This window comes from Rhinoderma darwinii, chromosome 5 (assembly GCF_050947455.1).
Source record: "Rhinoderma darwinii isolate aRhiDar2 chromosome 5, aRhiDar2.hap1, whole genome shotgun sequence".
Lineage (NCBI taxonomy): Eukaryota > Metazoa > Chordata > Amphibia > Anura > Rhinodermatidae > Rhinoderma > Rhinoderma darwinii.
In genome coordinates, this window is record NC_134691.1 from 334310250 (window position 1) to 334792483 (window position 482234).

At 42.2% G+C, this 482234-nt stretch overlaps 2 protein-coding genes across 2 annotated transcripts; one reads left to right on the top strand and one right to left on the bottom strand.

Annotated features, from left to right (window-relative positions):
- Positions 1–4302: 4302 nt before the first annotated feature.
- On the bottom strand, positions 4303–417352 carry THSD7A (thrombospondin type 1 domain containing 7A). Its single transcript, XM_075827763.1, has 32 exons — positions 417143–417352; positions 414333–414426; positions 220177–220218; positions 219564–220062; positions 126627–127458; positions 112298–112543; positions 103621–103802; positions 99276–99344; positions 91510–91665; positions 90797–91000; positions 83368–83559; positions 79215–79446; positions 77863–77978; positions 74263–74395; positions 69367–69470; positions 66844–67038; positions 65383–65646; positions 60597–60775; positions 45176–45181; positions 43741–43874; positions 41804–41957; positions 36531–36672; positions 25226–25341; positions 24026–24143; positions 22832–22977; positions 20777–20951; positions 16303–16476; positions 14661–14756; positions 12889–12971; positions 11315–11528; positions 9842–9929; positions 4303–7243 (listed from the first exon to the last, which is right to left on the bottom strand). The coding sequence occupies exons 4-32, from the start codon at positions 219700–219702 to the stop codon at positions 7159–7161; spliced, it is 4974 nt and encodes a 1657-aa protein (XP_075683878.1). The 5' UTR covers positions 219703–220062; positions 220177–220218; positions 414333–414426; positions 417143–417352; the 3' UTR covers positions 4303–7158.
- A 41155-nt stretch (positions 417353–458507) lies between these two features.
- TMEM106B (transmembrane protein 106B) lies at positions 458508–477849 on the top strand. The gene is made up of 8 exons (XM_075828768.1): positions 458508–458627; positions 461195–461416; positions 465392–465455; positions 471926–472085; positions 472383–472523; positions 472615–472664; positions 473319–473372; positions 476409–477849. Exons 2-8 carry the CDS (start codon positions 461203–461205, stop codon positions 476539–476541), a joined length of 816 nt encoding a protein of 271 aa, XP_075684883.1. The 5' UTR covers positions 458508–458627; positions 461195–461202; the 3' UTR covers positions 476542–477849.
- Positions 477850–482234: the final 4385 nt, after the last annotated feature.

The window sequence follows — 482234 nt, forward strand, 5'->3', positions numbered from 1 at the left end:
ACAAAAGTTGCAATCTAACCAGCAAATTGCAACTTTCGGGCCTTTGGTGACTTTTCTACCCCAGAAAGTGGCAAAGGTTAATATATCCCCCCCCCCTTTGTGTTTCAAGTTTTCACCATTTTCAAGATCTCTTCTTGCTGTCAGTGAATAGGGACATTCTTGCTTATATTCAGTGTTTGAAAATCGATCCTGATCACGTGCAACTAACACAAGTGCAGGGCGGAGGTGCCCAGTCCCCAGTTTCTGGCAGACGGTTGGCTTCACATACGACGTTACACTCTACGATGGATATTGGATATGCGCAGCTTTTATGGATTTCCCATAAGCTGCGATGTAGAGCGGCTGCTCGGATAGACTCATCGTTGTGTTTTGCGGGAACTAGTAACCCCGTATCAATAGGGGTCCTATTATTCTCGCCCACGCCAAACAAACATTTATTGCTTGTCAAATTGATATGCCTTCATGAGAAAAACCTAATGGAGCAATTAAAATGACCCTAAATACCAGGATGTTCTGGACTATATAGTAATAGGGCTAATTCTTTATTTTTACGTGACCAAATGGACATTCCTGGGCGCTGTGGCACTAATGCGCAGTCTGTTGCGGAGAAGCAGCGGATTTTAACTGCAGATTTCTGAAATGCAATGAAAATTTCTGAGGCTGAAATCTTCGGCAAGTCCGCAGTGATATCCGCAACGTCTGAACGTGCCCTTTTTGACCACATCAGCTGGAAGTCAGGGACGTTTTAGAACGTGACACAAAATCATAAAGTTTTCCCAAACTTTTGTATAAATGAAATGACACAGTTGAGTTTTTATTTTTTTTCAACATATTCTGCGTTACAAAAAGAAATGTACAAAAAATAATATTAATTGATACATTACAGAATGTACAAATGAACAAAAAAAGTAAACATTCCGTGGACAGGAGTCTTTATATAATATGAAATTCACATTCATGGAAGATCCATTAGGCAGAGGAAATTCTTCACCTTCAATGATCACATACGTTTCAGCAATGACTAGAAGTTCAAAGGATTTGTTATTTTTATCTTTATTTTTATCGAAATTTTTTATTTTGCCCCAGTGAAAATTTACACTTTCTTCAAATTTTGAGTTTTCATTATAATTTGTATTTTTTTGTGGGTAATCTTAAAACGTATCACGTGAACCCTTACTAATCTGTAAAAGTTACTGCCAGGCCAATCACTAAAATAAAATAGATAAAACAGCATAAAAAGTTATACGTCTCCCTCTTTTAATGCATAAAAATAAATGTATTCAATGCAAATAAAAATAAAAAAGAAATGATTTGGCTTAAGGTTAAAGGGTATGTATATTTTCGCAACAATTTTTTCTTCTGCTCTAGTGCATCTAAAAAAAAAAAGGAAGCAACTTTGCAAAAAGTCTTCATTAAAAATGTACTACCGTTTTATGTTTACAGCTCCCAGTCAGATCTTTGTGTTTCCATAGTTACAAAATACAGCACACACCCTGTGTAGGCTGATCCTGCAGTTATATAACCCTCCTACTAGCTGACATATATTCAGTAGGTTATAATATAGAAGGGAGTAATGCAGGACATGACTACAAAGGGTTTGTGTGTAGTCTGTAACCATGGAAACCTTGTTCTTCATAGGAGCTGTAGACACGAAACCGTAGAATATTTGCAAAATTCCTTTTTATTTTAGATGCATTGCAGCAATAAGAACATGGTTGCGAAGGTGACCGAAACCCTTTAAACTCCCTTTAGATTAACATCTATGAAGTAATCACCACGTGTAAAATCCTGTATTGTTTTTATAACTTCATTACAACTTTTTTATTTGCAACTACAAGTTTTTCTCTTTGTGCTGTTGACAAAAATCTGTCACTACATGGGAACCACAAACAAGCTGCTGTTGATGGATCTGTCATCGTTATTATGTACTGAAAGTGGACATGGGTGTACGGTTATGATGGGGTAGGGAGTCTCATTGGCTCTTTAACTCTATAATACACCATTCAGTCTTTATAACACATGAATACTCAAATACATTGTAAGGATGTAACCCCAGATCAGTACAAGATAAATAAAGTAAGCGTATTCAATTCAATATCAGATCAGTGGGGGGAGGGGGGGTCCGACTCCCGACAGGCCATCAATATTATATTCCTGGAAAATCTCTTTAATTCTACACTGAATATACATTTATACTGCAAAATAAGAATAGGGAGGTGGTGACTTATTCTTCTTATCCCATGCACTATACTAAGTTGTGTGGCGCTATACAGATGTAGCCATCTTTATCTTGACTCTTATAACATGCTGCATCGTGATATCACACAACAAAAGCCATTGACAAATCATTGAAAATCATTGCATCATCATTCAGGGACGCCGGACTGCGATGGAGGGATGCGTCGCCATAACAACGACCTACGTAAGTATGAACGTTTTATAGCGCTGCTTTCCACAGCGGAAATTTAGTTTGAAAAAAACGCACCACAATGCGCTGCGGTTTTCGGACGGAATGTACTGCGGGGTCCAGGTCGGATACGCTGAGTGGATTTTACGCAGCGTATCCGTCCTGTGGGAACCCGGCCTTAAAGTCTCTTGCCACTGTGTATTTAATGCATTAAAAGTCAAGATAAAGAGGGCTACATCTGTACAAGGCAGCATGTGCCAAGGCTGACATTGGCTCCTGTTATAACCATCCGCTGTCACTGTGCCTCTATGTTGCTCCAATGCAAAAAAAGGACAAATAGTCTCCTAATTTTAATGTTTCCCTAAATTTTTTGAAATGTCACCCAATTTTTATGACTATAATAAATATGAGCGAATTATACTGTAAATAAGCGCTAACTAAGGGGTCATTAACATATGTTCTGTACTCTGCTACACCTGGGTAACTGCTATAATATTTGGGTATATGTGGATTGTGGGTACAGTATGATGGTCACAGCTATGAGTATAGTAGTACTGACGGTACTGACGGTAATACTGACGGTAGTATGTCAGCTGGCTGGCTGTATGCAGATTTAACAACTCACCATATATTATATATCTTGCATTGGACGCCTGGATTCAGTGAGATTAAATATGATATGATATTGCCGATAGGAAGCATTGTCTATTTGTCCCAAAAAAATATGAGTAAAGGGTTATTAAAATTACAATTATTTAATTCTAAACTTTTTTTTACTTTTATGACCTGTTAACCATAGTTAGACAGAGGTCTGCCCCTTGTAAATCCCACCCTGGCTGTAAATGTGGGGTTCCAAATCCTGTAGAGCAGAATGAGCATGCTCCGCCACTCTCCATAGGGATGTATGAGTGTGTCAGGATCGGCTGAGCACGCTCACTCATCTTTCGTGTAAACTCTTAATCCCCTGTATGGACAAAGAGTTAAATAATAAATGCCTAATTATCTGCAGCCACCAATAGAGGGAGCTAACTGCATACTGGTTATACATTGAGCTCAATGAGTACACAGTATGTAGTAAGCTCTTAAGCTCCCCCTAGTGGTGACTGCAGGCAGACAGAATAATTTGGGACCTAATTAGATTAAAGAAAAACAGAATGAGTCTTTATGAATCTATGGTAACTAAACAAGTTTGGACCAATGAAAAAAACTTTGTTTTATTCCAATATTTAAAAAAAATAAAAAATAAAAAATGTATTAGACATTTTATTACTGTCACTGATCATTCAAACCACTCTTTCAGCATTTTGAAAAAAGACATTTAATTATTTCCCATAATTAATGGGGTTGTCCGGTTTAAAAAAAACACAACATTTTTATATACCTCACTAGGGAATTGTGAGTTAATAGATGAGTTGATATGAATACACAATGTGCAATGCTTAGCTTCCCCTGTGGTGGCGCTGCAGATAAACTGAACACTTACTGACAGGTTTCCCCACAGATTACAGCCGATAACTGGGGTTCCCACGTGGGGGAGACTTTGTGATCTGCTTATTGTCAAGGGAACCTTCTAACAAGTAGGGAATGTCCATAGTGGTGAACCCCTTTAAAAAAAATGAACATTTTTGCTTTTAACTGAATTAAGCTTCGTTCACATCTGCATCGGGACTCCATTCATGGGTTCAGTCGTAACTTTCCGTCAGGGCAACACATGAACAGAATCCAAACTAAAACAAATGGAAGCCATAGGTTTCCATTTGGATCACCATTGATTTCAATGGTGACGGATCCAGTGCAAATGGTTTCCGTTTGTCGCCATTGTTTAAGGGCCCGTTGTTTTGACGGAATCAATACCGTAGTCGACTGCGCTATTCATTCCGTCAAAATGATGGATCCCTTACCCAACGTTGACAAACGGAAACCATTTGCACCGGATCCGTCACCATTGAAATCAATGGAGATGCAAACGGAAACCTATGGTTTCCGTTGGGATTTCGTTCATGGGTTCCCCTGATGGAAAGCTCCGACAGAACCCATGAACGGAACCCGACGCAGATGTGAACGGAGCCTAATTCATGATAAAGTCTTAGTGATTATGCTCAACTTTCAACAATTTTTTATACGCATACAATAAAATTGTCTAGTTTTAATGGCATCTAAAATTTATGGCTCGAATTTAAGGGTCACGGTCAAAAGACTAATCCTGTTTTAAGTTAGGCTTGGTGACGTCATCGCAAGAAAGCTGTAATTACAAAAAGTTATACTACAAAGAAATGTCAAAAAATATGTTAATATGCATAACAAGAAATAAAAAATAATGTTAAATACAGACACACAACATAAAATTTGAAATGAAAATAAAAATAAAATATAGTTTTAATATACACAAGAACAAAAATAAGTTTACGTTTCATGTAAAATAAAAATAAATATTATTATTAGTTAAATTAAAAATAAAAATAACCATAAGATATGCGATATAGTAATTTATAAATTATATTAAAATTACATTAAACATAATAACTTTGACGAACATAAACATTTTGAAAAAAAAATATTTAAAGAAATCCCAGTCTCTTCACCTTCAGTTCCAATATTTGGCACTTATGGGGTTAGTGGAATGTGAACCATTTACAGTAGAAACCAGAAAGTGAACATTTAAAAGAGGACATGGAATATCTATATTAACATTTCAACATATTTAATAGCATTGTGTAAATCCAACCGAACAAATATTCAATAACTCATTGCAACCCAATTAAAGGGCTGTACAGGGGCTGGGAATTGCAACTCAGGTCCTTTGAAGTGAATGGGGCAGACTGCAATACCACACACAACCTGTGAACCGGTGTGGCACTGTTGCTAGAAGAAAGGAGACATATTTTTCTAATTTCGTACAACCCCTTTAAATATTATATTTGGTCAATGGACAAAATAAAATTTACGGTATTTGACATTTTTTTTAGGCCTCGGGAACAATTTTTTATTGTTTATATGTGTTCATACACAGACAGTGTTCTAAGGAATCAACTCATTGTCATTGTATTGCCTTGTACATGATTTACAGCAAGTTTTATCCAATGGGGTGTATTATTGGGTTGGTAAAATGTTTTTATTTTTCCATATTTTTACATAATAAGACCTTTTCATCATAAGTAGGTAAAATAAAAAGACTTGAAGTATTAAAGTTGAACAGAAGGTGACAAAACACAATAAAGTTACTGTATCTATGGAAAGACTTTCAAGACTAAATATATGTTTTTGTTTTTCTAGACGGTTACTGGCCTTCCCTTCTACAAGGCCGAAGTCGACGACCGTAGTATACGTCCTTGTGATGCCCGTTAAAACAACGGCCGTCACACGGACGCATGTATTTCAATGGGGCCGCTCACACGGCCGTCGTTTCAACAGACCGTGTGAAGGGTCCGTTGGAAAATAGAATATGTCCTATTTTGTTCCGTTTTCATGGACCCTTCCATAGACTCAAGTTTATGGGGATTCGTGAAAACGGGACTCACACGGGGGCAACTCGTCCGAGTTTCCCCACGTTCGTCTAAATACAGCCTGACAGGATTTTGGATCACCCTAAATAGAATTTTAAGTTTATTGCTATATAATTAGTTTCCTTATTATTAAATCATTAAAAATGATCAAAAAAATGTATTACAAAAATGAAGCCAGAAGGATTAAAATCTCACTTTTTTTTTTTATAGCCATTTTATATTATAAGTGAAAATCAAAAAGACAAAACAATTTAGAATTTTCTTTTAGAATTTTAGGATTCTTTTTGCAACTTATGACAAATTCAGAATTAGGGCGTGCTCGGGGCGTGCTTTAATAATTGGAATATACAGACAAGTTGCAAGAATTTATGATCTAAATAAGTCCATATTAAATCTAGACATGGAGGGTTATCGACAAACAAGAGACACGACTTCATCTAACTAGAAAATAGCTGATTTATGTACAGATTGTAGATCCCATCACAAAACTCTACTCTCATCCAGGTGTTCCATTTTTTTTGTTTTTAACAATTGTTAAATGTCTTCTTGGCGTGTCCGGCACAAGACCCCGTCCCTTATGAAAAGAGGCATTTTCTATGGCAATTCTAGATAAGTGCATAACATGCTGCACTAATATAGTGCAAGTCCTGCCTGACATTCAGCGAAACAAGATGTAGGCAAGATTAGGAGAGTTAGAGAAAGTAGAAACATGGTGTCATTTACAAGTGTATCATTTCAGAGGGTAATTACTAAAAAATACCGCGTTCCAGAACGCTGACGCGTTTCATGTTCCGGCACAAAAAAAAACGTTGAAATTTGGTTGGTCCTGTGGTCCCGTCCTTTTTCCTAAAGTTCATCCTGAAAACAGGTTTGTAAACTGCTCAAATGTTGCATGTCTTCGAAAATCAGTCTTCATCATCATCATCATCATCGAATTATTTACATTGAACCCCAAAATTATTCCAAAAACTTAAGTTTATTTGATGTCCATCTTGTTGAGTTCTCGGTGTATGGTATTAGGTTCATGCGTATTGGTTATATGGGGTTAATGCTTAAGGTCAAGTCTTGCAACAGACCAAGTAGTATATACATAGATTTGAAGACCGTTTCCCGCTAAAGTTTTTGGGGTTCAAAAATGTTGCATTTCCCTAGACTGTGCTTAAGCTGCTGCAATTACGTTCATCCTCACAACATTATTCTGTTGTCACTTTCCGAGGAATGTAGATTCTTTCAAAACAAAAATTTATTTTACATGTCCGCATCACCATCATAAGCCAAAGTCAATGGTTTCAGGCGGTTGTTTTGTCTTCTTGGGGGTTTCTTTGGCTTTTTACTGCAAATAACAGATAATTACCAAAAATTTATATTTTGACAGAACAAAAATATATACCCGAACTGGTCACAAATATACGTAGTACAATTAAATGCATTGATTTTTTTCCCCACCAAAACCAATGTTCTACATTTTAAACATTTTATAATGTATTATATTATGTGTTTTTTTTTTTTTCGAAATATGTACTATATATGTAAATGTATTTTTTTTTTTTTTTTTGCGAATTTACAATTGTACCATAGGACTTTATTATAGCTCTTTATGTTAGATCATTAACTAGTGCACTCAAGAAGCTATTATTCCAGTAAACTACTTACTAAAAAAAAAGTAAAATGTTTTTTTAAATACTTAAGTGAAACACTGCGACTGTGAATTTACATCCCCATTCCTTAATTGTATTTAAATATTATTGACAAATATATTTATTATAAATAACGGTTTTGAATGAAAAAAACGAATATAGTAAAATAATATAAATATTATAAAATATGATTAAAAAAAAATATAAATATATATAAAAATACTCCAAAAATTTAATATAGAATACAAAATAAATAAACTGAGCAGTAGAGATGAGCGAATTATCAGAAATTAGTTTCGGATCCGATTCGGTCAAACTCTCCATCAGATTTTGTCTGAATACATTTGTGGCGCGTAGGGAGTGGCAACGGGTGTGGTGATATTTTAATGAAAATACATATATATATAATCCACCACTTCCACCACCAAAAGTACATGTTCCTGTGACAGTGTCTGATTGTCCTGAGAAGTGAAGAAGCAAAGGCTTTTTATTCTATTTAATTGAAAAAAAAAATGTGCTGCTTGGACACAGACTGAAGTATAAATTCTTGACGCAGAACAATACGGCGATTTTTAGCGGCACTATTATCAGGAATTCGATATATGCAAGACAGTGAGTGATGTCACATCCGTGGCGTCTGTTTCAGAAGACAGCGGCATTCGATCAGCACCAGGGTTAATATTATTGATAAGATTTGTGAATGATGTGATGAAGATTGGTGATTCACAAATTAATGTGAGAATTGTATAGCTGCAACAGCACTCACTCACAGCAATAGCTGCCTGTATAACTAACACACTGACTCCGATCTCTCTCTAAAATCTATCGCTCTATCAAATTATTGTAAATCTATCTATTCTCTTCTCCTCACTATGAAACACACTCACTGACACTAATCTACTATCTATCTGTATTCTGTATTTTACTGTCTCTGACTCTCTGTCTGACGTCCTCTCTCTCTTTTCTGTATCCCCAAAAAGCAGCAGCAGTTCTGGTTGGGTTGTTTATAGTGGTTATGACCTATATGACTGTCATCAGTGACTCACATGTATACCCCTAACGATTATGGGGAAGCCCGTCTGATGTCATGTGATCCTTCTTATCGGTCTTCTTCTGATCTGTAAAATGGCGGCCACCATTTTGAGCAATTTGTGTGGGACAAATCCCAAAACTTTTGGATTCACAAAAAGCTGAAACTTTTAGGAAAATTGTAAGTAATTTGATTTGGGTAAAATTGAATTGCTCATCTCTACTGAGCAGTTAAAAGAAATAATAAAATCAACAGCGATGTTAAAAAAAATAATATAATGCCGATTATTTTAGAGTTATCTAAAATTTAGGCCTCATGCACACGACCATAGCCATGTGCACGGCTGTGATAATTGGGTCGGCCGGCCACGGAGTGTCACCCGCGAGCCGCCTGCAAATCGCGGGCTGTGCACGTGGCCGCGGCTATTATTTTCAATGAGCCCGGACAGCAGAACACGACCGTAATAAGGCTTGCCCGTTCTTTCTGCGGTCCGGGCTCCGGAGCCATGCACGGACCGCGAAAACCACGGTTGTGTGCATGGCCCCATAGGAATGAATGGGGCCGCAATTCTCCCGTGGATTTTCGGGGGAATTGCGGCCGCAAAAGCACGTTCATGTGTATGACGTTCATGTGTATGGGGCCTTAGTCTATAAAATCAAAAGGGAATAGGATTTACATACCGTAGTTCAAAGAATATATATATATATATATAAAAGAAAAAAAGTGGTCCCGTTCTACTGACATGCACACTACTATATAACGCCATCCTTGGGAGTCTTAGAACCGTCCATACAGACTCCGTGCACATGGCTCTGTTGTGCGCATGAGGCCTAAGGGTATGTTCACACGAGGTCATTACGTCCGTAATTGACGGACGTATTGCGGCCGCAAGTCCCGGACTGAACACACTTCAGGGAGCCGGGCTCCTAGCGTCATAGTTATGTACGACGCTAAGAGTCCCTGCCTCACTGCCGGACAACTGTCCCGTAGTGTAATCATGTTTTCAGTACGGGACAGTTGTCCGGCAGCGAGGCAGGGACTCCTAGCGCCGTACATAACTATGATGCTAGGAGCCCGGCTCCCTGCACTGTGTTCGGTCCGGTACTTGCGGCCGAAATACGTCCGTCAATTACGGACGTAATGACCTCGTGTGAACATACCCTAAGTGAAAAACACGGACTACGTGCCTATATTTGATACAATCCAATAGAAAACAGTTAAAAATATGTATAACATCAAGTCAGGCAATAACATGTAAACTCACCAAGCCAGATAGATCATAGAAACCACAAATAAGAGCAAAACAAAGGCACCCGCAGAAACCCCATATACCCAGGTCTTCAGCTTCCCGTCTGGAAAGAGGGAATGTTAGTTTTGGTTAGTGCTAAATTGTAAAACAATTTCAAATTCATCATTCTGATTAGTTGTGTTAAGAATTAACACAATTATTTATTCGACTATATTTGTCATTTAGATCTCTCTTAGAAAAGTTCTCGTCCATTTCCTCTCCATGGTTATTTCTACCTAACTTTTCTAAAAACAGGCACAGATGACTGTGTGTGGGGGTAGAACTAGAAGTGGTAATGGGGACCCCTTTTTGATTCCCTGTGGGTAAACCAAGCCGGCACAAAGCAATCTTACTGTTACATTTCTCAGTAATTTTCCTCTCTGCTGTCATCTGTGCCCACTTTTCTGAACTGGGACTGAACTGCAATACCTAACATGGCCCATGGATAAGTGTGGCGCTGTTTCTAGAAAAAAAAAGCAAACTTTTTTTATCATTTTATGCAACCCCATTAACCAATTAAAGGGGTTGTCTCATCAGAGACAACACCTTCCATATTGAAGCTGCTCCCAACACCCCTGGCAAACAGATGAAGTTGCAGAAAAAAAGCCATGGATGGCTCCAGTACGCCAGAACGGAAGCAGCTCTCAAGTCCGGCTCATATAAGGGATCCCAGGTGGGCGACTCTCCTTTATTATGTCCATATACCCTAATAGTGCATACGTACCGGGGTTGTCTTAAAGAGACAATACCACAAAATACATTTATCACCTATCCACCGGTTTGATGATGTATGTATGATCGCTGGGGGCCCCAATGCTGGGGCCCCTACCGATCACTAGAACCGGGGTCCCAAGCTCCTGTTCCTCCTCACTTCACAACCGCAGTGAGATGGCGTTGGATTGGAGCAGTGTTCATGCATGCAACCGGTCAATGTTTTTCACATTTTTTTTGTCTCATTAGGGGATTTTAACTTTTTTTTAAACTATACTGTAGTGTCATATGTCTATACAACAGGGAGGGTAGCAATGCTAGACATTAACATCTAGGTGTTCTGCCACCCTCCAAATATAAGGAATATGTGCATGTCCCCTATTAATCACATCGTAGACGTCCCCTATTAATCACATCATAATCTTTGTTGTGATGATTGTACACACAGGACATATCGTCAATAAGGTCTAACAGGTTTTTTGTGATCATCCCATAAGAAATAGACCCTAGTGATAAGTGATTGCTCCAATCAACTACAAATGGGGTCGTCTTCTGCTGGACCTTTGGGCCCATTATTGTGCCAGAGCCTGGGCCCAATGGAGGATTCTGGGGTTCTCTGGTAGGCCAGTCTGACCCTGGTCACTTTCCTTGACACTGCAGCATTTCATACAGAATGGCCCTATAAAATACATGCCTCTAAATGTATGAGCAGTGCTGTGCCAACAAACTTTTACTTACCTGACCCGAATGGCTGCAAAAACCAAGTCCTTCCCCCATAGCCTGACTGACTGCTGGATGGTTGGGTTGGGTTAATGGCCCGGCTTGTTTTTACGTCTCCTTTCTTGTCCGCACTAGTGGGTATAATCACTACAGGAATCAGAGTACATTGATCAAGTGTCCCATCTGAGGAGGTCACTTCCGTATAGCCATCTTCACAGCCGCATGACCCAGACTTAAAGTAAGGGGGAAAAAAAATAAATCGTAATTTTTGTAGCCATCGTAACAGTTATGGAGATTGCTTGAAGTTACAGGCCCAAAGCCTGAGGCTGCACTACTGAGAGATGATAATAACATGTTCCTTAATGGACGCTGATTGAATACAGCAGGAGCAGAATAAGGCGGTAGGCAGGATAGGCGGACTCCTAGAGAGCCATTGCCTTTAAATTTCCATCTACTGTCAATCAGGGGCAGTGGCAACCGTAAGTACATATATGGACCTTATATATTACACACGTTGAGCAAAGCCTTGTTTTTATGATACAGAGGTTCCGATCCCTTGCTTTCCTCCACTGAATTATAGGGTGGCATGACTGCAGCCACCACTAGGGGGAGCTCACTGCATAGGGATTTATACAGTACAGCTCCTATTGAACTCTATCATTAATCCACATGCAGTGAGCTCCCTCTAGTGGTGGCATAAAGAATTGTATAATTTAACTTCATATCTTATTAAATGGCTTAGAGGGTTTTTTTCAGGCACTAAGAACCCCCTCCCTATAAGTACGCCATCATTCTTCAAACATATACACCGATTTTCCGCTATTCAGTAAGGATGTATACATTGATGTGGGTGGTGAACTGGATCTACACAAAGACAACACAGCACCTGACAGAAATCGGAAGGGGACATGTTGGACATGTTGTCATCAGAACTCAGTAGCGCAGCCTCAGACTTCGGGCCTGTATTTTAAAGCAATCATATCTGAGCGTAGAAGTAAGATACAGTATTACTAGATGGCCTCTGCTAGGTCTCCTTTAAAAAAAAAAAGAACAAAAAGTTTTTTTTAAATGTAAAAAAAAAATTACAATTGGCCAAAATGATGAATTCTAAATATATTTATTGATATATACCAGGGCTGTCCCAAGTGTATTTGGCCCCTCTTTATCAGATAATAGCATGTTTACCCAGGTCGCCATAGGCGCTCAGAGCCCAGTGGGTCCTGGCAAGTGCCCAAATTCGGCTGGTGCTGTTACGAGGCCCTGCTGTACACACATTACATTGCCTAAGAGTAAAATATTTATATTTTTATTTGTAACATTAAGTATTTAAGCCATTACGTGGTAAACAGCATCCGCAGTCTAGCAGATAGCAGGCGGCTAATAGGATAAGCTATAAAAGAACAGGGAAATTATGAGTCGCTCTACTACACCATTTGTAGAAATTAAAATTTCAACAGTGGGAATTCGACAAATCATTGATCATACTTATCCGGCAATTAGCTGCATGCCGTTCCCCCAGACAGCGTCCTATCCGTTATGGATTATATAGGAAATGTTGTGGAACTGTCATATAATAGCTTGTCATTACATACCTCCGTACAATAGGAATGCTGCTGGGTACATGGGGGATTGCACAGCCTTTCACGCTCTGGTTTCAGGACTTCAAAACAGCCCCCTAGTGGATGAAAGTAGTAATAACCATAATAAATGATATAATCTATAATGTATAACCATAACATAATCTATAGCGGTACCCTATTTCTTATTAGGTCATATAGCCGTCATAGAAGGACTCAACTTTATGAGCCATAACTTATTTATTTTTTCATCAACGTAGCCGTTGTATTTAGAAATGGGATACAAATAACTTAATGATCAACTTTATTAGCGCTTTCTGGGACGGGGGATGTAAAAAACAGGAATTCCAGCATTGTTGTTTTTTTGCCGTTTACCGCGTGGCATAAATAATGTGTTGGCTTTATTCTTTCGGTCGGTATGATTGCAGCGATACCAAATATGTATAGGATTTTTTTACATTTTATTACTTTTGCACAATAATAGCAAATTTCATCCGAATTTTTTTTTTTTCTATGTCGCCGCAGGATATTTTGTCGATGTTCTTTGCGGGACGAGTCATATATTTTTTAATAGAACCATTTTGGGGTATGTATAATTTATTGATGAACTTTTCAATTATTATTATTTTTTGGGTGGGGAATGGAAAAAAACTTCACTTCTGCTGTTTCTTGCTTTTTTTTTTTTTTTTTAAGTCCTTCGCCATGCGGTTAAATAACATGTTAACTTTATCGTCCGGGTCATTACCATTGCAGCGATACCATATATGTGGTAACACTGATCTCGGCTGTTGCAGCAGAATGTTGGCTGTATATGTGGATATGTGCCGCTAAAATACACTTACGTTTATTTATGGTAAGGGATTAAAAGGGGTTCTATGTTTTGGGCAATCCCTACTTTTCAAAAGGTCCCTTGACAAAAAGCAGATCACTGGGTCCCCCTGCTGTGACCCCCAGCGATCAGCTGTAATCTGTAGGGCAGCAAGTGTTCAATTTCCCTGCAGCACCACCACAGGAGAATTTAAGCATTACACGGTGTCCATTCATATCAATGAGTTGTCTGTGTAATGCAGGACAGGACAGGTCCTCCGGAGAGAGAGACGCTCTATGTAACCGCTCCCCACTCTGGGCAAGAGATGAGGATCCTGAATAGGGGACCCCCCTGTATTAAAGGGGCTGCTCCAAGATTTGTCACCTAGCCACAGGATAAATGTCTGATTGCGGGAGGCCCCTACTGATCACTAGAGGTCCTAAAACCCTCCATTCCTCCTCACAGCACCTTCCCTCAGTGAGGAGAAACTTCAATGGAGTGGAGGGCAAGAATAAACCCGTCGCTCCATTCAATGTTTATGGGGCTGATAAAAACTGTCTCCGTCAGCCCCATGGACTCTGAATAAAGCAGCAGCTTGTCCTCCGCTCCATTCAAGTTCCTCCTCACGGTGATTGTGCAGTGTGGAGGAACGGCGACGGGGGTTCAGGACCCCGTTCTAGGGATCAAAGGGGCTCCCAGCCACCAAACAATTATCCTGCGGATAGGTGATAAATGTTATTATTTTTTTGGACAAGCCCTTTAAGGCCGTGATAAATAACGTTTTCCACAGAAGGATAATTTTTTTCAATAACCTCAACCTTATCTTTGTGTCTTTAATAAAACTGTATATGTTTGAACCATGTATTTACCTCCTGGAAATGTAATCCGATGTAGAGAATATAATGGTGAAGAAATATTAGTTTATGGCATTAATAATTATATCATGACCTGATATCAAAATGTGAAATATAATAACAACCTGTCACATTAAATCCATCCGATCGCTGGCACCAAACTGTCCGAGAAGATGATTTCCATGAACTTGTTAACCAGTTATATTCAAAGCACTGTCCATCTGTACAGAGAATAGTAATAGGGTGGGATGACTCCATAAAGCTTAGGATTGTGTAACATAAAGTATCATCAACTACAAGGATAATTCATATATTAAAAAACATAAAATGAAGATTTCTGAATCTAGCAATTAAGCAAATTGTTTATTAAAGGAACAATCCAAGCAGAACTGATAGATTGTGTTACGTCTAGTGCAGGACCTGAGGGGGTGGAGCATGACACAGGGATTCAAATAACACCAAAGAGAGAATGCCTGTGTCATGCTCCGCCCCCTCAAACATTCCACAAAGTGTATCAGTTTTACCCAGTGTTCCTTTAAGCATTTATTGCTGCCATAACTAGTTATAGATGTTTAGCTTCTTGCTCTAGACTCCTAGATGCACACATAATTAAAGTTGACCTACTATTTATTTATTCATTTATTTTGCATGCTGATTATTTTATAATATATCTTTATAGCAGTCGGAACTCTTTTTTTCAGGTACGGAGCTCTAAAATTCCTGCTACAACTGCTAGCAGCCACCACTAGAGGAGCTCACTGAATACAGGTTTATACAGCTCCTATTGTAGTCAATATGAAAATGATATGCAATCTGCTCCTAAGCTCCCCCTAGTGTTAGCTACAGGCAGCCAGAATTTTATCATGTAAATTTATGTGTATGTCAAAATTGTTCCCTAAGTTGCAACTTTTTTTGGGCGCAAACAATTTAGACAAGTTTATTATTGATTTGCCCCAAAAGGAACAGATGTATTCGTCTCACTAGGCATTTTTGAAAAGTGTCTAGAAAAGGGGGTGTGGCTTAGCAGAAATGTGGTTTAAACATGGTGCAAAAAAAAAGTGGTGTAAACGAAGTCAACCAAGAGGTGGCATAAGGAAAATTGTTTAACATATCTAGCAAGGTGGGCCAAATTTACCATTCAGCGTGCGCTACCTTGATCAATTTGGTGCTTTTTCTGACTGCATTAGTAAATCTGCCCCAGCGTTGTTTTTAGGTCCAACATTCTGTTATAATTAATTTCTTGATTCGTTTTTACAGAAGACAGAGCTCCATTTTTCTCATACAGAACAATAAATCTTCTGCAGTCATAACGTTAAATGATAAAATTCTAACAACCTGCAGTGACCACTAGGGGGAGCTTACTGCACACTGTTATTATTGAGTTTAACGTATAAACAGTATGCAGCATAAGCTCCCCCTAGTGGTGACTGCAGGTAGTTAGAATTTTATCTCTGTCTATACAGGGGATTTAGGGCTTCTTATCAGAAAACAAAGTTCCAACCGCTAGAAAGATATATAAAGAAATTATTCAGCACGGAAATTTTTAACCATTTACATAAAAAAACACAAAATGAAACCATAGGTACACTTTCAGCCAATATGGCAGATACCAACAGTAACTGTATCTCCAGCCAGTGATTCCCATCATGCACTGCTCTCTTTGCCGGTCTCCGCCTCCTTTCTCACTAGGTGTTTGAGCACGGTGGGGTCCTTTAAATAAATCTAATGGATGTCTTTGCCATGTGTGGCCCTGTAAGCTTCACCTACCATGACATGACTTGGATTCGAAAGCTTGTTCTGGGCATAGGTGTTGGTTTTCCAGCTCTTGGATTATTACCGCTCTTGATCGCACTTTAACCCCTCCAAAACCGAGATCTTGTCTATTGACACAAGTCAAATGGCACAAACTCCATTCAGACCATTCATTTAAGTAGCAGTCACCTATAGGAAGTAAAATATTTAAGGATTAGTAAAAAAGTATAAAGTACGTCATGGGTTAACCTGTAAGATAAGGAAAAGTAGCACTTAAAGGGGTATTCCCAGAATTGACAATTATCCCCTATCCAAAGGATAAGTGATTATTGTCTGATTTCGGGACCTGAACAAATCACAAGAATGGGGGTCCCGAATCCCCATCCCGAACCCCTCTGCAGTAAGGAGGAGCTTGAATGGAGCGGCGGTCCAGTACCACTGCTCCATTTAATGTCAACGGGACTGACAGAAACAGCCGGTCACTTCTCCTGACATGTCTATTTTAGTAAATACTTGTATTCCCCATAGAATAGAACATATTTTCTTGTGCCGTTCCTCTGTCATTCCCCCTAGAAATGTATGAATAAATTGACAACTGGGTGTTACCATTCCCCTTGTTTAAGGGGCGTGTCCCTACACAGTCTCACTCTGTCAGCACTGATTGGACATTGTCAGTCTGTGTAGGGACACACCCCCAACTGGTAACACCCAGTTGTCAATTTATTCATAAATTTCTAGGAGGAATAACAGAGGAACGGCACAACAAAGAGCTCTAAAAAGATGCTTTAGAATTGTTATTTCATGAGGAATACAAGTATTTACTAAAACAGACATGTCAGGGGAGGCGACCGCTCCTCAAAAAGCAATGTCAGAATTAAAAGGGCTTATGGCTCCTTTACATCCTCCTCTCCATGTTAGGCCCCATGCACACGACCGTATTTTTTCCCTCCCGTAAATACTGGCCGTGAATACAGGTCCGTTGTCACACGTTTTTAACCCGTATTTTACCATGCCCGTAAAATACGGGTCCGTTGTCATCGACCCGTAAAAAAAGGGGGCTGGAAATGAAGTCACATGATCGCTCAGACGGCATTTTCTCTGCTTCTCTTTATTCAAAAATTTAAATCCCCTGACGTCGCCTAGCAACGCTCCCGTAATTACGGGTGCACATACGTAGCCACCCGTAATTACGGAAGCCCCATAGACTTCTATGGGCCTGCCCGTGCCGTAACTACGGCCTGAAATAGGACATGTTCTATATTTTAACACGGCCCTGGCACCTTCCCATAAGCAAACGGGAAGGTGCCCGTGACCAATAGTAGTCTATGGGCCCATAATTACGGACGTTTTTACGGTCGTGTGCAGGGTCCTCATGCACACGACCGTATTTTTTCCCACCCGTAAATACTGGCGTAAATACGGGTCCGGTGTCACACGTATTCCACCCGTTTTGCACCAGTATTTACGAACCCGTGCCCGTAAATATGGGTCCGGTGTCACCCGTATTCCACCCGTATTTACGGGCACGTTTTTGGCGGCAAAATAGCACTGCACTAATCGGCAGCCCCTTCTCTCTATCAGTGCAGGATAGAGAGAAGGGGCTGCCTTTTCTGTAATAAAAGTTAAAGAAATTCATACTTACCCGTCCGTTGTCTTGGTGACGCGTCCCTCTCTTCACATCCAGCCCGACATCCCTGGATGACGCGGCAGTCCATGTGACCGCTGCAGCCTGTGATTGACCTGTGATTGGCTGCAGCGGTCACATGGCCTGAAACGTCATCCAGGACGTCGGGCCGGATGTCGAGAGGGACGCGTCACCAAGACAACGGGCGGGAGACCGGACTGGAGGAAGCAGGAAGTTGTCGGTAAGTATGAACGTCTTTTATTTTTATTTTTTACAGGTTTATTCTGATCGGTAGTCACTGTCCAGGGTGCTGAAAGAGTTACTGCCGATCAGTTAACTCTTTCAGCTCCCTGGACAGTGACTATTTACTGACGTCGCTTAGCAACGCTGCCGTAATGACGGGTGCACACATGTAGCCACCCGTCATTACGGGAGCTCCATAGACTTCTATGGACTGTCCGTGCCGTTATTACGGCCTGAAATAGGACATGTTCTATCTTTTTCAACGGCACGGGCAGCTTCCCGTGAGAAAACGGGAAGGCACCCGTCGCCAATAGAAGTCTATGAGCCCGTAAATGTGATGACGGGTTCCTGGCTGTACTCCAGAGACCTGGCTTCCATATTTTGCAAGGAAACCTGAAGTGCCAGATGCATGTTGGAATAAATGGCTCAGAACATAAAATCTGTGATTCCAGATATATTATGGGACAAAGATGTGCAAATATCTTCTTACATCTTACTGTGACATACAGATGTAGCCATCTTTATCTTGACTTTTAACACATTAAATACACAGTGGCAAGATCCTTTATCTTGACATTTTCAATGACTTTTCAATGGCTTTTGTTGTGTGATATCACGCTGCAGCAAGTCATCAGAGTCAAGATAAAGATGGCTACATCCATAGAAGGACTTCACTGCCACCTGCTGGTTATATGTGGTATAGCAGGGAAGGTTTCTCCCAGAATACAGGGGCAGATGCAGGATTTTGGAGCAGGTAATCGCTATAGGAATGATCAGACACTGAATTTCTACATGGGCCGTGGGACTCGTTATGATCTGTGAAATACTACAATTTATTTTCATTTTGCATGCTGCATATACAGCTGTAGAACTCTTCTGTTGTCTGTGGACAAACCCAGTTCTGCTACATGAACCAACTCAGACCTTCTACATTTGTATGACATGTTTATTACAACAGTATAAAATATTGTATTCCTGTTTAGTGTAGAATGTTAATGGCACTAAATTAATAATACAACGTGACTGGACAATCGGCACGCAGCACCATTTTGCAGCTGTATGCCATGCTGCTTTGTCTTTTTTTTTGGTATAGATATGTTCGCACGGGGCAGTTTGATGCAGTTTTTGATGCATTTTTTGTTTAGACCGAGGAGTCCTTAAAGGGGTTGTCTAGGGTCAGAAAAACATCTCTCCTCTGGTCCTGAATGAGGATCCTCCTTTAATAGCTAAGAAGTTCCTAATATGGTATTTCAAAACAGGTTTTCTAAGTCAGACTTCTCTTTTTCATTAATAAATCTGCCCCAATGTTGCTTTTAGGTCCAACATTCTGTGATAATTAATTTCTTGATTAGTTTTTATAGGAGACGGAGCTCAATTTTTCTCATACGAAGCAATAAATCTTCTGCATAGTCATAACATTAAATGATAAAATTCTAACAACCTGCAGTGACCACTAGGGGGAGCTTACTGCACACTGTTTTATTATTGAGTTTAACCGCCGCCGGCTGTATACAAGTGTAACAAGCAGATTTTAGCTGGTTGCCCGAGCAATCGGGGAGCTAAATATCGGGTGCTTTTGCTGCTTCTATCTTCTCTGGTCGATTGTACACAGCGCTCAATGAGCGCTGTCTATAGAATAGAGGCAGAGGCATTGCCAGTGCCTCTATTGGTCCCGGTGATCATGTGACCTGCCACATGATCGCCGGGATGCCATAAATTGAAGTCTGCTGCTGGGTCTAAGTAGACCGAGCACAGCCCTTTTAGTGACAGTAGTCACTATAAGAGGGCTGATTTCCCCTGAAACTGGGGCTGTTGTGCAGTTAGCGTTGAAAAAAAAAAAAAAAGAAGGTCTTTTCTGTCCTTTAAGGGACAGACCATAATAATAAAAAATAAAAGTAAAATAAAGTACAACAAAGCTAGATAATAAATACACATAAAGCCCTGGCCCAATTAGCCTAAAATAGACATGTAATATATCAAAATTTACGGTAGACAATGATGATCACAAGTAAAACGTCTATTTTAGGGTAAAACTATATTATTACCAGAACAAAATAGCTGAAATGTAAAAAAATAATATTTTTTTTACTATTATTTTCAAACTATAAGCATGAAATGTTTTCAAAATAGCAAATAGGATGTTTAGAAAAATGATTAAAAAAAACCTGCATTGTCTACAAAAAAAAATCACAAAAATCACGTCACTAGCCCAACAAATAAAAAAGTTATAGCCGTTTAACTAACGCATGTTAAAAATGACTAAACGGTGTCTGGTCCCAAAGGCTCAAAATTGCCCGGTCCTGAACTAGTTAAAGTATAAACAGTATGCAGGAAGCTCCTAAGCTCCCCCTAGTGGTGACTGCAATTTAATATTTTATCTCTATGTCTATACATGGGAGTTGGAGCTCCTTATAAGAAAAACGGAGCTCCCACCGCTTTAAAAATATGTTAAGAAATTAATCAGCACAAATTTTTTTACTTATTTTGATTGAAAAATATTTTTTATGCATTTTCTATGACAGTCATGACATAAATGTACTGTAGCAAAAGAACTGTAAAAATATCACGGAATCATCTAGAACAGAATACGCTATCAAATATATTTCCTATTTTGCCAAATACCTGGACATGGCACGGTGCACGACTCCTCAAGGACAATGTTCTTGTCTCCATCCACAACAAGTTCTATTTCTCCACAAAACTCTTCATCGACCACTTTTCCAGAGTGTTCCCGGGATCCGTCGTATACTACACAGGAAATGTTTCTGAGTCTGGTGCCGTCACCACATTGCGCATCCTGGCAGGAAATATTGGTAGTCAACGACTTTATTCAATCTAAATCTATACAGTGTACATGAACTTTTTGACTGATAGCCTGGAGGATGGTCTTGCCCTTGTGCCGCCAAAGATGGAAAGAGAAACGGCACCCCAAAACCTCAAATTTGAAACTGGATAGAAGTACATGGGGTACAGACAGAGTCACAGTGGACCCCATGTCTACTCCAACCTGGACTTGACACTCATACAGCTTGTTTTACTCCATGGCCTGCCAAGCCCAGTGGGCTTTGGCATCTGCCCAGATATGTTTAGTGCTGATACCAGCGCTGGCCATAAGAAATGGTGTCACGCATACACCCTATCCTCGAATACTCTGGCCCATCCTTCTAAAACAACACTGGTCATTAAGACAATACCCATAGTACCAGCCAATAGTAATGCCAGACACATTGTAGTGCCCATAGTGGCAGGTATAGTAAAGTACAGCTCGCTGGCTTCTGTTTATACCAGTAGCACCAGATGAACCCCATGACTTACAATTGGGTCCATCAGGTACCGGCGAGGTGTTTGTCATTTTAACATGAAAAATAATGTTGCATGCAGCCCTATTATTCCTACCGAATTTGACGGAATCTGCAACGGATGCTCTAAAAAGGAGCAGATGTGAACATAGCCTTAAGCTGGCCATACACTCGAGATTGTTCGGCTGACAGCTATTCCTCCCGACTCCCCCACACACATGCACGCTCAGGGGTATCTATTTGCAAACAAAAGGATCGGGCATGTTGAAATTCAACATGCTCGACCCTTCTCTACCTCAACAGCTGCCGTCGGGGGGAGAGTCATCCAGACATTGGATGTTTGGCCGGTCCCGTCGAAATCGGTGGATTTGGCCGACATACATCAAATGTGTATGGCTTACCTGTCCCACTCTTCCATGCTGCTCTGTATTCTGCAGAAAAGAAGTTACATGTGGGCAGTCTATCAGCAGCTGTCAGATCCGCCGGAGCTGCCCCCTGCAGTCAGGGAAGGGCACTGTCAGAGGAGAAGTGCTCACCAGACCTCATGGTTATATATCCTACACAATGGTATAAAATGCTAAAACATGGCGAAATCGTATTCGGTTGCGTCCTATTGGAAGGTAAGTAATAAGGTCATGATTGGACCAGGGGTTGTCTACGGGAGTGGATGCTGCTGAATTGGATGTAGGTGTCAGATGTCACTGTGTAGCAACAGCCTTAGGGTGCCCATACACATTAGATGCCAATCAGATGAACCGGTCGATGAACCTGTCCGATCTTTAACAATGGCTTCATTGAAAACACATGCACACTCAGTTGAGCCAAGTGTGCATCTGTATGGGGTAGTCAGGAGGACTAGCTGTCGGCCGAATGAGCTTTCTAAAGTGTACGGCCACCTTTAGGCTTTATTCACATCTGTTCCATGGTTTCCCCTTTATAATAGAACCACGACCCCGTATCAGTCCCATCATACGACGCATACTACTAGTGCTCGACGGATACCCTTCACTTATAATGAGGATCCGTCAGGATCCATCGCGGTGCCTATTGTTTCTACGAGAATAATAGTCGATGCATGCTGCGCTATTCTTCAAGTCAAATTTTACGGATTCTGCGAAGGAGGCTCCGAACCAGGCTTACAACGTAGATGTGAACAGAGCCTTACTTTACTAACTACTTTACATACATTCGAGCTAAAAATTTAATATTCAATCGCATACTAGAGTCAATTCAACTTTTTGGATTGTAGGCAGAAACCTATGTTAACATGAGGACCATATGTAAAGTTCATGCTTGGGTCTGATTGACCTGTTGACTACAAGGAACCAACATTGTTCTGTATGTCAGTGAAATACACAAGAATCGGGATAGATATTACCTCCACTGTACACTGGGACCAGCGCCCATACTGCCATATGTAACACGGCTTAACAGGGCATGGCTTGGTTTGCTCCATCATGGAAGGGCAAGGTCTCCCATCTCCTTGGGAAGGTTGGATCACTGTCCTCCTGCGGGTCATCTTCCCTGTAGTGGATGAAACCAATTATCAAAATATTAGGGAGCATCGAATTAAAAAATGTCCAAAAATTGTTTTTTTCCTAAATTGTTGACCATTGGCTGTGTCTTGTATTGGAGCGTATGACATGCAATACCAGACACAACCCATGGATAAGAGTGGAGCTGTTTCTGGGGAAAAACAGACCCTTTTTTCTCATTGGGACAGACCTCTTTATAAATACGGGCATCTATTGGGTGCTCTTATAAACCGAAGCTAGTGGGTGATATTGCATTGACTGGATGAACCCCTAGACTGTTTGGGGGTAGTAAGTGGACAAGTGCTCTACTATAATCATGGATTTTCTCTCAACTGATTGGTCAAGAGAGATCACAATGGCATTGGGCAGCACAGCTCCTATACCAAAGCACCCACCCGCACCCATTATTCATAGGTGCCCTCATTTAAAGAGGTCCATCTCAATGATAGATGTTCCTCCTAAAATTAAGATACATTTTTATATCATATGTGCAGCTGCAAAGGCGCCCTATTGGCAAGGTGTCACCCTCATATCATTAACCCCTTCATTGTCTAGACCACCCCTAGTTGTTAAATAAACAGATGTCCAGGTGACTTGTTAGCGTGGTTATGTGCCTTATGGATGTCATAGAAGGGGGTCAGACAGAGTGGAGATAGCTGCTGCAAAGAGCAGCTCACTTTCTGATGTGCTCGACTTGCCTGCCCATTGATTGGCATTGGTGCCATGTAATGCCTTATTTTTCCTGCTGCACAAGTTGCTTTCCCAAGAGATAATAGCAATAAATATTTTTACAAATATAAGAAGATGTAAGTTGTGGGAACAGAGGTCCTCAGTTGTGTCTGCCTATATCAAGCTCTACCAATCACCCATTGGAAACCAAGAAGTCCTATAATGTCTATGTCTAACCCTAGTAGTCCTATGTAAGACCACATTGTGAGATGTGGCAAATGATAATTTCAGGACTGCTTTATCTGTATTTACATATAAACCTGTGTAAATGTCATGGTCAACCATTTGGGTTGATATTTAGCACAAACCTGAAAGGCCACAATCTGTCGAGCACTTAGACCAAGGAGACCAGTCCGAGAGTTGACAGTTAATGGGACATTCAACAACACAGGACGTGTTCATCTGCCAGGTTTCCTCCAAGCCGAGCTACAAAAAAATTGGTATTTCAGTCTACAGTCTAGGAACATAAACAGTACACAAATATTCTATCCACAACATGTCTACGAGTCTCTAGATCACATCATTCCTATAGGTGGGTCTAAAGGGTTGTCCAGTTTAGAAAATCCATTCTGATTAAACCCCCTTTAGGTGGGGTTCCCTGTTCAGGATCCTCAACTTTTGGCCAGAGTGGGGAGGATTACAAAGAGTTTCTCTCACTCTGTAGGACCTGTCCTGTCCTGTATTACACACACTACATATTGATATGAATGGACACTGTGTAATACTAATTTCCCCTGAGGTGGCACTGCAGAGAATTTGAACACTTACTGCCATGTTTCCCTACAGATTATAGCTGATCGCTGGGGGTCACAGCACTTTATGATCTGCTTATTGTTAGGGGACCCTGCTAACAATGTGGACAACCCCTCTAAAATGAAAAAGAACTTGAGCGCAATCCTAATGTTGTCTAAGAGAAGATTATTCTGTATATAATGATGAAATTTGTTGCATCTTCAGATCACATGGGACACTCCAGGAGAAAAAATGATATACTGCTGCAGATTTACTAATGTTGTCTAAGATTTAGACAGCTTAAACTTAGACCAGGCAGTTTTTTTGTGGCCAAATTTTAAACATTTTAAGCCACTCCCTCTTTTCTGGACACCTTTTAAAAGTTTCCAGTGAGGCGCAGACATCCGTTATTTTTGGCACAAATCAATAATACATTTGTCTAAATTGATTTTCACCTAAAAAAAGGTTTACAATTTCTGGCGTCGAACAACCACTGGGGGTCTGATTTGGTAAGAAACTCCCTTTAATGTTAAAAAGATCTATTTTATTTTAACTTTTTCAACTCTGCCATTTTCCTCAACAGAAGTCAAAAATGTAAAAAAGCCACAGAAACGCAAGGGAGAAGCTATGCTGTTTTTTGAAGAACGCAAAAACAAAAAACAGCTGTGTATATTTTTTAGCCACATAGTGTGAATTACATTTTTTAGATGTTATTCAGGAGTGTGTAACTATTCAGTATTTCTGTGTTTGCCAACAGTTAGTTAGGAACCACTTACCTCTTCACAGAACTGCAAAGCCACTGATTTGGCATCACTACGAACACAGTCCAGCATCCGGGTTTTGATTCCATTCCCACACACGGCCTTGTCACTTAGCTGACATGTGCTCCAATCTACAGAGAACACATGAAGTCGTTAAGAACCTTCAAACTTTTACTGTCATCATTTTTTGATGAGCAAAAAGTACATATTTTATATAAATGTAATGTACATAAAAAGCTGAGGTAATTTGGTAAAAACATTCATTACTTATCCTGTACTGATGCTGAGTTATATCCTGTATTATACTCCAGAGCTGCACTCACTGTTCTGCTGGTGGAATCACTGTGTACATACATGACATTACTTATCCTGTACTGATCCTGAATTATATCCTGTATTATACTCCAGAGCTGCACTCACTATTCTGCTGGTGGAGTCACTGTGTACATACATTACTTATCCTGTACTGATCCTGAGTTACATCCTGTATTATACTCCAGAGCTGCAATCACTATTCTGCTGGGGGAGTCACTGTGTACATACATGACATTACTTATCCTGTAGTGATCCTGAGTTATATCCTGTATTATACTCCAAAGCTGCACTCACAATTCTGCTGGTGGAGTCACTGTGTACATACATTACATTACTTATCCTGTACTGATCCTGAGTTACATCCTGTATTATACTCCAGAGCTGTACTCACTATGCTGCTGGTGGAGTCACGGTGTACATACATTACATTCATTATCATGTACTGATCCTGAGTTACATCCTGTATTATACTCCAGAGCTGCACTCACTATTCTGCTGGTGGAGTCACTGTGTATATACATTACATTACTTATCCTGTACTGATCCTGAGTTACATCCTGTATTATACACCAGAGCTGCACTCACTATTCTGCTGGTGATGTCACTGTGTACATACATGACATTACTTATCCTGCACTGATCCTGAGTTACATCCTGTATTATACTCCAGAGCTGCACTCACAATTCTGCTGGTGGAGTCACTGTGTACATATATTACATTACTTATCCTGTACTGATCCTGAGTTACATTCTGTATTATACTCCAGAGCTGCACTCACTATTCTGCTGGGGGAGTCACTGTGTACATACATTACTTTATTTATCCTGCACTGATCCTGAGTTATATCCTGTATTATACTCCACAGCTGCACTCACTATTCTGCTGGTGGAGTCACTGTCTACATACATTACCTTACTAATCCTGTACTGATCCTGAGTTACATCCTGTATTATACTCCAGAGCTGCACTTACTATTCTGATGCTGGAGTCACTGTGTACATACATTACATTACTTATCCTGTACTGATCCTGAATTACAGCATGTATTATACTCCAGAGCTGTACTCACTATTCTTCTGGAGACAGTAACGCCACCAGCAGAATAGTGAGTGCAGCTGTGGAGTATAATACAGGCTGTTATTGAGGATCAGTACATGATAAGTAATGTAATGTATGTACACAATGGCTCCACCAGCAGAAAAGTGAGTGCAGCTCTGGAGTACAACAGAGGCTGTAACTCAGGATCAGTACAGGATGAGTAATGTCATGTATGTACACAGTGACTCCACCAGCAGAATAGTGAGTACAGCTCTGGAGTATAATACAGGATGTAACTCAGGATCAGTACAGGATAAGTAATGTCATGTATGTACACAGTGACTTCACCAGCAGAATAGTGAGTGCAGCTCTGGAGTATAATACAGGATGTAACTCAGGATCAGTACAGGATAAGTAATGTCATGTATGTACACAGTGACTTCACCAGCAGAATAGTCAGTGCAGCTCTGGAGTGGGTGGAGTAGGAGGTGTGGAGAGAGCTGCTGAGACTTCCGTGCAGGCCTTGGATCCAGGGACTTTCCTTATCCTATCTGCCCAGGCCTCATACCATCTGCCTGGGCTTGGAAAGTACCCTGAGGGGGGTTCCATCCTAGGATGGAGCCTCAGACTTCTACCTCCCGGAGCATGCCAGCGGGGGGTAGAGGGTCATCCCAGCTGGCTGGGAATATGCAAACGGTCGCGGGGGTGAGGAGATCATCTCGGGGCAAGGCTATCCTGGCTCCCCCCGTGGCTGGAACCCTGGATAAGGGTATGGAGACGCGGTCCGGCATGGTGATAGAGGTGTTGTCGTCTGGAGAAGGACCAGCACTGTCTGGACATTTGGATGACGGTCGTGTGGAGGAATGGGGACAGCTGAGGACCGGAGAGACGGTGGAGAACTTCAGCTCCCGTCTGGCTATGCGGTTGGAGGAGTATCGGGACCTCAGGAAGTCGCTGCAACGGCTCCGTGCGGACTTGGCGGTCGCCAGAGGAAGGGCTGCAAAAGCCGCAGGAGGTAAGAGGTCCCGATACCGTTTAAATGTGAAATCCTTGTTGGAGGAAATAAAAGAAGTGGAATTAAGACGTGAGGAGATTTTAGCAGGCGGAGGGGTGTTTGGAGAAAAGTTAAAAAACGAAGAGAGGTTTGCCGAGATGGCAGCGCCTATAAAAATAGAATGTATGGAGGAAGACAGCAGAGCCCCAGACACAGCAAAGGAAAATGTGGTGGAGGCAATGGAGCATGAAAATGTAAAGTCCAGAGAAGGCACAGATTCTGAGGCACCCAGGAGCAGTGAGGAGGAGGAGGGTGGACTCACAGCTGGGAATAATCAGGAGTGTTTTGAAACTGACAGTGAGCGGCCTCCAGGATTACTCACTCAGATCCGTAATGTGGAGTCGCCGGTATCCTTCCAGGGATTTTGTTTTGGTGCAGAGTTACCCGCAGAGTAGGAAAAGGAAAAGAAAAAAAAATGTAAGAAGAAAAAAAAGGAAAAGGAAAAAAAATCTGCTAAAGGTTCATTTAAACTGGTGTATACAGCAAGATCCTTCCTGTGCTCTGAGCCAGATGAAAGTCAGAATCAGGGCGCAGGTCCCGCAAGACCCCCAGCTCAAGCCTCTGCAGTGGGGCTGGAGCGGGAATGCGGGGAGAGTGTTACGGGTCCGGCATTAGAACACGTGGTGGTCAAAATGGCGCCGGACGCCAACCCCTGCAAAGGGGGCGGTACTGGTGGCCTGGTGACGCCAGGGGGTGTGTCCCCGTGTCCGGTGAATGGCGAGCCCGGGAAACTGGTCTTTGATGCGAGTCAGGGGTCGGGAGAACGGGTAAACCAGAAACCGGATGTGGTGTCTGAAAGCCGGAAGTCTGTCGGTGTCGCAGTAAAGCCGTCAGATGTTCCGGACAAGGGCGGTCACAGAGGGGGCTCCGGCTCTGTTGGCCACTCCTCTGTGGGAGGGGGGAGTGGTCCGGCGCCGGAGGCGGCTCCAGTGATGTCAGTGGCTCCTTCGTCCGCATCGCTGAAAAGTGGTGTAGGCGAGAAGGGGGCTGCTGGCGTCGGGGGCGACGGTGGCCCCTTTCCCAAAAATGTTCCGCGCATAGAAAAGATGGAGGTTAATGAGGCGGAGGGCACAGCAGGGACACCGCTTATAACATCTGGTGGCGTCCCTGCAAAGGTGCCTGATGATGCGGAGACTGAAGCAATGTCTAATCAAACAAAATGTACAGCAAAAATCCATAACATAGAACCAGGCCTGGCCAGAAGGATGACTGCAGGGGGACCTGGTGGGTTAAATGAAAAAGTTGCGGCTGTGGATGTGAAAACTGCTGGGGGTATGCAGGTGTCTGTAAATAAAGTTGCTGGAGTGTCTGCTGGTAATGGGGTGTTGAGTGCTGTGTCTGTGGGTGGTGGGGATGGGGTATCAACCAGGGGCAATGGGCCTGGCGCTCCTCTTGCTGTGACATCCGGCAGGTCTTATGCTGGTGTGGCAGCGGGGGGACAGCGGGCCCACCCATCTTCATCCTCAAGGTACGGGGACGGTAACTTGCAACAACGTCTCTTGGACGCTTTAAGAGAGGGAAAGCAAACCCTAACCATAGGGGGAGTGCAGAAGGACCTGTCTTTCTGGATAGACAGATATGGTCTAAATGCCTTCCGAGAGCAACGAGGAGATCAGTGGTCGCTCCCAACAGCCGGGCAGGCTGTAGCCAGGAGGAATGTGGTCCGTCTCCGGTGGCGTGGCAATGATGTGTGCCCTCCCAGAAAGAGGGTGGTGGAGCTGCTGCTGGGGATGGGCTTCAAGGCGAGTGACATCTTTGCCTTGATACATCCTCATGGCTCGGTCGAGTTTGACATCAGCTTTGTTCACCTAGGGGGCCTTGAGGTCTTCTGGGGGAACTACGATCTGATGAAGGACGAGCCTGGCTGGCGAGACTTTGCTGCACAAGCAATTTCTCGCCAAAGTGGTCCCAAGAGAGTGACCGTTCTTACCCGTAACGAGTCACTCTCTTGTATTGATATCATGACCTGGTTGGGAAGGTACGGTGAGGTAGTAGAGATGCCACGGAAGAACATGGATGAGTTTGGCATCTGGTCAGGGGCCTGGACGTTCATGGTTAAACTAAAGCGTCTGGGACAGACGGTGTCCCACATGCCATCGTCTGCTTTCCTGGGAAGAGATCGGATCCTTGTCTTCTACCAGGGGCAGCCGAAGTTGTGTCACCGGTGTGGCGACCCCTCACATTTGAGTGCAGGCTGCAAGGTGCAGAAGTGTGCTCATTGTGGGGGGATTGGTCATCTAGCCGCATCGTGTGACCGTATTCGCTGCAACCTGTGTGGTGACTTAGGCCACCCGTTCAGTCGGTGTCCTCGCTCTGTTGTCAATGCTTGTTCCAAACCTGCGGAGGATGAAAGGAGGGAGGCCTCCGTGGGTGAGGGTGCGGGCAGGGACGATGGGGCACAGGGGCAAGGGAAGAATGCAAAGAAGGGTCCCCCTTCTCGCCAGAGAAGGGCGGAGAAGCGAAGGAAGGAGAGGATTTGGAGGGCGCTCCAGGAAACTGGGACGACCTCTGATTCGGATCTGGATGCCCCCCCTGAAGCTGATGCCCCTGGGGAGGCCGAATTGAACGGGGAGATGAGGAGGATCCAAAGGGAGCAGAGGGCTGAGGACTCTCAGTCCTCCCACTATGAAAGTGTGGGAGAGGAAGAGAGGACTCAGCCTACAGCAAAAGGGACACCGGGCAAAACCCAAGGGCCAAATACATCTGGCCCCGCCCTGGCCCAGGAAGGTAAATCCTGTACCTCCCTGGTGCGCTCTACTGATCGATACCATGCTCTCGTGGACATTCCAGCCTCTCATACTAAGAGGGAGGGCATGGTAGGGCACCCTAGAGTCGTTGAGCCTCCCCTGCTGCAGGGGCCGTTGCCCCCAGAGGGGGAGGTTGACCCGGAACTTGGGGATGAAGATGGGAATAGGGTGGTGAGTATGGACTCCTCAGTTTGCAAGAAGCGAGGCAAAGAAGGGGGGTCCTCATCAGATAGAGGGGGGGGTGGGAAGAAGAAAGCCGTCTAACTCAAACATCCATGATGGCGGCACCCACTCCGTTGACGCTGGCATCAATTAACGTTGCCAGCATTAAGTCAGATAGGGCGAGATTTGCAGCCTTTGATTTTCTTGGCCGAGTTGAAGCCGACATTTTGTTTTTGCAGGAGACCAGGCTGTCACTTTTGGCAGACGTCGTTAAATCTAGGAGGGAGTGGCGACGCGGGCCCTCCTACTGGTCTCTTGCGGCTGAGCCCTATAGCGGAGTGGCGGTCCTTTTCACCGCACCGGTAACATGCCGACGGATGATTGAGTTAGAAATGGGGAGGTGCTTGATCTTAGATGTCCTCATGAGGGGACAGGAATTAAGACTAATCAATATATACGGACCCCAGAGCAAATGGGACCGTAAAAGTCTCTTCATGAGGATTAAGCCTTTCCTTTTTTCAGGTCGACAAGTTATCTTTGGAGGGGACTTCAATACTGTCGTGAGGCCCCGAGATAGAGGAGGTTCCGGAGATAAAAAATTGACCTATGATAGTGTAGCATTAAAAAATATAGTTAGCGATGCTCGCCTTGTGGATATCCACATCAGGCATACCCCAGGCCACTCGGGTTTCACCTATCGTAGAGGTAGTTGTAGGTCTAGGATAGACAGGTTTTTTTTGAAGGAGGAAGCCATCTCTTCACCAGTGTCCGTTGTTGAGGTGGAGTTCTCCGATCACTGTATGATTATTTTCTCTTTGAACATTGCAGAGTCCCTCCAGATGGGAAGAGGTATATGGAGGCTGAATTCTACTCTCTTGGAAGAAGCGGAGATAAGACAGGCCTTTGAGGATTTGCTTCAGAGCCAGGTTCCTTTGTTGGATCTCAGTGGTACTAAGTCTGAGTGGTGGGAGTTGTTTAAAGTCCGGGTGGCAGGATTTTTCCGCAGGCTCTCAAGCCTCAGGTCCATGAGTAGGTACCGCCTATATCAGGAACTGAGGAGGAAACTCGAACATCTGGTCTCAACCGGGGGTAGTGGGGAGGAGATCTCCGTGGTGAAAGCTTTGCTCAGGAGGTGTCAGTATGATAGGCACACATCTTTAGTTCTTGAGAGGGATTTCGGGAGGTACCGCTCGCCCGACCCCTACAGGAACTGTAAGATGTCAGTGAGTCGTAAGGTTGTGACAGGACTGATTGATAGTACAGGATCTCTGAAGAGATCCAAATCAGGGATCTTGGAGGTCGTCAGATGCTTCTACTCGCACCTCTTGGGGAAGCAAGATCCAAACCGAGACGAGATGTCGGCTTTCCTGGCTGAAACCATCCCTGAGCCAGTGGTAGACCCCTCTCTCGGTGTTTTCATAGACTCGATCAAGGAAGAGGAAGTTGGATTGGCGATTGATGGGCTTGCCCTCAAAAAATCGCCAGGGCCGGATGGCTTAACATCCGAGTTTTATAAGACTTTTAAAGGAACCCTAGTTCCCCTCTTGACTGAGGTGTTTAATGAGTGCCTTTCCTCGGGTACTTTGCCAATGTCAATGAGGAGGTCGGCCTTGATCGTTTTATCGAAGGGTAAAGACTCGACCCGTATTGAGAATTGGCATCCCATAGCGCTGCTCAATACGGACAGAAAGGTTCTCGCAAAGGTGCTGTTTAATCGGCTGGTGAAGTTTGCATCCCGGCTCCTTTCGCCGGTCCAGCATTGCTCTGTTCCAGGCCGCAGCACATTTAGTGCTGTCCTCAGTGTCAGAGAGGCAGTGGAGCAGGGAAATTCTGGTCGGTGGGAGGGGTACATCCTGTCCTTGGACCAGGCCAAGGCTTTTGACCGGGTGGACCGCGAGTACCTCTGGTCGGTCCTTCTGAGGTACGGCCTACCGGGGGGGGTTGTCAATTGGCTACAGACCTTATACACTGGGGCTGAGACTTTTGCGCTGGTGAACGGTTGGGTTGGAACACCCTTTGAGGTTGGGTCTGGTGTCCGCCAGGGTTGTCCCTTGAGCCCTTTGCTATATGCGTTCGCAATTGATCCTTTTCTTAAAAGGATCGATCGTGGGCCATTGGCGGGAGTCGGGGCCGGCCTGGAGGGGCCGGAGGCCACTCAGAGGGTGGTTGCGTACGCAGACGACGTCTCCATTTTTGTCTCCTCGAGAGGGGAGGCAGAGTGGGTGATGTCGGAAGTGGAGCGTTACTCATTGGCATCTGGGTCCAAGATCAACCGGGATAAGTGCAAAAGTCTCTGGCTGGGAGGAGGAGATCCTGGTTTTGATCTCCCGGACACCCTTCCAGAGCCTCAGGGGTCTGCTAAGATCTTAGGAGTCGAATTTGGCCCGGGTGATTACTCCAAGAAGAACTGGGAGGATAGGCTGAATCTAGTTGCCCAGAAGGTCGACCAATGGAAGGGTTGGTCCTTAACCCTGAGGGAAAGGGTTCACTTGGCCAAGGCCTACCTGGTGCCCATGTTGCTTTACCTGGGCAGTGTGTGCATCTTGCCAGAACCTCTCTGGACTCGGGTCTATAGCCTGTTCTTCCAGCTGTTATGGGGGAACAGGCTCAACCTAATCAAGAGGGAGGTTACTTACCTACCAAGGACACTAGGCGGGTTAGGTATGGTTAACCCGGTGGTGTTCCTAGTGAACACCTTTGTTAAGATCAACCTGGCAAACCTCTGGCAAGAGAGGGCTCCTTGGTGGATATCCTCCTGCAGGGGGTGGTTTCGGCCTTTCTTCCAGGAATGGGAGAGAGGAGGGCAAGTGAAAGACCTGCGTACACCTCACGGACATCTCCCGGCTTATGCCACCCTGGCGCTGAAGATTGTTCGCCGGTGGGGTCTGGAGGTGTGGGAGATCAGGACCATGTCGAGAAAATTTCTTGACAGGAGGGTCCTGATGACCCACTTCCAGAAGCCCCTGGCGCTCAAAGACTGCCCAAGTAGTGACCTCGGGGTGGGATTAAAACTTTTAAATTCAGCGAGGATTCCCCAGAAGTTTTGGGATCTGGCTTGGCGTTGCTTCCATGGGAGACTGTATGTGAGTGGCAATCTAAAGTGCAGAAGCTCTGATGATCGGGATTGCCCCCGGGAGGAGTGCGGCGGAGTGCTGGAAAGCATGGAGCATTTCCTGCTTCATTGCCCTTTCAATACAGAGGTATACAAAAGGGTGGGAGCCTCCATTGGTTGGCCAGGCCTAACCAGCCTCTCCTATGCTGGGTGGGCCTATGGAGTGTTCGGAGACCTCGGTGGTAGGGACCATTGCACCTTGTTTCTAGTCAGTATAGTGGTCAGGCACTTTATGTGGAATGCACGATGTCTAGTTTCTACCCAGAAGAAAATCCTCCTAGTGGATGAGGTTGTTAGCAATATCATGGGTGACCTGGTGAAGGTGCATTCTTTTGGAGGTCGGCAGATTGGGAGCATCCAAAGCCTCTCGTCTTTGGAGGGGCTTTTCCTTTTGGGTGCCTTAATGTGTCTGCCTTCATGAGGGAGGGGGAGTCGTCACCGGTGCTCAACTGGAGGTTGGGGTCTGTGTTCCGCTGAGGCACCAATAAAAAATATAGCGATAGGGCTCGGAATAAGGGAAAGGTGAGGGTCAGCATAGGGTCAGCTTGCAATAGGGTCAAGAAAGGGCTAGTAATAGGGTAAGGAAGGAGATAGGGCAAGCGATAGGGAGGGTGCAGCGGTGGACGTGGTACCTTGGCCTCTGGAGGGGGGCTTTCCCTTCTCTCTATCTGGTGATGGGCTAGGTAAGCACTGGAAGATTTTTGTTTTGTTTAGGATTGAAATGGCAGGAAAAAGGTTTACAAGCGACCGAACTTGGTGCTTTCGGGTACGGTGTATTTTGTATATGGTTTGGTATTTGGACAAGTTGGTGATGTGTATTGTACTATATTGTAGAAATGTTGTTAGAATAGGACATGAGGCGAGATGCTGGCTGGGGTGGTGGAGTTTAGGTAAGAAGGGTAAGGTTAGGGAAAGTCAGGAAGTGTATAGTGTGATTATAAAAAAAAAAAAAAGTTACAAAAAAAAAAGATAAAAAAATTAAATAAAAAAATAATTGGGATTAGTATTATTATATTTGGGATTGTTTTTGTTATTATTATTATTATTTTATTTGTTATTATTATTATTATTATTATTTTATTTGTTATTATTATTATTATTATTTTATTTGCTATTATTATGTTGTTTGATTATTATCATCATTATTATGTTGTTTCTTTAGGCCCTTGGTTGACGCGGGTCGGGGGATTTTCTGTTAGTACTTTTGATTACATTTATATGATGTTTGTATATATTCTAGTTATTGTTTAGTTTCGGATGAAGTGTAGATGTAAGTATATAAGAGTGGGGTGTATGTGGCCGGGTCTGGTATAGTTTTCTCTTCTCATATACAGAGATGTATATAAGAAAATTTGTTTATAAGAATTGGGTTGTGACTTTTTGGTTATATGGAATTAGTTATGTATTTGTTTTTCAGTTTATGTTTTGTAAATTTATATAAAATAAAGAGATACAGGCTGTAACTCAGGATCAGTACAGGATAGGTAATGTAATGTAATGTACAGAGTGACTCCACCAGAAGAATAGTGAGTGCAGCTCTGAAGTATATTACAGAAAGTAACACAGGATCGGTACAGAATAAATAATGTAATGTTTTTTCACATTTACTCAGCATTTTATCTAGCACTTTTTTATCTATAGATAAATTAGTAAATGGTGTTGAAAGGTAAGACATAGGTGTTAAATGGAGTTTGTCACCAGGAAACTCCCTTTTAAGCAAGAGCATCGATAGTCCTTTATTAGTAGATGCTACTGCACTTACTAAATGTTGCTGGAAATCCTTGTTCGTTCAGGGCAGCGATTTGTGCATGCTATATGAAAATAATTGTGAATATTGGTCTAATGGGCCAAGAGATGGCAAATGGTCGTGGCCGTGACTCCTTTAGGCACTAAAGTGCCATGGCTGAGATCATGTGGTGTATTTTGGCCATTTAGAGCAGGAGGCACATTATAAAGCATGCACTTAAAAATGGCACCCTGAAGTAGGATTTGGAAAGCATTCAGTGGGTGCAATAGATGCATATTTGTTGAAGGTAGATTAAATAATAATGCATTGGAAAAGCTCTAATTTTAATGTGTTTTTGCCAAACTGACAGACACCTACTAGACCATGTCTAAAAAATGGCATAATAGGAATATGACAGCCCGGTTGCAATATCTAAGACAGACAGACAGACAGACAGATTAATAGATGAGACCAACAAGGTGGTTCCCATTAGGAAATGAATAAATGCCGCCACATGTCATATTTGCATAACCGCACCCCGGCTTTACAAGGTCAAACCCATGAGTATTATGCACAATATGCAGCAGTGTAGTTCCCTACAATTTCACACACATTGGTCTTTTTTATTTTATTTTAGACAACTTACAGTACTGTGCAAAATTTTTAGGCAGTTGTGGAGAATGCTTCAAAGTAAAAATGCTTTGGCTCCGGAAATAAATGTATCGGAGTACGGGCTCATAGACTTCTTATTAAGTCCGTACTCCGATACATTCATTTCCGGAAAAAGCCGAACAGACACGAAGCGGCTGAGAACACACACAAGCGCTTCAGCTGCTTTGTTTTAGCGATTGGTGGGGGTCTCAGTGCTCGGACCCCCACCAATCCAAACTTCTGACATGTCACTATGACATGTCAAAAGTTTGTTAAACGTTTAGTTACCCTTTAATCATACATCTGACTATAATCCTACAAAATCCATGACTTTGTGCACGTGTACGTGGAAGAATTGATTCTGTTTTGAAGGCAAAGGGTGGTCACACCAAATATTGATATGATTTAGATTTCTCTTTGGTTCATTCACTTTTAATTTTGCTAATTAATAAAAAATAAAAATAAAAAGCTGGATAAAAACGATTGTACGGTACTGTATATCACTGACACATACCTGTCACATTGTACTCATAATGGAAACAGTTCTTGTTCAAGATGCAAGGCTCGGTTTCGGTGGCAATATGGCAGGCTTTGCCTTCTGCGGCCTGTCGGATGGACACTGCTGACCGTTCTCGAAAGCCTTTTCCATCACAAGGCTGGAAAACAGTAAAGCAAACATTTTTCTTGATAAATGACACTAGGTAAAAATTTCAATACGGTGAACATGGCAAACACACGAGGCCTTTCAATTACCAGCAAGCGCTTTTCTTCTGCGTCTGCAAACAGACATCACACATTAGACAAGCAAATTAAGCAAACAACAATCTGAAGCTCAAGCAGAGAATTAAAATACTAAACGTGTCATTATGAAGGCTGGAACTACATTTGCATAATAATGAAGATCTCGTAGACATAATCACGGTGTTTAGCCAAGTTTGCATCTTCATTGTCATCTTTTAATTATCTGTATTACGGCGCTTTCCACTGTTCTGTACCGTGATACCCCTGCCAGGGCCGTGCACTCACCTAGATCTTTACATACTAAGCATGCTCTGTGTCACGTGTACATTTTACTGTGCTGGTAAGGGGAAGAGGAGCTGATCTGTCCTGATCATCTATTGTCACAATTGAGTTTTTCTATGTTATCTGCTTCCAGCTTTATGGGAGAGTGTAGTGAGCATGCTCTGTGTCGAGGTTGCTGTACTGGAGAGGAGGAGCTGAGCTGGCCTTTCACCTATTGTCAATGGTGTGTTCCTATGTTATCTGCTTCCAGGTTCATGGGAGAGTGTAGTGAGCATGCTCTGTGTCATGTGCAAAGGTTACTGTACTGGTAAGGGGAGGAAGAGCGGAGCTAGACCTTTTGCATATTGTCAATGGTGTGTTCCTATGTTATCTGCTTCCAAGTTCATGAGAGAGTGTAGTGAGCATGCTCTGTGTCATGTGCAGAGGTTACTGTACTTGTAAGGGTATGTTCACATGGCAGCGTCCGTAACGGCTGAAATTACGGGGCTGTTTTCAGGAGAAAACAGCCCCGTCATTTCAGCAGTAACGGCATGTGCAGGCGCTTGAACGCTGCGTCCATTACGGACGTAACTGGAGCTGGTTTTCCATGGAGTCCATGGAAAACGGCTCCATTTACGTCTGAAGAAGTGACAGCACACTTCTTTGGCGCGGGCGTCTATTTACGCGACGTCTTTTGACAGCGACGCGTAACTATACGCCTCGTGTGAACAGACAAACGTCAGCCCATTGCTTTCAATGGGCAGATGTTTGTCAACACTTTCAAGCCGTAATTTCGGACGTAATTCGGGGGTTAAAACGCCCGAATTACGTCCATAAATAGGCCGTGTGAACATACCCTAAGGAGAGGAGGAGGGTTGAACAGTACCTATCATCTGTTGTCAATGGTGTGATCCTGTGTTATCTGCCACCAGCTGTATCATTGAGGTGTTTTTTTTCCACCAGAAACAGCGCCAATCTTGTTCAAAGGCTTTGCCTGGTAATACACAGACATTACAGCTCCCATGGGGGTTGTCTTTCAGCGTTCCCAGACTCCTGAATAAAAAATCTGTCTAGTTATGCAGATACATCCCCAACTTGCATAACCATAAATTACTAGGCAGATTTATTAAAAAGAAGAATAAAACAACTATAAAAAGTGGGATGACAAATCCCTCCTGTAGCTGGAATGTAAATGTCATTGGTCGTCACCAAACTTTTTCAGGAATCAATATAACTAAGAAATACCTGAACAGAAGTGGACAGAAGAGGACGACTACAGGGCAAATGTGGGATCATGCTTGTTTTTATTATAATAAAGCACTGCCTGCTCTTAGCCTACGTTCACACAGGGCAGATACGCTGCGTAAAAGTACACAGCATATCCGTGCTGGAAATTCCGGTCGAAAAACCGTACCAAGTTGTGGTGCAGTTTTTCAGCCAGATTGTCCGCTGCGGAAAAAGGTTAAAAAAAAATTATACTTATCCATAGTCATGGCGAAGCGCTCTTCTAACGTCCTGCAGCTCGCCCTTCTGGGATGACGATTCATCCCATGTGACCGCTGCAGCCTGTGATTGACTGCAGCAGTCACATGGGATGAAATATCATCCCAGGAGGCCGGCCGGGATGCAGAAGCAGAGACGTCTAGGTAAGTATAAGTTTTTTTTTTTTCGTAGTTGCGATTTTTGCGGCGGAATCACAGATTTTTTTGCAGGTTTTACCTCCCATTGAATTAAAGGGGAAAACCTGCAACAGAAATCCAGCGATTCCGCAATATTAATTGACAATCTGCAAATTAAAAAAACGCACTGCAGGTCAATTTATGAGCGTTTTTTAAGCTTATTTTTTCGCATTGCGTGGAGATTTGTTCAAATCTCATCCACTCTGCTGCTACTGATTTTCTGCAACGAAATCTGTTGCGGAAAATCCGCAGTATTTACCCTACATGTGAACATACCCTTAAAGGGACAGCTCACTTTACTAATAAAGAGCAATGTGTAGCTCATTGCTGTAGTCAATATTTCTCCTTGTTCATCTAATATCCAGTCTGCCTTCCGGTAAAGGTATTTACATACTAATTACACTTCGTTCATGATGTACCTGAAATAACGGATTGTATGGCGACAATAGAATAATTAGTATTCTACCAAACAGCCATTGTCTGAAATCTAATTAATGTCATTATCCTTTGTAGTAGGAGAGATGAATATTCAATCCAGAAGATGTTACTGCCGCTGTGGAACGTATTCAGCGAAATGATACATATTCCTAGTCTTTGAGTATTATAAGGGCACAATGGCACCAGAACAGCGTGATCTGAAGAATGGCGCCATTTATAAATCTTGTCGTCCTGATGAACTGAAATAGTTGATGCTAAGGTTCTATTCACATTTTACGAAAGTCGCAGTAATGCTACCACAACTGGTGCTGTGGATCCTTCACCTAAGTCTACTCTACCATTATAAGCCATTGTACAGTGTGACCTATAGTTATTTCCTGTGAGTATATGTATGCATTGGGGCATTTTTATTTTGATCCGGGCCCCATCCTTAGTGTACCCCTTGTTGTAGAAGTTTAAAATGTATGTTCAGCTTTAAACAACATTTTACAATTTATATACTGTATAGAATTAATCTGCATAAAAACTTGAGTCACTGTGTACACTTATCTCAAACTGATCCTGAATTACAGCCTGTATTATACTCCAGAGCTGCACTCACTATTCTGCTGGTAGAGTCACTGTGTACATACATTACATTACTTATCCTGCACTGATCCTGAGTTATATCCTGTATTATACTCCAGAGCTGCACTCACTATTCTGTTGGTGGAGTCACTGTGTACATACATTACATTACTTATCCTGTACTGATCCTGAGTGACATCCTGTATTATACTCCAGAGCTGCACTCACTATTCTGTTGGTGGAGTCACTGTGTACATACATTACATTACTTATCCTGCACTGATCCTGAGTTATATCCTGTATTATACTCCAGAGCTGCACTCACTATTCTGCTGGTAGAGTCACTGTGTACATACATTACTTATCCTGTACTGATCCTGAGTTACATCCTGTATTATACTCCAGAGCTACACTCACTATTCTGCTGGTGGAGTCACCTTGTACATACATTACATTACTTATCCTGTACTGATCCTGAGTTACATCCTGTATTATACTCCAGAGCTGCACTCACTATTCTGCTGGTAGAGTCACTGTGTACATACATTACTTATCCTGTACTGATCCTGAGTTACATCCTGTATTATACTCCAGAGCTACACTCACTATTCTGCTGGTGGAGTCACCTTGTACATACATTACATTACTTATCCTGTACTGATCCTGAGTTACATCCTGTATTATACTCCAGAGCTGCACTCACTACTCTGCTGGTGGAGTCACTGTGTACATACATTACATTACTTATCTCTAACTGATCCTGAATTACAGCCTGAATTATTCCACCAGCAGAATAGTAAGTTCAGCTCTGGAGTATAATACAGGATATAACTCAGGATCAGTACAGGATAAGTAATGTAATGTATGTACACAGTGACTCCACCAGCAGAATAGTGAGTGCAGCTCTGGAGTATAATACAGGATGTAAATCAGATCAGTACAGGATAAGTATGTAATGTATGTACACAGTGACTCCACCAGCAGAATAGTGAGTGCAGCTCTGGAGTATAATACAGGATGTAAATCAGATCAGTACAGGATAAGTATGTAATGTATGTACACAGTGACTCCACCAGCAGAATAGTGAGTGCAGCTCTGGAGTATAATACAGGATGTAAATCAGATCAGTACAGGATAAGTAATGTAATGTATGTACACAGTGACTCCACCAGCAGAATAGTGAGTGCAGCTCTGGAGTATAATACATGATGTAGCTCAGGGTCAGTACAGGGTAAGTAATGTAATGTATGTACACAGTGACTCCACCAGCAGAATAGTGAGTGCAGCTCTGGAGTATAATACAGGATATAACTCAGGATCAGTACAGGATAAGTAATGTAATATATGTACACAGTGACTCCACCAGCAGAATAGTGAGTGCAGCTCTGGAGTATAATACATGATGTAGCTCAGGGTCAGTACAGGGTAAGTAATGTAATGTATGTACACAGTGACTCCACCAGCAGAATAGTGAGTGCGGCTCTGGAGTATAATACAGGATGTAACCCAGGATCAGTACAGGATAAGTAATATAATGTATGTACACAGTGACTCCACCAGCAGAATAGTGATTGCAGCTCTGGAGTATAATACAAGTGTAAAGGCCCTGTTACACGGGCCAAATTATTAGGCAAACAAGCATTCATATGAACGTTCGTTCGCGATCATTGCACTGTGTAAAGAGCAACGATCAGCCGATGAGTGAGAAAACGCTCATTTATCGGCTGATCTGCTCGTTTATGCAGCATGAAATATCATCATTGTCGGCAGCACATTTGCCAGTGTAAACAAGGAGACGTGCTGCCGATATGATGGAAATCTATGGGGACAAACGATCGTAGTAATAATTGCTCGCCCCCATTAGTAGCTCCTTGTGAAAGGAGCAAACGAACGCCGATCAACGAGCTGACCCGTTGATCGGCTCTCGTTTTCACAGCCCATATATATGTAATAGGACCCTAACCCAGGATCAGTAGAGGATAAGTAATTTCAATACATACCAATCAATACAGTATAATTCTTGTACCCCGGCTACACACAGTGGAGAAATAATTTTTTTATAATGATGGCATGAAATGAGGCCCTGGTAAGATGTACCTACCAAAGGACACTTGCTCCATTTGCTCCACTCCGACATGACGCAGTCCTCGGGACAAGGCAACTTGCAATTTCTGGCCCCTAGAGGCATCTCTTCTGGCTCACATAGATAGTCTTCAACAACATCCGCGGGACCGTCCACTGTGTTCTGCATGCATCTGATGACATAAAATACAAAAATATACTGGGAGTATAAGGAGTATCTGTGTGCACAGTCGGTGCAATACCAGTTTTGGCCAGCAGGTTGTGCCACTTAACATAGCATTTATAAATCCAGGCCTCTCTTTCTCAGTAATGTAGAGATTATTTTAATTACCGCATCACAAATGACTAATAATGAGGTTTTTAATTAATTTCAGAATATATCTATCATTTTATATTCGTGCAAAGAAAACCTTTTATGTTTATAAAACTCTGACGGCTGCACATTATATTATAATTATTTTATTCGAGAGCCTTTCCTACTTCCCATGAAGGGGTTTGACTTCAGGACTCGCTATTGTGTAAACGTCATTTGGTCCCTACAATCTGCTTACTGGGGTGGCCTATTTCTTTTTAGATACTTATAATATGGGAAATGATATCGAGAATGGAAGAAGGTAAACCGCTTGAGCTCAGTTGTATATTGTGCACCCTTTAATGTTTCCATTCTTACCATAATTTAAATCTCCAGAATCGGGAAATGTTAAGCCCCGCCCCATTCCGCTTGGGAATGCCCGGAAAGGTCCAGAAACGCCCATTTTCATGCAAATTTGTATAAACTCCACCCTTTTTATGTCCTGCTTGGTGTGATTGTCCCACCAAAATCGGGACTGTTAGCAAGTATGTGTATCTGATGGGGAAAAATGGTCAGAGAGTGATCTGGGCTGCTGAGTATTATCACTATAGCCATGATACACTTGACTTGGGGGTAAGAAAATTTACAGATGTAGCCATCTTTATCTGGACTCTTAACGCATTAAATACACAGTGACAGGAAACGTTAACTTTACTTTTTCGTGTGATATCACGATGCAGCAAGTTATCAGAGTCAAGATAAACTTGGCTACATCTGTATTTAAGGAGTAAATTATCAAAAAAAGTTACCCAAGAATGGTTGTGGTTTGTGAGGAATCCAGCTATCCAACCAGATGAGGACTTCATTTTGAAATAATGGGCCATCAAGAGGTGTAGCTATAGGGGCTTCAGAGATGGCTGTCTTACCCATGCCATGAAGCCGGAGGGGCCCAAAGACCCCTCTGCCACATAAGAAGACACCAGTATTAGAAACAGCACATGGCAGGTGCTGGGGGTCCTGGTACAGATTTGGCATTGGGGCCATAGAACTTTCAGTTCCACCAGTGGGGCCATCCTTAGTGTATGCTCTTGGATGGTTAAACCTCTTGTGACCTTATGAAGTCCTCCCATCTGTAGTGGTTTTTGGAGAGATGCCCTTAAAAGGAACGGGAGATCTCGTAGAGTTCTACTGTTTATATATGTTCCCCATATGCAAATCTTTTTGTGGGAATTTCCAGCAAAATGTACTTAAACAGGGCAGGCTTTAGAAAATATGTAGGCATTTCTGGGAGGTTTTGTGGGTGGACTGGGGCACTAATGGGTACTCAAATTGCACTAGTTATGCTCATATGTGCTGTTACAGTATGGTTTCTACATTGTAGCAATCTGTGGCTCTTATCTCTTTGATACGCCAGGTGCCAGGCTCCACCCCTTTATGTTATTTCTCTACACTGGCTTTTCAAGTGCAAAACCGTAACATGACACATAAGCTCCGCCCATATAGGGAAAGCTTTGCAAAATAACAACTGAAATAATGCCTATTAGAACATAAAATAAAAATGTATTTATACATTTCTATTCTACAAATTCTAGAACTGATCATTATTGAGAGTCAGTGTAATATTACGGGATGAGTGGAGTATACCTTTAAATAAATGCCTTTACCTGACTTTCTTGGTCTGGACTCCTTCTCCACAGTTCTGCTTGAGATCAACATTGGTGACTTTACATACGCTCCACGGCTCGGTGATCCACACGTACTGATTGCAGTCACTGTGACATGGGACCACTTCATATACCTGCAGCCCATATAGGAAGAGCAATGTATGGATTATTCATGTATAAGTGGCGGGAAGATGCAATCATCTTATTACATACAATCCCTTATGTCTTCTAAGGTGACACAACATCGTCTGCACTTACCAAGTCTGCGGCTTTCTGCCGCCTGTAAGATTATGACATATTGTAATCTCATCCGTAAATGGCATTTAGAGTCTCTCAGGCGCTCGAAGAAGTCGGATACCAAATTAATATCATAGATTCCCAGCATAGAACATGAATCTTCTGTATCTGTGCAATGTGTCCTCTCCGCTATCAAGGTGCATTGGCTTTACTGTGTAGATTTTCGCACCACAAAATATTATATTTAATGTAATAATGTAAATATTTTATTAATACAGAATATTATTCCTTTAATCCAGCATTCAATAATCCAGAAGTCTGAAGATGGCAATCCTCTCCAGCTCAGAACTGTAATATGATGTGGAATTTCACAAGACCAAAAGAAGAACACTATTTTAGTAAAAATGTGGTAATTTTTGGGGTAGAATTCTGATAATACGGCATACTGGGGAGCACTGAGGTGCCGGATTATCGAATATGCCGGACTACTAGACAATCTTACGGGTTCTAATCATTTAAAAAAAAAAAAAAAGATTTGCTTAAAATAAATCTAATATCTATTGAGTCCCAATACAAGGGACTATATTAAGTACTATTATAATACTGGTGTCTTATTTTGTTTTAGAGGGGCATTTGGACCCCTCAGGTACCAGGGCTCAGGTACAACTGCTGCCACTGCACATCCCATAGCTATACCCCTGTACAGAACCATAAAAGGTCTGTAATAGTTAATATAAGCTTGCGTATGGAGACTCGATAAACTGTAATAGGACAATTCTTCAATTCTATATCATGCGAGGAGGTTTACATTGAATTGTGAAAAGAAAAAGAAAAAAAAACACCCAAAAACAAAAAAGAAGGGTCTCTTGACAATAAGTAGATCACAAAAAGTCTCCCTGCTCGGACCTTCAGCGATCACCGGCAATCTGTGGGGATACCTGGTAGTAATTGTTCAATTTCACTGCAGCGCCACCACAGGACAAATGAAGCATTACACCATGTCCATTCATAATGTGTGGTCTGTGTAATACAGGACATGTCCTTCAGAGAGAGAGAGAGAGATGCTCTTTGTAACTGCTCTCCACTCTGGCCAAGAGATAAGGATCCTGAACAGAGGACCCCCTCTATTAACCCAGAATTCCCAAAATGTGTAATTTAATAACATGATCAATTAAAAAAAAATGATACCGATCCTTACCTGAGCCTGTGGAGTATAAGGAAATCCAATGCAAAAATGAGAAAAAGAAGATAAAACATGATTAGAAAAATTACTGCAATGTAATAAAACAGCAAATAACACTAGAACAATAAAACTAAAATTCCATACATAATATGAACCAATTTTAGAATTTCCCCACTGAATGTTTTTGAATTTGGCCATATTACCAGATTTTTTTACTCTCCTTTTGTAGCAATGTCTCAATCAGTTGAAGGACTTTCCTATGGAAAAATTTTCTTGAATGCTCTGATAAAAAAATTGTCTGATAAATGTATCCACCGTCACAACGGATTTCTATAGGTTGGAAATTACCAGTTTTCTACCATGTATACACAAATTATTTTTCATACCTTCGAGGGTATCCACCGTAATGCATCTAAAATAAAAAAAATAACTTCGCAAAGAGACTTGATAAAAAAAACCCTCCTATTTTGTATATAGTTTATATACAAACCTATGTGTTTCTATGGTTACAGACTACAAAAAACCCTGTGTGTAGTCTGATTCGGCAGTCATGTGTTACTCGCTTCCATCTGACTCCTATGACTGCAGGATCAGACTACACCGTGTTTGTTTGTAGTCTGTAACCATGGAGACACGTAGGATTATATAGCAGCTGTATACACAAAACGTTAAGAGATTTTTAATCAATTCTACTTGCAAAGCTATTTTTATATTTTGTTTTATATGCATTGGAGTAATAAAAGGATTGGTTGCAGAAGGCTATATGCCCTTTAAGATTTGTTGCTTTTGACAGATGCCTGATCTGGAGGAGATCTGAAAAAATCCGTTTGTGAAGGTTGCGGACGCTGTGCTGCAATAATAGGTGCAATAAAACAGCACAAAACTTAATTAGCTGAAAAGTTTTATGATGATGAAGGAAAGAAAAAGCCTGAAGCAAGACACTGAAATAATAACCTGAATGCGCAAAGTGGAAATCATGTTTTTGGTAAAATAAAAAGTTTTCACTGTCAATAAATGGAAAGTAAGAATATCCCGGCAGTCACAAGGTGCGGGAAAAGAGTCCAAACTGTAAAAAGGGAAATCCATGTTTACTTTCCATAACTTAAAGGAGCCGCACCTGCTCACAGGTTGTGGGAGGGTTTGTAGCTCAGACGCTCAGTCCCATTTGGAATTGATTCACTTTCCTAATGGGAACCACCTTTTAGGATTCATCTATCTATTATTATTTTTATTTTCATTTTTTTAAACTAGATTACATAGTAAAGCAGTTCAAAACGTTGTATACATCAGCACCATATGTTCAATGTATACGTTAAAACATACATTCTAAATACTGATTATTTAAATTGTCTCTAGAGGGCAGTATTGATACAGAATTGACTTTCTATGGATTGGGGTCACTGAGCATCGAAAAGGCAATAGAAAAAAATGCTCATAAATTCCGTTTTAAATTGCAAGTTTAGCATTTTGACAAATTTGTTCCAACATATTGTAATACAACAGAGTAAAGTACCATAGGACAGAAAGTTAAAAGCAGCCTCGAGTATTTCTAGAATCTCCTCACACCAAGTACAAAAAAAAAGAGTGATTAACTAAAGATTAATCATTGTCTACAATACTCCCTCCTTATGTACAAGAATATAACTACTACAGTATAATACTGCCCCCTATATACAAGAACATAACTACTATATTACTGCCCCCTATGTACACGAATATAACTACAATAATACTGCCCCCTATGTACACGAATATAACTACAATAATACTGGCCCCTATATAAAAGAATATAACTACTATAATACTGCTTCTATATAAAAGAATATAACTACTATATTACTGCCCCTATATACAAGAATATATCTACTATAATACTGCTCCTATATACAAGAATATATCTACTATAATACTGCCCCTATGTACAAGAATATAACTACTATAATACTGCTCCTATATACAAGAATATAACTACTATAATACTGCACCCTATATACAAGAATATAACTACTATAATACTGCTCCTATATACAAGAATATAACTACTATAATACTGCCCCTATATACAAGAATATAACTACTATAATACTACCCCTATATACAAGAATATAACTACTATAATACTGCTCCTATATACAAGAATATATCTACTATAATACTGCTCCTATATACAAGAATATAACTACTATAATACTGCTCTCTATATACAAGAATATAACTACTATAATACTGCCCTCTATGTCTAAGAATAGTACTACTATAATACTGCCCTCTATGTACAAGAATATAACTACTATAATACTGCTCCTATGTACAAAAATATAACTACTTTAATGCTGCCCCTATATACAAGAATATAACTACTATAATACTGCTCCTATATACAAGAATATAACTACTATAATACTGCCCCCTATATACAAGAATATAATTACTAAAATACTGCCCCTATATACAAGCATATAACTACTATAATACTGCCCCCTATATACAAGAATATAACTACTATAATACTGCTCCTATATACAAGAATATAACTACTATAATACTGCTCCTATATACAAGAATATAACTACTATAATACTGCCCCCTATATACAAGAATATAATTACTAAAATACTGCCCCTATATACAAGCATATAACTACTATAATACTGCCCCCTATATACAAGAATATAACTACTATAATACTGCTCCTATATACAAGAATATAACTACTATAATACTGCTCCTATATACAAGAATATAACTACTATAATACTGCCCCCTATATACAAGAATATAACTACTATAATACTGCTCCTATATACAAGAATATAACTACTATAATTCTGCTCCTATATACAAGAATATAACTACTATAATACTGCCCCCTATATACAAGAATATAACTACTATAATACTGCCCCTATATACAAGAATATAACTACTATAATACTACCACCCCCTATATACAATAATATAACTACTATAATACTGCCCCTATATACAAGAATATAACTACTATAATACTGCCCCTATATACAAGAATATAACTACTATAATACTTCCCCCTAAGTACAAGAATATAACTACTATAATACTGCCCCTATATACAAGAATATAACTACTATAATACTGCTCCTATATACAAGAATATAACTACTATAATACTACCCCCTATATACAAGGATATAACTACTATAATACTGCCCCTATATACAAAAATATAACTACTATAATACTGCCCCTATATACAAGGATATAACTACTATAATACTGCCCCTATGTACAAGAATATAACTACTATAACACTGCCCCTATATACAGGAATATAACTACTATAATACTGCTCCTACATACAAGAATATAACTACTATAATACTGCCTCCTATATACAAGAATATAACTACTATAATACTGCCCCTATATACAAGAATATAACTACTATAATACCGCCTCCTATATACAAGAATATAACTACTATAATACTGCTCCTATATACAAGAATATAACTACTATAATACTGCCCACTATATACAAGAATATAACTACTATAATACTGCCCCCTATGTATAAGAATATAACTACTATAATACTGCCCCTATATACAAGAATATAACTACTATAATACTGCCCCCTATATACAAGAATATAACAACTATAATACTGCCTCCTATATACAAGAATATAACTACTATAATACTGCCTCTACTGTATATACAAGAATATAACTACTATAATACTGCCTCCTATATACAAGAATATAACTACTATATACTGCCCCCTATGTACAAGAATATAACTACTATAATACTATCTTTATATACAAGAATATAACTACTATAATACTACCCCTATATACAAGAATATAACTACTATAATACTGCTCCCTATATATAAGAATATAACTACTATAATACTGCCCCTATATACAAGAATATAACTACTATAATACTGCTCCTATATAAAAGAATATAACTACTACAATACTGCTCCTATATACAAGAATATAACTACTATAATACTACTCATATATACAAGAATATAACTACTATAATACTGCTCCTATATAAAAGAATATAACTACTATAATACTGCTCCTATATACAAGAATATAACTACTATAATACTGCTCCATATATACAAGAATATAACTATTATAATACTGCTCCTATATACAAGAATATAACTACTATAATACTGCTTCCTATATACAAGAATATAACTACTATAATACTGCCTCCTATATATAAGAATATAACTACTATAATACTGCCCCCTATCTAGAAGTATATAACTACTATAATACTGCCCCCTATGTACAATAATATAACTACTATAATACTGCCCTATTGTAAAGGAAATCTTTGTGGCTCGCTTGTAAATTGGAGATAATTTGATTGATTGTCATAATTAATAGACACTCTAATGCCACATGTAATGTATCTCATATTTATGCTAATATGTTATTCAAATCTGCAACATGAATAATTCACCATCTAGAAACATTCTCATAACTGTCTCTCGGCAATGAGCACATCTGCCAATAGCAAAGTAAATCAGGTACAGATGACATATGAAGACATTTTGTCACGTCGCCCCACAGTACCAATCATTGGACCCGTGAGACTGCAGAGTTGGAGATTTAGAACAGCTTCTCCTGACGTCTCATCTAGGAAGTTGTCTTCCTATTCTATTTATAATGTTCTTCATAACCAAACCTAAAGTTTCTTCAACAGATAATGTTTTTAGGATTTTCTTAAAGGGATTTATTTCCTTCTAATAATGTTATGAAATATCACTAGGATATGCCACAATCTTAAGACCGGTGGGGGTCCAACCTAAGGGATTCCTGTGCAGTGGAATTTTTTGAAAGAGCGTGCTGCTGCTCCTTTAGGCCACATGCACACGACCGTAAAAACTCCCGTAATTACGGGCCCACGGACTTCTATTGGCCACGGGTACCTTCCCATTTGCTTACGGGAAGGTGCCCGTGCCGTTGAAAAAGATAGAACATGTCCTATTTCAGGCCGTAATTACGGCACGGGCAGCCCATAGAAGTCTATGGGGCTCCCGTAAGTACGGGTGACTACGTGTGTGCACCCGTAATTACGGGAGCGTTGCTAGGCGATGTCAGTAAATAGTCACTGTCCAGGGTGCTGAAAGAGTTAAACGATCGGCAGTAACTGTTTCAGCACCCTGGACAGTGACTTCCGATCACAATATAGATAAAGCTGTAAAAAAAAAAAAAAAAGACGTTCATACTTACCCAGAACTCTCTGCTTCTTCCTCCAGTCCGGCCTCCTGGGATGACGTTACAGCCCATGTGACTGCTGCAGCCAATCACTGGCTGCAGCGGTCACATGGGCTGCCGCGTCATCCAGGGAGGTCGGACTGGATGTCAAGAGAGGGACGCGTCACCAACACAACGGCCGGGTAAGTATGAATTTATTTTATTTTTATTACGAAAAGGGCTGTCCCTTCTCTCTATCCTGCACTGATAGAGAGAAGGGCTGCCGATTAGTGCAGTGCAATTTTGCAGCCAAAAACGTGCTCATAAATACGGGTGGAATACGGGTGACACCGGACCCGTATTTATGGGCATGGGTCCCTAAATACTGGTGCAATACGGGTCGAATACGTGTGACCAAGGACCCGTATTTACGCCAGTATTTACGGGTGGACAAAAATACGGTCGTGTGCATGAGGCCTTATTCTGAGGATAAGCCATCAATTTTATTTAACTGGAAAATCCCTTTAATCAGAGGATAAGTGGAGTCCTGGCAGTTGGACCGCCACGATCAGTAAATGATGGCTTATTAAGCGATATGCCATCCCTTAGTATCATTGGAAAATCCTTTCAATATTGCACAGGTAATATAATTATTGGATATACATCAGAGATGTGCACATTATGGGATATCCTCAATTCCTGACCTGTTGCTCGTGGAGCACTGCTGTAAAACGTAGACTTTTCTGTACATGGAAGGTCAAGTCATCAAGCCCATGTTCAATCACCTTTTAAATAAAACTTAAACCACATCTCGACAACCCCTTTTTTAATCGAAGTGACCTGAAGGCTAGCTGATCGCCAGGAGTCGGGCTTAAAAAAACCTGGCCGATCATCTATTACCGCAAGGGGAAGCTGCCACTGGCCAAATATGAATGGCCGACCAAGTAATGGAAAGACTGGCTCTGCCAGAATGAGAACCACTCTTTGTTAGTGCCTCTCTTCTCAGTCTCATAGATGGGGGTCCTGAGGGGAAGGACGGCCTCTACGTTGTCTATATGCCCCAATAGGGCACATAGACAAAGTTTGACAACCTATGGCTTCTGTGGTGTATTTAAGATTATTTAATGGGTGATTAAACATAGTCTTGATGAGGGGGGTGTGGCTTGGACGTGGAGCTAGATGGACATGTTTTGATGGGGCTCCCATCCCAGCAATATTATCCCCAGCAATCTTCCTGTATATGGGGTCCCAGCACTCATCCAGGAGGTGAACCCTAACCTGCGGAGGCTGGTGTACCTTTCTAGACTGGTATTGGGGTCCCTGCTCATCTTTGACGGTTGCGGTCTACTGACCGGCCTGAAGCCGCTGGATCGAGTAGCGGCCTGCGTCCGGAAGTCGGAAAAGCTGCGTGCCAACGGCTGTTTTATCTCCTCCTGTGTGAGCACCCCCTGCAGAGTGATGGTCTCCTGGGGTGAGAACCCTTTTCCAGCCAGGGTTCTGCGGCCTTAAGCTTTCAGGGCTGGTCTGGGGCTGCATCCCCGGCTTAGATTGATTGAGGTGGCCAGACGCAGGCTACTTACAGCTCCTCCGGAGCACTAAAGACACCTAAGACCATCGGCCCAGGATTGTGGGTTCGGTCTGCCTGGTGAACCCTGCTTGCCATCCTCAAGGAGGGCCTGGTTGGCCATTACATGGTGGCTCACGCTGGTCGTGGCCGCCATATTGGATCCATCTCAGCGGTCCTTCCCTGCATCATCTGTAGCCGGACATCCTTGGACTGTATAACGCAAACTGGTGAGTCCCCTCCTCGGAGGCACCCTCCTCCCTGCATACAAGATCTATTGCCATCCGGGCTCACTGGCTAGGGTCTCTCCAGCCCTGCAGGCCCTCACCTACAACAGCTCCTCAAGGCACGTTTATTGCTAAACTCCTCAACTACCTGGACAGGGACACTATCCTTAAACTCACCAGAGACACAGGGTCAATTCTGTATGCCAACTCACAGATCTCAGTTTACCCTGATTTCTCTATTGAGGTCCAGAAGAAGAAAGCTTTGTTCCTCACTGCCAAGAAAAAGCTCAAAGAACTTGATCCCACATAAGCAATGTTGTACCCTGCACGGCTGAAAGTTCTGGTGGATGGCAAATCACATTTCTTCACCACTCCCAAAGAAGTACTCGACTGGTTGGAAACTCGTCCTCGTGGTCAAGCAGGTTCTCGTCATCGTCCGGATGCCTAATTGCTTACATTAGTAATTGTGTATCTCTACCGTCTTGCGGTTCTAAGCTTCTAGAACACTTCTCGTCTCTGACATCCTATGATGGAACTGTGGATCATTCGTTCACTGTATGGACACCTTCATTCTTCAGTATTCTTTTTCTGCTGGGGGGGGGGGGGGTTGCACCCTTCTTTCACATGCTATTTGATAATTACGGTTTGTAATTTGTACTACTCTTATTACGATTACTTTGGTTTCAGGGATCCAAGACTTCATGCCTGCGTGCATGACAGTAGGGTAGGGGGAAAGGATTTGTTTCCACCTGTATTTTTTGCATGTTTGTTTCCACAATGCATATCACACTTCTAATTTCTCCAGGTCTCAGATATATTATGCTGCTCATGTACTAGTCCGTCCTGATGGGTTGGGCCTAGGTTTGCACTTTTGCCTTTTACCATGTCTTCTGACTTAGTGGCCTTTTTAACGTGGAATGTGAGAGGTCTTAACGATCGCATTGAGAGGGCCCTGGTATTTACAAAAGCATGACTGTGATATTATATGCCTTCAGGAGACCCTCATGACGGATGACAGGCTCCGTCTTCTAAATAAGCCCTGCATTGGTTGGTCATACCATTCCACATTCACTAGTTTGGCCAGGGGTGTCTCACTATTGATAAAACGCTCTATCCACTTTCACTTGATTGATATGTCCTCGGACCCGAGTGGTAAATTTGTCCTACTACACTGTCTTCTTTATCATAAACCATTTCTCCTGATAGAGGTTCATATTCCGCCTCCCTTTTGCCTTGCCGTAATTAATGCCATCTTGTCGTTTGTAACCAGTCACCCGTCTGTGCCTAGTATCTGGCTGGGTGATTTTAATACTACTTGGGATAAGCATTTGGACAAGTTCCTCCGTCCTGGCCAAGACCCTGTATCTCCGGCTCCCTCCCGTCTCTCCTTTTAGAGTTCAATATTACAGATGCCTGGAGAACTATACACCCTCTTACCCAGGGGCGTAACTAGGAAAGACTGGGCCCCATAGCAAACTTTTTACTGGGGCCCCCCCTCCCCTGGGTGTCACACAACCCCCCCTTGTAGATAGTGCCTTTTTTTACAGCCCCCCTGTACCTAACGCCATACAGAGTCCCCTGTAGATAACGCCATACAGCCCCCCTGTAGAGAACGCCATACAGCCCCCCTGTAGGTAATGCCATACAGACCCCTCTGTAGATAGCACCATACAGCCCCCTGTAGATAGCGCCATACAGCCCCCCCTGTAGATAACGCCATACACCCCCCTGTAGGTAACGCCATACAGCCCCCTCTGTAGATAGCGCCATACAGCCCCCTGTAGATAGCGCCATACAGCCCCCCCTGTAGATAATGCCATACAGCCCCCCTGGAGATAGCGCCATACAGCCCCCTGTAGATAACGCCATACAGCCCCCCCTGTAGATAACGCCATACATCCCCCTGTAGAGAACGCCATACAGACCCTCCCTGTAGAGAACGCCATACAGCCCCCCCTGTAGGTAATGCCATACAGCCCCCCTGGAGATAACACCATACAGCCCCCCTGTAGGTAACGCCATGCAGCCCCCCTGGAGATAACGCCATACAGACCCTCCCTGTAGAGAATACCATACAGCCCCCCTGTAGATAACGCCATACAGCCCCCCTGTAGATAACACCATACAGCCCCCCTGTAGATAACGCCATACAGCCCCCCTGTAGATAACGCCATACAGCCCCCCTGTAGATAACGCCATACAGCCCCCCTTGTAGAGAACGCCATACAGCCCCTCTGTAGGTAACGCCATACAGCCCCCCTGTAGGTAACGCCATACAGGCCCCCCTGTAGGTAACGCCATACAGCCCCCCCTGTAGGTAACGCCATACAGCCCCCCCTGTAGGTAACGCCATACAGCCCCCTGTAGGTAAAGCCATACAGCCCCCCGTAGATAATGCCATACAGCCATCGTAGATAACGCCATACAGCCCCCCTGTAGATAACGCCATACAGCCCCCTGTAGATAACGCCATACAGCCCCCCTGTAGATAACGCCATACAGCCCCCCTGTAGAGAACGCCATACAGTCCCCCCCTGTAGAGAACGCCATACAGCCCCCCTGTAGGTAAAGCTATACAGGCCCCCTGTAGGTAACGCCATACAGCCCCCCTGTAGGTAACGCCATACAGCCCCCCCTGTAGGTAACACTATACAGCCCCCCCTGTAGGTAACGCTATACAGCCCCACTGTAGGTAATGCTATACAGCCCCCCTGTAGGTAACGCCATGCAGCCCCCCTGTAGATAGCGCCATACATCCCCCTGTAGGTAACGCTATACAGCCCCCCCTGTAGGTAACGCTATACAGCCCCCCCTCTGTAGGTAACGCTATACAGCCCCCCAAAAAAAGCCGACCTATAGTGTGTCCTACAAAAGACATGTATCCCCTATCCACAGGACAGGGGATACATGTGTGATCGCTGGCAGCGATAGGGAGAACGGGGGACCGAAAATCCCCTGAAGTTCTCCATGACAAACCTCTGACTTCTGGCGTCTGTGTTGGCAGCTCAATAAAAATGAAAGGAGCGCTGGTCACGCATGCGCACAAGCGCGACCGGTGCTCCATTCATTTCTACAGAGCTGCCGACACAGACCCCGGAAGTCAGAGGTTTGTCATGGAGAACTTCAGGGGACTTTCGGTCCCCCATTCTCCCTATCAGTGCCAACGATCACACATGTATCCCCTATCCTGTGGATAGGGGATACATGTCTTTTGTTTAATGGCAGAGCGGGGAGATACCTCCCTGCTCTGCCATAGTGTTCAGTGGCGTCGCGCTGTAGTAGCCATAGCGGCTGCTAGCGGAGCCTCAGGCCATGGTGGGGGCCCGTGCCGGCGGGCGACTCGGGCCCCCTCATGCCGCGGGCGCCGTAGCAGCCGCTACGGCTGCTACAGAAGTAGTTACGCCACTGCTCTTACCCGACAATATTCTTGCTTCACTCCTTGAGGCCTTATCCCGTATTGACTTAATGCTGGTACATACCTCCCTCCTGACGGCTGTGGATTCTTTCCAGGTCTATTTCGGACCACTCCCCTGGCCATTTACGTATTAGACTCCCAAATATACCCCCCAAAAAATCGCTGGCTATTGAACCCCTTTTGGCTCACAATTCTCCCCTCATCTGACTATTTCCAGACTAAGTGGCATCAGTTTTTTCTTGACAATGATGGCAGCGCTTCTCCTTTAGTTGTGTGGGACTCCTTCAAGGCATATGCACGTGGGGCACTCTCTGTGGCAATTAATGACTTGAAAAGAGGTTTGGCGCGTAACGAACTCCAAATGGCCAATGATGCTTTAGCGGCCGAACTTCAGTATATCAATGATCCGACTGGGGATCATAAATCGGAATGGCTTTGCAAGGTCCGTTTGTACCACACCTCTTTGAATAATAAGGCTCAGAAAAAAGGACTTATTTTCCAAGCAATCATATTACGAACATGGTGGAAAATGTGGTAAACTTTTAGGCCTGATTTACACGAGCGTGTGCGTTTTGCGTGCGCAAAAAACGCTGCGTTTTGCGCATGCAAAAGGCATTTGACAGCTCCGTGTGTCATCCGTGTATGATGCGCGGCTGCGTGATTTTCGCGCAGCCGCCATCATAGAGATGAGGCTAGTCGACGCCCGTCACTGTCCAAGGTGCTGAAAGAGCTAACTGATCGGCAGTAACTCTTTCAGCACCCTCGACAGTGAGTTCCGATCACAATATACACCAACCTGTGAATCAAAAAAAGACGTTCATACTTACCATGAACTTCCTGCTTCCTCCAGTCCGGTCTCCCGGCCGTTGCCTTGGTGACGCGTCCCTCTCTTGTCATCCGGCCCCACCTCCCAGGATGACGCGGCAGTCCATGAGACCGCTGCAGCCTGTGATTGGCTACAGGCTGTGCTTGGGCTGTGATTGGCTGCAGCTGTCACTTGGACTGAATTGTCATCCCGGGAGGTCAGACTGGAGGAAGAAGCCGGGAGTTCTCGGTAAGTCAGAACTTCTTTTTTTTTTACACGTTCATGTATATTGTGATCGGAAGTCACTGTCCATGGTGCTGAACCAGTTTAACTCTTTCAGCACCGTGGACAGTGACTGTCTCCTGCCGTCGCGTACCCGAACATTTTTTGCCGGGTTCGGTCAAAACGAGTTCGGCCGAACCCGGTGAAGTTCGGTGCGCTCATCTCTAATTTGACACTCTGTTTGGATGTTTGTAAACAGAAAAGCACGTGGTGCTTTTCTGTTTACATTCATCCTTTTGACAGCTCTTGCGCGAATCACGCAGTTCGCACGGAAGTGCTTCCGTGCGGCATGCGTGGTTTTCACGCACCCATTGACTTCAATGGGTGCGTGTTGCGTGAAAAACGCACAATTATAGAACATGTCATGAGTTTTACGCAACGCACTCACGCTGCGCAAAATTCACGCATCGTCTAAACTGCCCCATAGAGTAATATAGGTGCGTACGACACGCGTGAAAAGCACGCGCGTCGCACGCGCGTATATTACGCTCGTGTAAATAAGGCCTTAACCTGTATTGCCAAGGATGATAGGGAACCCCCTGTGATGTCACTGCTCGAGGTTCCAGATGGTACCCAGTAGTCTGACCCACAGGTAATTTTATCCACCTTTCGCTTATATTATGAAACATTATATTCCTCACACATATCTGCCTCCTCCGCAGAAATTGCTGACTATCTAGAGCAGATAACCCTTCCCTCGCTATTGCCTGACCACAGGGAATATTTAGATGGCCCCATTACTGCACAGGAGATTCTGGAGTCTATGGCCTCCTTCCAGATGTCTAAATCACCCGGTAGTGATGGCCCACCAATTGAATTTTACAGGGCTCATGCTGATTTTTTTAGCTGCCCATCTCCTGTATGTTCACCAAGCGGCTTTGGACTCTGGAGAACTGCCCGGTTCGATGAGGGAAGCGACGATAGTAGTGATGCCGAAACTGGGTAAAAACCCTACACTATGTGATTCCTACCACCCCATCTCACTCCTCCAGACTGATAATAAAAGCATGGCAAAACTTCTGGCTTAGACGACTTAATACGGTTATACTGTCTTTGATACACCCGGACTAGACTGGCTTTATGCCTGGCAAAGCCAGGGCCGTTAACCTTCGCCGACTGTTCACTAATTTACAGTCCACTCAAGAGGAGGTCGGCGCTCATGTCGTAGTCTCCCTGGATGCCGCTAAGGCCTTTGACTCAATAGAATGGGATTTCCTTTTTTTAACACTCGTGAAATTTGGATTCGGACCAGTATATATAAAATGGGTTAAATTATTATACTCTGCCCCATCCTCACGGGTGGCAGTAAATGACTGGACTTCGGACCCCTTCCCTTTGTATAGAGGAACCTGATCAGGTTGCCCTCTCTCCCCTCTATTATTTGCGCTTGCAGTGGAACCTTTTGTTGAAAAACTCAGACAAGAACCCCGTATGATAGGTTTTAACCTCCCCCTGTACAAGAAAAGGCCAGCATGTATGCGGATGGCACCCTGTTGTATCTCGCTGACCCTGGGGCGTCCCTGCATATATTACCCTCTATAATGACATGTTTGGGTTCAATGTCTGGTTTATCCATTAATTGGTTTAAGTCTCATATTTTACCATTATATATATCAGCCCCTGTTGCCTCAGCGATCTCCACCCCACCCCTCTGGTCGACCTCTATTACGTATCTTGGTATAAAGATCTCCAAATCAGTTTTTGATTTCGAAGCATTAACTATCTCCCCTTTGGTTTCCTTTCTGCGTGCCAAGATTGCCAGATGGAACCAATTGCTCCTTATCTACATCTGCGAGAGTGAGTTTAGTTAAGATGACCCTAATGTCTAAAATCCTGTATATTCTCCAGGAGTCTCCTGTATACCTTCCAGCCCGTTTACTGCAGCGTCTTGAGAGTATACTCACCTCCTTTATGTGGAATAATGGTAGGTCTCGGGTAGCTAGCTGGCGTCTATGCGCCCAATGGGATGAGGGTGGTGTATCTTTCCCCAGTGTTAAATGATACTATATAGCTGGTCAATTGTCTCACCTGGCAAGATGGGGAGCAGCCGAGCGTGTGAGAGTTCAGACCCTACTTATTTCCCCATTTAGTACACATTATTCTCACCCTTTGCATATTTTTTTTTGGGCCGACTGCATACCAGTGGAAACTTACGTGACCACCCAATCCTGAACCAGGCCCTACTGGTGTGGCATGTATTCCAGCGCATGTTCTACTCCACTGGCCTCACTAGGCATCACCTCTATAGCACTGTAAAGCTCTCCCAGAATTATTGCAGCTCTCCTTTGATATCCCCTGGCACAAGAATGGTATTTGGTATCTCTCTCACATGTATTCAGACCCTAGTATTAAGAATTTCCAGCGCTGCAGGAGGAATTTGCTCTCCCCTCCTCCCAATTGTTCTCTTATTTGAGGGTCAAACATGCACTAGAGACTCAGCGGGGCCCCGGGGAAATAACGTACCAAAGCTTCCCACTTTGTAACTTTCTGATCTGTCCCCCAGTTAAACACTTATTTTCCCAACTTTATAGCCTATTATCCGGCGAGTTTAGAGAATCTCTGCTCATCCTTCTGAGGGCAAAATGGGAAGGTGATGTGGGTCCGCTGACTGAGGATGAGTGGGGCAGAGCCCTCATCTCCCCTAAAACTGTATCATCCAATTATAATGAGCGACTCACACAATTTTACATATTGCATGGGGCGTATTAAACCACCTCTAGATTACATCGCTTCCGTCCTGACTACCCTGACGAGTGCCCTAAATGTGGACTTACCTCGGGCTCCTTTTATCATTTGGTGTGGTCCTGCCCTAAGATAGCTGGGTTCTTGGGATCAAGTTATCAAATTCCTGAACGATGAGATGGGGTCTCCTGTCCCGCTGTGCCCCAAGACCTGTCTATTCACTCCTGACCCGGCAGATTATGATTCCTGTCATATCCATACATTTATTGTGGAGACATTATATTATGCCAAGAAGCTGTTAGCCAAGACTTGGTTGTCCTGTCGGGCCCCTACATTTGTAGAATGGCTGTCCCTGGTTGGTGGCATGTTAGCCCACAAAAAATGGTTATTCCAACATAGAAACTGTCTCCTCAAATTCACCAAAATTTGGGAAAGATGGCTGCAGTCTCCTGCTACTGTCTGCGCCCCCCAACACAGAATCTCTGATTCACCCCTGAGCCCTTTATCTGTTTGCTGCCACGGACGTGACTCATATTTGACCCATGTCCGGTTGGCCCCTCTTACATCCCATGAATACATTATACACTATGGACCATTACTTTCAACGTGGTATAGCTATAGGTCCTGATCTTCCGCTGAATATTACCTGACATGTTTATGTTCTATTTTTATGTATCTCTTCATGTGGAAACTGTTTGAGTTTTAGTTAACTGGTTAACCCTTTGTATTTTACATTAGGCAGTGATTGACTCTACACGCTGGATCTTAAATATTCAAGGAGTGTAAAGTCACCAGATACCCTGCTCATTTATATTGCTTTGTATGCTATTGTTTTGTATGACATTTCTTTACTCGATAATTTTCATTGCCCTAATGGACTGAACTTATGATTCTTCTGACACATCACTGTATTGAATTACTGAGTTCTTTGTACTTGCAATGGACATGTTGTCTACACATCTCAATGCTCTGTATTTACTTCTGATTAAACTTTATTTGTGAATTTAAAAAAACCAATGCAATGTAGGATCTAAACTATTCCGCAAAGGGTGTGTCTGTCAACACAGTGTTGACAGATATCAAGTGGAAGCCAGTGGAATTCTGAATACTGCACTGGATATGAGAAGAGTAGAAAACACAATGCAACTCTAGATCAATACAAGATGAGAGAAGATTAACATTGTAAGTAGATTATTATTAGATTTTAATTGTAGAATGATATTTCTTTAAACTAAAAAAATTCAGTAACCTGATTGGTATGGTCCAGTTTTGGACAGGGCCTTCCTCCATTATAAGGCTTCTCACGTAGCCATTTGGATCGAACCTTGACTCCACTTCCGCATGATTTGCTACATCGTGACCAGTTGGACCATTCGCTGAGCTTGCAGTCGGAAGGACAAGGAATAATACACGCTTCTTCTATGTAACCTAATAAGGAAATAAACATTTTATTTTCATGGATTCAATAGGAAGGTATAAGATAATGATAAGAAACAAGATGAAGACAATCCCAGGAATCATGAGTGTCACATGGAAGAACCCAAAGGGTATCCACATAGGTGTTAATGCCCTGGATTGTGGCCACATTTTTGGCTGCTGGGAGTTGAAAGCTAGTTGACTCTTCTTATTAATACCTTCTAAGAAATTTTGAGTTTATAAATGGGGCTTCCCTATTCAGGACCCTCATTTATTAGGGAGTGGCTTAAAAAATGATCCTCTCTATCACTCTGTTGGACCCGGCACGTCCCTACATTACACAGACATCCCATTGATTTTAGTGGGAACTGTGTAATGCTTCATTTCACCTGTGGCGGCACTGCAGGGAAATTGAGCAGCGAGATTCTCCACCAGATTAGAGCTGATCACTAGGGGCCCCAGCAGCAGGACAACCTGTGATGAGCCTTTTGTCGGGGGATCCTGCTAATCAAAAGGGACTGTTCAAAGTGGACCACCCCTTTAAATATTAAGTTTTTACTTTAGTCAAGTGTGGGTGGTTTTTTTTTCTTTTCTTTTAGTTCCAATCAATTGGAAATTTTTACATATTGTTATATCCATTGGAAGAAAAGGCATTTTGTTATCTGTATTACACAGAAGATCTAGATACAGACTCTGCTAAATTCATATCTCTGTAGCAAGAAAATATTATAATCTCTGTAGCAGAAAGTAATATATCAAACGGAAATCAGAGCCTACTATCTCCCCATGTAATCCAATAAAACATTTTATTACTTGTTTCAAACATTAAATTATACTGGGAGCATGCATAATTAATTGGGTCTATATCTTGCTGTATCTTGATATGTAGGGCGACGGCAGAGCGGCTCACTTCAACTTAATCAGAGGTATAAATCATTACACAAAATTAATTTTCAGTAACTGTGGATTTGCGGCTTTCACACAGACGCGGCCTATTTGGCTTTTTATACGTAAAGCTTTATTTAATAACCAACCATGAAAACAACATATGAAATGCAATTTTTAGAGCTTTTGCTGTAGATGTTGGCATTATCTGTTGAATCCAGTAGTCAGTGAATAGAATTGTAAAAGTAATATTGGGAACATTTTTGTGGGGAAGAATAAAGAGATAATGAATGAGTAGATAAAAAAAATGTAAAACAAAATTATAAAGATAATGAGACATACGAGGTGATAAATATTGTTCTTGTATTATTATTTCGTATTTATTTTTATAATTATAATTTTTTATATTTTATATTATACATATATATATATATATATATATATATATATATATATATATATTTACTTCATATTCTTATTATAATATGTATAATTTTTTAACTATATTTTTATTCTAAAGTATTTTATTATTATATTTATTCTAATAATATTTTATATATTACGGTTGTTGCTATAATTATTATTTTATTTACTACTGTTATTATTATTATTATTAGTAGTAGTAGTATATGTATTACTATTATTATGTAATTATTTATTATTATTAGTATTAGTATTATATTTAACTTTTATTATTATTACTATATTGTATTATTATATTTATTATTATTATTATTAGTATTAATATTATTAGTAATATTAATACTATTATTTTGTGATTACTCTTATGTAATTACTATCATTAGTAGTAGTAGTAGCAGCAGTATTTTATTATATTTATTACATTAATATTTTATATATTACTGTTTTTATTATTATTATTATTATTTTATTTATTATTATTAGTAGTAGTATATGTATTACTATTATTATGTGATGATTTATTATTATTATTAGCAGTAGAAGCAGTATTAGTAGTGGTAGTAGTAGTAATAGTATTTTATTATTATATTTATTACATTAATATTTTATATATTACTGTTGTTATTATTTGATTTACTATTATTATGTAATGATTTATTATTATTGTTATTATTAGTAATATTAGTAGCGGTGGTAGTAGTAGTAATAATAGTATTTTATTATATTATACTATTATTATTATTATTATTACTACTACTATATTGTATTATTATATTTCTTATTATTATTATTAGTATTTTTATTATTATGTGATTACTATTATTATGTGACTTTTTTATTATTATTATTATTATTAGTAGTAGTAGTATTTTATTATTAGATTTAGTGCTTATTCAGACGAACGTGATATACGTCCGTGCAACGCGCGTGATTTTCACGCGCCTCGCACGGACCTATGTTAGTCAATGGGGCCTTTCAGACTGTCCATGATTTTCACAAAGCGTATGTCTGCGTAAAACTCACGACATGTCCAATATTTGTGCATTTTTCGCGCATCACGCACTTCCGTGTGACGTGCGTGATTCGCGCAACAGCAGTGAAAAGGATGAATGAAAACAGAAAAGCACCACGTGCTTTTCTGTTTACAAACATACAAACAGAGTGTCATAATGATGGCGGCTGCGCGAAAATCACACAGCCACGCATCATATGCTGCGGACACGGAGCGGTTATGGACCTTTTGCGCACGCAAAACGCCGCATTTTTTGCGCGCGCAAAACGCACACGCTCGTGTGAATCCGGCCTTATTATGATTATTAAATTACCTATCAAATATAAAACAAAAAGTTCCTTGAGTTGTTCTCTTCTATTGTTGACTTTTTGAAATGACTATTTAGCCCTTTCTTTTTTATTCTCTCTGGGAAAGCTGGATGACAACCGATATTGCAGTGATTTTAGCTCCCATGAAGATTGAAACCTACCTTTTTCAAAACCTTCACAGGAAAAGATGACTTGTTGATTCATACTTACTAAGTTAAGCGAGTTTTTTCTATATTGTTATTTTATTATTGTTAGTGGAAATGATATAATTACCTTTTTTTTTTTTTTTTTATGGCCTCATGCACACGGAGGCATACTGGGAGCCATAGGCACTCCATAGGGACTCCATCTATATGGTGCTTCTGCATGGCACTGCTTCTAGGGAAGAATAACTCCATAATATGGCATTACATATGAATTTGACTAAAAAGAAACTCGGTATGCCATGGCCCTGTTCAGACTGAGTATTTTGCAGCCGGAAAAATCTGCCTCAAAATTCTTTCAGGAATTTTAAAGCAGATTTTGGCCTGCCTGCACTCTCTTTGCCACGTTTTTTGCTGCGTTGTTCGGCCACGACCATTGAGCGCAGTGCGCAAAAAACCGCTGCGAAAGCCACTTTCTCTGACTCCCATTGAGGTCAATGGGAGGTCAGAGATGTAAACGCCAGAAGAAAGGGTATGTCGTTTCTTTTTCCCGCAAGCGTTTTTTTACCGCTAGCGGGAAAAAACCGCCTCCGTCTCCCATTGAAATCAATGGGAAGCAATTTCGGGCGGTTTTTGGCACTGTTTCCGAAGCGGTTTCCGCATAAAAAACAGCGCCAAAATACTCTGTGCCCTTCGACTTCTATGTGTGCGATAATAAACCCTGATAAAACTCAGATCTTATAAGGAGCTGTAATATTGCCATGTTTGTGAGCGTTAATACTAGATATACGCATTCAATAATAGTTTCCAATCCCAGAACCAGGCATGATGTCTCTAGAGGACATTATGGGAACTTCCTTACAAAGAGATTTTTTTTACAGATTTCAAAAGTGAATGTTTTCCAGTTTCTAGTTGAGCCAATTTGTAAATCCATTGACATTTTGGATATATAAGGCAAATCCATAGGACATGTTGATGAGAGATGATAGAACCAAAATGGCTAAGTAGCAAATCAATTTGCGAATTGTCTTCTACGGGCTGACAAATCTGTAATTATCCAAATAATCAATTTGCTCATGTCTGCCAAGTGTAAAAGAATAATAGAGACAATTACATGCATTACACATGAGATGTACGAGGCCAACAGTTGCACATTGGGGTGGGGGAGCCAGCAGAGGACCTCAGGCCCATTGGTGTTGGAGAGACATCTGCCCATTCGTGGCCATCCTTATTATAGTTCAAGGGATTAATCCTACCCATAAATAAACAATATATTTTAGCCTAAATGACCCACAATTAGGGCCTGGGGTGACGATTAGAAAATGAAGACCCAATAGGACTCAATTTATTGGATATTATGTCTGTTGCTTACTACTGTACATATTCAACAAGTTTTGAAACAAGCTTGTTCTTTTCTTGTTCTTTTTTTTTTCCTGTGTTGTGAAAAATTTCCAAAAACCAGGGTTCAGAGTGTTTTTTGATTCTTATAATGTGGCCAGTGTCTCAAATCATTTATTGGAAAATTTGGACCCAAGCAAGTTCATTCTAGTCTGGAGTAGACCCACCTTATTATTTGATTGAACTCCATGATTGATGGCAGTTATTTCTGGACACATCTACAGGGCCAAACCCACCATTGTCAATGGAATGAAGACCAAAGAGGGAAGATCATTTATACCCAGAAACCTTCATTCAAGGAATTGGTAGGGGTCCAAGCCACTGGACCCCTTTTTAATGTAATTTCTTCAAGTAATTCGTCCAAATATATTAGAGCTGGAAAAATGTTCTAAATACATTGATGACAATGAAATAGGGTGACAATGAAAAAGGTCTGGACGAAATACTCACCGTGACTGTTACACCTTGATGTTTCCACCAGCCGGTTGTTCTGGTCATAGCATGCCATGGCTTGATACCGGTATCCTTGACCACATTCCTTGATGTCTCCTTGAACTTTCATTCCAAGGAGAACTTCTACTTTCCCTTCCGGTAGAATACAGTCTGACCAGTTTCCCACAGGTTGAGCGTTATATTTATCACATGGACAGAACTGCGTCTCAATCACTGGGTACATCTGGGAATTCTTACATTTGTCTTTCTTCTTACTCTTTCCTTTGTAGAAGATTTTTTTTATGAGAAATGAAAAACGTTATAATAATAATAAGTTGCAACCTAATGCAGAATAACATGATATTGCTCTACAGAATGGGGCTGCCTGTCACCATGCCCAGGGTCGGTTTCCGGTGTTTGTGGGCTCTTGGGTGATTGCGTCATTGTTTACCATTTCTCTGCTTGACAAGGGTAGAGCATATTTAACCTCATTGCCATGGGCTCCCCAAGCTTAGTTGGCCCTTGTACAGACGTGTCCTTCCTTACCTTTTCTCTTATCTCAACATACCCTGAGATATGTGGCGTGTGATGAGCAGCTTTAATAAAAGATACTCTGATACGAGATGTCTATGCTATATATGTCTTTGTGTGGTCACCCAGTGGTTGTGATATGTATTGCAGCCTTTCAAGTGTTTTTCTAGCATGTCACGATATTGTATTGAATTGGTTTCATGAGAAATTGGAGTCCTTAACCAAATTCAAGCAAAGGTAAGGGTGGACACATCTGTATTTTCCCATGTTCTCCTGATGTTATCTTTGATCCTGTCCATACCCACAACCACATCTCTTGTGCCAACATGTGACAAAATGAATAAATGGGTATTTTATATCTGCCCCTGATAGCTCAAATTGCAAAATCAGGTGCTAAATTAGCATTAATAAGATGATGTGAAATTGACTGTTACCATGCATGCAACCTATGGTCTAGGTATGGCAGACATACTACATACAGTATGCAGCTGCACAGAGGCCTTGAGGGTAATGTGGTCCGCTGGCACCTCTATGATTATTGAGAGTCAAGTATCAGTTTGCCAATTAGAATTTGGGCCAACAAATTGACCTGACCTGCACCCCTGGTATATCCCTGCCTCTCCTGTCCACATAGTACCATAACCAATCACAAAGAAGGTCGTGGCTGTATCTAATATTAAGAATGGAGCGGCTGTCAAATAACAGTTGTTTTATTTTCATCTTTTGTTTTTTTGTGAGCAAGGGGCCCACATCCTGTTTCAGCAAATAACCCCTTTACTGCCTGTACAGTATCTGCCCCTAGTTCTGAATGTACTACAGATGACAGTATGCGCCAAAATATTGTCAGAGCTTGCCTCAATGTATAGCATTTCACACTTGGCACAAGGCCACGCATCTGAATTTTTGATTTGCACACTACTACACATGACGTCACTATTAAAGACCTACCGAGAAGAGATCGCTTTCTGGTCCTGACGGCACCACAGTCTCCATTACATGATGAAAATTTGGACCAGTTGCTAAATTGGCAGTCATCCTGGCACGGTATCTGGCATTGCTGGGTTAAAGGTGGTAAAGGGCCAGCTTGTTTGAGGCACTCGATGATGTCTGCCTGTGCTCCGTCCTGCCTGCGACAAGTGATAGCTAAAATAATGGGGGGGAAAATGTAAAAATTAATCAAATATTAAAACCCCGGAATATTTTTGAACTGAGGGGTTTATCTAGAAATCCCTGTGCCCCATAGCAATATTGCCCTTTGACCTAATATGCATATAATGAATGCTCAGTCTATAACTCAGAATATTATAAGCTATCTAGACTACACTAGAGCTAAAACTTTTTATTGATTGACCCAAAATATGACCCGGTTGGATCAAATCTCCAACATTTCCGAGGTACCACACTGGTTTTTTTTCAACTAGGGCTTCCCCTACTAAAGCAGGACATGGATCAGTTCTATAAATTAGGGAACTTAAGGTGGCAACGTGGTAAAGTGGCCATCGGCCACTACACAGGACCAGAGGTGAGCACCAGAAGGGAGGAGGGGACCCCTTTTTCACTTTACTATGGGTTTTTGTCTCTCTACAGTGTATGCTAAATATTGTAACATTATTGTATCACATTCCAAACAATGTAACAAGTAAAGACCAACAATAAACAAGAGACTAATTATTACACACAAAAACATTAAAATATTTTACCGCAGTATTTACATGTAGGCGGTATTATTTAGGGCCCATGCACACGACCGTATTTTCATCCATCCGTAAATATACGGATCTGTAGCCGTCCGTAATTACGGAACCGCCCATAGACTTCTATGGTGAGTCCATGCCGAAATTACGGACAAGAATAGGACATGTTCTATATTTTACGGATCAGAACGGACACCCATCCGTAAAAATGCGGAAAGATGTCCGTAGTCCATAGAAATGAATGGGTTCGTAATTACGCATGAAAAATACGGTCGTGTGCATGGGGCCTTATTACTGATCTCATGGCGCTCATCAGCATTTTCAGTAATCATTTAGAAGAACCTCCTTTTTCTCCCGACTATGGATCATGTAGCGCTGCAGGTTTTACAAAGCGTTCCTGATTAAGAAGAGGAGAGAATTGAATGGCGTGCTGTAATCTGTATAACATAACGGCTCGTAGATTTTAATAGAATTTACTAAAGCAATTAAGTCCTATAATTATACAGATAATATACTCCGCTGCAAGATACTTTTTTTTTTACAGGATATAATTGCAGCATGTATTACAGCTACCTCTCCTCTACATAACAAGAAGGCAAAATCCCTGATGTGCCAGGTGACGTAGCACGAGGAAAATGCCAATGTATAAAATACTGGGCAATAACGTGGCACCAGTGTGAACAAAGCCTTAGCAGGGCCATAGCGTGAAATGCATGCTATACTGATGTTAGAAGGTCTTATGCACGCTTTAGGGTAATGGCTCAGCTATATTCAGCTTGACAGAACATGATGAGGTACCGCGGGTATCTAAGCCATGCTCTAAGCGTTCCCCTACCTATGCCACTTTCATACATACCATCACATTTGCAACAGTATAAGGTCCATAACTATAACTATAGTGGCAAAAATAGTGCTGGTGCCACTATGGAAGTCAATGTGATGCAGTGGCTAAGGAGGGGGGGGGTCAAGGGTCACTATGGGGGCCAATGTGGCTCTGTGGGGGCAAAATATTGAAGTGGTTATGAAGAATGCAGTAGTTAATATAGCTATGGGGGGGCCAATAACAGCATAAAATTGGGCTCTGCTGCTTGAGCAAATGGCTAAGGGAAGCAAAATATGGACTTATTCCATTGGTCTGTATGCTATGGGGGCAATATAAAATTGAACGGAGCTCTCACTATGACTGTGACTGCTCTTAATTTATAGGGTCGTGGCTGCAATTTAACCCTTGTTTTCCAACAGTAGTCCATCCCAGGAATCCCTATGGGGCCCAGAAATGTGTATTAACTCCATATGTGAAGGGGGCACCCCCTCTATTAGCCAAAATGGAGGACAAAGAGTAGATTCTCCTGTAAATGACTCAGTTCATCAATGCATTAAAGCTCACTGTAGAAGAAATGAAGACTAAATGACGACTTCTCCCAGGTGATCATGGGGGATCCCAGCAGTGAGAGGGGCTGCGATAAAACCATGGGTTACCGCCATTGTTACGGGACCACAATTCTCTGTGGCGGAGAAGTTACGTGACCGTAATGGAGTTTTTATGATAATCGTGCAACTTCTCCCTCATGGGAAACTTTGTGGTTGCAAGATTTGACAGTAACCTCGAGACAACCAAAACTTGCCATGAAGTCCCTCTTTGACCTAGGAAAATATTGGGGTTATGAATATTTACTAAATCCCATAAACCCCTTTTGAAGTAGATAAAATGACCAAAAATGAAGAACATCTCAAATAAAATACCAATTTCTTCTTTAGAGTTATCATTAAAATTCACCTCTTGCTTGCAGTCCGGGGCCACACGTCTCATAGGCTCCGGGGCTGTCTTGTCTGACGTACCAAGGAACCAGCTGGCATCTTCTCCACTTATGAGTTTTCCACCTATGGGCGAGACATTTATAAAAGACCGAGACTCTAAATCATGACTGTCAGGACGTTTCAATCATCCCGGTCATGATCATTTACTCTGTGCCATTCCACGGGCACTTTCTCATTTACTTGGCAGAAGCGGCGGGGGCTCTCTTAATGAAATACCCCCGCTCTATAACCACCACAAACCATCTGGATTAAACACATGGATCCGAGGTACCCAGGCATAGAAAATTAGGTTTTTGTGTCGTTGAGGCCGTCAATGAGAGGAACTACGGATTTCACAATGGCCCTGATCTCGCTCTGATTTGCTGGCATCATTTTTAAAGCAGATGTTTTGATTTCCCAGAGGTGGCGGCAAATTTGGACGACTTCACACCTCTAGTTCAAGCCATTGGGGACATCAGATGGAATAATCTGATTGTGGATTTTTCTAACGTATCCTATTGAACAAAGCGCTGTGAGATGATGGAAAGTCATATTAGGAAACGTTTCGGGGAGCCTGAGGACTCTGATTGTAAGATAGATAATAGGCTTTGTGTGTGACTGATAGAATGTTCTATGCTTCTATGAGATACATCAATAAAACACAATACATTAAAGGGGTTATGTGGGGACCGAAAAGTATTATCAGTGTAGTCACTGCAGGATGCGAGTACACTCACTAATATACATTCCGGTCCCCGTTGCGCTGATTATGAGATTTTGATCGATTTTTATAATGCTGGCGGGAAACCGGAAGTCTAGTGGCACAGTCTTCCTTGATGAGAACACGACTCTTTGTCATGTGACTTTAAATGTGCCGCACCATTCAAAGTCTGTGGGACTGATGGAGACAGTTGTGGGCAGCGCTCGGCTGTTTCCATCGGCCTCATAAACATTGAATCTAATGGCAGGGTGTATGCTCGATTGCCGCTCCATTCAAGCTCCTCCTCACTGAGGACGGTGCAATGAGCAGGATTGGGGGCTCATAACTACCGTTCTAGTGATCGCTCGGGGTTCCAGTGGTGGGGCTCCCGTTGATTAGTCATTTATCCCCGATCCTGTAGATAGGGAATAAATGTCAATCTTGGGAAAACCCCTTTAAGTATTGGAGAGTTGGCTCTTAATATTCAATTAAAGTGTTTTCTGGGATTTCACATTGATGAAGTATAGGCTATCAATGTGCGATCTGTAGGGGTCGACCCACAAGATCCCCATTAGTCAGCCAACACAGTGCTTTCCATGTCTGTGTGGTTGTGTCTGGTACTGCAGCTAAGTTCCATGGGAATATGAGGCTGCCCATGTGCCTCCTTTGGGGACCTTTGTAGAGACGGGGCCCATGTCAGGTTGGACTTGTGAGAACTTGCACAGGTATGTGATCACAGGTGCCACAATATCAACCCATGATAGATAGAACCTAGTGACAAGTGATTGGCTCCAAAGTCAGCTCCAAATGGGTTCTATTCTGCTCGACCTTTGGGGCCCATTATTAAGTCTGGGCCCTCCAGAGGATCCTAGTGAAAGCTGATGTGCATTACCACACACAGCTAAGTGGATGAGAGAGGCGCTGGTTCTGAGTACTGCAGTGAACAACCCCCAACAAACAATGGTTGTGTCGCCAAAGTTATTTTTTGATTTGTTCCTTTTTTTTGTGCAAATTCCTGGCACATATGACAACAGTAAGAGGGTGTAAGTGTGTCTAGTATACTGTAAGTTGCACCAAATATATTATGTAAAATGTATAATTTGATACATTTGTTGCAACATTGTTACAACACTATTGATAAATGTGCCCCAATGGGCTGTGGTACTGGGTCACATTAAACTTGCAGTGGACTCTGATCTCAACCCAGCGTGAAACTTGCTCTCTAATTGAAATCAATGGGAAGTGACTTTCCCACAATGGCCGTGCAATTGTTTCCATTGGAGTGACTCAAATCTAGTGATTCATTTGCTTGTGAAAAATGACTCGGGTATGGCCAGCTAAGCAAACAGACAACATAAGGGTTAACTGTATTTACCTACGGACTGCGTTTCGACTCCTCGGTAACAAGATGCAAGTTACCGAAGACCAAGAAGACGCGGCGACACTTAAGATTCAGCCTTTGAGATCCTTCCCTAGTCAAGGTAAGGTGGGAGAATGGAGCCCAATTACGGCGGCAGCAGCAGAGCTGGTGATGCGTTTTGTTGTGTCTGTCACCCATTGTCTCCCTATGTTTTATATTCCCTTTGTAAAAAAAAAAACCCCTTCCTGTCTTACAAGATAATGAAGAATTTGCGTCCAGAAAGCCTCATATTGTGTAACCTTCAGTAATGTTATTTATTTTGTTTGCATGAATCTCAGCTAATGTGCCCAGAACTACAACTCCTTAATGACTGCTGGGCTGTCGCCGACTCCTTTGATGTCAGTGACTGTGACTGATCGGACACAGTTGGGGCGGTTTATGAGCCGCAAAAGTGCAAATCTGCAGATTAAATGCTTCTTTGTGCTGCTTTTCTGCGAGTTTCTCTAATGTAACGCTGCTTGTAGACATACAGTAATTGCTGCCGACTAAAGAGTATGGGGGGGGGGGGAGCGACACAATAAATAGAACAGACACCCAAGGGGTCTGACATCACCTATAGACATCGAGCAGCGCTGAGAAACAGGAGAAATTGCAATGGCCATAATGCATATGACAGATACATTTTAAACCATGGATCTCCTTCCCTTGCTACATGCACCCACTAAACATCATTCAGGGGGGCTGCATTGTACTACCACTCACTCCAGGAACTGGGCAGATGCAAGGTCAAACTGTCCCACTAGAGGACAACCTTGAAGTGAATGTCCACCTTATAAACAACATGTCGTTTATAGGGCCAAAATGCTGTGCCAATTAATATCTTAATATATCTTGATAGTGGTCGGAGCTTAGTTTTTCCTAAACAGAGCTCCAAATCCCCTACAAAAACAAAATTAAATTCTAGCATTAAATTTTAAATTCCGTCAGTCACCACTAGGGGAAGCTTAGGAGCTTGGGGTTTTATTAATGATTTCAATGTATACCCAGTATGCAGTAAGCTCCCTCTAGTGGTGGCTGTAGGCTGGCAGAATTTTATACTTTAATATGGTGTACCACATTTTTATGTCTCGTCTATTTGTATGGATTCTGCTAGGGGTAGTTTTAAGGGCACTAATATGTTTTGGGCACAACTGACAATTTTGGGGCTAGTACTAGATTATGGGCATTGCTATGTGGATTACACATTTTTGTAGCAATTACTTATATGTGGCTGGTACATTTGTATGGACACTGCTCGGACTAGCTCTACTATATGGACAGTGATTTATGATTTCTATATTTGTATGTGCACTAGCTACATATATGTTGTAGTTTGGTCAATGATATGGTGCGCACATTTTTATCGGCAGTACTGGGTCTGGCACTATTGTAAGGGCGCCCCTATACGGCGAATACATTTCTACAAGGAGTGGCACTACTGTATGGGAACTGATATACGATAACACATTGACATTGCGAGAAATGGTACTTCTGCATGGGCACTTATATAAGGCTGGCACATATGTATAGTATTGGGACTGTAAGTCTGTATGGGCACTGATATATGGCCAGTACAATTGTATGGACACTTCAAAGACTGATATTTCTTTATGGGCACTGATATTTGGCACATCCCTTTCCATGGGCACCACTATGACTGGCACTACTACACAGGCACAGGCATACAGCTAGCATATTTTTACGGACATCACCTCGGCTTTATGGGTACTGATAAATAGCTGGAACAATTGTATAGGCAGTATAAGGACTGGTACTACTGTATGGGCATTCATACATTGCTGGCACATTTGTATATGCAATATAAGGACTGGTACTACTGTATGGGCACTGATATGTAGCTGGCACATTTGTATAGGCAATATAAGGACTGGTACTACTGTATGGGCACTAATATCTAGCTGGCACATTTGTATAGGCTATACAAGGAGAGGTACTACAGTATGGGCACTGATATCTAGCTGGCACATTTGTATATGCAGTATAATGACTGGTACTACTATATGGGCATTAATACATTGCTGGCACATCTGTGTAGGCAGTATTAAGACTGGTACTACTGTATGTGCACTGATATATATATAGCTGGCACATTTGTATAGGCAATACAAGGAATGGTACTACTGTATGGGCACTGATATCTAGCTGGCACATTGGTATAGGCAGTATAATGACTGGTACTACCGTATGGGAACTGATATCTAGCTGGCACATTTCTATGGACAACACTAGGACACTATTATAGAGGCAGGATTAGGACTGACATACAGAGTTATATGCCTGAGACATATACTTCTTATGGGCACTAATATATAGGGGGGCACAATTCAATAGATTATCTATTTTTTTAAATAACCTATAAATGTCTTTTTAACAATAGAAATCAGAATTTTCCAGATATAGTTTTCCCCCCTAAAAAAATTTAGGAACATTTTATCTAGAATGATGGACAATAACTGGAATTTCGTAAACTACAACAAAAGACTAAACTCAGCGACACCCACCAGAGAGGAAAAAAATCAATATATTAAAAAAAAAAAGCAAATAAAATATTTACTCAGCAGATAGTGGGGCAGAAATTTAATAAAGACTCAATCAATGTTTCTCCAGCCTCTGAAGACGCTGAGCCGTAATGACAGGATCTGACAATTTAGACACGGACAGCTTAGAAATTCATCTTCCCAAGGTGACAAAATCAGATTTAATGAGTGGAAAGAGCTGCAGCCTAAATTCTGCGGCTCAACATGGGTTTCTCTCACCTGTAAGTGTGACAGGCGGCGGGCGGCTCACAGTCGTTGTCCTCATGTAACGTGTCAGGACAGTCGCGGCCTCCATAGGACGGGTACTGAATAATGACACGGTGGCGAGTCTGCTTCTTAACAGTGAGGGCCCCTAAACATACAAGAACGCCAAATTTATTATGGAAACATAAAATGTGTACAAAATACAATAGCAATAACATAAAACTGCTAATGCGCATTTACGGTATATGGGAGAGATGGCTTATTATTATTTTTTATTCTAATGATAGGCAAATATTGTAAGTCCGAATTATAGTTTTGTCGACAGAAATATTTCAGTGCAATATAAATAACAGATGATGGAAATAAAAAAGAAAATAAGAACAACGAAAAATAGTTGTCAATCATAAGCCTTAGACCTCATTCAGACGGAAGTATTTAACATCCGTATTTTGACCGTGTTTACTAAGATCCGTAACACGTTGTGCAAAAACGGCAAATAAACGCCAGTAGCGTCTTGGCATACACTCGCCTTTCAATACGTGACCGCATTTTAAAAATCACAAAACATGCCCTATCGCTTGGTGTTTTATGGAAACCATTAGGGTCTAAGAGTTTAGTTGTAAGAAACAGCGTAGATGTAAAGGGGAATGGATATAAAAAGAGTTTCCTAAAATAAGAGATCATAAGGTTTCTCCCTACTAAGACCCATAGCGATCAGTTATAATCTGTGGGAGAACCTGGCAGCAAGTGTTCAATTCTCCAGCAGTGCCACTAGAGGGGAAATAAAGCATTACACGGTTCTTATTGGCTGTCTGTGTAATACACAGAAGCGTTGGGTCCTCCAGATGCTCTTTGTAGCTGCTGTCTGCTCTGACTAATAGATGAGCGTTCTGAAATGGGGGACCCCAAATACTCAAATTTTCCTAAAAGGAAATTGAAAATGGGTTTTCTAAACTAGACAACAAGTACTGTCTCACTGGCTTCCAAATCTCTAATTATTTAAAGATATTATTCAAGCCCTAAAAATAACCCAAACAGGCATCAAATGGGTAACAAAAAGTAATATACTTATATATACTTTGTTTGGACACTTAAAATGTTATGAGCTATGGATGAAAAAACACAGGTGGACATTGGTGGGGTCTGTGGGTCTCCAATACTAATAGCTTGTCGGTAGACATGCCAACACTGATAAATCTAGACCAACTTCTTGACTATCAAAGTTCATGGACCTCCTTATCCCATCCTAATATCTATCAAAACATTCTAATCAGAGGTGGAACTTGAAGCACCTGGGCTCCAATGCTAAATATGCAATAAGGTCCCTACCTACTATGCGTTATTTATAATACTGGTGTCTTTTTGTGTGGCAGAGGGGCCATTGCCCCCTCAGGCACAAGGATATTATAGCAACTGCCTCCTCTGCACCACCCTATAGCTACGCCCCTGATTCTAACGTTGGTAAATCATGGCCGACCTACAAAAAGTCCATGCTCTCGAATATTCAGTTTTTTTTATCAAACTTTTTGGTGTTTTCAGGGCTTTTTCTAGATTTCCTGCCTGTACACCACGCTAATCCGCCAGAGATGGAAAATGACAGGGATGTGCCAAAATGCTGCCCTCAGTCAAGGAAGTGTCCCACTGAGATGAAGTCCTCACCTCATGGATGGTGCATGTCTTTTGACATCTGATATTTTAGCAGCTACGCAGCTAGATGACTAGAGATAAGTGAATTCCCCGAAATTCATTTCAGGTCCGATCGGTTGAACCGGCCATCAAATTCGATTCGGTCTGAATAAAATCATTATGAATCGAAAGTGCCCTGATTGCCTTAAAATTTCATGTATGACACTCAAAGGTCTTCTAGGACTGTATCCAGCCTCTTTTAATGGTAGTTGGTGGTAACAAACAACCTGCTTAACAACACTCTGCAACACTATGTTTATACACACACACGCTGGTATCGGAAGAAGCAATGGCTTTTCAACAATTGGTCCAAAAATTATCCCTTTTTGGTGCGTAGCAACTGGTTTGATGTCATTCTAAAGAAAATATATACATACTGTATATATTATCCACCACTCCCACCGTGCCACGACTATATGTGCCAGTGACAGTGTGCCTGATCGTCATGGAAAAAAAAGCAGCAATGGCTTTTTACTCTATTTTAAAAGTAAATTGTTACTTAGACTGGAATATAATGGCGCTGTATAAATGCTTGACACAGAATAATAATACGCCAATTTTGGTGGCGCTATTAGATATATGCAAAGCAGTGAGTGACGTCACATCCATGACTTCTGTATCAGCAGGTAGGGGCACGGTAACAGGACCAGGATTAATATTATTGATAAAATTTGTGAATGATGAAATGAAGATTTGTGATTCACATATTAATGTAAGAATTGTATAGCTGCAGCAACACTCACTAACAGCAATGGCTGCCTGTCTAACTAGCACACTGACACTGACTGACTCCTATCTCTCTCTAAAATCTATCTCTATCAAACTATTGTAAATCTAACTATCTATTCTCTTCCCATCACTATGAAACACACTAACACTAATCCACTATCTATCTGTGTTCTGTGTTTTACTGTCTCCCACTCCCTGTCTGATGTCCTCTCTCTCCTATCTGTATCCTCACAAAGCAGCAATATTTCCTGATTGGCCTGTTTATAGTAGCTATGACTCATACAACTGTCATCAGTGACTCACACCTATACCCCTCATGACTGGCTGTTCTAGAGGCATTATTGGGATGCCCGCCGCCCTAGGTTATGTGATCCTTCTTCGCTGTTAGGGAAAAGGTTAGGGAAAATTCAAAACTTTTGGGAAATTTATTACGCATTTGATTTGTGTAGAATTTATTCACTTATCTCTATACATGACTTACAGATCTGACTCAAAACCCTGTTAACATGCAGCTGAAAAAAAACGGCAATTTGTGGCAAAATCTGCTGCATATATTTATGTGGCCTAAGAATATTATAATGTTTACAGATGTTGACCAACCTGTATCTAATCAGAGCATTGTAATGTTCTCACATGTAACCAAACTGGCTGTAACCAACCAAAGCATTAAAAAAAATTCCAATGTCTGGATGAACCAGTATCCAGAGCCTTCTTATATTTTTGGGGTAGGGGGTGTAGAGTATAGCTATAGGGGGTGCAGAGGTAACAGTCACACCCGGGCCCTAGAGCCTGATGGGGCGTAAAAGGTTCCTCAGCCAAATAAGAAGACACCAGTATTATAAATGGCACATGGTAGGTGAGGGGCCCTGCTAGAAGTTTTGTATTGGGGCCAATAAGCTTCAAGTACCACCTCTTATCCATAGGACTAGGCAGCCTTTAATGTCTATAAAACTATTCGAATCGATAGAAATGAGAACTAACAAGGATGCTCCAGGTCATGGTCAGATCATAATGAATGAGAGGTGGAAAATGCTCAGCTAGTACTCGTCGTGGTCTTGCATGGTCAAGTGGCCACCAGAAAATGGACAATCTCTTTAAATATATTTTGGTTTTCACTGTTTACTTTGTATATAATTGTCTATAAATCTTACAAAAAAACAGGTTAAGAAATATCTAAAAGTCTTTTTCTCTTTCTTTTACCTTCTTGGCAGGTGGTAGGGCACGGAGTCCAGTCACTATATGGGGTAACAATACAGTCTTTCCGGCATGGCAACAAACATGGCCTCATCGTCTCAGGTCGAAGACTTTCAGGACATCTAGACAATAGAGAATGAAAAGAAATGACTGTGTATACGTGCTTGTGATTAGAGAACATGGTTACTTGAAAGTCTTCAAACTTTTTTGTTTGTGACAGCATCTGAATATTGTCTTTGAAGAGATGTGGTATTGACTATGAAAGGAGCTAAATGTTTCTATGTAGTTGTGTATGGTGTGGAAAAACCAACCTTGACGACTGGCCAAAAATGATGGCAACCAGTGCAGCCCCCACCCCATGAGTAACATGACCACAATACGTAGAGACACTGGGCCGTATTTACAAAGGGAAAACCAGTTAATTTAAAAAAAAAAAAATCCCGATGGCACATGCTACAGTACATGATACATTTGTGGCAATTCACATCATACAAGACACACTTACTACCTCATGGCTGTCACACATTTTTGTGCCACAAAATGGTTCTAGTCCGTAATAACTTTGGGCCACTATTGTGAGTTGTATGGCCCCGCTATAGTTTACTGAGATTACAATGGAACCTCTAAGTCCTACTGGACCCTGGTATCTGCCCAGGTTTCTCCGGTGCTGATGCTAGGGGCTGTATATAGATACATGGTAAATTTATGATACTTGTGAAAGAAGTCCTAATGACCATGAACACTTCCCCTGCTTATACCATCGGGTGAAGATATGGAACCCTTAAACCCTAGAGAACCCTGGCATCTGCCCAGATTTGTGAGGTGCTGACTTTGGGCCCTGTACATGTATATATTGTACAACTAAAAAACAAATGGTCAGGGCCGGCACAGGTTATTTGTGGTCCCTTGGACGACTGAGTCACAATTGGCCTCCTGCTTGACCAGCAACTTTAACCTGATCAAGATGGAAGCACCAAGCTCCCGAAGGCACTGGTTTTTGGCCAGGTTTGACTGGTGTTGTTGCTCGGCCCGGGATACGGATATATTATGAAATACGAAAAATGGATAGGGCCAGAATGAGGTATATGTGGGTTTCCAGAGGACGGAGACACAGTGGGCCTCCCCTCTAACCTACCATTGATGTAACAAGTACTGTATAGAGCATGTTTACTCAGATTAACATGGACCATTCAAGCCCCAACGGGCCCAGGCATCTGCATAAATTTAACTCTTTTTCAGTTATACCTGTTAAGGGGAATTCTGGGTGACAACCAATATGGCCGTCATTACAACTCACACATAGAGGTTGTCCCCCAGTCTTCCTAGACTCTTACAATAGCAAATCCCCAACTCCTTACTTTTTAGGTCCGACTTGTCCGACATTGACTCTCACACAGATGACTTTTCTTGTTTGCATCCCAACTGCGCACGCGGCCTCACCATTCCAACTGGAAGAGTTAAAGACGGAAACAGAGACGTCTTCAGTGCACTGGCCCCAGGGACCCGTGTGCCAATGATATACGGTACAAGGATGCTCATTGCAACTGCGAATCTCCTGCAGAGCGTTACTCTCAGGGCACTGGACACCTCCTGCAACAAAGTCCAAGAGAAGAGAGATGTGACTTTACACTGAGATACATCACTGCAGAAAATGACGGTGACAGATAGCCGGCTGTATACTGCACTGCATGCTGGGTATTCTCAACAAAAAGCAAAGAATTACAAATAGGACATTTAATTACTCCGGTTTCAATTCTCCCTAAATGAACAGAGTGAAGTCGGCGAGATAATGAGATTATTGACAGGGAATTTCAGTCGTCTCCAGCTCTTTGCTCGGCAGCCATCAAATGCCATTAAAGTGATCATCAATCTCTTCCAGGATTCATTGTGTAGCGGTGTCCGACAAGTGATCTTACACGGAAAGGTTATAGAGAAATCCACAGAGGAAACCACCCGCCAATCAAATGTACAGCATAGCCTGGATGTCTTATTCAGCGGTATATACACTGTATAATATCTATCTATCTATCTATCTATCTATCTATCTATCTATCTATCTATCTATCTATCTATCTATCTATCTATCTATCTATCTATCTATCTCATATCTATCTCATATCTATCTATCTATCTCATATCTATCTATCTCCTATCTATCTATCTATCTATCTATCTATCTATCTATCTATCTATCTATCTATCTATCTATCTATCTATCTATCTATCTATCTATCTATCTATCTCTCATATCTATCTATCTCTCATATCTATCTATCTATCTATCTATCTATCTATCTATCTATCTATCTATCTATCTATCTATCTATCTATCTATCTATCTATCTATCTATCTATCTATCTATCTATCTCATATCTATCTATCTATCTATCTATCTATCTATCTATCTATCTATCTATCTATCTATCTATCTATCTATCTATCTATCTATCTATCTATCTCATATCTATCTATCTATCTCATATCTATCTATCTATCTATCTATCTATCTATCTATCTATCTATCTATCTATCTATCTATCTATCTATCTATCTATCTATCTATCTATCTATCTATCTATCTATCTATCTATCTATCTATCTATCTATCATCTAACTCATATCTATCTCTCTAGATGTCCCTATATGTGATGCGCCAGTTTATATGCAGTTTAAGAACACTGAAACGAAGATGATATTGATGGCAGTCCAAGGGTCATATTCATTTTCTGCATGATCACATCAGCCATTCGGTATTCTTTTCCCCTAAAGCTATAAAACAGGTTACACATAAAATGAATGGCCTTTTATACCTTTGTTCAGTCTGTAGTCTTGTGAAAATTCAGTTTTGTAACAAGAACCTAGACGCTAGTTAAAGGAGTTTTCCCTCCATAGACAAATATAGAATATCTACAGAATATGTTATAAATGTCTAAAGCTGAGCCCCCATTCCTGGACCCTTATTTATTTAGAAAAAAATCTGCCCCCTGTTTTGCCAGGGAAGCAGCCGCCACATCCAGGCAGATATTGTATAGATGGGTGGCTGTGCATGTACATGGTCCTCTGTGTCATCGGGTCAGCGTCAACGGTGGAATAGACATTTATGGCGCTATAGCAGGTCTGCATGAGGACTAAGTAGACAATGAAATACATTTTTAGCAAATTTACTATTTATGTATTATTAGAAACCGCCTCTAGAAATGCCAACCTTAAAGGGACCCTTCTCTAAAGATAGCCGCCCCGCTGATCAGCTGAGATCTTGTTGACCCTACATTTCCTCTGTAGTGACCTCTGCAGGGAAAATGTAGTATTACATGCAGGCCATTCAAGTGAATGGCTGTTCATGTAAGACATGGACAGGTCGGGTCCGCCAGAGTGGAAACCTCTCTGGCTTAACAGTTACTCACTCTGGCTCATAGAGGGGGGTTCCAAGCAGGAGACCCCTCTATGAAGTACATATGTCCTAATGATATTTTAATCAAAATAATATCTACATTTTATTTATATGGGTGCATATACAGTATATACGTATTTGAATCAATAGTATTAGGTAGCACATAGCTATATAAATCAATATATATATAATTTACTTTTTATATTTTATTTTTTATGTAATTTTTTGTATTCTAAATAACAAAGTCATTTTAATTCACTGTGAAACTGTGGACTAAAAATCCTCTTGGCAAAATGTCACAGCGATAGATTATTTATTTTTTGGATTCAGGAACGTCAGAGAAGATTGACTGGAGCTTCAGGGACAAAAGTCATTTCATAAGAAGCTTTTTTTATTCCTTGGCCAAAAAGTCCCTGAGTGCTGAAAATGTCTTATAATTCAATTTCATTTTTAGCCATACAAATATCTCGGGCAGTAGACCCTAGTGTCATTTTTTTGATCTTTCTCAATTAATTGCTATAATACCTGTGTCTATGTTTGAGTTTGAATATTTATTGTAAAAAAAAATAAAAAAAAAGACCATTGTGATCAAATGACTTTAATTGATCAAATATTTATAATTTGATACCACCGTCCCATTTTTAAAAAAAAATCGATTCATTTTGAAAATTTTTTAATCATTAATTTAATTTATTGAATTTAATTAGAAAATGTATTTTGTGTAGGAAATTAATAATTAACTCCTTAACGCCGAAGGACGGATATATCCGTCCTCAGCAGCTGCTAGTTCGCGCAGGAGGACGGATATATCCGTCCTGTGATGGCGCGGGTACTGCCAGTGTACCCACGCGATCAGTGGCAGGAGCACGGCTGTTATACACAGCCTGGCTCCTGCTGCAACTGCCGGAATCGAAGCGCGTGCCGATTCCGGCAGTTTAACCCATTAAATGCCGCTGTCAATAGTGACAGCGGCATTTAATGTGTTTGACAGAGGGAGGGAGCTCCCTCTGTCACCCGATCGGCGCCCCCGCAAACAAATCGGGGGTCGCCGTCGGGTTTCCATGACAGCCGGGGGTCTAACAAAGACCCCCAGGTCTGTCTTCAGCATCTGCCTGTTAGGCGATGCCGGAGGCATGACCTAACAGGTTGCCTGTCAGTTTTACACTGACAGGCAATAATGCTTCGGTATACTAAGTATACCAAAGCATTATATATGCGATCAGCAGATCGCATAGTGAAGTGTCCTGATGGGACTTTAAAAAAAAATGACAATCAGTTAAATAAAGTTGGTGGAAAAAAAACAAAAAACATTACAGTGAAAATCAAATAAAACGACTTTTTTGGCCCAAAAAGTGGTTTTATTTAGTAAAACTGTCAAAACAAATCACACATACACATATATGGTGTCCCCGCGATCGTAACGACTTGACCAATAAAATGAACACATTAATTAAACCGCCGGATGAACGGCGTCCAAAGAAAACGCAAAAAACAACGGCAACATTCTCTCTTTTCTCCCATTCCCCCCATAAAAAATAAAATAAAAGTTAATCTATAAGACCTATGTACCCCAAAATAGTACTAATGAAAACTACACATTGGCCCGCAAAAATCAAGCCTACATACGACCACATCGACGGAAAAATAAAAACGTTACAGCTCTTGGAACGCGGCGATGCAAAAACAAGTAATTTTTTTCTAAAAGGGTTTCTATTGTGCAAACGTAGGAAAAACATATAAAACCTTTACATATTTGGTATCCCCGTAATCGTGCCGACCCATAGAATAAAGTTAACATGTTATTTACGCTGCATAGTAAACGGCGTAAATTTATAACGTGAAAATCAATGCTGGAATAGCGGCTTATTTTCAATTCTCTCCTAAAATAAAGTTAATAAAAGTTAATCAATATGCTATATGCATCTAAAAATGGTGCAATTACAAAATACAACTCGTCCCGCAAAAAACAAGCCCTTATACGGCTATGTCGACGGAATAAAAAAACAGTTACGACTCTTGGAATGCGACCGTGAGAAAACAAAAAATAATCCTTGGTCATTAACGTGCAAAATGGCCCGGTCATTAAGGGGTTAAATACAAAAACTGTTCCATGTCTTACCGTCACCAGGATAAGCAAGGATCGTGCGGGATCGTGACTGTTGCCCTTCTGTGGTTTTTCCAGAGCAGGTATGAGAACAGGCCGACCATTCGGACCAAGAGCTCACAACACAATCATTGGGACATGGAACGTCACAGGCAATAGGGATTGGGTATATGGCATCTCTGCATAGTTGTCTGTCCACCTCCTCCCCTGCGATTAGAAACGTCACACATAGTTATTCATTTACTATAATACACAATATGAAGAAAAGTATTTGCCCCCCTCTTAATCATTGATTTCAGATGTCCCATCTCCCCAGGTGTATAACATCCGGCACTCGCCATGCAGTCACTTTACAGACATCAGTGATAGAACGGGTCGTTGTACAGAGATCAGTGACTTCCAGCGCGGTCCTGTAATAGGACGTCACCGATGTAACAAGTCAGTTCTGGAATTGTCTTCCCTCCTAGATATTCCCCGTCACCTGTGACTGATATTATTGCAACGTGAAGGAACCCGGCGCAACTCAGCCACGAAGTGCAGACCACGTAAACTTACAGAGCGGGGGGCCAAGTGCTGAGGAGCAAGTGTAGAAAAGTTGCCAACGCTCTGCTGACAATAACTGCAGAGTACAGACCTCCTCTGGTATTAACATCCACACACTGTGCCCGGGAGCTTCATGGCATGGGGGCCGAGCAGCTGCAGCCAGCCTCACATCCCCAAGCACAATGCCAAGCGTCAGATGGAGGGGGGTAAAGCCGCCGCCAAGCGTCAGATGGAGGGGGGTAAAGCCTCCGCCACTAGACTCTGGCACAGCGGAAACGTGTTCTATGGAGTGACGCTTCTCTATCTGGCGGTCTAATGATGAGTCTGGGTTTGGGGAATGCCAGGAGAGCGTTACCTGCCTGACTGCATTGTGCCAGCTGTAAAGTTTGCTGGAGGAGGGGTAATGCTATGGGATGTTTTTCAGTGGTCGCCCCCTTATATCCAGTGAAGGGAGATTTACTAGTGATTTATTTCACTTCATGTTGGGATTTCACTTATCTGGAGCGATTTTGAAGATATTTTTTAGCTACTCGATGTATTCCTATGGGCAGCGAGTTATCTCTCACTACAAAACCCAAGTCCATGTCTAGCCCCGGCCTTAGAAGCGACTGTTATTTTGTCACGGACAGCCAATAATATACTTCACTGGAAAAATAATTAGACCGGGGTTATAATAGCCTAAAATGTAACCTTTAATATGTCATTTAGTATAAATGTATGAAGCCGGAACAACATTTAATAAAATATATATTGATATATACAGTACGTGCTACCAGGCGTTATTTGATGTCGGTAACAATCAATAACAGTTGTAAACACGGACCAATGTCGGCACCTTATTAGACGCCCCGGTTTCCTCTTAATCAGGTTGGAAATCCATCAGTATTATTGCGATTTGAAAAATACTAATACGTTTTGTATATTTCTATAAGACTGTCCTCCCCACAGATTGTAAACCGTGATGATCAATAATCAGAAGGCTACGGTGCATCAATAGAGATATCTAGCTATTCATTGAGCCGACTATCTAGCCCTAGAAGAGCCGCCAGTGGGATGGATGGCAATAAGCCCATAATGCACTCAATTACAGTGGTAATAGGAATTAAAAGTAAAAATAATCTGTAACGACCCCTCATGAGATAGAAGAAAAAAAATAAACAATAGGTAAATGCTAATTGTACCTTAAAGGGGTTTTTCCATAATCAATATTTAACCCCTATCCTCGGGATAGGGGATGATTATCTGATCGGTGGGGGTCCGACCGCTGGGACCCCCAACGATTACAAGAATGGGCTTACTGTGCCGCTCCTGGGAGCCCCATAGGAATGAAGCAGTAATGCACATGCTCGGCCACCGCTCCATTCATTTCTATGGGGCTGCCAAAGATAGCGCTCGGCAGCCCCATAGAAATCAACAGAACTGTGGTAGAACATGCGCACTACCACATCATTCCTATGGGACTCACAGGTCAGCCCGTTCTCTGAATCGGTGAAGGTCCCAGGTGTTGGACCCCCATCGATCAGATATTTATCTCCTATCAAGGCCCTGCCTGAAGGCTGAAATAAAAATGTTCTGGCTGTTGGAATGCCTCAAGGCAAGAAAACTTTAAAATATGCCTCGTCCTTAATGTTAAAATTGTCGGTGTCCTTAATGGGTTGAAGCGGTCGTCTCAGGATAGACATTGGTGACATATCTGAAGAATTAATATGTGATCTGCAGAGGAGCCGAATTGCTGTGACCGCACAGATTACTAGAAATGTTGGAAAAACAAACAAAAGTAAAGGATCCAGCGCAATCAATTACAATAGAACATAGTTCCAATTTTATTTGGGTGATTTAAAAAAGATCGATCCCGAGTGTAGTATTTAGAGATAGGTAGATAGGTGCCTACGCGATTCAGACGCACACCACGTCCTTCCTCATGGCTTTTAAATCACCCAAATAAAATTGGAACTATGTTCTATTTTAATTGATTGCACTGGATCCTCTACTTTTGTTCGTTTTTCCTGTCTTCAATACCGTGAGCCGTCACGGAGATCCAGGCGCAGAGCGCAGAAAACCTGCATTCAAGGTGTGCTGGAGGATCCCTCCCACAGTTTTGTTTGTATTACTAGAAATGTTATCTGCACTATGAAAGCAGCTGCCACTTAATTTTCTATCCGCTCTGCTTTTTTCAGAGGTCAGATCGTTGGCCCTTTATAGACATCGAGTAACCAATGGGCTGCCCACAAAAAGTCAAATGGAACAGTAGAGTAGGTGCTATAGCGGTCTACTAGCTCTGCTGCCACTTTGTTCTAGTGATCATTGGTGTTACGATCACCCGAGAAACGATCAGGTAAGTTGACCTTAGGTTCCACCGGAGTTGCGACTGGAACGACTGCTTGGGCCTGCGTAGTTTCGTGCTGTTGGACTCTCACGGCCAGAACTTGTACCACCTGAGTCAGATCGTGAATCTGATCCACCAGAGCTTGCATAGGTTCCATCGTGAAAGGATAATATAAATCGACTTGTAATTATGTTATGGAATTGCAAGTTGAGCAATTCCTCAAAGGCTGCTGTAAGATAAGGAGAAAAAGAGCCACGGCGCCACTTGGTGTGGATCAAGGAAATTGGAGGTGAGAAGGGGAAGGGGATATATATGCTCACCGTGAGGTTTGGAAGAGTTCAGCGCTGGGGTCCACGGGGTAGCTGCTGCCAGATCCGGGCCGGTCACCGGGGTGATCGCTTGGGTACGAGAGATGCAGGTAAAACAAATGGATCTATAACGGCGCTGCTGCTTAATGTGGACGAGGTAAGTATCCAGAAGTCAGGTTTGAGTTTAGGTAAACTGTTTATTCGCAACGCGTTTCAGCGCCGAACTGGCGCTTTCATCAGGCATCTGATGAAAGCGCCAGTTCGGCGCTGAAACGCGTTGCGAATAAACAGTTTACCTAAACTCAAACCTGACTTCTGGATACTTACCTCGTCCACATTAAGCAGCAGCGCCGTTATAGATCCATTTGTTTTACCTGCATCTCTCAAAGGCTGCTGGAGACTGCCAGGAGAAAGTGTGTAAATAAATCCGCAACCTCAAATCCGTCACAACTCTGATCGACGGAGTCTAAAGCTACTCTAAGGTTTTCGCCAGAGCCGACCGCAATGTGGGATGGTTTTTGCTGCATAGAACCCAGGTTGTCTTAGCAGAGTTCAGTGTTGGATAAAAGCTGCAATGCAGGCAAATCTGAACAAGATAACCAGCCACTGGGCCGCGGACCAATACCAGGCCACGGATCATTTGGAACAGGGCCGCGGTATCTGGTATCCGCCGCGGTGGCCTCAGGGAATTTCGGGCGAAAAACTGCACCAAACTGTGGTGCAGTTTTTTGCCCGGAATGTCCGCTGCGGAAAACTGCTGAGCAGGTCTCCTGGGTTGACATTTCATCCCAGGAGACCACTGCAGCCTGTGATGGTCTGCAGCGGTGTTCAGATGGGAGGAAACGTCATCCCAGGAGGCCGGCTCTCTAACGTCATCCAGGCCGGCCTCCACAGATGATGTTTCATCCCATGTGACCGCCGCTGGTCCCAGTTCCAACTGCATCTGCATCCTTAGTATGCAGATACAGTTGAATAAAAATGCTGGAGCAAGAGTGATGGCTCCTTGCCCCAGCATTCACTCTGCCGTGAGCGGCTCAGGCAGGCGCGATGTAGTGACTCACTCACTCACTCACTGCACAGACCAGAGGAGAAAGATCCTCCACCCATCATGGGAACAGGGATAGGTAAGTAATTATGTTATTATTTCTTATTAGGCACATATGGGGTCATTATACTGGGTATGGGAGTGGGATCTGATGTGATGACAGCTATGGGAGCATTTTACTGTATCGGGCAGCTAAGGGGGGCTTTATACTGTGGGGGCATCCATGGGGACTGTTGGGCAAGGCGGCTGGGCATAGGCACGGGCAGGGGTCTGGTGGTGTTGGGGAGGGGTAGGGGGCGCCCAAGCTGAATTCTTGCACCAGGGCCCATGAGCCTTTATCTACGCCCTTGCTGCTATGTTGTGGATTTTACCTCCCATTGAATTTAATGGGGAAAACCTGCAACAAAATAAGCAGCGTTTACGTGAATACAATTGACGTGCTGCGAAATAAAATTCTGCACCGCAGGTCCATTTGTGAGCGTTTTTTCTGCTCGCTATTTATGCGGCGGGTGGATGACACTTGTTTTATCTCATCCACTTTGCTGCTACTCTATTATGCTGCGGATTTTCCGCAGCATAATACAGAAATTATAATACAGGTATACGCCGTATTTACTCAATGTGTGAACTGACTCTAGCAACCCGCCCCGTCCCGCCGGTCCCTGGAAAAAATGTCTGGCATCAAACTGGTCCTTGGTGCAAAAATGGTTGGGGGCCACTCATCTAGGGGGACTAATAAAAAGTTAAACACAGTTACACGTAAATAAAGGTTTATAATATAGAAAAAAAACTTCAAATATAAAAAGTAAAAAAAAAACTTTTCCCATTTTTCCCTGAACACAATGTGACCACCCCAAAAAAACATACTTTAACTAGTATCGATGCGTCCATAAAAGTCCGAACTATTACAATATAACATTATTTAACCCGCAAGGTGAACGCTGTAAAAAAATAATAATAATTAAACAAATGAAATGTTATTTTTAACAATCAGTTTTTTCCTTGTAAAAGTAGTAAAACATAAAAAAAACAATATAAAATTGGTGTCACCGTAATCGTATTGACCCGCAGAATAAAGTTAACATGTCATTTTTAACGCAGAGTGAACGCCGTAAAAACGAAATTACATAAATAAATACAATTAATAAAGGGCTGATCAATATTTATATAAACTAAATAAGGCAATATATAAAAAAATTCTAATCCCGCAGCTTTAAGAGAGTTTGCATAATTCTAATCAGGTAAAATAATGCCGTCAATCAGGCGCCACTTATCTCATCTGCATATATTTACATACCGCTCATTATACTAAACCAAGTTCCCGTCCAATTATACTCTTCTACATGTTTACAATATAATCTGGTGAAGGCCGTGTCATCGCGCCAGCCTGAAGTCGGGTGATCAGCGCCCGTCCTCATTACAATGCGGCATGAGAAATTTTAATAAATTCTTACATCTCGACAATGAAGAACAAGAAACCCGTCGCCTGTGATATCCTCAGCCAGACTTGTACTCTGACCAATTAAGCTAATCAGCGGAGCCTGTGACACTCCATCCCCCGCACCTATCGGGATGGCAGCGAACGGATGACAAGGCAGGTGGTAGCGGAGCTTTATATGTGGTAACGGAAGACTGTCACATACGAGGATCATTAATGTCACTTCATACTCAAAAGAATAAATCTGCCGTATCCGTCCAAAAAGAGAAAAAGAGCCGCACCATAAACCTCAAAGATAGGAAGCGAGTCTAGAGAACCCCGACTAAGGCCCTGTTCACACCTGCGTTCAGCATTCCGTCACAGGAGAAGAACAAAGAAAATAACGGAAGCGCAGGCTAAGGTGAACAACGGAGACAACCACCGCCTGGCGGAACCCATCGACTTTAATGGATTCCGTCAGGTTTCTGTCAGGGTGTCTGCCAAATTACCGGGAATAATAGCGCAGCAAGCTGTGCTATTGTTTACGGTATTTTCGGCGGAATCTGCGATGGAGGCCTCTAACGGAGCCTCCGTGTAGATATTAATTATAGGCGGCACTCCAAAAGTCTTCAGTGAAAAGATGATGAATACCTATATAGAACCAGACCTAACGATAAACGTCCACACATATCAAGGAAAAATGGTCTTTTTTGTATTGATGGTTTTATGAAATGACAGTATGACACTATGTTTGATGTATTATCAAATTATGTATATTTTTTCTATATATGTATTATTGCTTATATTTTGAGACATTAGAGTTCCATTGTATATTTATATTCTGTTTCTCACATAAAAAATCGGATCGTGATACATATGCCCTATATTGGTTCTTGCCATATAAGTTGATCTCGTATTGTCCTTGCCCATACTTAAAATGGCCACTATGATGTGATACGTCATATATAAGCTATTACATCTGTTGTCTGCGGCGCTTGCGGTCTGATGCGCACGCGCATGCGCGTTTACATTCCTTGAGACGTACACTGGACATTTGCAATGGTGGTGTTTGCTGCCTACCGATCAGCATTCAGGTAACTTTAGACATGCTGATTCACCAATGTAGAACACCTGGTACATTTCAGGTGTTCAGCATTGGGGATTTGAGAATGTCGTGCTGCTATTTGCTATCTCTGAATAAACCTCTCCCACCACTGAGTATAAATACAACGCCGGTCACCTTACTAGTCAGTACCCCTTGAAAAAGCTACCGCGAAACGTGCGTCGGGGCTCTTGCTGTGGAGCTCATTTTTGGCTTGATATGCAATACACGGATATCCTTTTTGCCATGATTAAGAGCAACACGCTTGCTCGAAACGCGTAGGCCAAGGTCATCCAGCCCGCTATATATACACCCTGAGACTGCGTCTCCGTGTAACTTTTAACCATTTTTTCAATAAAATTGGGAACAATTTTCCTTTTTAATCAAACACAGCGCTGAATTTTCTCTTTCTTTTTCCTATCTATCTATCTATCTATCTATCTATCTATCTATCTATCTATCTATCTATCTATCTATCTATCTATCTATCTCATATCCATCCATCCATCCATCTATCTATCTATATTTAAAAAATGCATCTCGTCCCGCAAAAATTAGCTATCATACGGCTACGTCAAGGGAAAAATAAAAAAGTTATGGCTATCGTAATGTGGAGATTGAAAAAAACTAAAAAACATTGCTGTGTCCTTAGGGCCCAAACTAAGCGGCGTAATTAAGGGGTTCAGGCCCCGGTTACACTCACCATCGCTGTTGATACATGTGACCACAGGTACTTGGGTTCCACTTCCACAGTTATTCCCATTGTCAGGGATACATTCTTCCAGTCTGTCCAATCGCCAGTCGTAACATGATGGTTCCTCGCATGGAATGGCTTCGACCAGATGAGGACAATTTCCAGTCCCACCAGTGGGTTCATTTGTGATGTGACGTTTCCTAAGCTTGAAACCTGTGTACAGTAGATCAGAAACAAGTCACATTTTTCTTGTTCTCAAAATTTTTCATTTCGACAATCAAATCAATGTCATGTGACAAAATCTACTTTAAGATCTTAAAGATCTTCAAGGGAAAATACCCTAGAAATGTCAGAGATATTTTGGTAGGAGACATCAATAGAGGCTCATGAGTTTGAAACCCCCCAGATTTCCAATATGAGGAGACCACTGCGTTCCATATAGGGTGACATTGATATTAGTCACCCTCTATTGTGAGACATGTTGTAGATATTTCCATAAAAAAAATAAAATCTACAAAGACTGTAAGAAAACTCAGGCCCTTCTTAGAGGGATTTGGCCCCTTCGCTTGGTCCAAGCTCATGGAACCCAACAATCCTATCTTCTGACGTGTCTACAGGACAATAGACAGCTTTAGGCAAATCAATATACTATGACATAAAATTTACTTGGAGCCCTAACACTCTGGTTATGGCCCAAAATATTACAGGTTGAGTTCTCTTACCCTTTTTACTCTGTTGGTCATCGCAATTTTCGGATGTACATGGTCCCCATGCTAACCACGTAGACACCTCACACTCTATCGGACATGGCACGTGGCAAAGTTGACTGGTACTTAATGGCGGGTCGGTACACAGCTTGTTATCCACTGGTTTTGATGCTGCCATAGAATGAAATAAAATTTGTATTAAAAAAAAATTCTTAACGCAGAAGTTTTTCCCAAAGACATATCTTCTAAAGCTGTGGAAGGTGCTCAATGTGTCATACATGAACCTCAAACTTCTGCACAGGAACTGGTGTGGAATCGATGGCATTGTCTCAGCCGTGGTCGCGGACCGCTGCCGTTTCTTACCTCGCGACGGCCGCGACCACAGACCATTGGCATCCTGCCAGAGTCTCCCTCCTAGGAGACGCCAGCACTCGCGGCCGTACGGCCCTGCTCGGAATGTTAAAGTGCGCACGCGCGCTCGGTCCCAGCCTTAAAGGGCCAGCGCGCGCAAATGCTAAAGTTCCTTATTCTATCCCTGATCACCCTGGACTATAAAAAGGGCTCTGCCCTTCCACTCCTTGCCTGAGCGTTGTTGTTGTCTATTCATGTTCATATTGCAAATGGTCCCTTAGTTGTATCCTGATCCCAGTGTTCCCGTGCCCTGCTACGTGTATCCTGTGCTGTGTTTGTTCCTGAACCTTTTGTAATGTTGGAGTCGTGTTGTGTCATCTGCCATGCCTGCTGTCCCATACCACGTCTGGTGTCATCTGCCACTCCTGGTATCATCCATCACGCCTGGCGCTACCTGCCACGTCAAGTTCCATCTGTGCCAAAGCCCCTGCTATTGTGTGGACTCCCTCAGATCCCTTGTGCTTAGAACTTTGCATAGACTTTGTATAGACTGTGACTTGACCAGCTGCCACTCCGCTACGGCGGAGCGGCCTAGTGGGTCCACATACCCCTAAATCGTGACAGGCATATGTACCATAGAGGCAGGACATACAGCTGCAATGGGGCCCTTGGACAGAGTGGGTCCAGCCCTGGTTAGCGTTGCTCTCAGTCCCTTTGCTATTGGGTGGCAAGAACCTGTGCAGGACTCCACTCTCCAGAGGAACTGTATTGTTAGTAAACATATCGGCCCATGGGTTATGGAAAGGAGATGGACGGAGAAATAGACACTTCTGTTCTACGTGGCAAAACCTGGCACCATAATGGGGGAATCTTTTTGATATTTTCTAGGAAGTCCCATCTCTTCTATATACACCACTGCTACCCAAGAATATATGAACCCAACGAGCCATGTAAAGAGTAGTCATAGAAATTTTAAGTACCCTACAATAGAGACACCCGGCCACACTGCACTTATACCCCAAAACAGAACCAAGCTTGCAACAGTGCCCCCCATAACAGAGAAATCCTGAAACATTGTACCTTTAACAGATCTAGACTGCAACATTGCACTAATTACAAAGCCAGCCTGGAACAAAGCCAACATAACAGTAACATATTGTTAAAGTGCCCCCATAACAGAGGCAGCCTGCAATAATGCCCGAAGCATCCTACAGCGGAATACCTACAGTATAAGAGATAAGAGGCTGGAAGATATACCCCAGGGTACACGAGCCAAAGGTTTAGAAGCAAAACTTCTGTGATCTCAGAGATCTGTACAAGGCAGGAGCCCAGTGGAGGAGATTTCGATTCAACAACAATTATGTCAAAATGTTGGTATTTTTTTTTTAAAAACTCTTAAGAAAACAACAACCCGAGAGAGACTCATTTACATATTTCTCAGAAAATTATTTTTAATGTTTCCATGGATTCCTGAAGAGAAGAATCTAAAATGATCAAACCTTTTGTAATTAATAAAACATTTTTTTTTTATATAAATTTATAAATGACAACATTTTAATCCCTTTATTTATTATTATATATTTATTTTTTTACTTTACAAGAAGAGACAGAAGAGATTTTGGGATATTCACAAGGTTACCCGGGCCGGCATAGCTCTCTGGTGAACTGTGTAATATATGGGCAGATGTCGCTTGTCAATCAAGTCATGTGAGCAGCGCCGGTTATTTGCATAGTAATCTGGGATGGCGCGGAGGGATGGGGCGTTCCACAATGAATACAAGGATTGTTCCAACAAATAAACAATAGTTACTGCAGAAAAATCACCGCAATGAAAGAACCATTTTCTGCCTTTTACATTGAGTGGAAAAGTATTTTGATTGGATAGATAGAGATAGATAGATAGATAGATAGATAGATAGATAGATAGATAGATAGATAGATAGATAGATAGATAGATAGATATGAGATAGATAGATAGATAGATAGATAGATAGATAGATAGATAGATAGATAGATAGATGGATAGATAGATAGATATAGATAAATATGAGCTAGATAGATAGATAGATATTAGATAGATAGATAGATAGATATGAGATAGATAGATAGATAGATAGATAGATAGATATGAGATAGATAGATAGATAGATAGATAGATAGATAGATAGATAGATAGATAGATAGATAGATAGATAGATAGATAGATAGATAGATAGATAGATAGATATGAGATAGATAGATAGATAGATAGATATGAGATAGATAGATAGATAGATAGATAGATAGATAGATAGATAGATAGATAGATAGATAGATAGATAGATAGATAGATAGATAGATAGATATAGATAAATGTGAGCTAGATAGATAGATAGATAGATAGATAGATAGATAGATAGATAGATAGATGATAGATAGATAGATGATAGATAGATAGATAGATAGATAGATAGATAGATAGATAGATAGATAGATAGATATGAGATAGATAGATAGATAGATAGATATGAAATAGATAGATAGACATTTTGTATTTAGTTGATGATTGCGGGCACGGCCAGCCGCTAACGGTCGCGTACAGCCACCTGCATTTGCGGGCCATGTTCCCATATAAAGAATGGGAGCACGGTCCGTAAAAAGCCAAAAATTGAACATGTCTATCTTTTGCGGAGCCTTTCTACGGCACGGACACCTTCCCATAAATATAAGGGAAGTTGTCTGTCACCCATGGAAATTAATGGGTCCGTAATTACGGATGAAATCTACGGTCGTGTATATGGGGCCTAATTAGTACACGGTAACTTGGGTAAGATATACTAATGCCCATATTCAATTTATTACTCAGAATTACTATATAATAAACTCACGGACGGTCATAGTAATGGAGAATATCGAGCGATGAGGCCCCAAGGTCACGCATTTCTTACCGCAGTCATTCTAAGAACTTAATATACAAAGTCTGAACTTCCCCTTAGAAATGATCATCAGTGAGATAACAGCGGCACTTACTGTAACACGAGACGCGCTGCCTGATAATAAATGACTAATATTACAAGTTCTCTCCGTACAAATGTCCTCTATCACGCGAGACGACGATCCTGGCAAAATTTAATGGAGCACTTAGGACGAAACGGACCTTCCACGGCCGAGGCCTTAATTCTCAAGGAGTCTTTGAGTGGAGTTCATCTCTATAATACAATTATACAAACCCCCCCCCCCCCCCCCTCCGTCTTTATAAATGGTACAGCCATTGAGGGGTTATTTATTAAGAATGGCGTTTTATTCGCCAGTCTTAATATAAAGTGCGCTGGAGTAAAATGCGCCTAATTTATCAAAAAGGGGCATTCCCCCTAATAAATTAGGCGCCAGAAAGGGAAAATATATGGCAGTTACAATTTACGCCAGGTTCTGGCATAAATTATAGTAAATGTATCGGGCTACGGGTGACCACGCCTCCTTCTGCTAAGCTCCACCCAGTGGTGGTGGAAAAATAAAAAAAGTTACACATTTTTGGGCGCAAAAAACTTTTTAGCGTGTGAAATACACAAGTCTCGGCTTATTTTACAAAATTTTTCGATGTATCTACAGAATCCTTATCCTCCTGTAAATTGTTTTTAGACCCTCAGGAAAATTGATGAAATAGAAGAAGGATCGGCCCATTTATTACCCAGAATTTTTTAGGGAATTTTACGACGAGCCTCCTCGCCATCCATTTCATGTCTGCTGTAACTGCTTATTTTAGTCCTTATAGATCATTTTAATGGAATCGTTTTGGAGAACAATCCTCTGTGTGCTTGTTCGGTGAAATATTACACGGCTGGTCCGTCCTTTATAAATATACAAGTGTAAGTAACATATGGGAACGGATATACAGGGTAGGGGTGGGGGAGGGGATATTTAGGGACTACATCAGTGAAAAGATGTGTAATACATTTTTAAATCTCTATTAACATAATGCAGCCTGAGATTAGCATAAAACCCTTTAATCCATCACTGCCCGGAAATCAATATATAATGGCTTAACCTTCTGAAACATTTATAGCAGAAGAGTTAATTTAGGATACACGGAGGAGCTCAATGTGAGGCGAAAAATCGTCATTTTTATATTGTTCATTCAATGTAATGGGGAATAGCAGAACGATGGCAGAACAGTCTTACATACAGATACTGTAGAGCAGAGCTAAGTTTGTCATATGGTTCAATGAGGCATTATCCGTGACTGTCCATTGAGATCCGGTATCTCATAGTTGCCTGTAGACGCACCATGGACATTTTTTTTCACCTAAGCCTGCCCTTAAATTCTGGCTATGCCCACATATTTGCCAGTGTCCCATAATGACCGTAGTTTCATCCATAATGACGGACCTATTAATTTCTATTGGCCACAGACACCTTTACGTATATTTACGGACATGTGTCCGGGTCGTAGAAGTGATCCACATAATATAAGAACATGTCCTATGCTTCTCCACAATTGACAGAACAGACCAAATAATTCTATGGGCGCTTCTGCAATTGCGAACGGCTACCAATGTGTATCCGATCCGTATTTGCGGACAGTTAAAACCCTTACGTTCGTGTGCATGAGGCCTAACAGTGCCAAAATACTCCTATAAATTCAGCTAGATTTGGTGCATTAATAGAGTGATCCAATAATCTGTGTTAGAGTGCCCCATAAGAAGTTACAACGTGCCTCCATAAACAGAGCCAAAAAATGCCCCCATGAACAGAATTAGAGTGACCCAGAAACAGTTCCAGAGTGTCCCCTTAAACAATGCGAGCCAGAAAGAGCCCCCATAAATGTCAAAAAGCCCCATAAATAGAGTGCCCCAGAAACAGTTCCAGAGTGTCCCAAGAAACAGAACCAAAACAACCCCATAAATAGAGCCAGAGACCCCAGAAACAGTTCTAGAGTTCCCCCATAAACAGAGTCACAATACCCCAGAAACAGTACCACAGTGTCTCTGTAAACAATGTGAGCCAGAGAAAGCCCCCATAAATATCATAAAGCCACAGAAATAGAGTGCCCCAGAGACAGAACCAAAATGGCCCCATAAACAGAGCTAGAGGCCTCAGAAACCATTCCCCCATAAACGTAGCCAAAATGTCCCAGAAACAGTTCCAGAGTGTCCCCGTAAACAATGCGAGCCAGAAAGAGCCCCTATAAATGTCAAAAAGCCCCTTTAATAGAGTGCCCCAGAAACAGTTCCAGAGTGTCCCAAGAAACAGAACCAAAACAACCCCATAAATAGAGCTAGAGTGCCCGGATAAACAATATAGAGTGCCCACAGAAAGTCCCTTTAACAGCTCTAGCAAGACGATACATTATTAACGTTACCCCTATAAACAATGCCAGATACAGTTTGCCCCCACTTCACAAATAGTTCACCCATATGTTGTGTCATTTGTTTGTTTTTTTAGTAAATATTAATCACTCAATGAGCCCTTAAGATTCCTAATAAATATATAGATTTTTTTAGTTTGTTAAACTGAATATGTGGCCTGAACATGGAACAGACCTCAGAAGAAGCGTGTAAAGTCCCTTTTACATGGGCCAATTATCGGGCACACGGGTGTTCACAGAACGCTCGCTGCCAATCATTCTTCGGCTGATCTTATAGTTTATGCAGCATAAAATATTATCGTTGTGGGCAGCACGTCTCCCTATATAAACAGGGAAATGTGCTGTGAACACGATAGAAACGTATGGGGACGAGCGATTGTAGTAACGAGCGCTCCTCCTCATATATAGGTCCTTGTGAAAGGAGCAAATGAGCACCGATCAACGAGCTGTCTCATTGATCGGCGCTCGTTTTCACGGCCCATGTGGGGATCGTGTAAGAAGACCCTACTTGGTTCGATCTCTGCACTCCTGTGACGTTCCTGCTGTATTATTCTCCACATTACTAGTGATTGGTATTAATATTTGTGGAATTCTGTATTGCTTCTAAAGAAGATGAGAATATCCTAAATCATAAGTAAAGACCTCCCCAGTATAGCAATGAAGACTGAGACCTACATGGGTCATGTGTGCCTTCTCCTGAGAAGTGTTAGAGACACTTTTAAAGCTGACCCAACATCAAGTAACCTCATTTTGAAACTTAGACCCTGAAAATTCTAGAACATTGGATCTAGCTTGAAATAGGGTTCATGCGAGTCCTGTAAAATGTTCAGACTAAAGAAGCCAAAATGATGTTAAAGTAAAAATATAAAAAAACAAGCAACTAATAAACGTAATAATAACAACAATAATAATAATAATAATAACAAGAACAACAACAACAACAATAAATGTAATAATAATAACAAGAACAACAACAATAAATGTAATAATAATAATAATAATAATAACAACAATAATAATAAAAATAACAATAATAATAATAATAATAATAAAAATAACACTAATAATAGCAATAATAATAATAATAACAAGAACAACAACAATAAATGTAATAATAATAACAATAGTAATAACAATAATAACAAGAATAATAACAACAACAATAATAATATATTAAAAATTAAATAAAATAAAGATAACAAGGATGGTTTGTATAAAAAGGTACAAAAAGTTACGTTTCACATATCTCTGGAAAAAATAAACTCTTGAATAGCTGTAAAATACCATTTGCGTATTGAAGCCCATTATGATAAAAAAAAAATAAACAGCAGCAACGAATGATAAAAAAAACCAAAAGACACTATGATAGAAGAGGCCAAACACGAGAGATTTTGAACGATTTAGACCATTTTCTGAGTCACGTTGTCCTTTTGCAGTCCTTGGAAAGTTGTTCATACCTAACAACAGACCTTCTTCCAATCAATAGAAGTCCAGATCAGGCCATAGATCAAGGCGGAGTTCGATCTGCGATTTGGCATTGTCGTCCACAACGTCAACATTCACAGACCGACCCCGAACAAAAAGTCATTCAGAAAAGTGGCTGCATCAAAAACTTCAGCCTAACGCAGCCTTGAAATGGTCAGTGATACTAATAATAGGCAGAATTTAGCAAATCGATAGCTGCTGTTTTTGGAATTCACTTCAATGTTTTTTTAATTACAACAAAATATTTGACTCTAATAAAAAATATAAAAATTACAAAAAGATTTGTGTCAAAAACCACAACAAAAATGTCATGTGTCATGTGCCATTGGGCATAGAGCACCATATTACGGTAATAATCTCCCCTAGAAGCAAGAAAAAAACCTTTGTATGAAATCCCCAGCATAGGGAGATACAGTAGGGCCCCATAGAACAATAGAAAGAATCTTGGGGAGGGTTCCTCCAGCTCACCTTATCGCAGATGTGTGGAATCGCACACTATAGGCTACGCATTACAGCTCAAACAAACTCAAAATTTGTACAGCACTTAATACGGTCGTGGATTTGAGCTAGGGAAGCAATCTCAGAGATTAATTCAACTCACCTGTGATTTCAAAAGTAATTGACAGGAATGGCGCCTCGCTGGACTTTGATGTGCCATAAACGTGGCTGTCTGAAATACAAAAAGAAACATTAAAAAAATTCATGCTAAGACTTTTTGAAGTTTAATGAAACGCAAAGTATTCCAGAAATAACTTCACTAAGCAACAAAATATCAGTCATCTTCTTTCATCTATGTCCTCATAAGAGATCCGATGACCTTATTTAACATCCAAGTAGGAAAAATAGCTCAATCTTTAATAATCAGGAAACAATATCGTTTGTGTTGATCGTCCCAGAAAGCTGCCAGAGGTTCTCTCAAGAGAGGCAACATATATTTCTCAATATCTGTATGAATAATGACTCTCAATTAAAAAAAACAAGCATTTTGTTAAAGGGCCCAGTTCAAAACTTTTCCCACCATCGTGCCTCCTCTAAAGAATTTCTTGGCCAGACCGACCCCCATATAACATTAGTCTTAGGGTTCATGCACAGAGGATTGATTGAATCATTTGTCCCGTACGGGCCCTACTGGTCTGTATTATGGACTCGATATGGTGCCACCATATGTGTAATACGCCCTGTGTAGGGCGTGTCATAATCTCATGGATTTTGTATGAATCCGTACAGGGTGAAACTAGTGAATACAGAACCAGAGGATACTCCAGAGGGCTAAGGCTCTCATACAATATTGGCCCCCAAAGGTCCAGAAGAAGACAACCCAGTTTAGAGATGACTTTGGAGATGATCACTTACCAGTAGGGTCTATTTCTTAAGGGATGATTCACAAAAAAACCTTTTAGACCTTATTAATGACATGTCCTGTGTGTACAATGATAAAACCAAAGAGGTGGACATGTTCTGCATGGTTTTATAATCATTTCCTCTGGTGGGGCCAAGGAACCCTGTGTGCTAATAAATACATGTCATTTTTTAAAGTCTTGGAAGTGGGGTAACTATTTTAGCCCTTCTGGGGCTATTTAGTGAAAACCTTTTATGTAGATCTGGATAATGTTACCTGAGATAATATAATAGACCTGGACCTACGTGACCATCCCATCTATTTGTTGTTCCATTGAATTTACAATACCTCAGTCTCATCATACTTTAAGGGGTTGCCTGCTTTGCACAGTACATTTTTGTTACCACGCTTCCCCAAATATAAGCTGATCACAGTCTGTCCTGCTTCTGGGACCTCCAGCTATCTGTTGTAATCTGAAGGGGAACCTGTCAGAAAGTGTTCAATCCCCCTGCAGTGCCACCACAGGGCAAATAAAGCATTACATGGGCCCCATTAAAATCAATGGGTTGTCTCTATAGGTCATGGATGTGTTGGGTCCTCCAGGGACATATACACTCTTTGTAGCCGATCTTTGCTCGAATAGATTAAGGTTCTGAATGATGGATTTCTATTAGAATTCCCTAATAGGATGTCTTAATATGGGTTTTCTAAACCAGTCAATCCCTTTAATAGAGAAAAAAAGTGTTTTCTTAGATGTCAGGATGTAATCTCCTAAACACATGAGATGGGTTTTACATATTGCACCATATTTTTTTAGTATGGAAATTTGCCTGAGAGTCTAAAATTCATAAAAACGGCATAATTGTAAAATGTATGCATTTTTCCTATCATTGAGTGCAGGGAAATCACTCGTTTGCAAGGTCTGGTGCCGGATGATTGATCAAAGAATTATTTGATGAAAATGTCCATAATTATGCGCACATTACCATGCAGATATTCCTACTTATGCATGTCTATTCTGCTGCCAATGGGGAAAACGGTGAGCTGTAAATTTTCCTTTCACTGTTCAATATATGGTATTTTTTTGAAAGGCTACAATATGACGGTCGTGTGCAGAACCAGTGTCACATGAATGGTACACGTGTTTTATAGAGCCCCCATTTTCATTGCGTTGGGGCTCTACGTTGGGTCTTATTGAAGGAAGGAAATGATAAGTTATAATATTTTAATATTATAAGATGTTATGGGTCTTAAAGTGGCTTTCCAGGCTTTAAAAAAATATTTCAAAGCAAGCTGGATATGGATTATAAAGACAAACAGGGGTGTATAAAATAGTTATTTTTTATTTTGACCCATATCAAGCTTACTAATTTTTTTTTATTAAAGCCTGGAAAAAACTGTAAGAAAATGAAAAAAAAATAAAATAAATATTCAAAAATAATAATATGAGGTTTATAGGGATATAATACCACTGTGCAGCCATTATTATGGTCATTAGGAACAGAAAATGCACAACCCTGGAAAAGTCTAGACAAATGTTTCCATAGATTTTTGTTCCATCAGCTGGAAGGTTTTGTTCCGTCAGGTTTTGTTCCGTTGCTTTTGATGGGCAGAACAGAGTAACCAGCCAAGCTATTCTACCCAGTAAGGAAAAATGGAAACCTGACGGATCCTATCAAAGTTAATGGGATTTATTAGGTTCCCTTAAGATTCTGTTTTGACCAATTATAAATGAACATGTCATAGCTACAACAGAAACTGAAGACTTGATGCCAGAGCCTTATAATCATCTAAAAATGCAATATACACTAAAGGCAAGATGTAATGATAGTTGCAAAGTCTTTATCTAGAGGGGGCTGTGTGGCACTATCTACAGGGGGCTGTGTGGCACTATCTACAGGGGGCTGTGTGGCACTATCTACAGGGGGCTGTGTGGCACTATCTACAGGGGGTGTGTGGAACTATATAAAGGGGGTGTGTGGAACTAACTACTGAGGGCATTGTGGCACTATCTATATGGGCTGTGTCGGGCATTATCTACTAGGGGCACAGTGTCACTCTCTACATCGGCTGTTTGGCACTATCTACAGGGGGCAGTGTGGGGCACCTTCTACAAGGGGCACTGAGTGCGGCACTATCTACACTGGTTTTTAAGCTACCAGTAGTGGTCAGCACATAACGCCTAGCCCTTTTTTTATTTTTTTATTAAAACTTGTAAAATAAAGGGCTTGGCTACTGGATACGTACAGACAAATAATCCTAGCGTAAAAAAAACAGAGGGTATCGTGACAAAAATAACTTGGTTTGAAAAGTATATGTCTGTAAACCCCCCCTTAAAAATCCTACATTTGGCCCTGGAGTTGTCTTTATGAGACAGTCCTTTGAAGGAATATAGAGGTACTCAGGTATTAGGTCAACGCAAGAGTGGCCAAGGACATGTTGAATGGATCTAATAATCAGGGTTGGGTGATAGAGTGGGCACAAGGGGCACATGCCCTGGGGCTTTCACCATCTTGGGGATCTAAAGGGCTTCAACCACCTGCCATCCCTGCCCAAGCCAGTTTAATCTAATGCATATTTATTTACATATCTGTTAAAGTCAATGACCCTCTAAGTAGTTATGTATGACCTAGGGACAAATACTGAGGAGGGTAGGCCTGTAGATAAAATTTAAAAGGGCCCCACAATTTAAAAAGTGTTCTTAAGTTTTCCAGAATTTATCTAGTTACGGCCCATATTTATATGGGTAGTATATACACTATGCTCACCTCTGGAACCCCAACATTTCAGGAAAATGGCTGTTCAACAATCCTATCCAGCTAAGAAGTGGTAGAAACGCATTCTTTTGGCTCACGTATCTTCATATCTCCCATGCACATTACAGGAGAGGGCACGTGTTGCCACCTGTCCTCTACGTGGCTGCTATAGATGGGAGTCCCCCACCAATCTCATTCTGACCTTGGTTGTAAGGTCTGTTGGATCTAGTCATTCTGTACCAGATTTACTGCATCCAACAGAGTAACATTTGTGAGTTCAGCTACTCTATGTGGTGATTACTCAAATGATACTGCATGTCAGATGTCTACGTAAATTGCTTTGGTTTGAAGAAGCATCTTATATTAATGGCAAGACCCTTTATTGGGTCAATCAGAGACCTGATGAGATTCCCATTGTATTTACTCATTACAGAGTCCTCCAGATTCCCCAAAAAAGTTATATTGTGAGCACACAGTATGCTAAGCTTCAAAACAAATGTGTTCAGGTCACGACATTGAAGGAAATGGCTCACAGAAGTGAAACCACCGAATTTCGGAGCTTTCGTGGAGATATTGAAGTGTCACTCGCTATAGTGGAGAAAGGTTGGTGAGACATATAAATATGGAGTGGGGGGTTGGATGGGGCACAAACGGGAGGCTTCACCGTAGGATATTTTTTTATAAAATCCAAATCGCTTTCTACAATTTTAGCCATTCCCACCATAAGCAAGACCCAAAATTGGATCGAAAATCCAACCATTATACGGTTTGGTTCAAATAGTTATTGACTAATGGTTATAAGACTATGTCAGACACGACTGTGTTCTATATCACAGGAAAAGTGTACAGACCTTCCTTGTCTTTTACTGGATTGAGATATGAAAGAAGATTTTCATTGGCTTGTACACAGTAGATTTCTCGTGTCTGAATTCCTCCTCCACAGAGCGCTGTATGGTTGGCCCTTCTCTTGTCCTGTTGATTAAGTAATGGATCGACCCTGCATTCAGTCCATTCTGTGGATCTCCAGACATACCTAGGTCACATATCACATGTTATATTAAATACAAACAAAATCTTCATTAAAATCTTTTTGAACAGCATCCCGTATAAAAAAAACAGAAAAAAGTCTAAAAAATACTTGGTGCTCTTTTTGGAGATTTTTTTTACTGATAGTTGTCACCTTATGTTATGTACGTAAGACCTGGAGAGAAGCTTCAAATATAACATCATCAGGGAACTGATGGTATTTGGTTCTTTATGGATGTGAAAGCTGGACAATACAGAAGAGGTGCCGAACAATTTTGATGTCACTGGTGAAGATTTTCAAGAATCTTGTGCACAGCAAGAAAAATGAAGCGAATTCCTGGTCAAATCAAGGTGATCCCTGAACTGGAACCACAAATGACCAAGCTGAAGCTCATTTTTATACATAGGCCATGACCACACATCGCTTTGGATGTGCGAATTAATGGCTCATGCACACGACCGTTGTGCCACTCATGCCGTTTTTGACAGCATCCGAGTGGCACCCGATAGTCTTCATGGACCCATTCACTTTAGCGGGAGAATCGGGTCTGTGAAAAATGATCCGAGTCTCCGATACGAGGAAAGATAAAACATGTTCTATCTTTCCTCGGAGCACTGACGGGACTCAGCCAGTTAGTCTACACAGGGCCAGACAGCACAAGGTTCCCACAGAAGCCTCCACCACCTTGAGGAGCTAGCGGACCTCCACCACCTATCCTTACTGCCCAGGCCTGTTCTATAAATCCACCCTACCCAGCATTTTGTAGTTGCACCCCATCGATCATTATATGGGTAGATTATACACTGCTCATCTCACGTACCCCAACTTTTGGGGGAAATGAAGGTCTCTTGGTGGCTGTTTGGTGATCTTATCCACTCTTTTGAAGTCTAAGTGAGTTTCTGGATTGGCTCTTTCCATAATTACACCAGGACTTCAGTGGATGGGGCAATTTGAATGCATGACCATCTCTCCTATATGAGGCCAAGATAGGGAGTCAGGTGTGTTCCAGAAACCCACCAAGCCTCATGGTAGAGTAATGAATTATATCACACTACAACTTTTACATGTGCCTACACAGTCTGACACTGTTGGCAAAGGTAGAACAATCTCAGACTGTGTAGGGACATATTGTATTGACAAGAAGAATGGTAACACCCAGTTGTCAATTTATTCATACATTTCCAGGAGGAGTAACAGAAGAATCAGACAATGCAGAGTTCTAAGAAAAGATGCTCCAGAATTATTATTTAATGGAGAAAACAAGTATTTACTGAAATGAACATTTAATTTTATGCAAATGCTACAGTCAAATGACGGTCATCTTTCCTTCAGACTCTAAACCAAACCATAAGAAATTGCAACTTTTTGTCTGTAATGATTTGTTCAAAAACTTTAGTAAAATTCTGCCAGTAGTTACTACATTTACCATGTATGACTAAAGCAGAATAACAAATCATTTCCTATTAGGATCAATTTTTTATGTGCCGGCTAAAACTGCAGAAATGTGTCTTTAACGCTCACCCCGGGCACTTCTATGTTCACTTAGACTTAGTGTTGTCAAATCAAAAAAATCATAAACAAATATGCAATTTTTAAAAACTATGGTACAAAAAAAACATGAAAGCATTTTTTCCATATATCACTTATCCAGTTATTCAGTAATAACGTTTTGGGGACTGACAGCATCTCTGGAAAAGGTCTTCATGGCGTAGAGATAAAATGAGACTTCCAGTGATTAGAACAAAAAAGTGTTTTCCGGGGTATAGAACAAAACGACAAGATTTACATAGTTACATAGTTACATAGTTACATAGTTACATAGTTACATAGTTACATAGTTACATAGTTACATAGTTACATAGTTACATAGTTAGTACGGCTGAAAAAAGACACATGTCCATCAAGTTCAACCAAGAAATGGGAAAGGGAAGGGAAAAATTTCTACACATAGGAGCTAATACTTTTTTGTTCTAGGAAATTATCTAACCCTTTTTTGCAGCATCTCCTGTCCCTGCTGTGACGGCTCCTGCGGTGACTATTCCATAGATTCACAGTTCTCACAGTAAAGAAGGCTTGTCGCCTCAGCAGGTTGAACCTTTTTTTCTCTAGACGGAGGGAGTGCCCCCTTGTTTTTTGAGGGGGTTTTACAAGGAACAGGATTTCACCATATTTTTTGTATGTGCCATTAATATATTTATATAAGTTAATCATGTCCCCCCTTAGTCGTCTCTTTTCAAGGCTAAATAGGTTTAATTATTTTAATCTTTAATCATCAAAAGAGCCATATCTGGCTCGCGAGCCATAGGTTCCCGACCCCTGCTCTATATCATTAATAAATAAGTTGAATAATAGTGGTCCCAGCACTGATCCCTGGGGTACACCACTTATTACCGGGGACCATTCAGAGTAGGAATCATTGACCACAACTCTCTGGATACGGTCCTTGAGCCAATTCTCAATCCAATTACAAACTATATTTTCTAAACCTATGGTCCTTAATTTACCCATTAGACGTCTATGAGGGACAGTGTCAAATGCCTTTGCAAAGTCCAAAAACACTAAATCCACAGCGGCCCCTCTGTCTAGACTTCTGCTCACCTCTTCATAAAAACAGATCAGGTTAGTTTGACAACTTCTGTCCTTAGTAAAACCGTGCTGGCTGTCACTTATAATGCTATTTATTGTCACATAATCCTGTATATAGTCCCTCAATAGCCCCTCAAACATTTTCCCCACAATCGATGTTAAGCTTACTGGTCTATAATTACCCGGGGAAGACCTAGAGCCCTTTTTTGAAAAAAAATTAAAAAATATTAATCTGCGTCTAGGGGCATATTCACACGGATGTGTGTCAAATCGGCCATGAAAAACACCTGTTTTCATGGTCAATTTGCATCCGTGTGGGACCCAATTTCACAAATCCCTCATAGGCTTGAGTCTATTGAGGGATCCGTTCAAACGGGCAAAAATAGGACATGTCCTATTATTTCAAGGACCGTTTACGCGGTCCGTTAAAACAACGGCTGTGTGAATAGCCCCATAAAAGGGCATTGATTTGAATGCAGCTATGTGACGGCCGTTAGAAAAAACGCTGTCACATGGCCGAATAAGTCGTTCGTGTGAATGACCTCTGAGGGCTTTTATTCCTGGTTGTGAGCTCCACTGATTTTAGCAGCAGTTGTAATAGAAAATATTTAGGTAGTGCCTTGCTAGGACCTTCCTTCACAATGACATCACTATACAGTAGATCTACGGCGTGGGAATGTGATCATCCTACGCAGTGTGTGTTCTGCTTGTTTCTCTCTTTGTACATGTGTTGCTGCACCCAATAGGAAGAAGTAGTGGCATGACAATGGGGGGCATTCTCCCAGACTGACAGAGACAAGAGGGGAGAGGGGAGGAGACCCCTGGGAAAATGCATGTCATTTTAAAATGGAGAGCAGGCTCTAGCTCATATCAAACGTGACACACATTTCCAGGCTTTAAATGCAGAATTTTGGAGAAAAAACTTCACGCACGGATTCTGGATCAGCATGACATTTTTCTTTACAAAGGATCTGTCACCTCTCCCGACATGTCTGTTTTAGTAAATAATTGTATTTCCATGAAATAACAATTTTTTAACATCTTTATTCCTCCTAGAAATGTAACAATAAATTGACAACTTGGTGTTACCATTCCTCTTGTCAAAGGGGCGTGCCTCTACACAGTCTTACTCTGTCATCACTGATTGGACAGTGTCAGTCTGTGTAGGGACACACCCCCAACTAGTAACACCCAGATAACAAATTATTCACATATTTCTAAGAGGAATTACAGAGGAACGGCACAACGTAGAGTTCTAAGAAAAGATACTCTAAAATTGTTAGTTCATGGGGAATACAAGTATTTACCAAATCAGACATGTCAGGAGAGGTGACAGGTCCTCTTTAACATTATTTGTATACTGGAGCAAGTAAGGCATGTTACTTTCTTACCTTTTCTCTTGGCTCAACATATCCTGAGATGAATGGCGCGAGATGACCAGTTTTACAAAATACTTGATTTAGTGTGTCGGGAGTTGTTTATGCACCTATATGTGGTCACCTATAGGTTGTGATGTGAGACCTGTTGAGGGTCTTTGCATGTCGCGATAATGTACTGAATTAGTATCATGGGAAATTGGAATCTTCTATGAAATTTGCGGAAATGTAGGGACTGACACATCTGTACCTTACATCTAATACTTGATCACACTAAGGCTAGGGCTACACAGCGACTTTTGCAACAGTACCGCAATCCTTTCAGTTGGATTTTGTTGCGATAGTCAGAAGATCGCCTTCAACCTAAAGATCATGCCATCATCGTAACGCCCTGCTCACACAGAGTTTTTTGCAGCATTTTTTGATGCGGAAACCGCGTTGGAGTCCGCGCCAGACATACGGCAAAAAACGCCTCTTATTAATTCAATGGGAGGCGGAGGAGTTTTTTTCCTGCGAGCGGAAAAAAAACGCTTGCAGAAAAAAGAAGCCCTTTCTTCAGGTCTTTCCATCTCTGACTTCCCATTGACATCAATGGGAGGCAGGGAAAGCGGTTTTCGGTGCTCAATGGCTGAAAAACGCAGGGAAAAACGCGGCAAACACAGTGCAGGAAGGTCACAATCTGCCTCAAAATTCCGTCAGGAATTTTCCTCGTGCAAAAAAGTGTGACCAAGGCCTAAGGGTCAGTTCGTACGCTGCATAAATACTGCGGTTTTCCGCAGCAAATACAGTAGCAGCAGAGGGGATGAGATAGAACAAATATCATCCACACGCTGGGTAAATACTGAGCGGAAAAACCTCTCAGAAATTGACCAGCACGTCAATTGTATTTGCCTAAACGCTGCTTATTTGTTGCGGGTTTTCCCCTTTGAACTCACTGGGGAGGTGAAACCCGGCGGATTCGCAGCGATCCCGCTGCAAAGAACTCATCTCAGGAAAAAAATTAATCTTATACTTACCTAGAAGCCTGTGTTCTTCACTCCAGCGTGGCCTCCTGGGATGATGTTTCATCCCATGTGACCGTTGCAGCCAATCACAGTCTGTAGCGGCTGTCAAATAAGATGAAGCGTCATCCCAAGAGGCCCGTCTGCTGGCAGCGGACATTCTGGGCGAAAAACGACACCACAGTTTTTCACCGGAATTCCCTGCGGTGCACAGGGCGGATACGCTGCGTGCTATTACACAGCGTATCCGCTCCGTGTGATCTCAGCCCAACAATGCTGCGATTTTACTGCAAACCGCGTGCCACCAAATTGTTGTGTACCCTAGACTAAGGCCCCATGCACACGAACGTAAAAACTCCTGTAATTACAGGCCGTTATTACGTGCCATAATTACGGGCCCATAGACTTGTATTGGCCATGGTTACCTTCCCGTATGCTTACGGGAAGGTGCCCGGGTCATTGAAAAATATAGAACATGTCCTATTTTAGGCCGTAATTACGGCACGAGCAGGCCCATAAAAGTCTATGGGGCTCCCGTAATTACGAGTGGTTACGTGTGTGCACCCTTAATTAGGGGAGCATTGCTAGGCGACGTCAGGGGATAGTCACTGTCCAGGGTGCTGAAAGAGTTAAACGATCAGTGCGTGATAGAGGGAAGGGGCTGCACTGATCGACAGTAACTCTTTCAGCACCCTGGACAGTGACTACCGCTGGACAGTGAGTAAAAACCTGCAACAAAAAAAGTTAATAATTACCCAGAACTCCCTGCTTCTTCCTCCAGTCCGGCCTCCTGGGATAAAGTTTCAGCCCATGTGACCACTGCAGCCAATCACATTCGTGTGCATGGGGCCTAAAGCAGGGGCGTAGCTAGGGGGGGCAGGCAGGGCACGTGCCCCGGGCGCAGCTCAGAGGGGGGCGCCAGCGCCACCTCCTCCTGCACTATAATTGTACCTGTGTCGCAAGGACACAGGTACAATTAGAAGCAATGAATGACCGGGCACGTTCCCTGCCCGGCCATTCAGCGCCTCTCCACGAATGAAGCGACTGGTACCTTTTGTACCAGTGACGCTTCCGTCGATGAAAGACGCTGACTGACTGACAGGGAAAGTCATACTGCCCAGCCAATCATAGACGCTGTGTTCAACCCCCTGGAGACCTGCGCAGAAGAGAGCAGGTCTCCATGGCTGCCGGACGGCGTGGGAGCGGGAATAATTGCTCGTGGGAGCGTGGGAGCGGGAATTATATATATTTTTTTATTGTAATAGAAGTGTGTGGCTGTATCTGCGGGGGGGGGGGGGACTTTGTCTACACGGGGGGGACTTTGTCTACACGGGGGGGCCTTTATCTACGGGGGGGGCTTTATCTATGGGGGGTGTCTATCTACAGGGGGACTATATCTACAGGGGGGCTATATCTACAGGGGGTGGGCTATATACAGGGGGACTATATCTACAGGGGGGCTATATACTGGGGTGGGCTATCTATGGAGCACCATATACAGGGGTAGGCTATAGCTACCGGGGGGCTATATAGTATATAGCCCCCTGTAGATATAGCCCACCCCTGTATATGGTGCTCCATAGATAGCCCCCCTGTAGATATAGCCCCCCTGTAGATATAGCCCAGCCCTGTATATAGCCCAGCCCTGTATATAGCCCAGCCCTGTAGATATAGCCCACCCCTGTAGATATAGCCCACCCCTGTATATGGTGCTCCATAGATGGCCCACCCCAGTATATAGCCCCCCCCTGTAGATATAGTCCCCCTGTATATAGCCCAGCCCTGTAGATATAACCCACCCTTGTAGATATAGCCCACCCCTGTAGATATAGCCCACCCCTGTAGATATAGCCCACCCCTGTAGATATAGCCCACCCCTGTATATAGTATCCCACAAATAGCTCCCCCTATAGTGCTCCACAGAAAGCCCACCCCTGTATATAGCCCCCTTGTACATATAGTCCACCCCTGTATATAGTGCTCCACAGATAGCCCACCCTTGTATATAGTATATACAGGGGTGGGCTATCTGTGGAGCACTATATACAGGGGTGGACTATCTAATGGAGCACTATATACAGGAGTGGACTATATGTACAAGGGGGGCTATATACAGGGGTGGACTATCTGAAACACTATATACAGGGGTGGACTATATGTGGAGCACTATATACAGGGGTGGGCTATATCTACAGGGGGGCTACATACATGGTTGGGCTATCTGTAGAGCGCTATATACAGGGGTGGGCTATCTGTAGAGCACTATAGGGGGAGTTATTTGTGGGACACTATATACAGGGGTGGTCTATATGGGGGCACTATCTACAGGGGCTCTATGGCAGGCACTATCTACAGGGGGCTCTATGGCAGGCACTATCTACAGGGGGCACAGTGTGTGTGTGTGTGTGACACGGTGTATGGTGCTATTATAATTAGAGGTGCAGTGTATGGCGCTATTATAATTAGAGGTGCAGTGTATGGCGCTATTATATTTAGGGGCGTAGTGTGTGGTATAATGATAACTTTATATTTATTTATAGGTGCAGAAATGTTGGAAAAGTGAGAAGCTGAAGACATGTGAGCGGCAAACTGCAGAAATGGTCCGTGACCGGGAGAAGTCATCATAGAGGTCTAGACCGGATGGAGAAAAAGAACTAGAATCTGAGACGTCACCGGTGAGTCACTTAATGTAAATGTTCATTCTGCCTCTAATCAGTAATGTAGTCACTGTATGATCTGCAGCGAGATGATGGGTGGTGTGATTATGATAGGATTTATTTTTTGTGAAACGGCATCTCCCAGCATATCCTTATCATTGTTTGGGCCATGCTGGGAGCTGTAGTTTTACGCCGTACACACCTATACGGCAGGGGTTGCACTAAATTGAGCTGTATTTGTGCTTGTGTTGTATATATGTACTGAGCTTGCTTCTGGTGCTGTATATATGTACTGAGCTTGGTTCTGGTGTTGTGTATAGAACCATATTGCTTGTAAAATGTACAAATGTTTTTATGCTCGCGTTACATAAAAATAAATGACACGTCGATTGGTAGAGAAAACAAACACGGCGAGGGTGAAGGAGATGTCGGGAAAGAGGTTAGTGGGGGGGGGCGCCAAACTGAATCTTTGCCCCGGGTGCTGGAGAACCTAGCTACGCTTCTGCCTAAAGGAAGAAATGTGGAACATGCTCTCTTTTGGCCAGTCACATGACATATTCCAGGACCCCAAAGAAGAAGCACATTTCTTGAAAGACCCTGATCATTCTCCACCCTCCTGAGTGACAGAGGGATTGCTGATTATTAGCATATATGAAGAACTTTATTTTATATTTACTAGAATTTTTGACCAGTTATTGCTTGTTGGCATCTTCTGGAGGAAATATTGGATGGTGATAACTGCATTATGGGTACAGAAAAAGCAATAACCAAAAGAGAATGCAGCATCTAAAGCAACGTGAGGGAAAAAGACCCAAAATACTTGAACTTCTACCATTGAACAGTCAGTATATAACCACATGTTCATGATAATCCATACTTACTTGATGCAGGCCTGCAACCCCTCTACTGGTGGAGCACATGACTCTGTCTCCTCCAGCTCTGGACATTCGTTTCCTAGGCCTACAGGCAGTTGTTTAATGGTCCTTTTTCTTGTCCGATGGCCACTAGGAGGAGATAAGTTACAATCCGTAGAGCAAGAACTCCATTCTGACCACTCGGATATATGACAGTCCTTATCGACCACACATGCTTGGAAAGTGATCGGCAACTTCTCCTGTTCACAAAAGCTGTAGACGATATTAAACAATATCTGTTATTTTCAAATATATTCATTAACATCACACATTATAATGCTACACTTGTCTGCACAGCCCTGTCCTATTTAGCATAACCAAAAGTGGTCCGGTCACTGCCTTCAACATGATCATCACACTCCTCTTCTGCTGTTATCATTCCCATAATCTGCAGGGTGTTCTATGATTGTTTATTTTCTGTATTTGTGATCATTGATAATTTAATTGATTATGGAAAGAATATTTCAGTTATATAATAGGACTGACAATCAATTTTGAAATAGAACCCATAGATCTTGCCTACATTTCCCCCACAGAAACCAAAGCCAGAGCCACTCTGGTGCCCCTCCATATACCTTAATAGTATGTACTATACAGAGAAACATGTTGTTTTTTCACATGTAAATATATTTGCAGTCTCTTGTAGGTTTCTAAATACTAAAATATCAGGCAGAAGGTGTCTGTACCGTTGCATGGAACCAATCCAGGAATGCACTGGGTGACAACTTAAAAATCTGCATAGCTCTGTGCATCCTGCAGTTGTCACTAACTCCTTCAGACCGCTCTCTGTTTTCTTTACATGAAGTGAAGCTTGCATTTGCACATTGCCAGTGACAGGCTGCATGCTGCTGTGCGGAGCATAGTGTGCAGCCTCACGCAGCAAGTCCTGTGCCTTAGGTCTGCATTTCCCTACTCTCTAGCATTCTGCTCATAATTTGGAATGGTCAATCTACTTATAGTTTCTTCATCTTTATTGTGCCTAGGTAAGGCATAAGGGGACACTAAGTTCGGGTTCCTGCAGATAGTGACTTCTATAATCAAGATGACAGGGAGGTGTTGGACCTTCCATGATCACTTGTTATCAACAAGGAAAGTGTCCGGCTAGTCTTTATTGCTCCCCTGCAGAAAAGGACGACCCGGGTCATGCCCAGGAACCTCTTTAAATAAATCCATGTGCCCTAAAAGATCATATAGGGTTGTCTAAAGTCTACGCTACATGTTAATAGTCTGATAAATCATGCCACATACAAAAGTTGCTAACAAAATGTTAAACATAAATAACCAGTAAAATGTCCGTCTTGTTAACAGCTACAAATACTTAACTTTGTTTCTGTCGGAAAGCCTTAGGGGCTTGTGCCACTTTACACTGCCAACGTTGATTCGTGTACAAAGAATATTCATGGAAATAATCCCAGTGTACAATGCTAATACTCTATTTCCAAACTCCTTGTTCTCTGAAAATCCATGGCTTGTCGTGCTAACCTTCTACGAGCCACAGTGTTTACAGGTGACCTTAGAGAAGGTTTCTCTATTGGAATCAAAAATATGTTTACAAGTAAGGGCTCATGGCGATGGGCATACTGCGGCTCTGCACAACCTCTAAGTTGGATGGAGCCATAATACAGCACCCATAGACTACTGTGGGGATGTACTTTACAATTATATGCCTCTGATTTTATAAAAGGGTTCTATTAAAAAAAAAACATGGCACGCCCCATGGGCCAACATATTATGGAACTAATTCCATAATATGGCACCTTACAGAGTACCATACGGCAGTTCACAGAGTATCTACAGCTCTATAGTATGGAGTTGCAGGGACTCGCTGTGCCCATGTATATATTCCACGCACAAGGCTCTACCGTGGGAATGAGGCCTAATGGATATTTTTTTGAACCTTAGAAAAACCTACTTCTAAAAATGTTCTCGAATGTAGTTCACTGCAGTAGTAACTTGAAACAATCAACTTGTGAAACAATCAGAGATGGATCAAGGTTGGTGGGGGCCCTTTGGATAAAACATTGATGGGACCCCTAGTGTCACCCTGGTCTCATCAAAGGAAATGATCATGAGGGCCCATCCCCCATGTATACAGAACATGTCCTCATCATCATCTTTGTTGTTGTCATTGTATACACAGGATATATCATCGATGAGGTCCAATAGGTTATTTGTGAATCATCCAATAAAAAATAGACCCTAGTGGTAAGAGATGGCCACCTCCAAATATTGGTTGTCTTTTGCTGGACCTTTGGGGCACAATTATTGTGTCAGAGCCTGGACATAGTGGAGGATGCTCTGACACTCTGGTGGGATAGTCTGTTACTGGGGAGGGGCCCAGAGTCGGAAAGTGGTTGTCCCAATATCTTAAAGGGGTTGTCCCAAGGTCAACATTTTTCACTTTTCCACAGGATAGGTAATTCATGTCTGATCTCTGGGGACCCCACTGCTGGGACACCCACTGATCACAAGAACAGGGTTTCTGAGCCCCCATTCCTCCTCACTGCACCCAGTGGTTGAGAATGCGCCCTGCCATTCCATTCATGGTCTATGGGGCTGAGGGAAAACATTCGAGCAGTGTACTTGTCTTTCTCTGTCAGTCCCATAGACTTTAACCTACCACATGAACTATCATCATGGTCTGCAATGATGGATTCCAGGACTGAACTAACCTGGAGAGCTTCCCCGTGAATTGATGGGGTTCTCTTCTCCCTCTCTGTACTACACACGGTAACCCGGATTGTGAGCACCTCAACCCACATGATACATTGGTTTTATTTGCTGTTGTACATTGATGATAATCTTGGACCAGTAGGTCTTTTTACATCCAGCTCTGTAATTTCTTACACGTATTAATCTTGTTTTTTGACTATTTCTTTTTGCCTACTAGTTTTATTCCCTCATGAAAAAGACAATTTTCAGGGGAAACGCGTTGGAACACAGTTTATTGTGTCTATCTTTTTAAGTCAATCGGATCCACCTCTCTAGACATACTGATTTCTTTTTCATCATTTACAACCTCCGTTTGGTGGTTGTGGTATGTTTTTTTTACATGAGTAGATCTTTTTGCTGGGTATAATTTTTATTTTTTCCTCATTTGTGCCTACCCGTTGTTGTGCACAGTTTGAAGTTTTTGCACATATTTGCTTTTTCTATTTGTGCACTTGCCTCCCTGGGTCCCACGGTACCTGATATCCACTATAAAGAATTGGCTAGGCCATTAATAGGGGAACTAGGGTACAGGTTGGAGTCGTCCCTTGAGTAGGGGCATTACTCCGACTAGGAAGGGTGACCTGATGGGGTATCCCGGGGTCAGTTGTTTTTCTTGTTCTCACAACTCAATGAACAAAAGAAAAAAACCCTCTCCCCTCACCCTTATTATTATTATTTTTTTGCGTCATTATTTGGAGAGATAATAATTTTCCTTTTATCCTAATTTATTAATTAAAGGTTACGTTTTACTATGTGATTTTTTTGATCAGCTGATTTTTCTGTGATTTCTTTTTTGACTAGATAACCACTGACTATACTTTTAGCCTGCCAAAGCCGCTATGTTTGTTTGGTTCTGTGAACACCCATAGACTTAGAATAAAACAAACCATGGCCCCCGTTCTAGTAATTGATGTGGGGCCCCCAGCAAAAAGACATCTCGTGGATCGGTGATAAATGTTGATCTTCGGACAACCCTTTTAAGCTTGAAATACACATTAAATAATGGACAGCAGATCCTACCGATGTCGACAGGACTACATTAAGGCCCTTTTACACAGGCCAATTATCGGGCAAACGCTCGGTCATCGGCTGATCGCATCGTTTATGCTGCAAGTAGTTTTATCGTTGTGGTCAGCATATCTCGGTGTGTAAACAGGGAGAAGTGCTGTTGACATGATGGAAATGTATGGGGTCGAGCGATCGGAGTAACGATCGCTCGTCCCCATATATAGCTCCTTGTGAAAGGAGGAAAGGAGCGCCGATCAACGAGCTGCCTTGCTGATCGGTGCTCATTCACACGACCCATGTCAGCCCATGTGAGAGGACCCTTAGAGTATGAGGGCAGCCCCACTGCTCTTGGGGAAAGTAGGGTTTTGGATGTTGGATACTGACATGCCTGATCCTTTGTTTAACAAGAAGATAAGCGGGGCCAGAGTTGTCTGGCAGACACTTATCTCCTCTCCCATTAGCAATAAAAATGCATGCTGAACCATCATATTTTTTTTCTAGTTAGCAGTGCAGGCAGATGGGACCTAAAACCTCCGACCTGTGGTGATAAATATTAGTAAAACCTCCTTTTTAGTGTTGGAGGTACAATATTAAATCTTTCCAAACATCACAGGGAAGGGCTGGAGGGAGCTGTGTGGTGGGGGCCCCTTGGTGGTGGTGGCCCCCTGGACAATTGCTCTTTTTCCATCCCTAAAAACTTGCCCTGGGAATAATACACAGATCTATGCTATGATCAGAAACATTTTCTAGGAAAAATTTCGCCCATGGCTCTTTAATTTGGTGGCAGCAAATGTCATATCAAGCAGAGAAGGCATCTGCATGGTTATACCGGAGCTTGGGGCGGAGGTCAACATCACTACTTATTAGAATTACTCCATTCATGCTTCAGAGGATTCGCAATAATGGGGCGACCTCAGATTGAACTCTTCACCTAAGTGCTATCATTAAGAAATGATGTTCCAGTTTTCATTTAAGACGCCATCACATTAGAGCAGATCCCCGAACATAAAGCCTGCAATCCGCAATATAGTGGCCATAACATTTACAAGTGGAGGGATACTATCACTTTAAATTTATTGTAGTAAATACATTTATTGCAAAACGTGATGTTTTGTATCGGCATCTTTATGTGATGACATCATTTATATAAAATGTACAGCAAATATGTTGTTTTCTGTCCATATTTTGCTAGTTACTGACTGAGCTCACATCTCCCAGCATTCCCTACTTGTTCAGGGTCTGGACAGATTTTGCTAATGTGATTAACATTCTGGGAAGTAAAGCCTTAACACCACTCACAGTATTCAGATGTAGGAAATGATAACTCTCCCAGAATGCCACGAATGACCCAACTTCAATTCCAATAGCTAATGGAAACATACGCAAGTTTTGTCCTCTCTATGAAGAAAAGCGTCCCAAGAGAACCATGTTGCCCTTTTTTTTTACTAAAAAGGGGGAGGGATAAGGAGAAATCCATGATGTGAGCCAACACCTGGATGGGACCCATACTGATTTTTGTTTTTCGGCTCTCTCAATGTATGCCTTTAGAGCCTTAAGTTAATCTTTGATGTATTGGCATGAAGTCCTACTACTTAAAGAGGTTCTACAGCAGCAGGATTGTGTATTACAAGATGCACCAGATGTTGTAAACTCTCATTATACACCCCCAGGCTCTATATTACCTTTTTTCAATCAATAATCGTGCCCACTACTCTTAAAGGTACGCTTAACGTAAAAAGGGACGATGAATGGAAACAGCTTAAAAATGTCACCTTGGGGTTTGTCAGTCTGCAGGATTTTTTGTCTCGTAGAAAGACCTAAGATGTTAATTTCGTCCTGATACATTCCATTTTCTGCTGGCAGGTGGGGTGTGTCTTTCCTAAGGGGCAGGGCTTAAATGCTTGGTCTAGTATAGGAAACAGATCCTTGGGGGAGGGCTCCTGCTACAGCCAGTTACCTTACAGTCAGAGAAAAGTATGATCTGAGGTATAAAATAATTATTTATATAGATTACACTTTTGATTGCAATATAAAACAGAATAGGATCAAAGGAAAGGAGGAAATTAAGGAAGAAATAGCTGGATTTTAGAGTTCCTTTAAAAAGAACCAAGGTTGGCAATTATAAGGTTTAATGTACAAGTATATATGGGATAATTGACCTTCTATGGCAAAAGACCATTATATATCCAATATACTGTATAAATGTGTATTTGTAAGTCTACAGTAGAATCCCACACCTCATTGGTTAGACCTCGGTTCAGGTCTTTTGATTTACAAAGTATCAACCAGTTATAATCTGATTAATGATACCAATAATTTGCTACTTTCCATTTCCCTAAGTAATACTAATCTACCACGATATTCCTAACCAATTACCAATTGTTGGTTAATTACACTTGAAGTAGGACTTATTAGGGTAATTAGTCCATTCTTCATTTTATCGTTCAGCCACTTTCACTTTAATATAAACAATTTTCCATGTTGAGAATAAAAGTGAATAATTCCCTAAATAGATATTATCTTAGAATTAAAATGTCTTTGCTTAAAGAGGCTCTGTCACCAGATTTTGCAACCCCTATCTGCTATTGCAGCAGATCGGCGCTGCAATGTAGATTACAGTAACGTTTTTATTTTTAAAAAAACGAGCATTTTTGGCCAAGTTATGACCATTTTTGTATTTATGCAAATGAGGCTTGCAAAAGTCCAACTGGGCGTGTTTAAAGTAAAAGTCCAAGTGGGCGTGTATTATGTGCGTACATCGGGGCGTGTTTACTACTTTTACTAGCTGGGCGCTCTGATGAGAAGTATCATCCACTTCTCTTCAGAACGCCCAGCTTCTGGCAGTGCAGACACAGCGTGTTCTCGAGAGATCACGCTGTGACGTCACTCACTTCCTGCCCCAGGTCCTGCATCGTTTCGGCCACATCGGCACCAGAGGCTACAGTTGATTCTGCAGCAGCATCAGCGTTTGCAGGTAAGTAGCTACATCGACTTACCTGCAAATGCCGATGCTGCTGCAGAATCAACTGTAGCCTCTGGTGCCGATGTGTCCTCGCTCGTCTGACACGATGCAGGACCTGGGGCAGGAAGTGAGTGACGTCACAGCGTGATCTCTCGAGAACACGCTGTGTGTCTGCACTGCCAGAAGCTGGGCGTTCTGAAGAGAAGTGGATGATACTTCTCGTCAGAACGCCCAGCTAGTAAAAGTAGTAAAAACGCCCCGATGTACGCACATAATACACGCCCAGTTGGACTTTTACTTTAAACACGCCCAGTTGGACTTTTGCAAGCCTCATTTGCATAAATACAAAAATGGTCATAACTTGGCCAAAAATGCTCGTTTTTTAAAAATAAAAACGTTACTGTAATCCACATTGCAGCGCCGATCTGCTGCAATAGCAGATAGGGGTTGCAAAATCTGGTGACAGAGCCTCTAAGTAAGCATCAAATGGGCGTATAGTATAAATGTATTTTCACAATCCATGTTACATGAGGAAACCACGGGGCCCAGATCAGCTTTTATACTTTACATTCAAAGTGTGTTTCTATCTATCTATCTATCTATCTATCTATCTATCTATCTATCTATCTATCTATCTATCTATCTATCTATGTTATCATGCCACTTGCGCCATTCAGCCCCAGCAGACCTGCTCAGAAGAGAGCAGGCCTGCATTGCAAGAAGACAGCGTGGGAACGGGTATAGGTGTACGGTTTTTTTTCTGTTAAAAGTGTGAGGGCCTATATGTGGAGCACCTTCTAAAGGGGGGCCATATGTGGCTCTATATGTGGAGCACTATCTACAAGGGGGACTATATATATGGGGGCTATATGTGGAGCACTATCTACAGTGGGGACTATTTATGGGGGGTATATGTGGAGCACTATCTAAAGGGGGCTATATATGGAGCAATATCTACTGGGGGGGCTATATGTGGGGGCTGTATGTGGAGCACTATCTACAGGGGGCTATATATGGAGCACTATCTACAGGGGCACTATATGTGGGGGCTATATGTGGAGCACTATCTACAGGGGCTATAGGTTGGGCATTATCTACAGGGGGGCCATATGTGGAGCACTATCTACTGGGGGCTATATGGGAGGCACTATCTATAGGGGGAACATATATGGGAAACTATCTAAAGTTGAGCTATATGTGGGGCACTATCTACAGGAGAAGCTATATGTGGAGAACTATCTACAGAGGGCTTTTTATGGGACATTATCTACAGGGACTACTATCTACAGGGGGAATCTATGTAGGGCACTATCCACGGGGGCAACATCTACAGGGGGCACTATCTACAGGGGCTCTATGGGGGCAGTATCTATAGGAGGCTCTATAGGGGGCACTATGTATGTGGGGTACAATCTACAGGGGGCTCTATGGGGGGGAAACTATCTACAGGGGGCTCTATGGGGGGCACTATCTACATGAGGCACTGTGTGTGTGTGGGGGGACACAGTGTATGGTGCTATTATAATCAGGGACACAGTTTATGATTCTATTATAATTAGAGGTGCAGTGCATGGCGCTATTATATTTAGGGGCGTAGTGTGTGGCACCATGAGAATTTTATCTTCGTTCATAGGTGCAGAAATGTTTGAAAAGTGAGAATCTGAAGAGATCTGAGCGGAAAACTGCATAAATGGGCTGTGGCCAGGAGAAGTCATCATAGAGGTCAGGATGGAGAAGAGAAGAGAAAAAGAACACCTGTAATATGAGAAGACATCACCTGTGAGTCACTTAATGGAAATGTTGATTCTGCCTCTAATCAGTACTGCAGTCACTGCATGATCTGCAGCGAGATAATGGGTGGTATGATTATTATTTTTTTGTGGAGGCTACTAGTGATGTAGAACAGCCAGGGGGATGTCAATCAAGATCTGGGGGGGCACCATTTAAATTTTTGCCTCAGGCAGAAGAAAAGCTAGAATTGGCCCCCTATCTATCTATGGGCAAATGCAGGAGTTTTAAGGACGGGTTTCCAAGCATGTGGGTGCTTATGATGAAGACGATAAAATGACCCTTTCTATTATAAGTATTGTTCAGCATGATTGGTAACACTGGTTAAGACCTACAATTTCACGTGGTTTGGGGCTGGGAAGTATACCTATTAAAATTTGTATAAAATTCTTTAAAGGGGCTCAGAGCTTGCAGTGTTTCTCTAAAAAAAAGTGCTCCAGATCCACTGATTCCCTTCACACAGTCATAGAGTTAAAAAGGGGTATCCCCATGAGAGACATTTATGACATATCCAAGGGACATGTCATGAATGTCAGATAGTTGTGGGTCCCACCTCTGGGACCCGCACCTATCTGTAGAACAGGGCCCCCTATACCCCGTTCTACCTTTGTCTGTTTTCGCTGCCTCCCGGCCACTTCCTGGTTACATGGTCGGGAGTTCCGAAAACAGCGTAACTCGCTGAACTATGCTGTTTCCGTAACTACCATTCAGTTTTATGGGACTTAAGAAAACAGCGTAGCTCAGCGAGCTACGCTGTTTTCAGAACTCCCGACCTTGAAGTCAGGAAGTGGCAGCGAGAGCAGAAAGTAGTAGAACGGGGTTTAGGGATCGTTCTAGAGATAGATGTGGGTCCATCTGGGACCTGCACCTATCTGACATATCCTGTGGATATGTCATAAATGTCTCTCATGGGTAAACCCCTTTAAAGGCTATGTAAACCTTTGAAAGGTATTTTTTTTTAAATAAAAATGGCAGTCAGTGCGATCAGTGTAACTTTATAATTAGTTTTTATTAAAAATTTGTTTAACTTTTTTATTCTCTATACAGAGCAGCTGTATCTTGCGCTAAATCCTGGTCCCGTAAGGTCCGCGGGACTGACAGGTTCAGTTTCAGTGGGTCCTGCGTGTCTCTGACAGGATCGACCTGTAATCTACTCTACATCTAAATTATGAATTTAGATGTAATAGATTACAGGTGGATCCGACCCGCTGAAACTGAACCTGTCAGGTCCGCCAGACTGTCGGATTTGGGTCTTAGCGAACGATACAGCTGCTCTGTATAGAGAATACAAAGCAGCTCAATCTCAAAAAGGAAAAATTATTTTTAGTAAAAACTAATTATAAAGTTACACCAATCGCACTGACTGACCTTTTTATTTAAAAAAAAAAATGCCTTTCAAAGGTTTACGTAGCCTTTAAAATTCTGTTTGCCTGCAGCCACCATTAGGGGGAGCTCACTGCATAGGGACTTACACCGATCAGCCATAACATTGCAACTACTGACAGGTGAAGTGAATAACATTGCTGATCTGGCTACAATAGTGCCTGACAAGCGGTGGAGGGTACATTAGGCAGCAACTGAGCTGTCAGTTCTTTTCAGTTAAAGTGGTGGAAGTAGGAAAAATGGACAAGTGTAAGAATCGGAGCAACTTTGATAAGGGCCAAATTGTGATGTCTAGACGACTGGATCAGAACATCTACAAAACGTCCGGTCCTGGGTAGTGTTCCCGGTATGCAGTGGTTAGCGCATACCAAAAGTGGTCCAAGGAGGAACAACCAATGGACCGGCGACAGGGTCATGGGCGCCCAAGACTTATGGATGCGTGTGGGGAGTGAAGGCTAGCCCGTCTGTAGAGCTACTGTAGCACAAATTGCTGAAAAATGTACTGCTAAATATGATAGAGAGTGTCAGAACGTACAGAGCATCGCAGCATACGGCGTATGGAGCTGTGTAGCAGCAGACCGGTCAGGGTGCCCATGCTGACCCCTGTCTAATGCCGGAGCGCCTCCAATGGGCACGTGATCATCAGAACTGTGAAGAAGGTGGCCTGGTCTGATAAATTCCGTTTCACATCCTGTGGACGACCGGGTGCGTGTATGTCGCTCAAGGGTATGTTCACACGACCAAGTTTCAGACGTAATTCGGGCGTTTTACGCCCTGAATTACGTCTGAAAAAATGGCTCCATTACGCCGACAAACATCTGCCCATTACTTTCAATGGGTTTTACGATGCACTGTGCCGACGATCTGTCATTTTACGCGTCCCTGTCAAAAGACGGCGCGTAAAAAAGACGGCTCGTCAAAAGATGTGCAGGACACTTCTTGGGACGTAATTGGAGCCGTTTTTCATTGACTCCATTGAAAAACAGCTCCAATTACGTCCGTAATGGACGCCGCAAAAAACGCGAGTTCGAGCAATTACGTCTGAAATTCAGGAGCTGTTTTCGCCTGAAAACAGCTCCGTAATTTCAGACGTATTTTGCGCTGTCGTGTGAACATACCCCAAATGGGGAAGAGATGGCACCAGGATGCATTATGGGAAGAAGACAAGCCGGCAGGGGCAGTGTGGTGCTCTGGACAATGTTCTGCTGGGAAAGCTTGTGTCCTGACATTCATGTGGATGTGACGCGTACCACCGACCAAAACATTGCTGCAGCGGTATGGCAGTGCCCTCTTTCAGCAGGATAATGCCCCCGCCACACTACAGACATTGTTCAGGAATGATCTGAGGAGCATGAATAAGACTTCAAGGTGATGACTTGTCTCCAAATTCCCCAGATCTCAATCCGATCGATCATCTGTGGGATGTGCTGAAAAAACAAGTCCAATCCATAGAGGTCACAGCTCACAATCTACAGGATTTAAAGGATCTGTTGCTAACATCTTGCACCAGAGACCACAGGAACCTTCATAGATCTTGTGGAGTCCATGCCTCGATGGCTCTGAACTGATTTGGTGGCACGAGAGGAAACTACACAATATTAGGCAAGTGGTTGTAATGTTACGGCTGATCGGTGTATACAGCTCTCATTGAACTCAATTATATAACAGGATGCAGTGAGCTCCCCCTAGTGGAAAGAATGTCATTATTAATGAGCAGTTTAACCCCTTCACGACTGCCATATAGCTATATACGTCCTAACTGCCGATGCACCATGAAGTTAGCGTGTGTATAGACGTCGACAGCCTGGAATGGGTTTAATGAGTGAAGTGCTGCTTCAGTGTGAGCAGCACTGCACTCTCACGTCGGCCGGGGAATACACGTGAGCCCCGGAATACACCCCCCACTGTAGATAGTGCCACCCACAACCTCCTGTAGGCAGCGCAAAACCCTCTGTAGATAGCGCCACTTAAGCTCCCTCCTGCATCGGAATCCCCGGCCAGTGCTCTGGCCGATGATTCCCCTCCTAGAGGGAGCCCCTGCCGTCTTTCCATACCCGCTGTAGATCGTGCCACCCCCTACAGATAGTAACTCTCCCTGCTGTAGATAGCGCCACCTGAACGGACTCTAGGAGTGGAATCCCCGGTGTCAGATTGCACTGGCCGTTGAACCCCTTCTAGACAGAGCCCCTGACGTCACTGGCTCTCTCTAGGAGCGGAATCCCCATCCGACACTCTGGCCGGGGATTCCGCTACTGGAGAAGCCCCTGGTGTCACTATCCATATATGGACAATGACGTCAGGGGCTTCCTGTAGGAGCAGAATCTTCGGCCAGAGGGATTCCGCTCCTACAGGGAGCTACAGTGGTGCTATTTACAGGAAGGGGTTGCCATTTATGGGGAGGCACTATTTGCAGCAGGGATATTGCTAAACACAGGGGGGATGTTGCTATCTACAGGCGGGTGGCGCTATTTACAGGGGGTGTGGTGCTATATACAGGGGGCTGCTATATACAGGGGGTGTGGCACTATCCACATGGGTACTGTGGCATTATATTGGCACTATCTATAGGGGACACTGTGGCGCTATCTACATGGGCACTGTGTGTGGCACTATGTGGGCATTATCTACAGGGAGAACTGTGGCACTATGTGGGCACTGTGGCACTATTTACAGTGGGCACTGTGGCACTATCTATAGTGGTATTGCTTCACTATCAACATGGGCACTGAGGTGTTTTCAGGGGGATGGGACAAAAAAACCCTAACGAATAAAATTCATCCATCTTTTTAACGTCCATGAAAAACGGATGGCAAATGCCGGTTAAAGACGTTCAGACGGCCGGGAAATGGATTAAAAATTTTGAGACACATTGATGCAAAACAGCCATGAAAAACTGACAGTTGATACGTTGTTGACTGCCATTTTTTTCACGGTCGTGAGTATATAGCCCTCTTCACTCTCCTCACAGCGATCCAGGGTGATGGAGGGAGAAGAGGACTAATTGTTACAGAGCTCTACAGTGTATATATATATATATATACAAAATACAAAAAAGTGTTTTTTCTTTAATTTTTAGTAATTTGTCTGCTCATAATCAAAATGTAAAACACTGAATTGATTACACTAATCTAGAAAATGAAAGCCTCATAAGTCTTGTAAAAAAAACAAATTAAAAATAGTTGTGATATTCAGAGCGGTTCCAAAGATATTATCATTTAAAGAAGTGCATATCAAAAATGGACAATTTGACCTGGACACAGGGGCATCAATGACCCATGGTCATGAAAGGGCTAAAGGGCAGTTTCCAGGTACTAGCACCCCTATCTATCTCTACTACATAGCTATCTATTATTTCTCGAATATACCATCTATCTAGTCACAATGACACTTGTATTATTCTTCCTTGAAGTGACATTTACAGTTCAGATCCGAAAAATATCTTGTAAATGCGACTCCGGTGCGAGTATTCAGAATCTCAGACATGCATTTAGTGCTTTTCATTCTAGCAATAACTTTTCCTTTAAAGATCATTGAACAGACGTCCTGGACTGAATCAACCCTGTCCTGATGATAGTTTCCCTTTAGGCCCCATGCACACGACCGTAAAAAATCTCCGTAATTGCGGACCGTAATACAGTCGGCAATTACGGGCCCATTCGGTTCTATAGGGCGTGGACACCTTTCCGTATGGCTACAGATATGTGTCCATGCCGTAGAACCGTGTCAGGAATTATGGAGAATGTCCTACTCTTCGTATTTTACAGGCTGTACTCCCATACTTTGTATGGGAGCACGGTCCAAAAATGCGGCCCGAGGCTGTCGGCCGTGACCGCAATCGCGGCCCGTGATTACGAGCACGGCCGTGTGCATGAGGCCTCAATGGCAGCTTGTTATCAGGTCAAATATTAGACATTAGGTGAGTACAGAAAATATTGCTGAGGATCCAGAGGGAAAATTCATGGAGAGAGCAATTCCTTTGGAATACTACTGCGATGGGAGCAGTGAAATTTTAGGATCCCCATTGTTTTGTAGTGTGCAGGTACTGCCTGTGCCCTATATAGATAAGCAGCTAAATGTAAAGAATCCCTATTACGGATAGTCAACAACACCTCTTCTTTCTCAAGTCCCCTATGGTCCTAAATGGAATGATTGAGTCATCACACAGAGATTGAGATAGAAACCACTTTTTGTGATATTGGCCACTTCAAAAAAATTGAAAGTATTTTATTTCACTCTTAATATTGCCCTATTCCTACCAGGAAAAATGTAATATATATATGGCCAGGTCAAGAGGAACATGAAATCAATCAACATGACATTTTTTATCCTTTTTACAACCGCAGGGACATAATGTGGCCAAACTATATAACAATGCATTATACTGTATGAATGAACTTTTCGTATTTTTTGTTATAGATCCCCATAAATGTACAAAAAAGTTACCTCAGAGCGGCTGTTTTTCCATTTTTGTGCATGCAGGTCACCAGTCGTGTTTGATATCCAATTTGTATATCCCAGAATCTGTTCTCCAGACGATTTTTCCTGTTGCGGTTCCTCTTCTTCTGAATAAGCTCTCTAGCCTCCGGGTCCTTCACAGCTTTTTCTCTCTCTTTTGCCCGTTCCCTTTTTTTCCCCCGTTTTCCAGCTTGTCTTACATGTCTAGAAATTGGTATTGAGCAAGAGCTCCAAGGTCCAACATTTAGACTGTACATGTTTTCTTCACCTTCGCAAGGAGAACCTTCACAAACCTGAAATTCTGTCAGGTTAGGACAGGCCGAGCCACCAAACTGAGGCATGCCCACCACATAGCGTGTTCTGTGTTTTAATCCATTGCCGCATGTTTTTGAGCATTCCGACCAGATGGAAAAATCGGATACAATACAATCCTGAGGACAGGGAATAAGGCATCCTTGTTCTAACCGGGGTTGGGGCTCAAAGTATTCGCATATACTGTCATCTGCCTCCGTCCCGGTGGCTTTCTGTAGACAGACGACCTCTCTTGTCTGAATTCCTTCCTCGCCCTTTGTGCATTCTATTGGTTTCTCCGATAACCTCGATGTGACTGGTGTACACTGGTTCCAAGTACCCAGCTGCCAGTCATACAGTTCTTTATGCCAGTCACAAACTCTAAAACAGTTTTGCTGGTTTTCGGGTCTATCTGTCTGTTTACAATTTGTGGGGAGAGTCGTCCACCCTTCAGTATGTGCACACCAGACCGCCCTGGTTTGAATGCCTCCTGGTCCACATTCATCTCCCATGCACCTTCCCCATGGACCTGAAACAAGGAATAAAGATGAGTTCGAAGAACATTGAAGAGCATTTCATTAGACATTACACACACACACACACACACACACACACACACTTATTCACAAATTGATATAGAGTTCGATGCCGGCTATAGACCCAAGTTGGTGGCGGCATGTTCTTCCCACCAAAAGAACTTAGTTTATCTTACGGGATATACAATGCCAAAAATATTCAACTGTGGTGATTGCTATTTCCTTGAAAGATAAGTCTTCCAAAGTTGTCTAAGGGTATGTTCACACGCACTAATTACGGACGTAATTCGGGCGTTTTTGCCCCGAATTACGTCCGAAAATAGCGCTGACAAACATCTGCCCATTGAAAGCAATGGGCAGACGATTGTCTGTTCACACGAGGCGTAATTTACGCGCCGCTGTCAAATAACGGCGCGTAAATAGACGCCCGCGTCAAAGAAGTGACCTGTCACTTCTTTGGCCGTAATTGGAGCCGTTATTCATTGACTCCAATGAATAGCAGCGCCAATTACGTCCGTAATGGACGCGGCGTTCAAGCGCCTGCACATGCCGTTACGACTGAAATTACGGGGATGTTTTCAGGCTGAAACATCCCCGTAATTTCAGCCGTTACGGACGCCCTCGTGTGAACATACCCTAAGGACTCTCATAGGCATGATCTTGTGGAAATTGACCAGTTGGGCAATAGTCATCTAAAGTCTACCGGTGGTTTCAGAAACATCCAATGGTTGCAGCTATGGGGAAAATGACCAGAAAAGTGGAAGAAGAATCTTAAACCGTTAAAACGAACATTATTTGCTTCTTTCCATAGTCTAGAATATTTGACCAATCTACAAATTGGAAAAAATTTTTTTTTGTATAAATAAGGCCTATGAATAATCGTCTTGCAAAAAACTTTGAAGAATAACAGAGACTTCAATAAAAAAAAACAAATCAAAACAAAAATAACTAGAATACTACTTTATCATATCCTGGACGGATTATGGGAAGACCTGGGCTCACTGGGAAAGGCAATTATTCTCAAAAACAGTAGAAATGAAAAAAAAGAAAATTGATGGAGACAATGACGGAAATCATTAACTCGCCATTGAAAATCCTGAAGATTTCAATCAGGACAATAGTGGAGAAACATTATTCAAATGATCACAAGGAGTCAAACATCATAACATTAATGATAATCTGGAAGAACCATCTGAATAATCTCAAACTGTAATGACTAATATTTTTTTTTACTTTTTTTGGGTTGTAAAAATGTAGACTAAATGTTAGATACTCAACAGCCCTAATCCATTACATTTAGAAATCTTAAATAGCAAAGGAGCAAACAGGAAAGTAAATGTATTGTCACTTTTATGATGCTACAGACTGGATCTAACGCAAATGTTTTTACCCTGAAAATGATGGTGGGGGAGGGGCTTTTTCCTTTTCTCTTTGTCCCCCCGATGAGTACTGAAATTTGTATAAACGGTCAAGGAAAAAAAGATACGGAAAGTGCCTAATGCACACAATTTATGTGTGATTACAAAAGAGGTTTTCACTTTTTAAAACATATGGTCCGATCATTAATAGTAGTATATTTATTACATCAACACTAATTACAATTATGCTGTCCCCTATACACAAGAATATAACTACTATAATACTGCTCCTATATACAATTATATAACTACTACAATACTGCTCCTATATACAAGAATATAACTACTATAATACTGCTCCCTATATACAAGAATATAACTACTATAATACTACCCCTATATACAAGAATATAACTACTATAATACTGCTCCTATATACAAGAATATAACTACTATAATACTGCCCCCTATATACAAGAATATAACTACTATAATACTGCCTCCTATATACAAGAATATAACTACTATAATACTGCCCCCTATATACAAGAATATAACTACTATAATACTGCTCCTATATACAATTATATAACTACTACAATACTGCTCCTATATACAAGAATATAACTACTATAATACTGCTCCCTATATACAAGAATATAACTACTATAATACTTATCCTATATACAAGAATATAACTACTATAATACTGCTCCTATATACAAGAATATAACTACTATAATACTGCCCCCTATATACAAGAATATAACTACTATAATACTGCTCCTATATACAAGAATATAACTACTATAATACTGCCATATATACAAGAATATAACTACTATAATACTGCCCCCTATATACAAGAATATAACTACTATAATACTGCCACCTATATACAATAATATAACTACTATAATACTGCCCCTATATACAAGAATATAACTTCTATAATACTGCCCCCTATATACAAGAATATAACTACTATAATACTGCCCCTATATACAAGAATATAACTACTATAATACTGCTCCTATATACAAGAATATAACTACTATAATACAGCCCCCTATATACAAGAATATAACTACTACAATACTGCTCCTATATACAAGAATATAACTACTATAATACTGCCCCTATATACAAGAATATAACTACTATAATACTGCCCTCTATATACAAGAATATAACTACTATAATACTGCACCTATATACAAGAATATAACTACTATAATACTGCCCCTATATACAAGAATATAACTACTATTATACTGCCCCTATATACAAGAATATAACTACTGTAATACCGCCTCCTATATACAAGAATATAACTACTGTAATACTATTCCATATATACAAGAATATAAATACTATAATACTGCTCCTATATACAAGAATATAACTACTGTAATACTGTCCCCTATATACAAGAATATAATTACTATAATACTGCCTCCTATATACAAGAATATAACTACTATAATACTGCCCCCTATATACAAGAATATAACTACTATAATACTGCTCCTATATACAAGAATATAACTACTATAATACTGCCCCTATTTACAAGAATATAACTACTATAATACTGCCCCTATATACAAGAATATAACTACTATAATACTGCCTCCTATATACCAGAATATAACTACTATAATACTGCCCCTATATACAAGAATATAACTACTATAATACTGCCCCCTATATACAAGAATATAACTACTATAATACTGCCCCCTATATACAAGAATATAACTACTATACTACTGCTCCTATATACAAGAATATAACTACTATAATACTGCTCCTATATACAAGAATATAACTACTATAATACTGTCCCCTATATACAAGAATATAACTACTATACTACTAACCCCTATGTACAAGAATATAACTACTATAATACTGCTCCTATATACAAGAATATAACTACTATAATACTGCTCCTATATACAAGAATATAACTACTATAATACTGTCCCCTTTGTATTAGAATATAACTACTGTAATACTGCCCCCTATAGTCAAAAATTTAGATCTGTGCAAGCGAAAAAATTGTCATATCTAAATTAAGTTGCTCCACATGTTCAGCAGTTTAGTATACGGTACATTGAGTTCATTTATGTAAACGAATACTCCGCTTTCCGCTCTCCATTTTCTGTATATATAATACTGCAGCAGTAAGTTTTATGTTGTATATTTTAGGCTCCGGCATTCAGTGTAGCCAGCTGGGAAGGATAGATTAAGCCCATAAAAACTCCTTTAGTATTCTACGCTGATTACATTTAAATCTTAGCTTCATAGATTTTCACAGCACCTACAAAATAAATATATGGAAAATACAAATGCAATTTACTTTCTATTCCGGGAAGATTACACCTTTGCTTTATCTCTCATCGACCTCTCGCAAATAACAAGATCACAGTTGCATTATCCACACTCAGATACAAGGAGGCTCAGAGAATAGCAGGAGCCTCTGTATGAGAACACCAGCCGAGACCAAACACAAAAATCCTAAATGGCATACTTAAAGGAGAAAGCCACAATTTAATACCAATTCCGCAAAACATGGCCGCATTCACATGGGGGAAACACATCGCGGCCTCGTCTTATCACGAGGCTGCACCTTGGACAAACCGTCTAATTAATATTATTACTTCTAGGGATAGGGAAGATTTCTAGCTGAAAAACTTAGCGTGAAAGACCAAATCTTCCAACGATGCCGGGATAACGTCGCGTATAATTGAGTTTTCATATGCCGAGAAACACCAATTAAATTAAACAGATGAATGAACATTTCCGGTCGTCAGGTGAAGATTGTAGAGGATCCAGTTGTGTTGATGTTAAAAAAAAGGCAGGAAATAAAGCTGGTAAAAGATAGAAATGTGGTACAGGTGGAGTAGACTTTATTTTATCATAATTGCGCACTGTTGGCTTGTTATTTCAATTAACCCCTAAAAAGGTTTGTCTCATTGGAAAAATCCCTAAATGAGGACATAATCAGCACTTTGCCGCAGTTCTGGTAACTGACACCCAAGGTGGTCACCTGTGATTGCCAGGCTAAGCTCTGGGAGGCCACACATTTCTCCTACAGTGGCCACTGCGGGTGGAATTTGGTATTGCATGGAATTTATTAAAATGAATGAGTGACTATGTAGTAAATAGTCACATGGAGTCCTCCAGAGTGAGAGTTACGCTGTACAGCAGGGAAATAGAGGGAGATCTTGCGTATGAAACGTTTCTGTAATGTCCATAAGCACCAGCAGTAAATATGGACAAGAGTTGTCCTTATGGGACTTAAAGGTGTAATCCCAACTAGGACCCGCATCTTTCCGACATTTATGGTAGATATCCCATGGATATGCTATAAATGTCAAAGATGGAATAACCTGACCAGACACTCTTCAGTGATTTTCACCACAGCTGGATAAACAGCTATAACTTTTTTTGCATACTTATTCGTTCAGGTGACTTTTAAGAATACGATGTCATATGTGTACATGATGAATAACACTATTTCTAGCCCATTATATGACTTGTATATTGCATTTTTTTTTTACCAGTTTTCCCCTCTGCAGGCTCTGTCTTTAATTCTCAGTTTTCGCTGGGCTAGTGGGTGGAGTCTTAGGGCTATCATGTTTTCTATACCCTGCACACAGAGCAAAATCCTGCTCTCCTATCTCTATCACATATATATAATCAGCAGCAGAAGGAGGAGATTACACAGCTGTAATGAGCAGTGTAGCTGAGAATCCAGCACTGGCCTAAGATAGAACACTTACTAGAAGCTGCAGCAGCATCTCTGTGTATCTCTCTGCCTCTCTTTCTCTCTCTCTGCTCCTGATCCCTCCACTCTAAGTATACATTTATGGGCAGTTGTAACCTGATTCCTCAGTGAGCTGATAATCTAAGATTTAGCAGTAAGCCTGATAACTGGAGAATGAGGCATTTTTCTCTAATAAGATATAGTAGAAAGTTTCTTATATCCTCTTGTTCTATTGATTTATGCAAAGTTTGTTGAAAAGATAGTGACCATTTAGTCCATGTGTTGTGTGTGGTATTGCAGCTCCAGTCCATTAAATTGAATGGCGCTGAGCTGCAATACCACACACAACCATTGGACAGGCGTGGCACTATTTTTAGAAGAAATCAGTCATGTTTTTCCTAATCTTGAACAATCCATTTAAAATCTTTCAAATAAAGCAGTTATCCGTTTCTTCACCCAAAACGTAAAAATAATATTCAGTAAATATAATCCTCGAGTTGTCCTCCTCTGTCGAGTTGTTACATAATCAGTTTATTAAATATATCCATTTATGAAAAGAAGTATGACGAATAATATGGCTGCCACTCGACTTTTTTGGAGTAGATATGCAAGAATACAATAACAAATTTCTGCTTACGAATCAAATTCTCCCTTAGGGAGAGTTAAATGGCAGTCATTATGGTTATCACCCAGCTTTCCCAGGATCAGAAATATATATTTTTTTCGTTTTAAAATAAGATATTCATTCAATTATCCTTGACTCACTCTCAGGTATTATATCTTCATTATAACAATCTTGGCCTCGGCGTCATTTGTATCAGCAGATAAAATTGCCACATTTTGTTTGGGCTGTTACATTTGCAGTTTGCTTGTGATGTGAGGTCCATTTAGTGACTCCTGACATTCAGATATATTGCCACTAAAAATCATTGCTGATGAGCCTGAGCTGAGCGGCTGCCAATAAGTCCATCATTCTCCATGTCAAATCTCTCACCAGGGACGGGAACGCAGTTTGAAGCCGACATCAAAGACGCAACGTTCACTGAAGTTCACATCAAAGTCGTTGCTTCACGGATCCGTCGTCTTCTTCTCCTGCCCAAAAACTTAAAGAGGACCCGTCACCTCTCCTGAAATGTCTATTTTAGTAAATAACTGTATTCCTCTTGAAATAACAATTCTGTTGCATCTTTTCTTAAAACTCTAAGTTGTGTCGTTCCTCTGTTATCCCTCCGTAAAATATATAATTAAATTGACAACTGGGCGTTACCAGTTGGGGGTGTGTCCCTACACAGACTGACAATGTCTAATCAGTGCTGACAGTCCCCTTTGACAAGATGAATTGTAACATCCAGTTGTCAATTAATTCATACATTTCTAGGAGGAGTAACAGAGGAATGGCACCACACAGAGTTCTAAGAAACGATTTGTAATTTCATGGAGAATACAAATGTCATGTCAGGGGAGGTGACCGGTCCTCTTTAAGGAATTGTCCACTTCGGGTAAATAAAGCATCAGAATAACCCCTTTCTATATGCCTTAGGAAAAATTGATGTCATAGAGGGGCCCCCTTTCACAAGTCATAGAGGGGCACCCTCCTGATGTCATAGAGGAGCCCCCTTTCTTTATCAGTCTATTAAGCAGACAGCCGCTAGCAAAAGTGGACTCGGCCCGTCTATTTATTACATGCACACTAATTAATTTAAATGGCCGGCTTGTAAAACTGCTGGAAATATAGACTGGCTGCAGCTTTCCTCTGGGATTGCAGCTAGTCGCCATGGGTTTATAATGCAGGAACCACACCGATCAGTTGATTGCCGGGCAGACTTCAATCTGAAAAGGGCTTGACTGCAAGAGACAACCCCTCCAAATAGTAATATTGATGCGACCTGCAGCCAGCACTAGGGGGAGCTCACTGCACACATACCTATACAGCCCCATTGAGCTCACTAGGAGTTGTGTAGCGTCCACGGCCACGGACCGTTGGGATTACTCACCCCCGACGGCCACAGCCATGGATCTGTGAGTGCTGGCCCGGATCTCCTCCCTAGGAGACGCCAGTGCTCACTTCCGCTCCGTTCTGCTGTGTCCCGTAGGGTGCGAGCGTACGCTCGTGCCCGGCCTTAAAGGGCCAGTGCGCGCACATGTAAATAATCATTCATTGCCCATGAACACCCTGGACTATATGAAGGGCTCTGCCCCTTTACTCCTTGCCTGAGCGTTGCTGTGTTTACCCGTGTTAGTCTTGCAACTGGTCCCTTAGTGTTATCCTGTTCCCAGTGTTCCCGTGCCTGCTACCTGTATCCTGTGCTACCTTGTTCCTGTGCCTTAGAAAGTTGGAGTTATGTTCTGCCACCGGTCACACCTGCTTTGTTACACCACGCATGGTGTCTGCTGCCAAGGTCCCATCTGAGCCTAGCCGTTGCTACTGTCTGAACTACTACAGGTACCCTTGTGCTTGGACTATATAGACATTGACTTGGTTCACTGTTTGGCCAGCTGCTATCCTGCTACGGTGGTACGGCCCAGTGGGCCCACATACCCACAGATCGTAACAAGTTGTATAAGTCTGCATACAGCATGCTCCCCCTAGTGGCAACTGCAGGAAGCCAGAAATGTATCCTTCAACTTTCTGAAGGGGATAAGCGGGAGCAATTCTCTGCTGGGCCCCTCTCTACACAGGCCCCAGAGCAATAATATTTTAGGACTTCCTGGTTAATTAGGCTTACCTCTATAGTTACTTGGATTTAGATTTCTACACTTCCCCAATAAAGGCAAACCATTGACCAAGCTCTACTGGAATATTTTTCTTAAAGGGTACATAAAATGTTGCAAGCACTTTTTGTACTGATGCAATGTAATGCATCTAGAATGAAAAAATTAAGCAGCTTTGCAAATATCACTGAAAACTTCCTATTGTTTTGAGTATAAATCTCTTACAAAAAGTTATGTGTCTCCACGGTTACAGACTACAAACAAGCCCTGTGTGTTGTCAGGTCCTGCAGTCATTTACTACCCCAATCCTTCTGCCCCCTCTTCTTGCGAAGTTATAGATAGTAAAAGTGGGGGGCAGATGAAAGGGAGTAAATTATAACTGCATGATCAGATGGCACACAATATTTGTTTGTAGTCACATACGTCTGCATAGGAGCTGTATACACAAAACGATAAGAGATTTTAAATCAAGACTAAATAAAAAAAAATGCCTCCTTTTTTATTTTAGAAGCATTGGAGCAATAAAAAAAACAAATGTTGCAAAAGTATACATACCCTTCAAAGATGAGAAATGACGGAGTCTAAATAAAATTAGCAAAAATAACAATTGCACGCAGGGTTTGTTTGTAGTCTTGAGACGCATACTTCTGCATTGGAGCTGTATACATAAAATGGTAGGAGATTTTTTGTATCAGGCTAAACAAAAAGTTGCTTCTTTTTTTATTTTAGATACAGTGTAGCAATAAAAAAATATTGCAAAATTATACACACCCTTCAAAGTTCAGACAATATTGAGTTTAAATAAAATATGCAAAAATAAGATTGCACACAAGGTTTGTTTGTAGCCTGGAGTCGCACACGTCTGCATAGGAGCTGTATACACAAAACGGTAGGAGATTTTTTTTAATCAAGACTAAACAAAAAGTTGCATACTTTTTTATTTTAGATGCATTGGTGCAAATACTTTATGCTAATTTAAAAAAATATCTCTTACTTCTGGATTTGGTTTCCTTGGGTTAAATAGACCCATAACTACTCCATTATTTACATCCTGCAAGCGACCAAGCCCCATCAATGGCGTCTGCGCTATAAATCTTTTTCCCATACTGCGTAATAGTCCTAAGAGGAGTTTTACAATAAACCCGCTGATCATTATCCCGTGCAGAAAACACCAGACACCTCAACTAAAGAGATCATAGAATGGCCCATTAAGCCCTTATTACAGCAGCCAGCAGGCAGGAGACTTCTACCAGTAGCTGCAGAAAAAATAAAACGTGAAAAATGGGTGAAAAACCTCCGTACCCTGAAGAGAAAACACATGAAATTGTCGGGAGAACTGGGGCAGTCCATTCTTAGTCTCAGCGGGGGAATCCGAATGGCTTCATAGATTCATGCCACCTTTCACATTCAGCTTTGAGCCCCAGAAGGAGAAAAAAAGCAACACAAAACCCACAACAACAAAAAACGGCAGCACACGACTGTCTCCGGAGATATTTCCATATTACATCTATTGGACATTTATGGCAGGTCCTGTGGATATACCATATATGTCTGAGATGGGAATATCCCTTTAAATAAATCTTCTTCATTTTATAATAGAGTTCCGTAACTTACTAATATACTTTCTATATTCATTCCTTACCATTTTCAAGATCTTTGCTTGCTGCCAGTAAATGGGAACCGTCATTATTTACTGAAAATCCTGTCCTGTTCATGTGATGATCAAACAGGTGCGTGGTTCGTTACAGTGACAGTACAGTTATTAGATAACAGATTTTCAGTCTCTTCAAGTAAACAGTAAGTCCGGGTTCCCACGTAGCGTAAATGCTGCAGAATTTCCGCAACGAAATTGTGTGCAGCATTTACAGTAGCAGCAAAGCGGATGAGATTTAGAAAATCTCATGCCCGCGCTGCGGAAAAAAAACTGTAGCGTAAACATTAATAACTTGACCTGCGGTGCGGAATTGAATTCCGCAGCATGTCAATTTATGCTGCGTTTTTGTTGATTTTCCGTTGCGGGTTTCCCCCTCTGAATTCAATGGGGATGCAAGACCCGCAACAGAAAGCCACGTGTTACGACTTTTGCCGCGTAATTGTAGTGTTCACATCGCAAAAATCGCAACGCCGGAAGAAAAAAAAATCACACTTACCCAGAACGCCCTCCTCCTTCCTGCAGTCCGGCCTCCAGGGATGATGTTGCATCCCATGTGACCGCTGCAGCCAATCACAGGCTGAAGCGTCACATGGCCTGCAACGTCATCCTGGGAGTCCGGAGCGAACGTCAGAGAGGCGAGGGTTTAAGTATGAACGGCTTTCTTCCGCAGCAGAATTTCCATCCGAAAAATCGCACCACAATGTGCTGCGATTTTTCAGACGGAGTGTCCTGCGGGTTGTCCTTAAAGGTTGTCAACTATTACTATTCACTGACAGCAAGCAGAGATCTTGAAAGGAAAAGAAAACATAATGAATCCATACATTAGAAAATGACTAAATGTATCACTATATAGTACGATGAGTAAGCTTTATCTAATGAAACCAGAAAACCCTCTTGAAGTCTCGCCCTATGATGTCATCCTCTTTAGGCCCATTCGGACACCAGGGCTTGAGGGTGCCGCCTTTCCATGGCACGTCCCTGTATGGGCCCATACTGCACCTCTGGGCGCCATATATCAGATTATATACTGGTCTATAAACACAGTCAGCGACTAGATCCGGATAAACAGTGGAGACGCTCGGTGCGTCACGTGAATATTAATAACAGTATAACAGTATTATACATTTCACAAGGGTTAATCCTCTGCACATCAGAGAAGATGAGAAGTTCAAAGCGGTGCTCCCCCTGCTGCCCCTAATCTCCGGGTCCCTAATCTCCTTCCACACATTTGGAAGATTAGTCCCTGGGAATGTCCTTGCCTTCTTCCTATAGATGAACAGAAGGGAAATATCTTTTACTTCTTAAGATCCCGCAAATATTTCACCTTCCTAAGAATATTTAAGGTAAATAATTAAAAATAATAATTATCTATCTAACTATTTATATTTTGGAACTATCTACATTTCCTACATTATGATAACTACATTTAAATGATTGGTAGGTTTCACTTGCAGTACCATTTCTGGCCACATGGTGTGCTGATAAAATGAAACATAGCTATAACAAAACAAAGCAAAAAGAACTGTTATTCTGACACATGTGATGCGATACTCTTTAGCACCACCTAGTGGTAAAAACAGTTGAAGAAATTCTGCTTGTCAAAACACAGATGACTCATTATAAGTAAACTTAGTCTCGTCTTGACAACCCCTTTTTCATATTAAAGCTGGACCTGTGATCACCTGATTACAGCAGGTCCACCTCCAGAAGCCGCCAGTCACCATATTTTATCACTAGGGGGAGCTCCAGCTGTTCATAAGCATTTAATGAATAGCCATCCATATAATACATGGACAGGCCAGGTCCGTCAGAGGCAGAGCCGCTATTTGCACCAGCTCTCCACTGTTCCTAAAAGACAGGACACCTCTATATGATGTTTATATACCCCAATAGGTCGTATTGAACGGGTCTGTCTTCTTAAAACATCTTCAGCGAACAAAAAAATTTATGATATAGTCGAGAGATAGATGACTATTTGAGATTAGATTATAAAGGAGTTGGCTAGGTCTTGAAAAACTGTTTACCTCCAGAAACAGCGCCACACTTATCCATGGGTTTTGTCTGGTATTGCAGCTGAGCTCCAATGAAGTGAATGGGACTGCGTTGCGATACCGCACACAACCTGTGGACGGCTGTGGCACTGTTTTTGGAGGAATGCAGCCAAGTCTTTCTCGCCCTGGACAATCCCTTTAAGGGCACTGTCCCTTTAAATAATTCACTGCTTTATTTTTTGTTTGCAAAACCTTTTATGGAAACAAAATCTCGAGCGGTTGATATATAATGTATTCCGTTGCTGGCTGATGACAAGACCTGACGGTATAAAATTCAGCATTTAGGTTGCAAGCGATTGATGTGCCGCGGCTTTGAACTGGTTTAAACAAAAAGAAAAGGAATATTGGCAAAGTATAAATAATAAAACGCCGCGTGGAGAAATACGAAATGAAGCCTCTTGTTGTTTTTCTCCCGCTTGTATTTTCTAGCATCAGCGATCTTATTAAGTGACAGTCTGCAGCAGATCACAGTCGCCATAAATCACACGCTTGGCACGGGCGGGCACATCAATATGCAAAAGGCACGAGAAACCCCTCATTAATGGTTTTATCAGTCAAAAATAATGGCGGCTAAATGTCAGAGAAAAACCTTAATGAGTTTCACGGTGTGCGGCTCCGTACCGGACATTACCTGGGAGGGACATATATCAACTCTGTATGTTTGGTAGATGGGGACGATATACGTCATTTATACTTCACATTTTTTTTGTTACTTTGTTTGTAATATCTGCAGTTTTACATGAAATGTGAGCAGCAGGTGGCGATGTTCTGATGTTTTGGATGGCTGGGGGTTGTGCGAGGCTTTTCTTCCCTATGTTAAAATGGTATAATATACACAGTGTCACTTCATCTTTGAATGCACATTACCTCTGTTATGGGGGTACTGTTGCTGTCACTTATGGGGGCACAATGGCTTTGCCTATTATGGTGGCTTGGCTCTGTGACTGTCACTGTTATGGGATCATTGTGGCTGTCACTGATATGAGATCATTGTGACTGTCACTGATATGAGATCATTTGTGGCTGTCACTGTTATGGGATCATTGTGGCTGTCACTGATATGAGATCATTGTGACTGTCACTGATATGAGATCATTTGTGGCTGTCACTGATATGAGATCATTTGTGGCTGTCACTGATATGAGATCATTGTGGCTGTCACTGATATGAGATCATTGTGGCTGTCACTGATATGAGATCATTGTGGCTGTCACTGATATGAGATCATTTGTGGCTGTCACTGATATGAGATCATTGTGGCTGTCACTGATATGAGATCATTTGTGGCTGTCACTGATATGAGATCATTGTGGCTGTCACTGATATGAGATCATTGTGGCTGTCACTGATATGAGATCATTGTGGCTGTCACTGTTATAGGATCATTGTGGCTGTTACTGATATGAGATCATTGTGGCTGTCACTGATATGAGATCATTGTGGCTGTCACTGATATGAGATCATTGTGGCTGTCACTGATATGAGATCATTGTGGCTGTCACTGATATGAGATCATTGTGGCTGTCACTGTTATAGGATCATTGTGGCTGTCACTGATATGAGATCATTGTGGCCGTCACTGTTATAGGATCATTGTGGCTGTCACTGATATGAGATCATTGTGGCTGTCACTGTTATAGGATCATTGTGGCTGTCACTGATATGAGATGATTGTGGCTGTCACTGATATGAGATCATTGTGGCCGTCACTGTTATAGGATCATTGTGGCTGTCACTGATATGAGATCATTGTGGCCGTCACTGTTATAGGATCATTGTGGCTGTCACTGATATGAGATCATTGTGGCTGTCACTGTTATAGGATCATTGTGGCTGTCACTGATATGAGATGATTGTGGCTGTCACTGATATGAGATGATTGTGGCTGTCACTGTTATAGGATCATTGTGGCTGTCACTGATACGAGATCATTGTGGCTGTCACTGTTATAGGATCATTGTGGCTGTCACTGATATGAGGGCACTGTGGCTGTCAGTGTTAGGGAGCACTAAAGATGTCACTAATATGAGTGCACTGTGGCTGTCACTGTTATAGTAGCACTGTGGCTGTCACGGTTATGGGGGCACTGTGGCTGTCACTGTTATGAGGCACTATGGCTGTAACTGTTATGGTAGCATTGTGACTGTTACTGTTATGAGGGCACTCTGGTTGTCACTGTTATGGGGCTGTATGGCTACTTTATTATGGGAGTACTATTGTACTCTGTTATGAGGGCACTGTGGCCACCATTATTATGGGGGCTCTGTGGCTTCTTCTGTCATTGGATTACTGTTGATTAACAATAGATCTGTCCCTCTCTCCCTTTTCTCATTGTGAGAAATGACAAATGGCGCAGATCTACATTGTCTTGCGTTGATATCCGGGGGGGGGGGGGGGGGGGGTATTTCTGGGTAACAGCACCTTGTGGGTGGTATAATGGAGATCAGCCGTTCCAGACATAGATACAGCTCAGAAATTATTCAGGTACATTTTATTGACTAAATTCATAGACTCAGCCTGGAAGTGAAGCTTCACGAGGTGCAGAGGTCACATTCATACCCGGGTCCTGGTACCTGAGGGGGCCCAAAGACGTCTCTGCCACACATTTATATACAATATGTGACAGTCACTTTATTACCAAGTCTGCGAAAGACGACTTGTAATACGATATAGAAACTATTACTATTCACTGACAGCAAGAGAGATCTTGAAAAAATCCTAAGGATTAATACACAAAGTATATTAGAAAATTGCCGAATTGATCACTATATGATGAGTAAGATTTATTTATAAAACCAGAATACCCCTTCAAGCCCCGACCTATGATGTCACCCTCCTTTATGGAGCAATTATAACTAGCGCTAGTATCGGGTCTCATGCATACGGCTTCATATAACCTCTGAGCCGTGTGGGTCCCATACACCCATACAGTGAAGGAAATAAGTATTTGATCCCTTGCTGATTTTGTAAGTTTGCCCACTGTCAAAGACATGAACAGTCTAGAATTTTTAGGATAGGTTAATTTTACCAGTGAGAGATAGATTATATAAAAAAAAAACAAAACAGAAAATCACATTGTCAAAATTATATATATTTATTTGCATTGTGCACAGAGAAATAAGTATTTGATCCCTTTGGCAAACAAGACTTAATTGTAAAGGATCTGCCAGGCACAGCTTCTGTGTATACACCCATAAGTAATCAGTCTGCACCTGCTTCTATGTCTGTGAGACTGACTCCATCTTCCACCACTCAGGATGGCAGGCTTAGGAGTGGGAGAGCCTATCACAGCCTGGCCAGACAGAGCTAGCTCCCGCCCTCTGTCTATTTATACCTGCCTTTCCTGTTCCTCCTTGCTTGTGATTCTTCTCGTGTGGTTTCCTGGCCCTGCTGCAGCTTCTGAACTATTTGACCCTGCTTCATACTGACCTTGGCTTACTGACTACTCTCCTGCTCTGCGTTTGGTACCTCGTACACTCCTGGTTTGACTCGGCTCGTTCACCACTCTTGTTGCTCACGGTGTTGCCGTGGGCAACTGCCCCATTTCCCTTAGCTTTGTGTACCCTTGTCTGTTTGTCTGTCGTGCACTTACTGAGCGTAGGGACCGTCGCCCAGTTGTACCCCGTCGCCTAGGGCGGGTCGTTGCAAGTAGGCAGGGACTGAGTGGCGGGTAGATTAGGGCTCACTTGTCTGTTTCCCTACCCCCTTCATTACATTAATACTTGGTGGCAAAACCCTTGTTGGCAAGCACAGCAGTCAGATGTTTTTTGTAGTTGATGATGAGGTTTGCACACATGCTAGATGGAATTTTGGCCCACTCCTCTTTGCAGATCATCTGTAAATCATTAAGATTTCGAGGCTGTCGCTTGGCAACTTGGATCTTCAGCTCCCTTTATAAGTTTTCGATGGGATTAAGGTCTGGAGACTGACTAGGCCACTCCATGACCTTAATGTGCTTCTTTTTGAGCCACCCTTTGTTGCCTTGGCTGTATGTTTCGGGTCATTGTCGTGCTGGAAGACCCAGCCACAAGCCATTTTTAATGTCCTGGTGGAGGGAAGGAGGTTGTCACTCAGGATTTGACGGTACATGGCTCCATCCATTCTCCCATTGATGCGGTGATGTAGTCCTGTGCCCTTAGCAGAGAAACACCCCCAAAACATAATGTTTCCACCTCCATGCTTGACAGTGGGGACGGTGTTCTTTGAGTCATAGGCAGCATTTCTCTTCCTCCAAACACGGCGAGTTGAGTTAATGCCAAAGAGCTCAATTTTAGTCTCATCTGAGCACAGCACCTTCTCCCAATCACTCTCAGAATCATCCAGATGTTCATTTGCAAACTTCAGACGGGCCTGTACATGTGCCTTCTTGAGCAGGGGGACCTTGCGGGCACTGCAGGATTTTAATCCATTACGGCGTAATGTGTTACCAATGGTTTTCTTGGTGACTGTGGTCCCAGCTGCCTTGAGATCATTAACAAGTTCCCCCCATGTAGTTTTCGGCTGAGCTCTCACCTTCCTCAGGATCAAGGATACCCCACGAGGTGAGATTTTGCATGGAGCCCCAGATCGATGTCGATTGACAGTCATTTTGTATGTCTTCCATTTTCTTACTATTGCACCAACAGTTGTCTCCTTCTCACCCAGCGTCTTACTTATGGTTTTGTAGCCCATTCCAGCCTTGTGCAGGTCTATGATCTTGTCCCTGACATCCTTAGAAAGCTCTTTGGTCTTGCCCATGTTGTAGAGGTTAGAGTCAGACTGATTCATTGAGTCTGTGGACAGGAGTCTCTTATACAGGTGACCATGTAAGAGCTGTCTATAATGCAGGCACCAAGTTGATTTGGAGCGTGTAACTGGTCTGGAGGAGGCTGAACTCTTAATGGTTGGTAGGGGATCAAATACTTATTTCTCTGTGCACAATGCAAATAAATATATATAATTTTGACAATGTGATTTTTTTTTTTTTTTTTTATATAATCTATCTCTCACTGGTAAAATTAACCTAGCCTAAAAATTCTAGACTGTTCATGACTTTGACAGTGGGCAAACTTACAAAATCAGCAAGGGATCAAATACTTATTTCCTTTACAGTAGGTGTCTAGACCCAGAGTTGTAAGTTGAGGTTCCTGGGTCCCAATGCAAAATCTGTAAATGGGCCCCCACCTACCATGTGGCATTCATAACACTGGTGTCCTCTTATGTGTCCAGGGCCGTAGCTAAAGGCTCATGTGCCCCGGTGCAAAAATGTATCTTGGGCCCCGCTACCCAACCCCAATACCACCAGACCCCTGCGCGCACCTATGCCCAGCTGCCTTGCCAAACAGCCCCTATGGATGCCCCCACAGTAAAATGCCACCCCCATAGCTGCTTCCACAGTACAATGTCCCCACACAGTATAAAACTCCCCATAGCTGCCCCCCACAGTATATCGCTCCCCCATAGCTGCCCCCACACAGTATAATACCCCCCATAGCTGCCCACACTCAGAATAACACCTCCATAACTGCCCCCAAAAAGTATAATGCCCCCATAGCTGCCCCACACAGTATAATGCCCCCCACAGTATAATCAGCCCATTTCTGCCCCCTCAGTAAAATTCTACCCATAGCTGCCCCACACAGTTTATTGCCCCCACACAGTATAATGCCCCCACGCAGTATAATGCCCCCCATAGCTGCTCCCACAGTATAATGCTCCCCATAACTTCCCTCCACACAGTATAATGCCTCCTCACTGTATAATACCCCCTTAGATTCCCCCACACAGCATGATGCCCCCATACCTGCCTTCCACACAGTATAATGCCCCCTAACAGTATAATACCCCCATAGCTGCCCCATAGTGTATAATGCCCCCCATAGCTATAAAATAGTATAATAAATTAATTACTTACCTATCCCCGTTCCCACGACGGGTGGAGGAGATCACTACATCGTGCCTGTCTGCGCCGATCCGCTTATTGCTCACGGCACAGTGAATGCTGGAGCAAGGAGCTGTCAGCTCCTTGCTCCAGCATTAAATTCAACCCGATCTGCGTCCTGAGGATGCAGATACAGTTGGAACCGGGACCAACGTGGTCAGCACTGCGTGGCAATGGGGGCCCTGTGGGCTCCCCAGGCTTAGTTGGGACCCCTATAGCTACGCCACTGTATATGTCCCCATCCAGCACCAGGGTCTTGTGTGACTGCCAGCTTTGCACAACCCTGCCATACAGATGTAGCCCTCTTTATCTTGACTTTTAACGCATTAAATATAGGAAAGTGTCAGGAAACTTTCTTGACTTTTTCATTGACTTTTGTTGTGTGATATCAGGCTGCAGCAAGTTATCAGAGTCAAGATAAAGATGGCTACATCTGTATAAGACACTGGAGGCCAAAATTGTAATTTGGAATATGTCTTTAATGGGGATAATAGGATTCTGTAATAGGAACCAGTGACGTTTCTACGTTTCCCTCATCTCTATTTGGCTGCAACAGTCAGAAATTATTAAGGAGACTTCGAGCCTCGAGCTATTTGACAGCATTTCACTTGATACAATTTGTGCTTTTGTTTTATTAGTGGTTTAAGCTTTTTCCACGTCAAATCCCATCAGCAGGCGGCAAGTTTTAAGGATGGATTTATCCGCGTGTCACTATACAGAGAAGCTTCCTCTTGTACTTATTATTTCATTGGGAAAGCATCTTAACAATAATCCAAGTGGCTGAGAAGCTTCAATGAGGAGTAAAGTGCTCTCCATGGGGATTATGTTCCTATGACATTGAGCGTATACGAGGCTGATACATTGACCGATCTCTCGTAGAATTTCTGGTATTGACTATAATTGCTGTATCCAGTGAGCAGCGCTGCACAGTCCATGAGTCGATGCGAGCACTCTTCCCTGACAGCAGGGGGCAGAACTTAACAAATGTGCCCGAGCTAAGCCCTGCACAAGTAATAAACAGTAGGCATGCAATTCCTGCTGATAGGCTGCTCACCTGGCTGCTGACAGTTATGGTATAAGGCTGGCACCATGGGTCCTATGGCACAGACATCCTTCCCTGTACCAATATCTAATGACAGATCAGCACAGGAAAAGGAAATTACATGCAATTCCTGCTGATAGGCTGCTCACCTGGCTGCTGACAGATATGGTATGAGACTGGCACTTTGGACATTACAATGAGTCAGGCATTACAATATGGGCACTATATGGGCCAATATTATCAGCATTGCTATCAGGCTGGCACTATGGGTCCTATGAATATGTATTGTTTTGAGGGCAAAATCAAGAGTGGTTCCGAAGATTTCATAAAAGTATAAAGGATGGGTCTTATGTCTGAAAATAATTGGTCACATGTATCTGTAATTCTTTCCCATCTTCAATTTGGATTCTAGGCGCCTGCATAGTAATTTTTTTGCCTCAAGCAATAAAAAAAAGCTAGAATCACTTTTAGGGGGCTTGATGTGACCAGACGTGGTGACCCGTTGACTTTACCGACAATTTCACATGGTCATAACAACTGATTGCTGGTGATATTGATAATCCGCACATCAACAGCAGAGCTGCTAAAGGGGGCGCTTCATCACAAGAAAACTAAAGAGGAGGTCCCCCCATACCGGCCAGAGTGGAAATCTGCAAAAAAAAATAGTAGCTCCTGTCCCAGCAGACTCCGCTGATCAATGTGAGCAAAACCCTGGCAATCAGTAGAAATCAGCAGGAGAAGTTGCTGCTGACAACACACTTCCCCTGCAGTGGCCACTACAGGAGAAGTGTAATATTACATTCAAATGAATTGGCGAGCATTTAATAGATGACTGGTCTGAATCTCTCAAGGCAGAAGAAACGTTTCTTAGAGGATCTCCACTATGGCTAATAGAGGGGGTCCCGAGGACTGGTCCTCCACTTTGACATCCATATATCATATTATATCTCGATGATACAATACTTTAAAGCAAATTTATTTTTAAGTGACAATCCCTTTTTGTAAGACAATTAGACCTCCAGCCCATTCACAGAAGAATAAAAATATACAATCAAACACAAAAGGGCAGATCCGTCAATAGCAGCTTGTTGACATTTTCCAGAATAACTTTCTCTGCGCTGCAAAGGACAAAAAAAAATACATTTCGGGCCGTAAACGGGTGAAAAACGGCTGAATAATCGGAAGCAGAACGCCTCCAAACACCTCCAAACATGTAGCCATTGATTTGAATGGGAAAAACGGCGTTCTGTTCCAATGGGCCGTTTTTAAAAACTTCTTGGGACGTTTTTGGGGGCGTTTTTCATAGACTCTATTGAAAACAGCTCCAAAAACGGCCGTAAAAAACGCAGCGAAAAACGCGAGTGGCTTAAAAAACGTCTGAAAGTACGAAGCTGTTTTCAGAGAAAAACAGCCTCTGATTTTCAGGCAATTTTGAAGCTGAAAATAAAGCTTCTTTTGGCTGTGTTCACACTGAGTTTTTTGCAGGAGGAAAATTCTGCCTCAAAATTCCATTTGGGATTTTGAGGCAGATTTTGACCTTCCTGCACGCCGTTTGCCGCGTTTTTCACTTTTTCCCATTGAGTGCTACGGGCAAAAAACTCAGTGAAATACGCTTTCTCTGCCTCTCATTGATGTCAATGGGAGGTCAGAGGCGTAAAAGGCCAAAGATAGGGCATGACACTTCTTTCTCCCGCGCGACAGTTTTACCGCTCGCAGGAGAAAACCACCTCCGCCTCCCATTGAAATCGATGGGAGGCAGTTTTTGACGAGTTTTGCAGAGTGGTTTCCACGCCCAAAAACTCGTCAAAATACTCTGTGTGAACTGCCCCTATTTGGAGCTTCTTTTGAGGCGTTTTTTAGGAGTTTTTCTTACAGTAGTGTTCGATGGAAAATCTTTACGGAGCGTCTTTTTATGCTCCGTTTTTTAAAACAGCGGCATAAAAAGATGCCCCGTATGAACTAAATGCTGTTTTGATTTTAATGGGCAGATGTGTGTAGGCGTTCAGCTTCCGTTTTTTTCAAGCGTTTTTCGACGCGTAAACGCCCCAAAATATGCCTGAAAACAGTGCGTGTGAACAAACCCTTACCATGTGATCGACAGACTTTTTATCGCAGCATTTTCATGGATACTAAACAAAATAATAAAACTGATCTTCGTTCTCTCACTTCAGAAAGTTGACATAAATATTCGTGGTACTGCTATTTGTGATGAGCCGCCATCTTCTCCAAGTCCCAGCGCTGATTGAAATGTAAGACATTTTTTTTGATAAATTCTGAGCTGAAATTATTTTTGAATCTTAAAAAGCCTTGAACTTGCCGGCGATCTTCAGATAAAGGATTTACTTACAGGCAGATTAGACTCAAACACTATTTTTTAGTGGGTTCCGGAACTCATTGGTGCCGCTGTAATTACTGGTGGTTGTTTTTGTGCCCCTGTTGTTACAATGTAACAAAAAGAAGACTGAAGCGTAAGGGCACATTCACACGTGGCGGAATTGCGGTGGAATTCTCCAGCGGCCGTTTTTTACATTTGTTTCAATACATTTTTAGGCAAGTTAGTTCAGACGTTGCGGAAAACTCAGCTGCGGACCATAGGCTGCGGTGTGGTGCGGAATTTTCCCTCCCAGCATGCACTGTCTGTTGCGGAGAAGAAGCAGAATTTCACTGCGTATTTCAGCCTTTGCGATGCAAAAACTGAAATCTGTGGCAAGTCCGCTGTGATATCTGCAACGTCTGAATTACCTGTCAAATATGCAAATGTTGCTGCAGATTCGTTGCGATATTGCCCCAAATCTGCACCAATATTTGCAGTGGAAAAACTCCGCCACATGTGGACATGCCTTTACGATTGCTTGGGATTGCAACACGTGTATATAGGGGGCAGTATTAGGGCATGCCCAGACGTGGCGGAGTTCTTCCGCCACTGTCCGCATCAATGCCGCACAGAATCTGCGTTGCAGATTCTGTGGCGGATCTGCCTAAAATGTGCAGTAAATTGATGCGGACTGGCCGTTGCGTATTGAGGTGAAAGTACTTCCCTTCTCTCTATCAGTGCAGGATAGAGAGAAGGGGCTGCCCTTTCCCTAGTGAAAGTAAAAGAAATTCATACTTACCAGCCGTTGTCTTGGTGACGCGTCCCTCTTTCACCATCCAGCCCGACCTCCCTGGATGACGCGGCAGTCCATGTGACCGCTGCAGCCTGTGATTGGCCTGTGATTGGCTGCAGCCTGTGATTGGCCTGTGATTGGCTGCAGCCTGTGATTGGCCTGTCATTGGCTGCAGCCGTCACTTAGACTGAAACGTCATCCTGGGAAGCCGGACAGGAGACAGAAGCAGGGAGTTCTCGGTAAGTATGAACTTCTATTTTTTTACAGGTTGCTGTATATTGTGATCGGTAGTCACTATCCAGGGTGCAGAAACAGTTACTGCCGATCGCTTAACTCTTTCAGCACCCTGGACAGTGACTATTTACAGACGTCGCCTAGCAACGCTCCCGTCATTACGGGAGCCCCATTGACTTCCTCAGTCTGGCTGTAGACCTAGAAATACATAGGTCCAGCCAGAATGAAGAAATGTCATGTTAAAAAACCAATACGCATCCGCAGCACACATAACATGTGCATGACAGCTGCGGACTTCATTGCGGAATTTTGACTCTCCATTGAAGTCAATGGAGAAATTCTGCAATGAGTCCGCAACCAGTCCGCCACACGTCCGCAACATCCATTGTATGCTGCGGACACCAAATTCCGCACCGCAGCCTATGCTCCGCAGCGGATTTTTCCGAAACGTGTAAATGAACCTCACTAAAAAGCTGTGGAAGGCAATGGAGAAAAGTGTACGCTGCGGAATTCCAGAGCAATTCCGCCACGTCTGGTCATGCCCTTTGACTTCGGTTCCACAATACGATTTTGTCGCAGTATAATCGTAGCCTTACGACAACTTCAAAGTTTCCCTAGGGAAGAATTTTTGCAATTGTTGCAAATCAGTCTCAACTTTTTCCTCTCACAGAGAAGCGTTGAGTTTGCGCAAGTGGTGGCAATTCTAAAATTTTTGTAAATCTGTGTAGCCCCCTCCTAAGATACAAACTCACCTCTATTATATATATATATATTTAAATTTAACGTAATTTCCTTATATCTTGCAAGTGACATCGCTTATACGGTACAGGTGGCAAAGAGCTGAGATATCAGTTATCCAAACTTAGAGAGCCATCGCAATACACAAAGACTACAGCTGAAAAGAGTTAAACAACACACTCAGCTCTGCTACATCTATGCATGTATATATCCTTTACTGTGATCATAGATCACCCTTGTGTCTAAAACCTCAGCGATTATGCCTCCGGCAAACTCAGAGTTAAAACTGCTTGTGCGACAAAAGAGAAATTCTACCCAATGACAAACGTTACCGCGCCCGATGAGCCTTTGGGCAGGTTCACACATGGCGGAATTTCACTTAAATTCCGCTGCGGACACTCCGCAGCGTTAATCCGCAGCGGAGCCGTTTCTCCATTGACTTTCACTTTAATTTAGCAGTGTTCGTTTACACGATGCGTACAATTCCGCTGCGGAGCATAGGCTGCGGAGCGGAATTTGGTGTCCGCAGCATGCTCTGTCTGTTGCGGAGCAGTGGCGGACTCATGGCGGAATTTCTCCATTGACTTCAATGGAGATTCAAAGTTCCGCAATGAAGTCCGCAGCTGTCATGCACATGTTATGTGTGCTGCGGATGCGTCTTGCTTTTTTAACTTGACATTTCTTCATTCTGGCTGGACCTATGTATTTCTAGGTCTACAGCCAGACTGAGGAAGTCAATGGGGCTCCCGTAATGACGGGAGCGTTGCTAGGAGACGTCAGTAAATAGTCACTGTCCAGGGTGCTGAAAGAGTTACGCGATCGGCAGTAACTGTTTCTGCACCCGGGACAGTGACTACCGATCTCAATATACATGTATCTGTAAAAAAATATATAAGTTCATACTTACCGAGAACTCCCTGCGTCTGTCTCCAGTCCGGCCTCCCAGGATGACGATTCAGTGTAAGTGACGGCTGCAGCCAATCACAGGCCAAGCACAGGCTGCAGCGGTCACATGGACTGGCGCGTCATCCAGGGAGGTCGGGCTGGATGCCGAAAGAGGGACGCGTCACCAAGACAACGGCCGGTAAGTATGAAAGTCGTTTACTTTCACTAGGGAAAGTGCTGTCCCTTCTCTCTATCCTGCACTGATAGGGAGAAGAGAAGCACTTTTCCCGCAGTCCGCAGCAGCTAGTCCGCATCAATGTACTGCACATTTTGTGCAGATCCGCAGCAGAATCTGCAACGCAGATTCTGTGCGGCATGGATGCGGACAGTTGCGGAGGAATTCCGCCATGTGTGGTCATGCCCTTTCAGTTGGAATCAGCGGATTCTCTGCTTACCGAGGATTTTTGATGTTTGACCTAAAAGTGCTTTGTATAAGATTAACCCTTTCCTAAGTACTGTCCCTGCATATGAACCTGCAATGGTAGATTAGACGAGGGCAAGGGGTAGTAGACCAGCGGCCATGGATCAAGGGATCAGCCATTCCCATTGATTCACACTCAATGATGTGTATGACCTTGACAAAGTGAGATAAATTTAGCTTGGGCTCAGTGGTTTGCTCAATTCCAATGATAAAGTACAAGTCATTCCTGTGGCTACAAGAGCCGTTCTTATTGTTCACTGTAATATATATATATATATACAGTATATAGCTGGCGAGGAAGACTGCAACTGTAGTACTGATACTGACCACACAGTCATGGAGTGTATATGTACCAATAAAAGAGATGGCGACCCTATAAAATAGACCTGTATTTCACATTTTACATTTAGATATAATCTATTATGTTTTGTTTTACAGACCATAAAGAGAACCCGTCACCTCCCCTGACGTCTGTTTTATTAAATAATTGTATTCCCCATGAAATAACAATTTTGGAGCATCTTTTCTCAGAACTCTAACTTGTTCGGTTCCTCTGTTATTCCTCCTAGAAATTTATGAAGAAATTGATAACTGGGTGTTACCAGTTGGGGGGCGGGGTGTGTCCCTACACAGACTGACAATGTCCAATCAGGGCTGACAGAGTGAGACTGTGTAGGGACACGCCCCTCTGAGTAAAGGAATTATAACAGCCAGCTGTCAATTTATTCATAAAGTTTCAGGAGGAATAACAGAGGAAAGGCACAATGCAGAGTTCTATGACAATATGTTCCAGAATAGCTTTTTCATGGAGAATACAATTATTCAGTAAAACACACACACGTCAGGAGAGGGGAGAGGTGCTCTTTAAAGTGAACCTGTCACCTGCTTTTTGCTCAATCATTTCTTAATATTTCTTTATAGTGGTTGGAGCTTCTTTTTTCCCATTCACAGCTCCAAATCTACTGCATAGACATAGTAAATAAAGGGGTTGTCTATAAAACCGATTAGGGCATATGGACATCACAGAGCGTTGTCCCCTACTCGAGACTCCCCCCCTTATGTACCAAACACAAGCTGTCCATGTATTACATGGACTGTAGCCCCATGTAATTCTTTATTTCCCCTGCAGTGGCCGCTGCAGGCAGGGAGAGATTAAGATTGGTGGGGGCCCCATCCCACCTCTGGGACCCAGAATCCACCTGACCCCCTATATTAGCCACATAGACGAGAGGTGGCCGCGCATGCACATTGCCCTATCCACTGAAGTCAATGGGAGTTATGTAGACAACCAAGCCAGCAACTCACTTAGACTTAAAAATAGAGAGCCACACACATGCATGGCCACTTCTCCACCTATTCCCGGCTGGGAAGGATCATCAAATAGCCAACAAGGGACCCCCATTATCCCAAGAAGTGACTGGCCATAGGTAAGTAATGTCTACACTACCCATAAAGTGACAGCCAGGAATGTAACAAGGTGGTGGAGGCCCAGGGGCAAATGCTCCTTGTGCTGTTCCTATAATCAATGTCAGGTTCCACCTGGTTCCAGCGACAAAATTAGCCGGCTGGAATTGATTACAAAAAATTCTACCTGCCTGCAGCTACCACTAGAGGGCGCTTAGGAGCTTACTGCATACTGTTTATAAATGAAACTCAATGTTCACACAGTATACAGTCATCTCCAGAGCTCCCTCTAGTGGTGACGGCAGGCAGTCAGACTTTAAACATTAAATTGCATGTCTATGCAGGGGATTAGATTAGGAGCTTTGTATAAAAAAAAATGGAGCTCTGAACACTCCATATAAATCAGCACAAAATGTCCTTTTAAATGGTTTTTCCGGGTTTGATAGAAGCAGCTGCAATGCTATTCAATACGCAGCGCTCATTGAGGTTTGGACATGCTGAGAAGACTGAAATGGTAATTCTGTCTTTTCTCCAGGGTTTCCAGATGTTTCTGACAGTCAGGCGCCTCGTCTACTCCTGCAAGAGCAGAAGCTTTCGACCCACGCTTTTTAAGCCAAAGACCGTATTCCGTAAATTTACATCATGTGGGATTTAACAGGTTCAATCAGAAAGTTTTAATACCGTTTCTTTCCTATTGGAGCTACAGGTTTCCTTTGGTCATATGGAGCCAATTTGCGGATTTCCAAGTTTATGAAGTTAAATCCCTGAGCAATGAGTCACCGGGCGTCTTGGGCATACAGGTTGCCCACCACTGATGTAGACCATCAACTAGACAATAATATAACTTCCAATACGTGGTCCAACATGGATAATGAGCGACTTCTGAGGGACGGGGGGGACGGGGGGGGGGGGGGGTTATAAATTAAATTTGGAGGTCATTCAAGACATACTGTAATGAGACCCATCGACAGGCGTGTGAGTAGAGGGAAGGTTACGTTCTCGAATTCGTCATATTACTTTGCATTTATAGCATGTCTTCCATTTCTTATACCAGGGGCGAAGCTATAGGGGGTGTAGGGGTAACGGTCGCACCTGGGACCTGGTAAATGAGGGGTCCTGATGCCACATAAGAAGAAGGTCCAGGAGCTTCGTTACTCCTCTCATCCAATTTACTTCCAAGCTCTCCTACCCCAACAGTTAGAACTCCTATAGGACTTTTTTTAGATGATGCGTTTTTTACACACGCACGTAAAAAAAATGCGTCGTATGCACTAACAATGCGCTTTCCCTGGATGTCAATGGGAAGCTTAAATCATGTGTTTTTGACACATTTTTCGCACCGATAAACACGTTGAATAAACGCCATGTGAACAGAGCTTTATTAGGACTCTCATCCAATTTACTTCCAAGCTCTCCAACCCCAACATTTAGGACTCCCATTGACTATGGGAATTAGGCACATCTTTGGTGCGTTTTACACGCCAAAAAATTGACCTGGCGCTTCTCCTTTAACGCGATGCGTTTTTTAAACACGTGTGCGGAAAAAAATGCATCGTTTGCACTGGCAATGCCCTTTACCATTGATGTCAACAGGAAGCTTAAATCATGCGTTTTTGTCGTGTTATACACATGCGTGTAAAACGCGCTAAAAAAGCGTCGAATACATGCCATGTGAACAGGGCCTTACTCTACACTCAAAAAATCTGCCTCAGAATTGCTTCAGGAATATTGAGGAAGATTTTGAGCTGCCTGCGCTTTTTGCTGCGTTTTCTGCCCACGGCCATTGAAGCTAATGCAACTACCGCGAGCGCAAAAACACTTGGAAACAAGCGCTGCAGGTTTTTTCTGCCTCTGATTGATTTCAATGGGAGGTCAGAGGTGGAACTGCAGCAAGAAAGGACATGCTGCGTTCTTTTCCAGTGAGCGGCCAAAAAACTTTCGGAAAAAAAAAAACACGCCTCTGCCTCCCATTGAATTTAATGGGGGGTGATTTCTGCCATTTTTTTGGTGCTGATTCCAATGCAGTTTATGTGTCAAAATCCGCACCAAAAAACTCTGTGTGGACAGGTCCTAACACTAATCCTCTAACCCTAAGGCCGGGTTCCCACGGGGCGGATACTCTGCGTAAAAATCCGACCTGGAACCCGCAGTACATTCCGTCCGAAAAATCGCACCGGTTTTTCTAACAGAATTTCCGCTGTGGAAGAAACCCGTTCATACTTACCCCCTCCGTCTTCTCTGTGTGTAGTCCGGCCTCCCTGGATGACGTCGCAGGCCATGTGACGCTGCAGCCTGTGATTGGCTGCAGCGGTCACATGGGATGAAACGTTATCCCAGGAGGCCGGACCGCAGGAAGAAGGAGGGAGTTTTGGGTAAGTATGATTTTTTTTTTTTGTTTCCGTAGTTGCGATTTTTGCGGTGTAATTGCTGCGAATATGCTGCAAAAGTCACTTGGCTTTCTGTCGCGGGTTTTGCATCCTCATTGAATTCAATAGGGAAAACTCGCAATGGAAAATCAACAAAAACGCAGCATAAATTGACAGATGATTTAAACTCCGCACCGCAGGTCAATTTATTAACGTTTACGCTGCGGTTTTTTTCCGCAGCGCGGGCGTGAGATTTACTAAATCTCATCCACTTTGCTGCTACTGTCAATGCTGCGGAATTTCCGCACATAATTCCGTTGCGGAAATTCCGCAGCGTTTACGCCACGTGGGGACCCGGCCTGACTTTCTAGATTCTAAAGAGGAAGCGAGAGTTCCAATCCAGAGAAGAGGAGCAGCACAAGAGAGAACACCTTCACCATTGACAATCTGCTTGAGAGGAGAATGACTTGCTATATCAGATTCTCCATAAATAATAAGGAAATGTTCGGGGAGGGGAGTTTGGAAGTAAATTGGATGAGAAATGGAAGGAGAAGACGATTCTATAAATGGAACATGACACTCGAGAAGCGATAATCACATTTCTGCTATCACTATGGGAAAGGTGATAGCAGGAGGCACTTAACGTGGACACTTGAGATGAAGGTGAGGTAATAACCCAGTGACCCGACAATTAATAAACTGATACCGAGACCATGAGCCATTAATATAGGATTTTTATTATGTTTACAATCATATTTCAGCCGGTCCCGTAAGATATGGAGACAGAAAGGGGAGATCAATGTTTAGAAGATGTACAATACCCTCCATAGACATGGCTGCTACATATACTGAAGGGTATATCATCAATATGTGAGGGGTGGGGGTGCTACTTTCGTTCTGCGTACGCGACTGTCCTTGGAAGTCTATGGGATTTACAGATTTTCCACAAAAATGTATTTCCGACCCCTAAGAATAGGTTCCTACAGAATCGCAATGTTAAAAGCAAAAATTCAATATGGAGGCCGTCGATTGGCTGCTGCAAGTGGATCTGGTGACCAGCGGCGAGTTTATCTTATATTATGGGTCTGTAGGAACTTATTTTTAGGGGTCATATCAACCCCTTTTATTTATAACCAGCCTCCGTGCCCAATTCTCTGTCCTATATTTAGTGGCCGCGAGATGAACATCCTGTAATACGAGATATAATGGTTGTAGGGCAATCACTGTCTGATATCCCATTGATTGTGACTTACATAGAAGAGAGTGGGGCCCATAATAGACATCATAATGGGCCCCCTACTTTGGTGCCAAGAGTTGCCACCCAGGACAGAAGGGTCTGGTGTTCGCTTCCCCTCCATCTCCTTTCCGTGGGCCAACACCTCACCCATTTTTTGCTATCAACAGACATGTCAACTCTCCCGGTATCACCCTCTTTTTAGCCTCCCCTACCTAGTCACCCGGTGATATACAGTAAAGTTTTCACCTGGTTTCTGGGGGGAGGGGGCTGCAAATAGAGCCCATAAAAAAAAAAAATAATCCTTCTGTACACTCAACCTCCAGAATTGTTTTTTTTTTGTTTTTTTTAATCTAGGGTCTGAAATTTATATCGGGGGTCTGGGGTGTGAATATATTTAGAGGGTTTGGTCTGGGGCTCAGGAAATATTTAAGGGGTCTGGTCTGGGGTCTGATATTAATTCAGAGGACAAGTCTGGGGTCTGATAATAAAGGGGGTCTGAATATATTTATGGGGTCTGGTCTGTGGTCTGAATATATTTAGGGGGTCTGGTCTGGGTGTTGGATATTAATTTAATGGTCTGATATTAATATAGGGTCTGGTCTGGGGTCTGATATTAATATAGGGTCTGGTCTAGGGTCAGATATTAATTTAGGGGTCAAGTCTGGAGTCTGATATTAATAAAAGGGGTCTGAATATATTTAGGGGGTCTGGTCTGTGGTCTGAATATATTTAGGGGGTCTAGTCTTTGGTCTGATATATATATTTAGGGGGTCTGGTCTGGGGTCTGATATATATATTTAGGGGGTCTGGTCTGGGGTCTGATATAATCACAGGGGGTCTGAATAACTTAATCTACGCCGTTTATTATAAGCCACACCCTCAAAAGGCCACCCCGCAGCTCGAGTATCATCCTGTGAAGGGCTCTCCCAGGTTGAGACTTCTGTAACCATGTAGTTCCCCTGAAAAGGGGAGTCCTGCCCAAATGCAAAAGCGGCCAACCAGGGCTCGAACCAACCAGGGCCCCATACCCGCCCTGTTGTCTGACAATATGGTTCTATGACTTTAAAAAGCGGAGAAGGGGTCAAGGAAAATCAGTATAAATGGGTTGTCCACCTTCTGACAACTGATGACCTATCCACTGAATAGGTCATCAGTATGTCATCGGTGCGGGTCCAACACCTGGACCCTGCACCGATAAGCCGCTCCGGTGGCCTCATCAGTTGTCAGAAGGTGGACAACCCCTTTAAGGATTTTTTTATATGGGGGTATTGCTCTTTTAGTCAAGAAGCCTTACATTTAGCTGCATTAGGCTACGTTCCATTCTGGGACACTTCTTAAACCCCCGTCAATGTCTTTGAAGGATTTCGCGACCAGTTTGTTGCGGCCGCTTGTGCGTGTCGTTCGCCTTTGTTACAATAAGTGATGGATGCTGCTTAGTCATGCAAGACTTGACTGTTCTCCGATCAATAAGCACAAAAACACCATCTCAACCCCGATATCATAGAAGGCGACACCACAACGTGCGCGTCTCCAGAGCCGGGAGAAAGGCGGCTATTAATAAGGAGTCCTGTTGTTTTGACAGTCGCTGATTTATCACGTCTAGGTAGAATGGAGGAGGTCAGGGTGAAGGGGAAGCCATTCATATGAGGTGGAATTTTTCACTCTTAGATCAAGTTGGCATAAAATAATAATAATTGCCGGGCACGTAATGAATGGCTGTGTACCGAGGACAATGCTTAATGAGGCGCAAATTGCAAACGCTTTACAAAAACAATAAAACTTTCTGTAACTTAATGGAGGGATCCGCAATCAGGTCTCATCATTTTATTTTTTTTAAAACTCTACAGATGTAGCAGAGCTGAATTTGTCACTTACAGAGACAGGTGCACTTAAAATATAGGCATCTGTATCAATGGGTGCTAGAGGTGTTAACTATGCAAAGACCCTCCAAAAGTAAGTTTAAGGGTGCTGTAAACTAATCCGGTCACTGTAAAGAATTGTATTTAGCAGAATGGTTTACCCGTCTCCAAAATCCACTTTATCTCATTTAGGGGCACCTATATAAAGAGCTTGTCAAGGGTTCAAAAAAATGGCTGCTTTTATCCAAAAAGAGCTCCACACCGGTCCACGAGTTGTGTCTAATATTGCAACTCAGCTCCATTGCGGTGAATGGACTGGCCTGCAATACCACTCGCAACCTGTGGACAGGTGTAGCGCTGTTTTTAGAAGTCAGCAGCCATGTTTTTGTAATTCTGGACAAGCTCTTTAATGTGCACTTGTCTTCTTATAGCTGCACTTTTACTCATTAAGGGGTTCATTGTTAAATTCCTCACCATTTTTTAAGATCATTGCTTGCTGTCGTTGAATAGAAACATTCCTATTAACATTCAGAGGATAGAAACCCATCCAGCTAACTTAGTGCCAGGACTTGTTACAGGTATCAGAGCTCTAGTAAGAGTTTGTACCGATTCACATTCAGCCATTTCAGAATAAAAGCCCTATTATTTCTCCGATTAAGTTTTACGGCCAGAGAAAAAAATTCTCATCTCTATTCCTAGTGGCCGGCGAATCGTGAACTATTTGGTGTATCAGCAAAATGACAATAGGAGAAATTGGTTATACTTGTTGCCACCACTAGGAGGCCTGTCTGTGTTATTTAGGTTCCTAATGAATAGGAGGAGCATATTGGCCGGCCCCCCTTAGTGGTGACAATAGACAGACAAGATTTCTTATGCCTGTGGGGGGGAGAGAAAATTGGAGCTGTATACCAAAAAAACGGAGCCTCGGAGGCTTAGCAAGTATATTAGAAAAATGCTCCAAATCATTTGTTCTTCTGATTTCTCACAAAAATACTTATAATAATACAAACATTTTAAATAGTTCACAGCAAAATGAGATATATTTTTTTTGCCTTCCATTTGCTTCCTTTATACAGGATCCTCTCGTCGTCAGATCTTGCACATTTGTGTCCACAGTCATTTACACGGGGAACGCGTTCGTTTCAGTGGCGTTATAACAAGCTCATTAATCTCCTATAATATATCTGTGTACAGAGCCCATTGTGTTCTCCTAATAGTCCGAGAACTTCACCCCCCCGTGAAAAATGGCCACTGGTGAGAGGCGCTCATGTTACATTATTCATCTTTCAAGTGCTCAGCAAAGATAACAGGGATTAATAATGAATTATTGAGCGCTCCATATATCAACAGCGCCGTGTCTGGTTATTATGTGACGGAGACAGACACAGCGTCAGAGAGACTGCGCCATATACATTGCTACATACAGTACAGAGATAAAAAACATAATAACAGCACAATGTCAATCAGCTGCTTCAAAGGCCAGCAGGATATTGTCGTGTATTAAAAGAGGCATGGACTCGCGGGACAGGGATATAATATTACCACTTTACAAAGCATTAGTGAGGCCTCATGTATAATATGCAGTTCAATTCTGGGCTCCAGTTCATAGAAAGGAGGAAAAATACAAAGAAGAGCAACGAAGCTAATAAGGGGCATGGAGAATCTAAGTTATGAGGAATGATTAAAATAACTAAACCTATTTAGCCTTGAAAAGAGACGACTAAGGGGGGACATGATTAACTTATATAAATATATTAATGGCACATACAAAAAATATGGTGAAATCCTGTTCCTTGTAAAACCCCCTCAAAAAACAAGGGGGCACTCCCTCCGTCTGGAAAAAGAAAGGTTCAACCTGCGGAGGCGACAAGGCTTCTTTACTGTGAGAACTGTGAATTTATGGAATATTATCTAGAGTCCTGATATTAAGTGAGCTCAATTTTGTAGTGATATGGGAGCAGGGGATGTACAGTATTACTACATAACTAGTCGTTTTGGACATTTAGGACTTGCTTGTATTATAGTCCTACGTTGTTCTCTACTACTACAGGAACATACACTGATACCATAGGTACCCCCCCCCCCCCACTAGGGCAGTGCCAGGAATCTGGGAATGTCTTACTGAATCCAAGACATGGCATGGGATTGGGTTATCAAGATCCACACAACAGAGACCTACATAGGCCAGACTACAGCCTGCTCGGCCCCATGCCACTCTTAAATGGGGCCCCCTTGAGCATGGACCACCCATAAATCAGACCCCAGACCAGAACCCCTGCCACATCAGGTCTCCACATACAAGGTCTGTGCCGCTGCCTAGCGTCAGTGCCAATTATGTGCCACAGCATAGGCCTTGTGTGCCGGGTCTGATGTGGCGCGTGGTCTGTGGGCACCGAAGTAGGCGCAAGGAGGGGCGAGGACGAGTCTTCAATTGACTTGAGGATGCGGATCCAGTTGAAGCCGCACTTGTCTGGGGACCCCTCTGGGCGGTCACACCCCCTTCGGCCATGATCATTACACCACTAGAGGCCTTTGAGTCACATGTAGCCACCCTGGGGGAAAAACGTGTGTTCTCATGGTAGTCACCCAGCTTTCTGAGAAACAAGTCTAACTCCAATCAAATTTTATTTTTATTCTAAAGTACATTCACCCGAAATTAAAATATAACACGGAACTATTGGTCCTTACAACAAAAAATTTTCTTAAAAATTAAAAAATTGTGTGTGTGATTTTTAGGTAGCAATGCTATAGTACATATGTGGCTGCGATCTATAGGGGCCCCTGGAATAGTCTGGCTGTGCTGTAATATAAAATAAAAGCTCCAGGATCCCACCTTAGGTAGTTTTATTGTATGTGTGGTAGTCTTTTCTCACTGGGAGTTTAAAAAAAAACAAAAAAAAAAACAAAGCTGCAGTGTAAAGCATGGTAAAAGGACAGAATAACATAGTAAGATGGAGCAGCACTAAAAAGCAGCCAACATGGAAGACCATACATAGCAGGAAACTATTAGCCATAGGTATGGAGAATCCCATTGAAATATATTGGCCACATATATTGTAGGGTCTTTTTAGTATTTTATGGATGAGGATGAAATGGTCTGAAAACACCCTCTTGTGGAAACGTAGACGCAGTTTTCTCCCTTACATTAGGAAGTGTGATCGCCACAGTCGATCTTTCAGCCTTAATGTTATCTGAATTTGTCATTGGTGAGATCAATAACGTTCAATCCATCGATCACTTTTTAACGACGTCTTTATCATTCGTCCAGGAGATTGGTTTAATTAAAGGAAGATTCTTGATGAACTGATTCTAATTGGACCAATCAATGAAGAGCGTGCGGGATAATGGTTCCGTGAAGATCAGTTTAACTCTGTTTCCCTTTGTAATTGATTTTGGACTCCTATGGGTCTCTGTAAGGACAGGGCTAAGTAGATGGGACCCAAATGAGCCCTGGTGACCACTCTGGATCACCATGGTCTTGTGGAGACCAGCGTTGTCACCATTTACAACCAGGGTGACTACATGCGACTCACAGGCCTCTGGTGTAACGATCATGGTCGCAGGGGGTGTGACCGCAACCGGGCCCAGAAGGGTCTCCAGGTAAGAGCGGCTTTCAACTGGACCGCATCCTCAGGACAGTTGAAAAATCTCCCTTGCTCCTCCGTGTGCCTATTTCTGTCCCCACAATCCCCCCGCCACATCAGGCCCCGACACACAAGGTCTGTGCCGTGGCACATAAATAGCCTTGATGCTGGGCAGTGTGGTAGAACAGATCTTGTATGCCGGGGCCTGATGTGGCAGGGGGTCTTGTGTGTCGGGCACTAAATATATAAGATGCCAGGGGAGAGGAGTGGTGAGTACATTTCTTTTGCATGTCTCGTCTAGAGTCTGATTTAGGGGTGGTCCATGCTCAGCGGGTCCCCATTTAAGAGTGTAGCATGGAGCCCAGCATGCTGTGGTCCCGCCCCTGTGGATCTCTTTTGTGTGGATCTTGTCAACCCAACCCCATGCCATGTCGTGGATTCAATAGGACACTACCAGCTATCTATCTATCTATCTATCTATCTATCTATCTATCTATCTATCTATCTATCTATCTATCTATCTATCTATCTATCTATCTCATATCTATCTATCTATCTATCTATCTATCTATCTCATATCTATCTATCTATCTCATATCTATCTATCTCATATCTATCTATCTCATATCTATCTATCTATCTATCTATCTATCTATCTATCTATCTATCTATCTGTCTGTCTGTCTGTCTGTCTATCTATCTATCTATCTATCTATCTATCTATCTATCTATCTATCTATCTATCTATCTATCTATCTATCTATCTATCTATCTATCTATCTATCTATCTATCTATCTATCATCTCATATCTATCTATCTATCTATCTCATATCTATCTATCTATCTATCTTATATCTATCTATCTATCTATCTATCTATCTATCTGTCTGTCTGTCTGTCTGTCTGTCTGTCTGTCTGTCTGTCTGTCTGTCTGTCTGTCTGTCTGTCTGTCTGTCTGTCTGTCTATCTATCTATCTATCTATCTAATATCTATCTATCTATCTATCTATCTATCTATCTATCTATCTATCTATCTATCTATCTATCTCATATCTATCTATCTATCTATCTATCTATCTATCTATCTATCTATCTCATATCTATCTATCTATCTATCTATCTATCTATCTATCTATCTATCTATCTATCTATCTATCTATCTATCTATCTATCTATCTATCTATCTATCTATCTATCTATCTATCTGTCTTTATTAAACAGTTGAGACATGAGAAAACATATATGAACCGTTCTACTTGCAGGTAGAAGTAAATGGTTCAAGTCTAAAATATAAATTGCATAGTTAATTCCTATGAGTTTTAACGTTTTGAGAAGATGTAAATCAAAATAATATGGATAATAAAATAAATATAAATAAAATAAATGTTGTGAAGATCATATACAGGTCATCATATCGATCTATCTTTTATTTCTCGATACTATAAAACTCTCCTTTCTTTTACTTGCGTCCAGTGCAGCGATCCCAGGCCGTCCCTATTATTCCCGGCTATTAGACGATGCCATAAACATCCATTTATAGGACATGAAGCCGCAGGATGACGGTTTCTATTGAGCTGAAATGATACAGAGTATATTTATGTAACCGCTGGCGGTGAGGGCGGCCGCTGACAGTCGGAGGCGCACATTCTGTTCTTCTATGTATTACTTTATGTCATTTACTGCGGCTGAAAAATAATAGTTGTAAATATTTATTGCAGCGTTTAATGGTTTCCCTTTGAGAAGAGTGAACAATCTGACCTTCGGTTTACGGCTGCGCTATGACTAAGAGGGGACGTCTCTTAATCAAAGGGAAATCCTGCCGGCACGAGCCGAATATTCTGCGCGTAGTGCAAAGTATGTAAAATTGTAGTAAAGTCGAGTTTGTCATTTTGTAAAACTAATGATGATGTCATAATGTGTCATTGGGCTGCAGGTGATCCCAATGTATGTCCTGTAGATATTTCTAATGGGTTTATCCACAAATAACCTGTGATCTTACTGATAGGTCCTGTGGGCGCAAAGATTACAAAGCAATTAAAAGTGGACCTGTACATGTTCTGTAGATGGAGGGAAGTCAGGTCCTTTTACACCGACTCATTTTGGCCGGTACAACGAGCGCCGATCAACAAGACGGCTCATTGATCGGTGCTCGTTTGTTCCTTTCACAAGGAGCTATGTATCCCCATACATAGCTCCTTGTGAAAGGAACAAAGTCATCGTTACTACCGTTTTGGTTATTTAAAATGATACAATCAGCCGACGAATGAGCGTTCGCTCGTTCATCAGCTGATTGTTGCCGTGTTTACACAGGGCAATTATCTGGGAATGAGACATCTGTGAACGCTCGTTTGCGCAATAATTGGTCAGTGTAAAAGGGCCCTTAGAGTAACATTTCCTCTAGTTGGTCCAAGGAATCTAGATGATAGATAGATAGATAGATAGATAGATAGATAGATAGATAGATAGATAGATATGAGATAGATAGATAGATAGATATGAGATAGATAGATAGATAGATAGATAGATAGATAGATAGATAGATATGAGATAGATAGATAGATATGAGATAGATAGATAGATAGATAGATAGATAGATAGATAGATAGATAGATAGATAGATAGATAGATAGATAGATAGATAGATAGATAGATAGATAGATATGAGATAGATAGATAGATAGATAGATATGAGATAGATAGATAGATAGATAGATAGATAGATAGATAGATAGATAGATAGATAGATAGATAGATATGATAGATAGATAGATAGATAGATAGATAGATAGATAGATAGATAGATAGATAGATAGATAGATAGATAGATAGATAGATAGATAGATAGGAGATAGATAGATAGATAGATAGATAGGAGATAGATAGATAGATAGATAGATAGATAGATAGATAGATAGATAGATAGATAGATAGATAGACGTTGTCTAAATATGAAATTGATTATAAAGAAGATACATTTTCCTGTACACAATAGTGGGAGTATTTTCTGTAAATCCCCTGGGCCGTCCCTGAGATGACATACAATGTGTACGGGCCCTTTTGTCCTCATCTGTGGTGATCACCAGCAAGTCATGTCTGTTCCTGGGGACCACCGGCCGTCACCTGTGAACCATCCGTATTATTATAGGCGTGACACGGAGCCAATGACCGAGGTGCGGGATCCTTGTCCTCCATTGACTACATGTTCGGTGTCGGGGGAGTGGAGGATTTTGCTGTTCTGTCCCTTCACCTCTGCTGTGGATAAATATAATATGTTAGAAACTAGATGGCACAATGACTTCGCCATCTGCCCGGAGAGCTGTTGGGTCGGGGGCCTGGAACACAGTCCTTAACAGCGTGTCGACTTTATGACAAAGCCATTGAGAGGCAGCTGTGCATTTATACCCATATCACCACCGCAAGTCATCAGACCTTCCCGGGAACTCAGGACAAATAATATTCCCCAAGTCTCTGAATCATCAAGTTGCTAAAACTTCTATCTATCTATCTATCTATCTATCTATCTATCTATCTATCTATCTATCTATCTATCTATCTATCTATCTATCTATCTATCTATCTATCTATCTCTGAATATAACAGTGACTATAGAATTTTCCATTTCTTGTAGACATCCTGCATGATGGTGACGTTCCCCCTTTAATGGGCTGTAAGTGAGAGGAACATTACAAATGTCCTCCTTTTATCGCTGATGAGGAGGTGAGTGGCGGTGAATGTCCGCGCTGTCATTGTGCTTCCATGCTTTGACTTTCCCTCTGTTTGACCTTCAGCTCCAGCCGCTACTTTATCTCCATGAGTCGGGGCTTCTGGAATTGTAATTAGTTAATTAGAACAAAGCGCTTCCTCCCGGCAAACTCAAGGGAAGTTCTCACTAGTCAATTGTGTGTGAATTATCAGGGGTGGACTGGGACTACTCTGGGAATAGGGACAGTACTGCACCGGGACAGAAGAGGCTGGACGCAGCCGCAGGGTGAAGGGAAGCCGACATGACCGTCCTGGTAGGGAAAGGGTTAATTAGGGAGGGAGAGTTGGAAGGAGCTGAAGGAGGGACGGGGAGGAGTTAAGGGGGACGGGGGGCCGTTACTGCGCTTCCCGCTGTTTCTCGGCATTGAGCCGGAAGCAGCGGGAGGAGTAACATAGAAGCAAGTAAGCTCCCCGTTGCCCGGCTTTTAGAAATGGCAGAAGCCCTTATGTTAGAGCGGCTGCGTGCCGCTGCTGTGCACCACGGTCCCGGATGGCTAGAGGAGACCGTGGCTGCAATAACGAGGATCCCGGACGCCGTTTCGCCACGTCGGGCACGGCGTTCGGGGTCTGTTGAAAAGGACAGGCTCCCCTCCCCCGGCCCCCTTACGAGCATGGCTATGGCGGCGGGGGGGGAGTCGGCAACAACCGCTCCTGCGCTGGGCAGGCAGAGAGCGGTGCCAGGGGTGACGGCGACGCAGGCTGGGTCGACCCGTCCCTCTCGGCGGTCCCGACCTCCAGAGCGCCTCAGTCCGGAGGTAGTCCCGCGGACACGGCGTCGCAGAGGGAGCCCGATCCCGGACGCTGCAGGCCAGGCAGCTGGGAGGACCGCCCCTTCCCAGGCCCTGCGTCCTGGCAGGAATCCCAGGCCGCGACGGGGTCCGGCGGTAAGCAGGGAGTCGCAGGCTGGGCTCCCTGTCACCCCTCCCCCATCAGATGGAAGATTTGGAGGACAAGGTACGGCCGCCCCGCATGGTGATGTTCCGGCCAGGGGGCAGGCTTCGTCAGGATCGTCTAGACGGACGCCTAGATCTGCAGCGACGTCGAGGCAACAGGTCCGGTCGGAAGTCTGGGTCCCGGCGGTCGGGCGGCAGGTTGCCGGCCCATCGGTCAGCGCGTCCTCATCCCCGTTCCGAAGATGTCGTTGGGAGGGACAGTCGTCGGCGAGAGAAGAACTGGAGGAAGGTGAACTGGACGTGTATCGTCGAGGTCAGGATGGTCCGGCTGACGGGAACACAGCGCCTGTGCAGCCCGGTGAGTGTATAACTCCATCATTGTCTTATCCAGCGATTTTTATGTCGGGTGTCGGCGGGGGGGCGGCTAGCATTGCATCGGGGGCCGGTAGTGGCGCGGGCGGACGCGACGGAGCGGGTTTGGCAGACTTAGTGGGTTGCTTACGGGAGCTGGTGGGGCGCCTGGATAGGGCCGCGGCGCCGGTAGTAACGGAAGTGTCTCCTGCGGTAGTTTGGGAAGGCCCCAGGGACGTGGGATCGTTACAGGCGCGTCCTGTGGTGGCGGTTAGAGAGGCGGTCGCGGTGTCGGTACAGACCGAGGCACAGAAGGACGGCGATCGAGTGCGTATGGACGATCGTGCTCGGGGGGAGGTGTATGTTTGTTTTGAGGGTCCGTTGGGGGCGCATTTAAAGCAGGAGGTGCGTGATCGGATCTGGAAAGACGAATATGTTGAAATTTTTTCTCTCTTGCCGCTGGCTAAATTTAATTTGGATAAGAGCAAGCGGGATGAGAGTAAAAAGGACGAGGAGGAACGGCGGCGGTATAGGCTTATCCCGCAGACGTTCGTTAATTGGTCGCAGGCGTTCGCCATATTGGCTAGTGTGATAGGGGAAAAGGCGCCGGAAAATTGTTCGGCGTTGTTTTGTTATTTTGATGCCATTGGGGAGGCTCATAGGGCGTATGGGGGTCAGGCGTGGCTGCGATATGATGAGCAATTCCGTCAGCGGAAGGCGGTTCGGCCGGCGATTTGGTGGGACCAGAAGGATATTGCTCTCTGGTTACGGGTTACGGCTCCGGTTAGGCAGCCCTTTCCCGGGAGCGGTGGCCAGGGAGGCCAGTCTAGTCAGAGTGGACAAAGCGGCGGGGGAAAGGCGGGGTTTTGCTGGCAATTCAATGAAGGTCAGTGCAAGTTCGGGGCCACGTGCAAGTTCAAGCACGTGTGCTCCGAGTGTAATGGTGCATCACACGGGGCGGCAAAATGTCTGCGAAAAAAGAGGTCAGGGAACCAGCACGGGGCTGGTCAAGGGGGTGTCGCCGGTGAGGGTGGAAAGGATGGCCCCTTATCTAAGTGAGTATCCGGATAGGGCGGCAGCTAAGTTGCTTTATGAAGGGTTTCGTGTTGGTTTTGTTATTCCTCCGCCTCCTTATGAGGTTCCGGTTACGCGGAGGAATTTAAAATCGGCTTACTTGCATGCGGAAGTCGTGTCGGAAAAGTTGAAAAAAGAAGTTTCGTTGGGGCGCATGTCGGGGCCATTTGTTGAGTCGCCGGTAAAAGATTTAGTTGTGTCCCCTTTGGGTATTGTCCCTAAACGCGAGCCCGGAAAGTTTCGTTTGATTCAACATTTATCGTATCCCAAAGGTTCGTCGGTAAATGACGGGATTGATCACGAGTTGTGTTCCGTAGTTTATACCTCATTCGATAAGGCGGTGGGGTTAGTGCGGGCTGCGGGTCCGGGGGCGCTGCTAGCAAAAACCGACATCGAGGCGGCGTTCAGGTTGTTGCCGGTTCATCCAGAAAGCCAACGGTTGTTGGGTTGTTTTTGGAATGGGGCCTTTTACGTGGATCGGTGCCTTCCGATGGGGTGTTCTCTTTCTTGTGCATACTTCGAGGCGTTTAGTAGCTTCGTGGAGTGGGTAACGAGGGGAGTATCCGGGGTCGATTCGTTGATCCATTACTTAGATGATTTTTTGTGCGTTGGCCCGGGGGGTTCGCCGGTTTGCGGTAATTTGCTTCATGCACTACAGAAGGTGGCGAGGGATTTTGGGATCCCTTTGGCGCCGGAAAAAACGGAGGGCCCGGTAGCGACGATTTGTTTCTTGGGAATCGAAATTGACTCGGGGGCAATGGAGTGTCGGCTCCCGGCGGATAAGTTGGGTGCTTTGAGGCTGGAGGTTCGACGGGCTTGTAGAATGAAGAAAATGGCGCTGAGGGAGCTTCAGTCGCTGCTGGGGAAGTTGAATTTCGCCTGCCGGATTATGCCGATGGGGAGGGTGTTTGGTAGGAGGTTGGCGGCGGCAACGGCGGGAGTGCGCGCGCCGCATCATTTTGTGCGGCTCAAGGAGGAGCACCGAGCTGATCTTCAGGTTTGGGATGACTTCTTGGGCCAGTACAATGGTCGCTCGCTATGGATGGCTCCTGCGCAGGATACGAGTGATTTGAATATTTTTACGGATGCGGCTGGGGTGGGTGGTTTTGGAGCTTATGGGGGAGGTCCGTGGTGCGCGGGTCAATGGCCGGCTAGCTGGGTGTCCAGTGGACTCACGCGGAATCTGGCCCTGCTCGAGCTGTTTCCCATCGTGGTGGCGGCTACCATTTGGGGGGACAGGCTCAGGGATAAGAAGGTCCGTTTTTACTGCGACAACATGGGGGTGGTGCTGGCCATTAATAACATCACGGCGTCCTCTCCTCCGGTAGTTCAATTGTTGCGACATTTAGTGTTGGTGTGTTTGTCATTGAACGCGTGGGTGGTGGCGGTGCATGTCCCGGGTGTTCAGAATTGTATCGCTGATGCTCTTTCTCGCTCGCAGTGGGACCGGTTTCGGCAATTGGCACCGGGAGCGGAACGTCTCGGGTTGGCGTGTCCGGAGCATCTGTGGGATCTGGTATCGGTCCCGTAGAGCAGCTGTTAAAAAGGTCTTTGGCGCGCGCGACGTGGAGTGCGTATGCTGCTTGTTGGAGGCAGTGGGAGGAGTGGTTAAGAGAGTTGGGTGACGTCAATACGGATAGAGACAGGTTGGTGGCACTTTTGTACTGGTTAGGGGACGCCTGGGAGTCGGGGTTTTCAGTAGCGAAGGTGAACCGGTTCATATCTGCGGTGGCGTTTGGGTTTAAGCTGCGGGGCTTTCGGGATGTATCGAAGGAATTTCTGGTATCGCAGGCTTTGAAGGGGTTGCGTCGAGGTAGGGTGGAGGCGGATAGTAGAAGGCCGGTGTCGTTTGCTTTGCTTAACTCGTTGGGCGGTTCATTAGCATCGGTATGTCGTTCTTCAGATGAAATGGATTTGTTTCGATTGGCTTTTTCGTTAGCGTTTTTTGGAGCATTTAGAATAGGTGAGTTGGTGTCGCCAAGTACAAAACGGGCAGGGGGGCTGAGATCTGGGGAGGTGAGCCTATTTGCAGATCGGCTAGAGGTATGGTTGCGTCGATCAAAAACTGACCAAGTAGGGAAGGGAAAACTGATAGTTTTGTTCGCTCTCCCGGGGTCGGTCATGTGCCCTGTAGAGTGCATGCGGGGTTTTACGCAAAACGGGGGGTCTCCAGATTTGCCTTTGTTACGTCATGTGGACGGGTCGTTTTTGTCCAGGTTTCAGTTTGGAGCTGTATTTAAAAAATGTTTGACGGCGGTTGGTGTTGCGGCAGGTTCATATTCATCTCATTCCTTCAGGATTGGCGCAGCAACGGAAGCGGGGCGCTGGGGGTTGGATGATGAAGGGGTGAGGCGTATTGGTCGTTGGGAGTCTAAAAGGTTTAAGTCCTATGTCCGCCCCCATATGTTATGATTGGGGTTGTTTACGCTTTACAAATGTTATATTGGTGGTGCCTAATTGTTTTTTCCGTTTCAGATTCGCCTCCTTGTCTGGTGTGGTTGATGAGTCATTCGTACGTGCACTGGGGGGCTTTGAGGGCGGACGTCCGCCCGGATGGTCGCCAGTTGCGCATTCCGCGACAGGATGCGGTTGTGCATTGGCTGGGTTTTAGAGGTATGTCGTGGAACAGGGTGTTGGCGGAATTCCAGACATATGCGCGGCTTGATAGGGTTCCGGAGGTATTAGTGTTGCACGTGGGTGGGAATGACTTAGGAGTCCGCCCTTTTCGTGAGTTGGTGCGGGATATCAAACATGATATGTTGTGTTTGTGGGTATCTTATCCCAAGTTGGTGGTAGTGTGGTCGGATATAGTCCCAAGAAAGCATTGGCGGTTAGCTAGATCGGTGGAGAGAGTCAATAAGGCTCGCATAAAGGTTAACCGGGCGGTGTCCCGTTTTGTGGCAAAGAACGGGGGCATTTGCGTAAGGCATAGGGATTTGGAGTCAGGAGTGGGGAATTTCTGGAGAAGTGACGGGGTTCATCTGACCGAGGTTGGCATTGATCTTTGGAGCTTGGCGATAGCAGAAGGCATAGAAAGGGCGGTGGTGGTGTGGAGGAACTCACAGGCTTAAGGGGGTCAAGGCCTGTTTCGCTGTGGCGGGGGGAGTCCTTGAGGCCAGTCAGTACAAAATGGTGGGGGGGTCGCATCGGGGGTATGCGTCCCCCAAAAAAGGTACATGGTTGAAGACTTCATCGGGTGTTATCCCTTTGAAGTGGTCTTCTGGTAGAAGGTATATCACTTGAAGGCTTCATCGGGTGTTATCCCTTTGAAGTGGACTTCTAGTGGTCGGTATATCACTTGAGGGCTTCATCGGGTGTTATCCCCTTGAAGTGGACTTCTAGTGGTTGGAGCCATCTGCAGAGGTGAACGGTGCTTCCGAGCTGGTTTACGGCTGGAGGTAATTGGTGGTTTGCAGATGGCTAATTCGGTGTGTTCTTAATAAGGAACATCTGAAGGGACTTCAAGGACTTCCTCTGCTCGGGTTAATGTTAACGTTTAAATGTTATTTATGATTCTGACCCATGATGGGTCATGTGAATTATTAGGAGGAATTCTCGGGTGGATTCCTAACTAGTTATCCGAATGTTTCGGATTTAAATTGTTTTTATAAAACTGTGAAATTAATAAACGGCTGCTGTGGCCATTTCACATCCAACCTCGGTGTCACGTGTCTTTACTAAGTGGGGGTGGGGGGGATAGTAAGGTCTAAGGTTAACACACGACTCTACCTAGGCAGGTCATGGTGATACCATATACTGATAAAGTGGATACTCAATGTCAAAAGCTGTAGCAGATTTCAGTGGTTTACAGAAGTGGTGGCGAAGGTGAAGGTGCAATAGGGTCAAATCCACCCTATTGGTAATAAAATCACCGAGCCCTTGGGGTCAATAAGAGGGAGCAATGAGGGACAGAGGGAGTACGAATTGTCCCTTTAAAAGTGGGACACTTGGGAGGTATGCCTATAATCACTTCCCAGATAAAAAGCTTCCCCCACAATCACTCCCCTCATACAAAGCATAGCCCACAATCACTCCTCAAATATTGAGCATCCCCCCTGTAATTACTCCCTTCATATTGAGCACCCCCCTATAATCACTCCCTTCATACTGAGCACCCCCCTATAATCACTCTCTTCATATTGAGCACCCCCTTATAATCACCCCTTCATATTTAGCACCCCCTATAATCACTCCCTTCATATTGAGCACCCCCTATAATCACTCTTCATATTGAGCACCCCCTTATAATCACCCCTTCATATTGAGCACCCCCCTATAATCACTCCCTTCATATTGAGCACCCCCTTATAATCACCCCTTCATATTGATCACCCCCTATAATCACTCCCTTCATATTGAACACCCCCTTATAATCACCCCTTCATATTGAGCACCCCCTATAATCACTCTCTTCATATTGATCACCCCCTATAATCACCCCTTCATATTGAGCACCCCCTATAATCACTCTCTTCATATTGAGCACCCCCTTATAATCACTCTCTTCATATTTAGCACCCCCTATAATCACTCTCTTCATATTTAGCACCCCCTATAATCACTCTCTTCATATTGAGCACCCTCTATAATCACTCTCTTCATATTTAGCACCCCCTTATAATCACTCTCTTCATATTTAGCACCCCCTATAATCACTCTCTTCATATTTAGCACCCCCTATAATCACTCTCTTCATATTTAGCACCCCCTATAATCACTCTCTTCATATTTAGCACCCCCTATAATCACTCTCTTCATATTGAGCACCCCCTTATAATCACCCCTTCATATTGATCACCCCCTATAATCACTCTCTTCATATTGATCACCCCCTATAATCACTCTCTTCATATTGAGCACCCCCTATAATCACTCTCTTCATATTTAGCACCCCCTATAATCACTCTCTTCATATTTAGCACCCCCTATAATCACTCTCTTCATATTGAGCACCCCCTATAATCACTCTTCATATTGAGCACCCCCTATAATCACTCTCTTCATATTGAGCACCCCCTATAATCACTCTCTTCATATTGAGCACCCCCTATAATCACTCTCTTCATATTGAGCACCCCCTATAATCACTCTCTTCATATTGAGCACCCCCTATAATCACTCTCTTCATATTGAGCACCCCCTATAATCACTCTCTTCATATTGAGCATCCCCCCTATAATCACTCCCTTCATATTGAGCACCCCCTATAATCACTCCCTTCATATTAAGTACCCCCCATACTGAGCATCCCCCTATAATCACTCCCTTCATATTAAGTACCCCCATACTGAGCATCCCCCTATAATCACTCCCTTCATATTGCGCACCCCCATATATTTACTCCTCCCATACTGAGCATGCCCCCATAATCATACTTCGCAACTTTTTGGAGCAAAGAGGAACTTGGGGCGAGAGTAGGGACTGTCCCTCCAAAAGAGGGACACCTGGTAGTTGTAAGTTCCGTCTGTTGGTGTACAAATAAAACAATAAAACGTCTAATTATTAGTGCCATACAGTATGGTGCCCAATTAACAGTGCCATGCCTTGGTAAAATACCACTTCCATAGAGTTACCTATTTAACAATGCTATGTAGTCCGGCCACCAACATCATACATTGCAAAAATATTATACAGTACAGTGCCCATGTATCAGGGCCACACAATATAAAACCTGCCGTACAGTGATCACACAACAGCTGAAAATCCAATAACCGTGCTCGAAAAACTGCTTTGCAATTAATATTAAGTTTTCTGGTGGTCACGTGGGATTGGGCGGGTTTAGAGGCGTGGCTTAACAGGAAAAAAATTAGCTGTGGCGCGCCACATTTGTTATTCCGCTTTGCAATACTTGAGTTGAAAGATCTGCTGAATGACACGTTTGCATCACCATTGATTTCAATGGTGACGGATCCGGTGCAAATGGTTTCCGTCTGTCACCGGTGTGTAAGGGTTCCGTCATTTTGACTAGATCAATACTGTAGTCGACTGCGCTATTCATTCCGTCAAAACGACTGAACCCTTACACAACGGTGACAAACGGAAACCATTTGCACCGGATCATCACCATTGAAATCAATGGGGATGCAAACGGAAAACTATGGTTTCAGTTTGGATTCCGTTCATGGGTTCCCCTGACGGAAAGCTCCAACGGAAAACATGAACGGAGCCCGACGCTGATGTGAACGCAGCCTAAGTGGACTCCTGAATGGCGAATCTGCCTAGTAATGCTGTAATCCCCCCACGCTCTCCTCCCATTATTGCATTACTATGCAGAGAAGAGCACAGCTCATGGACTCATTCTGGGCCTGGGCCTTGTAAACAAGCGTCGATCAATGAGACAGATCGTTACTCTGATCGCTCGTCTCCATACATTATTATCAGTGGCGTAACTACCGCTGTAGCAGACATAGTGGCTGCTACGGGGCCCACGGCATGAGGTGGCCTGTGCCCCCCCCCCATGGCCGGAGGCTCCGCTAGCAGCCGCTATGGCTGCTACAGCACAACGCCACTGAACACTACGGCAGAGCAGGGAGGTATCTCCCCGCTCTGCCATTAAAGGGGTTGTTTCTACAAAACACATGTATCCCCTATCCACAAAATAGGGGATACATGTGTGATCACAGGGACCCCCAGCGATAAGGACCACAAGGGACCGAAAGTCCCCTGATGTTCTCCATGAGAAATCTCGGACTTCCGGGGTCTCTGTCAGCAGCCCTGTATAAATGAATTGTGTACTGGTCGTACTTGTGCGCATGCGTGACCGGCGCTCTTTTCATTTTTATTGAGCTGCGCCGACCCCGGAAGTCCGAGGTTTCTCATGGAGAACTTCGGGGGACTTTCGGTCCCCCGTTCTCCTTATTGCTATCTACAGGGGGGCTGTATGGTGTTACCTACAGGGGGCGCTGTATGAAGCTATTTACAGGGTGGGGGCTGTATGGTGCTATATACAGGGGGCTGTATGGCGTTACTTATAGGGGGTGCTGTATTGCGCTATCTACAGGGGGGCTGTATGGCGCTATTTACAGGATGGGGGGCTGCATGGTGCTATATACAGGGGGCATCAATAGGGAGGCACTATCTACAAGGGGGGGTTGTGTGATAACCAGGGGAGGGTGGGCCCCAGTCAAAAGTTTGCTATGGGGCCCACACTTTCCTAGTTACGCCCCTGATTATTATCATGACAATTTTACACAGGACAATTATCCGCAACGGGCTTCCTATGAACAAGCGTTTGCCTGATAATTGGCCCATGTAAAAGGGCCTTTACAGGTAGAGATGAGCAAATCAATTTTAAACTAATCAAAATCAGTCCAAATTTTCCCAAAGTTTTGGCTTTGGCGAAATCCGAAACTTTAGGGGTTTGTGGTGTGCGAAACGACAAAATGGTGATCACGATTTTACAGATTCTAAAAAGGAAGAGGGCAGGAGAAGAGATAAAAAATAAATAAATGCCATACTCACCTGATCTCCCATAGCAGCGCGTCCCTGCCGGCCTCCTGAGATTACGCCTTTTAATCCCATGTGACCGCTGCAGCCAATCACAGACTACAGCAGTCACATTGGACAAAATGATGTCATCTCAGGAGGCCGGCAGGGACGCGTGGAACAAAACAACGTCAGGTCAGTAGACAAGCAGAAACGCGTCGCTAAGGTCCCGATTGTCCTGTCTGACTCTGATGTCTTTTTGGACTGTATCCAACTTAAGACATCAGAGAGTCAGACAGGACAATCGGGGGACTTGAGAATCGCGGCTACTTTATTCGGATCGAATCGGATCGAAATTTTGGTAAATTTGCTCATCTCTATTATAAAACCTTTCCTAACTTTTTTCGTTGTTAATATCAAACCAAGTACAATCTACAAATGTTAACATTATTTACACCATTTCTTCTTCTTATATTAAGTCTTAATGCACAAGTTATTTTTATATGAATGCATATAAAGAGGAGACCCCTTGTGGCCCCTGCGTTGGTTTAATGGGAGAAATACAAAGCAGAATATTTGCTCATCTCTTGCTGTTAATTAAATGAAATAATCCTTAAAATCCCGGCATTAAGCAGATCATTTCTCAAGGAGACGTACAGCGGGGAATTATCACTCTCAACATATAGAAAGATACTAGGTCCATGTAAAATGATTGTAGGCACCAGCGTCTGCTGGGAGACGTCATCCGAGCTGTGTCTGATATACTGGTGTTCACTATTGCCCTAAATACAAACTGAATATTATCACCCACATAAAGATTACACATCTGTCCTCCCACAGTTCAATTCAGTGCAAGTGTTACAACCTTGACATGTCTGGTTTGTGAACATAATGCCAGAACAACAGTGAAGACTGACATTTGCGTTTCCTTCCTATTAGAGCATGTGGTTGTTATAGGTCCTGCCTAGGACCCCCCTTTTTTAGTCAGAGCAGAAAGCCACTAACACAGAGTAGCTCTAGCTCTGGTGATGCCAGCTCGCCAATGTACAACATTAACTTAAATGGTCGGCTCAGCATGTAATACTAAATTTATTTGTATTTATTTTTTTAGTTCATGGTTGCCCTTAAACATCAAAGTAACATGTAAATTATGATTTTTACCCCCAACTCCCATTATTTACTGCACCATTAATAGACTTTGTTATGCAATAACTTCTAGAGAGTGAATTTGGCATGAATTGACATTTATGGAGTGGAATAGTGTGGAGCAGCGCTGTACATGCAGCAGATGGGAGCTTTTCTTACCACCACTAAATATTCCATTTACAAGAGGCAGGAACATATATCACTAAGACCAGATCTGGGCCGGCTAAGCTGTGCACAATGTACTTACAGGCTAATGTGTTCTCCTTGTCTGATCTACTGCTTTACACAGTCTGGGAGGATCTGCGCTTCAGAAATGCAGAATTTCCCATTATGCAGCTGTGAATAATTTTAGATTACAGACCATTTGTCCTGAAAAATATTTTCTCTGCAAAGTACTGATCATCAAATGGTCATGTGTCATTATCATTCACCATCTACGATGGCCGCCGGCAATGTATGTTGTGATTCCCTAATACCATGATAGATAACCTATAGGAGATTTACATATGTTCTTCATTAAGGCAATTATACAGTATATTATGCCTGTTTTTTATTATTATTATTATTATTATTATTATTATTATTATTATTATTGGTGTTATTATTATTTATATTATTCTTATTATTATTGTTATTATTACTATTATTTTTAGTTGTTATTATTATTATTATTATTATTATTATTGGTGTTATTATTATTTATATTATTTTTATTATTATTGTTATTATTATTACTATTCTTATTATTATTGTTATTATTACTATTATTTTTAGTTGTTATTATTATTATTTGTATTATTATGATTTGTATTGTTGTTGTTGTTGTTGTTGTTATTCTTATTATTAGATTTTATATTCTGTTTATTATAAATATTGTTTTTTTATTGTTTATTATTATTAGTAGTATTTTTTTTTTATTTTTTTTTTATTGCTAACTAGATATTGTAAAGTATTACCATAGGTGAGTAAAAAATAATCTTTCTATAGATATTCAATCTTTGATGTTTAGGTCTGTGCAGTCAGGAAGGGGATACAAAGCCAAGCAGCTTAGATGCATGCTTGGGCGAAACCATAGGTGTATCTACCAGGGTAGAGGTCATATCACCTAATATGGGGCCCTAAACTAAGGGAGCCCATCTATACTCGGAGGGCAGCGATGACTGTGGATGATGGAAATGTACATCGATAATTGAATGGGGGATCATTCAAGGTTTTTCAATGTAGCCCCATTGTTGCTTGTTACGTCCTTTTGTCCTTTGTAAAACTATAGAGATTGTATGTAAATGCCCAACCCAACCGGGATAAGATGGGTGTGATGTCACAACGTAGTGTTTTTTTTTTGTTTTTTTTAATTATTATTATTATTATTATTATTATTAATAATGAAATTTGATGCATAGGTTAAAATTTATATAATCCTTACCTAAGTCTAGGGCTCTATTTCTCCTTAGAAAAAGCATTGCATTGACTTCAGTGAGAAAAAACCCCCAGAAAAAGAGCCATAAAGTATACAGGGGCTATAGATAGAATAAATCCATACCTGCAGTTTTAAATAATAGGAGGTGTGGTTATGTTTTGGAAGCCCCACCCATTTCACAAAAGCCCTGATTTCTTGCTAATTATAATCAATCCAAGTCACAATAACCTCAGTACAATTTTAAAGTACGGCATTATAAAAAATAAAATAATTTGTGTTAGCTTTTACAAGCACGACACTGTTAATATAAGCAACGCTAACACTATTTTCTAAAAGACAGATGTAGCAGAGCTGAGTTTGTCATCTAAGTCATTTATTTGTCTTTAGCGCACTCTAGTTCCTGAGTCAAGATAACTCAGTAGGATAAGCCCAAATTATACAGTGTGATGTCACCAAATGTTAAAATCAGCTCTGCTACATCAATATACAATATGATTCCTAAAGTTGGCATATAGTCCTAATTAGCATTCAACCTAACTAATGCATGGTTTGAAATACCGGATGTCAGTGTTATATCTCGATCACAGGATTGGGATTTTGGCAATAAACAGATAAAGGACAGCAGAGTTTGTGAGATGTAGTAGTGATGAATTTGTCAAATGTAGTAGAGCCCAGCTTGTCATCCGACAGACTTCATCATGGTAATGAGTATGTTATCACAATGTGTATTATGATCATCAGGATGTGTAATGAGTATCACAATGAGCAAACAATGCAGTACCTAAGGGTGAAAACAAATGACAAATCCAGCTCTGCTACACCTATATTAGGACTTATATGCAAATGCCTGTTGCTAGCACTATATTTATTGTCCGGTTCCATTTTCATGACTATATTCACTACATCGCATTGTTTTATACTCATTTTGTCTAAGGACGTTATTACCATGACAAATGTTAAACCTCTGCGCGGGGATGAAGCCGAGGCCTGGAAACCATATTATAATGCCACGCCGTATTATTATGTTAATTTACATGAATAAAGAAAACAAACACAGAACAGCAGCTAATTAATAAAAAGGCTAAATCAGCAAAGACATAGTGCCGGCACAGACAGTCCATTAACGGGGAGAAATCCCCAAGAGCTGATTAATAATTATTAACAGAAAGTATAAGAACAAGGGCATCACAACGCTCAGCGTCCTAGATTTCTAAGGATAGTCATGTGTATAAGCAATAATGTGCTCATGGGGTAGATAGAGGGGGCCCCATAGCAAAAATGTAACTGTGCCCCCCTCCATACTATGGTGGTTCATGCCATCCCATCCCTTATCCCAAAAACATAGACGTTATCCCTTACCAGGATAGGTTAACCCTTGGACTCCGTGTCAGACTGAGGTTCCTTGGACCCACCAGAGGAAATGATTCTGAGGGACCACCATTCTTCATCTACCCAGAACATGTGCACCTTCCTGACAACTTTGTGGTTTTTATTATACTGTACACACAAGGCACATCATCAATAAGGTCTAATAGGTTATTGGTGAATCATCCCATAAGAAATAGACCCTGGTGGTAAGTGATTGTGTCCAAAGTCACCTTCAAATGGGGTTGTCTTCTGCTAGACCTTTGAAGTCCATGGTTGTGTTAGAGCCCGGGCCCACCGAAGGCTCCTTTGGTACTCTGGTGGGCCAGTCTGACCCTGGCCTCAACTAAGATTTCAGTGGAGATGAGGAAGGGTGAGACATACGGTTGAGGCATGGAGCTAACCTGAGTTTTGGGCCCCCATTCCAAGGGCCCCGTAGTAGACTCTATGGTGCATACACAGTTCCTAGACTCATTTGTTTTATATAAATGGAAACTTCTGCCTAAAATACAACAGTCACTTTTTAATATAAGTTCGTGAGATCTCCTCTTGGAAAACTGGTTGACAACCAACATGGCGGCCAGTCCAGCTTTCTCATGGTTGTCTTCCAGCTTTATTAAAATCCTGAATGTCAAATTAGCCTAGTTCTGATGTAATATAAGGGCAAGTGATGTACCCTCACATAACTAGGTAAATTACCCATTCAGGTCTCCAGGCAGGGTCCGACTGGTCAACCAGAGGACAGGAGGATTCTTTGACATGATAATGGGCCCCAACCGCAACAGGGACCATAAGGTTCACCAAACCTCATGGCCCCTGTTTGTCCATGGTGGGCTCTCATTCTCATCTTTTCTGGTGGGCTCTCATTCTCATCTTTTCTGGTGGGCTCTCATTCTCATCCTTTCTGGTGGGCCCAACCAAACCTGTCTCTGAGGGAGCTCTACAGCAGGTATAACAGTGACCATATTGGTTGCCCCTAGCCATGGCAATAACAAATATAACTAAAAAAAATACCATTTTATATAAGGTAGATATTTAGAACGGAGCCTCTTAGTCTTATTATTAACATATAAACTAAATCCAGAAGATTAAACCATTGCTGTATTCCTTATCCTATTAGGCTATAGGCATTTTAGAGAAATTTAAATATGTTAGCTTGGTAAAATTCCCATAGGCAATGTATTATAATGAGGCGCGCTACCAGTTCCATTAAAGGCAAATTACTTCCGAGTGAAGAAACCACGCTGGATAATACCATGAAATTGAATTTGTGGCGGCCGTTGACTGTTGCGGTCTTTAAGGAAATGATTTCTGAGTAAGAGGTTGATGTGTTCTTAGAGGGAAGACATTAGGAATGTCTTAGGTCAGACTGATATCAAATAAAGAAACACTAAGACGCCGGAGAAGATAAAAAAATCTTAAAGGGGACATATGATGAAGTCCTTCTTCTATAGAAGCGGCTGTCCGTAAGAACGGCCTGGGAATTGGGGAACGGGGGTCATCAGTTCCCCATTCTCCCAAAAGGTGAGGGTCTCAGAGGTGGGATCTGCATCTATCAGGCATTTATGGCGTATCTTGTGTATACGCCTTAAATTATGAAAACGGGAATATCCCTTTAATGATACAAAAACTGAATTTTGAAAGACGATTATAGATTTACTAGCTGCATTTTATTTGGGTCTTGTACAAAGACTTCTCCTAAGGGAACTGATGCAATTTTATTTCTCATCATCAGTTTGTATCTCATAGAAATTAATAGAATCCATTGAGGAATCCATCACCATTAATATCCTAAAGAAATGTATTCAAAAATTTTTCAAAAAAGCCAATCAATGTATACTTCCTAAATGGGCTCAGCGTAGTTGTCGTACCCCAGCGTAGCCCTTTCGCTTCACAATAGTGACGCAGTAAGGAAGACTCTTTATAACTAGGCCAGTGAGGGGGTGAAGAAGACCCGAGGGAGAAGAAAAATGTTAATTCATCCCTAGCCAAAAAGTCTCAATGTAGCAATTTGTTTTATTTCTTTTCTTTAATCCACTTGTTTTCTACAGATTCCATATACTTGCATTTTAAGTTCTTTATTACGGCTGCAAGACCTAGACCTCTAATGGTATTATGGTGATCTCGTTGGGTTCAGTAGAACTGTGGGGGCCAACTGTACCTCAAAATATAGACGAATTACGGATGTGAAAAATCGTCCTTAGGCCGGTTCCACATATATAACATGGGCGCATTTTTTCATCTACAAATCCTGGTCTGACCGGAAATAACAGCATCACAGATCCCTATGGATTACAATCGGCCTTACGCTGTATAATATCTGTATATGAATATGTAATGTATTGAAATATTTTTGAACATATAACTATATGCACATTGCATGTATTATATATAACCTTAGGATTTTTAAAACATCTTTTTAATGGGGGTTGTCTCAACAAGACAGCTCCTTCACTGCAGAAAGCCACCCCTGAGATCAGCGGAAATCCTTGGCTCTGGCGCCTTCAATTCCTGGCGATCAGCTGAGTGATCCGTGCCGGGGCACAGGGGAAAGTATTGGTTGTAAACGCAATTCCACTGCAGCAATCAGAAATGTGGTAATAGATGGTATCCATTCAAATATTTGGGTGACCATGTACTATCTGGCGTGGCCAACTCTGCTGAAATGGGCTTGACTCTTTTTTGACGGAGGGACCATCCTCTATGATGTCCAGAGCCATAGCTTGGCTTTTCTTCACCTGGCACAAAGGTTTAGTTGCTGCCCTTACCCTGTATCTAAATATCCTGGCCAAGGCAAACTGACTTGCCCCCATGGCACATGACCCGTAGCCCTCTAGATACTCTTTCATGGGGCATATGGACAGCGATTCTTATTGTGAAATAACCCTTTGAACTATGTTTTACCCTTTGAGAAAATTTGCTACTATGTTACCTTTCTCCTTTGTAATGTACTTTACTATATACCATTTTTTTTCCTTTTCTTTTTATATATAAAACCTATTGAACAGATGAAGTCTACCCCTTCAATTACTGTTTGCTTAAAATTTGCTTAAACATTTATAATTCCAGCTGGTTTGATTAGTATCTATTGTTTGACACAATAACTTGACACTTCTTTACTCACTAGTAACATTCGGGCAATTACGTTTTATTTTACTCCCCATGAGGTTAATGGAAATTAAGCACATGAATTAATAAGTAGATGCCTTCTACAATCTAACACTTGCATTTTTATGGAAAAAAAAAAAAACCAGGACAGAGGAGAAAAAATAAGTTAATCCTCATTGGGTTTTTAACTTTCAAAGTGTAAATATAATATTTTTAAATATTTAAAATTCTTAAAATAATTTGTTAGTTATTGCCTGTTAAAATTCTAAAAATGAAAATTTCAGTTTTTTGTATTTATAATATTTTTTTACTTTATATATATATATTTTTTCTATTTAATTGTTACAATTTTACCGTTTTATCATTGATGTTCTTTGTTCTGTTTTTATAAAACATACCAAATTGTCCCTCTGTCATACATACAGTAATGTGTTCATTGATAACTTTTAATTAAGTAAAATACTGCAGAAAATATGGTTTAGATATTTTTGCCATTTCCACATCAAATTTAATTTAAAATGTAATTTTCAACCACACCAGATAAAATTAGTTTCCTCATCAAATTCTGTTGGAAGACTCTACCATGCCAAAATGACGAAGCCCTAGAGAAATTTTTTTTTTCTCTGAATTTTCCTGAAGGCAATCTGAAATTCAGTAACAGGAACTGCCACCGGCCTCACAGATGAAATTTGGCCCTTGGGAGTTAATCTGCACATGAACAATCAGGTCTAGTAATAGCACTCCTTGTGCTCTCCTCTCAAAAAATGCCTGAAAGCAAAAATATATTTTTTATTTTTTAATAATGTATAGCAATTTTTTAAAAAACAGTTCGAATATGTGCTGTAATAATCAAAACTTTTTGGGGAAATATAAAATAAGCTAAAAGACTATATATTCTTCTATGTATTTTCTAATTGTTGCACACTGTATATTATATATATATATATATATATAATTTTTTCTTTCTTTCAAGATTCTAGTAACCCTTACTATTGATAAGTGATGCAGCATTAATGATATAGCATTTTCTTAGGGTCTACCCATTAAAGTCTAAAAAAAGCAAAAACAAAAATCTAAAAAATTGCTACTTTACTATTTGATTCATAGCTCTGGTCGTAGTATAAATAGATTTATTGAGACATTTACTACACAAAAGAGAGATCAGGAAGCAATGAAGTAACTTTTGCCAAGAGAGGTGCACCCATCTGTCCAGCTGTCGCTCAGTATACATTGCAGTAAAGGAGACGATCAGTCTTGATTTTTGATTAAAAAGGCTCAGGCCATCTGCTATAGATAGAGGCTGTCGCTAGTGATTACATTAAATGCCCAAACAACGGATAGAGCTTTTTCTACCATTAAGGACTTAACAATAAAATAATTTTTTTTTTAGATTGATCTTAGATAGGAATAAACACAATATTACAAATAAATAAATAAATGGAAAAAAAAAATATTTCCAGGAGGATTTCCTGATTAATACCATATGAAAGTAGGTTATGTGTACAGTAGGTCGCAAACACAGATGATGCATTTTATTAGCGGGACAGATGGGCGTATCACCATTACAACGCAATACCGATTTATAAATGGTTTATTTTTGGCTAGACATTGAATACATGGCCTCATCTGAATTTTTTTTTTTTTTTTTTTCCTAGCACCAGTTCTAAATTATTTATATTTCTAAAGGACAAAAGGGGCAAGATGACAAGAAGAATTATTCAAATACCTCTTGTTGTATAAATGTAGCTGGATGATACTTAGAAAAAATTCAAAAATAACTAAAACGTAAATGAATAATAGACAGCATATTTCTGTGTTGAAAAAAAAAATTAATTTGCGCATTTGACAGTTTGTATCTTATTGTATTTTTTTTTTTTTTTCCTGCACCTAAATGTAAATAAATAAAAAATAAAATCCTAGGATCACATGATCAGTATTTAAAATGGCTTCAAGGAGGAACTTACTATAACAATACAATTTTAGGAAGATTAGGCAATTTAAATGCTAAATACACTACATATTACCACTAAAAACGTGATTTTACATACATTTTATGGAATGTACAAATGAATAGCAGAAGTCTGTAATTTTAAACTTCTAAATTTATAATTTAAATAATAAAGAGAAAAACAACAGAAGGAGCAATGATCAAGAAGTATCTCTATGTAAACAGTTAAGGTGCCCGTACACATTAGACCAAACTTGGCCAAACCTGCCAATTACGGCAAGATAGGCCTACGATCTAATGTGTATGGGGGCCACACTTCTCTCCCCTGAAGGCAGATGTCGGGGGATAGAAGTCAATGCTTTGTTCCCACAGGTGAAAAGCCAGAGCCAAAGCTTATTCCCCTCTCCTTATTCGACTCAGCAAGTTAATGAGGGAATCAGAAAAAAAAAATAGCATTCGACTGACAGTTTTTTAAATAGTTATGGCCACCTTAAAGGAGTTCTCTGTTTTGGACAATCCCTACTTGTTAGAAGGGTCCCGTGACAATAAGCTGATCCCAAAGTGTCCCCCTGCTGGGATCTCCAGTGATTAGCCGTTATTTGTGGGGGAAACGTTCAGTAAGTGTTCAGTTTCCCTGCAGCGCCCCCACAGAGAAAATGAAGCATTACACAGTGCCCATTCAAACAATGAGTTGTCTGTGTAATACAGGACAGGTCGGGTCCTCCAGAGAGAGAGAGAGAGAGAGAGAGACGCTCTCTGTAACTTATCTCCACTCTGACCAAGAGATGAGGATCCTGAACAGAGGACCCCCCTCTATTAACTCAGAAATCCCTAATAGGATATATAATAATAGGTTTTCTAAACCCCTTTTATTATAGCTGGATGGGGATTGCATTGATAAAATATTAGGACAGCATCTTTAGACATAAGCTGATTATACACTAGAGATATTAGATGGCCACTTGACGATCACTTTTGGCCTCTGGAGGTTGTCGTTGGCCGACCAATCATTCCCTTGCTCTGTGACCAGGGTTTGGCCTTTATTGATGAGGTGAGGAAGCTATTCGTAGACACTTGCCCTGTCTGCCTCCAGTCGGCGTTTGTCACGCTCATTCTTGTCATGAACAATAGTCTAAATTGGCCTTTGTGACTATTTGAATCTTTAGTAAATTGTCAGCTCTAGGGCTTGTTCATACAGGGCAGATTTGGTGCAATTTTTTAAAGTGAAAATCACTATTGAATCGGAAAAACGTCTATACTGCTCTTTTATGAAAAATTAAAAAAGTTCACTACATGCCCTATTACGAAGGTATAATATTTTCTTCTAGGGGGTTAACACCTTGCCATACGGAGGCACCATATGGTGGCAAACAGCCATCGGTACCACTGCTGCCACCATACATACTCTGTGACGCCTTATGCAATGACAAATACCACTGTTAAATTTCATGAGAATTTTTTAGGTTTTTTTAAGAAAAAACTTTTTTAAAATGAGCTAAATAATTTCCTTACCTTAGACCGATCTCACACAAACGAAATGTGGGCAGATATTTGCACCCGCATGTCCTAGTCTGAGAGTAGATCTCATGACCCGAACTAACTGCATCATAGATCCCGATTATGCAAATAGTTCAAGTCATTAGCCTGGCAATCCGTTCGGGACTTGCAGTCGAAATATGGGCTCAAAAATGTGCCCATGTGAAACCGGACTTACTAGTCCATCGTATAAGAAGCTCCGTCACGGTAGTCCCTCCAGAACAGATCTATCGCTACAATGTATTCCTGCCATTTTACTTTCCATCTGCGATGAGAACTACATATAGAGTGAAATTAAATGGAGCGCCATGCACTGACACGTTTATATTCTGCCGCCATGTCGAACCCGCATAAGACTTTCTGCAGATCTCATCATAAAAGCTTTTTCACTCAGAGTGACAGATCAAATAATGTACAGAAGGAAGAGTTCTGAGAGGACGGCTCCTGTGTAGCCCTTGAAGACTGGAGATGTGAAAGTGGAACATTCAGCTGGGACTACTTTATGCGGCTGCAATTCCAAATGTAGATTAAACGTATATAAAATAGAAAGTCTTCAGCCTTGAGAGAGTCATCTGGGCTTTGAAGCTCTATATATATATAGAGGGGTAGTAGTGACTTACTCCACTTATACCTAAGAAGAATACAAATATATCATGACACACTAAGGGCACATTCACACGTGGCGGAATTGCTGTTGATTTCCGGTGTGGACAGTCCGCAGTGGAATTCTGCAAGTGATTTGTTTCTATACATTTTTAGGAAACTTAGTTCAGACGTTGCAGAAAATAACTCTGCAGAAATGAGGCAGCGGTGCAGAATTTTCCCTCCGCAGCAGCTCATGATGTTGCGGAGAAGAAGCGGAATTTCACTGCGGATTTCAGCCTTTGCAATGCAGAAACTGAAATCTGTGGCAAGTCCGCTGTGATATCTGCAACCTCTGAATTACCTGTGAAATATGCAAATGTTGCTGCAAATTCGCAAAGAATCTGCAGCAACATTTGCAGCGGAAAAATTCCGCCACGTCTGAACATGGCCTTAGAGTGCACTCTCATGTGCGAATGGCACCGGTAGTATGCTGCGCTGAAAAATTCTGCCCAATTTAATTCATCCTACCATGGTTTTGCAGCACAGTTTTTGGCCGCGCGGCTCGTACAGGTGAAACAAGTGCTTTCAACTTGTTTTTATCGGTAGCGGACGTGCGGCCAAAAACAGCATTGCAAAAACACAGCAAATCCCGGTACAAAATGTGTGGTTTTGCAGCACGGTAATTAACTACGCGGCACGTTACTGCTGAGAATACATCCTCGGTATGTTCACACATGGTCAGTTTTACCAAGAAAACAACGGCAAAACCGCCATGTTTGAACGTACCTTTTTTCCTAGAAAACTTGTAAGAAGCATGAATAAGTAGTTCTTATTATTTCTGGGAACGTTGGCTGCCATGTTGGTTGTCACCCTGCTTCACCATGGTACATGAAAAAGTAATTTTTCAACCAAAGATCTTTCCTGGGGCTCCCACCTATCAGAAGTACGGGGGTTTCCTGACCCCTAATTCGTCTTGTGAGGTAGCCTGGTAGATCAAGGGTTAGAGTTTTGTTCTACCAAAAGAAGAGGGTACTAAGTGTCGAACCCCCTGCTATGTCTTCTAGGTCTTTGGTGAGAAAGGAGAGGTGGAGTGAAAGACTAAAGAGGGTTTTACACAGGACGATTATCGGGCAGATCATTAGTTCATAGAACTCTCGTTGCTGATAATGGTCTTGTGTAAACAGGGCAGCGATCAGCAGATGATCGAGCAAACGCCGGATCACCTGCTGGTCGTATCGTTTTAAAAAAGTTAAATATTATCGTTGTCGGCAGCACATCTTGGTGCGTAAACAGGGAGACGCGTCGCCGACATGATAATAATGGATGGGGACGAGCAATCGGAGTAACGACCGCTAGTCCGCATCCATAACTCCGTGTGACAGGAGCAAACGAGTGCCGATCAACGATGTCTCGTTGATCGGCGCTCGCTGTACCGGCCGCTTATCGGCCGGTGTAAAAGGGCCTTTAGACCTTATGCATCACATGAAGTCCCCGTGACTCCGTACTACAGCACCACAGACACTCCATGTGCTCAGCAAGCACCATATGATGGAATTATTCTTGGCCTAAGAAAATTCCAACTACTGTCTGCGTCCCATTTCGATATTAAGAATGCTGTAACTAGTGGTCTGTTGAGTACTGATGGGAACTGTGGCCCATATTGAAGCGGAAGCCTAAGAAAATTAGTTTTCATTCCTATCTCTCAGGAAAATGTGGTCTGTCATGTGGAGTGTTAGTGAAGGAGTGTCCTTCCCCTTTATGCTAATCCAAAAGGGCACTGAAGGCACAAAGGAGTGAATATTGGAGAAATATATGAAAAATTTACAGTCGAATGGGGTGAGGAAGAATATGGAAGTGAGAGCAGGGAAGAGTATGTGACTTGTATGCAGGTTGGGTGACCAGATGACCAAAATTCTTCATGGACACCAAAATGGCTAAATATGGTTGCAACCTCTTAATTTATCATTTTAGAATCCAAGACAATATGGTCTACCTTATTTAACCTGATCTATCTAATTTTATCTTATCTTTGTGTGTTAATCCACAAGGCTGTCAAAGGCACGTAGAGTGACTGGAAAGAAAACATATGTAATACCAATGGAATGTGAAAGGGAGGGGCTGAGAAAAGGGAAGGGTATGTGACTTGTATACAGGCTGGGTGACCAGGTGACCAAAGCTCTGCATGAACTGAAAATAGTTAAATACAGTCCAATCTTTTTCCACCGTTACAATGGGAAGAGCAGATACATTTAAATAGCTGTATGTATCTTGTCTATAACAGGATACTACCAAGGCTCCGTGTCCCGTTTTGTCAACCTTTTTTAAATTTCAAACTTTTGATTGAATTTGTGACAATGCATAAATCCTGGAGACCAGAAAAGCAAAATCAATATCAACAGTCTCCGCTTATCTGCGATTGGTAATGCAAACAATGAATCTTGTTCATAAGGAGGGATGTCTGCGATCAGGACAGGTGCTATTATAATAGGATTACATTTGCAGTAGATGTACTATAGACAGTACACGCGAGGGTGGCATTAAGTCTAAAATGAAAAACCGTGCCCCTGGGATTAGAGTATTGACTTTTAATGTACACTATGTATTATAGACGAGTCTCGATCAATTATTTAACATTTGTTTCTCTATAAGGGAAAAAAGGGAACTCCGACATGGTCAAAATTCTTGCAGGACGTCTCTAATGACTTTTTCATCTACAGGGAAACTTTGAGGTTGCGGTAACCTAGGTGTTTACCACCACTAAAAGCAAATGTGGAGCCAGTTTAAGAAGCAATAAATCTAGAAGTGGATGCTAAAAGTTAACAGTCAGCAGAATTTCCCGTAGAAATCTTGCGGAGAACCCAGGGGTTGATTTCCTCCTGAAACCATCCAATTTAAGTGGCAGAGGGTAAGGGGTGTGGCTTAGCTAAGTAGGTGGGGCTTAGCATTACAGGCCTCCTATTGCTGACAGAGCAGTGGGGAAGGGCTCTTGCTGCAGCCAGTTGCCTTACTGTCAGAAACAGGTCTGATTTTTTTTTTACTTATTTCACACATTTTTATTTGCAATATGAAACAGCATAGGATAAAAGAAGACAAAGATATAAAAGTTATTAGAGTTATTACCATCGTTGCTAGGATATGTCATCACTTTCTGATCAGTAGGGGTCCAACTAACAGAAACTCCACCGATCCTGAAACCGAATTGCAACGCAGACCCATTCTGCAGCTCCTTCAATCTCAGGATCAATGGGGGTCTGGCAGTTGGACCCACACCGATCAAAAAGTGATGCCATATCCTAAAATAAAAAAGAATAGATAAAAAATTAAAACATCTATTCCAGTAGTCTCCAACCTGTGGATCCTCAGCTGTTGGGAAACTATTACTCTGACTATATAATGGGAGTTATAGTTTCCCAAGAGCTGGATCCACCTTTCTTAGCCCCCTTAAACATTCTTCCTGTCGCCTTCTCAAAAATTTTATTTTAAATCACTTCTACGCAGCCACTGAGCTGCTCAGTTACTGTGAAACATGGATGGACAAATATCCCCTTTGGCCTCCCTACCCAGACATTTTTTAATTGTGACATTTTTTTTGACTTTTCAATAAAATTGTATTGATCTGACACAATATGTACTGTACCTTACCACCAGACCCCTGAAATGTATCATCCTCTAAGGACCCCAAGAACCCTAACTTCCTCAACTGGACCTACCACATCCTTGCCCAAAGCCCATCAATTTCACTAATCTCCCTATCACTTTTTTTTGCTATTGATATTTTAATTTTAAAAAAAATAACAACAATTTTAAAAAATAAATGTAAACGTTCAGTTGGTGAAACTTTATGATATTGACCGGTTGAGCACAACCACGGACAGAGAACTCTCTCTAGTCAGATGGTGATCCAGGTTGAGTGTCAGGGCAATTCGTATATACACTCTGCTTGTAGTGTAAATAGAGGAGGGTAGAAGTAAGGAACAGACTTTCATGGTAGAAATCTATAACATGGCTGATATCTGGTGAAATGCATGCTATTAAAATGGGATGGTGTTAAAGAGGAGTATTCCCCATGAAATAACAATTCTGGAACATGTTTTCTTAGAACTCTGCGTTGTGCAGTTCCTCTGTTATGCCTCCTAGAAATGTAGAAATAAATGGGCACCTGGGTGTTACCAGTTGGGGGTGTGTCCCTACACAGACTGACACTGTCCAATCAGTGCTTACAGTCTCAGGCTGTGTAGGGACACGCCCCATTGACAAGGGGGAATAGGAACACCCAGTTGTCAATTTATTCATATATTTCTAAGAGGAATAACAGAGGAATGGCACATTGAAGAGTTCTAAGAAAATATGTTCCAGAATTGTTATTTAATAGAGAATGTAAATATTTACTAAAATAAATATATAAGGACAGACGACAGCTCCTCTGTCAAGGGGTTTTCTGGTTAAATGAAAAGTTCTACAACTTTCTAATATACTTTGTGTTTCAATTCCTCATCATTTTAAAGATATTTATTTGCGGTCAGTGAATAGAATACTTGCATACATTCAGAAGCTGCAAACCTATACATATCTAGTCCTGCTCTCAGCTAAGAAGTAGAAACAATTGTGCCCAGTCCATCTAATGCTCTGTGAGCAGCTGCACAAATCTTTCTACTACTTTGCTACAATGTATCAGTTTAAAGTCCAGGCTGTGTAGCTCAGAGCATTGCCTAGACTGGATACAATTGTATCAACTTCTCAGCTGAGAGCAGGACCAGATACTTTATATTCAGTGATACATATAATGAACTCAATAATAATTATGTCTTCAGTGAGCTCACAAGCTCCCCCTAGTTTAGGCTGCAGGGCGCTGGCCTTTGTGTTATTTAAAGTTATGGCCGTGAGAAGGTAAGCAGGGGATTTGGAGCACTGTATCAGGAGAACTCGAAATGGAAAATACAGCAGTTGTTACTTTTTAAGCTCCCTGGACCTAAATACTGAATACAATCTCTAAAGATTCTTTAAATATATGTAACATTTTACTGAAATCTCCCTTATCAAATGACATTATGACCTACTTTAGAATAAAAATGTATGACTGGTGGGAGCCTCACGCTTACTGGGGGACCACAGCCCCTTTACTGAAGTATCTGAGCCAGCCGCAGTCGCCTCTGTTCAATTGAATGGGCAAGGCTGCAGTACCAGACTTAGCCACACATGTATGGGTGTCAATGTGTCAGGTACTCAAGGGAGTGTCGCTGCCTCTTCATTTATCTGATCGGTGGGTGTCCCTGGGGTGGGACACGTAGATAACCCATATTGTAAAATTCGGGAAAACCCATTTAAATCCCATGATATTACAAGATGGTAAAATTCTTTTGAACTTTGTGTTAAATATAGGTTGGAATGCTCGAAAAGGAATTGCTTGAAATCCCCGGCACATACTCGTTTAAATTTTCTGAAATGTCACAATGAGGGAGCAATAACGAGATTCAACCATAAATAAGCTGCAGTAGAAGCGAATCTCCAAGCAGCTAATATCTTCAGTAACAAGGGGGTCACGCCATTAAGCCTGAGAAAAAAGACACAAGGGAAAAACAGCGGGGGTGTAAGGAGAGGTTCACTCAATATAAAAAGTCGTATTTCACCGCAGACGCTCGATGTGATAACAATCCTGGGACAATACATGATTACCGGGCACTGGCTGATACCATCCTGTGCGCCACCTAATTGTGTAATATAATATTTTAATGTTCATGGTGTCAATTACCCAACTCAATGTCATAAATAGTTATATATAAAAAACAAACCACAGATCTGCTGCGCAAAGAATTCAACATAGGGCCTGTTCACACGTGCGTCGGTGTTTTCTTTTCTTCTGCTCCATAAGAGGAGCAGAACAACGAAAATACTGATAGTACCGGTTCCGTTGTGTGTTGGACACCATCGGAGCCCGACGGAACCCATTGAATTTACTGGGTTCCGTTTGGTTTCCGCCATGGTGTGTGTGGTTTACTGGAAATAATAGCCAGATGTGAACACGCCCTAATTCTATTTTTCAATAGAAGCAAAAGAGAATGTCTCATGTATATGATGTTAGTTTCATCAATTAGATTATATATAAATGGTATAAATCTTCCTGGGGCGGCCATATTGGAGGCACACACTTCCGTCCTGTATTGTCCGTATAGATGGTGCAGCCGGCTATGCGTTCTTTATGGCAAAGTTAATGGACAGTAAAGTGTCCATAGACTAATACAGTCTCCAGGAAGAGATGGAGTACAGCCCCTCCTCCAGAGACCAGGGAGTGACAGGGGAGCTGCGTATATAGCCTGTGTTTAGTGTTACTATCTTGCCTTACCTAGGCCTCAAGCCTGGGGCGAGCATAGCTGCTACACAGGGGCCTAGGAGGTAAAGGGGGCCGCTGTCAACTTAAAAGTGGCTTCCTACTGTCTATTAGATTGCATATAACAGGCTGAGTTCACAATTATTGGTGGATTGTAGGACAGACAAATATTTGGTGCTCTATGCAGAGATATTGGAGAGCAAGGGGCCCATATACTGTTGTGCCGCCGCTTTCTGTATCCACCCCTGCCTCCAGCAGTACCATAGAGCTGTCATCTGTCATCTCCACCCTCTAAATATAATGAGATGACTCTGCTGACCCTACACTCTAATGATAATGAGAGGACTCTACTGACCGTGCCCTCTAATGATAAGATGACTTTGCTGATCCCACCCAGTAATGATGAGATGACTCTGCTTACTCTACCCTCTGATTATAATGAGATGACTCTGCTGACCCTACCCTCTAATGATAATGAGATGACCCTGCCCTGTAATAATAATAAGATGACTCTGCTGATCCCACCCTTTAATGATGAGATGACTCTGCTGACCCTACCCTCTGATTATAATGAGATGACTCTGCTGACCCTACCCTCTAATGATAATGAGATTACTCTGCTAACCCTACCTTCTAATGATAATGAGATGACTCTGCTGACCCCACCCTCTAATGATAATAAGATAACTCTGCTGACCCTGCCCTGTAATGATAATAATATGGTTCTGCTGATCTCACCCTCTAATGATAATGAGATGACTCTGCTGACCCTACCCTCTAATGATAATGAGATGACCCTGCCCTGTAATAATAATAAGATGACTCTGCTGATCCCACCCTTTAATGATGAGATGACTCTGCTGACCCTACCCTCTGATTATAATGAGATGACTCTGCTGACCCTACCCTCTAATGATAATGAGATTACTCTGCTAACCCTACCTTCTAATGATAATGAGATGACTCTGCTGACCCCACCCTCTAATGATAATAAGATAACTCTGCTGACCCTGCCCTGTAATGATAATAATATGGTTCTGCTGATCTCACCCTCTAATGATAATGAGATGACTCTGCTGACCCTACCCTCTAATGATAATGAGATGACTCTGCTGATCCCATCCTCTAAATGAAAATCAGATGACTCTTCTAATCTACCCTCTAGTGATAATGAGATGTCTCTGCTAACCCCACCCTCTATAATGGTAATGATATGAATTTGTTGACCCCGTCCTCTAATGATAATGAGATGACTTTGCTGACCTTGTCACAGTCTACACAGTAAAACTGAAAAGTGAGCTATAGAAATCAGGAAAAATCAACTCATTGTGTGCTCTAGTGGCCAGTGAAAAAACTGCAATATTTCAGGTTTTTCTTTTATGCAAAGTCATATAAAAAATAATAATAAAACAAAAAACTATTTAAAACATATATATTTTTAGAATATAAATCTGATTTCAATTGTATGTCATTTTCTGATGATACATCCCCTTAAAGGGCATTTCCATAAAAAAACAATGGTCTGAAAATATAGGCCCCTGTGTCCTCTTCTTGTTTGAATACTTTTCATATTCTATACAGCTGTGGCTTTCCCATTATCTTGGCCTCCTTAAAGTTAATTGGGTGACAACCACTAATGGCAGCCATTACAGTGCCCAAAGGGGTTGTATAATGGATTTTTTTTATTGACCAAAGAATGCTGGCTTATGGTACCTTCTTACACACTGACCATCACAGGGAGCTTGTGAACCTCTTCCAAGAATCTGGTATCTTGGGAATGTATATGGCATATACCAGATGATTGTGAACTGAACTAGATCAGTGTGTCCACAAAAAGATTGTCACCCAGCTTTCCACTGACCCTATTTGACATATGAATCTGTAATTACAACCCATCCACCTTCATTACCTGCTCTGCTGGTGTCAGTCTTTACTGCAGTTCTGGCATTCTATTCATATATAAGGATGATCAGGATGAACAGATATGATTGTACTGCAGCAAATAAACTTGTGGCAGGACACAGACCATAAATAAATCAATTTATTATAATACACCATGTGATTATCATCAGCGGCTGCAATCTTTAGGGCCTCCTGAAGTAGCTCTTTAATAGAATATCAATACAAATGTGACGATGCCTATCTCTGTTCAGGACAAGCCGCTCTAGACACACACGTCAGTCATTCTTATCCCCCGTCCTGTGTGACTTGCAGATCATTATCTTCTATCCTACTGAGTAGACTATGGAGGATATAATCTTCCTAATGAAAATTTGATGTGAAAGTGACTCAATCCACAGTTCATGACATCTCCGAGGAGAAGTCTCGGCGTAACCTCTGCACCCCGAGAGCTACACCAAGAATAGCATCCGGGATCCAGCACTCTTCAATCTGACAGAGGACCTGCTGGGGTTCATTATATTAACAGGTTTGTATTCCCAGAAATAAAAAAAGATATAATTTATAAATGAGTATCTCTCGTTCTGAGGAAATAGCTTCTAGTACAAGGGAAGGTGTAGCAGAGCTGAGTGCATCAGTTGGCACAACATTTGAAGCCAACCAATGACAAACAATCAATGTTTCAGCATGCGGTGGCGGATCTGGTGGTCAGTTTTGGTTAAGACACCATAAATGTCAAGTCATAATATCCCTTCTCCGAGGGTCTCACCTGTGAAAAAAGTTCAAAAAATGGGCACAGGTATCAAACTGGTGGCAAGGGTCAGCCCTATTTTGGATAATGTCCTGTGTAATATGTTCTGTGGCGCCAGATTTACAGTAACATAACTATACCATACAGCGCCCAATTAAATGTGCCATACAGAATAGTAACCAAATAATAGCGCCATACAGATGCCTAAATAATGATGCTACACATAGTTGTGCTAAAGTTGCGCTACAATTTCGCACTATTAACTCTGGTGAGAAAAAGGTGCGGGGTTCAGCTGAAGACGATGGGCCACCGCTGGAGCGACAGATTTATCATAATTTGTGCCAGAAATTGGCGTAAATTTTGACGCAAATTTACGCCTGCTCACAGCAGGCGTAGATTTGCATTTCGTCACACAGATTGACAAAGATGTACCAAATATATCCAGAGGTGTGCGCCTCTTACGTATATTTGGCGCATTTTCCACTGACGTAAATTAGTTTAAATCTGGCGTTTGAAATGCCAGTCTTAATATATTTCCCCCAACTGGGGGAGCTTTGCAGAATTCTGGCTCGATTTGCGCTAAAAAAAAAAAGGCCTACATGCCTTGCTCCAGATTTATGTGTTTTAGACACTTTCTGCATCTCACTGGACAGTTTTGAAAAGTGGCTAGAAAAGGGGTGTGGCTTAGAAAAGGGGTGTGGTTCAGAAAAGGGGTGTGGATCAGAAAAGGGGTACGGTTTGAAATGTACCAACATTGCGGCAAAATTTATTAGCAAAATATTGGTCTGAAGTAAACCAATCATAAGGAAGAGTAAAGTTTAACATGTCTAACAAGATGCGCCTAATTTATCATATAGCGTGCACCACTGTGATAAACTTGGTGCGTCCTCTGTCTGCCAGGTGCTCTGTTCAGGATCCTCATCTCTTGGTCAGAGTGGAGAGCGGTTACATAGAGCGTCTCTCTCTCTCTGGAGGACCTGTACTGCATTACACAGACAACACATTTATTTCAATGAGCACTGTGTAATGTCTAATTTCACCTGTGGTGGCGCTGCAGGGAAATTGTACACTTACTACCAGATCACAGTTGATCGCTGGGGTTCCAAGCAGGAGGACACTTTGTAATTAACATATTGTCCAGGGAGCCTGTTAACAAGTAGGGATTGTCCAAAGCACAGTACCCCTTTAAAAGCCAACACTATAGTCTGTAAGGAAAACAAAACTAGTTACTTTCTGAGTCCCTGTCCCTGGTGCCCGAGGGGGCCCAAAAGACCCCCTGCCACGTAAGTAGATACATTATTATAAATGGCACATGATAGGAAAGGCCGTGTTATAGATTTTGCATTGGGGTCCTGTTACGTCTTTGGAGGTCTCCATTGAAATGACAACGGAATGGACGGACCTAGTTTGGTTTCCCCTCCTACTCGCCTCATCTCATTGGCATGGCCGGTCTCCATGCCAGTTTTTCCGTTGTTTATATGTATGGCTGGTAATTATATAAGCGACAACACTCATTTTCAGTCTTCATTTGTTGCCTCCAGACAAATGTTGGCTTTGATGTGGCAGCGAATGTGGCCGGCAGAGACCCGTGACTGTGCCAAAGCTTCTAACGCCGCCAGGCTGGATATAACCCTACCCCCACCCCTTCTTCAAAGTTGATTACACAGAGAATCATTGGAATACATGAAGAATTACATGTAATGCTCACTTCCCAGTGCGCCAAAGACGAGGCGGAAATTCCGAAACTGAGAATGAAATTAGATTAATGGGTTGATTTCCTCTTTTCTCTGTGTATAAAGCCTCCTATTCTATGCCAGCGTTCATTTAATGAGCTGCACGTTCCTACGAGAATGCCAGATTACATCCCACAATGCAATTATCCCTATTATATGAATGGGCAGACTAATCAGGGCAGCAAAAACACAGGCATAAAAGAACATACACTGCGCCCAGATCACAGATGTAGCAGTGCTCAATTTGTCTTTGTGCAAGTCAAGAAATCACAAACTTATCTGTTGTTTTTACATGGTGATATAAAAAAAGTTTTTGCCCCCTTCTAGATGATCCCCCGTTATTGTACTTTTACTTGACGTCATGTTTTTTTTCGGTCTTTATACCCAAAGGGATCCGGAGTTTCTTAAGTAACACAGTTTTTAAATTATCACTGTATTATTAATATCAACACCAAAAAGTAATTGCCCCCTTAAACGTAACAATAATGGCAACCACACACCTAAAATGTGAGATCGGTCATTTTCATCCATAGTGAATCCAAACCTTAATATTACAGTATGCCACAATCGGAGTAAATTCCAGAAAAGATGAGTTACAAGGGTTACATGGCCATTTGTAAGACCGTGGGACCTCAGAGAACCATATTGAGAGCCTTTATCATCAAAAGCCAAGACGTGGAACAATGGTGGATCTTCCCAGGAGTATCTGGCTGCCAAAATTACTTGAAGGACACAACAACTCATCCAAGAACATCATCCAAAGGACTTGAGTCTCCCCGTCCTCAACTAAGGTCAATGTTCTTAAATCCACAATAAGAACCTATCAGCAATAACTGCAGCCAAATGTTTCCTATGATTTGTTATCAATATTTCCTATAACGGTTGAGGAATCGGCTCACGCGTCTGTGCAGGACGGCTTTCATTCAGTAAATACGAGAAGGTTTTCCTGCATGAACTGCTCATTTCAGGTCCTACAACAGCATCTCTACTGGGTTCAAATGAGGACCTTGACTATGATAAACCAGAACTTTTAATTTTCTTTCTTCTCCATTTAGAGATAGACTTACTTTTGCTCTTTGGGTCATGATCTTGTGGCTTAACCCAAACACACTTTAGCTTCAGGGGATGGACTATTGAATGGACATTCTTCTTAAAAATGTTCTGGTAGACTGGAGATTTCGTGGATCCTTCAAAATTGCAAGTTCTTTAAGCTTAAAATTTTCACACAACATCACACTACCATGTTGGACTGTTGGTATCATGTTCTTATTCTCGGTCGATTAACTTTACGTTACCCAAAAGGATACTTGTGTTGTCCAGGGAGCTTCACTTTGACTCATCTGTCTATGATACCTTGTCTCAGAAGCTTGAGGATCATCCAAGTGTTTCTTTTTTTGAAAATAAGAGACAACCATTGATGTCCTCTTGGGTAGTACTGTCTTACACCCGGGCTACTCTCCCGTAAATCCTGTTTTCACCTATTCTCTGTCGCCCATACTATTAATTTGGAGTCATGGCCATAAACTTTAGCTAAGGCTGGACCTTGCAGTCCCAAGATGATGTTCTGAGATGTTCTCTGTCCTCCTGGATCAGCTGTTGATTCTATCAAGTTGGGAGCCAGGAAGACTCATTAATGTTCCATGTCTTGACCTTCAGGAGATAATAACTCTCAATATGGTTCTCTTGAGTACAAAAGTCTTAGACGTACCTTCTCTTCAGGAATTTTCTTTGATCATAGCATACTAATTTGTAGACCACAGCACCTCCATGGTTGGGTTTAATACGAGTTAACACTTAGATTCAACATATACAGTATGTACATGGCTAATATCAAATTTTAGGCATTTGGTTATAAATATGGTTGGTAAGTAGTTTTTAAAGGGTTATTCCCAACTCGGACATTTATGGCATTTCCACAGGATATGATATAAATCTGATTGATGCGGGTCCCACCTCAGGGATCCACACCTATATAAAAAACAACTGACCCCTTCACTCCTAGTAAGGTGGCCGCCGGACTCTGTGTCCTAGCGGAGAATGAATGATGAGGTGACTGCGCATGTGCGCAGCTCTCCCCATTAGTTTCTATAGACGATAAGGGAAAAGCGGAGATAGCGCAGCCACCTCTCCATTCATTCTCCGCATGGATGAGGTACTTGCCTCACCAGACGGAACGGATGTTAGTCAACCATCGTTTTGGAGATAGATGCGGGTCCTAGAGCTGGTACCCACATCTACCAGACATTTATGGTATATTCTGTGGATATGGTGTAAATGTCTGAGTTGTGATCACCCCTTTAAGTTTAAGAGGGCAGCTACTTTTCCTATGGGTGTTTTGTCCCTTTAATAAATGCAATATGTAATTACTCATGTTTGCTTTGCCTAAGATTAGATTTTGGTCAATAATCAGAAACTATTCAATATTACTCCTGAAGGGGTAAATACACCGCATTCCAAATTATTATGCAAATGTTATTTTTCGCTGATTTTCATAAATAGTCCATGCAAATGACAGTCAGTATAATCTTCAAGCATCAACCGCTGGAGTATAATGCAAATTTTATTGAACAAATCTCCTAATGATAACAGATTTTTTTTTTAGAAGTAAAAAACTCAAAATGCTTCACATTATTATGCACAACAGAGATCAAAACATTTTAAAGGTTGTAAAGAGAACTAAAATGGTCATTTGTTGAATTTGCAGCATCAGGAGGTCATATTTACAGAAATCAAAAGCCCTTTCAATCAAAAAAAACGTAACAGGCCAAGTTACATGTTCACATAGGACCCCTTCTCTGATATCACCTGCACAATTCTTGCATCCATTGAATTTGTGAGTATTTGGACAGTTTCTGCTTGAATATCTTTGCAGGATGTCAGAATCGCCTCCCAGAGCTTCTGTTTTGATGTGAACTGCCTCCCACCCTCATAGATATTGTGCTTGAGGATGCTCCAAAGGTTCTCAATAGGGTTGAGGTCAGGGGAACATGGCGGCCACAGCATGAGTTTCTCTCCTTTTATGCCCATAGCAGCCAATGACACAAAGGTATTCTTTGCAGCATGAGATGGTGCATTGTCATGCATGAAGATAATTTTGCTACGGAAGGCACGGTTCTTCTTTTTGTACCACGGAAGAAAGTGGTCAGTCATAAACTCTACGTACTTTGCAGGGGTCATTTTCACACCATCAGAGACCCTAAAGGGGCCTACCAGCTCTCTCTCCATGATTCCGACCCAAAACATGACTCCGCCACCTCCTTGCTGACGTCGCAGCCTTGTTGGGACATGGTGGCCATTCACCAACCATCCACTACTCCATCCATCTGGACCATCCAGGGTTGCACAGCACTCATCAGTAAACAACATGGTTTGAAAATGAGTCTTCATGTATTTCTGAGCCCTCTGCAACCGTTTCTGCTTGTGAGCATTGTTTAGGGGTGGCCGAATAATAGCTTTATGCACACTTGCAAACCTCTGGAGGATCCTACACCTTGAGGTTCGCGGGACTCCAGAGGCACCAGCGGCTTCAAATACCTGCTTGCTGCTTTGCAATGGCATTTTAGCAACTCCTCTCCTAATCCTATTAATTTGTCTGGCAGAAACCTTCCTCATTATGCCTTTATCTGAACGAACCCGTCTGTGCTCTGAATCAGCCACAAATCTTTTCACAGTACGATGATCATGCTTAAGTTTTCTTGAAATATCCAATGTTTTCATACCTTGTCCAAGGTATTGCACTATTTCACGCTTTTCGGCAGCAGAGAGATCCTTTTTCTTTCCCATATTGCTTGAAACCTGTGGTCTGCTTAATAATGTGGAACGTCCTTCTTAAGTAGTTTTCCTTTGATTGGGCACACCTGGCAAAGTAATTATCACAGGCGTCTGAGATTGATTACAATGATCCAAAGAGCCCTAAGACACAATACCATCCATGAGTTTCATTGAAAAACTAATAATTAAATGTTTATGACACTTAAATCCAATGTGCATAATAATTTGGAACACAGTGTACTTATGTGCAGCACTCTACATACACGACATAGTGTAGCCTCTAATTCAGGTCTATGGGTTGCTTGAAGCGGCTTGTTGCAATCTCCGTCAGCATTTTATTTGTGTTCTGAATGGAATTATCAGGATGATTTCCCAATGAGAATTTATAATAAACTCTGTATTGCTGCAGCTCATAGAGTAGAAGAGAAGTTCCCAAGTGATTGTTCTGCCGGATGAGGCTTCAATCAACGTTTGCATCTTACAGCCTAATGGCTTCATAGGGATCATCAGCGCAGCATATATCTTGGTTTCACCGTTTAATTGACATTAATAGGCAGATGCACTAAGAAACTCTTGCCAAGAGGAAAAACATAAAAGGACAAATGTAACTACAATCAACTGAGACACAAAAGTTATTGTTACAGAGCAAGTTGTGTAATTCTAATAGATACTGTGCAGATATAATGACAAAGATAATGTGAGATCTATCTATCTATCTATCTATCTATCTCATATCTATCTATCTATCTCATATCTATCTATCTATCTCATATCCATCTATCTATCTATCTATCTATCTATCTATCTCATATCTATCTATCTATCTCATATCTGTCTCATATCTATCTATCTCATATCTATCTATCTATCTCATATCTATCTATCTCATATCTATCTATCTCATATCTATCTATCTCATATCTATCTATCTCATATCTATCTATCTATCTCATATCTATCTATCTCATATCTATCTATCTATCTATCTATCTATCTATCTCATATCTATCTATCTATCTCATATCTATCTATCTATCTCATATCTATCTATCTATCTCATATCTATCTATCTCATATCTATCTATCTATCTATCTATCTATCTATCTATCTATCTATCTATCTATCTATCTATCTATCTATCTATCTATCTATCTATCTATCTATCTATCTATCTATCTATCTATCTATCTATCTATCTATCTATCTATCTCAGATAGATAGATAGATAGATAGATAGATAGATAGATAGATAGATAGATCTCCCATTCACAATCTTTCTGGTCACTCGAGACAAATCCCTAGAAGTGTATTTGACAAATTTATAATCCGCTGGATACAATTTTTGAAATTATAAACTATTTGCTCAAATTCACTGAAGATCTGGTATACACCCCCCCCCCCCTGACTCTGACATTGTTTTAGCCAATTATACAATGACCGCAAAACAATATTCTAATCATTATATAAATTCAGTCAGAATATAAAGACCCAAACATTGCAGTCCTATAAATGGTTCATCACTAGTAGCTGCACGGCTTGTAGTCAGTGGGATAAATTCTGTTCTATTTCTAATCTCGCTTCTAACTACAAAAAGATTCTCATCGCTGAAGTGTGAAGCCTCGGGTCGAGGGGAACACAAATACATAATTTGTAAGTAACATACGATAAGGTCGGGATGATTGATGCTCCTGCTCTCGTGCTATGAAGCTGCTCCGCAACGTGATTCCAGAGAAGACAAGACTTTTACTTGTATTAAACCATAACTCTATGGCAACTGCATACGGATAGTATAATTAGTAGTGCGTACCTTTTCCGAATCTATGTCACTCCTCCCCCAACCCCTTTGTAATAGTCTGTTAGTTCAGATTCTCTAGCAAGCACTTCATGTCTGGATGACCACTATCTTAACATATGTACTGTAGCTACGTGTGCTAAAGTAATCACAGTAAGTTCTATCTTCTGTATAGTAGACTGCCTCTCCATGCTGCACAGACTTGTTTTAGTCCCTCCCACAATGCAAATTCCTGTTTTAGGCACCGCCTGCCAATCATAACCACAGTACAGCATTGCTCAGGGTGAAGCTAGGAGGCTTCGGGGCGCTTCCTCTGGGCGCAAAATGTGAAGGTGTCACCGCAGAATGTTATCTATTGGATTAAACAATAGAAGAACGGCCGGTATGCCTACTTTCTCGTCTCCACCTCATCTCTGGCCACCGTTACACTGTGATGTCCTTCAGCAGCAGGACGTACTGTGAGGCTGCGTGCAAAATAATCTGATGCTATTGGTCGTTGGGACACGGTGCAGGACTCGGAGCTGAAGAGGAGCCGGAAACGAGTAGGGTAAGTATATGGTCTGGGGGTCTAAGATTTTTATTTTTGGTTCATGTATGGTCTGAGTTAATTTAGATGGTCTGTTCTGTGGTCTGAATATACTTGGGAGTCTGGTCTCGGGTCTGCATATAATTACGGGTATAGTCTGGGTCTGCTTAATTTAGGGATCTTGTCTAAGGTTTGAATTGATTTAAGAGGTCTGGTTTGAGGACTGGATTAAGTTTGGAGTCTGTGGTCTCAATTTATTTCGGGATCTGTTGTAGCGGTAATATTTATGTGTTACTGCCATTCCAAATTGTAACTGTAGTCCTGCCTTGTAAATAGGAACCCATTTTAACATTTTATTTTAGTGTAACTTTGCATTACCACTTATAAAATGTTCTAGGTGTGCGTGTATGTGTGTGTTTAGGGAATGGGGGCGACACCACACTGAATCTTTGCACAGGTGAAGGAAATGATGATCGGTCCTAGTGGAGTTTTCACATCTTCATTGACATGTAGAGATGAGAGTTTGGTTACATGTAGCTGATTGATTGGACATAATTCAGCTGCTAATTAATAATGACTATAATTGGGCTGGGACTTCCCGCTTGGTAAAGGGGAGAAAGAGCTTCTTCGATTTCCAGCTTTAGCACAGACCTATTTACATGAATGCTGTAGAAACCTCCTGTTTTAAAAAAAAAATATGGATTAAATAAAAAAATGGCTGAATATTTTGTGTGGTATTTTATATCCAACATACATTATATTTTTGTTAGCATGTTTATGAGGGGGGTCTACTAATACGAATACTTTACAACAAGCAGATGTTTGGATTAGGGGTAACATTTATCAATGCTACGAACATTTGTACATGAGAACAAAGCAGTCAATTGTAAACGTAGCCAGGAAAAACTGCAATGTCAGTTCTTCACGTCCCTTCAGTTGTAAAAATATATTCTAGTTGTGGAACATTAATATTTAATTCACAATTTGGCCGTGCACAGCCACAGAGAAGCCAAAATGTACAAATAATCAAGAAGTATTTTCTGCACTGTCAGATATTAGTAGAGACGGTAATAGATGTTTCCAGTAATTTCCATCCATGGAAATATAACAATAATGACTTCCTGTACATAATGTTCTATAGTTTTGTGGTGAGAAGTAGAAATCAAATCCAATAAATGGATTTTAGAAATCCAGGTCATTCTGCTTTATTTAAAAGATGAAAAATGTCAAACGTTTAAAGAGATTGTCTAGAACAGGGGTCTCAAGCACGCGGCCCGCGGGCCGCATGCGGCCCCTGGGGCTGTCATCTGGGGCCCGCGGGACACAGAACCGCTAGTACAGACTCTGCTCCGGGACTCTGGAATTCCCTGACATCGCTGTCCACATATGGACAGCAATGTCAAGGTCTTCCCCAGAGCGGAGTCCCGGGCAGAACGCTAGTATAGGCTCTGCTCCGGGACTCTGTGGAATTCCCTGACATCGCTGTCCATTTATGGACAGTGTATCAGGGTTTTCCCCAGAGCGGAGTCTCGGGCAGAGTGTTAGTATAGGCTCGGCTACAGGACCCTGTGGAATTCCTTGACATCGCTGTCCATATATGGACAGTGTTGTCAGGGTTTTCCACAGAGCGGAGTCCCGCGCAGAGCGCTAGTATCGACTCTGCTCCGGGACTCTGTGGAATATTCTGATATCGCTGTCCACATATGGACAGCGATGTCTGGGTCTTCCCCAGGGCTGGAGTCCCGGGCAGAGCGCTAGTATAGGCTCTGCTCTGGGACTCTGGGGAAGCCTCTGACATCGCTGTCCTTACATCGACAGTGATGTCCGGGGCTTCCCCAGAGCAGGAGTCCCAGTGATATCATGAACACAGCTGGAGTCCCAGGAAGAGCCTACTAGCGCACTGCCCGGGACTCCAGCTCTGGGGTTACCCCTGACATCCATGTCCATATAATGGCTTCCCCAGAGTTCCGGTGCATAGCCTATACTAGTGCTCTGCTCCGGGACTCCGGCTCTGGGGTTGCCCCTGATATCACATTCCGGTACAGGAGTATCCCCTGACGTCACTGTGTATGGACAGTGACGTCAGGGGCTCCAAAAGTAGAGGAATCCCCAGTCAAAGCGTAGGCAATGCTCTGGCTGGGGATTCAACTCCTAGAGGGAGCCCCAATGAAGCTATCTACTTGGGATGGCATTATCTGTAGAGGGCACTGTGGCAGCATCTGCGGAGGGCACTGTGGCAGCATCTGCAGAGGGCACTGTGGCAGCATCTGCGGAGGGCACTGTGGCAGCATCTGCGGAGGGCACTGTGGCAGCATCTGTGGAGGGCACTGTGGCAGCATCTGTGGAGGGCTCTGTGGCAGCATCTACGGAGTTCACTGTGGCATTATCTACAGAGGGCTCTAAAAAGGGGCTGCCCAATCTTGACATGTGTGTCTGCCAAACACTGCCAACTGAGCGGCCAGACTGCATTTAGCGACACTTAAACTGGAAAACAGCATTTTCTCAAATTTTAAACCTTGCGCTATTATTATAGTAATATAGTGTTATAGTAGATCAAATAACTAATTGATTAACAATAATTTTGTATTGTATCAAATTTGAAAGAAATGCGGCCCGTCAACTTCCCATTTTTTCTATATGTGGCCCACTTACCCGGCCGAGTTTGAGACCCCTGGTCTAGAACTACAAAACTTGAATGCTTTCCTACAAAAATAGCGCCACACCTTTCCATTGGTTTTGTCTGGTATTGCAGCTCAGCTGCATTAAAGTGTTGAACTGCAATACCACACACAACCTGTGGACAGGTGTGGCACTGTTTTTCTAAGTAGGCAGCCATGTTTTTCTAATCCTGGGCAAACCCTTTAAAGTGACACTTGGGGAAATAGCTGAAAAGGCTCTCAACTCACCAGAGTTATACTTACCTGGTCCCTGCCATCCCATATATCAAGAGCCCGAATGGAATTTATATAGGAAAATAACTCCCTGTGCATGCGTCCGAAAATAGTTATTTTGTCTTATAGCTCACAACAATCACTGCTTGATCTTTATATTAAAGGAATGGGTCATCCTTAAAGGGATTATCCATTTTAAGCAATCTTTTTTCCAATCTGCGGGGGAACCCAGCAACAAGTGTTCAATTCATCTGCAGCGCTACCGCAGGGGAAAGGAAGCATTATAAGTGCCCCTTGAAATCAGTGATCTGTCTGTGTATTGCATGTACGTGCTGATTCCTCAAGAGAGACACTCACTATTTTGACAAATTGGCAGAGGTCCGAAACGAGGGACCCCCGCTATTAAATGGATTGTCTCCCCATAGACTATTTGTTTCATATGGCAGTCCACCAGAGTGGGAGCCGCATTTACAGAACAGCTCTCCTTTCTGTCTCACAGACAAGACCCCACTCTATGACGTCCTTTATAAAGTCCCCGTGCCGGGGTTGTCTTCAACCTTTCGAACGCTACAGTCCCTAACAGGGAATTTGAAACTAGGTCCTCTAAACCAGACAACCCCTTTATTAATCATACATGGCCGAGAAAGGTTAAGGACTAACAGCACTAAATGTATGCATTGTCCAAAATACAGAAAACCTTTAGGGCTCATTCAGACGAGCGTATATATGTAGTCCGTGTGACGGCCGCTACAACAACGGCCATTACCCGGATTCATGTACTTCAATGGGGTCGTTCATACCACCGTTGTTTCAATGGAGTGTGTGAGGGGTCCGTGAAAAAATAAGACGTCCTATTTTACTGTGTTTCACGCATCCCTCTATAGACTCTAGTCTATGGGGGATCCGTGACAATGCGTCCCGCATGGGTGCACCTTGGATGTGAAAAACGGCAGTTTTTGACGTCCGTGGTTAGCTACGCTCGTCTGAATGTAGCCTTAGTTGCAACACTGTTAAAATTGTGTTCCCTTTGGGGCATTCAACAATGTGCCTCGTTAACCTGGATTTCATTTACCATTGTTGTGCTGCAGTCAGCACGTAGCTCCTACATTAATAATGAAGGATTCAGGCAAAACATCTTTAAACCAAAGTCATTTAAGTGACCTTCTTGATTGAATCAGAAAGAAATCCTGTGACGGTTATAGGTAAACCCATTCCTTCGAAACAATATTGTCTGCAAAATACAACAGGCTAAGAGATGTTCTTCAGAAATAGGTTGTCAGGGAGATGAAGTATCACAAGACTCACTTCAAAGATGGGTGACATCAACAGTAACGTAATTACCGAACAAGAGACTCGGAATAATAATTTGGGATGCCTCAAGAGGTAGAGATTGGGGGTTGGGACCATTAGGTCTAACGCTGGCCATGGTCGTTTGATAGCCCACCCTCCACTCCTCCATGAACCAAGCTTATCATGTCTCCTCTTATCTCCAGTGGAAGCAAATGATTGGGTAGGTTAATATCCAACCCCCATTAGATCCTTCTTTCCCATAAAGTCAGTTTTCACAAAATCGTCTGTCAAGTCCCATCCCTAGACATTCAATTGTCTTCAACCCCGTAGAAATTGATGGGAACTACTACAAGAAATTTAGTGACCAGCTTAAAAGGTTTGTCCACTTTGGATAATCACTTCTTCTTAGAAGTGTGCCCCAAAAATAAGCTGCTGCTGGGAACCCTAGTAGACAGCTGTAAGGAGAACCTGGCAGCAAGGGTTCCGTTCACCTGCAGCGCCACCACAGGGGAACTAAAGGATAACACAATCACGTTATTGAAGTAAGGCATAGACATGCCGAGTCCTCCAGAAAAGAGATGCTCTTTGTGGCCGTTTTCCACTTTTATAAACCAGACACCCGCTTTAAGATTTAGATTTAAGATTTAGTCAATCACCCCATTCATTCCTATGGGGCCATGCACACGACCGTGGTTTCCACTGTCCTTGCATGGCCCAGGAGCCCGGACCGCAGAAAGAACGGGCAAGTCTTATTACAACATGTCCCGGGGAGAGTTATTGGCTTTTCCATTACACTGGTCTTTTTAGCGATATATGGGTCAGTTGTAGGTTTGAGAGTAGACACTATATTTACCTTTTTTGGAGCTATACATCTGTTTTCCCATTAATATATCTCCATGGCATATAGATATTAGACCTATAGTTAGATGCTATACATTTTACAGCCTCACACTCAGGACATTCTTTTTGGTCTTTGGTTTGTCATATGAGCATTTATATGATTATACCTTTTTGTCATATTATACGGTTACTATCTTATGATGTATTTCGCTGACATACTATAGGGCTATTATTTTGTACTATATCTTGTCTGTACTAGCCTAGAGTTTTGGTATACTAATGGCATGGAGGAGCTTTCTGTGTATTTGGGATTTTTCATCTTATGCCCTCCTTGTCTCCAATATGTTAACTGATTGTATTACTGTCATTTAGAATTTAGTTAATTTTTGCTAATAAACTTGATATAATATTTTTTTGCAAATATTCTTTTGGCCTTATGGTCTATTGTAGGTTTTTGTACTTGAAGTTGAGCCCTTCAATCCTCTTGTTGAGGTTATCCTTATAGGTTATATATTGTTTCTTTATTTTAGCCCGGGGCTGACAGTTACAACTATAGCATCCCGTGTTTCTTCTCCTAGAAATAACAATCATCTGGATACTACAAACGGTTGGTATATACAGTAAAATGTGGGCGATCTAAAGTTTATGTTCCGATTTATTTATTAAAGGAATACTCAAGGCAAAACTGGCACAGTGTTTTATGACTAGTATAGGACCTTAGGGGGCGGTGCATGACACAGGGTTCACTGAAGATCAAAGACCAAATCCCTGTGTCATGCTCCACCCCCTCAGGCCCTGCGCTACACAAAACAGAGAGAATTCCTTTAATTAAAAAACAAATGGGTTGAAACAGAAGTAAGGTTATTACTGATGGACTGTGTGATAAAATCCCATGTTATTATAAATAATGTATGTTCCCCCCTTAAAAAATTCCATTATTTTTCTGATTGAAGTGGGGGTAGTAATCTTTGAAAAATGAGTTAAACTGAGGGGGTCCTGGAACTTTAGGCATTACTAGGGTCACTTCAATTAGATATCAGTTCTTCATGATTGATCCAATCATAAGAACATACAGTATATCGAGATACATGATGCTATTCCCCGATGTGCTGGTCTACTTTCTCATAGCCAAGGTTGCGAAAATACAATATAAGTCATAGTTTCATCATTTTTGTAATATAATGATAAACCAGGAATAAAAATCATGATAATATCTCAATAATGACTAAATATGTATTAAAACCTTATAATATTATTCATACGACCTACTGGCGTCACTATGTAATGGTCAATTTCCAACGATAGCTGAGAGATAGGAATTGATGCTCAAATCATAATGATACCAGACCAATGGGATTTTCCAAAAAAATGGCGTACACAACTGCTGCACCCCAACTTCTATGGCCAGAGACAAACCACTATGCCATGGCCGGTTACTGGTATACAAGGGACACAGCAATGAGAGAAGTGATTGATTCCCAAAGGGCAAAACCTTCCAGATGCTGGCACCAGTAGAACTCAATACAGAATAACCAGACCATCCATGCCCACCCTAACCAGACCACCCATGCCCACCCTACTTCTATATATAATAAATAAGATGCCTTCCTTCACTTCTGTACAGAGGAAAACAATAAATTATGACCAGTCTGGGTGTTACACAGTGGTGGCTAGAACGGTTGTCATTTCTTTATCTTCCTCCGTCATCATTATATAAAAAAAATCTGCACTGTACTTAAAATAGTGCTGTTCAGATTATGTTCATAAAGTAATGGAAGTAAATAACCCCTTCTATTAAAACTGACCTGCTGGATGCAATTATACCACTCAACAGCCACCACAAGAGGGTGCTGGAAAGCAGCTTGCTGCATATGCCCCTCCCCTTTATAAATCTCCTTAGCCAATCAGCAGCCCTGGACTCTTATAAACAGGAAGTATGTCGGAGAAGTCCATGATGGGATAACTTCTTTTGGGCCCCCGATTGGAACCTTTTAAGGTTTGATAGGACATTGTGCGTATGTTATTGGCTATCCGGGGGACATGATATTGCTATTGCTATCCAGGGGACTATGTATCTTCCCAAAGATTTATTCTAATGTATTTTGTATATAAATAGTTGATTCATACATTTAACGTAAAATACCTAAAAAAGTATAAAAGACATTGTAGTCTTCGAGCTCTACAATCACCAAAGTGACACTCTCATCAGTTCATGAACCTGAATCTTCGGTCCAGAGTCATAAGTTAGGGATATAACCTCACCAATCACTACAGCCCTGATGTCACGGCCATGTAATAAAGACGAGTCAAAGGTTGTCTACAGAGCACAGGGCGCAATATCTGTAAATTATTGTCTAAAAGCCATTAGGGTTTTGATGGCAAAAGTTCAATTTCATTTATAAATGGAAGAGAATAAGGGCAGAGGACAAAGAAGAAAGGTGAAAGTGATGAGATATAAGAGGAACGGCGGTAAAACAGTAATGAGAGATATAAATATGTTTTCCATTTGATGTATGGCCGATGGTAATAATGTAATAAGTGCCTATTGGACGTGTAATATGACTCTATGCATAGACTTCCCAAAATACTAATACAAATATAGATATTGGATTCATGTAGATTACATGGGCACCTTTAACCATCTCGTGATATGTCAGTAGACAGCGTTAGTGAAGAGTCTATTAGCTAGGACCTTTATAGATCACAAAAATGACGGGGCAAAAAGTAAAGGCTCTTAGACTTAAAGGAGTACTCTAGGTAAAACTGATACTGTGTTATGTCTAGTGCAGGAGGTGGTGCATGACACAGCAAAGAGAGAATCCCTAAATCATCTACCAACTCCCTAGGCCCATTGCCAACACAGTGTAGACCTTTTGCCGGAGTGTTCCTTTAACTGGAGAATTTTTGTATTTGCAATTTATGGTGATGCTCTCGCGTTGAAATCAGTGACAACACCCCCTTTCTTATTTTCTATAAGCGAATGAACTGGGATTTCCAAATATTACAAGAAGGAACAATGGGCAATGACATCTCAAAAAATTGGCGAAATTGGTTAACGGTGCAAATATGTGATTGTTGTATATTTCTTCAGGTATTGGACACCAGGACAGTAGTAGCATCTCGGATATGACCTATTAACACTGAATTAGTGGGCGCAATAGGATCCAAATACCTATTGTATGGCTCCCATTTACAGGGGAATATAAGTACCCTTCCAGTCCATGTGGACGAGTGGATGTAAATAATTTGGGGACCACATTCTAATTAAAGGTCTATTATGATGTAAGATTATCCTCAGTAAGTAACAGAACTCATCAGGCTTTTTTCGATAGATTCGTTTAGATAAACATTTCAGTACCTTGGACAGCATCCATTATTGGCAGCCTGCACATTGAAGAAGCGGTCTTTCAAAATTTGTGGGGTCCCCAAATGCCCATCATGTGGACCATAGCTTCACGAGGTACTGTACTGTATCTTCACCATTTAGCCATAACATTACAACCACTGACAGATGAAGTGAATAACATTATTATCTGGTTATAATGGCGCCTGACAAGGGGGGGGGGGGGGGGTGATATATTAGAAGTAAGTGAACAGTCAGGTCTTTATGTTGATGTGATGGAAGCAGGAAAAATGGACAAGTGTAAGGATCTGACAACGTTGGTAAGAACCAAATTGTGATGAGTGGTTCAAAGCATCGTCAAAACTTGTGGGGTGTTCTGGGGTGTGCAGTGGTTAGGTGAAACGGCGACAGGGTCATGGGAGCCCAAGGCTCATTGATGCGCAGAGTTGAGAAGGCTAGCCCATCTGGTCCGACACCATAGAAGAGCTACTGGAGCACAAATTGCTGAAGAAGTTACAGCTGGCTATGATAGAAAGGTGTCAGAACACGCAGCTTGCTGTATATGGGGCCAGGGGCATAACAAGCAAAGACTGAGCCCCATAGAAAACTTTTATCTGCCCCCCTCCCCTGGTTGCCACACACAGCCCCACCTTGTATATAGTGCCCCCCTGTAGATTGTGACATACAGCCCCCACTGTAGACAGTGCTATACAGCCCCTATGGATAGTGCCACCCTTTCTCCCTGTAGATAGTGCCCCTTTTCCCTTGTAGACAGTGCCATACAGTACCCCCTTGTAGATAGTGCCAACCTCCCCTTGTAGACAGTGCCATACAGCACCCTCTCATAGATAGTGCCCCCACCTCGCCCTTGTAATAGTGCCATACAGCCCCCTGTAGATAGTGCTACACACCTCCCCCTTGTATATAGTGCCATACATCCCCCCTGTAGATAGCAGCCCCCCCGTAGATAGCACCCCCCCAAGCAAATAAAAAAAAAGTTATACTCACCTAGGCCCCGTTCTCGCAACAAATGGAGCTGTTCCAAAGAATCAAGGCGGGCGAGATTCTTGCGTAGGCCGGCGTAATCCAGTGACGTCATCATGCCGACCTGCACAGGAATCCTGACCCTGCACCTGATAGGCTGCCGAACGTGGCCTGTAGCCTAGTAAATGGCAGAGCAGGGAGATACCTCCCTTCTCTGCCATAGTGTTCAATAGTATCTGCGTCACTATTGTATGTGGCGTCGCTACTGCTGTAGCGGCTGCTAGCAGTGCCATTGGGTGCGACCCTCATTCCGCAGGCTCCGTAGCAGCTGCAATGGGTGCTATAGCGGTAGGTATGCCACTGTAATGGGCTGTGTAGCTGCAGACTAGTCAGAATGCCCATGCTGACCACTGTCCACCACCGAAAGCACCTACAATGGGCACGTAAGCATCATAACTGGAGTAATGGAAGAAGGCGCCTGGTCTGATGAATCACGTTTTCTTTTACATCATGTGGACGGCTTGGTGTGTGCATCGCTTACCCGGGGAAGAGATGGCACCAGGATGCATTATGGGAAGAAGACAAGTCGGGAAAGAAGACAAGCTGGGTTCTGGCATTGATGTGGATGTTACTTTGAAACGTACCATCTACCTGAACATTATTGCAGACCAAGTTCATGGTAACTGTGATGCCTAATGTCAGTGCCCTCTTTCAGCAGGATAATACCCCTGCCACAACGCAAACATTGTTAAGGAATGGTTTGAGGAACATGACAAAGAGTTCAATGTTTTTACTTGTCTCCAAATCCCCCAGATCTCAATCTGAAAAAGAAGTCCGATCCATGGAGGCCGCACCTCACAACTTACAGGACTTAAAGGAACTACTGCTAATGTCTTGTGCCAGAGACCACAGAACACCTTCAGAGATATTTAGGAGTCCGTGTCTCGATGGGTCAGAACTGTTTTGGCTGCACAGGGGACACCTACACAAAATTAAGCCGGGGGCTTTAATGTTATGGCTGAACGGTGTTTAGTTTATTAACTTTTCCACTTCATGTGACTGAGTGCATATAAGTAAACCATTCCCTATCTGCCTACATGATGTCTGAGATCAACACTTGGAACCACATTCTAACTGAAGGTCTATTATGATGTAAGATTATCCTCAATAAATTATAGATCTCCATAGGACTTTATATGAATCAGTTTCCATAAACATTTCAGTACCTTGGACAGCCAACAGGATCCTCTAAGGAGGTCTATAGATTGGAGTAGCAGTCTTTCAAAACTGGTGGGGTACACACATGCCTATGTTGTGGACCCTTTCGGCAGCAGGTGGGGAGTTATCTATAGTATCTATATACCCTTCCTATTCATATGCATGGGTGTATGTAAGACAACAGTGCCCCATCTGCCACCATGTTCTTGGAGGTCAACACTAGTGGATCAAGTTCTAACTGAAGGTTTATTACCACCCTAAGGTCATATCTTGTGGACCTTATGTGCAGGAGATTGGAAGTATCTATGTAGCCTTCCTGTCCATATGGATGAGGGCATGTAGGTAAATGAATCACGTTCCACCATGTTCTCTGAGATCAACATTTGGCGACCACGTTCTTACTGACGGTCTATTATTATATTCGGTTATCGACAATAAATTATACAGCTCTATAGGTCTTTGGTATGGATCAGTTTGCAAAAACATTTCAGTACCTTGGACAGCGTTGACTCCTCTATGGGCTCCACATAGGAGGTCTGCACATTCGAGATGTAGTCGTAATAAAATGGACAGCTCCTTTCAGTTATGAATGAAAAATTTGACACTCAATCTGCAGATTTTGAAACGGAGTTTGTGTGAAAAATATACATTAAGTTAATGAATTGAATGTGTCTTGACTTGCGGGGAAACAAAGACCATTCTTCCAGGAGAAGCCTCGAAGAGTGCGGTGATGACCCTTTCAGCTACAGGAGGACAAAGTGCATTGCCCTCAGTAACACATGCACAGGGCTCGAGAGGGTCGTGTTGTCCTCCACAGGGACTATTAGACAGTGACAAATGGCTTTATAGCCCAGATGCCCTGTGTCTTATTAGAGGACAATGCGGTTCTATATCAATCTCAGTGTATACACATTGTAATAATAAAGATAAATATGAAAAGAAGACTCATTTGTCAGGTTCAGTTGTCAGACCCTTGGACTCAGACCTGGACACAATGTCAAATTTAATAACCCCACAATATAAGAGGTCTAATTAGGGAAATATACTGATGTAGCAGAGTTGAATATGTCCTTAAGCCTTTGAGGATATGTGGTCAAGGCGTAATTAAAACAGAGATAAGAAAATATAGAAGATGTATTAGATGTGGGCTCGGGTTCCACACGTCACAAAAATGTTTTCCTATTGGGGAAAAAACCACGGATGACTTATGATTCCTACAATTGTTGTGTAACTCTTTTCCGTGGCTAAAAATTGTTGTGAAGCCCTAACATAATGAAAACATTTTCCTGCAACATTTGGTCGCCCATGAATCCCAATAACATTTTTGTATTCCCGCAACAGTATCTTAAAGTTTCCCAAAGGAAAAAAGGGTCGCAGAGGACCAGTACTTTTTGCAATGATTCCTCTCATGGAGGTTGCGTTATGGTTGCGATTATCCTGCGATTTTACCATGATTCACGTGTGACCAAATGTAGCCTAAAATCAAAACAATGTCCAGTCAAGTCAATGAATTGTCCCCCTTGGTCAAAAAAAAGAAAATGTTACTCTAGTTATTATATCAGCTTCTGGGAATGCGGGGTGATGACCACCAATATGGCCATTAAAGGGGTCGTCCTGCTTTCCTGAAGTCCTGAATGTCATATTTTCCTGGTTATGTAGTATTGTAACCCCCGTCCCATGCATAACTAAGGCTCTAGCTCTATGGGGAGAACCCCTATGGCAGCTGTAATGGAGGCCATATGATATGATATATGTAGGGATAGTCTGATAATATCATGGAGGATGAGGACCCAGACAACAGATGAGTCAGTTACAATAATGTTTAATTGATCTGTGCAAATCAGTTACATCATAATAGTCAACAGTCTTGAAAAAAAAGGAAAGAGAAAGCGATGAATACCCATGAGATGGCAAAGGTCAATCAGATTTAGGAAGTGTGAATTGCTGACGCTCTGTAAACAATGGCTCCTTTTGATGGAAGAGAAGATGATTAGGTTTAGCCTCCAAATTGGAAAAAGTAGCTGATAAGTGGGACATAGCCATAGATTGATTTGCTTTAAAGGTCCCTATGTTGGAACCAACACCCATTATTTTTGTTTTTTTGATGCTTCTAGAACATACAATCTAATTCCAATACAGATGTGACCACCACCGGCTCACTGGATAGGCTGCCATTTATTGGACTGATTTAACGTCAATGAAAATACATCGAAAGCCGCCCATAAACATGGGATTGCTATTGGAGCATCTAGTAATTTTTGGTTGGTTTTGTTGGTGATCCACTGAGTATCAATGGATACTAGAAAAAAATCTGGCGGTAGATGAAAGAATCCGTTATGTTGGACTCAAGTAAATGGGATTAGTAAGTGAAACCAATTGGCCAAATAACTTTCAGACAGCATTTATGAAGACCTAACGGGTATCTTGTCTACATCAGCTCTGAATAGGGTTTATTGATCCCTGTTATCAGCCATTTCCGGCTAGGGTGAAGCTGACTGTAGTGTTCTGTAATGAAATCACTGACTGGAAGTGTCAAAAATGTTCTGCCCCCATGAGAACTACTATAAATCACATAACTCCAGTGCTGAGAACCTCCAGAAAGATTTACATCCATATGTGTGACTGATACACTTGCAGCATCCCAAAACTAATTAGTAACTAATATATGCAGTTATACATAATATACATGTAATAAACATGTTATACTGGCAAACAATTGAATTATTACATCAGAACTGTTTAATTGTGATGTCAGAAACCAGGAGTGGACTGGTAGGGATCCTGGGCTGGCACTAGTGAGGTCACTAGTGAGTGATGATGTCACTTGATATAAGATACCCAACCAATCAACCAGCGGATTAGTAGAAGGTGTAATCAGCAGCAAGTTATCAGGAGAAAGGGGGTTCACTACTGGTTCCCATTTTTTGGAGAGTGAGCATGACCCTCTAATCTATAAGCCTTCAGGCATTGACCAATCAGGATCTCACAAATATCTAATTCATATAATAATAAATATATACAAACACACAATATACAGCATGTAACACAAATAAATGTGAGACACTCAACCAGGGTCAGATTATAGGGGGGCACATAAGATGCATAACACACGGTCTCCACCAACTCTATGGGACCTCCATTAATCAACCTCCCGGTCAAGGCCGGTTCTTCCAATGTGGTTTTTACAATCACAACCAGACCAGGGGAAGCAGTTGTCCGGCAAGCCCAAGAGGGTCTTCTAATGCTTGCCATTCACCTACTAGGCCCAAGACTAATATTTGTCATGACATCATTGTGCCAGTGTACGTTGAGCCTAAGACAACCCAGGCCACAGACATACGCGGCCACTTCTTCCATATATAGGGGGTCATTAGGGGTCTGCTTTCCAAAGGTTGGAAGGACTCACCAACATTAAACCACCCTGAACTCAACGAGTCAACCAGCTGATTAAATTAAAAGGTCAGTAGAGCAAAAAGTAACGATGAAGGGGTCACAACCGGGTACCGTTAAACTAATTTATATTATAATAATCACCATAGCAATAAATATATACACATATACAAGCACAATGTAGAGTATGTGACAACTGTTGTGCTTACATTGTATACAGAACAGGCCTGTCCCAGTTGGAACAGTTGAATAATAATTCCCAGATCCATTTCGTTATCACATTCACATCAACCGGGTCTACAACTAGCAAGAGCCCTTGAGGCAACGACTGCGTTAAGACAAATCAAAGAATGAGTACCTTCCATTATGGTGATAAGCTGTGCTATCAGCGAGATGGGAAGCTAACCCAATTTACAGAAGCTTAGCAGTCTGTGTCACATATACTCTGTACTCCGAGCTCATCAAGGCGGCTTTGTGTAGTGCAACATTATGAGCGCAACCATCCGGAACGTATACAGTTAAACATGGCATTGACTTTCAAACATTTTTATGTATCTCACACACAAATATAGCAGAGCTGAATCAATTACTGAACTGTAGTATTGTGCCTGAGCAGTCCTATGTAAAACCACAGCCCTATGGTGATAGTTCTGCCAAATCACAATCTCAGCTCTGCTATAGATGACAAACTCAGCTTTGCTACCTCTATTGCTATATAAATAACTATAAGCCTCTGGGTCAAAGATCGGCAGTATGATCACATGTTTGGCAACAATGTATCACATACGCTTTGCAACAGAAAACATCCCAGTGTTCTATTTTAGGGTGATGGAGGAGAATATCCCACCTCACCCTTCTGTCCTGTACCAGTCCGTCTCCGTTATTTGTATGCAGGTTGCGTTGTCAAAGCCTTTTCTCCAAATTCTCCCATTGTGTCCAAACAGGGCTAATTAAGCTTCTATAGAAACCAATGAAAAAACATCCTCATCATCTCCCTCCTTAACCCAAATAACACAAAGGATCGCCCAGTACCACATTTGCCCCCCTGGCATCAGTTGGGCAGAGAACTACTGCGCCCTTGGGTTTCAATCATTTCCCCCGTTTAATCTTTCCAATGAGCATATGGATAAATACCGAATATTTGTCTAATTGTAAGTGGATCTGTCCTCATGGCACCATGCCAAGGGTAGTTGGCATAAGGGAGAACACCCGGGTTTTTAATTTTCTGCCTCTATTATCGTCACCTGATATATCATATACTATAATATAGTGAATTAGCTGTGCAACGACTGGCATAGTTGTCATACAGTTGGTCATTTTGAGCCTGACCCAGGGCAGTGCCACCCACAGTAATACATGGCATGCTCCATGAGCCTCTTATATAAAGCCAATCAAGCCTACAATACTGGTCATTGGATTACAACCACAAGACCAGTGTAAAACATCTCCCTGCACAATGCAGAGCTGGAGGTGGATAAGTAACGGGCGTCTTCCTATAGTTCTGCCTGTCACACTGCGGAATGATGTGCGGGAGAAACCTCGTTTTCTAAATGTATGTCAATGTTAAACGCAAACTTGTCACTGTGGTCAAATAAGAAATCAGGCCAGATGGAAAGTTTCATTCTGTGGCTCCAGAGACCATCACTGAGCCTAGGTGTCCAAAACTGAAGTCAATACAAAGTGCATAATGGTATAATACAGAACACAGAGCAATAACCAGCAGTCCTGTCACGTTCACCCCCAAAACAGCCTAGTGCCCATTTGGACAATGCACTTTAACTGTCACGTGGACTATCCAAATATCTAAGGCGTACAGTACAGCAGATTGACCAGCATATATACATGAATGGATAGATAGATAGATAGATAGATAGATAGATAGATAGATAGATAGATAGATAGATAGATAGATAGATAGATAGATAGATAGATAGATAGATATGAGATAGATAGATAGATAGATAGATAGATAGATAGATAGATAGATAGATAGATAGATAGATAGATAGATAGAACATGATCTTATAGATAGATAGATAGATAGATAGATAGATAGATAGATAGATAGATAGATAGATAGATAGATAGATAGATAGATAGATAGATAGATAGATAGATAGATAGATAGATATGAGATAGATAGATAGATAGATAGATAGATAGATAGATAGATGATGTATTTAACATGAATAGAACTTAACCCCCATTTCCATCTTCCACTCCCATCAGATAATATGACTTGACCCATCATCCTCTGTATAACCCGGGTCCTCCACACATAAAGAAGACACAATAAGATCATGAGCACCGTCTCCGGCTGACTCACCTGTCTTCCACACATATATACTTTTGCTGTCATGTTCGCCCTGGGAATCCGCTTTCCATAAAGCCACCACCAGGATAAGCACAATCACTCCACAGCAGGAATTAGGGAAGGATGAGGAGCATCTCCCCGGCAGACCCATTGCTTTTCGGAAAAGGCGGATATGTGGCTGCAGCTCGAACACAATGGAAAAAGCTCCACTTGAAATGGTGTTTACTCCTCAGTTGTCCTTTATTGTGTCAGCACTGAGGAGCAGGGAGCTCTCCAGCTATTGTGCAGGCCGGTGGAGCAGGAAAAAACATTTAACACCAAGGAACAATAGAGGAGCATAGCGCTGATGCTGAGGCTTCTGTGTATTGTCAGGCTCTGCTACATCCTCCTTCTATTCACTGGCTAGTGGCAGTTTTCCATGAGCTAAAAGGGAGACAGCTGTCCGCAGGGGGCTCCAGCTGACTGAACAGGTTATCTTGGTCTGGGAGGTTGTAGGAATAAATTATACCAGCTGGAGAAAAGGAAAAAAAAAAAAGAAAATTCTGAGAGAGGGAGGAAGAATAAAACCAACACAAGCAAGCAAGCAAGCAAGCAAGCAAGCAAGCAAGCAAGCAATCTGACTTACATATGACTGCAGGAGCCCAGATGCCTCTCCACTAAAACAATGCTGTGGATGAAAAGACAAGCTATATCAGCAGAGCATCACTGGAGGCCGGGGATTAAGTCATGTCATTATGTGCTGTACATGGGCAATGTGGAAGGAATGGGTAGTGGGAAATGTGACAGAAGTAATAAGAATATAACAATAATTATAATAAATATAATACATAAAATAATAATAATGACAAATAAAAATAATTATAATACTACTACTAATAATAATAATAAAAAATATAATACACAAAGTTTATAATCCTAAAAAAGAATAACAAAAATCTAATTAATATTAATAATTGATAATAATAATAATAATAGTGATGATAACATAATAAAATGTTTAAAAAATATTCAATATTCGTAATAATAGTAATATTAATAAAAATAATAAAAACGAACAGTAAATAATTGATAATTTTTTTTTAATAATTAACATAACAAAAAATCATAATAGCAGTAATAATGAAAATTATTAGTAGTATTATACAATACTAAAAAATTATAAAATAATGATTAAAACAATACAAAATCTTAATAACAATAATAATAATAATAACTAACAAAAAAATAAATAAAAAGTAATGACAAGAAAAAGAACATTATTATTATTATTGTTATTATTATTATTATTGTTATTATTATTATTATTATTATTTGTATAAATTGTTAATATTACTTACATTTTTGTTATTATTTTTTTAGGATTATAAACTTGCCAACAGTCCTAATTTACTTGGACTGTCCTGCATCCCAGAATGCAACAGGGGTCGGGTTTATGCTAAGTCTCATTAAGGAGGACATGTCACATATTTTTTTTTTAAACCAAATGTCCTCTCGATTCCAGCGCTGTAATTCTTTTTTTTTTTTGCCCTCCCATTGTTCCGCTGTGGTCCCTGCTCTGCTTGGCGCCTAATATGCTAATTTTGAGTAAAGGTACAGAGAGGAGGAGACCTCATCTCTCCTTAGTAGGCGTTACCTCTTGCATCACTGTGATGCTGTCCAATCAGAGCGGACAGCCTCACAGTGATGCAGAAGACCCGCTCTGATTGGACAGCGTCACAGTGATGCAAGAGGCAACGCCTACTAAGGAGAGATGAGGTCTCCGCCTCTCTGTACCTTTACTCAAAATTAGCATATTAGGCGCCAAGCAGAGCAGGGACCACAGCGGAACAATGGGAGGGCAAAAAAATAATAATTACAGCGCTGGAATCAAGAGGGTGGTTTAAAAGAAGAAAAAACCTTGACAGGATCTCTTTAAAAGCACATTTCGTGGGTGTTCCCAGTTTACACAGGGGGAGACTTAAAATGTCTAATGATTTTAGGTTCAAATGTTGTTAAGTATGGAATTATATTATTAATAATAATAATAATAGTATTAACACCTTTACGACGACTATGCAGGTTCTCGTTCCCGCATAAGGACGGATATATCTGTCCTCTGATCGCGTGGGTGCTGCCAGTGTAGCCACGTGATCAGCGGCAGGAGCACGGCTGTTATACACAGCCGGGCTCGTGCCGCAACTGCCGGAATCGAAGCGTGCTTCGATTCCGGCAGTTTAACCCATTAGATGCCGCTGTCAATAGCGACATCTAATGTGTTTGACAGAGGGAGGGAGCCGTTTAGTTTCCATGGTAGCCGGGGGCCTAACAAAGGCCCCCAGATCTGCCTTCAGCAAATGCCTATTTGGTTATGCCAGAGACATGGCCTAAAAGATTGCCTGTCAGTTTTACTACTACGTATACCAAATCATTATATCAGCGATCAGCAGATCGCGTGGTGAAGTCCTCAGGTGGGACAATAAAGTTTATGAAAAAAAAAAAAGATTCGTCAAAATAAAACCAAAAACTGGTTTTATTTAGTAAAAGTGTCAAAACAAATAACACATATATGGTATCCCCGCAATCGAAACGACTCGAACAATAATATTAAAACATTAATTAAACTGCCGGATGAATGGCGTCCAAAAAAAAGGCAAAAAACAACTGCAAAATTCTTTCTTTTCTCCCATTCCCCCCATAAAAAATAAAATAATAGTTAATCAATAAGTCCCATGTACCCCAAAGTAGGACTAATGAAAACTACAGCTTGGCCCGCAAAAATCAAGCCCACATACGGCCACATGGACGGAAAAATAAAAAAGTTACGCCTCTTGGAATTCGGCGACGCAAAAACAAGTAATTTTTTTCTAAAAGGGTTTTTAATGTGCTAATGTAGGAAAACATATAAAACCTTTACATATTTGGTATCCCCGTAATCGTGCCGACCCATAGAATAAAGTTAACATGTTATTTACGCTGCATAGTAAACAGCGTAAATTTAGAACGTGAAAATCAATGCTGGAATAGCTGCTTATTTTCAATTCTCTCCTAAAATAAAGTTAATAAAAGTTAATCGATACATTATAAGCATAAAAAAATGGTGCATTTGAAAAATACAACTCGTCCCGCAAAAAACAAGCCCTTATACGGCTATATAGACGGAATAAAAAAAAAAGTTACGACTCTTGGAATGCGACCGTGAGAAAACAACAAATAATCCTTGGTCATTAACGTGCAAAATGGCCTGGTCATTAAGGGGTTAATGACAGAAATATTTTGATGATAATGACTATAAATGACTCTTTAGCGATTATTTATTCACAAATCTGCCTAATAAGCAGCACCAGAATCTTGTGTCAGCAAAGTTTAAAAATTTTCTTGTGAGACCCCCTTTAGATTAGTTCACCTATAAAATACACTCTAAGGCTGGATTCACACGAGCATGTTCGGTCCGTAAAGGACGGAACGTATTTCGGCCGCAAGTCCCGGACCGAACACACTGGACAACTGTCCTGTACTGAAAACATTGTCCCGCAGCGAGGCAGGGACTCCTAGCGTCGTACATAACTATGATGCTAGGAGCCCGGCTCCCTGCAGTGTGTTCGGTCCGGGACTTGCGTCCGAAATACGTTCCGTCCTTTACGAACCGAACATGCTCGTGTGAACCCAGCCTTAGAAAACTAAGCATTTGGGTACAGTTGCATTAAACATTTAAAGGAATAATACATATATAAAATTAGAAATTAAAAAAAATCCCAGCAGTTCCTTCCTTAAAGGGGTGTTCCACCTTGTGACAACTGATGACCTATCCACCAGATAGGTCATCAGTACATGATCAGATCAGCTCGTCCGGTGCCTCCGTGTGTCTAACCAGTTGGCTCCGGCCACGGAATAGCGGCTGAGCTGCAGTACCGTTCAAGTGGATAGGAGCAGAGCTGCAGTTCTGCAGCACGGCCACTATGCTATGGTCGGAGCCAACTGCTTCCGGCTCCGTACGTAGCATTATGTGCCGTAACATCCGGTGCATGCAGGCCTCCGGAGTGGCTTATCGGTGTGGGGTCCGGGTGTCGGACCCGCACCGATGATATACTGATGAACTATCCGATGGATAGGTCATCAGTTGTCAGAAGATGGACAACTCCTTTAACCTCTTCCTCTCCTTTGATACTATTTTGTTTTATCTTACAATAAAATCATATTTAAAAAAATTCTTCTATATGTATCCTATAACATCAGCCATTTCCCCTCCGTTTTCCTACAATCCTGAGTTTGCATGTAAGACCACTGGCTGAAGAGACTCCACCCACTGCTACTTCTGCAATAGGGGCCAATATTGTGAAGCTCCGCCCTTTGTGTAAGCCCCACCCCCTGAGCCATTTGTCAGCCGAAAATGGAAGACATCTGGAGTAAATTAAACCCTATGTTCTCTACAGGACTGAGATCTCCTATTTTTCTCATCTCGTTTTTACTTTTATCATATTTTTTTTGTTTAAAGATCCTATCCAACCATTTTTAGGCAATTTTACAAATATTTTTCATTAAAACTGTCCTATGCACACATACAGACTTATGTGTGTATTCAGCTCCAAGGCAGACCTATGTATCTACATGGTTACAAACTACAAACTAACACTGTGTGTAGTCTGATCCTGCAGTCATTTGTTACTAAACTCACTCGACCCTTCTTCTTGATAACCTACAGACAGTAGAAGAGTGTAACACATGACGACAGGACAAGACAAAATATGGCGTTAAAATAAGTTCTCTAGTGAAACATTCCAGTTTTGGCGCGATTTGAACAAAATCTTGGCAAAACCTGTTGCAGTATTTGGCGCAATTTTTTACAAGTCACTGTAAACAAACGGCTCATGAAAAAAACAGAATATGGGCCCCTTGCTCATCATAGAACACCCCCTTATAACCACCATTAATTGTGACCTAAGAAATTACCTATTTTAGTCCTTACGTGCAGTATAATAGACAGGTGGCACATACTATATGGATTGTCCACCCCTGGATAGATAGATGATAGATAGATAGATAGAAGAGAGAAAAAGAGACACGGCGCCACATAGTGCAATAAAACAGGATGACTTTCCTGATGAAGATGCCGGTCCGGCGTTGAAACGCGTAGCCTCCATTGTGTTATTAAATATTCTTGAATCTATGCTTGTCCTAAGCCGTGACATTGATATCTCTAGCAGCGCCTTTGGTCTGTTTTTACTCTGATTCACTAGACAGACAGACAGACAGACAGACAGACAGACAGACAGACAGACAGACAGACAGACAGACAGACAGACAGATAGATAGATAGATAGATAGATAGATAGATAGATAGATAGATAGATAGATAGATAGATAGACAGATAGACAGATAGACAGATAGACAGATAGATAGATAGATAGATAGATAGATAGATAGACAGATAGACAGATAGACAGATAGACAGATAGATAGATAGATAGATAGATAGATAGATAGATAGATAGATAGATAGATAGCCTGCAGCTGTGACAACATAATAAAATATTTTTTGTAACGCAGCACAGTCTTCGACTGACTCCATGAGTCACATCCCGAGGCTGAATACCCATCTGTCCCCTGTTCCAGGCTTCAGTCTCCCAGCTGGGAAGCTGTAATCTGTAGGTAACCTGGCAGTAAGTGTTCAATTTACCTGCAGCGCTACCACAGGAGAAATTATTACACAGTGTCCATTTATATCAACGGATTGCCCTCCAGAGCGAGAGACGATCTACCTTTTTATGGATACAGCTTTTATACAGACCAATGTGTCTCCAAGGTTACAGACTTCAAACAATCTCTGTGTAGTCTGGTGCTGCGGTCGTGGTCTCTCCGTTTCATCTGCCCTATCTTCGATTGTTTGTAGGTTATCAAGAACAGGAGGCAGAGGGAATGGAGTACAACATGACTGCAGGGTTTGGTTCTGGTCACAACGACACATGTTTGTGCTGCAAAATATAACTTCTCCAGATCCTGGTATTACTCCTCCACTATCTGTTCTTCAGTGCTACCCCCAGCCAGGACCATGTCAGCAACCAGAGCCACTCATAGAATACTTTACGGGTCTTCAATGATCATCTTCTCTCACTCCAGTAGCAGATTTAGCCCTCACCAGTACTTCAGTAGCTATGGTAATTGTCTTATTGACTGACTATGGTACTGTCAACCAGATGACATCATCAATAAGCAGATGACATCATCAGAAACCTGGCCTGGCTGAGAATCTATTACTATCCTAACTTAAGACTTTTCTGGTGTATGATTCATCCGTGGTCCTAGCACATGGTTCCAACTGCTGGTTCTGACCTGATTCCTGGTTTATCCCTGACTGTGACTCTGAACACAAGTCCATATTCTGATATCAACCCTCATCTCTGGTTTTTGCCTCTGCCTGCTTTAGTCTGATTCTTGGCACTGACCCCTGACTATGTCTTCAATCAGCATAGTACTGGGGTTCCTTGGACCTACCCAAACAATTTTTATTGTACACACAGGACATATCATCAATTAGGTCTAATAGGGTATTTATTAATCATCCCATAAGAAATAGACCCTTATGGCAAGAGATTGGCTCCAAAGTCAGATCCAAATGGGGTTACATTCCGTTGAACATTTTGGGGCCATTACTTTGTCAGAGACTGGGCCCAATGAAGGCTCCTACGGTACTCTACCCGGTAAGTCTGACCGTGTCTTCAAGGCTCTGTTCCTGCCTGCCAATTATTTTGATGTTTTCCACCAACCATTGGCGACTACACCGCCACCACTTGTGAATCCCTCAACCTTAGAGTTTAAATCCCCTTGCAGATGTAATAGGTAAATAACAGGGGGTTCCATAGCCAATAAATATGGAGGACAGCTAGTAAGTATCAGCACAAACAATCTTATAAAAAAGCCATAGATATTAGTATATGACATCAAACATGTTTTCTGGTTCTTGGAATCTGTGTAATCCCCCGCTAGTCCGCAGTTGCATATATTACCCTGCATATAATTATTTTATAATTAATTTCCCATTAACCAGAGCCCACTGATGAGCTTTCAGCGACTGTGGTGTCAATTTATTGATAGCTGTTGCCTGGTGAACATTTTAAGCAGAAGACCCAGGTGCAGTCTTCAAGGAGGGCAAAGAAGTGCATTAGCCTCAGGCCTCCATCCTCAAGGGTCTTATAAAGTCACAATTTGTCCCACACAGCCAGCAGCATAATGCATCATATATTACTATTGTTATATAGAACATGGGCGAGGATGTCATTACCGTTGAAATACGGCTCTTACATTTTTGAAACATGATGGAAATTGCACAATAAACTGATGTTTTTTTAAACTAATTGATGTCAGTTCCACAAAATTAGACCTATGTTATATAAGGAAATATCTAGAAGCTTCACTGTCCTTCTCCAGCCAACAATCACATGTTATACTGACATTTGGCTATAGGACTTGCTACATTAAAAAATCATAGTTGTGTAATTGTGTCCCTAAAGGTGATACAATATCCAAAAATAATCCCTTTGTAGTCCATAGCGGTAATAGGACCAGAACAAGATTTCTTCTCAGAGGTGGGGATTTTAGAATACAATCCGCCACCCTATAATAACTACAAGAATGTAACTACTAAAATACTATATACTGTGTACAAGAATTTAACTGCCACCTATGTACAAGATTTTAAATACTGAGAAAAAGGAGTCATACACTATAAATATAGAAAAAATAGAAAATTTTATTGAATTCGTATAAAAACTACAGAGGATCTAAAAACTTAATCTGTATCTGGACCACATTCATGGTAACAATAACACTACATTGGTTACAAAGTACGTATATTCTCATTACAGAGTACATAATATTGAGGGATCGGCATTACCACAGCAAAGGATACATACATATTATCCCCAGAAAACATGATCCCTGTCCAAAAAAGGCCACCATCGAAAATTCATAGAGGTGGATAGTCAGTATATAACACAGGCATAGTCATGGACCAAAGGGGGATATAACCCAGAGAGAGGTTTATAAACAGGTAAGTAACGTAATGGCCTAATATATACAAAGTGTACATTAGAAAAGTTATTTTGGAAAGTAAAGATAAATTGTCAATGCCTTACCCATGAATATGAGGTGTAGTCACGTGACCCAGATGGTGAGGTAGCGCCCCAATGTAAAAGAATATAACTACTATAATACTGCCACCTATGTACCAGAATATAACTACTATAATACTGCCCCATATACAAGAATATAACTACTATAATACTACCCCCTATATACAAGAATATAACTACTATAATACTGCCCCTATATACAAGAATATAACTACTATAATACTGCCCCCTATATACAAGAATATAACTACTATAATACTGCCCCTATGTACAAGAATATAACTACTATAATACTGCCCCCTATATACAAGAATATAACTACTATAATACTGCTCCCTATATACAAGAATATAACTACTATAATACTGCCTCCTATATACAAGAATATAACTACTATAATACTGCCCCTATATACAAGAATGTAACTAATATAATACTGCCTCATATATACAAGAATATAACTACTATAATACTGCCCCATATATACAAGAATATAACTACTATAATACTGCTCCTATATACAAGAATATAACTACTATAATACTGCCTCCTATATACAAGAATATAACTACTATAATACTGCCCCTATATACAAGAATATAACTACTATAATACTGCTCCCTATATACAAGAATGTAACTACTATAATACAGCCTCCTATATACAATAATATAACTACTATAATACTGCCCCATATATACAAGAATATAACTACTATAATACTGCCCCTATATACAAGAATATAACTACTATAATACTGCTCCTATATACAAGAATATAACTACTATAATTATCTTTTTTTATTTGAAAACTTACAACAAAATAATACAATACCTTTGCAATACACTCATAACAGATAAAGAAAATAAACATTTGTCTCTTAATAACATCACAATCATTAAACAAACCATAATATATGAATATTGCTCCAGTATAGATTGTTTCAACTATTTTTCATGATATTATTCTAGACAGTATTACAGGAGAGTTCTTCTTTATTGGTGACCGGGCAGCATCGCGCACACCACAGATGGGACACGGTCACCACATTTATGACATATAGGAATCCTCTAAGATATAAACGGAGTTCGGGCTAGAAGTCTCTATACAGCAGCTGAGAGTATCACTGTCCCACTAGATGTGGTGACTGCAGGGACACAGCAGGGACATTGCTCTGTAGATAAGTCTCTTGTATAGAGATGACATTGGTTTTGTCGTCAGACAGACGCTGGAATATCGCCTGCCGTCTGCTCCTATTCTTCACACTGTTCACATTAATAGGAGGTGATTTTCAGCCTCATCCTGGTTACGTCTTTCCTACTTTTTTTCCTTCTTCCACTGCTATGTCCTGTAACACCCCATCTTTTGGTGGACATTGGGGGGTCAGCGTCTTCATCCTGAGGTTCGTCATCTGGGTTGTGTGAGGAGACTTGCTCCATCTTTGCTTCTTCTTCCTGGTCATCTTCCCCCAGCGCACAGTAACGTCCCCCAGTTATCGCCAGCACTGGAGACTCCGGTGATTTCTTTGCAGCAGTGATTTTTTTCCTAGAAGAATCATCTGTTTTACTTCTCCTTTTAACCGTCTGAAATCCCTCCTCATCGATACTAGTTGCTGCGGCTGGATCAGCTGGTTTTTTACTGGTCGCTGCGGCTGGCCCAGCTGGTTTTTTACTGGCCGCTGCGGCTGGATCAGCTGGTTCCTTACTGGTCGCTGCGGCTGGATCAGCTGGTTCCTTACTGGTGTTGGGCAGATGTTTAGATGTTTTGGTGACAGAATGACTGGATATTTTACTTTTAGCATGACCTCTATTTTCAGTGGCTGGTGACACTTGTGCAGCATCCACAGATGGGACATTCGTCTCTGGAGCAGGGTCTCTGGTACTTCGGCTCACATCATCGTTGGGACTTCCAGGTTCTGGGGTTGTATCTACACATATGGAGACATCGACTTGCTCTTCCTCCATGGCTTCTTTAAAGGTCTCCTCCTTATTATGCTCTGCATGCGGACACTCCCGGAATGTATGTCCAGGTCCTAAGCACAGGTTACAGATGACAGGTCCTGTACAATCGTCCTTCACATGCCCAAACTGACTACATAGTGAGCACTTAATACGGGAACAGTTGAATGCCAGGTGTCTGCCCCCACATCTATGGCACAGTCGCGGTTGACCAGGGTAGTAACATATGCCTCTCTCCGAGCCCAGGTAGAATGAGTGCGGCAGATGTCTGGTCACTCCATTCTCCTGAACCAGCTGGATCTTGACAGAATATCCTCCATTCCAGATCTCCTCCTCATCATAGATCTTTGTTGGCAGTCTCTTCACCTCACAATATCTGCTCAACCAGTGTTGCAAATCTGCCAGAGCCACCACCTCAGACTGGAACAGGACGGTGGCGGTGACTACCTGGGGTTTAGTCAGCTGGGTGACATGTAGATGCTCCCACATCGCGTGCTCCTTTGTATCATTATAAATACTCCAGAATAAATCTAGACTATATTGCAGCTTGAAACTGATGTCATAATTCCTGCTGGAGGGAACGTGGATCAGAGCGAACACCTCAGAAGCTTTAAACTTCATAAACTCCTTCAGCAAAACGTTCCCAATGTAGATTCTGGAGGGGAGGTTTTCCTCTGGTCCCGAGTACCTGATTCTGACCGCGTTCCTCCTCTGAGGTGTGGGGTTAGTCGGTCTTGTGACGCTGGAGAACAGTCTCCTGTACTGAGGTCTGTCAGCAGGTGGGTCAGGACTGGACTTCTCCTCAGCTGATTGTACTGCAGATCCTCCTGTGTCTGCTCCTGATCGCTGTGTAACCTGCACTCCATTCACTGACACTGCGGACGGCTGAACCTCCAGAACAGGGTCTGCAATGTCCGCCTCAGCCTGTGCCGCTGGTTCATCAGATATAAGACTGTCAATCACCGCGCTGAGCGAGGTCTCACTTACAATGTCAGTATATGCGCCACTATCTTGCTCACTCCCAGGAGTGCCACTCGCATTCACTTCATCAGTACTGCACATAGAGTCTACTGCAGTTAACCCCTCGTCAGCTGGCACACATTTCTCTGCAGCTTTAGCAGCATTTGTGTTGGCTGATTGCACAGACCCCACACATGATGGGAGATGTGATCCTCCAGCCACTGCACACTCATATCTTCCAGGGTTTCCCTGTGCCACAATATTATAGTCAGTGTCTTTTTTTGCAATGATATTTTTTCTCTTCACAGTTTGGGCTCTGGTCTCCCTTTTGTTCTCAATTGCCCAGTTCTTTATTTTGGGTACTGTGCATGATTCTTTCTGCAATCTCTCCTTCAATATCACCAGCTCACGTGTGCAAACATCCAGACACTCACATTTCATCAGCTTTGCCTTTGGATCAGTCTCTTGGTTAATTTCAGTTCTCAATTTGCGAACTTGCATTTCCATTTTAAAGATATTTTTCTTTGTCATTTTTGTGCACAATTCACCAACATCATGAGATTCAGTTGACTCACCAGCCACCATTTCCAGATCATCACCTCCACCATCTCCATGCTGCAGGCCAAACTCCAGACTCTGGGCTTTCCCAGGATCATCAGCCCCGGACCCCTCCCCTCCACCTGGGTCAGAAGCCATGCATAGTCCTAACAGGGAGCTCACAAGCACACGTCTATCCTCTCCTATGGACAAGAATATAACTACTATAATACTGCCCCCTATATACAAGAATATAACTACTATAATACTGCCCCTATATAACAGAATATAACTACTATAATACTACCCCTATATATAAGCATATAACTACTATAATACTGCTCCTATATGCAAGAATATAACTGCTATAATACTGCCCCTATATACAAGAATATAACTACTATAATACTGCCCCCTATATACAAGAATATAACTACTATAATACTGTCCCTATATACAAGAATATAACTACTATAATACTGCCCCTATATACAAGAATATAACTACTATAATACTGCTCCCTATAAACAAGAATATAACTACTATAATACTGCCCCCTATATACAAGAACATAAGTACTATAATACTGCCCATATATACAAGAATATAACTACTATAATGTTGCTCCTATATACAAGAATATAACTACTATAATACTGCTCCTATATACAAGAATATAACTACTATAATACTGCCCTCTATATACAAGAACATAACTGCTATAATACTGCCTCTTATATAAAAGAATATAACTACTATAATACTGCCCCTATATACAAGAATATAACTACTATAATACTGTCCCCTATGTACAAGAATATAACTACTATAATACTGCCCCTATATACAAGAATATAACTACTATAATACTGTCCCCTATGTACAAGAATATAACTACTATAATTTTGCCCCTATGTACAAGAATATAACTACTATAATACTGCTCCTATATACAAGAATATAACTACTATAATACTGCTCCTATATACAAGAATATAACTACTATAATACTGCTCCATATATACAAGAATATAACTACTATAATACTGCTCCTATATACAAGAATATAACTACTATAATACTGCCCCTATATACAAGAATATAACTACTATAACACTGCCCCTACATACAAGAATATAACTACTATAATACTGCCCCCTATATACAAGAATATAACTACTATAATACTGCTCCCTATATACAAGAATATAACTACTATAATACTGCCCCTATGTACAAGAATATACTACTATAATGCTGCCCCCTATATACAAGAATATAACTACTATAATACTGCTTCCTACATACAAGAATATAACTACTATAATACGGCCCCTATATACAAGAATATAACTACTATAATACTGCCCCTATATACAAGAATATAACTACTATAATACTGCCCTCTATATACAAGAATATAACTACTATAATACTGCCTCCTATATACAAGAATATAACTACTATAATACGGCCCCTATATACAAGAATATAACTACTATAATACTGCCTCCTACATTCAAGAATATAACTACTATAATACGGCCCCTATATACAAGAATATAACTACTATAATACTTCCCCTATATACAAGAATATAACTACTATAATACTGCCTCCTACATACAAGAATATAACTACTATAATACGGCCCCTATATACAAGAATATAACTACTATAATATTGCCTCCAACATTCAAGAATATAACTACTATAATACGGCCCCTATATACAAGAATAAAACTACTATAATACTGCCCCTATATACAAGAATATAACTACTATAATTCTGCCTCCTATTTACAAGAATATATCTACTATAATACGGCCCCTATATACAAGAATATAACTACTATAATACTGCCCCTATATACAAGAATATAACTAAAATAATACTGCCCCTATATACAAGAATATAACTAAAATAATACTGCCCCTATATACAAGAATATAACTACTATAATACTGCTCCCTATATACAAGAATGTAACTACTATAATACTGCCTCCTATATACAAGAATATAACTACTATAATACTGCCCCATATATACAAGAATATAACTACTATAATACTGCTCCTATATACAAGAATATAACTACTATAATACTGCCCCTATATACAAGAATATAACTACTATAATACTGCTCCTATATACAAGAATATAACTACTATAATACTGCCTCCAACATTAAAGAATATAACTACTATAATACGGCCCCTATATACAAGAATAAAACTACTATAATACTGCCCCTATATACAAGAATATAACTACTATAATTCTGCCTCCTATTTTCAAGAATATATCTACTATAATACGGCCCCTATATACAAGAATATAACTACTATAATACTGCCCCTATATACAAGAATATAACTACTATAATACTGCCTCCTATATACAAGAATATAACTACTATAATATTGCTGCTATATACAAGAATATAACTACTATAATACTGCCCATATATACAAGTATATAACTACTATAATACTGCCTCTTATATACAAGAATATAACTACTATAATACGGCCCCTATATACAAGAATATAACTATGATAATACTGCTCCAATATACAAGAAAATAACTACTATAATACTGCTCCTACATACAAGCATATAACTACTATAATACTGCTCCTATATACAAGAATATAACTAAAATAATACTGCCCCTATATACAAGAATATAACTACTATAATACTGCTCCCTATATACAAGAATGTAACTACTATAATACTGCCTCCTATATACAAGAATATAACTACTATAATACTGCCCCATATATACAAGAATATAACTACTATAATACTGCTCCTATATACAAGAATATAACTACTATAATACTGCCCCTATATACAAGAATATAACTACTATAATACTGCTCCTATATACAAGAATATAACTACTATAATACTGCCCCTATATACCAGAATATAACTACTATAATACTGCCCCTATATACAAGAATATAACTACTATAATACTGCCCCCTATATACAAGAATATAACTACTATAATACTGCTCCTATATACAAAAATATAACTACTATAATACTGCTCCCTATGTACAAGAATATAACTACTATAATACTGCCGCTATATACAAGAATATAACTACTAGAATACTGCCTCCTATATACAAGAATATAACTACTATAATACTGCCCCCTATATACAAGAATATAACTACTATAATACTGCCCCTATATACAAGAATATAACTACTACAATACTGCCCCTATATACAAGAATATAACTACTATAATTCTGCCTCCTATTTACAAGAATATATCTACTATAATACTGCCCCTATGTACAAGAATATATCTACTATAATACTGCCCCCTATATACAAGAATATAACTACTATAATACTGCTCCTATATACAAGAATATAACTACTATAATACTGCCTCCTATATACAAGAATGTAACTACTATAATACTGCTCCCTATATACAAGAATATAACTACTATAATACTGCCCTATATACAAGAATATAACTACTATAATACTGCCTCCTATATACAAGAATATAACTACTATAATACTGCTCCTATATACAAGAATATAACTACTATAATACTGCTCCCTATATGCAAGAATATAACTACTACAATACTGCCCCCTATATACAAGAATATAACTACTATAATACTGCCCCCTATATACAAGTATATAACTACTATAATACTGCTCCCTATATACAAGAATATAACTACTATAATTCTGCCTCCTATTTACAAGAATATAACTACTGTAATACTGCCCCTATATACAAGAATGTAACTACTATAATACTGCTCCTATATTCAAGAATATAACTACTATAATACTGCCCCTATATACAAGAATATAACTACTATAATATTGCCTCCTATATACAAGAATATAACTACTATAATACTGCCCCTATATACAAGAATATAATTACTATAATACTGCCCCCTATATACAAGAATATAACTACTATAATACTGCCGCTATATACAAGAATATAACTACTAGAATACTGCCCCTATATACAAGAATATAACTACTATAATACTGCTCCTATATACCAGAATATAACTACTATAATACTGCTCCTATATACAAGAATATATCTACTATAATACTGCCCCCTATATACAAGAATATAACTACTATAATACTGCCCCTATATACAAGAATATAACTACTATAATACTGCCCCTATATACAAGAATATAATTACTATAATACTGCCCCCTATATACAAGAATATAACTACTATAATACTGCCCCTATATACAAGAATATAATTACTATAATACTGCCCCCTATATACAAGAATATAACTACTATAATACTGCCCCTATATACAAGAATATAATTACTATAATACTGCCCCCTACATACAAGAATATAACTACTATAATACTGCCCCTATATACAAGAATATAACTACTATAATACTGCCCCTATATACAAGAATATAATTACTATAATACTGCCCCCTATATACAAGAATATAACTACTATAATACTGCCCCTATATACAAGAATATAATTACTATAATACTGCCCCTATATACAAGAATATAACTACTATAATACTGCTCCCTATATGCAAGAATATAACTACTACAATACTGCCCCCTATATACAAGAATATAACTACTATAAGGGCATGACCACACATGGCGGAATTCCTCCGCAACTGTCCGCATCAATGCCGCACAGAATCTGCGTTGCAGATTCTGCAGCGGATCTGCACAAAATGTGCAGAAAATTGATGCGGACTGGCCGCTGCGGACTGCAGGAAAAGTGCTTCTCTTCTCCCTATTCAGTGCAGGATAGAGAGAAGGGACAGCACTTTCCCTAGTGAAAGTCAAAGAAATTCATACTTACCGCCCGTTGTCTTGGTGACGCGTCCCTCTTTCGGCATCCAGCCCGACCTCCCTGGATGACGCTCCAGTCCATGTGACCGCTGCAGCCTGTGCTTGGCCTGTGATTGGCTGCAGCCGTCACTTACACTGAAACGTCATCCTGGGAGGCCGGACTGTAGACAGACGCAGGGAGTTCTCGGTAAGTATGAACTTATATTTTTTTTTACAGATACATGTATATTGAGATCGGTAGTCACTGTCCCGGGTGCAGAAACAGTTACTGCCGATCGCGTAACTCTTTCAGCACCCTGGACAGTGACTATTTACAGACGTCTCCTAGCAACGCTCCCGTCATTACGGGAGCCCCATTGACTTCCTCAGTCTGGCTGTAGACCTAGAAATACATAGGTCCAGCCAGAATGAAGAAATGTCATGGTAGTAAAACCAATACGCTCCGCAGCACACATAAGATCTGCGGACTTCATTGCGGAATTTTGACTCTCCATTGAAGTCAATGGAGAAATTCCGCCATGAGTCCGCAACCAGTCCGCCACTGCTCCGCAACAGACAGAGCATGCTGCGGACACCAAATTCCGCTCCGCAGCCTATGCTCCGCAGCGGAATTGTACGCATCGTGTAAACGAACACTGCTAAATTAAAGTGAAAGTCAATGGAGAAACGGCTCCGCTGCGGATTAACGCTGCGGAGTGTCCGCAGCGGAATTTAAGTGAAATTCCGCTATGTGTGAACCCGCCCTAATACTGCCCCCTATATACAAGTATATAACTACTATAATACTGCTCCCTATATACAAGAATATAACTACTATAATTCTGCCTCCTATTTACAAGAATATAACTACTGTAAGGGCGGGTTCACACATGGCGGAATTTCACTTAAATTCCGCTGCGGACACTCCGCAGCGTTAATCCGCAGCGGAGCCGTTTCTCCATTGACTTTCACTTTAATTTAGCAGTGTTCGTTTACACGATGCGTACAATTCCGCTGCGGAGCATAGGCTGCGGAGCGGAATTTGTTGTCCGCAGCATGCTCTGTCTGTTGCGGAGCAGTGGCGGACTGGTTGCGGACTCATGGCGGAATTTCTCCATTGACTTCAATGGAGAGTCAAAATTCCGCAATGAAGTCCGCAGATCTTATGTGTGCTGCGGAGCGTATTGTTTTTACTACCATGACATTTCTTCATTCTGGCTGGACCTATGTATTTCTAGGTCTACAGCCAGACTGAGGAAGTCAATGGGGCTCCCGTAATGACGGGAGCGTTGCTAGGAGACGTCTGTAAATAGTCACTGTCCAGGGTGCTGAAAGAGTTACGCGATCGGCAGTAACTGTTTCTGCACCCGGGACAGTGACTACCGATCTCAATATACATGTATCTGTAAAAAAACATATAAGTTCATACTTACCGAGAACTCCCTGCGTCTGTCTCCAGTCCGGCCTCCCAGGATGACGTTTCATTCTAAGTGACGGCTGCAGCCAATCACAGGCCAAGCACAGGCTGCAGCGGTCACATGGACTGGAGCGTCATCCAGGGAGGTCGGGCTGGATGCCGAAAGAGGGACGCGTCACCAAGACAACGGGCGGTAAGTATGAATTTCTTTGACTTTCACTAGGGAAAGTGCTGTCCCTTCTCTCTATCCTGCACTGAATAGGGAGAAGGGAAGCACTTTTCCTGCAGTCCGCAGCGGCCAGTCCGCATCAATTTTCTGCACATTTTGTGCAGATCCGCAGCCGTAATCCGCAACCCGGATTAGGTGCGGCATTGATGCGGACAGTTGCGGAGGAATTCCGCCATGTGTGGTCATGCCCTAATACTGCCCCCTATATACAAGAATGTAACTACTATAAGGGCATGACCACACGTGGCGGATTTCCTCCGCAACTGTCCGCATCAATGCCGCACAGAATCTGCGTTGCAGATTCTGCTGCGGATCTGCACAAAATGTGCAGAAAATTGATGCGGACTGGCCGCTGCGGACTGCAGGAAAAGTGCTTCCCTTCTCCCTATTCAGTGCAGGATAGAGAGAAGGGACAGCACTTTCCCTAGTGAAAGTCAAAGAAATTCATACTTACCGCCCGTTGTCTTGGTGACGCGTCCCTCTTTCGGCATCCAGCCCGACCTCCCTGGATGACGCTCCAGTCCATGTGACCGCTGCAGCCTGTGCTTGGCCTGTGATTGGCTGCAGCCGTCACTTAGAATGAAACGTCATCCTGGGAGGCCGGACTGGAGACAGACGCAGGGAGTTCTCGGTAAGTATGAACTTATATGTTTTTTTACAGATACATGTATATTGGGATCGGTAGTCACTGTCCAGGGTGCAGAAACAGTTACTGCCGATCGCGTAACTCTTTCAGCACCCTGGACAGTGACTATTTACAGACGTCTCCTAGCAACGCTCCCGTCATTACGGGAGCCCCATTGACTTCCTCAGTCTGGCTGTAGACCTAGAAATACATAGGTCCAGCCAGAATGAAGAAATGTCATGGTAGTAAAAACAATACGCTCCGCAGCACACATAAGATCTGCGGACTTCATTGCGGAATTTTGACTCTCCATTGAAGTCAATGGAGAAATTCCGCCATGAGTCCGCAACCAGTCCGCCACTGCTCCGCAACAGACAGAGCATGCTGCGGACACCAAATTCCGCTCCGCAGCCTATGCTCCGCAGCGGAATTTTCAGCCTAGTCTAAACGAACACTGCTAAATTAAAGTGTAAGTCAATGGACAAACGGCACCGCTGCGGATTAACGCTGCGGAGTGTCCGCAGCGGAATTTCAGTGAAATTCCGCCACGTGTGAACCCGCCCTAATACTGCTCCTATATTCAAGAATATAACTACTATAATACTGCCCCTATATACAAGAATATAACTACTATAATATTGCCTCCTATATACAAGAATATAACTACTATAATACTGCCCCTATATACAAGAATATAATTACTATAATACTGCCCCCTATATACAAGAATATAACTACTATAATACTGCCGCTATATACAAGAATATAACTACTAGAATACTGCCCCTATATACAAGAATATAACTACTATAATACTGCTCCTATATACAAGAATATAACTACTATAATACTGCTCCTATATACAAGAATATAACTACTATAATACTGCTCCTATATACAAGAATATATCTACTATAATACTGCCCCCTATATACAAGAATATAACTACTATAATACTGCCCCTATATACAAGAATATAACTACTATAATACTGCCCCTATATACAAGAATATAATTACTATAATACTGCCCCCTATATACAAGAATATAACTACTATAATACTGCCCCTATATACAAGAATATAATTACTATAATACTGCCCCCTATATACAAGAATATAACTACTATAATACTGCCCCTATATACAAGAATATAATTACTATAATACTGCCCCCTATATACAAGAATATAACTACTATAATACTGCCCCTATATACAAGAATATAACTACTATAATTATCTTTTTTATTTGAAAACTTGCAACAAAATATTACAATACCTTTGCAATACACTCATAACAGATAAAGAAAATAAACGTATGTCTCTTAATAACATCACAATCATTAAACAAACCATAATATATGAATATTGCGCCAGTATAGATTGTTTCAACTATTTTTCATGATATTATTCTAGACCGTATTACAGGAGAGTTCTTCTTTATTGGTGACCGGGCAGCATCGCGCACACCACAGATGGGACACGGTCACCACATTTTTGGCATATAGTGAACCTCTATGATATAAACGGAGTTCGGGCTAGAAGTCTCTATACAGCAACTGAGAGTTTCACTGTCCCAATAGATGTGGTGACTGCAGGGACAGGGACACAGCAGGGACATTACTCTGTAGATAAGTCTCTTGTATAAAGATGACATTGGTTTTGTCGTCAGACAGACGCTGGAATATCGCCCGCCGCCTGCTCCTATTCTTCACACTGTTCACATTGATGGAGGTGATTTTCAGCATCATCCTGGTTACATGTCTTTCCTACTTTTTTTTCTTCTTCCACTGCTATGTCCTGTAACACCCCATCTTTTGGTGGACATTGGGGGGTCAGCATCTTCATCCTGAGGTTCGTCATCTGGGATGTGTGAGGAGACTTGCTCCATCTCTGCTTCTTCTTCCTGGTCATCTTCTCCCAGCGCACAGTAACGTCCCCCAGTTATCGCCAGCACTGGAGACTCCGGTGATTTCTTTGCAGCAGTGATTTTTTTCCTAGAAGAATCATCTATTTTACTTCTCCTTTTAACCGTCTGAAATCCCTCCTCATCGATACTGGTCGCTGCGGCTGGATCAGCTGGTTTTTTACTAGTCGCTGCGGCTGGATCAGCTGGTTTCTTACTGGTCGCTGCGGCTGGCCCCGCTGGTTTTTTACTGGTCGCTGCGGCTGGATCAGCTGGTTCCTTACTGGTGTTGGGCAGATGTTTAGATGTTTTGGTGAGAGAGTGACTGGATATTTTACTTTTAGCATGACCTCTATTTTCAGTGGCTGGTGACACTTGTGCAGCATCCACAGATGGGACATTCGTCTCTGGAGCACGATCTCTGGTACTTTGGCTCACATCCTCGCTGGGACTTCCAGGTTCTGGGGTCATATCTACACATATGGAGACATCCTCCTGCTCTTCATCCATGGCTTCTTTAAAGGTCTCCTCCTTATTATGTTCTGCATGCGGACACTCCCGGAATGTATGTCCAGGTCCTAAGCACAGGTTACAGATGACAGGTCCTGTACAATCATCCTTCACATGCCCAAACTGACTACATAGTGAGCACTTAATACGGGAACAGTTGAATGCCAGGTGTCTGCCCCCACATCTATGGCATAGTCGCGGTTGACCAGGGTAGTAACATACGCCTCTCTCCGAGCCCAGGTAGAAGGAGTGCGGCAGATGTCTGGTCACTCCATTCTCCTGAACCAGCTGGATCTTGACAGAATATCCTCCATTCCAGATCTCCTCCTCATCATAGATCTTTGTTGGCAGTCTCTTCACCTCACAATATCTGCTCAACCAGTGCTGCAAATCTGCCAGGGCCACCACCTCAGACTGGAACAGGACGGTGGCGGTGACTACCTGGGGTTTAGTCAGCTGGATGACATGTAGATGCTCCCACATCGCGTGCTCCTTTGTATCGTTATAAATACTCCAGAATAAGTCTAGACTATATTGCAGCTTGAAACTGATGTCATAATTCCTGCTGGAGGGAACGTGGATGAGAGCGAACACCTCAGAAGCTTTAAACTTCATAAACTCCTTCAACAAAACTTTCCCAATGTAGAGTCTGGAGGGGAGGTTTTCCTCTGGTCCTGAGTACCTGATTCTGACCGCGTTCCTCCTCTGAGGTGTGGGGTTAGTCGGTCTTGTGACGCTGGAGAACAGTCTCCTGTACTGAGGTCTGTCAGCAGGTGGGTCAGGACTGGACCTCTCCTCAGCTGATTGTACTGCAGATCCTCCTGTGTCTGCTCCTGATCGCTGTGTAACCTGCACTCCATTCACTGACACTGCGGACGGCTGAACCTCCAGAACAGGGTCTGCAATGTCCGCCTCAGCCTGTGCCGCTGGTTCATCAGATATCAGACTGTCAATCACCGCGCTGAGCGAGGTCTCACTTATAATATCAGGACATGAGGCACTTTCTTGCTCACTCCCAGGAGTGCCACTCGCATTCACTTCATCAGTACTGCACATCGAGTCTACTGCAGTTAACCCCTCGTCAGCTGGCACACATTTCTCTGCAGCTTTAGCAGCATTTGTGTTGGCTGATTGCACAGACCCCACACATGATGAGAGGTGTGATCCTCCAGCCACTGCACACTCATATCTTCCAGGGTTTCTCTGCTCCACAATATTATACACAGTCTTATAGTCAGTGTCTTTTTTTGCAATGATATTTTTTCTCTTCACAGTTTGGGCTCTGGTCTCCCTTTTGTTCTCAATTGCCCAGTTCTTTATTTTGGGTACTGTGCATGATTCTTTCTGCAATCTCTCCTTCAATATCACCAGCTCACCTGTGCAAACATCCAGACACTCACATTTCATCAGCTTTGCCTTTGGATCAGTCTCTTGGTTAATTTCAGTTCTCAATTTGCGAACTTGCATTTCCATTTTAAAGATATTTTTCTTTGTCATTTTTGTGCACAATTCACCAACATCATGAGATTCAGTTGACTCACCAGCCACCATTTCCAGATCATCACCTCCACCATCTCCATGCTGCAGGCCAAACTCCAGACTCTGGGCTTTCCCAGGATCATCAGCCCAGGACCCCTCCCCTCCACCTGGGTCAGAAGCCATGCATAGTCCTAACAGGGAGCTCACAAGCACACGTCTATCCTCTCCTATGGACAAGAATATAACTACTATAATACTGCCCTCTACATACAAGAATATAACTACTATAATACTGCCCCTATATACAAGAATATAATTACTATAATACTGCCCCCTATATACAAGAATATAACTACTATAATACTGCCCCCTACATACAAGAATATAACTACTATAATACTGCCCCTATATACAAGAATATAACTACTATAATACTGCCCCCTACATACAAGAATATAACTACTATAATACTGCCCCTATATACAAGGATATAATTACTATAATACTGCCCCCTATATACAAGAATATAACTACTACAATACTGCCCCTATATACAAGGATATAATTACTATAATACTGCCCCTATATACAAGAATATAACTACTATAATACTGCTCCTATATACAAGAATATAACTACTATAATACCGCTCCTATATACAAGAATATAACTACTATAATACTGCCTATAATAGATGATATAATCTCTTGGCGATACATTGTATTTTATGTGCAATTTCTCTACTTAGTTTAGAAATTGAATGAAAATACAGATGTACCAGGGCAAAGTTTGACATTATATTAGGTAATAATAAATGATACTCTTAGCTCTGCTACATCTGTATTGCATTGGCTGCTGTGGGCAACCTTTGCCTTCTATATAGAAACTCAATCACTAAGACTGTTTTCTTGCCACATTTTAAGCAGCAGTGATGTCTGGAGACGTTTGTCATTATACAGAACCTGCTCTGGATCCGGCGCTGTCACCGGCATTATATTAGGAGCAGCAACGAAAATATAATTCGCCAGCACTTCCCCTGCTTAAATATTCTGATATCAGGATAAATTAGCGGTGGTGGCGGCGGCCGCTCTGCCTTTGTATTTACTTTCCACTCTTTTACGTATTTAAGAGGGTATTAAAGGCTCAGGAAGCCCCAGCATTGTGCGCCTGTGATTAAGAGAGATAAGCAAGTGTGGATTACTGGTCCTCAGCTGCGGAAAAACAGACAGCGGCCACAAGATTATGGACTGAGAAGAGATCCACAGAGATCCATAGATTAGTAACCTGAGTAAAGCATCTGGGATCCACAAGCAATACATAGACACGGAATAGATAGATAGATAGATAGATAGATAGATAGATAGATAGATAGATAGATAGATAGATAGATAGATAGATAGATAGATAGATAAATAGATATGAGATAGATAGATAGATAGATAGATAGATAGATAGATAGATAGATAGATAGATAGATAGATAGATAGATAGATAGATAGATAGATAGATAGATATGAGATAGATAGATAGATAGATAGATAGATAGATAGATATGAGATAGATGGATAGATAGATAGATAGATAGATAGATAGATAGATAGATAGATAGATAGATATGAGATAGATAGATATGAGAGATAGATAGATAGATAGATAGATAGATAGATAGATAGATAGATAGATAGATAGATAGATGATAGATAGATAGATAGATAGATAGATAGATAGATAGATAGATAGATAGATAGATAGATATGAGATAGATAGATATGAGAGATAGATAGATAGATAGATAGATAGATAGATAGATAGATAGATAGATAGATAGATAGATAGATAGATAGAGAGAGAGAGAGAGAGAGAGATAGATAGATAGATAGATAGATAGATAGATAGATAGATAGATATGAGATAGATAGATAGATACATTATACAGTTCTTTCAGCACTGTATGGCGGTATTATATAGGCTCTATATATATGGCGGTCTTGTTAGGCTCAGTTTTCTGAGCTATTTACTATCTCCTTTCAAGCACAAGTAATGAAGGGCCGTCACACAATGTTTTGCCCAGAAACCTCAGCACTTTTCTCCGGCTTCGCTCACTGTGATCAATATTGCAAACATCCGTTATATTATTGGGGATCTATTATCCTCTATGTAGACTTCCATTGTCACATGACCAGGCGGGGGGGGGGGGGGGGGGGGGGGGGGAGGGGGATGGAATTTTGCCTATTTCTGCTCTCACGGTGCTATATTCTATATTATTAATTGTGTGTCCTGTCCTGATACTGACACAGACGTCCTAAGCAAGCGAGTGGATAGAAGTGGGGGGGGACGGAGGAGAAGGCCGTCTTCAGACAGGATGGATGAACATTGCTCACAGATTAAAAGGGCATTAGAGCAGAAATCATCTGAAAGGAATCTTGAAATGTCCTCCTGCAGCAACACAGAGAGGAGACGTGAGCCTGTGATCGTCTGGATTTCTCATTTTGAACATGAGAGGGAGAGACCAAGAGGTCACCATCAAATAAAATCCCATTTGTAAAAAGAGCCGGACTGAAGTCTTCACCTGAACTTTTCATGCCATGTCGGTCACTACGACAGCTCAAAGCCCTGATGAGTATTTTTAATCCTACACAGATGTAGCAGAGCTGAGGCAAAAGTTTGACACAATTCATTGTTATTTCAAGATGTTTCATTTTTTAGGACTTGAGATAAACCTACTACATTACTCAATGGCTAGATGTGGGGTTAGAAATGTCCACTGGACCGCAACACTTTGGGGCCTGTAGGCCACAAGAGGACATGAAAACAGTACTTCATACTATATATTTTTACTCAATATATGCATTTTATATACAGTAGCGTAGCCAGGGCCGGCATCAGCATCCGGGGGAACCCAGACAAGTGCCGAGGCCCACTACCCTTTGGGGGGCCCACTCGGCCGCCAGGTGCTGACGCTGCCGTCATGGCTCCTTCAGGAGTGGAATCCCCCGCTAGAGTGATGCCGACGGGATTCTGCTTCTATTGAGATTCCATGTCTAGGAGGCGGCGTAACTACCGCAGTAGCAGTCATATCAGCTACTACGGGGCCCGTCATGGGCCCCCCAAGCCCAGTGGCCCCACTAGCAGCCGTCATGGGAGGGGGGCTGTGTGACGCTACCTGGGAGGGGGGCTGCGTGGCACTAGCTGGGAGGGGGCCTGGCACTTTCTACAGTGGGCACTAAATTTATGGGGGTACAAATTGGGGGCCTAACTTCTTTAAGGGGATACAAAGTGGCGTTTTTTGCCATTTTACTGCTGCAGTGAGTTCCCTCGCAAAGGGGCCCACATCAACTTGGAGCTCGCCCTGAATGTAGCCCTTGGCATCTAAGTGGAGAACCCAGATACAGGTTTAGCATCAGGGCCCACACTTCTACCTGAAAGGGTTTGTCTGGTGTAGAAAATATAGTTTAAAATATTCTATTTGGGACCATTTCAGGAGCGACAAAGAGCGTCTCTCGCTCTGGAGGACCCAACACGTCCATGCATTACACTGACAGCCCATTGCTTACAATAGGCAGAGAGTAATGCTTCATTTCTCCTGTGGTGGCGCTGCAGAGAAATTTAACACTTGCTATTTGGTTCCTACAAAAAATTACAGCTTCAGGTTCAAGCAGTGGGATGCCCTCTGATCAGTTTATTATTCGGGAAAGATTCCAACCAAAGGGATCGTCTAAAAGGAACACAGTGACACACAATTCCATCCTCAAGTATCTATATCCAGATGTAGCAGAGTTGAGTCTCTCAGATACAGTGGAGCTTAGTTTGCCTTTGAGCACAACTCAAGGGGCTATAACAAGGTTAAACATGTGATTTTAACCAGTTTAGCGACTTATCACACTGGGTCAAAGAAACAGTTTACTGACAAATTTAGCTCTGCTACATCTGTGCTCCGAAATGTACATGTTCTTCACCCTGCAAAGCTAGCCATGGTTGAATTTCTTGGTCGTACCAGAGGATATTCTTCTGATCACCTATTGAACGATGATAAAACGCACCATCCAGTGATCTGCTTCACTTTTCAGCCTCATATGAGCCTATATGCTGCTGGACTTTAGGGACCGGTTGTGGCTGGTCCCTATAATCGTGTAAAAACCTACCTCACCGGAGGATCATCTGGTCCTCTGGTGGGCCAGCGGGATCCTTACAATGTTCACGGTCACATAGACATAGAAAACAATACAGCTCCTAAGCCCATGAGGTACGCACCAATGCCCCAGTGTGCTGTACGAGAAGGGGCTGGAGATTACAACCTCAATCGTCTTGCTATTTCCCTTTAAATCCTAAAAGGAAAAAAAACAGTCAGTGCTCTGAAAAGTGACAACAACTTCTGTAATCCAGAAACATGGTGCGACCGGTTGTCATTTCCCTTCCCCCACTCCTGTTGGTAGCTTTTACCAAGTACATTACTAAGTAGGGGGCAACAATAAGCACAAAGTTAGGAATGTAATAAATGTTTGCAGATTATGGGAGGTTGTGACGGGTGGAGACTTTCTAGATAGAATTGTACATTCCGTTCTTTTCGGAATAAATGCAGTGATTAGACTATAAAAAAAATGATTCCAGGGTCGCAACATCTTCAGTGGAAATTTTTCAAGGTTAATTTATTTTCTAGCCTGCAAACAATCTTGAGATACAAGTAATTTATTTTACACATCTATCTCATCTCATATCTATCTATCTATCTATCTATCTATCTATCTATCTATCTATCTATCTATCTATCTATCTATCTATCTATCTATCTATCTATCTATCTATCTATCTATCATCTATCTCATATCTATCTATCTATCATCTATCTCATATCTATCTATCTATCTATCTATCTATCTATCTATCTATCTATCTATCTCATATCTATCTATCTATCTATCTATCTATCTATCTATCTATCTATCTATCTATCTATCTATCTATCTATCTATCTATCTATCTATCTATCATCTATCTCATATCTATCTATCTATCATCTATCTCATATCTATCTATCTATCTATCTATCTATCTATCTATCTATCTATCTATCTATCTATCTATCTATCTATCTATCTATCTATCTATCTATCTATCTATCTATCTATCTATCTATCCCATATATATCTATCTATCTCATATCTATCTATCTATCTATCTATCTATCTATCTATCTATCTATCTATCTATCTATCTATCTATCTATCTATCTATCTATCTATCTATCTATCTATCTATCTATCTATCTATCTATCTATCTATCTCATATCTATCTATCTATCTATCTATCTATCTATCTATCTATCTATCTATCTATCTATCTATCTATCTATCTATCTATCTATCTATCTATCTATCATCTATCATCTATCTCATTATCTATCTATCTATCTATCTATCTATCTATCTATCTATCTATCTATCTATCTATCTATCTATCTATCTATCTATCTATCTATCTATCTATCTATCTATCTATCTATCTATCTATCATCTATCTCATATCTATCTATCTATCTATCTATCTATCTATCTATCTATCATCTATCTCATATTTTTCTATCTATCTATCTATCTATCTATCTATCTATCTATCTATCTATCTATCTATCTATCTATCTATCTATCTATCTATCTATCTATCTATCTATCTATCTATCTATCTATCTATCCATCTCTCCACAGGTCCCATACTATTAGTCTCTAATCACATCAACGTATAACTTCTGTTCTGGAATCATGACAGCTTTGACCAACTCATTTTGAAACAGATTCCAAAAAATGTTGATGAAACTTTTAATGGGTCCGTCAAGTCTCCATTGGGTTTCAATTGTTTTTTTTACGGCAAGAATAGTGCTGTAGACTATGATATTCTTGTCACCGATAAGCTATGGAAACCTGAAAGAATGGAGGATATTGACAGTGTGAACAGAGCCTTAGGAAAATGGGTAGCGATGAGTAGGGCCAATGGTCACACTGCCTTTCTTTGGTCACTGTAAGGGCATGACCAGACGTGGCGGATTTCTTCCGCCACTGTCCGCATCAATGCCGCACAGAATCTGCGTTGCAGATTCTGTTGCGGATCTGCCCAAAATAGGCAGTAAATTGATGCGGACTGGTCGCTGCGTATTGAGGGGAAGAGGGCTTCCCTTCTCTCTATCAGTGCAGTATAGAGAGAAGGGACAGCACTTTCCCTAGTGAAAGTAAAAGAATTTCATACTTACCGGCCGTTGTCTTGGTGACGCGTCCCTCTTTCAACATCCAGCCCGACCTCCCTGGATGACGCGGCAGTCCATGTGACCGCTGCAGCCTGTGGTTGGCCTGTGATTGGCTACAGCCTGTGATTGGCCTGTGATTGGCTGCAGCCGTCACTTAGACTGAAACGTCATCCTGGGAAGCCGGACTGGAGACAGAAGCAGGGAGTTCTCGGTAAGTATGAACTTCTATTTTTTTTACAGGTTGATGTATATTGTGATCGGAAGTCACTGTCCAGGGTGCAGAAACAGTTACTGCCGATCGCTTAACTCTTTCAGCACCCTGGACAGTGACTATTTACTGACGTCGCCTAGCAACGCTCCCGTAATCATGGGTGCACACACATAGTCACCCGTAATTACGGGAGCCCCATTGACTTCCTCAGTCTGGCTGTAGACCTAGAAATACATAGGTCCAGTCAGAATGAAGAAATGTCATGTTAAAAAAGCAATACGCTCCACAGCACACATAACATCTGCGGACTTCATTGCGAGAACTTCCGCAATGAGTCCGCAACCAGTCCGCCACACGTCCGCATCAACCATTGTATGCTGCGGACACCAAATTCCGCACCGCAGCCTCTGCTCCGCAGCGGAATTGTCCGCAACGTGCAAACGAACCCTACTAAAAAGCTGTGGAAGGCAATGGAGAAACGGGTCCGCTGCGGATTTCCGCTGCGGAGTGTCCGCAGCGGAATTCCAGAGCAATTCCTCCACGTCTGGCCATGCCTTAAGGGTGTCATCATACACCAGAAGGGGGTCATTATTTTGATTGTTGACATGGGGTCCTGCACATCTATGTTCTACAACATACATACTCAAGTCTGAAATGTAATTTTTGATTTATGGATCTTCTCAAAAACAGTCCTTTTCCGTCCATCTTTGCTTCCATGGTGAATATCTTTACGGATGTTGCCATATTGGACTTTGTCTTTCCAGACGGCTTTCTGAAATGAACAATTCAGTTCCTCTGAGGAAAGTTTTTTTAATGTTTTTTGTTTTCGAAATTTCTATTTTGTTTTCTTTTTTCAATTATCTCAGATTTTCTCCTTTTTTTTTTTTACTTTGATGGCATATTTTAGTTTCTTCCATAGTTCATCTAGGTCTTACATCTAAAATAATTTTCTGGTATTTTCTTAATGCGGTAGAAGTCTGATGATGAGGAGAGTCGTTTATGGAAAATGACCTAAAATAATTTCAATGCTTTCCCCTTCTAGTTATTTTGTATTGCGTGTCATAACAATGTGTAAAAACATGAAATGTAATGATGTAGAAAAACCTTCACAAATGATCAGAATCATCAGCCTTGCTGGAATTTGGAGGAGATGACTTGTAAACACATCCAGAATCAGTAGGAACAGATGTAACAGTCTTTAAAGGAAGTAAAAAAAATAAAAAAAATATTGATATAATAAAATGAAACGACTGACACAGGAGGTGAGAAAATCCTAATTATTCTAATCAGAGTAAAGTAAATATTAAAGTACTCGTTTTCTTCGGAAATTTTTTTTGGGTTCGAAAGGTCCTGGAAAATTAGCTAATCACAGGATTCCCAGCTGCTTACAGGCGATCATCTGTAATCTAAGGGGGGAACCTGGCAACAACTGTTTAATTTCCCTGCAGCACTACCACAGGGGGAAAGAAGTATTACATCGTACCCATGGACAAAAAATTTTCCTATTTTTTTTAACATAAAATAATGTAAACAATTAAAAGAATTAACAGAATTGGTATTGCCATGTCTGTGACGATATAAATATTAAAATATAATGTTATTTATCCTGCACGGTGAACGGCATAAAACAAAAAAAAAAATATGCCAGAATTGTTGCTGTTTGGTCACCTCACCTACCCCCCAAAAATGGAATAAAAAAATGCACAAAAAGACGTATGTATCATAATTGTACCAATTAAAAACTGCAGCTTGCCCTACAAAAAACATGTCCTCACACCGCTCCATCGATGGATCAATACAAAAATGACCGTATATGTCTCAGAATATGGCAACACAGAATTTTTTTTAAATGGTTTCTATTTTGTTAGAGTAGTAAAACATAAAAACAAAAAAACAATATAAATTAATAGAATAAAGTTCATATTTTGTTTTTACCACACAGAGAATGCCATAAAAACGAAGAACAGAGAACAGTGGAGGAATTGCTGTTTTTTTTCCATTCGGCCCCACAAAATAATTCTAAAAAGTTTCTCAGTACATTATATGGTACATAAAATAATGTCATTAAGAAATACAACTCATTCGCTAATGCCGACGAAAAAATGATAAAAGTTATGGCTCTTGGAATTTAGGAATGAAAAGATGAAAATAGACACGGTATTTGGGGTTAATCAGATATACACCATGTACAGAGAGATCGATTAGTTAAATTAACACAGTGTATAGGGAGAGAGGTCATTTGTAACATCCGTGGTTGCTGACCACGAACTCCTTCCATCCAGTTGACGCCCTTCTCTCCAGAGATGTCTGCACATGCGACCGTCCTGTTCCACAGTGACCACTAGGGCGCACTCGCAAGCTCAGTCCAGCCTTGAGCCAGAGCGCACACATGTGTGAGTTAAGTGGCAAATTAGCCCATGAGCACCCTGGACTATAAGAAGGGCCGAGCCCCTCCCTGCCTTGCCTGAGCCTTGATGTCATTACCCTAGTCTGTCTATGCAAATGGTCTCCTAGTGTCTTCCAGTTCCCAGTGTTTCCCGTACCTGTATCCTGTGCTATCCTGGTCAAGTGCCGTATTGAGTTGGAGCCGTGCTGCGCTGAGTACCACGCCTGTCCTGCTACACCACGCCTGGCGTCCGCCTGCTGCCTAGTCCCAGCCGAGTCTGTCTTGCTTTTGTCTGAGCTACCACAGGTACACCTATACGAACTATAGACTGTGACCTGTGTCCTGTTGGCCAGCTGCCATATCGTCAAGGCGGTACGGCCCAGTGGGTCCATGTACCCCTCGTGACATCATTCAAGTATTGTATACATGGTATATGAGGGATCAATCAGTCAGAAATTCAATGAGTATGGCCAGAGTGCTCAAATATTATGCATGGGTGTTGGTCAGTTAAGTAGAGACCATGTACAGTATGGGGGATTGATGAGGGAAATGTACACTCAGAAGAGCAATCAGTCAGGTATACAGGTGTATTGAGAATTTTGGACTGGGCCACCTGAGTACAAGAGGATCCTCCGATAATCCCAGGCTCCAATACAATGATGGGCCCAAAAGTCCAGTAGGATACAACCCCGTTTGGAGGTGACCTTAGAGGAGACCTTCACTTGCCACTGGGGTCAATATCGTTTAGGATTATACACAAATGACCTTATACAGTTTGAGATATATTTTGTAAAGGATCTGCCAGGCACAGCTTCGGGGTTAACTTCCATAGGTAATCAGTCTTCACCTGAGTCTATCTCTCTGAGACTGACTCCAGCTTCCACCACTCAGGCTGGCAGGCTTAGGAGTGGGAGAGCCTATCGCAGCCTGGCCAGACTCAGCTAGCTCCCGCGCTCTGTGTATTTATACCTGCCTTTCCTGTTCCTCCTTGCTTGTGATTCTTTCCATGTGGTTTCCTGGCCCAGCTACAGCTCCTAACTATTTGATCCTGCTCCATACTGACCAAGGCTTTCTGACTACTCTTCTGCTCTGCGTTTGGTACCTCGTGCTCTCCTGGTTTGACTTGGCTCGTTCACCACTCTGTTGCTCACGGTGTTGCCGTGGGCAACTGCCCCTTTCCCTTTGCTTTATATTCCCTTGTATGTTTGTCTCGTGCACTTACTGAGCGTAGGGACCGCCGCCCAGTTGTACCCCGTCGCCTAGGGCGGGTCGTTGCAAGTAGGCAGGGACAGAGTGGCGGGTAGATTAGGGCTCACTTGTTCGTTTCCCAACCCCTATCATTACATAATCACAAGCCCATATACCTAGTCTACCCAGGTCCCTGACACTACTATGGACCCCCTTGAGACCCTGGCTCAACAAATGCAGGGTCTCTCCCTACAGGTCCAGGCCCTGGCTCAGAAGGTCAACCAGCCTGATGCTACCTTGGTAGTTCCCCTCAACTCAACTCCTGAACCCCACCTCAAGTTGCCCGGACGGTTCTCAGGGGACCGGAGGGCTTTTCTCTCCTTTCGGGAGAGTTGCAGGCTTTACTTTCGCTTAAAGCCCCACTCCTCAGGTTCTGAGAGCCAGCGAGTGGGTATAATTATGTCCCGGCTCCAGGACGGGCCCCAGGAATGGGCCTTCTCCTTGGCTCCTGACGCCCCTGATCTTTTCTTTTCTGCTCTCGGACTCATTTATGACGATACTGACAAGACTGCCTTTGCCGAGAGTCAGCTGGTGACCTTACGTCAGGGTAAGAGACCTGTTGAGGAGTATTGTTCTGACTTTAGGAAGTGGTGCGTAGCTTCTCGGTGGAATGACCCTGCCTTAAGGTGCCAGTTTAGGTTGGGTCTGTCGAATGCCCTGAAAGACCTGCTAGTTAGCTATCCCTCTTCTGACTCCCTAGACCAGGTTATGGCTTTAGCGGTACGACTTGACCGACGTCTCAGGGAACGACAACGCAAACGTTTATGTGTTTTCTCCTCCGACTCCCCCATGATGCCTCCCGAGGTTCCGTTGCTTCGTTCTTCCCCGGAAGACTCAGAGGTACCTATGCAACTCGGGGCCTTCGTGTCCCCCCAACAACGTAGAGATTTCCGCAGGAAGAATGGTCTCTGCTTCTACTGTGGGGATGACAAGCATCAAGTGAACAACTGTCCTAAGCGTAAGAATGCAGCCGGAGAACTTCCGCACCTAAGTGATCATCGGGGAGGTCACTTGGGCGCACAGGTATTTCCCGTAAATATGAAACGTAATAAGATCTTGCTTCCCTTTCAGGTCTCTTTTGGTGGTAGGTCTGCTACCGGCAGTGCCTTCGTGGATTCAGGGTCCTCTGCTAATATCATGTCTGTGGAATTTGCTATGTCTCTTGCTATGCCTTTGATTGATTTGCCTAAACCTGTCCCGGTAGTGGGTATCGACTCCACTCCTCTTGCTAATGGTTATTTTACACAGCATACCCCTGTTTTTGAACTCCTTGTTGGCTCCATGCATTTGGAGCAGTGCTCTGTACTGTTGATGCAGGGATTATCGTCCGATTTGGTTTTAGGCCTTCCCTGGTTGCAGTTGCATAATCCCACGTTTGACTGGAATACTGGGGAGCTTACCAAATGGGGTAATGAATGTTTGACGTCATGTTTTTCTGTTAATTCTATTTCTCCCCCTGAGGAGGTGAACACGCTACCTGAGTTTGTTCGGGACTTCGCTGATGTTTTCTCTAAGGAGGCCTCCGAAGTGTTACCTCCTCATAGAGAATACGATTGCGCTATCGAATTGGTACCAGGAGCTAAGCTTCCTAAGGGTAGGATATTTAATCTTTCTTGTCCTGAACGTGAAGCCATGAGAGAATATATCCAGGAATGCCTGGCCAAGGGTTACATTCGCCCCTCTACTTCTCCGGTAGGTGCTGGCTTTTTCTTCGTAGGGAAGAAGGATGGTGGTCTTAGGCCATGCATTGACTACCGTAACCTGAATAAGGTCACTGTAAGGAACCAGTATCCCCTTCCTTTGATTCCTGATCTCTTTAATCAGGTTCAGGGGGCCCAATGGTTCTCTAAGTTTGATCTACGGGGGGCGTATAACCTTATCCGCATCAAAGAGGGGGATGAGTGGAAGACTGCGTTTAACACGCCCGAAGGTCATTTCGAATACCTCATCATGCCCTTTGGGTTGTGTAATGCGCCGGCGGTCTTCCAGAATTTCATAAAGGAGATTTTGAGAGATTACCTGGGGATATTTCTTGTAGTGTACCTTGATGACATACTGGTGTTTTCCAAGGACTGGCCCTCCCACATTGAGCATGTCAGGAAGGTGCTCCAGGTCCTTCGGGAAAACAAACTGTTTGCAAAAACCGAAAAATGTGTGTTTGGGGTACAGGAGATACCATTTTTGGGTCAAATCCTCACTCCTCATGAATTCCGCATGGACCCCGCCAAGGTTCAGGCTGTGGCGGAATGGGTCCAACCTGCCTCCCTGAAGGCGTTACAGTGTTTTTTGGGGTTCGCTAATTATTACAGGAGATTCATTGCTAACTTCTCGGTCATCGCTAAGCCTCTTACGGACCTCACTCGCAAAGGTGCTGATCTCCTCCACTGGTCTCCAGAGGCTGTCCAGGCTTTTGAGGTCCTTAAGAAGTGCTTTATCTCGGCCCCGGTGCTGGTTCAGCCCAACCAAATGGAGCCATTTATCGTGGAAGTTGACGCATCCGAGGTGGGAGTGGGGGCTGTCTTGTCCCAGGGTACCAGGTCCCTCACCCATCTCCGCCCCTGTGCCTACTTCTCCAGGAAGTTTTCGCCAACTGAGAGTAACTATGATATTGGCAACCGCGAACTCTTAGCCATTAAATCAGCATTTGAAGAGTGGCGCCACTTCCTGGAGGGGGCTAGGCACCAGGTAACGGTCCTTACCGACCACAAGAATCTGGTTTTCCTAGAATCTGCCCGGAGGCTAAACCCGAGACAAGCTCGATGGGCGCTATTTTTTACCAGATTCAACTTTTTGGTTACCTATAGGGCTGGGTCTAAAAATATTAAGGCCGATGCACTGTCGCATAGCTTCATGGCCAGCCCTCCTTCGGAGGAAGATCCTGCTTGTATTTTGCCTCCCGGTATAATCATTTCTTCTATTGATTCTGATTTAGTCTCTGAAATTGCAGCTGATCAAGGTTCAGCTCCCGGGAACCTTCCTGAGGACAAGCTGTTTGTTCCCCTGCAATACCGGCTAAGGGTACTTAGGGAAAATCATGACTCCGCACTATCTGGTCATCCAGGCATCCTGGGTACCAAACACCTCATTGCCAGAAACTATTGGTGGCCTGGGTTGCCTAAAGACGTTAAGGCCTACGTCGCCGCTTGTGAGGTTTGTGCTAGGTACAAGACTCCCAGGTCCCAACCAGCGGGCTTACTACGTTCGTTGCCCATTCCCCAGAGACCTTGGACACATATCTCCATGGATTTTATCACCGATTTACCTCCATCGCAAGGCAAGTCGGTGGTGTGGGTGGTAGTAGACCGCTTCAGTAAGATGTGCCACTTTGTGCCCCTCAAGAAACTACCCAACGCCAAGACGTTAGCTACCTTGTTTGTCAAACACATCCTGCGTCTCCATGGGGTCCCTGTCAATATTGTTTCGGACAGAGGGGTACATTTTGTTTCTTTGTTTTGGAGAGCCTTCTGTAAGAAGTTGGAGATTGATCTGTCCTTCTCCTCTGCTTTCCATCCTGAAACCAATGGCCAAACTGAGAGGACTAATCAATCTCTAGAACAATATTTAAGGTGTTTTATCTCTGACTGTCAATATGATTGGGTCTCATTCATTCCCCTCGCTGAATTTTCCCTTAATAACCGGGTCAGTAACTCGTCAGGGGTCTCCCCCTTTTTTTGTAATTTTGGGTTTAATCCACGGTTCTCCTCCGTTTCACCTGGTAGTTCCAATAATCCCGAGGTAGAGGTCGTTCATCGGGAACTGTGCACAGTCTGGGCCCAGGTTCAGAAGAACCTAGAGGCGTCACAGAGCGTACAAAAAACTCAGGCTGATAGAAAACGTTCTGCTAACCCCTTGTTTATGGTCGGGGATCTGGTGTGGTTATCGTCTAGGAACTTGCGTCTTAAGGTCCCGTCCAAGAAGTTTGCTCCCCGGTTTATTGGGCCATATAAGGTCATTGAAGTCCTCAATCCTGTCTCCTTCCGGCTGGAGTTACCCCCATCTTTTCGTATACACGACTTGTTTCATGCCTCCCTCCTTAAACGCTGCTCCCCGTCCTTGGCTCCCTCGAGGAAACCTCCTGTTCCCGTTCTCACCCCTGAGGGAGTGGAATTCGAGGTGGCCAAGATTGTGGACAGCAAGATGGTCCAAGGCTCCCCCCAGTAACTGGTCCATTGGAGAGGATACGGGCCTGAGGAGAGGACTTGGGTACCCGCCCGGGATGTTCACACTGGGGTATTGGTCAGGAAGTTCCACCTTCGTTTCCCCAGTAAACCAGGTCCACTTAGAAAAGGTCCGGTGGCCCCTCATAAAAGGGGGGGTACTGTAAAGTATCTGCCAGGCACAGCTTCGGGGGTTAACTTCCATAGGTAATCAGTCTTCACCTGAGTCTATCTCTCTGAGACTGACTTCAGCTTCCACCACTCAGGCTGGCAGGCTTAGGAGTGGGAGAGCCTATCGCAGCCTGGCCAGACTCAGCTAGCTCCCGCCCTCTGTGTATTTATACCTGCCTTTCCTGTTCCTCCTTGCTTGTGATTCTTTCCGTGTGGTTTCCTGGCCCAGCTACAGCTCCTAACTATTTGATCCTGCTCCATACTGACCCAGGCTTTCTGACTACTCTTCTGCTCTGCGTTTGGTACCTCGTGCTCTCCTGGTTTGACTTGGCTCGTTCACCACTCTGTTGCTCACGGTGTTGCCGTGGGCAACTGCCCCTTTCCCTTTGCTTTATATTCCCTTGTATGTTTGTCTCGTGCACTTACTGAGCGTAGGGACCGCCGCCCAGTTGTACCCCGTCGCCTAGGGCGGGTCGTTGCAAGTAGGCAGGGACAGAGTGGCGGGTAGATTAGGGCTCACTTGTCCGTTTATGTATAAAAAATGTTCCATGTCATTGAAGTTTACCTTTCATTTTCTAGGATAGTTCTAATAAATGCCGCCTATTGACACCTTTCCCAGCATCCTTTTAGGGAAAAAGCCAAAATTAACAGTGCCCCAATGCTACCACCATAGAGTGCTCAAATTATTATGTCATACAGTTTCCAAACAACAGAGCCTCACATTATCAGACAGTGCCGGAGAAGAGTGTTGGTGCCACTTGATGTTAACAGCCCATGGGGTGGCCCCTAGATGTTAACGGCCTATGGGGGTGGCCCCTGGATGTTAACGGCCCATGGGGGTGGCCCCTAGATGTTAACTGCCCAGGGGGCGATTGCCCCCTTTGACTCTTCTATAATCAAGCCCGTTTCTTGCTTCCTCTAATGATGTTATAATGTAACTAGAAAGCTGAACATTAAATTTTAGCTCAAATTCCAAAATCTTACCGCTGCTGATGCATTTGTGTAGACCGTATTATGTAAATATTTATTTCCGTCAGAAGATAAAACATTCGTGAGTAACAAATGTGTAATAAACAGACAACGCCAGTGTTTTGTCATATTTTATGCACTGTGGAGCAGCTTGCATTTATTTAGGCTCCTGTCAGGATTGAGATATTTCGGTTTTGTTTGTTACGGTTCCGCTCTCCAGTTTGTTTATATATCTGGGATTGAGCCACACGTACGTTTTCTGCGGCGCTGTGGAAGCCGCCATGCTGTGTAATCATTTTGGTAGACTGCACTCTCCATCCACCTGTCATGATGTGTAGTCTATAGATTACATCTGAGTCTTACGCTGCCAGATCTCAGCAGTCTGCAGCCTAACATTTCTTTTATATATATATCGTATCTGGTGGAAATAAAAATAAATTAGAAAAAAAAAAAAAGTATCGGAAATGAATATAAAACGGCTAAGCCGCGAAGGCAGTGTGATGTTCTGGGTAACGTTCTGCTACGAAACCTTGGGTCCTAAAATTCATGTTGCTGTTCCTTTCGACACGTACCACCTACCTAAACATTGTTCAGGACTGGTCTGAGGAACGTGACAAACACCTCAAGGTGTTGACTTGTCTCCAAGTTCCCCAGATCTCAATCGGATCGATCATCTGTGGCATGTGCTGTAAAAACAAGTCCGATTGTAATGACGGGGTAGGGAGACAGACAGGTGAGCCCTAATCTACCCGCCACTCAGTCCCTGCCTACTTGCAACGACCAGTCCTAGGCGACGGGGTACAACTGGGCGACGGTCCCTACGCTCAGTAAGTGCACGACAGACAAACAGACAAGGGTACACAGAAGCTAGGGAAACGGGGCAGCTGCCTACGGAGACACCGTGAGCAACGAGAGTAGTGAACGAGCCGAGTCAAACCAGGAGAGCACGAGGTACAAAACGCTGAGCAGGAGAGTGGTCAGAAAGCCAAGGTCAATAACAAGCAGAGAGTCAGTAGTTCAAGAAGCTGCAGCAGAGCAAGGAAACAAGCAGAGCAGAATCACAGGCAAAGGAGGAACAGGAAAGGCAGGTATAAATAGACAGAGGGTGGGAGCTAGCTCCGTCTGGCCAGGCTGTGATAGGCTCTCCCACTCCTAAGCCTGCCATCCTGAGTGGTGGAAGATGGAGTCAGTCTCACAGACATAGGAGCAGGTGCAGACTGATTACCCACAGGCGTCGACACAGAAGCTGTGTCTGGCAGATCCTTTACACTGATCCATGGAGGTCGCACCTCACAACTTACAGGACCTAAAGGATCTTGGCGTCAGATACCACAGGAATCTTCAGAGGTCTGGTGGAGTCCATGCCTCAATCGGTCAGAGACATTTTATATTTCCTCTAGTATGTGTTTACTCTTTGGTTGTCCTAATGTTGAAGTCTGCATTTTTTACCTTTCCTTATTCCAGCAGTGCTTCCCCGATGGCCGCTGCGGCTTAATTGCCTCCAGCCGCCGGCCACATCGATTGTTATAGTAACTGCCATCCTGACTTACCACTCCTCTATCCAGCATGTACTCTTGCTCGCAGCCGTGACTCCTGCATCCAGATGCCAGCGCCCTCTGATGACGTCAGGTCTGGTGGCCTAGTTAAAATGGAAACCAGCCTGACATTCCTGCCTGGAAATGAATGTACTTTCTTCTAAGATATTATTTGTGTTGTCCCTCACTCTGACCCTCACCGTGACCATATTTTTGTCTCTGGATTATGCCTTTGTCTTGTTTTTTTGGATTTATCACCAAGTACTTGCAGTTCGACCTCCCAATTTTGACCCCCTGGCCCATCTCCTAATTGCATTTTTCCCCGATCCTCTTGCTAATCGCATCCTGGCGTTCTGTTGGTGACAACCCTGGGTTCTTTCCCTGTCTTCGCCTCTGATCCTGCTCCAAACATCCTTAGCTGCATGTCTGATGATGATTAGTGACTACTTTAAGGACCACTATCTGGGAATCTGACTGGGAACGTTCATATCTCCTGGTGGGGGTTAAGAGTGAAGAACGGGGAGATTTCTTAGACTCCGCACCTCAGTTTAGCCAGCACAAAAGCGAATGCGGCTCAAAAGTCCACTTCAATAAGATGGGCCATTTTTGTTTTTATTTTTTAGATAAGGAGTTTGGTAATGATGGAGAAGGTCATTCCTGTGTTCAGTGGTCAGAAGGAACTCCATCCTTTGGTAGCCATTAAATGAGTATGCAGATCACAGACAATGGTGGCATATCACTAGGATATGCCACGGAATCAGATCGGTGGAGCCCACAGTTGGCACTCCAACAATGGCTAGTAGTAAAAGACTCTGGCTCCTTATTCAAGTCAATGGGGTTGATTTGCAGTTCCCACAGAGCCTTGGGGTGTGAGTGGTTTTGTCTGGGAGAAAAGCCAGAGGACCCCACCGGACCCGCACCTACTAGATATTTATGTCACATTGTAATAATATGTGATTTATTTGTCTTCAAAATATTCCTTTAAAGGTGTTGTCCAGTTTCGAAAAAACCTTGTGATATATTATATTAGGGATTTTTGAGTTAATAGAGGGGGGGTCCCCTGTTTAGGATCCTCATCTCTTGGTCAGAGTGGAGAGCAGTTATAAAGAGCGTCTCTCTCTCCGGAGGACCTGTCCTGTCCTGCATTACATAGACAACACATTGATTTGAATGGGCACTGTGTAATGCTTAATTTCTCCCGTGGTGGTGCTGTAGGGAAACTGAAAACTTACTGCCAGTTTTAGCTGCAGATTACAGCTGATCTTTGGGGGTCCCAGCAGGGGGACACTTTGTGTTCAGTTAATTGTCAAGGAACACCTCCAACAAGTAGGCATTGCCCAAAGCGAAGAACTCTTTTAAGGACTTTAGTTAAAGAGGCTCTGTCACCAGATTTTGCAACCCCTATCTGCTATTGCAGCAGATAGACGCTGCAATGTAGATTACAGTAACATTTTTATTTTTAAAAAACGAGCATTTTTGGCCAAGTTATGACCATTTTTGTATTTATGCAAATGAGGCTTGCAAAAGTACAACTGGGCATGTTGAAAAGTAAAAGTACAACTGGGCGTGTATTATGTGCGTACATCGGGGCGTGTTTACTACTATTACTAGCTGGGCGTTGTGTATAGAAGTGTCATCCACTTCTCTTCAGAACGCCCAGCTTCTGGCAGTGCAGACACAGCCGTGTTCTCCAGAGATCACGCTGTGTCGTCACTCACAGGTCCTGCATCGTGTCAGACGAGCGAGGACACATCGGCACCAGAGGCTACAGTTGATTCTGCAGCAGCATCAGCATTTGCAGGTAAGTAGCTACATCGATTTACCTGCAAACGCCGATGCTGCTGCAGAATCAACTGTAGCCTCTGGTGCCGGTGTCCTCGCTCGTCTGACACGATGCAGGACCTGTGAGTGACGTCACAGCGTGATCTCGCGAGAACACGCTGTGTCTGCACTGCCAGAAGCTGGGCGTTCTGAAGAGAAGTGGATGATACTTCTAGTAAAAGAAGTAAAAACGCCCCGATGTACGCACATAATACACGCCCACTTGGACTTTTACTTTTCAACACGCCCAGTTGTACTTTTGCAAGCCTCATTTGCATAAATACAAAAATGGTCATAACTTGGCCAAAAATGCTCGTTTTTTTAAAATAAAAACGTTACTGTAATCTACATTGCAGCGCCGATCTGCTGCAATAGCAGATAGGGGTTGCAAAATCTGGTGACAGAGCCTCTTTAAGTAGAAAGTTTGGGAGTTGGGGTTGGATATCAATGCTAATTCCAAAATGTAACTTTCTATATGAGTGGAATCCCCCCCCCCCCCATTTACCTTTTATATAAAAACAATAAAAAAGTAAAACCAATATTTTTGTACGCGTTTACATGCTACATTGTTCTTGTAGAGTTATGTTCAACCCCCATCTATTGACTTCACGGCTCTATCTCATAGGTGTGCGCGCGTTTGTCTAAATTCTCCGTATAATAGACGTCGGGCAGGCAGTATTTTAGCTACGGGCGACACTGTCGGGATTTGCACCTTCTTGCTAAGTGGCTGTAATTGAAGCATAAACATTACAGAGATAAAACCAGGCAGATTCATCTGCTGCACGTTGGGAAGCAGGAGGCACGGAGGACATGAGGGGAGATGCTGGAAGGCTTCGTGTGTGATTAACGAGATCTTTTTATTTCCATGAAAACATGACTTACCTCTGGTGCTATAACTCCATCATTTCATATATCACTGCACACAGCCATAGTAACGTTCATCTGTCTGCCTTCTCTTTATGCCTTGGTTACTAACGGGAATGCATAAGGAAGAGGGGTCGTTATATAAAGAATTATCACCACACCCTTTATACTGGTATAGAAGAAATGGAAGAATATAGGAAAGAAGGGCAACGGGACCCCCGATCCGGCTTCTCGCTGCCTTGTTTACTAAAGTGAGTGTGGAAAGACAGGTCTCTGTGTAGCTTCATGCCACCATGGGACAATAGAATGGGGACAACAACTATACCTCCCTTCTCTACAGACCCGACGATGCCAGTGTCCCCTAGACCACGATAAAGGTCTACCCGATCACAGAGACAAAAGTGCGACTGTTGAACCCTTTATAAACTCTATAAGCAGCTCACGTTCACTTTCCTCTCACAAGTTGCAGAGCTAGAGCCAGGTTAGGTGAGTAGCCCACTGGACCACCATATATGAATTAAACCCGCACTCTGCTAGACCACCAGGGATGCTGGCATTACCCCTTAAATACCTTAGGCTACTAGGAATGCTAAAAATGAATCTCTTGACTAAACTAGACCACCAGGGATGCTGGAAATGGCCCCTTCACTACTCTTTATGACTAGGGATGCTGACCCCTTCAGTACTCCAGACCGACAGGGATGTTGACAGTGACCTATTCACTACTCTAAATCACTAAATGTGTTGACAATAAGTCCTTCAATACACTAGGCTAGCACAAATGCGAGCAATAACCCTTCACTACCCTAGATCACCAGGGATATTGGCAACCCTAGAACCTTCACTACCCTAGATCACCAGAGATTCTGGCAATAACCCTTCAATACACTAGGCTACCAGGAATGTTGGCATTAATCCCTTTACTACCCTAGATCACCAGGGATGCTGGCAACCCTAAAATACACTATACCACCAGGGATGTTGGCATTAAACCCTTCACTAACCTAGACCATTGGGTATCCTGGCAATAACCCTTCAATACACTAGGCTACCAGGAATGTTGGCATTAATCCCTTTACTACCCTAGATCACCAGGGATGCTAGCAACCCTAGAATACACCATACCACCTGGAATGGTGGCATTAATTTATTTACTACCCTATAAAACCAGGGATTCTGACAATGACCCCTTCGCTACCCTAGATTACCAGGGATGCTGGCAACCCTGAAATACACTATATCACGTGAAATGGTGGCATTCATTTCATTACTACCCAAAATAACCAGGGATTCTGACAATGACCCCTTCACTGCCCTAGATTGCCAGGGATGCTAGCAACCCTAGAATATACTATATCACCAGGGATGATGGCATTAAAGGAACAGTGTCACGAAAAAAAATTTTTTTACATTGGTTTGATTTTAGTGCTTTATTAAAAACTTTTATATTTATTTGTGTGTTTGTATTTTACTTTTTTTTATTTTGTAACTTTTTCTTCCCTATGGGGGCTGCCATTTTTTTTTCCATTTCTGTATTTGTCGATTAACGACACATACAGACATGGAATACGGCAGCTACAGTCCCATAGTGAATGCGAACGGGGCCCGTTCCATCCACTATGGTGTACGCCGTCTGTGTGGGAACGGCGCATGCGCCGCTCCCACACAGTCCAAGTTGAACTGTGCGCCGTCCGGCGCCATTTTCCTGTGGACCGGAAGTCGCGGCCGGACAGTAAGATTACTACTTCCGGTCGCGGCTTCCGGACTTGTGCACTTGGAGCGGCGGTAGCAGACGGAGCGGACGGACCGGAGGGAGCGGCGGCGGCAGGAGCAGGTAAGTGATTTCTATGTATGTTCGTGTTTTAGTGTGTGATTACTACTGTATGTAAACCTACTACACTGTGTGTTAGCTCAAAAAATGGCGACACACAGTGTAGGAGGTTTGACCGTTCAATCCCCTCGTTTCTCCCGGCACTAGCCAGGATAAAGGAGGGGGGATTCTGAGAGCTCACTAGAGCGAGTGAGTTTTCCCAAATTTTGCAGCATAAAGCAATGTGGTTGCTTTACCACATGCAATGCTACAATTTTGGGAATTGCTCCATCTAGTGACCAGCACTGGGAAATATTATAAATTAGAATCTAATTTATAATATTTCCTGACTCGTGAAAAAAATAAAAGAAATTAGAACAATGTTTAATCATGTATATACTAATTGTTTAACTAAAAAAATTCTAGCAACACATTCCCTTTAACCTCTTTGCTACTTTCAATCACTATTTCACTAACATAACCCCTTCACTAGACCACCAGGATTATTACCATTTACTCTATCACCCATTAAAAATTTGCTGCACTTTCCTATGTGTGCCACATTTGTGCTCTCCTTCTCGTGGCACCTGAGCCTCTTATATTAAATGTATAAATGTGCTCATACCTGCTCATACCTACTTGTCAGAAGTCCCAGACATTATTCATTATATATTGAACACCCTATAGACATGAGATACATTTATTCCAACAATCTATTATGCATGGGGTAGGGGGGATCTAACGTGTATTGGGAAAATATACATAGTCCAAGTTTAATTTTTTATATCAGATTCTTATAGTTTCTTCCAGTATATGAACCATTGGAGGAGCCATATCCCCATCCCCCACCTTATTGTAAAGCGCCTTGACATATGTTGCTATTATAGAGGTACAAGATAGTGTTATATATGATCCCGCATTGTACAGATCTTGATACAGATGATAACCCTGATGGGCATTTCCAGTTTTGACATCCTACAAGTTTTTGTTAAAAACCCAGAGGAATAAAAATTAAAATGTAAAACATCAACAGTAACAATTACAAGGGGAACATCATGTAGACGGGAGGTAGAATTGCTTTATAATGGTATAATTATATTTTTGGCACCACAGGGAAGCAAACGCATTACTGCCAGTCTCCTATTCATCCCTGTGGTTCCATTTTGTTGCCGAACATAAATCTCCAATGAAAGAATTGCGTCCTTATTAATTAGCGTGTCTGCTACACGATCAAAAGGGACGCCATGAAAGCGGGATAATCATGCACAAAATGCCCAAATAATGGCTCAGATATGCAGATTTCACTATAGGGCTAACCCTAGACCATCTGCTTATATGTACAATTAGATAACGAACCGGTGTGATAAAATTTTTGCTTAAAAAAATATTTCTATATAATGTCGTCTAGGCGTATGTTCAGGAATTCGATCGAAATTTTTTGCAGAGATGTTCCTGAAGGTTCCCTGCTTACTATATTTTATATCTATTATCTTGCAGGCTCCATTGAAATAAATAGAATTCATGGTTGGCTACTAAAATGCACGTGGGCTGTCATGTGGCTGTTCCTATATTATCTTCCCTTTCCGTACTTCTTCGAGTTGGTATATAAGCATAACTATGGGAGTTACATATACAAGGCAGATAGACATGCAGGGAGGGGAGACACCGGAGGAAGAAGAGAATAGGGAAACCTCTGTATATATTGTGTAGTCTGATCATGTAGTCATGTGTTATTCTCACCCATCTGCCTCCTCATCCACAGTCTGTAGGGTTTTAAGAAGTGGAGGCAGAGGGAGTAGAGTAAAACATGACTGCAGAATCAGAAGTAACAGTTTGTTTATAGTTTCCAAACTTGGAATGCAAACATAGGTCTGCATAGGAGCTGTATACACAAAACGGGAGGAGATTTTTACTCCAAACTACTTGTAAAGTTGCTTATTTTATGATTTTAAATGCACTGGAGAATGGACAAAAGTGAGTTGTCATTACAAGTGTATGTATTCTTTCCATCCTATGACGGTATATCTGTACTTGCAGTGCGCCATTCCTATAAAGGTGCAGATATACATGTGTAAGAGATAACCAGACTTTCTACTTTTTATGCCCCTGTGTAGCTAAAAATAAGGTAGGACATCTTTAAATCGATGGGCATTAAAACTCCCCTAACAGCTCAAGCACACAGCAAAGACATATACGTATCCTGAATGGCGGCATACTCCGTGGCAGTCCCTATGGTTCTGCATTAGAGGCCCGTTGGCGCTCCGTGTGCCGCCGTATGATGCCTCCTTATGGAACCGCTGTGACCTCCATAAATTATACATTTGTGAGTTTATAAATTTACTATAAGAGCATATAAATAAATATTGACCTTTATGGGGGGTTGAATATTTTTGCAATGTATATATACCGTACATAGAATTTTTGGATTATTTTTTTTTAACAGAAATTGTATCTTTCTTCTAAATATATTGTAATCTGATGTTGACCTGGATTGACGCTCTCCTCCACAGTTAGGGGATTGCAGAGCAGAAAACAAAGTGCACCCGCCACGATCATTTCCAGAACAGACGCTGAACCTTTATTTTGCTAAATGTTGACCAGAAGGTTCCCAGCAGCAAAGTCCTGTGGAATGTGAAGTCTGGAATATTGTCGGGCTGAGAATATTTGTGCATGTTTTATGCAGAAATCATTAGCCTACAGACATCACAAGACGCGGGAAGGCGGGGGGGGGGGGGGGGGTCGGTCTCATCGCAGGCAGGTTGAAGTTTCTAGCCTCAAGCTCTCGGAATAATAATAGAGTGCGCACCTTATGACAAGACACAAACGTGCGTTATATTTTATTTTATTTTACATCTTATATTTTGTAACTGATTATTGGGGTCAAATCTCTAAATATTATGAAAAATTTACCTTTTCTAAATATTTATACTGTAAACTATAATAAGTCACAGCGTTCAGAATTTTTAATGGTTTATTTAACTGCACGAAATAGAAATACATTTAAATAAATTGTCTGACATCAAGGGTAACTACAATTATTGTATATGGCAAATATAGAAACTACCCGCTTTAGATTTATACTCATTTTATGTATACATATTATAGTAGTTACAGTTCGGTCCAGAATTATTTGGACAGTGACACGATCTTCATGATTTGGGCTCCGCTGCCACCACATTGGATTTGAAGTGAAACAACTGAGATACAATTGAAGTTTAGGCTTTCAGGTTTAATACAAGGGGTTCAAGAAAAATATCCTGTGAAACGTTTAGGAATTGCCGCCATTTTTCCACACAGCCGCCTCATCTCAGGGGCTCAAAAGTAATTGGACAAATTAACATTCCCAGAAATAAAATGTTTTTTTTAAATACTTTGTAGAGAATCCTTTGCAGGCAATGACGGCCTGAAGTCTGGAACCCATGGACATCACCACACGCTGGGTTTCCTCCCTTGTGACGCTTTGCCCGGCCTTTACTGCAGCGTCTTCAGTTGTTGCTTGTTTGTGGGTCTTTCTGCCTTACATTTTGTATTAAGCAAGTGAAATGCAGCTCAATCGGGTTGAGATCTGGTGACTCGGCCATTGCAGAATATTCCACTTCTTTGCCTTATAAACTCCTGGGTTGCTTTTGCAGTATGTTTTGGCTCATTGTCCATCTGTATTGTGAAGCGACGTCCAATCCACCGGCTGCATTTGGTTGAATCTGAGCAGAAAGTAAATCCCTGAACACTTCAGAATTCATCCAGCTGCTTCTGTCTTCAGTCACATCATCAATAAACACTAGTGACCCGGTGCCAGGCAGCCATGCATGCCCATGCCATCACACTGCCTCCACCATGCCATCACACTGCCTCCACCATGCCATCACACTGCCTCCACCATGCCATCACACTGCCTCCACCATGCCATCACACTGCCGCCACCATGCCATCACACTGCCCCCACCATGCCATCACACTGCCTCCACCATGCCATCACACTGCCCCCACCATGCCATCACACTGCCCCCACCATGCCATCACACTGCCCCCACCATGCCATCACACTGCCTCCACCATGCCATCACACTGCCCCCACCATGCCATCACACTGCCTCCCCCATGCCATCCCCCTGCCTCCACCATGCCATCACACTGCCCCCACCATGCCATCACACTGCCCCCACCATGCCATCACACTGCCTCCACCATGCCATCACACTGTCCCCAACATGCCATCACACTGCCTCCCCCATGCCACACTGCCTCCACCATGCCATCACACTGCCTCCACCATGCCATCACACTGACTCCCCCATGCCATCACACTGCCTCCACCATGCCATCATACTGCCTCGACCATGCCATCACACTGCCCCCACCATGCCATCACACTGCCTCCACCATGCCATCACACTGTCCCCAACATGCCATCACACTGCCTCCACCATGCCATCATACTGCCTCCACCATGCCATCACACTGCCCCCACCATGCCATCACACTGCCCCCAACATGCCATCACACTACCCCCACCATGCCATCACACTACCCCCACCATGCCATCACACTGCCTCCACCATGCCATCACACTGCCCCCACCATGCCATCACACTGCCTCCACCATGTTTTACAGAGGATGTGGTGGCTTTGGATCATGAGCCGTTCCGATCCTTCTCCATACTTTCTTCCTCCCATCATTCTGGTATAGGTTGATCTTAGTTCCACTTCTTTACATTTTGTTTGGCAAAGTCTAATCTGACCTTTCTATTTTTGAGGCTGATTAATGGTTTGCACCTTGTGGTGAACCCTCTGTATTTGCTCTCATGAAGTCTTCTCTTTATGGTAGACTTAGATACTGATACACCTACTACCAGGAGAGTGCTCTTCACTTGGGTAGATGTTGTGAAGGGGTATTTCTTCACCATGGAAAGGATTCTGTGATCATCCACCACTGTTGTCTTCCTGGACGTCCAGGCCTTTTGGAGTTCACGAGATCACCAGTGCGCTCTTTTTTTTCCAAGATTGATGGATTAACGAGGGAATAGCCCATGCAGCCCATTAAATAGCTTTTGAGATAATTGTCCAATTACCTTTGGTCCCTTGAAAAAGAGGCAGCTACATATTAAAGAGCTGTAATGTCTAAACCCTTCCTCAAATTAGGATGTGAATACCCTCAAATTAAAGCTGAGAGTCTGCACTTTAACCCCTTCCCGACATTTGCCGTATGGGTACGCCATGGAAAGCCATGACTTCCCCCAAATTGCCGTATCCATACGCCAAATGTTTGGCACCGGCTCAGAAGCTGAGCCGGTGCCATCATCGCCGGATCTCAGCTGTATCTTACAGCTGACATCCGTCTGTAATGGCGGGGACCGAAATTAGCGTCGATCCCCGCCATTAACCCCTTAAGTGCAGCGCTCAAACGCGATCGCTGCACTTACGGTGTTTGCAGCTCATCGGAACCCCAGCAAAGAAATTGCCGGGGTTCCGGTGGCTGCAATGGCAACCGGAGGCCTAATACTGGCCTCCCGGTCTGCGTAGCATGGAAGCCGGTCAAGAAGCCTGATGGGCTTCCGTAGCCGCCGGCAAGATGGCGCCGGTTCAGGAGCTGATCCGGTGTCATCAGCAGTGGAAGTCAGCTGTATGTTACAGGTGACATCCACCTGTTACGGCAGGAACCGGAGCTAGCTCCGATCCCTGCCATTAACCCCTTCGATGCAGCAATCGAAAGCGATTGCTGCATCTTAGCGGTTGCTAGCAGATCGCCAGCCCTTACAGGCAATCAGGACTGGCGACTGCTGCTATGGCAACAGGAGACACAATGGTCTCCTGCTCTGCCATTACGGAAGACGATTAGGCCCTGCCGGGAGGCGAAGCCTAATCGTCTTGCTGTCAGTGAATAGCTGACAGATCTAATACATTGCACTACGTAGGTAAAAAACATCAGAGAGTTGGACCTTCAAGTCCCCTAGTGGGACTTGAAAAAAAGTGTAAAGAAAAAGTGAAAAAATAAAAGTTTGAAAACAATAAAAGTTTCAAGTAATAAAATAAAACACAATCCCCCTTTTACTCTTATCAAGTCCTTTATTATTGAAAAAAAATAATAAACCATACGTATTTGGTATCGCCGCGACCGTAACGACCTGAGGTATCAAAATATTATATTATTTATTACACGCGGTGAACAGCGTAAAAAAAAAACTTAAAAAACTATACTAGAGTTTCTGTATTCTGGTCACTTTGCCCTATAAATATAGAAATAAAAAGTGATCAATAAGTCGCACGTATTCCAAAAATGATACCTATAAAAACTATAGCTTGTCTCGCAAAAAACAAGCCCTCATACAGCTCCGTCGACAAAAAAGTTAAAAAGTTATGGTTCTCACAACTTGGCGACAGAAAAAATACATTCTATTTACAAAAGTAATATTATTGGGCAAAAAGTTGTAAAACATAAAATAGTCCTATAAATTAGGTATCGCCGGAATCGTACGGACCCACAGAATAAAGGTAACATGTAATTTATAACGCATGGTGAACGCTGTATAAAAAAAAACGAAACAAAACTATGCCAGAATTGCAGTTTTTTGGTCACCTTGCCTCCCAAAAAATAGTATAAAAGGTGATCAAAAAGTCGCATGTACCCCAAAATGGTACCAATAATAACTACAGCTCGTCCCGCAAAAAAACAGCCCTCATACCGCTACGTCTATGAAAAAATAAAATTAGTTATGGCTCAAATAAGTCAGGAAATAAAAAAATATGCAGTTGTGCCCGAGGGGAACATTTCTTCTGTTTCAAGAGGCGATTTATCAAGGACCTAAAATTAGGGAATCAAGAAGTGGAGGGCCCAAACATATCTGCTGGAAGCGACGGTGCCCTTATTATGCCAGGACAACAGTTTCCCAGCAAAATTCCCCAAACTGCAAAGGTGCGGAGTGTGGACCAAAAGGGGCATAAGAAAGGACGCCATTTATCAGTGCGACACCAGCCTCTGCAGAAACGATTGCTTCACAGCGTAACACACATCTATGGATTATTTTTATTCGTTTTTTACCCCATTATTATACCACCTGACTATGCCCCTGATATACTCTGTCCAGCTCACATATGCCCCACATTGTAAACGGAAACACCAGTAATACTCAAACAAATCTACTAACAAGCAAAATCCATGCTCCAAAAGCCAAATGGCGCTCCCTCCGCTCTGAACCCTACAATGTGCCCAAACAGCAGTTTCCTTCCACATATATGGCATCGTCATACCCGGGAGAACCCTTTTAACAATTTTTGGGGTGTGTCTCCAGTGGCATAAACTGGGCATGACATATTTGCCACTGAATTGGCATATCTAGGGAAAAATATAAATTTTTAATTTGCACCATCCGCAGCGCATTCATCTATGGAAAAGACCTGTGGGGTGAAAATGCCTTGAGGGGTGTACTTTCCAAATGGGGTCACTTCTCAGGGGTTTCTTTTATTATTTCACATCAGAGCCTCTGCAATTGTGAACCAATACTTTGTAAATCGCCAAATTAGGACTCAATTTTACATGGTACGCTTTCACTCCTGAGCCTGGTCGAATAATTCGTCCAGGCAAAAGATTAGGGCCACATGTAGGGTGTTTCTAAAACCGGGAAACACTGCATAATAATTAGAGAGCTGTCTTGTTATGCTGACAAGCTGGGCACCACATATTGGCATATCTATGGAAAAAAAATCCCATTTTCACTCTGCAACATCGAGCGCACACTAATTTCTACAAAACACCTGCAGGGTTAACATGCTTACTACACCCCTAGGTAAATGCATTGAGGGATGTAGTTTCCAAAATGAAGTCACTTCTGGGGGGTTTCCACTGTTTTGGTCCCACAGGCACCCAGAAACCAATCCAGCAAAATCTGCACTCCAAATGCCGCTCCTTCCCTTCTAAGCCTTGCCGTGTGCACAAACAGCAATTTATGACCACATATGGGGTATTGCCGTACTCGGGAGAAATTGCTTTACAAATGTTGGGTTCTTTTTTTCCTTTATTTGTTGAGAAAATGAAAAATTTTGCGCTAAAGCTACGTCTTATTGAAGAAAAAGGATTGCATTTATTTTCACTGCCCAATTCTAATAAATTCTATGAAACATCTATGGGGTCAAAATGCTTACTACACCCCTAGATAAATTCCTCAAGGGGTGTAGTTTCCTAAATGGAGTCACTATTTGGGCGTTTTCATTGTTTTGTCCCCTCAGGGTCTTTGCAAATGCAACATGGCCTCCACAAACCATTACTGCTAAATATGTTCTCCAAAAGCCAAATAGCGCTCTTTCCCTTCTAAGCCCTGCCGTGTGTCCTGATGAAAATGAGAAAAAATTAGCTAAACCTACATTTTCTTTGAAAAAATGTAGATTTTTATTTTCAGGGCCTACTTCCAATAATTTCTGAAAAAAACCTGTTCGGTCAAAACGCTCACTATACCCCTAGATCATTTCCTCAAGGGGTGTAGTTTCCAAAATGGTTTCACTTGTGGGGCATTTCCACTGTTTTGTCCCATCAGGGGCTTTGTAAATGTGACATGGCCTCCGCAAACCATTCCTGCTAAATGTGATCTCCAAAAGCCAAATGGTGCTCCATCCGTTCTAAGCTCCGCCGTGTGTCCAAACAGCCGTTTATTACTACATGTGGGGTATTGTTTTACTCGGGAGAAATTGCTTTTCACATTTTGTGGTGCTTTTTCTCCTTTAGTCCTTGTGGAAATGAGAAAAAAAATCACTAAACCTACATTTTCTTTGAAAAAATTTAGATTTTAAATTTCACGGCCTACTTCCAATCATTTTTGTAGAAAACCTGTGCGGTCAAAATGCTCACTATACCCCTAGACAATTTCCTTGAGGTGTGTAGTTTCCCAAATGGGGTCACTTTTGGGGGATTTCCCCTGTTTTGGCACCGCAAGAGCTCTTCAAACCTGACATGGTACCTAAAATATAAAACTTTCTGTGTTATAAAGAAAATTGGATTAAAAATTAATTTCTGCAAAAAAATATGAAATTTGTAAATTCCACCTCTACTTTGCTTTAATTCCTGTGAAAAGTCTAAAGGGTTAAGAAATTTTCTAAATGCTGTTTAGAATACTTTGAGGGGTGAAGTTTTTAAAATGGGGTGACTTTTTTCTGGGTTTCAAATATATAAGGCCCTCAAAGCCACTTCAGAACTGAACTGGCCCCTGTAAAAATAGCCTTTTGAAATTTTCTTGAAAATGTGAGAAATTGCTGCTAAAGTTCTAAGCCTTGTAACGTCCTAGAAAAATTAAAGGGATGTTCAAAAAACGATGCCAATCTAAAGTAGACATATGGGGGATGTTAATTAGGAACAATTTTGGGTGGTATAAATACCTGTCTTACAAGCAGATACATTTAAGTTGAGAAAAATGCTCATTTTTGCAATTTTTCGTAAAATTTTGGTGTTTTTCACAATTAAATACTGAACATATCGAGCAAATTTTGCCAGTAACATAAAGTCCAATGTGTCACGAGAAAACAATAACAATAATTCTGGACCTAACTGTATATTCTTGTATATAGGGGGCAATATTATAGTAGTTATATTCTTGTATATAAGGACAGTATTATAGTAGTTATAATCTTGTATATAGGGGACAGTATTATAGTAGTTATATTCTTGTAAATAAGGACAGTATTATAGTAGTTATATTCTTGTATATAGGGGACAGTATTATAGTAGTTATATTCTTGTATATAAGGACAGTATTATAGTAGTTATAATCTTGTATATAGGGGACAGTATTATAGTAGTTATAATCTTGTACATAGGGGGCAGTATTATAGTAGTTATATTCTTGTATATAGGGGCAGTATTATAGTAGTTCTATTCTTGTATATAGGGGCAGTATTATAGTAGTTCTATTCTTGTATATAGGAGCATTATTATAGTAGTTATATTCTTGTATATAGGAGCAGTATTATAGTAGTTATATTCTTGTATATAGGAGCAGTATTATAGTAGTTATATTCTTGTATATAGGAGCCAGTATTATAGTAGTTATATTCCTGTATATAGGGGGCAGTATTATAGTAGTTATATTCTTGTATATAGGGGCAGTATTATAGTAGTTATATTCTTGTATATAGGGGAAGTATTATAGTAGTTATATTCTTGTATATAGGAGCAGTATTATAGTAGTTATATTCTTGTATATAAAGGGCAGTATTATAGTAGTTATATTCTTGTATATAGGGGGCAGTATTATAGTAGTTATATTCTTGTACAAAGGAGGCAGTATTATAGTAGTTATATTCTTGTATATAGGGGCAGTATTATAGTAGTTATATTCTTGTATATAGGAGGCAATATTATAGTAGTTATATTCTTGTATATAGGGGGCTGTATTATAGTAGTTATATTCTTGTATATAGGGTGCAGTATTATAGCAGTTATATTCTTGTATATAGGGGCAGTATTATAGTAGTTATATTCTTGTATATAGGAGGCAATATTATAGTAGTTATATTCTTGTATATAGGGGGCAGTATTATAGTAGTTATATTCTTGTATATAGGGGCAGTATTATAGTAGTTATATTCTTGTATATAGGGGCAGTATTATAGTAGTTATATTCTTGTATATAGGACCAGTATTATAGTAGTTATATTCTTGTATATAGGGGTAGTATTATAGTAGTTATATTCTTGTATATAGGGGACAGTATTATAGTAGTTATATTCTTGTATATAGGACCAGTATTATAGTAGTTATATTCTTGTATATAGGAGCAGTATTATAGTAGTTATATTCTTGTATATAGGAGCAGTATTATAGTAGTTATATTCTTGTATATAGGAGGCAGTATTATTGTAGTTATATTCTTGTATATAGGGGGCAGTATTATAGTAGTTATATTCTTGTATATAGGGGCAGTATTATAGTAGTTATATTCTTGTATATAGGGGAAGTATTATAGTAGTTATATTCTTGTATATAGGAGCAGTATTATAGTAGTTATATTCTTGTATATAAAGGGCAGTATTATAGTAGTTATATTCTTGTATATAGGGGCAGTATTATAGTAGTTATATTCTTGTATATAGGAGGCAGTATTATAGTAGTTATATTCTTGTATATAGGGGCAGTATTATAGTAGTTATATTCTTGTATATTGGAGGCAATATTATAGTAGTTATATTCTTGTATATAGGGGGCAGTATTATAGTAGTTATATTCTTGTATATAGGGTGCAGTATTAGGGCATGACCACACATGGCGGAATTCCTCCGCAACTGTCCGCATCAATGCCGCACAGAATCTGCGTTGCAGATTCTGCAGCGGCTCTGCACAAAATGTGCAGAAAATTGATGCGGACTGGCCGCTGCGGACTGCAGGAAAAGTGCTTCTCTTCTCCCTATTCAGTGCAGGATAGAGAGAAGGGACAGCACTTTCCCTAGTGAAAGTCAAAGAAATTCATACTTACCGCCCGTTGTCTTGGTGACGCGTCCCTCTTTCGGCATCCGGCCAGACCTCCCTGGATGACGCTCCAGTCCATGTGACCGCTGCAGCCTGTGCTTGGCCTGTGATTGGCTGCAGCCGTCACTTACACTGAAACGTCATCCTGGGAGGCCGGACTGTAGACAGACGCAGGGAGTTCTCGGTAAGTATGAACTTATATTTTTTTTTACAGATACATGTATATTGAGATCGGTAGTCACTGTCCCGGGTGCAGAAACAGTTACTGCCGATCGCGTAACTCTTTCAGCACCCTGGACAGTGACTATTTACAGACGTCTCCTAGCAACGCTCCCGTCATTACGGGAGCCCCATTGACTTCCTCAGTCTGGCTGTAGACCTAGAAATACATAGGTCCAGCCAGAATGAAGAAATGTCATGGTAGTAAAAACAATACGCTCCGCAGCACACATAAGATCTGCGGACTTCATTGCGGAATTTTGACTCTCCATTGAAGTCAATGGAGAAATTCCGCCATGAGTCCGCAACCAGTCCGCCACTGCTCCGCAACAGACAGAGCATGCTGCGGACACCAAATTCCGCTCCGCAGCCTATGCTCCGCAGCGGAATTGTACGCATCGTGTAAACGAACACTGCTAAATTAAAGTGAAAGTCAATGGAGAAACGGCTCCGCTGCGGATTAACGCTGCGGAGTGTCCGCAGCGGAATTTAAGTGAAATTCCGCTATGTGTGAACCCGCCCTTATAGCAGTTATATTCTTGTATATAGGGCCAGTATTATAATAGTTATATTCTTGTATATAGGAGGTAGTATTATAGTAGATATATTCTTGTATATAGGAGGCAGTATTATAGTAGTTATATTCTTGTATATAAGAGGTAGTATTATAGTAGTTATATTCTTGTATATAGGGGGCAGTATTATAGTAGTTATATTCTTGTATATAGGGGGCAGTATTATTAGTTATATTCTTGTACATAGAGGGCAGTAATATAGTATTTATATTCTTGTATATAGGGGCAGTATTATAGTAGTTATATTCTTGTATATAGGGGCAGTATTATAGTAGTTATATTTTTGCATATAGAGGGCAGTATTATAGTAGTTATATTCTTGTATGTAGGGGGCAGTGTTATAGTAGTCATATTCTTGTATATAGGAGCAGTATTATAGTAGTTATATTCTTGTATATAGGGGCAGTATTATAGTAGTTATATTCTTGTATATAGGGGCAGTATTATAGTAGTTATATTCTTGTATATAGGAGGCAATATTATAGTAGTTATATTCTTGTATATAGGGGGCAGTATTATAGTAGTTATATTCTTGTATATAGAGGGCAGTATTATAGTAGATATATTCTTGTATATAGGGAGCAATATTATAGTAGTTATATTCTTGTATATAGGGGCAGTATTCTAATAGTTATATTCTTGTATATAGGAGCAGTATTATAGTAGTTATATTCTGTTATATTGGGGCAGTATTATAGTAGTTATATTCTTGTATATAGGGGCAGTATTATAGTAGTTATATTCTTGTATATAGGGGCAGTATTATAGTAGTTATATTCTTGTATATAGGACCAGTATTATAGTAGTTATATTCTTGTATATAGGGGTAGTATTATAGTAGTTATATTCTTGTATATAGGGGACAGTATTATAGTAGTTATATTCTTGTATATAGGACCAGTATTATAGTAGTTATATTCTTGTATATAGGAGCAGTATTAGGCCTCATTTACACGAGCGTGTGCGTTTTGCGCGCGCAAAAAACGCTGCGTTTTGCGCGCGCAAAAGGCACTTGGCAGCTCCGTGTGTCATCCGTGTATGATGCGCGGCTGCGTGATTTTCGCGCAGCCGCCATCATAGAGATGAGGCTAGTCGACGCCCGTCACTGTCCAAGGTGCTGAAAGAGCTAACTGATCGGCAGTAACTCTTTCAGCACCCTCGACAGTGAATGCCGATCACAATATATACCAACCTGTGAATAAAAAAAGATGTTCAAACTTACCATGAACTGCCTGCTTCCTCCAGTCCGGTCTCCCGGCCGTTGCCTTGGTGACGCGTCCCTCTCTCGTCATCCGGCCCCACCTCCCAGGATGACGCCGCAGTCCATGAGACCGCTGCAGCCTGTGATTGGCTGCAGCCTGTGCTTGGCCTGTGATTGGCTGCAGCTGTCACTTGGACTTAACTGTCATCCCGGGAGGTCGGACCGGAGTTATCGGTAAGTCAGAACGTCTTTTTTTTTCTACAGGTTCATGGATTTTCGGAGCGGAAGTCACTGTCCATGGTGCTGAACCAGTTTAACGCTTTCAGCACCGTGGACAGAGACTGTCTCCTGACGTCGCGTACCCGAACATTTTTTACCGGTTTCGGTGAAAACGAGTTTTGCCGAACCCGGTGAAGTTCGGTGCGCTCATCTCTAATTTGACACTCCGTTTGGATGTTTGTAACCAGAAAAGCACGTGGTGCTTTTCTGTTTACATTCAGGAGTTTGACAGCTCTTGCGTGATTTTCGCGCATGCAACGCAGGACCGTTAGTGTGGCATGCGTTGTTTTCACGCACCCATTGAAGTCAATGGGTGCGTGTTGCGTGAAAAACGCAAGAATATAGAACATGTCGTGAGTTTTACGCAACGCACTCACGCTGCGCAAAATTCACGCATCGTCTAAACAGCCCCATAGACTATTATAGGTGCGTACGACACGCGCGAAAAGCACGCGCGTCGCACGCGCGTATAATACGCTCGTGTAAATGAGGCCTAATAGTAGTTATATTCTTGTATATAGGAGCAATATTATAGTAGTTATATTCTTGTATATAGGAGGCAGTATTATAGTAGTTATATTTTTGTATATAGGAGCAGTAATATAGTAGTTATATTCTTGTATATAGAGAGCAGTATTATAGTAGTTATATTCTTGTATATAGAGAGCAGTATTATAGTAGTTATATTCTGTATATAGGGGGCAGTATTATAGTAGTTATATTCTTGTATATAGGGGCAGTATTATAGTAGTTATATTCTTGTATATAGGGGCAGTATTATAGTAGTTATATTCTTGTATATAGGAGCAGTATTATAGTAGTTATATTCTTAATAACAACTATTCCACCTCTCTATTAAGCTATGTTCACACGGAGTATTTTGGGGGAGGAATATCTGCCTCAAAATTCCGTTTGGAACTTTGAGGCAGATATTCCTCTCCCTGCACGCCGATTTTCGCGGCAATTATCGCGCCGTTTTTCGCCCGCGGCCATTGAGCGCCGCGGGCATAAAACAGCGAGAAATACGCTTTCTCCTGCCTCCCATTGAAGTCAATGGGAGGTCAGAGGCAGAAGCGCCCGAAGATAGGGCATGTCGCTTCTTTTTCCCGCGAGGCAGTTTTACTGCTCGCGGGAAAAAGACGCCGACGCCTCCCATTGAAATCAATGGGAGGCGTTCTCGGGCCGTATTTGCCGAGTTTTCGACGCGGTTTCCGCGTCAAAAAACTCGGCAAAATACCCCGTGTGAACATAGCCTTAGGGTGAATTCACACAGTTTTTTTCAGGAGGAAAATCTGCCTCAAAATTCCGTTTGGTTTTTCGTGGCGTTTTTAGCCCGTGGCCATTGAGCGCCGCGGAGATAAAACGCCACAAAATACGCTTTCTCTGCCACCCATTGATGTCTATGGGAGGTCAGAAGCGTTATTGCCCGAAGATAGGGCATGTCCCTTCTTTCTTTCGTGAGCCGGTTTTTCCGCTCGCGGGAAAAAAACGCCTCTGCCTCCCATTGAAATCAATGGGAGGCATTTTTGGCCGTTTTTTGGGCGCGTTTTGCGTCGCGGTTTCCGTGTAAAAAAAACTTGTCAGAAAACTCTGTGTGAACTCCCCCTTATAGCGATCACACCGAGTATAATGGATCCTATTCTCAATCAGCGCTTACAATGCAGTTATTGAGTAGGGAAATGTAGTGTTTACAGCTCACAATATATTGGCTTCTTTTTATTAATGGTCCCATAAGGCCGGGGTGCTTCTATTTCGGGTAATACAGGGACATAAAATGCAATGGAGTGAAAAGGTCTTTGAATGAAAAAAAAAAAGATCTTGGTGGGGGGTGGGTAAGAAAAAAATATCAAGCTGACATCTCTTCTGTATTACTGCCTACCCATCACTTGTATAGGGACAGAGTCTCCTATTAACAGATTTCCCAATAACACCCCAGAAGGGAAAGGGTCCTGGTCATTCCCTTCATGTCTATTGTTAAAAAGAAGCCCCCCCCTGCTTGCAATTTGAGTTGTTCTCATTATGTCAAATCCCATAGTAGCGACATATAGTGTCAAGATAATATTGCAATATATAGTCCACAAAGTACCACCATATTATGCCCAAATGAGTCACAGTATCTAAATAATACTCTGTTAGGCCCTGTTCACACTGAGTGTTTTTTGCAGGCAGAACATTTTGCCAGGAAAAATCAGGTCCGGGTTTTTTTAAGTGGTTTTGCAACATTTTTTTTACCTCTTTCTTCAACAGGCAAAGAAAAAAAAACGTCATTTCTTTTGTCTACCATTGATTCAATGGGGATTTTGAGATGGAAAACGCCTCAAGATAGGGCATGTCCCTTCTTTTTCCCACGAGCATTTTTTTTCCACTCACGGGAAAAAAACGTCTTCATCTCCCATTGATATCAATAGGAGGCAATTTCAGTAAAAAAAAAAATCTCTGTGTGAACAGGGCCTTAAAGAGCCCACATAATACTGCTGAATATTTCCCACATAATTGTACAATTCAATTGCCAAATCCTACCACCATACACCAGTAAATAACACTGTGTTCTTTTAGTTTGCCCATTTTCAGGGGCCCTCTGGGAAATAGTGGCCCTTTCCTTTTGTCACACCCTAAAACTAGTTCTGTTCCACCCCTTTGCCTTTCCCTACACAGTGAAGAGTGGACAGAGAAGCTTACATACATTTTCCGTTAAGACTGAGAGATTCTTGAGGCATCTGAGCTCCACCCAGAGTGCGATCTCCATGGTCCATATTTTCTCACATCAGGAAATGTGTGTCAGACTCCACCCCCTATGTCGTCTGCTATGGGGCATTGCTAGGGTCCTAAAAGGTCAGGGGCACAAGCCCCAAGACCTATGTTTGCCTCCCAGACAGAATATCTATAAGACTACGACCCATATAACCACACCACTGGAAAGAATTAGATACATTGTCTCAGCAGACAGTATCACAAATTATAGGCCTAGATACATCAGCTTAGCAGACAGTAACACACATGATAGGCTTACGGTATGTGCACACACACTAATTACGTCCGTAATTGACGGACGTATTTCGGCCGCAAGTCCCGGACCGAACACAGTGCAGGGAGCCGGGCTCCTAGCATCATAGTTATGTACGATGCTAGGAGTCCCTGCCTCTCTGCAGGACAACTGTCCCGTACTGTAATCATGTTTTCAGTACGGGACAGCAGTTCCACGGAGAGGCAGGGACTCCTAGCATCGTACATAAGTATGATGCTAGGAGCCCGGCTCCCTGCACTGTGTTCGGTCCGGTACTTGCGGCCGAAATACGTCCGTCAATTACGGACGTAATTAGTGTGTGTGCACATACCCTTAGATACAGGGTCCCAGCAGTCAGTATCATTGTACTTATCCTCAGTGGCAGATTTAGCATTTCTGGGCCCCCATCAAAGTTATGTCTGGTGGCCGTAAGTAGGGACATCTTTAGAGAGTGCCCCATGCAGTGCCCACTGTAGATAGTGTCACCACCCCCCCCCTGTATAGTGCCACACACAGTTCCCTTTGTAGATAGTGCCACACACAGTGCCCCCTGCAGGTAGTGACACAAACAGTTCCCCTGTAGATAGTGCCACACGGTGCTTCTGTAGATAGTGCCACACAGTGGCCCCTGCAGATAGTGACACACACAGTTCCCCTGTAGATACTGCCACACAGTGCCCTCTGTAGCTAGTGTCACACGGTGCCGCTGTAGATAGTGCCACACGGTGCTTCTGTACATAGTGCCACACGGAGCCCCTGTAAATAGCGCCACACTACTCCTATAGACACTGCCACAAAGTGCCCCCTGTAGATAGTGAAACACACCCCTATTATGTAGTGCCACACACCTTCCTTGTATGTAGTGCCACAATATCACTGTAGATAGTGCCACAACCACCTGTATATCATGCTAGTGCCCCTGTAGATAGTGCAACAATGCCCCCTGTAGACAGTGCCTCCCACCCCACTGTAGATCGTGCCAGTGCCTTGTGTAGATAGTGCCACCCCCTCCACTGTGGGCAGTGCCAGGGCTCCCTCTCCATAGTCCCACAGTTCCCCCTAAGCAAATAAAAAAACTTGTACTCACCTAGCCCCCTGCCCACGACAAATGGAACTACACAGCAGGTCTCCTCAGCCACGTTAGGCCTGCAGCCTATGAGACCCCGAGAATGCGCAAGGATCCTGTCCCAGCGTCTTATAGGATGCAGGCCTAACATGGCCTGTAGCCTAGTGAATGGTGGAGCAGGGAGCTATCAGTATTCAATTGTATCTACGTCCTGAGAACGCAGATACAATTAAATGTGGCAGTTGCCGGGGATCATTGCATTTGCCTTTCCTTATTAGGGTGTAAACCGCCGCCGCTAATTCCGCTGTGTACTAACTTCTCTGCGGCATCCTCTAGCTCCTGGCCGGCGCCACGTCCCTCCCTCACTGCGGTCTGGTAGTGGCCTCCATTGCCGCTGCTCTCCTCCTGCTCCTCGGGCACTCCCTAGTGCCAAATTATCTACCCAGCTTTCCAGGGTATAAAGGAACCTCCCTTCTGATTACACATTGCCTGGGCAATAAGGTTCCTCCTAGTTTGCTAGTAATGCCCAGCTTATATACTTTGTTTTGATTACCTGATATTCACCTCTGCCTATACCTTTGCCCTCTCCTGCCTGCTGCCTGTCCTGACCTCTTGCTTGTGATGAACCTTTTCCGCCTGCCCTGACCTTTGGCTCACACAACCGTGAGTGCCCGTCTACCACCTGTCCTAACTTTTGCTACACATGACCTTGCATTCTGTCTACTGATTTTCTACTATGCCGGTTTAGGGTATGTTGGCCATTGCTACGAGAGACTAATCTGAGGGTAGTGTCCAGCAGCGAAGTCCAGATCCCTATATAGGGGTTAAAAACAGAATGCCACGGGTCCTCTTAGACTCTGCTCCCTGGTTTAGCCCCATCTGAAATCCCTTGGTGACACAGTGGGTTCACACCACCCTCTTCAGACCACGTGACCGTTTCATTTCCCCGTGGGCCCAGCTAATATTTTTTATCGATTTGGTGGGGCCAAATGTGGTATTACTTCTGTCATGGACTTTTATGGTTCTCAAGTGGCATAACAATTATAGGTTGCCCCTAGCCACCAACCAGATTCTAGTGCAAGAAAAACAGGACTATTACCAAGTTTTACTTTATAATTAAATTGATTTAATGCCCTATAATTTTATTAATGCCGACCTCTACCTACAACCTGAATATTCAGGTGTCATTGCAGTTAATACCAGTAGCACTCTTCCACTATGTCGCTTGTTCTGCCCGGGAGCATCTGAGGACCCTAACAAACAGCTCTCCATATCTCAGCTTTCTACATCTCAATAATCGTGGCATGGGGGGAGTGGAACATTGCAGTCATGTGCTTCTATAAGGCTCTATTCACACTGTGTTTGAGCCTTCCGTCGGGGGTATACGTCGGGAGTATTTATCAACGTATACCTCCAATGGTCAGCTGCAACATATTCCACTGTAGAGGTATATAATGGCACACGTCACCCAGAAAGAGCATTTGTTTTTTTTAATCCATAGATTGTTTCCCCATTGTCAATTGTATCTTAGATGGCCTCCTACTTAAAAAATATATATATATATATTCCATGTGGTATACATTTTTGACTGTTTATTTAACATAGTCTACTATACTATTCAATACTGTTTGTTTTGTTTTTTAAATGAATGCCGATGCGTACCTTCTATATGTATGCCAAGAAAACCCTCTATTGGCACATGTTGGGTCAATTGGGCCCTGTGGAAACGTTCGGCGCATGCGCTGGGAGCTGCAAACGTATTCAGGCAGTCAACCAACATATCAATACGCAGCATACAATATCAAGAACATCTTCTGAAACATTCTTTATGAAATTATAAAATTGTGGAAATTTTTGTGAAATTTTATTTTATTTCTTAATCTTTTTTTTTTTTTTTCTTCTTCTTGCTGCGGGTGGAGGGAGGTACGGGCTGGAATAATGTATCATTGTGATGTATTTGTAATACAAAATTTTCTTTTCATGGATGATAAAATAAAAATTACAAATATAAAAGGACGTCTTCAGTCTGTGCTCATATACAGAAGCAGAGCAGATTGTCGGTGTAAATTTTTTATGTTAATGTCTTCCTAGGTGGACCAGCCCTGACTTAGACAAAGAATATAATGATGATGTAAGGACATGGCGTACCTGTAATGGTATATCTTCTATTTATACGATGGTCGCAGTCAAAACATATCAATATTTAATGAAAAGAAATGTAGAATCGCTCTAAAAACTGCTCTCACTTACTGACGGGGACGCTGAGTGCTGCTACATTTGTGTTTTAGCTGCGCGGTAATATTCCTATTACGTCACGAGCGAGCCATTCTACTTGACCAGAGTATTTAGGTATAGCGTTAGGGAACAAAATCTTTGCCACATGTGAAGAAAAAACTGAATACAAATCATGTCTATCATGTCAGATCTATGGAGCAGCAATAAATCGACCCGCTATTCTCCTGGCCACAGTGCCCAACTGCTCAAGTCCCCCTCTCCAGAACGCTCCTATGTGTATATCCTCCAGTAAGTAGCAATAGCACCTCAGTAAAGTTTTATTCAGACGAACGTTTGTGAAATCGGCCGTGAAAAATTTCAGTTTTTCACGGCCGATTCGCACCCGTGTGGGACCCGTTTTCATGGATCCCCCAAAGACTTGAGTCTATTAAGGGATCTGTGAAAATGGACAAAAATAGGATATGTCCTATTTTATCACTGGCCCTTCACAGGGTCCGTGAACCAACGGCCGTGTATATAGCCCCCTAGAAATACATGACGGCCGTTATAAAAAGTCTGTCACACGGACGATTTATACGTTAGTCTGAATAAAGCTTTAGTGCCCAGAAGCTCTATAGCCCCATTAAGCTTTTATTTTTTCGGACACTTTCTAATTACCCAACTGTTCAGTTCCCTCCTCTAGAAAGCCCCTGTGTGTATTTCCCTCCAGTAATGGACAATATAATGTTAGTAAAGCTCCATTGGCCTCTGCTTTCTAATTCGGAGGGGAAGGAGGTCTATAGCCCCATTAGGCTTTTGTTTTCTCAGACACTGTCTAATTACCCAACTGTTCAGCTCCCCCTCTCTAGAAAACCCCTGTGTCTATATGCCCCAGTAAGTAACAAAATCATCTCCGGAAGGGGTCCATGACTTGGCTATTGCTTTCAAAATTGTAGCTGGAAATAGGGTCTATGGTCCACACCATCAGCTGTTACCCTCTTAGACACTGTCCAATTGTTCAACTTCTCAATTCCCCCTTTAGAACGCCTCTACGTGTATTTCCTCCATAAAGGAGCAATATATTGTCAGTAAGGACTCCATTGTTCTGGGCTTTCTAATGTAGAGAGAAAGGGGGTCCATGGACACCTTAAGCTTTTATTTTCTCAGACACTGTCTATTTCCCCCTCTCTAGAACAGCGCTATGTATATTTCCTCCAGTAAGTAACAGTATGATTTCAGAAAGGGGGCCATGACTCTGTTCTCTAATTGAGGGTACGGGGTCTATGGCCCCTTCACCTGTTATTCTTTCTGACACTGACTACTCAATACCCCCTCCCTAGAACACCCCTATGGGTATTTCAACAAGTAAGTGCCAAGATCATCTCGGGAAGTGGCTTGACCTTTGTTTTCAAATTGGGAGACAGGAAGTCTATTGCATCCATCAGCAGATATTCTCGTCAATTCAGTCCAACTGCTCAATTCCCCCTTTCTAGGACACCCCTACGGGTATTTCCACAAGTGAGTGACAAGATCATCTCGGTAAGACCCATGACTTGGCCTTTGTTTTCCAATTGGGATGTCGGGAGTCTATTGCATCCATCAGCAGATATTCTCTCCGATACTGTCCAACTGCTCAATCCATCTTCTCTAGGACACCCCTATGGGTGTTTCCTCCAGGAAGTGACAAGATCATCTCGGGAAGACCCATGACTTGGCCTTTGTTTTCCAATTGGGAGACAGGGAGTCTATTGCATCCATTAGCAGCTATTCTCTCCGATACTGTCCAACTGCTCAATCCATCTTGTCTAGGACACCCCTATGGGTGTTTCCTCCGGAAAGTGACAATAGGATCTCAAGTTGGTAGCCGTGTAACCACCATGTTCCCAAAGCAATACCATGTTATTTCAATTACTAATGGCCATTGACTTTGTATAAAGTCAGCAATGAATCTATCACTACATCACTGCACAGAAACTATACCCAGTTAGCAGAGCTGTAATGTGTTTTACGTTCATCTGTATCTCAACGCTGATAAATGTATTACGCTAAAGGACTCCAATATGAAGTCGGAGTGAATATTTAAAGTAAAAATCCATAAGAGCATAAATCTTCATCAGCCCCGGGACTATTACATGTGACTGAAGGCGCAGTCCCCTTAATCATAATGGAGCGGCTTCTGTTTATTTGTTGGCTTCAACTTGACCTTTGTCTCTGATCTGCCGGTGAACCAGCGTCTACACCATCCAGTCAAATGCTGCTAATGACATTTCTCATATCCAGAAGCAGCGTGTGGTTAATTTTCATTAATGAATCAACAACATACAGACTTCCAGACAGAAACTTTAACTCATCCTGTGTCTGGATCAGGAACAAAGGGAATCCGGCCATTATATTGTGTGGTAGGACAGACTGGAAAGTGTTACTATGCAGATGTTCCGCGCCGCCACAATCTTGCATATTTATACGGAGATCATTATGGAGCCTTCAATCAACAGGAAGGAGAAATATTGCATTTAATTAACCAAGAAACATTCTAGGAAATAATATGGATCTCATCAAAAGTGGAAACGACTTAAAATAATAATAATAAAAGTAATAAATATAATATATTCGGTTATTAACTCCATTTTTCCCAAGTGCTGAACACTCCCCCCACGTGTCATAGCTCGCTCTTCCTTCACCCAGGGTAAATATTCTGTTTGCTGCCCTCGTTTTGTATATAAATACCCTATCTGGCTTGTTAGACCCCCATGGCACCCAAACTACCTATGCCCATGCCCATCACTTTAGCCATGTTTGTATATTCCACAGAAATTAAGGGATCAAACATTTTTGGTGGTTTGTTCATGATGAGGGGTAGGCAGAGTAGGAGGCTGTCTAGGGTGCAATTGGCAATGGGGGCACAATCTATGGATTAAAAAAAAACAAATGCTCTTTCTTGAAGAGGTATTCCCACCTTAGTAATTTAGGGCTTAAAGGGGTTTTCCAAGTTAAAACTTTTATGTGTCAGTGCTTTTAACCTGGGAATGTGATTACATTTGTAATGTACATACTGTATCAAAACTGGCCCCGTTTCCCGCTTCTGCAATCGGGCACATGACTGGTGACGTCACTTTCTTTGCCCGCTGTGTTTACCAGCCGTATACCTTTACGTGGTCAAACTGTTCAAAGTTTCTTCCTGGTATACGACAGGTCACTAGTGTTGTGCCATGTAGGGGCTGTTCTGTTATACAGCCAGGAACGCGCATGCGGACAAGAAAGGGAACAGCAGGGACCGCGCATGCTCGTTCCTGGCTAAATAACAGAACAACCCAGACACGGCACGTCACTAGTGGCGTGCCGTATACCAGGAAGAAACTTTGAACAGTTTGACCACATAATAGGTATATGGCTGGTAAACACAGTGGGCAAAGAGAGTGACGTCACCAGTCATGTGCCCCATGGCAGCATCGGGAAACGGGGCCAATATTCCTAGAAAGCTTATTCTGCCCCTTGCATGACTTTTCCTTCCGTTGAAATGAATGGCATTTTTAGAAGAATAGCATTGCAGTTCCCAGGGTGCATTTCTTGCTCTAGTTCCCTGGTCGCACTTCTTGTGTACTGATACAAGTAGACAAATAGGACACCGGAGTGTAACTATAGGAATAACATACACAAAATTCACAGATAGAGGAGAGGAGGTACAAATGTTTGTGTATACTTGGAGAAATGATTAATGACTAAATGACCGAAAACTGTTCTCTGTGGCCTTTAAAATGTCTGACAATGGTATCAATCAGGAAGAACAGCTCTGGAGCACAAACTGCTGCTCTAACCAGTGACATACTGTGCAGGCTAAGAGGACAAGAAGAATCGGTGAGCACATGGAAGTTATAAGAGGACGCTGGCCACTCCACATACCTGTGCAGCTGACTTCCCTTTTCTTGTCTCACTGTCGCCCCCATTAGGTTCTCCATTGTAGCGCGCATGTAAAATTTGCTACATCTTATGATGATCCACCTATGTCAGATGGTCAGTGCTCAGTCTATGGCTGATTGTATCTGATTATATAAGCCTGCGCAGAACTGCCACACCTCGCCTCAGCAACAAGGCTTTTTGGATCCTATTCATTTGTAAAGGTGTTTGAATCCAAATTTGCGAGACAGTTTTAAGCTTTGCTTCCGATCCACCTACAAATGCACACGTAACGTACCGAAAATGCTCACTGTTGAATATATTCGCATGAGCCCCACTCCTATAAGGTCCATTTGTGGGAGGAATTTTCAAAAAATTGTTCCCTGATTCTGGCTTTGGATCGCTGCCTGTTCTGACCTGTATCTGTCTTATTGTGTTGCATAACCTTTGCCAGTCCTGACCCTAAATTTATACGACCACACTTCTGTTTATCAACGAGCTGGGGAATCCTTGCACAAAGTCTATACCCTTGTAAAGGGGTTACAAGGTGAAGGTTGCAAAATCCCTTAGACTTCGCCCCCCAGTTTAGCCCTAACCAAATCCAATAGTGACATAGTGGGTCCACGCTCTGTCCTGAGGCCGGACCTTGATAGAAGTGAAATTATCCCAGCCGATAACATGTAACAACAACGAAAATCTGATTTTGGTATTTTAGTTAAGTACTCCGCTTAGCTGCACTTGGAGATTATCCAAATTTCCCGAGATCCATCGCGGCTTCATTTTACACCTTTCATCTTGATGTTATGATACAGACAAGCACCACAGAAATAGCAGCATGATATCATGGAAAGAAAGTAGCATACGTATAAGAAATTCTCATATAATTGACTGGATACAATTCTATAATCTTCAATGCTGGATTTCAGCTCAGAGATACATTATAAGTATAGGGGAATTTACCAAGCTTAGATTTCAATAAAACGTAAATCCCCGGAATCAGTAGAAAGTACAAGTACATACTGCAAAATGAAGTTCTGAGATGATCCTGTAACTCGTAATATTTATTGTGAAATATTCTACGATATTGGACAGAAAATATATTTATTAAAGGAGAAATTCACCTGCATTCATCTTCTGACATTTAGAAAGACCAATGTATGAGGCTACAAAGCTACGTAGAGTGCTTGGATCCCTTATTATTAAGAAATTCCCCTTTTCCATTACTCAGAGAGACTCCCTTTAATATTAATCTGTGCCCTAAAGTTTCTAGATAAGGTTAAAATGTAAAGGATTAGATTTTCATGAAAATACAACACAAGTTTCAAAATTTCCTGCGGTTGGTACAGATGGGAATTGAACCCTTGGACATTTGCTGCATTATACCTCCAGTGATGCACCATGCTGCATTATTTTTCTCAAGGTAATAATTGTACCATGAAGACTGATTGGTGGGTTTCTTGTTACCACCTAAATGGCTATTCCTTTAAATACTAGGCATATAATAACTCTATAGAGACAACGGGGCTGGATAAAAACTTGAAATCACCTTTATAATGTTAAAGAGCTTGCCTGCATTGGGCAATACCTTTTTTTTGTCAGAAGGGTCTACCAAAAATGAGCTGATCACAGGGTGTCCTACTACTGTGATCCCAGTGATCATCTGTAATCTGTATGAGAAACCTGGCAGCAAATGTTTCATTTCCCTACAGTGCCACCACAGGAAAAATGAAGCATTACATGGTGTCCAATGAAATCAGGAAAGGTCCTCCAGAGTCAGAAATGCTCTCTGTATCCACTCTCAGCTCTGGTTAATTGATGGAGGTCCTGTATAAGGGACTTTTATCTATTAACTGTCACAAAGCGGGTTAGTGGACCCACTAGGCTGTACCGCCGTAGTGGGGAGGCAGCTGGCCAAACAACAGGAAACCTCAGCAATGCAATGTCCCGCACAAGGGTACCTGGATAGTCCAGACGGTGGCCGCAGTTCTACCACTGATGGAGATGGGTGCAGCAGATGACGCCAAACGTGGCGGATGACACAGGTGCCGCAGGTTGCGCCAGATGTGACGGATTCGTCCGGACATGGGAGATGACACAGGACGTGGCAGATTCCGCCGGACGTGGCAGATGACACAGGACGTGGCAGATTCCTCTGGACGTGGCAGATTCCTCCGGACGTGGCAGATGACACAGGACGTGGCACAAATCGACACTATAGGCACAGCACGGGATACAGGAACAGGTAACAAGGCATGGGTAACAACTGGAACGGGAAACACTAAGGGACCATTTGCAAGACAGACTGGGAAAACTAACAATGCTCAGGCAATGATCAGAAGGCCTGGGGCCTTCTTATAGACCAGGAAATCATGGCAGTTGATGATGATGTTTAACTTTGTGCGCGCACGCACCCTACGGGACACGTCAGACCGGAGCGGAAGTGAGCGCTGGCGTCTCCTAGGAAGGAGATGGGGACCAGCGCTCACGGATCCATGGCTGCGCACGTCGGGAGGTGAGTAAACCCGACGGCCCGCGGCGATGGACATTACATTAACTTTCTAATGGGGTACTTGAAATTATATTTTCTAAACCAGACAACCCCTTTAAAGAAGATTTGTTACAATGGAACAACAGCCTTTACCTGGAGACGTGGAACTCTGGACATCTTATTATGGTTTTGTAAGACACTTTTTGCCTCAATAAGTCTGTTTGCAGATGCAATGAATCAAAGACCATCATCGTACAAGACTAATGCAAGCAGGCAAGACATTGGAGGTCCATATCTCCAGACCGGAGCCAATATCTATGCCAAGAGCAGAGGTATTACTTGACGCTCCTAGAAACTGATAATATACAACACCTCTATGGTACTTGGCTACGTATATAGACCATACAGCGTATTCAGGGCCGGCCTTAGGTTGGATGGCGCCCTGTGCGGGACTCTCTATTGCTTCCCTCCACAAACCAAAAATTAACCACATATATGGACAGGCTGGAGCATATATACTACACATAAATATTTAGACAAGCAGGCAAATATACATACATACACACATTCTGGAATATATACAGACATACATACATACAGGTAAATATATAGATATCAGTGGAGTATATAGGGTGCAGCAGAGTATATAGGGGCAGCAGGGTATATAGGAGGCAGCAGGGTATATAAGGGGCAGCAGGGTATATAAGGGGCAACAGGGTATATAAGGGGCAGCAGGGTATATAAGGGGCAGCAGGGTATATAAGGGGCAGCAGGGTATATAAGGGGCAGCAGGGTATATAAGGGGCAGCAGGGTATATAGCGGCAGCAGGGTATATAGGAGGCAGCAGGGTATATATCGGCTCCTCTTTAATATTGAACAGACACTTACATAGAGAAATAAACACACACACACCACACACCACACACCCCACACCCCACACACCACACACACCACACACACACACACACACACACACATAGAAACTCACCATCCCTCCTTGCTGACAGGATCACAGGCTTCGTGTAGGACGGGCTGTGGGCGGAGCTTCCTACTCGGCTCTTATTTACTCCGTGTGTGTAACTAAGAGCAGAGGCAGAACCCAGTGGCGCCCTCCACATGCTGGGAGGGTGTAGCGCCCTGTACACTCGCACAGCTCGCACACCCCTAATGCCGGCTCTGAGTGTATTTACATTCTACATGGGACAGAATATTATATAACCGCTATAAGGGTCAGTTCACACGCTGCGTATATACTGCGGTTTTTCCACAACTGAATTCATTGCGGACAACCCACAGCAAATACAGTAGCAGCAAAGTGGATGAGATAAAACAAATGTCATCCACACACTGCGTAAATACTGAGTGGAAAAAGCACTCAGAAATTGACCTGCGGTGCAGAATTTTATTTCGCAGCATGTCAATTGTATTTGCGTAAACGCTGTTTATTTATTGCGGGTTTTCCTCATTGAATTCAATGGGAGGTAAATCCCACATAGCAGTTGTTGCGTTTTTTGAGACGGGTTCGCAGCGGGTTCCTCCCTCCAGCGCGGGCTCCTGGGATGACGATTCATCCCATGTGACCGCCGCAGCCAATCACAGGCTGTAGCGGCGGTCACATGGGATAAAAGTCGTCCCAGGCCGGCCTGTATGACGTCAGAGGGCCAGTCTCCTGGGATGATGCTCCAACCCATGTGGCCGCCACTGCAGCCAATTACAGGCTGCGGTCTCCTGGGGTCATCCCAGGATTCCGGCCTACTAGCAGTGCTGCAGTTTTCCGAAGGCGGACATTCCGGCTGAAAAACTGCACCACAGTTTGCTGCACTTAATTCCCTGCGGCGCACAGGGCGGATATACGCTGCGTGCTTTTACACAGCCTATCCGCCCCATGGGAACACGACCTAACTGTATCCAAATAAAGATATATCCAAGCCATGTATATAACTAATGTATCACACCGTCCTGTGCTATTGACTTTCCATTTATAGGCCTACATGAAAAATTCAGCAGCAATGAGATGATTGAGTTCTAAGTAGCGCATGAAGACAAATGCTAATATGTTCCTGGTCAGGGTACGGCATCCTGGAAGCAGCTGGACATCTGCCGCCAGATGTTTCATTAATACCATTCACCAATGTGAATCTACATATACAGCAGTAATTAATTCACAAGGGACATGTTAACGAATGTGGGTTCCATTGTGCATACTGTATACCAAATATAAAATACTAAAGACATAAAATATACATTTACCTTTTACTTGCCAACTTTTGAGAAGGGGCGCCAGGGGGATTATCAGAAAAACCTCATGGCCATTGTCTGAGGTATCAGCTCGTTGCTGTACTCTTCCTGCTGATAAAGGGAACTTGTCATAGGTCCCTTTAAATTACGACATGTAAGTTCTGAACTATTGGGTGTGAATGGCCTCCAAAAATACAGATTGCATGTGGCAGACTTACCCACCACTCATTCGAAAGAATCAGTAGGGCTCTGTTCACATCTGCGTTGAGGTCCCGTTCTGACATTCCATCTGAGCTTTCCATCAGAACTGGACCCGGAACAGACACAGACGGAAACCAGAGGTTTCCGTTTCCATCACCATTGATTTCAATCACCATTTGAAATCAATAGTGATGGAAACGGAAACCTGTGGTTTCCGTTTATTTCAGTTTGTATCTGTTCAGGGTCCAGTTCTGACGGAAAGCTCCGATGGAACGTGAGAACGGGACCCCAACGCAGATGTGAACAGAGCCTAAGGGTGACATTTGGCATTGTGGTACCACTCAGATGGTTGAGGGGGAGCTTCCATATATACTCATTGACCATAGCACCCTGTAGTTCAAAGTTGATAGACCATCTAAAAAGGACCATTAAGCCAAATTTTCAATTTCTTTTGCGACTTTTCCCCGTAAATACGGTCCGTAGGCATACGTATTCCATCCGTATATACAAATCCGTAAAAAGAGGGAGGATGCAAATGATGTCATCAGCATGTTGCCTAGCAACGCTTCCGTAAATACGGACGTATACGGATGCACATCCGTAGCTGTGCGTATTTACGGAAGCGCCCATACACTTCTATGGGAGAGTCCGTGCCGTAATTACTGACAGGAATAGGACGGGTTCTATAATTTTCTCAGCACAGACACCCAACAGTAAAAATACTGAAAGGTGTCCGTGGCCATTAGAAATGAATGGATCCGTAATTACTGTTCGTATAATGTGGTCATGTGCATGGAGCCTAAAGGGCAATTGTGCAAATTTATGGCGCAAATCTACGTCCAGTCATAGTAGGTGTAGAAAGATTTTTTAACTTGTCTGAGAGCTCAAAATTCACAAAATAAATGAAAAGTCGTGCATCTTTTAATAAGATTGGTGCACATTTTGACAACTACGCTCACGATTTAAATGTGCGCAAATATGTCATCATATATTGTTTTAATTATTACAAAAATAATAAGGTGACACATTCCCTTTAAAATAAAATTTGGGGCAAATGTTCATAATTAGTATAATGGAGCTACTAGGATCACGTGACATACCAGAGCTGTCCAATCTTTCACTCGGGTCCCTCAAATGCATTACAAAGTCCATAACTAAATATTTGCATGTTACTGTTTGACGAAACGACAATGTCCTCTCTGACATCACTTCCTGCTCTGCAGCTATTGGCTGAAGCTGCACCTCACAGACTTCCTGCTCTGCCCGCTCCCTGTATACATTTTGCATATAACACTGGTAATACTGAGAGCTCTTCTCCATTTTAGATCCTTCCTCTTGCGTTTGGATGAGAAAATAGAAAGCGTTAAATAGGAGGGAGCAGAGAGTGCTCAGTATTACCAGTATTATGTGCAGAATGCATGCAGGGGGCAGGCAGAACAGGAAGTCTGTGAGGTGCAGCTTCAGTCAATAGCTGCAGAGCAGGAAGTAATGTCAGAGAAGGGGAAGTTGTTTTAGCATCTTCTGTACAGCCCAGTAACCTGCTGCCATATCTTGTGGTGAAAGGGAACTGTAGTTTATAAAGCACCCCATAAACTTGCATTTAAGGGACAAAACCCTAGTACGTCCATTTTACTAATTATTCTGAAATTATGTCATTTCACTTTGACATGAATTGGCCATGCTGGTATAACCTGGGTATCTTCTGTATATAAATATATATGTACAGCTGGTATAGGTTATATATCTTCTTGTATATAGTGATATGGAGCATGCTGGTATAACCTGGACATCTTCTGTATAGAATTATATATGTACAGCTGGTATAAGTTACACATCTTCTTGTATATGGTGATATGGAGCATGCTGGTATAACCTGGGTATCTTCTATATATAAATATATATGTACAGCTGGTATAGGTTATACATCTTCTTGTATATAGTGATATGGAGCGTGGTGGTATAACCTGGGTATCTTCTGTATATAATTATATATGTACAGCTGGTATAGGTTATATATCTTCTTGTATATAGTGATATGGAGAATGCTGGTCTAACCTAGGTATCTTCTGTATATGATTATATATGTACAGCTGGTATAAGTTATACATCTTCCTGTATATAGTGATATGGAGCATGCTGTATAACCTGGGTATCTTCTGTATATAATTATATATGTACATATGGTATAAGTTATACATCTTCTTGTATATAGTGATATGGAGCATGCTGGTCTAACCTAGGTATCTTCTGTATATAATTATATATGTACAGCTGGTAAAAGTTATACATCTCCCTGTATATAGTGATATGGAGCATGCTGGTATAACCTGGGTATCTTCTGTATATAATTATATATGTACAGCTGGTATAGTTATACAACTTCTTGTATACAGTGATATGGAGCATGCTGGTATAACCTGGGTATCTTCTGTATATAATTATATATGTACAGCTGGTATAAGTTATACATCTTCTTGTATATAGTGATATGGAGCATGCTGGTATAACTCGGGTATCTTCTGTATTTCATTATATATGTACAGCTGGTATAAGTTATACATCTTTTTGTATATAATTATATGGAGCATGCTGGTATAACCTGGGTATCTTCTGTATATAATTATATATATATGTACAGCTGGTATAAGTTACACATCTTCTTGTATATAGTGATATGGAGCATGCTGGTATAACCTGGGTATCTTCTGTATATAATTATATATGTACAGCTGGTATAAGTTACACATCTTCTTGTATATAGTGATATGGAGCTTGCTGGTATAACCTGGGTATCTTCTGTATATAATTATATATGTACAGCTGGTATAAGTTATACATCTTCTTGTGTATAGTAATATGGAGCATGCTGGTATAACCTGGGTATCTTCTGTATGTAATTATATATGTACAGCTGGTATAAGTTATACATCTTCTTGTATATAGTGATATGGAGCAGGCTGGTATAACCTGGGTATATTCTGTATGTAATTATATATGTACAGCTGGTATAAGTTACACATCTTCTTGTATATAGTGATATGGAGCATGCTGGTATAACCTGGGTATCGTCTGTATATAATTATATATGTACAGCTGCTATAAGTTATACATCTTCCTGTATATAGTGATATGGAGCATGCTGGTATAACCTGGGTATCTTCTGTATATAATTATATATGTACAGCTGGTATAAGTTATAAATCTTCTTGTATATAGTGATATGGAGTATGCTGGTATAACCTGGGTATCTTCTGTATATAATTATATATGTACAGCTGGTATAAGTTGTACATCTTCTTGTATATAGTGATATGGAGCATGCTGGTATAACCTGGGGATCTTCTGGTATATAATTATATATGTACAGCTGGTATTAGTTATACATCTTCTTGTATATAGTGATATGGAGTATGCTGGTATAACCTGGGTATCTTCTGTATATAATTATATATGTACAGCTGGTATAAGTTGTACATCTTCTTGTATATAGTGATATGGAGCATGCTGGTATAACCTGGGTATATCCTGTATATAATTATATATATACAGGTGGTATAAGTTATACATCTTCTTGTATATAAAGATATGGAGCATGCTGGTATAACCTGGGTATATCCTGTATATAATTATATATGTACAGCTGGTATAAGTTATACATCTTCCTGTATATAGTGATATGGAGCATGCTGGTCTAACCTAGGTATCTTCTGTATATAATTATATATGTACAGCTGGTAAAAGTTATACATCTCCCTGTATATAGTGATATGGAGCATGCTGGTATAACCTGGGTATCTTCTGTATATAATTATATATGTACAGCTGGTATAGTTATACAACTTCTTGTATACAGTGATATGGAGCATGCTGGTATAACCTGGGTATCTTCTGTATATAATTATATATGTACAGCTGGTATAAGTTATACATCTTCTTGTATATAGTGATATGGAGCATGCTGGTATAACTCGGGTATCTTCTGTATTTCATTATATATGTACAGCTGGTATAAGTTATACATCTTTTTGTATATAATTATATGGAGCATGCTGGTATAACCTGGGTATCTTCTGCATATAATTATACATGTACAGCTGGTATAAGTTATACATCTTCTTGTATATATAGTGATATGGAGCATGCTGGTATAACCTGGGTATCTTCTGTATATAATTATATATGTACAGCTGGTATAAGTTATACATCTTCTTGTATATAGTGATATGGAACATGCTGGTATAACCTGGGTATCTTCTGCATATAATTATACATGTACAGCTGGTATAAGTTATACATCTTCTTGTATATAGTGATATGGAGCATGCTGGTATAACCTGGGTATCTTCTGTATATAATTATATATATGTACAGCTGGTATAAGTTACACATCTTCTTGTATATAGTGATATGGAGCATGCTGGTATAACCTGGGTATCTTCTGTATATAATTATATATGTACAGCTGGTATAAGTTACACATCTTCTTGTATATAGTGATATGGAGCATGCTGGTATAACCTGGGTATCGTCTGTATATAATTATATATGTACAGCTGCTATAAGTTATACATCTTCCTGTATATAGTGATATGGAGCATGCTGGTATAACTTGGGTATCTTCTGTATATAATTATATATGTACAGCTGGTATAAGTTATAAATCTTCTTGTATATAGTGATATGGAGTATGCTGGTATAACCTGGGTATCTTCTGGTATATAATTATATATGTACAGCTGGTATAAGTTATACATCTTCTTGTATATAGTGATATGGAGCATGCTGGTATAACCTGGGTATCTTCTGTATATAATTATATATGTACAGCTGGTATTAGTTATACATCTTCTTGTATATAGTGATATGGAGTATGCTGGTATAACCTGGGTATCTTCTGTATATAATTATATATGTACAGCTGGTATAAGTTATAAATCTTCTTGTATATAGTGATATGGAGTATGCTGGTATAACCTGGGTATCTTCTGGTATATAATTATATATGTACAGCTGGTATAAGTTATACATCTTCTTGTATATAGTGATATGGAGCATGCTGGTATAACCTGGGTATCTTCTGTATATAATTATATATGTACAGCTGGTATTAGTTATACATCTTCTTGTATATAGTGATATGGAGTATGCTGGTATAACCTGGGTATCTTCTGTATATAATTATATATGTACAGCTGGTATAGTTATACAACTTCTTGTATACAGTGATATGGAGCATGCTGGTATAACCTGGGTATCTTCTGCATATAATTATACATGTACAGCTGGTATAAGTTATACATCTTCTTGTATATAGTGATATGGAACATGCTGGTATAACCTGGGTATCTTCTGCATATAATTATGCATGTACAGCTGGTATAAGTTATACATCTTCTTGTATATAGTGATATGGAGCATGCTGGTATAACCTGGGTATCTTCTGTATATAATTATATATATGTACAGCTGGTATAAGTTACACATCTTCTTGTATATAGTGATATGGAGCATGCTGGTATAACCTGGGTATCTTCTGTATATAATTATATATGTACAGCTGGTATAAGTTACACATCTTCTTGTATATAGTGATATCGAGCTTGCTGGTATAACCTGGGTATCTTCTGTATATAATTATATATGTACAGCTGGTATAAGTTATACATCTTCTTGTGTATAGTAATATGGAGCATGCTGGTATAACCTGGGTATCTTCTGTATGTAATTATATATGTACAGCTGGTATAAGTTATACATCTTCTTGTATATAGTGATATGGAGCAGGCTGGTATAACCTGGGTATCTTCTGTATGTAATTATATATGTACAGCTGGTATAAGTTACACATCTTCTTGTATATAGTGATATGGAGCATGCTGGTATAACCTGGGTATCGTCTGTATATAATTATATATGTACAGCTGCTATAAGTTATACATCTTCCTGTATATAGTGATATGGAGCATGCTGGTATAACCTGGGTATCTTCTGTATATTATTATATATGTACAGCTGGTATAAGTTATAAATCTTCTTGTATATAGTGATATGGAGTATGCTGGTATAACCTGGGTATCTTCTGTATATAATTATATATGTACAGCTGGTATAAGTTGTACATCTTCTTGTATATAGTGATATGGAGCATGCTGGTATAACCTGGGTATATCCTGTATATAATTATATATATACAGGTGGTATAAGTTATACATCTTCTTGTATATAAAGATATGGAGCATGCTGGTATAACCTGGGTATATCCTGTATATAATTATATATGTACAGCTGGTATAAGTTATACATCTTTTTGTATATAGTGATATGGAGCATGATGGTATAACCTGGGTATCTTCCGTATGTAATTATATATGTACAGCTGGTATAAGTTATACATCTTCTTGTATATAGTGATATGGAGCAGGCTGGTATAACCTGGGTATCTTCTGTATATAATTATATATGTACAGCTGGTATAGTTATACAACTTCTTGTATATAGTAATATGGAGCATGCTGGTATAACCTGGACATCTTCTGTATATAATTATATATATACAGCTGGTATAAGTTATACATCTTCTTGTATATAGTGATATGGAGCATGCTGGTATAACCCGGGTATCTTCTGTATTTCATTATATATGTACAGCTGGTATAAGTTATACATCTTTTTGTATATAATTATATGGAGCATGCTGGTATAACCTGGGTATCTTCTGCATATAATTATACATGTACAGCTGGTATAAGTTATACATCTTCTTGTATATATAGTGATATGGAGCATGCTGGTATAACCTGGGTATCTTCTGTATATAATTATATATGTACAGCTGGTATAAGTTATACATCTTCTTGTATATAGTGATATGGAACATGCTGGTATAACCTGGGTATCTTCTGCATATAATTATACATGTACAGCTGGTATAAGTTATACATCTTCTTGTATATAGTGATATGGAGCATGCTGGTATAACCTGGGTATCTTCTGTATATAATTATATATATGTACAGCTGGTATAAGTTACACATCTTCTTGTATATAGTGATATGGAGCATGCTGGTATAACCTGGGTATCTTCTGTATATAATTATATATGTACAGCTGGTATAAGTTACACATCTTCTTGTATATAGTGATATGGAGCATGCTGGTATAACCTGGGTATCGTCTGTATATAATTATATATGTACAGCTGCTATAAGTTATACATCTTCCTGTATATAGTGATATGGAGCATGCTGGTATAACCTGGGTATCTTCTGTATATAATTATATATGTACAGCTGGTATAAGTTATAAATCTTCTTGTATATAGTGATATGGAGTATGCTGGTATAACCTGGGTATCTTCTGGTATATAATTATATATGTACAGCTGGTATAAGTTATACATCTTCTTGTATATAGTGATATGGAGCATGCTGGTATAACCTGGGTATCTTCTGTATATAATTATATATGTACAGCTGGTATTAGTTATACATCTTCTTGTATATAGTGATATGGAGTATGCTGGTATAACCTGGGTATCTTCTGTATATAATTATATATGTACAGCTGGTATAAGTTGTACATCTTCTTGTATATAGTGATATGGAGCATGCTGGTATAACCTGGGTATCTTCTGTATATAATTATATATGTACAGCTGGTATTAGTTATACATCTTCTTGTATATAGTGATATGGAGCATGCTGGTATAACCTGGGTATATCCTGTATATAATTATATATATACAGGTGGTATAAGTTACACATCTTCTTGTATATAAAGATATGGAGCATGCTGGTATAACCTGGGTATATCCTGTATATAATTATATATGTACAGCTGGTATAAGTTATACATCTTCTTGTATATAGTGATATGGAGTATGCTGGTATAACCTGGGCATCTTCTGTATATAATTATATATGTACAGCTGGTATAAGTTATACATCTTCTTGTATATAGTGATATGGAGTATGCTGGTATAACCTGGGTATCTTCTGTATATAATTATATATGTACAGCTGGTATAAGTTATACATCTTCTTGTATATAAAGATATGGAGCATGCTGGTATAACCTGGGTATATCCTGTATATAATTATATATGTACAGCTGGTATAAGTTATACATCTTCTTGTATATAGTGATATGGAGTATGCTGGTATAACCTGGGCATCTTCTGTATATAATTATATATGTACAGCTGGTATAAGTTATACATCTTCTTGTATATAGTGATATGGAGCATGCTGATATAACCTGGGTATCTTCTGTATATAATTATATATGTACAGCTGGTATAAGTTATACATCTTCTTGTATATAGTGATATGGAGCATGCTGGTATAACCTGTGTATCTTCTGTATATAATTATATATGTACAGCTGGTATAAGTTATACATCTTCTTGTATATAGTGATATGGAGCATGCTGGTATAACCTGGGTATCCTCTGGTGTATCATTATATATGTACAGCTGGTATATTATACATGATCTTGTTTATATCATATAAGCTTTAATGTAATACCTTGGTATTATTTTTTATAATTATATTGATATGGTTTTTATTGTATGTCCTCATTTGATCCTGATCCAGCTCTGTGCAGGACACGACTCTCAGTACAACAGACAACCCAATGCTCTTTGGCCTCACCATTTCTTATAATTTGCTTGATACAAAACCAAGAAAAGCAATACCACAGTGTAAAGAAACACCCGGACCCGAGGCTATGGCCAATTTAAAATCTTAATGGCAGACACGGGCAAAGGTCACATGTGCTGTCTTATGTCACATTAAATTAAATAGGCAATAAGAGGCTGAGGTTAATCGGGGACCTTACACCCAGGTATTCGGTGTATAGAAGTGACGCAAGTAAAAAGGAAAAATTAAGGTGGGGGATGTTTCTGATTCAATAAAATTACATTCTACAAAATATCCTATTTTTAAATTATACCACTTAAAGGAAAAGTAGCCAACTATAATAAACATCTTACTAGGGAAAGAAATATAATGCTCTTCATATACATTGACGCCTCATGCACACGACCATGTGCACCAGCCGAGTCCTGTCAGTGATCCGAGGAAAGATAGAACATGTCCTATCTTTCTTCGGATCGGAGACTCGGATTATTTATCACGGACCCGATTCACCTAAGTGAATGGGTCCGTGAAGACTATCAGGTGCCACTCGGATGCCGTCAAAAACGGCACGAGTGGCACAATGGTCGTGAGCATGAGGCATAAGGAATTTAGCCTTCAGCATTATTTCTCACTTTGCTCCGATCCAGCGCCGCTTTCCTGCTGTCGGCTGTGAATCGCATCGGGTCTCCATGATGACCGGCCCACTCTGATGACATCACGCAACGGCATCTTTAAAAGAAGATCTACCTGGATACCCGTGCTTACGTATAAAGCGCATACCTTCAAGTTAGCTACTAGTATTTTGACCCTGACCCGAAATTCGTCTTATTCTTGCTCCTTTAATTTTTTTAGGCTGGTGCTTGCAATACGACCTTTTAGTTTTGACCCCTGGCCCATATTCTGATTATATATTGTATATATTATATATTCTGATCTTCGTCTGCTCCTTTGGCATGTTGCATCATGAACTCTCTCATGGTGACGACCCTTCACTCCAACTTTGATCCCGCATCACTCCCAAGATTCCTACAGTGCAACTACTGCCAAATGGTGACTATTCTGGGGATCGCGATCTGGGAATCTGACTGGGAAAGACCCTACCACTTACATGGGTTCTAGGGTGAAGAACGGAGAGATTCCTTAGTCTTCACACTTCAGTTTAGCCAGCGTCAAACCAATATCAGTTTCAGGATCTACTTCCCGGTGAGAATCATCACATGCATTTATTACACAACAGCACAAGACCCATGTGGAATAGAAAGTGATCTGTTCTAATACTATTAGGCTATTTGTTTGGCCTATTTCCACTCTCTATATCCATGTTTCTACAAGATGTGCCATTGTGTGTAATACCGAAGCACTACACAGTGCCAATTTACTACAGCGATACATGCCACCATAATAGAAGTGCCACTACAAATATAGAAAAGCTATAATAATATAAACAATATGTTACACACAGATAATAAAGTAGTAAAACACAGTGCCAATATTGTCCTACATTGCCAATATTATAGTGCCAGTATAAAAGTGTCAGTATAAAAATGCCATACAATATTACAGACAGGTTCTGTAAAGGATCTGCCAGACATAGCTTCTGTGTCGACGCCCGTGGTTAATCAGTCTGCATCTGCTCCTAGGTCTGTCTGTTAGAGTGACTTGATCTGCTACCACTCAGGCTGGTAGGCTCAGGAGTGGGAGAACCTATCACAGCCTGGCAAGACGGTTCTAGCTCCCTCCCTCGGTCTATGTATACCTTCATTTGCTTCTTGTCTTTGCCTGTGATTCTGTCTTCTTTCCTGGCTCTGCTGCTCCTGCTATGATTATTGACCTTGCTTCATTTTGACCCTGGCTTTACTGACTACGCTCCTGCTCTGCATTTAGTACCTCGTACAATCTTGGTTTGACTCGGCTCGTTCACTACTCTTGTTGCTCACGGTGTTGCCGTGGGCAACTGCCCCATTTCCCTTAGCTTCTGTGTACCCTTGTCTGTTTGTCTCTCGTGCACGTATTGAGCGTAGGGACCGTCGCCCAGTTGTACGCCGTCGCCTAGGACAGGCCGTGCAAGTAGGCAGGGACTGAGTGGCGGGTAGATTAGGGCTCACCTGTCTGTCTCCTTACCCCGTCATTACAGGTTCACTGCCACTTATTACCAACATTACTTAGAAGAGATTGGGGACATGCTTCTGGATGTTGGTACTAAAATGACAAATAACACATTTAAAGTTTAAAGAGTTAAAAGCCCAAATATTCACAGTGGTATAGATGGAATTTAAAGTGGATCCTCAACTATTACGATAAACCTCCATGTTCCTCAGGATGTTAGATTAAAACTCTATGGTTTTATTATTATTTTTTTTAAACAAATCATATAATTCATTTTTTTAGCATTTTGCCCACCTCCCATGATCTGGCACTACATTAAATGGGAGGAGTCATAGACAGAGGAAGAGTTGGGAGGGAGGAGAGAACAGAATCTCAGCATATCTATGAAGCCTGGGTGACTCTGTGACTAAATGATAGCCTCACATCTGCTAAACATGGCTACTATAGCTTCATACTTTACACAACTAGAAGTGGAGAATTACCGAGTAACACAGAACCTTTAGTCCTAGGAAAGAACCAACAGCAATACAGCTCTACTGCTAGTGGTGCCTTTAGTCATAAGATTGTTCTCCTCGGACCCTTAGCATGTGATTCCTTGTGGATAATACAAACAACAGGTTGTAGTAATCCTGTCTGATCCTATACTTTCTCCCAAGATAAGGAGTGCGAAAAGTGTCTAGAAGCCACTTATCCTACTAACCCTATAGAAATAACTTGAATGGGAGAAAGTTGTAATACTGTGAACCGCCGCTGTGTCGGCAATTCACAGTATGAGCAGGTTGAAATGAAGGGGAAGCAGCGCTCGCATGAGCAAGATAGATGATGGGCAGGCGTGCCGAGAGTTAGACCGCCACCGGTCAGGTATTAATGGCCTATCCTGAGGATAGGCCATCAATTTCTTAGGACTGGAAAACCCCTTTAAGAGGCTAGTGCAGGGTCTGAATGGGTGGTGCCTGACACAGGAATTCAACGAAAGAATCGCTGTGTCATGCTCCGCCCCCTCAGGTGCTGTATTAGGCATAACACAGTGTATCAGTTTTGTCCGGAGTGTTCCTTTAATTTTAATATACAAGAACATTTATAAGATCTTTTTTTTCGGTCTATTAAATAGATTCCATTTACATTTTTTCCAGATCTATTTATTCCAGGAATGGTAAAAAATTCCTCCATGATTTATTCATGTTTTGGACTAGAACTCACACGCCGGCTACAGCTGTAATAATGATGAATTGGTTTCCATATTCTCTTGTTTATTTGTCATAAACCTACAGCTATGCTCCAATGATATGGCTTATTACCAAGGAAAATGCTATGACACACTCAGATTTCCCATGGCAGTCCATGCTAATAGGTATTTGTTTCCAATTTGCGATTCCATTGTCCGTGTTAGCAATGAGATATGCGCCGTGCATTCGTGTATCTAAGCTGTGTAATGAGACAAAACCCGGCCTCAGCATCGTCAGTCCCTGTGGACGTAACATATTCCCCTTCATTTCGCCGACTTGTAGGTAATTTTGCTGAGATTCCGTCTTTTACAAAGTCTTGTATTGTCTACACAGGATCCGTCAATAATACCATCAAAATACATGTTTCCTTATTAGAGTCGCGTGAGCTTCAATTATATTACTAATCCGCAAAAACAATGGTCCAAAAACACAGCAACGAATAGAAAAAGACAAGCAAACATATTCTGCCTATTGATAATGGTGCCATGTGCAACATTTCAATAGAAAATATTCTGTGCATTAAATATTCTTACAGAAAATGTTATAAAATATCTCTTTAAATGTCTTCTGTTATTTCATATTCATTTCTGCGGAAGAAGTAGCCATTGTTAGTAGTTTTATGTTTAGAGATTTATTTGACTTTTTATTTTATTTGTATTTATTGGGTAAGTAGGTTTATTTTTTATTTCTTAAGCATTTTTATTATATTACTGTTGCTATTTTTTTTCACTCATTATTAAAATTTTATTAACAGGAATTTCGAAACTGACATTTCCAAAAATAAATATTTTTGCCAAAGTTTTTTTTATTTGGATAGACCAGCACAAAAACATGGAACCATAATATTTTCCGTCTTTTATAAACAATATTTTTTGCGCGTAATTTATTGTTTAAAACCTATTTTACAGCGCTTAAGAGCTCATGCACACGACCGGCTTCATGCAACCTCCAAACTGAACGAAACAGTAAGGGCAAAGCCCCACGTGGTGGAATTGCTCTTGAATTCCGCTGCAGACACTCCGAAGCGTTAATCCGCAGCGGACCCGTTTCTCCATTGACTTCCACAGCTTTGTGGTTGGGTTCGTTTACACGTTGCGGACAATTCCGCTGCGGAGCATAGGATGCGGTGCGGAATTTGGTGTCCGCAGCATACAATGGATGTTGCGGACCAGTGGCGGACTGGTTGCGGACTCATTGCGGAAGTTCTCCATTGACTTCAATGGAGATTCTAATTTCCGCAATGAAGTCCGCAGCTGTCATGTACATGTTATGTGTGCTGCGGAGCGTATTGGTTTTTTAACATGACATTTCTTCATTCTGGCTGGACCTATGTATTTCTAGGTCTACAGCCAGACTGAGGAAGTCAATGGGGCTCCCGGAATTACGGGTGACTATGTGTGTGCACCCATAATTACGGGAGCGTTGCTAGGCGACGTCAGTAAATAGTCACTGTCCAGGGTGCTGAAAGAGTTAAGCGAACGGCAGTAACTGTTTCAGTACCCTGGACAGTGACTACCGATCCCAATATACAGCAACCTGTAAAAAAAATAGAAGTTCATACTTACCGAGAACTCCCTGCTTCTTCCTCCAGTCCGGCTTCCCAGGATGACGTTTCAGTCTAAGTGACGGCTGCAGCCAATCACAGGCCAATCACAGGCTGCAGCCAATCACAGGCTGCAGCGGTCACATGGACTGCCGCGTCATCCAGGGAGGTCGGGCTGGATGCCGAAAGAGGGACGCGTCAACAAGACAACGGCCGGTAAGTATGAAATTTGTTTACTTTCACTAGGGAAAGTGCTGTCCCTTCTCTCTATCCTGCACTGATAGAGAGAAGGGAAGTACTTTTACCGCAGTCCGCAGCAGCTAGTCCGCATCAATTTACTGCACATTTTGGGCAGTTCCGCCGCAGAATCTGCAACGCAGATTCTGTGCGGCATTGATGCGGACAGTTGCGGAGGAAAACCGCCACGTGGGGGCATGCCCTAAGGGTATGTTCACATGGGCTATTTTCAGCCGTTTTTCGGGCCTTAAACGTTCTGAAAAATGGCTGAAAAATAGGAAGCAGAACGACCATCAAACATCTGCCCATTGATTTCAATGGGAAATATGGCGTTCTGTTCCGACGGGCCGTTTTTTTACGATGCCGTTGTAAAAAAATGGCCGCGTAAAAAACGCCCGCAATAAAGAAGTGCATGTCAATTCTTCAGCCATATTTGGAGCTGTTTTTCATTGACTCCTGTAAAAAATGGCGCGAAAATCATGAGTTAGCTTAAAAAACGGCTGAAAATCAGGAGCTGTTTTCACTTGAAAACAGCTCCGTATTTTCAGATGGTTTTTTTAAGCGTGTGAACATACCCAAAGACAATGCCATGGACTTCTATAGTGACTTATCGTACCTTCACACATTTCATATGAACCTGATAGAAAAAAATATGGTGACATGCTCCATCACGTGACGTATTATTGCGGTATTCTCCACTAGAATAACACATCCGTAATACCAGGCACCATATGGCGGTACATGGCGGGCCTACATCTCCATAGCATGTTCCCTTATTACAGGCTCCATGTACACAGCTGATCTTCGGGCTGTGCTGTATCCTTTCCAAAAAAAATAAAAAATAATAATATAAATAATTTAAGAAAAATAATAATGAGTGTAAATATGCAAATAAAGGGCAAACAATATTAAAAATATTCTCAATTTGCAATGTTCCTTTTCTTTCAATAGTTTTTTTTCCAGCTAATCAAAAAAAATTCCGACATGAGGCCTTGTTCACACAAACGTGTTTAACGTCCGTGCTACACGCGTGAAAATCACACGCGTCGCACGGACCTGTTAGTGAATGGGGCCGTTCAGACAGTCTGTGATTTTCACGCAGCGTTCGTCCGCTGCGTAATAGTCACGACATGTCCAAAAATATATATAATATACTTGGCCGTTTTTCACGCATCACGCACCCATTGAAGTCAACGGGTGCGTGAAAATCGCGCACGGCACACTGACGCACTTCCTTGTGGCGCGCGTGATTCGCGCAACAGTAAATAAAGAAATGAAAGAAAAAATAAAAGCACTTCCTTCATTTCTTTTTCTAAACTTCAAAACCGCGTGTCCTAAGCATGGCATATGCGTGAAAATCACGCAGCCACGCAGCACATACTGATGACACAACGCAGCGGTTTTTTGCGCGCGCAAAATGCACACGTTCATGTGAATAAGGCCTAAGTGTGATTAACAATCTGAACAGTTTGTAAATAATTAAAAATGCAAAAAAAAAAAATCGGACATTTACATGATTGATGTGGATCAGTTTAAATCAATTAGAATCAGGGAAATTCTCGTGTCTTTAATTAACAACGCTGCGGTTCCAACTCCCAGATCTCAAAAGGGTTTCCAGGGCACGGAATATATATATTATTTTAAACAGAAAATCAATAGAAGGGTTACAAAAAAAAAAATGTCGATCAGAAAGAAGGAGGTGATATTTTTGAATCTCAGTCAGAATACAGGTACAACACGGAGGCACACAGAGGTTTACTTTCTCACAGATTTCTAAAGAATCCACAAGAAAAAAAATGGTGTCCCGCTCCAATACATGGCATGGTACAGAGGTCCCCTGGAAACACTGCTCCCATCAATGAATAAAGGAGTAGCATTGATGTGAACATCACATGACTGCAGTAGCCAATCTTGGCACGGGCCTGTAGGCCCAGTATTATGATGACATGCCGTGATTGGCTGCCCTGGTCACATGACATGATTGACAATTGATCCTAAATAGAAGACCAGCGGTGGTCGAACCAAAGTTCCATATTGGTTTTTCTAGACTCTTATTATATTTGAAAGATATTTTGATTATCCTACAGCGGTGATGGGATTTCCCAAAGTTAACTTTCATCTCAGGACAGTCCTTTAAGCTTTAAACGTGTTGTCTCAGAGACGGTTTAAAGGGATCCTGTCATCAACATCTTACCTGTTAAACTAGCCTGACCCCTCAATGGCCGCAGCTGTCCAGAGTTCATTCCTGTTCTCTTCTTTCCTGAAGTCCTCATCTGTCTGTAAATATAGTCGTTTAAACTTTTCCCGCCTTTTATGGTAATTATTTTTCCCTCTGGGACGCAGCTTCTTAACCACGCCCACTGCCACCACCTGTCCGGCCCTGACTGGCTAAGGAGCTGTCAATCAAAAATAAGGAGGTGGAGTCCACTCTGAGATGTTGGAGGAATGAAAACCTGACTCTTTTCAGATGAAGATTTGACTCTTTTATGCTCATTTGCATACGGCGTGGGACCACTGAAAAACGGAATACTAAAGCTACAGAGCTTACTTAGAACATATTTATAGCTTAGATGACAATGATTTTTCACCCACTTTCACCAGGTATTGCTGGCTTTATAGCTAAAATGCTGGTGACAGGTTCCCTTTAAGGTTTTGTTCACATCTGCTTCAGGGCTCCGTTCCGACGATCCGTCTGAGCTTTCCGTCGGAACGGAGCCCAAACTGACACAAACGGAAACCATTGGCAACGGTTCCATCACCATTGAAATCAATGGTGATGGAAACGGAAACCTATGATTTCCGTTTGTGTCAGTCATGGCTCTGTTCCGTCGGAAAGCTCAGACGGATCGTCGGAACGGAGCCCTGACGCAGATGTGAACGAAGCCTAAGGGGTAGCAAACTGGGCAATTGATCATGGCCTCAGTTCCCCAGAGATCCACGAGGACAGGACCACCAGTAACAGACCAAAACCACTCAGTATTATTTAGCGGCGTATGGTGGTATTATTTGGAATGTGAATTGCGGTATTATTTGTGACCTTTATGGCAGTATTATGAGGGCTCTTTAGGGGGTGTAATTTAGATGCTGCATATTATTTGGGCAATATATGGTGGTATTTTGTAAGCACTGTATATGGCAGTATTGTCTTGGCAATATATGGTGGTAATATGTGGGCTTAAATTACCCAAAAAATTGTCTATAAAGAGAAAGCATGCCCACCCTACTTTGCTGGTTGCGAAAGCCCCCATTTTTTATAATACCATACCCAAGTTGGACAACCCTCTTCCTTTGGCTCTGGTCACATCTGAGCTAAGTTATTCGTCAAAGTGGAAGTGCCATAGTCATTGCATTACGGACACTAACGGCGCCCAACGGATCCCATTGACTTTAATGAGTTCCATCGGAGAGATCAGTAGCTGACATCACTATGGGAATATTTGGGCACCACACATTTACCGAGCAGTGACCTCAGCACGGGAAGTGTAGCATTACGAATGAATGGGCAACCATGTAATACATGGGCCACGTCCTCCAGAGCGGACTACTACTCTTTGTAGGGACTCTCAGCTGTCAGAGCATATGACGTCCATATGCAATAATAGGGGATATGGAAAGGGTAGGCCCCAACTAGCCCCTTTGACTACAGAACATGCTGTGGTTTAAAACAAAATGAAGAAAAAAAAGTGTTATATCACAGCAATTATTTTTGAAATATATATGATATCCCAGATCCCTTCACTTTTCTGGTATGGAGCATGAAAAGCAAAAGTGATTTACATAAGGACAAAGACGAATTAAAACGCCCAGCGTCCCTGTCAGGAAAACAGTTCTGCTCAAATTAACACAAAACAACTGAAGGTCTTTTTGTAGATGTTCCTTTTGTTTGACGCTGACAATGGGAATGGAAATTTCTAATAAGGAGGGAGCTGTCGAATTTCTGAAAGCTGCGATTTCTAAAGAAAGTATTCCATAAACGGAGAGAGGGTGATCGGGAAAGATGACTGTTGATGGAAAGGATTCGTCTTATTGATACAATTCATACAAAAAAGTCGCCCACGAAAGGAGGAGGTCAACTAAAAAAGTCTGGAAGATTTACTGCTGTGTCTGGGTCTAGAATGCATCGAAAAATGCGCCAACTTTTATCTTATTGTGGCGCATTTTGGTGCAACTTTGATGTTTGATCCTCACTAGACACTTTAAAAAGTTTATTGAAAAGGGGGAGTGGCTTGGTGGGAAAGGGACGTGGTTAAGACTGCGCCAAAGTGCAGCAAAAATGCACCAAAAAACGGGCAAAAAAATATTGCGCCTAATAAGCCAAATCAAAGGTGGTGTAAGTAAAAGAAAAGTGACTAACAGGTCATGCAAGATGCGCCAAGCCTATCATACAACATTCACCCCTGTGATTAATTTGGTGCATTTTGTGACTGCCGGGTCTAAGTTTACGCTATTTTACTATAAGACGGCTTTAGCAAATGTGGGCCGCTAGGTTTATTAACATTGGAGGAAAGGGGGGATTAGGGATTTTCTGGTAGTCAGAGAACACTATTAATTCTCCAGCTATGAAAAGGATTCTTTACTGTTACAGCAGTGAAGCTATGAGATATTCAATACAGACAAATTAATGTTAATATTTATTCAGAAACATATAATAGGCTTAGTGGGATTAATAAAAAACGTACAATGTTGATTTAGGATTGCCAGTTGTGGATTTCCACTCTTGAAGCAAACAATGTTTTCATTTACATTAATATCAAAGTGAAACGACACAAATACATGGCTTTACGTGTCTTGTACTGATACTGAGCTATTAATTATAGCCAATCCAATTCACAGGTCTTAGTTCTACAGGCTTCTAGGCTAGTATCTCCAGGAATCCCCTGCTTGCTCAATCTCTGCACAGAATGGGCTATTTGCATTCTAGGAATAATAGCTTTCACAAAAAGCATTGTAAAAAGATCTGATGCTGATGCAAAAAAGCTCTCCCAGAATGCAGTACACCTGGGTGAAAACGGCTTAAAACTCCCCTCCTGACCCTTGTTAGAGGAAATGGCAATATGACAGTCTGTCCAAATCGTCCATGTTGTTTGTTAACTTATTCCCTATATGTAAACTAGGATGTGATCTATCTATCTATCTATCTATCTATCTATCTATCTATCTATCTATCTATCTATCTATCTATCTATCTATCTATCTATCTATCTATCTATCTATCTATCTATCTATCTATCTGGGGCGTAACTAGGAAAGACTGGGCCCCATGGCAAACTTTTGACTGGGGCCCTCCTCCGCTGGGTATCACACAACCCCCCCTTGTAGATAGTGCCTCCCTATAGATTCTACCACACAGCGCCCCCCTGTAGTTAGCACCATACACAGCCCCCTGTAGATAACGCCTTACAGCCCCTCTGTAGATAACGCCATACAGCCCCAAATCCCCCCTGTAGCTAACGCCATACAGCCCCCTGTAGATAACGCCATATAGCCCCCCTGCAGATAACGTCTTACAGCCCCAAATCCCCCTTGCAGATAACGCCATACAGCCCCCCTGTAGATAACGCCATACAGCCCCCCCTGTAGATAACTCCATACAGACCCCCCTTGTAGATAACGCCATACAGACCCCCCCTGTAGATAACGCCATACAGAGTCCCCCCTGTAGATAACCCCATACAGACCCCCCTGTAGATAATGCCATACAGACCCCCCCTGTAGATAACACCATACAGACCCCCCTGTAGATAACACCATACAGAACCCCCCTGTAGATAACGCCATACAGACCCCCCTATAGATAACGCCATACAGCCCCCCGTAGATAACGCCATACAGCCCCCCCTGTAGATAACACCATACAGAACCCCCCTGTAGATAACGCCATACAGACCCCCCCGTAGATAACACCATACAGAACCCCCCCTGTAGATAACGCCATACAGACCCCCCTGTAGATAACGCCATACAGACCCCACCCCTGTAGATAACGCCATACAGACCCCCCCGTAGATAACACCATACAGAACCCCCCCTGTAGATAACGCCATACAGACCCCCCTGTAGATAACGCCATACAGACCCCCCTGTAGATAATGCCATACAGACCCCCTCTGTAGGTAACGCCATATAGCCCACCCCCCAAAAAAAACGGCCTATATTTTGTCCTACATAAGACATGCATCCCCTATCCACAGGATGTGATCTATCTATCTATCTATCTATCTATCTATCTATCTATCTATCTATCTATCTATCTGGGGCGTAACTAGGAAAGACTGGGCCCCATGGCAAACTTTTGACTGGGGCCCTCCTCCGCTGGGTATCACACAACCCCCCCTTGTAGATAGTGCCTCCCTATAGATTCTACCACACAGCGCCCCCCTGTAGTTAGCACCATACACAGCCCCCTGTAGATAACGCCTTACAGCCCCTCTGTAGATAACGCCATACAGCCCCAAATCCCCCCTGTAGCTAACGCCATACAGCCCCCTGTAGATAACGCCATATAGCCCCCCTGCAGATAACGTCTTACAGCCCCAAATCCCCCTTGCAGATAACGCCATACAGCCCCCCTGTAGATAACGCCATACAGCCCCCCCTGTAGATAACTCCATACAGACCCCCCTTGTAGATAACGCCATACAGACCCCCCCTGTAGATAACGCCATACAGAGTCCCCCCTGTAGATAACCCCATACAGACCCCCCTGTAGATAATGCCATACAGACCCCCCCTGTAGATAACACCATACAGACCCCCCTGTAGATAACACCATACAGAACCCCCCTGTAGATAACGCCATACAGACCCCCCTATAGATAACGCCATACAGCCCCCCGTAGATAACGCCATACAGCCCCCCCTGTAGATAACACCATACAGAACCCCCCTGTAGATAACGCCATACAGACCCCCCCGTAGATAACACCATACAGAACCCCCCCTGTAGATAACGCCATACAGACCCCCCTGTAGATAACGCCATACAGACCCCACCCCTGTAGATAACGCCATACAGACCCCCCCGTAGATAACACCATACAGAACCCCCCCTGTAGATAACGCCATACAGACCCCCCTGTAGATAACGCCATACAGACCCCCCTGTAGATAATGCCATACAGACCCCCTCTGTAGGTAACGCCATATAGCCCACCCCCCAAAAAAAACGGCCTATATTTTGTCCTACATAAGACATGCATCCCCTATCCACAGGATAGGGGATACATGTGTGATCGCTGGCAGCGATAAGGAGAACGGGGGACCGAAAGTCCCACGAAATTCTCCATGACAAACCTCCTACTTCCGGCGTCTGCGCAGTTCAATAAAAATGAAAGGAGTGCTGGTCACGCATGCGCACAAGCGCGACTGGTGCGCATGTCATTCCTATGGAGCTGCAGACAGACCCCGGAAGTCCGAGGTTTGTCATGGAGAACTTCGGGGGACTTTCGGTCCCAGCGATCACACATGTATCCCCTATCCTGTGGATAGAGGATGCATGTCTTTTGTAGGAACATCCCCTTCAGTGGCGTCGCACTGTAGCAGCCATAGCAGCTGCTAGCGGAGCCTCCGGCCATGGGAAGGGGGCCCGTGCCGGCGGGCATCTCGGGCCCCCTCATGCTGCGGGCCCCGTAGCAGCCACTGCTATCTATCTTTCTATCTATCTCATATCTATGGCAGCTGGCCAACAGGGCGCAAGTTAAAGTCTATAGTTTGATTAGGGTACCTGTGGCAGCTCGGACAGTAGCAAGGCAGGCTCGGCTGGGACTAGGCAGCAGGTAGACGTCAGGTGCGGAGTAGCAGGACAGGCATAGATACAGCACAGCACGACTACAGCACAGCACGGCACTTGACCAGGATAGCATGGGATACAGGTCTCAGGATACAGGAACAGGGAACACTGGAACTGGAAAACACTAGGAGACCATTTGCATAGACAAACTAGGATACGACAAACAACACTCAGGCATCGAAGCAAGGGGCTGGGCGCCTCTTATAGTCCAGGGCACTCATGGGCTGATACTCATTAAAGTCCATTGCGCGCACCCTATGGGATCCGGCCGAGATGAGTGGAAGTGTGCGCTGGTGTCTCCTGAGGAGGAGACTGGGGCCAGCGCTCGCCGACCCATGGCTGCGGCCGTCAGGGGGAGAGGGAACCTGACGGCCCACAGCCAGACATGACAGTAACCCCTCTCTTACGCCCCCTCTTCTTGGGGCCAGAGCGAGAGAGAAACTTCTTTAGAATGGTAGGAGCATTGAGATTCTCCTCTGGCTCCCAGGACCTCTCTTCAGGACCAAACCCCCTCCAATCCACCAAATAAAAAGTCTTTCCTCTCACTCTCTTGGTGTCCAAGATCTCCTTAACCTAAGGTGTCTGAAGGGCCGCTGGAGGCAACTGGAGGGCTAGGAATCTTGGTAAAGCTGTTCAGAACCACTGGTTTCAGGAGAGAGACATGGAAGGAGTTGGGGATCTTGAGGGTAGGAGGCAGCCGAAGCTTGTAGGCAACAGGGTTGATCTACTGCAGAAACCTGGGAGCAAATTTGTACGACGGCACCCTCAGTCGAATATAAATGGAGGACAACCAGACCTTCGTGCCAGGAAGAAACTGAGGAGGTTCTCTTCTCCTTGTGTCCGCCTTCCGCTTCATGCGGTTGACCGCCAGCAGGATGGAGGATCGAGTCTGCTGCCAGATCTGCAGAAAGCCCCCAAATGCCGTGTCAGCGGCTTGTACCTCGGACATATCAGGGACCGGGAGAGGAATTTGTGGGTGTTGGCTACAGAATATAAAGAACGGTGTCTTCTGTATGGACTCGCTGGTGTGATTATTGTAAGAGAACAGCCCACGGGAGCAACTGTACCAAGTCATCATGCTGCTTGGAGAAGAAGTGGCGCAAGTAGTTCTCCAAGATCTGATTGATCCTCTCGACCTGACCATTGGACTGAGGATGGTAGGCCGAGGAAAAGTCAACGGCCATCAACGGTCTCTCCAGAGGGGTAGTGGGTAATTGAAGAAGATCCACCAGGTCTCTACAAATGAAATTAGCAGCGGATCCAGAGTCCAGATACGCAGAGACCTGATGCGTTTTTATCGACGGACACTATGGTCACGGGTATGAACAATTTAGACGGGAGTCCTTCTTTGCCCAAGGTTGTCTCTCCTACCAACCCTAGGCTTTGGGGCTTTTGGGGACACAGATGCACAGGATGGTCTTCGAGGCCACAATATAGACAGAGTCCCGAAGTGCGTCTGCGTTGTCTCTCCTGGGTAGATAGCTTTCATAGGTCCTTCCACACAGACCCTTTAGGAGAATCGTCATCTGAGGACAGCAGAGGTTGCTGCAAGGGTGGGGCCGGACTAGGAATACCTTCCTCCCGATGAGCTTCTTGGAGCCGTTCTCAGAGCCTTCTATCAATCTGGGCAGCCAGAAGGATGAGGTTATCCAGGGTAGACGGCAGATCTCGAGCGGCAAGTTTGTCCTTAATTTTAGGAGACAGTCCATGCCAGAATTTAGCCGCCAGGGCCTCATTGTTCCGCAACAGTTCTCCCACCAGGGTGCAGAGGTGGATGGCGTACTCGCCCACAGAGATGTCTCCTTGGCATAGGTTCAACAAGGAAGCCGCGGCAGAGGAGACTCGTCCAGACTCCACAAACAGCGTGCGAAATGTCCGAAGGAACCCCTGGAAGTCACGGGTCTCTGGTCCTTGTCTCTCCCAGATAGGGTTCGCCCAAGCAAGGGCCTTGCCAGTAAGAAGAGAGATGATGAAAGCGACCCCTCCGCCATCGGACGAAATTGCCCTAGAATACAGGCTGAAGTGGATCTGGCACTGGTTCAAAAATCCACGACAGGTACCTGCGTCTCCATCATAGCGGTCAGGAAGTGGCAAAGAAAAACGAGGATCAACACTGCAAGGAGGTGTAAACTGAGGATCAGTACAGCCAGGAGGTGTAGCAGGAGGAACTGCAGCTTGTGCCTCCTGCCGACATGCGAGAATGATCAAGGCCTGGAGGAGTTGGTCCTGTCGAGACCAAAGGTCTAGCATATCCGCCCCCGCATCTCTTGTGACGTCATCATGGTCTTGGATCGACCAGCGGGGTCCATGGCCTGAGCGTACTGTCACGTAGGGTTCGTGGACCCACTGGGCCGTACCGCCTTGGTGGTATGGCAGCTGGCCAACAGGGCGCAGGTTAAATATTCTATAGTTCGTATAGGGTACATGTGGCAGCTCGGACAGTAGCAAGGCAGGCTCGGCTGGAACTAGGCAGCAGGTAGACGTCAGGCGTGGAGTAGCAGGACAGGCGTAGATACAGCACAGCACGGCACTTGATCAGGATAGCACAGGATACAGGTGCGGGGAACACTGGGAACTGGAAAACACTAGGAGACCATTTGCATAGACAAACTAGGATACGACAAACAACGCTCAAGCATCGAAGCAAGGGGCTGTGCCCGTCTTATAGTCCAGGGCACTCATTGGCTGTTACCTATTAAAGTCCAGTGCGCGTGCTGCGCCTTTAAGAGAGGGCACGAGCGTGCGCGGGCACCCTACGGGATCCGGCCGAGGTGAGTGGAAGTGAGCGCTGGCGTCTCCTGAGGAGGAGACTGGGGGCAGCGCTCGACGACCCATGGCTGCAGCCGTCCGGGGAGAGTAAACCTGACGGCCTGCAGCCACGGACACTATCTATCTATCTATCTCATATCTATCTATCTATCTATCTATCTATCTATCTATCTATCTATCTATCTATCTATCTATCTATCTATCTATCTATCTATCTATCTATTTCATATCTATCTATCTATCTATCTATCTATCTATCTATCTATCTATCTATCTATCTATCTATCTATCTATCTATCTAGTATCCAAAAAAGAGGCAGCACTCCGCAGAAAATATAATAAAGGGTGTATTTATTGCCCCCTGTGCGTGCAACGTTTCAGCTCTATCCTCTAGAGCCTTTCTCAAGCAAATAACAAGTGATACATTCCAAGTATATAACATAGTGACAATTAGATCAGTGAATCAATAGTAATCAAAGAAAAAATATACATCAACATAACATACATATAATAATAAATATATAGTGGGAAATAACACAGTAATATCAAACAAGTAGTGTAAAAATAAGATGAATAATCAACGGTATATATGTCCAAAACCTATAATACAGTCAAAGTATCCAATTAAAGATGGTGTCCGCACCTGTGCGAATCATGTGTGTGTATTAAAAATAAATTAAAACAGGAAATCACCTCTTGGGATATAGCATCACGGCGCCGCCATGGCGATATGTAAGAAAGCGCTATTGCGCATGCGTAGAAGTTTTGCCATGTATTAATTCTTATGGATATCCGGTATGTGAATCGCGCATGCGCAGGAGAGCGCAGACGCGACGCAGCCATTTTTAAATAGGGAAAGAATACCTCGTAATAGGGAATATATCTAAAGAGGTATGTACAAAATGCCAGAACATACCCATATAGGAACAATATCGCTCCCAATCTAGTTTAGATTAGAACTATATCTATAGAGAGTGCGTATATATCAAAACGGATATCTAAGTAGGATATCCAAAATAAAACTAATAGGGAGGTAAGAACGCAGTGGTATAACCCCATTCACATTCAGAATACAGTATTTTAATGAGCATTGGAGTATATAGGTTGGTCAATGGCCATTTTATAAATGCCCATCTCCACCCCAATAGGGGAGGAACATAGACAATGAGGACATGTCATATGCCTCAATATCATAATGTTCCCCCATAACCCCTATATATGTTATTTAGAACTTCAAAGTGAATATCGTATACCTCATATACGTCCAAAAACCTCTCAATATCAAAAATGTTCAAAGTCTATATATTTTTTACACACCCTCTAAAGATAACGTGGCAGGATATATGTAATAACATAATATTTTATATAATTTCATAATTCGATATCCGTAAAAAGAAACAATGTAAAAACTTTTTTCATAAAAAATTTTTTTTTTTATTTTATTGTCATTTTTTAATAGTGTTGATATATAGAAAAAATCGTGATGTACTTCGTCCGTAGAGGTGATCTTCCAACAAGTTCAAAAGAACGCTCTAGAGTAAGAAGAAGAAGATAAAAAAATTAGTATCTCAAAAGGTAATAACCCTATGAATCAACATGTTAGTATTTAAATCTATTGATAAAAATATCAAGTGCATCCACAATGGGGTATGATGAAATAAAGGAGAACTCACACCACTCCACTCAACACATAATCAACATTAAGTCCATTTGGTTTCAGGGTATTGAGCCTCTTAATCCATTGTAACTCCCTAGTTTTTAATAGTGTAATCCTATTCCCACCTCGTCTCAGGGGAGGAATATGATCCAAGATCCAAAATTTTAGTTGATGTTCCGTATGGCCCATCTCCGAAAAATGTTTCGAAACAGGTAAGTCCAAACGTTTTTTCCTAATCGTGTATCTATGCTGATTTAGTCTGATTTTCAACTCTAGTGTGGTTTCACCCACATATAATAGATGACAGGGACATCGTAGAACATAAATGACAAAATCAGTGTTACATGTTAGATAGTGTCTAATCTGAAAATTTCTTTGTGTAGTAGGATGTACAAAAGTTGGACCTTTTAGCATGTGACTACAATTTATACAGTTCAAACATGGGAAACACCCAACCTTGGGTTTAATCAAATATGTTTGTCCAATAGGTTTAAGGGACCCAACATCAGTTTTCACCAATCTGTCCCTGAGGTTTTGAGATCTGCGATATGATAGCAGTGGGTATCTCGAAAATTCCGGGATATGTGTCAAACAATTTTTTAGCATAGGCCAATGACGTCTGATGATTTCCGTAATGGCCTTACTCTGGTCCGTATATGTAGATATAAATGGGATACGATCAGTTTGTATTTTAGTTGTTTTAGGTCTAAGAAGAATATCCCTATCTGTTTGTGACACCTTAGACTTATGTTCATTCAAGATTTTCATGGGGTATCCCCGAGTACGAAAACGGTTTACCATTTTTTCAAGGGTTACAGTGGCAGTATTTGTGTCGCTAACTATTCTTTTAACCCTCATCAGTTGACTACTTGGTAAGTTTTTTACCATACTGCGTGGATGATTACTGCTGTATAGAAGGAGATTGTTACAATCTGTTGGTTTAGTATAGAGCTCAGTACTAAAAATGTTGTTATTGACCTTAACCAAAACATCCAAAAATTGAATTTCAGTATCCGACTGTACCAGTGTAAATTTAATCTTGTCATCATATTCATTAATACATGAGAAGAAATCCAATAGCATATCATTATCCCCTGACCATATCATGAAAATATCGTCTATGTAACGCCACCACTTAATAACATGTTTGAAGTGGTTTGATCCATAGACGAACGCCTCTTCAAATTTGCGCATGAATATATTGGCGTAAGTGGGGGCAATGTTTGACCCCATTGCCGTTCCTTGCAGTTGAAGATAAAAATTATCTCCAAATAGAAAATAATTCATACCTAAAACGATCTCTAATAGTTGTAAAAGAAAGGTGCGGCAGTCAGATGTGTAATCAGACGTGTCAAGAAAACTATTGACAGCTTGTATACCCTTTTTGTGATCTATAACAGTGTATAAATTGACCACATCGAACGATACCAATGTAATTTTTAAATCTACAGGCAGGATTACTTCATTAAGTTTATTTATAAAGTCGGATGTATCTCTAATATATGAAGCTGCCCCAATAGCATATAACCTCAAAATCTTGTCAAGAAAGATAGCAATGTGGCAAAAAATAGAATCAATCCCTGACACAATGGGTCTGCCAGGAGGATCAACCAGAGATTTATGTATTTTTGGAAGCATGTATAAAACAGGTGTTCTAGGTTGCATAATATGTAGGTACTCTGCCAATTTATCATCTATGATTCCACCCAACAATGCTTCATCCAATAACTTTTTGATCTTTCTGCTAGTTTCAAATTTGGGGTCATATGAAATCTGTTTATAAACTGTGTTGTCATTGAGCTGTCTCATAATTTCCTTAAGATATCCACTAGTATCCATTACCACTACCGCCCCACCTTTGTCTGCCGGTTTTATTGTAATATCAGAATCCCCAGCTAGTTCATCTAGTGCTTTGGACTCCTCTGTAGTCAGATTAGGATGTGCAAATTTAAATACATCTGTACATTTTACTTTAAGATTCTCAATTTCATCTTTCACCGCTGTAACAAACGCATCAACAACCGGTAAATTGGTAGATGGCATAAAATTACTTTCTTTAAACAAACCAAAATTCCTAAGATTCAGTTCAGAATTGGTAACGACATTTCGATCTAATAAAGGTTTATCTGAAAACCAACATTTTAGTTTAATAGCTCTAAAAAATTTAAATAGATCAGCTTCAATTTGGAACCAGTCTGTCAGAGATGAGGGGCAAAAAGAAAGCCCCTTCTCTAAGAGACTAAGTTGTGGTTCAGACAATACCTTAGTGGATATATTTACAACTAGCGTTTCCGTAGTGCCATCGAGCCCCTTTTCAACATCTGTCTCGGTCTGTTGCCTCTGTAAGTCACGTCGCCAGTGGTGCCTTGATCCCCCACGTCTGGTACGCTTCCTGCTGGCGTTGAAGTTGCCGGGGTTTCCCCCAAAAAAGACGGGGAATCAGTAGTAGTAAGTCCACCTTGTAAAGTAGATTTTTTCTTCCTTCTGTTGTCCCGGTAGTTGAATTTGTCTCCATTCTCCATATTTTGCCAATTGTAGACACGTCCCTTAGAGTAATCCTCTGCATCCCTATTCCATTTTCTTCTTTTAACCTCTTCTTGTTCCATCCTTAATCTTTGAATTTGTAATCTGAGATTATCAGAGAACTTGACGTACTCCTGGTCATCAATCGTTGATTTTAATGTGGTATCAATCTCTTCCATATTTCTATGCACCGTCTGAATCTCTTGTTGCAGAAATTCCAGATTGAGTAAAATGACGTCAAAAGCATACTTGTTGGACATCTGTTTCAACCTGTTACAATAAAATTCATTCTGAGAAAATAAATTTGGGCTCACGTTAGAGCGTAATCCTCTTGGTATTCGTTGATGTTTATAATATTCCCCCAGGGTCATCAAATGGAGTTGTAATGTAGTAGCTCTTTTTGTTTCATTTTCCATCCTTCTTTTAAGATCAGTGGAAGAGGGAGTGATGAGAAAATCCACCTCACCATCAAGGCCCATAAGAATCCGCTTGATATCCTCATCAGTATAGACAAATGTTTCAGGAGGCAAAGCATCTGTGGCTTCAGTAGTAATGGTAGTCATTTTTGTATCTATCTATCTATCTATCTATCTATCTATCTATCTATCTATCTATCATGCCACCAGAACATATAGAGGTTGCTAGAAGGTTGATAAAATTGCTATTTGTATTTTACCTGGCACCTACTGTATCAGTTTATATAGCACTGTGAAATACGATACATCTTTACATCTTTACATAGAGCCTGGGCATTTCCTGGTACCACCATCACAGTGCTGCTGTAACATATAGTACTGCCAGTGGAGAAACCTGGAGTCTTGTCAATAACCCAGCAGATGTCAACTACCAACCTGGCACCTGCTATAACTATTTCTGGATGTAAAGCACAGAGATAACTGCACAGTCAGTATCACGGTAGCCTCTTATGTTTGTCTCTTATTTCTTCCATTTAAGGGGGTACCAGTGTCTCCCTAGACGTCATCACCTATATCGTCAGGTTCGTGAAGCCCCATTTCATACATAGGGTTTTCATAGTTACAATCATGCAACTCGAAACAGACCATCAAGGATTTTAATAGACTTTACTATTTCCTAGTGAATTACTTAATCTTTGTGTAAAATACAACTTCATGGCCCTCAAGACGCCCCTTGCTGGGTAATTGCCTGTTATCAAGTTATCGAAAAAGCATAAATGAGAAGAACTTAAGTCTGACATACCTAACTTTCCGTAAGAAGTGGAATGTGCTCTCGGAACAGCGTGAATTCATTTATGGCAACAACAAAAAATCCCGCTGTTATTTATTTCCAGCTGGGATACTGATTGAACTTGGTGGGGGGTGTGGGTGAGTCGGAGTCTCGGGAAAATCACCAATCCTTAGAAACGCAATGAGAATTTCAGTTACTTTCCATCTTAGAGTCCTGGCCGCCGCTTGGCTTCACCGGAAGCTTCTTGTTAGAGGTGGATTTATTTATGGTAAATGTTTTATTCCCATAGAAATGAATGGGATCCATCAATGGATATGTTCATCTTTTGGACCAAAAAAAAAAGTATATACTAAAAATATACTATGAACCTAGACTTGGACTTGGAAAAAATGGACGCTTCATGGATAAAAGATGGTGGAATCAATTTTTTTAGGCATAAAAGAATAGAATTTGTAAAGATTCGCTCAACTCTAGTCATTTGTTGCTTTATCATTGAGGACAATGGCTGACAGATTGGACAACCAATTCACCAAGTGAGATCTGACTGCATTACTTATGATCAGATATGAAGATTTTGTTTTGTTTTATTATTTTTAACTGCTACCAGTTTGACATGGTATTTGTATCAGTTTGCTTCACTTTTTTGAGTTCTTCAATCAGATGTAATGTGATGGGTAGATAGATAGATAGGTAGGTAATGTGATGGGTAGATAGATAGATAGATAGATAGGTAGATAGATAGATAGATGGATAGATAGATAGATAGATAGATAGATAGATAGATAGATAGATAGATATGAGATAGATAGATATGAGATAGATAGATAGATAGATAGATAGATAGATAGATAGATAGATAGATAGATAGATAGATAGATAGATAGATAGATAGATAGATAGATAGATAGATAGATAGATAGGTAGATAGGTAGATAGATAGATAGATAGATAGATAGATAGATAGATAGATAGATAGATAGATAGATAGATAGATAGATAGATAGATAGATAGATAGATAGACAAATGCCTGTGTCAAAGAAATGTGAATTCCTGGTTACACCTCTGCTTGCTGACAGTAGACAATGGGAACTCTATAAGGTAACCAAATATTTCTCTCCGCTCCTGTCACTATAGCAACCGCCCCGCTGTCTATCAGCACCATTATTGATATATGTAGTAATTGTCTATAATTGGTTGACAGGTCGGTAGTTCTTGGCCCTGACTTGAGCAGGTTGAATCATGCTTCATTATTATTAGTATGAAATATGGGGCAGGCAGTAACGCAACCAGGGGCATAACTAATATGCAATTGTTTTTTAACACTTTACTTCTCCATATATTTGTTACTTAGCCGAGACAGTATTTAATGCACTATTCTATGAAGAGAAAGAAAATTAGATTTGATGTGTATATTATTTTACATTATTACATAATTCTCTATGTATTTAAATGATTAGTGCAAGTCACAAACATGAGGTACACCAGTGATAGATAGATAGATAGATAGATAGATAGATAGATAGATAGATAGATAGATAGATAGATAGATAGATAGATAGATATGAGGATAGATTAGATAGATAGATAGATAGATAGATAGATAGATAGATAGATAGATAGATAGATAGATAGATAGATAGATAGATAGATAGATAGATAGATAGATAGATAGATAGATAGATAGATATGGGATAGATAGATAGATAGATAGATAGATAGATAGATAGATAGATAGATAGATAGATAGATAAATAGATAGATAGCTTTTTTTATGTATACAGTAATCAGAGGTGTATTATAAGTTATGAAAAATTATTTTTTTAGTCTTTTTCAGCCAGAACAACTTAATATATTCATATAATTAACTATTTAAGATTCTATCCATATACTATTAGAGAATGCAGATAATGATGGTTATTGGTGGAGCCAAAGTAAGTGAACCCTTAAATATGAATGTATGACAAGTCTTCCTCCAGGGATCAGCACTGTGGAGCCACATGGATAAATGTGATTTCTGTAACTGCAGCCATTGTGCGGATATTACATGGACGCCCGGCCCTTTATCATAAACTCTACACATGGCTGAGAGGCACAGGAATAATTCAGCAGCTTATAAATAGCCGTGACATTTTTATTCTGGAAAATAAAACGTTTACCAGAGAACAGAACAATGGCCAAGAGAACGATGGAAAGAAAATCATTATTTCTTCAGTCAATAAGAAACTTCTGGAATTGAAATCAAAATGACTGAAATGACTGTTATTATTGAATTGGGGTCATTTAAAAATTAAGGTAAAATACAGAAAGAAAGTCTCTCGGTGAAAAAACAGACTTCATTTGTTCCAGAACAGAACATTGGTGTGACCATAGAAGAAATATATGTGAGATTTACAGATATGGAATGTGGAGAGGGGGAGAAGCGAGGTGGAGCAAGGAAGGGTCTGTGATTTGTGTACGGATCTGGTGACCAGGTGACCAAATTAGCTAAATAGGATTTCAACATTCTAATGTCTGAATTGAAAATAAACTGTAAACTCTATTGTATGCAAGTTGGGTGACCAGAATGGAGGTGAAAGCGGGGTAGGGTCTGTGACAGGTGCAGGTTGGGTGACCAGAAGACCAAAATTCACCGCAGAGTTTTCATTCCTGGCCTCCAGGGCAATATGGTCTGTCATGTGGACATTCGTATCTCAGTGTAGGAGTGTTTTCAACTTTGTGTACTAATTCCAACAGGGCACCGAAAGTACAATGACGTATTATGGAAGAAATATACAAAAGATAGACAGATTTGGGAAGTTAAGACGGGGAGGAGGAGGATGAGAGCAGGAGAGGGTACGGTGATATTGTGCAAATTAAGTGACCACAGTTCTCCATAGGGTCAAAAATGATTAAATATAGTTGCAACCTCCTCCTGTCTATATTAAAATAAAACTATAAAAACCCAAAAAAATTGAATCCCACCTAGAACAATGTGGTCCGTCATGTAGAAAATGCTATCTCAAAGTGAGAATGACTTCAGGTATCCTTCATCTATCTATAATTATCACAATGTGTGAATGACCTATAGCTTTAGTATTATAGTAGTTATATTCTTGTATATAGGGGGCAGTATTATAGTAGTTATATTCTTGTATATAGGGGCAGTATTATAGTAGTTATATTCTTGTATATAGGAGCAGTATTATAGTAGTAATATTCTTGTATATAGGGAGCAGTATTATAGTAGTTATATTCTTGTATATAGGGGGCAGTATTATAGTAGTTATAGTCTTGTATATAGGAGCAGTATTATAGTAGTTAGTTTCTTGTATATAGGGGGCAGTATTATAGTAGTTATATTCTTGTACATAGGAGCAGTATTATAGTAGTTATATTCTTGTATACAGGAGGCAGTATTATAGTAGTTATATTCTTGTATATATGACCAGTATTATAGTAGTTATATTCTTGTATATAGGGGGCAGTATTATAGTAGTTATAGTCTTGTATATAGGAGCAGTATTATAGTAGTTATATTCTTGTATATAGGGGGCAGTATTATAGTAGTTATATTCTTGTATATAGGAGCAGTATTATAGTAGTTATATTCTTGTATACAGGAGGCAGTATTATAGTAGTTATATTCTTGTATATATGACCAGTATTATAGTAGTTATATTCTTGTATATAGGGGGCAGTATTATAGTAGTTATAGTCTTGTATATAGGAGCAGTATTATAGTAGTTATATTCTTGTACATAGGGAGCAGTATTATAGTAGTTATATTCTTGTATATAGGAGCAGTATTATAGTAGTTATATTCTTGTATACAGGAGGCAGTATTATAGTAGTTATATTCTTGTATATATGACCAGTATTATAGTAGTTATATTCTTGTATATAGGGGGCAGTATTATAGTAGTTATAGTCTTGTATATAGGAGCAGTATTATAGTAGTTATATTCTTGTATATAGGGGGCAGTATTACAGTAGTTATATTCTTGTACATAGGGAGCAGTATTATAGTAGTTATATTCTTGTATATAGGAGCAGTATTATAGTAGTTATATTCTTGTATACAGGAGGCAGTATTATAGTAGTTATATTCTTGTATATAGGTGCAGTATTATAGTAGTTATATTCTTGTATACAGGAGGCAGTATTATAGTAGTTATATTCTTGTATATAGGAGCAGTATTATAGTAGTTATATTCTTGTATACAGGAGGCAGTATTATAGTAGTTATATTCTTGTATATATGACCAGTATTATAGTAGTTATATACTTGTATATAGGGGGCAGTATTATAGTAGTTATATTCTTGTATATACGAGCAGTATTATAGTAGTTATATGCTTGTATATAGGGGGCAGTATTATAGTAGTTATATTCTTGTATATAGGAGCAGTATTATAGTAGTCATATTCTTGTATACAGGAGGCAGTTTTATAGTAGTTATATTCTTGAAAATAGGAGCAGTATTATAGTAGTTATAGTCTTGTATATATGACCAGTATTATAGTAGTTATATTCTTGTATATAGGGGGCAGTATTATAGTAGTTATAGTCTTGTATATAGGAGCAGTATTATAGTAGTTATATTCTTGTATACAGGAGGCAGTATTATAGTAGTTATATTCTTGTATATAGGAGCAGTATTATAGTAGTTATATTCTTGTATATATGACCAGTATTATAGTAGTTATATACTTGTATATAGGGGGCAGTATTATAGTAGTTATATTCTTGTATATAGGAGCAGTATTATAGTAGTTATATTCTTGTATATAGGGGGCAGTATTATAGTAGTTATACTTGTATATAGGAGCAGTATTATAGTAGTTATATTCTTGTATACAGGAGGCAGTATTATAGTAGTTATATTCTTGAATATAGGAGCAGTATTATAGTAGTTATAGTCTTGTATATAGGAGCAGTATTATAGTAGTTATATTCTTGTATATAGGAGCAGTATTATAGTAGTTATATTCATGTATATAGGAGGCAGTGTTATAGTAGTTATATTCTTGTATATAGGGGCAGTATTATAGTAGTTATATTCTTGTATATAGGAGCAGTATTATAGTAGTTATATTCTTGTATATAGGAGCAGTATTATAGTAGTTATATTCTTGTATATAGGGGCAGTATTATAGTAGTTATATTCTTGTATATAGGAGCAGTATTATAGTAGTTATATTCTTGTATATAGGAGCAGTATTATAGTAGTTATATTCTTGTATATAGGGGCAGTATTATAGTAGTTATATTCTTATATAGGGGCAGTATTATAGTAGTTATATTCTTGTATATAGGAGCAGTATTATAGTAGTTAAATTATTGTATATAGGAGCAGTATTATAGTAGTTATATTCTTGTATATAGGGGCAGTATTATAGTAGTTATATTCTTGTATATAGGGGCAGTATTATAGTAGTTATATTCTTGTATATAGGAGCAGTATTATAGTAGTTATATTCTTGTATATAGGAGCAGTATTATAGTAGTTATATTCTTGTATATAGGAGCAGTATTATAGTAGTTCTATTCTTGTCCATAGGAGAGGATAGACGTGTGCTTGTGAGCTCCCTGTTAGGACTATGCATGGCTTCTGACCCAGGTGGAGGGGTGGGGTCCTGAGCTGATGATCCTGGAAAAGCCCAGAGTCTGGAGTTTGACCTGCAGCATGGAGATGGTGGAGGTGAAGATCTGGAAATGGTGGCTGGTGAGTCAACTGAATCTCATGATGTTGGTGAATTGTGCACAAAAATGACAAAGAAAAATATCTTTAAAATGGAAATGCAAGTTCGCAAGTTGAGAACTGAAATTAACCAAGAGACTGATCCAAAGGCAAAGCTGATGAAATGTGAGTGTCTGAATGTTTGCACACGTGAGCTGGTGATATTGAAGGAGAGATTGCAGAAAGAATCATGCACAGTACCCAAAATAAAGAACCGGGCAATTGAGAACAAAAGGGAGACCAGAGCCCAAACTGTGAAGAGAAAAAATATCATTGCAAAAAAAGACACTGACTATAAGACTGTGTATAATATTGTGGAGCAGGGAAACCCAGGAAGATATGAGTGTGCAGTGGCTGCATCTCTCATCATGTGTGGGGTCTGTGCAATCAGCCAACACAAATGCTGCTAAAGCTGCAGAGAAATGTGTGCCAGATGACGAGGGGTTAACTGCAGTAGACTCTATGTGCAGTACAGATGAAGTGAATGCGAGTGGCACTCCTGGGAGTGAGCAAGAAAGTGGCGCATATACTGACATTGTAAGTGAGACTTCGCTCAGCGCGGTGATTGACAGTCTGATATCTGATGGACCAGCGGCACAGGCTGAGGCAGACATTGCAGACCCTGTTCTGGAGGTTCAACCGTCCGCTGTGTAACCTGCACTCCATTCACTGACACTGCGATCAGGAGCAGACGCAGGAGGATCTGCAGTACAATCAGCTGAGGAGAGGTCCAGTCCTGACCCACCTGCTGACAGGCCTCAGTACAGGAGACTGTTCTCCAGCGTCACAAGACCGACTAACCCCACACCTCAAAGGAGGAACGCGGTCAGAATCAGGTACTCAGGACCAGAGGAAAACCTCCCCTCCAGACTCCACATTGGGAAAGTTTTGTTGAAGGAGTTTATGAAGTTTAAAGCTTCTGAGGTGTTCGCTCTGATCCACGTTCCCTCCAGCAGGAATTATGACATCAGTTTCAAGCTGCAATATAGTCTAGACTTGTTCTGGAGTATTTATAATGATACAAAGGAGCACGCGATGTGAGAGCATCTACATGTCATCCAGCTGACTAAACCCCAGGTAGTCACTGCCACCGTCCTGTTCCAGTCTGAGGTGGTGGCTCTGGCAGATTTGCAGCACTGGTTGAGCAGATATTGTGAGGTGAAGAGACTGCCAATAAAGATCTATGATGAGGAGGAGATCTGGAATGGAGGATATTCTGTCAAGATCCAGCTGGTTCAGGAGAATGGAGTGACCAGACATCTGCCACACTCCTTCTACCTGGGCTCGGAGAGAGGCGTATGTTACTACCCTGGTCAACCGCGACTGTGCCATAGATGTGGGGGCAGGCACCTGGCATTCAACTGTTCCCGTATTAAGTGCTCACTATGTGGTCAGTTTGGGCATGTGAAAGATGATTGTACAGGACCTGTCATCTGTAACCTGTGCTTAGGACCTGGACATACATTCCGGGAGTGTCCACATGCAGAACATAATAAAGAGGAGACCTTTAAAGGAGCCATGGAGGAAGAGCAGGAGGATGTCTCCATATGTGTAGATACAACCCCAGAACCTGGAAGCCCCAGCGAGGATGTGAGCCAAAGTACCACAGACCCTGCTCCAGAGACGAATGTCCCATCTGTGGATGCTGCACAAGTGTCACCAGCCACTGAAAATAGAGGTCATGCTAAAAGTAAAATATCCAGTCACTCTGTCACCAATACATCTAAACATCTGCCCAATACCAGTAAGGAAACAGCTGATCCAGCCGCAGCGACCAGTAAAAAACCAGCTGGGCCAGCCGCAGCGACCAGTAAGGAACCAGCTGATCCAGCCGCAGCGACCAGTAAAAAAACAGCTGATCCAGCCGCAGCGACCAGTAAGGAACCAGCTGATCCAGCCGCAGCGACCAGTATGGATGAGGAGGGATTTCAGACGGTTAAAAGGAGAAGTAAAACAGATGATTCTTCTAGGAAAAAAATCACTGCTGCAAAGAAATCACCGGAGTATCCAGTGCTGGCGATAACTGGGGGACGTTACTGTGCGCTGGGGGAAGATGACTAGGAAGAAGTAGCAGAGATGGAGCAAGTCTCCTCACGCAACCCAGACGACGAACCTCAGGATGAAGACTCTGACCCCCCAATATCCACCAAAAGATGGGGTGTAACGGGACATAGCAGTGTAAGAAGTAAAAAAAGTAGGAAAGACATGTATCCAGGATGAGGCTGAAAATCACCTCCATCAATGTGAACAGTGTGAAGAATAGGAGCAGGCGGCAGGCGATATTCCAGCGTCTGTCTGACGACAAATCTGACATCATCTTTATACAAGAGACTTATTTGAAGAGCAATGCTCAGGTGTACGCAGCCAAGAGAGACTGGAGACACGGACCATCATTCTGGTCCTTTGGACTGGAACGAAATGATGGCGTAGGAATTCTATTTAATAATATGGATGTACAAGTGGAGAAAGTCCTGGAGATCTGCTCCGGCCGCTGCCTGATGCTGGACTTTACCCTGGACACTGTACATTATAGAGTCATTAATATCTATGCCCAGCAAACCAGAAAAGAGAGGAGGGAATTATTCCAAAATATTAAGCCCTATTGTTTTACTTCTAAGGTCTTTATTTTGAGTGGTGACTTCAATAGCGTCTCCAGTAATGTGGATCGTTCCAGTAGTCACAAAAGATTGAGATATGATGAAAATTTCCTCAATAATCTAGTCCAGCAGGCTCATTTAGTGGACCCCTATGGTCTACATTGTAGTCGTAAAGCTTAAACTTATCATAAGGGAGGTCATGCAAGCAGAATAGACCGTGTGTACATTAAGAAAGAATTGAAGTGTTCTCAGTATAGGATAAGTCCTATAGAGTTCTCTGACCATTGTATGGTGAGTATAACGCTGGATCTGGACGATGCTGTGGTCTATGGTAAGGGTTATTGGAAGGTAAATAGCTCTGCGCTCCAGGATCCAGAGTTTAAAGAGTCCTTTATCACATTTTATAATGACCGGAGAACTACCCAGTGTATGTGCGATGACACAGCGGAGTGGTGGGAGGACATGAAAAGAGACCTCAAGCAGTTTATTATAAGAGCTGCAAAGAGACGGAGTAATATGGAGTATATGAGGTATTCTGCCCTGAGACTGCTACTGAGCCGTCTATATAGTAAGATGAATAGTGGAGAGCGGGTAGATGGAGAGAGCGTCCGCCAGATAAAGCAGAAGATGAGACAGCTGCAGTATGATCGCCTCAAGTCCCTGAAGGCAGAAGGCCAGTTTGATAGTTGGGGGGTTCATACCCCAGATCCCTTCATTGCCTGTAAGAACCGGGTTAGTAAGAAACTTCTGGTGAGTCTATTAGATGAGAACGGGATGGAGCAATCAGAACAGAAAAAACTTCATAAAATCATTGGAAATTATTATGGAAAACTGTTTGAAGGGAGTCAGATTAGAGATGACGACATAAAAGCCTATCTCAAGAGTGTGACACTGCCAAAATTAGATCCAGCGCAGGCAGATAGCATGGCTGACCCTATATCTGAGGAGGAGGTAAAGAAGAGCATTGACTCCTTAAAAACCAAGAAGAGTCCTGGTCTGGACGGCCTGACCAGCGAGTTTTATAAGGAGTTCAGGGATTTATTGGCCCCTGACCTGGTGCAGGTATATAATGATTGTCTCTCTGCTGGGAAACTTTTACAATCGCAGTATAAATCTGTTCTAGTTCTCCTAGCTAAGAAGGGAAATCTGAAAGATTTAAAAAATTGGCGTCCATTGTCCCTGCTGAACACGGATTATAAAATCCTGGCCAAGATCTTGTATTACAGGCTGAGTGAGGTGGCGGATGATCTCATCATCCCTAATCAGACGTGTGGTGTGAAAGGCCGGACTATAGAGGACTCTTTGCTGCTGATGAGAGAATCCATGACTTATATTAAGCAGCATGAGGTGGGGACATATATAGTAGGCTTAGACCAGAGTAAGGCCTTTGATAGAGTCCATCATGATTTCCTGTATCAGGTGTTGTTGGAGTACGGCCTTCCTGCGCAGTTTGTACAATGGCTGCAGGTTCTGTATAAGGAGGCAGTTAGCCGGCCTCTGATTAATGGTCACTTGGCAGACGGCTTCAGTATAAAGTCGGGTGTGCGGCAAGGCTGCCCTCTCAGCCCATTATTATATGTGTTTAGGCTGGATCCATTTTTAAGGAAATTGCAGGATAATAAAAAGTTTATGGGGTTGAAATGTCATTTGCAGAATAAAGTAGAGGAGATAAAGTTCTGCGCCTATGCGGATGATGTGACGGTCATGTTGTCTTCTGCTGGTGACTGTGCAGCTCTACAGCAAGAGATAGCCAGGTTTTCCCAGGTGTCTAATTCTGCTGTGAATATGGAGAAGAGCGAGGCCTTGTGGTTGGGAAGTGACAGCGATGTCTTCTCAGTGCCCTTCAGAACAGTTGAGGAGAAGATAAAGATTTTGGGGGTTGTGTTTGGAGCTGTGGATGAAGGGAAGGTGAACTGGAAGGAGAAGTTAGCGCTGTGTGAGCAGAAGGTGCTGAGCTGTAAGCACTGGCGGCTGACGTATCAGGAGAAGGTCCGCCTGTTGAAGAGCTTCCTCCTCCCGCTCTTCCTATATATCAGTGTGGTGTTTCCAGTACCGGATACTTTACTTCCCAGACTGACAAACGTTTTCTTCCGCTTCTTGTGGGGTAACAGGGTAAATGTAGTCCGGAGGAACATTGTCTATCTCCCTCATAAGGAAGGTGGTCTCTCCATGCTCTGCCCGGAGCTCTTCTTTAGTCTGATGTTTCTGATGAAGAATTTTTTATTTTGTAAGAATGCTGAGGTCAAGCCATGGGGCTGTTTGTTTAAAAGTCAGATCCAGCAGTTTGTGTCTGTGTGGTCAATAGGTGACCCCATAAAGAGGATCTCAGGGCGCATTAAGAATAATGTGTCTTGGTATGGAGTCAATATAATCAGGAAGATCATTAAATGGAAGATCTTGTATGACGATGTCAAGTTACTCCATAGGAAGGATTTGTACAAGAAGCTCCTTAGATGTCAGTTCACTGTTCATATACAATTGAGGGAAGCCCCGAGCCTTGATATAAGGCAGGCTGCAAAAATCCTGGATGACTCTAGAGTTCCTCCGCACATGAGGGACGTGGCATGGTTGGGATTCCATGGCAAAATGTATGTTAGAGCCAACCTTAAGTGTAGGTACGTTTTGGACAGATTTTGTCCTAGAGAAGAGTGTCCCCAGATACTAGAGACCATGGAACATCTACTGTTAGAGTGTCCTTTCAGTATACAATTATGGGAAGCTGTGTCCCTGTCCCTGCAGTTACCACATCTAGTGGGACAGCCATACTCTCAGCTGCTGTATGGAGACTTCCAGCCTGAACTTAGTGTATATGATAGAAGTTCATTATATGTCATAAATGTGGTGACCCTGTATCATCTGTGGTGTGCGCGATGCAGCCCGGTCATCAATAAAGAAGAACTCTCCTGTAATACTGTCAGGCAGAATATCTTGGAAAGTCTTAAGACTGTGTATAGGAAAGATATGAAAAATAATTAGAATTTATACTGGAGGAATATTAATATATCATGCTTTGTTTAATATTTGGGATGTTATTAAGAGACAAGGTTTGTTCTATATTTGTCATGAGTGTCTTGTAAATACATTGTAATATTTTGTTGCAAGTTTTCAAATAAAAAAGATAATTATAGTAGTTATATTCTTGTACATAGGAGCAGTATTATAGTAGTTATATTCTTGTATATAGGAGCAGTATTATAGTAGTTATATTCTTGTAAATAGGGGGCAGTATTATGGTAGTTATATTCTTGTATATAGGGGCAGTATTATAGTAGTTATATTCTTGTATATAGGAGGCAGTATTATAGTAGTTATATTCTTGTATAGAGGGGCAGTAATATAGTAGTTATATTCTTGTATATAGGGGCAGTATTATAGTAGTTATATTCTTGTATATAGGAGCAGTATTATAGTAGTTATATTCTTGTATATAAGGGCAGTATTATAGTAGTTATATTCTTGTATGTAGGGAGCAGCATTATAGTAGTTATATTCTTGTATATAGGAGCAGTATTATAGTAGTTATATTCTTGTATATAGGAGCAGCATTATAATAGTTATATTCTTGTATATAGGGGCAGTATTATAGTAGTTATATTCTTGTACATAGGGGCAGTATTATAGTAGTTATATTCTTGTATATAGGAGCAGCATTATAATAGTTATATTCTTGTATATAGGGGCAGTATTATAGTAGTTATATTCTTGTACATAGGGGCAGTATTATAGTAGTTATATTCTTGTACATAGGAGCAGTATTATAGTAGTTATATTCTTGTATATAGGGGCAGTATTATAGTAGTTATATTCTTGTACATAGGGGCAGTATTATAGTAGTTATATTCTTGTATATAGGGGGCCGTATTACAGTAGTTATATTCTTGTACATAGGGGGCAGTATTATAGTAGTTATATTCCTCTCCAGAGGTGGCAGTATTATAGTAGTTATATTCCTCTCCAGAGGTGGCAGTATTCTAATACTTAGAGCTGTTAAATTGGCAAATGAACATGAAACATCACAATTACTTTTGTAAGGTCGCAGTGGAGTTGCTCTGGCTCTCTGATAATGGGCACAGGATATTCAGATAGAATCCAACACCGCTATGCTTTCTTGTGACGTTGCGATATCCTCCTGAGTACTCGGCCAAGGCCATGGAAACATGGAACAGATGACATTATCACACAATACGCCGCTGCATTCCGGCAGCGATTCATACTCAAGTTGATGCCCTATAATACTCTTCCAGGTGGACTTTTCTAACCAATGGAAAGCAATCATGCTGACCATGTATCAGAGCAGATAAACTTCCCTCATGATATATTCATTTGGTAGAAATCAGTGCTCAGCATTTCCCGTCTTACACAACCATTCAGAAAGTAAAACATGTCATACCTGGTCATTTAAGGAGAGAGCCTTGTCATATATAATCATTCAAGTAGGTTTTCTCTTATGTAACTTCACTTAAAGTGAGTCACAAGACACGGCTATGTTATAATAAACATACACTATATGGCCAAAAGTATGTGGACGCCTGCGCATTACACATATGTGAGCTTCATGGACATCCCATTCCAAAACTATGAGAATTAATATGGAAGTGGGCCCCATTTTGCAGCTATAACAGCCCCCACTTTTCTGGAAAGGTTTACCGAAAGATTTTGGAGTGTCTGTGGAAATTTTGATCTATCAGCCAAAAGAGCTGTGAGGTGAGGCACTGATGTTGGGGGATAAGGTCTGACTAACAATCGGTATACCAAATCATTCCTAAAGTGTTGGATGGAGTTAAGGTTAGGACTCTGTGCAGTCACTCGAGATTCCCCACACCAAACTCCTCACCCCAAGTCTTTATAAATCTTGCTGTGTGCACAGGGGCACCGTCATGCTGGTAAAGGAAAGGGCCAAACCCAAAACTGTTACCACAAAGTTTGTGTGGTTTGCCACTTTGCGACTGAGCTAATGCCACTCCTAGACACTTCCGCTTCCAGGTAATAGTACTTACAGGTAACCGGAACAGTTTTAGCAGATAAGAATAGCATTTAAAGGGGCTGGGCAGATCTAGCAGATAATAATAACACTTACAGATCACTGGGGAAGATCTAGCAGATAATAATAAAACTTACAGGTGACTGAGGAAGATCTAGCTGATAATAATAAAACTTACAGGCGGCCAGAGCAGATCTAGCAGCCAATAATAACACTTAGAGGTGATCGGTTCAGATTAAGCAGATAATAACACTTACAGGTAACTGGGGCAGATCTAGCGGATGATAATAATAACAACACTTACAGATGACCGGGGCAGATCTTGCAGATAATGACACTTACATGTGATCAGGGCAGATCTAGCAGATAATAACACTTACATGTGATCAGGGCAGATCTAGCAGATAATAATAGCAATTACATTTGACTGGGGCAGATCTAGCAGATAATAACACTTACCGATGTCAGGGGCAGATCTAGCAGATAATAACACTAACAGGTGGCCGGGGCAGATCTAGCAGATAATAATAACACTTACAGGTGACCGGGGCAGATCTAGCAGATAATAATAACACTTACAGGTGACCAAATCAGATCTAGCAGATAATAATAACACTTACAGGTGGCCCGGGCAGATATAGCAGATAAAAACACTTACAGGTGACCGGGGCAGATCTAGCAGATAATAATAACACTTACAGGTGACCGAATCAGATCTAGCAGATAATAATAACACTTACAGGTGACCAGGGCAGATCTAGCAGCTAATAACACTTACAGGTGACTGGGACAGATATAGCAGATAATAATAACACTTAGAGGTGACCGGGGCAGATCTAGCAGATAATAATAACACTTACAGATGATCAGATAAATCTAGCAGATAATAATAGCACTTACTGGTGACTAGGGGCAGATCTAGCAGATCAGAAATTTCACTAACTCACCTGTGGTAAAGGTAGCATCCTATGCCAGTGCCACATGTAAAGTCACTGACCTCTTCAATACGACCTATACTACCCATTACATGACTGTGTGCTAGATTTTATGCGCCTTTTTACAATTGGCGTGCAAAAAGGTGCATACAACTTACTAATTAGGAGGGGTGTAGACATACTTTTGGCCATATATTTATAAAATTAAAGGGGGAAGTACCACAAATTAATTGCTCAACCACCTAATATAATTTTGTCTACACATGTAATACATTTATTTTGATATCAGTATTCGGTTGTTCAAATGTATCCATGGTCAGTAATAAAAACTAATTATTTTTATGGGCCATCCTTTCCTCCTGCAGAAGTATTATAAATTGGGATACGAGAGAATCAATTGACTTAAATTCTCAATGTTGAGTGTCAATGGTAGGGCCAGACATACTATATGTACATCTTGTACACAGGGCACAGGTACTACCATTGGCACCACCCTTCTACTGGCTATTAGACTGGTTCTCATGATTTAGAAGTACTGGTTGAGTGGTACATGATTGATGGATCTGCTAGTCCTTATAGTCCCACAATGCCTTCTGGCTCAGAACTGCAAGATAACACGGACTCTTACATAGGAGACTGAGCAAAGAGAATGTATTCTGAGGTTCTTTGATGGTAACATTTTATTGTTTCTGGAGGTTCTCTTTCCTTAAAATAAGTTTTAAGTATTATCCTATGCAGAAGTGTAATTTGTAGGAAGTTGTATAAGATCTAAACATGATCTCAAGTCATTATTGGTATAGTAAAGTAGCTCTGTATAGCATGCCTATATCATGAGAAGTCATTGTGCCATCACAACACCAACATATCGTGCTGTTCGTCTTAAGCAGAAATTAGGGGCTATGCGGCTCCCAGGATTAAGGAATTGGCTGTCGTTGCTTCTTCTGCATCCCCTATAGACGGGGGCTGGACAGATCACTGCATTCATGAACCTCAATAATGGACACATAAAACCAGCGTCATAGCATTTTTACTCTGATGTAAGTCCCATATCTCATTACTCCGGCCTCTCCTCTAAAACCACCCTTAATCTACATGGTACCTGCAAAGTGGTGCCACCTGCGGATATTCTACATTGTAGTGCCCATACATAGTGGAAGTTAAATAGTAGTGACTACATCCACACAGAAATGTCCATAACTTTAAGCCCACCACACACAAAAAAAAACATAAAATTGTGCCAGTCACATAGCAATCTTCATAAAAATATACAGTATATATACCGATGCCCACAGAGTATCTACTGCTACAGCAGTGCCCAAATAACTTCACTAGACACAGAGCCCCTAACATAGAACAAGTCCTGTACTGCTCTTTATTCCTTTAACAGGAAACGACATTTGAACAGCCAATCAGCAGCCACGTTCATGTAGTTATCATTTCCTGTGCCGATCACTAGTCACAAATCAGCACTACAGAAGTCTGTAGGGAATAAGGGATCTATGATTGAGTTTGTCTATCGGGGCAAATGTGTGAGATTTCTTGGATAGCAATGAGACTCTAAGACTGTCCCACTGAATCCTGGACACTTGTTTGTCATCGGGTTTGGGGCCAGTATTGCCCCAAAAGCCACACGCGTCCCCCAATTCCCTTACGTTGTAGCCTCTAATTCAGAATATCTAGTAATCTGGCTCGGTTAAGGGGGTTGTCTGACCACAACAACCCCTGTCTATATGCCTTTAGGGAATATGGACATCATAGAGGGGGAACCCCCCGCTCAGGACCCCCCTCCGTGTGCCGCTCTTTCGCAGCTAGCACAGCCATGCATTACATGGACAGCTATTTATTTGAATGGCCGGTATGTAATGCTACATTTTCCACAATGTCTGCCCCGCCAATTACAGCTGATCATTGGGGGGGGGGGGTAGACAGCTGATCCCCGTGCCGGCTTTTTTTTTTTTTTTTAAGAAGAGGTTGACTTTTTGAGTTAACCACTTTAGTGCCAAATAAAAATAACCAGAAAATAAAAAAAAAAAATAGAATCCAAAAATAATCCAAAAATAAGTGCTAAATAACAAAGAATTTCCATACAACTATTGTCAGCGCTGCGTTATATACGTTTCTGCCGATACTCTTTAATAAATCATTCATGAATGCAGCTCCGCAGCTTCTAACTTCCATCATTTGCAACATGAAATAGGTGTTAGCCCCCCCCCCCCCTCGTGTCTTCTGCTCACCCTGGGGTACCAAGAGCGTCTTGCTAGTAAACATGAATTCTTAAACATATGGGCTGAGCTACAAAGAGCGAATATTACACAACGTTACACTATTCTGGGTTTATCCGAGTGTTTAGAGGGAAATCTACCGAGTCATGGCCGGGCTGGAGCTGATCGGGAATGACGAGATAAATCTAGGCCATTGTTGTGACTGTTCACAAAAATCACGGAACAGAACACGACGCAGATAAAGAGCTTTTCATGTTCCGCCTCTTCACTAAAGCAGCTTTAGGAAACATTTCTGTAAACCGCAGCCCAGGATCTGAGATGTGACCCGGGAGCGGTTCTGTAGCCGTGTTTGGCTCTGGGTTATGTGGCTCTGAATTCCTTATTCTGCAGTTCAGGTACAAAGGAATATTATAGAGCGACGCCGCAAGACAATGATGTATAAAGGAGGCATCACAATTCATCGGCTGCAGAGACGTCTTAAAGCCAAGCTTCATTGTGGAGATACATTAACCCCTTAAAGGGAACCTGTCACCGGCATTTCACCGATTAAACCAGCAATACCTGGTGGTAGTGGGTGAAAAATCATTTCTATATAACCTATAATTGTCTTCTTAGTCGGCTCTGTACCTTTAGTATTCAGCTTTATAGTGTTCTTGTGCCGTATGCTAATGAGCATAAGAGTCATATCTTCATTCCTCAAGCCTTTCCGGGTTAACCCCACCTCCTTACTTTTAATTGACAGCTCCTCCTCTCCCCCCCCCCCCAGCACACATGAAATTGCGTGCTTGCGCATCGATGTCCTGTTCTGGTGCGTGCTCACAACGGGACACCATAGCGGTGCATGTGCAGTGACTAGGTTTGAGGCCAGGACAAGGAAGGGGATAAGACCATACATGACGGGCGCATGCGCGCTATCTCAGACAACATTTTTGCATTCAGGGCGGCCAGTTTTTGACGGTGGGCGAGTATATAAAGAGGAAGGAACGAGACTGCCGGATAATGTTTGCAGACCATTATTTACAGTCGGAGGAGGAGTTTAGGAGAGGGGAAAACGGCAATAAACTTTTGACAGCAGCGGCCAGCGAGGGGTGAGGAAAGGCCAATAGGTGAAATGCTGGTTACAGGTTCCCTTTAACACTCTACGCCGTAAATATTACGGGTGTGGGGTTGCAGAGAAAAACTCACACAAGATCTCTATTTTGGGGGCTACTTCAAAGGGTGGTATAAGAGACCCCTACTCCCGTTATATTTAGTGTAGGAGATTTGATTGGTCCAGGCTACACTGGTACAGTATGGGTGCAGCGCAGGTGCTGTGCAGGTATTATATCGGTGATGGATGTGTGTTGCGTAGCTCTTATATTCATAATGTTTGGGTTGTATGAATTTATACAGTATGTGTTTTGCATGGGTGTTTTGTGGGTGCTCTATGGTTGCTATTTAGGTGCTGTGCAGGTGCTTTACCATACAAGCAGGGGGGGGGGGGGTACACACCATTAACATACAGTGCCCCCCAGGTAATGCTTCTGCCACAGATTGCTTCCACTGGGACTTCTCCTGTGCTGACTGTCCAATGGAGTGGGAGTGTGGCGGAGTAAAGTACTGTTATGGTGATCACTAAGGCTGAGAATGTTATGGGGGCAATGTAGCTCGCAATTTTATGGGGACACTGTGCCTGGTAATGTTACAGTGGCAATACAGATGGTAATGTTATAAGGACACTGTGGCAGGCAATATTATTTGGAACATCCAGGCAAGCAAAGTATAGCAATGTTATGGAGGTACTGTGGCTGGTAATGCTATGGGAACATTGTGGCTGGCGATGTTATGGGGAAACTAAGGCTGGTACTGTTATAGAGGCTCTGTAGCATTTGAAAAAAATTGCCTCTTAATGATTAGGCTAAGAAGAAGTGATTAGACACCCCACTCCCCCTTTATCACATGACTCAAGGTGATGGTATTAGTTACTAATAGGAGGAGCAGTGTAATATGACATTAGATGAGCAATTTTGTACACAATCATGGCTGGTCATAGTTTTCAGGTGCTTGGTTAAGTTTATTTTTTACTCGGGGGCACTTTTCTAAGAAACTACGAGGATCACTGATCTGATGTACTGTGACAGTCCATGAGGAGATATGGAGGTCTTACATGACTCCAGTGCCAGAGGGAGAGAAAATGTCTGTCATCCTCCTGAGCTGGAGTGACAATTAAAAGGGTGGTCCACTATGAACAATATAATTTCTTAAATCGGTGTCTCAACAATAATTTGATCACAGGGTGACACTCTCAGCAAAAAATGTTAATCAGTGGGAGGGATCCAGCCAACAAGTGTTCAATATCCCTGTAGCGCCTCCACAGGAGAATTGAAGTATTGCATGTCTCAGGAGGAAACCAGGATTAACCCAAAATGCAAAGATTTTTTTCCAACAGACCTTCAGTCGACCAATATGGCATCACAGTTTCCCTAGGGGTTGTCACCCAGCATGGCACCTGGATGGCGAACCCGTCTAGTAACACAGTGATGTAAGTAATGGTGGCCACATTGGTTGTCAGTGGCAATTTGTCATCCAGCATTTTGAAAAACAAATATGGAAAAGACACAACTAAAAATAATATAATAATAAGCAGTTTATGAGTGAAGCAGTGTCCTGAATGACAATATGAGTGGGAATTCCCTGCTGCAGAATTATGTGCCCCCCGACTTTTCAGACAATAGGTATTTATTTTGCGTATTATAGATCAGTTATTACAATGCTCTTTGCTCCATTTCCCTTAGTTATTCTAATGTCTGTGTTTGCGACAATGGGGACTGCAGCTTTAAACAATTAGGATGATTCATTACACGGAGTCTGCGCCGCCGCCGCCTCTAAACGAGGCTTTTAGTGTCGTGCTCATCTCTTACAAATCCTTATGATGTGACAAGATTAATCCAAATCTTGTTTCTTTTCTCTTCTTCTGCTGCTATTCTAAGAGCTTTTTAAATCCTTTGGCCTCTCTGCGAACTCTGGAAAAATGTAAGAACAAGTGAGCGGAAAAAGGTTAGAAAATACTACAAGAGGCTGCTAATTGTTTTATAAGTGTGCTTCAGATGTTTGTCAATTATATATTAGGGGCTATTATAGCCGTAGTATGCATTCCTCACAACATTTGAATCCCCATTCGCAGGACTTTTAAGCCCCACCCCTGATCTACCCAGAAGCGGGCATAAAACCTCCCAGAATTGCAGATCTGGTGGCTCATTTGCATAAACCCATCCCTTTTGAGTTCTGTTTTGCTGGCGATTGTTCTTATAGACAGGGGGAGCCCAGTTTAGGTTGACCCCGTTACCTTTCAATGAGCATAGTATGAACATGTACGGAGCTTGCAAGATCTGGGGAATTAGCCTAAGTCCGTGTTCCCACAATAGATAAGGGAAAAGCACTGAGCCCTCTTGTTAGCGGAGATATTTTGGTAGTCTGAACCAGTACCAGGAGAGTGACCCATGGTCAATTATATAGTACATCCAGTGAACATTCAAGTGGTTGAGAGTACATTCAGCTTTTAGTCATTGGTGGTCACAACAAACGTATGGTCCCAGGTGGTCATTGGTACATCAACACTTCTTTCCCTGATTCCTTTGCTGTTTTTCTTTTTTTTCCTGGACCTTTCGTTCCAGAGATATGGCCTATTGTTGCATTGGCTACCCATATGCTAATTTTCTGTAGTTAGCCAACAGGGTGGAGCTAGCTTCCCTGTCTCTGATGCTGACCAATTAGCGCGAGGCAGCTTGAGGGTAGTTCACGCCCTGTTGGTTAACTACAGCAGATTAGTATATGGGGAGCCAACACAACAGTGGGCCATATCTCTGGAACGGAAGTTCCAGGGGAAAAAAGAACAACACCACTGGAATCAGGGAGACAGCGCTAGTTAAGTCAATATGCTAGTTTAACTTATATGACCTAGTGACAGGTACTCTTTAAGGCTCTTCCTTACTAGATCTAATTTTCCTCAGTATGTGTGGGTCAATGACCTGGTGGTTGTAGTCTGTATTTTATATTCTGCACTAACCATGATATAAATCATCTCTACATGTACAGACTCCCTGGTGAGCTTGAACGAAAACACAGCAGCCAATCTGAAGAAACAGATCTGTAGTGGGAGGGACAGAGCAGCAGTCTGAACCAATGATGAGACAGGAGGTGGGTTTTTACACCACCTTAGGCTCCGTGAAGGCACTGTTGCTTAGCTGTAGTCACAAATCACAGCTATGCCCTAATGGAGCAAGGAAGGAAAATAAATAGTGGGTAAGCATCAGCTATAGGGATTGACGCAGATATTTCTTTTAAACCCACAGCTGGACCTATTGATCATAGTGACTAAGTTGGTAAAATTCGTACCACAATTCATTATGGTCATTAAAAATGTAGTACCTGGCCAAGGCATTCAGGTACATGCAGCCTCCAGTAAATAGTGCTTATGGTCAGAAATACATTCAGTAGCCCAGTCTTTAATGGTAGAATATAGAGGGAAATAATATTCCTGGTCCCCTACCAAGTGGAAACTAATTTTTTGTGTCCCTCACCCTTTTATAACCTATTGAATTCTACCGATCATAATGTCAGAAAGGAAGTACCTACAGGTAAGCTGACAGCCTGGTCCTGTGATTCAGATAACAGGTCTTTTGCTGGACCTCATGGGCTCTGTTGAGAATTGTCCCCACTGTCGGTAAGATATAATAAAAGACGTGACTGGCCGTTAGGACCCTGATTGTCACGATACACATTTTGGGACCAGAGCCCACCAGAAGATCCGCTACGGTTCCATGAAAGACGACTAAATCCAGCCAAAATGATCTTCTAATATGTCAGATTCATATGAAAAGATAACTTTGGTAAAGACTGATCTTCAACCACCACTGCTTTTCAGAAAAGACTCGATCGAGGGCTCACACTGAGAGATTTATTACTGGAAATATGATTCAACATTTAAAGTATTTCGGCTTAGTACAACCAATCGTAAAAACTAAATTGTACCATCTGGTGCCACTGCTCCCTATATGATCATCTAAATGGCCAATACAACGTTAGTGGAAACCATTAGATCAGGGATAGACAGCCTGGATGAGGAAAAGATCTACTATAATAATATAGAAGGCTCTTAAGATATACCATGACAAAAAAAAATGTATATATTTTTTCATACTGAAGAGAAGTGACCCTGTTGAAGCAGTAAACTGTAACTACAGTATATAAGGTTTTTATCGTCTCTAAATATTTCTAACCCTTTATTTAAAGCTTTGTCACAAAAGTAATATATTTTAATCAGACAATGCAAGTCTGCAAAAATTTTCTCAAAAAATTGATGAAAAACAAAGCCTATTTGGAGAATATTTACCTCTTATTGCAGAAGAACTAATCCATTGGCGTAGAGAAATGAAGGATGTGTGAGTCAGTTTGATTACAGAAGCAAAAACAACGGTCGCCCCAGTGGACTGTGGTAACAACAATTACTGCTGCTTTAATCCAACATATATGGACTGGAAACTGAAACAATGTCAGAGTTCAAACCCAGAGACTCCTGTGTCCCAGCTCTTTTCGTTGAGCCACTGGTGCTGTGGGCAGCTCCAGTGCCGGAATTAAAGTTTTCTCTTGACTCCTGCCTCTCTGGATGCCTTAACGTGATTGGTCTCACCCTATATAAGCCTGGAACTCGCAATACCTCCTGTTAGATTTGTGAGTGTCCAGCTTGTGCTATAGTTTCCTATCTGCCACATGTTACTACCAATTGTTGTTTACCTGTGAAACGAACTTGGGCTCTTTCCTGACCACGTCTCTGCCTCACGTAACTACCTATTGCCGTTTATCTGTGTACCAAACCTGGAATGTTCCCTCACCTCGTCTCTGCCTCGCATAACTACCTATTGATGTTTATCTGTGTACAGAACCTGGAATGTTCCCTAACCACATCTCTGCCTCGTGTAACTACCTATTGATGTTTATCTGTGTATCGAACCTGGAAGGTTCCCTGGCCACATCCCTGCCTCGTCTAACTACCTATTGATGTTTATCTGTGTACCACGTCTAGAATGCTCCCTGACCACATCTCTGCCTCGCATAACTACCTATTGATGTTTATCTGTTTACAGAACCTGGAATGTTCCCTGACCACAACTCTGCCTCGCGTAACTACCTATTGATGTTTATCTGTGTACCATATCTGCAATGTTCCCATACCACATCCATGCCTCGCGTAACTACCTATTCATGTTTATCTATGTACCACATCTGGAATGTTCCCTGACCACATCTCTGCCTCGTGTAACTACCTATTGATGTTTATCTGTGTATCAAACCTGGCACGTTCCCTGACCACATCTCTGCCTCGTGTAACTACCTATTGATGTTTATCTGTGTACCACATCTGGAATGTTCCCTGACCACACCTCTGCCTTGTGTAACTACCTATTGATGTTTATCTGTGTACCACATCTGGAATGTTCCCTGACCACACCTCTGCCTTGTGTAACTACCTATTGATGTTTATCTGTGTACAACATCTGGAATGTTCCCTGACCACATCTCTGCCTCGCGTAACTACCTATTGATGTTTATCTGTGTACCACATCTGGAATGTTCCCTGACCCCATCTCTGCCTCGTGTAACTACCTATTGATGTTTATTTGTGTACCACATCTGGAATTTTCCCTGACCCCATCTCTGCCTCGTGTAACTACCTATTGATGTTTATTTGTGTACCGAACCTAGAATGTTCCCTGACCACATCTCTGCCTCGCGTAACTACCTATTGATGTTTATCTGTGTACAGAACCTGGAATGTTCCCTGACCACATCTCTGCCTCGCATAACTACCTATTGATGTTTATCTGTGTATCAAACCTGCAATGTTCCCTGACCACTTCTCTGCCTCGTGTAACTACCTATTTATGTTTATCTGTGTACCGAACCTGGAATGTTCCCTGACCACATCTCTGCCTCGTCTAACTACCTATTGATGTTTATCTGTGTATGGAACCTGGAATGTTCCCTGACTACATCTCTGCCTCGCGTAACTACCTATTGATGTTTATCTGTGTACCACATCTGGAATGTTCCCTGACCACATCTCTGCCTCGTGTAACTACCTATTAATATTTATCTGTGTACAGAACCTGGGATGTTCCCTGACCCCATCTCTGCCTCGCGTAACTACCTATTGATGTTTATCTGTGTATCGAACCTGGGATGTTCCCCCCTGACTACATCTCTGCCTCGCGTAACTACCTATTGACATCTGTGTACCGAACCTGGGATATTCCCTGACCACATCTCTGCCTCGTGTAACTACCTATTGATGTTTATCTGTGTACCACATCTGGAGTGTTCCCTGACCACACCTCTGCCTTGTGTAACTACCTATTGATGTTTATCTGTGTACCACATCTGGAATGTTCCCTGACCCCATCTCTGCCTCGTGTAACTACCTATTGATGTTTATCTGTGTACTGAACCTAGAATGTTCCCTGACCACATCTCTGCCTCGCGTAACTACCTATTGATGTTTATCTGTGTACCACATCAGGAATGTTCCCTGACCACATCTCTGCCTCGCGTAACTACCTATTGATGTTTATCTGTGTACCATATCTGGAATGTTGCCTGACCACACCTTTGCCTCGTGTAACTACCTATTGATGTTTATCTGTGTACCACATCTGGAATGTTCCCTGACCCCATCTCTGCCTCGTGTAACTACCTATTGATGTTTATTTGTGTACCGAACCTAGAATGTTCCCTAACCACATCTCTGCGTCGCGTAACTACCTATTGATGTTTATCTGTGTACAGAACCTGGAATGTTCCCTGACCACATCTCTGCCTCGCATAACTACCTATTGATGTTTATCTGTGTATCAAACCTGCAATGTTCCCTGACCACTTCTCTGCCTCATGTAACTACCTATTGATGTTTATTTGTGTACCGAACCTGGAATGTTCCCTGACTACATCTCTGCCTCGCGTAACTACCTATTGATGTTTATCTGTGTACCACATCTGGAATGTTCCCTGACCACATCTCTGCCTCGTGTAACTACCTATTGATATTTATCTGTGTACAGAACCTGGGATGCTCCCTGACCACATCTCTGCCTCGAGTAACTGCTTTTTAATGTTTATCTGTGTACCGAACCTGGAATGTTCCCTGACCACATCTCTGCCTTGCGTAACTGCCTATTGATGTTTATCTGTGTACAGAACCTGGGATGTTCCCTGACCCCATCTCTGCCTCGCGTAACTACCTATTGATGTTTATCTGTGTATCGAACCTGGGATGTTCCCTGACCACATCTCTGCCTCGCGTAACTATCTATTGATGTTAATCTGAGTACCACATCTGGAATGTTACTTGATTACACTTACTATTTGCAACTTTGACTCCGAATCTGCCACTGTCCTTGACAAGCATCCTAAATCTTAAACCAAGGCACCAGTGATCTTAGAACCTATCAGAAAAGATCCACCAGTAGATCCCAAACTTCTGGTTACCTACTGTACCTAGGCATTAGAGAATCGACAAGCCATAGGTCAAATTCCAATGCGATTTTGCAAAGTATCAACAATAACTCTACATATAGCTAAGACATTGGTATATTTCCCTGCACAGTTGTTAGATTTTTTTTTAGGATTTCTGGAACTGCCAAGATGTTGATTGGCCGATCTTAAAAAGAAAAAAAGCTGATCTAAACCTGTGTTATTTAGTAGAGCCCCAGCAGGTGCAGTCATCGCCCACGGATCTCGACATGGCTGATATCACTGGTATCCTTGTTACTACGCAACTGTCATAAGCCACAATGCAGAAAACTACATAAGTGCCTATACTGTGCTGAAAGTCAGCATGCCTGGCATAAAGGGGGTAATGATGCCTGTAGTCCCCTCTGTTCTTTTCTATGCTAACCCTAGCCACAATGTCTTACAGGGGTCTAATAGTTGTTGATATTTCCTAATACCCTAAAATACCCTTAGATATCTATGTCCATTTTCATATAACCCCTTCTTTCATCTACGGTCCTGGTCAGCTCTTGCATTTTGGGGTGGGTAACATCTCGAGCATAGTGACTTTTTTTATAACATATTCAGCAGAAAGATTAATTTCTTAAAATCTTGGACAACTTCTTTAATCTATTAATTCTGGATAATGATTAAGTAAATCTTAATAATAGTATAAAGAAAAATATGGCTAGTTGAAAAAAAAATTGCGTTGCAATTCCTCACAATTTTCAAGATATCTGCTTGCTGTGAATAAATGGAAACATTCTTACCTCCAAAAGCTAAAAACATGTCCTGCTGATGTGCTGCCCACACGGGTACAGGGCTTGTTACAGTGTAAAGTTCATCCTTGTAACAGACCCTGCACCTACATCACATGGGCATGCTCAGGATGGGTTTTCAGCTTCTGTATGTAAACAATAAATGTTTCTATTCTCTAACAGCAAGCAGAGATCTTGAAAAGGGTGAGACATTTTCATTATCCAGTGGATAAACTTTATCTGCATAAAACTAGAAACCCCTCTATAATGAAATAATCGTCATCCTCCTCCGTAAGTGTCTCGAGAAATGAGAGCTTATAAGTTGAGCCTGTACCATACACGACCTCCTTCTTAAGAGAATCCCATCAGTGGAACCATTCTGAGGACTCCGGGGACCCATACTTTGGATTGTCAGTGTAGTCGCTCGGTCACAAAATATCTGGTGAGGGTAGGTGTCAGTCCCCAGGGCACTGGTTGTCAATCTCTCGCTCACGCTCAGGTTGACTTTGTTGACTCTGAGCTGAGGCAGCGAACCTGCACTGTTTTCCCTACAAATGAGGGAAAGAGAAATCATACAAGTCAACTCTACATAGGAGGTCATCAGCCTTATATCATTCAGTTATACCGTCCATACAAAACTAGTACTACCATATTACTGCCATATTGGGCGCGTTATACCATGACACTGTAAATCCTCCCGTCTGTATGGCTGTATAAGACTGGGGCTCAACCGAGACGTTTGGAATTTGGTCACCCAAAATGCACACTAAAATTGCGCCATTACCACGACTCGCACAGAACCAGAGGTTATGCAACAAGTGCAAGAATCTCGACATGTTTGCAATTCCTTGAGTCGCTGCAAATGGCAGTTTTCACCCAGGGTCGAATGCTAGTTGTGGTAAATTCCTGATGTCTCACGGGCGACCAAATGTCACCATGGACCCCTAGCCTAACTAGAAAAAGCCTGGGGGCCAACACGCTGGGCACTGGCAGGAGCCTGTGTGAGGCGGCGGTGCCCGAAAGTAAAGAGAAGTCAGGAAATATGAGAGGTAAGTACATAGAAAAGTCTGGTCTGGGGTCTTTTTTTATTTTTTTTGGTCTGATTTGGGGTCTGATTCCTTTAGGAATCTAGTCTGCGGTCTGAATTGATTTAGAGGTCTGGCCTAGGGTTTGAATTTATTTATGTAGGGGTTTATTGTTTGTCTGAATATATTTTGGGGGCTGGGGTTTGATGCCTGTCATTCCCCCATCCTGTGCCTGATCGTGTTTGAGGTACCATTGTCTCAGCATGCTCTAAACATTTGTCAGGTCACTACTGAACATTATATACCAGGGGGAAAGCTTCTCCTGACATGTCTGTTTTAGTAACATACCGGTATTTCCCATAAAATAACGATTCTGGGACTCTTTTCTTTTGACTATGTTGTGCCGTTCCTCTGTTATTCCTCCTACAAATTTATGAATGATTTGACGGCTGGGTGTTACCAGTTGGGGGTGTGTCCCTACACGGTCTTACACTGTCCAATCAGTGCTCAGTTTCTCAGACTGTGTAGGGACAGGCCCCTTTTGACAAGGTAACACTTGTCAATGAATTAATACATTTCTAGGAAGAAGAATAATAGAGGAACAGCCGAATGTAGACTTCTAAGAAAAGATGCTCCAGAGTTGTTATTTTATGGGGAATACAAGTATTCACAATAACAGACACGCCAGGAGAGGTAACAGGTCCTACACCTGTCCACGGGTTGTGTCTGGTATTGCAGCTAGGCCCTATTGAAGTATATTGGGCTGTGTTGCAATACCACACACAACCTGTGGACAGTTGTGGCACTGTTTTTGGATGAATGCAGTGGGTTTTTTTTTACCCCGTAAAATCCCTTAAAGCTAGCTATGGTCAGATAGACTACCAAGAACTGAGCCATAAAGTGCTGCCAACAATTCGAGGAGGTTATTATCCGACAAGGAAGTGTTGAGACATTGTAGAAAATCAACCATTGGTAATTCTTTTGCTATGGGTTGCTGAGCCCATGTACTGTTATTTACTTACTTCAAGTGCTCAATCTCAAGGTTAACAACCAGTATGGCCCTTGCCAACATCATGTATGTTTAGGATTTGAGTTATAAATGATGTCTATCTAATATTTTGACATTGACCCTCAATGGTCAATAGTAGTCTTTTCATGACCAAATTCATCTGTATACTCCAATTATATGGCGTGTTCTAAGACTAAGTACAATGTATTAAAGGGCCGACTATCTCGATAGAAAAAGAAATTCACCAGGTAGAAGAAATGTCCAAGACTGGAATAAGCATGTTTGAAGACCATGACCTGACCTTCATCTCTTCGTTCAATTTCCTACATGTCAGATTTATGCTATAAGCGGGAAAAAAAAACTACTACTGCGGTATGAAAGGAGCCATGTAGACGCCAAAATTCCCTCAAGAACGTTATAAATCCAATTTAGCACATTACTATTATATTCCAATTATTTGAGCCACAGTAGCTTGAGTTCTGTAGGGGACTATTGAAGAGGGTTAAAAGCCGAGTCCTAGAGCAGAGACGTCAATCTCGAGGAATAAGAACCTGGAATAAATTATACTTTAAGAAAAGAAAATACTCGATGTGAAACATTAAGATCGAGGAAATTCGCAAAGGGCACTAGATTTCAGCTCAAGCCTGTCATTTCTTAAATTGTATATAATGAAAGCCAGAGATCCAGAACGGACTTAGTGTTTAAGCTGACTTGCAAGCATTAGCCGTGGATATGTCAAACCTCTGATGTGCGGTAACTGGGACTGTTTCCTTGAAACAGCAGGGACAAGGCTACAAAGATCTGGGGCGAAGACATTTCAGGGCCACTGGCGGGTGGTTGAAATAATTGGTAGTTTTGATTAAATGTCTTTTCACATCGTGACGCTTGTTTAAATATAGGTGAGCCAAATGCCACCGGAATGAATGAGGAACTCTGTACATTATCAGAAAATACTATGGTCATTGGTAATATTACATACGTGTAATACAAAAAATATCTCTAAGGGCGGAAAAGTCACACCTGCAAATTCCTTGTTAAAAAACTTGGTTTATGGGCAGCTCCAACGAAAATTCCCGTCCTTTTCCTCTAATCACATTTATCGTGACCGCCCCCAACAAACTCCCAGTTCAGGGGAAGCCCGGCTGTAGCCCACCTTTTGTAAAAACGACAAAGATATACAGTACGTATACGGAAGTTGTGCCCTCCCTATCTCTCTAACAAAAATGGCGGTCTTTCTTCTTTTCTTATCTCCTCTATAAAAAGTATCTCCAGAAGTCAGACAATATCGAAATTCACACTGCACGATCTGCACCTAAAGTTAAAGCCAACTCTCGTCAGCCTCTGCACCCTATGTAACCATTACGGGGAATCCAAATGACCTGTGGTCCCAAGGGGCTTCCATTTACAAACTGACTCCTTGCAAAAATGGAACCCAAGCTGTGACTCATAGGGCCAAAAAATTTGGGCAAGATTTATTTTTTTTACCATAATTGTGTCCATGTACTAAGCCCTTCCCATCAAGGCAGTTTCCGTGAATTGACGTAATGGTACCTGATGGAGACGGCACGGGCACAGGAGCTGTGCCCACACCATCACTTGCAGGTGCCGGCTGTATTATACAGAGGACTCCTCGCTCTCGAAGCAGAGATCGGAAAACACTTCAAACCCGGCAGTTTAACCAATCAGATGTCGTGGACAATAGCAACTATGGCATTTAAGTGGTTTCCGATGGTGTGGACTCCCTCTGTCAGCCCATTAGATATGATAATTCTATGGTACATTAAAAACGACAACTCGTCTGGCTAAACATAAGCCCTCATATATCTGTGTCGATGGGAAAATACAAACGTTATAGCTCTTGGAATGCGACGATTGAAAAACTAAAAAATTGTCACGTCCTTAAAGGGAACCTGTCAGCAGGTAGGGAGCCACTAAACCACCAGCATGCTGTTATGCAGTTGGGGTTTATTGTTCCAAACCTGCCCACGTCTAAAACATCAGTTTCGGGAATAGTTATTAAAGTAACTTACAATTTGCAAGGATGAGCCCGGGGAGCGGCATTGGCGTACTCCTAAGCTGTAAGTTACTTTACTATCTGTCCCCAAAAACTTCCATCTTCGACGTTGGCAGATTTGGACGGCTACACCATTTATTAACCAAGGGCGTACATACCATAGAGGTTGACCATGGGGCTGCTATGGGGCCCCTGGAGAGAATTTTAATGGGTGGTGAGAACTTGTGGGATACCCTCGACACAAACCCCACATATAAAAGCATGTAGGGACTTAACCCAAGCATGATGGAAAGGAAATAAGGCCAACAAGCACCAATTCCTCCTTCCTTATGTGGTTAGGGGGTACACCAAAAGAGGTCCACAATTTCATCTTTTTACGGGCCCCCTCCTCATTATGTACACCCCTGATATTGAGGATAAAGTATAATTAGTTCTCTACATCCCCTATTATTTATAGAGCACACGGCTGCTTGTTTTATGGCCGTGTTATTCCCGAGGTTGTATGCTTGTCAGTAAGGAGAATAGAGATTGTGCATTGTAGCTCCCAAAAATAAGGCCAGATTGAAGCTCCGTCAACACATTTAGTATCTGAGAAATCCATGAACATGCATCACTTTGACAGGAGAGAAGCACATTTATTACAGTGATGAAAACTGGAGGAGAAAGGACTGTGGGAAGAAGCTCAGTCTTTTTCTTTACTCCACATACATATAGATCATGTAGAGTATCTCATTTCTTAAAGGGGAGGTCCAGTTTTGGTCTGGAAAATTATATAAGTCACTACCTCTGTGTCTGCTGCTTTTTAGCTTTGCACCATTAGGGCCCATCTATGATCAATGACTTCATCTTAGTTTATATTTTCTATATAAACCCTGCCCACAAAAACAGGGCATGCCCCCTATTAACAGCCAATGAACCTTCATTAACGGCACCAGCGGAGTGCCCCCTATAAAAAGTGCCATTACACTGTTCCCTATAAACACTGCCATCGTAAACAGGTCCAGCAGGGAGCCTCAATATAAAGTGCCAGCAGACTACCCATATAAAAAATAGTGCCAGTAGAGTGCTCCCTCACAAACAGTGCCCGAACAGTGCCAAAGAGCATACATTAACGGCACCATCATAGTGTCCCCTTTAAACTTTGCCATCATGATATCCCATATAAACAGCGCCAGCAGAGCGCATCCTGATAAAGTGACAGTGACAGACCAGTGACCCCAATAAACAATACCGCCTGCACAGTGCTAAAGAACCGACATTAACAGTGCCATTACAGTGACCCCGTAAACAGTGCCATATAGTGCACTCTATAAACAGTGCCATTATAATGCTCCAATTGAACAGAGCCATCAGGGTGCACGATGATAAACAGTGCCAGAGGAATGCCCCCAATAAACCATAGTACTAGCAAAGTGCCCCCTCGTAAACAGTGTCAGTCAGTGCCAAAGAAGATCCATTAGGTGCCATCAGACTGCCCCTATAAACAGTGCCATTATAATGCCCCATATACACCGTACCAGAAGAGTGACCCCAATAAACAATACTGCCAGCAGAGTGCCCCCTCATCAACAATGCCAACTCTATGCTATTAACTAATTATATATTTACTGAATTATATATTTACTGAAAAAAGGTCGAAACTCTGTATTATTACATTTTAGAATATAACTTTATATCTTTATAAGGGATGGAGCTCCAGCTTTTGTAATGTAGAGCTCCTGCGTCTCACAATCTCCCGTAGAATTACATAGTAAATTCCTGTCTGCCTGCCGCCACCACTAGGGGGAGCTTCCTGCATACATATTCATACAGCTCCTATGGAGCAATATCAATAGAGCTCCTATAGAGTAATATCAATGAAATAGTATGCAGGAAGCCTTCCCATAGTCTAAGCCACCAGAATCTATTGTGGAAGACTTGCCCGCACTGTCGAAATACTAGGAGATCCTCCCTATCCAGGACAATCTGGGAGAGTAGGCATGTAGCTGTTCTAACTAGTGTGAGTCTGAAATCCTCCTCCTGTCACATCCGAGGCTGCTGCTTTGTGTCCCCATGCTTTATACTTCAGCCTTGCTCATTCAAATTGACTGCTTTGTGTCTAGGCGCAAGGCTCCATCAATTCATGGAAAGTTGATTTCCATTACAGCAAGGACAGAATAATTATAAACCAAATGAAGATTATCAGGTAACTGCCGCACATAGATTGAGGGGGAGGAGCCTTTAATAAGTGGGAGGGACCTAAATAATGGCTTTAAAGATTTACAACATGTTGATAATCCCTGATGATGTCGCCATTCGTGTTTTATGTTTCATTTTCAGCCTCCTTTTATTTTTTTGAACACCGCATAGTGCGCTGACCCCCTGTGTCCATTCTATAGTAGGAAACATTTGTCAATTCACTATAAGAGAAAGTCAATATTACTAATGAAAGGCGACATTGTGGAGTGATCACTCGCATTAAGCCACATTTGCACTATTTTCTCTTGCAATAGATCATGTAAGGATTCCTTTACTGTTAAGTTGTTAAGATGCAACGTGTCATCCACTACAGCAGTCACCCAGCTTCCCCCAACTCCTGAATGATCAACCAGTCTTATTATACTGCACTTAATCCCACTCCTCTGTATAACTGGGCAGAGTCTGGGTAATCCTCCATTGGGGCAGTAGACGTGGCTGCAGAGGTTGTCACCCAGATTTCCTGGAAATATAACCAACTAGTAAACAGTTTCTAATTCAGGTCTTTATTTATCTCCATAGGGGCAGTATTATTTTTTTTGAATGGGTAAATTGATGTGACAAGGGAGAGTCACTCAGCACAACCATGTACTTTTTCCATCATTTTTTGCTACCATGTTTCCCCCTAGGTGCTGCTGCTAATCTGTGCTGCTGTGCAGAATTAGTCTCCTACCCCCTCTGGCACCTGACAATATAGTTGCTTATTACCTCTTCTGAAGGAGTCTAAAATATTCTGTCATGCTACTGCAGATGCTATGCTCCTTTCCTGACAAGCAGGACAGAAAGATATTTCTAATGACGAGACTGCAGTGAATAGATGATCACTATGTAGAGACCTGGCTGTGGAGAGATTAACTGGGCATGAGGTGTTACCAGCAATTGGCTTATTAGGTGGACCTTCACATTGATATGCACTTTGAACACAAGGTGGCGCCAAACTATGTAAGTAAATATAACTTTACCGGATATTTTTTTAGCAGCATATTCATTTTTATTATCTATACAATGAATATGATATTTAATAATTAAACAACATTTCTAACCTTAAGGAACACAGAGGCAAATGCTATATTTATAAAGGGAGGTTTCAGAGTGCATTGGTGTCCACGTTAGAGGCGGTAAAATGTCCCCCATTCCCTATTATACTGACTGTCCAAGAATTTGCAGACAATTGGTAACCCGATTTAGCACCTAAAATTCCTGCTAGTTTTGGGTTGTGTCGGGGATAATGGAGGTGCTTTAGGGCAGGAAAGTGTATCTTGAATTATCTATGAATTTAATTGTTTTAACCTAAATAGATGCTGAATTTATTTATAGACGTCGGATCTCCTATTTTTCTGATACAGAGCACCAGATCCTCTGCTTCCTTCTACACAGAGTTACACTACCGTTCAAAAGTTTAGGGTCACTAAGAAATTTCCTTATTTTTGAAAGAAAAGCACAGTTTTTTTCAATGAAGATAACATTAAATTAATCAGAAATACACTCTATACATTGTTAATGTGCTTATTGACTATTCTAGCTGCAAACGTCTGGTTTTTAATGCAATATCTACATAGGTGTATAGAGGCCCATTTCCAGCAACCATCACTCCAGTGTTCTAATGGTACATTGTGTTTGCTAACTGTGTTAGAAGGCTAATGGATGATTAGAAAACACTTGAAAACCCTTGTGCAATTATGTTAGCACCGCTGTAAACAGTTTTGCTGTTTAGAGGAGCTATAAAACTGACCTTCCTTTGAGCTAGTTGAGAATCTGGAGCATTGCATTTGTGGGTTCGATTAAACTCTCAAAATGGCTATAAAAAGAGAGCTTTCATGTGAAACTCGACAGTCTATTCTTGTTCTTAGAAATGAAGGCTATTCCATACGAGAAATTTCCAAGAAACTGAAGATTTCCTACAACGGTGTGTACTACTCCCTTCAGAGGACAGCACAAACAGGCTCTAACCAGAGTAGAAAGAGAAGTGGGAGGCCCCGCTGCACAACTGAGCAACAAGACAAGTACATTAGAGTCTCTAGTTTGAGAAATAGATGCCTCACAGGTCCTCAACTGGCAGCTTCATTAAATAGTACCCACAAAACGCCAGTGTCAACGTCTACAGTGAAGAGGCGACTCCGGGATACTGGCCTTCAGGGCAGAGTGGCAAAGAAAAAGCCATATCTGAGACTGGCTAATAAAAGGAAAAGATTAATATGGGCAAAAGCACACAGACATTGGACAGAGGAAGATTGGAAAAAGTGTTATGGACAGACGAATGGAAGTTTGAGGTGTTTGGATCACACAGAAGAACATTTGTGAGACGCAGAACAACTGAAAAGATGCTGGAAGAGTGCCTGACGCCATCTGTCAAGCATGGTGGAGGTAATGTGATGGTCTGGGGTTGCTTTGGTGCTGGTAAAGTGGGAGATTTGTACAAGGTAAAAGGGATTTTGAATAAGGAAGGCTATCACTCCATTTTGTAACGCCATGCCATACCCTGTGGACAGCGCTTGATTGGAGCCAATTTCATCCTACAACAGGACAATGACCCAAAGCACCTCCAAATTATGCAAGAACTATTTAGGGAAGAAGCCGGCAGCTGGTATTCTATCTGTAATGGGGTGGCCAGCGCAGTCACCAGATCTCAACCCCATAGAGCTGTTGTGGGAGTGGCTTGACCGTATGGTACGCAAGAAGTGCCCATCAAGCCAATCCAACTTGTGGGAGGGCCTTCTGGAAGCATGGGGGGAAATTTCTCCCGATTACCTCAGCAAATTAACAGCTAGAATGCCAAAGGTCTGCAATGCTGGAATTGCTGCAAATGGAGCATTCCAAGACGAAAGCAAAGTCTGAAGGAGAAAATTATTATTTCAAATAAAATCATTATTTCTAACCTTGTCGATGTCTTGACTATATTTTCGAGTCATTTTGCAAGTCATTTGATAAATATAAGTGTGAGTTTTCATGGAAAACACAAAATTGTCTGGGTGACCCCAAACTTTTGAACGGTAGTGTATATTATGCTTGCCGTCAGCTGACTGACAGCCGCATTTTCGGGCCGTGCTCCCATACAAAGTATGGGAGCACGGCCCGCAAAATGCGAAAGAACGGACATGTTCCATAATTCCCGGAACATTTCCACGGCACTGACACCTTTCCGTAGTGCTACAGAAAGGTGTCAGTGTTCAATGAAAGTGAATGGCTCCGTTTTTGCGGACCGCAGTTGCGGTCCGCAAAAACGGAGGTTTTTTGCTGTCGTGTGCATGGGGCCTTAGTGTGACCCTAGAAATTTATAATAACATCAATAGTGTTTGGTGTTGCTAAGTCCCATTGGGCATTGCATTCTGCAGTGATGTGTTCTGTGGTGGAGCGCAATCCTTCCTATCTCCACCAAAAAATGATAAATTCCTATTGATTCCATCCAAGCAAGAAATAATGGCAAATAGCAAAATGAGGCCTATAATTCTTTACGACAGGGCCATAAATCACAATGGGCATTTCAGTATGGCCAACGGAGAGGAAGACATTGTTTATGGAGCGACCAATTAATATACGAGTTCCTACTTAATGGGCTCTTCAGTCACATAAAATGGCTAATTTACCAAACTGATCGTAGTACCGGGGGAATTATTATCATTTGCAGAAAAAAAATTCTGGACGAACAACATCATTCTATGAATTTCAGACTACTGGTAAAACTGGAAAGTCAAGGGTTGCACATTTTTAGCTAATTATAGTTGCCTCGTCCATTGACTTGATGTGCATTTTCATCTTGTTGCCCAGTGAGGCCTCAGAGGTTTATTGAGGTTTAAAATAGATAATGGGCAAAAAAGTGACCTGGCACCGGTACCATCATGCCAGTTCAATCACACATGATAATCCTCATCACACCATCTGAGCTCCCAAATACCCCAGAAAAACGGTGCTTGTATATCCTACAGCTTAGTATACCAGAGTCATGATGGGTCTATGTCCACCTGAAATTTTGGTGGAAATTTAGGATGTTTTCCTAGAAGGTTGGACAGATTCATGGTTCTTCAGGGGCATGACAATCTGAGGTCACCATCTTAAGAAACCCAATTACCACCATTATCAAAATGATAGTGTCAAGGTCACGGCATAGCTATAGCTGGTGCAGAGGAAGGAGTCACACCCGGGCCCTAATTCTAATACTGGATAACCCCTTTAAGATGCATCATAAGAATTTCCTGTTATTCAAGTTGCATAATTGTCTTCTTCCCATCGAAGTCAATAGAAATGCTGTACACCTTCACGTTCATGTATCATTTTTGTTGAGTTCTATGGAATTTGATTGTCAGGTGACAGCATTGAATCACCAGAAGCTAAACGCCATAAGCACCAGATATGCATTAGGTCTGACTGATGATTGGTTGATTGATGATTGATGCATTAGGTCTGACTGATGATTGATGCATTAGGTCTGATTGATTGATTGATTGATTGATTGATTGATTGATGCATTAGGTCTAACTGATTATTGATTGATTGATTGATTGATTGATTGATTGATTGATTGATTGATTGATTGATGCATTAGGTCTAACTGATGATTGATTGATTGATTGATTGATTTATTGATTGATTGATGCATTAGGTCTGACTGATGATTAAATGATGATTGATGCATTAGGTATGACTCAATGCTAGTCTGAGGCTGGGTTCACACGACCTATTTTCAGACGTAAACGAGGCGTATTATGCCTCGTTTTACGTCTGAAAATAGGGCTACAATACGTCGGCAAACATCTGCCCATTCATTTGAATGGGTTTGCCGACGTACTGTGCAGACGACCTGTCATTTACGCGTCGTCGTTTGACAGCTGTCAAACGACGACGCGTAAATGGACTGCCTCGGCAAAGAAGTGCAGGACACTTCTTTGCCACGCAATTTGAGCTGTTCTTCATTGAACTCAATGAAGCACAGCTCAAGATTTACGAGCGTCTCAGAGCGTCTCAGACGCCTCGTAAATTACGAGGAGGAGCATTTACGTGTGAAACGAGGCAGCTGCAAACAGTCTGTCTTTTCACACGTAAATGCCTCTCATCGTGTGAACATACCCTAAGGGTCGCAATATCACACAACAGCTTCTGTCCACCAACGTGAGGGAAAGTGTTGAGTCTCTACCCCTGTGTATTCAAAGTGATTTCTATGCTAATATATATACAGGACATGTGATGTCATATGTGTGATGTCATCAAGGACTACTATTATAGTACTATATTCTGTCTATTGTATTGCTTTTATAAGATGATCACATTGGTAATACATTGCTGTCCAAACACCATCAAGTATTTGCTCTAAACACACAAACCAGACTTTATCTCATGCAAACTGCTCTTCCTTCATCACCCTTAGGCCTCATTTACACGAGCGTGTGCGTTTTGCGCGTGCAAAAAACGCAGCGTTTTGCGTGCGCAAAAGGCACTTGACAGCTCCGTGTGTCATCCGTGTATGATGCGCGGCTGCGTGATTTTCGCGCAGCCGCCATCATAGAGATGAGGCTAGTCGACGTCAGTCACTGTCCATGGTGCTGAAAGAGTTAACTGATCGGCAGTAACTCTTTCAGCACCCTCGACAGTGCATTCCAATCACCATATCGAGTAACCTGTTTAAAAAAAAAGAGGTTCGTACTTACCGAGAACTTCCCGGCCGTTGCCTTGGTGACGCGTCCTTGGTGACGCGCCTCTCTTGACATCTGGCCCCACCTCCCTGGATGACGCGGCAGTCCATGTGACCGCTGCAGCCTGTGCTTGGCTTGTGATTGGCTGGAGCTGTCACTTGGACTGAATTGTCATCCCGGGAGGTCAGACTGGAGGAAGAAGCCGGGAGTTATCGGTAAGTCAGAACTTTTTTTTTTTTTACACGTTCACGTATATTGGAATCGGAAGTCACTGTCCAGGGTGCTGAACCAGTTTAACTCTTTCAGCACCCTGCACAGTGACTGTCTCCTGCCGGGTTCGGTCAAAACGAGTTCGGCCGAACCCAGTAAAGTTCAGTTCGCTCATGTCTAAGACACTCCGTTCGGATGTTTGTAAACAGAAAAGCACGTGGTGTTTTTCCGTTTACATTCAGTTTGACAGCTCTTGCGCGAATCACGCAGTTCGCACGGAAGTGCTTCCGTGCGACCTTCGTGGTTTTCACGCACCCATTGACTTCAATGGGTGCGTGATGCGCGAAAAACACACGATTATAGAACATGTCGTGAGTTTTACGCAACGCACTCGCGCTGCGCAAAATTCATGCATTGTCTGCACTGCCCCATAGAGCAATATAGGTGCGTACGACACGCGTGAAAAGCACGCGCGTCGCACGCGCGTATATTATGCTCGTGTAAATGAGGCCTTAGGGCGGATTCACACGAGCGTGTGTGTTTTGCGAGCGCAAAAAACACGGCGTTTTGTGTGCGAAAAAGGCACTTAACAGCTCCGTGTGTCAGCCCCGTATGATGCCCGGCTGCGTGTTTTTCGCGCAGCCGCCATCATTATGACACTCCGTTTGGATGTTTGTAGCACGTGGTGCTTTTCTGTTTTCATTCATACTTTTTACTGCTGTTGGCGCGAATCACGCACGTCCCACGGAAGTGCTTCCGTGTGGTGCGCGTAACTTTCACGCTCCCATTGACTTCAATGGGTGCGTGATGCGCGAAATACGCACAAAGAACGGACATGTCGTGAGTTTTACGCAGCGGACTCACTCTGCGCAAAAATCACGGACTGTCTGCACGGCCCCATAGACTTATATAGGTCCGTGCAAGATGCGTGAAAATCACGCGCGTTGTACGGACGTATATAACGTTCGTCTGAATAAGCCCTTAATCATATATTGTAATCTTAGTCATCATCTATTGAATTATTGATGTCAACATTTCCCATTGCTCAAGGATAAATATAAAACATTCAATAAATAATTAAGATCCTTTAAAAAAACCTACAAGGTAAAGCAGATACATCATGGTTTCTATATTATATGATATCCTCTATACCAACATTGTAAAGGATTAGCCTACATCCAACTCCATCCAGTAGGGCCTTCATGTGTAACTTAGTGAAGATCAGGTATGAAGCTTTGTACTGCAAAGACAGATTTTCTGGTTTAGAAAACTAATTTTCATATACTTTATCAAGAATTCTAAGTTAACAGACGGGGTTCACTGTTTAGGATCCTCATCTGTTACCCAGAAAGGAGAGTAGTTCATTCTGGAGGACTCAGCACTTCCATACATTACACAGAGAACCCACTGACTTTAATGAGAACTGTGTAATACTTAATTTCCCCTGTGGTGGCGCTGCAGGAGAATTTAACATTTACCAGGTTTTTATCAGAGATTACAACTGATCACTCGGAGGTCCCAGCCGCATTAAATCAGCTTATAGTCAAGGGACCTTTCTAACAAAAAGGGATTGTCCAAAGCAAATGGTCACACTCCCTAACAAGAAATCCAAAATACAGCAAAGGCAACAGCATCCCTACAGGAGAGTTTTATTTATTGATGCCAACATCTTGTGCGTACAAAAAATGGCGACAGTTCGGCCCTACAAACTTGGGCCTTGCTCAAATTTGTGGGGCCGAAATGTCACCATTTTTTGTATGCCCAAGATGTTGGCATCAATAAACAACACTACAGTAAGGATGCTGTTGCCTGTGCTGTACTTCAGATCCATATGATGTCACAATTTTTTTTAGCAACCTCTACCAAGTTAAAGACTTGTATCTACGCAATAAGAACTCCAAACCGATCCTAAAGTCCTCTTCAGGAGGAGGTCAAACCCGAGCGGTAAATGTGTTCTCCGGATGAAATATCACCTTGGAATGAGAAGGTATTTGCATATATATTATACTATTAATCACCCATAACCCTCTCTCGTGTCATTAGACATGCATTCAGCATACTAACCCATCTCTTATGACAACTGAGAAGCTTCATGCTGATACAAAGTATTCACCACATTCCAAGAAGAGCAAATAAATTCAAGATTTCTTAATGCAATAAAAAGATACAGAGTACAAGAGGCTTGAACCAGTGGCATACATAGAAGAGAGGGGGCCCCATAATAAAGGTCAAAATGGGATCCCCATAATGGTGTTGGGTTTTGCCACCAGGACAGGAGGGCTTTGTGTTCGTTTCCTCCTCCAATCCCTTTTCAATTCTTTAACCCCCTTATTCACAAACAATTCAGTTCTTCTGGATAGGGGAGTCCACAGGTTCTTGCCATCTGGTAGTAAAGGGTATGGGACCAACTAGGGATAGGCCTCCGCTCTCCTAGGGCCCCATAGCAATCACATGATCTGCCTCTATGGCATGTAACAATCTTGGCTTGAATTATGGAAGATGTTTGTGATTTTGTAAATATATTACAGGAATGTAACAAGTACTTCCAATGAAATATCGAACCCTGGGTTTGAACTTTGTAAACCCCAACAGATTCTAAAAATGAAGGAGCCGCGGTGCTGGTTTAGTTTTTCCTGCACGGCGGTGGTCCCGGCCATAGGGTGTGCATAGAACTGTAGCGCAGCAAATTCACGTAAATGGGGCCATGGTACAGTTCTCTGCACAGTGGGTAACCTGGAGCATCGCTGTCCAGGGAAAAACAGTGAAGGGGCCACAGGGCTAGACCAGCGCTGCGACTCAGTATAATGCACACACAGTATAATGCACACACAGATGCCCCCATGCAGTATAATGCCCAAAAAAATTCCCCAATACAGCATAATGCTCCATAGATTCCCCCATACAGAATAATGCTTCATAGCTGCCCCATACAGCACAATGCCCCCATAGCTGCCCCTATACAATATAATGCCTACACAGATGACCCCTTAGAGTATAATGCCCCCATAACTGCCCTATACAGTATAATGCCCCATAGCTGCCCCCATACAGCATAATGACCCCATAGCTGACCCATACAATATAATGCCCGCATAGCTGCCCCATACAGTATAATGCCCCCTTAGCTGCCACCATACACTATAATGCCCCCACAACTGCCCCATACAGTATAATGCCCCTATAGCTTCCCCCATAAAGTATAATGCCCCCTTAGCAGCCAAGTAGATAGTGTCACAGTGCCCATGTAGATCATGCCACATTGTCCACTGTAGATAGTGCCACACCCCCTTAAAAATAGTGCCACCTCCCCCCTATAGCCATTGGGACTCGCTCTATGGGCGGAATCCCCAGCCAGAGCATCGGCCATTCTGTGGCAGGAGATTCCACTCCAGGAGTAGCCCTGATGTTGCTGTCCATATATTGACAGTGACGTCAGGGGTTCCTTCTAGGAGCAGAAACCGCAGAGCACCATGTGCCATTGATGTGAGAGCTGAACGTCGGCTACGAAAGTGCACGAGAGCCGAACGACACGCTACAGTAGAGCAGCTCACCATGAAAATTAACCAGGGGGTTACCAGATGTGTGTCTAAGACAACAGTTCAGCGAACCCTACTGCATATGGGGTTCGGAAGCAGACGGATGGTCACTGCTCTTATGTAACAAAGGTCCATCGGAAAAAAAGCTTCAATTTGCCTGGCAGTATCGGAATTGGACCATCGATGATTGATAAAGGGTCGTCTTCTCCAATGTGTTACGTTTTCTGCTTCATGGAACGGATGGAGGTTGGCGCGTCAGGCGAGGAACATGAGAGAACAAACACCCGGCAAACATTGCTGGAAGAACACGAGCCGGTGGCGGCAGCGTTATGGTCTGGGGAATTTTTTCATGACATTCTCTGGGCCACTCATCCATGTGGAGGGCACTGTGAACCGATGTGGGTATGAATCCATCGCTGCAGATCACGTCCACCCATACATGCTGCTTGTCTTCCCTCGGGCAGATGGAATCTTCCAGCAAGACAATGCGACATGTCACACGGCTAGAAATGTCCGGCAGTCAATGGCGGATCATCATTACAGCATTTTGGGTGGCCGCCCGGGACCTGAGGCTACCGGGGGGCCCACTGCCTCCCAAAGTATAATGCAGTATATGCAGTATGACCGCAGGTCCTAGAACAGCAGAAAGACTCCAGAGAGCAGACTGTCAGCTGCTAGGTAAGTATAAGAGGATGGATTTGTTTAAGGGGTTTGAGGTCTGTATTTAGGGGGTCTGTTCTGGGGTGTGTATTTAGAGGGTCTGTTCTGGGGTGTGTATTTAGGGTGCCTGTATATTTAGGGGGTCTGATCTAGGGTCTGTGTTTAGGAGGTCTGTGGTCTATTAGTTTAAGAGGTCTGGGGTCTGTATTTAGGGGGGTCTGTGTTAGTTTAAGAGGTCTGGGGTCTGTATTTAGGGGGTCTGTATTAGTTTAAGGGGTATGTGTCTGTATCAGTTTAAGGGGTCTGGGGACTGTATTTAGGGGGTCTGGTCTGGGGTCTGTATTTAAGGGTCAGATCTGGGGTCTGTATTAGTTTAAGGGGGTCTGGATTTAGAGGGTCTGGATTATTTTAAGGGTTCTGAGGTCTGTATTTAGAGGGTCTGTATTCGTTTAAGGGGTCTGGGTCTGTATCAGTTTAAGGGGTCTGTATATTTAGGGGGTCTGATCTGGGTTCTATATTACTTTAAGGCGTCTGGGTCTGTATTTAGGGGTCAGGTCTGGGGTCTGTTTTGCTGAAAGGAGTCAGGTCTGGAGTCATTATTAGTGTAGGGGGTCAGATCTGGGGTCTGTATTTAGGGGTCTGGTCCGGGGTGTTTTACTGAAAGGAGTCAGGTCTGGAGTCATTAGTGTAGGGGGTCAGATCTGGGGTCTGTATTTAGGGGTCTGGTCCGGGGTCTGTATTTATTTAGGGTGCTTGTTCTGGGGTCTATATTTATTTAGGGTGCTTGTTCTGGGGTCTGTATTTGTTTAGGGGGGTCTGGTGTGGGGACTGCAATAGTTTAGAAGGTCTGGGCTCTGTATGTATTCTAGGATCTAGTCTGGGGTCCGAATTTATTAGTCTGAGTAAAAGGGGTTGTCCGGGCACATTGATAGGTCATCAGTATAAAAAACGGTCTGTATCCGGACAACACCTTTAATGTATGGGCCTGGGCCTTGGTGTCTAAATTTGTGTGTTTCTATAGAGGCTGGAAATGGCTGCAGAAGTGATGGGCAAAGATGTCTCATCAGGAGAAGTCACCATAATGGTCTGCGTCCGATGGAGAAGAAAATAAAACGACTCCCATCAGAGAAGACGTCACTTGTGAGTCACTGGATCTATAGGGGATCTGTCCCCTATCCCGACATGTCTGTTGTAGGAAATCCTTGTATTCTACATATCTTTGTGTACCCAGAACTAAAAGACAAATGCGTGTTACCATTCCCGTTTTTAAGAGGATGTGTCCCTACACAGTGTGATACTGTCGGCGATTATTCGAGACTGTCATTGACAAGGGGAATCGTAACACCCATTTGTCAATGCTCCCACAGCAAGATGGTGTTCACTATAGACACGGCAGAGCAGCAGTGGGGAAAGAAGTAGGCCCCACGTTTGTTGAACAGCCCAGGACATATGGTCTACTTAATCCGCCCCAAGTACTTCCCTGGCCCCCTAACTCACCAGACTTGAGCCCAATTGAGCATCTGTGGGACCTCGATCTATGGATCCTCCCCCGTGCACGCTCCAGTAAATGTGTGATGTTCTGCAGTCAGCATGGCGCCAGATACCGGAGACCACTAACCAGCACCTTATTGAGTCACTCCCCGCCCGTCTACTGCTGTCCGTGCTGCACACGACGGTTACTCTGGATATTACCTGCTGCTCATAATAATGGGAATCCACCGTTTTTATATATATATATATATATATATATATATATATATATATATATATATATATATATATGTTATAGATAGAGATAGGAGAGCAGGATGTCCTCTTCTATGTGTGCTATGTATAGAAGACATGATAGCAGTTGGGCCGCGTCCAATAGTTCAGAGACAGCAGAGAATTAGAGATAGAGCCTGCAGAGGGGAAAACTGCTAAATAATGCAGAATACCACTTATATAATGGGCAGATATAGTGTTATTCCTCATGTACACACATATGACAGCTCATTCTGAAAAGTCACCTGAAAATGTAGGCACGCTTTAAGGGTAAAGTCACCGGTGGCCTTACTTGTTACTCACTTCTCCATGCTCCGGGGGTGTCTCAAGCTAATCACATTTAGTTTAGTGAAGAGCAGGACAGAGAGAGAGGACTTTGCGGCTGTGATTTAACCAGGGCACATTTCCCTCTGTTGTCACGCAGAACGCTCAGCCTGCCCGACTACTGGAAGTCACAGTGGAGCAGAATGTTTTGCCGCACTACTCTTAGGATGAATGGGGGCTCTGGGTAACTGCTCAGTTCGCAACCCCCTAAAACCAGTCCTGGCAGGTCTATGCTTTGAAGTAACAGCTGCATAGGTCCTTATGATGCTCTTAGTTCTGGTCATTAGACCCGCGGTGGGACCAGAATTGGCGATTTTCCACCGGACATAACTGATGAGCAGCCAGAATAAAAACGTCCAAAAACTGAATGTAAGCGAGATCCTCTCCATCCGGCGCTGTCCCTTTTATTTAGAGCCTGTATTTTTCTATGTGATTGAGTTAGGGAGTCGGGCTCCGGCTATATCCCATTAGGTATTCTCCAGCCATCACCATTTGTTAACCTAATCAGCCACCGAATTTCAGCCTCATTAAACAAAAACAGAACAAACGCCATTCCATTCACTCCCGCAATTACCTGATTTAATTGAGTGCAGATGGTTTTGGGAACACTAATTGTAAATTTGCTTATATCTCCTTAAGAATGCGTCGTCATAATTGGTACAAGTGAAACATGCCGCCGTATTTAGGATTACAGCCGTGAAATAATTACATCAAGAGCGGCTTTGATTTGTAGAGAGGCAAAATAAACCGCCATCAGTTGGCCGATGTGTAATCAATTTTACGAGGTTCCGTAATCATCGTCCTGACTGCTGGAAACTGGAAAACGGCGGAGGTTTAATGAACCCGGTGTCAGCCTATTTACTGCTTTTTTGGGAAGAATGGGGGCAGTGGCAGAAGTCTAACTTGAAGTTGATGACAGGGGCCCGCACATACAATGGGGACATGATTGGAGGTGCCAAAAAAGGTCACATATGGGCAGGGGCATAGCTAAAGGCTCATGTGCCCTGGGGCAAATGTTATATTTGGCCCTTACCCCAACTTCTCTGCACGGCCGAAGGCTACCCGTAAAATTGAGTTGCTTCACTGGGTCTCTTAATTGACCCATCAATTCAGCACTAGAAGCCAGGAAAGTTGCTAAGATCTTAAAAGATCAGGGGCAAGAGCCCCAAGACATATATTTGCCCCCTCAAATATATATATCGGAGACAGCATATCTATAAGACTACAACCCCTATAGCTTTGCCACTGGATAGGATTAGATACACAGCTCAGCAGACAGTATCACACATCATAGGATTAGATACATCGGCGCAACAGACAGTTTCACACATGATAAGCTTAGATACAGGATCACAGCAGAAAGTATCACACATGATAGGATTAGATACAGCAGTTTATCAGGTTATGCGTGCCGTGCATACATTGTCCTGACGGTCAACAGCGTCCGGTGCCCAGTGCTTTGCCCAAAAGAACCCGACTCACTAGCAAGGAGAGTATGTATAGAGTTACTCTAGAAACAGGGGCATGTGTAGTTGACTTCATAGACCCCAGTAATTACACTAACTGTGAGTGGATGTGGTTCGGAGGGCATGGGCCCCCTGCGGCTATGCCACTGTGTATGTGAAAACATAAGCAACGTGGTTGTAAAATAGTACACAGTTTCAGTTGCATGACTTCTTTTGATTTCTAGTCATATATATGTATATGGTATATAATATATATATACACACACTCTATACACTGAATAGCCACTTTATTTTAGACCACCATCTAGTAGGTGTTGGACCTCCTTTGGTCTTCAGAACCTCAGCAGTTCGTTGTGACATAGACTCCACTAGGTGATGAAATTGTTCTGCAGGAATATTGGGCCATGTGGACAGGGTCGCTTCTCGCAGTAAAGTGTTCTTCTGCCATAGAGTAAACCGCCGCCATGAAGGGGTGAACTTGGTCAGCCACAATGCTCAGGTCCCTACTGTACAAATGTCCATCCACAGGTATCAGAAGAGCCAGGGAGCGCCCAGAAAACATCCCCCCCCCCCCACCATTATTCCACCTCCACCAGCCTGATCTGTTCACACTGGACTGTACGGGTTCATCGATTCATGGTGCTGCGCCAAATTCTGACCCTCCCATCAGCATGGTGCCGCAGAAATCTGGATCATCAGACCGGAGTCACTGTGTAGCCTTAAAAGAGCACCCCAGGCAGAACTGATACGCTGTGTTATTCCTAGCACCGGGCCTGTGGGGGTGAAGCATGACACAGGAATTTCGCCATTGGGTTTTCTCTAAACATCTGTGTCCTGCACAGCTCCCTTAGGTCCTGCCCTTGGCATAACATAGTATATAGGTTTTGCCCAGAGTGATCCTTCGGGCCAGGATCACACACACAGTTTTGATGCCGTTTTTGGCGCCGCTTTTTGAGCCACAAACGGCACCAAAAACTGCATCAAACTGTGTACATGATCCTGGCCTAAAAGACATCCTGACATCAGAACTAGCCAATGGAAAACTAGTGGGTGCAATTCATGGTCAGACTGGCCCACCACCAGAGTATTTAAGGATCCTCCAGTGGGCCCAGGCTCTGACACAATATGGTCCTCTAATACAACAGGGGCTCAAATGTCCAGTGACATGACTTTGGAGCCAATCACTTGCCATAAGGGTCTATTTCCTATGGAATGACTAACATATAACCTATGAGATCTTATTGAACAAGTGGACAGGAACATGTTCTGTATAGATGGAGGGTGGTCCTTAGAATCATCTCCTCTAATGGACCCAAGGAACCCCTTCTGACGCTAGTGCAATTGGACACTCTAATTGGCCAACTAAGTTCATACTAATCAATATGCTAATGAGAAAGTGTGGCCACCTCCCTCGCCTGAGTAAGTCTTCTTGACCAATAAGTATTGTTTGCTTTATAGGGGGGTAATGAAACGCTGACATGAGTCCTAAAGGAAGAGTCGTAGCTCAAACCTCTTGGACCAAATGCAAAAGCGTTATCTGGGTGCGCCGCCTGATCGGTGATGACGTAAAGGGGTTGTCCCTTTCCATATGTCCTGTTATGGAATATGGTTGTTATTGGGGGAGGGTGCACCTGGGATGATTTTAAGGGACCTCTTACTCCAAGTTTTACAGCTGAGATACATTGATAAAATTGCCCATTTATGGCTGTGTTCACAATATGCAGATTCGGTAATAATTTTAGCCAAAAGCGGGGACTACACTAGGTGGACTGGGCCTACGATGGTCATTTCCTACCTGCAACAATGTAACAAATGTGAATAGAATGTATTCATCGTGATCCTGCTTCATGTGGAAATGCTATAAGGTTGTTCGTAGATGGTTCCCTGAACATGACAATGTACTCAGCTTAATGCAAGGATATTTCCAGTCACCAGATCTGATTTGATCTGACTATTTGTGGGGTGAGATGAAAGTAGAGTTGACATCCAGTTCCAGCTGAAGCATGAAGCACTGGGGTCAGATCAGCATCCACATCATCCATATCCTGAACATTTAAAGGGGTTGTACTCTATGAGATTAGAAAAAAAAGGGCATTTTTTTTATCCAGAAACACCACCACTCTTGTCTATGGGCTGTGTCTTGTATTACAGTTCATCCTCGTTCATCCCCTAGAATTGAGCTGCAATACCACACACAGTCTATGAAACAAGAGTGGCGCTATTTCTGGAAATAAAAAAAAGCACAGGCCTTATTTTCTAATCTCTTTAAGGGTTGGAGGACCATCTTGAATCTACACTACTAGGGATTCAGGGAGTTCTGAAGACCATGGAAGGACTCCACCAAGATCTAGAACGATAGTTCTAATACAGTGCAACATATTTTAGCCCTGACAGGAGAGCTCAACAATTGCTTTTAGATAGTGTGTGCAAAAACAAAACAAGGACATAAAACCCATTAGGGTTGTATGACATTAAAAAAAGGAAACAGCGCCACACGTGCCCATAGGTTGTGCCTGGTATTGCATCATGTCGTTGTCAAGACATGCTAGGAGTTGTAGTTTCACAGCTGAAAGACAAGTTGGAGATCCCTAATTAATATATCTCATTTTGAGTTGTGGTGGACATGCTCGAGCTGTAGATGAGAGGCTGAGATTCTACTGGAGGGGGGTGAGGAGTCTAGAAGGACATTTTAATGAATGGTTTAATATTTCCATAATTACTAAATGCTGATGAAGCAACAGCGGCAAATGGAAATGACAGAGGTCAAGAATTCAGCTACACTGACTACTAAAAAAAATATTGTAGTGGAAGAGGGATGGAATAAAGGCAGAATAGGAGCAATGAAAGGGGCTGGATAATTTAAAGGGCCAGTACACCTAAATTATGAAAGTGCAGTGGTTTTTAAAGGTTCAACACTATGCTTCACCTGTAAAAACCACACACGGTAAACCACGGTAATGTGCAGAAAAAACACATGCGGTTTTGCCACGTGGCAAACTATCGGTATATACAAAAACGTGTGAGGACACCCTAAAAAAATCTAAGATGAATAAGATGCCCCAATAAAGAGACACAGCATCCACTAAATGGCTCCCTAAGGGTCTATTCACACATTGTGGCAAAAAAAGAAATATGATAATGTTGGAGTGATCTCCGTCACACTTGAGTTCCTTTTCTCGATAACAGAATTTATCCAGGATTCATTCAAATTCACAAAAATGACCGATCGGGAGAGATTGCACATACAATGGTTTGATGTATAGAAATCCAATATGGTTGTGGACGGAGCCTTTATTTATAGGTTCTTGCTTTCACTTAACACACATTAACCAATCAGATGACGCCAAGTATACAATGTATACGCCCACCTCTATATAAGGTAACAAGATTCTTCCTAGTTGAATCCCTTCATCATCTGGTAGTCATTCGTTTGGAAGGCCTGATTACGTCATCATTACCCTATGTATTCAAATGATGGGGAATGTCTACTTTTAAGAGAACCTTAAAACATATCTTATATCTCATTGAATATAATGCAGTCATTTTGATACCAATTATACAATTTATACGAATTACTCTAACAATTGCGACGTTGGAATAGACCCTAATTGTTATCGGTGGCCAGTCAAAGATACAAAGAGGTTTTATAACTGAAGTGACTGTAACATAACCTGAGTTGTTTCATAAGGGATTTGCCCATCCATTTGCCCTATTAGGGTATATGGATGTCCTATAAAGGGGCTTCCCGCTTGGCACCGACTAAGTAAGAGAAGCCTTACTCTGCTGGAACTGGCCGGCTAATTTATTACATGGTGACCCAATCTTTTTGAATGGCGGTCATGTAATACTACTGAATGGCCAGACAGTGCTTCAGAGCCGCGCTCTCATGGATCAGATGATCGCCAGGATGACCGATTTTAGAGCAGGGCTTGTTTTGATGAGATATCCCCTTTAAGAAATATCCCCTTTAAATTACATTCCTCTTCTGATGTCATATAGACAGATGGCATTGGTTGGGGTCAGTAAGCTTGGATTCCCAGTCCCAAAAATTACGGGACCACAGCCGTCTGGGTAGCGGTGATTTTACGTGGCATTCCCCTTTAAAATGCCGTAGGCAAATTTTCAGGTAGAATACAAAAGTTATAAATTCGTTCTCTGTCTAAAGAAAGATTTTTATTTTTTTTTCCGGACATTTTTAATCTTCTAACTTTCTCACAAATCGCCTTTTGGGAATCTGTTCCTTTTTTAATGTGAATTCGAGACGTTTTCTGTGGAAATGATTGATTCCTACATTATAACATGGAAATAGAAGCCGTCTCTTGGATGTCTGGGAGATCCGCTGCGGTCTCTAAGTCTCCCACATCCTCCTCAGACACATCTCTGCCTGATAACTGATCAATATCCTAATGAAATATCATCGCGTGCATTGGATTTCGGATGACATAAAGTGCATTGCCTCCATTAATCCTTTAATAATACATTCAGAGATATGTTTGTGGTCAAAAATACAGCAGTGTTAAAGTGATGTTCAGGGATGTACTGATCATCCGCGATGAAGAGGCTCGTGTATAGAAAAACAACCTGTAGGGGGCAGCAGGGAGATCAGCTTATAGTCAATGAGACGTACAATAACTGTAGATCATTACTGGAGTTCCAAAATACAAATTACACATAACAGTGATACATAACAATGACAGCCACAGCCCCCATAACAATGACAGTCACTGCCACACTAATAGTGACAGACACAACGCTTTATAATAGTCAGAAACACAGCCGCTCATAATAGTGACAGCCACAGACCCCCATAACAGAGACAGCCACAGACCCCCATAACATCAACAGCCACAGCCCCCATAACAATGACAGTCTCACTGCCCCACTAATAGTGACACCCACAACCCCTCATAATAGAGACAGCCACAGACCCCATAACATTAATAGCCACAGCCCCATAACATTAATAGCCACAGCCCCATAACAATGATAGTCACTGCCCCACTAATAGTGACAGCCACAGCCCCTCATAACAGAGACAGCCACAGACCCCCATAACATTAACAGCCACAGTCCACATAACAATGACAGTCACTGCCTCACTAATAGTGACAGCCACTGCCCCTCATAATAGAGACAGCCACAGCCCCCATAACAATGACAATCACTGCCACACTAATAGTGACAGACACAACCCTTCATAATAGTCAGAACCACAGCCCCTCATAATAGAGACAGCCACAGACCCCCATAACATCAACAGCCACAGCCCCCATAACAATGACAGTCTCACTGCCCCACTAATAGTGACAGCCACAGCCCTTCATAAGTGATACATAACAATGACAGTCACTGCTCCACTAATAGTGACAGCCACAATCCCTCATAATAGAGACAGCCACAGCCCCCATACAATTAACAGTCATTGCCTTCTTAAGAATGACAGCCAAAAACACTATAACAGCAACTACCCCATAATAGTGGCAGCCAAAACCCCCTCTATAACGGTAACAGCCACTGCATCTCATAAGAGTGACAGCCACTGCCCCTTATAGAAGTGACAGCCCCAGCCCCTCATAAAAGTGACAGCCCCAGCCCCTCATAACAGTGACAGCCACAGCTCCTTATAACAGTGAAAGTCACAGCCCTTTATAACAGTGACAGGCACAGTGCCCTCATAACAGTGACAGCCACAGCCCTTTATAACAGTGACAGCCACAGCCCTTTATAACAGTGACAGCCACAGCCCTTTATAACAGTGACAGCCACAGCCCTTTATAACAGTGACAGCCACAGCCCTTTATAACAGTGACAGCCACAGCCCTTTATAACAGTGACAGCCACAGTGCCCTCATAACAGTGACAGCCACAGCCCCTCATAGCAGGACAGCCACTGCCCCTCATAACAGTGACAACCACACCTCTTTTATAACAGTAGCAGTCACAGCCCCTTATAACCGTGACAGCCATAGCCCCCTCATAACAGTGACAGCCACAGCTCTGTATAACAGTGACAGCCAGTGGCGGATTAAGTAGACCATAGGCCCTGGGCTGTTCCACAAACTTGGGCCCCCCTTCCCCACCGCCACTCTGCCGTGTCTATAGTGAACACCAACTTTTTGTGTGAGCATTGACAAATGGTTGTTACGATTTCTCTTGTCAAAGGGCTGTGTCCCTACATACTGACAGTCTCCAACCATCGCTGTCAGTATAACACTGTGTAGGGACACTTCCTCTTGACAATGGGAATGGTAACACACATTTGTCCATTAGTCCTGGGTACACAAAGATATGTAGAATACAAGAATTACCTGCAACAGACATATCAGGAGAGGAGATCCCCTATAAATCCAGTGGCTCACAAGTGACGTCTTCTCTGATGGGACTCGTTCTCTTTTCTTCTCCATCTGACACAGACCGTTATGGTGACTTCTCCTAATGAGATATCTTAGCTCCTCGCTTCTGCAGCCATTTCCAGCCCTTATAGAAACACAAACATTCAGACACCAAGGCCCAGGACCCTACATTAAAGGAGTTGTCCGGGCACGGACCGGTTTTTCATACTGATGACCTATTGCTGTGCCCGGACAACCCTTTTTACCCAGACTAATAAATTAGAATGCATACAGACCCCAGACCTTCTAAACTATTGCTGTCCCAGACCAGACCCCATAAGCAAATACAGACCCCAGAACAAGCACCCTAAACAAATACAGACCCCAGAACAAGCACCCTAAACAAATACAGACCCCAGAACAAGCACCCTAAATACAGACCTCGGACCAGATCCCTAAAAACAGACCGCAGATCTGACTCCCTAAACTAATACAAACCCTAGACCAGGCCCCTAAATACAGACCCCAAACCTGACCCCTAAACTAATACATACCTCAGACCAGAGCCCCCCTAAATTAATACAGACCCCAGACCAGGCCCCCTAAATACAGACAACATAAACTAATACAGACCCCCATACCTGACTCTCCAAACTAATACAGAGCCCAGGCCAGATCCCCTAAATATACAGACCCCAAACCTCCTAAATACAGACCCCAGACCAGACCCCTAAATACAGACCCCCTAAATGCAGCCCCCGCTAAACACAAACCCCACGGTTTTTGCCACGATTCGCGGCAAAAACGTATTGTACTTGGGACTGTCATGGGCCCCACAGGAGCCTCGGGCCCCGGGTGGCAGCCCAAAACGCCCCATGGTGATCCGCCATTGGTGACAGCCACAACTCCTCATAACAGTGACAGCCACAGCCCTTCATAACAGTGACACCCACAACCCTTTATAACAATGACAGACACAGCCCCGCACAACAGTGACAGCCACAACCCTTTAGAACAATGACAGACACAGCCCCCCACAACAGTGACAGCCACAACCCTTTATAACAATAACAGACACAGCCCCCCACAATAGTGGTAGCCAGAGCCCCCAATATCAGAGACAGACACAGAAAATATTGACAGCTGCAGTCATCCGCATACACTGACAGCCACAGTCCTGGGTCTAGATGGTCCTCCCGCCCTCTGGACTATTTACCTCCTGGTGGGATGGGGTAAGAGACACCGAGGACAGTAACCTGAATCTGGCAAAGTCCCAACGGATTGCAGCAATGTGCCTTCTATAAGCCCCGGGCAGGAATGGAAGTGATGAGGAGGAGATGGACCCTTGTTGGAGCCTTAGTGACCCCTTAACGTACAATAAATATGTGACATCTGATGGTAATAGATAAGTGACCGCACCAGTAAATAAAGTGATGGGGGGGGGGTAAACAAATACACAACCTGCGCCAAGTCTTGGATTCTACATTTACACCTGTCAGAATAACAAGTCCTATCAGTGACACAAGAGCTGACATCTAATATAAGCCGAGGGCTTCCGCACATTGATGGCGGCTCATTATCCCGCTGTGAAGATATTTCCATGGAACGAATGATTGAACGGTAAATCCCTCGCCAGTTGTTCTATATATAGAGAGGTGAGTGATTACACACAATGACCTTCAGGTAAGATAAGGAGGAAGGAACCTAAATAACCAAGAGATCTGGACAAATACAAGGACAATGCCCCACCACCCCCATCAGCAACGAGCTGCACATATGGGGGCAGGTAATATGTTATATATTTTATGATAATATGTATCTGTATATTGGCTCTATCCTCACATTGTGCCTCAGTAACCATCCACAAGTTCAGCACACTCCTCTCCTGACATACTCTGTACTGCTGGGGACCCTGCACCTCCCCTTATATGACTCTGTCTGTGACCTCCCATAAGATTAGCACACTTCTCTCCTGAAATACTTTGCACTGCTGAGTGACCTGCTCTTTCCTTTTTGTAATGTCCAGTCTGAGACCTCTCAATTGTCTCCTCAGATCCTGACACTTCCCCTGTCCCATCTAATTTCATCACTAGTGGACAGGTCACTGAACCCCAAGAAATCAGCACGCTCCATTCCTGAAAAACTCTGTGCTGTTGGGGAACTACTTAGAAGTGTAAGTTAAAGCTCCTGTGCCACCATGCAAAATATGTAACAGGGCCCCCCTTCTACCATGTGCCATTTATAATCCTGGTGTCTTTTAATGTGGCACAGATGCTTTTGGGCAACCTCTGGCACAAGGGCCCGGGTACGACTGCTACCTGTGCACCCCTCTCCTGATCCTTCCACTATATAACTCTCAGTCAGTGATCTCCCACCTATCTTCATTTCCCTGGTCACATCATGCCATTGACCCTGTCTCCACTAACATAATCCTGTTGATGGATAGGTCACTGTCCCCCACAAAATCATCACACTCATCCACTGAAAAATGTTGTGCTGCTAGGGGACCCTCCTATTATGTAACCCTCATTCTGTGACCTCCCACTGATCTTCATACTACTTCTCACATCTTGACACTCCCACCGTCATATCCAGCTCTGTCCCCACTAACATAATCCTGTTTGTAGGTCACTGCCCCCCCCCCCACAAAATCAACACACTCATCTACTGAAACACTTTGTGATGTTGGGGGACCTTTCTACTATGGTCACTGCCCCTCACAAGATCAACATACTCCTCTCCTGCTGCCGTCATTATCTGAATAATCTGTTAACTGGCTACAAAGTGTTTATCAGACCAGGGCATATCGCATATTTTCCTTTTTTTTTTCTCCAGTAGGTCGACTTTTAGACTTTATTGTTCAAGATCTCCAAATGATTGCAAGATCGTCACTTATAACATCTATAAACCTACAAATATGTAATGTGTTCATAACTTTCGTTCCTGCTGATGAATGAGGACATAGCATGATTCATTGCTCTGGCACAGAGTGCAGCTCATTTAATGCGACTTTACAAAAAAAGTTCCAAAAATGTCAAGTCCACAGGGTGCCAGCGGACAGACACGACACGTCACATCAGGGTGGTAATTAAATCAGCCATTGCGTTAAAAGCCTTGTTAGTGTATAGTCACCGGGATGTCTGGATTCATTACAACCTCTTGGTTCATATGAAATTGGTTTAAAGGAGCTACAGAGAAAACATACAGTATATGGCCAAAAGTATGTGAACACCCCTCCTAATGATTGCATTCAGGGGTTTTAGCCACAGCCACTGCAAACAAGAGCATAAAATCAAGCACACAGCCATAGACAAACATTGCTAGTAGTATGGGTCGTACTGAAAAGCTCTGGGACTTTTCACGTGGCACTGTCATAGCATGCCACAAGTCAGTTTGAGAAATTTCTGTCCCAGTCACTTGAAGAGATCAACACGGCCTCTGGAAGAGAACTCAGCACCAGAACTCTGCATCATGAAATGGGTTTCCATGGTCGCTGCACACAAGCCTAAGATCACCATGCACAATGCCAAGCAGCTGCTGGAGTGGCGTAAAGCACGTCACCACTGGACTCTGGAGCAGCGTGTTTTCTGTAGTGATTAATCACAGCTGTCGGTCTGATGGAGAAAACTGGGCTTGGTGGATGCCAGGAAAACGCTAAGTACCTGAATTCATAGCGCCTACTGTAACATTTGGTGGAGGAGTGGTAATAGTCTGGGGCTTATTTTTCAAAGTTTTGCCCAGATTTCCTGTGAAGAGGAATGTTAATGCTACAGCATACAAAGACAATTGACACAATTGTATGCTCCCAACCTTGAGGGGTTCGGCCCTTTCCTGTTACAGAATGACTGTCCCCTTTTGCACATAGCGAGCTCCATAAAAACATGGGGTGAGGAGTTTGGTGTGTAGAACTTGACTGGCTGCTCAGAGCCCTGACCTTTACCCCATCCAACTTCTTTGGGATGAATTGAAACAGGGGCATAAAGATCGCGGTTTCAGGTGGTGTGGGCGCCACTTACTATGGCATAGTAGAGAGCCATCGGCTCCCTGCCCGTCACTAACTCTGGTAAGCCGGAGTCTGTTTTAGGCCTGTGGCCTACTAGAGGTTCCTGAGAATGTCAACCTGACTTCCGCGCACATTCGCTGTGTCTTCTGCAGGCAGGTAACGCAGCAGCAGCTTGTCGTGGGAACAGGGTAAGGTAAGTTTTATTTTTTCAATTTTCATTGGCACAAAGGGGGAATTATTAATGGAGGAGGGGGCACCTAACTACTATATGAAGTACGTATCTACTATATGGGGCCTAACTACTATAAGGGTACACTAACTACTATATGGGGCACCTAACTAGGATATCGGGGACCCAACTATTATAAGGGGCACCTAACTACTATAAGGAGTCCAATCTACTATATGGGACCACCTAACTAATATATGGGGTATAAAAGAGAAGAACTATATAGGGCACAAAAGAGGACTACTACTATGTGGGAGGCACAAAGGGGGACATTACTACTGTGTGGTAGCACTATTACTAATTGGGGGCACTATTATTGTGTGGGGCACTAAAGGGAGCACTATTACAGTGCGGGGAATAAAGGGGGCACTAAAACTGTTTGGGAATAGGTGGGTAGGATGCTGAAAAATCAAAGAGCTAAAAATGTGTTGTCAATTCTGCAGACAAGACGTTGGTTTAAGAAGGGATCCTGGCGGTCTGGTCCAGATGAAGAAGACAAGGGAAAGTGAACCACTCCAATCCTAGAAGATGTCATCTGTGAGTCACTGGATGTAACTGTACTGTTATCACTTATATGGTCTGCAGAGCACCTATGTAGAACTGGTATCTACCACTACATTGGTCACTGTATGGTAGTAATATTGGTCTTTGTACAGTAGTTTTTGCTCAATAACAGTTTGGTGGTATTATTCAGTCACTATGTGGTGGTAATATGTGATCATCGTATGGTGGTATTATTTAGTAATATGTCATCATGTTGTGGCAATATTGTTTAGTAACAGTAGTGAAGTATTATTCAGTCACTATGCGGTGGTAATATGTTGTCATGATGTGGTGGTATTATTCAGTGGCTATGTGGTTATGATGTGGCGGTATTACTTAGTAACTGTATAGTGGTATTATTCAGTCATTATGTGGTTATGGTGTGGCGGTATTATCCTATAACAGTATAGGGGTATTATTCAGTCACTATGTGGTTATGGTGTGGAGGTGTTATTCAGTAACAGTATGGGGGTATTATTCAGTCACTATGTGGTTATGGTGTGGTGGTATTATTCAGTAACAGTATGGGGGTATTATTCAGTCACTATGTGGTTATGGTGTGGTGGTATTATTCAGTAACAGCATGGGGGCATTATTCAGTCACTATGTAGTTATCGTATAACGTCATTATTCAGTAACAGTATGGGGTATTATTCAGTGGCTATGTAGTTATGGTGGGACGGTATTATTCAGTAACAGTATGGGGGTAGTTATTCAGTCACTATGTGGTTATGGTGTGGCGGTTACATTCAGTAACAGTATGGGGTATTATTCAGTCACTATGTGGTAATGGTGTGGTGGTATTATTCAGTAACAGTATGGGGCGTTATTCAGTCACTATGTGGTTATGATGTGACAGCATTATTCAGTAACAGTATGGGGGTATTATTCAGTAACAGTATGGGGGCGTTATTCAGTCACTATGTGGTTATGATGTGACAGCATTATTCAGTAACAGTATGGGGGTATTATTCAGTTACTATGTGGTTATGGTGTGGCGGTATTATTCAGTAACAGTATAGGATTATTATTCAGTGACTATGTGGTTATGGTGTGGAGGTATTATTCAGTAACAGTATAGGGGTATTATTCAGTCACTATGTGGTTATGGTGTGGCGGTATTATTCAGTAACAGTATGGGGTATTATTCAGTCACTATGTGGTTATGGTGTGGCGGTAATATTCAGTAACAGTATGGGGGTATTATTCAGTCACTATGTGGTTATGGTGTGGTGGTATTATTCAGTAACAGTATGGGGGTATTATTCAGTGACTATGTGGTTATGGTGTGGTGGTATTATTCAGTAACAGTATGGAGGTATTAGTCAGTCACTATGTGGTTATGCTGTGGTGGTATTATTCAGTAACAGTATGGAGGTATTATTCAGTCACTATGTGGTTATGATGAGGCGGTATTATTCAGTAACAGTATAGAGGTATTATTCAGTCACTATGTGTTTATGGTGTGATGGCATTATTCAGTAACAGTGTGGGGTATTATTCAGTGACTATGTGGTTATGGTGAGGCGGTATTATTCAGTAACACTATGGTGGTATTATTCAGTCACTATGTGTTTATGGTGTGGTGGTATTATTCAGTAACAATATGGTGGTATTATTCAGTATGGGGGTATTATTCAGTGGCTATGTAGTTATGGTGGGACGGTATTATTCAGTAACAGTATGGGGGTAGTTATTCAGTCACTATGTGGTTATGGTGTGGCGGTTATATTCAGTAACAGTATGGGGTATTATTCAGTCACTATGTGGTTATGATGTGACAGCATTATTCAGTAACTGTATGGGGTATTATTCAGTGACTGTGGTTATGGTGTGATGGCATTATTCAGTAACAGTATGGGGGTATTATTCAGTGACTATGTGGTTATGGTGTGGAGGTATTATTCAGTAACTGTATGGGGGTATTATTCAGTTACTATGTGGTTATGGTGTGGCGGTATTATTCAGTAACAGTATGCGGGTATTATTCAGTCACTATGTGTTTATGGTGTGGCGGTATTATTCAGTAACAGTATGGGGGTATTATTCAGTCACTATGTGGTTATGGTGTGTCGGTATTATTCAGTAACAGTATGGGGGTATTATTCAGTCACTATGTGGTTATGGTGTGGCGGTATTATTCAGTAACAGCATGGGTGTATTATTCAGTCACTATATGGTTACGTTGTGGCGGTATCAGTAACAGTATGGGGGTATTATTCAGTAACAGTATGGGGGTATTATTTAGTCACTATGTGGTTATGGTGTGGCGGTATTATTCAGTAACAGTATGGGGGTATTATTCAGTCACTATGTGGTTATGGTGTGGAGGTATTATTCAGTAACAGTATGGGGGTATTATTCAGTCACTATGTGGTTATGGTGTGGCGGTATTATTCAGTAACGGTATGGAGGTATTATTCAGTCACTATGTGGTTATGGTGTAGTGGTATTATTCAGTAACAGTATGGGGGTATTATTCAGTCACTATGTGGTTATGGTGTGGGGGTATTATTCAGTAACAGTATGGGGGTATTATTCAGTCACTATGTGGTTATGGTGTGGTGGTATTATTCAGTAACAGTATGGGGGTATTATTCAGTCACTATGTGGTTATGGTGTGGAGGTATTATTCAGTAACAGTATAGGGGTATTATTCAGTCACTATGTGTTTATGGTGTGATGGCATTATTCAGTAACAGTGTGGGGTATTATTCAGTAACAGTGTGGGGTATTATTCAGTGACTATGTAGTTATGGTGAGGCGGTATTATTCAGTAACACTATGGTGGTATTATTCAGTCACTATGTGTTTATGGTGTGACGGTATTATTCAGTAACAGTGTGGGGTATTATTCAGTGACTATGTGGTTATGGTGTGGCGGTATTATTCAGTAACAGTATGCGGGTATTATTCAGTCACTATGTGTTTATGGTGTGACGGTATTATTCAGTAACAGTATGGGGGTATTATTCAGTCACTATGTGGTTATGGTGTGTCGGTATTATTCAGTAACAGTATGGGGGTATTATTCAGTAACAGTATGGGGGTATTATTCAGTCACTATGTGGTTATGGTGTGTCGGTATTATTCAGTAACAGTATGGGGGTATTATTCAGTCACTATGTGGTTATGGTGTGGCGGTATTATTCAGTAACAGTATGGGGATATTATTCAGTCACTATATGGTTACGTTGTGGCGGTATCAGTAACAGTATGGGGGTATTATTCAGTAACAGTATGGGGGTATTATTTAGTCACTATGTGGTTATGTTGTGGAGGTATTATTCAGTAACAGTATGGGGGTATTATTCAGTCACTATGTGGTTATGGTGTGGAGGTATTATTCAGTAACAGTATGGGGGTATTATTCAGTAACAGTATGGGGGTATTATTCAGTCACTATGTGGTTATGGTGTGGCAGAATTATTCAGTAACAGTATGGGGGTATTATTCAGTCACTATGTGGTTATGGTGTGGAGGTATTATTCAGTAACAGTATGGAGGTATTATTCAGTCACTATGTTGGTATGGTGTGGAGGTATTATTCAGTAACAGTAGGGTGGTATTATTCAGTCACTATGTGTGGGTAACATGGGGTCATGGTGTGGAGGTATTATTCAGTAACTACGTGTTTATCATATGTGGTCATGGTGTGGCGGTATTATTGAGTGGCTATGTGGTTATGGTGTGGCAGTATTATTCAGTAACAGTATGGGGTTATTATTCAGTCACTATGTGGTTATGGTGTGGAGGTATTATTCAGTAACAGTATGGGGGTATTATTCAGTAACAGTATGAGGGTATTATTCAGTCACTATGTGGTTATGGTGTGGAGGTATTATTCAGTATCAGTATAGGGGTATTATTCAGTCACTATGTGGTTATGGTGTGGCAGTATTATTCAGTAACATTAGGGTGGTATCATTCAGTCACTATGTGGGGGTAATATGGGGTCATGGTGTGGAGGTATTATTCAGTAACAGTATAGTGCCATTCTTTAGATACCATGTAATGGAAATATTTAGTCATGTTGTGGAGGTACTATTCAGTAACTTTATGGCAGTGATATTCAGTCACTATGCGGGGGTAATATGTGGTCATGATATGGAGGTATTATTCAGTAACATTATGGCAGCAGTATACAGTCACTATGCGGTGGTAATTTGTGGTGTAGAAATATCGCAAGTAGATCCAAAGTTACAATTTGCGCACTGTTGAGAGTTGTAGTTTGTCATCGGTTAGAGAGTCCGAGCTTGCAGACCTCTGATGTACAGGACATACTACCAGTCTAAAAACTAGTCACCATGTAGAGCTAATGCAGTAGATTTACCTGCAGTCCTATGTAAAAGCAAGATTAATACATGGCCGTATCATGATGAATGGTGTCAAATAACCATCTCGGCTCTGCTACATCAAAGCAGTATGCTAATCTAGTGCCGTAAAAAGCAATTTATATAAACCAAGCTCCTTAAAGATGTTTAATTTGCTTGAGAGGGAAGAAGCAGTAAAAGCTGACATTCTCTAATATCCCTTTAGCCATTTGGGATCTATTTTGGGGAATATCTTACAACAACGAGTAGGGAAGGTAAAGTGAGTTATGGTGACGCTGCACTCACATTGGGGACCCCGAGACTATTAATAACTGTAGCTGCAAATGAGAGTTTAGAGATAGCTGCGACCTCATGGTATTTTGAAAAGATTTTCCGACCGGGAAACTATTAACTTGCAGAGAAAATAATGTAAAATAATATAAGAGGTCTCATATGATACAGATTAATGATATTATGTATCTTTTAGGGATGTATATAAAGGAAAGAGGGCCCACATCCTGGTTTATGCCACCACACCCCAACATCCTCGAACAGGAGAACCTCACTACTGTAGGGGTATGTTCACCTTAAACCCTATTTTACTGTGGGTCACTTTGTAAATAAATTCCTTATCCAGTACTAATCCGGAGTTACATGCTGTATTATACTTCAGAGCTGCACTCACTATTCTGCTGGTGGAGTCACTGTGTACATACATTACATTACTTATCCTGTACTGATCCTGAGTTACATCCTGTATTATACTCCAGAGCTGCACTCACTATTCTGCTGGTGGAGTCACTGTGTACATACATTACATTACTTATCTGTACTGATCATGAGTTACATCCTGTATTATACTCCAGAGCTGCACTCACTATTCTGCTGGTGGAGTCACTGTATACACACATTACATTACTTATCCTGTACTGATCCTGAGTTGCATCCTGTATTATACTCCACAGCTGCACTCACTATTCTGCTGGTGGAGTCACTGTGTACATACATTACATTACTTATCCTGTACTGATCCTGAGTTATATCCTGTATTATACTCCAGAGCTGCACTCACTATTCTGCTGGTGGAGTCACTGTGTACATGCATTACATTACTAATCCTGTACTGATCCTGAGTTATAGCCTGTATTATACTCCAGAGCTGTACTCACTATTCTGCTGGTGGAGTCACTGTGTACATACATTACATTACTTATCCTGTACTGATCCTGAGTTACATCCTGTATTATACTCCAGAGCTGCACTCACTATTCTTCTGGCCGAGCCATTGTGTACATACATTACATTATGTAACATCCATGGCCGCGGACCATAGGGATTACTCACCCCTCGATCGCCGCAACCATGGTCTGGTGAGCGCTGGACCGCATTTCCTTCCAGGAGACGCTAGCGTTCACTTCCGCTCCACTCTGCTGTGTCCCGTAGGGTGCGCACGCACGCTCGCGCCCGGCCTTAAAGGGCCAGTGCGCGCACATCAAAAACATCAGCAATTAGCCCATGATCACCCTGGACTGTAAGAAGGGCCCTGCCCCTTTGCTCATTGCCTGAGCGTCGTTAGTATTCCCATATTTGTCCTTGCAAATGGTCCCTTAGTGTTTACCCGTGCCCTGCTACCTGTATCCTGTATCCCATGCTGTGTTATTGTGCCCGAGCCGGTTAGTGATTGGAGTCGTGTCCTGCTGCACCTGCTGTCATCCGCCACGTCTGGCGCAACTTGCTGCACCTACTGTTATCCGCCACATCTGGCGCAACCTGCTGCACCCACCTCCATCTGTGCTAAAGCCTCTGCTACTGTCTGGACTATTCAGGTACCCTTGTGCGGGACTTTGTATTGATTGGGCGACCTGTTGTTTGGCCATCTGCCTCCGTGATACGGCGGTTTGGCCTAGTGGGTCCACAGACTGTGACACATTACTTATCCTGTACTGATCCTGAGTTACATCCTGTAGTATACTCCAGAGCTGCACTCACTGTTCTGCTTGTAGAGTCACTGTGTACATACATTACATTACTTATCCTGTACTGATCCTGAGCTACATCCTGTATTATACTCCAGAGCTGCACTCACTATTCTGCTGGTGGAGTCACTGTGTACATACATTACATTATTTATGCTGTACTGATCCTGAGTTACATCCTGTATTATACTCCAGAGCTGCACTCACTATTCTGCTGATGGTTTCACTGTGTACATACATTACATTACTTATCCTGTACTGATCCTGAGTTACATCCTGTATTATACTCCAGAGCTGCACTCACTATTCTGCTGGTGGAGTCACTGTGTACATACATTACATTACTTATCCTGTACTGATCCCGAGTTACATCCTGTACTATATTCCAGAGCTGCACTTACTATTCTGCTGGTGTAGTCAGTGTGTGTGTGTGTATATATATATATATATATATATATATATATATATATATATATATATATATGTATACTACATTACTTATCCAGTACTGATTCGGATAAATGTCAGTTTATCGGTTATTTTTGGGTTTTGGACAGTCATAGATAGATATACGTACATAAAACTCACTTATGGTATTAAAGAATCATCAGGAAGAATCCTAAAATAAAATCTTAACGCACAATCCTCTACTATCACCTTATTTCTTTAACAGATGCATTTTCTAATTGGTTATCTTCTGCTCAGTGTTCTACTTCTGAGCTTGTAAAATTCCACAATATATTGCAGTTCTGGGCTGGAAACAAGTGCTGGATTATCAGATTTTACAGACTATTGGATGATGGAATAAAGGTATGCCACCATGCTGCAATCGCAACCTTGGTGTCTATACAGACATTTTTATCCAATGTTAAAACTCTTAAACTTCCTTAGGGACAAAGCTAAATTGGCCTTCAAAGACTATTAGAAAATTAGATTTTGCCCCCTGCATTCTAACCGCCATAACTTTTAAAACATTTTTATTACCTCTACATAGACCTCAAGTTGAATGATACAATTCTAGGTACCTGCAGCCACCACTAGAGGGGGCTTATTGCAAACTGTTCATACATTAAACGCAATAATAAATCTGTATGCAGTAGGCTCCTTAGCTCCTCGAGTGGTGGCAGCAGACAGACAGAACTGTATATTTTTATGCTATGTCCATGCAGAAGATTTGGTGCTCTGTAACAGATAAACGGGTGCCGAGGTCTCCAATCAGAATGAAGAAGACATGAGACATGAGGCAGACACAATTAAATGAAAACCTCAGCAGCCATGTAAGTAATACTCTATAAACAGCTTCCACTTAACAAATAATTAACTCCAATGTACTGGTAGGGATACAATATACACTCATTAACTAAGGATAATGCTATTTTCCTAACCAAATTATTCATGTAATTGGATGTCATACAGAGTATAATATTCATGAACAGCCCCCTGTACTATTCAAAAGCCAGACATCACTCCTTCATTTATTAAATGACTAGTCAAAATGGCCATAAAAGGGGATGTCTGGTTCAGAAAACCCATTTTTTAAAAATCCTATTAGGACATTGAGTTTATAGAGAAGGGTCCTTCATTTATAACTTCCAAATATTAACCAGAGTGGAGATACAAGGAGCATCTTTTATTCTGGAGGACCCGGCACATCTGTGTGTTACACATACAACCTATTCATTACAATGTGGACTGTGTAATGCTTCATTTTACCTGTGGTGGTGCTGCAGGAAAATTGAACATTTGCTGCCAGGTCCCTCCACAGATAACAACTGATCGCTGGGAGACCAAACAGCAGGAAACTCTGTGATCAGCTTTTTTTTTCAGGGCACCTTCTAACAAAAATGGACAACCCCTTCATGTGCTTCTTATCTGATGGTGACAGTTTTGATGGTCTACCAGGTTTTGTTATTTCATTCAAACTCAGGTCCGGCCTTATAATAAATGTGATAATAAATGTGAGAATGCATGGTATCAGGGACAGAATTACCTAAAGGTCTCTGTCTATAGGCAGCCCTGGGGGAAGGGTGTCTAGTAGAGGGCCAAACTATCTGTTAATTAAAACTATCTCAGGAGGACACCCAGGGGGTGAACAGGCAACAACCTCAGAGGAGGACAACCAGGGAGTGACAAGGGGAAGACCTCAGAGGAGGACAACCAGGGAGGGACCAGGGGAAGACCTCAGAGGAGGACAACCAGGGAGGGACCAGGGGAAGACTTCATAGGAGGACAACCAGGGAGGGACCAGGGGAAGACTTCATAGGAGGACAACCAGGGAGGGACCAGGGGAAGACTTTATAGGAGGACAACCAGGGAGGGACAAGGGGAAGACTTCATAGGAGGACAACCAGGGAGGGATAAGGGGAAGACTACAGAAGAGGACAACCAGGGAGTGAACAGGGGAAGAGTTCAGAGGAGGGCAAACAGGGAGGGACAAGGTGAAGACTTCATAGGAGGGACAAGGTCAAGACTTCATAGGAGGACAAACAGGGAAGGACAAGGGGAAGACTACAGTGGAGGTCACCCAGGGAGGGACAAGGGGAAGACTTCATAGGAGGACAAACAGGGAGGGACAAGGGGAAGACTTCATAGGAGGACAACCAGGGAGGGATAAGGGGAAGACTACAGAAGAGGACAACCAGGGAGTGAACAGGGGAAGATTTCAGAGGAGGTCAACCAGGGAGGGACAAGGTGAAGACTTCAGAAGAGGACAACGGGAAAACTTCAGAGGAGGACAACCAGGGAGGGACAAGGGGAAGACTTCATAGTAGGACAAACAGGGAAGGACAAGGGGAAGACTACAGTGGAGGTAACCCAGGGAGGGACAAGGGGAAGACTTCATTGGAGGACAAACAGAGAAGGACAAGGGGAAGACTGCAGAGGAGGTTAACCAGGGAGGGACAAGGGGAAGACTTCATAGGAGGACAAACAGGGAAGGACAAGGGGAAGACTACAGTGAAGGTCACCCAGGGAAGGACAAGGGGAAGACTACAGAGGAGGTCAACCAGGGAGGGACAAGGGGAAGACTACAGAGGAGGTCAACCAGGGAGGGACAAGGAAATAACTACAAAGGAGGAAAAACAGGGAGGGACAAGGGGAAGACAGCAGAGGAGGACAACTAGGGAGGGACAAGGGGAAGTCTTCAGAGGAGGACAATCAATAAGGGACAAGGGGAAGACTGCAGAGGAGGACAACTAGAGAGGGACAAGGGGAAAAAGGCAGAGATGGATAGCCAGGGAGGGACAAGGGGAAGACTGCAGAGGAGAACCACCAGGGAGGGACAAGGGGAAGACTGCAGAGGACAACCAGGGAGGGAGAAGGGGAAGACTGCACAGGGGAACAACCAGGAAGTGACTAAGGAAAGACTGCAAAGGAGGTCACACACCCGGGAGGGACAAATGGAAGGCTACAAAGGAGGACAACCAGGATCAGACAAGGGGAAGGGTGAAGTGGGTGCGAGATGTTGTGAGAAATGTACAGCTGTGTTCTACTTTATTTTTTTGAGAGCAGACAAACATTTTAATTTTAAAGGGATTTCCCAATTTTGACACTATACTTTTAAGAAGGTTTCCTTGACAATAGGTTGATCTTGATCACAAAGTGTTCCCCTGCTGGAACCCCTCAGGGATCATCTGTAATCTGTGGGGAAACCTGTGAGTAAGTGTTGAATTTCCCTGCAGCACCACCACAGGGGAAATTAAGTATTACACAGTGTCCATGTATATCAATGTGTCTTCTGTATATTGCAGGATAGGTCCTCCAGAGCGAGAGATGATCCTTATAACCGCTCTAAAATTTGGCCAAGAGATGAGGATCATGCACAGAGGACCCCCCTCTAAAAATGTTACATTTCCTAATAGAGTGTATGGCAATAGGTTTCCTAAACCTGACAACCCTACTGATAGTTGGAGTCTAAGGCGCCACATAATCTGTGCCTACATGCTCCTAAAATGTAAATCTGGTTTGCAAATTTAGCGGAGTGCTCTTCAAGAATATAGCCCCGAAACATTTTCATCTTCATACATTACAGCCGTTCTAACTATGATTTCTTTGCAGAAATTAGATCTTGGATGTTTCTCAAGTCACATAAGAAGTCGAGTAATAAATCTGCATTAGCTCGTGTATTCTATATCTTCTTACACGATAGTAAGACTTTCTAAGATGTCATCTAAAAGCGATGACACTCCTTAAAGCAGGCATTTATCTATTGCTTCCCTAAATAGCAGCAAATCTGTCACTCTTCATTATGACTGAAGCCCTAGACTTGGCGGAGAAGAGCCGTGTTGTCAGCCTGTACACAAAGCTGCCAGCCCCTCGTCGGCATTTAGCATTCTCATTTTATAGATGTTCAAATACTGAAAGGAAATCTCCACTTCTAAACAACATCTTACGCCATTTCACAGTTTAAATATAAAGTATTAAATGTGAAAATCCTTCATACAAAATGTGAGTTATATCAGGTCTTATACTCCGGTCACATCCAAAGCTACATTCAAATTTCTGCCGGTTTCCTGCATTGTGGGGGCTAAGCAATTAGGTCACATTACTTCCAATGCAGGGTTATGGAATAGATGCAGACACATTATGAGGAGCAAAAAGCAGAACTTTGGATGTAATCAGAGAAGAAAACATGAGATAACTTGAAATCATTACAAAAAAAAAGAGTATTTGCAAATTTACTCAACATGAAGGCTTAAGTATACATTTTGTAAAGAGTGTAGATGTGTTTAAAAATCCCTTAAAGCGTCTGTACAGATGTAGTCAAGTTTATCTTGACTGATAACTTGTTGCAGCGTGATATCCCACAAGAAAAGCCATTCAAAAGTCATTAAAAAAGTCAAGTTAAAATTTCTTGCCACTGTGTATTTAATGTGTTAAAAGTCAAAATAAGGATGGCTACATCTGCATACTGTATGCCCACATTTTCACGCTCGCAGGATTTAGGATTTAGTTCGACTAAGGCCCGAAATTAGTCTGGGACTTGTACCTGTCTCCCTATCGTGGTCCCCCAGCCCTGTTCTGCCTGGTGAGGTGACCGTTGGCCGCTGCATACAGGCGGTGAATCAATATAAAGCTGTTTGGGAATTACAGAAACAGCCAAGCTCGCAGCTATGCTGTTTCCATAACTTTCATTTACTTGTAACAGCATAGCACAGCGAGCTTGTCTGTTTTTGTAAATCCCATAGAACAAAATGGAGAGAGCCACACACATTCGTGGCCACCTCTCCACTTAGTCCCCACCTGGAATCGGCTGCTTTACCAGGGGAAACGGGGGTCTCGCTCTCGATATATAAGTGCGGTTCCCAGAGTAGGGATGTAAGGGGTGCACTTACCTGTCCTCTTGGAGGGGGGACCACGCAGGAACTCACCGCCGGTCTTTGGAACAGGAGCCGGGCGGAGGAGCGTCCTGGTCGCCATGGAAACGGCCGCGTTAGCGACAGCCGCGAGCAGACGCTCCAGCGGAGAGAAGAGAAGTCTCGCAATGCGAGAAAGGAAAGCAGGAGGAGGAGGGGCCGTGACGAGAGCAAGAGGAAGGACAGAGGAGGAGAGTGTGTGCGCGCGGGAAAGGAAAAGGAGGCGGGTCTGAGCGGGGAACGAGAGGGACGGAAAAGACAGAGGAGGGTGCCGGCGAGTAAAGAACAGAGAGGAGAGGGATAGCCAAGGAGGTGCCCGGACAGGAGGAGTGAGAGCTGCAGGGAAGGCCGCTTGTAGGGAGAAGCCTGACAACACGTGGGCTCCCCACTGCAGCCTTTACAGAAAGAGGACAGAGGACAGCACGTGTGCTTCTTCCACCGCCATTCAAGAGGACCAAGGACAGCACGTGTGCTTCTTCCACAGCCATTCAGGAAGACAGAGGACCGGACGGAGCACAAGGAGTGTGCCAACAGCCACAGGTACCGATCCCAGACCTTAAGACCCCTGACTAAGAGCTAGAGTCCCGTCTGAGAGAAAGTGCCCCTTTTGTCATAGCCAGTGACTGTTCCCAGGAGTGACGTCCCTCGCTAAAGACCGCCACTGTACGCACAGAAGACTAGTCCTAAAAGGGACGAACAACTCGTCCTGAGCTGGGCCCAAAGGCAGGGCAGACTTGCTATCTAATTAACCACGCCAGTGTCCCTACGTGTCCTCCAGAGTGTAAACAACTATAATACGTGCATGAACTGTTGTTGATGAATAAGTTTGGATCAGGAGCAGACAGAAGGAACGGTCGGGTTGACGGGACTTTATTGGACTATTAGCTGGACTCGTGCAAACCTTAGCGTCAACCCGCCAGTTCAGTTGCGTCCAAGGGGGTCCACCGTTCGGACCACCGACTGAGGAGAGAGGGGGTTTGTCATGAAAGGTAGCGGATAGCTCTGCCAGGACCCGTGACGGTGCTAGTAGGTACGGTAGTTCGCTGATTCCCACGACGCGACCCGTGGGCCGAGAGTGTGACTCTTACCCTAGGGTAGGCTGCCGGTACTGGGTAGCTCCCGCTGTGACTGACAGCGGCGTGTCCGTAGCCAAGCCTGGCAACGTGGGGTCAGGCACAACCTCTCTCCGGGGGACTTCCAGCGGGATCGAAGTCCCCAACCTCAGGGTTCCTGTCTGCTCTACTAAAGGAAAGTGTCTGTACGCGTTATCGCTGCAGAGAAGTTTGTGTACGAGTTGGAGAGAAGAGAGAAATCTTTGTACGTGTTTATAACAGTAAAGGAGTTGTACCAAGAAGTGTGTCTCGTGAATTGTGTTACCGACAGTGGGAATCCCTCTTACAGGGACTCACATCTATCAGACATTTATGCCATATCTTTTGGATATGCCATAAATGTCTAAATTGAGAATAAACCCTATAAGGTGGAAAAAAATCCTAAAACAAGCATAAGGCCTGGTCTACAAAAGAGTCATCTGACCTGGGTGGCATTCTTTGGTGCCGAGAGGGATAATATTGTTCCCTTCACCATTTATCAATAAAGAGAAAGTGAGATCTCTGAGGAGGGGAGCGAAGACTGAGAGAGTTATCTAAAGCTATCCACAGGATGTGCCATAAACGACTGTTAGATACGAGTCCCACCTCTATGACACACACCTACGTATATCGAGAACGCAAGCATGTTCGACTGTTTCTGTAACTCCCTTAGAAATTTGTGGAGAGAGCTCTACCCACCCCACCATTCATTCTCCACCTGGATACGGATGTTGCCTCACCAGACGGGATAGGTGTTGGGGGACCGTTCTGGAGATAGGTGCTGGTCCCAGCTCTATCTGTGGATGTGCCATAAATATCTGAGATTGGAATACCCCTCCAAGGTTATGGGCCCTCAGGCACTACCCTAATGCCCGAATAGTTCAGTCTCCAAGTCCAGGAAGAAAACTTTCCCAAGCTAGAAGATGGTTTTTATATTTGACACAGTACTAAACTGTATCCTAATTTTTAAGTGGGTTACCCATGAATAATTTTCATACAAAAAGTCAGGAAATTCTGTTATTGGCTGTTTTAAAGTCATTTGCAGCATTTAAAATTACCTTTATCATCTTATTTTGCTTTTGCTTCCCTGTGTCCCCCTTGGTGCTGCTGCTAATCTGTGCTGCTGGAGGCTGGCTCTAAGCAAAATAAGTCTCTTCCCCCTCTGTCCCCTGACAAAATAGTCCCCTTATACTGTCCCTGCAGATAGGTATTGTGGGATCCAGAGTATTGAAGGTATATACTGTGTGACATCCACATAAAAAATATGATAAACTAAAAACAATAAAAACGGGGATTGGGGATGTGCAGGGTTCATATCTGCTATCAGGATGTTCACACAGAGTTTTTTGACGAGTTGTTTGACGCAGAAACCGTGTCGCAAAATGCACCAAAAAAACGGCCGAAAATGCCTCACGTTGATTTCAGTGGGAGGCAGAGGCATTTTTTTCCCGCGAGTGGAAAAACCGGCTCACGGGAAAAAGAAGGGACATGCCCTATCTTCGGCCGTTTACGCCTCTGACCTCCCATTGACATCAATGGGAGGCAGAGAAAGCGTATTTCGCAACGTTTTTGCTAAATGGCCCCGGGCGAAAAACGCCGCAAAAAACGTGGCACACGGCGTGCAAGCAGATCAAAATCTGACTCAAAATTCCAAACTGACTTTTGAGGCAGAATTTTCTGCCTGCAAAAAAAAACTCTGTGTGAACATATCCCTATACTGCCATGTTACTGTAAAGAATCTGCTCCTTCCCTGACAAGCTGATAAATAGGAGACCCCGCCACTATACTGCCATGTTGCTACAGTGACTCTGCTTCTTTCCTGACAAGCTGATAAGGCGTCTCCTCAACTATACTGCCATGTTGCTGCAAAGCTCTGCTCCTTCCCTGACAAGCAGGGCAGAAAGCTTTCTATTGGCTGCTCTGCAGTGAATCACTCACTATGTTGAAACCCGGCTGTGGGGAGTATGACTGAGCATGCATATCCATCAGCACTCAGCTCATTAGGTGGACGTGCACATTGCTATGTACTTTGAACACCAGGTGGCGCCATACTATGTAAGTAAATGTCAAAACTTGTCACTGGATCACTTTTTTTTTTTTTTTACACAAAATGTAAATGGTTAATAATGTTCATTAGTGTATAAACTATACAACGAATATGATATTTAATGGTGCGACAACTTCTATAATGAATTAAAATCATTTCGTTGTTTTCATGTCTTTAGTTACGCACTTTTTTTCTGCTCTCCTATATAAACATCTTGTAACTATAAATGTTCCATCAGGTGGCATCATTTGAATTGCAACGAATTACCCATAGACCACTCGCCATTTCAGCTCATACAAAAAACATGCAACATTACAGGTCTCTCGGCCCATTTCCCTTGTACGGCTCAGCTACCTTAAAGTGCGTCTGTCAGCAGGGATTTATTTTGCTTGCCCGAGTAACCCTCTGTCTTATTCATAGATAACCCTCCAGTAATATTCACTCGGTGTAAAATTTCATGTCAAGGAATATTCTACATGACGGTTCCCTTTTCGTAGAACTATCTCGTCCTCATCTACATCTAAATAACACCTGTCAATCCGCAGTTATTGACCACGGAGCACATTTGCTGCACATGAAGCCACGTATAATGAGCTACCTCAGCCCCGGCACCAGGTGCTATTTGGCTTTCATCATTATAAGAGTCACGTTCCTGAATTTTATTTAAAAAAAAATAAAAAAAATATTCACAGTGAATAATATAACGGAAGACAGACCAGTAGATGCAGAAGACGCAGGCTACGTGACGCCAACAAACTCTTTCAGACAAGGATATAAATAATTACTGGCTATTATTGCAGAGGGGTGATAAAGACAACAGTGATAATGGGAATATCTTAGATTTACAGGAAAGTCAAGCTTCAGTTATCTCAAGATAGATAATAATATTTAAAGGGAATCGCCAGGCACAGCTGATACACTGTGATATGCCTAGTGTAGGGTCTGAGAGGGCGGGGCAAGACACAGGGATCTCTTCTTGGGGTTCTTTAAATTCCTGTGTCACGCTCCTTCCCTTCATGCCCTGCAATAAGCATGACAAAGTATAGCAGTTTTGCTCAAATTGTTCCTTTAACCCCTCTTTTTGCGCCATGTTGTACAGGCTCAGAAGATGTGCCCTCTCCATCACGCATAGGCAACATCCTGGATTGGAGATAACTTTCATACCAGCCTTATAAATCCTTACACCTCTTGCACACGATCGAGTTCGGGCCGTGAAAAACGGTCCGTGTGTCGGACGGATTTCCCGGCCCGCCCGCAGCACGGTTGAAGGGGACTCCTGGCATCATAGACATTTTATGATGCTAGGAGTCTCTGCCTTCCCGCGGAACTGCTGTTCCATACTGAACAAAATGATATAGTACGGAACAGCAGATTCGCGGGAAGGCAGAGACTCCTAGCATCATAAAATGTCAATGAGTCCAGGAGTGCCGTTCACCTGTACCGTGGTCGGGCCGAGATCCGGCCGACACCCGGACCATTTTTCACGGCCCGATCTCAGTCGTGTGCGAGAATTGTTAGATGTCATGGTAAACAGTAATCACGACACCTAAGGGTGAAAACAAAAATACGGGACTCTCTTTAGCCAACCCCCAGCAACGCCATTGTGGGGTTGCTAAAGAGTTTCCATGGCATGCAGGAGGCCTAAAAAATTCTTCGAAGACAGTTGTAAAATGTACCCTGTGTCACTAGCCCGACCATTGGGACAAAAAATAAAATAATGTTCAATTAAGTTAAAAAAATAAACGTTACAAAAACATTAAAAAAAATTCCCATTACAAAAATAAAAACGATACATATTTGGCATCACTGTAATCGTAATGACTCTTAGAACATTTTTACGTTTATACCGTATGGTGAACAGCATAAAAACAACAATATACCAGCGCTCATACAGCTATGAAAATGGAAAAATAAGAAAGGAATGACAGAATGAGAGAAGACAAGAAGGAAAAAATTTGCTGCGTCCTTAAGGGTATGTTCACACGGCCTATTTACGGACGTAATTCGGGCGTTTTTGCCCCGAATTACGTCTGAAAATAGCGCCTCAATAGCGCTGACAAACATCTGCCCATTGAAAGCAATGGGCAGACGTTTGTCTGTTCACACGAGGCGTAATTTACGCGCCGCTGTCAAATGACGGCGCGTAAATAGACGCCCGCGTAGAAGAAGTGACCTGTCACTTCTTTGGCCGTAATTGGAGCCGCTATTCATTGACTCCAATGAATAGCAGCGCTAATTACGGCCGTAAGTGACGCGGCGTTCAAGCGCCTGCACATGCCGTTACGGCTGAAATTACGGGGATGTTTTCAGGCTGAAACATCCCCGTAATTTCAGCCGTTACGGACCCCCGCCGTGTGAACATACCCTAAAGGTTATGTCGACTATCGCAAGCAATTTTTTCTTATTGTCCCGAGGAATCTTGAATGAAAAATCGAACAACTCTACAGTAGGTCTTAATAAAAAGATTTCCTATTGTTTTGTGTATTGTTCCTATACAGACCTATGTGTTTCCATGGGAACAGACAACAACCCAGTTGTAGTCTGATTCTGCGGTCACATTCCTTTCCATCGGTCCTCTACCTTTTGATAACATTCATTCGGTAGGTTAACAAGAAGTAGGGGACAGATAGAAGAGAGTAAGGGTACTTTAACATCGGGCAATTTTGTCCGTAACAACTAGCGCCGATCAACGACAAAACTCGCTGATCGTCGCTCGTTTGCTCCTTTCACAAGGAGCTGTGTATGGGGACGAGTGATAGTTACTACGATAGCTCGTCCCCATGCATTACCATCATTCCGGCAGCGCATCTTCCTGTTTACACAGCGAGATGTGCTGCCGGCAACATTAATATTTTCTGCTGCATAAACGATATGATCAGCAGATGATTGAGCGTTTGCTCGTCCACCGGCTGATCGCTGCCCTGTGTACAAAGGACAATAATCGCGAACGAGCATTCGATCATTGGCCTGTGTAAAAGTGCCTTAAGACTGCAGGATCAGACTACACAGATTTTGTTTGGTGTCTGTTACCATGGAGACGCATAGGTATGCATAGGAGCTGTCTAAACCAAACTATAGTAAATTTCTAATTAGGACCTATTGCAAAGTTGCTTCATTTTTCATTTTAGATGAGAGAATTAAAAAAATGTTGTGAAGACAGCAAAGGTTTAACACATTGTTGCCACTCCTGCTTTTTCTGTCTTTTCAATTTAAGATCTCTGCTTGTTGTCAGTGAATGGGAACATTCATTGTTCATTTCTAGGGGCTTAATATTTGGCCTAGTAGTTGACCATCATATGTGCAGCGTCATTCTGGACACTTGCAGAGCTCAGCCAGTGTGTTAGTTGCTGCAAAGTAGTATAGACTTTGTTCCATATGGGATCGATTTGATTCTTATCTTTTCCTAATCATTGTTTATTCCTACATTAATCTTTGGCTACCTTGTTACTTGGTCCAGTCAGGCAAACCCTCATGTGCATTTTATGACACTTTGTATACTTCTCTCCTATTGTGATATTGCACTGTATTGTGCCGAATAACAAACTCAGCTCAGCTACATCGGCATATGTCAATAAATCAGTGAAAAGGGCAAAAAAAACACATAAAACCCATGCTGAGGAGCTGAGAAAATAAGCAGAGGGCGACAAGGGTGAAATCTTCTTGCTGACACAGTAAAACATCCGCAGTAATATTATGCTTACCTTTCACAATGCGGCGCAGTTTACAATAAAATATTATCAATATTTACAAAAATGTCATATTCGCTACAAACACGAAACGTGACATAATTGACTCAAACAAAAGTACACAACAGTGCTCAATATGTTATAGATTTTATGAATGGAATTTTTATAAAATCTGCTACAATTAAAGGGCACTAATCCTTTTTATTAGTCCATAGTCATAAAATAAGAAAAGTAACTTCATTGCATACATTGTCCTGCTATTTGGGCTCTAGATTGAGACGAACGAGTGCAAACTCGGACGTTAAAAACTTCAGAGATGTGCGCTCGTCTGAATTCGTCCTTAAAGTGAATCTCTGACTTTTTTCATCATGTCGATTTATTTGTTAATAAATCTTTAGGGTATGTTCACACGGCTTATTTTCGGCAGTTATCGGGCCGTAAACGGTCAAAAAACGGACGAGAAACTGCCGAAATATCGTAAGCAGAACGCCTCCAAACATCTGCCCATTCATTTCAATTGGAAAAACGGCGTTCTGTTCCGACGGGCCTTTTTTTTTAACCAGCCGTTTTGAAAACGGGCCGTTTTTTGAGCCGTTTTTCATAGACTCTATTGAAAACAGCTCCAAAAACGGCCGTAAAAAAACAGCGAAAAACGGCACTAAAAACCGCGAGTGGCTTTAAAAACATCAGGAGCTGTTTTCCCTTGAAAATAGCTCCATATTTTCAGACGTTTTTAGTTAAGCGTGTGAACATAGCCTTATAGTGGTCAGAGCTTTGTTTTTCTGATACAGTGCTCCAAATTCCTTGCATAGACACAGAGTAGAATTAAAACGTGCCTTCAGCAACCACTAGGGGGAGCGTTGGAGCTTACTGCATACTGTTATACATAGAACTAAATAATAACACAGTATGGAGTGAGCTCCAGAACTCCCCCTAGTGGTGACTGCAGGCAGCTAGAATATTATGTTAAAAATCTATGTCTATGCAAGGGATTTGGAGCTCTGTATCAGAAAAGGGAAGCTCCGACTGCTGTAAAGTTATATACATAAATTAATTAGCACAAAATTGTAAATGGTTTTAGATTAAAACCAAAATTGTGTTCAATGATGTGAGGTCTGTGAACTGAGGGGGGTCTGTAAACAGGGGGCTTTGCTCTGGGGTCTATATACCGGGGAGTTTTGTCTGGGATCTGTATGTAGGGGAGTTCTGGCCTGGGGTTAGTGTACAGGGCGGGCTGTTGTCTATATAAAGGGTTGGGGTCTGTATAATGTGTTGGGGGTCTGTATAATGGGCTGGGATCTATATATTTAGGGGGTCCAGAGTGTGGTCTGTATTCATTTTGTGGTGTGATAAAGGGGGTCATACATACTATTTGTGATTCAAATGCTGTAGGTCATATCCTATAGAAATGGGCAGGGCATAAGGATAAAATATTGCACCTTTGTTCCCATCTTCGTAATGTCCTTGCGCTCTACTGCTTCCATAATTCCATAACTGCAATAGAGAGAGTGCTCATTTGTGCGGCCAGCTCTCCCCTTATTCCCCTTCCCTCCGCAGCCGCTGCTGAATGGGGCTCATGGACCCACTTTTAGTCTTTCACATATCTTATGAATATACCATATATGTCTCTTGTCAGAATCCCCCTTTAATAGTAGTGATTACCCTTCAATTGGATATTCTCTGTCGGATCATAGAAGTAAATGCTATGTGTGAACTCCGCCTACATCGTCTGACTCTAAACAGAGAAGAATTTATTGAAATTCCAAGCAGTTTCCTGAGGTGTGGAGCAGCATTTCTAAACGGCGCCATCAACATCTGCCATATCTCATTCCAGCTCCAATGGTTCCTCCAGTCTGGCACAAACAAGTTTTAAGCCGATTCAGTATTTATACAGCAATTTCACCACTAATTGTTTTGTTTGTTTGTTTTTCATAATCTTCAGCAAGATGCGGAGTGTACACTGTCAAAGTGACCCACTGCTAAAGACCTTCCCAGCAGGGCTGAGTTATAGGGAGGGCAAAAAGGGCAAATGCTATGGGGCCCACAACTCTCCTCAGTATGAGACTGAGCATTGTGTGGCACTATATTTAATATAATACAAGAATATATCTACTATAATGCTGCCCCTATATAGAAGAATATAACTACTATAATACTGTTCCCTATATACAAGAATATAACTACTATAATACTGCCCCCTATGTACAAGAATATAACTACTATAATACTGCTCCTATATACAAGAATATAACTACTATAATACTGCCCCCTATATACAAGAATATAACTACTATAATACTGCCCCTCTATACAAGAATATAACAACTATAATACTGCCCCCTATATACTACAATATAACTACTATAATACTGCTCCCTATATACAAGAATATAACTACTATAATACTGCCCCCTATATACAGGAATATAACTACTATAATACTGTTCCCTATATACAAGAATATAACTACTATAATACTGCCCCCTATGTACAAGAATATAACTACTATAATACTACCCCCTATGTACAAGAATATATCTACTATAATACTGCCCCTATATACAAGAATATAACTACTATAATACTGCCCCCTATATACAAGAATATAACTACTATAATACTGCCTCCTATATACAAGAATATAACTACTATAATACTGCCCCTATATACAAGAATATAACTACTATAATACTGCCCCTATATACAAGAATATAACTACTATAATACTGCCCCCTATATACAAGAATATAACTACTATAATACTGCCCCTATATACAAGAATATAACTACTATAATACTGCTCCTATATACAAGAATATAACTACTATAATACTGCCCCTATATACAAGAATATAACTACTATAATACTGCCCCCTATATACAAGAATATAACTACTATAATACTGCCCCTATATACAAGAATATATCTACTATAATACTGCCCCTATATACAAGAATATAACTACTATAATACTGCCCCCTATATACAAGAATATAACTACTATAATACTGCCTCCTATATACAAGAATATAACTACTATAATACTGCCCCTATATACAAGAATATAACTACTATAATACTGCCCCTATATACAAGAATATAACTACTATAATACTACCCCCTATGTACAAGAATATATCTACTATAATACTGATCCTATATACAAGAATATAACTACTATAATACTGCCCCTATATACAAGAATATAACTACTATAATACTGCCCCCTATATACAAGAATATAACTACTATAATACTGCCCCTATATACAAGAATATAACTACGATAATACTGCCCCCTATCTACAAGAATATAACTACTATAATACTGCCCCCTATATACAAGAATATAACTACTATAATACTGCCCCCTATATACAAGAATATAACTACTATAATACTGTTCCCTATATACAAGAATATAATTACAATAATACTGCCCCCTATGTACAAGAATATAACTACTATAATACTACCCCCTATGTACAAGAATATATCTACTATAATACTGCTCCTATATACAAGAATATAACTACTATAATACTGCCCCTATATACAAGAATATAACTACTATAATACTGCCCCCTATATACAAGAATATAACTACTATAATACTGCCCCTATATACAAGAATATAACTACTATAATACTGCCCCCTATATACAAGAATATAACTACTATAATACTGCCCCCTATATACAAGAATATAACTACTATAATACTGCCCCCTATATACAAGAATATAACTACTATAATACTGCCCCCTATATACAAGAATATAACTACTATAATACTGCCCCTATATACAAGAATATAACTACTATAATACTGCTCATATATACAAGAACATAACTACTGTAACACTGCCCCCTATATACAAGAATATAACTACTGTAATACTGCCCCTATGTACAAGAATATAACTACTATAATACTGCCCCCTATATACAAGAATATAACTACTGTAACACTGTCCCCTACATACAAGAATATAACTACTATAATACTGCCCCTATATACAAGAATATAACTACTATAATACTGCCCCCTATATACTAGAAAATAACTACTGTAATACTGCCCCGTATATACAAGAATATAACTACTATAATACTACCCCTATATACAAGAATATAACTACTATAATACTGCACTTATATACAAGAATATAACTACTATAATGCTGCCCCCTATATACAAGAATATAACTACTATAATACTGCACTTATATACAAGAATATAACTACTATAATACTGCCCCTATATACAAGAATATAACTACTATAATACTACCCCCTATGTACAAGAATATATCTACTATAATACTGCCCCTATATACAAGAATATAACTACTATAATACTGCTCCTATATACAAGAATATAAGTACTATAATACTGCCCTCTATATACAAGAATATAACTACTATAATACTGCTCCTATATACAAGAATATAACTACTATAATACTGTTCGTATATACAAGAATATAACTACTATAATGCTGTCCCCTATATATTAGAATATAACTAATATAATACTGCTCCTATATACAAGAATATAACTACTATAATACTGCCCCTATATACAAGAATATAACTACTGTAATACTACCCCCTACATACAAGAATATAACTATTATAATACTGCCTCCTATATACAAGAATATAACTACTATACTACTGCCCCTTATATACAAGACTATAACTACGACAATACTGCCCCCTATGTACAAGAATATAACTACTATAATACTGCCTCCTATATACTACAATATAACTACTATAATACTGCTCCCTATATACAAGAATATAACTACTATAATACTGCCCCCTATATACAGGAATATAACTACTATAATAATGTTCCCTATATACAAGAATATAACTACTATAATACTGCCCCCTATGTACAAGAATATAACTACTATAATACTACCCCCTATGTACAAGAATATATCTACTATAATACTGCCCCTATATACAAGAATATAACTACTATAATACTGCCCCCTATATACAAGAATATAACTACTATAATACTGCCTCCTATATACAAGAATATAACTACTATAATACTGCCCCTATATACAAGAATATAACTACTATAATACTGCCCCTATATACAAGAATATAACTACTATAATACTGCCCCCTATATACAAGAATATAACTACTATAATACTGCCCCTATATACAAGAATATAACTACTATAATACTGCTCCTATATACAAGAATATAACTACTATAATACTGCCCCTATATACAAGAATATAACTACTATAATACTGCCCCCTATATACAAGAATATAACTACTATAATACTGCCCCTATATACAAGAATATATCTACTATAATACTGCCCCTATATACAAGAATATAACTACTATAATACTGCCCCCTATATACAAGAATATAACTACTATAATACTGCCTCCTATATACAAGAATATAACTACTATAATACTGCCCCTATATACAAGAATATAACTACTATAATACTGCCCCTATATACAAGAATATAACTACTATAATACTACCCCCTATGTACAAGAATATATCTACTATAATACTGATCCTATATACAAGAATATAACTACTATAATACTGCCCCTATATACAAGAATATAACTACTATAATACTGCCCCCTATATACAAGAATATAACTACTATAATACTGCCCCTATATACAAGAATATAACTACGATAATACTGCCCCCTATCTACAAGAATATAACTACTATAATACTGCCCCCTATATACAAGAATATAACTACTATAATACTGCCCCCTATATACAAGAATATAACTACTATAATACTGTTCCCTATATACAAGAATATAATTACAATAATACTGCCCCCTATGTACAAGAATATAACTACTATAATACTACCCCCTATGTACAAGAATATATCTACTATAATACTGCTCCTATATACAAGAATATAACTACTATAATACTGCCCCCTATATACAAGAATATAACTACTATAATACTGCCCCTATATACAAGAATATAACTACTATAATACTGCCCCCTATATACAAGAATATAACTACTATAATACTGCCCCCTATATACAAGAATATAACTACTATAATACTGCCCCCTATATACAAGAATATAACTACTATAATACTGCCCCCTATATACAAGAATATAACTACTATAATACTGCCCCTATATACAAGAATATAACTACTATAATACTGCTCATATATACAAGAACATAACTACTGTAACACTGCCCCCTATATACAAGAATATAACTACTGTAATACTGCCCCTATGTACAAGAATATAACTACTATAATACTGCCCCCTATATACAAGAATATAACTACTGTAACACTGTCCCCTACATACAAGAATATAACTACTATAATACTGCCCCTATATACAAGAATATAACTACTATAATACTGCCCCCTATATACTAGAAAATAACTACTGTAATACTGCCCCGTATATACAAGAATATAACTACTATAATACTACCCCTTTATACAAGAATATAACTACTATAATACTGCACTTATATACAAGAATATAACTACTATAATGCTGCCCCCTATATACAAGAATATAACTACTATAATACTGCACTTATATACAAGAATATAACTACTATAATACTGCCCCTATATACAAGAATATAACTACTATAATACTACCCCCTATGTACAAGAATATATCTACTATAATACTGCCCCTATATACAAGAATATAACTACTATAATACTGCTCCTATATACAAGAATATAAGTACTATAATACTGCCCTCTATATACAAGAATATAACTACTATAATACTGCTCCTATATACAAGAATATAACTACTATAATACTGTTCGTATATACAAGAATATAACTACTATAATGCTGTCCCCTATATATTAGAATATAACTAATATAATACTGCTCCTATATACAAGAATATAACTACTATAATACTGCCCCTATATACAAGAATATAACTACTGTAATACTACCCCCTACATACAAGAATATAACTATTATAATACTGCCTCCTATATACAAGAATATAACTACTATACTACTGCCCCTTATATACAAGACTATAACTACGACAATACTGCCCCCTATGTACAAGAATATAACTACTATAATACTGCCTCCTATATACAAGAATATAACTACTATAAGGCTGGGTTCACACGTGGCGGAATTTCACTTAAATTCCGCTGCGGACACTCCGCAGCGTTAATCCGAAGCGGAGCCGTTTGTCCATTGACTTACACTTTAATTTAGCAGTGTTCGTTTAGACGAGGCGTAAAATTCCGCTGCGGAGCATAGGCTGCGGAGCGGAATTTGGTGTCCGCAGCATGCTCTGTCTGTTGCGGAGCAGTGGCGGACTCATGGCGGAATTTCTCCATTGACTTCAATGGAGATTCTAAATTCCGCAATGAAGTCCGCAGCTGTCATGCACATGTTATGTGTGCTGCGGATCCGTCTTGCTTTTTTAACTTGACATTTCTTCATTCTGGCTGGACCTATGTATTTCTAGGTCTACAGCCAGACTGAGGAAGTCAATGGGGCTCCCGTAATGACGGGAGCGTTGCTAGGAGACGTCTGTAAATAGTCACTGTCCAGGGTGCTGAAAGAGTTAAGCGATCGGCAGTAACTGTTTCTGCACCCGGGACAGTGACTACCGATCCCAATATACATGTATCTGTAAAAAAAAATGAAGTTCATACTTACCGAGAACTCCCTGCTTCTGTCTCCAGTCCGGCCTCCCAGGATGACGTTTCAGTCTAAGTGAAGGCTGAAGCCAATCACAGGCTAATAACAGGCTGCAGCGGTCACATGGACTGCCGCGTCATCCAGGGAGATCGGGCTGGATGCCGAAGGAGGGACGCGTCACCAAGACAACGGGCGGTAAGTATGAATTTCTTTGACTTTCACAAGGGAAAGTGCTGTCCCTTCTCTCTATCCTGCACTGATAGGGAGAAGGGAAGTACTTTTACCGCAGTCCGCAGCAGCTAGTCCGCATCAATTTACTGCACATTTTGTGCAGATCCGCAGCAGAATCTGCAACGCAGATTCTGTGCGGCATTGATGCGGACAGTTGCGGAGGAAATCCGCCACGTGTGGTCATGCCCTAATACTGTCCCTACATACAAGAATATAACTACTATAATACTTCCCCTATATACAAGAATATAACTACAATAATACTGCCTCATATATACAAGAATATAACTACTATATTACTGCCTCCTATATACAAGAATATAACTACTATAATGCTGTCCCCTATATATTAGAATATAACTACTATAATACTGCTCCTATATACAAGAATATATCTACTATAATACTGCTCCTATATACAAGAATATAACTACTATAATACTGCCCCTATATACAAGAATATAACTACTGTAATACTGCCCTTATATACAAGAATATAACTACTATAATGCTGCCCCTATATACAAGAATATAACTACTATAATACTGCTCCTATATACAAGAATATAACTACTATAATACTGCCCCTACATACAAGAATATAACTATTATAATACTGCCTCCTATATACAAGAATATAACTACTATAATACTGCCCCTACATACAAGAATATAACTATTATAATACTGCCTCCTATATACAAGAATATAACTACTCTAATACTGCTCCTATATACAAGAATATAACTACTATAATACTGCCCCTACATACAAGAATATAACTATTATAATACTGCCTCCTATATACAAGAATATAACTACTATACTACTGCCCCTTATATACAAGACTATAACTACTACAATACTGCCCCCTATGTACAAGAATATAACTACTATAATACTGCCTCCTATATACAAGAATATAACTACTATACTACTGCCCCTATATACAAGAATATAACTATTATAATACTGCCTCCTATATACAAGAATATAACTACTATACTACTGCCCCTTATATACAAGACTATAACTACTACAATACTGCCCCCTATGTACAAGAATATAACTACTATAATACTGCCTCCTATATACAAGAATATAACTACTATAATACTGTCCCTACATACAAGAATATAACTACTATAATACTTCCCCTATATACAAGAATATAACTACTATAATACTGCCTCATATATACAAGAATATAACTACTATATTACTGCCTCCTATATACAAGAATATAACTACTATAATACTGCTCCCTATATACAAGAATATAACTACTATAATACTGCCCCCTATATACAGGAATATAACTACTATAATACTGCTCCTATATACAAGAATATAACTACTATAATACTGCCTACTATATACAAGAATATAACTACTATAATACTGCTCCTATATACAAGACTATAACTACTATAATACTGCTCCCTATATACAAGAATATAACTACTATAATACTGCCCCTATATACAGTATAACTACTATAATACTGCCCCTATATATAAGAATATAACTACTATAATACTGCCCCTATATACAGTATAACTACTATAATACTGCTCCTATATATAAGAATATAACTACTATAATACTGCCCCTATATACAAGAATATAACTACTATAATACTGCCCCCTATATATAAGAATATAACTACTATAATACTGCCCCCTATATACAAGAATATAACTACTATAATACTGCCCCCTATATACAAGAATATAACTGCTATATTACTGCTCCTTTATACAAGAATATAACTACTATAGTACTACCCCCTATATACAAGAATATAACTACTATAATACTGCCCTCTACATACAAGAATATAACTACTATAAGGGCATGGCCCCACGTAGCGCTTTTCCTCCGCAACTGTCCGCATCAATGCCGCACAGAATCTGCGTTGCAGATTCTGTGGCGGATCTGCCCAAAATGTGCAGTAAATTAATGCAGACTGGCTGCTGCGTATTGCGGTGAAAGTACTTCCCTTCTCTCTATCAGTGCAGGATAGAGAGAAGGGACAGCACTTTCCCTAGTGAAAGTAAAATAATTTCCTACTTACCAGCCGTTGCCTTGGTGACGCGTCCCTCTTTCAGCATCCAGCCCGACCTCCCTGGATGACGCGGCAGTCCATGTGACCGCTGCAGCCTGTGATTGGCTGCAGCCGTCACTTAGACTGAAACGTCATCCTGGGAAGCCGGACTGGAGAAAGAAGCAGGGAGTTCTCGGTAAGTATGAACTTCTATTTTTTTTACAGGTTGCTGTATATTGGGATCGGTAGTCACTGTCCAGGGTGCAGAAACAGTTACTGCCGATCGCTTAACTCTTTCAGCACCCTGGACAGTGACTATTTACTGACGTCTCCTAGCAACGCTCCCGTAATTACGGGATCCCCATTGACTTCCTCAGTCTGGCTGTAGACCTAGAAATACATAGGTCCAGCCAGAATGAAGAAATGTCAAGTTAAAAAAGCAAGACGGATCCGCAGCACACATAACATGTGCATGACAGCTGCGGACTTCATTGCGGAAATTAGAATCTCCATTGAAGTCAATGGAGAAATTCCGCCATGAGTCCGCCACTGCTCCGCAACAGACAGAGCATGCTGCGGACACCAAATTCCGCTCCGCAGCCTATGCTCCGCAGCGGAATTTTACGCATCGTCTAAACGAACACTGCTAAATTAAAGTGAAAGTCAATGGACAAACGGCTCCGCTGCGGATTAACGCTGCGGAGTGTCCGCAGCGGAATTTAAGTGAAATTCCGCCACGTGTGAACCCAGCCTAATACTGTCTCCTATATACAAGAATATAACTACTATAATACTGCCCCTATATACAAGAATATAACTACTATAATACTGTCCCTACATACAAGAATATAACTACTATAATACTGCTCCTATATACAAGAATATAACTGCTATAATACTGCTCCTATATACAAGAATATAACTACTATAATACTGTCCCCTATATACAAGAATATAACTACTATAATACTGCTCCCTATATACAAGAATATAACTACTATAATACTGCTCGCTATATACAAGAATATAACACTATAATACTGCTCCCTATATACAACAAGAATATAACTACTATAATACTGCTCGCTATATTCAAGAATATAACTACTATAATACTGCCCCTATATACAAGAATATAACTACTATAAAACTGCTCCTATATACAAGAATATAACTACTATAATACTGCTCCTATATACAAGAATATAACTACTATAATACTGCCCCCTATATACAAGAATATAACTACTATAATACTGCCCATATATACAAGAATATAACTACTATAATACTGCTCCTATATACAAGAATATAACTGCTATAATACTGCTCCTATATACAAGAATATAACTACTATAATACTGTCCCCTATATACAAGAATATAACTACTATAATGCTGCCTCCTATATACAAGAATATAACTACTATAATACTGCTCCCTATATACAAGAATATAACTACTATAATACTGCTCGCTATATACAAGAATATAACTACTATAATACTGCCCCTATATACAAGAATATAACTACTATAAAACTGCTCCTATATACAAGAATATAACTACTATAATACTGCACCTATATACAAGAATATAGCTACTATTAGGGCATGTTCACACTTGGCGGATTTCCTCCGCAACTGTCCGCATCAATGCCGCACAGAATCTGCGTTGCAGATTCTGCTGCGGATCTGCACAAAATGTGCAGTAAATTGATGCGGACTAGCTGCTGCGGACTGCGGTAAAAGTACTTCCCTTCTCCCTATCAGTGCAGGATAGAGAGAAGGGACAGCACTTTCCCTTGTGAAAGTCAAAGAAATTCATACTTACCGGCCGTTGTCTTGGTGACGCGTCCCTCCTTCGGCATCCAGCCTGACCTTCCTGGATGACGCGGCAGTCCATGTGACCGCTGCAGCCTGTTATTGGCCTGTGATTGGCTGCAGCCGTCACTTAGACTGAAACGTCATCCTGGGAGGCCGGACTGGAGACAGAAGCAGGGAGTTCTCGGTAAGTATGAAATTCTATTTTTTTTGACAGGTTGCTGTATATTGGGATCGGTAGTCACTGTCCCGGGTGCAGAAACAGTTACTGCCGATCGCTTAACTCTTTCAGCACCCTGGACAGTGACTATTTACTGACGTCTCCTAGCAACGCTCCCGTCATTACGGGAGCCCCATTGACTTCCTCAGTCTGGCTGTAGACCTAGAAATACATAGGTCCAGCCAGAATGAAGAAATGTCAAGTTAAAAAAGCAAAACGCATCCGCAGCACACATAACATGTGCATGACAGCTGCGGACTTCATTGCGGAAATTAGAATCTCCATTGAAGTCAATGGAGAAATTCCGCCATGAGTCCGCAACCAGTCCGCCACTGCTCCGCAACAGACAGAGCATGCTGCGGACACCAAATTCCGCTCCGCAGCCTATGCTCCGCAGCGGAATTTTACGCATCGTCTAAACGAACACTGCTAAATTAAAGTGGAAGTCAATGGAGAAACGGCTCCGCTGCGGATTAACGCTGCGGAGTGTCCGCAGCGGAATTTAAGTGAAATTCCGCCACGTGTGAACCCAGCCTAATACTGCTCCTATATACAAGAATATAACTACTATAATACTGCTTCTATATACAAGAATATAACTACTATAATATTGCCCCCTATATACAAGGATATAACTACTATAATACTGCCCATATATACAAGAATATAACTACTATAATACTGCCCATATATACAAGAATATAACTACTATAATACTGCCCCCTATATACAAGAATATAACTACTATAATACTGCCCCCTATATACAAGAATATAACTACTATAATACTGCTCCTATATACAAGAATATAACTACTAGAATACTGCCCCCTATATACAAGAATATAACTTCTATAATACTGCCCCTATATACAAGAATATAACTACTATAATACTGCCCCTATATACAAGAATATAACTACTATAATACTGCCCCCTATATACAAGAATATAACTACTATACTACTGCCCCTATATACCAGAATATAACTACTATAATACTGCCCCTATATACAAGAATATAACTACTATAATACTGCTCCTATTTACAAGAATATAACTACTATAATACTGCCCCCTATATACAAGAATGTAACTACTATAATACTGCGTCCTATGTACAAGAATATAACTACTATAATACTGCTTCCTATGTACAAGAATATAACTACTATAATACCGCCCCCTATATACAAGAATATAACTACTATAATACTGCCTCCTATATACAAGAATATAACTTCTACAATTCTGCCCCTATATACAAGAATATAACTACTATAATACTGTCCCTACATACAAGAATATAACTACTATAATACTGCTCCTATATACAAGAATATAACTACTATAATACTGCTCCTATATACAAGAATATAACTACTATAATACTGTCCCCTATATACAAGAATATAACTACTATAATGCTGCCTCCTATATACAAGAATATAACTACTATAATACTGCTCCCTATATACAAGAATATAACTACTATAATACTGCTCGCTATATACAAGAATATAACTACTATAATACTGCTCCCTATATACAACAAGAATATAACTACTATAATACTGCTCGCTATATACAAGAATATAACTACTATAATACTGCCCCTATATACAAGAATATAACTACTATAATACTGCTCCTATATACAAGAATATAACTACTATAATACTGCTCCTATATACAAGAATATAACTACTATAATACTGCTCCTATATACAAGAATATAACTACTATAATATTGCCCCCTATATACAAGAATATAACTACTATAATACTGCCCATATATATAAGAATATAACTACTATAATACTGCCCATATATACAAGAATATAACTACTAAAATACTGCCTCTATATACAAGAATATAACTACTATAATACTGCCCCTATATACAAGAATATAACTACTATAATACTGCCCCCTATATACAAGAATATAACTACTATAATACTGCTCCTATATACAAGAATATAACTACTAGAATACTGCCCCCTATATACAAGAATATAACTACTATAATACTGCCCCCTATATACAAGAATATAACTACTATACTACTGCCCCTATATACAAGAATATAACTACTATAATACTGCCCCTATATACAAGAATATAACTACTATAATACTGCTCCTATATACAAGAATATAACTACTATAATACTGCCCCCTATATACAAGAATATAACTACTATAATACTGCGTCCTATGTACAAGAATATAACTACTATAATACCGCCTCCTATATACAAGAATATAACTACTATAATACTGTCTCCTATATACAAGAATATAACTACCATAAGGGCATGACCACACGTGGCGGATTTCCTCCGCAACTGTCCGCATCAATGCCGCACAGAATCTGCGTTGCAGATTCTGCTGCGGATCTGCACAAAATGTGCAGTACATTGATGCGGACTAGCTGCTGCGGACTGCGGGAAAAGTGCTTCCCTTCTCCCTATCAGTGCAGGATAGAGAGAAGGGACAGCACTTTCCCTAGTGAAAGTAAACGATTTTCATACTTACCGGCCGTTGTCTTGGTGACGCGTCCCTCTTTCGGCATCCAGCCCGACCTCCCTGGATGACGCGCCAGTCCATGTGACCGCTGCAGCCTGTGCTTGGCCTGTGATTGGCTGCAGCCGTCACTTAGACTGAAACGTCATCCTGGGAGGCCGGACTGGAGACAGACGCAGGGAGTTCTCGGTAAGTATGAACTTATATATTTTTTTACAGATACATGTATATTGAGATCGGTAGTCACTGTCCCGGGTGCAGAAACAGTTACTGCCGATCGCTTAACTCTTTCAGCACCCTGGACAGTGACTATTTACAGACGTCTCCTAGCAACGCTCCCGTCATTACGGGAGCCCCATTGACTTCCTCAGTCTGGCTGTAGACCTAGAAATACATAGGTCCAGCCAGAATGAAGAAATGTCATGGTAGTAAAACCAATACGCTCCGCAGCACACATAAGATCTGCGGACTTCATTGCGGAATTTTGACTCTCCATTGAAGTCAATGGAGAAATTCCGCCATGAGTCCGCCACTGCTCCGCAACAGACAGAGCATGCTGCGGACACCAAATTCCGCTCCGCAGCCTATGCTCCGCAGCGGAATTTTACGCCTCGTCTAAACGAACACTGCTAAATTAAAGTGTAAGTCAATGGACAAACGGCTCCGCTGCGGATTAACGCTGCGGAGTGTCCGCAGCGGAATTTAAGTGAAATTCCGCCACGTGTGAACCCAGCCTAATACTGCTCCCTATATACAAGAATATAACTACTATAATACTACCCCTATATACAAGAATATAACTACTATAATACTGCTCCTATATACAAGAATATAACTACTATAATACTTCTCCTATGTACAAAAATAGAACTACTATAATACTTCCCCTATGTACAAGAATATAACTACTATAATACTGCCCCCTATATACAAGAATATAACTACTATAATACTGCGTCCTATGTACAAGAATATAACTACTATAATTCTGCCTCACATGGAGTGTTCCTGTAAATCACAGGGGTAGACATTGTGTTGTTCTCCAATAGAAGGATCTGTGCTTCTTGCCAGATAATATAAATGAATGTGACTGCAGGAAGGAATTATTGAGAAGCCACAAGATACTGGCACCATCTCTGGATATGAGAGGATAAATACATTTATTTCCGGCAGTGATGCCGATTCCAAAACCTGACTGAGCAATAAGAAGATTTAGGGCATGAATGGCAGAGACTGCCAACTATGTAACAAGTTCATCTGTGAATATGTAATAAGTCACTTCCTCTGGTGGTTACAGATCACTGATTCACGATTTTGTGTTATAACTCCTGAATATTTTTTAAATATCTGCTTTCTGTCAGTGAACGGGAAAATTCTTGTTTAAAACCAGAGGATGAAAACCCATGAAGAATACATACAGCAGTGGGTTTGTTACAATTTTATCCACTCTTGGCCATCCTACTGAGCTAAACAGCTAGTTCTCCGGACTAACGCATTTTACCTGCACTGATACATTGTGACAATCTAAGAATTCTGCTGCTGATGTTTTTATCTCAAAGAGGATTATCTAGACTGGAATCAATTGTAAGAAATTAAATATTAGGTCTGTACGGGTTTCAGCCTTTGAATGTGAACCAAATAATATTCCTGTTCAATGACAACAATTAGAGATTTTGAAAATGGTGAGGAACTGAAAATCAAAGTATATTAGAAAGTATCAGAACTTTTTATTATACATTTTTTACGAAAACTTCCCTTTTGATTGCAGCTTTTTCAATATTTATCTACATGACATGTTGAGTTTACGTATCTTGCACAGACCTGAGTCACATATTGTTTTCTTCTCCATTCACATCCAAAGCAAGATTTAAATTCTGCTGGTTTCTGGTTACAGGAGAGCAGTGTGTTGTGGGATATAAATGAATAGTTTTATGGTTAGGACTAAGCAGTTAGATCACATTTTGGTCTGTAGATTGGAAATAAACCACTGTCTGTATTAAAGGGCAACCAGCAGATTTGCTTTAGGGGTGAACAGAGGGTTTGACATCCTTCCAGCACATTCCACTGACAGACAGCAGGGAGCATGGCTTGTATTTTGGTTGTAGTTGGTGCTTGTTGGGCAGTGATGGGGGATTTGAGATTCCCAGCATCCCTGCATGATTATTCGGCTCAGTGGTCCGCACTGTGGTCTCTCAAACTGGAGTTCCAGATTATAATCTCAATAGGGGGGGGGGCAACGTTGGCATGGAGTTTGTAGGTTCTCCAGTACTTTGTGTTGGTTTCCTTAGGATTCACTGGTTTTATCAATTCATAATCGGCTACCCATGATATTAGACCAAGGGTGTGTGTGTTATATATAAATTAGATTCTGAGCCCCAATGGGCGCAGGGACTGAACTAGGTGAGGTTGGCAGGTGGGCTTACATCAGGCCCCCACGTGACTGCAAGGAATAGTGGTTGGACTAGAACTGCTTGCTGCTATCATGTACTCAGGAAGGTATCATGTTCCCTAATAAATAAGAGCTGGATGGTGGCTGTACATACCCAAAGTCACCCCATTTATTTCTGAGTGCCGATCTACCAGCAGGGTGGGAGCTGCTGCACACGATTATCTTATGAGCGATCCCATGATGCCCTGCTGAGGAAACACGACAGGAGAGGAACAATTCTGCATACATGGGCACAACAGTGGGCACCACTAGTGGACATACCCATTGGCAACAAAGAAAATGTACAGCCTGGAAATGGATAACCTGCATGGCGCAATCTATTGAACTGTAATGTCTGTGTTCAGACTTCCCCTTTAATAAGGCAATATCATCCAGACAACCCCTGTTTTATGGACTTAATAAAGTCTTGAGGAGACACACGTGACATCATTACTATGTGTGACATCATTGCTATGTGTGACATCACCACCAATTCTCACACAGGGGCCCAGACACCAGCATTCAACCCCCTAGCTGCAACTCTTCCTCATCAATGCAACCCATTTATCTGTCTTAGGGCATGACCACACATGGCGGAATTCCTCCGCAACTGTCCGCATCCATGCCGCACAGAATCTGCGTTGCAGATTCTGCTGCGGATCTGCACAAAATGTGCAGTACATTGATGCGGACTAGCTGCTGCGGACTGCGGGAAAAGTGCTTCCCTTCTCCCTATCAGTGCAGGATAGAGAGAAGGGACAGCACTTTCCCTAGTGAAAGTAAACGACTTTCATACTTACCGGCCGTTGTCTTGGTGACGCGTCCCTCTTTCGGCATCCAGCCCGACCTCCCTGGATGACGCGCCAGTCCATGTGACCGCTGCAGCCTGTGCTTGGCCTGTGATTGGCTGCAGCCGTCACTTACACTGAATCGTCATCCTGGGAGGCCGGACTGGAGACAGACCCAGGGAGTTCTCGGTAAGTATGAACTTATATGTTTTTTTACAGATACATGTATATTGAGATCGGTAGTCACTGTCCCGGGTGCAGAAACAGTTACTGCCGATCGCTTAACTCTTTCAGCACCCTGGACAGTGACTATTTACTGACGTCTCCTAGCAACGCTCCCGTCATTACGGGAGCCCCATTGACTTCCTCAGTCTGGCTGTAGACCTAGAAATACATAGGTCCAGCCAGAATGAAGAAATGTCAAGTTAAAAAAGCAAGACGCATCCGCAGCACACATAACATGTGCATGACAGCTGCGGACTTCATTGCGGAATTTAGAATCTCCATTGAAGTCAATGGAGAAATTCCGCCATGAGTCCGCCACTGCTCCGCAACAGACAGAGCATGCTGCGGACACCAAATTCCGCTCCGCAGCCTATGCTCCGCAGCGGAATTGTACGCATCGTGTAAACGAACACTGCTAAATTAAAGTGAAAGTCAATGGAGAAACGGCTCCGCTGCGGATTAACGCTGCGGAGTGTCCGCAGCGGAATTTAAGTGAAATTCCGCTATGTGTGAACCCGCCCTTATGGACTTAAAGAGGCTCTGTCACCAGATTTTGCAGCCCCTATCTCCTATTGCAGCAGATCGGCGCTGCAATGTAGATTACAGTAACGTTTTTATTTTTAAAAAAACGAGCATTTTTGGCCAAGTTATGACCATTTTTGTAGTTATGCAAATGAGGCTTGCAAAAGTCCAAGTGGGTGTGTTTAAAAGTAAAAGTCCAAGTGGGCGTGTATTATGTGCGTACATCGGGGCGTTTTTAATACTTTTACTAGCTGGGCGCTGTGACGAGAAGTATCATCCACTTCTCTTCAGAACGCCCAGCTTCTGGCAGTGCAGATCTGTGACGTCACTCATAGGGGTTGCAAAATCTGGTGACAGAGCCTCTTTAATAGAATTTTGAAAGTGACACCTGTGACATCATTGCTATGGGTGAAATCACCAATTCTCACCCAGGGGCCCAGAGACCAACATTCAACCCCCTAGCTCCAACTCGTCCTCAATGCAACCCCTGTCTATCTGTTTTATGGACTTAATATAGTCTTGAAGATACACCTGTGACATCATTGCTATGTGTGACATCATTGCTATTTGTGACATCACTAATCCTCACCCTGGGGCCCAGAGACCAGCAGTCAACCCCCTAGCTCCAACTCTTCCTCATCCTCCACTAGTATATACTATGCTTATATACTGGAAGGACCTGTGCCTCTATATACTCCTCAGCCATAAGAACATGATCCTGATGACTACGTCATTGACCCCAGCAGGAATATCATCCCAAGGCAATGTGTTTTCCCCTCTGCCTCCTGCTTACATGTCATTACATAACCCTGAAGTTTTCTTCCTGAGATATTATAAAACGCATCTGGTATCACTCCGACACCTCCCAGGGGGAACTCAATTTAATTACCACCCCCAAAAATAAATCCCATTCAGCTACTATAGCAAAATCAATAAGGTCTTATATACAATGATCAATACAAAGGCAATGTGACATTGAGACAGAGATAAGGAAGAGTCTTCTGAGAGGAGACAAACAACAGCACCTAAGAAGTGTAGAACCTAGCATTAACTCTTTACTGCTGGCGATGCAAAACAATATGACATTATCAAAAGTCACAGATGTAGCAGTGCCGAGTTTGTCATTTGACACAAATCAACTTAATATTATGGCGCATAAACCCTGCACAAACAATGCATAGAGTTAAATGACCAATTCAGCACTGCTACATCAGCATTCAGCTAATCAACATGCCGGGAGGATTCGAATGGCTGTTTATGGCAGATTCCAAGCTAATGGGAGCCATTTGGTTTCTAACAATGTCTTGAGGAATTGTCATTTGAGCAATTCTCTAAGTATTAATGAACAATCTGGAAATACTAAGTGTTTCGTAGGTTTCTTTCTTCTTACCTGTGATTATTCTCCAGTCTGCTGGCACCATAGTAGATCCCTATGGGAGATAGGTGGAGAACTGTTTAGAGGGGGCATCAGATAAACATCCACTGGGAATCCCCAACGAGATCTTGAGATGTATTTATATCACATCTGTAAGAAGGAGCCAAGGACAGGAGACATGAAGAGTTTCTGCAGTGCGACTGTGTGTGGTGGAGTCAGCTGCCGGAGGAGGGAGGGAGGGGTGCCGGCTCTGGAAGAACAAGAAGAAGACAAGAGGGCAAAGGAAGGAGAGGACAGAATATAAGGCTGGACCGGGGAAAGGCCAAACATCTGTCTGTACTCACATCATACACAGGACCCGCTACCTTCATAACAGTCACTGTCAGATCCTCAGTGTAAACCAATGTAACAACTGCTATCATCTGTATACATACAATGCAACTGTTTACCAAACAATATTGTGATACACTGTAGCAGTGGGTGAGAGTCCTTGTTTACAAAAATAATCTTTTTACTTCAAGGCTACATCCACACATTGCGCACCAAAACCGCAGCATAACGCAGGAACATCGTAGGTAAAAACGGCACCTAATCGTGCGTTTTCGGAGCAGTTTTTTACATTTTGATGCGTTTTTTGGTGGGTTTTCATAATGCGGGTTTTGGTGCGATTTTCCACAGCACTAGGCAGATACATTTCGCAAGCCCCTTATGTACAAGAATATAACTACTATAATACTGCTCCCTATATACAAGAATATAACTACTATAATACTGCTCCTATATACAAGAATATAACTACTATAATACTGCCTCCTATATACAAGAATATAACTACTATAATACTGCCTCCTATATACAAGAATATAACTACTATAATACTGCCCCTATATACAAGAATATAACTACTATAATACTGCACCTATATACAAGAATATAACTACTATAATACTGCCCCTATATACAAGAATATAACTACTATAATACTGCCCCTATATACAAGAATATAACTACTATAATACTGCTCCCTATATACAAGAATATAACTACTATAATACTGGCCCTATATAAAAAAATATAACTACTATAATACTACCCCTATATACAAGAATATAACTAGTATAATACTGCTCCCTATATACAAGAATATAACGACTATAATACTGCCTCCTATAAACAAGAATATAACTACTATAATACTGCTCCCTATATACAAGAATATAACTACTATAATACTGTCACTATATACAAGAATATAACTACTATAATACTGCTCCCTATATACAAGAATATAACTACTATAATACTGCTCCTATATACAAGAATATAACTACTATAATACTGCTCCCTATATACAAGAATATAACTACTATAATACTGCTCCTATATACAAGAATATAACTACTATAATACTGCTCACTATATACAAGAATATAACTACTATAATACTACCCCTATATACAAGAATATAACTACTATAATACTGCTCCTATATACAAGAATATAACTACTATAATACTGTCCCCTATATACAAGAATACAACTACTATAATACTGCACCCTATATACAAGAATATAACTACTATAATACTTCCCCTATATATACAAGAATATAACTACTATATTACTGCTCCTATATACAAGAATATAACTAATATAATACTGCCCCCTATATACAAGAATATAACTACTATAATACTACCCCCTATGTACAAGAATATAACTACTATAATACTGCCCCCATGTACAAGAATAACTACTATAATACTGCCCCCTATATACAAGAATATAACTACTATAATACTGCCCCCTATATACAAGAATATAACTACTATAATACTGCCCCTATATAAAAGAATATAACTACTATAATACTGCCCCTATATACAAGAATATAACTACTATAATACTACCCCTATATACAAGAATATAACTAGTATAATACTGCTCCCTATATACAAGAATATAACGACTATAATACTGCCTCCTATATACAAGAATATAACTACTATAATACTGCTCCCTATATACAAGAATATAACTACTATAATAATGCCTCCTATATACAAGAATATAACTACTATAATACTGCCTCCTATATGCAAGAATATAACTACTATAATACTGCCCCCTATATACAAGAATATAACTACTATAATACTGCTCCTATATACAAGAATATAACTACTATAATACTGCTCCTATATACAAGAATATAACTACTATAATACTGCTCCTATATACAAGAATATAACTACTATAATACTGCTCCTATATACAAGAATATAACTACTATAATACTGCCGCTATATACAAGAATATAACTACTATAATACTGCCCCCTATATACAAGAATATAACTACTATAATACTGCTCCTATATACAAGAATATAACTACTATAATACTGCCCCCTATATACAAGAATATAACTACTATAATACTGCCCCCTATATACAAGAATATAACTACTATAATACTGCCCCTATATACAAGAATATAACTACTATAATACTGCCCCTATATACAAGAATATAACTACTATAATACTGCCTCCTATATACAAGAATATAACTACTATAATACTGCCCCCTATATACAAGAATATAACTACTATAATAATGCCTCCTATATACAAGAATATAACTACTATAATACTGCTCCTATATACAAGAATATAACTACTATAATACTGCTCCTATATACAAGAATATAACTACTATAATACTGCTCCTATATACAAGAATATAACTACTATAATACTGCCCCCTATCTACAAGAATATGGATTTGAACGGTGAGGTGATTTTCATATTGTAGTGGAACTGCCATGTATTTTATGATTTGGTATTTCCTTTTTGTTTTATATATAATGGAATATATTATATATCTCAGTCAGGGTTGGTCATTGTGAGAGGTCCTGGATGATAATTTACAGTAGATACAATAAAAGGTTCTTTTCTATCTTCCTACAGAATAATAACCCCCCTTATCTCACTTATGGAGTCCATTCTTCTAGTGTCCTCTAGAGCGTTCACCTCCACACTGACCTTATCAGTCTCCATATCTGATGTCTTATCTTCTCTGTCCTCCTGTGATGCAGTTTCAGGTCCTCCTCCCAGTTCTGATCACTTCATGTCATTATTCAGTTCTTTATTCCTTTACCAACTTCAGATTCTTCTTTTTTCACTTCAATTTTCTTGGAAAGCAGCAGATAATTTCTCATCTTCAGGTTCTAGCTGTGCCGGCACCGAGAAGGAGCGGGGATGATACAAAGAGCGCAATGACTGTCCGCCAATCTGAATGACATTGTGGAAAATTAATAAAAAATGGTGCAAAGGAAAACGGGATCAGATGCCCCTGAAAAATTAGAGCTGGAGTCTGGTTGGTTTGCTAGACACAATTTCTCACTACCATTTTTTATATCTTTCCCTCTTTGTCTGCTTGCTGTCAGTGAATGTGAACTTTACTGTTTGCATCCAAAGGCTGAAATACCTTATATTTGAGATTTTGCAATAATTGTATCCAGTCTGATAATCCTATGGGGATCATGTCTTAACATAATCCCTAATTAGTTTTTTTTAAGAGAACCTGTGAGCTTTCCTTAAATAACAGTGCAATTCCTCTGTTAGGGCATGACCACACATGGCGGAATTCCTCCGCAACTGTCCGCATCAATGCCGCACCTAATCCGGGTTGCGGATTACGGCTGCGGATCTGCACAAAATGTGCAGAAAATTGATGCGGACTAGCTGCTGCGGACTGCGGGAAAAGTGCTTCCCTTCTCCCTATCAGTGCAGGATAGAGAGAAGGGACAGCACTTTCCCTAGTGAAAGTAAAAGAAATTCATACTTACCGCCCGTTGTCTTGATGACGCGTCCCTCCTTCGGCATCCAGCCCGACCTCCCTGGATGACGCGCCAGTCCATGTGACCGCTGCAGCCTGTGCTTGGCCTGTGATTGGCTGCAGCCGTCACTTACACTGAAACGTCATCCTGGGAGGCCGGACTGGAGACAGAAACAGGGAGTTCTCGGTAAGTATGAACTTATATGTTTTTTTACAGATACATGTATATTGAGATCGGTAGTCACTGTCCCGGGTGCAGAAACAGTTACTGCCGATCGCTTAACTCTTTCAGCACCCTGGACAGTGACTATTTACTGACGTCTCCTAGCAACGCTCCCGTCATTACGGGAGCCCCATTGACTTCCTCAGTCTGGCTGTAGACCTAGAAATACATAGGTCCAGCCAGAATGAAGAAATGTCATGTTAAAAAACCAATACGCTCCGCACCACACATAACATGTGCATGACAGCTGCGGACTTCATTGCGGAACTTAGAATCTCCATTGAAGTCAATGGAGAAATTCCGCCATGAGTCCGCAACCAGTCCGCCACTGCTCCGCAACATCCCTTGCATGCTGCGGACACCAAATTCCGCTCCGCAGCCTATGCTCCGCAGCGGAATTGTACGCATCGTGTAAACGAACACTGCTAAATTAAAGTGAAAGTCAATGGAGAAACGGCTCCGCTGCGGATTAACGCTGCGGAGTGTCCGCAGCGGAATTTAAGTGAAAATCCGCCATGTGTGAACCCGCCCTTATTCCTCCTGAAAATGTATGAATAAACCGACAACTGGGTGTTACTATTCCCCTTGTCAAAGTCACGTGTCCATACATAGTCTGATACTGTCCAATCAGTGCTGATAGTATTAGACGGTGTGGAGACGCACCCTGATGACAAGGAGAATACTTGATAAGACGCCGGTGTTAGTATACAGCACCGTTTCTCTGTTCTCCTACCAACACATACAGTACTATATATCACTGCCGTTTGTCACCACTAGGGGCCAATTACTATGCGCTTTCTCTCGGTTCCTATATAGGAGTCATAGGCCATGGTCACATGATGGTTCTGCACGCAAATTTTGGTGGCGAATTTGTACTTACTCTATGCTGAAATCCACGTGTGATCCACTTACAAACACCACGGAAGAAGCCACGGAAAAGAAAAGCATAACATTCCGCGTGAAAACCACATGCCGATTAGCCTCAATTAACAGGGCTAATTAGCCTGCAGATGGGCTGCCTATTAGGCTATGTTCACACAGAGTATTTTGCCGAGTTTTTTGACGCGGAAACCGCGTCGCAAAACTCGACAAAAGCGGCCCGAAAATGCCTCCCATTGATTTCAATGGGAGGCGTCGGCGTCTTTTTCCCGCGAGCAGTAAAACTGCCTCGCGGGAAAAAGAAGCGACATGCCCTATCTTCGGGCGCTTCCGCCTCTGACCTCCCATTGACTTCAATGGGAGGCAGAGAAAGCGTATTTCGCGCTGTTTTATGCCCGCGGCGCTCAATGGCCGCGGGCGAAAAACGCAGCGAAATACTCCACGAAAATCGGCGTGCAGGGAGAGGAAAATCTGCCTCAAACTTCCAAACGGAATTTTGAGGCAGATATTCCTCCTGCAAAATACTCCGTGTGAACATAGCCTTAAACTGCAAATCCGTGGCGGAAAATCAAGCGCCAGCCTTGGATTTTTGCCGCAGATTCTCTGGCAAATCTGGAAAAAAAAATTAAAATGGATTTAATCTGTTGCATGCAAAGGACCATATACAACTATATACAGATTGCCCTCTAGTGGTGGCAAGAGGAAGCTGAAATTTTTAAGTACGTGTGAGGAAGCGGATGAACGACGCTTTATACTTAAGAAATGGATCCCTGCGTCTAAAGGTCTGTCGGTATACTTTAATACATGGGAGCAGATTTACTATTCAAAATGCGCCAAAATTCTGGTGCCCATGCCGTGCCCCACATTCCTTAAAGTGTAGCTAAACGTTTGACAAACTTCTGACATGTCATAGTGACATGTCAGAAGTTTGGATTGGTGGGGGTCCGAGCACTGAGACCCCCACCAATCGCTAGAACGAAGCAGCTGAAGTTCTCGTGTGAGCGCTCAGCCACATCGTGTCTGTTCGGCTTTTTCCGGAAAGCCGATGTATCGGAGTACGGGCTCATAGACTTTCAATTGGGTTCGTCCTCCGATACATTTATTTCCTGGTAAAAGCCGAACAGAGACGAAGCGGCTGAGCGCTCACACAAACTCTTCAGCTGCTTCGTTCTAGCGATTGGTGGGGGTCTCAGTGCTCGGACCCCCACCAATCCAAACTTCTGACATGTCACTATGACATGTCAGAAGTTTGTCATTCGTTTAGCTACATTTTAACTGTTTTAGACACTTTTTGTACTTTGCTCAACATAGGGACGTGGGTTTGAATAAATAGGCGTGGTCTGATGAAAAGGGGTGTGTCTTAACTGCAGCCCCGAATGTTACAATTGCACCGCAATTTTGGCGCAAATAACTGGCGTAAACGAAGCCATCCAAGAGGTGGCATAAGGAAAAGAAAAGTCTATAATATGTCTAGCAAGATGAACGAAATTTATAATAAAACGTGCACCGCTGTGATAAATTTGGCGCATCTTCTGACTGTCTGGTCTAAATCTTACACATCGACTGCAACTTGACAGAAGAGGCTGGACGCAGCTGCAGGGTGAAGGGAAGCCGACATGACCGTCCTGGTAGGGAAAGGGTTAATTAGTTGAGGGAGAGTTGGAAAGAGCTGAAGGAGGGACGGGGAGGAGTTAAGGGGGACGGGGGGCCGTTACTGCGCTTCCCGCTGTTTCTCGGCATTGAGCCGGAAGCAGCGGGAGGAGTAACATAAGAAGCAAGTAAGCTCCCCGTTGCCCGGCTTTTAGAAATGGCAGAAGCCCTTATGTTAGAGCGGCTGCGTGCCGCTGCTGTGCACCACGGTCCCGGATGGCTAGAGGAGACCGTGGCTGCAATAACGAGGATCCCGGACGCCGTTTCGCCACGTCGGGCACGGCGTTCGGGGTCTGTTGAAAGGGACAGGCTCCCCTCCCCCGGCCCCCTTACGAGCATGGCTATGGCGGCGGGGGGGGAGTCGGCTACAACCGCTCCTGCGCTGGGCAGGCAGAGAGCGGTGCCAGGGGTGACGACGACGCAGGCTGGGTCGACCCGTCCCTCTCGGCGGTCCCGACCTCCAGAGCGCCTCAGTCCGGAGGTAGTCCCGCGGACACGGCGTCGCAGAGGGAGCCCGATCCCGGACGCTGCAGGCCAGGCAGCTGGGAGGACCGCCCCTTCCCAGGCCCTGCGTCCTGGCAGGAATCCCAGGCCGCGACGGGGTCCGGCGGTAAGCAGGGAGTCGCAGGCTGGGCTCCCTGTCACCCCTCCCCCATCAGATGGAAGATTTGGAGAACAAGGTACGGCCGCCCCGCATGGTGATGTTCCGGCCAGGGGGCAGGCTTCGTCAGGATCGTCTAGACGGACGCCTAGATCTGCAGCGACGTCGAGGCAACAGGTCCGGTCGGAAGTCTGGGTCCCGGCGGTCGGGCGGCAGGTTGCCGGCCCATCGGTCAGCGCGTCCTCATCCCCGTTCCGAAGATGTCGTTGGGAGGGACAGTCGTCGGCGAGAGAAGAACTGGAGGAAGGTGAACTGGACGTGTATCGTCGAGGTCAGGATGGTCCGGCTGACGGGAACACAGCGCCTGTGCAGCCCGGTGAGTGTATAACTCCATCATTGTCTTATCCAGCGATTTTTATGTCGGGTGTCGGCGGGGGGGCGGCTAGCGTTGCATTGGGGGCCGGTAGTGGCGCGGGCGGACGCGACGGAGCGGGTTTGGCAGACTTAGTGGGTTGCTTACGGGAGCTGGTGGGGCGCCTGGATAGGGCCGCGGCGCCGGTAGTAACGGAAGTGTCTCCTGCGGTAGTTTGGGAAGGCCCCAGGGACGTGGGATCGTTACAGGCGCGTCCTGTGGTGGCGGTTAGAGAGGCGGTCGCGGTGTCGGTACAGACCGAGGCACAGAAGGACGGCGATCGAGTGCGTATGGACGATCGTGCTCGGGGGGAGGTGTATGTTTGTTTTGAGGGTCCGTTGGGGGCGCATTTAAAGCAGGAGGTGCGTGATCGGATCTGGAAAGACGAGTATGTTGAAATTTTTTCTCTCTTGCCGCTGGCTAAATTTAATTTGGATAAGAGCAAGCGGGACGAGAGTAAAAAGGACGAGGAGGAACGGCGGCGGTATAGGCTTATCCCGCAGACGTTCGTCAATTGGTCGCAGGCGTTTGCCATATTGGCTAGTGTGATAGGGGAAAAGGCGCCGGAAAATTGTTCAGCGTTGTTTTGTTATTTTGATGCCATTGGGGAGGCTCATAGGGCGTATGGGGGTCAGGCGTGGCTGCGTTATGATGAGCAATTCCGTCAGCGGAAGGCGGTTCGGCCGGCGATTCGGTGGGACCAGAAGGATATTGCTCTCTGGTTACGGGTTACGGCTCCGGTTAGGCAGCCCTTTCCCGGGAGCGGTGGCCAGGGAGGCCAGTCTAGTCAGAGTGGACAAAGCGGCGGGGGAAAGGCGGGGTTTTGCTGGCAATTTAATGAAGGTCAGTGCAAGTTCGGGGCCACGTGCAAGTTCAAGCACGTGTGCTCCGAGTGTAATGGTGCATCACACGGGGCGGCAAAATGTCTGCGGAAAAAGAGGTCAGGGAACCAGCACGGGGCTGGTCAAGGGGGTGTCGCCGGTGAGGGTGGAAAGGATGGCCCCTTATCTAAGTGAGTATCCGGATAGGGCGGCAGCTAAGTTGCTTTATGAAGGGTTTCGGGTTGGTTTTGTTATTCCTCCGCCTCCTTATGAGGTTCCGGTTACGCGGAGGAATTTAAAATCGGCTTACTTGCATGCGGAAGTCGTGTCGGAAAAGTTGTTAAAAGAAGTTTCGTTGGGGCGCATGTCGGGGCCATTTGTTGAGTCGCCGGTAAAAGATTTAGTTGTGTCCCCTTTGGGTATTGTCCCTAAACGCGAGCCCGGAAAGTTTCGTTTGATTCAACATTTATCGTATCCCAAAGGTTCGTCGGTAAATGACGGGATTGATCACGAGTTGTGTTCCGTAGTTTATACCTCATTTGATAAGGCGGTGGGGTTAGTGCGGGCTGCGGGTCCGGGGGCGCTGCTAGCAAAAACCGACATCGAGGCGGCGTTCAGGTTGTTGCCGGTCCATCCAGAAAGCCAACGGCTGTTGGGTTGTTTTTGGAACGGGGCCTTTTACGTGGATCGGTGCCTTCCGATGGGGTGTTCTCTTTCTTGTGCATACTTCGAGGCGTTTAGTAGCTTCGTGGAGTGGGTAACGAGGGGAGTATCCGGGGTCGATTCGTTGATCCATTACTTAGATGATTTTTTGTGCGTTGGCCCAGGGGGTTCGCCGGTTTGCGGTAATTTGCTTCATGCACTACAGAAGGTGGCGAGGGATTTTGGGATCCCTTTGGCGCCGGAAAAAACGGAGGGCCCGGTAGCGACGATTTGTTTCTTGGGAATCGAAATTGACTCGGTGGCAATGGAGTGTCGGCTCCCGGCGGATAAGTTGGGTGCTTTGAGGCTGGAGGTTCGACGGGCTTGTAGAATGAAGAAAATGGCGCTGAGGGAGCTTCAGTCGCTGCTGGGGAAGTTGAATTTCGCCTGCCGGATTATGCCAATGGGAAGGGTGTTTGGTAGGAGGTTGGCGGCGGCAACGGCGGGAGTGCGCACGCCGCATCATTTTGTGCGGCTCAAGGAGGAGCACCGAGCTGATCTTCAGGTTTGGGATGACTTCTTGGGCCAGTACAATGGTCGCTCGCTATGGATGGCTCCGGCGCAGGATACGAGTGATTTGAATATTTTTACGGATGCGGCTGGGGTGGGTGGTTTTGGAGCTTATGGGGGAGGTCCGTGGTGCGCGGGTCAATGGCCGGCTAGCTGGGTGTCCAGTGGACTCACGCGGAATCTGGCCCTGCTCGAGCTGTTTCCCATCGTGGTGGCGGCAACCATTTGGGGGGACAGGCTCAGGGATAAGAAGGTCCGTTTTTACTGTGACAACATGGGGGTGGTGCTGGCCATTAATAACATCACGGCGTCCTCTCCTCCAGTAGTTCAATTGTTGCGACATTTAGTGTTGGTGTGTTTGTCATTGAACGCGTGGGTGGTGGCGGTGCATGTCCCGGGTGTTCAGAATTGTATCGCTGATGCTCTTTCTCGCTCGCAGTGGGACCGGTTTCGGCAATTGGCACCGGGAGCGGAACGGCTCGGGTTGGCGTGTCCGGAGCATCTGTGGGATCTGGTATCGGTCCCGTAGAGCAGCTGTTAAAAAGGTCTTTGGCGCGCGCGACGTGGAGTGCGTATGCTGCTTGTTGGAGGCAGTGGGAGGAGTGGTTAAGAGAGTTGGGTGACGTCGATACGGATAGAGGACAGGTTGGTGGCACTTTTGTACTGGTTAGGTGACGCCTGGGAGGCGGGGTTTTCAGTAGCAAAGGTGAACCGGTTCATATCTGCAGTGGCGTTCGGGTTTAAGTTGCGGGGCTTTCGGGATGTATCGAAGGAATTTCTGGTATCGCAGGCTTTGAAGGGGTTGCGCCGAGGTAGGGTGGAGGCGGATAGTAGAAGGCCGGTGTCGTTTGCTTTGCTTGGCTCGTTGGGCGGTTCATTAGCATCGGTATGTCGTTCTTCAGATGAAATGGATTTGTTTCGATTGGCTTTTTCGTTAGCGTTCTTTGGAGCATTTAGAATAGGTGAGTTGGTGTCGCCAAGTACTAAACGGGCAGGGGGGCTGAGATCTGGGGATGTGAGCCTACTTGCAGATCGGCTAGAGGTATGGTTGCGTCGATCTAAAACTGACCAAGTAGGGAAGGGTAAGCTGATAGTTTTGTTCGCTCTCCCGGGGTCGGTCATGTGCCCTGTAGAGTGCATGCGGGGTTTTACGCAAAACGGGGGGTCTCCAGATTTGCCTTTGTTACGTCATGTTGACGGGTCGTTTTTGTCCAGGTTTCAGTTTGGAGCTGTATTTAAAAAATGTTTGACGGCGGTTGGTGTTGCGGCAGGCTCATATTCATCTCATTCCTTCAGGATTGGCGCAGCAACGGAAGCGGGGCGCTGGGGGTTGGATGATGAAGGGGTGAGGCGTATTGGTCGTTGGGAGTCTAAAAGGTTTAAGTCCTATGTCCGCCCCCATATGTTATGATTGGGGTTGTTTATGCTTTACAAATGTTATATTGGTGGTGCCTAATTGTTTTTTCCGTTTCAGATTCGCCTCCTTGTCTGGTGTGGTTGATGGGTCATTCGTACGTGCACTGGGGGGCTTTGAGGGCGGACGTCCGCCCGGATGGTCGCCAGTTGCGCATTCCGCGTCAGGATGCGGTTGTGCATTGGCTGGGTTTTAGAGGTATGTCATGGAACAGGGTGTTGGCGGAATTCCAGACATATGCGCGGCTTGATAGGGTTCCGGAGGTTTTAGTGTTGCACGTGGGTGGGAATGACTTAGGAGTCCGCCCTTTTCGTGAGTTGGTGCGGGATATCAAACATGATATGTTGTGTTTGTGGGTATCTTATCCCAAGTTGGTGGTAGTGTGGTCGGACATAGTCCCAAGAAAGCATTGGCGGTTAGCTAGATCGGTGGAGAGAGTCAATAAGGCTCGCATAAAGGTTAACCGGGCGGTGTCCCGTTTTGTGGCAAAGAACGGGGGCATTTGCGTAAGGCATAGGGATTTGGAGTCAGGAGTGGGGAATTTCTGGAGAAGTGATGGGGTTCATCTGACCGAGGTTGGCATTGATCTTTGGAGCTTGGCGATAGCAGAAGGCATAGAAAGGGCGGTGGTGGTGTGGAGGAACTCACAGGCTTAAGGGGGTCAAGGCCTGTTTCGCGGTGGCGGGGGGAGTCCTTGAGGCCAGTCAGTACAAAATGGTGGGGGGGTCGCATCGGGGGTATGCGTCCCCCAAAAAGGTACATGGTTGAAGACTTCATCGGGTGTTATCCCTTTGAAGTGGTCTTCTGGTAGAAGGTATATCACTTGAAGGCTTCATCGGGTGTTATCCCTTTGAAGTGGACTTCTAGTGGTCGGTATATCACTTGAGGGCTTCATCGGGTGTTATCCCCTTGAAGTGGACTTCTAGTGGGTGGAGCCATCTGCAGAGGTGAACGGTGCTTCCGAGCTGGTTTACGGCTGGAGGTAATTGGTGGTTTGCAGATGGCTAATTCGGTGTGTTCTTAATAAGGAACATCTGAAGGGGCTTCAAGGACTTCCTCTGCTCGGGTTAATGTTAACGTTTAATTGTTATTTATGATTCTGACCCATGTTGGGTCATGTGAATTATTAGGAGGAATTCTCTGGTGGATTCCTAACTAGTTATCCGAATGTTTCGGATTTAAATTGTTTTTATAAAACTGTGAAATTAATAAACGGCTGCTGTGGCCATTTCACATCCAACCTCGGTGTCATGTGTCTTTACTAAGTGGGGGTGGGGGGGATAGTATGGTCTAAGGTTAACACACGACTCTACCTAGGCAGGTCAAGAAGAGGCTGGACGCAGCTGCAGGGTGAAGGGAAGCCGACATGACCGTCCTGGTAGGGAAAGGGTTAATTAGTTGAGGGAGAGTTGGAAAGAGCTGAAGGAGGGACGGGGAGGAGTTAAGGGGGACGGGGGGCCGTTACTGCGCTTCCCGCTGTTTCTCGGCATTGAGCCGGAAGCAGCGGGAGGAGTAACATAAGAAGCAAGTAAGCTCCCACCCTCCCACCCTTGGTTTGTTATTCCTCAGGTCTTATGTACGTCCGTCTATGAGCGTTGTGTTTTATCTGTGTGCTTATTTAACATGTTTTTCTTTTTTCCGGAGTAGGTTCTGTTGTCATGGCAGCTGGCGGGGGGAGTCCTTGAGGCCAGTCAGTACAAAATGGTGGGGGGGTCGCATCGGGGGTATGCGTCCCCCAAAAAGGTACATGGTTGAAGACTTCATCGGGTGTTATCCCTTTGAAGTGGTCTTCTGGTAGAAGGTATATCACTTGAAGGCTTCATCGGGTGTTATCCCTTTGAAGTGGACTTCTAGTGGTCGGTATATCACTTGAGGGCTTCATCGGGTGTTATCCCCTTGAAGTGGACTTCTAGTGGGTGGAGCCATCTGCAGAGGTGAACGGTGCTTCCGAGCTGGTTTACGGCTGGAGGTAATTGGTGGTTTGCAGATGGCTAATTCGGTGTGTTCTTAATAAGGAACATCTGAAGGGGCTTCAAGGACTTCCTCTGCTCGGGTTAATGTTAACGTTTAATTGTTATTTATGATTCTGACCCATGTTGGGTCATGTGAATTATTAGGAGGAATTCTCTGGTGGATTCCTAACTAGTTATCCGAATGTTTCGGATTTAAATTGTTTTTATAAAACTGTGAAATTAATAAACGGCTGCTGTGGCCATTTCACATCCAACCTCGGTGTCATGTGTCTTTACTAAGTGGGGGTGGGGGGGATAGTATGGTCTAAGGTTAACACACGACTCTACCTAGGCAGGTCATGCAATGTTGAGGCAATTTACAAGCTAAGTCGATAAACGAACTGTCCCGTCCACTCAATGGTATCACTGGTCACCTCAATGTCATATGTCTGGGTGAAAGTCGTCCTTTTTTTGTGCTGATAAATTGTGTGATTGTTTCTATCATTAAATTGAATGCAAAATATTGAAACCCGTTCCACACAGTCCCACAGTCCCACATCCTTCCTGGTAGTTAGACGCAGCAGATAGGAAATTAAAGTCCTTTCCCTATTGATTTAACGGTTTAGTTCACGACTTGTACGTAAGAGACTCTTGATCTGGGAAACAAAGCTTAACCAGGAACATTAATATGAAATATGCATTGGCTGTAGGGCGGACGGCCACTAGCAGGACACGCCAGCCTTCACTTCTGAAATCATGTGCCGTTAGGAATAGTGGGAAAATACTGCGCGAATGTGAACGATCTTTACTACGTGATGTAGTCCATTGTTCTTACTTCCTATTTCATGCTCTAAAAATAGCAGCGTGGGAATATTTGTGTATATAAGTTGGCACCCTTTTCAGTTTCATGGGCAAAAGCTCAATGCAAATACGGGCATAGAAACAGGTCACGCAACTGCTATGGGGCCCATGATGGGAGTCACCACTAGGGGGAGCTCACTGCATAGGGTTTTATACAGCTCCAATTGAGTTCAATATTTGCTGTATAAATCCATATACATTGAGCTCCCCCTAGTGGTGGCTGCAAGCAGTCAGAATTATATAATTTATCAAGTCAGTAAAGTAGAGCTCCCTATACAGATTTATTATAAAATTAATCGGCATTTTGGACCTAACAACAGAATGGGGGGCATTCTTTTTTAATAAAGGCTTTGCACATTGGCAAAGCTCTTAAAGAGGTGTGGGACACGTTTTGATGTTATCTTTGGGGCTGTGTGATCTCACTTACAACTGTTGTGATTGGTGTTCAGTGAATATAATCTGCAGATGATTAACTGATAAGCAGAAAAATTGATTCATACAAGTTACTTTATAGGCACTCCCAATATTGGGGTGACAGCAACTAATAATATTGAACAGGCAGATATAAAATTTGTTTTTAAGCATACTTAGACATTTTGAGAGGCTCCCGGTAAAAGAGGGGAATCAGCCGGACTCCTGGGAGAGCTGGCAAATCAGGAGTGTCCAGGAGTGAAAGAAATTGCAGGAATGGGGAGAGATGAGTGTGTGCACGTCTGGTCTGGGGTCTGTGCTAAGGGGGGGTCTGGTCTGAGGTCAATATTATGTGGGTCTGGTCTGAGGTCTATATTAAGGGGTCTTGTCTGAGGTCTGTGCTAAGAGGGGTCTTTGCTGAGGTCTATATTATGGGGGTCTGGTCTGGAGTCTGTGCTTAGAGGGGTCTGGTCTGAGGTCTATATTATGGGCGTCTGGTCTGGAGTCTGCTTAGAGGGGTCTGGTCTGTGGTCTATATTATGGGGGTCTGAGCTGAGGTCTATATTATGGGGGTCTGGGCTGAGGTCTTTATTATGGGGGTCTGGTCTGAGGTCTTTATTATGGGGGTCTGGTCTGGGGTATGTATTAAGGGGGTCTGTGTTCGCCCTCCATTGAATTCTATGGAAGTCATTGATAGAGCTGAGCGCTGCAAGTGCAGCCACTTCTCCATGGAATTCTACATGCACATGTTGCGTAATTTGGTGCAGAAAATTAGCATAAAAACCGCAGGTAAACGCAAGTCATTCTGAAGGTAAAATCTGCACCCAATAGATTTTTCATGTGTTTTTAGGGGTGCGGTTTTTACATTTTAATGCGGAAAAAGCTGTGGTTTTATGCTGTGGATTTTGGTGCGTTTTTTTTTATAAACTTGTCAGATACAATTCGCAGGAGGAAACGCAGGATAAAGTGATATACTGCAGATTTTAAAAAAATGCACCGCAGCTCAATTTACGTGGGGAAAATTCAGCAACGTGTAGATGAGATTACTTGAAATCTTATTTACTTTGCTGGTGCTGTATTACGCTGCGGATTTGCGTCTTGAAAATATGTGCGGCAAATCCGCACGTAATACGCATTGTTTGCATTAGGCCTTACTATAGGGGCCTGTGAATCAATGAAATGGGGTCACCAGACTCACCTTGTCGGTAGGGGTGAGGGTCCCAGAGGCCAGACTTACAACTATCAGACATTTATGACATATATGTGGGTGCCTGGACTGTTCTCATGTAGGGCATGCTGGTATTTATAGTTCCTCCAACCATAAAGAAGATCTAAATACTTGAATATTTTTATGAGACCAGGATTTCTACGGTAAGTTCATGATTTTCTCTTTTAGAACTAGCGGTCTGAGTCTCGCACGATTAGGGTAGGAACAAACGGCGTAAAAACTGAATTTTCTGCAACGGATTTCATTGTGGAAAATCTGCAGCGCATACAGTAGCAGGAGAGTGGATGAGATTTGAACAAATCTCATCCACACACAGCGGAAAAAATGAGGCGGAAAAAAAACTTTCAAAAATTGACATGCGGTGCGGTTTTTAAAGCCGCAGTACGTCAATTTATGCTGCGGAATCGCTGCTCTACTGTTACGAGATTTCTTCATTGAATTCAATGTGGAGGTAAAACCCACAACCAAGGGGCATGTGTGGCGACTTATGGGGGGTAAACGCTGCGATTCTGCCGCAAAAATCGCGAGTGGAAAAACTAAAAAGCTATTTTTTTATTCGAATTTAATAAAAAGTTTATACTTACCCCGACCGTAGTCTTGGCGACACATCCCTCTCTTCTGAGCGTAGCCCGGCCTCCTGAGGATGATGTTTCATCCCATGTGACTGCTGCAGCCAATCAAAGGCTGCAGTGGTCACATGGACTACAGCGTCATCCCAGGAGGCCGGACTACGCTCAGAAGAGAGGGATGTGTCGCCAAGACTACGGCCGGGGTAAGTATAAACTTTTTATTGTCCTTGCAGGATTTCCGCAGTGGACATGCCGCCCAAAAAACGGCACCAGAATTTGGTGCGTTTTTTTCGCCCAGAATTCCCTGTGGGGTCCAGGGCAGATAAACCGTGTACTTTCACGCAGCGTATCCGCCCTGTGGGTTCTTACCCTAAATGTGAACTCTTCATTGTCGGCTCAGTCCTCCTAGAAGCACAATTCATGGCCGTAATAGGGCCGGGACAACGACTAATGTTCTGCGCTCTCAGAAAATGTGTCAATGCGGTATTGACGAGATTTACTGACTGAATGCTTTTTCCGTAGAAAGCGCCAATTACTTCTTCCCTGCAGTTTATATTGTGCAAATATTTCCGTATTTTCATTTTGTCAATTATAACCATTCAGACATAAACGGCTGCGGCACAACAGACCGTGTGGGATACAAAGAGTTAACCCCCAGCCAATGTTCTACAACCGCCAGTCACAAAGATTTCCCCGCATGTCGTAACTACAAAGCCGTTATTTATTTTACTGTATTTATATAATTATGTTAGGATTTTTAACCCTTTAAGGACTGTTTTTGCATTTGCCCCCTTGTATATAAAGAAGACCCATTACGGTTTTTTTTTTTTAACATGGACATATCTGTCTGACATCTTGTTCTTAGGTTTCCGTCGGGAGCTCTGGTATTTTTTACTGCAAGAATAACATAGTCGGAAACCACAACGGGAAGATGACGGACCTCATAATAAATCGATAGCATCCGTCAGAATTTATCCAGATCCATTCAAAAAAATGGCCATGTCTCTGTACTGAACGGAAGCTATGACGCTGGTGTGAACAGAGCCTTGCTCTAGAGGACCCGGTCCACCCATATATTACATGGTCGTTCATTCATTTGAATGGCCAGCATGTAATTCTACACGTCCCCTGCATCAACTGTGGCATCTAAAGGGTTAAACAGGTGAGAATGGAGATTTATCCAGTGCGTACAATGCAGCGGGAGCACGACTGTCAATCACACTGCGCCGATATGAACACCACGACGTATATATGCGTCCAGGTCTGATAACGGCACCTCCGTTTGTGACATATAGGTACATCAAGGTGCAAGGGGTTAATATAGTACTAATATAAAATAATGTTGCTAAAGAGAGGGCAGAGGCAGCAGTTATACCCAGTTCTGATGCCTGAGGGCCCAAAGACCCCTCTGCCACATTAGAAGACACCAGTATAATCAATGGCACATGGCTGGGGCGGGGGGGGGGGGGGGGTCGGCATGTTACAGATTTTGTATTGGGTCCAGAAGCTTCACATGACTCCGTTGATGAACATGTGGTCCACACGATACAAAACATTGATGTTTCTAGACGTTGATTTATATGCACTATGGAGAGCACTGTCACTTTAAGAATTGTCTTAGTCGATACATTTTATTGAAAAAAATGATACATTTTAGCAAAGATATTGTTTTAAAATGAATATCACTTCAATCATTCCTTGGGATGGAGCCCAGAGATCTCCTATTATGCTGATTGTGCCCCCACTCAGCACATCCTGACATTACATGAACAGTCTATTGATGGGGACTGTGTAATACTTCATGTCAACTGTGGTGGAGCTGCAGAGAATTTGAACACTTCCATCACGGATATAGGTGATCGCTGGAGGTCTCAGAAGCCAGACAGGCTGTCATAGATTTATCGAAGGGGGATGTGGAAGAAAAAAAGGTTTGTTTTTACTGAGATTCTTCTGATGTGAACACGGCACAAAGACGACAATTATATAAATTGCACAACAAATTGCTCACCTTAATAGTTCCTCCTGGAGTGAAAAATGCTTTTAAGACTCAACACATCTCATCCAGGCAGACAATACGAATGTGCAGCCGCAGGAGAATATTTTATACAAAATCAACACTCAGTTATCCAATCTGTATAATCTGCTATTAACTCCCCATGAAATGATTCAGACATGCTAAACCCCCATCCCAATGTCTTAAGGAACATTCAATTCTTGCCTTTACCTATCCAGCGATGGCCCAGGTAGTATCGTCTACACTGCACTCGCCTTATAACTGGGATGAGTGTAATGAAGGAAAAGAGCGCCCTCTAGAGGACGACCCAACAACCTTGCAGCAAATGATTACAATGCTGTGAAGATTTGTGTTTAACCCCTTAATTCTTTCGTTTTTGCCTCACCCCTTTCTTACAGCTATAATTTTTTAATTTGACATTGACGGTTTTGTATTGACTTGTTTTTGTTTTTTTTATTTTTTGATTCTGCGGTTTCTACGATAACGGTAACACAGGCTTATATTATTTTCTAGGGGCTACCCAGGAGATTTAAAACAAGGAGGACTAGGGGGTAAGAGGAAGGAAAAGGTTTAAAGTTTGATGCTGTGTGTACACTGCGAGGGAGACTTGGAGGAAACTCTTAGGCACGGCTGGTATTAGAGGGTGGCAAACTGGGCAAATGCCTAAGGCCCCCATTCCCTCGGTTGCTCCCAAGCACTGGACTCCCAGGTGCAACATGAAAGGGAGCATATAAAACATCTCTGCCCTTGACCATCAGTGTCTTTACCATTAACCTCTTCAGTGGCCTAGACTACTGTGGACTTGATCATTACTTCCTTCACTATTTAGGCAGTATATGGCGGTATTATTTAGTATTTTATATCAGTATTGCAGTATAAGCCTATAGGGGAAAATGCATATATGTGTCTGTGTTCTCGAATTATATCTATTTTAAAATTACAGGAGCGACTGTCTAGAAATGGCGAGCGCAGGGGGTCCCAGTTTACTTGTTGCACAGGGCCCCGTTTTCTATAAAACCGGCCCTGTTTTTAGGGATTGTAAATTGTGATCATGAATTTATTGGATCACATCAATATTGTAGCTTGTAAACCTTAGCAAATACGATTATATGAGTATATTATATTGTATTAGTATGGACTTTATACTTGTTCTGGCGGGTTAGGTGAGAAAGTGCTGACCTTGTATTTGGGCCGCCCATAGAGGTTTTGGGCCATATAGGAAAGAGCCGAACAGCACAGCAAACTTTTCAGAACCACCTTGCCGTTGGAGTACAGTGATGACGTACTTAAAATTACTAGAGGTTAATGTCTAATATTCATGGGGGTCGCGATTGGCTTGAACTCGTAGCCCTAATGCACAGTACTGTGTGTGCCGCCCGAGTACCATCCGTGATCCGTGGAAAGATAGGACATGTTCTATCTTTCCACAGATCGGAGAGTTGGGTCAGTTTTCTTGAACCTGATTTTCCCACTAAAGTGAATGGGACCATGAAAAACTATCGGGTGCCACTCTGATGCTGTGAAAAACGGCCCGAGTGGCACTCGGTCGTGTGCAAAAGGGCTTAGTCAAAGATTATTTTTTTTAGCTTTAAGGGTTAATTCTAAACATTTGTGGTGGGTTGGGTGGTTTAATGTTGAGTATTTCATGTGGTCTTGGGTGGCATATCTAGGGATTATTACTAACACCCCTGCTGGTCTAGAGTAGATTACGGGTTAATGAATATTATCCCTTGTAGAGGGATTTAGGGCATTAATATAATACCCATAATGGTCTAAGGTGAATAAAGGGTCAAAACATTTTATCCCTTGAGTTCTAGCATAGTAAATGGGATAATAGTAACATCCTTGGTGGTCTAAGGTGGTAAAGTTTGTCCGGTGCCACGGGTCACCACGGTGCTCCATCTACCCAGAGGGAGGTGTACCCACCTATGGACTGGCCTCCGATCTAAGGACTGACCTCTGACCCAGACCCCCGCTACTGATTTTTTGACCTGATGCTGACCGCTTGTTACCGACCTGGAACCTGTTTGATCACAATCCTGACCAAGCCCGCTACCTGCAGCCTGATCATATATGGGGAACTATCCTAAGGACGGCGATCTGGGAATCCAACTGGCAAAGTCCACACCTTATTGGTGAGGAATGGAAGGATTCCTTAGACTCCGCAGCTCAGATTATCAAGTGCCAACCCAATAAAGGTCTTTGGGAATTGTCTCCTGCACTGGAGCATAGCCACATCTACTTGCATGTCCAGTTCAGCTATTCTTCTTCGTTGTACAATTCTGCGTCACCGCTCTGAAGTTCTTACCCGAGTGCCAATTGACAGGGATCGGCATCCAGGTTTGGTCTTGGCAAAGAATCACTAGAGAGCGTTACAAAGGAGTTAATGGAAACAACCCTGGTGGTCTAGGGGGGTGAGGAAGTAAATGGCCTTGTAGTCTATAGTGGTAAAGGTGTTAATGGAGACATCTCTAATGGTCCAGCCTGGCAAAGGGGTTAATACTTTTATCTATGTTCTCCTTGGGATTACTCTGTGCCGATCACTAAGTAGTCTGGAATAAAGTCCTGTGCCACCAAGCTCCCGTTATTGCCGATCCCTGTGATTTGCATCTCCACATTGGTGGTCTTCTAATGAAGGTTTTGGGCATGGAATAATGGGCAACATGGTACAAAGGGCAAGATCCCACATCCAATGAAGCAAAAGGACTTACCTGAGAAAGGTGTGCGACTATTTACCTGCCTCGGTACTCCTACTAAGACAATAAAGGTGTATTACGTTTATTTTAGAGTGATCGACTTCACACAGAGGAGCGTACCCTCCTCCGTTCTTTCCTTTGTTTTCCTTCTCTTCTCCACATTGTTCACTTCAAACAAGACTATGTTGCCAAAAGAAAGGCTGTCATCTTCCCTACTGGCCTCCAGGCTCCTTTCCCTCAATAACATTCAGGTCACCGCAGTGACAAGCAGTGTTAATTGAGTAGCAGCAGGAGCTAGGGACATCATGTTCTCTATAACAAGACCACCATTGCCTATTTCCAGGCGTCTAATTTCAGATGGGACAAGGGATGGATCGTGTCACTGTGTGCAGTAATTGCTGTGAGCTGCTGGCGATGACTCGGTTGGCTCGAAGTGGCACCAAAGTGGCATCATCACCGCAGATGGAGGAAATGTATTATATTATTTAATCATATTACAGCAATATTTCTCTGATTTGGCATCCAATAGTTCAGAAATGTTGGCACTTTATTTGCAACAGATACTCCCGGAAGGGCACAATAATCTGCACCGTTGCCCAACACTCCTCTGCCCAGCCGGGCATCCCACAATCTCCATTATCAGTGCAGGTAGGCACAATCAGGATAGGATGTATATAAAAAATGTGCACCCCATCCCAACTGCAACTTTTAGGGAAGCTTCTTATTACTTGTAGATCCTCCTTATGGCTCTGTTCACACAGCAGAATTTTTACGCCAGAATCTGCCCTGTATACCGCTGCAAAATTCTGCCTCCCGTTCTTTTTAATGGGAGTCAGTTGCTTCTTTTTCCTGCTAGCTGATTTTTTCAGCTAGCGGGAAAAAGCAGCGTCCTGCCTGATCTTCTGGCAGACTCTCCGATTGAAGTGAAAGGGAATCTTTCTGCTGACGTCAGGTATAATTCTGCGGCGCCATTTGCAGCGGCACCTGCCACGCAAAATCTGCCGCGTGAACTTACCCTAAAAAGGGTGGTGACTGGAATTGACCTTTCAATGGAATTTATCCACATCTGAACATATTTTCTTCCTGTGATATCACTGATGTTCAATGGCAGCGTTGCTGTCATTATTGCATTGTCGCTGGTTTTTAGAAGTAATACAATCTCATGAAAACAGGGTCACCATCAGGAATTTCTGAACCCATCTGCTAAATAGAGACTGTAACTCTTCCCCCGCAGAGGGGCAGATTCTGCCGGGATTTCACCCTTTGCAAATCCGCAGCATGCTCTCAAATCCGCACAGATTAGACAAATGTAAATATAGCCTAAAGGTTTATGAAAATGGTCGTATAATGGATCTCTATGGTGATCTAATTTAGGTGTTAGGAAGCGTCCGTCCCTTTAAGATTGCCATGGCTACTAGTCTAGCTTCTGGGCGGTTCTGGTTTTAGTTGCAGAGTTTATCCCACTTCTCTGTCTTTCTTCCTATCAGATTGAAGGGTGGAGCATTTAAAGCTGGTTTAGTTCTTTTTCTTTGCTTGTGATTTCCTTGTCTCCATGTGTTTGATCAAGCTCCTGCCTATACCCAGTACCTTTGCCTATTTGCACTTTTTGGAACTGGACCTCGGCTTGTCTCTGGATTACCCTTTGCTTAATGATTTGGACTTTCTGCTCCCCTCCCGGCTGGTTCTGACCTCTGCTATTCCTGATATCCACTAGCTTTGTGATTTGGACTTTCTGTTTACCCTCTGGCTGTCTTGTTATCTGCTCTGGTATTGCCTGCATTGAACCTCTTATCTAACACTGAACTCTGTTAAAACAACCTGGGTTCTATGCTGCGAAGTCCAACCTGTCTTGCGGTGGGCTCTGGCGAGAACCATAAAGTAGTCTTAGATCCTGTTGATCAGAGTTGTGATGGATTTGGGGTTGCATATTTATTTGCACGCTCATTTCTGACAGTCTCCAGCCGCCTTTGGGGAATCGCTCACCTAGCAATTCCATAAACGTCCACCCTGGGAGTTGCTCCACTGGTGATTCCATAACATTTGGTTTTGTAGAACCCTGGGTGGTCCAGATGTTGCAGCCATCACAATGTTGCTGTAATATTATAATAGTCTGAAACCAGTCTTAGGATACAGCAACTTCAGACGTAAAGGTGGGCAGTAGACGAATATAGTGCAGGAGGGGGTGTGAGTAGTGTTCTTCCTCCTGTAATAAGGACGGCCGGGTCCCAGACCATGGTACCACTTGTTCTGCACCGATGGCGGCCCTGCTGCTCTACATAAGGTCTATCAGGGCTTAATGACTGTTCCCTAATATCTACCATCTTAAAAAATTAGCGTTTGACAGGCTGAATTTTAAAGGGTTCTGTATTTTATTTCTCTCTTTCATCTGATCTCCTAAATTATATAAAAATAGAAAAATATCAGACTTCCCCCTTCTGTGCATGGACTTTCTGTCACGTGACCACCACTCTAAACAGGGGTGTAGAAATATGGGATGCAGAGAGAGAAATCTATTCCATGCTTTGGTACACGGAAGGTGGGGGCCCTCGTATGGATTTTGCATTGGGGCCTAAGAGCTTTAAAGGGGTTGTCCCAAGACTGTTATTCCCTAACCACAGGATAGGTGATAACATGCTGATCGGTAAGGGTCCGACCGCTGGGACCCACATCGATCACAAGAACGAGGGTCCCGTTCCTTCAAATGAAAGGAGCGGTTGGTTGTGCATGCACACTACCGCTCCATTCACTGTCTATGGGACTACCGGATATAGCCGAGTACAGCGCTCTAGCCAGCAGTGCCATAGAGAATAAATGGAGCGGAAGGGTGCATGCTGACCTGCCGCTCCATTCATTCATAGGAACAGGACCCCCGTTCTCTTGATCGATGGCAGTCCTAGCGGTTGGACCCCCACTGATCAGCATAAATGATAAAATTCTCCGCTAGAGGGCGCTTTGAGTTTACTGCATTTATGATGGATTTCAAAAAAGAGCTGTTTACCTTTGTATACAGTAAGCTCCCCCTAGTGGTGGCCACAGGGTGCCAGAATTTTATCATTTACCTCTATACCTACATAGGAGATTTGGAGCTCTGTATCAGAAAAAAAACTAGCCTCAATAAAGATATACTATGAAATTAATCGGCAAATTATTTTGGTTCTATTTAGATTAGAATAATACAATTATAGGCATGTACACCTTAATAAAATGTTCATGTGAGAGTCTAGCGGTCAGCAATAGTATGTGTATGGGAAGTTTTATACCAAATATTTCACTTTGTAGCTTTTCCTACATAACAAATAACAAAAATCCCAGATTTTCAGATTCCTCACCAAACAGCAAAAAGTATTAAAATCTAAAAGGCTAAAAAAATAAATTTATTTTTAGATGTAAAAAAGAGAAAGTAAGTGAGAGTGCTGTAAGTGGCACTCGCCCTGCATCTGAAGAAGCTTTTATCATCTCCGAGTCTCTACTTTCAAGCTCTCTGTTCCCTCGATTAAAATAATTACTCTTTATTTGAGCATATCTATTCAATTGTACGAAGCATGAAATATCAAATTAGGACTTGGAAGGCGAGAACAAGCAGGAATTGAGAAGGGAAGCTCGTATGAAAGAACAATTTCTTCTCGGTTAATCCTCACTGTAAGTACAATCGTCTAAGCTCCTTCCTTGCATAATTTCATGTTGTGCAGGAGAGATAAATTAGTTTGGTTCAGAGCACTCAAACCTCCGCTCCTTCATTGTTTTCGCAAAGTCACCAAGACCTTGAATGACCCGCTGAGTAAATTTCACTCATCACCCCGATGCTTGGCCCTCAAGTAACGATTTAACTTGGCTTTGAGGAAAGGAATGATGGAAATCTGCATTTGTTTGAAATGCTCAAGAAGATGTTATGTCTCCAGACAGGTGTAAGAAGCGTGAGATGGAAAAACAAGATCTTCCATAATGATGAGAATCAGAAAAAAAAGGCGGAGGAAATAAAATAGAAGCTCTTCAGATGTTTGGCCATCAATCAGGGCAACTAAACTCATCAAAATAATATAAGAGCCCTCATTACTTGAAGACCGTCTTAACTGCTTAAAAAAGATGTCCAGAGGAAGCTTCAGTAGGGTGGTCTCCAAACCAAGTCCCCTACAACCATGCCCTCCTAGTGAAAGGCACAATTTTCATTCACCCTTCTTCCTATTGATCCATTGTAGGAGAAAAGGTTCTCATGACCAGGGACGTAGCTAGGGGGACCTAGTGGGCGGGATCGGATTGGCCCACCAGAAAACCAGAGGATCCTCCAGTGGGCCCAGGCTCTCACACAATAATGAACCTTAAAAGTCCAGCAGAAGACAACCTCATTTGGAGGTGACTTTGGAGCCAATCACTTGCCACTAGGGCAGACATGGGCAAACTACGGCCCGCGGGCCACATACGGCCCGTTAGGCTTTTTAATCCGGCCCGCCGAACTTGTCCAAATTATAGTAAAAACCTCCTTTTTTTTCCCCTTTCCCTGCAATGCCCACGTTTTCCCAATAGATGGCGCACTCAAAACACATTGACCGTTGTTAATGTGGCGCGTATTTCTCTTTATTTCACTTTAATTTTCACTTCGTTTCACGTCACCATTAAGCCCTTCGGTTTTCAAAGAGTACAATATCAGCCGTCACTTTGCCACGAAGCATGCAAACTATGCTAGCAAGCAGTCAACACAAGAACGGGCGGCTACTGCTCAGAGGTTGGCAGCTAATTTACAGAGTCAACAGAACTTTTTTCTTGATAAATCACAGTGCGTATGTTATTTTAATCTATTTACATTTCCTTCTCCCAGTATCTGCGAAATAGTATGTAAATGCCATATCTTGCATATTCCTTGAGACAAATTTATTAACTGATAAGGGCTATTTTTCACATTTGAAAGACAGTTAATAAATTGGGTTGTAGTGTTCTTACTGTGCTATGAGGTTTGCACACACTACATTTAATGCTTTAGTATATCCGGCCCAAACACTCCCTCCAAATGCTCCTGGCCCGGCCCCTCTGTCAAATTTTAGAACCCATTGTGGCCCGCGAGTCAAAAAGTTTTCCCACCCCTGCACTAGGGTCTATTTCTTATGAGTTGATTCACAATTGACCTATTGATGACCTTATTGATGGTATATCCTGTGTGTACAATGATGACAACAAGGACTATGATTAAATGAAAAGTGGACATGTTCTATATAGATGGAGTGTGGGCCCTCAGAATCATCTCCTCTGGTGGGCCCACAGAACCCCAGTTTGAAACTGCTAGTGGGACATGTGCCCCTGGGTGCTGGGGGTTTCCTTATACAAGCCATTCTGCCTTGGCCAGGGTATTCAGCTACAAGGCTAGGGCAGCACACTGAATCTTTTCCCCGGGTGAAGGAAAGTCTAGCTACCCCTCTGCTCATGACCCTTTCTTGCTTTCCTCCCAATTGTTTGTTAATCTACTAGTTCCTCTTGAACTTGGTCTGAACAGTCTTTCACTTTCCACTGTGAGTGGGGACAGGAAGCATAGACGGACGTTTTGGAGGGTGTGAGGAGTTATCTATGGTCAACCAGCCACCCGCTTGCCTTTAGGTTGACAGACATCTTTGACCTCATCCACACTGCTCTTCTATGTTTGTCAGCCTTTGTGTATGTTACTCTTATAGTCAAGTCCCTTTACCTTCTGTAACTGACTCTGCTCCCCGCCGCCCTCTACGTACCTGTCCCTGCCTTCCTGGTCTACGCTGCCGCCCTCTGCCTCCTCAATCTGCGTCTGAGGATCCTCTCCACTGGGTTCTAGTGCGAGCGCACGCTGACCCTTGCATTCCTTAAGAGCCAGCACACGCCAAAATTAAACATCGTGATATAAGCTTCTCCTTCTAGAGCAATTTGGTTTGCTTGTGTTCCCTGGTGTTCCAAGTTTATCCCTACTTTCTAGTTTGAATACCTGTATACCGACCTTGCCTGTTTCTGATCATACTAGCCTGCTGCCTGCCCGGACCTCTTGCTACGTTTACTGTGACGAACCTCTGCCGCCTGCCCCTTTAGCTCTCCTGACCACTCTCCTTCTAGTAACGACAGCCGTCACCAATGGAGATTACTAAGTCCTCATCCCTGTACAGGGGTTAAAGGCTGAGGATCAGGGGTTCCCTTGGACTCCGCTCCCAGTAGTAGCCCCAAGTCAAATCCCTTGGTGACAAGGAGGGCTTACACCACCCCCTGCTGGCCCTGCTACAGCCCAATCCTCAGGCTTCCTTACACCTTCTGCGCCTACTTGAATTAGTACACAAAGGAAAATAACTACTACAGTTAAAGGGGTCTCACTATGAAAACCTCACGATGAAAACCTAGTACCTTGCTTGGGACTTTATTCTTTGTGCCAGAATGGCTTGTAATGCTACATCTCACCTGTAGTGGCCGCTGCAGGCAAAATGTATGTCTAGATGCGGCTTTTCGTGGTGATAACAGCTGATTGCCAGGCATTAGAGTAAAAGGGTTTTTTGTAACGGGGTTGTATCCGCGAGACAACCCCTTTAAGTAGGAATGGCCACATGATGGCCCTCATGTATGCTTTGGGAGCTCCTTTCCGTAATTGTAATTGTAACACATCCTAGAATTAGACAGCTATAATAATAAATATTTTTTTATGCAGTACAATATAAAATATGTAAAAAATCCCTATTATAAAAATCATAAACTATTCATATAGTAAACCTATAAATGTCGGGGTTTCCCTCATAATTGATAATAATTATTTGATAAGTCATTTACTCATTTATTTTTCATTGTTTCTCGTTCTTTTAGAACTCCCTTTGGTGACACGTCATTTATTACGAGGCCTCGCGCTGCACATGATGCTGCTGAAGTCTTATAATGAAGGTCACACTGTCCTCTGCCATGACAGATGACATCATTAGACTTATATTCTACTGGAAACCTAAATCACAGATGCTACCCAGCAGACGCCCTCTGATTCTGACATTTGTGCCTTGTCTGAGACAGCCATGTGTGACATTCCATAGAAAAAACATATTTTGATTAATTAATTGTCAGATCTGATGTAAATCAATATTAATATGAGTAGAAGTTGATCCCCGGCTTCCTTTGTATGGACTTTATATATCATGTGTCTGCGTTACATTCTTATTCTTTTTTACTTATGATTGGGCATGTATACTTAGCTGCATAGTCTATCTCCATGGTATGTATTCACCTACAATAAAACAAAAACCGTCTTGTTTATACAGCTCCTATGCAGACCCATGCGTCTCCATAGTTACAGACTACAAACAAACCATGTGTGTAGTCTGATCTGGCCATCATATGGTACTTTTTGTGGTGTTAAAGGGTTATTCACATTTTGGACATTTATGGCATATCCACCTCTGGGACCAGTGGCGTAACTACCGCTATAGCAGCCGTAGTGGCTGCTACGGGGCCCGCAGCATGAGGGGGCTCGTGCCACCCGCCAGCACGGCCCCCCCCCCATGGCCGGAGGCTCCGCTAGCAGCTGCTATGGCTGCTACAGCGTGACGTCACTGAAGAGGTTGTTCCTACAAAAGACATGCATCCCCTATCCACAGGATAGGGGATACATGTGTGATCGCTGGCAGCGATAAGGAGAACGGGGGACCGAAAGTCCCCCGAAGTTCTACATGACAAACCTCGGACTTCCGGGGTCTGTGTCGGCAGCTCCATAGAAATGACTTGCGCACCGGTCGTGCCTGTGCGCATGTGTGACCAGCACTCCTTTCATTTTTATTGAACTGCGCAGACTCCGGAAGTCCGAGGTTTGTCATGGAGAATTTGGGGGGACTTTCGGTCCCCCGTTCACCTTATCGCTGCCAGCGATCACACATGTATCCCCTATCCTGTGGATAGGGGATACATCTCTTTTGTAGGACAAACTATAGGCCGTTTTTTTTTGGGTGGGGGGGCTATATGCCGTTATCTACAGGGGGTGTCTGTATGGCGTTATCTACATGGGGGTCTGTTTGGTGTTATCTACAGGGGGGACTCTGTATGGCGTTATCTCCATGGGGGGCTGTATGGCGTTATCTACAGGGGGTGTCTGTATGGCGTTACCTACAGGGGGGCTGTATGGCGTTATCTACAGGGGGAGAGCTGTATGGCATTATCTACAGGGGGGGTCTGTATGGCGTTATCTTCAGGGGATTTGTATGGCGTTATCTACAGGGGGGTCTGTATGCCGTTATCTACAGGGGGGTCTGTATGGCGTTATCTCTACGGGGGGCTGTATGGCGTTATCTACAGGGGAGGCTGTATGGCGTTATCTACAGGGGGTGTCTGTATGGCGTTACCTACAGGGGGGGCTGTATGGCGTTATCTACAGGGGGAGAGCTGTATGGTGCTATCTACAGGGGGGGCTGTATGGCGTTATCTATGGGGGGTCTGTATGGTGTTATCTACAGGGGGGCTGTATGGCGTTATCTACAGGGGGGCTGTATGGCGTTATCTACAGGGGGGCTGTATGGCGTTATCTACAGGGGGGTCTGTATGGCGTTATCTACAGGGGGGTTCTGTATGGCGTTATCTACAGGGGGTCTGTGTGGCGTTATCTACAGGAGGGGCTATATGGCGTTATCTACAGGGGGTCTGTATTGCGTTATCTACAGGAGGGGCTATATGGCGTTATCTACAGGGGGGCTGTATGGCGTTATCTACAGGGGGGCTGTGTATGGTGCTATCTATAGGGGGGCGCTGTGTGGTGGAATCTATAGGGAGGCACTATCTACAAGGGGGGGTTGTGTGAAACCCAGAGGAGGGGAGCCCCAGTCAAAAGTTTGTTATGAGGCCCAGTCTTTCCTAGTTATGCCCCTGTCTGGGACCTGCACATATCTCTAGAATCTGGCCCCCTGTCCCCATCCTACTTTCTGCCGCCGCTGTCACTCGGCTCCAAGGTGGCAGTTTTTTCCAGAAATATCAGAGCGCCTTTTGCTACACTGTTTCCGGAACTCCCATCAAAGTGAATGAACGTTCCGGAAACATTGTAGCATAGCAAGCTTTGCTGTTCCCGGAACTCAAGTGTTACAGAAACAGTGTAGCTCGCTGTGCTACGCTATTTCCGTAACTCCTATTCACTTCTATGAGAGTTTCGGAAACGGCATAGCAAAATGCGCTAGGCTGTTTCCGGAAAACCTGGACCCCTCGTCAAACAGTAGCTGAAGCCCAGGCTGTGACAGTGGGAGAAGGTAGGACAGGTGTCACGGGGTCCAGTTCTAGAGATTGGTGCGGGTTCCAGAGGTGTAACCTGCATTTATTGGACATTTATGGCATATCCTGTACCCTGTTCGAGACGGGAATATCCCTTAAAGGACCTGTAGTGTTCAGAGCACCTTGAAAACTTGCATTGGTGGACCAACGGAGTGGAGTGAAAGTATTAACAACCCTGATGTGTCACATGACCAGAGTTGCTATATTTTGCTAATTACAAAAATGTACCCGGTGTTTCACTTTAAGGGTCGTATTCAGGCGTATTTTGGGGAGTAAACGCCTCGAAATAAACCTGAAAAAACGGTAGCTAAACGCCTGCAAACATGTGCTCATTGAATTCAATGGAAGTAACGCCATTTCTTTCAGACGAAACATTTTTTTACGCAACCGTTTTAAAAGATGGCGCGTAAAAAAAACTGCGCGTCAAAAGAAGGAGCACGTCTTCAGTGTTTTCTGGTGTATTTTGGGGCATAAACTACGTGAAATACGCCTGAAAAACCGGTAGCTAAACGCCTACAAACATCTGCCCATTGTATCAAATAAGAAAAACGCTGTTTGAGTCAGACGGGGTGTTTTTTTTTACACCGCCATTTGAAAACACGCCGCGTAAAAAAATGCTGCCTAAAAGAAGGAGCGTGTTACACCTTGAGCCGCTGTTTTTTATTGTGTTAATGGAAAAATAGCTCCAAAAACGTTTTCAGCTTAAAAAACGGCTGAAAATCAGAGGTTGTTTTCTCTGAAAACAGTTCCGTAATTTTCAGCCATTTTTACTTGTGCGTGTGAACATAGCCTGATACAGCACGTGATGGACCACGCCACGATTTTTTCCATGTGGCTTCCATGGGGGTACAGTATTGCCGTATTGTTTTCTACGGGTGGCGTATTACGGATCCATATAACGCTGATTTGTAGGACGCCCGCGTGCCTGAGACCTCAAATTCAGGATCGGACACAACCAGCCCCATGTTTACGAGATCTCTTGGATACTTTATAGCCTTTCACCTCCAGGCTTGAAATAAAATGTAACCCGGAGTTTATCATGTATATAAATGTTTCTAGTGGAGCCGCCATTTCCTAAAATAGAAGAACAGAGAAGAATTAGACGCGGCCGGCCCACCCATATATAATAAATGTCCCTTTCATTTGGTTTCTGCACACAGGACAGGAACTAAGAGGAAACATTCATCTTACATTAAAAAGAAATTATCTTTAATTATGTAAGAAAGTAAATATCCCGTCGGGCTGTAAATCAAGTGCGCAGAAGTTTCGCTTTTCAACAAAGCAGCGGAATAAATGTCTCTGAGAATCGAAACATTCGGCCAAGTTACTAATGATCGGGAATCAATAGCGTTTACGTTAATGATTCGCACCCAGGGTGGTGGAGCAATCAAGACAGCAGCGACGATACGAAACTTAAAGGGGTTATCCATGATATTTTATTCATCAATCACTTAAAGTTATGCCACTAACTAATATGTTTATTGTGTCGTTTTTCCTCTGCGTAATGCGGTCAAGTGACCGCGCTCCTCGCTGTCTTTCCCCGAATGATAGGAAGTGAAGGATCAAGGGAAATGTCGTTTTTAGCATTAAAGCAGCGCAAAGGTATCAACCTATGAGAGGTACCGGCGCATGTAAACAAGCGCGGCACGAGGGAGCGGAAAGATCGCAATTTGGAAAGATATTCAAAATGACTCATGGGTGATCAGTACGTATGTATCCTTGTCGAATTTAATGAATTTAATGAATATTTTTAATATTAAGGTGTAATACATGTAAATATAAAAAAGTTTATAATATATCTTATTAGGGGATAGTGGTGTCTTCCTCACCTTCCAGCAGCCTGTAGTTCCCCTGTCCCTGCTTGTGGGATCTCTGTAAACGTCCGGGAACCTCCTCAGTACACAAAATATCCATCTAGTGTAAAACTGTAAATATGACAGGGAGGAGGGGGATGCAGCTGCAGTATTCCTCCTTCAGTGTGTCTGGGAGACTGCATGCTGTGAGAGGGGAGGAGGAGCAGCAGGAGGAGACTGATCTGATTGGCTCAGAGCACACAGCACTCCAGGTAGAGCCCGCCCACTCAGCAAGCATGAAGAGAGAACATGTACATTACAGTACTCAGCAGAGGGAAGGAAAAAAAATCAAACTATGGTGGATAAACACAACAAATATGGGTGGTGTGATACATGTAATATACCCCGGCAGAGGCTTAAAAAGGGTGTACCATTTGGACAAACCCTTTCCATATGTGAAATTAGGGCATATGGACATCATAGAGGGGGGGGGTTCCTCACTTTGGACCCCTCCATAAACCAGAGCATTATAAGGAGGGGTTGTCCAGATGGTTGTGCTTGTTTTTTATAACCATAGATATGCTAATGGTGCAGTGAACCCCAGTTGCTCATTGTCGCCCCCTGGTGGTTAATACTTTCTTTTGGCGCTCGTCATTTCGGGACGTCTCATTAGAGCTCAGATACGGAGAATGTATTAATAGTTCAGCTTACAACTGTCCAGATGCTTTGAGAGCAAGTTATCTAACTCTTTATATTACCTTCTATCTCCTCCTGCTTCTCACAGCAGCACATTGTTAGGGTGCCCCCTTCCCCCAAAACCCTTGTTGTTACTAATATGCAGGACTCCTCCGGTTGCATCATAATTCAGTGACCATTTTCCCCATTGGCTCCGCCACTGCAACAATTTTGTATAGAGACCCATATAGTATGTAAGAGGTCCTGGAATCTAGGTGATACAATAACAAAGAACTAATATATTAATTATTACAGTACCTGTAGGGACATTCATTTAGCTTTCCAGGCCCTGAATTGCACAGAAATCTTCATTATTATACAAAGTGAACATTTGTTCTCTGTCCTACTTTTCTGCTTTTGTGTATGTCAGTCTTCACTGCCATTCTGGCATTCTATTCACAAACCAGGAATTCAGTGTGAGCTCTATGCTTTTCAGATACTTGAAATGGTGCCGCAATGCATGGCACTATAGAGGTTAGATGGTATTTAAATGGTGACAAAAAAACATTTAATCAAATAAACCTTGTAATTATCATCAGTAAACATTGTTCGATCAGCGCCAAAATATATACAGGACCAAGCGGTGGAAGTGGGCAAGACACTGAACTCCTCAGCACCTTTACGGTCATAAGGGCTACCTGTGTCTGCCACTAGGGGGAACTCACTGCACTAGCTGTATAAATCCACATGCAGTGAGCTCCCCCTAGTGGTGGCTGCAGGCAGACAAAATTATATGATGTATCAAGTCAGAAAAACATGGATATTAGGAAATTAATCAGCATAGGATTTTGGATTTAAAAAGGGAATAGTGAACACTAGCATTAGGCGTGGGACTTAGGCAGAGCGGTAAGTGGGGGATGGGGCCCTATATGATTTTTGCTATGGAGTCCTATGATTTCTATGTACATTACATATACATATAGTGGATGGTATAGACAAAGGGATAGCAACAGCTGGGGTGTACACACTTTCACAAAAGCAGAAGAACGATAGCTCAGCAGTTGTACTTCAATGTCCTTTGCAGATATTAAGCAGCATTTTGTTCCCGACCGTGAAGCTCACGCTCTATATGATTGATGATATTCAGAGCATAAACCAGGGGCGTAAAAATCAACTAAACCAACCAATGTACAATATATCAGAAAAATATTCTGTACAATATTCACCCCTCCCCCACTGCCCCAAATATATCTGACCGCTACGTTGTTATCACAGAGCTGTAGATTTGTACATATCTTCAGGCGGTCTTCCTCCGATCTATGATGCCCCCGGGGGATATGAGACGTTGGAGCAGCTTGAGTCTTGTCTTTGCCTAGCAACCTCTGAGTGATGTATTAGTCGGAGGTGTAATTAGTCATTGTCATTATTCTTTACAATATATTGGGACCTGGTAAAGAATCATGTGACAATCACATCCGTCCTCCTCCTTCACCTCTGTCCTGCACATAGGTCATCACTGAATTTATTTAGTGGCATCATTCATGGAAGTATCACACGGAGGTCCAGATTCTGGTATCATTGGGTCTAGGGGCTGGGAAATTAAGCGCATGCTAATCGTTCTCTTTACAGTGCTGCCTATAGGTGTCACTAGAGAGACCGTTTTCAAGCTATTTTGCATACTTTTCCCAGGGAGCATTGCCCTCCCCAGCTGGATCTCCACAAGGAGAATCAGTACCCTTATAGAGTCTGTAAAATAAGAGTGAATATCACCCGCAGCTCTGTATTCCAGCTATGTCAAGTTTGTTAGCCCTTATCAGTGTAGAATATAGAAACCAAAAATCTATGGAGTTGGGAGCGACCAGAAAATCTATAAAGTACAATGTTGCTTTCTTAAAGTATCCAAAACTAATTGCTTTTGTATCTAGATAGCTCCAAAATTCTGTGCTGATTTATTCTTTATTGCGGTCAGAGCTTTTCTGACACAGAGCTCCAGATCTTCTGCATGGCCATAGATATAAAGGGGTTTTCTAGGATTATATTATTAATGGCCTATCCTTAGGTCATCAATTTCAGATGGTGGGGGTCCAACTCTGCACTCCCACAAATCAGCTGTTTAAAGTAGCTACGGAGCTCGGACAAGTGCTGCGGCCTCTTCATTGTCTACATAGCTCCGTATACCTTAACGCTGTGCTGGGTATTGCAGCTTTTTCCCATTCACATCTGGGACAAACCTGCAATACCCAGAACAGCCGTAACTAATTATAGGGCGATTTCAGGGGTGGAGAATTGAACCCCCACCGATAGGATAGACCAGCAATATTTTAATCCCGGAGAAGTCCTTTAAATTATAAAAACGAATGCTGCCCACAGCCACCACTAGAGGGAGCTGGGAAGCTTACTGCTTATGACTTATACAATAAGGTCTATAATAAACCTGTATGCAGCAAGCGCCCCCTAGTGGTGGCAGCAGGCAACTAGAATTTTGTAATTAAATTCTATGTGGAGCAGTGTACCAGAAAAATGGAGCTCTGATCGCTATATAGATATATTATGAAATTAATCATTTCGGACCTATAAAGGGCTTGGTGTTTAAAGGTGTAAATTCCCTTTAAGGCTAGGACTAGATACAGCAAACCATTTTAGAGCTTATATACAGCTGTATCAGGCTCGCTAGACCTCATAAACTGTAGAGTGCAGTCCAGTAAATATGCAATAATACACATATGTAACATGCAGATCTTTCAGCGGATTTGGCTGGGAATTTCAGCTGGGGGGGGGGGTTGTAAACCCCATTTTCTTCACTGTATTTTGCTGCGGATTTTAGGTGCATGTGTGAACATGGCTATAGCTTCCAAATCCTGCACTGATGAGGGCTAACAAGCCGGGAAGAGCGGTAATGGAATAAATGGCTGTATATTGTTACTTTGTATCCAGGTCACTACATAGTATCATTTTATTTATCCAGTTTATTAAAATCATCATCATTTTTCACACTTAAAAGAAGAGAATAGCTACAAGGGATGCGCTATTATTAAAATGAGGGTGATGTGGTTGTCATGGGGATATTATATTCAACGGTGATGAAAAAAGTTTCAAAGCCTTATTTATGAAATGACGTTACTAATTATTATTGCCTCCGTAATGAGCGAGGATTTATTAGAATTGACAAATTTCAACGTAACAAAGGCTTTGAAAATCGTCTTTGAAGAAATGGAGCGCAGAAGTAAGGACAAGGACTCCACCTGCAGGCGATGAGGGGTACTGCACTTTTTCCCTGCTAACTAATCCTCTCTTCTTGAAGATTTGATATTATTTGTCATCATGATTCTCGTTACAGAAGCTTGAATTCAGTCTGAAGCGAATCTCCTGGAGATCTGATATGTTCTGCAAACCAAATAAAAATCTACCAGGCGGCACAATTCACCTGTAGCCCCGACCTTTCCCGTGACTTCGGTTTGGCGCCAGGACTTAGGTGCCTCTAACTTGCCCGGTGAATTTGCATTAGTGGTTGGCGAGAGAGATCAAGAAGAGAAGGAAAGCGATATATTTGCTATGAGTTACCACAAGGAAAAAAGTCTATACATGTACCAAAAGTGTAGCAGAGTTGAGTATGTTATATTACTGCAGTAGACAGGAGTGTTGTCAGGCAATCCAGGGTCCAGCAATGGCGGTAGTACAGATGTAGTAAACAGGAAAGTATTCAGACGGTCCAGAGTTCAGCATCGGTATGTAGAAGAGCCCGGTGCATGGTACAGACACAGTAGTTAGAAGAGTAGTTGGGTAATCCACAGTTCGGTAATGTTGGTATAGCAGAGCTGAGTATGCAGTACACAACCCAAGAAAGTGGCAGACACAACCAGGCTAGAGACACACACAATAAGCTTATGTTCACACAGGGCGGATACGCGGCGTAAAAGCAAACACAGTGTATCCGTCCTAGAAACCGCAGGGAATTCCGGCCAAAAAACCGCACCAAATTGTGTTGCAATTTTTCGGCCAGAATGTCCGCTGCGGATAACTGCACGTAAAAAAAAAAAAAAAACACATACTTACCCTCCCACGTCCTGCAGTCCGGCCTCCTGGGACGACGATTCATCCCATGTGACCACTGCAGCAGCCACCTGGGTTGAAACGTTATCCCTGGGGGCCGGCCTGGACGAAGAAGGACAAAATTCTGGGTAAGTATAAAATTTTTTGCTGTACAAATCGCAACATCTGCTATTTGTTGCGGGTTTTACCTCCCCATTAAATTCAATGGGGGAAACCTGCAACAAAAAAGCAGCGATTACACAAAACAATTGACATGCTGCGGGTAAAAGAAAAAAAACGCACCGCGGGCCAATTTTTTTGAATTTTTTGAATCATCATTTACGCAGCGTGTGGATGAGAATTGTTTAAATCCCATCCACTTTGCTGCTACTGTAATATGCTGTGGACTTTGCACAAAATCCGAAGCGGAAAATCCACAGTATTTACACTCAGTGTGAACTGACCCTAATACCCGGCACAGAGTACAAGGGATTCAAATAGAGCGATCAGCGCTCTGACTAGACGACTCCGACATCCGTGCCACGTGCAGCCCCTCCACATTCACAAGGGGTGGTAATGGTGTAGCAGAAAGTCTCCTGGGAATGTGCTCTTGGAGGCCACTGGTTTAAAGTATTCTATGATATTAGAAAAACAGCTCTGCTTTAACAGTGCCACTCTTGTCCACAGGCTGTGTCTGGTATTGCAGCTCAGCCCCATTTATTGAATATTATCAGCAGGATTTATCATTATCGTTTTATTGGCTGAATCATTCCCGGGTCCATTGCGACCCTAAAAGGGTTGGTCCGCTTTGGACATCCCTTTTAGTCAGAAGGCTCCCTGGATAATAAGCGGTCAGTAAGGGCTTCTTATGAAATAGGGGTCTGCGTGACAGACAGTATATAGGGTGGGATGGACTCAGATCTCAGCGCTAGATACAGCTGCTCTGTATACAGGATATAAAGCAGCTGTGTCTCAAAAAGTTAAGATATTTTTGAATAAAAACTATTTATAAAGTTGCACCAATCACACTGACTGACCTTTTTAGTTTAAAAAAAAAAAAGCCGTTCAAAGCTTTTCATAGCCTTTATGTAGTGGGGGAGGGGGGGTTCACTGTTATGGGACACGAGGAATAGACAAGTTGGACTTTAACCAGCTCAAAACTTAAAGATTCCGTCCACACAAAGCGTAAACACTGCAGAATATCTGGCTGGAATGTCTGTGTGATTTTCGCCCAAAAAACCCCTAGACGTGCTGCAGACTGAGGATCCAGGTAAAAGTCTGCACGTCCTTTCTGATCATTTATTCCACCGAGTTTGGATACAATTGTTTTATATCTCATGCACTCGTCTGCTAATGTAACACGGAAATCGTGCGGACGTACCCTGAGGCTATGCGCACACACAAAATCAAAAACGTCTGAAAATAAGGGACGTTTTTTAAAGCCACTCACGATTTTCGCTGCGTTTTTATGCCCGTTTTTGGAGCTGCTTTTCTATAGAGTCAATGAAAAACTGCTCAAAAAACGCCCCAAGAAGTGACGTCCAGTTCTTTTTCGCGGGCGTCTTTTTACATGCCGTTTTTTAAAAACGGCCGCGTAAAAAATTCCCCGTCGGAACAGAAAGCCGTATTTCCCATTGAAATCAATGGGCAGAGGTTTGTAGGCGTTCTTCTTCCGATTTTTCAGCCGTTTTTAGGGACGTTTACAGCCCGAAAAACGGCTGAAAACACTACGTGTTCACATACCCTAAGACTGAGATAAGAAACATCAGCTGTGTCTGTCCGCCGCTTATCTCCATCCTCTTGTTGAAATAATAAGGCTATGTTCACACAGAGTATTTTGCCGAGTTTTTGGACGCGGAAACCGCGTCGCAAAACTTGGCAAAAACGGCCCGAAAACGCCTCCCATTGATTTCAATGGGAGGCGTCGGCGTCTTTTTCCCGCGAGCAGTAAAACTGCCTCGCGGGAAAAAGAAGCGACATGCCCTATCTTCGGGCGCTTCCGCCTCTGACCTCCCATTGACTTCAATGGGAGGCAGAGAAAGCATATTTCGCTGGGTTTTATGCCCGCGGCGCTCAATGGCCGCGGGCGAAAAACGCCGTGAAAATCGGCGTGCAGGGAGAGGAAAATCTGCCTCAAACTTCCAAACTGAATTTTGAGGCAGATATTCCTCCTGCAAAATACTCTGTGTGAACATAGCCTAAGCGCGCTTGTCTAGCAAATATTAAATATAATAAATATCTGTAGAAATATCTTAAAACAACGGCCGTCACACGGAAGCATGTATTTTAATGGGGCCGTTTTTTTCAATGGACCGTGTGAAGAGTCTGTTGAAAAATAGAACATGTCCCATTTTCTTCTGTTTTCATGGATCCCTCCATAGACTCAAGTCTATGGGGATCAGTGAAAATGGGAACCGCATGGGGGAAACGTTCATGTGAATAAGCCCTTAGATTGATCTTATCATTAATTATACCCTCCAGCCATCTATCTATCTATCTATGTATCTATCTATCTATCTATCTATCTATCTCATATCTATCTATCTATGTATCTATCTATCTATCTATCTATCTATCTATCTATCTATCTATCTATCTATCTATCTATCTATGTATCTATCTATCTATCTATCTATCTATCTATCTATCTATCTATCTATCTATCTATCTATCTATCTATCTCATATCTATCTATCTATGTATCTATCTATCTATCTATCTATCTATCTATCTATCTATCTATCTATCTATCTATCTATCTATCTATCTATCTATCTCATATCTATCTATCTATCTATCTATCTATCTATCTATCTATCTATCTATCTATCTATCTATCTATCTATCTATCTATCTATCTATCTCATATCTATCTATCTATCTATCTATCTATCATCTATCTATCTATCTATCTATCTATCTATCTATCTATCTATCTATCTATCTATCTATCTATCTATCTATATATATATCTATCTATCTATCTATCTATCTATCTATCTATCTCATATCTATCTATCTATCTATCTATCTATCTATCTATCTCATATCTATCTATCTATCTATCTATCTATCTATCTATCTATCTATCTATCTATCTATCTATCTATCTATCTATCTATCTCATATCTATCTATCTATCTCATATCTATCTATCTATCTCATATCTATCTATCTATCTATCTATCTATCTATCTATCTATCTATCTATCTATCTATCTATCTATCTCATATCTATCTATCTATCTCATATCTATCTATCTATCTATCTATCTATCTATCTATCTATCTATCTATCTATCTCATATCTATCTATCTATCTATCTATCTATCTATCTATCTATCTATCTATCTATCTATCTCATATCTATCTATCTATCTATCTCATATCTATCTATCTATCTCATATCTATCTATCTATCTATCTATCTCATATCTATCTATCTATCTATCTATCTATCTATCTATCTATCTATCTATCTATCTATCTATCTATCTATCTATCTATCTCATATCTATCTATCTATCTATCTATCTCATATCTATCTATCTCATATCTATCTATCTACCTATCTATCTATCTATCTATCTATCTATCTATCTATCTATCTATCTATCTATCATCTATCTATCTATCTATCTATCTATCTATCTATCTATCTATCTATCTATCTCATATCTATCTATCTATCTCATATCTATCTATCTATGTATCTATGTATCTATGTATCTATCTATCTATCTATCTATCTATCTATCTATCTATCTATCTATCTATCTATCTATCTCATATCTATCTATCTATCTATCTATCTATCTATCTATCTATCTATCTATCTATCTATCTATCTATCTCATATCTATCTATCTATCTATCTATCTATCTATCTATCTATCTATCTATCTATCTATCTATCTATCTATCTATCCATCTAATATCTATCTATCCCATATCTGTCTATCTATCTATCTATCTATCTATCTATCTATCTATCTATCTATCTATCTATCTATCCATCTAATATCTATCTATCCCATATCTGTCTATCTATCTATCTATCTATCTATCTATCTATCTATCTATCTATCATCTATCTATCTATCTATCTATCTATCTATCTATCTATCTATCTATCTATCTATCTATCTATCTCATATCTATCTATCTATCTATCTATCTATCTATCTATCTCATATCTATCTATCTATCTATCTATCTATCTATCTATCTATCTATCTATCTATCTCATATTTATCTATCTATCTATCTATCTATCTATCTATCTATCTATCTATCTATCTCATATCTATCTATCTATCTATCTATCCATCTAATATCTATCTATCCCATATCTGTCTATCTATCTATCTATCTATCTATCTATCTATCTATCTATCTATCTATCTATCTATCTATCTATCTATCTATCCATCTAATATCTATCTATCCCATATCTGTCTATCTATCTATCTATCTATCTATCTATCTATCTATCTATCTATCTATCTATCTATCTATCTATCTATCTCATATCTATCTATCTATCTATCTATCTATCTATCTATCTATCTATCTATCTATCTATCTATCTATCTATCTATCTATCTATCTAATCTATCTATCTATCTATCTATCTATCTATCTATCTATCTATCTATCTATCTATCTATCTATCTATCTATCTATCTATCTAATCTATCTATCTATCTATCTATCTATCTATCTATCTATCGCAGACACCTATATACAAGGTTTGCACATGTCTATACACTATACATGGTCACAATGAACTTTGATCTGCTCGTAGAGTTGGTGATTAGACACATGACTGTGACTCCCATATACACAGGTTGGGCCATGTGACTAAGTTTGTCCTGTGCGCCGCCCCGTAGTGTGTGACGTCACGGAGTGCGGCCTTCCATAACACAGAGAGAGAGAGGGAGAGAAAGAGGCAGCGCAGAGAAGACATAGACGGCTGGAGAGCTCAGACCCCGTGAGTACCGAGCCCTGTAACTTCTATAGTGACGTCACCCGCACTGATACATTGTATCACTGCCATCTGTCAATCATCCCCTCCAGAAATCCAGCAGGTGGGGGATGGTGACCAGACTTGTGATGGGATCAGCTGCTCCAAGATCTGCACCCCTCCCCCAGCTGTGATAGAACTACAAGCTCCAGCAGGACTTAGCTTGCTGGGACTTGTAGTCCCACCGAAGCTGCAGAGTTCTGTTTCTCCTTTAGTCTATCTGCTCTGTTGGATTCCTATTAGACAATAACCTGGTACCCTCCCCCACTGATAGAACTACAACCCCCAGGATGTCTTGCCAGCTTGCTGAGACGTTTAGTTCTGCAGCTGCTGCCGGATATTTCTTTATAGTCTTATTACAGCCGGGTCTTTATACCAACGCGGTCGATGTAGCATGTTGGGAAAGTTATTATATTGAATTACTGCGAGGCTGCCGTACGTCCTGTTCACACTGGTGTTATCGGCTACAGGGTATGACGGATCTACTTTGTGATGGAGCCTAACATCTCATTGACTTCTAATGTGTGTCCGCTGCCCATCAGGGGCATCAGAATAAAACCCTAATTCTCTATCATTCAATTTCTTTCTTCTGAACCCCTCCCCCCCCGCAATTAACGGATTTGGAGAAGTGGCCCGTGTGGGCCTTATATCCCGGCAAGTATAGCGCCCAAATTTTGCAATTGCTCAGGTCTGGATGTGGGACCCCATTCTGCTTTTCTATATGGCCATCCCAATAGGACGTAAGGACAGAGTTTTCTATATGACTTTTGGTGCCATAGCGGTGCTTGCGGCCCCTACTGTCTGCACCCCTGACCCATATGGAGGTATAAAGAAGCGTGATTTGTGGGGGAGACCATCTCCGTACATACGACACCCCGTATAGCCACCGTGCATAGGGTTCTGCCGTGTACATGAGCTTGACTGACTCCCTGGGAGGCCCTTTAATGAGCAGGACGTGTAGTCAGGTGGGCTCTGCAACCCGTATTGTATATTATAAACTGCAGTCATGTGACCTCTTTTAGGCCGGATTCACACATGCGTTTTTTTGTTGCCAAAGCCAGGAGTGTATGCAAGAGGAAGGAAACCGGGAGAAGAGTCCGACTTCTCTCTTCTGTATCCACTCCTGGCTTTGGGTTAAGAAACTGCACCAAAACTGAATGTTTGAATCCAGCCTTATAAAGGTTACCGCCTCGATGCCACTTTTTACAATAGTTTAAAGGGGTTCTCCGCTTTGCACCCCCAGCGATCAGCTGTAATCTGCGGGGGAACCTGGTATTAAGTGTTTAATTTCCCTGCAGCGCCACCACAGGAGAAGCTATGCATTACACAGTGTCCATTCATATCAATGTGTGGTTTGTGTAATACAGGACAGGGCAGGTCCTCCAGAGACGCTCTATGAAACCGCTCTCCACTCCGGCCAAGAGATGAGGATTCTGAACAGGGGACCCCCCTCTATTATCTCACAATTCCCTAATAGGGTGTTGGAAAATGGGTTTCCTAAACTGGACGACCCTTTTAATTAACAATTCCATATTCTAATGACCCACGTGCTGCTGTGCAGGCTGGGAAAATTCCTCCGTATGTATGGAATTCGCTAAAGCTGCCGCAATAGTTATTTTTTTTTCCTTTTTCTCTCATTCATTCACAAATCCTAAAGAAAAAACTTTTGTATACCTCCGTGTGAAATCGGAGACATATGTAGGTACGGTAGAGGGCTCATGCACCGGTACGACACCCCTATTACGGCTCCTTACGCTCAGTATCCAGGCAGGGCTGCAGGGAAATAATTTTATAGGTTTTGCTGAATATCTATCAATAGAATAAAATCAGTTATACGATAGTCCGGCGCCTGATCGCACGCAACCCACTGGCAGGCGTCGCCCTCTCGACACGTCCACTGGCAGGCGTCGCCCTCCCGACACGTCCACTGGCAGGCGTCGCCCTCCCGACACGTCCACTGGCAGGCGTCGCCCTCCCGACACGTCCACTGGCAGGCGTCGCCCTCCCGACACGTCCACTGGCAGGCGTCGCCCTCCCGACACGTCCACTGGCAGGCGTCGCCCTCCCGACACGTCCACTGGCAGGCGTCGCCCTCCCGACACGTCCACTGGCAGGCGTCGCCCTCCCGACACGTCCACTGGCAGGCGTCGCCCTCCCGACACGTCCACTGGCAGGCGTCGCCCTCCCGACACGTCCACTGGCAGGCGTCGCCCTCCCGACACATCTGTAGGAATCCCAATATAGTCTCAGGATCTTTTAAGTAGCTCAATATTTCTAATCATACAATGATATTAGGGAATTACTATGTAAGCAATTGTCTCATATATTCTCCCAAGGAGAATCTAAGACATTATGGAGTATTAACGAAAACATCCATTCTGTGGGTTCGTCACAACGTTTCTTCATGTGGTTTGGGATTACTGTCATTTTTATTTTAGGGAATTGCTTATATAACAATCCCATAACACTGATTATCATTAGTGTCTCCATCACTTGACGTTTGTATGACCGCGTTTTATGTCATTCCCTTCCAGTTTCCACTATGGGGAAGTCGTATTCTCGCATGCCGCAGCATATGGCGAAGGACGGGCTGAACGAGACTTGTCTGCCGTCTGGAGATACCAGCGCTCTCGTTCAGTCGGACACTCATGAGGAAAGCAGGAACGGGGATGTTTCTCATTTCCCATATGTGGAGTTCACCGGGAAGGACAGTGTGACCTGCGCCACGTGCCAAGGAACAGGACGCATTCCGCGAGGTGGGATATCATCGTTCACAAAGATTGTACCGCTTATCCATATATGTCCCCCAACCCCAAGTCAACCTCCGACCTATAAAAATTCAATGCTCCGATTCCAAACCGCAAATAAAATCTTAAAGGGGATGTCTAGTTTAGAGAACCCATTATCATACACCCTATTAGGGAGTTGTGAGGTAATAGAGGGGGGGTCCATGTTCCAGGGGTTATAAAGAGCGTCTCCCTCTGGAGGACCTGTCCTGTATTACACCGACAACACATTGATATGAACGGACGTTGTGTAATACTTCACTTATCCTGTGGTGGCGCTGCAGGTGAATTGAACACTTACTGCCAGGTTACTCCACACATGACAGCTGATCGCTGAGGGCTCCAGCAATCTGTGTGGGAGCCCGACAGCAAGTTGTAGCCGCTCTCTAATCTGGCTAATAGATGAGGCTCCTATATGGGGCCCCCTTTAGATTTAGGGAAGCAACCATTGACCGGGGTAGTCAAATTGAAGAATCCCTTTCAATCTACATCCACAGTTGAGTAACTTTACACGTACTTTGTGTTACTTATTTTCTACTAATCTTTTGTTACATCACATTTTATACTCCAGTCACATCTAGAGCAGCATTCAGAATTCTAGTGTTTGCATTTTTTTGGGGGGTTATTACCGACTGCTGCACTGTAAGGACCAGGAGAGACAATGGAACACGTTTATAAAAAGCCGACTGTTTTTTTTTTTCTTTGGTAAAAATGCCGCAGTTTTGTATGTAACGCCCCTCACGTTTATGCTGCGGGTTCTCTAACTTCTGATTTACTAATAAAATCCCTTTAATTCGCCATCGATGGGACCTGATGCCGGATTATGAGATATTCCGGATTATTTCATGGCTATAGAAGCAGGTGATTATCTGACTGTGAATTATTGGATGGCAGATTAAAGGAATTTCGCTGTATTTTGGGTGATTTCCCCCCTTATATTGATACCTTGTGTGGCTTTTTTTTGTAATGTTTTGGTTGTTACCTGTTTTTGAGCAGCGCTCGGTCCTGACGCCGGGTTTGGCAATGTTCGGTTTTGCAGGGGATACGGGATGTGTAGAAATCATTCAGCCGATATGAAGCTTGTGGTAAGAAGTTTCTCTATCGCTGCGGTCCTAAAACATAATGGACGCTTAGAGAAAACGTATCTCCCCCCCCCCCAGTGCTGATTTGGGGGTTTTTAACATAAAACGTGACTTTGCCTTCATATCGGTTTTTTTGTGGGTTGTTCCAACTCCACTTTAGTTGCCGTCATGAATTTACTTGGACAAGTTTGCAATATTACTTAAAGGGATTGTCCAGTTTAGAAAACCCATTTTCATACACCCCATCGGTGAATTCTGAGTTAATAGAGGGGGTTCCCACGTTCAGGACCCTCATCTCTTGGGCGGAGAGCGGTTACGTAGAGCGTCTCTCTCTGGAGGACCGGTCCTGTATTACACCGATAACCCATTGATCTGAATGGACACGGTGTAATACTTAGTTTCTCCTGTGGTGGTGCTGCAGGGAAACGAAACACTTACTGCCAAGTTTCCACACAGATTACAGCTGATCGCTGGGGATCCCAGCAGGGAGACACTTTGGGATCTGCTTATTGTCAAGGGACCCTTATAACAAGTAGGGATTGTCCAAAACATAAGACCCCTTTAATGGAAACCCTTAAACTCCAGGCAGAAATTAAAGGGGAATTTCCATAATCCTCAATTATCACCTATTCACTGGATGGGTGATAAATGTCTGATCTGTGGGGGTTTGACCAATAGGTACCCCACCGATTCTGAGAACGGGGGTTCCCTAGTGCCCTTTGTGAACCGAGTAGAACGGTGCATGCTCGGCAACCGCTCCATTCACTTTCTATGGGGCTGCCGGAGATATGTCTATCTAATGGGGCCCCGTAGAAAGTGAATGGAGCGGTTGCCGAGCATGCACCGTTCCACTCGGTTCACAAAGGGCACTAGGGATCTGTTCTCAGGATCAGTGGCGGTCCCAGCGATCGGACCACCAGCGATGATACATTTATCTTTTATCCTGTGGATCGGTGATAAATGATTTTGGGAAAACCCCTTTAACTTTTTATAATATGGACCCACTTGGGGTAAATACGTAAGTCCCGGTGTATCAGATAATTGTCCTCCAAATGCTAGTTGTTTTTTTTTAGAGGTAGAAGTATCAAAAGTTGTCAAAACCACGCCCCCTTCAGTCAGTGCAGACGCATTACCCCATGTACATCAAGAGGGGCAAGTCCTATTTTTATGCTCAGTCGCTCCCCCTATAATCTTTAAAGGGGATGTCCATAGAGTCCGCACGAGGGACCTGCCGCTGTTGTCACTAGAGCCAACAGATTGTCATTCAAGTCAGTAAGTCGTCTATGTAGTGCCGGTCTGCCAGGGTGAAAGCGAAGACGTGGAGAACCCCTTTTAATCCTGAACGATCTTGTGCTGGCGCTAATCTCCTACATTCACTCTACATGTAGATAAAGCAGAAGTGGAGCATTTACCCATGGCAACCAATCAGATTCCAGCTCTCAGTATCCAGAGGCCTCTTTGAAAATGAAAGAAGGAATCTGATTGGTTGCTATGGGTAACAACTCCACTTTTCACCTGTTCTGCATGCAGCGCCTCTGCCAGCAGTGTGAACAGAGCCTTACAGGTTGCGTATAAATTGAGTTGCTTATCTCGTCTAACATTTAAGTAAAGTGGCGCGGCGGATTATTGGAGCTAGCATGCTGTGAAGATTGTATTTCATGGGAGTAATGTGATTAGAAATGCTTAACTGGGCGTAAGACGTTATGAATGAGCAGAGCTGAGAATGTTAATGCGATGTGATTTGTGGCCGGGTCACGTGTTTAATTCTCGTGGAGATATGAATGGCGCTGTGTTTCACGACTCGTACAGCAGTGCAAATGTTTTCTTTTTCACTTTGTGATTTGCGCTATAAATACACAATAAAATTCCTTTTAATCTGGCCTTCATGGAAATCTGACGATTATAGAAAACGATCTAGAGGTAACTGGTTCTGACTGCGCAGTCTTCCGGTTTTATGATATTCTGGATTATTTTGCAGCGCTCTGCCGGACTATCAGATGCCAGATTAAAGAAATGTAACTTTTATATGGATTATCTTAATTTCATTGTTCTGAAAATAATATTTTCTCCTGTGTTAAATAATTTGTTGCGCTGACCCATTAGGGTCTGACCTAGTCTAAAATTCCCCTCCTGCCTCATCAGAGGTTCAAGCGGCTGTTTTGCCCCCATGCTTTACACTGCATCTCTGCTTGTTCAGATTGGCTACTGTGTAGAAGTACAAGCCCACCAGGAAGTCAGAAGCCCGCTCCCTGTGTGCTATCACAGAGAGATTATAAACTACAAGTCTCCAAACCACCAGCGAGAAAAAGACAATTATCAAGAAACTGCTGCACCGAGGGGAAGGGGCTTCATTAAGGGGCGGGGCAACATTAAGAGGAGGGGCCTAAAACATGTTTTGTTTTGTTTTTGTGTTTCCTCACATAGGGACAACGTTCCTAAACGCAGTTGGGGTCTTAGTGTTGTGTTTTTCACTCCCGTTTGCCCACCCCCGCCGACATGCAAAGCATCATGGTCTAGGACTGAGACGACGCACCTTTTAGGCCTCATGCCCACTTCAGTTTTTTTTTCGGCAGGGCGCTATCTGTTTTTTTTAACGGATTTCATCCTGACACATTAATTTCAATAGGGCCATGCACATTTCCGTTGTTTTAACGGAACCGTGCGGCCGTTCCGTCCAAAATAGGGCAGGTCCTACTCCTGCCTGTTTTTGACGGAACAGTCTCGGCCTTTGCATTGACTTGGTCCGTGACACAACGGGAGCCATCCGTGCGCGGTCAGTGATTCACGAACAGTCATTAGCGGCCTTAGAGTTTTTTTTCTTTTTTAATCCAATCATTGATTATGATGATTTCTCATATTACAGGACGGGAAAATCAACTTGTGGCGCTGATACCCTACAGTGATCAAAGATTGCGGCCCAGAAGAACGTAAGTGACGACGTAGATATTGTAACTTTTTAGTTATTATTTTTCTGCTTTATTATAATTATTATTGAAGGGCTATTTCCATCTCAGACATTTATAGCCTACGCACTGCAAACGCCATGAACTTTTAAAGATCGCAGCTTAAATGGTTGCTGACCTATGAGGTCTCTGCTTTTCGAGCATACCCATCCTGCTGACCATGTGGGCTCAGCAAGGGTAGGAACACCCATGGTGTTATCTGGGTGGATACGTTGCGTCAAGCTTCACAGCGTATCCGCCCTGAGCACCGCAGGACATGCTGTCCGAAAAAACGTATCCCATTGTGGTGCGATTTTTCTGGCGGAATTCCGCTGCGTAAAGCAGCGCCAGAAAAGAAATAAAAAACGTACATACTTAGGATGACGTTGCAGGGCATGTGACCGCTGCAGCCTGGGATTGTCTGCAGCAGTCGCATGGGATAAACGTCATCCCAGAAGGCCGGACTGGAGAAGCAGGAAACTCTGGGTAAGTATAACTTTTTTTTTTTTTTTTATTTGCAATTTTTCCGACCGAATCGCTGTGATTCTGCGTTAAATGTCGCAACACACACCACTTTGCTGCGAGTTTTAAGCACCCCATTGAATTCAAAGTTAAAACCCAAAACCCATTAATTGACATGCTGCAGTTGAAGAAACCGCACCGCAGATCAATTTACGTGCGTTTTTTTCGGCAGCATTTTTCCGCACTGTGAGGACGAGATTTGTTGAAATATCACCTACACTGCTGCTGCTGTAATACGCTGCGGATTCTCCGCAATTAATCATTTGCGGAAAATCCGCAGTGTTTATGCTGTGTGTGCTTGTACCCCGAGTGTGCCCTTGCAATCAGGAATACGGCAGGGCAACACAGGATACTACACGCCCGCAGCCCCGTCCTAATAGCAGAGATCAGAGGAACATTTGATCTCCGCCGTTCCCCCCCCCACGAATGCCGCAACCAACATTGATTGCAGCATTCAAAGGGAAAGACTGAGGGGGGAACCCCTTTTGATCGCATCACAGGGAATCCCTGTGACAGGATCGAGGGACATACCATATATGGACAGACAGCCCAGAGAACTAACGTCTAACTGAGGTATGCCCTGAGAACTGCCTGTGTATTATCAGATATTAGCCAGTACATTCATTTAGATTTGTACTTGGGATTAACCGCTCCCCGACCGCCCACTGTATATTCACGTCGGCATTTGCTGGGCTCTGTGCAGCGCCGACGTGAATTCACGATGGGTGTTAAAAGCGCGATCCGGGTGTCAGAGTAGCGCTGACACCCGGATCGCGCTGTTATCACCTGCCTCTGGTCCCGGAGATCTGATCGGGACCTGATTAGTTCAGGTCCCGGTCATGTGATCGCAGGGAAAGTGTGTTGTAGCAACGAACTGGAAAGTTTGTTGCTACAACAAACTTTCCCGGGGACCGATTGCTGGTGCTGCAGTTGGTTATAAGACAGAACCGGGGGCCATATAACAGCCCCCGGGTCTGCCATGCACAGCAGCCTATGAGAACCAGCCGGAGGCCGGTCCTCATAATCTTCCTGTCAGTGTGACTCTCAGCGTCACACTGACAGTTTATAATACGTTACACTACCTAAGTAGTGTAATGTATTATAGCAGCGATCAGTGCTGCCAGGCTTCAAGTAAAAAATAAAGTAATAAAAATGTTCTGGCTCTCAGAATATAGCGACAGAAATTGTGCAGTGTCCAAAAGCTGATAAGATCAGGCGCCATTTATCAGTGCGACACCGGCCACATATCTGCGGATTATTAATTATTTACCAAATTATTATACCCTCTTATTATGTCCTGATGTACTCTGCCCAGTTTACACATACCCCCACATCATAAACTGAAATACCAGCAAAACCCCAAACAGAACAGTTACCAAGCAAAATCTGCGCTCCAAAAGCCAAATGGCGCTCCCTCCCTTCTGAGCCCCACAGCGTGCCCAAACACCAGCTTACGTCCACATATATGATATTTTATCTCCGGGAGAACCCGCTCAACATTGTATGAGGTATTTGTCTTCAGTGGCACAAACTGGGCACAACTTATTGTGCATTAAAATGGCATATCAGTGGAAAATGTTAAATTTCACTTTGCACCATCCGCTGCGCATTAACGCCTTCGCGCACCACGACTTAATAGCATGTCGTGGTGCGGGGGGTTATATATGGAGCGGGCTCACGCGCTGCGCCCGCTCCATATTCTGCAGGTGTCAGCTGTGTATTACAGCTGACACCCGGGACTAACGGACAGGAACAGCGATCGAGCTGTTACAGGAGCCTGTAAAATGACATTATACTGCAATACATTAGTATTGCAGTGTATTGTACCAGCGACCTAATGATCGCTCGTTCCAGTCCCCTAAAGGGACTTTTGGGAGGTTTCCACTGTTTTGTTACCTCAGGGGCTTTGCATATGCGATATAACACCCGAAAACCATTCCAGCTAAATTTGAGCTCCAAAAGCCAAATATTGTTCCTTCCCTCCTGAGTCCTGCCGTGGGTCCAAACAGCCGTTTATTACCACATATGGTGTATTGCTGAAATCGGGACAAATTGCTTTACAAATTTTGGGGTCATTTTTCTCCTTTATTCATTGTAAAATTTAAACATTTCTATGTTTTTTCAGAAAAAAGTAGATTTTCATTTTCACGGCCTAATTCCACTAAATTCAGCAAAAAAACTGTGGGGTCAAAATACTAACTATACCCCTAGAAACATTCCTTGATGGGTGTAGTCTACAAAATGGGGTCACATTTGGGGGGGTTTCCACCGTTTTGTTCCCTCCAGTGCATTGCAAACGCGACATGGCACTGAAAACCAATCCAGCAAAATCTGCGCTTCAAAATCCAAATGGCGCTCCTTCCCTTCTGAGCTCTGCCGTGGGTCCAAACAGCAGTTTAGTACCACATATGGGGTATTGGCGTAATCGGGAGAAGTAGCTTTACAAGTTTTGGGGTGCTTTTTATTCTTTATTCCTTGCAAATATTATTTTTTTTTATATTTTTTCAGAAAAAAAGTAGATTTTCACTTTCACAGGCAAACGCCATTAAATATAGCAGAAGACCTGTGGGGTCAAGATGCTAACTATACCCCTAGATAAATTCCTTGAGGGGTGCAGTTTCCAAAACCGTGTCACTTTTGGGGGATTTCCACTGTTTTGGCACCACAAGACCTCTTCAAACCCGACATGGTGCCTAAAATATATTTAAAAAAAGGAGGCCACAAAATCCTCTAGGTGCTCCTTTTGCTTCTGAGGCCGGTGCTTCAGTCCATTATCACACTAGGTCCACATGCAGTGGCGTAACTACTGCTATAGCAGCCGTAGCGGCTGCTACGGGGCCCGCGGCATGAGGGGGTCCGTGTCGCCCGCCGGCACGGGCCCCCACCATGGCCGCAGGCTCCGCTAGCAGCCGCTATGGCTGCTACAGCGCGACGCCACTGAATACTACGGCAGAGCAGGGAGGTATCTCCCCGCTCTGCCATTAAACAAAATACATGTATCCCCTCTCCACAGGATATCCGCAGGACAGGGGATACATGTGTGATCGCTGGCAGTGATAGGGAGAACGGGGGACTGAATGTTCTCCATCACAAACCTCGGACTTCCGGGGTCTGTGTCGGCAGCTCCGTAGAAATGAATGGAGCGCCGGTCGTGCTTGTGCGCATGCGTGACCAGCGCTCCTTTCATTTTTATTGAGCTGCGCAGAAGCCGGAAGTACGAGGTTTGTGATGGAGAACTTCAGGGTTTTCGGTCCCCCGTTCTCCCTATCGCTGCCAGCGATCACACATGTATCCCTTATTCTGTGGAGATCCTGTGGAGAGGGGATACATGTCTTTTCACACTGTAGGTCGCTTCCCTACACGGGGGGGGGGGGGGGGGCTGTATGGCGTTCCCTACAAGGGAGGGGGGCTGTATGGCGTTACCTACAAGGGGGGAGGGGGGCTGTATGGCGTTCCCTACAGGGGGGGGGCTGTATGGTGCCATCTGCGGGGGGGGCTGTATGGTGCCATCTGTGGGGGGGGCTGTATGGCGCCATCTGCGGGGGGGTGGCTGTAAAAAAGGCACCATCTACAAGGGGGGGGGGTTGTGTGACACCCAGGGGAGGGGGGGCCCCAGTCAAAAGTTTGCTATGGGGCCCAGTCTTTCCTAGTTACGCCCCTGGCCACATGTGGGATATTTCTAAAAACTGCAGAATCTGGGCAATAAATATTGAGTTGCGTTTCTCGGGTAAAACCTTCTGTGTGACAGAAAAAAAATGTATTGCAAATGAATTGCAGCAAAAAAAATAAAACTTGTCAATTTCACCTGTACTTTGCTTTGATTCCTGTGAAACACCTAAAGGGTTAAGAAACTTTCTGAATGTTGTTTTGAATACTTTGAGGGGTGCAGTTTTTAATATGGGGTGATTTATGGTGACTTTCTAATATATAAGGCCCTCAAAGCCGCTTCAGAACTGAACTGGCCCCTGTAAAATCGCCTTTTGAAATTTTCTTGAAAATGTGAGAAATTGCTGCTAAAGTTCTAAGCCTTGTAACGTCCTAGAAAAATAAAATGATGTTAAAAAAAACAATGCAAACATAAAGTAGACATATGGGAAATGTTAACTAGTAACTATTTTGTGTGGTATTACCATCTGTTTTACAAGCAGATACATTTACAATTCGAAAAATCATAATTTTTGGAAATTTTCTCTAAATTTTGGTGTTTTTCACAAATAAGCAATTAATTTATTGACCAAATTTTTCCACTAATATAAAGTACAATGTGTCACGAGAAAACAATCTCAGAATCGCTTGGATAGGTAAAAGCATTCCGGAGTTATTACCACATAAAGTGACACATGTCAGATTTGAAAAAATGGGGCTGGTCCTGAAGGCCAAAATGAGCTCGGTCTTGAAAGGGTTAAAAAAAAAAAGCAATGTTAATCTTTAAAAAAAAAAAAAAAAAAATACACACAAATGCACTTTTATATTTAATAAAGTTTATTTTTTTGTAAAAAAAAAAAGTCCCAAAATAGAATATAATATACACATTTGGTATTGTCACGACCGTAATACATCCTGCGCAACAAATTTATAGCCGCCTCTATGATGGTCGGTGTATGCTGTGGAAAAAAAAAATAGATGGAACTGCAGCAGAACTGCTTTTTTTTTTTTTTTTTTTTTTTTTTTTTTTTCTCTGCATTTTTGCCAAAATAAAAATTTAACGAAAATGTAAATGTACGAAAAAATGTCACCTACATAAAGTACAACTCGTCCCGCAAAACATAAGTTGTCTTCGTACAGCTACAAAAAATAACGTTATAAGCGCCGGGATGCAAAGAGGAAAAAGCAAAAAATTGTTCTGTCCTCAAGTTGAAAACATGGTCTGGTCCTTAAGGGGTTAAAGGGAAACATTTTTTTACTATAAACTCCGTGTAAAGTCCCATTGCAGTGAAGAGATTTCCAACCAGTAAAAGAATTTCATACTTACCGGCCGTTGTCTTGGTGACGCGTCCCTCTTTCGCCATCCAGCCCGACCTCCCTGGATGACGCGGCAGTCCATGTGACCGCTGCAGCCTGTGATTGGCTGCAGCGGTCACATGGGATGACACGTCATCCCGGGAGGCCGGACTGGAGGAAGAAGCAGGGAGTTCTGGGTAAGTTAACTTTTAATACTATTAACTCCAGTGGTAGTCACTGTTCCGGGTGCTGAAAGAGTTACTGCCGATCAGTTAACTCTTTCAGCACCCTGGACAGTGACTATCCCCTGAAGTTGCCTAGCAACGCTCCCGTAATTACGGGAGCCCCATAGACTTCTATGGGCCTGAATTACGGCCTGAAATAGGACATGTTCTATCATTTTCAACGGCACGGGCACCTTCCCGTAAGCAAACAGTGCGGTACCCGTGGCCAATAGAAGTTTATGGGTCCGTAATTACGGCCGTTTTACGTCCCAGTGCATGATGCCTAAGGGTCTGTTCAGATGTAATGGATTTGACGCAGATTTTTCAGTGCTGATTTTTGCACCAAAAATCTCCAATAAACTTTGCAACACAAGGTCAGTGAATGAGGTTCTACAAAACACCGTTCACACACAACCTATTTTTTCGCTGTGGATTGGATGACACGTTGCGGGCATATTGCGAATTTTCATATCTGTACATACTACGTTGCGTATTTGCCATCGTAGATTTTAAGAGATCCGCAGAAAATTCCACCTATTCTGAACTCTGCCTATCCGTCTCCGAAAAAGCATTGGCGGTTTTTCTAGCATTGCTATCGCGGTTCCCCGTAGTAGACGTTCTGGGAACTTAAAAAAAAAAACGTACAACATAAAAAAATAATATTGGTGCTGCTGATTGCGGCAAAATCTTCTGTATTCGTATTTTTGCCGCTTTTTGTAAAATGCGCTGGTAACTACTTGTAACATTGTCTCCTTTTCCCGGTACCAGAAAGCTGTACGTCACGGTATCGGTCATCGTTTGCTTACTCCTTTCTGGACTGGCGGTTTTCTTCCTGTTCCCGCGTTCGGTGGATGTGCAGTATGTGGGCGTTAAGGCCGTCGTTGTGACTTACGATGAGAGCGGGCCGTCCGTGTACCTTAACATCACTGTGAGTGCGGCTGGTTTTATTTAAGTTTATTGTGTAACATTTATACATTTTTTTTGTGTGGTGATTCCAATGGGGGGAATTTATTACGTTTTGGCCAATTTTTTTTTTTCCTCTTTAAATCCCGTCAATCCCATGGGAGTTTTTAAGTTTAATGTTCTGGCATTTACCTATATGTGTACCGATACTACATACATGATACATACTCGTCATGTGTCATCAACTAGTTAAATCCTGTTTCTGTCTATTTTTGTGTTTGATGTGACTCCTCCTACTTTTTTTTTTTTTTTTTTCCCCCAGAATACATTGAATATAACCAACAACAACTTCTACCCCATAGAGGTGGAAAACATCACCGGACAAGTGCAATATTATAAAACAGTCATCGGGAAGTCGAAATTAAACAACGTAACCAAGATCGGACCCCTGGATACTAAACAGGTCAGATGTGCGGTGTTCTGTCAGAGGGTTTGGAGCTCGGTCTTGGTACAGGTTGATTGGGGATTGATTAACTTTCCTGTTTTAATTGCAGATTGACTACACCGTGCCAACCAAAATCGGGAAAGAATTCGACTACATGTAGTGAGTATATAAAATCCGTGGGGTCCGACTTCCAGCACCCCATCTGATTGGTGGGACCACCGTGTTCGTCACTGCGGCCTTTTCGGTGTTTACATGCACGGCGCCGTACATATCCGGAGCGGCTGTGCCAGGAATTGCAGTTCCGGTCCCATTCAAGGGAGTGGGACTGAAATGCAATCCCAGGCACAGCCACTAACTATGTGTACGGCGCTGTGCCTGTAAACCGTGAAAAGGCCGCGGAGAGATTGTGGTCAGGTGGGAACGTTATTCCACTACTCTTGGGAATATCCATACCTTACTAACTTTTGGCTCTCCGTCATTTTATATAATTTTGTAATTCTTGGAAATGCTGGAAAATCTACAAATTTGCTGCTCCTTCAACACCTTAAAGGGGTGGTCCAGTCCCTAAAAAAAATGATGGTCTAACTTCAGATGATAGCCTATACTGATCAGTCCGGGTCCGACTTCCGAGACCCTCGCTGATCAGCTGTGTTTGTTTTACCTGATCGTACACAATATCATGGTAATTGGGTGTCAGTAGTGATACCTGCTACACATGTATTTGATCTTATGCTTCATATCTGCTTCGAGCACTATATGTCTGGTCAGTGCTGTTCTAAATCAGTCACGTGTGAATTGTTTTTGTCTCCACAGCACCTACTGCACCCTGCCAAGTATTAAGGTTCATAACATTGTGGTAAATATGCAGTAAGTATCAGTCTATTCTACAGACAAGAATATAACCACAATACTGCTCCCTATGTACAAGAATACAACTGCTATAATACTGCTCCCTATATACAAGAATACAACTGCTATAATACTGCTCCCTATGTACAAGAATACAACTGCTATAATACTGCCCCCCTATATACAAGAATATAACTACTATAATACTGCCCCTATATACAAGAATCTAACTACTATAACACTGCCCCTATATACAAGAATATAACTACTATAATACTGCCTCCTATATACAAGAATATAACTACTATAATACAACCCCCTATATACAAGAATATAACTACTATAATACTGCCCATATATATACAAGAATATAACTACTATAATACTGCCCATATATATACAAGAATATAACTACTATAATACTGCCCCTATGTACAAGAATATAAGTACTATAATACTGCTCCTATATACAAGAATATAACTACTATAATACTGCCCCTATGTACAATAATATATCTACTATAATACTGCCCCCATATACAAGAATATAACTACTATAATACTGCCCCCTATATACAAGAATATAACTACTATAATACTGCTCCTATATACAAGAATATAACTACTATAATACTGCTCCTATATACAAGAATATAACTGCTATAATACTGCCCCCTATATACAAGAATATAACTACTATAATACTGCTCCTATATACAGGAATATAACTACTATAATACTGCTCCTATATACAGGAATATAACTACTATAATACTGCTCCTATATACAAGAATATAACTACTATAATACTGCCTCATATATACAAGAATATAACTACTATAATACTGCCCCCTATATTCAAGAATATAACTACTATAATACTGCTCCTATATACAAGAATATGACTACTATAATACTGCCCCTATATACAAGAATATAACTACTATAATACTGCCCCTATATACAAGACTATAACTACTATAATACTGCTCCTATATACAAGAATATGACTACTATAATACTGCCCCTATATACAAGAATATAACTACTATAATACTGCCCCTATATACAAGACTATAACTACTATAATACTGCTCCTATATACAAGAATATAATTACTATAATACTGCCCCCTATATTCAAGAATATAACTACTATAATACTGCTCCTATATACAAGAATATGACTACTATAATACTGCCCCTATATACAAGAATATAACTACTATAATACTGCCCCTATATACAAGACTATAACTACTATAATACTGCCCCTATATACAAGAATATAACTACTATAATACTGCTCCTATATACAGGAATATAGCTACTATAATACTGCCCCTATATACAAGAATATAACTACTATAATACTACCTCCTATATACAAGAATATAACTACTATAATACTACCCCTATACACAAGAATATAACTACTATAATACTGCCCCCTATATACAAGAATATAACTACTATAATACTTCTCCTATATACAAGAATACAACTACTATAATACTGCTCCCTATGTACAAGAATATAACTACTATAATACTGCCCCCTATATACAAGAATATAACTACTATAATACTGCCCCTATATACAAGAATATAACTACTATAATACTGCCCCATTTGTACAAGAATATAACTACTATAATACTGCCCCTATATACAGTAATATAACTACTATAATACTGCCCCCTATATACAAGAATATAACTACTATAATACTACCCCTATATACAAGAATATAACTACTATAATACTGCCCCTATATACAAGAATATAACTACTATAATACTGCCCCCTATATACAAGAATATAACTACTATAATACTGCCCCCTGTATACAAGAATATAACTACTATAATACTGCCCCCTGTATACAAGAATAGAACTACTATAATACTGCCCCCTATATACAAGAATAGAACTACTATAATACTGCCCCCTATATACAAGAATATAACTACTATAATACTGACCCTATATACAAGAATATAACTACTATAATACTGCTCCTATATACAAGAATATAACTACTATAATACTGCCCCCTATATACAAGAATATAACTACTATAATACTGCCCCTATATACAAGAATATAACTACTATAATACTGCCCGTATGTACAAGAATATAACTACTATAATACTGGTCCCTATATACAAGAATATAACTACTATAATACTGCCCCCTATATACAAGAATGTAACTACTATAATACTGCCCCCTGTATACAAGAATATAACTACTATAATACTGCCCCTATATACAAGAATATAACTACTATAATACTGCCCCCTATATGCAAGAATATAACTACTATAATACTGCCCCTATATACAAGAATATAACCACTATAATACTGCCCCTATATACAAGAATATAACTACTATAATACTGCTCATATATACAAAAATATAACTACTATAATACTGTCCCCTATATACAAGAATATAACTACTATAATACTGCCCCTATATACAAGAATATATCTACTATAATACTGCTCCTATATACAAGAATATAACTACTATAATACTGCCCCCTATAAACAAGAATATAACTACTATAATACTGCCCCTATATACAAGAATATAACTACTATAATACTGCTCCTATATACAAGAATATAACTACTATAATACTGCTCCCTATATACAAGAATATAACTACTATAATACTGCCCCCTATATACAAGAATATAACTACTATAATACTGCTCTTATATACAAGAATATAACTACTATAATACTGCCCCCTATATACAAGAATATAACTACTATAATACTGCTCCTATATACAAGAATATAACTACTATAATACTGCTCCCTATATACAAGAATATAACTACTATAATACTGCCCCCTATATACAAGAATATAACTACTATAATACTGCCCCTATGTACATGACTTTAACTAAATAACATTACCATCTATGTACAAAACTATAACGGGTATGATACTGCCCCCTATAGGCATGAATATGAAGTATTTGTCAAGTGTAGCCTTCTATATAGATTTAATAATTGTTTCCCATCCTATATAGGGTGACAGTGACCATTTCGTACCTGGGTCATCCAGAGCAGCTTTCCCAAGAAGTTTACCAGTACGTAGACTGTGGAGGCAACGCAACCTACCACCTCGGCCAGTCGAGTTTTACTATCTTCAAGCAGCCATAACGTCTTTATGGTTGGAGAAGAGAGGGGAGCGGTGTTGGGTTTTCGCCTTCGTCTGTACGGCTTGGCTGTGTATGTGCAGTGGGAGCAGACGGCTTTTCTTGGTGCATTTAGACTAGAATCTAACCCTGAAATCCAAGACCGAGGGTTTCCGGTCACCGGTCATCACGTGAGGCTCCTCCCTCGGGCCATGTGCACATACGTCTGTATATAGTAACTTGTTCTGTATGTGTCTGACAGCGCAGTAACATGGTAAACCTTTTACTACTGGGGCGTGTTTTAAGTAAAAATTTTTTTTTTTTAACATTTTAGTTCAGATCTATGTTGTACTACAGCATGGATATGGTTTTTCATGTTTTTTTTGTTTAAGAATACAAGTAACTCTTGTAAACTGTTTTGCGTGTAACACGTTCTGAAACGGAAGCTTTTTTTCCTCTCTTATATCCCCCCACCCCTCCCCAAAAAAAAAATGGCCGGTAAATATGGGTCATTCAGTAGTCAAAAAGTTGTTTTTCCACTTTGTCTTTGTTTTTTCTATTTTCCCAGGAAAGCGGGATGACAACCAATACAGCTGCCATTAAAAGGGTTAGTAACAAGGAAAGGAGTCAACATTCATGTTCTCAAGTAGCGTGACAAGGGCTTTTTTTGTGGGCCGAAACGTCGCCTATCTGGGTGAATACATATAACTTTTGACTGGCAACAACATAAATGCTGCCTGCTTTCCTTGCTGCTTTGTGACACTGGGAAGAATTTTTTGTTTGTGTCCTGCTCTCTGATCTGTATCATTAAAGGGGTCATCACCCAATATTTCTAAAGTCCTGAATGCATCACCACCGCCACCAAAGCGATTTGTAACTAGTCAGGTTTACCATTCAGGAGCGTGGCAAAGCTGAGTGAAGGACCCTGCGGCAGCTGTATGATCGGATATTTTGTCACACCGTTTCCTAGAAAGTGATAACCGTTGTGTTTAGGTATATAGGAAGAATACAACTCGATAAAACTCTGGTTTAGTGGTGATTTTTGTGCTTTTGTTTTCTTAAAGTGACAGGCGCTCAAAACACCTAATACTTCTTTTTATAAAAGCTTTGTTTTATGTTTTTACACTTTGCTTGGGTTACTCTGTAGTTGGTTTATCACAGAGTGCCTAGTAAACAAGTGTAGGTCGAGGTTCACATGGAGTTTTTTGCAGGCGGAAAATCTGTCTCAAAATTCCGTTTGGAATTTTGAGACCGATTTTGATCTGCCTCCACGCCGATTTTCGTTGCGTTTTTCGCCTGTGGCCATTGAGCGCTGCGGACAAAAAACGACGCGAAATGCGCTTTCTCTGCCTCCCATTGATGTCAATGGGAGGTCAGAGACGTAAACACCCGAAGATAGGGCATGTCGCGTCTTTTTCCCGCGAGACGTTTTTTCCGCTCGCAGGAAAAAGGCGCCTCCGATTGAAATCCAATGGGAGGCATTTTCGGCCGTGTTTTGACGCGTTTTCCGCGTCCAAAAACTCTGTGTGAACTGACCCTTAGGATCACTCCACCCTATGACCACTCTGTTTTGTTATGTAGTTCAAAATGTTACTTAATTGTATTTGATTTAATTATTGACCCTGTGATTATTATTTGTTTTATTATTATTGTATGGACGACCATCTACAAGACATCGCCTGCACTCGACTGTGGGCTGCACTATAGGAGCATGTATGTATCGCCTGCTGTAGGTGATTATTGGTATTGATGTGCACTTTTTTCATGAACTACAAGTCTCAGCATGCTGGGGTATGGGTATCAGAAGGGCAAACATCTATTATTTTAATAGAGGATAAGCGGCTAGCCGGTGCGTCTATTGCCGCTTATCTAGGAGATGAAGAAGGATTGGGTCCTTCTTTATCAGGCCCTATAACAATCTGCTGTATTTTGGGTGGCTGATATAAAAGCAGTGCGGATCCGGCCATAACTGTACCGAACACCCTGCAGATCTGCCTCCTGCTACTGAAATTTATATTAAAGTGGACAATGTACGGACACAATACACCGACTCAGGAACCTGCGGAGAGAGAGAGAGGGGGGGGGAGGGAGAGGGGTCCAGAAAATTGTATTAGTAGGCGTATCTGACCAGAATGTGTTGGACCATTGCTATTTATGTGGGGGTAGCCAACATGTCGCACTGCGCCACACTGACGGTTATTGCCACATGTGGAGCCGGCCTGAAACCAATCAATTCACTTGTTTTACAATGGAGAATGTAATGTTAACTTTAACCATCAATGGCACAAAATGCTACTGCAACTGTTTAGCCACTGACTGCAGCAATTTTGGAGACGGTAATGGAGTACCTGCCATAGAGACGGGTCATTCTACTACTAAAGGGAGGAGCAAAGTAACACATTTCTCCACTAAAGTGACACTGAAGCGCTGGGCACCCGTGTTCTTCTGCTTCCATACGCTGCGTCGGTCGGTGCCAGTTGCAGCGGAGAAGAGGGTGGTTAGTATTGGGTATTAATAAGAGTGGGCAAAGTGGCACTAATTTATGGGTTGACCAACATCCATCGCTTACAATGATTTGCGGGTCAAGGCTTATGGGTGTGTATGGAGCAGATTGTGGGTATGAACCAGAATAGAGGGTCTTCTTTTTCTACAAAGCCGAGCCCCCTTTAAGCCGAGGAAAATAAACCGTTCCAGATCTTAATTGTCCATCTCTCAACTGGTTTCCAAATAGGATCAGTGCTTCAACATTTTTTGGGAGCACAGCCCTCCCTTATCTTCCCCCGAAAGTGCCCAGACTGTGTCTTCAAGACCACCCCTAGCAACATCCACAGGCAGGTGCCCCAGTGACTTCTTCTCCCGTCCTTGATGTCCAACGGTTGTTCCACAGTGAGACCGAGATGTTAGAAGTCCACGGTCCACCCTCTTCTCATAGGAAACTTCATACCTTCTCACCGGCTGATCTGCGGTCGCTTCATGATCCTGATCTCTGCCGCCATACCACGGAGCAAGGTGATCATTGTCCTCTCCATCGGGTAGTTTGGGGCATCCATGAGTCAAGTAAAAAGCCTGTTGACTTTTTGGCTCAACTTTTTTTTAGTGCCTTTCCAAAAATGGAATCCTGGATCGTTGTCCAGATCATAAGAATTGATGTTTGAAAGTGACGCTCCACTTTTATAAATGGTTTCTACAAGTTCTATACAGTGTAAGGAGCGGCTGCATTGAGTTATATTACAGAACCCCGTTGCAACCCTTCCAGACCTCCATCAACATAATGTTTCAGGTGACCACCACAAAGGCTGTCATCTTGAACTGGGCACATAGTAACTTTTTCTGAGGGGGCGGAGCTGTCTGCAGTATTCACTTACTGGCCTGGACCATAAAGGGGTGTGTTTTATGTTAATTTGCATTTAAAGGGGACTTAAAACGTTTCAGGATTTGGGATTCAAATAGTAAGGTTGTATAGAAGCTCTAGACCATGGTAAGGGCAACCTCCTTTTTTTATTTTATAAATTGCTTCGTGGAGGAGATAAAAAAATCTTTCCTGCTGCCATAGCTAATTTATGCTTAGTAGAAGGGACCCTCTGCCTAGGACTCCTGTAGTCATGTGAAGCTCTTAGCCAATCACATCACTGTAAACAACTCTATGTATGCTGCGATTGGTTTCAAAGCTGCACATGAGTGAGGGGGACTCCTCCTCTATCTGGGACTCCTAGAAGCATTTCTTTGGCAGCAGAAAAGATTTTGGGGCTCCCTATACAGCAATTTTTAAAGTGAGGGAACCCCTGCATTGCCCAGAGGACTCATTGGAGTAACCGGTCCTATGCAAAGTTAACACTTTTCTTAAAGTTTGGCTTTCGCACTCCTCCTTCTAAGAAAGCAACGTAGCACTGTTTTTTGCAAATTCTGACTGGACAGGGAACCCCTAAGAGAAGGGAGAAATGTAATAAAAAAAACAGTTTCCCTTTAAATTATCTGCACAATACATGAAGGCTACATTTTTGCTTTAACTCTTCATCGAAGTAAAGTGGTCACCCGTATACATTGTATGTATAGTTTCTGCCCTAAAATCTGTATCTTATGTCTGCAGGATACAACTTATTTTGTATCTGAAATTAAAAACGAAATGTATTAAAAAAATAAAATAAAATTCTGCCCAAAATTTTTTGCCGTATTTTTGATTGGCTCCATTGACTTGAATGGAGTGTGACCCCCACTGATCCCACTTTTATGACACAGCCGATTAACATATCCTAGAAGTGAATTGCTGGTAAATCCCCTTAAAGAGAGACTCCGCCTACATTTTCTTTTTAGAAAAATCTGATTAATAACGCAAACTTACATAAGTAATAGCTCCGCGTGACTCCTGCCAAGCTGCTTATCACTGTTACTCAGGTCTTCAGCTCAATGCAGAATTGGCACAAAATTTGGGGCAGAGAAGAGCTAATAAGGCTTCTCATAACTTACACCATAGCTTAATATACTTCTTACTGCCCCATAACCATATTTTTGTAAAAAATAAAATCTATATACATTTTGGTGGAGTTCCCCTTTAAGTGACTTAGCTGCTATTGACGGCCTGCATATTCTATAGTATATTTAAAGTAATCACAGAAGATAATTCGGGAATTCAATGTCACTGGTCCATTCTTGGCACACGCGGTAAATCACATGCGTATTTTTATCACATGACTCATGTATTTTGGCATTAATTATTTAACACTAATGAGCTTGTGTGTTTTGGTAATTGCAGTTTTGTTTCTATGGCACAAGTAACAATAAAGATTGTTGAAAGTGACCTCGGCGTGTATTGTTTGTTTACCCGCATCTCGTCCATGGACATAGCGTTTGCCCATAGAAGTCTATGTACATAGCCTGTCAATGTCCGGGCATGTAGGACTGGTAGAAGCCGCATGGGCGTATCTACTACCCTGCCATGTGGATAGTATGGGGCCCTCTGAGAGAAGGATCCCATACCCTTTACTATTCGGTGGCAGGAACCGGTGTAGGACTCCATTCTTCGAGGAACTGCATTGTTGATAAGGGGTTGGGGAATTGGCCCAAGGGTCATAGAGGCGGAGACCAACTTAACGCGGGTGTAGAGATGGGGACAAAACCCAACACCACAATGGCCCATTTTGATTGGCTCTATAGGGGGTCCCTTTCTTATATGTACTCCACTGAGAAGGATACATTGCCCCAGTGTCTCCACCACACCATGTGTGGACCCTTGAGGCTCAGCAGAGTTCTTTATTGAAATCTGACTGGAGAAAATCACTTTCTATGTCACTGTCATCCGCTACTTCGCAGCAGACAGTCTTCCTGGTCCAATCAGCGACTTGGGGCTCTTTAAGACACATGCGTGTAAAAGGGCGGTGATGTCATCGGTTGCCAGTCAACTAAGCCTAGAGGTGGGACAAACCACTACCATTTACCAGCGCAGCCCTCCCTCCATGTATACAACCCTATGACCGAGAGCACTTGTATATTGCTGAAATTCCTTTAAAGATTACCTATATACTCTGTTTCCTAATGTCTTACCTCCCATTATTACAAAAAGTACATTGTAGTGAGAGGGCTACAAAGTATCTGACCTGCCCCACAAAAAAGAGGTGGGGGGATAATTTTGTTTATATAAATGCAGGCGATTTCAGCTCTGCAGCCTGCAGAATAGTAAGTACAGTTTAGGAGTATAATACAGGATGTAACTCAGGATAAGTG

Excerpts from the sequence above, each read along its gene's own strand:
- THSD7A (XM_075827763.1), bottom strand. The coding sequence starts at position 219,702 with ATGGGTCTGCCGGGGAGATGCTCCTCATCCTTCCCTAATTCCTGCTGT. Across the intron at positions 60,776-65,382 it reads ATCAAGGTGTAACAGTCACG|GTTACATAGAAGAAGCGTGT; the intron begins GTGAGTATTTCG and ends TTTCCTTATTAG. Across the intron at positions 11,529-12,888 it reads AGCATTCCTATTGTACGGAG|TCTGGGTCATGCGGCTGTGA; the intron begins GTATGTAATGAC and ends CCTTACTTTAAG.
- TMEM106B (XM_075828768.1), top strand. The coding sequence starts at position 461,203 with ATGGGGAAGTCGTATTCTCGCATGCCGCAGCATATGGCGAAGGACGGG. Across the intron at positions 465,456-471,925 it reads AGATTGCGGCCCAGAAGAAC|AAAGCTGTACGTCACGGTAT; the intron begins GTAAGTGACGAC and ends TCCCGGTACCAG. Across the intron at positions 473,373-476,408 it reads AACATTGTGGTAAATATGCA|GGTGACAGTGACCATTTCGT; the intron begins GTAAGTATCAGT and ends CATCCTATATAG.